The sequence below is a fragment of the Drosophila ananassae genome, chromosome 2R (assembly GCF_017639315.1).
Source record: "Drosophila ananassae strain 14024-0371.13 chromosome 2R, ASM1763931v2, whole genome shotgun sequence".
Lineage (NCBI taxonomy): Eukaryota > Metazoa > Arthropoda > Insecta > Diptera > Drosophilidae > Drosophila > Drosophila ananassae.
In genome coordinates, this window is record NC_057928.1 from 1001319 (window position 1) to 1577120 (window position 575802).

A 575802-nucleotide genomic window follows, 5' to 3' on the forward strand; every position below is an offset into this window, starting at 1 on the left:
CTCTCGTCTCTCATCTTATTGTGTACGCTTCATAAAGTGTTATCTTCTGTGTCTCTTTCCATTTTCATATGCACGAAAAATAAACAATATTATAATGTTTTAAAATATAACTTGTGTGTTATTTCAGGAACGTAATTAAAGAATATCAATTACCAAACATTGGTGACCCCAAAGAACATAAAATGTTATATTTTGTGCGAATATATTTGGTTCAGTTTTGTCCAGTGTTTTAACATATTTATGTACATTTTTGTGTACATATGGTGCATCCTTGGCTGGAAAACAAGCATTTTGTATTTATTAATCGGTTTCTTTATCAACAACACAATACAATATGACCGTCAATTGTTATGGTACGTTATGGTCCGCTATTTGTAACATACGTACATACATTCCACTTGCAATTGCATTCGCCACTCATAAGCATTCATATGTATATACATTCCACACTCAGTGTACGGTTCTGAGCGCACAGTTGAATATAATATCAAAATATAATCAAATAAATTATAAGCAATTTAATTTTAGCGTCAGAATTATTTATTGCGTTTTCTTTTTGTTATTGATCTTAGTTCAATTATAGTGGCGATGAACTCCAGCTCGGAGTGCTATTTTAAAATGTAAAAAAAGGGTATCCTCCTGGATTTGAAGGAGCATGGTCTCCTTTGATCTAAGGAGTCCTACAGCCAGTAGGTGGACCATGGCATGTTCCACGTGCGTCACGCCCAATTGGTCCAGTACAAGGACTTAAGGCCATCCACGGTAAGCTTCATGAATTGGAAATTTCAAAGATTATCAACAACTTGGACCGTGTCAGAGCTTGTAGAGACAATGCATGCAGAAATAGAACTTGAGAGGTCGCTGCGCTCTGCCCGAATTAGTTTCCACTATTCAGGCCGACGCAGAACTCAGTCGGAGTTTTCAAACTTTGCCTCCTCTTCCTACTTTTAGCGGAGGTTATTCGGAGTGGGCTGAGTTTCACTCGGTTTTCTTAACAATCGTAGGCTGCAATCCTCATATAAATATGGTGGAAAAGCTGCAGAGGTTGCAATCTTATCTTCGGGACTCGGCGTTAGAGGCAGTTCCTTCTTTGGAAATTTCCGAGGAGAATTATGATATCAGGCTGCGTCTTTTGGAGAAACTATTTAATAACCGTCGGTTAATATTTTAGGCTCATGTGAACGAGATTCTGGGATTCAATCTACAGGAAAGTGGCTCAGTGGCAGCATTCGAGGGCTTTCAGACAAATTCAATCTTATATGCAAGCCTTAAAAAATTGGGGATGAGAGGCCGCGTCGCGATTTTTATGTTGATGATCTAATTTCTGGAGGTGGCTCTATAGATTAGACTGTCAACATAATGCAGCAAATATCGGGGATCCTCGTCAAGGGCCAATTTTAGTTATGAAGTTTTCAGTTTTCTGAACTGCTGTCTGACATGCCGGAAGAAGATCGGGAATCGCTTTGATGACGGCAGCAATTTTACGATGAGTCTGGGCCTCGCTTGTGATACTGTTATTTTCATTTGAAGGGCTTCAGTCAATTTCAAAACCCACTAGACGCACCACCCTTTCATTATTCACCCGCATGTTTGACATAAAAGACTTGTTGAGTCAGTCATTACAAAGGCAAGGATCTTTCGCCAGAAGCTATGCCGTGAGAAGTTATCCTGGGATGAAAGTCTTCCTCAAGCTCTTCACTCCGATTGGGAGGTGTTTTGTTGCAGCTTCATCATGGCGCAGCGTGCTGAATTCCTTCGATGGTCACTATCATCACAGCCTGAAGTGGAGATTCTTAGATTTTATAACGTCAGAATCCAGGTTTCTTCTGGTGCGATTCTACTGTGGCGCTGTCCTGAATTCGGGAGGAGCCCGCTCGTTTTAATGATTTCGTCGCCAATCGGTTTTCGACAAGTCAGAAGTGGACCGGAACGATGAAATGGCGATATGCTCCAACGTCTGTAAGCCCGGCAGACATCCTCTTGCGTGGTGTTGTTTAAAAGGAGCTAATTGATGTGGTCTCATGGTCCTCCGTTTCATCGTGTACCTCAAGATCAGTAGCTAGCAACGGTTCTATGTTAAAGACCCACTCTGAAGCTGAAGGCAAGGGTTCTGCTAGTTCAATCTCCATACCTTGATGTGACAGTGGGTTCCAAGTACACTAATTCGTTTCCAGCACTGCAGCTGGACAAGTTCTCACATCAAGTCCGTCACAAGAGTGTCACTGCTAGCGACATCAAAGCTGGAACCCACCGAGAGAGATCTCGTCAGCCAGCATACTTGCCTCATCCTTTCCTTTTTCGACAAGTATATCTTGTTGCGTGTGGACGATCGTTTAAAAAACTCGACGTTGGATTTTAATAATCGACATCCAATTATATTGCCTAGAAGCCATCCAGTTACCCTGGCTATAATTGTTGATTTCCATGAGCGGAATCTACACACGGGGCCTGATGCTCTGTTAGCTATTATTCGGTCCCAATACTGGCAAATCTGGGGGAGGAAGGCGGTCACGAAGGCCTTGCACAAATGTATCCGATGTATTATGAAGAGTTGACGAAGCTCATTCCATTTTCATAGGCGCCCATAAATAAACCGCATTACAATGTGTAACGAATTGTTTTTGCTAACTGGTGCTCGCAACAAATGCCGCGGCTAGCTCACAGAGTTTGGGGGATCGTTCCACCGAATTTAAAGATTCGACGTGATTGCCCGAGTCCAGAAATAACACAGGGTGCTTCTTTTTACAAATATCTTTATATACCCTTTTATTTTTTTTACAAAGGGTGAATCTCACCGGCTGCCGGGTTGGTGCCCATATACACGCCCCCCTAAAGCACCGAATTTAAAGATTCGACGTGATTGCCCGAGTCCAGAAATAACACAGGGTGCTTCTTTTTACAAATATCTTTATATACCCTTTTATTTTTTTTACAAAGGGTGAATCTCACCGGCTGCCGGGTTGGTGCCCATATACACGCCCCCCTAAAGCTTGCGGCCAGCAGGACGTGTGGTCTTAGTGCCTGGCGCCGGTTCGGCTCACGGTTCCGATGAGCTAGGCCGATCCGTCGCTATCTCTATGACACCATGATGCCTGTCGTGTCCGCGGCTTCAGAGTTCCGCCGTGGATCCTTGATCCTTTTCCCACTTGCTCCTTGACTTCTCCTTGTTCGATGACTCGCGTACAGCCGCCGGACTTACTTACGTACAGGGGGCCCTTGAGCCACGGATCACAGATCCTTGCGCATTCGCTCTAAATCCCGCACTTGAGACTGTCGGACTTACCCACGGGGAGTCCTTCAGCCTATACTCAAGATTTTGTAGAAGTTTGAATTGTATAGAAGTCTAGTATAAGTTAGCATAGGGCGGAGCGGGAACGCAAGAAAATCTCACTTGCGCTCTCCCGTGAATTCGCCCCGCTCCGCATCAATACATAAGCTAGGCTTAAGTTCTTTTGGTAAAAATATAGCAAATTATAACGTTGAGTCGAACGCTTGTGAATTATTTTTCGTCGTCGTTTAAAATTATAGTAAACAGCCACCTTTAGTTTTTCGAAAGTGTGAGGTAAACTAATCTCACTAAACATTTTGGCACATTAAATATTTAAATCGCTACGAATTCGCTTCTTTTTAGAAAATAAATAATTGTAGAATACAGAGTAATAAACCCAAAATTAATTCCACGACCCTTCATGATTTAAAAAGAGGAATAAATATTAAAGTAACAAGCGTTCGCCGGTTAGAGGAACGTTTGGAAGCTGGATCACTTCCTCTAGAAAAGACCGTGCTAGAATGTAAGCTTCAGGTTTTAGATGAGAAAATTTCTAAAGCACATGAGTTGCAAGTCCAGATCGAGCAAATAGACGAATTGGATGATTTCGGAGCCGAGTTGGAAGAATTAGGAATATCTACCAAGGCAAGGATTATGTCCTTATGTAATGCCTTTAATTCAGCTGAAGACTCCCGTCCAGCTACTGCAATTTCTGCAGCCCCAACTCGAGCTCGACTTCCTAATTTGGCATTGCCAAAATTCAGTGGAAATTATTCGGATTTCAAAAATTTCATAAGTCTTTTCAAAACATTAGTTGACAAAGATGTTAACATTCCAGTTATCGAGAAATTTAATCATTTAATTTCTTGCCTCTCTGGTGAAGCCTTAGGAACTATCAAGGCATTCCAAGTCACCGAGAGTAATTACGACAAAGCTATCGCTAGTCTAAAAAGAGTTTATGATAACGAATGTCTCATCTTTGCGAACCAAATACGTCAACTGTTCAGCCTTCCTAAAATTTTCCAGCCGTCTGCGTCGTCGTTGAGGGGTCTCATCGACATTGTGTCATCAATTTATGGATCACTATTATCCATGGTTTGAATTGTCTGCGAAAAGGTCACACGGTAGCGAAGTGCAAATCGACCAGGTGTCGAATCTGTGCAAGATCGCACCATAAACTTCTGCACCGATTTACAGTGGCTGAAAATAACTAAGCGTTACCACCACTCACACAAAATCCTCCTCCAGCGTTAACGAATGATGGCCCTGTTAATTGAGATTAGTTTATCTCGTCGCGAAAAAAACCGAAAGGAAAAAAGGTGGCTGTAGAATTAAATTATTGCAAAAAAAACGAACGAAAACGAGAAATGCGTGCACTCTTTTCAACGTTATAAATTCGATTATATTCATATCAACAAAAACTTAAGCCTAGCTTATCTAGTGCGGCGAAGCGGGGCGAATTCATGGGAGAGCGCAAGTGAGAGCTTTACCTGCGATCCCGCTCCGCCCTAAACTAACTTATACTAGACTTCATACATTCCACTTAATTATCTACATTAATTATACACCGGCCCCATTGAAGGCCTTCATTAGGCTTCAACTACTGGCAACCTCGCCAGCTTGTGGACTTCTCTCCTGCACTAGTCCTGACGTCGGCGACCCTGACCCTTCCGTCCGCGCCGGCGTGAGTCTCGACGACCTTGGCGGTGATCCACTGCTGGGGCGGCTGGTTGTCTCGGCGACCAGGACCAGATCGGCCTTCCTGAGGTCCTCCTGCTCCCGCTGCCACTTCGACCGCGCCTGTAGGCCCAAGACGTACTCCCGGGACCAACGCTGCCAAAACATTTGCTTGATTGACGAGACAAGCCGCCATCGCCGCAAGCACGTTAGACCCTGCTGGTCCGGGGTCCGCGGTGCTGGTGAGGCGATGAGCGGCCCGCCTGTCAACAGGTGCCCGGGAGTCAACGCCTCGCCGTCGCTTGGGTCCTGACTGAGAGCGCCCAGGGGCCTCGAGTTCAGGACGGCCTCGACTCCAACGAGGACGGTCTGCAGTCTCTGCGGTCAACTTCGCGCTGCCCACTGCTCGTAGGAGTAGGTGCTTTGCAGACTTCACACCTGCCTCCCATAGTCCGCCCATGTGCGGAGCCCGCGGCGGTATGAATGCAAATACGCATCCTTTTCTTGATGCGTGTTGCCGCAGCTCGTCCGCTTCGCTCTCGATTTAGTGCCGCAGTGCCGCGAAGTGGCGACTCGCTCCGACGAAGTTCGTCGCGTTGTCGCAGTGCACGATCTGCGGACATCCTCGGCGCCCAACGAACCTTTGGAAAGCCAATAAAAAGGAATCAGTTGACAAATCGGAAACTACTTCTAAATGTACTGCTTTAGACGAAAAACAAACAAACAGGGCAATGTAGGACTTGTATGGTGGCCTACCACGAATTTTCAATGTCGACTCAATAGAGCCACAGAAATCCACGCCACATATGGAAAATGGTCGGAGAGCACGAACTCGATCTAAGGGTAAATCTCCCATGATTTAAGTCTTGCGCGTTTACTATCCAAACGCGCTGTCGCAAGAGACTCACTAGGGCTCGTGGACCCACATGAAAATTCGACTCGTGCAAGTATCGGACGTAGCTCAGAACAAATTGAGAGTGCTTCGTCAACAATACTGGAAACTTGGCATCGTACGAAATAGGAGCATTAGCTAGTCGCCCCCCGACCCGCAACAACGAAAAGGTAAGTCCAGCCTGAGAGGTTTCATGGACAAACGGACTTAGCTTCTGTAGGCTTGGGCTAACAACAAGATTTTTTCGAATATTTTTAATTTCCTCTTGATACTCGTGCTCTTGGACTATCTGGACAATTTTATTAAATGCGTCTTGATATTCGACAGGTGAAGGTACATTATCAGAAGGAACTACTAATTTTTTACACTTCTTTATAAAGCGGACCATGTAAACGAACACTCGCAGCAGTTTTAAGTGAGAGGAAAATCCTTCTATCACTTCCAACAAATATGAGGTAGAGACCATTGCAGTCAGTCCGACCGCACTCTTCTTTGCTTCCATCTGCAAAATCTCTGGTGACGGATCAAACCGGGGGCTCGTTGGCCACTTATCTTCCGGCTTCCGGTTAAAAAAGATGGACCTGTGAACCACATTGATTCTATCGTTTCCTTTACGTCTCCACCTCTTGACACAATATCTGCCGGGTTCTGTTTAGTTTGCACATGCCGTCACGTGCTATCCTCTGACCACTCTTGAATCTCAGCCACTCTATTTGATACGAACGTTGACAACGACGATGGATGGGAACGAATCCAATGAAGACAAACTTCCGAATCTGACCAATATACACTTCGTTCGATCGGTGCTTTGATAAGAGGTTTTATTTTGCGACAGAGGTCCGCGAGAAGGTGAGCGGCACATAACTCAAGACGGGGGAGCGTCTTTGTCTTGAGCGGTGCTACTTTCGACTTTGCAGTCAACAATGAGACTTTACTACCTTCTGCAGATTTGCAACGGATATAGACGCAGGCTCCATAGGCTCTCATCGATGCGTCAGAAAAGGCATGAATTTCAATTGGTGACATTGGCTCACTCATCACAAATCTCGGTATTGAGATATCTACTAACTGTGACAAGGCAAGCAGAATTTTGTTCTACGCGGTTTCCAAGTGCAGTGGAATTGACTCATCCCAATCTAGCTTATTAAGCCAAAGTTCCTGTAACAGGATCTTTCCTTTAATAAGGATCGGGCTTAATAAGCCAAGGGGGTCGAAAAGCTTTGACGTCACTGAAAGAATATTCCGCTTAGTCGCCCTTTGACCCATGACTGACATATCAATTTCGAATTTAAATACATCATCTTTAGGAACCCAAACGATTCCTAATGTTTTTGTCAGCTCTGAGTCCGAAAGTGTTATTGGCTTAACCGTGCTCTCGGATGCAGTAACTTCAGGCGAGTTTGAAAACCACTTACTCAATTCAAACCCAGCGTTTTGAAGAACCTGAGTGACTTCAGACTTAATTGTCTTTAGCTCCTCCACGAAACCAACCCGTTTACTTGTCGTCGACGTAAAAGTCAGACCCAATAACTTTAGCAGCTCGAGGGAATGTATTTTTCGCGGATTCACTCAACTTCTTCAAACACCTTATGGCCAGGAATAGGGCTGGTGCAGTGCCATAAGTAACGGTGTTGAGCTTGCACAATTTCAAGGACTCAGACGGGTCTTTTCTCCACATTATCAACTGGTATCGTCGATCTGCTTCATTTACCATCACTTGACGATACATCTTTTTTATGTCGGCTACCAGAGCGAATTTGTTTAGCCGAAATCCAAGAAGAGTTGAGTAAAGCTCTTCCTGAATTGTAGGACCCACCATCAACAACTCATTTAAACACTTCTGTGTGGATGTCTTGCAGGACGCATCGAAAACGACTCGTAGTTTGGTCGTTGAACTTTGCGGCCGCAAGACACACTGGTGGGGTATGACGTAGTGTGGAGAAGCAAGAACGTCATTGCTTGAAGGGGACATATGACCTAGGGATTCGTATTCTTCCATAAATTCCAAATACATTATCTTTAAGTTCGGATCTCGAGATAATGAATTGCCCTATCTCGAATGAATTGCCCAAAACGCTTGGATCCGACTTAAATGGAAGTTTAACTTCAAATCGACCTGAACGCACGTCTTGTAGTCTTCCGATAATGTTCCTCACATAGCTCTTGTTCTGGCGACAACATCTTTTTAGAAGATGGAACTTCTTCCAACGACCAGAATTTTTTCAAGTTTTTGTCTATTGACTCTAATACTTCCTCTTGACAATTCAGACTAGAGACTGGCTGTGGAGGAGTTGAGGAATTTGCCAGATATTTTCCCGATACTATCCACCCAAGGAGAGTTTTTTGAAGGATGGGATGGTTCGGACCTTGTTTTATTTGGCCAACGGACAACTGTTCGAAAAATGACTCAGCTTCAATTAGCATATCTATCCGCTGAGGTTTGTAAAAATATGGGTCTGCTAACGGCAAGTTCTTTGGTAGGGTCCAATCTTTTACGTTCACTGACTGGTCAGGGTGATAGCCTGAAATGGTTTTCAAAACCCAAAAGTCGAACGGAAACTCGCTACCATTGACTCTCGACTTCACCACGGTGTGTATCGTTTTCTTTACTTGTGAATTAGTTTGACCAATTCCAAGCAAGTTGATGCACGATTCTTCCCTACGGATCTGTAAGCGTTGAGCAAGATCTTCTGTAATAAAATTCATTTGTGACCCTGAGTCAAGTAATGCTCGGGCCAAGATGTGCTCACCATTTTTTGTTCGAACGCTTACGATCGACGTTGCTAACAAAACCCTTTCTACAGACGACGCATGCAAAGCATGTGAAGTAGAAGGGCCATCATTCGTTAACTCTGGAGGAGGATTTTGTGTGGGTGGTGCTAAGTTATTTTCGGTCACTGTAAATCGGACTGCACTGGGCCAAAAAATGGTTGTTAGCGTTACAATAACTGCAAGTTGGTTTGGCGTTGGTAGAAGAACAAGCCAACGAAGTTCTATTCAGTTGCTTGCCGAACCCAGTTCTATCTTGTTTTGGTTTGCCAGTCTCTTCAGCGGACAGATGCTGGTATCTACGATTTAGTATTTTTTCGAAATCGGACCACAGCGGCAATTCCTCATAATCCAGTGACTCTTCCCATTTTTGCTTGGTCACTGGATCCACTCTACTCAAAACTAAATGAATAATCATTGAGTTTGCAATTTTAGTATCATCTCCTATGGATAATAGTGATCCATAAATGGATGATACAGTGTCGATGAGACCCCTCAACGACGACGCAGACGGCTGGGAAATTTTCGGAAGGCTGAACAGTTGACGTATTTGGTTCGCAAAGATGAGACATTCGTTATCATAAACTCTTTTTAGACTAGCGATAGCTTTGTCGTAATTACTCTCGGTGACCTGGAATGACTTGACAGTTCCTAAGGCTTCACCAGAGAGGCAAGAAATTAAATGATTACTTCTTTGTCAACTAATGTCTCGAAAAGACTTTTTGAAATCCGAATAATTTCCACTGAATTTTGGCAATGCCAAACTAGGAAGTCGAGCTCGAGTTGGGGCTGCAGAAATTGCAGTAGCTGAACGGGAGTCTTCAGCTGAATTAAAGGCATTACATAAGGACATAATCCTTGCCTTGGTAGTTATTCCTAATTCTTCCAACTCGGCTCCGAAATCATCCAATTCATCTATTTGCTCGATCTGGTCTTGCAACTCATTTGCTTTAGAAATTGCCTCATCTAAAACCTGAAGCCTGCACTCTAGCTCGGTTTTATTTAGAGGAAGTGATCCATCTTCCAAACGTTCCTCCAACCGGCGAATGCTTTTAACTTTGACATTTAATCTTCTCTTTAAGTCAATAAGAGTTGTGGAATTAAGTTTTTGTTTAGTACTTTCCATTTAAAAAAAAATTGTTTTTTCAATACAAAAACGAAAACAATGCAAATTTAAGATTTAATAATTTATTTACATTTTTTGTTAAAGTAATTTTATTAATTTATCTAAATTTTTTATTAATTTTAAAATATTAATATCAAAAATTTACTAAAAATAAATAACTTTTCGAAATTTTTTTAAAAATTTATTGAATTTAATTCAACAACAAGAAAATGAGAAAACGAAAATAATTAATTAATCTTATTTAAATATAATAAATAAGTTATTAAATTTAACCAAAAAAAAATCTAAATTGATTAATTAATTGATAACGAATTATTGATAGTCGAGGCACAGAGTATCCAAAAAAAATAGTTGGTCGCCAATGACACCGAAACCAATATGCACGACCAAATTGTAGGGGAGCGCGTCACTTGGCGGACCGTTAAACTATAGGCGGATAATCGTGGGAAACGAAAACGAGAATATTATCGCTGCATATATATGTATGTATACCAAATATATATGCACCTTTATTTATCTGTAATAAATAAATAATTTTTGGCTGCACTTTAGTATTTATTTGGAAGATTTGTAAATTCCAGAACGAGGGGTAGGGGGCGACAGTGATTGCAAATAATATAAATATTTTCTTTTTTATTTTATCCACAGGCAGTACATTAAGGTTAGCACATATATTTATAATTAAATTTTTAGAACTTTTATATATGTTGTTATTTATTTTTGCTCTTCTATTTTTTCTACGTACGTATGCGCCAAGAATTGAAAGGAGGGTGCAATATTCCAGCACAAGACGGATTTTAATTCGTCTTATCTCAACTTTCAATTTTTTGCACAAATACCTGGGGTTCTGCTTTCGGATCCTTTAATCCTGCGGCCACTTTTCTTTGACAATCGATGCAGGTGCAGGGCATGGGGACGACAAATCCTTCCAGTAGCAGCTCGATTGGAGAAGTTTGTTTCGCGACGCGGAGAATTCTTTAATTTTTATTTGTGAATTCACCACCACAACCGTCGCGAGCAACTCTTTTTTTTTTTTTTTGAATATATATATGTTATATATATATTGTTTATATATGGATTGTGTCACTGTCACAATTTTGTGTTGCTTTTTTATTTAATTATGTTCACTACAGTCCACCTGGGGGCGCCAAAAATGTTAATTGAGATTAGTTTATCTCGTCGCGAAAAAAACCGAAAGGAAAAAAGGTGGCTGTAGAATTAAATTATTGCAAAAAAAAAACGAACGAAAACGAGAAATGCGTGCACTCTTTTCAACGTTATAAATTCGATTATATTCATATCAACAAGCTAGGCTTAAGTAGCTTATCTAGTGCGGCGAAGCGGGGCGAATTCATGGGAGAGCGCAAGTGAGAGCTTTACTTGCGCTCCCGCTCCGCCCTAAACTAACTTATACTAGACTTCATACATTCCACTTCATTATCTACATTAATTATACAGGCCCTTCTACTTCACATGCTTTGCATGAGTCGTCTGTAGAAAGGGTTTTGTTAGCAACGTCGATCGTAAGCTTTCGAACAAAAAATGGTGAGCACATATTGGCCCGAGCATTACTTGACTCAGGGTCACAAATGAATTTTAATATAGAAGATCTTATTCAACGCTTACAGATCCGTAGGGAGGAATCGTGCATCAACTTGCTTGGAATTGGTCAAACTAATTCACAAGTAAAGAAAAAGATACACACCGTGGTGAGTCAATGGTAGCGAGATTCCGTTCGACTTTTGGGATTTGAAAACAATTTCAGGCTATCACCATGACCAGTCAGTGAACGTGAAAGATTGGACCCTACCAAAGAACTTGCCATTAGCAGACCCATATTTTTACAAACCTTAGCGGATAGGTATGCTAATTGGAGCTGAGTCATTTTTTGAACAGTTGTCCGTTGGCCAAATAAAGCAAGGTCCGAACCATCCCATCCTTCAAAAAACTCTCCTTGGGTGGATAGTATCGGGAAAATATCTGGCAAATTCCTCAACTCCTCAACAGCCGGTCCCTAGCCTGAATTGCCAAGAAGAAATATTAGAGTCAATAGAGAAAAAATTGAGAAAATTCTGGTCGTTGGAAGAACTTCCATCTTCTAAAAAGATGTTGTCGCCAGAACAAGAGCTATGTAAGGAACATTATCGGAAGACTACAAGAATACTGCCTTCAGGTCGATTTGAAGTCAGACTTCCATTATAGTCGGATCCAAGCGTTTTGGACAACTCATTCGAGATAGCCAAACGCCGATTTCTGTCGCTCGAGAGAAGATTATCTCGAGATCCGAACTTAAAGAAAATGTATTTGCATCCACACAGAAGTGTTTAAATGAGTTGTTGATGGTGGGTCCAACAATTCAGGAAGAGCTTTACTCAACTCTTCTTGGATTTCGGCTAAACAAATTCGCTCTGGTAGCCGACATAAAAAAGATGTATCGTCAAGTGATGGTAAATGAAGCAGATCGACGATACCAGTTGATAATGTGGAGAAAAGACCCGTCTGAGTCCTTGAAATTGTGCAAGCTCAACACCGTTACTTATGGCACTGCACCAGCCCTATTCCTGGCCATAAGGTGTTTGAAGAGGTTGAGTGAATCCGCGAAAAATACATTCCCTCGAGCTGCTAAAGTTATTGGGTCTGAATTTTACGTCGACGACAAGTTAACGGGTTGGTTTCGTGGAGGAGCTAAAGACAATTAAGTCTAAAGTCACTCAGGTTCTTCAAAACGCTGGGTTTGAATTGAGTAAGTGGTTTTCAAACTCGCCTGAAGTTACTTTCGAGTTTGGACTCAGAGCTGACAAAAAAATTAGGAATCGTTTGGGTTCCTAAAGATGACGTGTTTAACATATAAATTGATAGGTCAGTCATGGGTCAAAGGGCGACTAAGCGGAATATTCTTTCGGTGACGTCAAAGCTTTTCGACCCCCTTGGCTTATTAAGCCCGATCCTTATTAAAGGAAAGATCCTGTTACAGGAACTTTGGCTTAATAAGCTAGATTGGGATGAGTCGATTCCACTGCACTTGGAAACAGCGTGGAACAAAATTCAGCTTGCCTTGTCACAGTTAGAAGATATCTCAATACCGAGATTTGTGATGAGTGAGCCAATGTCACCAATTGAAATTCATGCCTTCTCTGACGCATCGATGAGAGCCTATGGAGCCTGCGTCTATATCCGTTGCAAATCTGCAAAAGGTAGAAAAGTCTCATTGTTGACTGCAAAGTCAAAAGTAGCGCCGCTCAAGACAAAGACGCTCCCCCGTCTTGAGTTATGTGCCGCTCACCTTCTCGCGGACCCCTGTCGCAAAATAAAACCTCTTATCAAAGCACCGATCGAACGAAGTGCATATTGGTCAGATTCGGCAGTTTGTCTTCATTGGATTCGTTCCCATCCATCGTCGTTGTCAACGTTCGTATCAAATAGAGTGGCTGAGATTCAAGAGTGGTCAGAGGATAGCACGTGGCGGCATGTACCAACTAAACAGAACCCGGCAATATTGTGTCAAGAGGTGGAGACGTAAAGGAAACGATGGAATCAATCTGGTTCACAGGTCCATCGTTTTTAACGGAGCCGGAAGATAAGTGGCCAACGAGCCCCCGGTTTGATCCGTCACCAGAGATTTTGCAGATGGAAGCAAAGAAGAGTGCGGTCGGACTGACTGCAATGGTCTCTACCTCATATTTGTTGGAAGTGATAGAAGGATTTTCCTCTCACTTAAAACTGCTGCGAGTGTTTGTTTACATGGTCCGCAAAGAAGTGTAAAAAATAACTAGTTACTTCTGATAATGTACCTTAAACTGTCGAATATCAAAAAGCTTTTAATTAAATTGTCCAGATAGTCCAAGAGCACGAGTATCAAGAGGAAATTAAAAATATTCGAAAAAATCTTGTTGTTAGCCCAAGCCTACAGAAGCTAAGTCCGTATGTCCATGAAACCTCTCGGGCTGGGCTTACCTTTTCGTTGTTGCGGGTCGGGGGGCGACTAGCTAATGCTCCTATTTCGTACGATGCCAAGTTTCCAGTATTGTTGACGAAGCGCTCTCAATTTGTTCAGAGCTACGTCCGATACTTGCACGAGTCGAATTTTCATGTGGGTCCACGAGCACTGGTGAGTCTCTTGCGACAGCGCGTTTGGATAGTAAACGCGCAGGAAGTCTGCAGTCAGATAGTGTGGTAATGCATACGCTATTTTAAATGCAAGCCTCATCTGATGACTTAAATCATGGGAGATTTACCCTAAGATCGAGTTCGTGCTCTCCGCCCATTCTCCATATGTGGCATGGATTTCTGTGGCCCTATTGAAACGACGTTGAAAATTCGTAGTAAACCACCCTACAAGTCTTACATAGCCCTTTTTGTTTGTTTTGTGTCCAAGGCAGTTAATTTAGAAGTAGTATCTGACCTAACAACTGATTCCTTTTTATTGGCTTTCCAAAGGTTCGGTGGGCACTGAGGATGTCCGCAGATCGTGCACTGCGACAACGCGACGAACTTCGTCGGAGCGAGTCGCCACTTCGCGGCACTGCGGCAGCGAATCGAGGACGAGGCGGACGAACTGCGACAATACGCATAAAAAAAAAGATGCGTATTTGCGTTCATACCGCCGCGGGCTCTGCACATGGGCGGACTATGGGAGGCAGGTGCGAAGTTTGCAAAGCACCTACTGAAGTTGACCGCAAAGGAGCTGCACACCGTCCTCGTTGGAGTCGAGGCCGTCCTGAACTCGAGGCCCCTGGGCGCCCTCAGTCAGGACCCAAGCGACGGCGAGGCGTTGACTCCCGGGCACCTGTTGACAGGCGGGCCGCTCATCGCCCCACCAGCACCGCGGACCCCGGACCAGCAGGGTCTAACGTGCTTGCGGCGATGGCGGCTTGTCTCGTCAATCAAGCAAACGTTTTGGCAGCGGTCCCGGGGGTACGTCTTGGGCCTACAGGCGCGGTCGAAGTGGCAGCGGGAGCAGGAGGACGCCAGGAAGGGCGATCTGGTCCTGGTCGCCGAGGACAACCAGCCGCCCCAACAGTGGATCACCGCCAGGGTCGTCGAGACTCACGCCGGCGCGGACGGAAGGGTCAGGGTCGCCGACGTCAGGACTAGTGCAGGAGCGGTCTTCAGGAGAGTAGTCCACAAGCTGGCGAGGTTTCCAAGAAAAGCTCACTTGCGCTCTCCCGTGAATTCCCCCCGCTCCGTCGCAATAGATAAGCTAGGCTTAAGTTCTTTTGGTAAAAATATAGCGAATTATAACGTTGAGTCGAACGCTTGTGAATTATTTTTCGTCGTCGATTAAAATTATAGTAAACAGCCACCTTTAGTTTTTTCGAAAGTGTGAGGTAAACTAATCTCAATAAACAGAGAGAAATATTGGATATGTTCAAATTGGAATAGAAATTTTACCGATAGAAAAATCACTACAATATTTATGTTTTTGATTTTTGTTTTATTTGTTGGAATATACAAAGGAAAAGCGCAATTGCAGCATTTGTGACAGAAACAATAATCCTTAATAAAAGGTACTTTAATTCACAAAAATAAATAAAAGTATATGAAGATAATCAAAGCTGTATAAGATTATGATATAATATAATAAATATGTATAATAAATGTATAATAAATATATGAATCAAATATTCTACTTCGTTTCTACTTCGGATATAGAAACTAATTTTTTTTTAAATAATTGTGCAAAAAACCATATTGCTGATTTATTTACAAAGCCGTTACCAACAGCCAGAATTATTTTCCTTAGAAATCAGATTGGACTAACTGGAAACATGAAGATGAAGTTCCAATCTTATCATTTGTGTTTGATCATTCAGATTTTTTAATGACGTTCCAAAATATAATAAAAAAAGGAATTTTATTTAAAACGTTAAAATATTTATTCGCGTGCAGATAGAAGCGGAAAAGAACAAAATCGAATCAAATTTATTATGCGTTTGCGATGAGATGATAGGCGAGAGTGAGAGCTCCCCTTAGATAATAGCCTGAGGGAAAGCCCGCTAGCTTAAGATGCTTAGATAATGCACGTTGAAACCGAGCGGCCGAGAAACAGTCGGCTTGCGACCAACAATAGCGATAATAGAAACCAATAAAGTAACCAGTAACCAACTGCGTGCTAGGTGGTTCCAGGTGCGGTTCGAATCACTACCACTCTCGAGTGTCTCGACACTATCTCGACCAGGGGCTAGCTCCGTAATTCTCGCAAGCGGTCACTCCATCCGGGGTAGATTTTCTTCATTGACTAGCACCACATCGTCCATTTCCAATGGGATGCGGCTTTAGGGCCGCATATAAACAATTTTTAAGCTGGCAAGACAGCACGAAATTATCCTTTTGTCCTCTTATTGGGGCCTGGCCTCAACTGCGTGCAAGGTGGTTCCAGGTGCGGTTCGAATCACTACCACTTGAGACACTATCTGGACCAGGGGCTAGCTCCGTAATTCTCGCAAGCGGTCATTTCATCGGGGATAGATTTTCTTCATTGACTAGCACCACATCGTCCATTTTCAATGGGATTCGGCTTTAGGGGGGTGCATATAAACCGTTTTAAAGCTTGCAAGACAGCAGATTTAGATAGATCCTTCATAAGCTCCAGGGTGTCGGCTTTGGTAGCAAAAAAAATAAAAATACTCACTTAAAATTTTACGGGAGCCCTAAAAAATGGTTCGCAAGTTCACGTAGCTCCAAAGACATGGCCACCACAGACTCTTTGGTCCGGGAGATCAGTATTAGATACATTTGAGCAATGCCTTCGTCACGGTTTTCCTCCCGCCGATTGGCCAACATGGAATAATGGCTAGCAGAGCACGAGGCCCCTATGCAGATTCCGCACATGGAAATCAAAAATTTTACCCAAAGTGACTTGATGGTTTCTAGGCAATATAATTGGATGACGACTATAAAAATCCAACGTAGAATTTTTTAATGGCCATCCACAAGCAACAGACCAAACTTGTCAAAAAAGGAGAGGTTAAGGAAAGTATGCTGGACCACTTTAATTCTAAAGCGCCTTTATGTCATCCCAAAAATGCACACGCTGCACTAGTGGCAATAGTATTTGTGTTCCAATCTTGATGTCGCTAGCAGTGATACCCTTGTGACGAACTCGCTGTGAGAACTTGTGAACATAAGCGAATACCCGCTGCAGTGCTGGAAACAAATTAGCGTACGTGAAATCAGCCGTTGGATTAGCAGAACCCTTTCCCTCAGCTCCAAAGTGGGTCTTTAAGATGCAACCGTTGCTGCAACCAAAACGGAGGACCATTAGACCACATGCTTTCATCAATTACCTCCTTGGGAAGAGCATCACGTGGCAAGATGTGGGCAGGGTTCAAAGACGTAGGAATATATTGCCACATCATCGATCTGCGCAGATCCTAGGTTGGCGAAACCCGATTGGCGACAAAACACATAAAAGAAAGCAAGTTCTTTTTGAATCCAGGACAGTGCAGCGTAAGCCTTTAACTGAGCACTTCAGAAGTGTTGGAGTGCCACTTTCTCAACCGAAATTCAACCGAAGCAGAGCTGCTGTATTTGCCCATTACACAGGAGCTCATAAAAAGGTTAACTGTCGAGATAAGCAAATCGAAGCGCTGAGGTCAGAATCTGGATTAGTGAAGCTTATGTTGCCAGGAATGTTGCTTATGTTGCTAAGGTCCGTGATGTTGGCGTTAATAAAGGCCGATTCAGAGCTGTGAGATCCCAGGAGCCCATTAACAGAGAATCGGTCTGTCGCAAAACCGGTATCGCCAATTTAGTACGTCGCCATGACGACATGCATTTCCGAAGCGAGACGGCGATCTGGAAAGTAATCAGGTGTACCCTCAGTCCAGAATGTTAAGCGTATGCTCTCGTAGTAGTAAGAACCGGCTCGCACAAAACTTTTTTAAATATTTCCATAATTAGAATTGGCATCATTGGAAAACGCTGGCTACCCTCAAAGAGTAGGTGGACAGATTGTCCACCAAAGCAGGAAAGTTGTATTATTTGGAGAACGATGATAACATACAGTGTGATACGGTCTAGCAAGAGGCATATTCGCTGCAAATAAATTTGCCGTCGCAACAGAAACAAATACATATTACATACTTGCAACTCCCTAGGGCTCTATCGCTGGAACTTGTTGATTTTATGGAAGATCAAGCCAGCCGCAAAAAGACTGAGACATTATAGTTGTTATTAGGATTCGAGACTCATTTTATTATATTGCAAAATAATTATTTAGATTGAAAGACGAGACGGGCGTAACACTGAACCATTGTTGTTAATGTTATTAATTTTTATAAATTAAATTAAGTACCTCGACTTAGACATGGTTTGATCAATTGTTTGAACAATGCTTGGTCCTCGAGATTTTTAAAAATAAAGAGTTATAATATTTATTCGATTGCAGATGAAAGAGGAAAACGAATAAAGCCTAATTTTTCAAAAGCCAATGTTGATTTTATTGAGACAATGAAAATAAAAACACGCAGTTTTAAAACAGACAAAATGGATCAGTGATCAATATTTAAAGTATTATTTTTATTTCTGAGGGATACCCGAAGTATTTGCTTTTATAGTTTCCAGTGACGGATACTTTTTACTTTGATAAATAAAATTTTACATTTTTTTTATCTGTGGGGTCTGAAACTTTCCCAACCCTGTTATAAGGAATAGTATAAGAATATAAGAAATAGTATGAGGAATATTAAAAAAAAAAAAAGTATACATACGCTAATCGCTGCATAGACTTTCGGTAATATTCGGATTCAATATTTTGATATACGTATTTATTTTCCATACCCGGACGGAGAACATCATCCATATCACGTTTAAATTCCATTGTACTAGGCCCAGGTTCTTTTCTTGTTTCTGCTCCTGCTTCTTCCCTTTGAAATAAAATTAAAAATGAATTAAAATTTTTATTTCAACAAAATCAAAATCTTTTTTATACCCTTGCAGAGGGTATTATAATTTTGGTCAAAAGTGTGCTATGCAGTGAAGGAGACATCTCCGACCTATAAAGTATACATATTCTAGATCAGGATCACCACCTGAGTCGATATGAGCATGTCCGTCTGTCTGTTTCTACGCGAACTAGTCTCTCAGTTTTAAAGCTATAGAGTTGAAAATTTGCACACATCCTTCTTTTGTTTGCAGGCAGTATATAATTCGGAACGGCCGGGATGGGTTGACTATATCCTATAGCTGCCATATAACTGATTGATCGGAAATGCCATAACTTTGGTGTTTTTTTAGAGTTAGAGGGTTGGGACGTTATATTTGACCAAAATATCTTATGTACAAAATTTCATAAGGATCGGCCAACTATATCCATTAGCTTTTGTGTTTTTTAAGTTAGAAAGATGAGACTTGGTACTGATTCCATTTTTGGCTGATATACCAAATTTCATAGGGATCGGCAAACTATATCCAATAGCCGCCATATAACTGAACGATCGGAAATGGCACAATTGCAAGGGTATATAAACTTCGGCTCCGCCCGAAGTTAGCTTTCCTTTCTTGTTTTAATTAAAATAGTAATTTTATCAATGAAATGAATAGTGGTATCGCAAGTCGGTAACATTTTTCTCGAAGTGTTTATCTTTTTTTCGGACTACCAATTGGTATTCCGTTCCTAACATGATTGAGAAATGGCGAAGACATATAATCTGTATTGTGGTTCGAATCGCCTTTAAAAAAGATAAAGGCCACCAATAGTGGTTTACGGATTGCATGGTTCAACGTGCTTTTAACAAAGCACGATTTAGATTTTATGCATCTAGCTTAAAGTATCCTTTAATTATTGAAAGAGTTAAAGAAGTGCGGAAAAACTTTAAAATTTGATCTGTGACATGCCTCAAAAAATTAATTTATCAATTTATTTTGTCAATGGATGTATAATTACGTGGCTACAATAAAGCAAGTTTTATACTACTAAAAAAATTATTAATCTTATAAAAAAAAAGGTCTTAAAAACACCCATTCCAGAGCCCCTCTTATTTCCGACGCTTATAGTTAAATAGTTAAATAGCAAATAGTTAAAATGTGAAAGATCCTGCTCAATCGGTTAAGATTATAGAAGATTATACCCTAATTATATAAGTTAACACCTAAAATGTCAAACACTAGATAATATTAATAAAACGCTAAGTCCAAGCACATAAGTTCTCAATAACAACTGCAAAAGAGCTTACATAAACGCATTGAGTGCACCGTGCACCGGATGCAATATGATGCCGTGGCACCAATAAGGGTCACACGGATCGAAAGACACGTGCGCTGAGTAAGCATTGATTATGCTTGCGATCGTGGGAAAACCAAAAGAAAGAAAACACCCAAATATTTGGCAAAGCTCACTGAACTTAATGGCAAGTGCATCCACCAACAACACAATGCACTTGCATTGACCAATTGGCAACGAAGATATGGACTTAAGCTACAACGACAACATCAGCTACCAATGACATCGAGGGACGCCAGCAGCAGCAGGAACCGCGACCGAGATCGCGGCAGCGATGGAGCAACGCATAGGTGTAATTATTAATTATAAGAATCATAATTGTCAGTTCTAATCCGATACTCAAATAAACAAAATGTGAAAAAGATTAATTTCTTTTTTTGAAGAATATGAATAAAATCTTTTTAACTGGCGCCCGAGCAGGGACCTGGTGAAAAAACCGCGAAAGGATACAAGTTCCGAATCTCGTTCAGATCGGTAAAAAAATCCCGACGTTCGGCTATATCTTCAATTAATTAAGAAAACGCCAAACACCGCGATTCGGAAGTGCAAAAGTGCCGTTAAAAAAGAAACGCTACAACGCACTCCTAAAGGAATTGTACCTAGCGGAAAAACCAGGCTCCAACTTTTATCGCCGTGATCCCTTCAGTACCCGTTCAGAGGGAACGTGATCCAGGTATAGAGGAGGCTCCGTAGTAGACCCACACACAGGAGGAATCGTTGCTGCGTGGGACAAAAAGGAATCAGCCGAACCTATCGTCACGATAGCACCCCGAAATGATTTTAATGTAAGCTAGTTAAGAAATATTTAAAAACAGAAAAATCCATAAGAAACCTTGAGTAAAATAAACACGAACAAAAAATTAATAGTTCAAATCGAAAATAAGAGGAAAACCTCATCAAGAAAATAAACAAAAAAAAAAATTTTAAGAATAATATTAAAAAGGATATAAAAATTAAATTTAAGGAAATCCCAATCAAATCATACAAATTAATAACATATGCTCCAATTGAAACTTTACGAAGATCTAAACTAGAATTTTTTGAAAAAATTAAATATAATTCGCTTGACATCCAAACAACTAACCCTCATAAGACCATTAACGATATTCCATTAAAAACCTCATTAAAATGACTGAACAGGACTTGGTAGATAGGATGGGAAATCTTGCTATCGCATTGAATGCCTTTTTCAATAACACATCACGATAAAAACAAAAAATTTGGAGCAAAGCTATCAAATGGATTTCTTATAATATACATAAATAAAAAAAGGTTCTATCGAATATCTTCTATATGTGGAAGAAAGGCAGCCGGTCCTAATAAAATTTAGTCTTTCGAATCAGTTGAATAAATTAGTAATAAATAATAATAAATAAATTAGTAAATTAGTAAGATATTAGTAAGAAAATACACAAATTTTTTGATTAGTTATAATTACCATAGTTATAATTGGAGTATATTTTATTATTTATTTTTGTTATATTATTACCTTAACCTGTCAAGAATATCCGCTGGGTTTTCCTTACTGTAACTTCGTTTCATATAAATTGCTGAAAATATAATGTTTTATTTGGTGTCTTTATTATTTGAAAATTACAATTATGAACATACAATTTTTTTCTAATAGTAAGACTTCAGAATTGGTACGTTGCATAGTCCAAATTCCTTGCTTTTTAAGCATGTATCTATGCCAAAATAGAACGACAAGCAATAACAGATCATAGATTGCGTTTCCATATTTCATAATAAGATCCAAATTTATAGCTTTAGATCTTGATTGGGTTCGTTCAAGAACAATTTTTTGGTGCATCATGGATTTAATAAAAATCATTGCTAATGTATAAGTAATAAGGGTGACCCAAAACGTTTTGGTGGGGCGTGGCAATGTTAACGCGCCCCAGCACAGGACTAAAAATGGCATCGGTAATGAAATCATTGATGAATTAGCTGCCTGATTTATAAAGACTGCCAAATAGCATATAGTCTCAGTATTAGCGATTAAAGCATACCACATAGCAATAAGCATTTGAACAAAATCATTATGGTCAAGAGTGGTAAAATCGTCGCCTTGAGAAATTAGATTAGCCCTCGAGTCATTTGACGACGCACTAATTTTACTTTAAAAAAATTATTAAATTTATTGAATTTACTATTATACTCACTCATTTAAGGATTGATTCAAAAATTTAAACATTGCAGCAGTATTAGATAAACCGAGACGGTTCATAATGCTAATTTCTTGTAATGTTTTTTTTTCCGCTGAAAGAACTTTATGAACAAACCTATAGTTTCGTGATAGTCGATTTAATCTAAAGGTTAGTAAGACAACAAGTTCTGCTGTAAGTTTTATAACGGGATGAGTATCCAAATCTTTGTTATCGGAGTCCGAGTTTTCCCCAGGAAAATATTCTTTACTTATACTATATTCCCGGGATGAAATTGCTTTACTTCTTTGCTGTAAAAAAAAATGCTATAATCTAGCGTTGCATAGAGTATATATAGTAACAAGTATTTTTTTTATCTGTAAATTAGATTATTAGAATATAATTAGAATATTGATAATTTGTTTAGCTGCAGCGGCATTTAATCTTCTCTTTTGTCTCCCAGATTCGCATACACTTTGTTGTCATTTGTAGCGCATGCGCTTTTGGGAGCTTTGGAAGAGCGCCAAAACTGTTCTTCTTCTTACATATTTTTTAGCTGTTATTGACAGGCCGCTAGTTTGTTATTTTGCGGGGAATTAGCTCTCAATAAATTACAAGCCGGAACTGCAATTGTTTTTATTCGGCCTATATGTTGGTGACCCCGACGTGATCGCGCCCGAAATTCAATCAGTTTAATTGCCTCAGAAACTGAAAAAACTGCTTCCAAAAACAAAAAAAAAACAATAGCATTTCTTGGTTTTTGATTTGCATCACTCGCGCTGGAAATATACGGGATGGAGTCTGGATGTGGAACTATTGGATTTGCTACCGCAAACCGGGACAGGATGCTGCGGAGAAAAGCAGAGGAGGAGATCTCCTGCCAGGAGATGGAGGCGCTGCTGGAGCTGTACTGGAGATTCTCGCAGCTGGCGACTGATGTGAAGGTGGAATCGCTGCGCACTCCACACTTCTCGACGGTGCCAGTGTCTCACCCATGCCATACAAGCCAGCCCCCTCCTTGCCACCGTTGCCGATGCCAACATTCAGCGGCGGCTATGCCGACTGGCCGGATTTCTAAGCCCTTTTTAATACCACGATTGACAGCCATCCTCACCCAACAAAAATGGAAAAGCTCTAGTGGCTCATTTCATACCTGCGGGAGTCAGCCTTGGAGACGGTGAGAGCGCTGGAAATTACTGAAGCGAACTTCGATGTGGCCCTTGACCTATTGCGCAATCGGTTTAGTAATCGGCGCTTAATTTTCCAGTCTCACATCAACGAGATCCTGCAGCTTCGCGTAGTAGAGCCAGGTTTTGTTGCTACTTTGCGGGAGCTATCGGATCAATGGGCATATGCGGGCTCTCATGAGTTCCGGATCAACTGCCGAGATCCAAGGATGCTTGCTCATCCAGATTGACCTTCAGAAGTTTGGTCCTGCCACAAAAGCCAAGTGGGAAGACACTCTCGCCAGAAACAATGACAGCCTTCCGTCTTGGGAGTCCATGGCACGATTCATGGAGCAAAGGGGTTTTTTGGCTGCGTATCCACCAGCTAACCAAGTGGGCCGAGGTAGATCTTCGTATAACCGATCTTCGTGCATGATTATTAACGCCCATCCAGCTCTATGCGCCTTGTGGGAGGATTTGGCGCATGCGCTTCCTACATGTTCAAGCTTCAATGCCTTGCCAATTAGTCAACGGTACGAAGTGCGACGGCTGACCCGCCGTTTAGTATGTTTGGAGGAGGGTCATTTTGCACGCGTATGTTCAGCTTCCCGTTGGCCAACGTGCAATCGCCGACATCATGCCTTGTTACATCATTGCGGGCAGCTGTCCAGCACTAACAACTCCCCACCAGTACGAGGCTTGGTTTTCACCGCTGGTGTTGGCGTTGCTACCCCACCTTCCCAGTCAATCAACACCGTCTTGACTCAGGATCGCCATACTGAAGTGATTCTGCCAACCGCCAATATCCTCACCCGTGGTCGATCAGGTGCCTTCCTGCCTTGAATAGTGTTATTGGACTCTGGTTAAAAAGCTCACCTTATCTCATCGCGGCTGACAAGTCAACTTTAGCTATTCCTCACTACGTAGTTCTGGCTGATCCAAACTTCCACAGACTGCAGGGAGTGGACATGCTAATTGGAACCAGCCTGCTCTTCAATCTTTTGTCAGTTGGCCAAATCCATTTAGATCACTGCCTCCCAATGGCCCAAAATACACTATTTGGATGTGTGGTTTCTGGACGCAATGGACTACCGCGGGAGACTACCGCAGAAAGAGAAGCAGAGATGAATCAACGTTCCGGACCCCCTGCACTCGTTAGGAGAACTCGATTCCCGCATTGGTCTAATGGGGGGAGCAATGCATGGTCAAAGGTGTGAAAGAAGTTAATGTGTGGTGTCCTAAAGCTACTACGCAACCCGTGGAATAATCCATTACAAGATGTGTCTGCTGCCCTTCCAGAATTGTTATTGAAGGCCCACCCTTCAATAGGGGTGACGATGTTTGGCTAAGCAGCCACCAGCAAAGCCGATAAGAATATTGATAATTTTTTTTTGCTGCAGCGGCATTTATTCTTTTCTGTCTGTCTCCCACATGCACTTTGTTGATATTTGTAGCGCATGCGCTTTTGAGAGCTTTGGAAGAGCTTCTGCGCCTAAGCTTTTAGGGCCGCTACTTTGTTACATCGCGCGAAATTAACCCTTAATAAATAATAAACCGGAATTTAAAATTGTTTAATTCGGCCGCTATCAAAAAGTTGGTAGTATTACAATCTGCATAAAAAAGACAAAAACAAATTACATAACAATATGACAAATATATTCATAAATATGAATAGAAAATTAAGTGGCTAAGTAAGAAGTGGATATTTAACTCAGCATTTTATGGACATAACAATCAAAACTATTTTTGATTTTTGAACTTACGCACATTTGGCTCTATTGCATCTTTCTTACGATATTTTATTATATCATTATTCTTTATTTTATAGGGCCGTAAAAATATTATCATATATTTATTTATTTTTTTTTTGGAGAAGACCTTCGTCTGTGAATGTATATAATGTTTTTTTTCGCTCGACGAATATGAATGAAGATTGAGAGAAATTTTAGCCTGGTTAGAATAAAAAAATGTTTATTTTTATGGATTATGTTGTATACACATCTCGCAGAGAGTGGAGCTGACGTGGCCCTCATCCAAGACCCCTGGATCCATGGAGACAGGATTCTCGGTTTAGGGGGCGTCGGATTTCCGGCTGTACACAGCCGATGTAACAGGTAAAAAGCGAGCATGCATTCTCGCAAAAAAGAGCCTTAACATTTTCTTGCTACCAAATTTCAGCAATGAAGATCATGTAGCAGCAGCGATAGAAGGCCAAGGCGGCCATCTAAGAATATCTAAGAATACATCTACACAGATGGATCAAAACTTAACGGCCAGGTGGGAGGCCGTTATTTTTGTGAACATTTGAGCCTAAAGGAGTCCTTCAGACTCCCTGACCACTGCACTGTTTTCCAGGCTGAAGTAGTAGCCATTAGGGAAGCACTGGAATCCCCAGCACTAAGGGGAAATCGGGATACAATATGCATCTTCTCCGACAGTCAAGCAGCCCTCAAGGCACTAGACGGATTCTCATCCAACTCCAGGACAGTCAATGACTGTCGCAGATCTCTCAACGAGATGGCTGAACAGCATGACATCTACCTCATTTGGGTTCCCGGTCACAGGGATCACGAGGGAAACTGCGCTGCAGACGAACTATCTAGGGCAGGGACTACCTACCCTCTCCTACCGGAGAAAGAATTAGTAGGCATACCCTTGGCTACTTGCAGGCAAAAGTGCAGGGAGTTTTTCGACCTGGCAGCCAACAGGAAATGGAGAAACCTCCAGACCTGTAGAACCTCTCGTCTGATCTGGCCGACACGCTCTCAGAAAAGATCAGCGAGACTTATTGCTCTCACCAGACCAGACTGCAGCCTAGCGATTGGGGCAATAACTGGGCACTGGCTGATAGATGAACACGCGGCCAGGCTTGCCGTCCCCCACAATGATTATTGCAGAAGCTGCAGGGATGAAGAGCAGGTGTTCTTCCATGACCCCCTAGCATCACCGCCTTAATCTAACCGAACCTAATATCAAGGGATTGCACGAAAAGAAAAAAAAAAAAGCTAGAGTGTATTGGTGAGGAAATGGAAGTGATGTACTGAGCGAGTTAATGAGTTCTAATCTGATTTAGATAATATTAAAAACTGGCTAAAATACATTCCCAAAGAGTAGTTTTAAAATTTAAGTTTTTGACGGGTTTGGAACCTCAATCGAACGTCAGTCCGTGTAGACCACCGAGATTTCGATCGCTCTGCCGAGTAAATTTCATATAAGCAAAATGTACCAAATTATATAATAAACAATCCTTATAGAATAAACAAAACAACGATTTAGCTTATTTTCAATAATACATCAAACAAATGAAGTGTTCAATTCCACTGGTCAGTTAAAATCTCGATCGGTAAAAAAAAAAACTAGTTAAACTGTTAAAGGTACCACTGATAAAATTATGTAGAAACACGATACCCAGCATCGTTCTACGGCTTGTTAGTGAAGGTAAGGATTTTTTCCCTTTTTTAAGCAGAGGAACACTACACGAGATTACCATGATCGCCGAAAAAGCGTCTAATTGCCTTTTTAGATATTCAAGGTGCTTTCAACAACATCCTGCCATCAAATCATTGCGTACGCGGACGATGTTGCTATCGCCTTTGTAGGAATATTCCCGAAAACGCTGTGCGACCTTATGGCAGAGAAGCTGGGAGTGATCTTAGCATGGGCACATTAAAACGGTCTTGGAGTTATTCCGTCCAAGACAGAGTTCGTTCTGTTAACTAGGAAGTACAAAATACCAAGTCTTAAGTTTCCGAAGCTCTTAGGGGAATCTCTTACCCTAAGTAGTAGTGCGAAATATCTAGGCGTCACAATATAAAGAAAACTGGACTGGAAACTCAAAACGTAAATAGGAAAATAAAGCGGTAGGCCTAAAATGGCGAATGTCCTCGAAAGTGGTCAGATGGTTATACAACGCAAAATTAGACCAATTCTATTTTACGAAGTTGTAGTCTGGCGGCCTGCCCTGGACAAATTCTTATGCAGAGAAAGGGTCGCGTATGGCAGAGGTCTGCATAACAGGCAGTCCGCGCACTACGCCTAACAATGCCCTAGATTCTTCCTAGACCTAGATGGGGGTAAAGATAGACTGGCGGCAGTAAGACTGCAAGAAGCTAATCTATGGAGCAGAATTAAATTTGGTCATACCAAGCTAGTCCTGCATCACTACCAGAGGGGGGTGCCGATTATTGTTTCCCGTATCGATCAACCCACCGTAAACTACTAAGTCGTCATCACCTCTTGGGAGGTGCGCCGTCTGGGATGATGCGCCAACCCCAGGACATATTTACACAGATGGATAAAAGCTTAACGACCGGGTAAGAGTCGGTTTCTATAGTGAGCGGTGTGTTTTAATGAGTCCTTCCTACTCCCCGACTGCAGTGCCTTCCAGGCTGATTTAATAGCCATTAAAGAAGCACTTAAATCCAGGATACCATATGTATATTTTCAGACAACCAAGCAGCACTCAAGGCACTTGACAGCTTCTCCTAGACCTTGACAGCTTCAATCCTAGGACAGTCAATGACTGTCGCAGATCTCTTAACGAGATGGCGGAGAAGCATGAAATTCGGCTCATATGGGTACCCGGTCTCAGGGACCACGAGGGAAATTACGCCGCGGATGAACTAGCAAGGGCATAGACTATCAACACTTTCCTTCCGGAGAAAGAACTAGTAGGCAACTTGCTGGCTCAAATGCCGCCGTTAGGAAATGGAGTAATCCCCGGACCTGTAGGACCTCGCGTTTGATCTGGTCCAATCGCTGTGCGAAAAGATCGGCGAGACAAAAGGCGAGACTGCGCACACGCAGCTTGGCTTTCAGTGCCCCACAACGACTACCGCACGAGCTTCCTATGCCAATGCCCGGCACTTGGCCGTAGCAGAGTAAAAGTCTTTGGATCCGCTGAACTGGCGGACCTTAGCGATCTCACTGGGATCTCTTCGCATGGTCTGGTATTCTTCATCAGGAAAGCGGGTTGGGACCACGAGCCGCCTCAAGAAGGATAGGCATGTAAGCACTCCGGGTAGGAAGGGAGGAATACGTTGTTGTATCCCTGGCCTTTGCGGTAACACAATGAACCCTAGTGGCTCAAGTGGATGCGGGGGTCTTCCCAGACCACCACATCACCGCCTTAACCTAACCTAACCAGAGGAATAATGTCAGACTATCCACATGAAATATCGAAGTTTCCAGAGATAGGTTAAATAGTTAAAGAAGAGGTTTGCACTGTGCCTCGGCGCAGTTCTTCAGGACACAGTACTCCATCGGGGCCTGGCGAATACACGGGCTTGACCTTAAAAAGATTCGATAACACACCACTTTGATCAAATGATTGGTAAAATATAAGGTTGGCTGATTGAATATTATAAAAATAAGGCTGAGCTGGACTGGTGCTAGGTGAATACGTTGTTAAAAAAAACTGTGCAAAGAGATCGGCCATTGCATGGAGAGCCAGACACGGGAGCAGCCGAAGCGAAAAAAAACATAACAACGGTGCCCAAAAGGCGGTGAAGCCGAGTGATGTCTCGGGTGTTTCTGAGGTCAATAAATTATTGCCAGATTTTTCGGTGGGTGCTTGACATACTTTGGAAGATGAGCTTTCAACCGCATCTTGAAGGGGCAGCAAGAAAAATTTGTTGACTGCCTGCCGCTCTGGACGGCGTCCTCAGCAGCGTTACCCGACACACTCCGTCATCTCCGACGACCATTTCCGTTACTCTCTCAGGGGCCACTTCATTAGCGGCAAGTTTTCGTCGTTCACCAACACGATGTCATTCACAGCTATGCTTTACCTGAACCATTTAGATCGTTATTGTAACATGGTACTCTTTTTTCACTAGATCAGAAACATTGCTAAAGAAACACGAATCGCTGCCAGGCTTCCAACCGGTAGATGTTGAGTGTTGTCACTGAAACAAGAAGGAGGCCCTCCGTGCAGACAATTATTATGAGTCAGGACATACAGGTTCGCGGAAGAGAGGGACTAACGCCCTCAAATTAATCACTGCAGCAATAGCGTGGGCAACTCGTCGGCCTTTAGTACAGCCGAGCCTACGACTCTGTAAAAATGATACTTGGCTTTCTTAACAACAGCAGGGAAAACGGGGAGGGATGAACTTCCATTCAATGGACTCTGGAAGGCAAAAGTCCACGACAGCTCTCTGATGCTCGTCGCTAAAAAATAACCGCTTTAATTTGCTTAATTGATTTTTGGCTCCAAGAAAATTGGTGGCGTTGATGTCGGACCAGATCTTTCGAGGCTTCTTCCTGATAAAAATAAAGCACCTCAGTGCATGCAAAAGGGCGGCGGGAGACAGATCCCTCACAAGTTCTAAATGGACGGCCTCGTGAAATAGATAAAAAGATTGATGGAAAGAAAACACACTGCGTCCGAAAACATCTCACGCATTAATTTGTCGCTAAGAGCACGGTCTTTCTCCCCTACCATCGGCCAATACTAAGAACGTATCATCGCAAATAACGATCGAGGTCTAGCGTACAGTTTCTGCTCATAAAAGCTAACGATTATGCTTCGCGTTACCGCATGGATCCTTGGCAACATTACGACCATTGTTCAAGCATTGAACACGATAAGAATTCCAAACATAGAATGTAAGAGATCGGACACATGGGCATAAGTAATCAACAGCATGGTTTGAAAATGATCTCCTGCAGTCTAACAAATATGTATGTGGTGCACTTGAAGCACTTACGAAGGGTCACAGCATGTCAGCGAGCAGTTTGTTGATAAGTAGTTTTAAATAGATTTAAGATTTGCATGTATCTTTCTTGTATGAGAAGTGTATGAAATTCCGCTCTTTATCTCAAAGCGGACGGGCGTAATTTTTTTGTGCGCCCTGCGTTTTCATAAAATTTGCTTATTAGCTTTCCATAAAAAGACAGTGTTTACTTCTATTCACTTAAAAAAAAATAAAAATAGTAACAAATTGCAATTCATAGATCCGTATCGCTTCGCGTGTGCAGTGATATATTTGGAGGTAAAATAATAATTTTATAAATTTTTCTTCCAAATATAGCCCTGCTCTGCTTCTTCATCTTTTACGGTGTTGCTTCTATTCTTTTGCTCCTATTTCTCGCTCAACTCGCACTAACTGCTCTCTTCAATCTCCCCCCTTTCGTTTCCCTGGTACAGTGGCACAAGGTTCATCAATATTATTAATAAATTAATTATTGAAATTTTAATAATTTTTAATAAATTAATTATTTAAATTTTGATTAATTATGGAATTTAAATTGGTCTGTGCGTTGAAGTTTTGTAATAAGACAATCTCGTCTCCCAGCCTACCATCCACTGCTGGCTTTGTAAAAACGTCTTACACGCTAAGTGTGCCGGGTTCACGGCCTCAGTTTCGGATGTAATCTCACGTAGAGACAAACCCCGGTCTCCACTTTTGCTATGACGGTTGTCGTCCTGTTCAGGACGAAATGAGATCGTTCATGAGGCAGACCAAAAACGAATTCAAGGAGTTGATAAGTGGTTTTCGTAAAATCAATGACCAACTCTGTGCGCTCGACACACAGTTTAGTAGTCTTCAACTACTAAATGAGTCTCCACAGCGTAAGAAATCCTTTTTTAGTGATGTGCTTGTGACGAATAATCTTCAGCCTGCTCAGCCGACATCCGGCCACCCCAAGGGCCGGACCTGAGAAAAATTCGGCGTCCGAATATCTCAGAATCAATGAGCAATTGTCCGATATGTCCTCTGTGGCATTGCTTCAAGTGATTCCAGACTCAATAATCAAGTGATTCCAGACTCAATTCCAGACTCAAACCCCCGTAACAGTCACCAAACAGGGTAATCAACCGGCCGGACCCCCGGTACGTACTGATGCCGCTGTATTAGTTACGGCGGCACCAAAACCCTTGCAGGTGATCCCACCATCGAAACACATTTTTGTTTCCCGGCTTGCCCCAGATACTTGTCAGATTGATATCTCGGCTAACATCAAAGCCAAAACAAAAGTCGACATAAAGGTGGTGGACAGGTGTATGTCTCGGATCTCTCCGATCTTGTTTAACGTGGCGTGTTCCACACTGAAGGGATTACAACCACGGCACTCGAATATACCTACGAGTAGGCATATAGTGCACGGATGGTACGCCTGCCAACGCCCCGGAATAGAAGCTATAGCAAATACATAGCGACTAGCCCGGTACCAATTTAAGTATCTGCGAGTCGGACAGAATACTTCCCCTTGGTGAGGAGCGAAGTGTATCTATCACCTCTACTGATCTATGGGTCACAGCGCCCGAGTTGTATAACGCAACTCCACGTCGAGTTCGAGGACTCTACCCGCGATTTGGGTATCAACCACAGCCACCACGATACTCCCACAAGGGGGCCTACCTCAAATGGTAGTGCTTGGACACTATCCAACCCGTGGTACCGAAGTTTGTGGGCTCGGTGACCCACCCCTTTAGCTCCGACAAGCTCGGATGGGGAACCTTGCCATATTAGTCGCCTCCTACGACAAGCTATGGGGAGCTGTGGCAGTATTCTACGCCGCTACCACACGGCGAGAAAAATGGGCTACTGCAAGCCCCTCCTCCTCCGAAACACCTCCTCAGCAAACTCCGTGAGTCTTCTGGTCCTGTCGCCGCTCTCCAAAATCCTTCCAAACGTCCAGGTTCCGCCAACGTGCTGCAAACCGAGTCCATCGAGGTCTCGCAAGTCTGCATAAAGGGGGCAAGCACATAAAATGTGTTCCCAGTCCTCATTAGGATCGCCACATGAGCATGCGGCAGTATCACTAAGGGCTCTTCTATGCAGAAATGCATTGAACGACCCGTGCCCTGTCAACAAGAATCCCGCGCACATGGAGAACCCGAAATCCGGATTCCGATAGACGAACCCTGCATCTGGGATGAACTTGTGAGTCACCCGACCAGGCGAATCACCATCATCCCATCTGCTCTGCCAGTCCGACAGAAGGCATTCATCTACCCGCGAGACCCGTTGCGTCCAGCTCAGACCTGAAAGGTCCTCGCCATAGAGCCAGTCGTCCCCCTCCAACGGGTATCCACGCTTCAACTTGTACTTGACGGCTATTTTCGTAGCAGCCAAGTCAAGAGGCGGAGCTCCAGCAAGCACCTGCAGTGCCAGGGTTGACACTGTACGGCATACCGGGAGGCATCCTAAAAGGATCAGCCTCTGGCAGGCAAGAAGTCGCCTCCTAGCTACAACTTGCCTCGTCGTCACGACATACCACACCGAGGCACCAAATAGTGCACAAGGCACCATGAGTCCGGCATAAATGGTCCGCCTGGCCCGAGGACTGAATCCCCAGTCGATTCGAAGCACACGCGCCAATGCTTGTACGACTCCGGTCATTCGCTGACGCAGCGATGCGATGTGCATGAAAAAGTTCATGCGCTCGCTGACCTCGGTACCGGCAGCTGCGAACATATGGGAGATTTGCTCCGGCAGTTTTCACCAACGGGGTGCGCGCGAGGGCACCCTTCAGCAGCATAATCACCGTCTTGCTGGTGGAAATGGTAACACCGATTTCCGTACCCCACGCTTCAACGATGGACATCAGTTGCGCTCCTTTATTCTCCAGCACGGCTCGGGAGTTGCCTTCGACAAGAAGGAGCAGGTCATCCGCATACGCGCTGAAAGCGCAGTATGGCTGGAGGCGCCGCAGCAGGACGTCCATCAGCAGATCCCAAATGAATGGGCCACTAATGGATCCCTGAGGGCAGCCTCTAATTACTGGAACACTCACAGTTCCAGAACTGCTTCGGATCTCTGCTCTTCTGTCTGAGAAGAAGCTCTGCCACAAGCTCAACTCGCGGCATCCCAAGTCGGCGAGCCGGCGCAGTGCAGCACTCCATTCGACATTGTCGAACGCACCCTTGAAGTCGACGAAGATGCCGAGCACGTATCGTGCCGGGCTGGCAGCGACACTGCTCTTTACGTGCCTCCAAGCGTCGTCGACACATCGTCCTTGGCGGAATCCAAACTGCCATCTGCATCCTTCCGGAAGAACTTCTCTCACACGATCAACCATGATGGCCTCAAGCACCTTGCCAAATACTGGCAACAGGCATATCCCACGGTACGACGAGGGTTCGCACCTATCCTTGTCGGGCCCCTTGAGTAGCGCCACTACACGTGGGCACTTCCACTCTCGGGGGAAGTAACCCGACTGGATGCAACGGGAATAAAGCGCCGTCAGATACTGAGGTATGGCGCGCCACACTGCTTTGCAGATAGTGCCATTGATGCCGTCCATGCCGGGAGAGCGACGGCTCTTCAACCTGGCGACACAAGCATCAACCTCTACTTCCTCGAGGTCCGGTGGGACCTCCTCCGCTCCGGCAATCGGTGCATCGGACTCCGCAACTGGGAAAAAGTTACGGAGGAGCACTCGCGCACAGTCACCCCAATCGGTGACCAGCTCGCCATCAACGCGGAGGCACCCAATCTCCGTGCACTTTCTGCGTCCTCGGCAGATCTTGTATACGCGCCCCCAGGGATCGTGTGCGTTTTCTCCCACGAAGCGTCTCCAGCTGTCCTCCTTCGCCCTTAGGATGAGCTTCTTGTAATCGTCTGAGGCTTGCCTCAGCGCGACCACAATCAGCTCAGCCGCATCGCCGTCTCCTCGACGGCGAGCGTTTTGAAGCCGGCGGCGAAGTCTCCGGACTTCGCGTTTCGCCGTGTTCAGGTTGGCGGTCCACCAACCTGGCTTCCTTCTCCTAGGCGATCTCGGCGTCCTCCTTCCGATTGCAAGGTCACACGCATCGTGGACCATGCAGCGCAGGGTCGAAACTTGCTGATCCAACGGCGACTGTGAGAAGTCTTCCGGAATATCGGCTGCCCGACTCACCATCTCCTGTTCGAACTACTGCCAGCGAGCATTGGAGATGTTCCAGGACGGCACAGGAGCTAGGCTCTCAACTGCGCGCGTAGTCGTTGGAGTAACCACAACAGTGATCATGTTATGGTCACTCAACTCCCACTCGTCCACTCTCCACTCGAATGTGGCCCACATCGATGCTGCGTCGTTGGCAATTGTCACGTCGATATCGCTACGCGCACGGTAGGTATCGAACGTGAACACCGGGCTGGGCTGGTTGAGGGCAACGGCTCCATTCTCCAGCATCCACTCAGACAGCAGCTCACCCCGGTTGTAGTTAGCATGTCCCTCGGGGTTCCGAGGGAGTTTGCTAAACCACATGGGGGATGCTGCATTCGCGTCGAGTCCCAGGATTGCGGGGGTTCTGCTGGCCTGCAGCAGGACCGCATCCATGTACCTGAGGTACGGCTCTAGCTCGGTGTCGAACTGGCAGTATGCGGAGCAAAGGAAGATTGAGCCAAAACTCCCTTTAACACTCACACATACGCCATAGTCGGTGGTAAGTGCCTCCATCGGCATGCAGATGACATCCTGGTGATCCACGAGGATGGCTGCCTTTTGTCTCCGGTCGGTGTATATTCGCATTCCTTCAGGCAGCACATCACTCGTCCCGCTACCAACGTATGGCTCCTGCAGCAGTGCAAACAGACATCCGGACTCCCTCAGGCGGACTGCGAGCTCAAGAGTCGCAGCCCGACCTCGACCACAGTTTGCTTGGATGAACCTAAACATTAATGTCTAGAGTTCACCCTCGCTAGCACCGCCGCATACACCGGACAGCTCGGGGACAGCATGCTGTGCCCCGAGGGATGCCCGTAGAATCGGCAATTCCGGCAGTCCACCGGATTGGTGCAACTGCGCGCACTGTGGCCGGACTGTCCGCATTGCCTGCAGACATTGTCCTTCTGCTTGCACTCTGCCACCTTGTGGTTGAAGCCAACACACCTGTGGCACGCGTACGTTCGCACAAGGGCCCTGCATCGGTAGGAGAACCACTTGACGTAGATCCGCCCACCTTCCAGCAGATCCAGCACCTTAGGTTCGCACTCCAACGTGACATTCACCGTGGCTCCGTCGGCAACCGTCCAAGGCTTAGTGTCCAGGTGGACAGCCTTGCGGAACTCCGCCTCCGGGATGTGTTCACGGAGGTTGTTGGCATACAACTCCGCCATAAACTCCTCCGGAGCGATCTGGGTAGCAACATCCTGGACTACCAGTTTGGGCCGTTGCGCAGCGTTCGGCTTGACCTCAAGGCCAATCTCGCCGAACTTCTTGCTGGCTACGACCCTCTTGATCTCACCTGACGAGGGGGTGCGGATAATGGCACCGCCACGCGCAAGCCCTCTCACCTCGTGCAGGCGAACTCCCAGCGAAGGAGCAATCTCCCGGCGCACCTTTTCAGCCACCTCTTTACCCGAAAGTTTCGGGTCCTTGCTCATCACCACGGCCGACCACGTATCGCGTGGTTTTCGCGGCGCGGGCACGGGAGCTGCGGAAGGTGCCGGCAGGCTGGGATATGCGGATGCATACCCAACGGGTGGCCGTGAGACCACAGCTTGCGGCACCGATGGCATCTGAACCGGCGGCGGTGGCAGCGGCATCGCCGCTCGCAGTTTGCTGGATTCCTCCAACACTGCGTTGCGCACCATGAGCGCCTGGACGATCCCGTCATACCGGCTGATGCATCTCATCAGCGCAGTAGCCTGCTGAGGGTTCATAAGCGACTCCACCACCAGGGAAACAAACGTCTCCTTGATGCTGGCCGCTTCTTCCATTACGCCGTCAGCTCCATTCTTGATGATGCAGTCGAGACTGCGCATCGAGACGGCAGATCGCTCCGGGACGGCAGCGGGGGCACCAGCGGCGACAGCGGCGGCTGCCTCAGCAGCATCAGCAACAACTCCAGCAGCAACAACAGCGGGGGCAGCAAAGGTAGCGGCGGAGGCATCAGCAGCAGAGGCAACTGGGATCACCGGCGTCTCCAACGAGGAGAGCGCCAATTCCTCCAACACCCCGACTGGCTCCGGTCTTTCCGCTCCAGTAGCGGTCAATAACTTGGCCTGCGTTGGCGCCGAGAGGCTCGTCGCCTTGGACTTGCGTCCTCGGCGGCGTCCCCTAGCAGCACCAATCGCACTACTCGCGCGACTGCTTGCCCGGCTGCTTGCGGAGAGCTCACTCTCCGACAATGCGCTCATAGCGCTCATGGCGCTCATGTCGCCCTTTAATTGGGCGAGTGGCGCCGCCTAGTGGAGCTGTTCTGAAAAAATGGGGGCCCAAAAATATGCAACAAAAATATGCAAAAACGGCAGCCCAAAAGTATGCACCAAATGCAAACCAAAGCGCGCGCAAAAGCACGCACCAAAGCTTGCACAAGAAGCACACTCAAAAGCTCGTGTAAGCACGCAAAAGCGCGAGCGAGAAAGCACTCTCAAAGCTCTCTCTCAAGCTCTCTCTTGAGTACTCTCACACACACTTCTGCACTAAAGCTTTACAAGTACGACTCACCGAGCTTTTTCAGTGGAAAATTTCCACCACGTGCCAACACGTGAAAACGAAAAACACTGTTTTTCGAATGAAAAACTTGATTTCCCGACGAAAAAATATCACTGTTCGATTCGCGCAATTAATACGCGAATTTTAACACCAATTTTAATCGTCTACGACACCGAATTACCGGAGAAAAATGACTTTAAATACGGAGCACTCCAAAACACGTCCGTCGTTAAGCCATTCATGCGCGTCACTCCACCATCGAAACATATTTTTGTTTCCCGGCTTGCCCCTGATACTTCTGAGATTGATATCTCGGCTTACATCAAAGCCAAAACAAAAGTCGACATAAAGGTGGTGGACAGGTGTATGTCTCGGATCTCTCCGATCTTGTTTAACGTGGCGTGTTCCACACTGAAGGGATTACAACCACGGCACTCGAATATACCTACGAGTAGGCATATAGTGCATGGGCACGGATGGTACGCCTGCCAACGCCCCGGAATAGAAGCTATAGCAAATACATAGCAACTAGCCCGGTACCAATTTAAGTATCTGCGAGTCGGACAGAATACTTCCCCTTGGTGAGGAGCGAAGTGTATCTATCACCTCTACTGATCTATGGGTCACAGCGCCCGAGTTGTATAACGCAACTCCACGTCGAGTCCGAGGACTCTACCCGCGATTTGGGTATCAACCACAGCCACCACGATACTCCCACAAGAGGGTCTACCTCAAATGGTAGTGCTTGGACACTATCCAACCCGTGGTACCGAAGTTTGTGGGACCCACCCCTTTAGCTCCGACAAGCTCGGATGGGGAACCTTGCCATATTAGTCGCCTCCTACGACAAGCTATGGGGGGCTGTGGCAGTATTCTACGCCGCTACCACACGGCGAGAAAAATGGGCTACTGCAAGCCCCTCCTCCTCCGAAACACCTCCTCAGCAAACTCCGTGAGTCTTCTGGTCCTGTCGCCGCTCTCCAAAATCCTTCCAAACGTCCAGGTTCCGCCAACGTGCTGCAAACCGAGTCCATCGAGGTCTCGCAAGTCTGCATAAAGGGGGCAAGCACATAAAATGTGTTCCCAGTCCTCATTAGGATCGCCACATGAGCATGCGGCAGTATCGCTAAGGGCTCTTCTATGCAGAAATGCATTGAACGACCCGTGCCCTGTCAACAAGAATCCCGCGCGCATGGAGAACCCGAAATCCGGATTCCGATAGACGAACCCTGCATCTGGGATGAACTTGTGAGTCACCCGACCAGGCGAATCACCATCATCCCATCTGCTCTGCCAGTCCGACAGAAGGCATTCATCTACCCGCGAGACCCGTTGCGTCCAGCTCAGACCTGAAAGGTCCTCGCCATAGAGCCAGTCGTCCCCCTCCAACGGGTATCCACGCTTCAACTTGTACTTGACGGCTATTTTCGTAGCAGCCAAGTCAAGAGGCGGAGCTCCAGCAAGCACCTGCAGTGCCAGGGTTGACACTGTACGGCATACCGGGAGGCATCCTAAAAGGATCAGCCTCTGGCAGGCAAGAAGTCGCCTCCTAGCTACAACTTGCCTCGTCGTCACGACATACCACACCGAGGCACCAAATAGTGCACAAGGCACCATGAGTCCGGCATAAATGGTCCGCCTGGCCCGAGGACTGAATCCCCAGTCGATTCGAAGCACACGCGCCAATGCTTGTACGACTCCGGTCATTCGCTGACGCAGCGATGCGATGTGCATGAAAAAGTTCATGCGCTCGCTGACCTCGGTACCGGCAGCTGCGAACATATGGGAGATTTGCTCCGGCAGTTTTCACCAACGGGGTGCGCGCGAGGGCACCCTTCAGCAGCATAATCACCGTCTTGCTGGTGGAAATGGTAACACCGATTTCCGTACCCCACGCTTCAACGATGGACATCAGTTGCGCTCCTTTATTCTCCAGCACGGCTCGGGAGTTGCCTTCGACAAGAAGGAGCAGGTCATCCGCATACGCGCTGAAAGCGCAGTATGGCTGGAGGCGCCGCAGCAGGACGTCCATCAGCAGATCCCAAATGAATGGGCCACTAATGGATCCCTGAGGGCAGCCTCTAATTACTGGAACACTCACAGTTCCAGAACTGCTTCGGATCTCTGCTCTTCTGTCTGAGAAGAAGCTCTGCCACAAGCTCAACTCGCGGCATCCCAAGTCGGCGAGCCGGCGCAGTGCAGCACTCCATTCGACATTGTCGAACGCACCCTTGAAGTCGACGAAGATGCCGAGCACGTATCGTGCCGGGCTGGCAGCGACACTGCTCTTTACGTGCCTCCAAGCGTCGTCGACACATCGTCCTTGGCGGAATCCAAACTGCCATCTGCATCCTTCCGGAAGAACTTCTCTCACACGATCAACCATGATGGCCTCAAGCACCTTGCCAAATACTGGCAACAGGCATATCCCACGGTACGACGAGGGTTCGCACCTATCCTTGTCGGGCCCCTTGAGTAGCGCCACTACACGTGGGCACTTCCACTCTCGGGGGAAGTAACCCGACTGGATGCAACGGGAATAAAGCGCCGTCAGATACTGAGGTATGGCGCGCCACACTGCTTTGCAGATAGTGCCATTGATGCCGTCCATGCCGGGAGAGCGACGGCTCTTCAACCTGGCGACACAAGCATCAACCTCTACTTCCTCGAGGGCCGGTGGGACCTCCTCCGCTCCGGCAATCGGTGCATCGGACTCCGCAACTGGGAAAAAGTTACGGAGGAGCACTCGCGCACAGTCACCCCAATCGGTGACCAGCTCGCCATCAACGCGGAGGCACCCAATCTCCGTGCACTTTCTGCGTCCTCGGCAGATCTTGTAGACGCGCCCCCAGGGATCGTGTGCGTTTTCTCCCACGAAGCGTCTCCAGCTGTCCTCCTTCGCCCTTAGGATGAGCTTCTTGTAATCGTCTGAGGCTTGCCTCAGCGCGACCACAATCAGCTCAGCCGCATCGCCGTCTCCTCGACGGCGAGCGTTTTGAAGCCGGCGGCGAAGTCTCCGGACTTCGCGTTTCGCCGTGTTCAGGTTGGCGGTCCACCAACCTGGCTTCCTTCTCCTAGGCGATCTCGGCGTCCTCCTTCCGATTGCAAGGTCACACGCATCGTGGACCATGCAGCGCAGGGTCGAAACTTGCTGATCCAACGGCGACTGTGAGAAGTCTTCCGGAATATCGGCTGCCCGACTCACCATCTCCTGTTCGAACTACTGCCAGCGAGCATTGGAGATGTTCCAGGACGGCACAGGAGCTAGGCTCTCAACTGCGCGCGTAGTCGTTGGAGTAACCACAACAGTGATCATGTTATGGTCACTCAACTCCCACTCGTCCACTCTCCACTCGAATGTGGCCCACATCGATGCTGCGTCGTTGGCAATTGTCACGTCGATATCGCTACGCGCACGGTAGGTATCGAACGTGAACACCGGGCTGGGCTGGTTGAGGGCAACGGCTCCATTCTCCAGCATCCACTCAGACAGCAGCTCACCCCGGTTGTAGTTAGCATGTCCCTCGGGGTTCCGAGGGAGTTTGCTAAACCACATGGGGGATGCTGCATTCGCGTCGAGTCCCAGGATTGCGGGGGTTCTGCTGGCCTGCAGCAGGACCGCATCCATGTACCTGAGGTACGGCTCTAGCTCGGTGTCGAACTGGCAGTATGCGGAGCAAAGGAAGATTGAGCCAAAACTCCCTTTAACACTCACACATACGCCATAGTCGGTGGTAAGTGCCTCCATCGGCATGCAGATGACATCCTGGTGATCCACGAGGATGGCTGCCTTTTGTCTCCGGTCGGTGTATATTCGCATTCCTTCAGGCAGCACATCACTCGTCCCGCTACCAACGTATGGCTCCTGCAGCAGTACAAACAGACATCCGGACTCCCTCAGGCGGACTGCGAGCTCAAGAGTCGCAGCCCGACCTCGACCACAGTTTGCTTGGATGAACCTAAACATTAATGTCTAGAGTTCACCCTCGCTAGCACCGCCGCATACACCGGACAGCTCGGGGACAGCATGCTGTGCCCCGAGGGATGCCCGTAGAATCGGCAATTCCGGCAGTCCACCGGATTGGTGCAACTGCGCGCACTGTGGCCGGACTGTCCGCATTGCCTGCAGACATTGTCCTTCTGCTTGCACTCTGCCACCTTGTGGTTGAAGCCAACACACCTGTGGCACGCGTACGTTCGCACAAGGGCCCTGCATCGGTAGGAGAACCACTTGACGTAGATCCGCCCACCTTCCAGCAGATCCAGCACCTTAGGTTCGCACTCCAACGTGACATTCACCGTGGCTCCGTCGGCAACCGTCCAAGGCTTAGTGTCCAGGTGGACAGCCTTGCGGAACTCCGCCTCCGGGATGTGTTCACGGAGGTTGTTGGCATACAACTCCGCCATAAACTCCTCCGGAGCGATCTGGGTAGCAACATCCTGGACTACCAGTTTGGGCCGTTGCGCAGCGTTCGGCTTGACCTCAAGGCCAATCTCGCCGAACTTCTTGCTGGCAACAACCCTCCTAATCTCTCCTGACGAGGGGGTGCGGATAATGGCACCGCCACGCGCAAGCCCTCTCACCTCGTGCAGGCGAACTCCCAGCGAAGGAGCAATCTCCCGGCGCACCTTTTCAGCCACCTCTTTACCCGAAAGTTTCGGGTCCTTGCTCATCACCACGGCCGACCACGTATCGCGTGGTTTTCGCGGCGCGGGCACGGGAGCTGCGGAAGGTGCCGGCAGGCTGGGATATGCGGATGCATACCCAACGGGTGGCCGTGAGACCACAGCTTGCGGCACCGATGGCATCTGAACCGGCGGCGGTGGCAGCGGCATCGCCGCTCGCAGTTTGCTGGATTCCTCCAACACTGCGTTGCGCACCATGAGCGCCTGGACGATCCCGTCATACCGGCTGATGCATCTCATCAGCGCAGTAGCCTGCTGAGGGTTCATAAGCGACTCCACCACCAGGGAAACAAACGTCTCCTTGATGCTGGCCGCTTCTTCCATTACGCCGTCAGCTCCATTCTTGATGATGCAGTCGAGACTGCGCATCGAGACGGCAGATCGCTCCGGGACGGCAGCGGGGGCACCAGCGGCGACAGCGGCGGCTGCCTCAGCAGCATCAGCAACAACTCCAGCAGCAACAACAGCGGGGGCAGCAAAGGTAGCGGCGGAGGCATCAGCAGCAGAGGCAACTGGGATCACCGGCGTCTCCAACGAGGAGAGCGCCAATTCCTCCAACACCCCGACTGGCTCCGGTCTTTCCGCTCCAGTAGCGGTCAATAACTTGGCCTGCGTTGGCGCCGAGAGGCTCGTCGCCTTGGACTTGCGTCCTCGGCGGCGTCCCCTAGCAGCACCAATCGCACTACTCGCGCGACTGCTTGCCCGGCTGCTTGCGGAGAGCTCACTCTCCGACAATGCGCTCATAGCGCTCATGGCGCTCATGTCGCCCTTTAATTGGGCGAGTGGCGCCGCCTAGTGGAGCTGTTCTGAAAAAATGGGGGCCCAAAAATATGCAACAAAAATATGCAAAAACGGCAGCCCAAAAGTATGCACCAAATGCAAACCAAAGCGCGCGCAAAAGCACGCACCAAAGCTTGCACAAGAAGCACACTCAAAAGCTCGTGTAAGCACGCAAAAGCGCGAGCGAGAAAGCACTCTCAAAGCTCTCTCTCAAGCTCTCTCTTGAGTACTCTCACACACACTTCTGCACTAAAGCTTTACAAGTACGACTCACCGAGCTTTTTCAGTGGAAAATTTCCACCACGTGCCAACACGTGAAAACGAAAAACACTGTTTTTCGAATGAAAAACTTGATTTCCCGACGAAAAAATATCACTGTTCGATTCGCGCAATTAATACGCGAATTTTAACACCAATTTTAATCGTCTACGACACCGAATTACCGGAGAAAAATGACTTTAAATACGGAGCACTCCAAAACACGTCCGTCGTTAAGCCATTCATGCGCGTCACTCCACCATCGAAACATATTTTTGTTTCCCGGCTTGCCCCTGATACTTCTGAGATTGATATCTCGGCTTACATCAAAGCCAAAACAAAAGTCGACATAAAGGTGGTGGACATTAAAAAATTTAAATATTCATACACCAGGCACACGTCATCTTTCAAAATACGTGTGCCCTTGCAGATGTTAAGACGATTCGTTCCGCCACCTTTTTGGCCAGAGAATATTTTCGTCCAAGAACATCAGCCAAGTACGGTGAAAAAATAAATGCCCAAACCTGTGGGTGTAAAACTCCCACTTGTTACGGCCACTGACCAACCTTCCACTTCATCTTCCTCAGTTTTAAAACATTAATATCTTCTCTAACACTTACCTATCAGAATACAAGAGGGTTATGTAGTAAACTTCCCAAACTGTATTCTGTTAGTTCTTTCTTTGCATTTCACTTGGTTGGAAACTTGGTTAAAGCTGGAGATCTTAAGCTCCGAAGTTTATTCTAGTATTACACCACTTTTAGATGTGATAGAACTCTGCGAAGGAGAGGAGGAGTGTTAATCTCTGTAGACTCCAAACTCGCTTCTGAAGAGGTAAAATCACAAGAGTTTGGTGGCATTGAATTCCATTGCATCAAAATCACTTTGTCCGATCAATCTTTGTATGTTACCTGTTCTTACATACCACCTTCGACTGGCAACATTTGTCCGCTATTCGTTTGGTTTTCGATCGTCTGTCTGATGGTGACCAGCTGATAGCTGGGTGACTTTAATATCCCAGAACTTATATGGTCAAATGTTGAAAATTCACCGTCTTTACAGCTTTACCACCATGACTTCCCTGTGGGCATGTTTGACATGTCAATCGGGCAAATTAACCACGTTAGAAATTCTTAAGGTCGGCTGCTGGACTTATGTTTCGTTTCTGATCCTGATGGAATTGCTCTTTCCAGAACTTTGCCCCTTTCTGACCCTGAGGCAGTAGCGTAGATAGAGGGGGGATCAGGGGGATCAATCCCCCCCCTTGGGTCTGAAATTATAAGATGATATAATCTCAAAATTGAAAAAGAAACACATTTTTACGCGATGACTGTGCAGTACAGCATTATTATTATTATTATCGCAGATTGCGGATTATTATCGCAGTGTAAAATAATACTTACAAAAAAACAGGATATTATTCTGAGTCATATCCCCCTGTTTTTCGAGATTATTTTATCTCGTCGCGAAAAACGAAAGGAAAAAATTGGTGGCTTTAGAAATAATTAAATTGCGAAAAAAACGACCGAAAACAAAAATGCGTGCACTCTTCGACGTTATAAATTCGGTTATATTCATATTAACAAAACCTTAAGCCTAGCTTATCTAGTGCGGCGAAGCGGGGCGAATCTTCACTTGCGCTCCCGATCCGCCCTAAACTAACTTATACTAGACTTCATAAAATTCTACTTATTATCTACATCTAATTATACACCGGCCCCGTTGAAGGCCTTCCTTAGGCTTCAACTATTGGCAGCCTTGCCAGCTTGTGGACTGCTCTCCGAAACAATGCTCCTCTACTCGTCCTGACGTCGGCGACCCTGACCCTTCCGTCCGCGCCGGCGTGAGTCTCGACGACCCTGGCGGTGATCCACTGCTGGGGCGGCTGGTCGTCCTCGGCGACCAGGACCAGATCGCCCTTCCTGGCGTCCTCCTGCTCCCGCTGCCACTGCGACCGCGCCTGTAGGCCCAAGACGTACTCCCGAGACCAACGCTGCCAAAACATTTGCTTGATTGACGAGACAAGCCGCCATCGCCGCAAGCACGTTAGACCCTGCTGGTCCGGGGTCCGCGGTGCTGGTGGGGCGATGAGCGGCCCGCCTGTCAACAGGTGCCCGGGAGTCAGCGCCTCGCCGTCGCTTGGGTCCTGACTGAGGGCGCCCAGGGGCCTCGAGTTCAGGACGGCCTCGACTCCAACGAGGACGGTCTGCAGCTCCTCTGCGGTCAACTTCGCGCTGCCCACCGCTCGTAGGAGTAGGTTCTTTGCAGACTTCACACCTGCCTCCCATAGTCCGCCCATGTGCGGAGCCCGCGGCGGTATGAACGCAAATACGCATCCTTTTTTTGATGCGTATTGCCGCAGCTCGTCCGCTTCGCTCTCGATTTAGTGCCGCAGTGCCGCGAAGTGGCGACTCGCTCCGACGAAGTTCGTCGCGTTGTCGCAGTGCACGGTCTGCGGACATCCTCGGCGCCCAACGAACCTTTGAAAAGCCAATAGAAAGGAATCAGTTGACAGATCGGAAACTACTTCTAAATGTACTGCTTTAGACGAAAAACAAACAAACAGGGCAATGTAGGACTTGTATGGTGGCCTACCACGAATTTTCAAGGTCGTCTCAATAGGGCCACAGAAATCCACGCCACATATGGAAAATGGGCGGAGAGCACGAACTCGATCTAAGGGTAAATCTCCCATGATTTGAGTCATCAGATGAGGCTTGCATTTAAAACAGCGTATGCATGACCGCACTATCTGACTGCAGACTTCCTGCGCGTTTACTATCCAAACGCGCTGTCGCAAGAGACTCACTAGTGCTCGTGGACCCACATGAAAATTCGACTCGTGCAAGTATCGGACGTAGCTCTGAACAAATTGAGAGCGCTTCGTCAACAATACTGGAAACTTGGCATCGTACGAAATAGGAGCATTAGCTAGTCGCCCCCCGACCCGCAACAACGAAAAGGTAAGTCCAGCCTGAGAGGTTTCATGAACAAACGGACTTAGCTTCTGTAGGCTTGGGCTAACAACAAGATTTTTTCTAACATTTTTAATTTCCTCTTGATACTCGTGCTCTTGGACTATCTGGACAATTTTATTAAACGCGTCTCGATATTCGACAGGGGAAGGTACAATATCAGAAGGAACTACTAATTTTTTACATTTCTTTATAAAGCGGACCATGTAAACGAACACTCGCAGCAGTTTTAAGTGAGAGGAAAATCCTTCTATCACTTCCAACAAATATGAGGTAGAGACCATTGCAGTCAGTCCGACCGCACTCTTCTTTGCTTCCATCTGCAAAATCTCTGGTGACGGATCAAACCGAGGGCTCGTTGGCCACTTATCTTCCGGCTCCGTTAAAAACGATGGACCTGTGAACCAAATTGATTCTATCGTTTCCTTTACGTCTCCACCTCTTGACACAATATCTGCCGGGTTCTGTTTAGTTGGTACATGCCGCCACGTGCTATCCTCTGACCACTCTTGAATCTCAGCAACTCTATTTGATACGAACGTTGACAACGACGATGGATGGGAACGAATCCAATGAAGACAAACTTCCGAATCTGACCAATATACACTTCGTTCGATCGGTGCTTTGATAAGAGGTTTTATTTTGCGACAGAGGTCCGCGAGAAGGTGAGCGGCACATAACTCAAGACGGGGGAGCGTCTTTGTCTTGAGCGGCGCTACTTTCGACTTTGCTGTCAACAATGAGACTTTACTACCTTCTGCAGATTTGCAACGGATATAGACGCAGGCTCCATAGGCTCTCATCGATGCGTCAGAAAAGGCATGAATTTCAATTGGTGACATTGGCTCACTCATCACAAATCTCGGTATTGAGATCTCTTCTAACTGTGACAAGGCAAGCTGAATCTTGTTCCATGCGGTTTCCAAGTGCAGTGGAATGGACTCATCCCAATCTAGCTTATTGAGCCAAAGTTCCTGTAACAGGATCTTTCCTTTAATAAGGATCGGGCTTAATAAGCCAAGAGGGTCGAAAAGCTTTGACGTCACCGAAAGAATATTCCGCTTAGTCGCCCTTTGACCCATGACTGACATATCAATTTCGAATTTAAATACATCATCTTTAGGAACCCAAACGATTCCTAATGTTTTTGTCAGCTCTGAGTCCGAAAGTGTTATTGGCTTAACCGTGCTCTCGGATGCAGTAACTTCAGGCGAGTTTGAAAACCACTTGCTCAATTCAAACCCAGCGTTTTGAAGAACCTGAGTTACTTCAGACTTAATTGTCTTTAGCTCCTCCACGCAACCAGCACCCGTTAACATGTCGTCGACGTAAAAGTCAGACCCAATAACTTTAGCAGCTCGAGGGAATGTATTTTTCGCGGATTCACTCAACCTCTTCAAACACCTTATGGCCAGGAATAGGGCTGGTGCAGTGCCATACGTAACGGTGTTGAGCTTGCACAATTTCAAGGACTCAGACGGGTCTTTTCTCCACACTATCAACTGGTATCGTCGATCTGCTTCATTTACCATCACTTGACGATACATCTTTTTTATGTCGGCTACCAGAGCGAATTTGTTTAGCCGAAATCTAAGAAGAGTTGAGTAAAGCTCTTCCTGAATTGTTGGACCCACCATCAACAACTCATTTAAACACTTTTGTGTGGATGTCTTGCAGGACGCATCGAAAACGACTCTAAGTTTGGTCGTTGTACTTTGCGGCCGCAAGACACACTGGTGGGGTATGACGTAGTGTGGAGAAGCAAGAACGTCATTGCTTGCAGGGGACATATGGCCTAGGGATTCGTATTCTTCCATAAATTCCAAATACATTTTCTTTAAGTTCGGATCTCGAGATAATCTTCTCTCGAGCGACAGGAATCGTCGTTTGGCTATCTCGAATGAATTGCCCAAAACGCTTGGATCCGACTTAAATGGAAGTTTAACTTCAAATCGACCTGAAGGCAGTATTCTTGTAGTCTTCCGATAATGTTCCTCACATAGCTCTTGTTCTGGCGACAACATCTTTTTAGAAGAAGGAACTTCTTCCAACGACCAGAATTTTTTCAAGTTTTTGTCTATTGACTCTAATACTTCCTCTTGGCAATTCAGACTAGAGACTGGCTGTGGAGGAGTTGAGGAATTTGCCAGATATTTTCCCGACACTATCCACCCAAGGAGAGTTTTTTGAAGGATGGGATGGTTCGGACCTTGTTTTATTTGGCCAACGGACAACAATTCGAAAAATGACTCAGCTCCAATTAGCATATCTATCCGCTGAGGTTTGTAGAAATATGGGTCTGCTAACGGCAAGTTCTTTGGTAGGGTCCAATCTTTTACGTTCACTGACTGATCAGGGTGATAGCCTGAAATGGTTTTCAAAACCCAAAAGTCGAACGGAAACTCGCTACCATTGACTCTCGACTTCACCACGGTGTGTATCTTTTTCTTAACTTGTGAATTAGTTTGACCAATTCCAAGCAAGTTGATGCACGATTCCTCCCTACGGATCTGTAAGCGTTGAGCAAGATCTTCTGTAATAAAATTCATTTGTGACCCTGAGTCAAGTAATGCTCGGGCCAAGATGTGCTCACCATTTTTTGTGCGAACGCTTACGATCGACGTTGCTAACAAAACCCTTTCTACAGACGACGCATGCAAAGCATGTGAAGTAGAAGGGCCATCATTCGTTAACTCTGGAGGAGGATTTTGTGTGGGTGGTGGTAATGCTAAGCTATTTTCGGTCACTGTAAATCGGTGCAGAAGTTTATGGTGCGATCTTGAACAGATTTGGCACCTGGTCGCTTTACAATTCGCTACCGTGTGACCTTTTCGCAGACAATTCAAACATAGGGAGGCTGACTTAACAAACTCAAACCTTTGCATTACAGCAAGGCGAGCGAACGGACTACACTGGGCCAAAAAATGGTTGTTCGCGTTACAATAACTGCAAGCTGGTTTGGCGTTGGTAGAAGAACAAGCCAACGAAGTTCTATTTAGTTGCTTGCCGAACCCAGTTCTTTCTTGTTTTGGTTTGCCAGTCTCTTCAGCGGACAGATGCTGGTATCTACGATTTAGTATTTTTTCGAAATCGGACCACAGCGGCAATTCCTCATAATCCAGTGACTCTTCCCATTTTTGCTTGGTCACTGGATCCACTCTACTCAAAACTAAATGAATAATCATTGAGTTTGCAATTTTAGTATCATCTCCTATGGATAATAGTGATCCATAAATGGATGATACAGTGTCGATGAGACCCCTCAACGACGACGCAGACGGCTGGGAAATTTTCGGAAGGCTGAACAGTTGACGTATTTGGTTCGCAAAGATGAGACATTCGTTATCATAAACTCTTTTTAAACTAGCGATAGCTTTGGCGTAATTACTCTCGGTGACTTGGAATGCCTTGACAGTTCCTAAGGCTTCACCAGAGAGGCAAGAAATTAAATGATTAAATTTCTCGATAACTGGAATGTTCACATCTTTGTCAACTAATGTCTCGAAAAGACTTATGAAATTTTTGAAATCCGAATAATTTCCACTGAATTTTGGCAATGCCAAACTAGGAAGTCGAGCTCGAGTTGGGGCTGCAGAAATTGCAGTAGCTGAACGGGAGTCTTCAGCTGAATTCAAGGCATTACATAAGGACATAATCCTTGCCTTCGTAGTTATTCCTAATTCTTCCAACTCGGCTCCGAAATCATCCATTTCATCTATTTGCTCGATCTGGTCTTGCAACTCATTTGCTTTAGAAATTGCCTCATCTAAAACCTGAAGCCTGCATTCTTGCTCGGTTTTGTTTAGAGGAAGTGATCCATCTTCCAAACGTTCCTCCAACCGGCGAATGCTTTTAACTTTGACATTTAATCTTTTTTTTAAGTCAATAAGAGTCGTGGAATTAAGTTTTTGTTTAGTACTTTCCATTTTAAAAAAAATTTGTTTTTTCAATACAAAAACGAAAACGATGCAAATTTAAGATTTAATAATTTATTTAAAATTTTTTATTAATTTTAAAATATTAATATTAAAAATTTATTAAATTTTTCTAAAATTTAATTAAAAATTTATTGAATTTAATTCAACAACAAGAAAATGCGAAAACGAAAATAATTAATTAATCTTATTTAAATATAATAAATAATTTATTAAATTTAACCAAATCTAAATTGATTAATTAATTGATAACGAATTATTGATAGTCGAGGCACAGAGTATCCAAAAAAATAGTTGGTCGCCAATGACACCGAAACCAATATGCTTGACCAAATTGTAGGGGAGCGCGTCACTTGGCAGACCGGTAAACTATACGCGCCAAAAAGTGCATATACATACATACATACAGCAGCGGATAACGGTGGGAAACGAAAACGAGAATATTATCGCTGCATCTATTTGTATGTATGTAAACCAAATATATATGCACCTTTATTTTATCTGAAATAATTAAAATAATTTTTGGCTGCACTTTAGTATTTATTTGGAAGATTTGTAAATTCGAGAACGAGGGGTAGGGGGCGACAGTGATTGCAAATAATATAAATATTCTCTTTTTTATTTTATCCACAGGCAGTACATTTAGGTTAGCACATATATTTATAATTAAAATTTTAGAATTTTTATATATGTTGTTATTTATTTTTGCTCTACTATTTTTTCTACGTACGTATGCGCCAAGAATTGAAAGGAGGGTGCAATATTCCAGCACAAGACGGATTTTAATTTGTCTTATCTCAACTTTCAATTTTTTGCACAAATACCTGGGTTTCTGCTTTCGGATCCTTTAATCCTGCGGCCACTTTCCTTTCACAATTGATGCAGGTGCAGTGCATGGGGACGACGAATCCTTCCAGTAGCAGCTATGTAGAAGTTTGTTTCGCGACGCGGAGAATTCTTTAATTTGTGTTTTGAATTCACTGCCACAACCGTCGCGAGCAACTCTTTTTGTTTTTGAATATATGTATGTAAATATGTAATATATATATTATATATGTTATGTGTCACTGTCACTATTTTTTGTTGCTTTTTTATTTATTTAATTATACTACAGTCCACCCGGGGGCGCCAAAATGTTTATCGAGATTATTTTATCTCGTCGCGAAAAACGAAAGGAAAAAATTGGTGGCTGTAGAAATAATTAAATTGCGAAAAAAACGAACGAAAACAAAAATGCGTGCACTCTTCGACGTTATAAATTCGATTATATTCATATTAACAAAACCTTAAGCCTAGCTTATCTAGTGCGGCGAAGCGGGGCGAATTCATGGGAGAGCGCAAGTGAGAGCTTCACTTGCGCTCCCGCTCCGCCCTAAACTAACTTATACTAGACTTCATAAAATTCTACTTATTATCTACATCTAATTATACACCCCCCCCCCCCCCCCCCCCCCCCCCCCATATCAAAAAGCTATCTACGCCACTGCCCTGAGGATCCATATCATCCCACTCTTGAGGTTTCAATTGAAAACAACTCCTTAATTGACCTTAAGTCTACACTTAAATCTCATAAAGTTCGTTTCTTTCGTAAGGCTTTATGAAATTAAATAAGTTCATTTCGGAATTTGGTTGGTCTGATTTACTGGCATGCGATGATATACTCTTTAAGAGACTAACAACAATTTTAAAAATCTTAATCTAATACATAATTAGTTTATCTTTGTAAACATCTATACTATGGGGCCTCCGATTTCAACGGGCTGTCATTTCTTTAAGAAGAAATGAGGAGAGGCTTCTGGATGCCTCCAGCGGGCATTTAGATCTTTTTAGTATGGCTGTATCATCGGCGAATGTTGACATAGTTAGACGCTGGTCTGTTGGGATATCTGCTGTATATAGAAGATAAAGGGTGGGACCGAGGACGCTTCCTTGGGGTACGCCCGCATTAATTTCGAACTCTTCTGTTGTAAAGTTTTTTTGTTTTACAGTGAACACTTGATTAAGCAGGTATGTTTTGAGCAGCTCATGACAGTTTTGTGGGAGTAATAGTTTTATTTTTTACATAAGTCCTTGCAGCCAGCCTCGGTCAAATGCCTGGGATATGTCCAGAAATATAGCAGAACAGTATTCTCGCTGTTCATAGGCGGTTCGAATTTCAGATGTGATACGGTTCACCTGCTCTATGGTGCCATGCTTTTCTCGGAAGCCAAATTGATGTTCGGGGATTATATTATTCGAAGTCATATAAGGCGTGATACGGAGCAGTAGAAGTTTCTCAAAAAGCTTTGATAAGCATGAAAGTATACTTATTGGTCTATATGAAGAGGCCAAAGCTTTGTCTTTCCCTGGTTTCTTTCATTCATGATCATTATTATAATGGATTTTTTCCATTGTTGGGGGAAGTGGCCAAGCTTTGTAATAGAGTTAAATAGAATTTTTATATAATTGATAGCGCACGAAGGGAGCTCCATAATAATTTTCGGCGCAATGAGGAGACTTATTTGGCTTGAGGTGCTCTTTGATGACCTTAGTGATTTCAGTTGTTTGAAATTCTATAGCTGGAATTGGATCTGGAATTGGTAGCTCTGGAAGAATGAAAGGAGAGGCTGCTTGATTTGGAGTAAAAACTTTACAAAGGTGATTAGCGAAGACGCTTGCTTTTTCTTCAACGCTGCGCGCCCAAGATCCATCTGGTTTTCGAAGGGGCATATCTGCTTCTATGGGCGGCTTTAAGTTAGGATGGGCTTTCCATAGAGGACACCTGGTACTTTTTGGGGAAAGCTGTTCTATGTATGATTTTTGAGCAAGTTCTTCTCTGCTCCGTAGGACCTTTGTGAGCCTTCGTGTCGCTGTTTTTAGCCTTTCCTTTGAAGAAGGGGATCTGTGAGCCTGCCATTCACGGCGGAGATGCCGTTTTTCCCGGACTAGATTTTCTATATAGGAATTTGTGGCGGACTATGGAGGTTTTTCAGGGGTCGCAGGAGTCGAGAGCTTTGCTGCTGAGGTCATCATGTCTTCCTGGTGGTTGACTGCATCTTGAATGTCCTTACTCCATATCAGATACCATAAACTCCATATCAGATATGCAGAAACGTGGTGGGCAGTATATTGCAGCTAGGTTTAGATGACCTCCCACGGTCTAAATTCGTATTGAAGTTGACTGCAAGGAATTTGTAGCAACTCGTTGGAGGGAATGGTGTTTTATGCGATGCTTTATGAGGATCCCAGTTCCTCCATGAGCCTTCCCATCTGGATGATGTGTTGCATGAAATATATATCCTGTTAGATAGAAGTTGATTTTGTTCGTTAGATGGGTTTCGGAGAGAAGCATAATATCGATATTATTATCATCGAGAAATGTCTTAAGTTCATTTTTGCGCTTTGAAATGCCGTTAGCATTCCATAGACAGATTCTCAAATAAGCCATCTAATTGGATTTTTGTTTGACTAAAAGCTCCATTAGTCGATTTTGGTTTCGCATGAGCTCCTGCATATTATTTTGCATTGTGACCATTAGACTTATAAGTGTGGACAACATTCCTTCGATACCCTTTATTTCGGGGGTTGCAAATTCTTGGCCTACTCTTTCCCTCGTAGTACCCGTAGGCGGAGGTGGATATCCTACAGTTTTAGTTTCCAGTGGTGCTGAACCTACGCTATTTAATAGTCCTGGCCATCATAGAGCGCTGGAGAAAGAAACTCCAGGTGTAGGCAAAGACGCCTTGGTGGTTTGGTGGTTAGTGTGAGTGGCAAACGGGCGTTGTTGCAAGGATTTTTTTAAATTCATACGATTTTTTAGCTCTTCATAAACAGGACATCCCCTGTAATTGGCAGTATGATTTCCACCGCAGTTGCCACATTTCTTAGAGTTATGGTCGGTTTTATTTATGGTACAGAAGGCAGTGTTATGGAGGCCGCCATAAGCCACACAGACTACACGCAAGGTGCAGTACGACTTTTAGTGTCCATATTCTTGGCAGTTTGAACACTGTAGAGGTTGGTTGCGCTTATGAGGTTCCTCTACCGTGATTCTTCTTTGCAGAAGATACTGTAGTTTGTATATGGGATGAATCATATTTTTAGGAGTTGTTTTCGTTTCAGGTTGCAGCTCAACTTTGAACATAGGCTGGGGGACTTTTTGTCTGTTGATGATATTAATGGCTCCCTTAACTTTAAAACCTGCGCTTGAAAGGGCTTCGATGATTTCATTTATTGGTACCGACGATTTAATACCCTTTATGACCACTTGAAGGCCCTTGCTGCTTTTCAATTGGTAGGTATAATATTTTTTCTGGTTGTTGTATAGGTATTTCGTGGCTAAGCGATGATTTTCCTCCGTGTAGACTTGGAGCTTGGTCTCCCGTATATTGCCCTTGGTCAGTGGCATTATATGAAAGTTGTTATTTCCAATTAGCTTAGCGAGACAGTTTACCATATCGCTGCAGTTTTGATCACGTATGTAAATGGGTGGGGGCTTTTGCTTGGCTTTGGGAACTTCCGTATTCTCTTCATTATTACTGTCTTCGCTTAATATAGAAAATCTGTTTTCAGACAGAGAATTAATCGGTTCGTCTTGATTGTTGACTTTCATTGCTTTTGCAGCGTTAGCATTTTTTTTCGGCTGGGGACTGAGCTTTCGTTTTACTTGGATATATCGGTCAATGCCCGTTTGGATTGTTGCTCGGGGGGGCTGAGAGACAGCTACCCATGTTGCTGTTGTGGTTGATGTACACGATGTGGTAATCGATGTAGTAGTACTCGTTGTAGGCAAATATAACGGAGTTGATAGACCAGAGGGTGATAGTGCTGGGGAGGTGCACTGCGCACTCCAAGTTAATGCACTGCTTGTGCCTGGGAGAGCGGGAGAGCTTGCACGCTCTTCGTTTGCGACGAATGAGAAATAGGCATTGGAAGATCGTCTACGCTTTGTTTCTGGGACAGAGAGCTTTCTTTCGTTCATGTTGTTGTTGTTTATGTTAGTTTATGTTCTTTAAATGAATGTGCACAAGCTGTTGGCTTAATTTGTCGTGATGGCATTTCAATTTTTGAATTTAATAAATTTTGATTTTGTGTTAGTTATTGGACACTTATTGAGACTTGAGACTTATGTGTGTCTAAAAGCGTCCTTTCGCGATTTCTAGAGCACACCACTTCTTTTGCTTTTTCACTGAGTTTTCTGGTATTTGCATAGCTGCTGGCGGAGCAGCACAGAAACACGTCCACTCTCTTTGACGATTGGATTTACTCAGGACTCAACTGCATTCGTGACCCCAGAGGGTCAATATGAATTTTTAGCCATGCCCTTTGGCCTCAAAAACGCTTCGTCAGTCTTTCAACTTGCTATAGTTCGAGCCTTAGGGGATTTGGTTAATAAATACGCATTAGTCTACATCGATGACATATTAATTGTTTCTAGTACTATAGAGGAAGCATTTGAGAGATTGGAAACAGTTCTAAGCGTGTTATCAAAGTCAGGCTTTTCCTTTAATATTAAAAAGTGCAAATTTCTGCAAACGGAGATAGAGTACTTAGGTTTTCTTATAAGAGATGGCGAGCTAAAACCCAATCCTCGAAAAATACAAGCACTAACCCAACTGAAAACAGATTTTATATATTAAGCGAAGACAAAGAATTAATCGGTTCGTCTTGATTGTTGACTTTCATTGCTTTTGCAGCGCTAGCATTTTTTTTTGGCTGAGGACTGAGCTTTCGTTTTACTTGGATATATCGGTCAATGCCCGTTTGGATTGTTGCTCGGGGGGGCTGTGAGACAGCTACCGATGTTGCTGTTGTGGTTGATGTACAATATGTGGTAATGGATGTAGTAGTGCTCGTTGTACGCAAATTTAACGGAGTTGATAGACCAGAGGGTGATAGTGCTGGGGAGGTGCACTGCGCACTCCAGGTTACTGCACTGCTTGTGCCTGGGAGCGGGAGAGCGGGAGAGCATGATCTTGCACGCTCTTCGCTTGCGACAAATGCGAAGTAGGCATTGGAAGATCGTCTACGCTCTGTTTCTGGGACAGAGAGCTTACTTTCGTTCATGTGGTTGTTGCTTATGTTAGGTACTGCAGGCAGGGGGGCCGCTCTTATTTCTTTAAATGAATGTGCACAAGCTGTTGGTTTAGTTTGTCGTGATGGCATTTCAATTTTTGAATTTAATAAATTTTGATTTTGTGTTAGTTATTGGACACTATAAGTTCAAGACTTATGTGTGTCCAAAAGCGTCCTTTCGCGATTTTTAGAGCACACCACTTCTTTTGCTTTTTCACTGAGTTTTCTTGTATTTGCATAGCTGCTGGCGGAGCAGCACAGAAACACGTCCACTCTCTCTCGTGACTTATTACTGTTGGGTGCCCCAAGGAAGCCATCTTGGACCCCTACTTTTTATTTCACTTTAAACTCATTTTCACAGCATGGCTTCATGAAGCGCCGCTCCACCACTACCAACTTATTGGAGCTAACATCTTTTATCACGGATGGCTTCCGAAATGGCTTACAAACAGACGTCATTTACACTGACTTCATTAAAGCATTTGACTCTGTTAACCATTCGCTTCTTATAAGTAAACTCAGTCTTTTGGGATTTCCAATTGATCTTCTTATCTGGATTTCGAGCTACTTATCTGGGAGAACCCAACGTGTTTTCTTTAAAGATGTTACCTCGCGTTTAGTCCGCGCCACATCTGGGGTGCCCCAAGGAAGCCATCTTGGACCCCTACTTTTTACACTGTATATTAAAACTGTGGATAAACTTCAAAATTGGTGTTTAGCAAATAACCTTAAGCTTAATGGATCGAAATGTAAACTCATGTCTTTTTACCGATCTATGTACACCAGGCTATGTACTTTCTCTATGGGAACGCCTTAGAACGATTAACTCAGGTTAACGATCTAGGTGTCCTATTAGATTTGAAACTTAAATTTACCGACCATATATCTACCATGGTTAATAAAGCTATGGGTGTACTTGGTTTTATTAAAAGATGGTCAAAAGAACTTAATGGCCCGTACATAACTAAAACTTTATATACATCACTGGTCCGTCCGATTCTTGAGTATGGATCGTGTGTCTGGAGTCCTCAATATGGAGTACACCAAGATCACATTGAATCTGTACAAAAAAACTTCCTTACTTTTGCTCTTAGGGGACTTAATTGGGATGCAAATTTTTACCTCCCCTCTTATCGTAGTAGACTTTTTCTAATCAACTTACCATCATTAACAAACCGTAGAACGATGCTGGGTGTCATGTTTCTATATAATCTTATTTATGGAAATATTGACAGGCAGCATTTACTAACACACTTAAATTTTAATGTTCCTAGTAGAAGGACTAGAAACTTTCGTCCTCTACTCCTCAGCCATTGTAGTTCGACATATGCCCAACACGATCCGTTCGCGTTTGTTTCGGAACGAAACCGGAATAATAAAAAATATATATATATATATTAAAATATATAAAAAAAATAAAATTTGTGTGTTGGCGTATCCGAGGCCCTACATCGGAAAAGTTAAAAAGAAAAAGTAATTGTGATTGCTTGAAAAAGTGATTGAAAAAAGAAAAAAGAAAAGCAAAAGTAATTTAAAAAAAATAATAATAAATAAATAAATAAAAATAACTTAAAAAAAAGAATTAAATCGGAAAACATCAAAAAAAAAAAACATCAGCATCAGCTGTGACTAGCAGAAGAAACATCAGTCACAGCAGCAGTGAACACCCCAAGAAGGAGCATATCAGGAGCAATATCAGCCGAAGCAACAGCAACAGTGACGCACCGACACCAACATCAACAGCAACATCAGGCAGCAGCAGTGACAACATCCCAAGGAGAAGCAGCATCAACAGCGCAGCGACAACAAAATCATCAAACCAACAGCATCAATTATAGTCATCGGCAAGTTTGGTCTTTCAGTTTTATAACTTTTTAGTATTATAACTTAAATTTAATTTTAATTAAAAAAAAAAAGTTAATATGTCGACAAAAGAAAAAATTGCTATTATAGACGACTAGGTGCGTCTCCCCCGGCAGATACATGCGCTTCTCGTAAAAAATTCTTATTTAGAAGAGGATAGGGAGACACTTAAAAATATCGAGCTTAGAGCCTGTACGAACCTAATCATTTGGTTCAACTTGGTGCTGTAGAGCACGAATATTTTACAAAAAAAACATTTCGATAGCATGCTTTCCAAATTTAAATCCGCCAAGGAAAAAATTAAAAACATTATTGGCCAGGATGAGCTCTTTTTTAGGCTTGAGGGTGCTATAAAGAACCTCGAGGATTACTTCGAGCAAACTTACATAGAAATTCAGGAAAGGAAAGCTGAAACCTTTCCGATAAGAATCATAAGCCTGTTAATTGATATCAACCATGGAAGGCTTAATACCAACATTTTACGTCCAAGTTAGCTTAAAAATGAAATAGCTAGAATTAAGTCCTATTACGTCCTATCCGAAAATTTGCTTCTTTTAAGGAGAAAGATCAGGTACAGAATTAAAATATGTGTACACTTTACTTACCGCAAGAGGGTTGTTCGTAGACAAAAAACTAATCATTAATGCGAAAATACCTCTGTTTAGTCGGCATGCATCTAAACTATATAGGGTTATTTCTATTTCAGTTAGAGCAGAGAATCAAACTATTCTAGCTCAAATTGACGCGGAATATTTAGAGTAAAACTTTGAAATAGATTCATACCACTTAATGACGGAATCTACAATTGCTAAATGCCAAAAGTGGCAAGCAAACAAAAGAGTTTGTGACGGCAGCTGGCCATGGAGCAATGGCAACGATAATAGTTGTCAGCTAGGACCCCTTAAACCTAATAGACCTTCCAATTGCTTTTACAACCCGTCTTATCGTCAAACTCATTTTGGGTGGAATTAGAAAAAAGAATTAGTTAGTTATTTAAAGTTGAGGCAAACACTAAGTTGAGGCTCCAATGTGGCCACTCCAAAATCCAGATCATTGATTTGCCGAAGCAAGGCATATTAACAATCAGTTCAGAATGTACAGCTCGGACCGATGATAAAATTCTAATTGCTCAGCATATTATTGAAACGGAAAGTCAAGAAGCATTAGCTTCGGCTTATATAGGAGAAATAAACGAGATTCCGAGAATTGCTTGGGACCCTCTAAAGCCTACTGTTATGAATCCTACAGCGGAAATAGCTCACCTGGCCAAACAAATAGAAGATTTGAAAGCACAAAATTTAGAATTGAAAAATATCGATTTTCATCATGTGTCAGGTCATAGCGAGGCCCGATGAGAGGGGGGTCAGCCGGGTAATTTTCCCGGGGCCCGCATTGGACAGGGGCCCGGCAGCGGGGTCTAATTTTTTTTTTCGAAAATTTAGATGGCCAAAATTGAAAATGATATTGGTTGATCTCAATAGCAAGTCACTTTATATTAACAAAACTAATTTACAAACGTCATTTATATAGCGAACAGATTATGCCCCGGGGCCCGACATGGCTCTTGACGGCCCTGGTCAAAGCTCCTTAATTTTGGTAATAATAACACAGTGTTAGAAAAATAAAAAAAGTGAATGAACTTTAGAAGTGACATAGTAGGAATTATTTATTGGGTCGAGTATATCACAAAACCATGTTTGAAATATTTGTAACACCCTCAAAATCTTGATTTATGGTTAAAAAACCGTTTTTCGGGACTTCTTTGCGCTTAAAAATTCCTGGACGCGTTTTTTTCAACCGACTTCAAAATTTTCGGTGTTTTTTAATAGTTAAATGTTGTAGCTTTTGAAAAAAAATATGTCTTTGAATTTGTTAAACAAAAAGGACAAAATTTTTACACCTCAAACTGAAGTTTTCGACTTTTATTCGTGTTTTTCGGATTTTGACGCCAGTTTTTCGGTACAATTTGCAAAAATTCTGTCATTTTTGCCACATATCAATGTTGTCTCATTAATTCTGAATAAAACGAGACAAATTTTATCAAAAAATAATGAAAATTGGTGAAGTTATAACGCTTTTCCCAAAAAAAGTCAATAAAACCATGGGAGCACTATAAGAAGAAGAGCATATTCCTGTCTTATACACACAGGTACTCCGGAGCGCACGCAAGGTTGATTTGACTTTTTTTGGGAAAACCGTTATAACTTCACCAATTTTCATTATTTTTTGATGAAATTTGTCTCGTTTTATTCAGAATTAATGAGACAACATTGATACGTGGCAAAAATGACAGAATTTTTGTAAATTGTACCGAAAAACTGGCGTCAAAATCCGAAAAACACGAATAAAAGTCGAAAACTTCAGTTTCAGGTGTAAAAATTTTGTCCTTTTTGTTTAACAAAATTAAAGATATATATATTTTTTAAAAGCTACAACATTTAACTATTGAAAAACACCGAAAATTTTGAAATCGGTTGAAAAAAACGTGTCCAGGAATTTTTAAGCGCAAAGAAGTCCCGAAAAACGGTTTTTTAACCATAAATCAAGATTTTGAGGGTGTTACAAATATTTCAAACATGGTTGTGTGATATACTCGACCCAATAAACAATTCCTACTATGTCACTTCAAAAATTCAAAATCACTGTTACACTGTGTAATCATAACTGTACTTATTATATCATATTTAAGAAAATTAAAGTCGAAAAGACAATTGTTGGCTATAGCATTGCCAACCCCAATGCCAAATGTTTACAAAAAAAAAATGTTTATTTTATATGTTTATTGTACTGTATTGTGTTATTGTATATATATAGTATACATAATATACTATATTATGTTATTGTTACTGTTTACTGTATTATGTAATGGTTTTATACAAATAATTAAGAAACCAATCAAATAAAAAAAAAAAGCTATATCTAAAAAAAAAAATAAGAAACAAAATAAGTAAAAATTACAGTCCTCTAAAAAATTGAATGAAAAAAGTTTTTAAGATGTCCACTAAAAACAAAAATTAAAAAATATATATTGCAGTCCAATAAAAAATCGAATGAAAATAATAATTAATTTAGAAATGTAAACACAAATCTAGAATTTTGTGGCCCCTTGCAGGATGTTCAAACATTAAGTTGAACATGGGAGCTAATAAAATATCTTAAACAATGTTAAAATGTTTAAAAATATGAAATAGAATGATATAATTAACAACATATTGTTATCGAACAATTATAATAATAATAATAATAATTTTCTAATATTGAAGAGAAGAAATTTATAAAAACAAAAGTACACATATACACATATAAAAGTACACTATTAAGTGTTATCAAAGGACAATATAAGGAATTTAAAATATATAAAATGTACACCTTTTTTGTGGCCCTTTGCTAAGTGTTCAAGCATTGAACACGATATGAATTCCAAACATAGAATGTAAGAGATCGGACCCATGGGAATAACTAATCAACAGCATGGTTTGAAAATGATCTCCTGCAGTCTAAAAAAATATGTATGTATGTGGTGCACTTGAAGCACTTACGAAGGGTCACATAGCATGTCAGCGAGCAGTTCGTTGATAAGTAGTTTTAAATAGATTTAAGATTTTCATGTATCTTTCTTGTATGAGAAGTGTATGAAATAAAAAAAGGTTTTGAAACGGAACTCATTGGAGTAACACCCTTATTTAAGGGGCTCCTCTTAACAACCATCGTAAACCAAGGATGAGCTTCTGAGCCGCTCGTTTACTTAAAGCCTTAGATGGCTTAGATTAGAGTGGTCTTAAAAAGGGTTAAAGGAGACTGCAAGATGGAGCAGGCAACTCTTTGTCTGCAACGTCCTTGCAATGTCACAAAAAGGAGCGCACTCAGCAGCCCACCAAGTCCCCTTGAAATCTTGAACGGTAATTTATGACGGACGTGTCTGGAAAACTTATAACCGTAAGCAAAACACTCGCTGAAGAGATAGAAATGAGTAAGCGCATTTGCATGTCGCATGGGCCGTATGTGGCGAAGCTGGCTTTAATCCTGGCGTCACAGCAACCTAAATCTCCACGGGAACTCCAGAAGTAAGCCCCAGGCCCGGAAATCCGCCACGTTGGATGTGACTGAAGATCTGGCAGATCTGTTGCCATTCTGTATAAAATGCTTTTATCCCAAGAAAGCTGTTTCCGATACCAACTAGGCCAAGCGAATCGTACAACGTATGACAGTATACAATTTGTATGTTTGCAGCTCATCCAGAGGAGAATCTCGCCATAAAAGCCCAAGAAGTAGCTGTCGGATAAAGTCATACTCAACCAACGGTACATTTTTCAAAGTTTTCCAGTCAGCGCAGTATTCCAGTCCAGTCAAACAACGGTACATTTTTCAAAGCTTTCCAGTCAGTGTAAAAAAGCTTCGGTTGGATGATGCACCCAGCCCTTAAGATGCCATTCAAGGAATAACCTGAGGCGGTAGCAGTGGACCCATCAAACACATTCATAAATTTCGTCGTGGTTCTGTCCTTCTTTAGCACACAGTGATGTGGCAGAACAAATTTGCAATCTCGGTTCAACTCCTTGGTTAAGATACTTCCTTATAAAGGGGAGAATACTGAGCGAGCGTGTACCTTCATAGACATACGAATAGACATGTGGATACGAATTCCCTCAAAAGCAAAGTGACTCTCAAAATCCAGTCCTTCCCTTGACGCCTACAGTTTTCCACTTCCCAGAAGTTGATCGAGCTGCTCATCCTAAGTACTTTGGGGCTGACTGGTTGCGACTGCTTAGCTACCATAAGGACCTTACCATTATCACGGCCTTTGCCTCCACAAACAACACATCCGAGACGAGTTTCTAGTTTGGGTAAACAAGGAGATAGATAAAATTGCGCGAGCGGACGGAGAAACATAACAACGGTGCCCAAATGAGCGGTGGAACCGAGTGACGCTACGGGTGTTTCTGAGGTCAATAAAATATTTTCGGCTAAATTTTCACTTTTACAACAACTTTTCCGACGGGTTTCTTTTAGTTTGGAAGGTAGTAATTTTCCTGAAATTTTCTCTGCAAAGTTCCAGCTCTGTACCACTTATAACGAAGTTTTCTGGCTGGGGTCGATCTCAGTTGAGACCACGGAACGTTACAAGAAATTTTGCAGAAAAAGCGATTGAATTTTCTTATTTTTATATTTACCCCAATAAATTATTTTCACATATTTTTTTACTGACTATAAAAATTTACTCATTTAAAAACCTTTTATATTTACTCATAACACATTTTAAAAAATTTCAACGCAAAGTTTTAAAAAAGTTCAGGTGCATTTTTCAACATTTAAATGACATGATTTCTTTTGACTCGTTATCTTAATGAGATTTTAAATGCATTGATACTATTTTTATAATCGGTTTACTTGCAAAGATGAAGACAAAAATTTAAAACTAACGGAATTCTTATCAGATTACAAAGGCTTCAAGGTTCAAAAAAAATCTCTTGCAGGTTCAGCTGGTTTAGTAAAGCTGTAGAGGTTTTGTAGATAGCCATGACATTTTGAAAATAGGAGATTAGTAAGTCCTATTATTTAATTGTATAAAATATTATTTAACCAACTATAATAAATTAAATATTCCCTGAAATCCAAAATAAAAACAAGAAAGGAAAGCTAACTTCGGGCGTAGCCGAAGTTTATATACCCTTGCAGTTGAGTCGCAGTCCGCTAGGTGGCGCCACGCAACTTATATTATTAGATATATATCTAATCGTATATAGTTGGCCGATCCTTATGAAATTTGGCATATCGAATGATTTTGCCCAAAAGAAGAATCCACTGAAACTCCCATCCTTCTAACTTGAAAAACAACGAAGTTATGGCATTTCCGATTAATCTGTTATATGGAAGCTATAGGATATAGTTGACCGATCCCGGCCGTTCCGACTTATATACTGCCTGCAAAGGAAAGAAGGGTGTGTGCAAAGTTTTAACTTGATAGCTTTACGACGAACAGACGGACATGCTCATATCGACTCAGAAGGTGAACCGGATCAAGAATACATACATATATCACTGTGGATGGACGACCTGCGTGCCTTGGCGTGCGCGAGGAAACTCTATATATAGCCGAAGAATTAAAAATTTTCTAAATGAATTATATAGCAATCGAAAGGTATTGTTTCAATTAGATACTTTTTGTCGAGACATATTCCAAAAGTTATTTGGTTTGGGAGAAATTAGGGTGAAAGTAAAAAAAATTTTTATCACTAAAGTGGGGCTGGTGGACACATTTTAGTCCCAAAATTTTTAACATTTTCCATCAATCAACAAAGATCGACATTTGATTCCGAAGTTATTCGAAAAATTCGATTTTTTCTTCTTCAAAATGAAGCCAGTTTGCGTCGGTTTGTCTGTTTGCACTATTTTTTTCTTAACAATCCTGAAAAAAATTGGAAAATGTTTGTTACTATCATATGAGCAACTATTGTTCTACAACTTTTTGAAATACCTTAAGCTTACGTCAAAAAATTAAAAAAACTTTGTTAATGAAAAAATTCATAACTTTATAATTAAAAAAGATATTAAAAATAGCTTTACATCGTTGAAAGGGGTTTTTAAATATCTATTTCACTTTCTTTGAGACCAAACGTCTATATAGTACACAAAAAAAAATACACTGAAAATAAACTTTTTTTTTAAGAAAAAAAATTATTTTTCTAAATTTGGTCGACTGATCCTTTTTATATTGCACGTGGAGATAGCTTTTGAGATGACGCAACTTTTGATATATCGCTCATATCTAGGAAAATCCGTTAACTCAAGATATAGTCCTGTAAGTGTAGCTACCCATTTTGTCCAGCCTCCTGTGAAGCTTGCATTTACTTGTACATGTGTGTGTACTTGATTGGCAACTTTGCTTTTTGGAGTCTGCACATATTTAGTCAATACCCTAAAAAATAGGGAGTATATCTTTTCAGCTTTTAGTTTATTTATTTAAAAATCAAATCCAAATAAAAAAGGTCTTAAAAAGTAAAATAGAAACATTGGCTCAACTAGGACTAGAACTCAAGGCCTCCGTGTTAGAAACCACAACGCTCTCCACTCGGCTAACCTAGAACTTTGTTGATTGATGGAAAATGTTAATGTTATGTATTTAAAAATAAAATCCAAATAAAAAAAGGGCTTAAAAAGTAAAACTTAAACATCGACTCAACTAGGACTCGAATCCAGGCCCTCCGTGTTAGCAACCACGACGCTCTCCACTCGGCCAACCTCGAACTTTGTTGTTTCAGGGCAAATTTTGATGTAATTCTGCTTTGTGCTTCAGTGTCTTATGTCTTAATGAGAAGACTTACAAATGCACATTTTTACGCGTAGAAAGCTTTATATGCATTTGCCCACTGAGCATAAAATGCGTTTAAATAAAACTCTGCTTTACTCAAATTACAGCCACCACCGTTTTTGGGGCCAAATCATGGATTAAAAGCTAATTTTCTAATATTTATTATTTTATATCGCACACCCAAAATAAAGTGTTACATTCAACAATTTGTTTAACTATACAAACTGGAAAAACCTTTTTTTTTTTAAATTTAAAATTTAAAAATTTTCTGTAGGCAAACCAATTGAAAGTTATTGTTTCAATTAGATATTAAATTGTATTGTATTCAATTAGATAATAAAAAAATAATGAATATAACAGTTTATTTTGAGACTGCGGTATTAAAAAAAAATTAAAGTAAACAAAAATCAACCTATAATAAAGATTTTTCTGCTTGGAATCGAACCAACGACCTTACGATTAACAGACAGATACCTTCATCATTGAACCATCGGGTTAAATTTTTTCGAGTAAAATATTTGAAATGACAATGAATGAATATGCGTTTTCTCGAACTCTAGAAGCAGCAGAGGGCCGGAGAATTACTTCGCCTACTTTGTTTTGACGTTCGAAGGGCAAACCTTATTGAAATTTGACATTACGGCCGGAAAAGGCGGTGACAGGAATTTCAGTACTGCTGGGTTTTTTGAGCTTGTTCATGTATGTGTGCAATAAACTTGAAAATATAGAGTAAAATCTTTCAACTCTTACTTTATTTATCTATCGGACGACTATATCCTGAAGCTGCCATATACTGATTGATCGGAAATGCCATAACTTTGTTGTTTTATAAGTTGGAGGGTTGGGACTTTCCACACATATTATATTTGGTCAAAACATCTTATGGGCGAAATTCATAAGGATCGGCCGACTATATCCTATAGCTGTCATAAATTTATGCTGTGGCATGTTTTTTTGAGTTAGAAAGATCAGACTTACTTTTTGCCAAATTTTATTAGGATAATTGGCTTTACTTTATTGTTTTTGAAGCTAGAGTGATGGAACTATCTACGGTTTCCGTTCTAATCCTATCTTTCATAAGAATCTTCCGACTATATCCTATACCTACCATATAACTGAACGATCGGAAATGGCACAACCTTGCTATTTTTAAAGATGCTTGGGGCTTTTTCCAATATTTTTATTAGAAATTTTTTTGATGGTGAAATTCTTATAAGGATCGGACAACTATATATGATCCGATATATATTATAATAATATGAGCTTCTGCTTAACTACAAGGTTATATCAACTTCGGCTCCGCTCGAAGTTAGCTTTCCTTTCTTATTTTTATACCCTTGCAGAGGGTATTATAATTTTGGTTCAAAGTGTGCAACGGAGTGAAGGAGACATCTCCGACCCTATAAAGTATATATATTCTTGATCAGGATCACCTCCTGAGTCGATATAAGCATGTCCGTCTGTCTCTCGGTTTCTACGCAAACTAGACTCTCAGTTTTAAAGCTATCAAGTTGAAACTTTGCACACATCCTTCTTTTGTTTGCAGGTAGTACATAAGTCGGAACGGCCGGGATCGGTTGACTATATCCTATAACTGCCACAAAACTGATTGATCGGAAATGCCATAACTTTGGTGTTTTTTAAGTTAATTCACTGCGTTGCACACTTTTCACCAAAATTATAATACGCTCTGCAAGAGTATAAAAATGTGTATGGGTGCCAGGACACCACGATATTGCAGGCTGCTCAAGCATATAACTTCCCCAAATTCTTGGAAATCAAAAAATCCCGAAGACTCCCGAACTATAAAAAAAAGTATTTAGGTAGAGTCTCATGAAAATATGGAATAAGATTTCAGAACTTGTGTTCTGTATCATTAAAAAAAGACATTTCTTAAAAATCATGCTTTTTTTCCTCAAGATAACATTAATAGATTCGACATGATTCAATTTCAAAGACTAAAACTTGGCAACTCATTTACGCATAAATTCATTTTTATGAGAAAACTACTTGCCTTTTGTAGACGATGCAATAAAGAAATATATATTAGCGACATATTTAAAGAATTTCCTCTAATAAATAAATATTTTCAGTCCGTCATTATCTGAACTTAGTTTGTTATCGGATCTTCAAAGGGTTAAACCCGTTTATTTGCTAGGCCCCGATGGAGTACCAGGCTGCGTGTTAAAGAACTGCCCCAAATCTCTGTGCCAACCTCTACTTAAACTCTTTAATTTATCTCGGGAAACTTTGATTTTTCAACTTACGTGGAAAGAATATTTCATAACTCGATTGCATCAAAAAGGATAAAATGTCGATGATGCCAAATATACACTTAGAGAAAAATCAAGAATTTCGTACTTAAGCCAGCCACAAACGAACTTTGAATTCGACCGAGCGACTTCACTTTGTTCAAGGAAAAAATTCTTCATTTATGTTAAATTCTTGATAAGCACGAAAAATTTCTTAAGTTATAAAAAATTTAGTACATAAACTTGTTCATATTTCTTAATGTTTTCATATTTTTTTATTTGAGTATTCAACCAGCGGCCTCCTCTACCTGCCATATAACTGAACGATCTGGAATGACACAACCGTGCACGTTTTAAAGATGCTTGGGACTGTTTCCAATATTTTTAGAAGAAAACTGATTTAATGGTGAAACTTTCATAAGGATTGGACAACTATACACCTTCCGATATATATATAATAATATAAGCGGATACTTAACTGCAATGGTATATCAACTTCAATTTAATATTATATTTAATAAAAACATTTCAAAAATTATACGTACATACAATTATATATAACAAACATTAAAAAACATAATTACAAAATTAAGAGTAAGGCTAAATTATTCTAATAGGAAAACATTCAATTTACATTTTATTACATCTAGGTTTAATTCAGGGGAAAATAAATGTGACAATAGGTTTTCAAGATAACACGAAGAGGATCATGATCCGCAAAATTAGATGGTAACCAAATGGGTCGGAAGGACCTGGTTGACCTATTTGGAGCAGAAAAAGGTATATTTTCCAGTAAAGTTTTCGAGTCAACTTGACCGAGAATGATATAATGAAGGAGCATGACCCCAGCACAAATACGACGTATGTACTTGCAATGGTTGTAGTTCTAATAACTTTAGCCGACAACGATATGGTGGAAGAAGACCATCTGAGGCCCAGTTTAAATATGAGAAACTTATATATTAAATAAAAGAAATTGTAAAGCAGTGGTTGATGGAATTGTAAAGCTATGTTTGTTCTGGACTTTGGATCAGGGGAGGTTATGGAGCAGGTGAAATTATGCGTGGAGATTTTGGCCTGTGTAATTTTAGCAGACAACGATATGGTGGAAGGAGACTATCTGAATCCCAGTTTAAATATTTGAATGCAAATAAGAGAAACTGCTTTTGCACTGATTCAATACTCCTTTGATGAAGCATGTACTGCGGACTCCAAACGCATGAAAAGTATTGAGAGATCGGTCGAACCAAGAGACACATTAAACTCTTTTGACCAGCGCTAGATAAAAGCAAAAAATACTCCTCTGGCTTTTTTAACTGTTACAGAAATATGTTCATTAAACGAAAGCTTGTGGTCCACCTCTAAAATCATTCATTAAGGAAACCCGATCTAAAACGTAATTCCTAAGTGAGTACATGACACCATGAGGCATGCTACGATTAAACGTCATAACCTTGCATAAAATTGCAGATGTCTATGAAGGAAGTGGTCAGAGAAAGAAAAACAGAGCTTGACATCATCAGCATACATAAGTGTAGTAGCATAGCTTACGACGCTAGGTAAGTCTTTAACAAAGAAGATAAACAGAAGAGGTCCTAAGTGACCTTGCGGAACACCAGATGTAATTTTTATAACTTGAGATCTAATGTTCTTGAACAAAACCCGCTGCTTACAATTCGATAGATATGAAGTCATCCAGTGTATGATATTAGGAAGAAAACCCGTATGATAAAGTTTCCGGAGAAGGAAACGATGATTAACAGAATCGAAAGCTTTCCCAAAAACGGTGTAAACTACATCATTTTTCATTCGTTTTAGATAACCCTTGTGGCTGATCAAAGTGAATTCCAGAACGAACGATGCTTGACCATGCTTGGTGGAAGAAATTATGCTTTTGCAATCATGTTGCAGTTGCGACGTAACCTGTTTCTCCAGCAGCTTGGGAATCGCAGAAAGTTTAGCCATTCCGATGTAGTTTTCTAGAAGTATTTTGGAACCTTTCTTATGAAGTAGAATAATAAAAGATTCATTGCATCCCCTGGGAAGTCATGAAAGGTCCAAGGATAAATTGAAAAGGGTAGCATAAGATATCGGAGCATTACTGAGAATAAAACTCGGGACATCATCAGGACCAGCAGAAAATGACATATCCAAGGTTGAAAGAGCATTAGAAACATCAAGATTATCAAATTTAGACAAGTAAATATTGTTTGTGTTCGGAATTTTAAAAGGGTATGCAGAATTTAAATCATATGAATCGGACGAATAGTTTGATTGAAAAATGAAGCAAAGAGATTAGCAATTCCTTGTTCTGACGAATCAGAAATATTTTTATAAGTTAGGGAAGGAGGAAAAAGACTGGATTTACGGTTCATATTGACAAATGAATAGAAGGAGTTCGGATCATTTCGGAAGTTTGCCTTACAAGTCACGATGTAACGCTTATAAAGTTGATTATTAAGAATAATAAACTGGTTGCGAATGTATGTCTGATGAAAGAAAGATCCAGACTTAAGAAACACTTTGTAAGCTCTTGATTTCCTGTTCTTAAAACGAGAAAGGTGTTTATTAAACCAAGACGGTTTCATTGATGAAGACGATGAAACTTCAGAAACAAATTTGTCTAACGCGTTGTGGATTACATCATGGAATAATCAGTAGCAGCATCAATAGAGTTAAAAGATGAAAGATATTCCCAGTCAATTCCAGCCAAATGATTGCGAAGAGCAGTATAATCCGTTTTTCGGAAACAGTTAGTACGAGGCTGAGCCCTATAGTTAGCATGAATATTAGGGACATCAATTAACACAGAAACCAATAGTGTAGGAGGTGTAAGTGTAGGTGTAGGTGTAAGTCCTGAGGAAGCGATAGTGGTGAAGACCGATTTACAGTCACAGAGGATATCATATTAGAGAAAATAAGGCCTAGAGATCTGCTAAGTGTGTTAAGGAAGGGCTTAATTTGAAAAAGATCAATTTCAATGAATTCTTCTGTAACGCTATCAGCGTTTTCCAAAGCTCCCAAAGTGCATGCGCTACAAAAGAACAACAAAGCTCATGCGAATCTGGAAGAATCAAAAACTACGGAACTGCTGATAACGGACAATTAGTGGACCGCTGCGACTAGTTACACTGACCGAACTAATTAGTAATAATTACGATTTTTGATGCTGGCAACATCCCAACATTCCCCCGTTCAAAATTCAACTTTCAACAAAAATCCTTAGGAGCAGCTTCATCACATAATATTGCTGATGATCTCAAGGTCTATAATTCTCGGTTGCAGGCTGTCGTATCCATCCAGACCCAGAGAGCGCACGAGCCAGGCGCCAATAGAGTGGCGAGAGGGGAGCGAAACTTCTTTCCGAGATTGCGCGGAGGCGCACCTTTCGATTCCAGGATCGGGAGCCTTAACGGGTGGAGCAGCAGCCACCTTGGCAGCTGCAGACGGCGTCAGCAACGAAGCGGACGACCTCCCCCCATTGGAAGGGTGCAGGTTAGAGTCCAGAATGGAGTCAGACTTGGGCGCTGACTTAATCGGCAGCGATGACAAAAAACCAAATCCCGGGCCAAATGAGGGATTAAGAACAGCAGCTTCAGAAAATCCATCGCAGATGCGACGTGGAAATAGCGACCACGGGGAAGCGGTGATCCATGATCGTTGTTCATGTTTCGCTCCAATTTCAAATCACGAGAACCCGATTGGATGTCGCGGTCCAGCGGGGTATTCTGACTGAGCGACGATTTTCCAACAGACCACTATGCACCTTCATGGCCGCTATGGTTGGTTCTGTTATTGACGGAGCAGTGGGACCATTGGTGCCGTCGAGACGAATGGAGTGTTCAAGCACCCTCATGGAGTACCTTGCCATTCCCGCCTAAATATCAACACACACATCAGCTGGGAGAACTATCCAGCCTTGACTTTATGATGCAGGGCTTCCCTGCCCTTTAGAGAGTCTTTGGCTAAAATTTCATTATTTCATGAATACTGTGCTCAGGCCAGGCTTACGGATTAAGTGCTTTTTCAAGGTAGGATTCAGGAATTACCATTTTGAAAGAATATGTATACGCTAAACTTATGTTTAAAATTAAACTTAAAGACCGCTAATTCATTAGGAGCTACCTTAAGATGGTTTAAGAGGTGACTCCTGACATCATCCACAGTGGCATCCAGCATAGGGCGGGATACAAATATATCTTTACGAGGTACAACAGCTCTAAGCGTAAGCCCAGAAGATATTATTTCAGACGCCACACCAGTGAGAGGCTTAGGAGACGGTACCACAGGAACTTGCAGGTTTTTTAACGATGGAGCATCCAAGACAATAGGTATACCAAGACTCCTTGACGATTCTAATGGCTGTCTTGGTGAACGGATCACTTCCACAGGAACAACAGTAGGCGATGATGTATTAGGCATTAAAAATATATCCGAATGAATCGCATGAGAAGCAGGAGTGCCCAATAGATTGATCGCCATCGGGTTGTTGTTCGGAATTTTTCTCCTTGAGATTCACTTAATAACTTGAGACCAAGAAATTGAGTCTCAAGTGCAAGGAATTGCTCATTAAGGGCAGCAAATTGATTACGGACATCTAGAAAGCCATTTCTCGTCTGCTTCATGAAGGTCCGCACCTCAGACTCAATCTCTCTATAGGCAATACAAGACCATTTCAGACCAATATTCTTTGTGATAAGATCTCTTATCCGTCTTATCCATTGTGCCCACCACCAGCATATTTAATATGTGAGCAGTTATTGCAAAGCCAGCAGGACAGATACGAGTCACCTGTGATGGATCCTCCAAACTCGCTTTCATAGCAGTCATGATTGACTGAGGTTTGTCCACTGTAGTGAGAGCAAGAAGAGTTCAATAAGAAACTCTGTGGTAGATTTCGGGTCAAGCACGTCAAAGTGAAGACGTAACAAAAGAGATACGCCGTGACAAAAACCGCTTCAGAGTATATAGGTCAAATATGCTCCACAAATTATACAGTATGCGAAGTATTATGAATATTATACAGCTTGTCGCAAAAAGAGGAAGCTCGTATCAAAAATATGGGCAATCTGATGAGAGCAATCGCAAAAACCCGTCGGGATACGGCAAAGTCAGATTAAAGCAACCACCTGTACTTTAAAATTGGAAATTAATGATGAAAGATTGAACACTGCTAGGGCATTTGCTCGTTTCGTCCCTCCAATACCTGTGATGTTCATATCGAATGGTGCTGATTTTAATCCCTGTTTGTTTCCCAGTTCCTGGGAAATTAAGTTTTCTAATGATCCAGAATCTATTACTGCCGTACATTTTTGTCGTGCTCCTGTAAGTCCTTGAACTTCCACTTGGGCAGTCGCCAATAGCACGTATGGGTTTAGATCTTGGCTGAGTAATGATGCGCATGTTCGAGTTTGTGTATAATGTAACATTGTGTGATGGTTCTTTCGGCATAACTGACATTTATATCTTGACAGACAGTTTGTGCAGGATCGTAGTCTTGTTATCTTTTTTGTCCTTTCGCTGGGAGTCATATCCAGGAACTTAGGGCCGTTTTGATGTCGATGGTTGCCGTTGATGCATACAGCGCATTATTTGTGGGTTCGTCGATGAACGGAAGCCGGTAATTTCGGTTGTCTTGTGTAGCGTAACTTGGCTGGTTGTTTGCCGCTTTAGGTGTTCTAGCGTTTGTTTTATCGATTGCCGACTGGTTGGGTTCGTGACGGCGTTCTCTAGACATGATAGCGTATGTGAATCTAATTTTTGATTAACAATGTGAATCAGGATTGGATCCCTCCCGATTGTTTCTACGTTAAGGGCGGTGATTGTTCTGAGCACAGTATCATACAATATGCATAACTGCTCTGCTGATATATTTGTCTTGAGATGCGCAGAAAAAGTTGCAAGTGTGGATTTGATTAGAATTCTTTTGCTTTAATACAGTGTTTTAAGTCTTTGATAGGCATCTTGATAGCTGGCCAGCCCACGAAAAGATTATATTCTTGGCCTCTCCAGTAACATCATTCTACAAATGCCGGAATTTTACGTGGCAGTTGATCTTTAAGTCGATACCGATTTTGCTTATGGCTCTTCGCCTAGGAATGAAAAATATTCAGTATGTGAATATTATCGTAAGGTTGTCGCCAGTTTTTCGAGGACTGTGAGTGCTTTGGTCTTTGTAAAATAAACATAAAAAACATTATTTAGACTTACTGCTAGCTCGTGAAGCTTGGCATCGTTTTGGGTCCACACGTGGGTGAGTTGCTTTAGCCACTTATCGAAGTAAACTTTTTTAAGACTCGCTCTGCTGAGTCTTTTGTAAAGTTTATAATCAGTCTTTCAATGACTGTCGGGGAAAATTATTGTGTCGGGGTAACCAAATGTTTGTCCGTGGAGCGTTATGCGGCCACTATCGGTCGAACTTGGAAGCGCGGGAGTAACGGTAGGTCCCGGAGTCGTATTCAATACCTATGGAAGGACTGACTAAAAAATTCCAGGCTTAACCGCAGACTTTGCTGTTGCCCCGTCTGTTCCATTCAGTCGGAAATCAATTATTATTATTGCTTATTGCTGAATTTGGTTTCTGAAACCGGGTAGGCGCCGTCCTTGTGGCAATAGGTTAATAGATCTTGGCATTAGGTGCCAACACACTCTAAATTGTATTTGTATTTCTTTATATTGTAATTGTATTTGTAAATTGTATTTCTTTAATAACACAGGCCAACAGCAAAAAATTTTGGATTTAAGGAAAAATTCGAAATAATTTTATTGAATTTATTATAGGTGGTTAAACAATATTTTCGTCAATTAAATTGGAGTTTTTAATCACATATTTTCAAAAAGTCATGGCTATCAACAATTTCTGTAAAGCTTTATTAAACAAGCTGAACCTGCAATAGATACGTTTTGAGCATAGAAACAGTTTTAGATAGCCATGACTTTTTGAAAATATGAGATTAAAAACTCCAATTTAATTGACGAAACAACGAAGTTATGGCATTTCCGATCATTCAGTTATATGGCAGGATATAGTCGACCGATCTCGGCCTCGGCCTCTCGGTCTCAAATCTAATAGGACACCTAGATCGTTAATCTGAGTTAATCGTTCTAAGGCGTTCCCATAGAGAAAGTACATAGCCTGATTTCGATCCATTAAGCTTTAGGTTATTTGCTAAACACCAATTTTGAAGTTTATCCAAATCGGATTGAAGTCTAGACTGGGCGCTAGTGAATTTATACTGAAGGCATAGCTTAACGTCATCAGCGTACATAAGTACAAGTGAATTAGTGAAGGCTAGGGGCACGTCGTTAATAAACAGTGTAATAAGTAGGGGTCCAAGATGACTTCCTTGGGGCACCCCAGGTACGCGAGGTAACATCTTTAAAGAAAACACGTTGGGTTCTCCCTGATAAGGAGCTCGAAACCCACATAAGAAGATCATTTGGGAATCCCAAAAGACTGAGTTTACTTATAAGAAGCGAATGGTTAACAGAGTCAAATGCTTTACTGAAGTCAGTGTAAATGATGTCTGTTTGTAAGCCATTCCGGAATCCATCCATGATAAAAGATGTTAGCTCCAATAAGTTGGTAGTGGTGGAGCGGCGCTTCATGAAGCCATGCTGGCACGGACGGATATTTCCATGGCACACAAGCGTCAAAAAATGGGTTTAAAGTGAAATAAAATTTTTGTAATGCTAAGTTTATATCATCACATGCCAGTAAATCAGACCAATCAAATTCCAAAATTAACTTATTTAATTTCATAAAGTCAGCATTACGAAAGAAACGAACTTTATGAGATTTAAGTGTAGACTTAAGGTCAATTAAGGAGTTGTTTTCAATTGAAAGCTCAAGAGTGGGATGATATGGATCCTCAGGGTCAGAAAGGGGCAAAGTTCTGGAAAGAGTAATTCCATCAGAATTAGAAACGAAACATAAGTCCAACAGCCGAATTAATTAACTTATTTAATTTCATAAAGCCTTACGAAAGAAACGAACTTTATGAGATTTAAGTGTAGACTTTTTTTTTTTTTTTTTTTTTATTAAACTTTGCTTTTATTTATTGGATCTTCTCTTAATTTTGAGACTAACAATAAGTTTTCAAATCTTAACATTAACATTTAACTAACAGTAGACTAAGACTGCATTCTGGTTGCACGTTCCTCAAGACGGTCGCTGGGTGGGTAGGTCATTCCGACGAAGTCGTGATTGGTTACTCAACCTTGTTAGACCTCTCGCCATGTGGTTAGGGTGCGACAATAGCTTGCTAAAGTACTTTTCCTTCTGTTCTGCGATCACATCTTTGACTGGAAGAATGTTTAAGTCGCGATGTATGTTTTCGTTGCGAACGTACCAAGGTGCCCCGGTGATTGTTCTCAAGATCTTCGACTGAGCTCGCTGGACTATGTCAATATTGCTATTGCTGGCATTCCCCCATAACTGGGAGCCGTACATCCATATAGGTTTAAGTACCGAGTTATACAGCAGGACTTTATATTCAAGGCAAAGGGGAGACCGAGCGTTGATAAGCCAATGAAGGCTGCTGGCTTTTAGCTTTAGGTGGGTTCTTTTAGCTTCTATGTGCCGACGCCATGTGAGTCTTCTATCGAGGTGTACTCCTAGATATGTTACCTCGTTTGCTTGCGGGAGTAGGGTGTTGTTTAGCGTAAGGGGCGGGCAGTTTTGCCTATTCAAGGTGAACGTAACGTGCTTGCATTTTTGTTCGTTTACTTTAATTCGCCAGTCTGATAGCCATTTTTCAACATCCACCAGATGAAGAGCTAGCTGCGCAGTTGCTTGCATCGGGCATTTTGAGCGGCTAAGAATAGCTGTATCATCAGCAAACGTAGATGTTGTTAATCGTGTGCTTGTCGGGATGTCTGCTGTGTAGAGAACATATAATGTTGGTCCGAGTACGCTTCCTTGAGGAACTCCAGCTCCAACAGTGAATTCGTCAGATATATCAGTGTTGCACCTCACAGCAAATTTTCTGTCGTAGAGGTAAGACTCTAAAAGCTTGTGGGTATTACAAGGGAGCATTGTCTTGATTTTGTACATTAGACCTTCTAGCCAGACTCTATCAAATGCTTGAGAGACATCTAGAAATATTGCGGTACAGTACTCGCGTTTTTCGAATGCATTCCGAATTTCTGCTGGTATCCGGTTGACCTGCTCAATTGTACCGTGCTTTTCACGAAACCCAAACTGATGTGACGGGATTCCTTCCTGGATCCTTAGGTATGTGTCTATTCGAGTCAGAATGCATTTCTCAAAGAGTTTAGATAAGCATGAAAGTAGGCTTATAGGTCTATACGACGTGGGAATTGTGTGGTCTTTTCCCGGCTTTGCTATCATTATTATAATTGACTTTTTCCATCTCGCTGGAAAGTGGCCAAGTTTTGCGATGGCATTGAAGAGCTGGGTGATAGTGCAGACGGCGCAATATGGAAGCTCAATGATCATTTTGGGAGTTATGAGGTCGCAGCCTGGTGATTTTTTCGGATTTAGTTGGTTTTTGATGATATTAGCGATTTCGTTTGGGCGAAACTCGATTGGTTCATGTTGAAGCTGAGGCTCATATGGTAAAGTCGGCAGAGTAAAGGCACTAGTGGCCGGATTTGGTTGGAAGATATTTTTGAGGTGATTGGCAAACGTGCTGGCTCTGTCTGCATCGCTGCGCGCCCAGCCGCCTGTGGGATTTCTAATAGGCATCACTGTTTCTTTCGGTGAGCTTAGAGTTGGGTGAGCTCTCCATAGTGAGTGTTTTGTACTAGAAGTTGACAATTGCTCTATATAGCGGCGGTGGACATAAGCTTCTTCTTGCTGTAGGGCTTTAGTAAGTTGACGTGAGGCATGTCTAAAGCTTTGCTTAGTAGATGGCGATCTGTGGAATTGCCACTCGCGACGTGAACGCCGCTTTTCGAGGACGAGCTGTTCGATTTGTAGATTTGTCTTTATATTGCTTTGTGTATTTATAGTTTGCGATGTTGAGGCTCGAGCTGCAGAGACGAGTACAGACTCAAGTGAATTAACAAAGCTGTCTACGTTGGCTTCATCGTGGAGATGAGGACTTAGCTCAATGTGTGAGCTGATATATTTTCTGTACTTAACCCAATTGGTTTTCTGTGAGGTCAATTTTAATGGTTGTTCCAATGTTCCTGGATGTCGCAGTAGAATAAACAGGACAGGCGAGTGATCAGATGAAAGATCCGATAGGCAATTGGCGCTTATCAGATTTTTAGGGATGTTTTTGGTAATCGCAAAGTCTATTAAATCTGGTAGTTTCCTTGGGTCTGCCGGTCAGTATGTTGGTGTGCCAGAAGAAACATAGTCGAGCTTGTTCTTGGCTTTGATAATTGCATTATAGAGCTGCTTCCCTTTTGGAGTCACGAGACGGGATCCCCAGTGTGTGTGCTTGGCATTGTAGTCTCCTGCTGCTATGAAGTGGTCTCCAAGTGTGTTGAAAAACTGCATAAACTCATCTTCAGCTATATTGAAGCGAGGGGGGCAGTATACGGCGGCTAGTGTAAATTGGTTGCCAGTATTTAGTTGTATATTTATAAATGTGGCCTGTAGGTAGTTTTTAGCAAATTTGTTTTGATAATGGTGCTTTATGCGGCTTCTGATTACAATTCCAGTCCCACCATGTGCTTTACCATCTGGATGATTTGTTCCGTAGAATGAATATTCTCGTAGTTGAAAATTGTATTTGTTTGTAAGGTGTGTTTCCGAAAGCAGCATTACATCGATATGATTGTCGAGTAGGAATTGAGCTAACTCAAGTTTATGTTGCGAAACGCCGTTAGCGTTCCACGTAGATATCCGTAGGAAAGCCATTATTTGGATTGTTGTGAAACCAGCATTTGAATCAATAGATTTTGGTTTCGCATTAAATCTTGCATAGTTGTGCGCATAAACGACATAAATTCCGTCAGGCTTTGTTGTAGGCTGCATATCATAGCTTCAAAGTTGCTTTTTGGCTGCTCTGTTGGTTGATGTTGCTGAGCCGTGTTCGGTTCTTGATATGCTGATTGCAGAAATGAGCTTCTTGAGGCAGGTGTCGCCGGTCCTGATTTTAAGGCGCTTGCGTATGTCACATTTTTGTCAACGTTAATGGATCCTAGTGAGGATCTGGCTGCAGTCGAGAAGAAGACTTCAGGGTTTGATCTGGACGCCGTGAACTGTCCATTTTGGGTGCGGGCAGCTATTCCTTTCTGGTGGATGCGACTTTTCAGCTCCTTATAGACTGGGCATCCTCTATAATTAGCAGTGTGATTGCCACCGCAGTTGCCGCACTTTTTCGAGTTGCTGTCATCTTTGCTCGCTGGGCAGTGTGCGGAGTCATGAAGCTCTCCGCAAACTACACACACCGGGCGCAGTTTACAGTATGACCTTGTATGGCCATATTCCTGGCAGTTCGCACATTGTACCGGGCCATTGCGTTTGTGCGGTTCCTCAACTGTAATTCTGCGGTGCAGCAGGTACTGAAGATTGTATATTGGGTGCACTTCGTATTTCTTCAGGAGCTTGGTTTCTGGTTCAAGCTCAACCTTAAAGAGTGGCTGCGGCTTTCTATCCCTGTTAAGGATATTAAAGACTGTCTTGGCGCTAAAACCCTTCTCCTGTAGCGCCTTTTTTATCTCTGCATGCGTTACTTCGGGCTCTATGCCCTTAAGTACGACTTGCAGGCCCTTGCTGCTTTTTAGCTGGTACGTGTAAAAGTTCTTTTTATTCTCGGTAAGATATTTTGATAATACTCTATAGTTATCTTCAGACTTCATTTGAACTTTTGTTTCTTGAATGTTGCCCTTTACAAGGGGTATTATGTGGAAGTTATCCTTACCAATAAGCTCAATAATTTTGTTGACAAGAACATTGGAACTTTTTTCGCGTATATAGATAGGCGGAGGTTTTGGCTTCCTTTTCCCAACTTCAGTGGATTCGACCGCCTCAACCTCATCGGCGTCTGCCAAGATTTTAAATCGGTTTGAGTTAATGGGCGTTTCTTTTGCTACTAGGCTAGCATTGCCACGGGTTATTTTGCGTTTGGAATTCAGGGGGCTCAGCTTCCTTTTGATTTGGATGTAGCGATCCATGCCAGTCTGCACAGCCGGCTTAATATAGTCATTGTTTTTGTTTTTGTTTTGGTTTTCGGGCAGCGCGGACGTATTACTATTTGCGCTGCTAGCTGATGACGTCGTTAAACGCGCTGTCGATACAGTTGCGGTTGTTGTTGTTGTTACTGTTGACGTTGTCAAAGAAATTGAGGTGCTAGTTACTGCACTCTTTGGCTGCAGAGACATCGATGGTATCGAGGGGGAGCAGGAACGCGCTCTCTCGCTCTCTACGTTTAAGAATTCGGTCAAGTTGGGGGTAATTGACCGAGCTTGATCGGAGCTTGCATGGTTTTCGGTTGCTTTAAAAGAGAAGTACGCGTTGTTTCTTTGTACTGAGAGCCGTCTCTCGTCTAGCTCACGTTGACGTTGTGTGCGAACGTCGTTTGAACTCATTGCAGTCGAGGTTGATTTAGTTTGAGTTTTAAGTGTTGTGTTTTATATTAATTAATTAATTAATTAATCAATATAAACATTAGCGATTTCATCGCAAAAAGCGTCTTTTCGCGTTATTGTAGATTTCTTAGAGCAGTCACTGCACTTTTATGATTTTATTGAATATTTTTTCCCGGAGCACAATAAAAAACCCGTCTGCATGCGACGACTGCAATCGAACCAGTCGAACTCTTAAAGTGGTCTGTGTAGACTTAAGGTCAATTAAGGAGTTGTTTTCAATTGAAACCTTAAGAGTGGGATGATATGGATCCTCAGGGTCAGAAAGCGGCAAAGTTCTGGAAAGAGTAATTCCATGAGGATCAGAAACGAAACATAAGTCCAGCAGCCGACCTAATGAATTTCTAACGTGGTTAATTTCCCCGAATGACATGTCAAACATGCCCTCAGGGAAGTCATGGTGGGAGTTAAGCTGTAAAGACGGTGAATTATCAACATTTGACCACATAAGTTCTGGGATATTAAAGTCACCCAGAGCTATCAGCTGGTCACCATCAGACAGACGATCGAAAACCAAACGAATAGCGGACAAATGTTGCCAGTATGTTGGCGGTTCGGACGAAGGTGGTATGTACGAACAGGTAACATACAAAGATTGATCGGACAAAGTGATTTTGATGCAAAGAAATTCAATGTTACCAAACTCTTGTGATTTTACCTCTTCAGAAGCGAATTTGGAGTCTACAGAAATTAGCACTCCTCCTCCCCTTCGCAAAGTTCTATCACATCTAAAAGTGGTGTACCTACTAGGAAAAACTTCGGAGCTTAAGATCTCCGGCTTTAACCAAGTTTCTGTAAATACTATAATGTGGGATGCAAAAAAAGAACTATCAGAATACAGTTTGGGAAGTTTACTACGTAACCCTCTTGTATTCTGATAGGTAAGTGTTAGAGAAGATATTAGTGTTTTAAAACTGAGGAAGATGGTCAGTGGCCGTAACATGTGGGAGTTTTACACCCACAGGTTTGGTCATTTATTTTTTCACCGTACTTGGCTGATGTTCTTGGACGAAAATATTCTCTGGCCAAAAGGTGGCGGAACGAATCGTCTTAAACATCTGCAAGGGCACACGTATTTTGAAAGATGACGTGTGCCTGGTGTATGAATATTTAAATTTTTTAATGTCCACCACCTTTATGTCGACTTTTGTTTTGGCTTTGATGTAAGCCGAGATATCAATCTCAGAAGTATCAGGGGCAAGCCGGGAAACAAAAATATGTTTCGATGGTGGGATCACCTGCAAGGTTTTGGTGCCGCCGCAACTAGTACAGCGGCATCAGTACGTACCGGGGGTCCGGGCGGTTGGTTGCCCTGTTTGGTGACTGTTACAGGGGTTTGAATTATTGGGTCTGGGATCACTTGAAGCGATGCCACAGAGGACATATCGGACAATTGCTCATTAATCCTGAGATATTCGGAAGCCGAATTTTTCTCAGGTCTGGCCCTTGGGGTGGCCAGAGATATAAGCGGCTGCATAGTTGTCGGCTGAGCAGGCTGAAGATTATTCGCCACAAGCACATCACTAAAAGAGGATTTCTTATGCTTTGGAGACTCGTTTAGTAGTTGAAGACTACTAAACTGTGTATCGAGCGCACAGAGTTGGTCATTGATTTTACGAAAACCACTAATCAACTCCTTGAATCCGCTTTTGGTCTGCCTCATGAACGATCTCATTTCGTACTGAACAGCACGACAACCGTCACAGCAAAAGTGGAGACCAGACCTACGTGAGATTGCATCCGAAACTGAGGCCGTGAACCCGGCACAGCGTGTAAAACGTTTTCACAAAGCCAGCAGTGGATGGTAGGCTGGGAAGACGAGATTGTTTTATTACAAACCTTCAACGCACAGACCAATTTAAATTCCATAATTAATCAAAATTTAAATAATCAATTTATTAAAAATTATTACAATTTCAATAATTAATTTAATAATAATATTGATGAACCTTGTACCACTGTACCAGGGAAACGAAAGGGGGAGATTGAAGAGAGCAGTTAGTGCGAGTTAGTAAAATGCAAACAATAGAGATAAGAATCTCTATTGAGCGAGAAATAGGAGCAATAGAATAGAAGCAACACCGTAAGAGATGAAGAAACAGAGCAGGGCTATGTTTGGAAGAAAAATTTATAAAATTATTATTTTACCTCCAAATATATCACTGCACACGCGAAGCGATACGGATCTATGAATTGCAATTTGTTATTATTTTTATTTTTTTAAGTGAATAGAAATAAACACAGATTGTTTATGGAAATCTAATAAGCACATTTTATGACAACGCAGTGCGCACAAAAAAAACACGTCCGTCCGCTTTGAGATAAATATAGTAATTACGATTATAATCACTTATTGGGAAAATATTTTTTTTACCGTTATAAGCGTTTATGCAAGTTTAATATCTATTAATTAAAATTTATTAAGCAAATATGTATACCGTTTGGCTTATATCACTGTTGTGCTATTAATACGTTTCAATAGCAGCCGAATAAATACACGCTTTTCAAATCAGTGTTTCAATATATTTATTTTGGGTTCAATTTAACCCTAATCTATGCGGCTCCAATCAACTCCAAATCACAACAAACGCAGAACAAAGAGCTTGCGCAGAAGCTCAACCAAAGCTCCCCAAAGCGCATACGCTACAAATAACAATAAAGTGCATGCGAAACTGGGAGACAAAACAGAGACGAAAACATGCTGATAACAGCTGCAGCTTAGCATATTATAATTATTTTATATGCATTCTTTGGTGGCTGCTTGGCCCAACATCCTCCCCCCATTGAAGGGTCGGCCTTCAATAACAATGTTGGAAGGGGCAGCAGTCACATTATTGCAGAGGTTATTCCATGGGTTGTCCTCCCTACCACAGAGCGCCGACACATCCCGTGATAGTCCACCGTAGCCAGAAAACACCCAGCAAAATCGAGTGTTCTGAGCAATGGTGAGCCCGTGATCTAACTGGATTTGGCCAGCCGACAACAGGTCAAAGAATAAGCCGGCTTCAATCAGCAGGTCCACTCGCTGCGTTTTGTGGAAGTTGGGGTCAGCTTGATCCATATTGCCAGGAATCTTCTAGCCCGAAGCATCTATGTTCTGGCTAGGCTGATAGTCCGTTATATGTGAAGCTACAACAGACTTCAAGCACACATTAACGGATGCTCCATCTGTTTCAAATCCAGCGTCGCCGAAACCGGCCACCGTTGCTGAAGTTCATTCGCCAGCCGCGACGAGATGAGATGCACTTGTGAACCGGAATCCAATAAAACTCGGCAAGGCAGGAAGTCTCCAGATCGACCACGAACGAGTACAATGGCTGTTGGGAGGAGCACTAGCTCAGCATTGCGGTCCTGGGTCACAACAGTGTTAATTGAGCGGGATGGGTTCGCACCAGAAACTGCACCGATGGGACGTGAGACTCGTGCGGGTGAAACCTGCCCGCGAGGGTGCAACAGAATATGATGACGGTGATTGCACGTCGAGCAGCGGGAAGCTGAGCATCCGCGAGCGAGATGGCCATCCGCTAGACAAACAAACCAGCGAGTCAGACGCCGCACTTCGTCGTACCGTTATTCAATTGGCAAAGCACTGAACTTTGGACAAGCAGGAAGCTCGTGCGCCGAAACACCACACAGGGCGCATAGAGCAGGACTGGCGTTAATAACCATGCACGAGGATCGGTTATTGGACGATCTACCTCGGCCTACTTGGTTAACTGGTGAATAAGCCGCCAAAGAAAAGTCAACGCATTCGAGAGTCCGGCACCTTTGCTCTAAGAATCGTGCCATAGACTCCCAAGATGGAAGGCTGTCATAAGTGCTTCCTGCCAGAAAGTCTTCCCATTTGGCCTTTGTAGCAGGGTCCAGCCTTTGAAATATGATCTGGATGAGGAGGCACTCTTGAATTTCGGCCGACGTCCCGGAACTCATGAAGGCCCGCATATGTCCATTGAATCGGTCGGATAACTCCCGAAGAGTAGCAACAGACCCTGGCTCGACCACACGAAGCTGCAGGATCTCATTAATGTGAGACTGAAATATTAAACGCCGATTACTAAAACGATTGCGCAACAGGTCAAGAGCGTAGTTCGCGTCATTAATTTCCAGAGCTCTCACCGTATCCCAGGCTGACTCGCGCAGGCATGAAATGAGCCACCGGAGCTTTTCCATTTTCGTTAGGTGAGAATGACTGTCAATCGTGGTCTTAAAAAGGGCGCAGAAATCCGGCCACTCGGCATAGCCGCCGCTGAATGTTGGCAAGGAGGGGGCTGGCTTGTATGGCATTGGCGATACACTGGCACCGTCGAGAAGTGTGGAGTGGGCAGCGATTCTCATGGAGCACTTGGTAACCTCCACCTGAATTTCCACTTCCACATCAGTCGCCAGCTGCGAGAATCTCCAATACAGATCACTCCCGATCTCGCTAAAATTAAGCTCCTCCAACTCTTCTTGAAGCGCGGAGAACCGCTCACGCAAACGCTTCTCCACTGACTCCAGCGCAATAATGGAAGAATCCTCAGTCCGCGCCGAAGCCTTCACCTTATGATGCAGCGCCTCCATCTCCTGGCAGGCCACCTCTGCTCTTCTCCGCAGCATCCTTTCCCGGTTTGCGGCAGCAGCTCCAATAGTCTCAGCTCCAGACTCCATTCTTCAATTAAAATGCCACTTGTAACAAGAACAAAAAGGGCGTTTTCTTGGCACTTTTAATGTTGATCACAATAATCAACCGGGATAAAATCACGTCGGGGTCACCAATGTTGTGCTATTAATAGTTTTCAATAGCAGCCGAATAAATACACTCGTTTCAATATATTTATTTTGGGTTCAATTTAACCCTAATCTATGCGGCTCCAATCAACTCCAAATCACAACAAACGCAGAACCAAGAGCTTGCGCAGAAGCTCAACCAAAGCTCCCCAAAGCGCATACGCTACAAATAACAATAAAGCGCATGCGAAACTGGGAGACAAAACAGAGACGAAAACATGCCGATAACAACAGCTGCAGCTTAGCATATTATAATTATTTTATAATTTTTATAATTTTATTATAATTGCATTCTTTGGTGGCTGCTTGGCCCAACAATCACAATGCTTTAAAATTTTTTTCTCCCAGCTTTATACAAAAAAAGCTCCTAGCGGAACTTGAAAGTAAAAAAACAAAATAATAATATTTTGTGTAACTAAATTTTGTTAATAGTCGGACGATTGTTATGAAATTTGAAATCGGATTACTTTGCCCAAAATCTGTACCAAAGTCCCACAAGCTTTTGCCCCACAAGTTGCCTGGTGTACAAAGATTATAATATTTTATAATATTATTATTTATATATAATATACATTATATATAATTTGTAATTATTATATATAATATTATAATATATAATATAAGTAACATATAATACTATACTATATGTTAATATAATACATAAACTAATATTTTTTTAAAAGTGAATTTGTTTTCCCACATTTTAAATAATAGATATTTAACTTGCATAAACTCTTATAACGGTAAAAAAATATTTTCCCAATATGTGATTATAAGGCTGTGAAATATGCAAAAACGACAGCAAAAATGCAAAAATGACAGCCCGAAAAGGGGTCATATATATAAACTCATATATTATGAGTTTTAATAAAAATCACAATATATTTATTAATTTTGAGCGAAAAAAAATCACAAATAATGATTATTTTTTATCTTTATTTTATCGCTTAAAGAATAATAAATATATTGTGATTTTTATTAAAACTCATAATAATTACGGTCCCTAAAATAAATACATCCAATTTTCGTTTAATTGTTTAACAAGTAGCAAAACAACATTAAAGGATTAAGCAAGAAAAAGTCGCGTGGCACAGTGATTATTATTAAACTAAACCCAAGCATCCTCAAAAATACCAAGGTTACGCCATTTCCGATCATTCATTTATATGACAACTATAGTCGGACGATTGTTATGAAATTTGGAAAATCGGATTACTTTGCCCAAAATCTGTATCAAAGTCTCACAAGCTTTTGTCCCACACGTTGCCTGGTGTACAATGATACTTTCTTTCTTTCAGGGCGATTACATAGTTTTATAACAGCTATAAGACATAGTCACCGATCCTTATGAAAAGTTGTGGATTAGAAATTTGGCCCAATATACCATGTGTAGAAAGTCAATCTAACTAAAAAAACACCAAAGTTATGGCATATCCGATCAATCAGTTATATGGCAGCTATAGGATATAGTCAACCGGTCCCGGCCGTTCCGACTTATGTACTACCTGCAAGGAAAAGAAGGATGTGCAAAGTTTCAACTCAACTGCTCATATCGACATAGGAGGTGATCCTGATCAAAAGTGTATATACTTTATAGGGTCGGAGATGTCTGCGTTGCACACCTTTGACCAAAATTATAATACCCTCTGCAGGGGAATATATACATATGTGTTGGTGTTAAGTTTGAAAACTGTATATTTTTCCTTTAATTGTTTAACTTAAAATTAAAGCTGAAAACAAAAAAGGAAAGCTAACTTCGGGCGGAGCAGAAGTTGATATACCCTTGCAGTTAGGTAGCAGCTTTTATTATTATAAATATGTCGGATCGTATATAGTTGGCAAAATTGAATCTGTCTATCTTTCTAACTTAATAACCACCATAGTTATGCCAATTCCGATCGTTCTATGACTGCTATAGGATATAGTTCCTCTGCATAAAAATGGGAAAATAATACGATGCTTCCAACTATAGGGTCATCTCCAAATTGTCAGCCATTCGAAAGTTATTCGAAAAATTAATAACACCTCATTTGCCACATATTTGCTCTTTAATCATTTCTCCATGTCAGCATTAAAAGTTGATATCCTATTATATATATGTTTTCCGAAAGGGACTTCAAACTGATGTTATTTACACAGACTTTAGCAAAGCATTTGATTCAGTTATTCACTCACTCCTGTTGAGAAAACTGAATCTGGCATTCCCTACATACCTCCTTACGTGGATCTCCAGCTACTTAGATGGACTTTTTTTAAATGAACATTCCCACTTAGTCCGTGCTACAGCTCAAGGAAGCCATTTTGGCCCGTTACTGCTTACTCTTTTCATTATTGACTTGCCCTATCTTTAGCGAACTCGCAGGTACTAATGTACGCAGACAATTTTAGTCTTTGTCTGCACTAAAAATCCTCTTTTGCCCAAAACACCCTTATTTCCGATCTCGATAAATTTTAAAAATGGTTTTAAGTTAATGACTTTATGGATCAAAATGGAAAGTTATGTATTTTTATCGTACTAGTCCTCACCAGGCTACGTACTATCTCTATAGGATTGCCTTAGAAAAATTAACTCAGGTTAATGATCGTGGTACCCTTTTTTTTTTAGACATATATATATTTTTTTGTTTAACGTTGCTTTTATTTCTTGATTGTTCTCTTTGGGACACTAACAAGAGGTGTATCAAATCTTATATTTTTAACTTAACTAACAGTCACTTAGACTTAGACGGCCCTAAAAATCGATTGCTGGGTTGAAAGCTCGTTGCGTCGCAGGCGGGATCTGCTAGAAACCCGAGACAATCCCAGAGCGAGGAGATTTGGGTTCGAAGACAGTTTTTCCTTGTAGGACTCTTTTTGCTTCTGAATTTCGTCTTTCACTGCGAGGATGCCCAAATCCCGGTGGATGGTTTCGTTGCGAACATACCAATGTGCCCCAGTGATAGTTCTCAAGATTTTTGATTGTGCGCGCTGTATGACAGTTGCTGCTGCTCGCGTTCCCCCACAGCTGAAAGCCATATGTCCAGATTGGCTTTAGGACTGAATTGTAGAGTAGTAGCTTGTAGTCCAGGCACAGTGGCGATCTTGAGTTTATGATCCAGTGGAGGCTGCTGGCTTTCGGTTTTAGGTGCACCTTCTTGAGTTGAATGTTGGCAAATACGTTTTATTTGTGCATGAGTCCATTAAGCCAAACTCGGTCGAAAGCTTGAAATACGTCGAGCAAAATAGCGCTACAGTATTCTCGCTGTTTAAAGGCTGAGCGTATTTCGGATGTTAATCTGTTCACATGCTCGATGGTTCCGTGGTTTCTTCGGAAGCCAAACTGGTGCGCCGGGATAATTTTGCAAGCTTCCAGATGTGGTATTATGCGAGTTAGCAAGCAAGGAATGAATGATGGCACTTTGAAGATGTGTAGCGAATGTTTCAGCTCGGTTTTCGTCGCTGCGACCCCAGCATCCCGAAGAGTTTCCTATCAGGGTGGTCGTTTCGATTGGGGCGCTGAGTTTTGGGTGGGCCCTCCACAGGGGATACTTTGTGCTTGTTGGTGAAAGATTTTGGATGTACCTCAGCTGTGAATTTTCTTCCTGTTGGTGAAGAGCCTTTTCGAGTGATCGTGTTGCTTCCATAAGGCGTTGCTTTGAAGCTGATGATCTGCTGTTTTACCAACCACGACGCGTCCGTCTCTTTTCTAGCACGAGCTGTTCGATTTGCTGATTAGATTTGTGGTATACTTCGGCCTCTTGAGGTGTAGAGATTTTAGCTGCCGCAACGAGTACTTCTCCCAGGGCGCTCGTAGTGTAGTCGATGTTCGATTCCATGTTAAACTCTGGGGCGAGTTCTATGTGGGCACTCACGCACTTTTTGTATTAAAGCCAGTTCGTTTTTGGCGACGTCAGGTTGAGGGGGTGTTCGATTATTTCTGGGCTTTGAAGAAGCGTTAAAAGCACAGGCGAGTGGTCTGATGATAAGTCCGAGACTGCTTTGGCACTTATTAGATTGCAAGGTTTTGTAACAAACTGTTTTTGCTATTGTTTGTTCGCAACAAATGCCGCGACTAGCTCACAGATTTTGGGGTACGTTCCACCGAATTTATAGATTCGACGTAATTGCCCGAGCCCATAAATAACACGGTATGCTTCGTTTAATACAAATCTCCTTTAGTATGTTAAATTTACAAATAGGGTGAATCTCACCGGCCGCTTGGCTCAGCCGACCGACCGCTCGTCCTCCCGACGATCCCCGATCCCTGCTCCGGGTTGGTGCCAATATACACGCCCACCCAAAGCTTGCGCCCGGCAGGTCGTGTGGTCTTGGTGCCTGGCGCCGAAACGTCTCACGGTTCCCTTCGTTTGGACTCACGGACTCTGGTTGCGGGGCCTGTGTTGTTGCTGTTGTCTTCTTCGCTGCTCTTTTGCTGCCGCTGCTCGCTCGTCGTCGCTGCTGCTCCCTCGTCGTCGCCTCGCCGTGGCCCTGCTTGGGTTCACTGATGGGCTTGAGTTCCCGAGCTGGCAATCCCTTGCTTCACAGGATCACACCTGGTCTTATTGGTCAGGAACCGACAAAGCGTACGCCAGGCCGATCCGTCGCTATCGCCAGGATACCTGTCGTGTCCGGGAATAACCTAACCCGACTCTTTTTACCCTTGGGCTTCAGTTCCGCCGCGGATCCTTGATCCTTTTCCCACTTGCTCCTTGCTTTCCGCTATTTGGCTGATTCGCGTACCGCCGCCGGACTTACCCACAGGGGGTCCTTAAGCTACTGATCGCACATCCTTCGCACTCGTTTTAAATCCCGCACTTGAGACTGTCGGACTTACCCACGGGGGGTCTTTCACTTAACTCTTCCAGCTTCCCTAGAAGACTCGGTCTCGATTTTCTCCAGGGGCCCTCCTTATATAGTGCCAGAGGTGCCCGTTAATCCTTGCAAATGTCGCTTCCTGCCGTTAATCCTTCGCTCCTCTACTCTCTCCGTTAACATTCTTCAATTCCCGCCACATTTCTATCGGCGGGCTTTCTTTATTTGCCCAGATCGTAGAGCATCGGCATAGGAGAAGCCGTTGGTGGTGTTTATGGGGACCGAATGAGGACCTCACAGCTTTGGCGAAGAAGACGTCTGGCGTAGCTTTTGATGGAATGTACACATTCTGTGGATTTTGTTTGCACGTTGCGGTCGCTTGACGCATGCTACTTTTCAACTCTTTGTACACCATACATCCTCTATAGTTTGCCGTATGGTTGCCTCAGCAGTTTCCATGTTTCTTCGCGGTACTGTCCTTGTTTGTAGAGCAGTAAGTGGAGTTGTGGGTGTCCCCGCAGACTACATAGACAGCCCGATGTGTGCAGTATGACCTAGTGTGTCCATACTATTGGCTCTTCAACTGTGATTCTCCGATGCAAATAATATTGCAGCTTGTAGATTGGGTGGACTTTGTTCTTCTTCAGCGACCTGCCTTCTGTCTCGAGCTAGACCTTGAAGAGGGGTTGTGGCTTTTTATCTTTATTTAGAATGTTAATAACGGCGGCGAAGACCTTTTCTTTAAGGGCGGTTTTTATTTCCGCGACGGTAACATCGAGTTCGATTCCCTTTACTACCACTTACCACCACGAGCATTGTCCAGATATTTGGACACGATACGGAAGTGCTCTTCAGTCTTGGTTTGCACCTTTGCTTCGTGCACGTCCCCTTTGACAACATGAAAGTTGTCACCGTTCCCGATCAACGCCCGTGTCTGGCGCTGGTTGGTTTTCGTCAATATCCGCCAGTAGGGTAAATCTGTTACTACTGGATCTACCTGGTTCTTCGTCGATCTTCTAGACGCGGTTAATTTTTGTTTTATTGCCTGCCGGATTACGCTGCGGGTTGAGCATGCGCTCAAATTGGATGTACCGATCCATTTCAGTCTGTGTGGCCGGGGCCGTTTTGGCACTTTCCGAAGTTGTTGTTTATGTACTCGCTGTAATTGTTGATGTCGTGGTATTTTGAGTTGCAGTGGTTGTCGCTGTGGTTGCAGAAATTGTAGCACTGCTTGTTGTTGGTGCGAAATTTGGTTCCGCCATTGGAAGGGGGTTTTTACATTGCGAACTCTATGACGCGGGTGCCTTTTGGCTTCCAGCGGTCAGTAGAGCCGGGTTGCTCTTAATCGCCGATTTTTCCATTTCGTTATCGCGGGTTGAAAAGTAAGAGAAATGCCGGTTTTTTGGGTCCCTGAGCTTCTACGCTCGTTCTTTTGATCGTTGCTCAATGAGCTCATTACGTGGCCCTTATTTATGTAAAACAATGGACTAATTTTTGTTTTAGCACATTACAACTGTAAGAAAAAGCGTGACTATTGCTTTTCATAAATTGTGGTTAAGCGTCTTTTCGCTTATATTGGGTTACCCCAGATTTTTATACCCTTGCGGATTTTGGTCAAAAGTGTGCAACGCAGTGAAGGAGACATCTCCGACCCTATAAAGTATATATATTCTTGATCAGGATCACCTCCTGAGTCGATATAAGCATGTCCGTCTGTCCGTCTGTCTGTTTCTACGCAAACTAGTCTCTCAGTTTTAAAGCTATCGAGTTGAAACTTTGCACACATCCTTCTTTTCCTTTAGAAAAATTAACTCAGGTTAATGATCGTGGTACCCTTTTTTTTTAGACATCTATATATTTTTTTGTTTAACGTTGCTTTTATTTCTTGAATGTTCTCTTTGGGACACTAACAAGAGGTGTATCAAATCTTAGACGGCCCTAAAAATCGATTGCTGGGTTGAAAGCTCGTTGCGTCGCAGGCGGGATCTGCTAGAAACCCGAGACAATCCCAGAGCGAGGAGATTTGGGTTCGAAGACAGTTTTTCCTTGTAGGACTCTTTTTGCTTCTGAATTTCGTCTTTCACTGCGAGGATGCCCAAATCCCGGTGGATGGTTTCGTTGCGAACATACCAATGTGCCCCAGTGATAGTTCTCAAGATTTTTGATTGTGCGCGCTGTATGATGTCTATGTTGCTGCTGCTCGCGTTCCCCCACAGCTGAAAGCCATATGTCCAGATTGGCTTTAGGACTGAATTGTAGAGTAGTAGCTTGTAGTCCAGGCACAGTGGCGATCTTGAGTTTATGATCCAGTGGAGGCTGCTGGCTTTCGGTTTTAGGTGCACCTTCTTGAGTTGAATGTTGGCAAATACGTTTTATTTGTGCATGAGTCCATTAAGCCAAACTCGGTCGAAAGCTTAAAATACGTCGAGCAAAATAGCGCTACAGTATTCTCGCTGTTTAAAGGCTGAGCGTATTTCGGATGTTAATCTGTTCACATGCTCGATGGTTCCGTGGTTTCTTCGGAAGCCAAACTGGTGCGCCGGGATAATTTTGCAAGCTTCCAGATGTGGTATTATGCGAGTTAGCAAGCAAGGAATGAATGATGGCACTTTGAAGATGTGTAGCGAATGTTTCAGCTCGGTTTTCGTCGCTGCGACCCCAGCATCCCGAAGAGTTTCCTATCAGGGTGGTCGTTTCGATTGGGGCGCTGAGTTTTGGGTGGGCCCTCCACAGGGGATACTTTGTGCTTGTTGGTGAAAGATTTTGGATGTACCTCAGCTGTGAATTTTCTTCCTGTTGGTGAAGAGCCTTTTCGAGTGATCGTGTTGCTTCCATAAGGCGTTGCTTTGAAGCTGATGATCTGCTGTTTTACCAACCACGACGCGTCCGTCTCTTTTCTAGCACGAGCTGTTCGATTTGCTGATTAGATTTGTGGTATACTTCGGCCTCTTGAGGTGTAGAGATTTTAGCTGCCGCAACGAGTACTTCTCCCAGGGCGCTCGTAGTGTAGTCGATGTTCGATTCCATGTTAAACTCTGGGGCGAGTTCTATGTGGGCACTCACGCACTTTTTGTATTAAAGCCAGTTCGTTTTTGGCGACGTCAGGTTGAGGGGGTGTTCGATTATTTCTGGGCTTTGAAGAAGCGTTAAAAGCACAGGCGAGTGGTCTGATGATAAGTCCGAGACTGCTTTGGCACTTATTAGATTGCAAGGTTTTGTAACAAACTGTTTTTGCTATTGTTTGTTCGCAACAAATGCCGCGACTAGCTCACAGATTTTGGGGTACGTTCCACCGAATTTATAGATTCGACGTAATTGCCCGAGCCCAGAAATAACACGGTATGCTTCGTTTAATACAAATCTCCTTTAGTATGTTAAATTTACAAATAGGGTGAATCTCACCGGCCGCTTGGCTCAGCCGACCGACCGCTCGTCCTCCCGACGATCCCCGATCCCTGCTCCGGGTTGGTGCCAATATACACGCCCACCCAAAGCTTGCGCCCGGCAGGTCGTGTGGTCTTGGTGCCTGGCGCCGAAACGTCTCACGGTTCCCTTCGTTTGGACTCACGGACTCTGGTTGCGGGGCCTGTGTTGTTGCTGTTGTCTTCTTCGCTGCTCTTTTGCTGCCGCTGCTCGCTCGTCGTCGCTGCTGCTCCCTCGTCGTCGCCTCGCCGTGGCCCTGCTTGGGTTCACTGATGGGCTTGAGTTCCCGAGCTGGCAATCCCTTGCTTCACAGGATCACACCTGGTCTTATTGGTCAGGAACCGACAAAGCGTACGCCAGGCCGATCCGTCGCTATCGCCAGGATACCTGTCGTGTCCGGGAATAACCTAACCCGACTCTTTTTACCCTTGGGCTTCAGTTCCGCCGCGGATCCTTGATCCTTTTCCCACTTGCTCCTTGCTTTCCGCTATTTGGCTGATTCGCGTACCGCCGCCGGACTTACCCACAGGGGGTCCTTAAGCTACTGATCGCACATCCTTCGCACTCGTTTTAAATCCCGCACTTGAGACTGTCGGACTTACCCACGGGGGGTCTTTCACTTAACTCTTCCAGCTTCCCTAGAAGACTCGGTCTCGATTTTCTCCAGGGGCCCTCCTTATATAGTGCCAGAGGCGCCCGTTAATCCTTGCAAATGTCGCTTCCTGCCGTTAATCCTTCGCTCCTCTACTCTCTCCGTTAACATTCTTCAATTCCCGCCACATTTCTATCGGCGGGCTTTCTTTATTTGCCCAGATCGTAGAGCATCGGCATAGGAGAAGCCGTTGGTGGTGTTTATGGGGACCGAATGAGGACCTCACAGCTTTGGCGAAGAAGACGTCTGGCGTAGCTTTTGATGGAATGTACACATTCTGTGGATTTTGTTTGCACGTTGCGGTCGCTTGACGCATGCTACTTTTCAACTCTTTGTAAACCATACATCCTCTATAGTTTGCCGTATGGTTGCCTCCGCAGTTTCCATGTTTCTTCGCGGTACTGTCCTTGTTTGTAGAGCAGTAAGTGGAGTTGTGGGTGTCCCCGCAGACTACATAGACAGCCCGATGTGTGCAGTATGACCTAGTGTGTCCATACTATTGGCTCTTCAACTGTGATTCTCCGATGCAAATAATATTGCAGCTTGTAGATTGGGTGGACTTTGTTCTTCTTCAGCGACCTGCCTTCTGTCTCGAGCTAGACCTTGAAGAGGGGTTGTGGCTTTTTATCTTTATTTAGAATGTTAATAACGGCGGCGAAGACCTTTTCTTTAAGGGCGGTTTTTATTTCCGCGACGGTAACATCGAGTTCGATTCCCTTTACTACCACTTGTATGCCCTTGTACGTATAATAGTTTTTCCGAGCATTGTCCAGATATTTGGACACGATACGGAAGTGCTCTTCAGTCTTGGTTTGCACCTTTGCTTCGTGCATGTCCCCTTTGACAACATGAAAGTTGTCACCGTTCCCGATCAACGCCCGTGTCTGGCGCTGGTTGGTTTTCGTCAATATCCGCCAGTAGGGTAAATCTGTTACTACTGGATCTACCTGGTTCTTCGTCGATCTTCTAGGCGCGGTTAATTTTTGTTTTATTGCCTGCCGGATTACGCTGCGGGCTGAGCATGCGCTCAAATTGGATGTACCGATCCATTTCAGTCTGTGTGGCCGGGGCCGTTTTGGCACTTTCCGAAGTTGTTGTTTATGTACTCGCTGTAATTGTTGATGTCGTGGTATTTTGAGTTGCAGTGGTTGTCGCTGTGGTTGCAGAAATTGTAGCACTGCTTGTTGCTGGTGCGAAATTTGGTTCCGCCATTGGAAGGGGGTTTTTAAATTGCGAACTCTATGACGCGGGTGCCTTTTGGCTTCCAGCGGTTAGTAGAGCCGGGTTGCTCTTAATCGCCGATTTTTCCATTTCGTTATCGCGGGTTGAAAAGTAAGAGAAATGCCGGTTTTTTGGGTCCCTGAGCTTCTACGCTCGTTCTTTTGATCGTTGCTCAATGAGCTCATTACGTGGCCCTTATTTATTTAAAACAATGCACTAATTTTTGTTTTAGCACATTACAACTGTAAGAAAAAGCGTGACTATTGCTTTTCATAAATTGTGGTTAAGCGTCTTTTCGCTTATATTGGGTTACCCCAGATTTTTATACCCTTGCGGATTTTGGTCAAAAGTGTGCAACGCAGTGAAGGAGACATCTCCGACCCTATAAAGTATATATATTCTTGATCAGGATCACCTCCTGAGTCGATATAAGCATGTCCGTCTGTCCGTCTGTCTGTTTCTACGCAAACTAGTCTCTCAGTTTTAAAGCTATCGAGTTGAAACTTTGCACACATCCTTCTTTTCCTTGCATGCAGTATATAAGTCGGAACGGCCGGGATCGGTCGACTATATCCTATAGCTGCCATATAACTGATTGATCGGATATGCCATAACTTTGGTGTTTTTTAAGTTAGAGGGTTGGGACTTTCCACACATGTTATATTTGACCAAAATATCTTATGTACAAAATTTCATAAGGATCGGCCGACTATATCCTATAGCTGTCATAGAACGATCGGAATTGGCATAACTTTGGTGTTTTTTAAGTTAGAAAGATGGGATTTGGTATAGATTCTATTTTGGGGAAAACAATCTGATCTGCCAATTTTCATAAGGATCGGCCGACTATAAACGATCCGCTATATATCTAATAAAATAAGATGGGTGGCGCCACCTAGCGGACTGTAACTGAACTGCAAGGGTATATCAACTTCGGCTCCGCCCGAAGTTAGCTTTCCTTTCTTGTTTTTATATAAGAGTGTAATTTTTTAACGTTTAATAAAGGTATTTTAAAAATTTTTAAAACAAAATTTGCTCACAATTTAGTAACAAAAATCTGCACTTTTTGTTGGTTTGATAAGAAACAAATATTGCAAACAGACAAACTAAGGGACAAATTCATTTGGAAAGAGTTTGTGAAGCTCGTATTTCTTCTTCGGCTATGTAGTTTCTTGTCTATGTGTCCTCGTGTCTTCGCTTAGCCTTCCCTGTGCGGATTTTCGGGAAAATATCTCCGCAAAGTTTATCGATTGGAGACTGTTTATAATATTTCTGAAACGTATAACTTATATAAAATTGTCGCATAAAGCTGACGAACAAAGTATCGAAAAAATTCAATATAGGTGAACCAAATTGCACATAAATTGCACATGGTGTCCCCGCAGACTACATAGACAGCCCGATGTGTGCAGTATGACCTAGTGTGTCCATACTATTGGCTCGAAAAAAGCCTAGCCTTCCCTGTGCGGATTTTCGGGAAAATATCTCCGCAAAGTTTATCGATTGGAGACTGTTTATAATATTTCTGAAACGTATAACTTATATAAAATTGTCGCATAAAGCTGACGAACAAAGTATCGAAAAAATTCAATATAGGTGAACCAAATTGCACATAAAAAATATTTCGTCATTTTTCGTCACCTAAATTGCACCAATGCAGGTTTGTCGCCGGTATTTTTCCTCGTCAACATGTTTTTCTTTATATCAGTTGTTTTTTTGTATATGTAGATCTTCAATTATTTAAAAAAGGACACATAATATATAGAATATTAAAGTAACCCTCCTCTGGACAGGATATTCACAAAGTTAGCACTACTTAAAAAACTTTTTTTTTACAGCTGAAAAACGACCGCTTTTTTTAACGAAAAACGATTGTTCAACTTTGAAAAAAACTTGTCTAAAAAAACGTCTAAAAAACTTTGTGTTTTTTAGACGGACCTCACTTCGACGGGACATATCTTTGAAACTGCTCAATATTTTCTACTTTTTTTTTTCAAATGTACTTTCACATAATAAAGCGATATTTCAAAAAAATTCAATAGTTTACGAGAAAAACATTCGGGAAAAATGTCTATTTTTTGGCGCTCCAACTGCCAAATTTCATAAGGATCGGCCGACTATATCCTATAGCTGCCATATAACTGAACGATCGGAATTGGCATAAATTTGCTGTTTTTTAAGTTAGAAAGATGGGACTTGGTACAAATTCCGTTTGGGGCAAAATAATCTTATTTGCCAAATTTCATAGGGATCGGCTAACTATATCCAATAGCCGCCATATAACTGAATGATCGGAAATGGCACAACTGCAAGGGTATATCAACTTCGGCTCCGCCCGAAGTTAGCTTTCCTTTCTTGTTTTTTATTGCAACTATTATGTTGCAGTTCTCCCGGAGCTCGGGCAAAGCACGTCCGCTCAGTTCGGTAGTTCGAGTGAAAGACATACCTCGAGTGAGAGATCTTTTAGACATAAAACACCAATTTTTCGACCTTATTCAATGGTTATTAATGCCAAAAGTGTTTTTGGTTTTATCATAAGATGGACAAAAGAATTTAACGACCCTTATATTACTAAAAGCTTATTTATATCTTGGGTCCATGTGTGGGATATGTGCAATATGTGATGCATCAAGACCGCATTGAATCCGTGCAGAAGAATTTTCTAATTCTATTATTCGCTCTTAGGAGACTTAACTGGGATGCAAATCTTTACCTTCCTTCGAATCATAGTAGACTATTACTAATAAACTTACCCTCCTTAATAAACCGTTGAAGAATGCTGTGTGTCGTTTTCCTATACAACCTCATTAATAGGTAGATAGCATTTAGTATAGCTTGCATTTTTTAATACGCTTACAGTTAACGTTTCGAATGGAAGGACCAGAAGCTTTAGTCTTCTATTCTTAAGCCATTGTACTTCGTCAGCGAGATCCTCTTGGGGTTTTATGTTCGACCTACAATGTTCTGTATCGCATTATTTCACTTGCATCCCTTTTAAATATGAAAACCTCCATTTTAAATTACCTACAAGAACACACCAATTCTTCCTCGTTATCTTTATAATCTTTCTGTTTACATTTACTATCTCAAATTTATTCTCGCCATTCGAGCTGCACGTTATACAATTAGTACGTATTGTTAGTATTTTGTTTTTTTTTTTTTATGTTAAGCCTAGTACTAAATTAATAATCCCACCACCTAAGTCGATATAAGCGTGTCCGTTTGTGTGTCTTTTTCTACGCAAACAGTCTCTCTGCCATATAACTGATTGATCGGGAATGCTAAAACTTTGGTATTTTTTGTTTGACGAATTTTTATTTTACCATATGAAATGAAGTATTAAGTATTATAAATTATAGTATTATTTCTCTAAATATGATAATTGCCGAATCAGAGTTATTACAGATTGATCAAAAATGATATGCTCTGTTCTGCTCCCAGTTTTCTTAAAGCAAAAATATGAGAGCAAGATGGCATCAGAGCATCATTACACCCTCCCTGGTAATCCAAGCACTGGCTACTTGGACCTTCGACTCGGTGGATTCCATTTTGGGCAAACTAATCCGATCAACATATTTTCATAAGAATTAGCCGACTTATAGCAGCCATTACCTGAATTGATCGGAAATCGCACACCCTTGATATTTTAAAAGATTCTATAGCGAAATTTTCATAAGCATCATCAAACTTTACGAATATAAATATAAAATTTGACCTAACTGAAAGGGTATATCAATTTTGGCTCCGCCCGAAGATAGTTTTGTATTCATGACTTATTGATATTTAAAGAACCTAAAAACAGCTATTCTTAGAAAAAAAATTTGCTTACTGAGAGACGAATCTGCCGTGCTCTTAGATCTTCTTTTTCAAGGAAATCATATTCTTCATATACATCCATATCGTCATCATCGTCCAACTCTTCAAACATAAAATAATCACCAGTACGCACAGCATGCGGATGAAGGCGTAAGTCCCTGCGTTTAGGCTGAGGTGAACGAGTAAAATATGTATTCCGAAATTGCGATCTTTTGTCGGTAACAGTTATTAAAAAGCGGGTATTATTCTTTCTTATTTTCGGGGACTCTTCGTGATACTGTACTTGAACGGAGTCATTTTGGGATGATTGTGGTTGATAGCTCAGATCGTGATCTGAAATTAAGATATTTACGTAAGTAAAAAAAAAAATCAAGATTTATACAAAAATTGCGACGGTCGCAATTATTTATTAATTATATATTATTATAAAACAAAGGAAAGCTAACTTCGGGCGGAGCCGAAGTTGATATACCCTTGCAGTTCAGTCGCAGTCCGCTAAGGGGGCGCCACCCATCTTATTTTATTAGAAATATATCGGATCGTTTATAGTCGGCCGATCCTCATGAAAATTGGCAGATCAGATTGTTTTCCCCAAAATAGAATCTGTATCAAATCCCATCTTTCTAACTTAAAAAACACCAAAGTTATGCCAATTCCGATCGTTGTATGACAGCTATAGGATATAGTCGGCCGATCCTTATGAAATTTTGTACATAAGATATGTTGGTCAAATATAACATGTGTGGAAAGTCCCAACCCTCTATCTTAAAAAACAACTAAGTTATGGCATTTCCGATCAATCAGTTATATGGCAGCTATAGGATATAGTCGACCGATCCCGGCCGTTCCGACTTATGTACTACCTGCAAGGAAAAGAAGGATGTGTGCAAAGTTTCAACTCGATAGCTCTAAAACTGAGAGACTAGTTTGCGTAGAAACCGACAGACAGACGGACAGACGGACATGCTCATATCGACTCAGGAGGTGATCCTGATCAAGAATATATATACTTTATAGGGTCGGAGATGTCTCCTTCACTGCGTTGCACACTTTTGACCAAAATTATAATACCCTCTGCAAGGGTATAACAAATTATTGTTTTATTAATAGAATTAATTAGACATCTGCATGAAAAAATTCATTCCCAGCACCACAGTAATGTACAACAGATAATTGTACTCAAAAACATTGAGTCCACTTTTTACTGTACAGTATTATACATTAAAACCAAAAATTACGGTATTATTTACGTTGAAAAATTAGGGGTATCCCCATCCTTTTACAAAATTTTCCCCTCACCTCCCCACATAACCACCAACAACCACAAAAACACCACCCCCACCCCTAATACCCCCAATATCTAACCGTCCACCACCCAAAAACCCTATCACTATCCAAAACTAACATCCTACTTACACTATCCATGAGCCCAATCCCCCATAATACCATACAAGTTCATCCCCTCCCCCAACATTCACCCTAGTATCATGAATATACCATTTCCCCTATGCCCCCTACCACCAACCCCCCAACCACCCTACAACCAACAATTAAAAAAAATAATTGACCATCCTCACCCAGCTCCTCTTGCTCTGATTTCTCGCCACACTAGCTTAACAACGATCTCTCAACAAACAACTCCCCACTACAACCCGCCCTACACTACCTACTGAATACTCCCTTCGCCCATGAAACGGTAGAAACATTACCCGAAACATATACTTCTGGCACCCGCTTAAACGTGTGCCCCAAAAAAAAGAAACACAAATCCCCTGACCCCTCCCTTCCCTCACCCAACTTTCCTCTCGTGCCGAGATTGAACAACCCTTGCAGAATTTTGTATAAAGTTTAACCCATTTAAAAAACATATTTAGCCCATCCCGTCAAACACACCCAGAGTGGGGTTTCACGAGACACTTTCAAAATACTGATATCGAAAAATGGGATTTTGTGGGACTAACGATCTATAATTTAAATGAATTTAATTTTGGGTCTACAGCCCCTAAACTTTTCGATAACGGGGTTCTTAGTTGCCCAATGAGTTGCTTCAATGAACAATGAGTTGATCATTGCAAGGACACGTGCAAAGGACAAAGTGCACGTTGGCACCTAGTGCCAAGACCTACTACCCTATATGCACACTTAGTAATTTGATCCAATCAATAAGCATCAGCATGTCGCAATATACAAACCCACTAACCGATTTTCTCACCTACAAATAATTAGTAATAAGCATAAAACTATATCCAACCTACTACCTCGGCACTAGTCGATGGCTCCGGAAGCAGAATGACGGACTGACCGAGCCAAACCGAAAGCAGCCAGCGAAGCCGAAATGCGTGTGTGAAGCAGTACGTGAACAAACAATCTGAGTCAGCAGACTCAGAGGTGGGTGACCTGGTGAACTTTGACCTTTCTTAAATGTAATGATGTATAATTTAGCATCTTATATAAGAGTGATTCTTCTGAAATAAAGACAGTTCCGAAATCAGAGTCAATCGTCCCGTTACTCAGTGTCTGAACCACGGCACTTAAAATCAACCTACTTCGAGTGATCCTGTGTAAAACGGTTCACAAGTAGAATCCGCGGCATACCAGTCTACTTCTAGTGTTGCTCCCGTGAAACGGACCACATGTAGACCCCGCGTCACCTTATTACTTCGCGTGTTGCTCCCGTGAAACGAACCACGAGTTGATCCCGCGGCATACCAGCCTACTTCGAGTGTTGCTCCCGTGAAACGGACCGCCAGTAGACCCCGAGTTACCTAACTACTCCAAGTGTTGCTCCCGTGAAACGGACCACGAGGAAACCCCGCGGCATACCAGTCTAGCTCGAGTGTTGCTCCCGTGAAACGGACCACCAGCAGACCCCGCGCTATCTAACCTACTTCGAGTGTTGCTCCCGTGAAACGGACCGCCAGTAGGACCGGCCGATAAGGAATTAGCCGAACCACCGGTACTTGAGGAAAACCACCCCAGGACTTCAAGCACATCAACTCCAGCCTGATCACCACAGGCGTCTGGCCAACCCGAGCAGTCCCTTGCAGAATCCAGGTAAATTTAGTCAAGACTATTTACGGTCTTTGACTACGACTCCGGGACCTACCGTTACTCCCGTGAGTTCAAGTTTGACGTAGTTGCCGCCGGTATGAACCGTAACATAAAACGGCACTGTGGCACCTATAATAACAGGTAATATCTTATTTCTGATTGGTCGAGTTGAAAAAAATGATCCTAAAAATTGCACAACAGGTAGAACAGGTAGATATAAAACATGGTTTTTATTACCTTTTTAAAAAGGAATGAAATTGCGTAACCCAAAAGGGTTAAGGTACAATGTTTTATTATTTTGGATATTACCTAACTTGGCTATATAGTTGCAAATCCATTAATCCGCAGATCAGTCAATGACAAAAATTTATAGAGTGACGACGTTACTCTGTCAGATAGTGCGAAGTATTTTTTAACAGTGAAAAGTGTGAAAAGGTATTTTTTAAAAGTGAAAAAAATAAGTGTGGAAAAAGTATTTTTATACCAGTGAAAATTCCAAAAAGGAAATTGTGTGTTGTAAAAAAAGTTTTCAAAATATATTTGGAAAAAAGTTTGGTAAGTATTTTCCTAAAAACTCATAAACTTTCAGCTTCAAATTTCTTAATTCCATATTATTAACGTTTCTATAATAATTAATTTCCATAATTTTCCGTTTGTTTACATTTTTTAACTAGCACTAGGTAAAAATATGCCGCGTTTATCACAGTCGGAGCAACGCCGACGAGCTGCTTTAAATCGAAGCAGGGCTCGCTACGAGCAAAATAATTCACAAATAAGGATGCGGAATTCTCAGCACATCGCCAATGTTCGCGCCAATAACCCAGAATATCGGGAGGAAAGTCGGGCACAGGATGCCACAGCGCGTGCCCATAGGAGACGAAGCGAAAATATCCGTAACCTTGAGCGGATTCGGGATGCTGAAGCACATGCTGATCGGCGACAGAATCTTGACTACCGTGTCCCAGAAAGGAATCGCGACATGGAAGCACGAGCGGCCCGTCGAGAGGATCCCGAGGAGCGCCGTCGAGAGCAGGTACAAGATACTGCTCGCCATGTCGCTCAGAGGACCATTCCGGATTACCGTATTCCCGAACGGATTCGGGATATGGAGGCACGCGCGACCCGCCGCGAGGACTCCGAGGAGCGCAGACGAGAGCAGGTGCAAAATACTGCTAAGCATGCCATTCGGAGGACCATTCCGGAGTACCGAATTCCCGAACGGATTCGGGATATGGAGGCACGCGCGACCCGCCGAGAGGACTCCGAGGAGCGCAGACGAGAGCAGGTGCAAAATACTGCTGACCATGCCGCCCGGAGGACCGATCCGGAATACCGAATTCCTGAACGAATTCGGGATGCCGCAGCGCGCGCTTATCATCGGCAGGACTCGGAGGAACATGCAAGGGAACAGGAGAGAAATACTGAGGAGCACCGACAACGACGAAGGAATCCGGCAGCGAGAACGGGAAATGGACGCCAATAACAGGAGAGCAACCAGGAGCAATCCCATCGCAAGATCGCAGGAGCAACGGATGAACACATCTCAACGGCGGAGGCACTGGCGGAGATGATCGTGCAGCATCACCACGAGAGGATGTGCCACCAAAACACGGAGGCAACCATCGGAGCGATCCGGCAGAAGTTCTGGATTACGAACTTACGGAGGCTGCTACGAAGGGTGGTGAGCAAATACAATGTTTGCAAGCTGCGAAGGGCACGACCTACTCAGCCCGAGATGGGTCCCCTATCAGAGGACCGGCTGGAAGCCAACGGATAGCCCTTTAAGTTCACCGGATTGGACTATTTTAGACCGCTATTTGTGACGGTTGGACGACGCACGGAGAAGAGGTGGGTGACACTGTTTACATGTCTAACCACCAGAGCTATCCACTTGGAGATGGTTAATGATTTGTCCACCGATTCCTGCATAATCGTCATGAGGAACCATGAGGACGTGAACCCGTCGTCAGGATTAGAAGCGACAATGGAAAGAACTTCGATGGAGCCGACCGCGAAGCCAGCAGGTTCAGCGAAGTGATCGAGCCTGCACAGATCCAGGGCGAGCTGTCGTCCAAAGGAGTCGAATGAATCTTCAATTGCCCGGCGAACCCAGCTGAGGGTGGCGCCTGGGAAAGGATGATGCAGTGCGTGAAGAAGGTGCTGGCGCACACGATGAAAGAACTTGCGCCCAAGGTGCACGTACTGAAGAACCTGCTGATTGAGGCGGAGAGCATAGTGAACTCTCGAACGAAAAAAAGTGTAAACAGAGAGAGACAATTTGGCGGAATTAGACCGATTTGCGCCATCACAATAAGAGGGAAGAGAAACTGCGGTAGGTTAAAAACTAAGTAGTTGTAAAGACATATAATTAATGTAACTCTTCCAGAATAAAACCATCAACAAACACAGAACTCCAACTGTTGTCCAGCACTAGTGTTTGAAGTGTTTAAAGGCATTCCCGTGATCGGCCAAGCGGCGACAGTTTTCTTTTCGATGAAACGGATAATTTGCGGGCACGTATAACGCTTCGATTAAGTATTTACTTGGATTCACTATCATTTACTTAGGGAAGTTCAACTAAATAACTCTTCATTATTGTAGTCGAAATGAATTCATTACTCTTGTGATATGAAATATAATTTTTATACCCTTGCAGAGGGTATTATAATTTTGGTCAAAAGTGTGCAACGCAGTGTGAAGTGAAGGAGACATCTCCGACCCTATAAAGTATATATATTCTTGATCAGGATCACCTCCTGAGTCGATATGAGCATGTCTGTCTGTCTGTCTGTCTGTCTGTTTCTACGCAAACTAGTCTCTCAGTTTTAAAGCTATCGAGTTGAAACTTTGCACACACCCTTCTTTTTGTTGCAGGCAGTACATAAGTCGGAACGGCCGGGATTGGTCGACTATATCCTATAGCTGCCATATAACTGATTGATCGGAAATGCTATAACTTTTGTGTTTTTTTAAGTTAGAGGGTTGGGACTTTCCACTCATGTTATATTTGGCAAAAACATCTTATCTTCAAAGTTTTATAAGGATCGGCCAACTATATCCTATATCTGTCATAAAAGGATCGGAATATGCATAATTTTGGTGTATTTTAAGTTAGAAAGATAGGAAGTGGTACTGATTCCATTTTGGGCAACATAATCCGATCTGCAAAAATTTCATAAGGATCGGGCGACTATATCCCATAGCTTCCCATATAACTGCTTGATCGGAAATGCCATAACTTTGCTGTTTTTTAAGTTAGAGGGTTCTGACTTTCCACAAATGTTATATTTGGCCAAAATATCTTATAAACAAAATTGCGTAAGGATCAGCCTACTATATCCTTTATCTGTCATATAAGGATGTGTTTTTTTAAGTTAGTTGCATGTGGTGAAGATTTATATATTATTATTTCTCTATATATAAAATATACTATTTTTTTAAACTAATTAAAACAAAGGATTGATGCTGGTTTCCGTGATGTTTATTATGAATCCTCACATACTCAGCCCCCTCACCACGACAAGGTCTCAATCCACGAGAGGGAAATAAATAACTTAATCTATGTATATTGCACTTTTTTAAATAAATAATTTATCTAAATCTACAAGCATATTACTGATTTCTATAAATATTTACAATTTATGTTCATGAATTTAATAAATAAATTAATAATAAATATGTTAAATAAATAAATTAATAACTAAAGAAAATTCCATCATGATGACTGTAGATTGTTTTGTACGTAATAGCTACAGCATTCCTCAGCTCATTGCTCCTGGATCTGCATATATTAAAATCTCCCACTATTACCAATTTGCTATTATTATCTAATCTGCGTATTCTTTCTATATCCGCCATAACTTCATTTCGAAATTGTGTTATAGGATACGCAGGATTCCTATAAATAACAATAAAAGATGTATCAAGATATTTAAAGGCAATTGATTGATATATGGTTCTGGGATTTAAAGACTTGTTTGTCTGAAACAAAAACACTACATTTTCAGAAATGTTTTGCTTGGCATAAATAATTATTCCATTTTTCCCAAAACAATTTAATCGATTGCTATCAATTCTTTTTATAATATCGAAATCTTGCAAAGAGAAATCTTCGGTGGGAAGAGTCCAAGTTTCGACAAAACAAAGAACATTTGCAGAACAAATAATAGGGTCGTTAAAAATATCTTCGCGATGGCTTCGAAGAGATTCAACATTATGGTAATATAGGCAGCTTGCTTCGTTTCTTTTAACCACAAGCTCGTAATGCGTAGTCAAGAACTTTTCCTCTCTAAAATTTTGAAGTTCGGCTTGGACATTTAGAGCTCCAAATCTTGTTGGAGGAACAAAGTCGCCTATAAGGAAAAGTCCCGATGCGTTAGTGGCTCTACTGCATCCAACATATAGCGAAGCTCGTTTAATGCCTCTTTTAAGATGCGCTGCGACTTTGCTATATGTTGCTCCTTGGCTTTTATGGATGGTAATAGCCTCAGCAGGAACAATTGGGAATTGTTTTCTGTCAACAGAAGCATGCTCTGATCTTCCACACTGAAAAACTCGAGAGGCTTTTAGTATAGGAGTCCATTCGGGATCTGGACTATTTCGAACTTTTGATCTGGCGAGTGCACCAACCATGGGCTCGAAAAAATTAATCCAAAGTCGCGTTATTAAATTTGAGCCATTAACTACGCAATGGTCAATTTGCTTTATCTGACCAGTTGCTCCATTTACAAGTTTGTGTCAATATTAACGGTAACCATATATTTAGCAGTTGTTTTGAGATGAAGAACATATGGTAAACCCTGAGTTTCAGAGGTTTTCATATTTTGAGCATACCTTAACGTATTTTCTCTATTTCGTGCAGATATGTTCGCAGTTTTCACTGTATCAACTGCATTGGAAACCAACTCTTCCGTCCCAATTTGCGCTAATTTAATGGAATTGAAATGGTTTACTTCTTCGTTAGAAGAAAATAAATGAATGGCATCATCTGGAACTTCGCTGGGTGAAACAACTCTTTGCTTTAGGAGCTCTATGTCTGCAATTGTCATACAAGCCTCAGATAAATTATTTAAGGCTTGTGCAAATGCATGATCGCCTCTTAGGCGCATTATTTCTGTGAGCTCAAAATACTTAAAGTTGCTCCATAGGCTATTTCCTGCTAAAACGCTATAAGGATTATTCGTCCTCTCCGAAAATATCCAACTGTCTCCAACTGGGGAAAGCTGCTTTAGGTCTCCAAAAACTATAATTGATTTTCCCCCAAAACATAAGTCTGGGCATCGGAAAATTTGACGAAGCCTTTGATCCAAAAATGAAAGCATTTTTGAGCCAACCATGGAAATTTCATCAATTATAATTAATTGGACATTAATTATAATTAATTGGAAAATTAGGGGTATTTTGGGACCAGAAAATATGTTATACTTATTAATTTTTTATAAATACCCATAAAAGTTGTACCCTAAGTGAGTGACTACTATATTTTTAGTGCTATGAATTTTAGTTTGCTGTTGAATTTGCTGTCAAATTGAAACTGTTTCTTTTGGCTGAAAAGAAAACTTCTGGATAAATTGCTGTTGTGCTAATGGCAAAGTGAAAACGTCAGAATTCAAAACTTAACCCGAATCATTTTGGTCTTTTTGCTTGGCTCCCGCTCCGCTAGAAGGGCGAGTGGGCGCCTCATAGAGTTGATAGAAGAATTTATAGAAAACTAGCAAACCCGTCGAACTCCGTTTCGTCACCAGATGTCTTCGTTTTATGTAACATTTCGTTCGGCGATTAAAAGGTGAAGAAACAATTTTTTGTTTTATATTTGAAAAGAAACAAGAAAGGAAAGCTAACTTCGGGCGGAGCCGAAGTTGATATACCCTTGCAGAATTTTGTATAAAGTTTAACCCATTTAAAAAACATATTTAGCCCATCCCGTCAAACACACCCAGAGTGGGGTTTCACGAGACACTTTCAAAATACTGATATCGAAAAATGGGATTTTGTGGGACTAACGATCTATAATTTAAATGAATTTAATTTTGGGTCTACAGCCCCTAAACTTTTCGATAACGGGGTTCTTAGTTTCCCAATGAGTTGCTTCAATGAACAATGAGTTGATCATTGCAAGGACACGTGCAAGGGACAAAGTGCATGTTGGCACCTAGTGCCAAGACCTACTACCCTATATGCACACTTAGTAATTTGATCCAATCAATAAGCATCAGCATGTCGCAATATACAAACCCACTAACCGATTTTCTCACCTACAAATAATTAGTAATAAGCATAAAACTATATCCAACCTACTACCTCGGCACTAGTCGATGGCTCCGGAAGCAGAATCAGCGTGATCAGCGGGAAGAATGACGGACTGACCGAGCCAAACCGAAAGCAGCCAGCGAAGCCGAAATGCGTGTGTGAAGCAGTACGTGAACAAACAATCTGAGTCAGCAGACTCAGAGGTGGGTGACCCTGGCATTAACCTTAGTTTAGCACGTCCAGAACTTTGACCTTTCTTAAATGTAATGATGTATAATTTAGCATCTTATATAAGAGTGATTCTTCTGAAATAAAGACAGTTCCGAAATCAGAGTCAATCGTCCCGTTACTCAGTGTCTGAACCACGGCACTTAAAATCAACCTACTTCGAGTGATCCTGTGTAAAACGGTTCACAAGTAGAATACCAGTCTACTTCTAGTGTTGCTCCCGTGAAACGGACCACATGTAGACCCCGCGTCACCTTATTACTTCGCGTGTTGCTCCCGTGAAGCGAACCACGAGGAAACCCCGCGGCATACCAGTCTAGCTCGAGTGTTGCTCCCGTGAAACGGACCACCAGCAGACCCCGCGCTATCTAACCTACTTCGAGTGTTGCTCCCGTGAAACGGACCGCCAGTAGGACCGGCCGATAAGGAATTAGCCGAACCACCGGTACTTGAGGAAAACCACCCCAGGACTTCAAGCACATCAACTCCAGCCTGATCACCACAAGCGTCTGGCCAACCCGAGCAGTCCCTTGCAGAATCCAGGTAAATTTAGTCAAGACTATTTACGGTCTTTGACTACGACTCCGGGACCTACCGTTACTCCCGTGAGTTCAAGTTTGACGTAGTTGCCGCCGGTATGAACCGTAACATAAAACGGCACTGTGGCACCTATAATAACAGGTAATATCTTATTTCTGATTGGTCGAGTTGAAAAAAATGATCCTAAAAATTGCACAACAGGTAGAACAGGTAGATATAAAACATGGTTTTTATTACCTTTTTAAAAAGGAATGAAATTGCGTAACCCAAAAGGGTTAAGGTACAATGTTTTATTATTTTGGATATTACCTAACTTGGCTATATATTTGCAAATCCATTAATCCGCAGATCAGTCAATGACAAAAATTTATAGAGTGACGACGTTACTCTGTCAGATAGTGCGAAGTATTTTTTAACAGTGAAAAGTGTGAAAAGGTATTTTTTAAAAGTGAAAAAAATAAGTGTGGAAAAAGTATTTTTATACCAGTGAAAATTCCAAAAAGGAAATTGTGTGTTGTAAAAAAAGTTTTCAAAATATATTTGGAAAAAAGTTTGGTAAGTATTTTCCTAAAAACTCATAAACTTTCAGCTTCAAATTTCTTAATTCCATATTATTAACGTTTCTATAATAATTAATTTCCATAATTTTCCGTTTGTTTACATTTTTTAACTAGCACTAGGTAAAAATATGCCGCGTTTATCACAGTCGGAGCAACGCCGACGAGCTGCTTTAAATCGAAGCAGGGCTCGCTACGAGCAAAATAATTCACAAATAAGGATGCGGAATTCTCAGCACATCGCCAATGTTCGCGCCAATAACCCAGAATATCGGGAGGAAAGTCGGGCACAGGATGCCACAGCGCGTGCCCATAGGAGACGAAGCGAAAATATCCGTAACCTTGAGCGGATTCGGGATGCTGAAGCACATGCTGATCGGCGACAGAATCTTGACTACCGTGTCCCAGAAAGGAATCGCGACATGGAAGCACGAGCGGCCCGTCGAGAGGATCCCGAGGAGCGCCGTCGAGAGCAGGTACAAGATACTGCTCGCCATGTCGCTCAGAGGACCATTCCGGATTACCGTATTCCCGAACGGATTCGGGATATGGAGGCACGCGCGACCCGCCGCGAGGACTCCGAGGAGCGCAGACGAGAGCAGGTGCAAAATACTGCTAAGCATGCCATTCGGAGGACCATTCCGGAGTACCGAATTCCCGAACGGATTCGGGATATGGAGGCACGCGCGACCCGCCGAGAGGACTCCGAGGAGCGCAGACGAGAGCAGGTGCAAAATACTGCTGACCATGCCGCCCGGAGGACCGATCCGGAATACCGAATTCCTGAACGAATTCGGGATGCCGCAGCGCGCGCTTATCATCGGCAGGACTCGGAGGAACATGCAAGGGAACAGGAGAGAAATACTGAGGAGCACCGACAACGACGAAGGAATCCGGCAGCGAGAACGGGAAATGGACGCCAATAACAGGAGAGCAACCAGGAGCAATCCCATCGCAAGATCGCAGGAGCAACGGATGAACACATCTCAACGGCGGAGGCACTGGCGGAGATGATCGTGCAGCATCACCACGAGAGGATGTGCCACCAAAACACGGAGGCAACCATCGGAGCGATCCGGCAGAAGTTCTGGATTACGAACTTACGGAGGCTGCTACGAAGGGTGGTGAGCAAATACAATGTTTGCAAGCTGCGAAGGGCACGACCTACTCAGCCCGAGATGGGTCCCCTATCAGAGGACCGGCTGGAAGCCAACGGATAGCCCTTTAAGTTCACCGGATTGGACTATTTTAGACCGCTATTTGTGACGGTTGGACGACGCACGGAGAAGAGGTGGGTGACACTGTTTACATGTCTAACCACCAGAGCTATCCACTTGGAGATGGTTAATGATTTGTCCACCGATTCCTGCATAATCGTCATGAGGAACCATGAGGACGTGAACCCGTCGTCAGGATTAGAAGCGACAATGGAAAGAACTTCGATGGAGCCGACCGCGAAGCCAGGAGGTTCAGCGAAGTGATCGAGCCTGCACAGATCCAGGGCGAGCTGTCGTCCAAAGGAGTCGAATGAATCTTCAATTGCCCGGCGAACCCAGCTGAGGGTGGCGCCTGGGAAAGGATGATGCAGTGCGTGAAGAAGGTGCTGGCGCACACGATGAAAGAACTTGCGCCCAAGGTGCACGTACTGAAGAACCTGCTGATTGAGGCGGAGAGCATAGTGAACTCTCGAACGAAAAAAAGTGTAAACAGAGAGAGACAATTTGGCGGAATTAGACCGATTTGCGCCATCACAATAAGAGGGAAGAGAAACTGCGGTAGGTTAAAAACTAAGTAGTTGTAAAGACATATAATTAATGTAACTCTTCCAGAATAAAACCATCAACAAACACAGAACTCCAACTGTTGTCCAGCACTAGTGTTTGAAGTGTTTAAAGGCATTCCCGTGATCGGCCAAGCGGCGACAGTTTTCTTTTCGATGAAACGGATAATTTGCGGGCACGTATAACGCTTCGATTAAGTATTTACTTGGATTCACTATCATTTACTTAGGGAAGTTCAACTAAATAACTCTTCATTATTGTAGTCGAAATGAATTCATTACTCTTGTGATATGAAATATAATTTTTATACCCTTGCAGAGGGTATTATAATTTTGGTCAAAAGTGTGCAACGCAGTGTGAAGTGAAGGAGACATCTCCGACCCTATAAAGTATATATATTCTTGATCAGGATCACCTCCTGAGTCGATATGAGCATGTCTGTCTGTCTGTCTGTCTGTCTGTTTCTACGCAAACTAGTCTCTCAGTTTTAAAGCTATCGAGTTGAAACTTTGCACACACCCTTCTTTTTGTTGCAGGCAGTACATAAGTCGGAACGGCCGGGATTGGTCGACTATATCCTATAGCTGCCATATAACTGATTGATCGGAAATGCTATAACTTTTGTGTTTTTTTAAGTTAGAGGGTTGGGACTTTCCACTCATGTTATATTTGGCAAAAACATCTTATCTTCAAAGTTTTATAAGGATCGGCCAACTATATCCTATATCTGTCATAAAAGGATCGGAATATGCATAATTTTGGTGTATTTTAAGTTAGAAAGATAGGAAGTGGTACTGATTCCATTTTGGGCAACATAATCCGATCTGCAAAAATTTCATAAGGATCGGGCGACTATATCCCATAGCTTCCCATATAACTGCTTGATCGGAAATGCCATAACTTTGCTGTTTTTTAAGTTAGAGGGTTCTGACTTTCCACAAATGTTATATTTGGCCAAAATATCTTATAAACAAAATTGCGTAAGGATCAGCCTACTATATCCTTTATCTGTCATATAAGGATGTGTTTTTTTAAGTTAGTTGCATGTGGTGAAGATTTATATATTATTATTTCTCTATATATAAAATATACTATTTTTTAAACTAATTAAAACAAAGGATTGATGCTGGTTTCCGTGATGTTTATTATGAATCCTCACATACTCAGCCCCCTCACCACGACAAGGTCTCAATCCACGAGAGGGAAATAAATAACTTAATCTATGTATATTGCACTTTTTTAAATAAATAATTTATCTAAATCTACAAGCATATTACTGATTTCTATAAATATTTACAATTTATGTTCATGAATTTAATAAATAAATTAATAATAAATATGTTAAATAAATAAATTAATAACTAAAGAAAATTCCATCATGATGACTGTAGATTGTTTTGTACGTAATAGCTACAGCATTCCTCAGCTCATTGCTCCTGGATCTGCATATATTAAAATCTCCCACTATTACCAATTTGCTATTATTATCTAATCTGCGTATTCTTTCTATATCCGCCATAACTTCATTTCGAAATTGTGTTATAGGATACGCAGGATTCCTATAAATAACAATAAAAGATGTATCAAGATATTTAAAGGCAATTGATTGATATATGGTTCTGGGATTTAAAGACTTGTTTGTCTGAAACAAAAACACTACATTTTCAGAAATGTTTTGCTTGGCATAAATAATTATTCCATTTTTCCCAAAACAATTTAATCGATTGCTATCAATTCTTTTTATAATATCGAAATCTTGCAAAGAGAAATCTTCGGTGGGAAGAGTCCAAGTTTCGACAAAACAAAGAACATTTGCAGAACAAATAATAGGGTCGTTAAAAATATCTTCGCGATGGCTTCGAAGAGATTCAACATTATGGTAATATAGGCAGCTTGCTTCGTTTCTTTTAACCACAAGCTCGTAATGCGTAGTCAAGAACTTTTCCTCTCTAAAATTTTGAAGTTCGGCTTGGACATTTAGAGCTCCAAATCTTGTTGGAGGAACAAAGTCGCCTATAAGGAAAAGTCCCGATGCGTTAGTGGCTCTACTGCATCCAACATATAGCGAAGCTCGTTTAATGCCTCTTTTAAGATGCGCTGCGACTTTGCTATATGTTGCTCCTTGGCTTTTATGGATGGTAATAGCCTCAGCAGGAACAATTGGGAATTGTTTTCTGTCAACAGAAGCATGCTCTGATCTTCCACACTGAAAAACTCGAGAGGCTTTTAGTATAGGAGTCCATTCGGGATCTGGACTATTTCGAACTTTTGATCTGGCGAGTGCACCAACCATGGGCTCGAAAAAATTAATCCAAAGTCGCGTTATTAAATTTGAGCCATTAACTACGCAATGGTCAATTTGCTTTATCTGACCAGTTGCTCCATTTACAAGTTTGTGTCAATATTAACGGTAACCATATATTTAGCAGTTGTTTTGAGATGAAGAACATATGGTAAACCCTGAGTTTCAGAGGTTTTCATATTTTGAGCATACCTTAACGTATTTTCTCTATTTCGTGCAGATATGTTCGCAGTTTTCACTGTATCAACTGCATTGGAAACCAACTCTTCCGTCCCAATTTGCGCTAATTTAATGGAATTGAAATGGTTTACTTCTTCGTTAGAAGAAAATAAATGAATGGCATCATCTGGAACTTCGCTGGGTGAAACAACTCTTTGCTTTAGGAGCTCTATGTCTGCAATTGTCATACAAGCCTCAGATAAATTATTTAAGGCTTGTGCAAATGCATGATCGCCTCTTAGGCGCATTATTTCTGTGAGCTCAAAATACTTAAAGTTGCTCCATAGGCTATTTCCTGCTAAAACGCTATAAGGATTATTCGTCCTCTCCGAAAATATCCAACTGTCTCCAACTGGGGAAAGCTGCTTTAGGTCTCCAAAAACTATAATTGATTTTCCCCCAAAACATAAGTCTGGGCATCGGAAAATTTGACGAAGCCTTTGATCCAAAAATGAAAGCATTTTTGAGCCAACCATGGAAATTTCATCAATTATAATTAATTGGACATTAATTATAATTAATTGGAAAATTAGGGGTATTTTGGGACCAGAAAATATGTTATACTTATTAATTTTTTATAAATACCCATAAAAGTTGTACCCTAAGTGAGTGACTACTATATTTTTAGTGCTATGAATTTTAGTTTGCTGTTGAATTTGCTGTCAAATTGAAACTGTTTCTTTTGGCTGAAAAGAAAACTTCTGGATAAATTGCTGTTGTGCTAATGGCAAAGTGAAAACGTCAGAATTCAAAACTTAACCCGAATCATTTTGGTCTTTTTGCTTGGCTCCCGCTCCGCTAGAAGGGCGAGTGGGCGCCTCATAGAGTTGATAGAAGAATTTATAGAAAACTAGCAAACCCGTCGAACTCCGTTTCGTCACCAGATGTCTTCGTTTTATGTAACATTTCGTTCGGCGATTAAAAGGTGAAGAAACAATTTTTTGTTTTATATTTGAAAAGAAACAAGAAAGGAAAGCTAACTTCGGGCGGAGCCGAAGTTGATATACCCTTGCAGAATTTTGTATAAAGTTTAACCCATTTAAAAAACATATTTAGCCCATCCCGTCAAACACACCCAGAGTGGGGTTTCACGAGACACTTTCAAAATACTGATATCGAAAAATGGGATTTTGTGGGACTAACGATCTATAATTTAAATGAATTTAATTTTGGGTCTACAGCCCCTAAACTTTTCGATAACGGGGTTCTTAGTTTCCCAATGAGTTGCTTCAATGAACAATGAGTTGATCATTGCAAGGACACGTGCAAGGGACAAAGTGCATGTTGGCACCTAGTGCCAAGACCTACTACCCTATATGCACACTTAGTAATTTGATCCAATCAATAAGCATCAGCATGTCGCAATATACAAACCCACTAACCGATTTTCTCACCTACAAATAATTAGTAATAAGCATAAAACTATATCCAACCTACTACCTCGGCACTAGTCGATGGCTCCGGAAGCAGAATCAGCGTGATCAGCGGGAAGAATGACGGACTGACCGAGCCAAACCGAAAGCAGCCAGCGAAGCCGAAATGCGTGTGTGAAGCAGTACGTGAACAAACAATCTGAGTCAGCAGACTCAGAGGTGGGTGACCCTGGCATTAACCTTAGTTTAGCACGTCCAGAACTTTGACCTTTCTTAAATGTAATGATGTATAATTTAGCATCTTATATAAGAGTGATTCTTCTGAAATAAAGACAGTTCCGAAATCAGAGTCAATCGTCCCGTTACTCAGTGTCTGAACCACGGCACTTAAAATCAACCTACTTCGAGTGATCCTGTGTAAAACGGTTCACAAGTAGAATCCGCGGCATACCAGTCTACTTCTAGTGTTGCTCCCGTGAAACGGACCACATGTAGACCCCGCGTCACCTTATTACTTCGCGTGTTGCTCCCGTGAAGCGAACCACGAGTTGATCCCGCGGCATACCAGCCTACTTCGAGTGTTGCTCCCGTGAAACGGACCGCCAGTAGACCCCGAGTTACCTAACTACTCCAAGTGTTGCTCCCGTGAAACGGACCACGAGGAAACCCCGCGGCATACCAGTCTAGCTCGAGTGTTGCTCCCGTGAAACGGACCACCAGCAGACCCCGCGCTATCTAACCTACTTCGAGTGTTGCTCCCGTGAAACGGACCGCCAGTAGGACCGGCCGATAAGGAATTAGCCGAACCACCGGTACTTGAGGAAAACCACCCCAGGACTTCAAGCACATCAACTCCAGCCTGATCACCACAAGCGTCTGGCCAACCCGAGCAGTCCCTTGCAGAATCCAGGTAAATTTAGTCAAGACTATTTACGGTCTTTGACTACGACTCCGGGACCTACCGTTACTCCCGTGAGTTCAAGTTTGACGTAGTTGCCGCCGGTATGAACCATAACATAAAACGGCACTGTGGCACCTATAATAACAGGTAATATCTTATTTCTGATTGGTCGAGTTGAAAAAAATGATCCTAAAAATTGCACAACAGGTAGAACAGGTAGATATAAAACATGGTTTTTATTACCTTTTTAAAAAGGAATGAAATTGCGTAACCCAAAAGGGTTAAGGTACAATGTTTTATTATTTTGGATATTACCTAACTTGGCTATATATTTGCAGATCCATTAATCCGCAGATCAGTCAATGACAAAAATTTATAGAGTGACGACGTTACTCTGTCAGATAGTGCGAAGTATTTTTTAACAGTGAAAAGTGTGAAAAGGTATTTTTTAAAAGTGAAAAAAATAAGTGTGGAAAAAGTATTTTTATACCAGTGAAAATTCCAAAAAGGAAATTGTGTGTTGTAAAAAAAGTTTTCAAAATATATTTGGAAAAAAGTTTGGTAAGTATTTTCCTAAAAACTCATAAACTTTCAGCTTCAAATTTCTTAATTCCATATTATTAACGTTTCTATAATAATTAATTTCCATAATTTTCCGTTTGTTTACATTTTTTAACTAGCACTAGGTAAAAATATGCCGCGTTTATCACAGTCGGAGCAACGCCGACGAGCTGCTTTAAATCGAAGCAGGGCTCGCTACGAGCAAAATAATTCACAAATAAGGATGCGGAATTCTCAGCACATCGCCAATGTTCGCGCCAATAACCCAGAATATCGGGAGGAAAGTCGGGCACAGGATGCCACAGCGCGTGCCCATAGGAGACGAAGCGAAAATATCCGTAACCTTGAGCGGATTCGGGATGCTGAAGCACATGCTGATCGGCGACAGAATCTTGACTACCGTGTCCCAGAAAGGAATCGCGACATGGAAGCACGAGCGGCCCGTCGAGAGGATCCCGAGGAGCGCCGTCGAGAGCAGGTACAAGATACTGCTCGCCATGTCGCTCAGAGGACCATTCCGGATTACCGTATTCCCGAACGGATTCGGGATATGGAGGCACGCGCGACCCGCCGCGAGGACTCCGAGGAGCGCAGACGAGAGCAGGTGCAAAATACTGCTAAGCATGCCATTCGGAGGACCATTCCGGAGTACCGAATTCCCGAACGGATTCGGGATATGGAGGCACGCGCGACCCGCCGAGAGGACTCCGAGGAGCGCAGACGAGAGCAGGTGCAAAATACTGCTGACCATGCCGCCCGGAGGACCGATCCGGAATACCGAATTCCTGAACGAATTCGGGATGCCGCAGCGCGCGCTTATCATCGGCAGGACTCGGAGGAACATGCAAGGGAACAGGAGAGAAATACTGAGGAGCACCGACAACGACGAAGGAATCCGGCAGCGAGAACGGGAAATGGACGCCAATAACAGGAGAGCAACCAGGAGCAATCCCATCGCAAGATCGCAGGAGCAACGGATGAACACATCTCAACGGCGGAGGCACTGGCGGAGATGATCGTGCAGCATCACCACGAGAGGATGTGCCACCAAAACACGGAGGCAACCATCGGAGCGATCCGGCAGAAGTTCTGGATTACGAACTTACGGAGGCTGCTACGAAGGGTGGTGAGCAAATACAATGTTTGCAAGCTGCGAAGGGCACGACCTACTCAGCCCGAGATGGGTCCCCTATCAGAGGACCGGCTGGAAGCCAACGGATAGCCCTTTAAGTTCACCGGATTGGACTATTTTAGACCGCTATTTGTGACGGTTGGACGACGCACGGAGAAGAGGTGGGTGGCACTGTTTACATGTCTAACCACCAGAGCTATCCACTTGGAGATGGTTAATGATTTGTCCACCGATTCCTGCATAATCGCCATGAGGAACTTTATGTGCCGACGTGAACCCGTCGTCAGGATTAGAAGCGACAATGGAAAGAACTTCGATGGAGCCGACCGCGAAGCCAGGAGGTTCAGCGAAGTGATCGAGCCTGCACAGATCCAGGGCGAGCTGTCGTCCAAAGGAGTCGAATGAATCTTCAATTGCCCGGCGAACCCAGCTGAGGGTGGCGCCTGGGAAAGGATGATGCAGTGCGTGAAGAAGGTGCTGGCGCACACGATGAAAGAACTTGCGCCCAAGGTGCACGTACTGAAGAACCTGCTGATTGAGGCGGAGAGCATAGTGAACTCTCGAACGAAAAAAAGTGTAAACAGAGAGAGACAATTTGGCGGAATTAGACCGATTTGTGCCATCACAATAAGAGGGAAGAGAAACTGCGGTAGGTTAAAAACTAAGTAGTTGTAAAGACATATAATTAATGTAACTCTTCCAGAATAAAACCATCAACAAACACAGAACTCCAACTGTTGTCCAGCACTAGTGTTTGAAGTGTTTAAAGGCATTCCCCGTGATCGGTCAAGCGGCGACAGTTTTCTTTTCGATGAAACGGATAATTTGCGGGCACGTATAACGCTTCGATTAAGTATTTACTTGGATTCACTATCATTTACTTAGGGAAGTTCAACTAAATAACTCTTCATTATTGTAGTCGAAATGAATTCATTACTGTTGTGATATGAAATATAATTTTTATACCCTTGCAGAGGGTATTATAATTTTGGTCAAAAGTGTGCAACGCAGTGTGAAGTGAAGGAGACATCTCCGACCCTATAAAGTAAATATATTCTTGATCAGGATCACCTCCTGAGTCGATATGAGCATGTCTGTCTGTCTGTCTGTCTGTCTGTTTCTACGCAAACTAGTCTCTCAGTTTTAAAGCTATCGAGTTGAAACTTTGCACACACCCTTCTTTTTGTTGCAGGCAGTACATAAGTCGGAACGGCCGGGATCGGTCGACTATATCCTATAGCTGCCATATAACTGATTGATCGGAAATGCTATAACTTTTGTGTTTTTTTAAGTTAGAGGGTTGGGACTTTCCACTCATGTTATATTTGGCAAAAACATCTTATCTTCAAAGTTTTATAAGGATCGGCCAACTATATCCTATATCTGTCATAAAAGGATCGGAATATGCATAATTTTGGTGTATTTTAAGTTAGAAAGATAGGAAGTGGTACTGATTCCATTTTGGGCAACATAATCCGATCTGCAAAAATTTCATAAGGATCGGGCGACTATATCCCATAGCTTCCCATATAACTGATTGATCGGAAATGCCATAACTTTGCTGTTTTTTAAGTTAGAGGGTTCTGACTTTCCACAAATGTTATATTTGGCCAAAATAACTTATAAACAAAATTGCGTAAGGATCAGCCTACTATATCCTTTATCTGTCATATAAGGATGTGTTTTTTTAAGTTAGTTGCATGTGGTGAAGATTTATATATTATTATTTCTCTATATATAAAATATACTATTTTTTTAAACTAATTAAAACAAAGGATTGATGCTGGTTTCCGTGATGTTTATTATGAATCCTCACATACTCAGCCCCCTCACCACGACAAGGTCTCAATCCACGAGAGGGAAATAAATAACTTAATCTATGTATATTGCACTTTTTTAAATAAATAATTTATCTAAATCTACAAGCATATTACTGATTTCTATAAATATTTACAATTTATGTTCATGAATTTAATAAATAAATTAATAATAAATATGTTAAATAAATAAATTAATAACTAAAGAAAATTCCATCATGATGACTGTAGATTGTTTTGTACGTAATAGCTACAGCATTCCTCAGCTCATTGCTCCTGGATCTGCATATATTAAAATCTCCCACTATTACCAATTTGCTATTATTATCTAATCTGCGTATTCTTTCTATATCCGCCATAACTTCATTTCGAAATTGTGTTATAGGATACGCAGGATTCCTATAAATAACAATAAAAGATGTATCAAGATATTTAAAGGCAATTGATTGATATATGGTTCTGGGATTTAAAGACTTGTTTGTCTGAAACAAAAACACTACATTTTCAGAAATGTTTTGCTTGGCATAAATAATTATTCCATTTTTCCCAAAACCATTTAATCGATTGCTATCAATTCTTTTTATAATATCGAAATCTTGCAAAGAGAAATCTTCGGTGGGAAGAGTCCAAGTTTCGACAAAACAAAGAACATTTGCAGAACAAATAATAGGGTCGTTAAAAATATCTTCGCGATGGCTTCGAAGAGATTCAACATTATGGTAATATAGGCAGCTTGCTTCGTTTCTTTTAACCACAAGCTCGTAATGCGTAGTCAAGAACTTTTCCTCTCTAAAATTTTGAAGTTCGGCTTGGACATTTAGAGCTCCAAATCTTGTTGGAGGAACAAAGTCGCCTATAAGGAAAAGTCCCGATGCGTTAGTGGCTCTACTGCATCCAACATATAGCGAAGCTCGTTTAATGCCTCTTTTAAGATGCGCTGCGACTTTGCTATATGTTGCTCCTTGGCTTTTATGGATGGTAATAGCCTCAGCAGGAACAATTGGGAATTGTTTTCTGTCAACAGAAGCATGCTCTGATCTTCCACACTGAAAAACTCGAGAGGCTTTTAGTATAGGAGTCCATTCGGGATTCAAAACTTCGGAATTCAAAACTTAACCCGAATCATTTTGGTCTTTTTGCTTGGCTCCCGCTCCGCTAGAAGGGCGAGTGGGCGCCTCATAGAGTTGATAGAAGAATTTATAGAAAACTAGCAAACCCGTCGAACTCCGTTTCGTCACCAGATGTCTTCGTTTTATGTAACATTTCGTTCGGCGATTAAAAGGTGAAGAAACAATTTTTTGTTTTATATTTGAAAAGAAACAAGAAAGGAAAGCTAACTTCGGGCGGAGCCGAAGTTGATATACCCTTGCAGAATTTTGTATAAAGTTTAACCCATTTAAAAAACATATTTAGCCCATCCCGTCAAACACACCCAGAGTGGGGTTTCACGAGACACTTTCAAAATACTGATATCGAAAAATGGGATTTTGTGGGACTAACGATCTATAATTTAAATGAATTTAATTTTGGGTCTACAGCCCCTAAACTTTTCGATAACGGGGTTCTTAGTTGCCCAATGAGTTGCTTCAATGAACAATGAGTTGATCATTGCAAGGACACGTGCAAAGGACAAAGTGCACGTTGGCACCTAGTGCCAAGACCTACTACCCTATATGCACACTTAGTAATTTGATCCAATCAATAAGCATCAGCATGTCGCAATATACAAACCCACTAACCGATTTTCTCACCTACAAATAATTAGTAATAAGCATAAAACTATATCCAACCTACTACCTCGGCACTAGTCGATGGCTCCGGAAGCAGAATCAGCGTGATCAGCGGGAAGAATGACGGACTGACCGAGCCAAACCGAAAGCAGCCAGCGAAGCCGAAATGCGTGTGTGAAGCAGTACGTGAACAAACAATCTGAGTCAGCAGACTCAGAGGTGGGTGACCCTGGCATTAACCTTAGTTTAGCACGTCCAGAACTTTGACCTTTCTTAAATGTAATGATGTATAATTTAGCATCTTATATAAGAGTGATTCTTCTGAAATAAAGACAGTTCCGAAATCAGAGTCAATCGTCCCGTTACTCAGTGTCTGAACCACGGCACTTAAAATCAACCTACTTCGAGTGATCCTGTGTAAAACGGTTCACAAGTAGAATCCGCGGCATACCAGTCTACTTCTAGTGTTGCTCCCGTGAAACGGACCACATGTAGACCCCGCGTCACCTTATTACTTCGCGTGTTGCTCCCGTGAAGCGAACCACGAGTTGATCCCGCGGCATACCAGCCTACTTCGAGTGTTGCTCCCGTGAAACGGACCGCCAGTAGACCCCGAGTTACCTAACTACTCCAAGTGTTGCTCCCGTGAAACGGACCACGAGGAAACCCCGCGGCATACCAGTCTAGCTCGAGTGTTGCTCCCGTGAAACGGACCACCAGCAGACCCCGCGCTATCTAACCTACTTCGAGTGTTGCTCCCGTGAAACGGACCGCCAGTAGGACCGGCCGATAAGGAATTAGCCGAACCACCGGTACTTGAGGAAAACCACCCCAGGACTTCAAGCACATCAACTCCAGCCTGATCACCACAAGCGTCTGGCCAACCCGAGCAGTCCCTTGCAGAATCCAGGTAAATTTAGTCAAGACTATTTACGGTCTTTGACTACGACTCCGGGACCTACCGTTACTCCCGTGAGTTCAAGTTTGACGTAGTTGCCGCCGGTATGAACCATAACATAAAACGGCACTGTGGCACCTATAATAACAGGTAATATCTTATTTCTGATTGGTCGAGTTGAAAAAAATGATCCTAAAAATTGCACAACAGGTAGAACAGGTAGATATAAAACATGGTTTTTATTACCTTTTTAAAAAGGAATGAAATTGCGTAACCCAAAAGGGTTAAGGTACAATGTTTTATTATTTTGGATATTACCTAACTTGGCTATATATTTGCAGATCCATTAATCCGCAGATCAGTCAATGACAAAAATTTATAGAGTGACGACGTTACTCTGTCAGATAGTGCGAAGTATTTTTTAACAGTGAAAAGTGTGAAAAGGTATTTTTTAAAAGTGAAAAAAATAAGTGTGGAAAAAGTATTTTTATACCAGTGAAAATTCCAAAAAGGAAATTGTGTGTTGTAAAAAAAGTTTTCAAAATATATTTGGAAAAAAGTTTGGTAAGTATTTTCCTAAAAACTCATAAACTTTCAGCTTCAAATTTCTTAATTCCATATTATTAACGTTTCTATAATAATTAATTTCCATAATTTTCCGTTTGTTTACATTTTTTAACTAGCACTAGGTAAAAATATGCCGCGTTTATCACAGTCGGAGCAACGCCGACGAGCTGCTTTAAATCGAAGCAGGGCTCGCTACGAGCAAAATAATTCACAAATAAGGATGCGGAATTCTCAGCACATCGCCAATGTTCGCGCCAATAACCCAGAATATCGGGAGGAAAGTCGGGCACAGGATGCCACAGCGCGTGCCCATAGGAGACGAAGCGAAAATATCCGTAACCTTGAGCGGATTCGGGATGCTGAAGCACATGCTGATCGGCGACAGAATCTTGACTACCGTGTCCCAGAAAGGAATCGCGACATGGAAGCACGAGCGGCCCGTCGAGAGGATCCCGAGGAGCGCCGTCGAGAGCAGGTGCAAGATACTGCTCGCCATGTCGCTCAGAGGACCATTCCGGATTACCGTATTCCCGAACGGATTCGGGATATGGAGGCACGCGCGACCCGCCGCGAGGACTCCGAGGAGCGCAGACGAGAGCAGGTGCAAAATACTGCTAAGCATGCCATTCGAAGGACCATTCCGGAGTACCGAATTCCCGAACGGATTCGGGATATGGAGGCACGCGCGACCCGCCGAGAGGACTCCGAGGAGCGCAGACGAGAGCAGGTGCAAAATACTGCTGACCATGCCGCCCGGAGGACCGATCCGGAATACCGAATTCCTGAACGAATTCGGGATGCCGCAGCGCGCGCTTATCATCGGCAGGACTCGGAGGAACATGCAAGGGAACAGGAGAGAAATACTGAGGAGCACCGACAACGACGAAGGAATCCGGCAGCGAGAACGGGAAATGGACGCCAATAACAGGAGAGCAACCAGGAGCAATCCCATCGCAAGATCGCAGGAGCAACGGATGAACACATCTCAACGGCGGAGGCACTGGCGGAGATGATCGTGCAGCATCACCACGAGAGGATGTGCCACCAAAACACGGAGGCAACCATCGGAGCGATCCGGCAGAAGTTCTGGATTACGAACTTACGAAGGCTGCTACGAAGGGTGGTGAGCAAATACAATGTTTGCAAGCTGCGAAGGGCACGACCTACTCAGCCCGAGATGGGTCCCCTATCAGAGGACCGGCTGGAAGCCAACGGATAGCCCTTTAAGTTCACCGGATTGGACTATTTTAGACCGCTATTTGTGACGGTTGGACGACGCACGGAGAAGAGGTGGGTGGCACTGTTTACATGTCTAACCACCAGAGCTATCCACTTGGAGATGGTTAATGATTTGTCCACCGATTCCTGCATAATCGCCATGAGGAACTTTATGTGCCGACGTGAACCCGTCGTCAGGATTAGAAGCGACAATGGAAAGAACTTCGATGGAGCCGACCGCGAAGCCAGGAGGTTCAGCGAAGTGATCGAGCCTGCACAGATCCAGGGCGAGCTGTCGTCCAAAGGAGTCGAATGAATCTTCAATTGCCCGGCGAACCCAGCTGAGGGTGGCGCCTGGGAAAGGATGATGCAGTGCGTGAAGAAGGTGCTGGCGCACACGATGAAAGAACTTGCGCCCAAGGTGCACGTACTGAAGAACCTGCTGATTGAGGCGGAGAGCATAGTGAACTCTCGAACGAAAAAAAGTGTAAACAGAGAGAGACAATTTGGCGGAATTAGACCGATTTGTGCCATCACAATAAGAGGGAAGAGAAACTGCGGTAGGTTAAAAACTAAGTAGTTGTAAAGACATATAATTAATGTAACTCTTCCAGAATAAAACCATCAACAAACACAGAACTCCAACTGTTGTCCAGCACTAGTGTTTGAAGTGTTTAAAGGCATTCCCCGTGATCGGTCAAGCGGCGACAGTTTTCTTTTCGATGAAACGGATAATTTGCGGGCACGTATAACGCTTCGATTAAGTATTTACTTGGATTCACTATCATTTACTTAGGGAAGTTCAACTAAATAACTCTTCATTATTGTAGTCGAAATGAATTCATTACTGTTGTGATATGAAATATAATTTTTATACCCTTGCAGAGGGTATTATAATTTTGGTCAAAAGTGTGCAACGCAGTGTGAAGTGAAGGAGACATCTCCGACCCTATAAAGTAAATATATTCTTGATCAGGATCACCTCCTGAGTCGATATGAGCATGTCTGTCTGTCTGTCTGTCTGTCTGTTTCTACGCAAACTAGTCTCTCAGTTTTAAAGCTATCGAGTTGAAACTTTGCACACACCCTTCTTTTTGTTGCAGGCAGTACATAAGTCGGAACGGCCGGGATCGGTCGACTATATCCTATAGCTGCCATATAACTGATTGATCGGAAATGCTATAACTTTTGTGTTTTTTTAAGTTAGAGGGTTGGGACTTTCCACTCATGTTATATTTGGCAAAAACATCTTATCTTCAAAGTTTTATAAGGATCGGCCAACTATATCCTATATCTGTCATAAAAGGATCGGAATATGCATAATTTTGGTGTATTTTAAGTTAGAAAGATAGGAAGTGGTACTGATTCCATTTTGGGCAACATAATCCGATCTGCAAAAATTTCATAAGGATCGGGCGACTATATCCCATAGCTTCCCATATAACTGATTGATCGGAAATGCCATAACTTTGCTGTTTTTTAAGTTAGAGGGTTCTGACTTTCCACAAATGTTATATTTGGCCAAAATAACTTATAAACAAAATTGCGTAAGGATCAGCCTACTATATCCTTTATCTGTCATATAAGGATGTGTTTTTTTAAGTTAGTTGCATGTGGTGAAGATTTATATATTAATTTCTCTATATATAAAATATACTATTTTTTTAAACTAATTAAAACAAAGGATTGATGCTGGTTTCCGTGATGTTTATTATGAATCCTCACATACTCAGCCCCCTCACCACGACAAGGTCTCAATCCACGAGAGGGAAATAAATAACTTAATCTATGTATATTGCACTTTTTTAAATAAATAATTTATCTAAATCTACAAGCATATTACTGATTTCTATAAATATTTACAATTTATGTTCATGAATTTAATAAATAAATTAATAATAAATATGTTAAATAAATAAATTAATAACTAAAGAAAATTCCATCATGATGACTGTAGATTGTTTTGTACGTAATAGCTACAGCATTCCTCAGCTCATTGCTCCTGGATCTGCATATATTAAAATCTCCCACTATTACCAATTTGCTATTATTATCTAATCTGCGTATTCTTTCTATATCCGCCATAACTTCATTTCGAAATTGTGTTATAGGATACGCAGGATTCCTATAAATAACAATAAAAGATGTATCAAGATATTTAAAGGCAATTGATTGATATATGGTTCTGGGATTTAAAGACTTGTTTGTCTGAAACAAAAACACTACATTTTCAGAAATGTTTTGCTTGGCATAAATAATTATTCCATTTTTCCCAAAACCATTTAATCGATTGCTATCAATTCTTTTTATAATATCGAAATCTTGCAAAGAGAAATCTTCGGTGGGAAGAGTCCAAGTTTCGACAAAACAAAGAACATTTGCAGAACAAATAATAGGGTCGTTAAAAATATCTTCGCGATGGCTTCGAAGAGATTCAACATTATGGTAATATAGGCAGCTTGCTTCGTTTCTTTTAACCACAAGCTCGTAATGCGTAGTCAAGAACTTTTCCTCTCTAAAATTTTGAAGTTCGGCTTGGACATTTAGAGCTCCAAATCTTGTTGGAGGAACAAAGTCGCCTATAAGGAAAAGTCCCGATGCGTTAGTGGCTCTACTGCATCCAACATATAGCGAAGCTCGTTTAATGCCTCTTTTAAGATGCGCTGCGACTTTGCTATATGTTGCTCCTTGGCTTTTATGGATGGTAATAGCCTCAGCAGGAACAATTGGGAATTGTTTTCTGTCAACAGAAGCATGCTCTGATCTTCCACACTGAAAAACTCGAGAGGCTTTTAGTATAGGAGTCCATTCGGGATCTGGACTATTTCGAACTTTTGATCTGGCGAGTGCACCAACCATGGGCTCGAAAAAATTAATCCAAAGTCGCGTTATTAAATTTGAGCCATTAACTACGCAATGGTCAATTTGCTTTATCTGACCAGTTGCTCCATTTACAAGTCCGTCATTTGTGTCAATATTAACGGTAACCATATATTTAGCAGTTGTTTTGAGATGAAGAACATATGGTAAACCCTGAGTTTCAGAGGTTTTCATATTTTGAGCATACCTTAACGTATTTTCTCTATTTCGTGCAGATATGTTCGCAGTTTTCACTGTATCAACTGCAGTGGAAACCAACTCTTCCGTCCCAATTTGCGCTAATTTAATGGAATTGAAATGGTTTACTTCTTCGTTAGAAGAAAATAAATGAATGGCATCATCTGGAACTTCGCTGGGTGAAACAACTCTTTGTTTTAGGAGCTCTATGTCTGCAATTGTCATACAAGCCTCAGATAAATTATTTAAGGCTTGTGCAAATGCATGATCGCCTCTTTGGCGCATTATTTCTGTGAGCTGAAAATACTTAAAGTTGCTCCATAGGCTATTTCCTGCTAAAACGCTATAAGGATTATTCGTCCTCTCCGAAAATATCCAACTGTCTCCAACTGGGGAAAGCTGCTTTAGGTCTCCAAAAACTATAATTGATTTTCCCCCAAAACATAAGTCTGGGCATCGGAAAATTTGACGAAGCCTTTGATCCAAAAATGAAAGCATTTTTGAGCCAACCATGGAAATTTCATCAATTATAATTAATTGGACATTAATTATAATTAATTGGAATTGTATTTAAACTATCATTGCTTAAAGGTCTTAAAGGACCTGAGGCCTGATTGATTGGAAGAGAAAACACTGAATGAAGAGTTAATCCTCCAATCCCAAAAGCAACTTTTCCAGTTGGAGCACATAATAAAACTTTTGCTGAATCCGTAGCACCAGGAAGCTTTTTGGCTCGCCAAGTCACAGACTGATATATGGTTGAAATCAGTCTGCTTTTCCCTACACCGGCCCCTCCACCAACATATTCGTAAAATATATTTTTACAAACAACATTATGCATTACATGTGCATAATATTGTCTTTGTTTGTAGTTGAGGGACCGAGTTAGCGAGCAAAGGTCATCATTGGAAACTAACGGGGGGAGTCTAATTAATTTAAGTTCGCCATCTTCTTCAGGATTATTCGTTGCATTGTCATCCTGAAGAATATTTACGTTTCGTTCTATATTAGGCACTGCTAAAGCTCTAAATTCTTCGTCTAAAAATTGGGAGGCACGATCTTCCAAATTGGGATTATTATCCCCCCTATCCTCTTGCAAATCTTAAAGAACTCTTTCTAACTCCATATCATCAAACACATCATAGTTTCTTTTCATGATCCTAATAGATTCATGATTAGTTCTGAATGTGTTTTCAGCGTCGTTGGAAAGAAGTTCAGCTTCTTCATTTCGCCAAGGATAGAAGAGCATTAAATGCTCTCGGAAATAATCCGATGGTGAAGAGTTAATGCTAAAGCGAACCCATCTAAGAATCAGGGGATGCTTACGTTTCTTAACGTAACCAGACCCGTCCATCAGTGGATAGTTTTGCTCAGCAACTTCGTCTTCAACATCAACCTCCAAATCATTTGCTTCATCATAGTCTTCACCATGATTAGCGGCAGATCGTGTATTGCGCTTATGGTATTTATACAAAGCTGCAAAATCTGCTAAACAAATTCCTTCCAGCTGCTCATGCCTTTGCACATATCGGTCAAGAATATTACGCTCAAAAATATCCACCGAGTTGTTTGGTAGTCGCTCTAATTCTTCATTTGAGCGAGCCAATCGAACTCGTTTGTCTGGATGGCAAGTGTTTATAAAAATTGTACCTTCACTTGCCTCCGACATATGCAGACCCAAAATATTGTATGATGCTTCTTGGGCTGATATTTCTGTAGCGTTAATAAACTTGTTCCCTAGGTGCTGCAATTTCCTTTTAATAGATATATTCCCATGGCTTATTTCTGCCATGGCTTCACGGAGCAACTGCGAAACGCCTCTGTTTGATTTGTTTATGTAGTTAATGATATAACTACAACAGGCGTAGGCATCTAGGATAAATTGAATATCCATATTAGCTCTGTGTAAGCCTAGAATATCTCTATTATAAGCATTGAGCAGTCGGTCGGAAAATTGTCTGCGAAGGAAAGTTTGTGGCTTTTTCAAGCTGGAACGTAAGGCTAATTTGTAGGCTTCAAAATTAGTATCAAGGTGGGACAGAAAATATTCAAAATTATTAAATAAAGCTGCGTCTTCATTAGGAATGGTTCTTAAAGTTTCCTTAATTTTTTTGTACAAAGTTTTATGTTCTTCAACATTTACTTCGGTTTCTTCTATCGGATGCAAAACAAGCATTTCGAGGGTGTGGCATATTGAATCGGCAAAACTCTTGTCCGCGTAACTCTCTTAGGCAAGATGAACTGTGCTTGTGACGTTGATACTGAATTACTTCCTGTAGTTCAGGATCGTCTCCATTTGTGGTAATAAACCTATCGATAAAGTTTATTACTTGCTCGGTATTTTCGGTGTCGTCGAGCTTAGGAGCACCAGCAAGTACATGCCATGAGAATGCGGAGATCCTCTGTACTGAAATTCGATTCTCCAATAAAAATGGGAAAGATTGAATTCCCCAAATATATCGGTTTTGAACAATTTCATTAATTGTCGCAACCTGTAATCGAAGTATCGAGAGCACGTCACTGGATCGGATCGGATTAACCGAGCCTTTTCGGAGCTGGAAAAAGCTGCCGCTTCTTCCTCGCTTATAACCCTATTGTCCAATAGAAGAGAAAGGATAACTAAAAGTTCATTCCACTTAGTTTCAGCAGCGGAAAGAGTAATGAAGAATGTTGGCAACCCAAATTGTCGAATCATGGCGATCACTTTCTTTTTCTCAGCATCCCAATGAGCTGGTGCAGACCGTAAGCCTTTAAGGATGTGGTAGCCATCATCATGTTGCACAAGTCTATGTACAAAAGACTCATCTCGCAGATTACCAGCGGTAACTGCTCCGGATTTTTTGCGTAAAGCAATGGAAATTGAATTTTGTATACGCTGCATTTCGTAAAATTTATACATTTATAAAACTTTAGGAACCACAGCGCAACGAAACGGATTCGTAAAAACGTATTTGGGATCTGGCTTTTTTTGCATAGGTTGTATTTCCTTTAAATATTTCTCCGCAAGAAATAGTTGGAAATGAAAGTTCCTCTGCATCTTCGTCAAGCGTTAAGCTTGTTGGGCGGCGGCCTTCTCCCGGTGCCAATGCAATGCGTTGAATTGCAGTATCATTATTTTCCAATAATGTTTCATGACCTCCGGGATTTAAATTTTCTTTGAGCTCTACAGCATTTTGCGATTGGTGCTGCTGCTGAATAAGTTGCTCTACCGCTTCGCGATCAGATTCATCCGCAATAAAAGGAATTTCATTCCTTTCTGTGCTTTCTGTAGAGCTCGGTATTCACTAAGTACCGTACAGCTTCAAGGACCCGAGCGGGTCGAATAGTTTCAGTCATAAAATTGTGAGCGTACTCTAGCCTCCTTTTTAAATGGACTTGGATGACATGAGTAGAGTCGAAGGAGCGCGGAAGCGCAGTCACAATGTCAGGAACTGAAATTGGAACGTTCACCACAGCGCCTCGGATACCGCATTGCCTTTCATAGCCGAGAGAAATAATCCTCATAAAAGGGATTCTCGGTGAAATCAGGCGCTCTTCAAGGTAGGTGAGTCCATTTAAGGTTTTTCCTTGGTCGTTCTCAGCAAACGCTTCTCACTGCGATTGCCGTACTAGTGCGCGCTCAGCTTCAGCGCACTCCATCGACGTCAGTCCATGCTCCTCTCCATCGTATCGTAGTCCACGGCACCGACGAATAAATCTGAGCACCCATGCGATGCTCCTCAACAGTCGATTGTAGTTCGAGAATCTCTGCTGGGATATGAAATTTACCATGACCAAAGCAAACTCACATTTCATTTCCTCTTCGTCGGGCGTCGGAGGGATCCACCCCTCGCTCGATCTAGGCCAGCTCTCCTCTGGTCCTCGAAGAAATGGTGGACCGCTTAGCCATCTCGAACCGATGCTCAGGTCCACGGCCTTGCGCGGCCTCGTCGCGTCGTCTGCCACGTTTTCGCCAGACGGAATCCATCTCCACTGGGACGCCTCCGTGGATTCCAAGATCTCCGCCACTCGATTACCGACGAACTGTTTGTATCTCCGGTGGGTGCTGCTTATCCAGTGCAACACAGTCTTAGAGTCCGTCCATAATACGCAGCTGCTGATCGCCACACCGTGCTCTTGCTTGACGGTGTCCATCAGTCTCGTGCCCAATACTGCTGCCTGAAGTTCCAGTCGCGGGATCGACATAGTCCTCATCGGAGCGCATTTCGTCTTTCCTTCGATGTTGACGAGTCTCTTGAGCTCCATATTGTAGCACTCCGGCAGTCTCACCTCGTCGTCTCTCCATAGCAGTCCGGTTTCATATCGTCGACCTACTCGCTTAGTCGTCTCCTCCAGGATTCTCAGGGCCCGTGCGTCGCCGCCATCTGCGACTGACGGCGCCAGCTCCACTCCGCCAGCTGCGACTGGCTGTGCCGGCTTTACTCCGAAATTCTCGATCTCGAAATAATCGCTGACCCTCTTCTCCAGAAGATTATCCTGGGGCACGGCTAGGAGGCACGAACTCTGAAGCGGTGAGCTCACCTTTCCTCTCACCGGTCCATACACCACCCATCCAAGCGCGGTGGCTGCTGTAAATGGTCCTCCAGATCCATAGCTTCTTGTTTTGAGGGGTATTCCAAGATGCGCATGATCCAGTCCAATTAGGATCCTCGGCGTCGCATTGTTGTACGGCTTCACAGGCAGGCGCGCATTCGCCTTCACTGCCTGTACATCATCCCGACGCAGGCTCTGCATCGGAAGGTTCAAATTGGCTACTCCGTACACGTTCTTCAGCACATTGCGCTTTGTCTTGCCCGCTGCACTGATCTGCAGGCTGACCACTTTCGTGTGCTCTTTGGCAGATTTCCCACATAACCATTGCACGTTCAGTTGGCGACTCTCGCCTTTCAGGTTCAGGCTGCGGATGAGTTCGTCGTCGATGAGCGTGACAGACGATCCTTTATCCAGCAGTGCATAGGTGTCGACCTGCGTATTCTCCCCGTACAACGTCACGGGTAGAATCCGGAATAGTAGGTGGCATCCAATCGAATCAACGCAGCTCAGATTCCGATGCGTCAAATCGTGGCGGTCACACGTCGATCGCCTTTCATCCTGCTCACGCCCCGCGTCTATAACTGCGGCTGACGTGGGACGGCTCCTCTCGTTGGAATCCACTGGTCGTGGCATTCCACTCCGTTTGCTGCTGCTTCTCTGATCGCTCCTGCGGCCTCCCTCTGCGACGTACGGCTGTCTAGGATGTCCAGGTGACTCGTGGAGAAGGTAGTGATGCCTCATTTGGCATCCGTGGACGTTGCATCCGCGGCTCTTCCTGCAGAACCGGGACATGTGTCCGGGCTCCAGACACGAGAAGCATAGCCTCAACTTCCTCGCTGACTCGATCCGCGTCGTCGTAGAAACGCCGTTGAATTCCTTGCAGTCCGTCGCATATAGGGCAACATCTGGGGCGATCGGCATACCGCTCCTCCTCGCGAACACTATTCGCGTGCAGGATCCTTCGCTTCGGTTGCTCCTTGGCTCCAACGTCCGTGACAGTGCACACCAGTCTTGCGAATTCATGAAGCCATTCGCTTAGGTGCACCACTGTCGGATAAAGTTGTACCGTGACCGCGTGCTTCGCCCAGTCCAACCTCTTGCTCAGCGGCAACTTGGCGATCAGGTCCTCCATTGGGGTTGGGTTCCCTAGGTGCTGGCTGCCGATCGTGGTTGACTGCAGGAACGCTGCCAGGTAGCTCACCTTCGTCGCGAACGGGACGATCCTTGCGATGTTGGCCTCCTGAATTGGCTGCACATCGAGCACGCTAGCCAGTTGGCTACGGATGAGTAGCTCCGGACGTCCATACCGAAATTGAAGCTGCTCCATAACGGCTTCTACGTTGCTGGGATGGATGAGCAACGACTTCACTGTCTCTCGGGCGTCGCCTTTCAGGGCTTTCACTAGCCGCTGGTTGTTTTCCAGTTGTGTACACCGGTAGGCTGCCGTTGCCTCCGTGAACGCGCACAGGAATATTGGCCATTCCTCTGGCTGACCCTCGAAGGCGGGAAGATCAGGCAATCTACGTGGCGTCCATCCAGGTATGCTCGCCGTCGCCACTTCATATGGCAGGTGCGATGGTGCAGATACCTCCAAATTGTGTGTCGGCTCCCGTGGCGGATGGACATAACCTAGCCCAGGCTGCGCAGTGGCGGTCACACAAAATGGCAGAGAATAGCCCATTGTTGTTGTTGGTGTGTATGTCCGTGTGACAGGTTGCCCGTTTGCATAATGGCCGCCCAGCGCCGGCACCAAATTTACACTCAATTGTGGCGGCAAACTTGCACTCTTGCAAAACTTGCGCTGCTCCCTGGCGTGGCAGCATTCCACTCAAACATGGCGGTGAATTCGGCGTACCGCTCACTCCAACACCGCGTGCCCCGATTCCAAAGGGATTCCTGGCGGCCTCTGCTTGTCCTCCAATTGCCCTTGCCTTTTCCAGCTCCGTCTCGAGACGTGCGATCCTTTCCATCAGGGCCGCCACTTGTACAGTTGTGGGGTCTGTAATCTGCCCCGTTGCTTCGGGCTGCAGGTTACTTGCCGCTTTCCTGGCGGCTGTTCCACTTTCCTTCGGAGTCTGTGGCCGCTGCCGATCACCAGTCACACTCGCAGAGCTTGCCGGGGTGCAAGTTGCTGTAGCCGTGGTGGTCGCAGTTGCGGGAACACCCGAGGCTTCCAGCCTGGGGCTCCGCCGGGGCGAATGCTTCGTGGGCATCATCTTGCAGAGTGCGAATAAAAGAAAATGTCGCCGCTTGGCCGATCACGGGGAATGCCTTTAAACACTTCAAACACTAGTGCTGGACAACAGTTGGAGTTCTGTGTTTGTTGATGGTTTTATTCTGGAAGAGTTACATTAATTATATGTCTTTACAACTACTTAGTTTTTAACCTACCGCAGTTTCTCTTCCCTCTTATTGTGATGGCACAAATCGGTCTAATTCCGCCAAATTGTTTCCCTCTGTTTACACTTTTTTTCGTGGGACCAAATAACCTAAACTTAAATAATAAAGCTATCGACACAAATAATACTGCGGCGCTGAGATTAAACTTAACTAACTATCGATAACCCTAATCCGTTCCGCGACACAAACAAAGCGGATGGTTTCCCAACTCGTGAACACGAAACTTATAACTGCCCATGTGAAAAACAATGATTTTCAAAATTTATACCGCAAACACTAAGGGAACTCCCCTGCGACTTGTTAATTGTCATTGCGAAAGCAGGGTGAACTGGAAATTTCAATCTTTTGAAGTCAAACGGAAGATTAGTCGGAATCATTCGTATTCGAGGAATACATGCATTTTTACCTGCGTACTTTCCGTTACTAATAATTGCCTCCAAATAACGCAATTTCATAATATCTGTACCACCTTTAAGTTGGATATTATGTGGTAAAAGAGTTTAAAAGCTCCGTTGGCTATATCATCGGGATTTGTTATGGAATCAACGGATTTGTAAATCACCAAATCGCCGGGATTTTTTATTGAATGGTGAAATTCAGTGCGAGTTCATCAATGTTCTTTGGGACAAATGTTGGTATATTCACACTTAGTAATTTGATCTAATCAATGTCGTAGCATGTCGCAATACACAATAATCAGACCCACTAACCTATTGGCACACCTAGTAATAATTAGCAATAAGCCTAAAACTATGCACCCAGCACTAGTAGACGCCGACAGAAGCAGAAATCAGCATTATCGGCGGGACCGACTGACCGAAGCAAGTAAAAACCAAGCAAAAAAAGCAGACTCAGTGGTGGGTGACTCTGGCATTAACATTGGTTTTAACACGTCCATAACATTGACCTTTCTTAGATTTAATTATATATAATTTAGCATCTTATATAAGAATTGTTCTTCTGAAATAAAGATAGTTTCGAATACAGAGTATATCGGTTCGTTACTCAGTGTCAAGGTACGGCACTTAAAACCAACATACTTCGAGTGATCCTGTGTAAAAAGGACTACAAGTAGGACTCTCTTAAAGCTATCTACTTCGCGTGGCTCCAGTGTAAATGGAGAATAAGTAGAACTATCATCATCGAACCTACTTCGAGTGGCTTTTGTGTAAACGGAACGGCAAGTAGAGCTTCATTATCTAATCTACTTCGAGTGTTGCTCCCGTGAAACGGACCAGAAGTAGAACCCGCGGTACCCAACCTACTTTGAGTGTTACTCCCGTGAAACGGACCACAAGTAGAACCCGCGTTACCCAATCTACTTCGAGTGTTGCTTCCGTGAAACGGACCACAAGTAGAAACCCCGGACCATCTGTACTTAAGGAGAACCAGCCTAGACCTTCAAGTATCCTACATCAACTCCAGCCTGATCACAGCAAGCGCCTGATCAAACCCGAACATTCCCTTGCAGAATACCGGTACATTTAGTCAGAATTTTTATACGTTCTTTGACTACGACTCCGGGACCTACCGTTATGCCCGCGAATTCAAATTCGAGTGTCAACTTCAGAGCAAAATATTTAGTATGACCGCCATCTAGAAGAGCCGCCTCAATTCCAGATGATGCTAACGCCAAAGCAATGTCACATCTTGAACGAATAGTAGCCAAAATCAATGATATGACAAATTAAAAAATAGGTGTATTTGCAGTGCTCACAGTCCTGTTTAACATTAGGGAAGGTTATAAAGTTAGCGTAATGTCAAACACCTCTGAGTCTAAAGTTGGTTGAGTTTGTTGATTTTGCTGGTTCTTGCTTGCCCTGGTTATTTTTAGTGCTGACACTGCTGCTTCTACTTCTTGCGTAGATAGGCGCCGTCTGTTGCTGGGTTACGCGGTTGGAAATCAATTACAGCTTATTATTGGTGAAGAGGTTGGTGAAGATAGGTTAGTAGGTATTGGCATCCGTTTCTAACAATTAGTTTGTGACGGTTGCTTTCGAAAATGTCCGCACATTTCTTGCAACTGATCTGGAGGTCGTCAGCATACGTGATGTAGTTTTCAGTTCTGTCTGTTCCTTGGATTTTGGCATTATTTTCAGTGAAAATTTCCCAAGCCTCTTTGGGAATGGATAGTTTCATTTAAAAGTTTCAATGATTGATTTTGATTCGGCGCATCCATTTTATAATTCCGGATGCATCTTGAGATTTACTGCCCAATTTCTTGCTGGAAGTATTTTATTCGCTGCTAGCGTGCTAGTAGCTGGATGCGATCCAACTCGCTATTGAGAATGGTCAAACTGAACCCTTTTTTGATGGACTTAGAAAAGTGTAGTGCCCTTAATCTACTTTGTCACACTGTTGTGAAGATCTTATATCTTTCTTAGCAGGAGTCTTTTTGAATTCTGTATTATGGAACGATAGAACTTACTAATCGTTCCTTTATGTTTTTGTTCGATTTGTTATCCTGGGCTTGCAGGATCACGTCAAAGTCACAAACATGTTCATCTGTAATAATTAAGTTAAGCAAAGGGTACATAAACAGATTTTATTTTATTTTTTTTTGCCGCAACTTGCACTTGAACAAATTTGACGTGGAGAAAGAAAAGAGTTAAGAATAGGCTTGTCTGAGACTGACTTTATTAATATAAAAGTTCAATATTAATAGGTAATTGTACACATGCATATTGCTTGGTGGTAAATTAATGGAAATATAGAACCACGTAAAATTGATAAACTAACAAGTAACAATAAATTTAAAAAATTAACGATTATGTTATTTTGTCGATTGCTTTAAATTGGAATGTCTGCAGTTCTTGCTGCTTTATGTCATCGTTCTTTATGCAGGCTATGATCTTATATTTCCTTTGTTATGTATTGCGTTTTTGTTTGAATATTTAATGCTCATGACTTAACACTGGCACACTTGGAAACCTTAAATGAGCTCACAAATGACCATTCACATATATTTCTGTACCTATTTAAATTGCCGCAACGTGAAAGGCGTCTAATTATATCTCACATTAAACAAAACTAGCTGAAGTAAAAAAAATATGAACGCGCCCATGTTGGGCTTAATCATGAAATCGAGCTTGAGAAAATCGATCTGGTTGGTTATAGCTCTGGCGTCATTTGCGGTTCAGGATATTTTACTCGTAAGGATTTTGTGTAAGGTTTTATTGGCAAAAAGTCTTCAAACCCCATACGCCATACAATCAATTCTCCTTTCCGAACATCCCGTTTTTGGCGCAATCCTCCCTATTTACCCTTAAAACCAGCACAACACCTTGGCTACGGGCCCAGGCTATTATCTTAGGCTATTTGAACAACCCATTTTTATTTACTTACTAACACATCTTGACAACAACAAGTGTTTTTCCCGTACCGACATATCGCTGTCTTAGCATTTTTGTCTCACGGATGGACGCTGCACTGTTCTTCTGCAATTCTGTTCGCTTATATTATAGGCAAAACTAGGACCGTCATAGAAATGCCTCAAGGAAGTGATTCACACTCCGAGTATTACTTTGCTAGCTAGGGGAGAACATTGCAGATAGCTTCGGTGTACCCAGCTCCTAGGGCGTACCTATAGGAAAAGATACGCATTCCGAGGACTACCTTAGTAGTTACGAAAGTAGGATACTTGAAAGATTATGTGAACGGCTCCTCCAGTTGGCCCCTCAGGTCACACCGTAGATGCCATCCTGGAACTATTCCCGGAATGTACCGGTGGTACAGCGCCACTATGTTAAGATGTGGCCATATAGAGTAGGACTTATCCACCTTTCGCCGGCTGGCGTCTAGGTCTCTCCACGGTACTGCTGATTACGGCGGGATCCAATTTTCTGTCGATTTAATACTAGATAATATGAGCTAAACTCTCTTCTTATTTATCTTTTAATCTCTTCAACATGATATAATTTTTGGTGACTTCGTCTTCTGGTTTTTCGTCAATTTCGAGCAATGTTAGGGGACAAAACGCAACCTCAATGAACGCGATGTCGAATTTTGGGGCTATCATGGTCTCTTAGCTCGTACAAGAGCCCCTTCTCCGCAGATTGTATCGTCGTCCATGCTTTTGGATGGCCATTTATGTGTTATCGCGGTTCGTCTGATAGATATCTCGTATCTGTTCGGAACATTTGGTAGGCGTCAGGTGTCGGCTTCTTGATCCCGGAGTCCCTATGTCAAACCAAGTGTGCGCAAGCTGTGGCTCTTTTTTTCGCGGTTCCCACTGCATACGTACAGCCCACCTCCGTCCAACCGACCGAGGTACGCTGCCGCGTAACGTACGGCTCGAATCGCGGGATTAGATCCGAGATAGTTTAAGCGTATGAGGAAGATATCACGAGAAAGAGTGTTGCACAGATAAGGCGGTTAATATAAACGATTTAAGATTGTTAGTGGAGCAAGGTGACAAGATGTGGTAGAGACCATTGTAGTCCGAACATAATAACCTGAACGGATCGTGTTGGGCATATGACGAACTACAATGGCTGAGGAGTAGAGGACGAAAGTTAGGCGTGTTTGTAAATGCTAGCTGCCTATAATTCCAAAAATAAGATTAAATAGAAACATGACACCCAGCATCGTTATACGGTTTGTTAATGATGGTAAGTTAATTAGTAAAAGTCTACTACGATAAGAGGGGAGGTAAATATTTGCATCCCAATTAAATCTAAGAGCGAAAGTCAGGAATTTTTTTTGTACAGATTCAATGTGATCTTGGTGTACTCCGTATAGAGGACTCCAGACACACGATCCATACTCAAGAACCGGACGGACCAATGATGTATATAACGTTTTAGTTATGTAGGGGTCATTAAATTCTTTTGATCATCTTTTAATAAAACCAAGCACACCCATAGCTTTATTAACTATGGTAGATATATGGTCGGTTAATTTAAGTCTCAAATCTAATAGGACACCTAGATCGTTAATCTGAGTTAATCGTTCTAAGGCGTTCCCATAGAGAAAATACATAGCCTGGTGAGGACTAGATCGGTAAAAAGACATGAGTTTAAATTTCGATCCATTAAGCTTTAGGTTATTTGCTAAACACCAATTTTAAAGTTTATCCAAATCAGATTGAAGTCTAGACTGGGCACTAGTAAATTTATACTGAAGGCATAGCTTAACGTCATCAGCGTACATAAGTACAAGTGAATTGGTTAAGGCAAGGGGCAAGTCGTTAATAAACAGTGTAAAATGTAGGGGTCCAAGATGGCTTTCTTGGGGCACCACAGATGTTGCACGAGCTAAACGCGAGGTAACATCTTTAAAGAAGTCAAGTTGGGTTCTCCCAGATAAGTAGCTTGAAATCCAGATTTCACGCTACATGAAGCCATGCTGGCACGGAGTTATTATTGAACTACATAGGTGTTGCAAAAGTGGAGTGATAAGTTTTTCAAAAAGCGTAGGAATTGATGGCAATTTAGAGATTCCTCTATAATTAGCAGCGTCGGATTTTTTCCCTTTTTTATGCAGCGGAATAATGAAGGATTCCTTCCACATAAAGGGAAAGATCGAAGTTTCCAGCGATATATTAAAGAGTTTAACAAGCGGTTTGCACAGTGCCTCGGCGCAGTACTTCAGAACACAGCCTGGTACTCCATCAGGGCCTGGCGAATACACGGGCTTAACCTTAAGAAGATCCGATAACATACCACTTTGATCGAAAGATGGGCAAAATATAAGGTTGGCTGATTGGATATTATAAGTGTAAGGCTGAGCTAAACTGCTGCTAGGTGAATAGGTAGTTTGAAAAAACTGTGCAAAGAGATCGGCCATTGCCTGATCGGTGTTCGCATAAGAGTTCTTAAACGTAAGCAGTGGGGGAAAAGATACATGTTTACGCTTAGTGTTTACAAAGTTATAAAACTGCTTCGGATCCTGAGTAAACTGAATCCTGCAGCGGCGAATATAACTCCTATAACATTCTGCGTTATGCACGGTGAAATTGGACCGAGCTACTAAGTATCTTGAATAACTAACTGTACAGCCAGATAATCTATGTTTGTTTAAAAGTCTACTCATACTATTCTTTAAATTTATAAGGTGCCTTGTATACCAAGGCGGATTCGTTGAAGCGGACGGATATTTCCACGGCACGCAAGCGTCGAAAAATATGTTCAAAGTGCAATAAAATTTTTGTAATGCGATGTTTATATCCTCGCATGCCAGTAAATCAGACCAATCAAATTCCAAAATTAACTTTTTTAATTTCATAAAGTCAGCCTTAGAAACGAACTTTCTGAGATTTAACTGTAGACTTAAGGTCAAAATAGTAATTATTTTCGATTGAAACCTCAAGAGTGGGATGATATGGATCCTCCGGGTTAGAAAGGGGCAAAGTTCTGGAAAGAGTAATTCCATCAGGATCAGAAACGAAACATAAGTCCAACAGCCGACCCGAAGAATTTCTAACGTGGTTAATTTGCCCGAGTGACATGTCGAACATGCCCTCAGGGAAGTCATGGTGGGAGTTAAGCTGTAAAGACGGTGAATTATCAACATTTGATTACATAAGTTCTGGGATATTAAAGTCACCCAGAGCTATCAGCTGGAAAACCAAACGAATAGCGGACAAATGTTGCCAGTATGTTGGCGGTTCGGACGAAGGTGGTATGTACAAACATGTAACATACAAAGATTGATGGGACAAAGTGATTTTGATGCAAAGAAATTCAATGTCACCAAACTCTTGTGATTTTACCTCTTCAGAAGCGAATTTGGAGTCTACAGAAATTAGCACTCCTCCTCCGCTTCGCAAAGTTCTATCACATCTAAAAGTGGTGTACCTACTAGGAAAAACTTCGGAGCTTAAGATCTCCGGCTTTAACCAAGTTTCTGTAAATACAATAATGTGGGATGCAAAAGAAGAACTATCAGAATACAGTTTGGGAAGTTTACTACGTAACCCTCTTGTATTCTGATAGGTAAGTGTTAATGAAGACATTAGTTTTTTGAGATTGAGGAAGATGAGGTGAAAGGTTGATCAGTGGCCTTAACATGTGGGAGTTTTACACCCACAGGTTTGGTTATCTTTTTTTTCACCGTACTTGGCTGATGTTCTTGGACGAAAATGTTCTCTGGCCAAAAGCTGGCGGAACAGATCGTCTTGAACATATGCAAGGGCACACGTATTTTGAAAGATGACGTGTGCCTGGTGTAAGAATATTTGAATTTTGTAATATCCACCACCTTTATGTCGGCTTTTACTTTGGCTTTGATGTAAGCCGAGATATCAATCTCCGAAGTATCAGGGGCAAGCCGGGAAACAAAAATGTGTTTTGATGGTGGGATCACCTGCAAGGGTTTTGGTGCCGCCGTAACTAATACTGCGGCATCAGTGCGTACCGGGGGTCCGGACGGTTGACTTCTTTGTTTGGTGACTGTTATAAGAGTTTGAATTATTGGGTATGGAATCACTTGAAGCGATGCCACAGAGGACATATCGGACAATTGCTCATTAATCCTCAGATATTCGGAAGCCGAATTTTTCTCAGGTCCGGCCCTTTGGGGTGGCCAGAGATATAAGCGTCTGCATAGTTGTCGGCTGAGCAGGATGAAGATTATTCGCCACAAACACATCACTAAACGAGGATTTCTTGCGCTTTAGAGACTCATTTAGTAGTTGAAGAATACTAAACTGTGAATCGAGCGCACAGATTGATTTTACGAAAACCGCTAATCAACTTGAATCCACATTTAGTCTGCCTCATGAACGATCTCATTTCGTCCTGAACAGCACGACAACCGTCACAGAAAAAGTGGAGACCAGACCTACGTGAAAGCACGTAGCATCTCGGTGAAACCCTTGCTCCAGCGGCAGCACAAGGAGCCCTTGCGGCTCAAATGGAAGAGAGGGGGTATTCTATGACCCCCTTGCATCACCGCCCTAACCTAACCTAACCTAACCTAAATAATTAATTTATTAATATTATTTGTTTTGATTATGAAGGAACCTTAAACCACTGTACCAGGGAAACGAAAGGGCGAGATTAAAGAGAGCAGTTAGTGCGAGTCAGTAAGATGCAAATAATAGAGATAAGAATCTCTATTGAGCGAGAGTAGAAGCAATAGAATAGAAGCAACACCGTAAGAGATGAAGAAGAAGAGCAGGGTATATGTTTGGAAGAATGATCAAATTATTATTTTACCTCCAAATATATCACTGCACACGCAAAGCGTTACGGATCTAAAAATTGCAATTTTTTTTTAATATTTTATGTGTGTAAAGTGTGGTGTATGCACACATGAGTTTTTGTTACACAAAATATATATTTAGCGACAGCACTTTTTACATAACAATGTACTCAGCGACAGCGTGCCAAATGCCCAAACACATTTCAACTGCATACGTAATATGATATGCAATTGCATTCACCATTTAGAACCGAGTCAGCATGGTTCCCACGCTGACCACATATATACATATGTGCATGCATAACTCTCTGCCCGTTTCTACATACTGTAACTTTACTTATATATAAAATATATAAAACGGCTGATCTGCCGCTGCGCCGACAGCTAGCAAGCCTTAGTGTAAGAAAACCATAATTCATTCGAATAAAGACATAGAACTGGACAAGTCGCACGCTTTTTAACTCTACGTGGCATCCAGTGCGTTATGGCATAACCATAGGAGCCATAGGATTGGATGTCACAATTGATTTAACTTTACAAAAGGAATAAACACCGACTGTTTATGGAAAGCTTAATACAAATTGTATAAAAACGCAGTGCGCACACAAAAAACAGGTCCGTCCGCTTTAAGATAAAGAGAGGAAGTAACCTGGTAAGATAAAAGCAGAGCTGTCCTCGGTCATCTCAGATACGCTGGAGTTGATCGCTAGCATGATTTCTGGCAGTAGGGATAGATACTTGGGATAGTATTATTGTTTTAATGGTTTAGTTTACTCACTCGGTATTAGATCCACTTCCATCGACTTCATGAAGGTGCGAACACTCTACTTGTGACTTGGGTACCATTATCGTATACCAGTTGTTTTGAAGCCCCAAATTAATCGATAATCGTTTCCCGGAAGGCCCGTATTAGGGTCGCCGAGGTAGCTTTTACTCAAATGAACTCGATCCACCCATTTGGCAAAGACATCAACAAAAAATTCGTATTGTTGTTCATTAGTCGTATCGGCGGATGTGCACTTGGTAATTGAGGTCAACGTTCTCATACAGGCTGTGTAATTCCTTTTTTTTGGTTTATCCTGCGTGTCGCATGAGGACGCCAAAATCCAGCTCAAATTTGAGGATTTTTTTCCAGTCGCTGCATATATCGCGGGGGATAAAAGAATTATAAAAATGCCTTTCTGAATTCGTCCTAGCTCAATTTATAAAGGCAGCTGGTTTGGAACCATCTGTCCACCAGTTCCGCCTTCGCGTATGGGAGTAGGTTCTGGTCAGTTCCGTTAGACAGAGCTCACCCTTCTGTCCGATGAAAACGAGTGCGTCTGACCGTTGAATTGTAATTCCCATTTCCTGATTCTGTCAGGGATAAAAAATGGCTCACATGATGATCGGGCGTGGCTTTTCCACCGCGAAACCATGACAAAGATATGACTATCCTAGGGGGTCAAAGGGGCGTGGCACTGGGACGCTAGTCACTCGTTTTAAGGTGTGCATGTGTGAGTTACAGGCGTGGCTCTTAGATGGTTCGCCGGGCGAAAGAAATTGCATAGCGTGGGTTTCACCGAGGACGGTGGTGTTCCCACCCGTGGGCGTTATCATAGTTCATAGTGGAAATGTCTGTTGCGTAGTTTTAGCCCATATAAAAAAGTTCCGCCGCCGATTGTCGACTTTTTATGCTCTTTGGTTTTTTTTTCCTTATATTCCTTCGACGCATGGGCAGGTTTGATGGACTTGTTGTATGACACTTGTTTGCTGTCATGTTTGACAATGTTAGAAAACGATGTTTTCTTTTCACTTATCAATTTCACTAGGTCATTTATTTTGGCCTGAAAGGTTCTAATTTTCCTGGAATTCTCCCCGCAAAGTCACAGCTCGGACGCCACTTGTAACATAGTACTTAGGCAGGGCCAGGTCTCAGCTGGCTCATTTCTGCATTTCTTGTCTGCTTTTCAATAAGTTCTTAGTTTTGTATGGTTTCTTTTTGAGGCTTGTTGGGGAAGATGTCTCTTCAGATTTGAGGCGATCCTCGTCAAAGCGCCGACAGTCAAACCATAACTACCTCTTGTAAGGGTATCAGGGACCAGCAATCACCAACTCTGCTTCACCCCGACACCGTCCTGAAGGCTCATGACGTGCGTAGCGCACAAAGACGGTAGTCGGCCTTAATGCCTCGCGCGTAAGACCGCACTTTCATTGCCTCAGCCCACGCCGGAGCGGCATGCAGAATTTGGGAGCTCACCAAGCTCGTGATGAGCTTACGCCTTTCTTGCTTAGGGCATCTAAACCTTAGGAAGAACGAGGTAGCACCCTCGGCGACTCGCTTGCTCTTTTGTGAGCGTACTCCAGATGTTCCCGGAACGATAGCCGCGTATCCAGCATCACCCCAAGATATTTGATGGCTCCCCTTAAGGTAATGGCCTTAAGGTAATGGCTTCGACCTTCTTTCAGCTGGAGATCAGCATGGCTTCCGTCTTATGAGGTGCCAATTGTAGGCCGGTGGTGGACAGCCTCCGCAATCTCGACCACGAAGTTCGTTTAAGCTTCCACCTCCCCTACTGTCCCCTACGACCACTATGGCTACATTGTCGGCGAATCCTATGTTTTCGTAACCTTCCCTGGTTGTTCGTCTCGTAGAGGGCAAATACCGCCCCAACTCGGTCACCAGAGAGCCCTTTTGCAGCATGCACCGCCACGGCGGAGAGGTTGGAAATCGGTCCGATCAAAAGAGGAGGTGTCAAGAGAAAGCAGCGCTTACCCCCTGGCCCTAGAACTTCCGTTGGAGACCACGGGCCCAACCTGCCGTCAAGCGGAGCCTTGAAGATGCCCTCACCCCTACATCGCTGGTGTGCCTTAGTTCGTATTCAGCAATGACCTCAAAGTTTTTGTTCCATCGCAGGGCTGTAGAACAGAGCGATCACCGTGGCGCTTCCTGACACACGTCCTTTCTGTTCATAGAAGCGGAGGAACGGAACCAGTAAGCAGTGGATGCATTCAAACGGGTCGCAGAGCTGGTAGGGTTGATGACGAGGGTGCGGCACTATGGACCGCAAAACCTCAAAAATGATCCGCCTTGAAATGTCGAAAGCGGAGATAAACAGGGCAGCGAGGATCCCAACTTGTTACGAACTTACATACTATGTGTATTAAAGCCATTTGGTTTTGGGCGACATCAGCCTATGGGGGTGTCTGATAACTTTAGGTCTTTGAAGAAGAGTTATTCGCACAGGGGAATAGTCCAATGACAAGTTCGAAAGCACTTTGGCACTTATTAGATTGCGTGATATGTTTTTCTTCACCGCAAAACGATTTAGGAGCTTTGGAAGTCTGCTAGCCAGTATGTGGGACTGCCAGGGACTGTCTATTTTGTTTCTCTAAATTTTAATTGCATTGTACAATTCATTTAATATCATTTAAGTTAGAGCTATCAGACCTGGCACATAGACTCCTATGATACCTTCGCAGGTCAAGCTTATGTAAAAATTTTGCTACGCCCCACTTTGCCACCAAAAATAAAATCTTGATGTAGCGCCAGTTCAGGCATGATTTTTGAATAAGGGTACATACACAACTTAACCATTTAGAGAAACCTGGATATATGAGAAGAAATTGAAGAAAAGAACAAAAACAAATATACAGCCTGAATCAATAAATAAAATAAAAGTAAATCATTTTAAAATTTAAATTAGACTTACGCCTATAGTTGTTTTTGTTGCTAGCTCGAATTCGTTCCATTTTAGCTTTCACGCTCTCTAATACATTTTTTTCATATTCTCTACGGTCATAAATTTGCTTATAATGTAAGTTTTCAATTATAGCTGCACCGCTGAAAATAAATGAAATCATTTGAAATTTTATTGTAGAAAAAGCTCATTCGATAATAATCATAATAATACATAATAATCATATATGAATCATCTTCAATAGTATAAAGAAACTGGAAAAACCCTTTAAGTATTGTAACGAACTGTTTTGCTATGTTTTGCTCGCAACAAACGCCGCGGCTGAGGGTACGTTCCACCGAATTTATAGATTCGACGTGATTGCCCGAGCCCAGAAATAACACGTTATTGCTTCTTTTCAAATAAATCCCCTTTATTGTAATTAATTTACAAAGGAATAAAGAGAATCTCACCGGCTGTCCGGCTCAGCCGACCGACCGCTCGCCCTCCCGTCGATCCCCGATCCCCGCTCCGGGTTGGTGCCAATACGCACGCCCTCCCAAAGCTTGCGCCCGGCAGGTCGTGCGGTCTTGGTGCCTGGCGCCGAAACGGCTCTCGGTTCCCTTCGTTCGGACTCACGGACTCTGTTTGCGGGGCCTGTGTTGCTGCTTGTCGTCTTCTGCTGCCGCTGCCTGTCCGTCGCTGCTGCTCCCTCGTCGTCGCTGCTCTACCGTTGCCGCTGCTCCCTCGTCGTCGCTGCTATACTGCTGCCGCCGCTCCCTCGTCGTCGCTGCTATACTGCTGCCGCTGCTCCCTCATCGTCGCTGCTGCCGTCGCAGTTTCTCCGTTTGGGGTGCCGTGGACTCGGAACCTTTGGCTCGCCTGGATTTGCCCTTTCGCCGTGGCCGGCACCTAATCCGTGTTAACAGGCCGAGTGGCTCACCACCCAGGCATACGCCGGGCAGGATATGCTCATCGCTGCTTAGCGGCCGGATCAGGGCACGAAGGGCCTTCCTACTGTACAGGACACGCCCCCGGTCGCGTTCGCCACTCGCCTCCAAACACCTGCGTGCCTACGCCCCGCAGGATCTATGGTAGGCCAGAGGTTTGGGCGTCGCGTCTCCTTTGACTCCAGGTGATACGCTGTGCATACGCTCCAGCGCCTGGATCAGGATTATCTTGACTTCCCGGGGTGTCCCTGCCTGGTTTCACTGTTGGGCTTGAGTTCCCGAGTTGGCTATCCCTCGCGTTAAAGGATCACACCTGGATCGAACGGACAGGAGCAGACAAGGCGTACGCCAGGCTAATCCATCGTTGCCGCTACTACACCAGGATACCTGTCGTGTCCGGGAATAACTCCAAACGACTCTTTTACCCTTGGGCCTTAGCTTTGCCGCGGATCCCTGATCCTTTTCCCCTTGCTCCTTGCTCGATTCGCGTACCGCCGCCGGACTTACCCACAGGGGGTCCTTAAGCTATTTGTCGTAGATCCTTGCTCACTCGCTTTAATAGCCCGCACTTAGGACTGTCGGACTTACCCACGGGGGGTCCTTCAGCCTGTACTCCTAACTCTTCCAAGGAAACTTCCCAACTTGAATGGCAGACTTACCCACGGGGGGTCTTTCACTCACTCTCCCAGCTTCCCTAGAAGACTCGGCCTCGATTCGCTCCAGGGGCCCTCCTTATATAGTGCCAGAGGCGCCCGTTAATCCTTGCAAATCTACTTCCTGCCGTTAATCCTCCGCTCATTCACTTTCTCCGTTAGCTTTCTCCAATCCCGCCGTCTTTCTATTGGCGGTCTTTCTTTATTGTCCCTCCCCCGATTGCCCCGCTTGGGCCTCCGATCCGCATTATTTTTGTGCCGGTCATCGGACTTCGTCCCGGACCCCGCGATCCCCCCCTGGACATTCCAAATGCATTTCTGTGTTTTTGTGCATTTTGTAAACACAGCTGCGCAGTCGCCGGCCGCTTCGTTCCCCGCCGTCCCCGCTGTTTCCGATGACATTCGAGCGCGGCCGCGGAGGCCCGGCCGGGACCGTTACGTTCCACGGTGATTCCTCCTCCTCCTTCTTTCGTGCGCGACGCCGTGCCCCCGCTGCTGCCCCCGCATGCAGTCTGTGCTTGACGCATTTCTCCCTTTCCGTTTTTTCTAAACACAGCAGCGCTGGCCCATCCGACGCTGCAGTGCTGACTTGCTTGTTCCCCCTCCCGCTGCTGCCCTTCTTGCCACCTTTCTTGGCGGGTGGGAGATCTAATCTCCTCACAGTATCTTATATATATTTTGGCAACGAAAAAAATCCAAGATAGGTTTTCAAAAATATTCTTACACGGAAAAAATTGTTTTTAAATGCGTAATATTAAATACTTATATTGATATAGTATCAAAAAGTAGTATAGATACATAATGTATTACATATAAATATATATAATATACATATAAAGATACGTATTTATGTGTATCCTTTCATAAATATTGTAACGAAATGTTTTGGCTAGCTTACAGAGTTTGAGTGTCGTTCCACCAAATTTATATATCCGACGTGACTGCCCGAGCCCAGAGATAATACTTTGTGCTTCGTTTAAACAATATCTTCGTTTATCGTAAGGGTGAATCTCACCGGAGTTGATTTATCCACCGGACCCCAGCTGCTTCTCCAGACGTCGAACGCTCGTCCTCTCATCTTTCCCCGGTCACCGTTCCGGTTTGGTGCCAATATACACGGTGCCTGGTACCGATTTTGCTAGCGGTTCCCTCAGTTTGGACTCATGTGCTCCGATGGTGCAGGGCACGAAGGGCCCCCCAAACCCTTAGGACACACCCCATATGACCGACCAGAGCTTTGGTGTCGCGCCTTCTTCAATCCAGGTGATCGCTGTGCTTACGCCCCAACGAGCCTGGACTAGGAGTCTCCTGACTTGACCGGGACGCCCGTTACTCCTTGTAAATCTCGCTTCCTGCCGTTATTCCTTCATGCGTCTGTTCTCGCCGTTAATCCTTTCCCGAACTCCCCCCCCGAACACACCCCCCTTTGCCCCTCTTGGGCCCCCGATTCATATTGTTATTAAACAGGTCAACGGGCTTCATCCAGCTTAGTGGGCTGCTGTCCCCGCTCTTTCAAGCATGGCTGCGCCGACCCGCCCGGTATCTGTTACTCTTAGCACCTGCCTTGGTAAGTGGGAGATTTATTCTCATCACAATATATATAACTTAAAATCCGCTAACTATGCATTTCAAGACATTTCATTAGAACACCAAGTCGGTTTACCCTACCGGCAACCACACTCATGTTAGTCGCTCATGCGGCACTGCACTGGCAGTGGCGCTGACGCTGCAGATCCCACGGATAGACTGAGCCGGGCAACCGTCTGGTGGGATAGAGCACTTGGAAATAGTTGATTCTAGTTGATTAAATTATTTAATTACTCGTACACAATACACTTTTAACAACCTATCGAACTGAAGTCTATAGTTGGATATTTGAAGAAAATAAGGTCCAATTTATCGGATGGAATCGAATCAGGGAGCAACAGCAGCAGCATTTTTTAAATGAGTGGGCATCTTGCCCTCGTAAACGACCAAAAGAAAACACAAAAACAAGGAGTTGAGATATATAAAAAAACACACCAACTGGCATTGACGCGTGAGTCTGCCCAGGGGTCGAAGACAAGAAAGTCGGCGAGAGAACGATCTTGTTCAGCTAAGAACGCTAGGTGGCTAGGCAGATAGCAAGCTACCCATAACTGCCATCATGGCGACATCTCCAGGCCGTTGCTTCACAATTCCTCTTTTAGGTGCGGTAAAGGATGGTGCGATGAAGCTGAGCCTACGGAAGCAAGCGAAAATAGCACAAACAAAAGTATTCATCCGCGAAAAATAGAACTGCGGGAAGATTTTAAGAAGCAAGGACGGGACCAAATCACCTAAGAGTCAGGTAAGTGACGGAGCAGTGAACCCAAAATGGAACGATCCAAGCGCAAACAAAAATTTCTTTCGCAGAGATTACGAATGGTGGCATTGCACCGGGTTACTCGATAAAATGTAATGACATTTTGGCCAAAGAACCAGGGACCCATTCCTGTCTGCGAAGATGTGTAACGAGGCGACAAAGGTGAAACCCGCACTCTTACCTTACGCACTGACGAGTGACGACGGTTGAAGAAATGGAAGAGCACACAAACCAGGCGATCCTCATCATCAACGAAGAATCCTTTATTCCCATAGAGGGCTCTCACGGAAGCTAAGCTGGATTTAGTTCCTTTACCGTAAAAGTCTATAAGTTCCACTCCTGCGACGGAGCCAGCAAATTTCAATCTCAAGAGGAACTTGGACACTTAAACGTCCGATACAGAAATTACTTCAGCACGGCATGTTAGCAAGGCAGCAAGTCGGGTAAACAATAAAGAACTCTTTGACGACATGGGCAAAATTACGATGATGGAGGGGAATCCTATAGAAAATCTTACTAATTCTGCACAGAAGCCTCTACCATTGAAAGCAGCCTTACCTTCGCTCCTGCTCCATTTGGCTGAAGACAGAGGCGATGTAGTCCTAGCTCAGGAGGGGGAAGGGTAGGAAGGAAGTCGAAGGAAAGGTTTCTGAGCTAAATATCATTGACTAGCTAGCAGCTAACTCAGAAAGTTTAATTAGAGCCTGCATTCTAGCTAAAAAGAACCTAAGTAATTTTTGTTCCATAAGCGACACAGACAATGCGGCAGCTACTTCAGTCGACTCCATTTCGGGTACTATCATCCTATATGGTCAATGAAAGATCGGAACACCCAGACACGCTAGCGGCAAAGCTAGCAGAAGATAGCGAGAAACTCAACATTAGCCTCCTCATATGGTTCCAACGTTCACCACTCTCAAACACAAACGACCGAGGTGAGTCTCTTTTTAACTTTTAACTTAAGTGAAACCTATTTTTATTATCTCAATATGGATATGGATAATAATTCCTTTTCCGACCACACACACATTGGAATATCTTTCTTTTTTAAAAGTTCAAAGGCAGAAGTTTTTCGAAACCCCAACAAAAACCAACAGGTCCAAATATTTCCGAATCCTTGCGGACAATATCACATCCACGAAACTATCCTCAAGTCGGAAAAGGCCTTACCCTCTGCTGCAAGAATTAATCTAAGCCTACAATAATGTCTTTGAAAGGTTATTGCCAAAAACAAAGCAAAAAAAGACAATAGGTCTCCCTGGTCAACACAGCTTGCCACCCTCTAAACGGCAAACAGAACCTTGCTCAACTCGGCAAAGTTCGGAAACAAGGAAATCTCCGACCTCTAAACGCGAAAAAACGAAGTATGTAAGGTTGGGATAGGTAGAGGCAGACATACCGCAATATAAGGATAAAGACCCTACTTTCAAGCTACTGAGGTTCGCGGTCCCACCCGGCTTTCCGGCTATGAGTCTCCTGGATGCGATAAGTCTATGAGTATTGCTGTTCCAAAAAGAAGGAGTCCAGTCGCCCCAGGGTCCGGCAGTGGCATAGCAGTTGCTTAACTGAATTATTTTCTCCACGTCCCTGTAACTTCTGCAAATATCATAATGTGGCCATGACTTTTTGAAAATATGAGATTAAAAACTCCAATTTAATTGACGAAACAACGAAGTTATGGCATTTCTGATCATTCAGTTATATGGCAGCTATAGGATATAGTCGACCGATCCCGGCCGTTCCGAATTATATACTGCCTGCAAACAAAAGAAGGATGTGTGCAAAGTTTCAACTCGATAGCTTTAAAACTGAGACACTAGTTTGCATAGAAACCGACAGACAGCGGACAGATGGACAGACGGACATGCTTATATGGATTCAGGAGGTGATTTTGATCAAGAATATATATACTTTATAGGGTCGGAGATGTTTACTTCATTGCGTTGCACACTTTTGACCAAAATTAACATATAATACCCTCTGCAAGGGTATAATAAAATCAAAAGTAAAGAAGGGGTTGGGAGGAAGAAGAAGAAGGAGAAAACAAAGGAGCTGGAACCTCGCCGCTTCTGTCGTTCCCGAAGAAGGGTATTAGGTGGAACGTAACGGTCCCGGGTCGTCGCGGCCGCGCTCGAATGTCATAGGAGGGAGCGGGGACGGCAGGGAACAAAGCGGCCCACGACAGCGCAGCTGTTTTTAGACAATGCTGAAACACAGAAATGCATTTGGAATGGCCAAAAGGGGGAGCGCGGGGGTATCTGAACAAAGTCCGATGACCTGCATAATAACAATATAAATCTGAGGCCCAAGCGTGGCAAAGGGGGACAAGGAGGGCCCCTGGAGTGAATCGTGGCCGAGTCTTCTAGGGAAGCTGGAAGAGTTCAAGTGAGAAAGTTTCCTTGGAGGAATTAAGAGTATCAGCTGAAGGACCTCCCGTGAATAAGTCTCAAATGCGGGATTTAGAGCGAGTGCGCAAGGATCTGTGATCCGTGGCTCAAGGGCCCCCTGTGGGTAAGTCTGGCACGCGTACGTCCGCTTAAGGGCCCTGCATCGGTAGGAGAACAACTTAATGTAGATCCGCCCATCTTCCAGCAGATGCAGCACCTTTGGTTCGTATCCCAGCGTGACACTCACCGTTACCCCGTCGATAACCGTCCAACGCATCGTGTCCAAGTGGACAGCGTTGTGAAACTTCGCCCTCGGAATGTATTCACGAAGGTTGTGGGAATAGAACCCTGCCAGAAACTCCTCCGGAGCGATCTGTTTGGCTACATCCTGGACTACCAGTTTAAGCCGCTGCGCAGCGTTCGGCTTGACTTCAAGGCCAATCTCACCGAAATTCTTGCTCGCAACGATCTTCTAATTTCTCCCAACGAGGGGCGGATAATGGCGCGCAAGCTCTCCCACCTCGTGCAAACGAACTCCCAACGAAGAGGCCATCCCACGACGTACCTTTTCAGCAACCTCTTTACCCTTGCTCGACACCACGGCCGACCACGTATAGCGTAGTTTTCGCGACGCGGGAAGTCGAGCTAAAAACCGAACGGGTGCCGGAAAGAACACAGCTAGCGGAACTAATGGCACCTGAGCCGGCGGCGGCCGATCGCAGTTTGTTGGATTCCTCCAATACTGCATTGCGCACCATAAGCGCCTGGACGATCCTGGACGTCACACCCGCATCTCTTCAGCGCCGTAGTTTGCTGGGTTCTCATAAGTGACTCCACTCCCAGGGAGATAAAAGTCTCCTTGATGCTTGTCGCTTCTTTCAAGACGCTGTCAGCTCCGTTTTTGACGGCAACAGCAGCAGCATTAGCAACAACTTCAACAGAATACGAGGCAGCAGTTTCTGCGCGAGCAACGAAGACAGCGTCGACGACAGCGGCGGAGGCATCAACGGTGGCAGCTGCTGAGGCATCAACAGCGGCGGCGGGGGGAAGCACTCCGACTGACTCCGCTGTTTGAAGCATTGATTCATATCCAAAACATCATATCATATCCAAGGGGACCGTGAGATTAAGCCAACGTGGCAGGTGCTCACGTTAAACCATTCCGACTTTCGTGGTTTCGGTTCACCCGCTCCAGTTACGGCCAATAACTTAACCTGCGTTGGCGTCGAAATGAATATCACCCTGGACTAATGTCTCAGACGACGTCCCCCAGAGGCAACTCCAATCGCGCTACTTGCGAGACACACAATGCACAAGCGAGATCACACTCAAAGCTCTCTCTCGTTGCTTTTCTCCTTGAGCTCCAGTGCTGGTTCCTTCAGCGGGCCATCATCGCAATGACGCTAATGGCGTTATGGAAAATCATAATGAAGGCACGTTCTACTCGGATAACTTCTAGCTGCATTCACACCTCTTCTGTAGCTAGGCGTATTTGCTGCCTCTGCCAGACACACCTCTATTGCCTCTATTGCCTCGCGTATATATTGCCTTTGCCCAGATTTGCGTGAAGGCAACGTGAACTAGGAGTTTCCTTCTGATCTGTCTTGGGCTCCTGGTGTGCAGAAGAATCCTGGTGAGACACCTATTAGTGGCCATAACCTTGAATTGGAAATAATCATGAAAGAAGAGCTGGGCGTCGATCTTGACCCCGAGGAATATTATGGTCCGTTCGGCGGTAATGGTCATTATTCGATTGAATGGATGGCTCTGTTTGCCATTAGCTCTCCATCCGACTGGCATAAGATTACTCGCTCGCCCTGCTCTCAAATGGAAACCGCCTATACCACGACGCCATCCCAACGAACTGTCGTATTCCTTTTACCTTGTTTGGGGATTGCAGCTTTGTGATCGCGACAAACCTTTCTGGATCCATGCCGATCTTTTGGCTTGTTGTTTGGTGGCCCACGTAAAACAGCTCTTACAATAGGTGAGATGTACGAGTGCTTTAATCGTTCAGTTATATGGCAGCTATGGGACATAATCGGCCGATCCTTATGAAATTTGGCAGATTAGTTTGCCCAAAAAGGGAAAGGAATCTATAGAAAGACCCATTCTTCTAACTTACAAAACACCAAAGTTATGACATTTTCGTACAATCAGTTATATGGAAGCTATTAGATATAGACGACCGATTCCGGCCGTTCCGACTTATCTACTGACGTCTATAGCTTTAAAATTGAGAGACTAGTTTGCGAAGATGCGACAGATGTACAGATGTACATCCTTATATAAGTTAAAAAGATTTTATTAAAATTATTTAAAAAAAAGAAATTAATCTTTTTCACATTTTGTTTATTTGAGTATCCGATTAGAACTGACAATTGTGATTCTTATAATTAATAATTACACCTATGCGTTGCTCCATCGCTGCCGCGATCTCGGTCGCGGTTGCTGCTGCTGCTGGCGTCCCTCGATGTCATTGGTAGCTGATGTTGTTGCTGTAGCTTAAGTCCATATCTTCATTGCTGATTGGTCAATGCAAGTGCATTGTGTTGTTGGTGGATGCACTTGCTATAAGTTCAGTGAGCTTTGCCAAATATTTGGGTGTTTTCTTTCTTTTGGCTTTCCCACGATCGCAAGCATAATCAATGCTTACTCAGCGCACGTGTCTTTCGATCCGTGTGACCCTTATTGGTGCCACGGCATCATATTGCATCCGGTGCACGGTGCACTCAATGCGTTTATGTAAGCTATTTTGCAGTTGTTATTGAGACTTAGCGTTTTATTAATATTATCTAGTGTTTGACATTTTGGGTGTTAACTTATATACTCAGGAGGTGATCCTGATCAAGAATATATATACTTTATAGGGTCGGAGATGTCTCCTTCACTGCGTTGCCCACTTTTGACCAAAATTATAATACCTTCTGTATGGAATTAAAAACAACACAGTCCGGAGAGCAATCAATTTTATAATTTTACATACTTTATAATGTCTTAGATGTCTCCTTTACTGCGCTTCACTCTTTTTACCAAAGAAATCCTCGTTTAGTGATGTGCTTGTGGCGAATATTCTTTAGCTACTCAGGCGACAATTAAGAAGCCGCTTATATCTCTGGCCTTAAGATTCACCGTGAGACACCCTTAAGAATCACCGAACAGGGTTATCATACGGACGCCCCGCAACAAACTGATGCCGCTGAATTAGTTACGGCGGCACCAAAAACCTTGCAGGTGATCTCACCATCGAAACACATTTTTGTTTCCCGGCTTTCCCCTGATACTTCTGAGATTGATATCTCGGCTTACAATAAAGCCAAAACAAAAGCCGACAAAAAGGTGGTGGATATTACAAAAATGAAATACTCATACACCAGGCACACGTCATCTTTCAACATACGTCAAAATACATACAAAACATCCGCTTTTGGCCAGAGAACATTTTCGTTCAAAAATATCAAGCAAGTACGCTGAAGAAAAAAATTTACAAACCTGTCAGCTTCAAACAACTAATGTCTTCACTAATATTTACTTACATTACTCTTTGCAGAACTTTCCCCCTTTCTAACCCTGAGCATCCAGGGAATCATCCCACTCAGGATCCGAAGCAGATTTTTAACTTTGGAAACACTAAGCGCAAACATGTATCTTTTCCTCCTCTTTAATTTAAACTTAACCTCCCTGTGAAATTTTTTCGAGATGCGCATATACCATTTTTCCATCAAGAAGGGTCATATGAAATTAGTGATCAGATCTTAAGCTACTAACTAATATTCATAAAATGTTTAATATATGGCTTTTAAAATTTGCACTTCCTCTGCGAGTCAAGTCAGCCGATTCTTCATGCAAAGTATCTTAATACTTAGATATTTAGTAAGTATCACAAAGTATTTTAATCATCTTTTTAAAATGTTTTTTAAAAATTCCATGTGATTGGTATGTGTGATCCCCAACCAACAAATGAGCAGTGGACTGGTTCTTGCCAGTTTTGCTGTATAATTGGTACTAAAGAAAATTTACATTTGTGGAACTTAAAGATATGTGTGTGTGTATACATGTTGTGGATTGTAAAGCTAATAGGTATAGAAAATATAAGGATAACAATATGGGCTACCTTATAAACTATGTAACGATAGTTCCTAAACATCCCGGGCCACCCTGAAACACGGTTTCTGAACTGGGTAGTTACGCAATTTTCATTTTGGCCGGGTCACTTCTCCTGCTGTCGGCTGGATCCTGACTGCTCGAACCATATGGTCCTTTCCTTGGAAAGTGACGATCACCTTCGCTAGATGCCATGATGCTGGTGGTGTGTTGGACTCCCTGACGAGCACAACGCTGCCGATTGAAATGTTAGAGGTTGTTGTGGTCCATTTAGGACGCTGCTGCATACTTTTCAGATACTCCTGGTGCCATTTTTTCCAGAAGCCTTGGTACATAGATTGGATACCCTGCCAGTATCCTAGTCGGCCCACAGGAATGTGGCCAAGATCCGCCTCCGGTATTATTGTGAATGGTCTCCCGATAAGAAAATAGGCTGGTGATAGATAGCTGTCATCTGTATCTGATGTGTAGCATAGGGGTCGTGAGTTGACGACAGCACTAATTTGCGCAAGCAAGGTGCGCATTTGTTCATATGTCAGTGTGGTGTTTCCGATTACTCGTCGAAGATGCAGTTTTACGCAACGAAATGCAGATTCCCATTTTCCTCCCCAATGGGAGACACGAGATGGGATGAATGTCCATTGAATCCCTTCGTCTACAAGGGTGTCACGATTTGATCTTTGTGTTGAGATGAACTAAAGTGTTGCTGCATTTCATCGAGGGATCGCTTGGCTCCGATGAAATTTGTATCATTGCCGATGTACATGCGGTTGCATTTGTCTCGTATCGAGAAAAATCGTCGCAACGCTGCCAGAAATATTTCTGTGGATAGGTCCGTAGCGAGTTCTAGGTGGATCGCCGAAGTGACCATAAAAACCAATGAGCATATGTAGCCCTTGCTTATGCGTGGTTTGCACACCTTCTCGTTCTTCAGAAGAATGGGTCCTGCGTATTCGCATCCAGTGTTTACGAATGGAATTGCTTGCGTAATACGTAGTTGATCTTGACCAATTAAGATTGGTTCCCTAGAGCCTTGTTTGGGCGTAATAATTGGTTTCGAAGATGGGTGCTTCATGCGATGAATGAAGCGCAAAACGTAAGCAAGGGTGTGTATAAGCTTCAGCCAAGATGATATGCGATTGAGAAGCTTATCCAGAGGGTTGTCCGTCGTGACAGTCGTCTGCACAGCTAGGCAGTAAGTTTTGACTTCGCCTTGTATGCGTTTGTCTGAAAGAGAAGTACAGATGTGAGAATTGTTCAAGTTTACCAAGAATTGATCCTTGTCCCTCAGCAAGGGTCCTTCTTCCACCATAGTTGGACAGCTAGGCAGTAAGTTTTGACTTCGCCTTGTATGCGTTTGTCTGAAAGAGAAGTACAGATGTGAGAATTGTTCAACTTTACCAAGAATTGATCCTTGTCCCTCAGCAAGGGTCCTTCTTCCACCATATTTGGAAGTCAATGAGCTACGCTACTCCCAAGCCACGGGATGCGCAATCCGTTGGGTTCGATTTTGAATCTACATGCCGCCATGCATGCTTCGGAATGGTTTCGAGGATCTCAGATGTGCGGTTCCCAACAAACGTCTTGAGTTGGGCTGGTGAATACGATAGCCATGACAGGACTCAGGCTCTGCCAGATTTGACGGAACATTTTGACTATGTCTGCTGAAAAGAAATATACGGAATTGTAAATACGGAATCGCAAATACACAGCAAACATGTCTCGCTGAATACTCCTTCCATGCCTTTGGCGTCTTGATATGAGCCGTCGAAAACCACTCTAAGTTTCCGACCCTATACGGTATGATGTGGCAGATAGAAATTCCTACCCTTGGGAATTTCGCTCGGAGAGATTTCTCGCATATGGTCTAGCTCCTGGTATTCCCTCATGAACTTTACGTAATTGTTGATTCTGTGACAAACGTCGTTCAACTGATTTGAACCTCTGCAGCGCTCTTTCAGGTGTATCTGCGAATTGTGTTTCGGATACTTTAAACGGAAGTTGCAAGATGTACTTGCCTTGTTCTTCTCGAGAGTGTGTTGCAAGAAAGTGTTTCTCCACCTCTTCGTCTTCAGGTTGGACTTCTGCTAAGCTCTCCAGTTCCCAGAACCTTCTGAGATAAGCATCGATGTCGATTGTTGTTGTAAGTGCAATAGCGTTGCATGCGCGTGATGAAAGCAGTGATGTAATTCCAAAGATTGATGATAAAGCAATGAGCTTTCCTTTGTTGTCGTAGATCTTCTCCCAGTTATTACACTCCAAACGTGTTCGTTGCCCAAAAGAATGTCAATGGGGGCATTTGTGCTAAATTGTGAATCTGCCAGTTACAGATCGTTGAAAACTCGAAGTTCAGACGCGTCGATGGCATGCCTTTCCAAGGATAATGTAATCTTTCCAAGCACGTGAGCCTGGACTACCAGCTGATCTTGTGAAATACGGGATTGAATGCGTATAGTGCTGCATCCCCTTGTAGTGTCTGCTTTGATTGATGAAATTCCCGTAACCAGTAAGCGTGATAACGTACGAGCCAATCCAAGTGTTTGAATACAGGGTTCAGATACATACGACAGTTCTGAACCTCTGTCCAACAGGAGTCGGCAAGCTACCAAATCTCCATTTGCGTTGCGAACGTTGACCATAGCCATGGGCAAGGTGCTCCTGCTCCATCCAGTTGCTTGTTCTTAATTTGCAGTGCCTTGTGCACATACAATTACTATAGAACCTTCTGCTTGTGCGATGTGACTCGTAATCACCGTTGAGATGTGTGCGCTAGGATCCTCCTGATCCTCACCAGTTTGAGCGATTGTTCCAATAGCCTTTGCGTGCGTTGCTGGTGCAACAGTGAGTGATGCTGACCTTTACATTGTCTGCACTTGAACGTAGATTTGCATTTTCTGACCCCATGACTAGGTTTCAGATAATTGTAGCATAGAGCGTTTTCCTTGGCAAACGGAAATCTCTGTCCTGCTGACATATCCAAGAATTCTTGGCATTCATACGATGCACTGTAGAATGACATTTGCTGCACTTGTTTGCTTCAAGTACAACCAGCGAATGTGTGACCTTCCTTGTCTTGTTACCGGTTGAGGCTGTAGTCTTGCCTCCGATTGTCTCGGATTGTTTCACGCTTGCTGAGCTCCAGCTCCTCGCAACGTGCATCCAAAAATTTGAAGAATTCCTCCAGTGTGGGTGAGTCTGACTCCACACTGCGCTCGATCCACCTGCGTCGAGTGTCTGCATCCAGCTTCTCCAGCGTCAAGTAGATGATCCAACAGTCTCGTCCTGTTTCCTCTATGGCATCCAGACTACGCACTATTTCATTGCGTGGTCTGACACCTTTCGTAATGGGGCTGTATCCGACCTTTTTGTTGTTGGCAGCTTCATAAACTGCTCCAATAGTGAATTCACCAAGTGCCGTAGACGATTATATCTTTCATTAAGTCGCTCCCACGCAGTGTTGTCAGCTGAATCCGTAATAGCCAAATGTCGTACCAGATTCGCAGCCTCGTCGATCAGATGAGATTTCAAATGATGACATTTGTGCATATTTGTCAAATTCTCCTTATTTTGAATTGTGCTCTCATAAATGTCTTTGAAAGCTGGCCAGACTGAATAATTGCCAGCGAACCGTTTAATTTGAATTTTAGGCAATTCGCTTTGAGCTGATGTCCCTACCATTTGAGCACTACCTGAATTTGCCACGTAGACGTCTCCTCCTTCAAGTCTCGACATGTTTGCAGTGGCTCGATTTGCCTCCAACTGCTCGAAGAGTTGTTGTTGTTGTCGTAGCAAACTTATTATTACGTCGTTGTTTTGCAGCACTCCGCTGCCGTTTTCACTGTTCACATATGATGGGCTAGGTCTTGTACCTATCATCGCCGAAAGTAATGCATGTGCCCTAAGTACTTTCCTCGTCGAATATGTTGTCATTCTCTGGGTCCACCTTCGTCTAGCATAGCTATTTCATCACTAAATCTATTATAGTCTTTCCATGTTGTGTTGAGATGCTCCAGCCGCGAAGTCATCTCTGCTCGTGTCATGTCTGCTCGTGTGCAAATTAAGAATGTTACGCGTCCTCAGCCCAAGCCAAGCTCCGTGTGATATTGGCCTTGAGTCTGGCGCGCCCTTTTGTCAGTGCTTTTAATTGCTCCAAGCCGAGAAACAATTAAAAATGAGAACCAATGCACAGAAAACTACAAAACAAATCCGGTTGCGAAGGACCAAACAATGACCCCCAACCGATGAGACGAATAAGCAGAAGAGTTTTTATGTTCTTGTAAGTTTCGCTGTTAATTGGTACTAAAGTAAAGTTACAGATCTTCCATTTGTGGAACTTAACAATATGTGTGTGTGTATACATGTTGTGGATTTTAAAGCTAATAGGTATAGAAAATATAAAGATGACTATATGGGCTAACTTATAAACTATGTGTCGAAAGTTCCTAAACATATGCCAATTCCGATCGTTCAGTTATATGGCACCTATATGATATATTCGGCCGATCCTTATAAAATTCGGCAGAACAAATTATTTTGTTCAAAATAGAATCTGTACCAAGTTCCATCTTTCAAAATTAAAAAACAACAAGGGTATGCCAATTCCGATCGTTCTACGACAGCTATAGGCCGATCCTTATTAAATTTTGCACATAAGATATTTTGGCGAAATATAACATGTGTGGAAAGTCCCTTATGAAATTTGGCAGATCTGATTCGAATGGCCAAAATTGAATCCGTAGAAAGTCCCATCATTCTAACTTTAAAAACATCAAAGTTATGGCATTTCCGATCAATCAATATGGCAGCTAAAGGATATAGTCGACCGACACCGGCGGTTTCGACTTATATACTACCTGCAAACAAAAGAAGGATGTGGGCAAAGTTTTAACTCGATAGCTCTAAAACTAAGAGACTAGTTTGCGTAGAAACAGACAGACGGACATGCTTATATCGACTCAGGTAATCCCGATCAAGAATATACATACTTTATAGGGTCAGAGATGTCTCCTTCACTGCGTTTCACACTTTTGACCAAAATTATAATACCCTTTGCAAGGGTATAAAAATGAAGAATTAACTGAAATTTAGAATACCAAGGATTATGAACTTAGAATATAATTAAATGTTGGCTAAATTCTATTGTGGAAAAACTCAACTTAGTATCTGTCAAGAAGTATGTACAAGATAAAATTCTTGTAAGGTCAAGTAAAAGCTCTCATGTAGAATATTGAGAAAAGAAATTATATTGTAAGATCGCGAAAACACCAATGAATAATTCGGAGAAGAGCTTAAAATGAGAATTTGTAAACAGAGAATTAACCTACATATATTATCGTAGTAGGGAATAGTAGTAGGGAAACGGCGAGTGCATATTGTAGTGATGAGCAAGATAACATTAAGATTTGTTTTTGTGATATTCCCTTATACCTAAGTTTTCAGCTGCATCACTCATTATTTAGCGATTACGCTAAATAATGTTTTGGTGAGTGTTGGCACAACAAAAAAACTATTTTAATATGCATCAGCTGCTCTGCAGACTCTCTTGTCTTAATACCATTTGATAATTTAGTAATAAAGAATCAATAAAGAATGCCACGAATTCTCGATCTTCCACTGATTTATCTAATATATAAAATTCTCGTGTCACAGTTTTCGTTACCATACTCCTCCGAAACGGCTTGACCGATTTTGATGAAATTTTTTGTGCTTATCCGGTATCTATGAGAATCGGCCAACATCTAATTTTTATCCCCCTAAATGTTAAGGGTAGTCCACCCCTAAATTTTTATTTTTATTTTTTAGACAAAATTTTTAATTTCTCTTTTTTTATGATACAACATACAAAAATACATATAATCCTCAATTTTCACCCTTCTACGATCAACCCTTATTTTTTAATAGCCATTTTAGTAATTTAATCATTTTTCCTCTCCGGTAGAAAACTGATCAATCGTCATTTAATTAGTTATCCCCGCCAGATGTCTACAGGTGTCACTTCTGACCCAGTAAACAGCAAGGAGTAGGGATGAGAACGAAGCCGGTCCCCTTTCTTTCTCACTCCCTACACAGTTGTCGGCCATCATTATTGTTTATGCATCAAGTGTAGTAGTAACGTTGACAATAACAACCGCTAGAAAATCATCGCTAATTTAGCGATAAAAACCGCTTAAAAATTATCTCTAATTTATCAATTATTACGGCTAGAAAATCATCTCTAATATATCAATAAAAACGGATAGAAAATCGGCTGTCTCTGTCTCTGTTGGCTATAAAAACTGCTAGAGACAGAGACAGAGACAGAGACAGAGAGACAGAGAGACAGAGAGACAGAGAGACAGAGAGACAAAGAGACAGAGAGACAGAGAGACAGAGAGACAGAGAGACAGAGAGACAGAGAGACAGAGAGATAGAGAGACAGAGAGACAGAGAGACAGAGACAGAGACAGAGACAGAGACAGAGACAGAGACAGAGACAGAGACAGAGACAGACACAGAGACAGAGACAGAGACAGAGACAGAGACAGAGACAGAGACAGAGACAGAGACAGAGACAGAGACAGAGACAGTGACAGAGACAGAGACAGAGACAGAGACAGAGACAGAGACAGAGACAGCGACAGAGACAGAGACAGAGACAGAGACAGAGACAGAGAGAGGGACAGAGAAACAGAGAAACAGAGAGACAGAGAGACAGAGGCAGAGGCAGAGACAGAGGTAAATTAGTGATGATTAGACAGAATGTATTTTAACAGTGTGTGTCTGTAAATATCAAATTTAAATCTTATAAATAGCCAGTCATTCAGGAAAACTCTGTTTTGTAAGTAAGCAACATGATGTATCGAAAATAATAATAAAACTTCATGGTTTTATTCAATAAATGAAGTTGAATAAAATAAGAGGGTACTCTTTAATTTTTGGGATTGAAAATGATTAAAATGATAGCTCCGCGAAACTTAATTTTAGCTATCTTCAGTTCTTACTGTATCAGATAATTTTTTTAAGTTTGAAAAATTTTAAATTTTGTCACAAAAGAAGATTCTGAACGCAACAAAAAAAACAACAGCTGGCAGTACGAAGTCTGCCGGGACAGCTAATAAAATATAAATTTCGATCTTCCACTGATTTATAAAACCCTTGAAAATCAAACCACAATATTTACCCACATGTATCCTAAGATAGTTTGTATTTTTAACTATTAATAACCATATTTTATAATGTATAAATAATTAACCGTGTTCTTCATTCTAATCGAAAAACCTAGCAAATATGATAAATGGAAGTATAAGGACATGGTAGGGCGAGCCAGAACGACCCAATGCAACCTGGGGGTGTAAGATTGTTTGTTAAGATTGGTTGTTCTACTCAAACTAGTCTCTCGAATTAAAACTTTGCACACATCCTTCTTTTGTTTGCAGGAAGTAAGTGGGAAACGGCCGGGATAGGTCGACTATATCCTATAACTTCCATATAACTGATTGTTCGGAAATGCCATACCTTTGGTTTTTTTTAAGTTAGAGAGTTCAAACTTTCTACACATGTTATATTTGGGCAATATTTGATCTACCAAATTTCAAAAGGATCGGTCGACTATATCCTTTAGCTGCCATATAATTGAACGATCGGAAATGGAAAAACCTTAACTGCAAGGGTATATTAACTTCGGCTCCGCCGAATTGTTTATAATGTAGTGTTTATAAATTTGTAAACTATTTTTATTTACGTTTTTTTTTCTTCTTCTCTACATCTCGTCGTTAATATTGTTAATGTTTTTATTATTTTCTAACCTTTGTTTTAGCTTCTCTTATTCTTCAATAGTTCTAGCTCTTTTATTTGCGATTTGCAATCTGAATTCGAATTCTTTGGCATAATCGTCCACATTGTATATTGGGTCGATAGTTTTTGATTAGTCAAACTCGGTGAATTTTTGTTGGTAATTTACCGTAAACCAGTTCGTAGGGAAGGTGTTTGTAGGGACCGTCGAAGGTGTAGTGTTAAAACTATATGTGATATTGTACAATAATTCAGCTATACGTCCCAATCATTTTCTTCCGAATCTTCCGAAAAGTATCTTTCGAAAAGTATGATCGTATGTACTTATTGAACGGTTGGTGATCGGTTTTTGTATTCAGTACACTCTGTCTGCTAGGAACGTGTTTATTGGTCCGTACAGTAGTAGAAAAGAGTCAAATATTGCCTTGGGTTCTGTTTTTATACCCTTGCAGAGGGTATTATAATTTTGGTCAAAAGTGTGCAACACAGTAAAGGAGACATCTCCGACCCTATAAAGTATATATATTCTTGATCAGGATCACCTCCTGAGTCGATATGAGCATGTCCGTCTGTCTGTCTGTCTGTCTGTCTGTCTGTTTCTACGCAAACTAGTCTCTCAGTTTTAAAGCTATCGAGTTGAAACTTTGCACACACCCTTCTTTTTTTTTGCAGGCAGTACATAAGTCGGAACGGCCGGGATCGGTCGACTATATCCTATAGCTGCCATATAACTGATTGATCGGAAATGCTATAAATTTTGTGTTTTTTTAAGTTAGAGGGTTGGGACTTTCCACTCATTTGGCAAAAACATCTTATCTTCAAAGTTTCATAAGGATCGGCATGATTTTGGTGTTTTTTAAGTTAGAAAGATAGGACGTGGTACTGATTCCATTTTGGGCAACATAATCCGATCTGCAAAATTTCATACGGATCGGGCGCCTATATCCCATAGCTTCCCATACAACTGATTGATCGGAAGAGCCATAACTTTGCTGTTTTTTAAGTTAGAGGGTTCGGACTTTCCACACATGTTATATTTGGCCAACATATCTTATAAACAAAATTGCATAAGGATCAGCCTACTATATCCTTTATCTGTCATATAAGGATGTGTTTTTTAAAGTTAGTTGCATGTGGTGAAGATTTATAAATTTTATTCGAAATTTTATTATTTCTCTATATATAAAATATACTATTTTTTTAAACTAATTAAAACAAAGGATTGATGCTGGTTTCCGTGATGTTTATTATGAATCCTCACATACTCAGCCCCCTCACCACGACAAGGTCTCAATCCACGAGAGGGAAATAAATAACTTAATCTATGTATATTGCACTTTTTTAAATAAATAATTTATCTAAATCTACAAGCATATTACTGATTTCTATAAATATTTACAATTTATGTTCATGAATTTAATAAATAAATTAATAATAAATATGTTAAATAAATAAATTAATAACTAAAGAAAATTCCATCATGATGACTGTAGATTGTTTTGTACGTAATAGCTACAGCATTCCTCAGCTCATTGCTCCTGGATCTGCATATATTAAAATCTCCCACTATTACCAATTTGCTATTATTATCTAATCTGCGTATTCTTTCTATATCCGCCATAACTTCATTTCGAAATTGTGTTATAGGATACGCAGGATTCCTATAAATAACAATAAAAGATGTATCAAGATATTTAAAGGCAATTGATTGATATATGGTTCTGGGATTTAAAGACTTGTTTGTCTGAAACAAAAACACTACATTTTCAGAAATGTTTTGCTTGGCATAAATAATTATTCCATTTTTTCCAAAACCATTTAATCGATTGCTATCAATTCTTTTTATAATATCGAAATCTTGCAAAAAGAAATCTTCGGTAGGAAGAGTCCAAGTTTCGACAAAACAAAGAACATTTGCAGAACAAATAATAGGGTCGTTAAAAATATCTTCGCGATGGCTTCGAAGAGATTCAACATTATGGTAATATAGGCAGCTTGCTTCGTTTCTTTTAACCACAAGCTCGTAATGCGTAGTCAAGAACTTTTCCTCTCTAAAATTTTGAAGTTCGGCTTGGACATTTAGAGCTCCAAATCTTGTTGGAGGAACAAAGTCGCCTATAAGGAAAAGTCCCGATGCGTTAGTGGCGATTGCACCAACCATGGGCTCGAAAAAATTAATCCAAAGTCGCGTTATTAAATTTGAGCCATTAACTACGCAATGGTCAATTTGCTTCAGCTGACCAGTTGCTCCATTTACAAGTCCGTCATTTGTGTCAATATTAACGGTAACCATATATTTAGCAGTTGTTTTGAGATGAAGAACATATGGTAAACCCTGAGTTTCAGAGGTTTTCATATTTTGAGCATACCTTAACGTATTTTCTCTATTTCGTGCAGATATGTTCGCAGTTTTCACTGTATCAACTGCAGTGGAAACCAACTCTTCCGTCCCAATTTGCGCTAATTTAATGGAATTGAAATGGTTTACTTCTTCGTTAGAAGAAAATAAATGAATGGCATCATCTGGAACTTCGCTGGGTGAAACAACTCTTTGTTTTAGGAGCTCTATGTCTGCAATTGTCATACAAGCCTCAGATAAATTATTTAAGGCTTGTGCAAATGCATGATCGCCTCTTTGGCGCATTATTTCTGTGAGCTCAAAATACTTAAAGTTACTCCATAGGCTATTTCCTGCTAAAACGCTATAAGGATTATTCGTCCTCTCCGAAAATATCCAACTATCTCCAACTGGGGAAAGCTTCTTTTATGTCTCCAAAAACTATAATTGATTTTCCCCCAAAACATAAGTCTGGGCATCGGAAAATTTGACGAAGCCTTTGATCCAAAAATGAAAGCATTTTTGAGCCAACCATGGAAATTTCATCAATTATAATTAATTGGAGATCTATCAATTTGCAATGAATTGTATTTAAACTATCATTGCTTAAAGGTCTTAAAGGACCTGAGGCCTGATTGATTGGAAGAGAAAACACTGAATGAAGAGTTAATCCTCCAATCCCAAAAGCAACTTTTCCAGTTGGAGCACATAATAAAACTTTTGCTGAATCCGTAGCACCAGGAAGCTTTTTGGCTCGCCAAGTCACAGACTGATATATGGTTGAAATCAGTCTGCTTTTCCCTACACCGGCCCCTCCACCAACATATTCGAAAAATATATTTTTACAAACAACATTATGCATTACATGTGCATAATATTGTCTTTGTTTGTAGTTGAGGGACCGAGTTAGCGAGCAAAGGTCATCATTGGAAACTAACGGGGGGAGTCTAATTAATTTAAGTTCGCCAACTTCTTCAGGATTATTCGTTGCATTGTCATCCTGAAGAATATTTACGTTTCGTTCTATATTAGGCACTGCTAAAGCTCTAAATTCTTCGTCTAAAAATTGGGAGGCACGATCTTCCAAATTGGGATTATTATCCCCCCTATCCTCTTGCAAATCTTCAAGAACTCTTTCTAACTCCATATCATCAAACACATCATAGTTTCTTTTCATGATCCTAATAGATTCATGATTAGTTCTGAATGTGTTTTCAGCGTCGTTGGAAAGAAGTTCAGCTTCTTCATTTCGCCAAGGATAGAAGAGCATTAAATGCTCTCGGAAATAATCCGATGGTGAAGAGTTAATGCTAAAGCGAACCCATCTAAGAATCAGGGGATGCTTACGTTTCTTAACGTAACCAGACCCGTCCATCAGTGGATAGTTTTGCTCAGCAACTTCGTCTTCAACATCAACCTCCAAATCATTTGCTTCATCATAGTCTTCACCATGATTAGCGGCAGATCGTGTATTGCGCCTATGGAATTTATACCAAGCTGCAAAATCTGCTAAACAAATTCCTTCCAGCTGCTCATGCCTTTGCACATATCGGTCAAGAATATTACGCTCAAAAATATCCACCGAGTTGTTTGGTAGTCGCTCTAATTCTTCATTTGAGCGAGCCAATCGAACTCGTTTGTCTGGATGGCAAGTGTTTATAAAAATTGTACCTTCACTTGCCTCCGACATATGCAGACCCAAAATATTGTATGATGCTTCTTGGGCTGATATTTCTGTAGCGTTAATAAACTTGTTCCCTAGGTGCTGCAATTTCCTTTTAATAGATATAACGCCTCTGTTTGATTTGTTTATGTAGTTAATGATATAACTACAACAGGCGTAGGCATCTAGGATAAATTGAATATCCATATTAGCTCTGTGTAAGCCTAGAATATCTCTATTATAAGCATTGAGCAGTCGGTCGGAAAATTGTCTGCGAAGGAAAGTTTGTGGCTTTTTCAAGCTGGAACGTAAGGCTAATTTGTAGGCTTCAAAATTAGTATCAAGGTGGGACAGAAAATATTCAAAATTATTAAATAAAGCTGCGTCTTCATTAGGAATGGTTCTTAAAGTTTCCTTAATTTTTTTGTACAAAGTTTTATGTTCTTCAACATTTACTTCGTTTTCTTCTATCGGATGCAAAACAAGCATTTCGAGGGTGTGGCATATTGAATCGGCAAAACTCCTGTCCGCGTAACTCTCTTAGGCAAGATGAACTGTGCTTGTGACGTTGATACTGAATTACTTCCTGTAGTTCAGGATCGTCTCCATTTGTGGTAATAAACCTATCGATAAATTTTATTATTTGCTCGGTATTTTCGGTGTCGTCGAGCTTAGGAGCACCAGCAAGCCAGTACATGCCATGAGAATGCGGAGATCCTCTGTGCTGAAATTCGATTCTCCAATAAAAATGGGAAAGATTGAATTCCCCAAATATATCGGTTTTGAACAATTTCATTAATTGTCGCAACCTGTAATCGAAGTATCGAGAGCACGTCACTGGATCGGATCGGATTAACCGAGCCTTTTCGGAGCTGGAAAAAGCTGCCGCTTCTTCCTCGCTTATAACCCTATTGTCCAATAGAAGAGAAAGGATAACTAAAAGTTCGTTCCACTTAGTTTCAGCAGCGGAAAGAGTAATGAAGAATGTTGGCAACCCAAATTGTCGAATCATGGCGATCACTTTCTTTTTCTCAGCCTCCCAATGAGCTGGTGCAGACCGTAAGCCTTTGAGGATGTGGTAGCCATCATCATGTTGCACAAGTCTATGTACAAAAGACTCATCTCGCAGATTACCAGCGGTAACTGCTCCGGATTTTTTGCGTAAAGCAATGGAAATTGAATTTTGTATACGCTGCATTTCGTAAAATTTATACATTTATAAAACTTTAGGAACCACAGCGCAACGAAACGGATTCGTAAAAACGAATTTGGGATCTGGCTTTTTTTGCATAGGTTGTATTTCCTTTAAATATTTCTCCGCAAGAAATAGTTGGAAATGAAAGTTCCTCTGCATCTTCGTCAAGCGTTAAGCTTGTTGGGCGGCGGCCTTCTCCCGGTGCCAATGCAATGCGTTGAATTGCAGTATCATTATTTTCCAATAATGTTACATGGCCTCCGGGATTTAAATTTTCTTCGAGCTCTACAGCATTTTGGGATTGGTGCTGCTGCTGAAGAAGTTGCTCTACCGCTTCGCGATCAGATTCATCCGCAATAAAAGGAATTTCATTACTTCCTTGAAGTTGTGCTAGCCATGACTCTTTAAGTGAAATGTTGTGCTTTCTGTAGAGCTCGGTATTCACTAAGTACCGTACAGCTTCAAGGACCCGAGCGGGTCGAATAGTTTCAGTCATAAAATTGTGAGCGTACTCTAGCCTCCTTTTTAAATGGACTTGGATGACATGAGTAGAGTCGAAGGAGCGCGGAAGCGCAGTCACAATGTCAGGAACTGAAATTGGAACGTTCACCACAGCGCCTCGGATACCGCATTGCCTTTCATAGCCGAGAGAAATAATCCTCATAAAAGGGATTCTCGGTGAAATCAGGCGCTCTTCGAGGCAGGTGAGTCCATTTAAGCACTCGGGGACTCGAAAGGCAGAGTGATGGCAGTTTGCCTAAAGAGACGGCACGACGGCAGGTGTTCCAAAAATTACATTTGCCGGACGGACTGGGAAATTTTCTCGACAAATAGAAAGCGTTGCTAACGTTTAGGAGGGGAAATTTAGAGGAGATATCAAGGATGTATAATCCACTTACCTGCGAACGGAACCACGTTCCTCCACAGCAGACACAAATTTCCGTTGGTCCTTCCTTTATGTTCCTGTGATAAAGATCCCTCGCCGATGATCGAATCCTATGTTCCCTTTGTGACTGTCCATGTTCCTTTGTGACTGCCTTTGGGAGGCATCCAGTCGGTTTTGGGGGTCCATTCTAAAGTTGATTAGCCGATCCTCTGCCATTTGTCGAATTTGTTCCTCCCGAATCCTCCGCTGTTGTCGTGTTTCCCGCCGTTGAGATGTGTTCATCCGTTGCTCCTGCGATCTTGCGATGGGATTGCTCCTGGTTTCTCTCCTGTTATTGGCGTCCATTTCCCGTTCTCGCTGCCGGATTCCTTCGTCGTTGTCGGTGCTCCTCAGTATTTCTCTCCTGTTCCCTTGCATGTTCCTCCGAGTCCTGCCGATGATAAGCGCGCGCTGCGGCATCCCGAATTCGTTCAGGAATTCGGTATTCCGGATCGGTCCTCCGGGCGGCATGGTCAGCAGTATTTTGCACCTGCTCTCGTCTGCGCTCCTCGGAGTCCTCTCGGCGGGTCGCGCGTGCCTCCATATCCCGAATCCGTTCGGGAATTCGGTACTCCGGAATGGTCCTCCGAATGGCATGCTTAGCAGTATTTTGCACCTGCTCTCGTCTGCGCTCCTCGGAGTCCTCGCGGCGGGTCGCGCGTGCCTCCATATCCCGAATCCGTTCGGGAATACGGTAATCCGGAATGGTCCTCTGAGCGACATGGCGAGCAGTATCTTGTACCTGCTCTTGTCTGCGCTCCTCGGGGTCCTCTCGGCGGGTCGCTCGTGCCTCCATATCCCGAATCCGTTCGGGAATACGGTAATCCGGAATGGTCCTCTGAGCGACATGGCGAGCAGTATCTTGTACCTGCTCTTGTCTGCGCTCCTCGGGGTCCTCTCGGCGGGTCGCTCGTGCCTCCATATCTCGAATCCGTTCGGGAATACGGTAATCCGGAATGGTCCTCTGAGCGACATGGCGAGTAGTATCTTGTACCTGCTCTTGTCTGCGCTCCTCGGGATCCTCTCGGCGGGTCGCGCGTGCCTCCATATCCCGAATCTGTTCGGGAATACGGTAATCCGGAATGGTCCTCTGAGCGACATGGCGAGCAGTATCTTGTACCTGCTCTCGACGGCGCTCCTCGGGATCCTCTCGACGGGCAGCTCGTGCTTCCATGTCGCGATCCTTTCTGGGACACGGCAGTCAAGATTCTGTCGCCGATCAGCATGTGCTTCAACATCTCGAATCCGCTCAAAGTTACAGATCCTTTCGCTTGGTCTCCTATGGGCACGCGCTGTGGCATCCTGTGCCCGACTTTCCTCCCGATATTCTGGGTTATTGGCGCGAACATTGGCGATGTGCTGAGAATTCCGCATCCTTATTTGTGAATTATTTTGCTCGTAGCGAGCCCTGCTTCGATTTAAAGCAGCTCGTCGGCGTTGCTCCTGTGATAAATGTGATAAACGCGGCATATTTTTACCTAGTGCTAGTTTAAAAATGTAAACAAACGGAAAATTATGGAAATTAATTATTATAGAAACGTTAATAATATGGAATTAAGAAATTTGAAGCTGAAAGTTTATGAGTTTTTATGAAAATACTTACCAAACTTTTTTCCAAATATATTTTGAAAACTTTTTTACAACACACTATTTCCTTTTTGGAATTTTCACTGGTATAAAAATACTTTTTTCACACTTATTTTTTTCACTTTTAAAAAATTTTTCACACTTTTCACTGTTAAAAAATACTTCGCACTATCTGACAGAGTAACGTCGTCACTCTATAAATTTTTGTCATTGACTGATCTGCGGATTAATGGATCTGCAAATATATAGCCAAGTTAGGTAATATCCAAAATAATAAAACATGGTACCTTAACCCTTTTGGGTTACGCAATTTCATCCCTTTTTAAAAAGGTAATAAAAACCATGTTTTATATCTACCAGATCTACCTGTTGTGCAATTTTTAGGATCATTTTTTTCAACACGACCAATCAGAAATAAGGTATTACCTGTTATTATAGGTGCCACAGTGCCGTTTTATGATACGGTTCATACCTGTGATACCTGTTGTGCACTTTGTCCCTTGCACGTGTCCTTGCAATGACCCTTGCACGTGTCCTTGCAATGACCCTTGCACGTGTTCGTTGAAGCAACTCATTGGGCAACCCCGTTATCGAAAAGTTTAGGGGCTGTAGACGACCCAAAATTAAATTCATTTAAATTATAGATCGTTAGTCCCACAAAATCCCATTTTTCGATATCAGTATTTTGAAAATGTCGCGTGAAACCCCACTCTGGGTGTGTTTGACGGGATGGGCTAAATATGTTTTTTAAATGGGTTAAACTTTATAAAAAATTCTGCAAGGGTATATCAACTTCGGCTCCGCCCGAAGTTAGCTTTCCTTTCTTGTTGCTCTTTTAGCTGCCACAGGTATTATAACGAGATATTTTGTTATATCGCATATAATAATATAATAGTGTAACGAACTCTTTTGCTAAATTCTGCTCGCAACAAATGCCGCGGCTAGCTCATAGAGTTTGGGGGTCATTCCACCGAATTTGTATATTCGACGTGAGTGCCCGAGCCCAAAAATAACACAGGGTGGTTCGTTTTATAAATATCCCCTAAATCCTAAAAATATATAATAATATAATAGTGTAACGAACTCTTTTGCTAAATTCTGCTCGCAACAAATGCCGCGGCTAGCTCATAGAGTTTGGGGGTCATTCCACCGAATTTGTATATTCGACGTGAGTGCCCGAGCCCAAAAATAACACAGGGTGGTTCGTTTTATAAATATCCCCTTTACTTCGGTAAAGTTACAAAAGGGTAAATCTCACCAGCTGCTCAGTTCAGCCGACCGACCGCTCGTCCTCCCGTTGAGCCCCGATCACCGTTCCGGGTTGGTGCTGTGGATGTGTGGTCTTGGTGCCTGGCGTCGAATCGCCTCACGGTTCCCTCCGTTTGGACTCACGTGCTCTAGTTGCGGGGCCTGTGCTGTCGCTGTTGTTGTCGTCGCTGCTCTCCTGTCGTCGCAGCTCTCCTGTCATCGCCGCTGCTCCTGTTGCTGACGCCGCTCCTGTTGCTGCTCCTGATGCTGATCCTGTTGCTGCTCCTGTTGCTGCTTCTGTTGCTGCTCCTGTCACTGATCCTGTTGCGGGTTGTCGATGCTTCTCCCTTGTGGGCGCAGAGGACCTTCGGTATCCTTGGCTCACTGGGAACGCCCTTTCGCCGTGGCCGGCACCTAATCCATGTTAGCAGACCATTAGGCTCACCTCCCAGGCATACGCCGGGCACGATACGCTTCTTGGTGCCTGGTGGCCGGATCAGGGCACGAAGGGCCTACCTACCCCACAAGACACGCCACCGGTTGCGTTCGCCACTCGCCTCCAAACACATGCGTGCCTACGCTCCGCAGGATCTATGGCAGACCAGAAGTTTTGGCGTCGCGTCTCCTTTAACTGCAGGGCGTACGCCCCGTACCGATTGAGGCTGTAGTCTTGCCTCCGATTGCCTCCAAAAATTTGAAGAATTCCTCCAGTGTGGATGAGTCTGACTCCACACTGCGCTCGATCCACCTGCGTCGAGTGTTTGCGTCCAGCTTTTCCAACGTCAAGTAAATCATCCAACAGTCTCGTCCTGTTTCCTCTATGGCATCCAGACCACGCACTATTTCATTGGCGCCGTCTGACACCTTCCGTAACCTGAATCCGTAATAGCCAAATGTCGTACCATTCGCTGCCTCATCGATCAGAAGAGATTTCAAATGATGAAATTTGTGCGTATTTGTCAAATTTGCCTTGTTGTGAATTGCGCTCTCATATATGTCTTTGAAAGCTGGCCACTCTGTATAATTGCCAGCGAACCGTTTAATTTGAATTTTAGGCAATTCGCTTTAAGCTGATGCCGCTACCATTTGAGCACTACCTGAATTCGGCGCGTTGACCTCCTTCAGGTCTCGACATGTTTGCAGTGGCTCAATTTGCCGCAAACTGCTCGAAAAGTTGTTGTTGTTGTTGTAGCAAACTTATTATTGCGTCTTTATTTCCAGCACGCCGCTGCCGTTTTCACTGTTCACAATTGATGGACTAGGTCTTGCACCTACCATCGCCGAAAGTAATGCATGTGCCCTTAAGTACTTTTCCTCGTAGAATATGTTGTCATTCTCTAGATCCACATAGCCATCTACTTCGTCTAGCATAGCTATTTCATCACTAAATCTTCTGAAGCCTTTCAATGTTGGGTTGAGATGCTCCAACCGCGAAGACACCTCTGCCCGTGTGGCGTTCCTCAGCGCAAGCCAAGCTCAGTGTGATATTGGCCTTTAGTCTGGCGCGTCCTTTTGTCAATGCATTTAATTGCTCCATGCCGCGAAACATGAGAACCAATGAGAACCAATGCACAGAAAACTAAAAAAAAAATCCAGCTCGAAGGACCAAACAATGATCCCCAACCAAAGAAACGAATGAGCAGTGGACTATAGAGTTTTTATGTTCTTGGTCGTTTTGCTGTCTAATTGGTACTAAAGAAAATTTACATTTGTAGAACTTATGTGTGTATGTATACATGTTGTGGATTGTAAAGATAATAGGTATTGAAAATATAAGGATGACAATATGGGCTAACTTATAAACTATGTATTGATAGTTCCTAAACAATGTGCAACATAAATTGGCCCAGTGCTTTTTCATCAGAAAATTTTTACGGTAGACCCTGTGGGGTAGTCATAGTTTTCATTATCTTTCCGCTAAGCTCTTCGCTGGTGTTCAGAATTTTCCCCAACTGTAAAGCACTGCGTTTTCGAGCTTTATACAAGTTGCAGTTTGTATCTTCCAACAATGTCCAGTTTCATCTTCCAATAAATTCTGCCCAGTCTTCTAAGAAGCCTTGATGTCGCGGACCTCCGCCCGGCTGGACTGTCCGATCTCCGCAACTCGTGGGACAACCTATGGATAACTTAAACGATAGAACACAAACAAGAAGTTGGGACCTCCTCACTACCGTCATTATGGCACCACGAAATACAAGCTCCGTGTAGCTAGCTCAGAAGGTAAAATTAGAGGCGGTATCTTAGCTAAACAGCACCTAAGCATATTATTGCTTCATTATTATAGCGACGCAGATAGCACGGCAGCTACTGTGGAGTTTCATCCTCCAATCCGGGTACTGTCGTCCTATATGGTCTACGAAAGCCGGAACCTCCAAACTAGCGCAAGGCTTAACAAAGGCCTCATAATAGGATATGACTCTAAAGCTCACCATACTTAATAGGCGAGCAGAAACACAAATGACCGCGGTGAGTCTCTTTTTAATTTCATACTCAGGTTAAACCTTCTCCTGTGCGATAGGGGAAATTACCCCAGCTGTGTTTTTTCAATTCACAGGGAATCCACTCATCTGACGCTAGTATAGTAACAGGTACTCAACCACTCCTCTGATCATAGGTATATCTTGATATCCTTTTAAAAGCCATACTTTCATAAGCCAGCTTTTGAAAGCCATAGAAAAGCCAAGTGGATTGCACCGTAGCCACCAGACAATCTTCAAACTCGCACTCTGGTACAAAAATTCACTCAAGCCTGCAAAAGTGCCCTCATAAGGGCATGCCCAAGGACAAAACCAAATAAGCGAAATAGGCCACCCTGGTGGTCTACAGAACAAGCAACCCTTCAGACGGCAAGCAGAACCCTTTTCAATAGGGCTAAAGCCAGAACCGAAGAGATCCACTGGACCGAATATAAGGCCTCCCTGGCCTCTTGCAAAAAGCCCTTCGGAAAAGTGAAGCGTTCCTTATGGAGCTCTTTCTGCTCAGACATTAAAAACATAAACCAATAAGCCACATTTATAGGCCATCTCAAAAAAGAAGATGGCACATGAAAGATTTCTTTAGAAGATCCTTTACGCCAGAAAACTTCCGCAACGAAATCACGATCGTCTTCATACCCAAAGCAGACAATCCATCACATACGATCCCAAATGACTTCAGACCAATTAGTCTATCATCCTTCCTGCTTAAGACCCTTGAAAGAGTCATACTATCACTCATCTAAAAGATAGAGAGAGCCATCTCCATAATGTTCTCCCGAACGCCATAACCACCGCCTTGGCAACTCTTGGGTAGATTACCACCAACGGGGCTTATTGATCAACTGCTAACCTGACAAACAGTGACGTCCTAGGCACAGCTTCTCTAACAAAGGCCGTCAGCATAGGTAACCCACAGGGGGGAGTCCTCTCTCAACTATGTAACATAGCTGTCAAACCGATTCTATGTTAGATGGAAGAGGGAGGCTACAAGGTAGTGGCATATGCGGATGACGTCGCATGTCTCCTTATATAGTAAGCTGGATCTACCGCCATAGTCAGACTTACACAAGTGTATGGAGTACTGGTATGGTAGCCCTCAAAAAGAACTAAACTAAAACTAATTTTAATTAGTTTTTAAACTAATTAAAACAAAGGATTGATGCTGGTTTCCGTGATGTTTATTATGAATCCTCACATACTCAGCCCCCTCACCACGACAAGGTCTCAATCCACGAGAGGGAAATAAATAACTTAATCTATGTATATTGCACTTTTTTAAATAAATAATTTATCTAAATCTACAAGCATATTACTGATTTCTATAAATATTTACAATTTATGTTCATGAATTTAATAAATAAATTAATAATAAATATGTTAAATAAATAAATTAATAACTAAAGAAAATTCCATCATGATGACTGTAGATTGTTTTGTACGTAATAGCTACAGCATTCCTCAGCTCATTGCTCCTGGATCTGCATATATTAAAATCTCCCACTATTACCAATTTGCTATTATTATCTAATCTGCGTATTCTTTCTATATCCGCCATAACTTCATTTCGAAATTGTGTTATAGGATACGCAGGATTCCTATAAATAACAATAAAAGATGTATCAAGATATTTAAAGGCAATTGATTGATATATGGTTCTGGGATTTAAAGACTTGTTTGTCTGAAACAAAAACACTACATTTTCAGAAATGTTTTGCTTGGCATAAATAATTATTCCATTTTTTCCAAAACCATTTAATCGATTGCTATCAATTCTTTTTATAATATCGAAATCTTGCAAAAAGAAATCTTCGGTAGGAAGAGTCCAAGTTTCGACAAAACAAAGAACATTTGCAGAACAAATAATAGGGTCGTTAAAAATATCTTCGCGATGGCTTCGAAGAGATTCAACATTATGGTAATATAGGCAGCTTGCTTCGTTTCTTTTAACCACAAGCTCGTAATGCGTAGTCAAGAACTTTTCCTCTCTAAAATTTTGAAGTTCGGCTTGGACATTTAGAGCTCCAAATCTTGTTGGAGGAACAAAGTCGCCTATAAGGAAAAGTCCCGATGCGTTAGTGGCGATTGCACCAACCATGGGCTCGAAAAAATTAATCCAAAGTCGCGTTATTAAATTTGAGCCATTAACTACGCAATGGTCAATTTGCTTCAGCTGACCAGTTGCTCCATTTACAAGTCCGTCATTTGTGTCAATATTAACGGTAACCATATATTTAGCAGTTGTTTTGAGATGAAGAACATATGGTAAACCCTGAGTTTCAGAGGTTTTCATATTTTGAGCATACCTTAACGTATTTTCTCTATTTCGTGCAGATATGTTCGCAGTTTTCACTGTATCAACTGCAGTGGAAACCAACTCTTCCGTCCCAATTTGCGCTAATTTAATGGAATTGAAATGGTTTACTTCTTCGTTAGAAGAAAATAAATGAATGGCATCATCTGGAACTTCGCTGGGTGAAACAACTCTTTGTTTTAGGAGCTCTATGTCTGCAATTGTCATACAAGCCTCAGATAAATTATTTAAGGCTTGTGCAAATGCATGATCGCCTCTTTGGCGCATTATTTCTGTGAGCTCAAAATACTTAAAGTTACTCCATAGGCTATTTCCTGCTAAAACGCTATAAGGATTATTCGTCCTCTCCGAAAATATCCAACTATCTCCAACTGGGGAAAGCTTCTTTTATGTCTCCAAAAACTATAATTGATTTTCCCCCAAAACATAAGTCTGGGCATCGGAAAATTTGACGAAGCCTTTGATCCAAAAATGAAAGCATTTTTGAGCCAACCATGGAAATTTCATCAATTATAATTAATTGGAGATCTATCAATTTGCAATGAATTGTATTTAAACTATCATTGCTTAAAGGTCTTAAAGGACCTGAGGCCTGATTGATTGGAAGAGAAAACACTGAATGAAGAGTTAATCCTCCAATCCCAAAAGCAACTTTTCCAGTTGGAGCACATAATAAAACTTTTGCTGAATCCGTAGCACCAGGAAGCTTTTTGGCTCGCCAAGTCACAGACTGATATATGGTTGAAATCAGTCTGCTTTTCCCTACACCGGCCCCTCCACCAACATATTCGAAAAATATATTTTTACAAACAACATTATGCATTACATGTGCATAATATTGTCTTTGTTTGTAGTTGAGGGACCGAGTTAGCGAGCAAAGGTCATCATTGGAAACTAACGGGGGGAGTCTAATTAATTTAAGTTCGCCAACTTCTTCAGGATTATTCGTTGCATTGTCATCCTGAAGAATATTTACGTTTCGTTCTATATTAGGCACTGCTAAAGCTCTAAATTCTTCGTCTAAAAATTGGGAGGCACGATCTTCCAAATTGGGATTATTATCCCCCCTATCCTCTTGCAAATCTTCAAGAACTCTTTCTAACTCCATATCATCAAACACATCATAGTTTCTTTTCATGATCCTAATAGATTCATGATTAGTTCTGAATGTGTTTTCAGCGTCGTTGGAAAGAAGTTCAGCTTCTTCATTTCGCCAAGGATAGAAGAGCATTAAATGCTCTCGGAAATAATCCGATGGTGAAGAGTTAATGCTAAAGCGAACCCATCTAAGAATCAGGGGATGCTTACGTTTCTTAACGTAACCAGACCCGTCCATCAGTGGATAGTTTTGCTCAGCAACTTCGTCTTCAACATCAACCTCCAAATCATTTGCTTCATCATAGTCTTCACCATGATTAGCGGCAGATCGTGTATTGCGCCTATGGAATTTATACCAAGCTGCAAAATCTGCTAAACAAATTCCTTCCAGCTGCTCATGCCTTTGCACATATCGGTCAAGAATATTACGCTCAAAAATATCCACCGAGTTGTTTGGTAGTCGCTCTAATTCTTCATTTGAGCGAGCCAATCGAACTCGTTTGTCTGGATGGCAAGTGTTTATAAAAATTGTACCTTCACTTGCCTCCGACATATGCAGACCCAAAATATTGTATGATGCTTCTTGGGCTGATATTTCTGTAGCGTTAATAAACTTGTTCCCTAGGTGCTGCAATTTCCTTTTAATAGATATAACGCCTCTGTTTGATTTGTTTATGTAGTTAATGATATAACTACAACAGGCGTAGGCATCTAGGATAAATTGAATATCCATATTAGCTCTGTGTAAGCCTAGAATATCTCTATTATAAGCATTGAGCAGTCGGTCGGAAAATTGTCTGCGAAGGAAAGTTTGTGGCTTTTTCAAGCTGGAACGTAAGGCTAATTTGTAGGCTTCAAAATTAGTATCAAGGTGGGACAGAAAATATTCAAAATTATTAAATAAAGCTGCGTCTTCATTAGGAATGGTTCTTAAAGTTTCCTTAATTTTTTTGTACAAAGTTTTATGTTCTTCAACATTTACTTCGTTTTCTTCTATCGGATGCAAAACAAGCATTTCGAGGGTGTGGCATATTGAATCGGCAAAACTCCTGTCCGCGTAACTCTCTTAGGCAAGATGAACTGTGCTTGTGACGTTGATACTGAATTACTTCCTGTAGTTCAGGATCGTCTCCATTTGTGGTAATAAACCTATCGATAAATTTTATTATTTGCTCGGTATTTTCGGTGTCGTCGAGCTTAGGAGCACCAGCAAGCCAGTACATGCCATGAGAATGCGGAGATCCTCTGTGCTGAAATTCGATTCTCCAATAAAAATGGGAAAGATTGAATTCCCCAAATATATCGGTTTTGAACAATTTCATTAATTGTCGCAACCTGTAATCGAAGTATCGAGAGCACGTCACTGGATCGGATCGGATTAACCGAGCCTTTTCGGAGCTGGAAAAAGCTGCCGCTTCTTCCTCGCTTATAACCCTATTGTCCAATAGAAGAGAAAGGATAACTAAAAGTTCGTTCCACTTAGTTTCAGCAGCGGAAAGAGTAATGAAGAATGTTGGCAACCCAAATTGTCGAATCATGGCGATCACTTTCTTTTTCTCAGCCTCCCAATGAGCTGGTGCAGACCGTAAGCCTTTGAGGATGTGGTAGCCATCATCATGTTGCACAAGTCTATGTACAAAAGACTCATCTCGCAGATTACCAGCGGTAACTGCTCCGGATTTTTTGCGTAAAGCAATGGAAATTGAATTTTGTATACGCTGCATTTCGTAAAATTTATACATTTATAAAACTTTAGGAACCACAGCGCAACGAAACGGATTCGTAAAAACGAATTTGGGATCTGGCTTTTTTTGCATAGGTTGTATTTCCTTTAAATATTTCTCCGCAAGAAATAGTTGGAAATGAAAGTTCCTCTGCATCTTCGTCAAGCGTTAAGCTTGTTGGGCGGCGGCCTTCTCCCGGTGCCAATGCAATGCGTTGAATTGCAGTATCATTATTTTCCAATAATGTTACATGGCCTCCGGGATTTAAATTTTCTTCGAGCTCTACAGCATTTTGGGATTGGTGCTGCTGCTGAAGAAGTTGCTCTACCGCTTCGCGATCAGATTCATCCGCAATAAAAGGAATTTCATTACTTCCTTGAAGTTGTGCTAGCCATGACTCTTTAAGTGAAATGTTGTGCTTTCTGTAGAGCTCGGTATTCACTAAGTACCGTACAGCTTCAAGGACCCGAGCGGGTCGAATAGTTTCAGTCATAAAATTGTGAGCGTACTCTAGCCTCCTTTTTAAATGGACTTGGATGACATGAGTAGAGTCGAAGGAGCGCGGAAGCGCAGTCACAATGTCAGGAACTGAAATTGGAACGTTCACCACAGCGCCTCGGATACCGCATTGCCTTTCATAGCCGAGAGAAATAATCCTCATAAAAGGGATTCTCGGTGAAATCAGGCGCTCTTCGAGGCAGGTGAGTCCATTTAAGCACTCGGGGACTCGAAAGGCAGAGTGATGGCAGTTTGCCTAAAGAGACGGCACGACGGCAGGTGTTCCAAAAATTACATTTGCCGGACGGACTGGGAAATTTTCTCGACAAATAGAAAGCGTTGCTAACGTTTAGGAGGGGAAATTTAGAGGAGATATCAAGGATGTATAATCCACTTACCTGCGAACGGAACCACGTTCCTCCACAGCAGACACAAATTTCCGTTGGTCCTTCCTTTATGTTCCTGTGATAAAGATCCCTCGCCGATGATCGAATCCTATGTTCCCTTTGTGACTGTCCATGTTCCTTTGTGACTGCCTTTGGGAGGCATCCAGTCGGTTTTGGGGGTCCATTCTAAAGTTGATTAGCCGATCCTCTGCCATTTGTCGAATTTGTTCCTCCCGAATCCTCCGCTGTTGTCGTGTTTCCCGCCGTTGAGATGTGTTCATCCGTTGCTCCTGCGATCTTGCGATGGGATTGCTCCTGGTTTCTCTCCTGTTATTGGCGTCCATTTCCCGTTCTCGCTGCCGGATTCCTTCGTCGTTGTCGGTGCTCCTCAGTATTTCTCTCCTGTTCCCTTGCATGTTCCTCCGAGTCCTGCCGATGATAAGCGCGCGCTGCGGCATCCCGAATTCGTTCAGGAATTCGGTATTCCGGATCGGTCCTCCGGGCGGCATGGTCAGCAGTATTTTGCACCTGCTCTCGTCTGCGCTCCTCGGAGTCCTCTCGGCGGGTCGCGCGTGCCTCCATATCCCGAATCCGTTCGGGAATTCGGTACTCCGGAATGGTCCTCCGAATGGCATGCTTAGCAGTATTTTGCACCTGCTCTCGTCTGCGCTCCTCGGAGTCCTCGCGGCGGGTCGCGCGTGCCTCCATATCCCGAATCCGTTCGGGAATACGGTAATCCGGAATGGTCCTCTGAGCGACATGGCGAGCAGTATCTTGTACCTGCTCTTGTCTGCGCTCCTCGGGGTCCTCTCGGCGGGTCGCTCGTGCCTCCATATCCCGAATCCGTTCGGGAATACGGTAATCCGGAATGGTCCTCTGAGCGACATGGCGAGCAGTATCTTGTACCTGCTCTTGTCTGCGCTCCTCGGGGTCCTCTCGGCGGGTCGCTCGTGCCTCCATATCTCGAATCCGTTCGGGAATACGGTAATCCGGAATGGTCCTCTGAGCGACATGGCGAGTAGTATCTTGTACCTGCTCTTGTCTGCGCTCCTCGGGATCCTCTCGGCGGGTCGCGCGTGCCTCCATATCCCGAATCTGTTCGGGAATACGGTAATCCGGAATGGTCCTCTGAGCGACATGGCGAGCAGTATCTTGTACCTGCTCTCGACGGCGCTCCTCGGGATCCTCTCGACGGGCAGCTCGTGCTTCCATGTCGCGATCCTTTCTGGGACACGGCAGTCAAGATTCTGTCGCCGATCAGCATGTGCTTCAACATCTCGAATCCGCTCAAAGTTACAGATCCTTTCGCTTGGTCTCCTATGGGCACGCGCTGTGGCATCCTGTGCCCGACTTTCCTCCCGATATTCTGGGTTATTGGCGCGAACATTGGCGATGTGCTGAGAATTCCGCATCCTTATTTGTGAATTATTTTGCTCGTAGCGAGCCCTGCTTCGATTTAAAGCAGCTCGTCGGCGTTGCTCCTGTGATAAATGTGATAAACGCGGCATATTTTTACCTAGTGCTAGTTTAAAAATGTAAACAAACGGAAAATTATGGAAATTAATTATTATAGAAACGTTAATAATATGGAATTAAGAAATTTGAAGCTGAAAGTTTATGAGTTTTTATGAAAATACTTACCAAACTTTTTTCCAAATATATTTTGAAAACTTTTTTACAACACACTATTTCCTTTTTGGAATTTTCACTGGTATAAAAATACTTTTTTCACACTTATTTTTTTCACTTTTAAAAAATTTTTCACACTTTTCACTGTTAAAAAATACTTCGCACTATCTGACAGAGTAACGTCGTCACTCTATAAATTTTTGTCATTGACTGATCTGCGGATTAATGGATCTGCAAATATATAGCCAAGTTAGGTAATATCCAAAATAATAAAACATGGTACCTTAACCCTTTTGGGTTACGCAATTTCATCCCTTTTTAAAAAGGTAATAAAAACCATGTTTTATATCTACCAGATCTACCTGTTGTGCAATTTTTAGGATCATTTTTTTCAACACGACCAATCAGAAATAAGGTATTACCTGTTATTATAGGTGCCACAGTGCCGTTTTATGATACGGTTCATACCTGTGATACCTGTTGTGCACTTTGTCCCTTGCACGTGTCCTTGCAATGACCCTTGCACGTGTCCTTGCAATGACCCTTGCACGTGTTCGTTGAAGCAACTCATTGGGCAACCCCGTTATCGAAAAGTTTAGGGGCTGTAGACGACCCAAAATTAAATTCATTTAAATTATAGATCGTTAGTCCCACAAAATCCCATTTTTCGATATCAGTATTTTGAAAATGTCGCGTGAAACCCCACTCTGGGTGTGTTTGACGGGATGGGCTAAATATGTTTTTTAAATGGGTTAAACTTTATAAAAAATTCTGCAAGGGTATATCAACTTCGGCTCCGCCCGAAGTTAGCTTTCCTTTCTTGTTGCTCTTTTAGCTGCCACAGGTATTATAACGAGATATTTTGTTATATCGCATATAATAATATAATAGTGTAACGAACTCTTTTGCTAAATTCTGCTCGCAACAAATGCCGCGGCTAGCTCATAGAGTTTGGGGGTCATTCCACCGAATTTGTATATTCGACGTGAGTGCCCGAGCCCAAAAATAACACAGGGTGGTTCGTTTTATAAATATCCCCTAAATCCTAAAAATATATAATAATATAATAGTGTAACGAACTCTTTTGCTAAATTCTGCTCGCAACAAATGCCGCGGCTAGCTCATAGAGTTTGGGGGTCATTCCACCGAATTTGTATATTCGACGTGAGTGCCCGAGCCCAAAAATAACACAGGGTGGTTCGTTTTATAAATATCCCCTTTACTTCGGTAAAGTTACAAAAGGGTAAATCTCACCAGCTGCTCAGTTCAGCCGACCGACCGCTCGTCCTCCCGTTGAGCCCCGATCACCGTTCCGGGTTGGTGCTGTGGATGTGTGGTCTTGGTGCCTGGCGTCGAATCGCCTCACGGTTCCCTCCGTTTGGACTCACGTGCTCTAGTTGCGGGGCCTGTGCTGTCGCTGTTGTTGTCGTCGCTGCTCTCCTGTCGTCGCAGCTCTCCTGTCATCGCCGCTGCTCCTGTTGCTGACGCCGCTCCTGTTGCTGCTCCTGATGCTGATCCTGTTGCTGCTCCTGTTGCTGCTTCTGTTGCTGCTCCTGTCACTGATCCTGTTGCGGGTTGTCGATGCTTCTCCCTTGTGGGCGCAGAGGACCTTCGGTATCCTTGGCTCACTGGGAACGCCCTTTCGCCGTGGCCGGCACCTAATCCATGTTAGCAGACCATTAGGCTCACCTCCCAGGCATACGCCGGGCACGATACGCTTCTTGGTGCCTGGTGGCCGGATCAGGGCACGAAGGGCCTACCTACCCCACAAGACACGCCACCGGTTGCGTTCGCCACTCGCCTCCAAACACATGCGTGCCTACGCTCCGCAGGATCTATGGCAGACCAGAAGTTTTGGCGTCGCGTCTCCTTTAACTGCAGGGCGTACGCCCCGTACCGATTGAGGCTGTAGTCTTGCCTCCGATTGCCTCCAAAAATTTGAAGAATTCCTCCAGTGTGGATGAGTCTGACTCCACACTGCGCTCGATCCACCTGCGTCGAGTGTTTGCGTCCAGCTTTTCCAACGTCAAGTAAATCATCCAACAGTCTCGTCCTGTTTCCTCTATGGCATCCAGACCACGCACTATTTCATTGGCGCCGTCTGACACCTTCCGTAACCTGAATCCGTAATAGCCAAATGTCGTACCATTCGCTGCCTCATCGATCAGAAGAGATTTCAAATGATGAAATTTGTGCGTATTTGTCAAATTTGCCTTGTTGTGAATTGCGCTCTCATATATGTCTTTGAAAGCTGGCCACTCTGTATAATTGCCAGCGAACCGTTTAATTTGAATTTTAGGCAATTCGCTTTAAGCTGATGCCGCTACCATTTGAGCACTACCTGAATTCGGCGCGTTGACCTCCTTCAGGTCTCGACATGTTTGCAGTGGCTCAATTTGCCGCAAACTGCTCGAAAAGTTGTTGTTGTTGTTGTAGCAAACTTATTATTGCGTCTTTATTTCCAGCACGCCGCTGCCGTTTTCACTGTTCACAATTGATGGACTAGGTCTTGCACCTACCATCGCCGAAAGTAATGCATGTGCCCTTAAGTACTTTTCCTCGTAGAATATGTTGTCATTCTCTAGATCCACATAGCCATCTACTTCGTCTAGCATAGCTATTTCATCACTAAATCTTCTGAAGCCTTTCAATGTTGGGTTGAGATGCTCCAACCGCGAAGACACCTCTGCCCGTGTGGCGTTCCTCAGCGCAAGCCAAGCTCAGTGTGATATTGGCCTTTAGTCTGGCGCGTCCTTTTGTCAATGCATTTAATTGCTCCATGCCGCGAAACATGAGAACCAATGAGAACCAATGCACAGAAAACTAAAAAAAAAATCCAGCTCGAAGGACCAAACAATGATCCCCAACCAAAGAAACGAATGAGCAGTGGACTATAGAGTTTTTATGTTCTTGGTCGTTTTGCTGTCTAATTGGTACTAAAGAAAATTTACATTTGTAGAACTTATGTGTGTATGTATACATGTTGTGGATTGTAAAGATAATAGGTATTGAAAATATAAGGATGACAATATGGGCTAACTTATAAACTATGTATTGATAGTTCCTAAACAATGTGCAACATAAATTGGCCCAGTGCTTTTTCATCAGAAAATTTTTACGGTAGACCCTGTGGGGTAGTCATAGTTTTCATTATCTTTCCGCTAAGCTCTTCGCTGGTGTTCAGAATTTTCCCCAACTGTAAAGCACTGCGTTTTCGAGCTTTATACAAGTTGCAGTTTGTATCTTCCAACAATGTCCAGTTTCATCTTCCAATAAATTCTGCCCAGTCTTCTAAGAAGCCTTGATGTCGCGGACCTCCGCCCGGCTGGACTGTCCGATCTCCGCAACTCGTGGGACAACCTATGGATAACTTAAACGATAGAACACAAACAAGAAGTTGGGACCTCCTCACTACCGTCATTATGGCACCACGAAATACAAGCTCCGTGTAGCTAGCTCAGAAGGTAAAATTAGAGGCGGTATCTTAGCTAAACAGCACCTAAGCATATTATTGCTTCATTATTATAGCGACGCAGATAGCACGGCAGCTACTGTGGAGTTTCATCCTCCAATCCGGGTACTGTCGTCCTATATGGTCTACGAAAGCCGGAACCTCCAAACTAGCGCAAGGCTTAACAAAGGCCTCATAATAGGATATGACTCTAAAGCTCACCATACTTAATAGGCGAGCAGAAACACAAATGACCGCGGTGAGTCTCTTTTTAATTTCATACTCAGGTTAAACCTTCTCCTGTGCGATAGGGGAAATTACCCCAGCTGTGTTTTTTCAATTCACAGGGAATCCACTCATCTGACGCTAGTATAGTAACAGGTACTCAACCACTCCTCTGATCATAGGTATATCTTGATATCCTTTTAAAAGCCATACTTTCATAAGCCAGCTTTTGAAAGCCATAGAAAAGCCAAGTGGATTGCACCGTAGCCACCAGACAATCTTCAAACTCGCACTCTGGTACAAAAATTCACTCAAGCCTGCAAAAGTGCCCTCATAAGGGCATGCCCAAGGACAAAACCAAATAAGCGAAATAGGCCACCCTGGTGGTCTACAGAACAAGCAACCCTTCAGACGGCAAGCAGAACCCTTTTCAATAGGGCTAAAGCCAGAACCGAAGAGATCCACTGGACCGAATATAAGGCCTCCCTGGCCTCTTGCAAAAAGCCCTTCGGAAAAGTGAAGCGTTCCTTATGGAGCTCTTTCTGCTCAGACATTAAAAACATAAACCAATAAGCCACATTTATAGGCCATCTCAAAAAAGAAGATGGCACATGAAAGATTTCTTTAGAAGATCCTTTACGCCAGAAAACTTCCGCAACGAAATCACGATCGTCTTCATACCCAAAGCAGACAATCCATCACATACGATCCCAAATGACTTCAGACCAATTAGTCTATCATCCTTCCTGCTTAAGACCCTTGAAAGAGTCATACTATCACTCATCTAAAAGATAGAGAGAGCCATCTCCATAATGTTCTCCCGAACGCCATAACCACCGCCTTGGCAACTCTTGGGTAGATTACCACCAACGGGGCTTATTGATCAACTGCTAACCTGACAAACAGTGACGTCCTAGGCACAGCTTCTCTAACAAAGGCCGTCAGCATAGGTAACCCACAGGGGGGAGTCCTCTCTCAACTATGTAACATAGCTGTCAAACCGATTCTATGTTAGATGGAAGAGGGAGGCTACAAGGTAGTGGCATATGCGGATGACGTCGCATGTCTCCTTATATAGTAAGCTGGATCTACCGCCATAGTCAGACTTACACAAGTGTATGGAGTACTGGTATGGTAGCCCTCAAAAAGAAGAAGTCCCTCAAGAAGAAGAAAAGATCCAACGAGCAGCAGCGCTATAGTGCACTACAATCCATCCCCAAAGAAACTTTAAATGCCAAAAATAAATAAATACTTAGTATACCTAACCCAGGACTAAGTGGACCAGGCCAGGCAAAATAAGCGGCAATCAGGCCTCAATAAAGCGCTTTGAACCACCATTTTACTAATTCATTCCCAATAGTACAGACTACTGCACTTCCAGGAAGTATCCACAAAAAATTTCCAGACCCTCATTTCAAATAGAGAGGAATGGCCTAGATGCCCCAGGCTTAGAGAAAGCACTAAGCTTCTACACTGAGGTCTCCAAACTAAACATTAGATTAGGGAGGAGTATACTCCGTACAACTAGGCGTCAGAGCCTCTTTTAGACCACCCAATCACTGCAGCGCCTTTCAGGCTAAGGTGATAGCTATAAGAGAAGCACTAAAATACCTAAACATATACAACTTTACACAAAGAGAAATTAACATATACAGTGACAGCCAAGCGGCTATTAAATCGATCAGCTTGACTCGAACTCGAAAACGGACTCAAACTCTAGATCATCTTTACAAGAGATATCCAATCAGTATATCATAAGCCTCATCTGGGTCCCTGGTCACAGAGAACTATAGCAGACGAATTGGCTCGTATAGACACCACCACACCGCTTCAAGGTGAACTATAGGGTATCGGTATAACAATAGCATTATGTAAACTTCAACTTAGAGAAGCCAACAAAAGGGAAAACCAGCTTTGCTGGCAATCCTTTCCCAATTGCCGGTTGGCCCGCCAACTCTGGCCCTATCTCTCAATCTAATCTCAAGCTATCTAAAACTGTTTCTATGTTCAAAACGTATCTATTGCAGGTTCAGCTTGTTTTTCTAAAGCTTTACAGAAATTGTAGATAGCCATGACTTTATTGAATAATGACAAATAATGATTCTACGAAGGAGAATGACTCCAGCACAAAGTTTAAGTTAAACTTAAACTTTAAAGCTTTACTAAGCCAGCTGGACCTAAAATATATATATTTTGAACATAGAAACAGTTTAAGATAGTCATGACTTTTTGAATATATGAGATTAAAAACTCCAATTTAATTGAAGAAAATATTGTTTAACCACCTATAATAAATTCAATAAAATTATTTCGAGTTTTTCCTTAATACCAAAATTAGACATAGTACTAGTAGTAGTAGTAGTACTAGTAACATAGTATGATCTACTGATTTCAATAAGAAAATAAAAATCTTCCATAGAAAAATGTTTGGGGAAAAATCATAGAAGACCAAAAATTAATGTAAAAAATCTGAGATTTCAACTTTGGATGAGTATTCCAAAGATATGGTAACTGCTAGATACCATTTTTTAATTTTAGTTGGTACACATACATTTCAAAAATGATATGTACTGGAAACAACGATGGTCATCGCGATTACACGGCCTACATTATTCAATATATGGTAAAATTTGATCAATTTCTTCTCTTAGGTGTACCGCGGAAACTGTAGGTGATAGAACCTATGTTTGTTCTGGACTTTGGTTCAGGGGAGCCTAAAGGTTATGGAGCAGGTGAAATTATGCGTGGAGATTTTTTGCTGTTGGCCTGTGTTATTGACGGAGACTTGTCCACTGTAGTGAGAGCGAGAAGAGTTTAGTTAGAAACTCTGTGATAGAGAGGCTCGTTCGGATCACGCACGTCGAAGAGAAGACGTAACAAAAGATATACAAGTATGCGTATAAGGCTGGATGCCGTGACGAATAACCGCTTCAGAGTAACAACGAGCGGGTTACACGTCCAGAAAATAGAACTCAGAACTATAGAACTCAGAACATATAACTATATAGGTCAAATATAATCCTATATTGAAAATAATACAGTATATTTAGCTTGTCGCGAAAAGAGGAAGCTTGTTTTAATGATGAAAGATATAGGCATAGCTTGCAAATAACTGTTAACCGATTCGAGCGGTCTCAAAATAAGTGTTTGTCACTGAGACTTTGAGCAAAAAGTCTGAGAGCAACCGATTGAGTTGCTCGTATACAAATTTTGCTCGCGCTCAGTCGAAAAACACTTTTTTCTGTTTTCGTTTGGTCTGCTCATTCTCGGAGTCTTTTGTGCATGTATGTGTGTATGTGAAGTTTAGTGGGCTCAACTTGTCAATTTGCTTTGTAAATCTCTCGTGTAAACAGTGATTCATCAAATTTATTGAAAATAGGATGAGAACTTAATAAAAAGTGCATCAATTTTTTGTATTTAACAAAATGGACAACAAAGTTGTCCAAAGTTTAGTTGTTAAGCTTAACTCAAAATAAATGAATTTAAAAGGAAACTATTCATTTTTTAATTAAAATAATTAATATATTAGTTTGAAATTGGAAAATTCTCCTTTAAAATTTTAATAAGTTTTTTCGTCAAATTTCATGTTTCATGTACCACTGTGCAGCGAAACGAAAACAAATTATTGAAAAGAATTTTTGCGCTGACTTTTTCAGTCAATTGGTCTTTTACTGAGTCTCTCCGTGCGAGTGTCACTCAAATCTCTCATTGAGCGATGTTCGGTAGATGAGAGTTTCATGATTTGCTCATCGTAATTCGTTCAACAGAAAACCGAAACAAAACAAAACAAAGCCTGCTGCTCAGAGAGGAACCGAAGCGGCATGCTTTGTTTCGGTTGCTCTCGTAAACAGAGCGTAAGCAAAAAAACGGTTAACAGTTATTTGCAAGCTATGCTGAGAAGTGAGTATACTTACATTCTTAATGTATTTAAACTAGTGTTTGGCAACATCAGTCTGAAGAGGCATTCGCTTATTTCAGAGCTTTAAAGATTTTAAGATAAGCCAAAAAGTGCTTTGGCACTTGATGTTTTTTGGTTACCGCATAATCAATAAGATTTGAGGATTTCTTGTTCTGGTGGCCAGCATCAAGAGATTTATCACATTCGTTATTGCATTGTAAAATTGTCCTCCCTTGGGAGTCACACACATCCCCTATAGTTTACCGTATGATTTGACTTTCATGAACAACATGAAAATTCCCATTCCCGACAATCGCAATAATTTTGTTAATCAGGGCATTAAGCTTTCACACTATAACAAGCTTTCGCCCTGATATAGTTTGTTTGAAGTTCATTTGAGCTATTTAGCGTGGCATTCACTTATTATAAACATGTCACAATTATTGCTACATTAGTTTTGTTGGGCCAAGCAGCCACAAAAAAATGAATGTCAAATAATCATAATATGCTTAGCTACAACTGTTGTTATCACCATGTATTCTTCTTTGTTTTGTCTCCCAGTTTCGCTCTTGGGTTTCGTTTGTTGTGATTTGGAATTGATTGGAGCAGCAAAGATTACGATTAAATTGAACCAAAATAAAAAAAATTGAAAATCTGATTTCAAACGGGTCTATTTATTCGGCTGTTATTAAAAACTATTAATAGCATAACAAGTTTTTATAGCCTTGCAGAGGGTATTATAATTTTGGTCAAAAGTGTGCAACGCAGTGAAGGAGACATCTCCGACCCTATAAAGTATATATATATTCTTGATCAGGATCACCTCCTGAGTCGATATAAGCATGTCCGTCTGTCTGTTTCTACGCAAACTAGTCTCTCAGTTTTAGAGCTATCGAGTTAAATCTTTGCACACATCCTTCTTTTGTTTGCAGGCAGTATATAAGTCGGAACGACCGGGATCGGATTTGTTGTTTTTTAAGTTAGAGAGTTGGGACGTTTCACACATGTTATATTTAGGCAAAATAACTTATCTACAAAATTTCATAAGGATCGGCCGACTATATCCTATAGCTGTCATAGAAGTTTCGGCATTGGAATAACTTTGGTGTTTTTTAAGTTATAAAGATGGGACTTGGTGCAGATTCCATTTTAGGCAAAGTAATGTGATTTCATAAGGAAAGGATTTTCATAAGTGAAATTTCATAAGGATCGGTCGACTATATCCTATAGCTGCCATATAACTGATTGATCGGAAATACCATAACTTTGGTGTTTTTTAAGTTAGAGTGTTGGGACTTTCCACCGATATTTTATTTGGCCGAAATATCTTATCTACAATATTTCATAAGGATCGGCCGACTATATCTTATAGCTGTCATAGAACGATCGGAATTGGCATAACTTTGGTATTTTTTAAGTTAGAAAGATGGGACTTGGTATAGATTCTATTTTAGACAAAAAAATCTGATTTGCCAAATTTCAAAAGGATCGGCCGACTATATCCTATAGCTGCCATATAACTGAACGATCGGAAATGGCACAACTGCAAGGGTATATTAACTTCGGGTCCGCCCGAAGTTAGCTTTCCTTTCTTGTTTTTTATTGATTTTGTTGTTCGAGTCTCAGCGTCCCATTGTTACATTTTAAGTCGTAATTCTTTTTATTTTTATTTTTATAAGTTTCTAGCATATTTCTTCCATCTTTTTTGTATGCTATTCCTAATCTTTACTTACTTTCTTTCCTATAATATTCTAGGTTATATAGGGGTTCCATATTATCTATGCTATTAAAGTACTTTGGTAGATTATTAGTTTTACCAAAAACTAACTCATATGGACAATAACTATTTGCCATCGAGGGAGTCGTGTTAAAACAATGAACAAAATATTGGAGCCATACATCCCAATCAGTTTTATTTACTAAACTTTTATACATTCATTAAATGTTCGGTGGCTTCTCTCTATTGTTCCAACGGTATAGTGGTGGTGTGCAGTTGATTTTATATTCTTTATTTTTATATATTTGCAGAAATAGTTTATAACTGAATTCTTTTATTCCGTTCCCATGTCCGAAATGAACGACTTCAATGGACCGTACTTAAAAATAAAAGATTCCAATATAGTAGTTGCTGCAGTCGCTGAACTTTTGTTTTTAACTGGTATAGCAACTAAATATGTTATTTAGTCAAATCACATATGAGTGTGACTGCATATTCATTGCCTCTTTTACTTGCCGAATATCACTCTGTCGAAAATCTTCATAGGGGTGTTAGTAATTGTTAAAGGGGTCTTAGTTTTTTTTTTAGCTCGAAAATATCGAAATAATTTTATTGATTTTATTGTAGGTGGTCAAGCAACATTTTCGTCAATTAAATTGGAGTTTTTAATCTCATATTTTCAAAAAGTCATATTTCATTCATTCACGCTCTGCCATGACATTCATATAAGTCATGGCAGAGCGTGAAGCTATCTCTATAATCCGGACATTAGTTCAATTACGATGAGCAAATCATGAAACTCTCAACAGAAAACCGAAACAAAACAAAACAAAGCCTGCTGCTCAGAGAGGAACCAAAACAAAGCATGCCAGCAAAAAAGCAAAAAAACGGTTAACAGTTATTTGCAAGTTATGGATATAGGTAATCTAATGAGAGCAGTCGAAAAAACACGTCCGGATACTTGCTTGGCGAATGAAAACACCCCACAACGACTACTGCCGCAGCTGTAGGAATGAAGAAGAGGAAGAAACTGTTGAGCATCTTCTATGTCTCTGCCCATACTGGCGGTCTCTCAGATTTCTACACTTAGGTGATAGGTTCTTTACCTATATCTCGCGGAAGTCAAAAAAAGATCTAAACAGGGAACTGTTAGACCATGAGTCCTCCTGCGAAATAAGGGAATATGATTTGGTCTACGGTATCACAAAGGATGTCTCTACGAGGTAACCGCCACATAACTTTGTCCGTGCCACTGATTGTTTTTCTCTAAAATGACTCTAATTTTCAATTTTCCGTAGTCGTAGTTATCCAGGTTTATTGGTGTATGATTTGTATGAACGCGCCCGCCATATTTTACGGTAATTTATTTTGGTTGTACTGGGCCCGTAACCTGTTAGATTTTTTTTGACTTTTGCTCAAATTGGAACCTGCTGATTTGATACTTCGTCACTTCCGATTCGATACAAGTTCATCAAAAATTTATATTGAAGTATCCATCACCTTCAGGGTATACGTGGCTGTCGTCTGATATTCGTGTTTTGGATGGATGATTTTATAGATTCTAACAAACTTTGGACCTTTATATCCTTGTGTCTTAGACCATCGTTGTGTGATACACACAGCTGCAGCTGCGGCTGCAGCCATGGTAATGATTGTTGTTTCTGTAGTGCTAACCTAGAGGTACTTTTTACTAAGTTTGTGAGGATTGTGCAATCTTTGTTAGACCCCATCAACCTTGCTTTGAAATACTGTCTAAACATAATTTTGAATTTAACTACAATTGACGTCAGATAGGATTTGCCTTTTAGTACAGTTTGGAATCGAGTAAGCGGATACGTGATGAATTAGACACGCACTTGTCAAGCTCCAATTAGGCGTAAGACAAAAGTTGAAATAGCACATTCTTATTTGCTATTAGGTTATCCTCATTGTTCGATCCAGTCAGAACATCGTCATCTAGAAATTCTCCATATGGATTCATAATACAGTTTATATATTGTTTTGTTATAGTTTTCCTGTTGTTCAAATACCCTAACGACCATATAACTGAAAGGGCTTTAAAAGCGGCTGTGAATTATTTATGTTGTCCAGTTCTCAGCAGCATGAATGAAATCAAGGTTGCCAAATACGTTTCTCAACAGCTTCACAGAGTGGTCTAGGAGTCAGAATAACTCGATTGCTCGAGTTGCTCGCAGACGATGTCCGCATACATCAACCTTGTAGCCACCTTCATTTAGGGATTTTACTAGGATATTTACTGATTCGTTGCATAGGAAGACAGTATATTTTCATATGGGGTGCCACTACTGACGAATCTCCAGATAAACGCATCTCCCTATGTAGCCTCGACTGTCCTCTTAACTAGACTTTGCCTAATGAGGTGCATGGTCTCGTCTTTATTCTTTGCAATTTATTAGCCCACACTAATCCCCCTAAAAAGGGGGATTACCCCTTTTTCGTTTTCTTGGTACAGTGGTTCAAGGGACGCTAATAATAAAAACCAAAAATATTAATAAATAAATAATAACATAAAAATAGTAAAAAAAGAATAATCATGGAATTTAAACTTGTCTGTGCGCTGGAGTCTTGTAATAGGACAATATCTCGGCTTACATCAAAGCCGAAAAAAGCTAACATAAAGGAGGTGAATATTATAAAATTTAAATTTTCATACACCAGGCAAACGGCATCTTTCAAAATACGTGTGCCATTGCAGATGTTCAAGACGATTTGTTCCGCCAGCTTTTGGTGAAAGAACATTTTCGTCCAAGAACATGAGCCAAGTACGGTGAGAAAAAAATTACCAAACCTGTGGGGGTGAAACTCCCCATGTTACCACCACTGACTAACGTTCCACCTCATCTTCCTCAGCTTCAAAAAACTTATGTCTTCACTAACTCTTACCTATCGGAATACTAGAGAGTTACGTAGTAAACGTACCAAACTGTATTCTGATAGTTCTTCCTTAGCATCTCACAAAATAGTCTTTACAGAAACTTTGTTAAAGCCAGAGATCTTAAGCTCCGAAGTTTTCCCAACATAGACACCCTGTGCATAGACCCAGTTTAAAAAGAATGATGCCAAGCTTCATGAGCTGGCACTAAGTCCGGAAAATGAGTATTTCACAAAAGCCAAAGCGCTAGAAGAGCTTGTGAAGAAATATGAAGCCAAATTTTTCAGTGGAATCCCATCAGGGTCGGGCCCGTCACAAAAGACCCATAAAACAGAAGAAAATCTCGACCCAAAGGCACAATTATGAAGAAAGGAAGGAGAAGACCCTCAATTAAAATCATTAATACGAAGATATGAAGGACGGTTAGACGATATGGAAGACTTTCTGAGCAACCGCACCGAAGGGCGGAAATTGTCCACACATATCAGACAACACATAAAGGAGTTATGGAAGGAAATCGTCACGGGATACCATGATCTCATTGACCTGGAACCAACCTTAAAAAATAATGGACATACCGATGACAGATTTTGGTTGTACGAGCAGAATATTTTTTGTTTCAGAGCGAAGAATCGCAATCGACTTCAGTATCAGCACAAAAACTCGCGATCGCACCTTCGTTTGTAATACCACCAGTAGAAATTCCAAAGTTTGACGGAGACTACCGACATTGGCTACGATTCTACTAAATTTTTACAGAATGCATTCACAATCAAGACTACAGCGATGCAGTAAAATTCTGTCATTTGGAGAATCAAGTAACAGGTGAAGCAAAAAACCTAATCTCGACATCAATGGGCGGATAGACCAGTTGCCAGGATGCCTGGAATGAAAAATATCATTATTAACCACTGATTTCCAAAAACAAATCAACGTAGTGGTACTACCGGAAATAATGACCATTCAACCATCCCACCCTATTCAAGCGCCAATAAATATCTCACCTCAGTTGCGCTTAGCCGATCCTGAATTTTTACAGCCCCCACAGGTTATGAGGCCACAACAGGCATATTTGGAAGAAGGACAGGCACTACTGAAAAATACCGCGCTTGAATGGATTTTGATGGGGCCAGGGCGACCGGAATCAGCTCCTGATATCAAGGCAGAAAAAGTCGTCTGTAATACGGCGGCTTGGACACCGGAAGCTAACCACGAAAGGGTGAAATCGTATCGGAACAAAGTTTGATTGCACGCATCGGAAAAAAATCTGCAAGATTACATAGTTCCCCACTCATGGCGGATCAACCAAGAGAGCCGCAGATAAACCCTGAATCACAAGCCCAAGGTTGTCAACTCACAAGGGAAGAGCACAGAGTGCAAGGGCCAGTAAACAAGGGAATTCAGGGAGTGGAAGTCACTTCCAATTCTAAAGGATGTAGGGAGGAGACACAGGAATCTCCAAAAGGGAGCAAGAAGCAAGGCCAAGAAAGGACCAAGAGACCTGTATTCGCACTGACCAAACAGAACAAACGCCTAGTACTACATGGGATGCCCAAGGAGAATGGTTCCGAGGCCGGGAAGACCGGATAGAAATATCATCAGTATCTTATGAATGTTGGAGATCTCACCCACATGATTCAAATTATTTTTGGTATTAACATTAGATTTTTAGTAATTAGTTTTAAGATCCACAATATTTTCTAGTGTAAAGGTACACAACGGTTCACTGAGACGGTCCAACATCAATGCACAGCCGCATTGGATTGAGTCCCTCAATAGGGGGGGGAATGTTGGCACCTAGTGCCAAGACCTACTAATCAATGTTCATCAGCATGTCGCAATACACAATAATCAGACCCACTAACCTATTGGCACACATAGTAATAATTAACAATAAGCATGAAACAATATCCAACCTAATAACCCAGCACTAGTAGACGGCGCCAGAAGCGGAAATCAGCAGTATCAGCGGGAAGAATGACCGACTGACCGAAGCAAGCAAATCCAGCTAGCTAGTGTCTATGAACGGATCTAGTGCTCGTAATGGATCATTTGGCCCGACATATTTCGTCGTCTTGAGTTGCAAAATATATGGTAGTAATGGCTCGTGACAATGGTCGAGTCCTTTTCTTCTCTGGCTTGCGGCAATTAAAAATGAATCGCCGCATTCTTCCTATTATTTGCAACATCGCATCGAATGATCCATGGTTGTTGATTTTTTAAATCAACTCTTCTGATTTAATGGCTAGCTTGCAGACCGTCTCCTTCTTTCTTTCTTGATCTTCGTTTGCATTGTTTGTTCCCGCTGATTGGAACCTTGGCCAAGACTCTGGATATTGCACCGGAAGCGGTGGTCCGGTGTACCAAAGTTTTTAATATCTTAATTGTGCACCGTGTACCCTCTGGAGAGAATATCTGCACGATTATCCGTTAATGCCACATGTCTCCACCCCTCTGGGGCTGTCAGCTCTTGAATCTGGGCGACCGGTTCGCTACAAACGTTTGGAATGAGGAGGCAGTGGCGTTAATCCATTTTAATGCAATCTCAGGTCGGACCATAAATATATCACTTCTAGTTTTGAGTTAAGATAGATTGCGACCTGAGCTGCTAATACCGCTGCACAGAGCTGAGAGCTCTAAGCCTGGTAAGGTCTGTTTCATTAGGGGGGCTACCCGTGCTTTTGAACATAGCAATCGTATGACAATATTACCTGTCTTTTTACTTGCTCGTAAATATGCCACTGCTCCATATGCTGCTTCTGATGCATCTTCAAACACATGTAGTTGAATGTCTCCAGGTGTATCTGCCGGGAGTGCACATTTTGGAATTCTTATTATGGTCAGAATCTAAACGTCATGTCTGAATGCTTGCCATTGATGGGTGAGTTCTGAGCGCAGTTCCGTGTCCCAGTCGATCTTCAGCACCCATCTTATCTTTGCCGTTGTTACAAGTGGACCAAACAACCCTAGCGGATCAAAGATTTTCGCAAGTTCTGAACACACATTAAAACATATTATGATCTACTATTAGTAGTCTATTTCAATAAGAAAATAAAAATCTTCCATAGAAAAATGTTTGGGGAAAATTCATAGCAGACCAAAAATTAATGTAGAAAATAGGAGATTTCATCTTTGGATGAGTATCCCAAAGATATAACATAGTAACTGCTAGATACCATTTTTTAATTTTAATTGGTACTACAGACAATGATGGTCATCGCCATTACACGGCCTACATAATTCAATATATGGTAAAATTTGATCAACATAATGCTTGGATCTTTGGGACCATGAAGCCAATAACAATGCCATATGTATGCTCGGCCGAAAAGGATCAAATCATCATCGAAGGCGTCGGCAAACGGCAAAGTGGAAAGCGAGGCAGACAGGAATCTCGCTCATCAATACTCCGGAGTAATAATGTTAGGAGTAGCTATCTTCATAGCCTCATGGGCAGGGTACACCGCAAGGACACCCCAGCAAAGGCACCCCAAAAAATACCAGCAAAGCGCATGCGAACGGGGGAGAAATAAACGAAAAAACAGAACTGCTGATAAACCCGCTGCGGCTCCTCAGATTTATCATATAACTTATTTTACAAAGCTTCGCCTTGTTCTGCTTGGCTCAACATGCTCCTCCCGTTGAAGGATGGATCTTCAACAGAATCCTTGAGAGGCAGCAGACACAACCGTGACACCGCACGCTTACTCGTTCCAACCGCTGTCACGCCCAGCAACCAGCTCCAGTATCCTGGCCAGAGGCCACCTCATTGGGGGTAGATTCTTATCCTTCACCAGGACTATGTCCCCAACTGAAATTATAGGGCCAGAGGTGCGCCATTTGGAGCGCTGCTGCAACAGCGTTTGATACTCCTCCTTCCAAAGGGCCCAGAACACTTGCTGCAAGAAGGAAACTCTCTGCCACCCATACAGACGATTGAAGCTAAGGGCAGTAAGGTCCGGTTCGATGAATGTTGAAGGCGGCCCGCCATTTAGAAAATGAGCCGGAATTAGCACATCTAGATCCGCAGGATTTTCTGAAATCGACACAAGGGGTCTAGAATTAATGATTGAAGCTATGCGGCACAACAAAGTCCTCAATTCCGCCAAAAACTGCCGGACCAACGGTTCGATAAAGGTGGTGCTTCGCCGTCTTTACTGCTGCTTCCCACAGACCGCCAAAATGGGAAGAGCGTGGAGGAGTAAACCGCCACTCGATAGACTCCAACAAGCAAAAATCGTGCAGAGAAGCCTGGTGATCCTGGCTGAGGAATCTTCGCTTTAAGTCGATAAGCTCATTCTTGGCACCCACAAAATTGGTGGCATTATCCGACCATATCTGCCTGGGTTTACGTCGCGTACAAATAAACCGTTGGAGGGTGCTCAGGAACGAAGCGGTGGAAAGGTTCTTAACTAACTCCAAATGGATTGCCTTCGTACTGAATACGCTCACATAACATTTGATAGTGCTGTGTGCCTGTGACATCAAAACTTTGAAATCCTTCAACTCTCTCGGTCGGAAGATCAGCCATGACGAGGCTTTGCGCGAAAACAGCGTATGCACTTGTTCACAACCCTTGAAACGGTCTTCCTCCCACCAATGGGTCAGTATTGAGAATGGATTTTCGCAATTAGTGCCAGAATGCAGGTTCTTCTCGTGAAAGTGAGTCACTATAGCCGAAGGGACGGGATGGCCTCTGGGAAGAATGATCGGATGACGTCCGTCAAAATCCAGCGCAGAGTTCCGCAATTGCCCGTCAACACGAAGCGAACCAGCATCATCCAGCAAGCGAGGCCAGAGGGTTTGAGGGCGGAACCAATTTGCGCGATTTAAGTAAGCTTATCTCTTCCTTAAACTCGGTAAGCTGGACGACGCGCAACAGCAGATGGGTTCCCCCTTTGAGATCCTGGACAGAAATCCCTTCGTGATGGTTGCGGCGGCAAAATTTGTAAATGTAGGCGAACTCTCTCTGTAGGGAGGGAAACGAGTTTAAAAACTTTGACAATGCGGCGATATCCCTGGGTGGAGCCGTAGCCAATAAACTTCTGGCGCGAAGTTCGATAGTTGCCTTTTCGGCCACAATAGCGATGGGCCAATCATCTTTGGAACCACGAAGAAATGAAGGGCCTTGGGACCAAAGCTAGGAGTCTAATAGCTCAGTGGGAAGAGAACCTCTTGACAGTAGATTGGCTGGGTTAAAAGCAGTAGGAACATAAAACCATTTCATCACTTGGTGAGCTCCTGTATGGAGGAGACGCGATTAGAAACAAACACGTTGAATCGAGCAGGTTCATCTTGAATCCAAGATAGGGCAATCGAGAAGTCACACCAACAATAATAATCTCCTTTATATGTTCCAAGATCAGCAACATCAGCCATCAGTCTTGCTAGTAACTCAGCTCCACATAGCTCTAGCTTCGGTATTGTCTGAGTTTTAATGGGTGCCACTCGACTCTTTGAGCACAACAGCCGACAACCTTTACAATACATACACGCAAGCTTCATACGCATCCAAGCGTCGTAGAATCCGTGGACCTCCAGCCTTTCTTGGCAGGGGATGACTAAACGAGGAAACTTAATTCGCTGAGTTTGGTCAAAACTGGAACAGAATTGGTCAAAACTGGAATTGTAACCACTCGGAGAGAAGGGATTGAGGAAGGCTTTCATCCCATGCCAAATTTTCTCGGCACAGCTTCTGGAATGGGACCTTTGCCTTGGTGACGACACGACCTACCAAGCCCATCGGGTCATAAAACCGAGCGACGGAAGATAGTATAGATCTCCTGGTTGGTTTGGCGGTGGGCTGAAGAGCTTGAAAGGAAAACAGCAGTAGGTCAGCAGAAGGATCCCATGCTAATCCAAGAGTCTTTGTGAACGAACTGCCATCGTCAAATTTTAAGTATGACTCTCTTTCACCTTCGGGTACGCCTTCCAGAACCTCTGGGATGTTTGAGCACCATTTCCTTAATTGAAATTGACCCTTGTCCAACAGGCTCGATGTCTGAGCTATTATCTCAAGCGCTTCAGTCTTCGTTGGGGCACCAGATATGAGGTCGTCTACATAAAATTCCTGGAAGACAACACGAGAGCCAACGGGAAACCATTGAGCGAACAGATAGAAAAGACGCTGGCTTTGTGCCATACGTCACGGTGTCGAGCTTAAAAACCTTCACGTCATCATGGTTAGAATCTCTCCAGAGGATGGAATGAAGCAAACTATCATCCGGATGGACCCTTACGCAGCGGTACATCTTGCAAATGTCTCCAGTCAAAGCTACAAGGTGAGACCGAAACCGAAGCAATGTTTGAAAAGGTTGATTCACGGGGCCGGTCATCAGGACATCATTGAGGGAATAACCAGAGGATGTAGCAGCCGAACCATCGAACACAACTCTACAGCTTAGTAGTGGAACTTTCTTCCTTTAGGACGCAGTGATGTCGAAGGAAATACTGGCACATACCTCGCAATTCCTGCGGCACCAGAGACATGTGACCCAGATCCAAGTATTCCTTTATAAAAGACGTATATTGTAGAGTGTTGCCAGGAAGGCTTGAGTATTCAAATCTGTTACTACCTAAAGGCGTACTACCTTGGTTAAAAAATAACAAAACACTGCTAGATACACTTTATGTGGTTTTTTTCCTCGGATTTTCCAAAATGGCCCGCAGTAAGGTCGAATTCCTCCACATCTGATACAATGGCTGACTGTTTTTTTAAGCCAGCTCCTTTCCGTTTATTGACCAAAACCGTTGCCTAATGTTGCATAATAATGCCTGTGATCCGCAATGTGCCAATTTCTGGTGTTCCTGTTGAAATAAGAGTATTGTTAATGGGTGTTTCGGAGCTAATAACATTGGATGTGTGGCATCATACGATAATGCGGCGTTTTGTAGACGTCCCCATACTCGAATTATTCCGTCCGTGTCTATGAACGGATCTAGTGCTCGTAATGGATCATTTGGCCCGACATATTTCGTCGTCTTGAGTTGCAAAATATATGGTAGTAATGGCTCGTGACAATGGTCGAGTCCTTTTCTTCTCTGGCTTGCGGCAATTAAAAATGAATCGCCGCATTCTTCCTATTATTTGCAACATCGCATCGAATGATCCATGGTTGTTGATTTTTTAAATCAACTCTTCTGATTTAATGGCTAGCTTGCAGACCGTCTCCTTCTTTCTTTCTTGATCTTCGTTTGCATTGTTTGTTCCCGCTGATTGGAACCTTGGCCAAGACTCTGGATATTGCACCGGAAGCGGTGGTCCGGTGTACCAAAGTTTTTAATATCTTAATTGTGCACCGTGTACCCTCTGGAGAGAATATCTGCACGATTATCCGTTAATGCCACATGTCTCCACCCCTCTGGGGCTGTCAGCTCTTGAATCTGGGCGACCGGTTCGCTACAAACGTTTGGAATGAGGAGGCAGTGGCGTTAATCCATTTTAATGCAATCTCAGGTCGGACCATAAATATATCACTTCTAGTTTTGAGTTAAGATAGATTGCGACCTGAGCTGCTAATACCGCTGCACAGAGCTGAGAGCTCTAAGCCTGGTAAGGTCTGTTTCATTAGGGGGGCTACCCGTGCTTTTGAACATAGCAATCGTATGACAATATTACCTGTCTTTTTACTTGCTCGTAAATATGCCACTGCTCCATATGCTGCTTCTGATGCATCTTCAAACACATGTAGTTGAATGTCTCCAGGTGTATCTGCCGGGAGTGCACATTTTGGAATTCTTATTATGGTCAGAATCTAAACGTCATGTCTGAATGCTTGCCATTGATGGGTGAGTTCTGAGCGCAGTTCCGTGTCCCAGTCGATCTTCAGCACCCATCTTATCTTTGCCGTTGTTACAAGTGGACCAAACAACCCTAGCGGATCAAAGATTTTCGCAAGTTCTGAACACACATTAAAACATATTATGATCTACTATTAGTAGTCTATTTCAATAAGAAAATAAAAATCTTCCATAGAAAAATGTTTGGGGAAAATTCATAGCAGACCAAAAATTAATGTAGAAAATAGGAGATTTCATCTTTGGATGAGTATCCCAAAGATATAACATAGTAACTGCTAGATACCATTTTTTAATTTTAATTGGTACTACAGACAATGATGGTCATCGCCATTACACGGCCTACATAATTCAATATATGGTAAAATTTGATCAACATAATGCTTGGATCTTTGGGACCATGAAGCCAATAACAATGCCATATGTATGCTCGGCCGAAAAGGATCAAATCATCATCGAAGGCGTCGGCAAACGGCAAAGTGGAAAGCGAGGCAGACAGGAATCTCGCTCATCAATACTCCGGAGTAATAATGTTAGGAGTAGCGATCTTCATAGCCTCATGGGCAGGGTACACCGCAAGGACACCCCAGCAAAGGCACCCCAAAAAATACCAGCAAAGCGCATGCGAACGGGGGAGAAATAAACGAAAAAACAGAACTGCTGATAAACCCGCTGCGGCTCCTCAGATTTATCATATAACTTATTTTACAAAGCTTCGCCTTGTTCTGCTTGGCTCAACATGCTCCTCCCGTTGAAGGATGGATCTTCAACAGAATCCTTGAGAGGCAGCAGACACAACCGTGACACCGCACGCTTACTCGTTCCAACCGCTGTCACGCCCAGCAACCAGCTCCAGTATCCTGGCCAGAGGCCACCTCATTGGGGGTAGATTCTTATCCTTCACCAGGACTATGTCCCCAACTGAAATTATAGGGCCAGAGGTGCGCCATTTGGAGCGCTGCTGCAACAGCGTTTGATACTCCTCCTTCCAAAGGGCCCAGAACACTTGCTGCAAGAAGGAAACTCTCTGCCACCCATACAGACGATTGAAGCTAAGGGCAGTAAGGTCCGGTTCGATGAATGTTGAAGGCGGCCCGCCATTTAGAAAATGAGCCGGAATTAGCACATCTAGATCCGCAGGATTTTCTGAAATCGACACAAGGGGTCTAGAATTAATGATTGAAGCTATGCGGCACAACAAAGTCCTCAATTCCGCCAAAAACTGCCGGACCAACGGTTCGATAAAGGTGGTGCTTCGCCGTCTTTACTGCTGCTTCCCACAGACCGCCAAAATGGGAAGAGCGTGGAGGAGTAAACCGCCACTCGATAGACTCCAACAAGCAAAAATCGTGCAGAGAAGCCTGGTGATCCTGGCTGAGGAATCTTCGCTTTAAGTCGATAAGCTCATTCTTGGCACCCACAAAATTGGTGGCATTATCCGACCATATCTGCCTGGGTTTACGTCGCGTACAAATAAACCGTTGGAGGGTGCTCAGGAACGAAGCGGTGGAAAGGTTCTTAACTAACTCCAAATGGATTGCCTTCGTACTGAATACGCTCACATAACATTTGATAGTGCTGTGTGCCTGTGACATCAAAACTTTGAAATCCTTCAACTCTCTCGGTCGGAAGATCAGCCATGACGAGGCTTTGCGCGAAAACAGCGTATGCACTTGTTCACAACCCTTGAAACGGTCTTCCTCCCACCAATGGGTCAGTATTGAGAATGGATTTTCGCAATTAGTGCCAGAATGCAGGTTCTTCTCGTGAAAGTGAGTCACTATAGCCGAAGGGACGGGATGGCCTCTGGGAAGAATGATCGGATGACGTCCGTCAAAATCCAGCGCAGAGTTCCGCAATTGCCCGTCAACACGAAGCGAACCAGCATCATCCAGCAAGCGAGGCCAGAGGGTTTGAGGGCGGAACCAATTTGCGCGATTTAAGTAAGCTTATCTCTTCCTTAAACTCGGTAAGCTGGACGACGCGCAACAGCAGATGGGTTCCCCCTTTGAGATCCTGGACAGAAATCCCTTCGTGATGGTTGCGGCGGCAAAATTTGTAAATGTAGGCGAACTCTCTCTGTAGGGAGGGAAACGAGTTTAAAAACATTGACAATGCGGCGATATCCCTGGGTGGAGCCGTAGCCAATAAACTTCTGGCGCGAAGTTCGATAGTTACCTTTTCGGCCACAATAGCGATGGGCCAATCATCTTTGGAACCACGAAGAAATGAAGGGCCTTGGGACCAAAGCTAGGAGTCTAATAGCTCAGTGGGAAGAGAACCTCTTGACAGTAGATTGGCTGGGTTAAAAGCAGTAGGAACATAAAACCATTTCATCACTTGGTGAGCTCCTGTATGGAGGAGACGCGATTAGAAACAAACACGTTGAATCGAGCAGGTTCATCTTGAATCCAAGATAGGGCAATCGAGAAGTCACACCAACAATAATAATCTCCTTTATATGTTCCAAGATCAGCAACATCAGCCATCAGTCTTGCTAGTAACTCAGCTCCACATAGCTCTAGCTTCGGTATTTTCTGAGTTTTAATGGGTGCCACTCGACTCTTTGAGCACAACAGCCGACAACCTTTACAATACATACATGCAAGCTTCATACGCATCCAAGCGTCGTAGAATCCGTGGACCTCCAGCCTTTCTTGGCAGGGGATGACTAAACGAGGAAACTTAATTCGCTGAGTTTGGTCAAAACTGGAACAGAATTGGTCAAAACTGGAATTGTAACCACTCGGAGAGAAGGGATTGAGGAAGGCTTTCATCCCATGCCAAATTTTCTCGGCACAGCTTCTGGAATAGGACCTTTGCCTTGGTGACGACACGACCTACCAAGCCCATCGGGTCATAAAACCGAGCGACGGAAGATAGTATAGATCTCCTGGTTGGTTTGGCGGTGGGCTGAAGAGCTTGAAAGGAAAACAGCAGTAGGTCAGCAGAAGGATCCCATGCTAATCCAAGAGTCTTTGTGAACGAACTGCCATCGTCAAATTTTAAGTATGACTCTCTTTCACCTTCGGGTACGCCTTCCAGAACCTCTGGGATGTTTGAGCACCATTTCCTTAATTGAAATTGACCCTTGTCCAACAGGCTCGATGTCTGAGCTATTATCTCAAGCGCTTCAGTCTTCGTTGGGGCACCAGATATGAGGTCGTCTACATAAAATTCCTGGAAGACAACACGAGAGCCAACGGGAAACCATTGAGCGAACAGATAGAAAAGACGCTGGCTTTGTGCCATACGTCACGGTGTCGAGCTTAAAAACCTTCACGTCATCATGGTTAGAATCTCTCCAGAGGATGGAATGAAGCAAACTATCATCCGGATGGACCCTTACGCAGCGGTACATCTTGCAAATGTCTCCAGTCAAAGCTACAAGGTGAGACCGAAACCGAAGCAATGTTTGAAAAGGTTGATTCACGGGGCCGGTCATCAGGACATCATTGAGGGAATAACCAGAGGATGTAGCAGCCGAACCATCGAACACAACTCTACAGCTTAGTAGTGGAACTTTCTTCCTTTAGGACGCAGTGATGTCGAAGGAAATACTGGCACATACCTCGCAATTCCTGCGGCACCAGAGACATGTGACCCAGATCCAAGTATTCCTTTATAAAAGACGTATATTGGGTCCTTAAATTCGGATGACGATCCGCCGAAACGAAACGCCGCAAAGCCTGTGCGTAGGATTCCCCTAACAGCTCCACAATGTACTTGATTGGAAGGCGAACTGAATAAGCACCTGATAAAGACGGACGTGGTGCATGACGAAGTGGGTCTCACAATCGAGCTCCTCCATAGTAGCCTGAACGATAGGCGCAGTGCAGGCATCCAATTCCCAGAATTGGCGGAGAAAAAAATCGAGGCGATCGTCAAAAGAGTTTGCGGAGTCAGCAGGAATCATCTTACATGGGGCGGTCAAACGAAGTTTTCATGGGGTGCCACTTCCTCCAGAAACTACCCATCCAAAACGTGTCTTCTGCGTGTTGCAGGAAAGCAAAAGCAGACCGTCTCCTAGCTGGATTTGCCCGACTGAGAGCAGATCAAAAAACAGGCTTGCTTCAATCAGCAGATCCACACGCTGAGCTCTGTGGAAGTTCGGATCAGCTAGAACCACATTGGCAAGAACCTTCCAGTTGGACACATCTATTTTCAGGCCAGGTTGACGCTCTATGATGTGAGACGCCACAACTGCCGGCGTGACTTCAGGCAAACGTTAACTGATGCTCCATCCGTAGTAAATTCAGCGTCTTCAAGGCCAGTCACTGCTACAGAACATTTGGACCGATGAAGCTGAAGTTGGCTGGCCAGCCGTGATGTGATGAGATGAACTTGGGAGCCGGAGTCAAGTAGCGCTCGACAAGGAAGAAAGGCTCCTGATCTGCCACGGACGAGAATGTGGGCGGTGGGCAAGAACACTATTTCAGCGCTGCGATTCTGTGCAACAAGAGCATTAGCAGGAGGAGCCTGAGAGGTCGCAACCCCAGCTACATTGACAGGATTCGATGCAGAAGCAGGAACGGAAGTGGCGCTAGATAAACGCTCGCAAGGATGCAATAGCGCATGATGTCGGCGATTGCAAGTTGGGCAGCGGGAGGATGTGCATCCGCGGGCTAAGTGATCAGACTTGAGGCACAAGCAGAGGGCAAGACGTCGGACCTCATCGTATCGTTCCTCAACTGACAAGGCGAGAAACCTTGGGCAAGAAGGCACAGCGTGTGCCAGGATGCCGCGCAGGGCACACAAAGCAGGCGGAGCATTCAGGAGCATGCAGGATCGGTTGTTAAATGGCCTACGTCGGCTCGCTTGATTCACTGACAAATGCGGAGCTAAGGCCAAATCCACCGTCTCCAGGGTACGGCACCTTTGTTCCAGGAACCGAGCCATAGATTCCCAAGTTGGCAGGCTATTATCAGTGCTTCCTGCGAGAGAGTCTTCCCATTTGGCCTTTGTGGCAGGGTCCAGCTTTTGAAAAATGATCTGGATGAGGAGGCATCCTTGAATTTAGGCCGACGTCCCGGAACTCATAGGGGCCCGCATATGTCCATTGAAGCGGTCGGATAATTCTCGAAGAGTAGCAACGGATCCCGGACCCTGGAAGATTAAGCGACGGTTGCTGAAACGGTTGCGCAAAAGGTCGAGGGCAACATCATAGTTAGCGTCGGTAATCTCAAGCTCCCTCACAGTCTCCAGGGCTGAGTCCCGCAGGCAGGAAATGAGCCACCTGAGCTTCTCCATCTTGGTCAAGTGCGGGTGGCTGTCAATGGTTGTCCTAAATAGGGCGCAGAAATCCGGCCACTCGGCATAGCCGCCGCTTAATGTTGGCATTGGCTACGGGGGCAATGAGGGAGCAAGCCTATATGGAGCGTTTGAAATCCCAGCACCATTGGTAGCATCCAACAGCGTAGAGTGAGCAGCAACCCGCATAGAACGCTTGGCCACCTCCACCTGGATGTCAACGTGCACGTCCGTAGCCAGCTGACAGAATCGCCAATTTAAATCGCTCCCGATCTCGCTGTAGTTTAGCTCCTCCAATTCCTCCTGCAGCTTGGTGAAACGGTCTCGCAGACGCTTCTCCATAGACTCGAGGGTCAGAATGGTTGAATCGTCGGTCTGAATCGCAGCCTTGACCTTCCGATGCAGTACCTCCATTTCCTGACATGTTACCTCTGCGCGTCTCCGCAGCATCCTTTCACGGCTTGACGCAACAGATGCAGTAGCTTCAGCTCCCGATTCCATTGTGCAAAATTAAAATTCAACTTTGTGACAACAAAAAAAAAACAACGGTGTTTTAGTGGTCTCTACAAAAAGCTTCCAAAGCGCATGCGCTACAAATACCAGCAAAGCGCATGCAAACGGGGGAGTAATAAACAAAAAAAAAACAGAACTGCTGATAAACCCGCCGCGGCTCCTCAGATTTATCATATAACTTTTTTTACAAAGCTTCGCCTTGTTCTGCTTGGCTCAACACCATCAATGGTACCCATCGAGGAGGCACCACTATCAGTAGAAAGGTTGTCGTCACTGTCCCAAGCCGAGCGACGACTAAGACGTCGTGCAACACGGCCAAACGGTCGGAACTGCAAGATAATCATTTCGCGCTCCTCCATCCCAATGGAGGCAGTGGTACCGTGGCGAGGGAGGATGCGGCCACAGTACCAGAAGTTGACATAGGAGCGACATAACCGGAGGCTGCGACAATATTCGCCCATAAACTCCAGTATGCTGGAGTCCCGATCATGGGCGGCCCATTTTGGACGACCATAATAAGGACCGATAACCTGAAAGAAGAGCAACGACATGATCAACGAAGATTCTGAGAGTGGTGCATATACTGAAATACCAGCCTCTATTATTGAGTACCTCAATAGGGGGGAGAATGTTGGCACCTATTGCCAAGACCTACTACTCTATATTCACACTTAGTAATCTGATCTAATCATTGGGCATCAGCATGTCGCAATATATAAGCATCAGATCCACTAACCTATTGGCACACATAGTAATAATTAGCAATAAGCATCAAACAATATCCAACCTAATAACACAACACTAGTAGACGGCGCCAGAAGCAGAAATCAGCAGTATCAACGGGAAGAATGACCGACTGACCGAAGCAAGCAAACCCAACTAGCGATTCCCAACTAACTAATCCCAAACCCAACTAACTAATTCACATGTACAAGCAATGCATGAACAAGCAATCTGAGTCAGCAGTCTCAGAGGTGGGTGACACTTGCATTAACATTGGCATTAACACCTTGTAAACGGACCATAAGTAGAACTTTCATCATCGAACCTACTTCGAGTGGCTCCTGTGTAAACGGACCACAAGTAGGACCCGTGGTACCCACCCTACTTCTAGTGTCGCTCCCGTGAAACGGACCACAAGTATAACCGGCCGATAAGGAATCAGCTGAAACCCCGTACCATCTGTATTTGAGGAGAACAAACCCAGGACTTAAAGTATCCCCCATCACCTCCAGCCTGATCACAGCAAGCGCCCGGTCAACCCGAACAGTCCCTTGCAGAATCCAAGTAAATTCAGTCAGACTTTATACGTTCTTTGACTACGACTCCGGGACCTACCGTTATTCCCGCGAGTTTAAGTTCGACGTTGTGGCCGCATAACGCTCTACGGACGAACAGATGTTACCTTGCGTTTAGTCCGCGCCACATCTGGGATGCCCCAAGGGAGCCATCTTGGACCTTTCTTTTTACACTGTTTATTAACGACTTGCCCTTTGCCTTAACTAATTCACTTGTACTTATGTACGCTGATGACGTTAAGCTATGCCTTCAGTATAAATTCACTAGCGCCCAGTCTAGACTTCAATCCGATTTGGATAAATTTCAAAATTGAAGATTAGCAAATAACCTAAAGCTCTTAATGGATAATCAGTTCAATCAGTGCGAAATCAGTTCAAATCGCAAATGAATTGAACAATATACTACTGCCACACGGTTTCAATTTACGAAAGCGGTGATCAAATAATGCAGAACAACTGCAAGGAATACCTAAATAGGATACCGTGAGCGACGTGAAACTGGGACCTTTTACCAATACAATGATAGAAACCCTCAGCCTCATATAGATGCCTAATAAAGACCAACTTTGCGGACGAACGCAATAAATCGAAGCTCGGATAATAACAAAGCGAAATCTTTGACCCATTAGGTTTATTTGTGCCAGTTGTCGTAAAGGCTTATATTTATGCAACACCTCTGAGAATTGAAAATGGCTTGGGATGATGAAGTGCCCTTAGAACTGCAGTCAGATTGGAAAAATATCGTTTTAATCTGCAATCTCTAAATAAATTGCAAAATCCAAGACATATATTTGACGGAAAGGTTCCACTCACGAAGGAATTACACACATCAAAATTCAACGGAACAACCTCAATGGCGTCGCGTATCATCCGCCAATAATGCAGTTGACTTCTTGTCCGGAGGAACAACAGCTAGCAAGCTCTCGAGCAACAGCATGTGGTTTTATGGACCCCTGTTCTTACATGGATCGAGGGAGAATTGGACAAAAGGGCCAGCCATTATTTCAACAAATATAGAACAAAAAACCAAATTCGTCAGCATGACGGCCGCGAAGGACACATTCGGAAGAGAGATATACAACTGCAGGCACAGTAACTCCGTTTGCAAATTGCAACGGATTGTTCCCAACATATTGCGGTTCTGTTATAAGACTTACAGAGCACCAACAAAGGCACTATGTCTACACCATTATCCTGCGCACGATTCAGCAAATCGAATCGCGGAATAATTCGGAGTGCAAAGTTCTCAAACATAACAAAACAGTGAAAAAAAAGAGTTCCCTTGCATCATTGGCTCCCATTGTTGGATTTCATTCGAGTTGGAGGCAGACTAGAACTTTCCATCCTGACCTACGATGCAAAACATCCAGTTTTGCTTTCCTACAATGGCACAATCGTAAAAATGATCCTAAGAGAACTACACGAGACCAACATGCATTGCGGTGCCCAAGCCTCATTGTCATTGCTCGTTAACAATATTAGATCATCAATGACAAAAAAATGGCAAGAAGCATTATACAACTGCGTGCGATGTACCAGAGTCAAGCCCAAATTAATGAGTCAAATTATCGGAAGCCTACCAGCCGAAACAGTCACACAGGCTCGCCCGTTCTTTAGCTCTGGAGTATATTACTTCGGCCCCATATAGATTCATCTTAAGATTCGATTCAAACAACCCGACAAGGCTTATATCGCATTGTTTTGTGTTGATGAAAGCCATTCACTTGAAGTTCGCAAGCGATCTCACAACAGACGCCTTTTTGGCCGCTCTCCGCCGGTTCCTTGGACATCAAGGAAAAAGCCAGACCATCCATTGCGATAATGCAACGAATTTTGTTGGAGCCAACAATAAATTGAAAGAGCTTGAAACCACAATTTTTTCAACCAATGTCAAGGAACTCATAGTTCAATATTGCAACAGAAGAGAAATAGACTTCAAATTCATTCCACCACGAGCACCATTATTCGGTGGCCTTTAGGAAGCTGCGGTGAAATCCGCAAAACGGCTGATTGTATCAATTACAGCCACGGTGTCTTTGACCTTTGAAGAACTCAACACGGTGGTGGTTGAAGTTGAGCGATCCTCAATTGACATCCTATCACTCCCATTTCATCAGACCGCATTGACGAATTGAAGAACCTCTAAAACCGACTTGGATCTATATTGAAATGATATAAAGGTACTTTCAGTTGGGTTAACAGAGCTCTCACACAAGTGTCAGGAATTGACAATGGAGCAGCATTCAGTTCCATTCTGCACCATTTTAAACATCATAGGGCATTCATTTTTCGGTGCACTCGGTTCCACGTATCACAAAGGTTAAAGGTATGAGGACTTTCTCTAAAAGCTGCTTTAGAACCAAACATCCATTGTTGACTCCACCATCAATTTGGTGCGAAAGTAAGTTTAGCTATCAAAAACAGCTTAAAACCTTTGGAACAACAGATGAGCCTCATAAATAAGCAAGCATAAATATGCAAGTCACGCATTTGGAGCATGCATTTGTGATCCTCACAACCCAAATGAATCTTCTTGCAAATTGGTTTACAGCGAATGCAGAGTGAGATAACCAATGTACTAACTTATGTTCGTCATAAAACAATCAGCCCAATGTTAATATCATCTACACAGCTACGTGACCAACTCGACCAACTTCGGGATGATTTACCACCCGACCAGATCTTTTCAGTCGCACCACTGATGTTTTTCAGCTCTACAAACTAATCTAAGCACAAGGCAGTGAAACTGATACTTATATAAATATGAAATGTTTATGCGCGAGAAAGCATTTGCTAGTGGAATTTGCTAGAGGAATGCATTTGCGATTTTTCAATGACTATCTTTCATAAACTCTTGCTGCTTTAGATGCTTTAGAAGAAAAAAATAGAGTTCTGTTGCGACCAATACAGGCACTAATGCAGATATGATAATAGAGACTTATTTAGCTTTATTTAAAAATCCTGTATGTGTTCTCTATCTTGTATATCAAGAAGGAGATAGAGATAAGCATGGTTCTTTTACATGATCTTGGAGGCGGGCGCTGCCTAACACAGCTGTTTATATAGAAATAATTTTATAAAAATCTTTATGTAGTGTATTATATATCTGTATGGATATTAATTCAATCTGCGCAATGTGGTGACTTACTTATAACTGAGCAGGTGTATAATATATAGGTTTTGTTTAATTGGATTACATTTTAGATTATAATCTGAATTGTGTGAAAGCCAATTTTTCGTTTTTCAAGTGGCTCCCGCTGTATATGTACGTACATTACACATTACGTCCAACCGTGTTAGGGACGCCCATGACGTAAAAGTGAATAACCGGACCAGATGTATTCAAGGGCAAGCTAAAAAAAATGAACTCAAATGACACCCAATACCAAGCCTTATAAATCGTCGGACCAATTAATCTATCCAAATACATATATATATGCACTTAATTTTTCTAAAGCGATCCCAAAGAGATAGTACGTAGCCTGGTGACGACTAGTACGATAAAAAGAAATAAGTTTCCATATTGATCCATTAAGGGGGCATGCGCAGTTAGAGGGCCAAAAAATAGGCATTTTTTCCGAATTTTTTTCTCGTAAACTATTGAATTTTTTTGAAATGTCGTTTTTTTATGTGAAAGTACATTATTTTAACTTAAATTTAAAAAAAAAAAGTACAAAATATTTAGGTGTTTCAAAGTTATGCCCCGTCGAAGTGAGGTCCGTCCGAAAAAGACGAGTTGCGGTGACCAACACTGTGAAAATCTGGATCGTTTGAAATCAAAAAATGAAACGGATTTAAATTTATTAAAAGTTTATCTAGTACTTAATCGAAGGATATTAAAAAAAATATATTTGACAAAATGGCGACCTTTCAAAGTTGAAAAATCGTTTTTCGTTAAAAAAAGCGGTAGTTTTTCAGCTGTAAAAAAAAAAGTTTTACATAAAAAAATGAATCCTTCGATTAAGTACTAGATTATTATGTAATAAAAGAGCATGCTAAATTTCAAGACAATCGGGTCACTAGTTTTCGAGTAAGAGTGGTCACCGACTTCAAAAACGTAGTTTTGAGAAAAACGTGTTTAAAGTTTCAACTAAAGTTTCACCATTACACTTACCGCAGGCCCCTCCCTTTCAACATGTGTAGCTCAGTGTATTTTCACCGGATCATTTCAAAATTTTGTGGACACATTTCTAAATGTATATACTTTAAGAAAATGCAAAAAAAAAATTCGATTTTTTGAAAATTACAAGTGCGCATGCCCCCTTAAGTATTAAGTCATTAGCTAATCACCAATTTTGAAAATGATCGAGATCGGACTAAAGTCTGTATTGGGCAGACGAAGAGTTGTATTGCAGACAAAGTTTAACATCATCTGCTTATATTAGTGCCACCGAGTTCGTAAAGTGTGGGGGCAAGTCATTAATAAAAAGAGTAAGAAGTAACGGGACAAAATGGCTTCCTTGAGGGGCTCTAGATGTAGCATGGACTAAGTGGGAATGTTCATTTTTAAATAAGTTTCTCTGAGTTCTTCCATGTAAGTAGCTGGAGATCCTTGTAAGGAGGTACGGTCAAATTGGCTTCCTTGAGGGACTCTAGATGTAGCATGGACGAAGTGGAAATGTTCATTTATAAATAAGACTCTGTTTGTTCTTCCATCTAAGTACACGGAGATCCTCGTAAGGACGTAGGATATCCCATAAGGTTCAGTTTACTCAACGGGAGTGAGTGAATAACTGAATCAAATGCTTTACAAAAGTCTGAGTAAATAACATCAGTTTAAAGTCCCTTCAGGAAGACATATATGAAAAAGGATATCAACTCCAATAAATTAGTGGTGAAGAGCAAGAGTGTTGAAAATGAGGATTTATTAATTTTTCGAATAACTTTGAAATCGCAGATAATTTTGAGATGCCACTTTAGTTGGCAGCATCGGATTTTCTTCCCTTTTTCGGCATTTTTGAAATGTATGTGTACCAACTAAAATATAAAAATGACATATCTTTGGAATACTAGATTTAGTTTTTTGCTTCTATGATTTTTCCCCCAACATTTACTATGGAAGAATTTTCTTTTATTATTAAAAACAGTAGATCATACCATGTTTTAATTTTGGATTTAAGGGAAAACTCGAAAAAATTTAATAGCATTTATTATAGTTAGTTAAACAAGATTTTCTTCAATTTTTAATCTCTTACTTTCAAAAAGTCATAGCTATGTATCTACAAAATCTGTAATGCTTTACTGAACCTGCTGAAACTGCAAGAAATTTTCTTCCACATAGAAACAGTTTTAGATAGCTGTCGGATATGTCGGCTGCTGGACTTGTGTTTCGTTTTTGATCCTGATGGAGTTACTTTTTGCAGAACATTGCCCCTTTCTAACCTTGGGGATCAATATCAGCCAACTCTTAAGGTTTTATTAGAAAACAATTGCTCAATTGACTTTAAGTCTACTCTTAAATCTCATAAAGTTCGTTTCTTCTGTAAGGCTGACTTTATGAAATTAAATAAGTTAATTTCGGAATTTAATTGGCCCGATCTATTGGCATGCGAGGATGTAAACATTGCATTGCAAAAACACCTGGAACATATTTTTCGACGCTTGCGTGCCGTGGAAATATCCGTCCGCTTCAACGAATCCGCCTTGGTATACAAGGCAACTTATAAATTTAAAGAACATTATGATTAGATTTTAAAATAAACATAAATCATCTGGCTGTACAGTTAGTTATTAAAGATACTTAGTAGCTTGGTCCAATTTCGCCGTGCATAACGTAGAATATTATAGGAGTTATTTCAGCCGCTGCCGGATTCAGTTTACTCCGGATTCTCGCTTAGCAGTTTTATAACTTTGTAAACACTAAGCGCAAAAATGTATCTTTTCCTCTTCTTTTACGTTTGAGAACTCATATGCGAACACTGATTTTCGCAAAACACCCGAGATCGGAATGGTAATGGCAAACGAAGAAAAAAGAAGTTATTGTGGCGTTAAGTTAAAGGTGGCTACTTGATTGATATAGTTTTCAAAAACTATCCCAAAAAAATGATAAGGAACCAAACTGAATAAAAAACATCACTTATAGAAATCGGTTGCTTTTTCTCAAAGTAATTCCATGTTTTCCATCCGGGGTTACGCTGAGTCAACAAATTCGGCCGGAGTCAAAAAACAACAAAAGTCGGCGTCTATTCCATCGGCTTTTGCTAACTTTTACATAATCGAAAACCCACTGCAGTACTGGGAATGAATAAGTGTAGTTGTAACCGACGGTTATTAAATAGGTTCTCCAAAAAATGCAGCCCGACATCATAATTCTCCTTGGAGATTTCCAAGGAACGAACTGCATCTAAGGCTGAGTCCCGAAGACAAGATCGCAACCTCTGCAGCTTTTTCCCCTTTCTTATGTGAGGATTGCAGCACACGATTGATGATAAAGCCGAGTGAAGCTCAGCCCACTCCGAATATTCTCCGCTGGAAGTAGGGAGGAGAAGAGGCTGAGGAGAAGCTCCGGCTGAACGCTGCGTCCGCCTAAATACTGAAAACTTCGCTGGGAAGGGTGGAATAGACAAAAGTTTGAGCAGACGTTTTGTGCTCGATTTTGGCATGCTTTGTCGGTATAAGCTCAGACGCGGTCCATCTCAAGTCGCTGCTGATTTTTTAAATATCCTGTAACGTAAAGTTTTTGGATAGCGGCCGAATTAAACAATTTCAAATTCCGGTGTATAATTTTTTTAAGGTTAATTCCGCGAAATATACCCAAGTAGCGGGCGGTCAATAACAACTCCATAATATGCCAGTAAGAACTAAGAGCTTTGGCGCAGAAGCGCTTCCCAAAAGCGCATGCGCTACAAATAAAAACAAAGTGCATGCGAAACTGGAAGACAGACAGAGAAGATTAAATGCCGCTGCAACTAAACAAATTATCAATATTCTAATCGGCTTATCTGGTGGCTGCTTAGCCCAACATCCTCCCACCTATTTAAGGATGGGCCTTTAATAACAATTTTGGAAGGGCAGCAGACACATCTTTGTAATGGAAAATTCCACGGGTTATTCCATCTAGGAATCGTGCAAGGCGAACAAGGCTTCTTCCAAACCTTTAACCATCCATTGCTCCCCTAAATGCACCAAGGTGGGAATCGAGTTCTCGTAATGATTGCAAATGGTCCGGAACGTTGATCCCTCTCTGCTTTTCCTTCTGATCCATACAAAACAGAACGTGGCGTTTCATTGGCATCAGTTGATGTGCACAGTCTACTGACCGAAACTGCCAAGCTGTTTTCCCGCGGTAGACCATTGCGTCTAGAAACCACCCAGCCAAATATCGTGACAAAACTGACAAAAGGTTGAAGAACAGGCTGACTTCAATTAGCAGTTCAACACCCTGCGGTCTGTGGAAGTTGGGATCAGCCAGAGCTACGTTGAGAGTAATCTTCCATTTCGAAATATCGATTTTATGGCTGGGCTGACAGTCCGCAATATGAGAAACTATAACAGCCTCTAGGTTCGCAGAATATGTGGTTAATCGAGACTTTACACACATATTAGCGGAGGCTCCATCCGTAGCAAACTCAATGCCGGCGACCGCTACACAGCATTTTGAGCGACGAAGCTGAAGTTTACTTGCCAGCCGTAATGAGCCGTGATGCAACAAGGAATGATGACGGCGATTTCACGTTTGGCAACGGGAAGCGAGTAAACTGGATCTTATGGGATATCCTACCTCCTTACGAGGATCTCCGTTTACTTAGATGTAAGAACAAAGAGAGTCTTATTTAAAAACAAAAAAGGAAAGCTAACTTCGGGCAGAGCCGAAGTTTATATACCCTTGCAGTTGAGTCACAGTCTGCTAGGTGGCGCCACGCATCTTATATTATAAGATATATAGCGGATCGTATATAGATGGCCGATCCTTATGAAATTTGGTAAATCGAATTATTTTGCCAAAAGAGGAATCCATTAAAACTCCCATCCTTCTAACTTGAAAAACACCGAAGTTATAGCATTTCCGATTAATCTGTTATATGACGGCCGGATATAGACGGCCGATCCTTATGAAATTTGGCAGATCATATAAGTTGGCCCAAATTAAAATGCACAGAAAGTCCCATCCTTCTAACTTGAAAAACAACGAAGTTATAGCATTTCCGATCAATCAGTTATATGGCAGATATAGGATATAGTCGGCCGATCCCGGCCGTTCCGACTTATATACTGCCTGCAAAGTAAAAAAGGATGTGTGCAAAGTTTAAACTCGATAGCTTTAAAACTGAGAGACTAGTTTGCGTAGAAACGGACAGACGGACATGCTCATATCGACTCAGGAGGTGATCCTGATCAAGAATATATATACTTTATAGGGTCGGAGATGTCTCCTTCACTGCGTTGCACACTTTTGACCAAAATTATATTACCCTCTGCAAGGGTATAATGAACATTTCCACTTAGTCCGTGCTACATCTAGAGTACCTCAAGGAAGCCTTTTTGGCCCGTACCTCCTTACGAGGATCTCCAGCTACTTAGATGGAAGAACACAGAGAGTCTTATTTAAAAATGAACATTCCCACTTAGTCCATGCTACATCTAGAGCCCCTCAAGGAAGCCATTTTGTCCCGTTACTTCTTACTCTTTTTATTAATGACTTGCCCCCACACTTTACGAACTCGGTGGCACTAATATAAGCAGATGATGTTAAACTTTGTCTGCAATACAACTCTTCGTCTGCCCAATACAGACTTTAGTCCGATCTCGATCATTTTCAAAATTGGTGATTAGCTAATGACTTAATACTTAAGGGGGCATGCGCACTTGTAATTTTCAAAAAATCGAATTTTTTTTTTGCATTTTCTTAAAGTATATACATTTAGAAATGTGTCCACAAAATTTTGAAATGATCCGGTGAAAATACACTGAGCTACACATGTTGAAAGGGAGGGGCCTGCGGTAAGTGTAATGGTGAAACTTTAGTTGAAACTTTAAACACGTTTTTCTCAAAACTACGTTTTTGAAGTCGGTGACCACTCTTACTCGAAAACTAGTGACCCGATTGTCTTGAAATTTAGCATGCTCTTTTATTACATAATAATCTAGTACTTAATCGAAGGATTCATTTTTTTATGTAAAACTTTTTTTTTTACAGCTGAAAAACTACCGCTTTTTTTAACGAAAAACGATTTTTCAACTTTGAAAGGTCGCCATTTTGTCAAATATATTTTTTTTAATATCCTTCGATTAAGTACTAGATAAACTTTTAATAAATTTAAATCCGTTTCATTTTTTGATTTCAAACGATCCAGATTTTCACAGTGTTGGTCACCGCAACTCGTCTTTTTCGGACGGACCTCACTTCGACGGGGCATAACTTTGAAACACCTAAATATTTTGTACTTTTTTTTTTTAAATTTAAGTTAAAATAATGTACTTTCACATAAAAAAACGACATTTCAAAAAAATTCAATAGTTTACGAGAAAAAAATTCGGAAAAAATGCCTATTTTTTGGCCCTCTAACTGCGCATGCCCCCTTAATGGATCAATATGGAAACTTATTTCTTTTTATCGTACTAGTCGTCACCAGGCTACGTACTATCTCTTTGGGATCGCTTTAGAAAAATTAAGTGCATATATATATGTATTTGGATAGATTAATTGGTCCGACGATTTATAAGGCTTGGTATTGGGTGTCATTTGAGTTCATTTTTTTTAGCTTGCCCTTGAATACATCTGGTCCGGTTATTCACTTTTACGTCATGGGCGTCCCTAACACGGTTGGACGTAATGTGTAATGTACGTACATATACAGCGGGAGCCACTTGAAAAACGAAAAATTGGCTTTCACACAATTCAGATTATAATCTAAAATGTAATCCAATTAAACAAAACCTATATATTATACACCTGCTCAGTTATAAGTAAGTCACCACATTGCGCAGATTGAATTAATATCCATACAGATATATAATACACTACATAAAGATTTTTATAAAATTATTTCTATATAAACAGCTGTGTTAGGCAGCGCCCGCCTCCAAGATCATGTAAAAGAACCATGCTTATCTCTATCTCCTTCTTGATATACAAGATAGAGAACACATACAGGATTTTTAAATAAAGCTAAATAAGTCTCTATTATCATATCTGCATTAGTGCCTGTATTGGTCGCAACAGAACTCTATTTTTTTCTTCTAAAGCATCTAAAGCAGCAAGAGTTTATGAAAGATAGTCATTGAAAAATCGCAAATGCATTCCTCTAGCAAATTCCACTAGCAAATGCTTTCTCGCGCATAAACATTTCATATTTATATAAGTATCAGTTTCACTGCCTTGTGCTTAGATTAGTTTGTAGAGCTGAAAAACATCAGTGGTGCGACTGAAAAGATCTGGTCGGGTGGTAAATCATCCCGAAGTTGGTCGAGTTGGTCTCGTAGCTGTGTAGATTATATTAACAATGGGCTGATTGTTTTATGACGAACATAAGTTAGTACATTGGTTATCTCACTCTGCATTCGCTGTAAACCAATTTGCAAGAAGATTCATTTGGGTTGTGAGGATCACAAATGCATGCTCCAAATGCGTGACTTGCATATTTATGCTTGCTTATTTATGAGGCTCATCTGTTGTTCCAAAGGTTTTAAGCTGTTTTTGATAGCTAAACTTACTTTTCGCACCAAATTGATGGTGAAGTCAACAATGGATGTTTGGTTCTAAAGCAGCTTTTGGAAAAAGTCCTCATACCTTTAACCTTTGTGATAGTTTTGGCTATATCCTCTACGTACGTGGAACCGAGTACACCGAACAATGAATGTCCTATGATGTTTAAAATTGTCCAGAATGGAACTGAATGCTGCTCCGTTGTCAATTCCTGACACTTGTGTGAGAGCTCTGTTAACCCAACTGAAAGTACCTTTATATCATTTCAGTATAGACCCAAGTCGTAATATACTATCATTGTCCGTTTTGAAATTACCATTCTAGTAGTTCCCAGACGTTTGTAGAATATTCCGGGCTTGTTTCTGAACTCCGTTACTTTAATTGGCGTTTGCCATAGCTAGTGGAAATAGCACCATTAGTGCTAGAAGTACAGGTATTGATGAAAGGCTTTACCTTTTGCGTTGTACTGGGGCTCATTAAACTGTTCAGCCTTGAGGGTGCCGTTGAATTTGCGCTTGTTGTTGATCTCTTCTGGAAACAGTGGAGCTAGCCGAGTCACTGGTTTCTTGAACACTCCAGATGGCGTCTTGAAGTCCACTTCCCAAACGAGGTTGTCTGTTCAGGATACGTTTTGAGAACTCTTCCCATAGGCCAACTCATTACGGGCACATTGTGTTTTTTTATATACGGATAAGATGTTTCCATTTGTGCCGAATCCGGAGCTCTTGCTGGTATTCACAAGACCATTGCTTCCAAAAGGCGTGTTTCATATCTTTTTATTAAGGGTTTTAGGGGTTCTTGAATTAGAAAGTGTCTTGGCGTTAAAGCTGATTCGTCAATGCGGTCTGATGAAATGGGAGTGATAGGATGTCAATTGAGGATCGCTCAACTTCAACCACCACCGTGTTGAGTTCTTCAAACGTCAAAGACGCTGTGGCTGTAATTGATACAATCAGCCGTTTTGCGGATTTCACCGCAGCTTCCTAAAGGCCACCGAATAATGGTGCTCGTGGTGGAATGAATTTGAAGTCTATTTCTCTTCTGTTGCAATATTGAACTATGAGTTCCTTGACATTGGTTGAAAAAATTGTGGTTTCAAGCTCTTTCAATTTATTGTTGGCTCCAACAAAATTCGTTGCATTATCGCAATGGATGGTCTGGCTTTTTCCTTGACGTCCAAGGAACCGGCGGAGAGCGGCCAAAAAGGCGTCTGTTGTGAGATCGCTTGCGAACTTCAAGTGAATGGCTTTCATCAACACAAAACAATGCGATATAAGCCTTGTCGGGTTGTTTGAATCGAATCTTAAGATGAATCTATATGGGGCCGAAGTAATATACTCCAGAGCTAAAGAACGGGCGAGCCTGTGTGACTGTTTCGGCTGGTAGGCTTCCGATAATTTGACTCATTAATTTGGGCTTGACTCTGGTACATCGCACGCAGTTGTATAATGCTTCTTGCCATTTTTTTGTCATTGATGATCTAATATTGTTAACGAGCAATGACAATGAGGCTTGGGCACCGCAATGCATGTTGGTCTCGTGTAGTTCTCTTAGGATCATTTTTACGATTGTGCCATTGTAGGAAAGCAAAACTGGATGTTTTGCATCGTAGGTCAGGATGGAAAGTTCTAGTCTGCCTCCAACTCGAATGAGATCCAACAATGGGAGCCAATGATGCAAGGGAACTCTTTTTTTTCACTGTTTTGTTATGTTTGAGAACTTTGCACTCCGAATTATTCCGCGATTCGATTTGCTGAATCGTGCGCAGGATAATGGTGTAGACATAGTGCCTTTGTTGGTGCTCTGTAAGTCTTATAACAGAACCGCAATATGTTGGGAACAATCCGTTGCAATTTGCAAACGGAGTTACTGTGCCTGCAGTTGTATATCTCTCTTCCGAATGTGTCCTTCGCGGCCGTCATGCTGACGAATTTGGTTTTTTGTTCTATATTTGTTGAAATAATGGCTGGCCCTTTTGTCCAATTCTCCCTCGATCCATGTAAGAACAGGGGTCCATAAAACCACATGCTGTTGCTCGAGAGCTTGCTAGCTGTTGTTCCTCCGGACAAGAAGTCAACTGCATTATTGGCGGATGATACGCGACGCCATTGAGGGTGTTCCGTTGAATTTTGATGTGTGTAATTCCTTCGTGAGTGGAACCTTTCCGTCAAATATATGTCTTGGATTTTGCAATTTATTTAGAGATTGCAGATTAAAACGATATTTTTCCAATCTGACTGCAGTTCTAAGGGCACTTCATCATCCCAAGCCATTTTCAATTCTCAGAGGTGTTGCATAAATATAAGCCTTTATGACAACTGGCACAAATAAACCTAATGGGTCAAAGATTTCGCTTTGTTATTATCCGAGCTTCGATTTATTGCGTTCGTCCGCAAAGTTGGTCTTTATTAGGCATCTATATGAGGCTGAGGGTTTCTATCATTGTATTGGTAAAAGGTCCCAGTTTCACGTCGCTCACGGTATCCTATTTAGGAATTCCTTGCAGTTGTTCTGCATTATTTGATCACCGCTTTCGTAAATTGAAACCGTGTGGCAGTAGTATATTGTTCAATTCATTTGCGATTTGAACTGATTTCGCACTGATTGAACTGATTATCCATTAAGAGCTTTAGGTTATTTGCTTATCTTCAATTTTGAAATTTATCCAAATCGGATTGAAGTCTAGACTGGGCGCTTGTGAATTTATACTGCAGACAAAGCTTAACGTCATCAGCGAACATAAGTATAATTGAATTAGTTAAGGCAAGGGGCAAGTCGTTAACAAACAGTGTCAAAAGGTAAGGTAAGGGATGGCTTCCTTGGGGCATCCCAAATGTGGCGCGGACTAAACGCAAGGTAACATCTGTTCGTGCGTAGAGCGTTATGCGGTCCCGGAGTCGTAGTCAAAGAACGTATAAAATCTGACTAAGTGTACCTTTGCACAGGACTGATTGGGTTGACCAGGCGTTTGCTGTGATCAGGCTGGATTTGATGTGAGATACTTGAATACCTGGGTTGTTTCTCCTCAAGTACAGATGATAAGGGGTTTCGGCTGATTCCGTATTGGCCGGTCCTACTTGTGGTCCGTTTCACAGGAGCAACACTCGAAGTAGGTTGGGGAACGCGGGTTCTACTTGTGGTCTGTTTCACGGGAGCAATACTCGAAGTAGATTAGATAACGAAGTTCAACTTGTGGTCCGTTTTACACAGGATCACTCGAAGTAGGTTGTTTTTAAGTGCCGTACCTAGACACTGAGAATTAAACCGATCTACTCTGTATTCGCAACTATCTTTATTTCAGAAGAACAATTCTTTTATAAGATGCTAAGTTATACATAACTAAGCCTAGGGAAGGTCAATGCCTGCTCACTCAGATTGCTTGTTCATGCATTGCTTGTACATGCATTTCGGATTCGCTAGCTGGCTTTGCTTGCTTCGGTCAGTCGGTCATTTTTCCCGCCGATACTACGCGTCTGCCGAGGATGCTGGCTAATTGTAGTCGGGCGGGGAGAAGAAAACTCCCTTCCTCAAATCACCCCAATCCAAGGTGGAACAGCATATGCCGAGGGATGCATGTCCGTGGGATGCACGGACGTTAATATGCGGACTCTGGGGGACCGGCCGACCCCTCAGTTTTAGCCAGGCTTATCATGACAAGCGGGCTATGTCATGATGGACGAACCTCTTCCCGCCTACTCGTGGGTCCAAAAAATGAACGATAACAATTTAAAAAGAAAAACAAACAGTGGAGAACGGAACTCCCTAAGAAAGTCCGGAAATGGGATCTCGGATCCGTCAATCTCCAAGGCAGACAGAGGCCAAAGAGATGCTGGGATGGCGAAGCTCTCCACTGAGGGACAACATCCGGAGGCGAGCGGCGCCGGTGTAGGGGGAGATGCCAAGGCACCGACCCCCAAAACGGGGCCCACTATGGGACCACCGAACGGTGTGGGGGGTAAGATCCCTGAATCGAGCTCCTTTCGCACCGGCGGCACCCCTAAGGAAGGCCCCGGTCCGACCACTGCTGGCCCCCTGCAGCGGAAGGGCTCCTATAAAGATAGGAGAAGAGCGGCCTTCATCCTGATGAGGGCAGACCCATCGGCGGAGTCCAATCCCGATCAGGCTGAAATAATAAAGTGGGCGAGGGAAATCCTGCCTGACTTTCAGCCAGCAAGAGCGGGAGCCAGATTGGACCCAAAGAAGCCGACAGGAGTAGGCGACTCTGCCAAGGAGAGTGCACAGAGTGCAAAAAGGCAGAGGTCGACCGATGGTGGAGCGCCCTAAGCTAAGAAGAAGAAGGTGCAGACACAGAGTAACAGATCCTTCGCCAAAGTTACCAAGGGCAGGACCATCATTGGGGTCATTGATAATGGCTCCAAAGATGGCCTGATCCCCAAGGAGCTTTCGCGTAAGGTAGTGAATGAGCTGCATGGGCGCTTCATGGAGGAGATGCTCAAGAGCGGAGGACCTCCACCGGACTGCGAAGACGCAGGGTGGTACCAGGGTAGCATCAAGGTGATAGCGTGCCAAGATGCGAGGTCTGTAAGCCTCTACAAGCGAATGATTGCGTCGCTTGGGGAGGTCTACCCAGGAGCCAGACTGGAGGCGGTGGACTGGGACAAGATCCCCAGCAAACCGAGGGCCCGCGTATGGCTGACAGAGAAGCCGGCGGACCCTGCCACCATTCTGGCCATGCTTAAAATGTGCAATCCCACACTCCCTACGGCGGACTAGAGGGTCGCCAAGGTGGAGGAAGCAGTGGGACTGAGAAGGCAGGTTGTCCTCACTCTAAATGAGGAAACTGCGAAGATCCTGGAGGGTGCCGGTAGCCGTATCAAATACGGGTTCGAGCACGTTGCGGTGAGGATCTTCAAGTCGGATGCGTAGAGTAAACCTGGAGGCATCGACTTGGAGATGGACGCACAGGAGCTAGACTCGGGGGAACCAACCGAAGAGGTCCGCCCAGAAGGAATGTCAGATGTGGAGGAGCACATTCTGGAAGGGTACACCTCAGAGGAGAGTGACCTGGCGAGGGCTCTTGGTGGCGTCGGCATGGAGGAGGACTCATTGCTGGGCTCCGACACCGAGGCTGAGGTTACTGTGGTGGAGAATCTAAAGGATGTCCCTGACATTCCTGCAGATAAACCTCCATCACAGTAAGGTGGCTTCCGCCGCCCTCCTGCTCCATCTTGCAGAGGATGAAGCTGACGTGGCCCTCATCCAAGAACCCTGGATCCACGGAGACAGGATTCTCGGTCTGGGGGCGTCGGACTTCAGGCTGTACATAGCCGATGTATCAGGTAAAAAGCGAGCATGCATACTCGCAAAGAAAAGCCTTAATACCTTCTTGCTACCAAATTTCAGCAATGAAGATCACGTAGCCGCATCGATAGAGGCCCCAGACGGCCATTTTAGAATATGCTCGGCATATATGGGTCACGACCACCAAGGACCTCCACTCAGGCGGCTTGTGGAAGACAGCGAAAGGAAGGACATCGACCTAATAATAGGATGCGATGCCAACGCTCATCACAATCAGTGGGGAAGCACTGACACAAACGAGAGGGGTGAGTCAATCTTCGATTTTATCCTCAGCTCTAAGCTTCTAGTGGGTAACAGAGGTTCAGAACCCACCTTCGTCGTCAAGAACAGAAGAGAGGTTCTTGACATTACATTATTCTCGCACTCTCTGGGTGATGCAATCACCAGCTGGAGAGTCCTAGATAAACACTCCTTTTCAGACCACCGCTATATTGAGATAGTAGTAAATTTTGAAAACTTCACCAAGCAAGCAGTACGAAATCCTAGAAAGGCAAACTGGGAGCTCTATAAAAATATACTAGATAGATCCTTAGGCGAACCGCCTTCAGAGACCATCGAGACCTATGAGGGGCTCAACGCCATGGTAGACAAGCTTATTGCGACTAGTGCAAAAGCTTACCACAAGGCCTGCCCCAAGAAAAGAATAGGTAGCAACAGATCGAAGAAGCCTCCGTGGTGGACCTCGTCTTTAGCCCCGTACAAAAAAAATGCACGTAGGGCCTTCAACCACGCGCACCGTACCAACACAGACGAGGCGTGGGAAACCTATAAAGCTGAACTTAGGCAATATAACAAAGAATTGCGCAAGGCAAAGAGGGTTGCCTGGGCCAATTTCTGCCCGCCTAAGAAAGATTCTCTCTACTACAGCCCCCATCGCAGGTTACATTAAGAACACGGAGGGGTGCTGGACAACCACAAACCTAAGGAAATGGATTAAGAAAATCTTCAGCACAGTCTTCACTACTGGTATGATACCAAAGGCTTGGCTGTGCACGAAGGTTGTATTCATACCCAAGGCGGGGAAACCATCCCACTGCACCCCCAAGGACTTCAGACCTATAAGTCTGTCTTCCTTTCTCCTTAAGACTATGGAAAGACTCTTAAGTCTCCATCTACAACTTAACATTAACCCAAACGACATCTCTTGCTCTCAGCATGCTTACAAAAGGGGCCGATCAACAGAAACAGCCCTGCACGATATCACTATGATCGCCGAACGAGCGATTAATATCAAGGAATACGCACTTGTGGCTTTTCTAGACATAGAAGGGGCCTTCAACAACATCTTACCGTGCTCAATAATCGACGCACTGACGGGACTTGGAATAGACAATCGATCAACTCACCTAATACGGCAGATCCTGGTTAACAGGAGTGTCGAGGCTACACTTGGAGGTTCGACTATTCGAAGATACGTCAAGAGGGGCACCCCACAAGGAGGTGTACTCTCACCACTACTATGGAACGTGGCGGTTAACAGCCTACTACGATCCTTAGAGGGTGGCGGATGTAAGATCATTGCGTACGCGGACGATGTTGCTATTGCCTTCGTGGGGAAATTCCCACAGACGCTATGCGACCTAATGACAGGGAAGCTCGAAGTTCTGTCGGCCTGGGCGCAAAAGAACGGGCTGGGAGTCAACCCGTCCAAGACAGAGCTCGTGCTGTTCACCAGGAAGTACAAAATACCTAACCTAAGACTTCCGAAGCTCCTAGGAGAAACACTAGTTCTTAGTGATAGTGCGAAGTACCTAGGTATCACACTAGACAGGAAACTGGACTGGAAGCTGAACACCGCTGATAGGACTAAGAAAGCGGCAATAGCACTCTATACCTGCCGCAAGGCGGTAGGCCTGAAGTGGGGAATGTCCCCGAAGATGGTCAGATGGTTATACACAGCGATCATCAGACCAATTCTATTCTATGGTGTTGTTGTCTGGTGGCCTGCCCTAGACAACTACACATGCAGGGAAAAGTTCAGGAAGATGCAGCGCATTGCGGAAGTCTGTATAACAGGCAGTCTACGCACTACGCCTAGTGATGCCCTAGACACTATACTTGACCTACTACCAGTTGAACTGATGGGGGTAAAGACAGCCACTCTGGCAGCAATAAGACTGCGGGAGGCAAACCTATGGAGCAAAAATAGTTTCGGTCATATCAGACTGGACCTACAACATTTCATGCCTGAGGGGGGTACGGATTACTGTGTGCCCGTCGACCAACCCACCACTAACTACAAAATCTTAATCCCCTCGAGGGAGGAATGGGATGCCCGGATACCGGGACCGGAGGGCTCCATTCATATCTATACAGATGGATCAAAACTTAACGGCCAGGTGGGTGGCGAATACTTTTGCGAGCATCTGAGCCTAAAGGAGTCCTTCAGACTCCCTGACCACTGCAGTGTGTTCCAGGTTGAAGTAGTAGCCATTAAGGAAGCACTTGAATCCCTAGCTCTAAGGGGCAATCAGGGTTCGATATGTATCTTCTCAGATAGTCAAGCAGCGCTCAAGGCACTTGACGGATTCTCATCCAACTCCAGGACAGTTAATGACTGTCGCAGATCTCTCAACGAGATGGCTGAACAGCTTGACATCTACCTCATCTGGGTCCCCGGTCACAGGGACCACGAGGGAAACTGTGCTGCAGATGAACTAGCTAGGGCAGGGACTACCAACCCTCTCCTACCGGAGAAAGAACTTGTAGGCATACCCTTGGCTACGTGCAGGCTAAAGTGCAGGGAGTTTTTCGACCTGGCAGCCAATAGGAAATGGAGTAATCTCCAGACCTGTAGAACATCACGTTTGATCTGGCCGACACGCTCTCAGAAAAGATCGGCGAGATTTATTGCTCTGACTAGAACGGAATGTAGCCTAGCGATTGGGGCAATCACTGGGCACTGGCTGATAGGCGAACACGCGGCCAGGCTTGCAGTCCCCCACAATGATTTCTGCAGGAGTTGCAGGGATGAAGAGGAGGTAGAATCGGTATCGCACCTCTTATGCCACTGCCCGGCACTCGGACGCAGCAGACTCAAACACTTCGGGTCCGAAGAACTCTCGGACCTTAGCGATCTCTCAGAGATCTCTCCATGCGGAATGGTTGCCTTCATTAAAAAAGCAGGCTGGGACCATGGGCCGCCATAGGTAGTCTAGGCATATATATGCACCCTGGTAGACAGGAAGGGGGGGGGGGGGGTAGCATCTCGGTGAAACCCATGCTCCAGCGGCAGCACAAGGAGCCCTAGCGGCTCAAGTGGAAGCGAGGGGATATTCTATGACCCCCTTGCATCACCGCCCTAACCTAACCTAACCTAACCTAGGTGTGCCAATAGGTTAGTGGGTTTGATCATTGTGTATTGCGAAATGCTGATGACCATTGATTAGATCAGATTACCAAGTGTGAATATAGGGTAGTAGGTTTTGGCAATAGGTGCCAACAACATCTTTAAAGAAGACACGTTGGGTTCTCCCAGATAAGTAGCTCAAAATCCAAATAAGAAGATCAGGGAATCCCAAAAGACTGAGTTTACTTATAAAAAGTGAACGGTTAAAAGAGTCAAATGCTTTACTGAAGTCAGTGTAAATTACGTATATTTGTAAGCCATTCCAGAACCCATCCGTGACAAAAGATGTTAGCTCCAATGAGCTGGTAGTGGGGATGTTAGCTCCAATGAGCTGGTAGTACATAAGTTTTGAAAATGTAGAGTGATTAATAATAGCGGAATAATAAAAGATTCCTTCCACATAAGGGGAAAGATTGAAGTTTCCAGCCATAGATTAAAGAGTTTAAGAAGCGGTTTGCACAGAGTCTCGGCGCAGTACTTCAGAACACAGCCTGGTTCTCCATCGGGGCCTGCCTTATACACGGGCTTACGGGCGAACTATAAGATTGGCGGATTGGATATTATAAGTGTAAGGCTGAGCTGAACTGCTGCTAGGTGAATACGTTGTTTGAAAAAACTGTGCAAAGAGATCGGCCATTGCCTGATCAGTGTTCGCATAAGAGTTCTCAAACGTAAGCAGTGGAGGAAAAGAAACATGTTTACGCTGAGTAAACTGAATCCTGCAGCGGCGAATATAACTCCTATAACATTCTGCGTTATGCACGGTGAAATTGGACCGAGCTAATAAGTATCTTGAATAACTAACTGTACAGCCAGATAATCTAAGTTTATTTAAAAGTCTACTCATACTATTCCTTAAATTTATAAGGTGCCTTATACAAGGTATACACCAAGGCGGATTCGTCGAAGAGGACGTATATTTCCACGGCACGCAAACGTCGAATCATATGTTCAAATTGTAATAAAATTTTTGTAATGCGATGTTTATATCCTCACATGCCAGTAAATCAGACCAATTAAATTCCGAAAGTAACTTATTTAATTTTATAAAGTAATGAGATTTAAGTGTACACTTAAGGTCAATTAAGGAATTGTTTTCGATTGAAAGCTCAAGAGTGGCAAAGTTCTGGAAAGAGTAATTCCATCAAGATCAGAAACGACCCATAAGTCCAACAGCCAACCTAAAGAATTTCTAGCGTGGTTAATTTGCCCGAGTGACATGTCAAACATGCCCGCAGGGAAGTCATGGTGGGAGTTAAGCTGTAAAGACAGTGAATTGACCACATAAGTTTTGGTATATTTAAGTCACCCAGAGCTATCAGCTGGTCACCATCAGACAGACGATCGAAAACCAAATGAATAGCGGACAAATGTTGCCAGTATGTTGGCGGTTCGGACGAAGGTGGTATGTAAGAACAGGTTACGTACAAAGATCGATCGGACAAAGTGATTTTGATGCAAAGGAATTCAATGTCACCAAACTCTTGTGATTTTACCTCTTCAGAAGCGAGTTTACAGAGATTAACACTCCTCTTCCCCTTCGCAGAGTTCTATCACATCTAAAAGTGGTGTACCTACTAGAAAAAAACTTCGGAGCTTAGGATCTCCGGTTTTAATCAAGTTTCTGTAAATACAATAATGTGAGATGCAAAGGAAGAACTATCAGAATACAGTTTGGGAAGTTTACTATGTAACCCTCTAGTATTCTGATAGGTAAGTCATTAGTTTTTTGAAACAGAAGAAGATGAGGTGGAGGTTTGGTCAGTGGCCGTAACATGTGGGAGTTTTACACCCACAGGTTTGGTAATTTTTTTCCTCACCGTATTTGGTTGTTGTTCTTGGGCGAAAATGTGGCCAAAAGCTGGCGGAATAAATCGTCTAGATCATCTGCAAGAGCACACGCATTTGAAAGAAAATTATTTAAGCATTGTCATGCTAAAAATGGGACTGTTTTGGTTTCATACGTGACGGTTTTATGTCTATAGTATTTTGGATCCTCAGATGGATTGTTTTGGGCTAGACCACCCAGTGTTGTAGAACATTTGGAGCGGCAAATCTGAAGTTGACTTGCCAGCCGCGACGATGAGGTGAACTTTTGAACCGTAATCCAATAAAACTCGGCAAGGCAGGAAGGATCCATATCGACCATGAACGAATACATTGGCCGTTGGCAGGAGCACTAGCTCAACATTGCGTTCTTGGGTCACAACAGTGTTGATTGAGCGGGATGGTGGGTTCGCAGCAGAAACTGCATTGATGGGACGTGAGACTCGTGCGGGTGGAGCAATGGTAGAACCAGAATCATGCCCGTAAGGGTGCAATGGGAAATGGTGACGGCGATTGCACGTTGAGCAGCGGAAAGCTGAGCATCCGCGGTTGAAATGGCCATCCTCTAGGCAAAAAAAAATAGCGACTCAGGCGCCGCACTTCGTAATACTGTTCCTCAATTGGCAAGACGATGAACCTTGGACGTGAGCCACAACACCGCACAGGGTGTTCAAAGCAGGACGAGTCTTAACAACCATGCAAGAAGATCGGTTTGTATACGATACACATCGGCCCGTCAGGTTGGCTGGTGGATGCGTAGTCAAAGCAAAGCCCACAACTTCAAGGGACTCCCATGGTGGAAGTCTTTCCTCCTTGCTCCCTGAGAGAAAATCCTCCCACTTGGCTTTTGTGTCAGGATCCAGCTTCTGGAGGATTAACTGGATAAACAGGCACCTTTGGATCTCGGCAGCTGACCCGGAACTCATTAGAGCCCGCATATGCCCATTGAACCGATCCGATAGCTCCCACAAAGTAGCAACAGACCCTGGCTGAACCGCACGACCCCTCAGGATCTCATTAATGTGAGACTGGAATATTAAAAGCCAATTACTAAAACGATTGCGCAATAGGTCAAGGGCAACATCATAGTTAGCGTCAGTAATCTTCACCGCTCTCCCGATCTCTGTCTCCGAAGGCCAACTTCCGCAGACATGAACTGAGCCACCTGAGCTTCTCCCTCTCGGTGAAGTGAAGACGGCTGTCAATCTTCGTTCTGAAAAGGGAGCAGAAATCCGGCCACTCGACATAGCGGCCGCTAAATGTTGGCATCCGTAACGGGGGCAATGACGGAGCAGGCCTTTATGGAGTAGGCAGCACTACTGGTACCATCCAAGGGCGTTGAATGAGCAGCAACTCTCATGGAGCGCTTGAAAACCTCCACCTGGATGTCAACTTTCACGTCCGTGGCCAGCTAAGAGAATTTCCACTGTAAATCACTTCCTATCTCGCTATAACTTAAGTCCTCCAATTCCTCCTGCAGCGTAGTGAATCGATTGCGCAGATGCTTCTCCATTGATTCGAGGGTCAGAATGGTAGAGTCGACGTTCTGCATCGTAGCCTTGACCTTCCAATGCAGTACCTCCATTTTCTGACACGTCACTTCTGCACGTCTCCGCAGCATCCTCTCTCTACTTGACGCAACAGATCCAGTAGCTTTAGCTCCAGACTCCATTATGTAATTAAATGCAAGGGTATCATAATACAACAGAGTTTCCGTGGTACTTTAATACTGGTCATGGTACCAAACCAGGATGCGATTACGTCGGGGTTTCCAAACATAACGTTACCAGCTTTTTGGTAGGGAACAAATTAAACAAGTTCAATTTTAATATTTATTATGGGTTCAATTTAACCCAAATATATGCCGTTCCAATCAATGCCGAATAACAAAAAACACATAACTGAGAGCTTGCGCATAAGTTCTATCAAAGATCCCAAAAGCGAATGCGCTACAAATAACAACAAAGCGTGTGCGAAACTGAAAGACAAAAAGACAAGAATAAATGCTGATAACAAACGCTAGAGTTAAACATTTTATGATTATTTTACATGATTTTGTTGGGGGCTGCTTGGTCCAACAGCGTGATTTTGAGCGTTGCAATAATATCACAATGATTGTCCTTCTGACGCACCGGATGCGCTCGGCAGATTTTTTGACCTTTTTAAATAATGCCGTTGACTTTCCTGTGCTTAAGACTGTGATTCTCTGATCTAGGAACTCCAGCATTGTTTGTTGGGGCTGCATCTCTACTGTGTTCCCAATTGTCTGCTCAAATCGACCCCTTTTCGTTGACTTTCCTAAGCTCAAGACTGTGATTCTCTGATCTAGGAACTCCAGCATTGTTTGTAGGGGCTGCATCTCTACTGTGTTCCCAATTGTCTGCTCAAATCGACCCCTATTCGTCATGTCAAGCTTATCAGTAAGCAAGACCGCCAGAAACGCATAGCTTGGGGCCTTATCCCTTTAATGAGGCAAGAGTTGAAGAGGAAGCCGACGAATAACTGTATTCGCAATGAGCCGAAGATTATCATATGATCCAATTATTATGTGCCACCCCTGTAAATAGTTGTCCTCATTTAGCTCAAAGTGGCGTATTAATCTCTCCGCATTTCCAGAAAGGGCGGATTTGAGGTACCACATTTTCTTGACTGCTGGCATGTTAGTATCAGGTACCATGCAGGAATATAGATCGAGGAATTTTTTCCATTTCATTCAAATGCAATGAAAATGCAATGCATCCCCATCAAATTTTGGAATGTTTATCCGGTGCATTTGCACATCAATGCTATTTTTCGTAGGGCTAACCTTAGCCATAAGTGCATTCTGCACCTCTTTTTACAGATGCCTGTTTGTTATATCTGCCTGTTTGTTATATCCACTGTCTTTGGGGTTTAAAATTCTCAAAGACTGTCAAGTGGATTTCTTGGACTTGAGCCCATAACGGCGGCATATTTTTCGAAACTGATCCGGAGGTCATCAACATACTTGATGTAGCTTTAGGTCCGAGCCGTTTCATGAATTTTTGCATCATTTTCAACGAATCTTTTCCAAGCCTCTTCGAGTATGGATAGTTTCGTTTGAAAGTATGATGCCTTTAATTTTCGAGTGCTCTCCTCATCAACGGCTGGCTCTATGATGATTTTAGGGCAATTTTTTCCCTTTCCATCCTTATGTTCTTCGTTTCTGACCGTTGGAAGTGTTTTATTTGCTGCTAGCGTGCTAGTATCTGGATGCGCTCCGACTCTTTACGCCGGGCAGGATACGCTTCCTTGGTGCCTGGCGGCCGGATCAGGGCACGAAGGCCTTCCTTCCTTACTGGACACACCCCGGTTGCGCCCCAGCGAGCTTGGATCAGGAGCCTCCTGATTTGACCGGGGCATCCACTCGATTTACCCTGTTCTTCAGTTCTTCCGCAAATCCTTGATCCTTTCCCCACTTGTTCCTTGATTTCTTCTTGTTCGAAGACTCGCGTACAGCCATCGGACTAACCCACAGGGGGTCCTTGAGCCACAGATCACAGATCCTTGCGCACTCGCTCTAAATCCCTCACTTGAGACTGTCGGACTTACCCACGGGGGGTCTTTCACTCAACACTTCCAGCTTCCCTGGAAGACTTGGCCCCGATTCGTTCCAAAGGCCCTCCTTATATAGCGCCGAGGCGCCCGTTAATCCATGTAAGTCTCGCTTCCTGCCGTTAATCCTTCATGCCTCTGTTCTCGCCGTTAATCCTTTCCCAAATTCCCGTTGCATTTCCATTAGCAGGTTCAATTTGTTGCCCACCTTTGCTTGGGCCTCCGATTCATATTGTTATTACGCAGGTCACCGGACTTAGCTCAGAAACCCCCGCGCTCTCCCCTTTGGCCGTTCCAAATGCTTTTCATCTTTTCTGCATTTTCTAAACACAGCCGCGCTGGCCCATCCGGACGTTACGTTCCATGCCGTCTCCTCTTTCTCCTAGATCCGTGTGCGCAGCCGTGTCAGCTTGCCTGTCCCCCGGTGTTGCTCCCTTTTGCCACCTGTCGTGGCGTGGGTGAGATTTAATCTTGTCACACTTCCCCCCTTCTTCGGGAAACGACAGAAGCGGCAAGATTTCAGCTTCTCGTTGGTTTCGGTTTTCTTCACCTTTTTCTTCTTTTTTCCTCTTTTTTTTTGTGTGGATAAACCTATCCACCTCCCCCCTTCTTCGGTGTCATTAGGTTCGTTCCCCTTTCCTTTCCCACTCTTTGACCCGTTCTCCTCCCTTTTTTCCGCTCTTCTTCTTCCCTTTAAAATTTTTGGCTATATATTTTTTCTTTTTAGGGCACACATATTTTTTCGAAATAATATGGAATTTTTCCATAATTTTTTATACCCTTGCAGAGGGTATTATAATTTTGGTCAAAAGTGTGCAACGCAGTAAAGGAGACATCTCCGACCCTATAAAGTATATATATTCTTGATCAGGATCACCTCCTGAGTCGATATAAGCATAACCGTCTGTCCGTCTGTCTGTTTCTACGCAAACTAGTCTCTCAGTTTTAGAGCTTTCAACTTGATAGCTTTGCACACATCCTTATTTTCCTTGCAGGTAGTATATAAGTCGGAACGGCCGGGATCGGTCGACTATATCCTATAGCTGCCATATAACTGATTGATCGGAAATGCCATAACTTTGGTGTTTTTTAAGTTAGAGGATTGGGACTTTCCACACATGTTATGTTTGACCAAAATATCCTATAGCTGTCATAGAACGATCGAAATCGGCATAACTTTGTTGTTTTTTAAGTTAGAAAGATGGGATTTGGTACAGATTCTATTTTGGGGAAAACAATCTGATCTGCCAATTTTCATAAGGATCGGCCGACTATAAACGATCCGCTATATGTCTAATAAAATGGCGCCACCTAGCGGACTGCGACTGAACTGCAAGGGTATATCAACTTTGGCTCCGCCCGAAGTTAGCTTTCCTTTCTTGTTTTTTTTTGTAATATTTATCTTTTCCTACTATTTATATTTATATATTATTTTTTTCTTGATTTCTTTCTTTGTTTTTTTTTTCTTCTTCTTCCTAATTTATTTATATGATCTGCCAAATTTCATAAGGATCGGCCGTCTATATCCGGCCGTCATATAACAGATTGATCGGAAATGCTATAATTTCGTTGTTTTTCAAGTTAGAAGGATGGGAGTTTTAATGGATTCCTCTTTTGGCAAAATAATTCGATTTACCAAATTTCATAAGGATCGGCCAACTATATACGATCCGCTATATATCTTATAATATAAGATGCGTGGCGCCACCTAGCAGACTGTGACTCAACTGCAAGGGTATATAAACTTCGGCTCCGCCCGAAGTTAGCTTTCCTTTCTTGTTTTTATTTTGGATTTCAGGGAATATTTAATTTATTATAGTTGGTTAAATAATGTTTTATACAATTAAATAATAGGACTTACTAATCTCCTATTTTCAAAATGTCATGGCTATCTACAAAACCTCTACAGCTTTACTAAACCAGCTGAACCTGCAAGAGATTTTTTTTGAACCAAGAAGCTTCATGACGACATCAAGGACCATTACAGCCTTGAGACGCTCGTACCACGTAAGCTATATTCAGCCGAAGATAAGCTAGCAGTCAAAATATTAGAGACCATATGGGATGCAGCCGCGAAGTCACACGGATGTGCACTGAATGACTACTTACTTAGGGGACCAGATTGCCTGAACCCACTCATAGAGGTCTTACTAGCCTTTCGTGTCAGCAAGATTGCGATTTGCGGAGACATTGCGGAAATGTTTCACAGGATCAACATCCGTGAGAAGGATATGCAAGCGCAACGATTCTTGTGGTATGACAGAAGCAACGATAAAGTAGAAACCTATGTTATGCGGGCTATGACTTTTGGGATCAGTTGCGCACCATTCATCGCTCACTTCGTTCGAGATAAAAATGCAGAAGCCCATCAAGAAGATTTCCCATTGGCCTTAAACGCCATCCAAAAGGCGCACTACGTCGACGACTACATCGATAGCATGAGAAACGAACAGGAGGCCATCCAGACCACCAGACAAGTCATAGAGGTCCATCGAAGAGGCGGATTCGAGATCCGCAACTGGTCTTCTAATTCAAAAGAAGTCCTTAAGAGCTTGCAAAGTAATGGCGATGTTGGTAGCCAAAAACCTGTGGATTTTTGTTCGACTGAAAAGACACTTGGTATGTCCTGGGACCCACATAAGGATGTGTTTAAGTTTCTCTGCAGATTTGCAAGGCTGAAACGCGACGTCCTGGCAGAAATCGTAGTCCCGACCAAGCAAGAAGTTCTGCAAGTCCTTATGTCGATCTTCGATCCATTAGGATTCTTGTCGTGCCACACGATTGGGCTGAAAATACTTCTCCAGCGTATATGGCGGCTAAATATCGACTGGGATCAGGAGCTGCCCGAGAAGATTCTGGAAGACTGGCGCCTTTGGAAAACTCTTTTAGGACAGATCAGGATTTTAGGACAGATCAGGAGGTGCCTAGATGCTTTTCCCCAGACGCATCAGATCCACGTCAAACGGAGCTCCACACATTCGTCGACGCCAGCGAGTATGCGTATTCTGCTGTCTGCTACTTGCGTGTAGCAATAGATGCCAAAGTCGACGTCTCTTTGGTGATAGCGAAGTCGAAGCCACCTTTAAAACCACTCTCGATTCCGCGTATGGAGCTGCAGCCAGCAGTTATGGGAGCACGCTTAGCCCACAAGGTGATGAGCACGCGCAACCTGCGAATCGACAACGCCACATACTGGTTAGATTCAAAGGCAGTACTGCAGTGGCTAACTATGGACCCCCGTAACTTTCATCAGTTCGTGATGCACAGAGTCGCCGAAATCCTGGAAACAACGCAAGTCGAGCAATGGCGGTGGGTACCCTTGAAGCTGAACGTAGCAGACGGAGCTACAAAGATCACCGACCAAACCCAGCAGAAGACGTGGATAATGGGCCCTGGGTTCCTAAAAGCTGAATCCAGCCATTGGCCAACATCGACAAAGCAGGAGAGCATCATCGATACTTCAGAAATACGGAAGCATGTGATGACAACGCGTGCGAGATCAGCCGTTATGTTCAATGCGCACCATTTCTCGAGCTGGCGGCGGTTGTATAGAGCAGTGGCGATAATATTCCTGTTCGTCGATCGGTTACGAGCGAAATGCGCCAAGCAAGACATGCCAACAGCCACGACGATGGACCATGTGAGGAAAGCGAAAATACTACTTTATAAGCAATCCCAAGCCATCGCCTTCGCCGAAGAGTTGAAAGTGCTATCCGTGGGAGCGACGCTGCACAAAGGAAACAGATTGGTCGGATTGAACGCATATGTAGACAACGATGGAGTACTGCGGACTAGAGGCAGACTGAACTCGATTGACATAGCTGAAGACGCAATTATACTAGCTCCAGGATGCCGGATAACTAACCTAATAGCGAGGAGCTTTCACGAGAAGTACCATCATCTTGCTCACGAGACTGCAATAAACGACATCAAGGCTTCGTTTTACATCAGCCGCCTCCGAGTGTTGTATAAATCCGTGCGGAGTACATGCCAACGATGCAAGGTTGACAGTGCAGCTCCCAGACCACCCCAGATGGCACCGATTCCGAGAGCGAGAATAGGAAGCTTCCAGAGACCGTTTACCTACACAGGCGTCGATTATTTTGGCCCGTTATTGGTGAACGTCGGCAGGCGCAAGGAGAAGAGATGGGTAGCTCTGTTCACCTGCCTCACGTTGCGCGCGGTGCATTTCGAGATCGCCTTTAGTCTTGACACAAGTTCATGCATCATGTGCCTCTCAAATTTTATGGCGCTTCGAGGGACTCCAAAGGAAATATTCTCAGACAATGGTACGAACTTCAGAGCCACGGAAAAAGCCGTGCGAGAAGAGCTGAAAAAGATCGAACACGATAAGATCACCATTAAGTTCGATGGCATAAAGTGGCGATTCAACCCATCAGGAGCACCACACATGGGTGGAGCATGGGAAAGACTCGTCCGGACAACAAAAGGAATTTTGAAAAACATTTGCCCAAATTACTCCTTCAACGACGTGGGCCTGAGAAACGCATTGATGGAGGCACAATTTATCATCAACTCGCGACCGCTCACATTCGTAAGTCTGGAAACTGAGGATGACGCCGGTCTGACCCCGAACCACCTACGGTTGGGGTCAGCGAATGGATACAAGCCACTGACAAAAGAAGGGATGAATCTACAGCGTAGATGGATTGAGACTCAGCGCTTCGGGGACCGTTTTTGGCAGCGATGGATTAAAGAGTATGCGCCCGTATTAACCAGGCGCACCAAATGGTTCGAGAAAGTACCTCCCATAACCATTGGGAGCATCGTAGATGAGCTTCTACCCAGGAACTTGTGGCTAAAGGGACGAGTGATCGACACAATGATGGCCAAGGATGGACAAGTCCGACGAGTGACTATAAAGACCCAGCACGGCGTTTTGGAAAGACCAGCAACGAAGATAGCGGTTTTGGACGTCGGCTTGAAGGATGGTAACTGACAACGAACCGGGATCAATTACGGGGGAGGGAATGTTGCCGCCGTAATAGAATTTTGTTTTAAATTTGAATTGTTTAGAATAAGCACACATATGTAAACTTATCGATAGCGACGCTGCGCCATACGTCCCGGAGACAACATTACCCGAAGCAATTTTTTTAAAGCTTTAAGCTAAGCCCCTTTTGATTTTGATAGGAAAAGAGTAAATGGGGATATTTTTTGGGGATTCGTCAGGTGTTGAGAGTTTTACTTAAATAGGGTTACTGAGTTTCTGACTATAATCTAAACCACTGTCAGAGTTTTGGCTTTGTAAGGTCGGTAAGAACGCGGCATTAGTTCATTAGGTGTCCAGAAGGTGGGTTACCGTCTTGAGTGGATTCTAAAGTTGTTAGTTCCAAAATTTGCGTAGTATCACTTCTAATGATGGAAGACGAAGTGGACAAATTTTTTTCATGGGGAGCCGAACTTTTTTTTCACCGTTCCTGCTCTTGGGTGGCAAAGAAAATGAGCAGCTACGTGATTGTGAGTGGATAAATGCAGGTCCGCCCGTTTATACACCCACATCCACAACAACCTTCGTAGCGGACTTTTTACGCTTAGAAGACATGTTGAAAAGTTTTTTTATTTAACCTAGCTTTTACGCTTTACGAGATTTAATTTTTAAGCTTTACGAGACTAACCAAAAAAAGTACCAAATCTTAAATTAATAACTTAATAACTGGCAGAATCTTATAGTCTTCAAAGGTTCAGAAGGGATGGAACGTTTCGTGAACCGTTTTGCATTCGATGTGTCTACGCCAGATTAGTTCAATGTCGAGGTGTACGTCGAGGTACATTACATAGAAAAAAGGGGGATCTGCTTCTGCTGCAGTTTAATAAAAGCGGTGGACATGTTCAAGGGCAAGGTATCAAGGTATCAAGGGCAGACGGCATGCGGTGGCAGTAGCGGGGGCGGGGGAACCAGCACGGCGTCGCGCACGGAAGTGGGCGAAAGAGAAACCACCGTGGAACGTAACGGTACCGGCCGGGCCTCCGCGGCCGCGCTCGCAGGTCATAGGAAACAGCGCGGACGGCGGGGAATGAAGCGGCCGGCGACTGCGCAGCTGTGTTTACAAAATGCACAAAAACACAGAAATGCATTTGGATTATCCAGGGGGGGATCGCGGGGTATCGGGACGAAGTCCGATGACCGGCACAGAAATAATGCGGATCGGAGGCCCAAGCGGGGCAATCGGGGGAGGGACAATAAAGAAAGACCGCCAATAGAAAGACGGCGGGCTTGGAGAAAGCTAACGGAGAAAGTGAATGAGCGGAGGATTAACGGCAGGAAGTAGATTTGCAAGGATTAACGGGCGCCTCTGGCACTATATAAGGAGGGCCCCTGGAGCGAATAGGGGCCGAGTCTTCTATGGAAGCTGGGAGAGTGAGTGAAAGACCCCCCGTGGGTAAGTCTGCCATTCAAGTTGGAAAGTTTCCTTGGAAGAGTTAGGAGTACAGGCTGAAGGACCCCCCGTGGGTAAGTCCGACAGTCCTAAGTGCTGCGCTCGAAGGTCATAGGAAACAGCGGGGACGGCGGGGAATCGGGACGAAGTCCGATGACCGGCACAGAAATAATGCGGATCGGAGGCCCAAGCGGGGCAATCGGGGGAAGGACAATAAAGAAAGCCCGCCAATAGAAAGACGGCGGGCTTAGAGAAAGCTAACGGAGAAAGTGAATGAGCGGAGGATTAACGGCAGGAAGTAGATTTGCAAGGATTAACGGGCGCCTCTGGCACTATATAAGGAGGGCCCCTGGAGCGAATCGAGGCCGAGTCTTTTAGGGAAGCTGGGAGAGTGAGTGAAAAGCCCCCCGTGGGTAAGTCTGCAATTCAAGTTGGGAAGTTTCCTTGGAAGAGATAGGAGTACAGGCTGAAGGACCCTCCGTGGGTAAGTCCGACAGTCCTAAGTGCGGGCTATTAAAGCGAGTGAGCGAGGATCTACGACAAATAGCTTAAGGACCCCCTGTGGGTAGGTCCGGCGGCGGTACGCGAATCGAGCAAGGAGCAAGGGGAAAAGGATCAAGGATCCGCGGCAAAGCTAAGGCCCAAGGGTAAAAGAGTCGGGTGGAGTTATTCCCGGACACGACAGGTATCCTGGTGTAGTGGCGGCAACGACGGATCAGCCTGGCGTACGCCTTGTCTGCTCCTGACCACTCGATCCAGGTGTGATCCTGTAACGCGAGGGATAGCCAACCCGGGAGCTCAAGCCCAATAGTGAAACCAGACAGGGACACCCCGGGAAGTCAAGAGAATCCTGATCCAGGCGCTGGAGCGTATGCACAGCGCATCACCTGGAGTCAAAGGAGACGCGACGCCCAAACCTCTGGCCTACCATAGATCCTGCGGGGCGTAGGCACGCAGGTGTTTGGAGGCGAGTGGCGAACGCGACCGGGGGCGTGTCCTGTACGGTAGGAAGGCCCTTCGAGCCCTGATCAGGCCGCTAAGCAGGGAGGAGCATATCCTGCCCGGCGTATGCCTGGGAGGTGAGCCACTCGGTCTGTTAACACGGATTAGGTGCCGGCCACGGCGAAAGGGAAAATTCAGGCGAGCCAAAGATTCCGAGTCCACGGCACCCCAAACGGAGGAACTGCGACGGCAGCAACGACGACGAGGGAGCAGCGGCAGCCGTATAGCAGCGACGACGAGGGAGCAGCGGCAGCAGTATAGCAGCGACGACGAGGGAGCAGCGGCGACAGACAGGCAGCGGCAGCAGAAGAAAACAAGCAGCAACACAGGCCCCGCAACCAGAGTCCGTGAGTCCGAACGAAGGGAACCGAGAGCCGTTTCGGCGCCAGGCACCAAGACCGCACGACCTGCCGGGCGCAAGCTTTGGGAGGGCGTGCGTATTGGCACCAACCCGGAGCGGGGATCGGGGATCGACGGGAGGGCGAGCGGTCGGTCGGCTGAGCCAGACAGCCGGTGAGATTCTCTTTATTCTTTTGTAAATTAATTACAATAAAGGGGATTTATTTGACAAGAAGCAATACCGTGTTATTTCTGGGCTCGGGCAATCACGTCGAATCTATAAATTCGGTGGAACGTACCCTCAACCTCTGTGAGCTAGCCGCGGCGTTTGTTGCGAGCAAAACATAGCAAAACAGTTCGTTACACCTGGCGCCCAAACTACGTGATTGCTTTAGAGTCTAGGAGTAACACTGCTTCAAGATGGGGAGGAAAAATTGGATCTACGCGCTTCGCAAAGAAGAGTTGTGCGAAGTGTGCAGAGAGCACTGGTGGCAAGGTGGGTCGACGAAACAAAGGAGGATGAATCGGAAAAGCTCATCCAAAGTCTGGCAGTGCCAGAAATGAAGAGCATGGAGCAACAAGTGCGGAAGCCAATCCCGGTACAGGTGGGCTATGCGAAGGTGGCGAGACAAGTCCGAGAGTGGTCGTTCCGATTCGACAGAACAGGGGATCCTCTCGAGTTCGTGGACCGAGTAGCATGGTCTACCAAAACATACGGGATGGATATAAACACAATCCCGCGAGCGATGCCCGAACTACTCCAGGGCAGAGCGCAAAATTGGTTCCTAATGAACGACGAGGAGTGGCCCACATGGAAGGAGTTCAGAAGGAGCTTCGAGGCCTTTTTCCTGCCAAAAGGATACTTCGAGAAACTGGCAGACCAGGTAAAGCAGCGGAAACAACAACGAGGAGAGCCTTTCAAAGAGTACATGGTGGACCTTCAGGCGCTAATGAAGCCGTTAAGAAAGTCCACAAAAGAGGTCATTGATAGGCTTGTGGAGAACTGCATGAAAATGTTCATGAGACCCTACGCATGTGCATCACTCGAGGAGGTCATGGGTCTAGCCGAGGAGTTCGAGGAGCTGGTTTTGGAAGAGGAGGTCTTCAATAGACAAACCTCAGCGGTACACGGGAGATGGCCAAAAGAGAAACCGCACCATAAACCACCGGAGCAACAGAGCCATCCAGGACAGGGATGGGGGCAGAGATGGCAGCCTGAAGGGCATCGCCAAATGCCACAGCAACAGCCGAGCCAGCAATGTACAGGCACAAGGCAACAGCAGACGAATCAACGATGGGCAGCGAACCAAATTAGCCAGGCGAACATGCAGTGGGCAGCGACGCCTAGACAGGGACATGTGGAAAATCCAGCACAGGCATGCAACAGATGCGGAGGCATGGGCCATTGGGCCAGCGGGTGCAGGAACCCCAGAATTTTGTTCTGCAGGATGTGCGGCGCAGTAGGGGTGAGAAGCACAGAATGCTGCCAAAGAGCGGGAAACGTGCAGCGATCTCAGCCGTAGAGAGGAAGGCAGAGATCGCGAGGTGCTGCCTCTCAGAACTAGTTGGAGGATTAACAGGAGACGATCAGCAATTGGCGGCAGTCATCAAGGTCGGAGGAGCAGAAATGAGGGCCATGCTGGACACCGGGGCAACGGCTAGCTTCATTTCAGAAAAGCTAGCAGAGGACCCGGGAATCGCCGGAGAACGGAAAGCAACAAGGAGACTAGTAAAGTTGGCCAACGGGAGCCACATAGAGACTCAAATGGTACTCCTAACAACTGTCAGCTTTGGCAACAAGAAAAAGGATTTGAATATGATAGTGTTGCCAGGCATGGGAGACTGCGCGGTGCTTGGATGGGATTTCCTCGCAGAATTCGGCACAACAATCAACTGCGCAGGCCACCAAGTCACGATTCCGAGAAGAGAAAGATGGAGCGGATGCCTGGAGGATAGGCTGTCCATAGCCATAGCGGGACCCTCGGAGGAATGGGAGCGCGAGCGGGACAGAAAGTTCATCGAAGAAGAGCTAGCGGCGTTCACAAATCAGAAGGGTTGTTCAAAAATAACCCAGCATAAAATCACAATGAAGGACGACATCCCAATTAAACAAAGATATTACCCAAAGAACCCCAAAATACAGGGGGAAACCAATGGAAAGGTGGAAGAACTGCTGGAGAAGGGATGCATCGAACCTTCAAACAGCGCCTACAGCTCACCCATTGTCATGGTGAAGAAAAAGACGGGTCAGTGGAGGATGTGCGTGGATTTTCGGCAGATAAACGCAAAGTCAGTGAAAGATGCGTACCCGATGCCAAGAATAAATTTCATTTTGGAGCAATTGAGGGAGGCAAAATTTTTCAGCAGCCTCGACCTTAAGGATGGCTATTGGCAAATCCCACTTGAGGAAGAGAGCCGGAAATACACGGCCTTTACTGTACCAGGGAAAGGTCTGTACCAGTGGAAAGTGATGCCGTTCGGGCTACACTCGGCCTCGGCAACATTTCAAAGTACGGCAGTTCATAGGGATGGCGTCGTGGTATCGACGGTTCGTTCCCGATTTCGCTGGGGTCGCAAAACCTCTGAACGATCTCCTGCGAAAGGGAACAAAGTGGGAGTGGACGTCAAGACAACAAGAAGCTATAAACCGAGCCAGATGCAGGCCGCGGGGAAAATGTTAACACAGGTCCCAGAGGAGCCGTGGGCGACGGTATGTGCAGACTTCGTGGGACCGTTGCCGAGGTCCAACCGATCCATGATCGATCGGTTCTCAAAATGGACAGAAATGGTCCCAATGCGAAAAGCCACAACAGAGACGCTGCAGAAGGCAATTCGAAGGATCATCGCTAGGTACGGGGTGCCGAAGGTAATGGTGACGGACAATGGTGTTCAATTCACCAGCCGGAGCTTCAAAAAATTCCTCGAGGAGCTCGGAGTTCGTCACCAGTTCACCGCACCATACACGCCCCAGGAAAACCCGACGGAATGGACAAACCGGACGGTGAAGACGATGATCGCCCAGTTTGCAGGAAAGGACCAAAGGACGTGGGACGAGCACTGGCCAGAATTGATGCTGGCGGTGAACTCGAGCGTGTCGGACTCCACGGGGCACTCTCCGTGCTTCATCACCCAAGGCACAGAGCCAAGAATGCCGAAAGCAATTTTCGACCAAGGGGCATTGGGGACAGGAGAAGCACAAGCCACTCCTTCAGAAAATGCGGAAAAATTACAAGAAGTGTTCGAGCTGGTGCGGAGAAACATGGAGCGCGCGGCGCAGGAGCAAGCTCGGCACTACAATCTGAGGTGGCGAGAGTGTAGCCCGAAGATCGGCGTCACAGTGTGGGCAAAAGAACACCATCTATCCAAGGCGGCCGAAGGATTCGCGGCAAAGTTAGCGCCAAAATACGACGGGCCGTACACGGTGGTGAACTTTGTGTCGCCAGTGATTGCTTTGCTACGGCACGCTGGCACAAGGAAGGAAAAGAGGGCCCACCTGAGTGAGCTGAAAGCCCAAGCGCAGGAGTCGGCGCAGGCATAAACTACAGAAACAAAAAAAAAAACAAAAATAACAAGAAAGGAAAGCTAACTTCGGGCGGAGCCGAAGTTGATATACCCTTGCAGTTGAGTCGCAGTCCGCTAGGTGGCGCCACGCATCTTATTTTATTAGATATATAGCGGATCGTATATAGTCGGCCGATCCTTATGAAATTTGGCATATTGAATTATTTTGCCCAAAGAGTAATCTGTACCAAGTCTGTACCTTTCTAACTTAAAAAACACCAAAGTTATGCCAATTCCGATCGTTCTATGACAGCTATAGGATATAGTCGTCCGATCCTTATGAAATTTTGTACATAAGATATTTTGGTCAAATATAACATGTGCATAAAGTCCCAACCCTCTAACTTAAAAAACTCCAAAACTAAAAAGTTATGGCATTTCCGATCAATCAGTTATATGGCAGCTATAGGATATAGTCGACCGATCCCGGCCGTTCCGACTTATATACTACCTGCAAGGAAAAAAAAGTTTCAATCGATAGCTCCAAAACTGAGAGACTAGTTTGCGTAGAAACCGACAGACAGACAGACACACAGACGGACAGACGGACATGCTCATATCGACTCAGGAGGTGATCCTGATCAAGAATATATATACTTTATAGGGTCGGAGATGTCTCCTTCTCTGCGTTGCACACTTTTGACCAAAATTATAATACCCTCTGCAAGCCCAAGCGCAGGAGTCGGCGCAGGCATAAACCACAGAAAAACAAAAAAAAAAACAAAACAAAAAAAAATTTTAAAAAAAAACGCAAGTCAGCACTGCAGCGTCGGATGGGCCAGCGCTGCTGTGTTTAGAAATACGGAAGAAGAGAAAGGTATCAAGGGCAGACGGCATGCGCGGGCAGCAGCGGGGGCGGGGGAACCAGCACGGCGTCGCGCACGGAAGAGGGCGAAAGAGGAATCACCGTGGAAGGTAACGGTCCCGGCCGGGCCTCCGCGGCCGCGCTCGAAGGTCATAGGAAACAGCGGGGACGGCGTGGAATGAAGCGGCCGGCGACTGCGCAGCTGTGTTTACAAAATGCACAAAAACACAGAAATGCATTTGGATTATCCAGGGGGAGATCGCGGGGTATCGGGACGAAGTCCGATGACCGGCACAGAAATAATGCGGATCGGAGGCCCAAGCGGGGCAATCGGGGGAGGGACAATAAAGAAAGACCGCCAATAGAAAGACGGCGGGCTTGGAGAAAGCTAACGGAGAAAGTGAATGAGCGGAGGATTAACGGCAGGAAGTAGATTTGCAAGGATTAACGGGCGCCTCTGGCACTATATAAGGAGGGCCCCTGGAGCGAATCGAGGCCGAGTCTTTTAGGGAAGCTGGGAGAGTGAGTGAAAGGCCCCCCGTGGGTAAGTCTGCCATTCAAGTTGGGAAGTTTCCTTGGAAGAGTTAGGAGTACAGGCTGAAGGACCCTCCGTGGGTAAGTCCGACAGTCCTAAGTGCGGGCTATTAAAGCGAGTGAGCGAGGATCTACGACAAATAGCTTAAGGACCCCCTGTGGGTAGGTCCGGCGGCGGTACGCGAATCGAGCAAGGAGCAAGGGGAAAAGGATCAAGGATCCGCGGCAAAGCTAAGGCCCAAGGGTAAAAGAGTCGGGTGGAGTTATTCCCGGACACGACAGGTATCCTGGTGTAGTGGCGGCAACGACGGATCAGCCTGGCGTACGCCTTGTCTGCTCCTGACCACTCGATCCAGGTGTGATCCTGTAACGCGAGGGATAGCCAACCCGGGAACTCAAGCCCAATAGTGAAACCAGACAGGGACACCCCGGGAAGTCAAGAGAATCCTGATCCAGGCGCTGGAGCGTATGCACAGCGCATCACCTGGAGTCAAAGGAGACGCGACGCCCAAGCCTCTGGCCTACCATAGATCCTGCAGGGCGTAGGCACGCAGGTGTTTGGAGGCGAGTGGCGAACGCGACCGGGGGCGTGTCCTGTACGGTAGGAAGGCCCTTCGTGCCCTGATCCGGCCGCTAAGCATGGAGGAGCATATCCTGCCCGGCGTATGCCTGGGAGGTGGGCCACTCGGTCTGTTAACACGGATTAGGTGCCGGCCACGGCGAAAGGAAAAATTCAGGCGAGCCAAAGATTCCGAGTCCACGGCACCCCAAACGGAGGAACTGCGACGGCAGCAACGACGACGGGGGGGCAGCGGCAGCCGTATAGCAGCGACGACGAGGGAGCAGCGGCAACGGTAGAGCAGCGGCGACAGACAGGCAGCGGCAGCAGAAGACAACAAGCAGACAACAGAACGAAGGGAACCGAGAGCCGTTTCGGCGCCAGGCACCAAGACCGCACGACCTGCCGGGCGCAAGCTTTGGGAGGGCGTGCGTATTGGCACCAACCCGGAGCGGGGATCGGGGATCGACGGGAGGGCGAGCGGTCGGTCGGTTGAGCCAGACAGCCGGTGAGATTCTCTTTATTCTTTTGTAAATTAATTACAATAAAGGGGATTTATTTGAAAAGAAGCAATACCGTGTTATTTCTGGGCTCGGGCAATCACGTCGAATCTATAAATTCGGTGGAACGTACCCTCAACCTCTGTGAGCTAGCCGCGGCGTTTATTGCGAGCAAAACATAGCAAAACAGTTCGTTACAAGAAGACACATTGGGTTTTTCCAGATAAAAAGCTCAAAATCTAGATAAGGAGATCAGGGAATATTATTATTAAAGCGTTTATTAAGTGGATTGCACAGAGCCCTGGCACAGTTCTTTAACAAACAGCCTGGATCTCCATCGGAGTCTGGCAACCCTTGAACCCTTGATGATCCGATAACAAAAGTTCAGAAGACGATTGGCTGTTTGAATCTTATATCCGTATCCGAGTTTTCAAATGTAAGCAAAGAAGCACATGAAACATGTTTACATGAAAGAAGTTTGACAACAAGTTTGTTGTAAACTACTGCAACATTTTTTAGGTTTTTTTGTGGCTGCCCTAGAAAGAAAAGCTAGGTAAGCACGCAGATCGAATGAAGAAGCACACGTATACATGCAGACGCGTCAGAACAAGCACGCCGGTAAGAGTGGAGCATGAACATAGAAGTGTGCCAAATTTGTGAGAACAAGAACGAGACAGCGTCAGAGAATTGGGTTCAGTGTGACGTTTGCGATTTCTGCCTCACGGGTTGCAGCCACATAGCACCGTACGGCAGTATGCAAAGATCACCGGTACAGCCTCAAACACGCGAAGACGCAATGGCCACCCCCGAACCGCACGACAAAGCGCTAGCTGTCGATACTCTAATCGATACGGCCGGCAGCGGAGAGAACACACACGCGGAAGGAAATCCGGAAAGGACTAGGAACCAATTGCTTTTAAAGATGCTACAGGAGAAAAGGCAATCGGAGGAAAAGTTTATAGAAGAAAAGTATAAACTTCTCATGCAGATGAATCCCACTGATGTACCGGAAGCCGGGATGGTTCAAGCTACAGATTCACCAACGAGCAGCCAAATAGCGGCCCGGCAACGAGCGGATCCGGAGGAGTGGCCGTTATTTATCAGCACGTTCGAACACAGCACCACAGCAGCTGGATACACCAACGTGGAAAACATGCTACGTCTGCAAAAGTCTCTTAAAGGAAAGGCTCGTGAACTGATTAGGGATAAACTTCTACTTCCTAAGCTAGTTCCAGATGTCATCAGCACTCTGAAGATGTTCTTCGGCAGACCAGAGCATATCCTAGAAAGAATGGTGGAAAAGGTGCGAAGACTGGCACCACCCAAAGACAGATTGGAGGCGTTAATAGAGTACGCGCTAGCAGTTCGCAAGGTCTGTGCGATTATGGAGGCATGCGATCTGAAGGCACATCTTAACAATCCAATGATGGTTAAGGAGCTCGTAGATAAGCTTCCCAACCAACACAAGCTAAACTGGGCAATGCAACCTCGCGACGATAGGATAGCAGCAGTTAAAGCATTCAGCGATTGGTTGTATAAGATCGCAGAGGCAGCATCTTCAGTAGTGGCGCCATCGTTTTACAAATCAGGCGCAGTTAACACTCACAACAGTCGCGCAACGCAAAGACAAGAGGCGGATGAGCCTGGACCATCACGAGGACAAGCACGATCGAACGCGAGCCAAACGGAAGCAGCTCAGCAGCAAGTTCAATCGGGGTGCGTGCCGTGCGGCGACATCAGTCACCGCCCACCACAATGTCAGGTGTTCTTGAACCTCGACGCAGCACAGGTGGCAGATAATCACATCGAGTAAAGCATGTTTCTGCTGCCTCAAAGTACATCGCAATAGATGCCGAACCGGAAACTGTGGAGTTAACGGATGTACAAGGCGGCACCATGAGCTACTTTACACGGAACAAGGCAGTACACAAAATCTTGTGAGTACGCATCAACTACGGAAGTCAATTCTTTCGCATCATTCCAGTTAGACGAAGGATCATCCGTGACTTTAGTAGACGCATCTGTATTCCAAAGATAAGGAATACATGGTCAAGCTGCGCCAATGTGTTTACAGTGGACCGCAGAAACAACTCGATTTGAGAATGAATTGACATTGCTAATCGGGTCGAATAATTGGAAGCTAGCAGTCCCTCGCAGGATCCGAGAAGGGAAATGGAACGAACCGATAGCATCGAAGTGTATGCTAGGATGGACCATCCAAGGATCGACGAACCCCCAACGATCCATTGTCATGCATCACTGCGACTGCGATTGGCAGGAGCTTCATGACGAAATCAAGGACCATTACAGCCTTGAGACGCTCGTAAGCTATATTCAGCCGAAGATAAGCTAGCAGTCAAAATATTAGAGACCACCTGCCAAGAGAAGTCAGGAAAATACGAAGTCGGTTTTCCGTGGCGTGGTGGCATCGACAAACTGCCAGAGAGCCGCGGTAACGCTCTGAAGCGCCTTACCTGCATAAAGAAAAAGGTATCTCAGGAACCTGATATGTACGAAAAGATTGACGCCCAAGTCAGGAACCTTCTAGATAAAGGATACGCGGTTAAGCTATCCAAGGAGGAAACCTGCCGTGAGAACAGCCGTACGTGGTATCTGCCGATATTCATAGCGCGAAATCCAAATAAGCCGAGTAAGCTAAGGCTGGTATGGGATGCAGCCGCGAAGTCACACGGATGTGCACTGAATGACTACTTACTTAGGGGACCAGATTGCCTGAACCCACTCATAGAGGTCTTACTAGCCTTTCGTGTCAGCAAGATTGCGATTTGCGGAGACATTGCGGAAATGTTTCACAGGATCAACATCCGTGAGAAGGATATGCAAGCGCAACGATTCTTGTGGTATGACAGAAGCAACGATAAAGTAGAAACCTATGTTATGCGGGCTATGACTTTTGGGATCAGTTGCGCACCATTCATCGCTCACTTCGTTCGAGATAAAAATGCAGAAGCCCATCAAGAAGATTTCCCATTGGCCTTAAACGCCATCCAAAAGGCGCACTACGTCGACGACTACATCGATAGCATGAGAAACGAACAGGAGGCCATCCAGACCACCAGACAAGTCATAGAGGTCCATCGAAGAGGCGGATTCGAGATCCGCAACTGGTCTTCTAATTCAAAAGAAGTCCTTAAGAGCTTGCAAAGTAATGGCGATGTTGGTAGCCAAAAACCTGTGGATTTTTGTTCGACTGAAAAGACACTTGGTATGTCCTGGGACCCACATAAGGATGTGTTTAAGTTTCTCTGCAGATTTGCAAGGCTGAAACGCGACGTCCTGGCAGAAATCGTAGTCCCGACCAAGCAAGAAGTTCTGCAAGTCCTTATGTCGATCTTCGATCCATTAGGATTCTTGTCGTGCCACACGATTGGGCTGAAAATACTTCTCCAGCGTATATGGCGGCTAAATATCGACTGGGATCAGGAGCTGCCCGAGAAGATTCTGGAAGACTGGCGCCTTTGGAAAACTCTTTTAGGACAGATCAGGATTTTAGGACAGATCAGGAGGTGCCTAGATGCTTTTCCCCAGACGCATCAGATCCACGTCAAACGGAGCTCCACACATTCGTCGACGCCAGCGAGTATGCGTATTCTGCTGTCTGCTACTTGCGTGTAGCAATAGATGCCAAAGTCGACGTCTCTTTGGTGATAGCGAAGTCGAAGCCACCTTTAAAACCACTCTCGATTCCGCGTATGGAGCTGCAGGCAGCAGTTATGGGAGCACGCTTAGCCCACAAGGTGATGAGCACGCGCAACCTGCGAATCGACAACGCCACATACTGGTTAGATTCAAAGGCAGTACTGCAGTGGCTAACTATGGACCCCCGTAACTTTCATCAGTTCGTGATGCACAGAGTCGCCGAAATCCTGGAAACAACGCAAGTCGAGCAATGGCGGTGGGTACCCTCGAAGCTGAACGTAGCAGACTACAGTGGCTAACTATGGACCCCCGTAACTTTCATCAGTTCGTGATGCACAGAGTCGCCGAAATCCTGGAAACAACGCAAGTCGAGCAATGGCGGTGGGTACCCTCGAAGCTGAACGTAGCAGACGGAGCTACAAAGATCACCGACCAAACCCAGCAGAAGACGTGGATAATGGGCCCTGGGTTCCTAAAAGCTGAATCCAGCCATTGGCCAACATCGACAAAGCAGGAGAGCATCATCGATACTTCAGAAATACGGAAGCATGTGATGACAACGCGTGCGAGATCAGCCGTTATGTTCAATGCGCACCATTTCTCGAGCTGGCGGCGGTTGTATAGAGCAGTGGCGATAATATTCCTGTTCGTCGATCGGTTACGAGCGAAATGCGCCAAGCAAGACATGCCAACAGCCACGACGATGGACCATGTGAGGAAAGCGAAAATACTACTTTATAAGCAATCCCAAGCCATCGCCTTCGCCGAAGAGTTGAAAGTGCTATCCGTGGGAGCGACGCTGCACAAAGGAAACAGATTGGTCGGATTGAACGCATATGTAGACAACGATGGAGTACTGCGGACTAGAGGCAGACTGAACTCGATTGACATAGCTGAAGACGCAATTATACTAGCTCCAGGATGCCGGATAACTAACCTAATAGCGAGGAGCTTTCACGAGAAGTACCATCATCTTGCTCACGAGACTGCAATAAACGACATCAAGGCTTCGTTTTACATCAGCCGCCTCCGAGTGTTGTATAAATCCGTGCGGAGTACATGCCAACGATGCAAGGTTGACAGTGTAGCTCCCAGACCACCCCAGATGGCACCGATTCCGAGAGCGAGAATAGGAAGCTTCCAGAGACCGTTTACCTACACAGGCGTCGATTATTTTGGCCCGTTATTGGTGAACGTCGGCAGGCGCAAGGAGAAGAGATGGGTAGCTCTGTTCACCTGCCTCACGTTGCGCGCGGTGCATTTCGAGATCGCCTTTAGTCTTGACACAAGTTCATGCATCATGTGCCTCTCAAATTTTATGGCGCTTCGAGGGACTCCAAAGGAAATATTCTCAGACAATGGTACGAACTTCAGAGCCACGGAAAAAGCCGTGCGAGAAGAGCTGAAAAAGATCGAACACGATAAGATCACCATTAAGTTCGATGGCATAAAGTGGTGATTCAACCCATCAGGAGCACCACACATGGGTGGAGCATGGGAAAGACTCGTCCGGACAACAAAAGGAATTTTGAAAAACATTTGCCCAAATTACTCCTTCAACGACGAGGGCCTGAGAAACGCATTGATGGAGGCACAATTTATCATCAACTCGCGACCGCTCACATTCGTAAGTCTGGAAACTGAGGATGACGCCGGTCTGACCCCGAACCACCTACGGTTGGGGTCAGCGAATGGATACAAGCCACTGACAAAAGAAGGGATGAATCTACAGCGTAGATGGATTGAGACTCAGCGCTTCGGGGACCGTTTTTGGCAGCGATGGATTAAAGAGTATGCGCCCGTATTAACCAGGCGCACCAAATGGTTCGAGAAGGTACCTCCCATAACCATTGGGAGCATCGTAGATGAGCTTCTACCCAGGAACTTGTGGCTAAAGGGACGAGTGATCGACACAATGATGGCCAAGGATGGACAAGTTCGACGAGTGACTATAAAGACCCAGCACGGCGTTTTGGAAAGACCAGCAACGAAGATAGCGGTTTTGGACGTCGGCTTGAAGGATGGTAACTGACCACGAACTGGGATCAATTACGGGGGAGGGAATGTTGCCGCCGTAATAGAATTTTGATTTAAATTTGAATTGTTTAGAATAAGCACACATATGTAAACTTATCGATAGGTTTAGTAACGGCCAAAAGAAGGCAAAGCGTCGGCCATCGTTATAAGAAAGAACAAGAGAAATACGGTGAAGTTACCGTGTGGATAAAAACACGAAGTTTTTTAGCGCTTTTTCACATTTTTTGTGGCACGCATATGGATTAATAAAGATTATTGAAGTGAAACTTCTTATACGACGCCGGAAAATGTTGCGTTAAACGTTTAACGCTCCAGTGGAGGGGGAATAGCGTTGAACGCTTAACGCAACTCGGAAGGAGAAGAAGAAAAGAGAAAGATAGAGTGCGAAAGAGAGAGAGAGTGAATGAGAGTAAGGTATCGCCAGGCGCATGCGCTGCTATGGCGATACACGTAGCGCGTAACAGCTGCCTAGACTAATATTAGTGCCTATGCGTGAGTGCATCAAGCGTCCTATGTGTCGAAAATTCTTTTTCTTATTCTTATCTCGTATTTTGTTATTAAAGTGTTTCCCATAATTAATTCGTGTTCTATATAATATTGACGCACTACTTGTAGTATTAGTACAGTGAATAGTGATTCAAACAAACAATAAAATAAATTGAAGAAAGTGTTGGCCACTCCACCTTATTTTTATCCTTTCCCTCCCGCTATTTTTCTTTTATACGAAATAATATGCATTTTTTGGAATATCGCTAAGAAGTTTCACTTCTTTCGCGCGTAGGGACTCCACGCACACAATTTTTTTTATTAGGAAATTGTGTGTTTGCTAAAGGAACGTGGAAGCCATACGTCCCAGAGACAACACTACCCGAAGCCATTTTTTTAAAGCTTTAAGCTAAGCCCCTTTTGATTTTGATAGGAAAAGAGTAAAAGGGGATTTTTTTTGGGGATTCGTCAGGTGTTGAGAGTTTTACTTAAATAGGGTTACTGAGTTTCTGACTATAATCTAAACCACTGTCAGAATTTTGGCTTTGTAAGGTCGGTAAGAACGCGGCATTAGTTCATTAGGTGTCCAGAAGGTGGGTTACCGTCTTGAGTGGATTCTAAAGGTGTTAGTTCCAAAATTTGCGTAGTATCACTTCTAATGATGGAAGACGAAGTGGACAAATTTTTTTCATGGGGAGCCGAACTTTTTTTCACCGTTCCTGCTCTTGGGTGGCAAAGAAAATGAGCAGCTACGTGATTGTGAGTGGATAAATGCAGGTCCGCCCGTTTATACACCCACATCCACAACAACCTTCGTAGCGGACTTTTTTCGCTTAGAAGACATGTTGAAATGATTTTTTTATTTAACCTAGCTTTTACGCTTTACGAGATTTAATTTTTAAGCTTTACGAGACTAACCAAAAAAAGTACCAAATCGTAAATTATTAACTTAATAACTGGCAGAATCTTATAGTCTTCAAAGGTTCAGAAGGGATGGAACGTTTCGTGAACCGTTTTGCATTCGATGTGTCTACGCCAGATTAGTTCAATGTCGAGGTGTACGTCGAGGTACATTACATGGAAAAAAGGGGGATCTGCTTCTGCTGCAGTTTAATAAAAGCGATGGACATGTTTGACTATTAATAGAAAACGGTACATGTTTACAGACAAAAAGCGCTTCCTTTTCTATCATAAGATGATCAGCGACTTGGATTTTTTGGCTCGGAGTGGGCATCCGGAGCTATTCAGAATCGCAGTTTCGTCGGCAATAGTGAACGATCCTAATAGTTTGTGTTAAGCTACCAAGCGTTTTTGAGTACCTGCATTTAATTTTCAGAATTCTAGTTTTTAATAAAATACAAATTTTGTGTAGGCGGCGCGAGATGATAGAGACATGAAGAGCGAGCGTGAGTGGACAGGTAGAAGCGAGTGACGTCACGATATAATTATTGGCGGCCAGATTTTCCGGCGCCTGCTGGACCCGATCTCTACTCCGTTGGAAGATGAGATGAGATGAGCTCAGCAGCTCATCCGTCATCTCCGGCGACCATTTCTGTTAGCCTAGCTAGGGGCCACTTCATTGTTGGCAAGTTTTCGGCTTTCATGTTCCGGAGCCGCAGAGAGGCATAAAAGTCACTGAGATGGGCAGCAGAAGGGTGAAGGCGGTAAGCAACACAGCGATGATCAGGTGCAGGAAGAAGTATCATCCGAGAGGGCACTCGCCAGGATGTACCACTTCTGATTGGCATTCTTTACCACTCGGTTGTCCTAATTGTCGAAGTCCTTGAGATTGGGCAGCTGGAAGCGTGATAATCCCAGAATGAAGTTGAGGGTGAAATGGTCTTAGAGTTTCTCTTCAACTTCTTTTGATCCTTCACAATCGGGTCAGTGCTATTTTCCACTTCACAGAACTGGCTAAGAAAATGATCGAGCCGCTCATCTACAGGTCCTTGCAGACTGATCAGTTGCGTCCGCTCAGCTGCCATAAAGATCTTACCATTACCATCCAGGCGTCCGCCTTCACAAACAACCAATCCGAAACGAATCTTCTGGATTGAGGGCCAATTTGCCCCACACAAAGCACCTCGTAACGTAATCTAGCTCCAATTAATAAATTAACTCACTGAGGCTGGTGAAAATAAGGATCCACTCGCTTTACATTGGCGAGAATTTTTCAAGAGCTGAAGTTCTACGCTAAATTGGGCTGAAGGACAGTGATGTTGAAGACTTCGATCACAGTTAATTGCGCCGAGTAGTCCGAGCATTGGAACTGCAAGCAGACTTGCACAGAAAATCCATCTATAAAGAACCCTGCGTCACCTTTACCGGATACAGACACCGGAGACCTTATCTTTTGCAGATGCAGATAGTTCGCTAGTCTTTAAGTGACTAAGTGTACTTGCGTTTCCAAATTAAAATAATATCAGTGGGTAGCAGCTCCTTGGTGACCCTTAGTGTTGGAACGAGCAGCAGCGTCGCTGAATGCTGAAACCTCGGGAGAAGGATGTTGGCCTTGAATACCAGTTGGCTCCAAAATACTGCAAAGCTGAACCTTTTCTTTAGCATCTCCAAAGCAACGTCATTGTTTATGCTCATCAGCTCTAACGAACGCACAGTCTCCAAGACAGACTCACGAAGGCAGGACCCCAACCATATTGAGCAGCCACTGCTGCTAAATATATTATAATTATTTTAAGCGTGGGTACAGTAACAGTAGCAGCAGTACAGTAAGCTGAGCATATTCCCGTTAATATTGTGTTTACTTGCTCCAAGGGCATCGGTTTCTAAAGCCAAATTGAGCCAATAATAATAGCCTGTATAATGAGTATTGTTCAGTTCCCAAGCGTTTTCGGGAGCTTTACCTAATGTTCCAAATCTAGGCTTTAATAAAAACAAGCTCTGTTAGATTTCTATGAATAAACACAATTTATTTTTTAATTTGATTTGGTTTATATATACAAATTACATATGAATCCTACGTAGGGTCGAAAACCGAATTTTGAAGTAATTGACGCGGAAGCGCGGCTCAACGCTTGATGCTGCAGAGCGACCGAGAGAGAGCGAGACAATGCTAGCGTATAGTCTTCATCTCCGTGGTCATTGCTGCTAGGCGATGACATCTCGGTAGCCATTTCGCTGCTTAAGTTCAAGAGCGGCCACGTCCACACTGGGTAATGTATGACTTATCACAATCCATGCGCTGCTCAAAGTGACGACGGTGTCTGTAATACTCCTCCTTCTTGCTGAGCCCCTTGCGAAGGCGCTTCTTTTTTGGCGTGGAAATACAACTGCGATGAGACTCCACCTTCGCCGGCTCCGTCAGAGGCCGGACGAGCAACTCAGACTGCTAAGCTGCCATGAGAACCCTACCATTGTCAGGGCCTCCGCCTCCACTAACAATCCAACCTAGCCGAGTTTTTTGGATTGAGGGCAAACCAGGAGACAGATGTATTTGCCCCACACAAAGCAGCTCATAAAATAATCCAGCTCCAATAAGAAAAACAAATATGATGTCGTCGGCAAATCCATGCTCTCCAAAGTCCGGCATCTCTGCTCAAAGAAATTGGCGATAGATTCCAACGTTAGAATGGAATCCAAGGAATGCGAGTCAACTTGCATTTCCCTCCACTTAGACTGTGTGGCATCGTCAACCTTCTGCAACACCACTTGGATTATGATGCAGCTAGCAATCTGCTTCGTTGTGCCCATGCTTGCTAGGACTCGCACATGCGAATTCAATTTGTCCGAAAGCTCGTGAAGCCTCATCGCCGATGAGGATTATACGGCCCTCAGGTGCATTATCTCATTAACATGAGCTTGAAAAATAAGCCTGTGATTACTAAACCTTTTGTTTAGCAACTCCGTTATAATTTTCGTCCGTGAGCTCCAACGATCGAACAGTCTCCAAGGCAGATTTACGAAGGCAGGACCGCAACCGCTGAAGCTTCTCGACCCAACTTATGAATGGGTTTGTATCCACCATGGTCGAGAACAGTGACCGGAATCCACAAAAATGGGAAGTGGTAGTGGCGACAAAGCCTGGAAAGTTCTGCCAAACGACGCATCAAAATTTGTGACAGAAGTAGCGTTGATCAGTGTCGAAGTCGCCGGCAACAAACTGGAGCGCCGCATAATCTCCTGGTCCAGGATGAATCGTGCCTCTCTCGCCGCATCTTTAAAGTTGACGCGCAGATCGCTCCTGAGCTTTGCAACATCCAGCTCGGACATCTCCTTGTGTGTGCTCTTGAAATCCCCGACGATGCCTTTCTCTTCGCTAAGCCGCACATTTATCATCGCCCCGGAAATGTCTCCACTGCTTTCAAGGAGGACAGCAATACTTGAAGGTCCTCAAAAAGACCAACTGCACTTTGGCTCCGGAATACTTTCCTTCCAGGAGAAGGCACACTCTAAAAACGGATTCATTTTCGCAACCAAAGTTTTATTTTAGTTTGTTTATTTATTGTCAGCTCACGACCCACTGTGCAACTTCTATATTATGGGGTAATATGTGTATGAGCGATTGTAGCACTCTGCAAACAGCGTATGTATGTATGTCAACAGATGTTAAGAATGCGCGAAAAAATCACAAACCGAATAATGTTTTTCAATGTTTTAATTGGTTTATGTTTATATATTTTAAGCCGCGCACCTCAAATTTTCAATGGACAATAATTCAACAATCTATTTTCCTAAGAAGTCACCAATTTTCAGTTACCGAGCGTTTTCGGGAGCTTTATTTAATGTTCCAAATCTAGGCTTTAATAAAAAACAAGGACCTTTAGATTTCTATGTATGATAACAATTTATTTCAATGATTTGGTTTATATATACAACATATGACATATGAATGTGACTGCGTAGGGTTGACGACCGAATTAGAATAAAATACGCGGGAGCGCGGCTCAACGATTGCCAGCGGTCGCTCAGTAACAATATCAAAGCACAAGTGCAAATGATGATCTTTGAACATAAGGTCTTTCAAATTACAATAATGCATAGTGAGATAGACAGATCAAAATATAAGCTAATAACAATTCCGATTCCTATTATACTATTATTATTTTAAAAGGTTTGTCGCTGCTTGGTCCACCATCCTCCCACTAATAAAAATTCTGAAGGGGCAGCAGAAACATCATTGCAATAATTGTTTCGTCAGTTTTGCAGCTCGTGGAAGCGATGAGAGCAAGAAAAGGTATTAGAATTAGAATTACAAAATAGTATAACAAAATTCACACTTTTTAAATTTTTAATTTATCATTTTTGCGTCTTTCTATATTTTTATATTACCACCTAAGCAATTATATTAATAAAGTCAGTTCAAAACAAACCTATTCTGATCTCAATTCTTTCTCCACTTCAAATTTGTTCAAGTTTAAGTGGGTTAATTAGATCGGAGTAACAGAAAAAATTTTTCATTTTTGATATATACAAAACTATCATTTAAATCAGAGGTGCCCCCAGTTCCCAAGGGTACACAAATACATTAACATGTACGAAGTGCATTTGCGTACGAATACGAATAATTGTCCGTAAGCACACGACTGTTTACAGGCGTTTACACTCGGTGAGCGAGTGGATGCAACTCTGGTTTAAACATTCTTCTTCCACAGGGATAGGTTAGGGCGGTGATGCAAGGGAGACATAGAAGACCCCCTCGCTTCCACTTGAGCCGCTAGGGCTCCTTGTGCTGACGCTGGAGCAAGATGCTACCCCCCCCCTTCCTGTCCCTATGCCTAGACTACCTGTGGCGGCCCATGGTCCCAGCCTGCTTTTTTTATGAAGGCAACCAGTCCGCGTGTAGAAATCTCTGAGAGATCGTTAAGGTCCGAGAGTTCTTCGGACCCGAAGTGTTTGAGTCTGCTGCGTCCGAGTGCCGGGCAGTAGCATAAGAGGTGCGTTACCGATTCTACCTCCTCTTCATCCCTGCAGCTCCTGCAGAAATCATTGTGGGGGACTGCAAGCCTGGCCACGTGTTCGCCTATCAGCCAGTGCCCAATAATTGCCCCAATCGCTAGGCTGCATTCTGGTCGGGTGAGAGCAATAAGTCTCGCCGATTTTTTCTGAGAGCGTGTCGGCTAGATCAGCCGAGAGGTTCTACAGGTCTGTAGGTTTCTCCATTTCCTATTGGCTGCCACGTCGAAAAACTCCCTGCACTTTAGCCTGCAAGTAGCCAAGGGTATGCCTACAAGTTCTTTCTCCGGTAGGAGAGGGTTGGTAGTCCCTGCCCTAGCTAGTTCATCTGCAGCACAGTTTCCCTGGTGGTCCCTGTGACCGGGAACCCAAATGAGGTAGATGTCATGCTGTTCAGCCATCTCGTTGAGAGATCTGCGACAGTCATTGACTGTCCTGGAGTTGGATGAGAATCCGTCAAGTGCCTTGAGCGCTGCCTGACTATCTGAGAAGATACATATTGTACCCCGATTGCCCCTTAGAGCTGGGGATTCCAGTGCTTCCTTAATGGCTACTACCTCTGCCTGGAAAACACTACAGTGGTCGGGGAGTCTGAAGGACTCCTTTAGGCTCAGATGCTCACAAAAGTAACCGCCTCCCACCTGGCCGTTAAGTTTTGATCCATCTGTGTAGATATGAATGGAGCCCTCCGGCCGCGGTATCCGGGCATCCCATTCCTCCCTCGAGGGGATTACGATTTTGTAGTTAGTGGTGGGTTGGTCGACGGGCACACAGTAATCCGTACCCCCCTCAGGCATGAAATGTTGTAGGTCCAGTCTGATATGACCGAAACTATTTTTGCTCCATAGGTTTGCCTCCCGCAGTCTTATTGCTGCCAGAGTGGCTGTCTTTACCCCCATCAGTTCAACTGGTAGTAGGTCAAGTATAGTGTCTAGGGCATCACTAGGCGTAGTGCGTAGACTGCCTGTTATACAGACTTCCGCAATGCGCTGCATCTTCCTGAACTTTTCCCTGCATGTGTAGTTGTCTAGGGCGGGCCACCAGACAACAACACCATAGAATAGAATTGGTCTGATGATCGCTGTGTATAACCATCTGACCATCTTCGGGGACATTCCCCACTTCAGGCCTACCGCCTTGCGGCAGGTATAGAGTGCTATTGCCGCTTTCTTAGTCCTATCAGCGGTGTTCAGCTTCCAGTCCAGTTTCCTGTCTAGTGTGATACCTAGGTACTTCGCACTATCACTAAGAACTAGTGTTTCTTCTAGGAGCTTCGGAAGTCTTAGGTTAGGTATTTTGTACTTCCTGGTAAACAGCACGAGCTCTGTCTTGGACGGATTGACTCCCAGCCCGTTCCTTTGCGCCCAGGCCGACAGAACTTCGAGCTTCCCTGTCATTAGGTCGCAAAGCGTCTGTGGGAATTTCCCTACGAAGGCAATAGCAACATCGTCCGCGTACGCAATGATCTTACAGCCGCCACCCTCTAAGGATCGCAGTAGGCTGTTAACTGCCACGTTCCAGAGTAGTGGTGAGAGTACACCTCCTTGCGGGGTGCCCCTCTTGACGTATCTTCGAATAGTCCAACCTCCAAGAGTAGCCTCGACACTCCTGTTAACCAGGATCTGCCGTATTAGGTGAGTTGATCGATTGTCTATTCCAAGTCCCGTCAGTGCGTCGATTATTGAGCCCGGCAAGATGTTGTTGAAGGCCCCTTCTATGTCTAGAAAAGCAACAAGTGCGTATTCCTCAAAGTTGATCGCTCGCTCGGCGATCATAGTGATATCGTGCAGGGCTGTTTCTGTTGATCGGCCCCTTTTGTAAGCATACTGAGAGCATGAGATGACCCTTGGGTTAATGGTTAGTTGGAGATAGAGACTCAAGAGTCTTTCCATAGTCTTAAGGAGGAAGGAAGACAGACTTATAGGTCTGAAGTCCTTGGGGGTGCAGTGGGATGGTTTCCCCGCCTTGGGTATGAATACAACCTTCGTGCACAGCCACGCCTTTGGTATCATACCAGTAGTGAAGACTGTGCTGAAGATTTTCTTAATCCATTTCCTTAGGTTAATACCGGCTCTGGATAACTGAGCCGGTAGAATACCGTCCCATTTATTGCCCATTTAAGATTTCTGCCACTAAGTAGGTAGTTGAGTGGGCCCTGGTGACCCTGGCTACGCATCACCTGGGTTGTTCCTTCCGATGAGCAACCCGGGAAGTGTGCGTTGAGAAGGGTCTCCAGGGACTGCTGGCTTGAGGTTGTCCAGCGCCCCTGCGTGTTCTTAATGTAGCCAGCGATGGGGGCTGTAGTAGAGAGAATCTTTCTTAGGCGGGCGGCCTCTGATGTCTCCTGGATGTTTGTGCAGAAATTGGCCCAGGCAACCCTCTTTGCCTTGCGCAATTCTTTGTTATATTGCCTAAGTTCAGCTTTATAGGCTTCCCACGCCTCGTCTGTGTTGGTACGGTGCGCGTGGTTGAAGGCCCTACGTGCATTTTTTTTGTAGGGGGCTAACGACGAGGTCCACCACGGAGGCTTCTTCGATCTGTTACTACCTATTCTTTTCTTGGGGCAGGCCTTGTGGTAAGCTTTTGCGCTAGTCGCAGTAAGCTTATCTACCATGGCGTTGAGCCCCTCATAGGTCTCGATGGTCTCTGAAGGCGGTTCGCCTAAGGATCTATCTAGTATCTTTTTATAGAGCTCCCAGTTTGCCTTTCTAGGATTTCGAACTGCTTGCTTGGTGAAGTTTTCAAAATTTACTACTATCTCAATGCGATGGTCTGAAAATGAGTGTTTGTCAAGGACTCTCCAGCTGGTGATTGGATCAGCCAGGGAGTGCGAGAATAATGTGACATCAAGAACCTCCCTTCTTTTCTTGACGACGAAGGTGGGTTCTGAACCTCTGTTACCCACTAGAAGCTTAGAGCTGAGGATAAAATCGAAGATTGACTCACCCCTCTCGTTTGTGTCAGTGCTTCCCCACTGATTGTGATGAGCGTTGGCATCGCATCCTATTATTAGGTCGATGTCCTTCCTTTCGCTGTCTTCCACAAGCCGCCTGAGTGGAGGTCCTTGGTGGTCGTGACCCATATATGCCGAGCATATTCTAAAATGGCCGTCTGGGCCCTCTATCGATGCGGCTACGTGATCTTCATTGCTGAAATTTGGTAGCAAGAAGGTATTAAGGCTTTTCTTTGCGAGTATGCATGCTCGCTTTTTACCTGATACATCGGCTATGTACAGCCTGAAGTCCGACGCCCCCAGACCGAGAATCCTGTCTCCGTGGATCCAGGGTTCTTGGATGAGGGCCACGTCAGCTTCATCCTCTGCAAGATGGAGCAGGAGGGCGGCGGAAGCCACCTTACTGTGATGGAGGTTTATCTGCAGGAATGTCAGGGACATCCTTTAGATTCTCCACCACAGTAACCTCAGCCTCGGTGTCGGAGCCCAGCAATGAGTCCTCCTCCATGCCGACGCCACCAAGAGCCCTCGCCAGGTCACTCTCCTCTGAGGTGTACCCTTCCAGAATGTCCTCCTCCACATCTGAAATTCCTTCTGGGCGGACCTCTTCGGTTGGTTCCCCCGAGTCTAGCTCCTGTGCGTCCATCTCCAAGTCGATGCCTCCAGGTTTACTCTACGCATCCGACTTGAAGATCCTCACCGCAACGTGCTCGAACCCGTATTTGATACGGCTACCGGCACCCTCCAGGATCTTCGCAGTTTCCTCATTTAGAGTGAGGACAACCTGCCTTCTCAGTCCCACTGCTTCCTCCACCTTGGCGACCCTCCAGTCCGCCGTAGGGAGTGTGGGATTGCACATTTTAAGCATGGCCAGAATGGTGGCAGGGTCCGCCGGCTTCTCTGTCAGCCATACGCGGGCCCTCGGTTTGCTGGGGATCTTGTCCCAGTCCACCGCCTCCAGTCTGGCTCCTGGGTAGACCTCCCCAAGCGACGCAATCATTCGCTTGTAGAGGCTTACAGACCTCGCATCTTGGCACGCTATCACCTTGATGCTACCCTGGTACCACCCTGCGTCTTCGCAGTCCGGTGGAGGTCCTCCGCTCTTGAGCATCTCCTCCATGAAGCGCCCATGCAGCTCATTCACTACCTTACGCGAAAGCTCCTTTTTGAAATACACTAGAGGTCTGCATGAATATCCAAAAAAATTCATTAAAATGCACAACGTTGAGGAGTTGAGAGAAATAGAAAGCAGTGACGAAAAGAAATAAATGAGTCTCACTCGCACAACATTGGGGGGATGAAAAATGAATTGAATAAGTGAGAGTTAAGGGTTACATTCGAATTAATTCGAATGCATTCATGAATGTACGATACAACTATGAATGTATACGTTTATTTTTTGGCACTAAAATAAAAATAGTATGTAATAGTATGTTATTTATTTTGGTAATATATATATATATATATATATATATATATTATTTTGGTTGTTTATACAAAAATGAATTATTTCATATGATTTTTATACCCTTGCAGAGGGTATTATAATATTGGTCAAACGTGTGCAACGCAGTGAAGGAGATATCTCCTACCTTATAAAGTATATATATTCTTGAGTGGATATGAGCTTGTCCGTCTATCTGTCTGTCTGTTCCTACACAAAATAATCTCTCAGTTTTAGAGCTATCGAGTTGAAACTTTGCACACATCCTTCTTTCCTTTGCAGGCAGAATATAAGTCGGAACGGCCGGGATCGGTCGACTATATCCTATCCATATAACTGATTGATCGGAAATGCCATACTGAGTGTTTTTTAAGTTAGACAGTTGGGACTTCCCACACATGTTATATATATTTGACCAAAATATCTTATATACAAAATTTCATAAGGATCGGCCGACTATATCCTATAGCTGTCATAGAACGATCGGAATTGGCATAACTTTGTTTTAGTTAGAAAGATGGGACTTGGACAGATTCTATTTTGGACAAAATAATCTGATTTGCCAAATTTCATAGGGATTGGCCAATTCTATCCAATAGCCGCCATATAACTGAACCATCGGAAATGGTTCTGAAATGTATGTGTACCAACTAAAATTAGAAAATGGTATCTAGCAGTTCATCTAGCTCATCCAAAGTTGAAATCTCAGATTTTCTACATTAATTTTTTGTCTTCTATGAGTTTTCCCCAAACATTTTTCTATGGAAGATTTTTATTTTCCTTTTGAAATCAGTAGATCATACCATGTTTTAATTTTGGATTTAAGGGAAAGCCCGAAATAATTTTATTGAATTTATTATAGGAGGTTAAACAATATTTTCTTCAATTTAATTTGAGTTTTTAATCTCATATTTTAAAAATGTCATGGCTTTTGATAAAAGTTGTGTTATATCGGATCTTCTTAAGGTTGAACCCGTGCATTCGCCAGAGCCCGAGGACCAGACTGTGATATAAGTAATAAGGTTGGCTGATTGGATGTTTTTGGTTAAGGCTGTCCTGGATTGCTGCTAGATGAAAGAGGAACTTTCAACACCATCATGAAGGGGCAGCAGGCACAATTTTTTGACTGCCCGACACACTCAATTTTTTTTTTTTGTTGCGCGGTTCCCACTGCATACGTACAGCCCACCTCCCGTCCAACCGACCGAGCGACGCTCGAATCGCGGGAATAGATCTGAGATAGTTTAAGCGAGGAGTAGGAGAAAGAATTCCCAAAGAAGAGTGTTGCACAGATAAGACGTTTAATATAAGCGATTTAAGATTGTTAGAAGAGCAAAGTGACAAGATGTGGTAGAGACCATTGTAGTCCGAACATAATACCCTGAACAGATCGTCCTTATATCATCACCAAAATGAGCGCGCTGAACTGCCCACAGGGCGGACCCTGACACCATAGTCTGGATCCGATCAACTCAGTAGGAAGGGCTCCACGAGACAAGATATCTGCTGGATTTTCCAACGTAAGCACATATCGCCACTCCATGAAACTCGTCAGATTTTGGATGGTTGACACGCGGTTAGCGACAAAAACATTAAACCTGGCAGGCTCCTCTCGAATCCACGATAACACGGTTGAAGTGTCGCACCAACAAAAATACTTTCCTCTGTAAGCGCCTAGACTATAAACCTCTGCCATCATTCTCGCCAACAACTCAGCTCCAGCCAGCTCCAACTTCGGCATAGTTAACGTCTTAAGAGGCGATACTCGAGATTTCGCACATAGAAGGCGGCTCTCAGCCCCTGGCGACCTGGAAACTATGTAGACACATGCTCCGTAGGCTTCAATGCTGGCGTCATAAAATCCATAAATCTCCACAAGTGCTCCAGACGTAATTGCCAGCCGAGGAAATTCTGCACGTTGGGTGTGACTGAAGCTAAGCTTTCATCTCAAGAAAGATGCTCTCGGCACAGCTTCTGCAAAAATATTTTTGCTTTAGTAACCACTGGACCAACAAGGCCCAGCGGATCGTATAACCGCGCTATTGATGACAGGACAGAACGTCGAGACGGCTTCGAAGTGGACTGAAGAGAAGAAAACGAAAGCAATTAGATAAGACTCCCGATCCTCTTTAGGCACGCCGTCCAACACGCTAGGGATATTGGAGCACCATTTCCGCAGCTGAAATTCGCCCTTGGACAAAAGCGCTGATATCTGCCTTAAAATGCCAACAACCTCCTCCTTGGAGCTGCCACCAAAAATGAGATCATCAACGTAAAAATCTCGAAGCAAGATTTCGGATCCCACTAGAAAGTCTTCCACCTCGTCCTTAGCCAATTGGTGCATCGGTCGTACGGATAGATAGAACGCAGGCTTTGTTCAATATGTAACAGTGTCCAATTTATATGTTTGTAGCTCCTCCAGAGGGGAATCTCGCCACAGAATGCACTGCAAGAAGCTTTCAGACGACGCCATCCTCACACATCGGTGCATCTTACAAATGTCGCCAGACAGCGCTACCGGATGCAAACGAAACCTCAGCAGGATGTGAAAAAGCTTAGGTTGGATGACCGGCCCAGCCATTAATATGTCATTCAAAGAATAACCTGGGGTGGTAACAGCGGAACCGTCGAACACCACTCTAAGTTTCGTCGTGGTGTTGTCCTTCTTTAGCACACAATGACGTGGCAGAAAATATTTGCAGTCTCGATGCAACTCCGGCGGAACCAGGGACATATGACCTAGAAAAAGATACTCCTTTATGAAGGTCGAATACTGAGTGCGCAGTTTGGGCTTATGAGACAGTTTCCTCCTGTGAGTACGAATCACCCAATAAACCGGAGTTGTGTTTAATTGGTACCCTGACTGTATAGGCACAACCTTCTAACCGAACGAAGTTTTTAGCAAAGTGACTCTTGCAATCCAGTTCCTCCTTTGACGCCTTCACAATCGGATCGGTGCAGGTTTCCACTTCCCAGAACTGTCGAAGAAGTTGATCGAGCCGCTCATCTAAAGGCCCCTTTGGGCAGATCAGTCCCGACCGCTCAGCAGCCATGAGAACCTTGCCATTGTGAGGACCTCCGCAAACAACCCAACCGAGCCGAGTTTTTTGGATTGAGGGCAAATCAGGAGACAAATGAATTTGCCCGACACAAAGCAGCTCGTAAAATAATCCAGCTCCAATTAGCAAGTCAATTCGCTGCGGCTGGTGAGGATCTGCTAGCTTTACATTGGCAGGAATTTTCCAAGAGCTGACCTGACGTCTAATGCAAAATTGGGCTGGAGGTCAGTGATGTTGGAGGCTACGATAGCAGTTACTTGCGCCAAGTAGTCAGAGCATTGGTATTGTAAGCTAACTTGCACAGAAAACCCATCTGTAGAGAACCCTGCGCCTCCTATACCGGATACAGTCACCGGAGCTGCAGCAGGTCCGCCAGCCTTGAAGTGACTAGATGCACCTGCGAGCCAGAATCGAGCAGCGCTCGGCAGGGCAGTAGATCTCCGGAGCGGTTCCCAACCAGAATATTGGCAGTGGCTAGCAACACCACATCACCAAACCGATCCTTAACGAGGAGAGAATTGACAGCGCCGGACGCTAAACCAAAAACAGCGTCGCTGGATGTGGGAACCGCAGGAGAGGGGTTTTGGTCTGGAGCTGGCGAATTGCCTCCAAAATGCAGCAGATTATGATGCCTGCGTCCACACGCACGGCAGCTTGACGCATTGCAATGCCGTGATAGGTGCCCAGATCCAAGGCACTTACGCCATAAGTCCAATCGCCTAACTTCGCCTAAAAGATCCTCAGGCGACAAGCTTAGAAACATTGGACAGGAGTTTATCACGTGAGAATGGCCATCACAGATCATGCATGCGGAAGAGTTTGTGATCACAAATGCAGAGTTACCTGGATGAAAGGGTCTACGTCGTCCTACCGTAAAGTGTGATGTCGTCGGCAAATCCATGCTCTCCAAACTCCGGCATCTTTGCTCTAGAAAACTGGCGATGGACTCTAACGTTGGAATGGAATCCAAGGAATCCAGGTCAGCTTGCATTTCCTTCCACTTAGACTGCGTGGCATCATCAACCTTCTGCAACAGCACTTGGATAATGATGCAGCTAGCAATCTGCTTTGTCGTGCCCATGCTTGCAAGAGTTCGCATATGCGAATTAATTTTGTTCGAAGGCTCGCGAATCCTCGTCGCCGAGCAGAATCCGGCCTTCAGTATCTCATTAACATGAGCTTGAAAAATAAGCCTACGATTACAAAACCTTTTGTTTACCAGCTCCAAGGCGATGTCATAGTTTTTGTCCGTCTGCTCCAATGATCGGTTTCTCCAAGGCAGACTCACGAAAGAAGGAGCGCAGCCTCTGAAGCTACTTGGCCCCACTTATGAATGGGTTTGTTTCCATCATGGTCGAGAACAGTGACCGGAATTCAAGCCAATCCGCATAACCTCTACTAAAAGTGAGAAGCGGCAGTGACGGCAAAGCCTGGAAAGTTGTGCCGAACGACGCATCAAAATTGGTGGCAGAAGTAGCGTTGATCAGTGTCGAACTTGCCGGCAACAAAATGAAGCGCCGCATAGTCTCCTGTACATAAATATGTATGTCAATAGATGTTAATATTGCGCGCACAAATCACTAACCGAATAATGTTTTTTAATGTTTTAATTTATATTTTAAGCCGCGCATTTTTCCAAGCACAATCACGTCGGGGTTCACGATATGTTAAGTTACCGATCGTTTTCAGGAGCTTTTCAGGAGCCTCAGTTTACATTATCATTATTAAGTCAAGTAACTTGTAGTCATTTTCCGTTTGACTTCAACTCCGGGACCTACCGGTACTCTGGCAAGTTTAAGTTCAACGGTAGTGACCGCACAACGCTCTAGTCCTAATTGTCGAAGTCCTTGAGATTGGGCAGCTGGAAGCGTGATAATCCCAGAATGAAGTTGAGGGTGAAATGGTCTTTGAGTTTCTCTTCAACTTTTTTTGATCCTTCACAATCGGGTCAGTGCTATTTTCCACTTCATAGAACTGGCTAAGAAAATGATCGAGCCGCTCATCTACAGGTCCTTGGAGACTGACCAGTTGCGTCCGCTCAGCTGCCATAAAGATCTTACCATTACCATCCAGGCGTCCGCCTTCACAAACAACCAATCCGAAACGAATCTTCTGGATTGAGGGCCAATTCGCCCCACACAAAGCACCTTGTAACGTAATCTAGCTCCAATTAATAAATTAACTCACTGAGGCTGGTGAAAATAAGGATCCACTCGCTTTACATTGGCGAGAATTTTTCAAGAGCTGAAGTTCTACGCTAAATTGGGCTGAAGGACAGTGATGTTGAAGACTTCGATCACAGTTAATTGCACCGAGTAGTCCGAGCATTGGAACTGCAAGCAGACTTGCACAGAAAATCCATCTATAAAGAACCCTGCGTCACCTACACCGGATACAGACACCGGAGACCTTATCTTTTGCAGATGCAGATGGTTCGCCAGTCTTTAAGTGACTAAGTGTACTTGCGTTTCCAAATTAAAATAATATCAGTGGGTAGCAGCTCCTTGGTGACCCTTGGTGTTCGAATGAGCAGCAGCGTCGCTGAATGCTGAAACCTCGGGAGAAGGATGTTGGCCTTGAATACCAGTTGGCCCCAAAATGCTGCAAATGCTGAACCTTTTCTTTCTCATCTCCAAAGCAACGTCATTGTTTATGCCCATCAGCTCCAACGAACGCACAGTCTTCAAGACAGACTCACGAAGGCAGGACCCCAACCATATTGAGAACACAAAAATAAAGCTGCCGAAAATGCTCGGTAACTAAACAAGCCCTTTGACTCAAAAAGAGCTTCCTTCCAGGAGCGGCAGGCACCAAAAACTGATTAGCAAATGCTGTTCGATTTATTTATCAAATTTGATAATGATTTGGGTAATATGCAAATGTGGATATGTCAGAGGGGTTAAAAACCAAACGAAGAAGTTAGAACGCGGGGCGCTTGATGCTGCGGAGTGCCCGAGAGATACCGCGAGAGAGCAAGACAACGATAGCGCATGACGGCAGATGCAGGTAGCCATTCGATTGTGGGTTTATATAAGCAAATGACTTTTGATTGTATGCACCATACCATAAAGTTAGACTCACTAACTTATAATAGACTTCTATAATTCATATTTATGTTTATATTACTATATTTTTATAGTAATTTATATTTACTTATCTACATCTAATACATCTATTCTCTCTACACCGGCTCCATTGAACGACTCGATCTGGTTTCAACCAACTGGCAGCATCGGCGTGAGTTGCGACCACGCGTAGATCCACTGTTAGGGCGGCTGGTGATCATCTGCGACTAGGACCAGCTCGGTGGGGCGATGAGCGGCCTGTTAACTGGTGCCCGCGGGTCAACGCCTCGGCGTGGATTGAATCCTGACTGAGTGCGCCCAAGGGTCTTGAGTTCAAAACGCCCAACGAGGACGGTCTGCAGCTCCTCTGCGATCAACATCGAGCTGGTCTCCGCTCGAAGGAATAGGTAGACTTGTCACGTGCCTCCCAAAGTCCGTCCATGTGCGGAGCCCGCCACGGTATGATCGCAAATACGCATCCTTTTCCTTTTTTCATCAGGTGAGGTTTTCATTTAATCCACCATATTCATGACCGTACTATTTGACTGCAGACTACTATCGCATATACTATCCAAACACGATATCACAAATGCTCATGGACCCACATGAAAATTCGAGTCTTGAAAGTATCGGACTTAGTTTTGAACAAATTTAGAGCGCTTCGTCTACAATACTGGAAACTTGGCATCATACGATATAGGAGCATTCGCTAGTCGCCCCCCGACCCGCACGGGTCTAGCTTCTAGACGGATTTAGCTTCTTGAGCTAACAGTCAGGTTTTTTCAAATATTTCAATTTCTTCTTGATACTTGAATGAACACTCGCAGCTGATTTAGGTGAGAGGAAAATTCTTACATCACTTTCAATAAATATGAGGTGCAGACCACTGCGATGAGTCCGACCGCATTCTTTTTTGCTTCCATGTGCAAAAGCTCAGGTGACAGATCAAACCGGGAAGTCTATGGCCACTTATTTTCCAGCCACCTTTACGTCTCCACCTCTTGACACAATATCTGCCGGGTTCAGTTTTGTTGGTACATGCTGCCACGTGCTATTCTCTGACCATTCTTGAATCTCAGGAACTCTTTTTGATACGATCGTTGACAACAACGATATATGGAAACAAATCCAATGAAGAAAACCAGCGAATATACACGCATGCTCTATAGGCTCTCATCGATGCGTCAGAAAACACATAAATTAAAATTGATGGCATTGGCTCACTCATCACAAATCTTGGTATTGAGATATCTTCTAACTGCGAAAAGGCAAGATGGATTTTGTACTGGGTTCAATAAACTAAGTTGGTCAAATAGCTTTGATGTCACCAAAAGAATGTTCCTCTTCGTCGCCCGTTGACCAATGACTGAAGTATCAATTTAAAATTTAAATACGTCATCTTTAGGAACCAAGCGACTCCAAATGTTTTAGTCAGCTCTGAGTCCGAAAGTGTTATTGACGTAACGGTATTCTCGGATGCAGTAACTTTTTAGTTAAAATATCATCGACGTAAAAGTCTAACCCAATAACATTAGCAGCTCGAGGGAATGTATTTTTCGAAGATTCAATCAACCTTTTCAAACACCTTATGGCCAGGAAGGGGGCTGGTGCAGTGCCATATGTATCGGTGTTGAGCTTGCACAATTTCAAGGACTCTGATGGGTGTTTTCGTCACACTATCGTCTATCCGCCTTATTAACCATTGTTTGGTGATACATATTTTTTATGTTGGCTATCAGAGCGAATTTGTTTAGCCGAAACCGAAAAGGAGTTGAGTACAGCTCTTCCTGGATTGTAGGATCAACCATCAACAAATTATTTTGGCATTTTTGTGTGAATGTCTTACAGGACGCACAAAAACGACTAGTAGTTTTTTAAATTGTGGTCTATTGATTCTAGTATTTCCCCTTGCCAATTCAGACTAGAGACCGGCGGTTGAGGAGATGAGAAATGAGCCAGATATTTTTCATCCTTATACTGTCCTTCTAAATATGGGTCTGCTAATGGTAAGTTCTCTGGTAGGGTCCCATCATTCTCGTTTATTTACCGGTCAGGGTAATAGCCTAAAATTTTTGTTAAATCCATTAATTAATTATAATATAATTAATAAATAACAAATATTATAATAATAAATAACAAATATTATAAATAATATATAATATAAATAATTACAATATAAATAATACCATTAATTCTTGACTTCACCACAGTGTGTACTTTTTTCTTTACTTGTAAATTTGCTTGACCAATTGCAAGCAAGTTAATGCACGATTCCCAACGAATCTATAAGCGTTGAACAAGATCTTCAATAATGTTCAATATGTGCTTGCCATTTTTTGTTTGAACGCTTACGATCGACGTCTGTTGATTTACTCTTACGATCGACAGCTGGTCTGTTGTTGGCAGAGGAGCTTCTATTACGTGTCATGCTGAATCCAACTTTTTTTCTGTTTTGGTTTTAAGATTTTTTTGAAATCGGTTGACATCGGCAATTCCTCATAATCAAGTGACTCCACCCAGTTTTGCCTGGTCACTGGATCTACTCTACTCAAAACTTAATACATATATAATCATAGAGTTGCAATTTTAGTGTCATCTCCTATGGATAATAATGATCCATAAATCGATGACACAGTGTCGATGAGACCCCTCAACGACGACGCAGACGGCTGGGAAAATTCGGAAGGCTGAACAATTGACTTATTTGGTTCGCAAAGATGAGACATTCGTTATCATAGACTCTTTTTAGACTAGCGATAGCTTTGCCATAAATACTCTCGGTGACTTGGAATGCCTTGATAGTTCCTAAGCCTAAGAGAGGCAAGACATTAAATGATTACATTTCTCAATAACAGGAATGTGCACATCTTTGTGTACCAAGGACTCGAAAAGATTTATAAAATTTTTGAACTCCGAATAATTTCTACTGAATTTTGGAATATTCCACTGAAATGCCAAACTGGGAAGTCTAGCTCGAGTTGGGGATGCCGAAATTGCAGTAGCTGTGCGGGAGTCTACAGATGTTTTGAAGGCATGTTTTGAAGACTCCAAATTAATCTTCTCTATCTAATTGCTCGATCTGGTCTTGCAACTCATTTGCCAAAAAAATTGTCTCACTTAAAATCTGAAGCCTTCATTATAGCATGGTCTTTACTAGAGAAAGGGACTTAGCTTCCAAACTTCCAACCAGAAAATCTTTTCTCTTTAGCATTTAAACATCTTCTCAAATCATTAGGAGTCGTGGAATTAACTTTCTGTTTATTACCATCCATTTTATAAAAATTTTATTTTTTTTCAACAAGGAATCGAAAGCGATACATTATTACTAAAATTAAAACAAATTTTATTTAAAATAATTAATTAAATTAAATAAATATTATTTTTATAATAAAATATGTATTTTATAGTATTCGGCGAATATAATTTTTTAATTTTAAAAACAAAATCTAAATATAATTAATTAATTAATTGATAGTCGAATAATTTTGAAAGTCGAGGCACTGTGTATCGAATTATGTAGGCCATGTGATTGCGTTGACCATCATTGTTTTTAGTACATCTCATTTTTGAAATGCATGTGTACCAACGAAAATAAAAAAATAATATCTAGCAGTTACCATATCTTTGTAATACTCATCCAAAGTTGAAATCTCCGATTTTCTACATTTATAATTATTTTCTTATGATTTGTCATCAAAAATTTTATTTTTTTTCTTATTCAAATTAGTAGATCATACTATGTTTTAATTTCGAATTTAAGGGAAAACTTGAAATAATTTTATTGAATTTATTATAGTCAGTTAAAAAATATTTTCGTAAGTTAAATTGGAGTTTTTAATCTCATATTTTCAAAAAGTCATTGTAGAGTAGTAGCTTGTAGTCCAGGCACAGTGGCGATCGTGAGTTTATGATCCTCCAGGAGGCTGCTGGCTTTCAATTATAGGTGCACTTTCTTGCATTCGATGTGCTTACCCCAGGTTAGTTGTCTATCAAGGTGGACGCCAAGGTACGTTACTTCGTTAGCTTGAGGGATCTGCATACCGTTTATTGAAAGCAGAGAGCATGTTTGTCTATTAAGAGTAAACGTTACATGTTTACACTTTTGTTCGTTTATTTTTATGCGCCAGTCGGACAACCACCTTTCCACTACTATTAGATGATTAGCCAGTTGGTTTGTTGCTTGTGTTGGGCATCTGGAGCGACGAAGGATAGCGATATCGTCGGCTAACATTGACGTTGTTAGTTGTGCGTTCATAGGAATATCCGCAGTATACGCCCGAAGTAGCTGCGTTGCATCTCACTGAGAACACCCTACAAGGTATGATTCCAGTAGCTTGTGGGTGTATGTTGGCAAATACGTTTTAATTTTGTGCATTAGTTCATTAAGCCAAACTCGGTTGAAAGCTTGAGATACGTCGAGAAAAATAGCGCTACAGTATTCTCGCTGTTCGGAGGCTGATCGTATTTCGAATATTAATCTGTTCACTTGCTCGACGGTTCCGTGGTTTCTTCGGAAGCCAAATTGGTGTGCCGGGATCATATTGCAAGCTTCCAGATGTGGTATTATTCGAGTTTCCAAGATTAATGATACCATTAAATAGTTTGCAGACGACCTATATCGCGCATAGACTCGTAGTGTAGTCTATGTCCGATTCCATGTTAAACTTCGGGGCGAGTTCTATGTGGGCACTCACGCACTTTTTGTATTTAAGCCAGTTCGTTTTTTGGCGATGTCAGGCTGTGAAGAAGCGTTAAAAGCACAGGCGAGTGGTCTGATGATAAGTCCGAGACTGCTTTGGCACTTTTTAGATTGCGAGGTAAGTTTTTTGGCACCGCAAAATCAATAAGGTCTAGGAGCTTGCATGGGTCGGTTTGCCAGTATGTGATCCCCAGTGCGTATGTTTGACGTTGTAGTCTCCTGCGGCTATAATCCCCAAGTGAATTGTAGAAGTCCACAAATTGTCCTTCCGAGATTGAGAAACTAGAAGGGCAGTAAAAGGCAGCGATTGAAAGGCTTCCGTTTCTTGACTGAATTTGTATCGATGTGGCCTGCAAGAAGTTTGTTGCAAACCTTTTGTGAAAAATGGTGTTTTAAACGTTCTCTGATTAAAACTCCAGTTCCGCCGTGGGTTTTCCCATCTGGATGATCTGTGCGGTAGATTATATAGCCTCTTATTTGAAAGTTGTACTTGCTTGATGATGCGTTTCCATCAGTAGCATAACGTCAATATGGGTTTCGATCAAGAATCGTGACAATTCTAGTTTAGCTCCATCATACTTTGTTGGAGGGTAAGCATCATAGTTTCCGTTTTGCTATGTGGATGTTCTGGGGCCTGTTAAGCGCTTTGTGAGTTAGGCTGAATTGGATTTTCCATTCCAGATCATAGAGCATCGGCTTAGGAGAAGCCGTTGGTGGTTTTTAGGGGACCGAATGAGGACCTTGCAGCTTTGGCGAAGAAGACGTCTGGCGTAGCTTTTGATGCAATGTACACATTCTGTGGGTTTTGGTTGCGCTTGACGCATGCGACTTTTCAACTTCTTGTACACCATACATCCTCTATAGTTTTCCATATGGTTGCCTCCGCAGTTTTCACATTTCTTCATGGTACTGTCCTTGCTTGTAGTGCAGTGAGTGGAGTTGTGGACGTCCACGCAGACTACACAGACAGCCCGAAGTGTGCAGTACGACCTAGTATGTCAATACTCTTGCTCAACCTTGGAGAGGGGTTGTGGATTTTTATCTTTATTTAGAATGTTGATCACGTTCTTGTCGGCGAAGCCCTTTTCTTTAAGGGCGGTAACATTGGGTTCGATTCCCTTTACTACCACTTGTATGCTCTGGTACGTGTAATAGTTTTTCTGAGCAAGTATTTGCGTTGACTGCATCTCATCAGTGCCCCTGCTATCCACCGCTCCCCCTGGTCGCTATTTCCACTTCGCATTTGGCAGTTGTATTCGATGGAATTTCTGAAGCTGCTGTTCTTAATCCCTCATCTGGCCCGGGATTTGGTTTATTGTCACCGCTGTCGATTAAGTCAGCGCTCCGGTCTAACTCCATTCTAGACTCTAACCTGCACCGTATATATATATATTTATTATACTGCCACTAGTTGCTTTGTTTTTTAATTAATCATTTTTTATGCAGAACACCCGAGGTCGCAAAAATGTTTGAAGAGATTTTTTTATCTCACGATTTATAAAAAGAGTTGGCGGATGTATAAATTATTAATGTTTAGTTACTGAGCGTTTTCGGTAACTTTATTTTTGTGTTCTAACTATCGTCTTCAATAAAACCAGCACAGTTCGATTAATAGATATTGATACAATTTATTTAATTGTTTTGGCGTTTCTATATATGTGACTGACCAAATTAGAATAATGACGCAGGACCGCGGTTCAACACTTTATGCTGCGGAGCGACCGAGAGATCCCGCGAGAGAGCGAGACTACCGCTAGCGCATGACGGCAGATGCCGGTGGCCGATCGAATGCACGAAAGCGGCAGGGCAGTAGATCTCCGGAGTGGTTCCTAACCAGAATATTGGCAGTGGTTGGCAACACCACATCACCAAAACGATCCTTAGCGACGAGAGAATTGACGGCGGCGGACGCTGAACCAGAAACATCGTCGCTAGATGTGGAAACCTCGGGAGAGGGGTGTTGGCCTTGAGCTGGCGAATTGCCACCAAAATGCAGCAGACCATGATGTCTGCGTCCACACGCACGGCAGCTTGACGCATTGCATTGCCGAGATAAGTGCCCAGATCCAAGGCACTTACGGCATAAATCCAATAGCCTAACTTCGCCTAAACGATCCTTAGGCGACAAGCATAAAAACCTTGGGCAGGAGTTTATCACGTGAGAATGGCCATCACAGATCATGCATGCGGAAGAGTTCAAAAATCAAAAATATTATTTTAGTTCGTTTATTTATTGTCAGCTCACGACCCACTGTGCAACTTCTATATAACGGGGTAATATATTTAACAAATTATTTTCCTAAGCACAATCACGTCGGGGTTCACCAAATGTTTAGTTATTGAGCGTTTTCGGTAACTTTATTTTTGTATTCTAAATATCGCCTTCAATAAAACAAGCACAGTTCGATTTATAGACATTGATACAATTTATTTAATTGTTTTGGCGTTTCTACAAATGATATATTTACATATGACGACCGAATTAGAATAATGACGCGGGAGGCTAAACGCTTGATGCTGCGGAGCGACCGAGAGCTCCCGCGCGAGAGCGAGACAAACGCTTGCGCATGACGGCAGGTGCCGGTGGCCGATGGAATGCACGAGATCGGGCGACGAGAATAGAGCGGGCGACGCGAACATAAATAGGTATAAATGAAAGTGATGTCACGAATTCAATAAATTATTGCCGGCCAAACTTCTTTCCGGCGGCTGCTTGACCCGACAATTAAATATAAAAAAAAACGACGAAGAATGCGCGCACTCGGTTTTACGTTATAATTCGCTATATTTCTCGTATTTAAAGTTGAGCCTAGCTTGTGCCTTAAGTATTGAGAGGAAGCTCCCGCTCGGCCCTATGCTAACTTATCTCTACTGTAACGATATCGTTATACTTTAACGATAACAACTACACTATTAAATTCAACTAAATCTAAATTTTTATTTACTTATCTATGTATATCTAATCTATCTATTTAAAAAATCTACATCTATTCTCTCTAAAAACTTGACATCGGCACTCAAAGGCTTTAATGACCTCGAGTTTGGCCGATAGTTCACTTTCAAGTACATTTTCTCATAGAGGGGGTCCCATAAGTGGAATCATAAGGCTTATCTAAAGATCCAAAAGTAAGAACAAAAAACTCAGAAACATCTTCTCTGTTGCTAACAAGGACGCTTACTTTTAAGGGGAAGAGTTTACATGAAGACAAATCTCACATACAAAGATCCCAACAATAACAATAGTGCCTTACTGATATGTGACCAAGCCTGAAGATTGGCAGCTAAAAGCCGTCATCCCTTAAAGGAGAAGAAGGATGCTTGGAGTTCAATAGTAGCAGTTACGAAATGACCACATCTAAAGTATATCAGCTAGGCAGTCGCAGTGCCTGGGAGTCAGCAAGACTGGCGAAAAACGGCTGACTGCTTTCGAGCAGTCTCCCGAACGGAACTGAATGAGAAGCAAGGATGAAAAAAGAAGACCTAATGGCAACGATTAATGGCGGTAGGTTTTCAGTGTTTTTCAGGTTTAGCAATAAAATAAGATAGAATGAACGCGGCAGAGGCAGAGAAAGGGGCAGCGACACCCGTGAAGGTGCCCGTCTGTACTAGACTTACAGGGAAGATTCACCCTGTGGGATCAGGCTCTCAAGAAGAGTCGGTGGGGAGCACATCGGAGTTGAGTTCCATTCTGTCCCAATCAATTGGCGCCATACAGGCGACGTTGCTGGAACAGCTGTCAGCACAGGTGGACATACTGTTCCACCAGAGAGCACTGTCTGAGAGGGAAGAAGAAGCGAGGCTAGAAGGCAAGCAGCCCAGCAGTCAATTAGCCCAGTGGATTCCACGATAAAAAAAGGGGTGACCCGAGATCAGGGCGACAGCTTCAGAAATATCATGAGGCAGCAGACAGATCAAAGTTTAGGGTATAGACCAGAAAGGGTGGGTCAGATTCTAAATAGATTCTTATTTTACGAGGCGGTTAATGGTCGAACTGAGTATCCCATTGAGCGATATTACGCTTGTGGAAATGGTAAGGAGGAATCTCAGATTGCGGATCCGAGATCCGCCACGAGCTGCTAAATGTGCCAATACCTTCTATAGGTGACTTACACGAGGTTTGCCGGCGCCGTGAACGGTTCTTAGAGGAGGTGCGACAAGATAGCAGTACTCCCAATATGGTAGAAGAAGGCATATGGAAATACCCAGAGACGGTCAGATTACTAGGAGAGGAAGTCCTTGGTTTACTGGATACAGGTGCAGCAGCTAGCTGTATCGGAGAGAGTTTTGCGGAAAGAGAAGAAGCGGGGCTGATTTTAGGAAGGCAAACTTAGTTATAACTTTCAAAAATTCGATTTTTGTGTTTAAATTTTTTCAAAGCCTACGTTCCTAGAAATACGTCTGTAAAATTTTAAGTTGGTATTTCAAAAACTGAATGAGATATACAGCCTTGAAGGGCGGTGCGCATGACGCTATTCAAGGTTAGTTAAAACTTTCAACGTTCTTAGTTAGTTAAAACTTTCAACTTTCAAACGTTCTAAAAAACGTTTTTCTAAATTCGTTTGAATTTTTTTTTCAGAAGAACCAGCTCCTTATAATATTGATCGTCGAAAGCCACATTTTTCATACAGACCCCCGCAACATCGCGCACCACACCTCCATTTTGAAATGTTTTTGAAATTTTTCCTAGAGAGATTCCTGGAGAAGTTTCGAGCTTTTGCCGGCGAAATTCCGTCAGCTTGGTTCTAGGTATGTCAAAGCTAGAATTCTGAAGAGAACGGCTATAGCCACCTACGAGCTATAGTACATGCAAGGGCGAGCATGGTACCTATCATAGGTACCTATCATGCCAAAAATTTGAAGCGGAAGTTCACGCCTCCGTGGTTAAGCTAAACAGGATTGTGTAAGACCCTGTTCTAGCTCTTGAGATGGGGGCATTTTGTAACGACGGCGATATTTCGGCAGAGGTGGAAACCCGGGGGTGGGGGTGAAGTAGCCTACTTGGCAGGCCTATTTCATAGTAGGACTCTATTTTATTGTGGGCTTTGGCAATAGGTACAAAGCTGAGTTTAGAAAACCGCGTGGAAATAGCTTTCTTTTGCATTTCTGCCACGAATTGAAGCAGTTAATTTGGTCAATATGAGACGACAAAGAAAGCAAAAAAGTGCTAAATAAAGTTGAAGGTTACCCGCTAAGGGGACGGTGCTTTATGGAGTTGGGACTCTCGGGACTGGCGAAAGCCGGAAGACCACAGCGGACGTTTTCTGGTGTACACTTGGTGTTGTGCCAGGTTGAGGTAGGTCGTGAATTGTTGTTAGATTAGATCATAGTCGCGCGACCCTGACGCTGGTTCATCAGGTCGAGGATGTCGGTGAAGGAGATTTTTCCCGGCAACGAAGCAGGACTTGGTGGCAGCAGAGATCGTGTTTGCCACTCGGCCGCCCATGGGACGTGGCCGCGAGGGAGTGTCAACCAGTTTTGAGCTCGGCAAAGAGCTAGTCCCGAGGGGCCGAGGTGTCTGGTTAACTGGTGGCCTAGTGGTGTCGCATGACGAAATTGTGGACAGTGTCTTTATTTGACTTAGTGAGTTATTTGACTTTCGAAATTGTGTCCATTGGCAAAGTAAATTGTATTGCTGACCAAGGGGTTGGGGGGGAGAGATTTGCAAGGATTAACGGGTGTCTCAGGCGCTATATAAGGAGGACCCCTGGAGACAATCGCTGAAAGACTACCCGTGGGTAAGTCCGACATTCAAGCGAGAGCGCAAGGATCTGCGATCCGTGGCTGAAGGACCCCCTGGGGGTAAGTCCGGCGGCTGTACGCAAGTCATCGAACGTGTAATAATCAAGGAGCAAGAGGGAAAAGGATCAAGGATCCGCGGCGGAAATGAAGCGCAAGGGTAAATCGAGTCGGGTTGGTTTATTCCCGGATACGACAGGTATCCTGGTGTCATAGCGATAGCGACGGATCGGCCTGGCGTACGCCTTGTCGATTCCTGACTGTTAAGACCAGGTGTGATCCTGTTAAGCGAGGGGAATCCAGCTCGGGAACTCAAGCCCAACAGTGAAACCAAACAGGGACACCCCGGTCAAGTCACCTGGAGTTAATGGAGACGCGACGCCAAAACCTCTGGTCTGCCATAGATCCTGCGGAGCGTAGGCACGCAGGTCTTTGGAGGCGAGTGGCGAACGCAACCTGTGTCCTGTGTCCTGTAGGGTAGGGTAGGCACCAAGAAGCGTATTCTGCACGGCGTATGCCTGGGAGGTGAGTCTATTGGTCTGCTAACACGAATTAGGTGCCGGGCACGGCGAAAGGGCATTCCCAGTGAGCCAAGGATACCGAAGGTCCACGGCGCCCGCAAAGGAGAAGCAGCGACAACCCGCAACAGGATCAGCGACAGGAGCAGCAACAGGATCAGTGACCGGAGCAGCAACAGGATCAGCGACAGGAGCAGCGACAGGATCAGCGACACGAGCAGCGACAGGATCGGCGACAGAAGCAGCAACAGAAGCAGCGACAACGACAGGAGCAGCGGTGACGATAGGAGAGCAGCGACGACAACAACAGCGACAGCACAGGCCCCGCAACTGGACTCCAAATGGAGGGAACCGTGAACCGATTCGGCTGGGCGTGTGTATTGGCACCAACCCGGAACGGTTATCGGGGATCGACGGGAGGACGAGCGGTCGGTCGGCTGAGCCAAGCAGCCGGTGAGATTCACCCTTTTGTAACTTTATCGAATTAAAGGGTATATTTATAAAACGAAGCACCCTTTGTTATTTTTGGGCTCGGGCAATCAAGTCGACTATATAAATACGGTGGAGCGATCCCCCAAACTCTGTGAGCTAGCCGCGACATTTGTAGCGAGCTAAAGTTAGCAAAAATAGTTTGTTACAAGCCCCAAGCATCTTTAAAAACAAACATGTTTGTGTTATTTCCGAATATTTAGCTATAAGATATAGTTAGCCGATTTAGTTATAAAATTTTCAAGCGACAAAAAGGCCCAATTTTCAAACTTATAAAACACCAAAATAATGACATTTCCGATCAATTAGTTATGCCATATAATAGAATAGAGTCGACCGATCCCGGCTGTGCGAACTTTATACTGCCTGCATGCAAAAGAAGGATGTGTGCAGTTTCAAGTCGATAGCTTTAAAACTATAATGTAAAGTTAGATCAATTGTGACATCCAATCCTATGGCTCCTATGGTTATGCCAGAACGAACTGGATTCCACGTAGAGTGAAAAGCGTGTGACTTGTTCAGTTCTATGTCTTTATTCGAATGAATTTTGGTTTTCTTACACTAAGGCTTGCTAGCTGTCGGCGCAGCGGCAGAGCAGCCGTTTTAAATATTTTATATATAAGTAAAATTACAGTATGTAGAAACGGACAGAGAGGAGAAGAAAAGCTTACTTCGGGCGGAGTAGAATTTGATATACCCTTGCAGTTAAGAAGCAGCTTATATTATTAAATAAATATAAATCAAAATATAAATTTCGTTATCAAATCAATTTTCTAATGAAAATCTTTAAAACAGCCCCAAGCATCTTTTAAAATAGAAAGATTGTGCCATTTCCGATCCTTCTGTTATATAGAAGCAAGAAGATAAGATGTATTTGCCTAACAAAAGTTTATATGTGCTTAGTGTGTGTTTTAATTTCGAAAATCGGCAGCGTCCTGGATGCCGCTCTTGTGGAATGCTTGAATAGGACTTCAGCTTCTGAGTATGAGTTTAAGCTTGCTGACTTACATTTATTGTACATTATTGATTTGTTTTGTTGTTAGGATTTAACCTAAAATAAAACTGAAACAAATATTTTAATGCTGGTGTTTTATTTAAAGAATTTTAGGTTGACAAACATGCTTGAAGTTAATATTTCAAGTAATTTCTCATAAAATGTGTGAATTGTGAAATGTGTAAAAATTTATTGCGATTCAAACGTTACCGCAAAGTCTTTTCCCATCTCGTGGAGTTTTATGCCTCTGCATTCAATTGAAATCATCGATTTTAGAACCGAAATTACCACCATCGATTCCTCCAGCAGGGAGAAGTATTTAAAAAAGAAAGCTGCAACAGTGTATTAAGAATACCAAAGGTTTCTTGGGGTGTTGGAATTGGAAAGGAAACTTGTGGTTTCTGCAGTTTTGTAGGAGGATTCTAGTGGAGGCCTTAAAGAACATACTGCGCGCAAAACTCGCAGCCCTTCATGATACGCTGGAGAATCAAAATTATAAGAAAATTGTAATTGAACTAGCGCTCCACTAGTTTGGCTGTTCTCGTCGCTTGATGGAAAAAAGGTGCCAGTGCATAATCGGTTGTATTTTCTAATCCCGTTTCGTTGCTGTCACCTTTTTCCATTCCGACATTCAGTGGCGAATATGCAGAATGGGCTGAATTCATATAATTATTCACGACTACAGTTAAGTTTCGGATTTACAGAATGATCTGATTTCTTATAATTTTTCACAACTACCATCGACAGTCACCCAAATCTTTCTAACATAGAGAAACTACGCTGTCTTATGCCTTGTTTACGGGACTCTGTTTAGATTCATGGGCCGAATATGCATAATGGTTTGACTTCTTATCATTGTTCACGACTACCACCGGTAGTCACCGTCAGCTTGCGAGGATGAAGAAACTACACCGGCTCATGGCACGGAGAGGTAACAAGGACCATACCTGTCATTTCCCCCTATGACAGACAAGCTTGGGGTGACTTTGGAGGTGGGGTGGAGTGGACAAATATCAAATTTTCCTATTCATAAAGAAGTAAAAGTTGGCATATTTAGCACTTCCAAGGTTAGTAACCAAGGTTAGGAATCTAAGTTAGTAACAAGGTTGGGGGAAAAACTGACCCTCAATGGCAGTGTAAGTTATTTAAGTCTTGTCTGATCTGAACGCCTGCCCTATTGAGCGGGACTATTGAGAAAAACTTTAGCCTACATCCCAAAAAAAAATATGATGGAAACCCAAGACTTATACAGGAAAGTATTGCTTTAATTGATGCCGGTGATATCGATGACTTGGTATCCTTCTACTCTCTTCTGCGGCATATCACTCTTAGCTTGTTAAATGTGTTTCGAAATGAACCAAAATTTCTATTGATACCGTTTATTATTATACCCATAAAAGCATAATATCAAACATTGAAATTGCTTTGACTTTAAGCTTAGTCTAAATTTTCTTTATAAATATTAGGAATTTAAAAAATGATCTCCCACTTACCGAGAAGCCAGAATAGTGTTTGCCTGTGTATCCATTATAACATGACAAAAGTAGTATGAACGAAATATTCTATGTTGAAATATAACAAATGAAAATATAACAGCATGCCATACTAGGGTATTAGTAAATATCATATTGTTTGGCCCATAATAACATTCATGACAGTTTTTTAGCTCATTGTTTTCAGTCATTTGCGTAACATCACGTTTTTCTTGATGCATGATACTGAAAATTGCATCCAAAACTGGCTGTTTCTTCACTATAATTGAGTCCTCCAAAACAACTATCGCAGCCTTGATTATAATATTTAAGATATTAAACGCAATTAAACAATTCCAACGACATATTATATAATGAATATTTTGTAAGTAGACTTCAGAGCCTTGAAGCAAAAAAACTAGAGCAAATATAATGTAGCCCAAAGAAAGAATGTCCATGCTGCAAACCCCCCCCATGAAAACAATACCCAGGGTTATCCAAAAAAAACTGCAAAATATTGCAGTTTTAAAAATATCAGCATAATTACGAACATACGAGCAAAAATCATGCGTAGGATTTTCAAAATAAACATGTCCCAGCTTTGCAATATTATATACAACGTTGATGTTGTCCCCTCCAGGATAATTTGTATCGCCAATATGACGAGTCTCCGCCTTAAACGATTTTCTTTGCCGTGAAATAAGTAAAAGAATTATAAAATCCAGCATAAGTTTTGATTTATAAAAAAATTTGGTAGAATCATTCAGCATAATCCAAATAGATTGATTACCATATATGTATGATAATTCTTTTGTTGAAGCTATAGTTTACCATTTTTTTCTAATATTTTTGTTTACTATTTTATTTTTTCATACTTACCAACGCATAGATTAGGTGGAAAATTCAAAAGATAAAGGTATTGCACAAAAATAGATAAAACGAAGTAAAGTTGAAAGATTTCCCATATTCGTGCGCATTGCACTCTATTAAGGCACAATAGTAAAATGAGCCAAATTACATAAGTCAAAGCCAGAAGATCGCGCCTATGAGCGATCGTCGAGACAAGCCCTATTAGTGTTATTTCAAGACCAAATTTGTAAAAGCCATAATTAAGCAAGTATTTAAGTAGGCCTGGGAAATCACGTTCAGCATCTAATCTTGTAATATAAGGAAACAATACTTTTCGATCCTTTTTTTCATACGTTGAGTAATGTATCAAATAGTCCCTCAATTTAACGACAGCATGTAATGATGTCACAATCATATAAACTATATAGGGCGAAATATAGCGTAAATGGATTCCAAAATTTTGCCTAGTTTTCTTTAAGCCCATCCATTCCGCAAAATTTACGGTATTATTTTTCTGTAAAAGTAAAATATATTATAATTATAGGACATAATAAAATTACTTTATTACACATTTATAGTTGTATATACGTTCATCCAAATATTTGATTTGATAAATCATTTTCATTAATACTAAAACAGAAACCCAAAATGTAACTGTTCTAAAAACAATCCGTCTTAGAAATCGATTCACACATACGCTCATAAGTGATAACAGTATTAAAAATATATTAAAAAAGCAAACTTCCGATATGGCACAGAAAAATGAAGCCATTATAACACCTTTAATCATATGCATTTCTAAAAATCCCCAAGCAATTATTTTTCCTGGTCTGAATAATTTGCGACCTCTTGAACGAATTTTTCGATACCCAGCAGAAAAAAAAACTTTCCACGATTGCTTATGTGTGTCAAACGAGCTATGTTGAGGGACATTTCCTAAAGCTACAGCAATCTGTGAATCTTGATTTTTGAACTCCGAGGGTTTTGGTCGTCGTACAGAATCCATGAAACGACGATGAAAGTAATGAAGTTGGACCACAGTAAATATTACTGTCAAAGTGGGTATTAAAAGATGGAAAAACAGATCCTTTGTTTTAAACCGCCGCAAACCAATATCTGTTTGTCTAAATCGAGGAAATCGAAAACATATAAAACAATTATTAGTGTCCAAAGGAATGTGATTCGTAATGTGCATATTTGGTACATTGCAATGAAATAAAACATATAAAGAAAAACGCAATATCCAAGCTTAATATGAATTACAATTATTATATAATCTTTAAATACAAACCAAAAAGTAAAGCTGCTATTGCGCTAAAATCAAAATATAAGTATACCACTTGTGGAGTCAGACAGTAGCCACTACATCTACTGCTTAATAAAGCATAAGTGTATTCTTATTATTTATTTTCACGTTTTTAATCACAAGCAAAATCTTTCTCGTCCACTTTGCTTCAACTTTTCGCCGACTGTCGTCGCATGCAGACGTGTTTTTTATTGTGCTCCGGGAAAAAATATTCAATAAAATCATAAAAGTACAGTGACTGGTCTAAGAAATCTACAATAACGCGAAAAGACGCTTTTTGCGATGAAATCGCTAATGTTTATATTGATTAATTAATTAATTAATTAATATAAAACACAACTCTCAAAACTCAAACTAAATCAACCTCGACTGCAATGAGCTCAAACGACGTTCGCACACAACGTCAACGTGAGCAAGACGAGAGACGGCTCTCAGTACAAAGAAACAACGCGTACTTCTCTTTTAAAGCAACCGAAAACCATGCAAGCTCTGATCAAGCTCGGTCAATTACCCCCAACTTGACCGAATTCTTAAACGTAGAGAGCGAGAGAGCGCGTTCCTGCTCCCCCTCGATACCATCGATGTCTCTGCAGCCAAAGAGTGCAGTAACTAGCACCTCAATTTCTTTGACAACGTCAACAGTAACAATAACAACAACCGCAACTGTATCTACAGCGCGTTTAACGACGTCATCAGCTAGCAGCGCAAATAGTAATACGTCCGCGCTGCCCGAAAACCAAAACAAAAACAATGACTATATTAAGCCGGCTGTGCAGACTGGCATGGATCGCTACATCCAAATCAAAAGGAAGCTGAGCCCCCTCAATTCCAAACGCAAAATAACCCGTGGCAATGCTAGCCTAGCAGCAAAAGAAACGCCCATTAACTCAAACCGATTTAAAATCTTGGCAGACGCCGATGAGGTTGAGGCGGGCGAATCCACTGAAGTTGAGAAAAGGAAGCCAAAACCTCCGCCTATCTATATACGCGAAAAAAGTTCCAATGTTCTTGTCAACAAAATTATTGAGCTTATTGGTAAGGATAACTTCCACATAATACCCCTTGTAAAGGGCAACATTCAAGAAACAAAAGTTCAAACGAAGTCTGAAGATAACTACAGAGTATTATCAAAATATCTTACCGAGAATAAAAAGAACTTTTACACATATCAGCTAAAAAGCAGCAAGGGCCTGCAAGTCGTACTTAAGGGCATAGAGCCCGAAGTAGCGCCTGCAGAGATAAAAAAGGCGCTACAGGAGAAGGGTTTTAGCGCCAAGACAGTCTTTAATATCCTTAACAGGGATAGAAAGCCGCAGCCACTCTTTAAGGTTGAGCTCGAACCAGAAACCAAGCTCCTGAAGAAATACGAAGTGCACCCAATATACAATCTTCAGTACCTGCTGCACCGCAGAATTACAGTTGAGGAACCGCACAAACGCAATGGCCCGGTACAATGTGCGAACTGCCAGGAATATGGCCACACAAGGTCATACTGTAAACTGCGCCCGGTGTGTGTAGTTTGCGGAGAGCTTCATGACTCCGCACACTGCCCAGCGAACAAAGATGACAGCAACTCGAAAAAGTGCGGCAACTGCGGTGGCAACCACACTGCTAATTATAGAGGATGCCCAGTCTATAAGGAGCTGAAAAGTCGCATCCACCAGAAAGGAATAGCTGCCCGCACCCAAAATGGACAGTTCACGGCGTCCAGATCAAACCCTGAAGTCTTCTTCTCGACACCAGCCAGATCCTCACTAGGACCCATTAACTCTGACAAAAATGTGACATACGCAAGTGCCTTAAAATCAGGACTGGCGACACCTGCCTCAAGAAGCTCATTTCTGCAATCAGCATACCAAGAACCGAACACGGCTTAGCAACATCAACCAACAGATCAGCCAAAAGGCAACTTTGAAGCTATGATATGCAGCCTACAACAAAGCCTGACGGAATTTATGTCGTTTATGCGCACAACTATGCAAGATTTAATGCGAAACCAAAATCTATTGATTCAAATGCTGGTTTCACAACAATCCAAATAATGGCTTTCCTACGGATATCTACGTGGAACGCTAACGGCGTTTCGCAACATAAACTTGAGTTAGCTCAATTCCTACTCGACAATCATATCGATGTAATGCTGCTTTCGGAAAAACACCTTACAAACAAATACAATTTTCAACTACGAGGATATTCATTCTACGGAACAAATCATCCAGATGGTAAAGCACATGGTGGGACTGGAATTCTAATCAGAAGCCGCATAAAGCACCATTAAACAAATTTGCTAAAAACTACCTACAGGCCACATCTATAAATATACAACTAAATACTGGCAACCAACTTACACTAGCCGCCGTATACTGCCCCCCTCGCTTCAATATAGCTGAAGATGAGTTTATGCAGTTTTTCAACACACTTGGAGACCACTTCATAGCAGCAGGAGACTACAATGCCAAGCACACACACTGGGGATCCCGTCTCGTGACTCCAAAAGGGAAGCAGCTCTATAATCCAATTATCAAAGCCAAGAACAAGCTCGACTATGTTTCATCTGGCACACCAACATACTGGCCGGCAGACCCAAGGAAACTACCAGATTTAATAGACTTTGCGATTACCAAAAACATCCCTAAAAATCTGATAAGTGCCAATTGCCTATCGGATCTCTCATCTGATCACTCGCCTGTCCTGTTTATTCTACTGCGACATCCAGGAACATTGGAACAACCATTAAAATTGACCTCACAGAAAACCAATTGGGTTAAGTACAGAAAATATATCAGCTCAAACATTGAGCTAAGTCCTCATCTCCACGATGAAGCCAACGTAGACAGCTTTGTTAATTCACTTGAGTCTGTACTCGTCTCTGCAGCTCGAGCCTCAACATCGCAAACTATAAATACACAAAGCAATAAAAAGACAAATCTACAAATCGAACAGCTCGTCCTCGAAAAGCGGCGTTTACGTCGCGAGTGGCAATTCCACAGATCGCCATCTGCTAAGCAAAGCTTTAGACATGCCTCACGTCAACTTACTAAAGCCCTACAGCAAGAAGAAGATTATGTCCACCGCCGCTATATAGAGCAATTGTCAACTTCTAGTACAAAACACTCACTATGGAGAGCTCACCCAACTCTAAGCTCACCGAAAGAAACCGTGATGCCTATTAGAAATCCCACAGGCGGCTGGGCGCGCAGCGATGCAGACAGAGCCAGCACGTTCGCCAATCACCTTAAAAATATCTTCCAACCAAATCCGGCCACTAGTGCCTTTACTTTGCCGACTTTACCATATGAGCCTCAGCTTCAACATGAACCAATCGAGTTTCGCCCAAACGAAATCGCTAATATCATCAAAAACCAACTAAATCCGAAAAAATCACCAGGCTGCGACCTCATAACTCCCAAAATGATCATTGAGCTTCCATATTGCGCCGTCTGCACTATCACCCAGCTCTTCAATGCCATCGCAAAACTTGGCCACTTTCCAGCGAGATGGAAAAAGTCAATTATAATAATGATAGCAAAGCCGGGAAAAGACCACACAATTCCCACGTCGTATAGACCTATAAGCCTACTTTCATGCTTATCTAAACTCTTTGAGAAATGCATTCTGACTCGAATAAACACATACCTAAGGATCCAGGAAGGAATCCCGTCACATCAGTTTGGGTTTCGTGAAAAGCACGGAACAATTGAGCAGGTCAACCGGATAACAGCAGAAATTCGGAATGCATTCGAAAAACGCGAGTACTGTACCGCAATATTTCTAGATGTCTCTCAAGCATTTGATAGAGTCTGGCTAGAAGGTCTAAAGAAAATTTGCTGTGAGGTGCAACACAGATATATCTGACGAATTCACTGTTGGAGCCGGAGTTCCTCAAGGAAGTGTACTCGGACCAACATTATATGTTCTCTACACAGCAGACATCCCGACAAGCACACGACTAACAACATCTACGTTTGCTGATGATACAGCTATTCTTAGCCGCTCAAAATGTCCGATGCAAGCAACTGCGCAGCTAGCTCTTCATCTGGTGGATGTTGAAAAATGGCTATCAGACTGGCGAATTAAAGTAAACGAACAAAAATGCAAGCACGTTACGTTCACCTTGAATAGGCAAAACTGCCCGCCCCTTACGCTAAACAACACCCTACTCCCGCAAGCAAACAAGGTAACATATCTAGGAGTACACCTCGATAGAAGACTCACATGGCGTCGGCACATAGAAGCTAAAAGAACCCACCTAAAGCTAAAAGCCAGCAGCCTTCATTGGATTATCAACGCTCGGTCTCCCCTTTGCCTTGAATATAAAGTCCTGCTGTATAACTCGGTACTTAAACCTATATGGATGTACGGCTCCCAGTTATGGGGGAATGCCAGCAATAGCAATATTGACATAGTCCAGCGAGCTCAGTCGAAGATCTTGAGAACAATCACCGGGGCACCGTGGTACGTTCGCAACGAAAACATACATCGCGACTTAAACATTCTTCCAGTCAAAGATGTGATCGCAGAACAGAAGGAAAAGTACTTTAGCAAGCTATTGTCGCACCCTAACCACCTGGCGAGAGGTCTAACAAGGTTGAGCAACCAATCACGACTTCGTCGCAATGACCTACCCACCCAGCGACCGTCTTGAGGAACGCGCAACCAGAATGCAGTCTTAGTCTGCTGTTAGTTAAATGTTAATGTTAAGATTTGAAAACTTATTGTTAGTCTCAAAATTAAGAGAAGATCCAATAAATAAAAGCAAAGTTTAATTAAAAAAAAATAAAAAAAAAAAAAAGCTTTGCTTCAACACACCTAGATTTCCTAAAACATTTTAAAGTAGCGAGCATTCTCTTCGCCTAATGTCTAGGGCGGGCTCTCACTTTCGTTTCTAATGTACCATGTAGCATGTACCCATGCTTGTGGTACCCCCCTAGGATTCCACAGGAGGGATTCTCCCTTACAAAAATATCACAAAATCACAGCACCTAAATGTATGCTATGAAAATGTAACTCAAAACCTGTTGCTCCGCCCACCGCCTCTCCTCCTTTTCGTCCCTTGGGGGCCCCAGGGGGGTACCACTTGTATGGGTGGGTCGACCCTCCAAAGTTAGTGGGTCGTTCATACATTTGGACTCGATTGGGGCACTCTAAATGGGTCAAAACAGGATTTTTCCTACACGTTAAAACGAGGGACATCAGAATTCATTTTAGAGGTATGGTCTCTTGAGCAAAGTTTCTTATTTTGAACCCTAGAATCCAAAAATCATATGTGCCTAAGCGATTTTTCAATCGACCCACCCTAATGCATACATATATAAATAAGCAATAAGATCTTCAGTTCTTAATCGGTCCGTTATCTATTGCATACATACTCGTACATATGTACGTTCTACTAGGAAGTGCATAAACTTGCATTACTCTTGGACCTCATTCCTACTTGGGAATCTATGGCGGAATTTCTGAAATAGTGATTCAGAAATTTACAGGCAGTGGATTTAGCGTTGAACGCATACGCGCCTGGCACTCAGGTGAAAAGATGTAGAGTTGAAAATAACAATAGAAACTCCCTCCATCTCTAATTTACCTACCTCTGCTTGTCCTCCGCATGCCCCTGATTTCTGTCGTTGCCCCTTTATTGCCGCCTTTGTGATGCTCGGAGACTAGGTCTTTCTCAAAAATGTCTTCGAAATAGCCTTCACCTATGTTATTGTATCTCCGCTAATTGCCGCAACATTGGAAGATATGACAGCCTGTTATATTTTTCACGGTTGTTGTTTTGCGCACATTAGCCTCTTCGCCGTCTACGTCCAATGCATTATTTCCCCAATGGCGATACAGTCCTGCTGGCTACAGCGAACATTCTTCTTCGGAGTCGAGCTGGTGCCATCGATCCGAGCCGAGCTCTTTTGAATTCTGTATCGCAGGTACACCTGATTACTTTCCTACTGGTTAGTCAGTTGCAGCTTCCGAAATACAAATCGTTTATGGGAGTGGAATTGGCGATACCTGCTTTGCGACAGACGGATTCAATTTTGATAAACTTCTGCGATCTCACTGCATTGAATATTTTACTTACTAAAGCTGTCTTTGCCGCCAATGTCACGAACCTCCAGCAAAGCTTCAGTATGGATGTTTGCAACTGGATCCAGAGTTTTCCCAACACCAGCGCATAACTTTGTTTAGCGGAGCAAGCTGCTGTGTCTTGGGCAAAATCAGACTCAGCTCTGGAAAAAAGAGGAATTCTTAGAGCCAATTGTGAAGAGGACGATGGCGGAGCTCGATTGCAAGGCTCATGTCCGATTTCTTTTAAGCATTTTTTCTTACGCTTTATGGTCCTGTTATTACGAAGGCAAAATTTTTTTCTAGAAGCCATGCCGTGCGAGATTGTCCTGGGATGAAAGTCATCTTCATGTGGACATAACAGCGGTATCCAAGTAAGCGTTCTATATAAAGATGAATTTAACCGCGAAACATCCGTCTTGGTGAAGCGTTTTTCTGCGACCGAATAACCAAAAATGTCTAACAAGATTTGAGCGTAAGAAAAATATGCTTTCTGGGGCCTATCGCAAGAAATTTTTGGGTCCATTTTCGATGTAAAAAATGAGTAGTTTTTATGTTGTAAATATAGTGATTTAATATAGGTTCTTAAGTTTTAATGAGACTTTATCTATGAGACTTTAGGCGGCCAGATCCGAATTGATTCGGAAAGATCCAATATTTCAATTCTTAAGTCTAAAAAAGGCTTTGGCTTCGCGGGCTATACATGCTATATAAGATGCTATATGGAAGGAAGTCTTTCACTCTGCTGACTTATTATATTTCGTTTGCACTTACAAGAGCTAACCACTTAAGTTTAATCTTGTGACGGTTTTTTTTTGGTTTTAAAGGTCTGTTGGTTCAGTGTAAAATTGGTGTATGCGCATGCTAGATCTCCCTTCTTTTTAAAGCTTAGGTTATAAAATTTCGCTGTTTTCTCTGTAAATATATGTAGTTTTAATGTGTGTATGGAGACTTATATGCTCCAAATAAGTATAACCACGTTGTTTAAAAACTATTAATATTTATTAAAGATAAACTGCATTAATAGGGTGGATACAAAGATTTTGGTTTAATGTATTGGTTGTGTATATTAAGATGATTCCTCGAAGAGTGAAGCTTCTTGTGGCGAGTAGTCTTTCAGTATGCCCAACGGGTTTTTAGATACCATGGCGAAGAAGTATTTATTCATTGCTATTTTAAATTGTGTCGGTTGACTCGCCACAGTACTCCCTCCTAGACTTCACGGAGCAAAGCGAGCAGGGAGTCTAATTGTACACCGGGGTCTTGGTGGGGAGGTTGTTTCCGTGACTCTCCAGCCTGTAGGTCTGGTCCTTTATTTGGTGGTTCCAGCGTTGAGCTTTTGTCTATCGAATGTTGCATTATTACGAAGGCAAGCTTGAGGCGGTCCACTGATACTTTGACTGTTCAAATGAACCGTCGTATGGAGGTTGAAGTGAAGTGCGTACGGTTGGTGGTTTCCAATTCCTTAAATATAAATGGTTTGGAGGTGTCATGTTGAACTGTTTGTGCTGGACGGATCTCTTGCATGATTTTTTTCAATTTTTTGGCATATTCCGTTTGGGATTGTATTTTGTTTGATTGGTGGAAAAACTCTCCCGGCAAGCTGAGCGTAGTTCTGTATACTAGCTGTGCGGATGTTGCTTGAATGTCCGGTTTGTATGCTGTGCGAAGTCCTAAAAGAATGATTGGTAGTTTCTGTGGCCAATTCGCCTGGTTTTTGCTCATGATGGCAGCTTTTAATGATGGATGTTGTGGATGATATGCGGTTGTACGTAGGTGATTGATTCCCAGTAGCCTTGATAATTCATTGAATAGCCTCGATTCGAATTGTCTGCCTTGATCCGTTGTAATTCGAGCCGTTATTGCAAATCTGGAGATCCAGGCTTGCATGTTCAATGCATGTTCAATAGCGATGGCTTCTGGCCACCTCGTGTATTTGTCTATAATGGTGAGGCAGTATCTGTACGGGCCAGATTGTGGTAGTGGTCCAATAAGATCCAGATTGATGTGCTCGAATCTTTGGTTGGGTAGTGTGAAGTGTTGAAGAGGTGAACGAACGTGACGGGTGATTTTTGATCTTTGGCAAGGAATGCAGTATTTTACGAACTCGGAAATTTCTTTGTGCATGGAGGCCAAACGAATCGTTGTATTAAAAGTTTTACACTTGCCTTAACTCCACCGTGTGCAATGTTGTGTAGCTTCTCAATGATTTTGTTTCTAAGTGGCTGTGGTATGAAAGGCCGTACGCTAAAAGTAGATACATCGCAAATTAGTGAGTGATGTGTATGAGGAATATTTACTGATTTTAACTGAAGCGAGCTGGTGTTGGAATTGAGTAGTTTTTGGAGTTCTGGGCAGCGTAATTGCGCATTGCTTATTTCATTAAAATTAATGCAATTGTCTCGGATGGCTTCGATGCGGGAAAGCGTATCTGCGGTTGTATTTTCGTCTCCTGCTACGTGTCTTATAGATGTCGCGGGGATGCTTTTTCGGGTTTTTGATCGAAGGCCTATACTAAGGGTTTGTGGTCTGTACGGATGTGAAAAACCCTGCCTTCCAGCATGTGGCGGAAATGTTTTATTCCGAGGTAAATTGAGTTCCCGATCGTATGTGACGCTTAATGCAGAATAATCAAATTGGTTGGTATTCCGAGTTGATGACTTGATGTAGAACCGCTCCCACTGCTATTTTGCTCGCGTCTGTGCTTAGCGAAAGGTTTGCGTTTGGTGCAGGATGTGCCAATAGTGCAGCTTGTACTAAAGAATTTTTGCAACTTTTGAATTTGTCGATTGTTTCTGTTGTCCAGTTGATTGGGGTCGAATCATTTTTCTTATTACCTGGTATAAGCTGCACCAGTGGAGCTTGATGTTGAATAGCATTAGGGAGGAATTGTCTATAAAAGTTGATCATTGCGTGGGTAATGGGAAATTTGTGATGGCTTTTACCTTGGTTTGTAGAGGTTTAATACCCCTCTACAGATCTCTCTAGAGGTGGTTAATTTTATGTCCTAAGAACTCAATTGATTCTTTTCCGAAACTACATTTGCTGGGGTTTATCGTGCTGGGTTTGTACTCGTGCAGTTTCTCGAAAACTTGGCGCAGATGGATATGATGTTGTTGTATGTTGGCCGATGCGACTGCTATATCGTCGAAGTAAGCAAAGAAAAATTCTAAATCTCTGAATGCTTTATGCATATAGCGTTGAAATGTTTGAGCTGCGTTACACAGTTCAAATGTCATGTGTGTGAATTCAAACAGACCAAATGGAGTTGTTATGGCCGTTTTGGGGATGTCTTTAGGTTTTATAGGGATTTGATTCTATGCGCGGTTGAGATCGATCTTGGAGAAAATAGTTTTTCCATAGAGCACGTGTGTGCCATCTTGTATGTGTGGTAGCGGATGCCGGTCCGGTATGGTTTGCGCATTTAGGGCGCGGTAGTCACCGCATGGTCTCCATTCACCAGTAGGTTTTCGTACCATGTGTAAAGGTGAAGCATATGGGTTTTTAGAAGGTCTGCATACTCCCATGTCCATTAAATATTGGAAATCGTTCTTTGCTGCTCGGAGTTTCTCTGGGGTCAGTTTTCATGGTCGCGCGAAGGGTGGTGCTCCTTTGGTGTCGATGACGTGGGTGACGCTAGTCGTTGACGATGGACGATGTGTGATTGTGTTAAATTGTGTGATGTCTTTAAATTCCTCTAACAGTTGAGCGAATGCGTTGGATGTGTTGAATGTTTTAATGTGTCCGGGTTGGGAGATCAGAGTACCCTATCCCCATGTATTTTGGACCGCTGAACACGAATCTGAAGTCCGTTTTGGTCCTGAACGTGTACGTTTCTTTTTCAAAAAAATTTTTTTGAAAATTCGTCAGCCATATTGAATTTGGAAAATCTGACTTTAGATTCGTAATCAGCGACCCCAAAAACCCCTAAGTACCCAGTTTCATGAAAATCCAATAAATTAAAAAAAAGTCGCATACCTCCAAAAACGTAAAACTTTTTTTGAGGTTAGGAAGAAACGTACTTGTGCAGGACCAAAACGGACTTCAGATTCGTGTTCAGCGGTCCAAAATACATGGGGATAGGGTACTCTGATCACCCAACCCGGACACTTTTTTTTTTTTGTGTGGCTGTGTAATTGATCAATTTTGATGTGTGTGGATACCACAGCATGTCTAGCGTATTTTGGCATCAACTAACTAAGCCTCCTTGATGTTGACAAGGAGGTTGTAGTGGTGTAGAAAATCGGATCCAATGATTGGAGTATTTGTGTCAGCAATAACAAAGTTCCAAGTGTAAGGACGACGTAGTCCTAGGTCCAGTGTCAAGCTGATGGTGCCGTACATTTTTATTTCTGTGCCGTTTGCTGCAAAGAGTTAATGGCAATTGGCATTTTGTATATTCTTGTGAATAGTGCTGGATGGAATGATCGAAACGTCGGCTCCTGTATCGACTTAAAATTTTCTACCAGATTGGGCGTCTGGTACGAAAAGTCGGTTGCAGTAAGAAATTTTGTGAACATTGATTTGAAATGCTTGATGATAAGAAGAGGCGAAATTTGCATTTAGTTTTTTTGGTCGTCCTCGTTGAACACTGTAAAGGAGCATGGAGGAGGACGTTTGATCCAGTAGCGTCTTACTACTGATTCGTCGCAAGTTGCCTTGGTTTGCTGCAGTTGGCAGAGTAAGTGGCTTAGGCGGCTGTCTCCGGGCTGAATTCCAGTTGCGAGTCTGTCCAAACGTACCATTTCCGAGTACGTAAACTTTTAAAGGATCGCTTCCTTTATGGTGGAATAAGGGGCTATTTCGGGTGGATTGTTGGCAAGATCGTGTACTTGTTCCAGGTATTTTGGGTCTGCGTAGGCGATGACTGCAGCGAAATTTTCCTGTTATTTTCATGTACCAAGTCCTTGTAGTGCGAATCAACCTTCTAACTTCGTGAAGAACATTTCTATGTTTGTGATTGATTGTAAATTTGGAAACGGCGTCTTTCCAAATACGGATTGGTTCATGTCCGTACTAGAGAATTGCGCGCGTCTTGCCCGCCAGCAAAGTCTTCGTTTTCGGCCATGTTGTGAAATACTTGTGTGTATGTACTCAAGACCTTGATGTGATTTGGAATTTGTTCTAGTTGTCGAGGGTCACCAATTATGGAGACTTATATGCTCCAAATAAGTATAACCACGTTGGTTAATAACTATTAATATTTATTAAATATAAACTGCATTAATAGGGTGGTTAATAAGATTTTGGTTTAATGTATTGGTTGTGTATATTAAGATGATTTCTTGAAGAGTGAAGCTTCTTGTAGCGAGTAGCGAGTTTCAGTATGCCCAAAGGGTTTTTAGATTCCATGCCGAAGAAGTATTTATTCGTTGCTATTTTAAATTGTGTCGGTTGACTCTCCACAAGGTTATGAAATTTAATAAATTTTATATCCATTTAAATTGTATATAATAAATGTAACTATTAAACTAAAAAAAAAAATTAGCTAAGGCTGATTTTTGTTTTTACACAAATGATTTTATAGCTCTTGGTGGAAACATTTTGTTTTTTATATATTCACAAAACAATATATTCGCACGCGAGACACACATAAGTTACTTTTTCCGAAACCACATCAAACCTGATTGGAGCGAAACCTGATGGTAGATTTTTTTACGAACTTTCACTGATAACAAATTTTTCTTTTCATTGTCAATTCAATGATAAAAACTGATAATCTGATAAGAAATGCACTGCAATGGCATTCTTTCTTTTACATTTTAGTTTTACTCTTTGAAAATAAATCGACATTAATAATAATGAATATCAATGCATTATACTGTTCTTTAAAAAATGAGTCAAAAAAAGAAAGGAAAGTCGAAGCACAGCCGAAGTTGGGAATCAATTTTTAAAAAACAGGGTTCAGTAGCACGAGTCGACAGCTCCAAATCAACCAAAAATGGGAAAGAGGAGCACAAAAATACATTCAGAACAGGCAGCAAGATCAGGAATGGACACCAAGAAAAAAGAGAGAGAAACCGCTGCAAAGATCGCCGGAGCAACAGAGCACCCCAGGACAAGGATATAATTCGAGATGGCAGGCCGAAACACAGCAGCAACAGCAGAATCGGCAATGGAAAGCAAGAACCAGTAAACAACGCAGTTCAGGCATGCCACAGGTACGGAGGCATGGACCATTAGGCAAGAGGGCGCAGGAACCCCTGGATGCGGGATGTGCAGCATGACAGGGTGCGGGAAATACTCTGCGGTCTCAGGCATAGAGAAAAGAGCACCGATTGCAAGGTGCTGCCTCTGAAAACTAATAGGAGGATTGTCAGATGATGATCAGCAGTTGTATCAGCAGAGATCGAAGGAGCAGAAATGAAGGTCATGTTAGATACAGGGGTATCTAATTTAGAGACCTTTAGATTTGAGAGGCATCTCAAAATTGTCAAAGTTATTCGAAAAATTAATAACTCCTCATTTGCAACACCTATGCTCATCAATAATTTCTCCATGTCAGCATGGTTTCATTAAGCGTCGGTCAACCACCACTAATTTATTGGAGTTGACATCCTTCGTTTTAGATGGCTTTCAAAAGGGACTTCAAACTAATGTTATTTACACAGACTTTAGTAAACTCACTCTTGTTGAGTAAACTAAATCTTTTGGGATTCTCAACCGACCTCATTACGTGGATCTAGAGCTATTTAAATGGAAGAACACATTTCTTATTTAAAAATCAATACTCCCGCTTAGTCCGTGCCACATCTGGAGTCCCTCAAGGAAGCCATCTTGGCCCATTACTATTCACTCTTTTTATAAATGACTTGCCCCCATCCTTAACGAACGCGCTGGTACTAATGTACGCAGACGATATTAAGCTTTGTCTGCAATATAAGTTCCCGTCTGCCCAAAACAGACTCCAGTCCGATCTCGATAATTTTCAAAAATGGTGTTTAGCTAATGACTTAATACTTAATGGATCAAAATGCAAACTTATGTATTTTTATCGTACTAGTCCCCACCTCTGGGACTGCCTTAGAAAAATTAATTCAGGTTAATGATTTTGGTGTACTTTTACGTGTACGCTGAATGAAAAACTGCCTCGCTGAATGGGAAAATCTTGGGATATTGCCAATATAAGTGACCAGTGGCACTACCAACCTTCTTAAACAGCACTAATATTGATCTTATAAATTAATAAAGCCAGTCTCAAACAAACCTATTCTGAGCTCATTTTTTCTCTATGTTCAATTTTTTCAACTGCAAGTTGCGGCAACAAACCAGCAATCAGCTTCTGTACCCTTTTCTGAGCCTAATCATTACAAATTAACACGTTCTTTCTGTTACATACATTCATGTGAATTCATGTGAATTCAACATATAAAATATGACCAATATTTGATGGGAGCGAGAACTATTGGAAAACAAAATTAATTAATTAGTAACAAAAAGGTTTAGCAAAGCACAACAAGAAACTCTAAATTAAAGTAATAACCAGAAAGTGAAATGACCCTTTCAGTTAAGTTGCATTTTATATCATTAGATATATATCGGTTCGGATTAAGTGGCTATTTTTTATAAGAATTTCAATTTTCTACAAAAAAAAAGTTTGAAAAAGCCCCAAGCATATTTAAAATTATAAAGGCTATATCATTTCCTGTCATCAAAAACAGCAAAGTTATGGCATTTCCAATCGTTAAGTTGTATGGCAGCTATAGGATATAGTCGACCGATTCAAATTATAATATGACAAATAAAGCAAAAATAAAATTTTACAAACATTCAAAATTTACTCACATTTTTTTTTGCACTTTTAAATATATTGACCAGTATTTGTCAAAATTATCAAATTGATAAGTATAAATAACTGTCAATATCGTCATGGCGTAAAATATAAGAAAAATCCAATATCCATACAAAAATTTAATCCAAAGTTGAAGGGACATCTGAAAAACCATCAAGAAAAGCAGAAAAAGTGACATATAGCAAATTCTAAATCCTGTCATAGCATTGTCAATCATAGCACATAAAAATATCAAGAATATTAAAAGCCACATCCATATCCTTGTAATGAAATTAGATGTACTTTTAAATATATAAATAATAAGTTGTGGAGCCTGGGATTTTTCAAACAATAGATGTCCAGAACGTGAATGATGGGGTCCAAAAATTTGATGAAGCAAATTATCTTGTGTTCTATCTTCAACTTTTTCTTTAAAATATTGCCGTGAAGTTATCCAAAACACTAAAAGAAATCCAGTTTTTACTGTCAACGGGATCCAAGGGGGAGTACCCTTATTTTGCGGATGAACAAACCCAATTTGCTCCAGATTAAAAGTAAAACTCTAAAAAAAAACAAATGAAAAATTTATTTACAAATTTTAAGTTTAATTTATTTAGATTTAAAAATTAAACTTTTGAGTTTTTTAAATTAAATGAATTCATAATATTTATTTTAAAATATTTTATCTTTTAATAATATTTTAACAAATGGTAACTAGTGGATAATATTTTATATTTCAATATTGAATATATTTTACAAACAGCTCGAATCGCGGGGATAGATCCGAGAGTAAAGGATAGAAACCAGGAAGAGAGTTACTCAAATAAGACGTTAAGAATAAGAGACTCAAGGTTATAAGTTGGACAAAGCGAAAAGATGTGGAAGAGGCCTTTGTACTACAAAATGAATACCCTAAATGGATCGTGTTGGCCAAATGTCGAACTAAAATGGGTTAGGATAAAGTTTCTTAACTCTCTACTAGGAACGTTAAACTTGAAGTGTGTTAGTGTATGTTAGATGGCTGCTCAAATTACCATTAATAGGATTATGTAGAAACACGACATCCTGCATCGTTCTCCCGGTTTGTTACTGAAGGTAAGTTAACGCTTTATCTTTGCAACAATCTTCCTCGTACTTACTAATCTTACTATCTCAGATCTTTCCCAGCGATAGCCAGCCGTACATTTGGCGGCTGCACCCCTCGGTTGATTCGGCGACCGAAGCTAATGAGTAAATCTACTATTATAGGAGGGAAGGCAAGGATTATTTCCTAATTATGTCCTCTAATCGCGAAAATCAGGAAATTTTGGAACAGGTTCGAGGTGATCTTTCAGTACTCCGTATTGAGTGGAGATTATCTGTAGCAGGAGCAGCGGCTTCTTAAAAACGAAAATTGGGCTTACCGCTGGATTATATCAATCAAACCGGGTAAGTGCGCGTGTGGCTAACCACTATTAGAAAGGACTGCTGCTCGGGAGTTTTCCTGCTTGTAACGAAATGTGAGATGGCGTCTCTGGCGATATCGGATGAGAGAAGGGGGTTGCACGCGGTGTCCGGCCAGATCTCGTCGGCTAATGGGCGGGTTCTGAAACACCCCCTTCTCTCCCCTCGATGCTGCCTCCGGGAATCATAAATTATTTCGATAATATTGCGTGCGCGACCTCACGAACCGCGTAGGTCAAACTCAGGCTCCTGTGAACGGTGCGTATCAGGATCCTTCGGGGATCCTCAAGAATGTACATGGCCTAGGCTAGCGGCAGGGCGGTCGCAAATCAAACGCGGCGAACTATGTTTTCTCACTCCATTATAAACTTCATATTTATTCCTTAAAGAAAGACCTTAAACCTCTAAATAACATCCTTATTCTAGCTTCCTAAATGCTCTAATACTTCAACATAAATTCCTCGTTAATACGCTTAACAATAACTTATCACTAAAAATCCGCGAACTTGACGTGTATTCCATTCGATAGGATTGGCGGACGCGCGCTCTACTTAATTTTATAAGATTTTAATTGCTAGAAGTACTATACTATAAAGTCCGCGTATAGAAGTGGGCATAGATTGAAGATTACTCACTTTTTGTATCCGCGACGAGTCGTTGAAGCGCTTCCACTACTCGAAGCTGGAAGAGAAAATATGCAATTCGCGAGGACTCCTGCCTAACCCGTTAACAATGCCAACAACAATACATTCAGCCAGCAGCAGTGCTCTAACCAGAAATCTCCGGCCACTACTTCTTCTTCTCCGCTTTCGGCACCGTTAGACCATCAGCCGGACGAGTCTCTCCGCTCCCTCGATCAACAGAGCGCTTCTTGAAAACGTCGCAAGCGCCCTGTCCCTGCTTCCTATTCTATGGCCAACGGCTAGTCCCCGGCTGCTCCTCCGAATAACGGAACGCTCCTTGAAAGCGCCGCCAGCACTCCGTCCTTGGCTTCACTACTCCAGGATAACGCCTGCTGCACGGCGGCTCCTGTGAGGTTAGGGCCGAACCCTATCCGAATCTTCGGCGGAGAGCCTCTTAAAGCGTCGCGAACGCTCCTGCTGCTTCAGCTCAGGTCGGGCTCACTGTGTTCCCCGCTCCACACTTGGTTTCGATGACCCTCCTCAGCCCCGCCTCGCGGGCGGCCTGACGGCGAGATTTGCGCCGCAACTGTGACCCGCTCTGCTTCTTCTGGCCGAACGTTGCTCGCACCACGCCTCGCTGCCACTAGGGGTCTAGCTCGTACGCTGGTACCCTTGACCTAACGAAACGAAAACACCTACGTCAGGCTCGCACAACCATGACCTAGCCTTAAGACTCACCTCGCTTCTGCGACCCGCGACCTTCCTTGACTGAGCTGCACGTACACCGCCAAATGGCCGCTTGTGGCCTTCTTTTTCTATGACTGCTGGTCCTGCTCCAGCTCCTCCAGCACGATAATCCCTCAACGGGTAAAACTTCGCTGCAGCTCTTCGTGAATTTCTGGATGCTTCTCCTTGCTCGCCTGAACTTTGTTGTTCCGTGGTTAAATCCCTAAAAAAACGCTGCTCCCACGCGGTTTCCTAACCTCCGCTTTAAGATACCAGATCGGTACTACTACTAGATCGGTAGGGTCCTACTACGCGATCGGGCTGCCCGATAGGCTGATTCACCGCACCCCCCCAGGTTGCCCCCTCGGTCGAACTATCGCCGACGTTACAAAATGCCCCCTTCTCAAGAGCTAGAACAGGGTCTCAAACGTTCCTGTTTAGCTAAACCACGGAGGCGAGAACTACTGCTTCAAGTCTTTGGCATGATAGGTACCTATCGCTCGCCCTTGCATGTCCTCCAGCTCGTAAGTAGCCTTTCCTGTTCTCCTCCGAGCTCTAGCTTTAACATTAGCCCAAGCTTGGCATTATATCCTACAGCGAAGTTACTCTGCTTGAAGTTTCTCCTGAAGATCTCTTGGCCCTCTCGATATGTAACCTCTCTGGAACGCACATTATAAAGCCTTTCATTCTTCTCCGTCTGCCTCGCTAAGGCCTTCTGCGCTTGAGCGCGTGCCATTTCCAACGAGACCTCCTTGGACAGCCTGACTTCTTTGTCCTCCATGATACCTAGCTCTCTCATGAGCTTGTACGTTCCTCCTGATCCTACAAACTTTTGCCCAAACACCAAGTAATATGGGGACTCCCCGTGCCGGAATGGATCGAGGTCCTCAAAGCACAGCAGATCTCGCTGAGATGCTCGTCCCAATTTCATTGGTCTGCATTTACGAACGACCTTATGGCTTCGGCGAATGGACCGCTGTGAAAACCTGCGTCACCCTATTCTCGCGCATTAGCGTCCTAAATATTTCTCCTTTGAATTGCGTTCCATTATCTGAGAACACAGGCTCCGGAACTCCATACGTGTGGAACAACTCCTGCTTCATGTACTTCACCACTACATCCGCCGAAAGCTTCTTCACTGCCTTGAGAAACACGAATTTGGTGTAATGGTCTAAAGCGATGAATATCCCAATATTTCCACTCTTGGATCTCGGATACGGCCCCAGGAAATCCACATAAATTCGCTGAAAGAATCTCTGTGTTTCCGCTGGCCTTACCATCGCTGGCCTCACTTGATTAGGTACCTTGTTCATCTTACAGACCTCGCACTTGCCTACGTACTCTTTCACCTCATTAACTAAGCCTGGCCAGTAGTACATTTGACGAACTCTTTCCAGCGTCTTACGGACCCCTCCGTGCGCTGCTGTGGGACTGTCATGGGCCTCTCTTAGTATCTCGGGAATCATTCCCTTTGGCACCCATAACTTCCATGCGAAATTCTCCGCTAGTTCTAAAACCCGGACTTGCTTCGTCCGTAGGAAGCCCTTGCCATCCATGACCTGCTTTCTGAATGTGCCCTGCCACCGTCGTCAGAACCGCCAGATGCGACTCAAAGGTATCGGGGACGACCAGCAGATCATCCAAGTACACGAATACCTCATTACGCAACGAGGCCGGAATCACTTTATCCATGAGTCGAGTCATGGTCTGCGATGCATTCATTAGCCCGAAAGGCATAACTTTAAACTGGTACAATGGCTTCCCCGGGATCGTAAACGCGGTCTTGTCGCTCTGGGATATATCGCTCTGGGAAATCTGCTCAGAATCACATCAATTTGCGGAAGTGGTTAAGCGTCGCCCTGAAGCTATTCACTTTCTTGCAGTCCAGACATAACCGAACTTTTCCTGGCTTCTGTACCAATACAACTGGCGACGACCAGGCGCTTTGCAACTCCTCAATCACTCCTAATCTCATCATCCTATCGACCTCTCCGTAGAGCAGCTTCTCTACAGCTGGAGAAACCGGATAGTGCCTCTGATTGACCGCTTTCGTGTCCCCGACATCGATACTGTGGCTGATCAAATGCGTCTTGCCCAATCCTAACATGGCGAATGATGGAAATAGCTCTACCACTGTCTTCAGACTAACTTGCTGGGCAAGTTACAACTCCTGACTAACATAGGTTTCGCCGACTCGGAACTCCGATGGCAACAGCTCGAAACTCCTCCAGAAATCGATACCTAAATACAAATCCTGGCTCAAAGTGGGAACCAGGTAGAACATATGCGTCTTGCATTGAACTTTGAACTCCACCTCAGTCGTCAAATGACCTACCACCTGCTGTCGTTGCCCATCGGCAGTGCTTACAATCGTTCCTTTACGCTTGAAGTCAGCCCCGCTTTTTATGATCTTCCTCGCAAAACTCCCTCCGATACGGCTAATGGCTGCACCAGTATCCAGTAGCCCTAGCACTTCCTCTCCTAACAATCTGACTTCGCCGAAAGGACGTTTGTCTGAGGTTTTATGCCTTATCGTTTCTACCGCCTTCATTGACTGCCAATACTGCCTTAACCTATTAGTGTTCCTTGACCTATTCTTACTCTCTACCTTAGCTTTACTATACTCTTCACTGAGCTCACTTCTTACTTGTCCTTGTTCACACCTGACGGAACGCGCTGAGATTCCGGCGCATTCGCTCTTCCGTTTTTTAGACACTTAGGACACGATGGCTTGTAGACATTTGGCGCCCCGCACCCAAAAACTTTCCGCTTGCCCGCGCAGTCGTGGTACATGTAGCCCTCTCTTCTGCAATTCCAGCAGATAAGAGCCACTGCCTCCACTTCACCCGCTTCATCACTCGAAAACTCTTGGGCCTCTTCCCATTCCAAGTCGCTTCCTACTTCCGCTACTGATTTGTTGTAACTTCTGTCTTCCCGTCTCTGAGTTTCCCCATACGGCTTCTCTCCCCATCCTGGTTTGGAAGAGTCGCAGTCTCGTCGCACCTCCTCTAAGAATCGTTCACGGCGCCGACATATCTCCCGTAAGTGGCTTATCGAACGTATCGACACATTTAGCAACTCGTGGCAGATCTCGGACCTGAGATTCCTCCTTACCATCTCCATAAGCGTGGCATCGCTTAATGGAATACTCAGACCATCCATCAACTGTTCTATCGCCTCGTAAAACGTGTCAAAATCTTCTCTGTCGCGCTGCTTCCGATCTCTTATCGCCTCTCTTATGTCCTCATCCGACTTATCATCCCTGAATTGTTTCCTGAGCGCGTCGCATAAATCATTCCATCTCATTCCTCTATTCAACTTGTGAAAGCGCCAGTAAAATTCTCCCGCTTTCCCATCAAATAACAAACTAGCATTTCCGCATAGAGCTGAAAAGTTACTATCCAACGTCTGGTGCGTCAAAGCTTCTACCCGATAGATGAAATTATCGATGGTCATGCCGTCGGGATGTCCGCTAAAACGAATCTTCTAACTATTCAGGATCTGTCCCACTTTCTCCGGTCTATACCCAAAGTTGTGATCAGCCTGTTGCCTCACGCCATTTCCTAAATAGTCGCCCTGATCCCTGGTTTCAGTTTCATCACCATATATCCCACTACGTTGCTCGTAGCCTTCTGCTCTCTCTTCTCCTTCCCTCTCTGATTGCGCCCTTTGGTGGAACAGTCTGTCCATTTGCGCTGACAGTTGTTCCAGCAGCGTCGCCTGCATGGCGCTGATTGATTGGGACACAATCGAACTCAATTCCGCTGTGCTTCCTGCCGACTCTGCTTGAGAGCTCGCTTGGCTGGTCCCACAGGGTGAATCTGCTCTGCGAGTCAGCTGACTCGTGCTCGCGCCAGTCATGGCGCCGGCCGCCTGTGCTTTCTCGAAACACACTACCTTGCACGTCGGACACGACAACTTCGATTTAGCGTGTGTTGTTATACACGCTTTGTGGAACTCGTGTCCGCACTTGATCCTGGCTCTGCCGGTTGCCATTTCTTTGTTGCATAATGCGCAGACGGGCACCTTCACAGGTGTCGCTGCCCCCTTCTCTGCCTCTGCTGGGTTCATCCTTTCTTTTTTCTTTCTTGCTTAGCCAAAAAAAATACTCGCTTTTCAAATACCAAAACTCTAAAACTGAGCTTCGCCTCCGTTCTTAGTTTGCCAACCGCCATTGCACGCTGCCTAATGTCTTCTTCTTCTCGCCAACAAAACTCCCCTTCCCAACTGGCTCTCCCGTCCCTTCGCTCTTGTAGCAACTTGTTATCCGGTACTCGTGGCCATTGGGGTCCTGTTCCCTCCTGAAGTCCAATGCGAGAAACAGTCTTGCTAAACTCTACTCGAAACTCTCGCAATGGCTGCCGTGGCACTGTGGTCTGCTCTCTCTTATGAGTGTAGAATTCCAAGCGGTACCCGCGCCACTGCTGAGGATTTTGGTCTGGTTACTGCCATGCTACTGTAACCGGCCGAAAAGATTTGTCCGCAAAACATGGCTGCGTCTAACCATGCTAAAAACATGGCCCTCGTTGGGCGCCAGCTAAATTTATGATTAAGATAATTATAACTGTAACGAAATGTGAGATGGAATCTCTGGAGATATCGGATGAGAGGAGGGGGTTGCACGCGGTGTTCGGCCAGATCTCGTCGGCTAATGGGCGGGTTCTGAAACACCCCCTTCTCTCCCCTCGATGCTGCCTCCGGGAATCATAAATTATTTCGATAATGTTGCGTGCGCGACCTCACGAACCGCGTAGGTCAAACTCAGGCTTCTGTGAACGGTGCGTATCAGGATCCTTCGGGGATCCTCAAGAATGTACATGGCCTAGGCTAGCGGCAGGGCGGTCGCAAATCAAACGCGGCGAACTATGTTTTCTCACTCCATTATAAACTTCATATTTATTCCTTAAAGAAATACCTTAAACCTCTAAATAACATCCTTATTCTAGCTTCCTAAATGCTCTAATACTTCAACATAAATTCCTCCTTAATACGCTTAACAATAACTTATCACTAAAAATCCGCGAACTTGACGTGTATTCCATTCGATAGGATTGGCGGACGCGCGCTCTACTTAATTTTATAAGATTTTAATTGCTAGAAGTACTATACTATAAAGTCCGCGTATAGAAGTTGTTCGATTTTTACTTTCCTTCTTTTTCTGTTCAGTACATCAAGGTGGTTGACTGTCTAACTGGTGAAGCCTCCTGGGCCGGAACTCGGAAAACGGGGGAAAATATTGATCGGAGAATTCCGCATCACTTCAGCTGGCTTGGCATAGATTGAAGATTACTCACTTTTTGTATCCGCGACGAGTCGTTGAAGCGCTTCCACTACTCGAAGCTGGAAGAGAAAATATGCAATTCGCGAGGACTCCTGCCTAACCCGTTAACAATGCCAACAACAATACATTCAGCCAGCAGCAGTGCTCTAACCAGAAATCTCCGGCCACTACTTCTTCTTCTCCGCTTTCGGCACCGTTAGACCATCAGCCGGACGAGTCTCTCCGCTCCCTCGATCAACAGAGCGCTTCTTGAAAACGTCGCAAGCGCCCTGTCCCTGCTTCCTATTCTATGGCCAACGGCTAGTCCCCGGCTGCTCCTCCGAATAACGGAACGCTCCTTGAAAGCGCCGCCTTGAAACTCCGTCCTTGGCTTCACTACTCCAGGATAACGCCTGCTGCACGGCGGCTCCTGTGAGGTTAGGGCCGAACCCTATCCGAATCTTCGGCGGAGCGCCCCTTAAAGCGTCGCGAACGCTCCTGCTGCTTCAGCTCAGGTCGGGCTCACTGTGTTCCCCGCTCCACACTTGGTTTCGATGACCCTCCTCAGCCCCACCTCGCGGGCGGCCTGACGGCGAGATTTGCGCCGCAACTGTGACCCGCTCTGCTTCTTCTGGCCGAACGTTGCTCGCACCACGCCTCGCTGCCACTAGGGGTCTAGCTCGTACGCTGGTACCCTTGACCTAACGAAACGAAAACACCTACGTCAGGCTCGCACAACCATGACCTAGCCTTAAGACTCACCTCGCTTCTGCGACCCGCGACCTTCCTTGACTGAGCTGCACGTACACCGCCAAATGGCCGCTTGTGGCCTTCTTTTTCTATGACAGCTGGTCCTGCTCCAGCTCCTCCAGCACGATAATCCCTCAACGGGTAAAACTTCGCTGCAGCTCTTCGTGAATTTCTGGATGCTTCTCCTTGCTCGCCTGAACTTTGTTGTTCCGTGGTTAAATCCCTAAAAAAACGCTGCTCCCACGCGGTTTCCTAACCTCCGCTTTAAGATACCAGATCGGTACTACTACTAGATCGGTAGGGTCCTACTACGCGATCGGGCTGCCCGATAGGCTGATTCACCGCACCCCCCCAGGTTGCCCCCTCGGTCGAACTATCGCCGACGTTACAAAATGCCCCCTTCTCAAGAGCTAGAACAGGGTCTCAAACGTTCCTGTTTAGCTAAACCACGGAGACGAGAACTACTGCTTCAAGTCTTTGGCATGATAGGTACCTATCGCTCGCCCTTGCATGTCCTCCAGCTCGTAAGTAGCCTTTCCTGTTCTCCTCCGAGCTCTAGCTTTAACATTAGCCCAAGCTTGGCATTATATCCTACAGCGAAGTTACTCTGCTTGAAGTTTCTCCTGAAGATCTCTTGGCCCTCTCTCAAGTAATATGGGGACTCCCCGTGCCGGAATGGATCGAGGTCCTCAAAGCACAGCAGATCTCGCTGAGATGCTCGTCCCAATTTCATTGGTCTGCATTTACGAACGACCTTATGGCTTCGGCGAATGGACCGCTGTGAAAACCTGCGTCACCCTATTCTCGCGCATTAGCGTCCTAAATATTTCTCCTTTGAATTGCGTTCCATTATCTGAGAACACAGGCTCCGGAACTCCATACGTGTGGAACAACTCCTGCTTCATGTACTTCACCACTACATCCGCCGAAAGCTTCTTCACTGCCTTGAGAAACACGAATTTGGTGTAATGGTCTAAAGCGATGAATATCCCAATATTTCCACTCTTGGATCTCGGATACGGCCCCAGGAAATCCACATAAATTCGCTGAAAGAATCTCTGTGTTTCCGCTGGCCTTCCCATCGCTGGCCTCACTTTATTAGGTACCTTGTTCATCTTACAGACCTCGCACTTGCCTACGTACTCTTTCACCTCATTAACTAAGCCTGGCCAGTAGTACATTTGACGAACTCTTTCCAGCGTCTTACGGACCCCTCCGTGCGCTGCTGTGGGACTGTCATGGGCCTCTCTTAGTATCTCGGGAATCATTCCCTTTGGCACCCATAACTTCCATGCGAAATTCTCCGCTAGTTCTAAAACCCGGACTTGCTTCGTCCGTAGGAAGCCCTTGCCATCCATGACCTGCTTTCTGAATGTGCCCTGCCACCGTCGTCAGAACCGCCAGATGCGACTCAAAGGTATCGGGGACGACCAGCAGATCATCCAAGTACACGAATACCTCATTACGCAACGAGGCCGGAATCACTTTATCCATGAGTCGAGTCATGGTCTGCGATGCATTCATTAGCCCGAAAGGCATAACTTTAAACTGGTACAATGGCTTCCCCGGGATCGTAAACGCGGTCTTGTCGCTCTGGGATATATCGCTCTGGGAAATCTGCTCAGAATCACATCAATTTGCGGAAGTGGTTAAGCGTCGCCCTGAAGCTATTCACTTTCTTGCAGTCCAGACATAACCGAACTTTTCCTGGCTTCTGTACCAATACAACTGGCGACGACCAGGCGCTTTGCGACTCCTCAATCACTCCTAATCTCATCATCCTATCGACCTCTCCGTAGAGCAGCTTCTCTTCCGCTGGAGAAACCGGATAGTGCCTCTGATTGACCGCTTTCGTGTCCCCGACATCGATACTGTGGCTGATCAAATGCGTCTTGCCCAATCGATACAGAAATCGATACCTAAATACAAATCCTGGCTCAAAGTGGGAACCAGGTAGAACATATGCGTCTTGCATTGATCTTTGAACTCCACCTCAGTCGTCAAATGACCTACCACCTGCTGTCGTTGCCCATCGGCAGTGCTTACAATCGTTCCATTACGCTTGAAGTCAGCCCCGCTTTTTATGATCTTCCTCGCAAAACTCCCTCCGATATAGCTAATGGCTGCACCAGTATCCAGTAGCCCTAGCACTTCCTCTCCTAACAATCTGACTTCGCCGAAAGGACGTTTGTCTGAGGTTTTATGCCTTATCGTTTCTACCGCCTTCATTGACTGCCAATACTGCCTTAACCTATTAGTGTTCCTTGACCTATTCTTACTCTCTACCTTAGCTTTACTATACTCTTCACTGAGCTCACTTCTTACTTGTCCTTGTTCACACCTGACGGAACGCGCTGAGATGGACGATCCGGCGCATTCGCTCTTCCGTTTTTTAGACACTTAGGACACGATGGCTTGTAGACATTTGGCGCCCCGCACCCAAAAACTTTCCGCTTGCCCGCGCAGTCGTGGTACCTGTGGCCCTCTCTTCTGCAATTCCAGCAGATAAGAGCCACTGCCTCCACTTCACCCGCTTCATCACTCGAAAACTCTTGGGCCTCTTCCCATTCCAAGTCGCTTCCTACTTCCGCTACTGATTTGTTGTAACTTCTGTGTGAGCTTCTGTCTTCCCGTCTCTGAGTTTCCCCATACGGCTTCTCTCCCCATCCTGGTTTGGAAGAGTCGCAGTCTCGTCGCACCTCCTCTAAGAATCGTTCACGGCGCCGACATATCTCCCGTAAGTGGCTTATCGAACATATCGACACATTTAGCAACTCGTGGCGGATCTCGGACCTGAGATTCCTCCTTACCATCTCCATAAGCGTGGCATCGCTTAATGGAATACTCAGACCATCCATCAACTGTTCTATCGCCTCGTAAAACGTGTCAAAATCTTCTCTGTCGCGCTGCTTCCGATCTCTTATCGCCTCTCTTATGTCCTCATCCGACTTATCATCCCTGAATTGTTTCCTGAGCGCGTCGCATAAATCATTCCATCTCATTCCTCTATTCAACTTGTGAAAGCGCCAGTAAAATTCTCCCGCTTTCCCATCAAATAACAAACTAGCATTTCCGCATAGAGCTGAAAAGTTACTATCCAACGTCTGGTGCGTCAAAGCTTCTACCCGATAGATGAAATTATCGATGGTCATGCCGTCGGGATGTCCGCTAAAACGAATCTTCTAACTATTCAGGATCTGTCCCACTTTCTCCGGTCTATACCCAAAGTTGTGATCAGCCTGTTGCCTCACGCCATTTCCTAAATAGTCGCCCGGATCCCTGGTTTCAGTTTCATCACCATATATCCCACTACGTTGCTCGTAGCCTTCTGCTCTCTCTTCTCCTTCCCTCTCTGATTGCGCCCTTTGGTGGAACAGTCTGTCCATTTGCGCTGACAGTTGCTCCAGCAGCGTTGCCTGCATGGCGCTGATTGATTGGGACACAATCGAACTCAATTCCGCTGTGCTTCCTGCCGACTCTGCTTGAGAGCTCGCTTGGCTGGTCCCACAGGGTGAATCTGCTCTGCGAGTCAGCTGACTCGTGCTCGCGCCAGTCATGGCGCCGGCCGCCTGTGCTTTCTCGAAACACACTACCTTGCACGTCGGACACGACAACTTCGATTTAGCGTGTGTTGTTATACACGCTTTGTGGAACTCGTGTCCGCACTTGATCCTGGCTCTGCCGGTTGCCATTTCTTTGTTGCATAATGCGCAGACGGGCACCTTCACAGGTGTCGCTGCCCCCTTCTCTGCCTCTGCTGGGTTCATCCTTTCTTTTTTCTTTCTTGCTTAGCCAAAAAAAATACTCGCTTTTCAAATACCAAAACTCTAAAACTGAGCTTCGCCTCCGTTCTTAGTTTGCCAACCGCCATTGCACGCTGCCTAATGTCTTCTTCTTCTCGCCAACAAAACTCCCCTTCCCAGCTGGCTCTCCCGTCCCTTCGCTCTTGTAGCAACTTGTTATCCGGTACTCGTGGCCATTGGGGTCCTGTTCCCTCCTGAAGTCCAATGCGAGAAACAGTCTTGCTAAACTCTACTCGAAACTCTCGCAATGGCTGCCGTGGCACTGTGGTCTGCTCTCTCTTATGAGTGTAGAATTCCAAGCGGTACCCGCGCCACTGCTGAGGATTTTGGTCTGGTTACTGCCATGCTACTGTAACCGGCCGAAAAGATTTGTCCGCAAAACATGGCTGCGTCTAACCATGCTAAAAACATGGCCCTCGTTGGGCGCCAGATAAATTTATGATTAAGATAATTATAACTGTAACGAAATGTGAGATGGAATCTCTGGAGATATCGGATGAGAGGAGGGGGTTGCACGCGGTGTTCGGCCAGATCTCGTCGGCTAATGGGCGGGTTCTGAAACACCCCCTTCTCTCCCCTCGATGCTGCCTCCGGGAATCATAAATTATTTCGATAATGTTGCGTGCGCGACCTCACGAACCGCGTAGGTCAAACTCAGGCTCCTGTAAACGGTGCGTATCAGGATCCTTCGGGGATCCTCAAGAATGTACATGGCCTAGGCTAGCGGCAGGGCGGTCGCAAATCAAACGCGGCGAACTATGTTTTCTCACTCCATTATAAACTTCATATTTATTCCTTAAAGAAAGACCTTAAACCTCTAAATAACATCCTTATTCTAGCTTCCTAAATGCCCTAATACTTCAACATACATTCCTCCTTAATACGCTTAACAATAACTTATCACTAAAAATCCGCGAACTTGACGTGTATTCAATTCGATAGGATTGGCGGACGCGCGCTCTGTCTAACTGGTGAAGCCTTCTGGGCCGGAACTCGGAAAACGGGGGAAAATATTGATCGGAGAATTCCGCATCACTTCAGCTGGCTTGGCATAGATTGAAGATTACTCACTTTTTGTATCCGCGACGAGTCGTTGAAGCGCTTCCACTACTCGAGGCTGGAAGAGAAAATATGCAATTCGCGAGGACTCCTGCCTAACCCGTTAACAATGCCAACAACAATACATTCAGCCAGCAGCAGTGCTCTAACTAGAAATCTTCGGCCACTACTTCTTCTTCTCCGCGGCTTTCTTCTTTCACGGCGACTCCTCCGATCGACGGGGTGCTCCTTAAAAGCGCCGCCAGCACTCCGTCCTTGGCTTCACTACTCCAGGATGACGCCTGCTGCACGGCGGCGCCTGTGAGGTTAGGGCCGAACCCTATCCGAATCTCCGGCGGAGCGCCCCTTTAAGCGTCGCGAACGCTCCAGCTGCTTCAGCTCAGGTCGGGCTCACTGTGTTCCCCGCTCCACACTTGGTTTCGATGACCCTCCTCAGCCCCGCCTCGCGGGCGGCCTGACGGCGAGATTTGCGCCGCAACTGTGACCCGCTCTGCTTCTTCTGGCCGAACGTTGCTCGCACCACGCCTCGCTGCCACTAGGGGTCTAGCTCGTACGCTGGTACCCTTGACCTAACGAAACGAAAACACCTACGTCAGGCTCGCACAACCATGACCTAGCCTTAAGACACACCTCGCTTCTGCGACCCGCGACCTTCCTTGACTGAGCTGCACGTACACCGCCAAATGGCCGCTTGTGGCCTTCTTTTTCTATGACTGCTGGTCCTGCTCCAGCTCCTCCAGCACGATAATCCCTCAACGGGTAAAACTTCGCTGCAGCTCTTCGTGAATTTCTGGATGCTTCTCCTTGCTCGCCTGAACTTTCTTGTTCCGTGGTTAAATCATTAAAAGAACGCTGCTCCCACGCGGTTTCCTAACCTCCGCTTTAAGCTTGTTACCAGATCGGTAAAGCCCTCCACGAAACGCTGGATAGGGTCCTACTACGCGATCGGGCTGCCCCATAGGCTGATTCACCGCACCCCCCCGGGTTGCCACCCCGGTCGAACTATCGCCGACGTTACATACTTGACTCGCTGCAACCCCAGGTCAACAAGCACACCTATTTGGGACTCACGCTCGAAAGCCGCCTGACTTTTAAGTCCGGGTTGAATAGGAGGCAGAAGATTGTTGTATGTAAGGAGCAACCAAAATTGATTTGCCAGTATTTAATATTATTTTTTAACCCTATTAACCCTAGAGTATTATTATTTTGGCCAAAAGTGAGCAACGCAGTAGAGGAGCCTCCGACCCTATAAAGTATATACATTTTTGATCAGGATCACCTCCTGAGTCGATATGAGCATGTCCGTCTGTCTGTCTGTCGGTTTCTACGCAAACTAGTCACTCAGTTTTAGAGCTATAGAATTATTTTGTTTGCAGGCAGTATATAATTCGGAACGGCCGGAATCGGGCGGCTATATCGTATAGTTGCCATATAATTGTTTTATCGGAAATGCCATAAAAATGATGTTTTTTAAATTATAGAGTTTTTAGTTTCCCCACATGTTAAATTTGGCCAAGTATTTTATGTAAAAAATTTCATAAGGATCGGCCGACTATATTCTATAGCTGTCATAGAACAGCTTGACCAACAGACTTGGTCCATCTTTGAAGACAGATTCCATTTTAGGCAATCTAATCCGATCTGCCAAATTTTATAAGGACCGGCCGACTATATCCTATACCTGATGCTATGTAACTGAACGATCGGAAACGGCACAACCTTTCTATTTTTAAGGATGCTTGGGGCTGTTTCCAAAATTTTTATTAGAAACTTGATTCGATGATGAAATTTTTATAAGGATCGGCCAATTATATACGATCCGATATATATATAATAATATAAGCTGCTACCTAACTGCAAGGATATATCAACTTCGGCTCCGCCCGAAGTTAGCTTTCCTTTCTTGTTTCTCTTCATCCTTACAGTAGTAGTTGTGGGGTGAATTCTTTAGCCTATCATGTGTTCTCACTAGCCGTTCCACGTGATGCGGCTAGAAGATCTAGAAGACGTTGCAGGATGTTCCTTTCTTTGAGGTCAACTAGTACTCCAGACAATAGTATAGGTCTGACTATGGCCGTATGCCCTATCGTTTTGTTCAGATGAAAGGGGCTATAGAAGCCAGTTTAGATTTTTGTCTAGCACTCCCCCTAGGGTTTTGGCGTTATTGCTGAAGAAATGCTTTTGGTTGTTTAGTTTTGGTGAGACGATATATCTCCTAACGAAAAGAACTAGCACTGCTTTTGCGCTTTTACTCCCAGGCCGTTACTGCTTGTCCAGTTGGTTGGGTTTGTAGTTTTGCGCTCATGAGATCACAAAATGACAGAACATTTTTGTGTGCAACTTCGTCCGCGTACGCCAATAATTTGCAGCCCTCTCTTCCATCTTACTTGAAATCGCATTGACAGTTATGTTCCATAGGAGAGGGAAGGGGACACCCTCTGGCGGGATTCCGCTGCAAATCGGCCCTTATAAGGGATGATGTGCCTAGTCAAGACTTAACTATCCTGCAGGTAAGCAGTTGATCAATGAGTCCCGCTAAGTAGCTAACTACCTCAAGAGGCAAAGCGTCGGTTATAGTATTTGAAAGAATATTGTTGAAGGCCGTCTATGTCTAAAAAGTCGACGAAGGCGATTCCCTTCAGAAAGATTTTTCTTTTTCTATCTTAGAGTGGAGCGCTCGAAGGACAGTTTCTTTAGACCTGTTCCTATTTTGGACATGTTGTGTATTGAACACAAGGGTTAGGCTAAGATCTTTGACAAAGGCCTATTTTAGGGATACTTTTTATGGTCTTAAGCAAAAGAGATGACAGACTGATTGGTCTAAGTCTAAAGTAAAGTTTTGGTGTCGTATGCAACGGCTTTCTGGCTTTGTAAGGTTTGAAGCTGTGTAATGCATAGTATAATGTATATATTCCTAGTTATTTATGGTCAAAATTTAGCTAAAAGTTCATGGGGGACGCTTGGAGCGAAAGGAGCATTAGTTTCTAAAAAGTTTGCCTTTAAAACGCTGGAGTAATCAGAAATTTTAAAGGGGGTTCAAATGACTAATTATTCGGAGTATACTCTTTTTTCTCCTTGTCTATCTTGTTCCCTAGTTCTCTAAGTCAGCATTCTCTAAGCCTAAGGTTTGGGCGTTCCATTTCAATACCCATCAAGCACCCATTTCCCAATAAGGGGAAATGCTGAAAGATGCAAAAATGGGTTTTAATGTATTTCCTAGTCTGTACTGATTTTAGAAGTAGTAGTCTATACTGATGGGAACAAGAGGGTCATTAAAAAAAAAAGGGTGGAATGTCCGGTGTTGTTAAGGCTTCACTGTTATGTTTCTTTAACTTAATAGACTAAATATATAGTCTAGTATCGCCTGTTCCATACCAGCAAATTCTTGATTGAAAAAGTTGAGAAAGGCTTTTAGGATTTCATTTGGATGGATTCTAAGATCGCCATTGATACATAGAGATGTGCTCTCTGAACTTTTCCTAACTTATTTCGATTTGATTTCTTTTTGAGGTCTGGTCACCATACTAGCACGCCAAACAGTACGGGTCAGACTATGGTAGCGTAAATTCAGCTTACAATGCAGGGGTATATGCCCCATATGATTTCTATTGCTTTTTTTTTCTTATTGCCTACAGCTCCCCTCTTCAATCTTACATAGAATCGAATTGACAGCTATGTTCTATAGAAGAGGCAGGGGGACTCCTCCCTACGGTGTTCCTCTGCAGGCGGCTCTTGCTAGGAAAGATGTGCCTAGTGACTAAACAGAAATATATATTTTTAAATAAAACTTGTTGTATCCTTCCAAGCTTTACTAAATGCAGATGCTTAAGTAAGCTGGGTAAATCAAATTTGTTTGGAAGCGCTTTCGGACGTCAACAAATTATGTCCACTCCAATAAATTAGTGAAAGTGGAGTGACGCTTAATATAACCATGCTGGCATGGTGACAATTTAGAGATACCTCTATAGTTGGCAGTATCGGATTTCCCCTTTTTTATGCAAAGGAATTATGAAAGATCCCTTCTACGTAAGGAAGTGCGAAATTTGTTCAGATAATGAAATGTTCAGGGTCTGGCGAAAAAGCGGGCTTAACTCTTTGAAAATCAGACATCAAACTATTTTCAGAAAATAATGATAATCATAAAAATAAGATTGAATGTTTGAATATTTCTATTGAAATTGAATTGAACTTTTTGTTATTAAAACATTCCTCGTTAAGCACGTTTAAGTCTTATCGAGCTGCTCAATATCAGCCAATTTTTGTTTTTTATTATTTTTAAGCCTATGTGAATTGGTTTTAAGCTGGAGAGGCGCATTGTGTAAAAGGGGCGGATATTTCTTTGGCATTACCGAACACAACCAGTGATCATGTTAAGGTGGGTCGTGGCAAAATATCTCTAGGATGAAGCTCTTTCTCAACTAAGGCGCGGTTGTCTTTTTTGAGGATTGTCCGCCCATAAAACGGAAACCTTCTAGAAAACAAACCCGGAAGGAGTGGCTGGAATTCCGGTCACTGTTCTCCATAACGATGAACACAATCCCAATTTTTATGTCGGGTGGAGAAGCTTCAGCGGCTGCGGTTCTGTCTTCGTGAGTTGACCTTGGAGATTGTGCATTCGTTGGATTTGTAGAACAAGAACTATGACGTTGCCTTGGAGCTGCTTAACAAGGGTTCAGTAATCGCCGGCTGATTTTTCACGCATCGGCGACAAGGCCTCGCGACCTTTCGGATAAAATTAATTCGCAGTGATGTTGCAGAAGGTTGATGGAACAAAGTAATTCAGATGCTCGGACAACAGCCATTTTCCTCAAGCATGGAGCACATGCCATTTTCCAACGACGCCATAATCTCCAAATCCTACGGTAGGACGATGTAGACCCTTTATGAGTACTAAATTGTCGGCTGCAGCTTGCATGGTCTGTGATGGCCATTTCTAAATGATAATATCCTGCGTTAAGTTTTTAAGTTCTCTCGCTACACCTAAATGATCAGGCAAAGTTATCAGGATTTGGTCACTTATATTGGCAATATCCCAAGGCTTTCGTATTCAGCGAGGCAGTTTTCGTTCAGCGTCCACTGCTGTTATTATCTCGTCACCAAGAATCGTTTTGATGATGTGGTGCTGCTAGCCACTGGAAATATTCTAACCCGGAAACGCGTTGGAGTTCTACTACCATGCCGAGAGCCGAGTTCAATTCTAACTTTCAAGTACATGAAATGCAAATGAAATTTTAATGGCTGTCCCAGTCATCCAACCAAAAATAAAATGTAAAATGTACCGTTGTGTAAGTAGCAGTGCATTTTGAGATTTAAAGATTTCCTTCTGGATGAGCAGCAAACCATCAAATTGGATACTTATTACGAAAGTCGGCTTCCTATCTGTCTGTGCGAGGGATGCGTCAATTGGCCAAGGACGAGGTCGTAGATGTGCCAGTGGAAGCCTATATTGCAAGGAAATTTTTTTGTCGAGGATCTTATTATTGGTGGCAATACATAGGAGAAGGTTGTGAGCATGTTGGGCGAATTTCAATGCTCCTGTCTAAAGGCTAGTTTCGGCTGCGGAAGTGGTGAAACGTATGGGCTGACTTGCCTGAAGATCGGCAGTCTTATTTTATCTTTGATGATGATAATAACTTCACGAAAACATTAAGACTGGGTAGGAATTTTTTCTGATTTGCTGCTGCTTTCCTTTTCTTTAGTCCACGTCAAAGCCGTCCCTATGCTCAGTTTTGTCATCAATATCGCGGTTGTACGATCCACTTGGTGTTGTTGGCCGCGTCATTAAGACTGAGCAGAAGCTCCTTAGCAAGACTTTAGCACACTTTACCACACGCTTTGCACACGAAGTGGAAGGAGATCTTCGGGAGTTTTAGTCGCATCCAACGTGCACCATTTCCAAGGCTGCCTTTTACTTCTGGAGCTCTCGTTGAGATTTGTGGCTTCTGTGACGCCAGCATTGAAGCCTACGGAAGGGCAGGAAGCCAACTCCTATGTTGAAAGTCTCGTGTAACTCCTCTTGAGACGTTAACTTTACCGAAGATAGAGCTTGCTGGAGCTGAATTATTGGCGAGAATGTCAGAGGTGCTCAGTCTAGGAGCTTACAAAGTGAAAAATATTTGTTGATAAGTCTCAGCAGCTGCGTTATCCAGGATTCGAGATGAGCCACTAGTTCGGCTGTAATAAGGGTATGGCTGACGCCTCCAGCTAGTTGTCTTCGTTATCCCCTTTTTTAGACCGGTTCGGAGTGGATGGAAGGCTCAAGATTTCATCCCTAGATTACAATGGTCTTCACCCAATAACCTTGCCAAGCAGCCATCCGGTAACGCAAACCATAATTACTAACTTTTATGAGCAGAACCTTTTTTCTGGGCCTCGATCGTTATTGGCGATGATATGTTCTCAGTATTGGGGGGAACTTGCTTAAGGCGATACAAAAATACATGAGGTACTTTTGCATAAAGCCGTGTTTGATGGAGCATGAAATGGCCGATATTCCAAAAGTGGGTGTGTAAGGTTATAGGTCTTCGATGTAACTGACATCGATTTTTGTGGTCTCTTCTTGTATTAGTCGGAGGTTTTATACAAGGTCATATAAAGTGTTACATTAGCGTTTTTACCGTCCTCTTAGAGCTGGTGAGGAATTTGTCTACCGTCCCCTTTCTGTATGCACTAAGGCGATTTATTTTTACCAGAAAGAAGCCTCGACAGATTTGGTCGGACAATGCCAGCAATTTCGTTGGATCTGAGAGCCGTACTAGATTTTTGTTCCAAAGAACTGAAGTTTATCCCTCCCCGCTCTCCTCCATTGGGCGGCTTGTGGGAAGCTGCTGTTCAAGAGCAAAGTACGCTTGCAGTCAGAATCTAATTTATCATATTTCAGCGGTGATTAATTCGAGCTCGTTAGTCCCTATCTCTGAGAACCTCTCTCCATCTCTCTGCGATTATTTTGCCTCTTTTCCCGTCACGCGCTCCCCTGCATTCGATCACCCACTTGCATCTTCCATCATGCACAAGAGTGCCTCGCGGTAGCTCCACAGCATCAAGCGTCGGACCGATTGACTGGCAATGATTGTGTTAAAATATTTATTGTAGTACAATATTTTGTCAATTTCAGTAATAGGAACATCAGCAGTTTTCATTGTTTTTCTGGGTTGAGGTGCTGCATCCATCGTCTAGCTTCATATTGAAATGGCTTGGAGTTCCGTATTTTTTATACCCGTGCAGAGGGTATTATAATTTTGGTCAAAAGTCTGCAACGCAGTGAAGGAGACATCTCCGACCCTATAAAGTATATTCATATAATATAATCATGTCCGTCGGTCTGTCTGTTTCTACGCAAACTAGTCGCTCAGTTTTAAAGCTATCGAGTTGAAACTTTGCACACATCCTTATTTTCCTTGCAGGTAGTATATAAGTCGGAACGGCCGGGATCGGTCGACTATATCCTATAGCTGCCACATAACCAATTTATCGGAAATGCCATAACTTTTGTGTTTTTTAAGTTAGAAGGTTTTCTACATATGGTATATTTGGCCAAAATATCTTATCTACAAATTTCATAAGGATCGGCTGACTAAATCCTATAGCTTTCATAGAACGATCGGAGTTGGCATAACTTTGGTGTTTTTAGAGTTGGAAAGATGGGACTTGATACAGATTCTATTTTGGAAAATAATAATCCGATTTGCCGAATTTCATAAGGATCGGCCGATCCTATAGCCGCCATAGACCTGAACGATTGGAAATGACACAACCTTAACTGCAAGGGTATATCAACTTTGGCTCCGCCCGAAGTTAGCTTTCCTTACTTGATTTTTTTTATACCAAGATGAAGATACTTATCAGTATTATTAGGATCATTGAAATGGATAATTTGGCGGATGGGTATGAACTTAAGAGATGAAACCTCGTTATTGAAGATAGTGTGGTTAGGGTACGGTGGGTTAAAGCCGACAGTGTGGGTGAGCCCGACCTCCCCTAATATTAGTGTTATCGTGTAGAGCGGCGAAAATAATCAAAATGGTGGCATGACAGCATTCTGTTAGTCAACATTGAGATACTCAAACGACAACAGATTGTTTCGGCAATTTTGACTTTAACTTTTGTGCATATTTAACTGCAGGATATTTATTTTCTTCAAAGTGATCGCATAAAAAAATTAAGTGGATTTAGATTTAGATTTGACATTCCTGCGATGATCACTCGGGCAGTTGAAATCGGTGCAACGGAAGTAAATATAATGACTGGATTCCGTGCAACTGGTATTTGGCCAGTAGAACCAGACAAGATATCGACTTTATGCCAAGCTTAACAAAAGATTTTATTTTATGCTATTTTCCTTTTTTATACCCTTGCAGAGGGTATTATAATTTTGGTCAAAAGTGTGCAACGCAGTGAAGGAGAAATCTCCGACCCTATAAAGTATATATATTCTTGATCAGGATCACCTCCTGAGTCGATATGAGCATGTCCGTCTGTCCGTCGGTCCGTCTGTCCGTCTGTCTGTTTCTACGCAAACTAGTCTCTCAGTTTTAAAGCTATCGAGTTGAAACTTTGCACACACCCTTCTTTCTTTTGCAGGCAATATATAAGTCGGAACGCCCGGGATCGGTCGACTATATCCTATAGCTGCCATATAACTGATTGATCGGAAATACCATAACTTTGGTGTTTTTTAGGTTGGAGGGTTGAGACTTTCCACACATATTTGACCAAAATATCTTGTGTACAAAATTTCATAAGGATCGGCCGACTATATCCTATAGCTGTCATAGAACGATCGAAATTGGCATAACTTTGTTGTTTTTTAAGTTAGAAAGATGGGATTTGGTACAGATTCTATTTTGGGAAAAACAATCTGAATTTCATAAGGATCGGCCAACTATATCCTATAGCTGTCATATAACTGATTGATCGGAAATGCTATAACTTCGTTGTTTTTCAAGTTAGAAGGGAGTTTCAATGGATTCCTCTTTTGGCAAAATAATTCGATATGCCAAATTTCATAAGTATCGGCTGACTATATACGATCCGCTATATATCTAATAATATAAGATGCGTGGCGCCACCTAGCGGACTGCGACTCAACTGCAAGGGTATATCAACTTCGGCTCCGCCCGAAGTTAGCTTTCCTTTCTTGTTTTTATTATATTATCTTTTGTTACCATTATATACATTCATTACATAACATTAAATAATTTACCATTGCAAAACCATTATATTTGGGTTATATCTGTACTAAATCAACCAAAAATAATGGTTGATAAATAATAAATGGCGGTCGGGTTTACCCCATCATTTTTGAAAATAGCAAAAATGAACTTTTTTGTAAAATGCTTGTATCTCAAAATTTTTCAAAGGTATGAATAAAATGCTATACATATAAAGACTATGCATTGCGAAAGAGTCTAACCTTTAATTTGGTATATATATCCGATGTAAAATAGGCATTTTAAAGCCAAAACCATTTACTAGGTCGGATTTTCCCCACCTTACCCTAATTATTGCTGCCTTTACCCATTTACAGTAAAATTGTTTAGCTCAGGTGTCTGTAAAAGAATATTTTTTCTTAATTTCACAATCAAATTAGGTTCAATTTCATCTTTCTCGTTTGTCTAAAATATATTCAATTTCATCGTATACTAAAATATAAAATACAACTGTTTATTAAGCTTAAGTTTATGGCTCTTTTTGCTGCGCAACTGATTTGACTTCGGTGATACTGTAATACCTACATATTAATATACATATCCACGTGTTGGAAACTAGGTTCGAACTAGATTCTCTCGGCATCAAGTTCGCATCAAGTTTTTATTACGATACTTTATTTACTATACCCTTTTAAAGAGTATTATAATGTTGAACCAGTTTTGAACCTATCGGCTTAAAACATTACACATATCCTTTTTTTTTATTTTCAGGTAGTATATAAGTCGAAACGGGATCTGTTCACTACATCCTATAGATGCTCTTCAGTTACCGAGCGTTTTCGGAAGCTTTAATTAATATTAGGCTTAAATAAAAAAAAACTCTGCGAGAGACATAAAGATTCAAGAAAAGATAATCGTATTCAATAAATTATTGCCGGCCAAACTTTCCGACGGTTGCTTGACCCGACAGATGATCGAAATGCCATAACTTTGGTGTTTTTTTAGTGAGAATAAGGACTTTGTAAATATTTCATTGTGAGTAAACTTATCCAATCTGCAAAATTTTATAAGGATCGACCGACTTTATCATATAGCTGGCACATAACTGAACGATTGGAAATGACACAACCTTGCTTTTTTAAAGACGCTTGGAGCTGTTTGCAACATTTTAATTAGAAAATTGATTTGATAGTGAAATTCTCATAAGGACTACTATATCTTATAGCTGCCAAATAACTAAACGATCGAAAAAGACCAACCTTGCTATTTTTATAGTTGCCTCGGGCTGTTTTAAACATTTTTATAAGAAATATAAAACAAATAAGAAGGAATATAAGAAATTAGATTAATATAATACAAATTAAGAAATCTTGTTTTTTTTTTTTAATTATATGAATTTATTTTATAATGTAACCTCAATTTGAAGTCTTTCATATTTGATGATTGGGTAGGCGTTATTATTAGATTTTCGTCCGTAGAGCGTTATGCGACCACTACGTCAAACTTGAACTCGTGGGCGTAACGGTATGTCCCGGAGGCGTAGTCAAAGAATGTATAAAAGTTCTGACTAAATTTACCTGGGTTAAGGGTTTAGCAGTGGCTTGCTGTGGTCAGGCAGAGCTTGATGTGAGATACTTGAAGTCCTGGTTGGTTATCTTGAAGTATAGGTGGTGGTGGTGGTTGGTAAAGGTTTCGGCTGATTAGGTATCAGCAATACATGACGCAGGTTAGGTAAGGAGGGTTCTACTTGTGGACCGTTTCACGGGAGCAACACTCGACTTTATTTGCTACACTGTCTTTATTTTGGACCAAGTGATCTTTTATAAGATCAGATAATTACATAAGTTGGCTTACATAATTACATAAGTGGCTTAACTATGGTTAGCTGGTAAGTTCTGGGTCTACTGACTCAGATCGCATGGAATTGGGTTTCTGCTCAGCTCGCTAGATTTGCGTGCTCCGGTCCGTCGGTCATTCGTACCGCTGATATTGCTGATTTCTGCTTCTGGCGCCGTCTATTAGAGCTGGGTTATTAGGTCTTGGCACTAGGTGCCAACATCAGATTTGGATGGGTGGTTTCATCGATCCATTTGGCGAATTCTGATGCTTCCTCTATGGGACTGGATATATTTCCGAATCAACTGAACGAATTTCGTATTTCAGTAGGAATAGTGCCAAAAACAGTCAAGCTTATGTTGATTCTACGGGCTGTGCAACCATGGGAAATAATCAGCGTACCAGTTTTATTTATGTAGACTGTTATGCTATTAATATTTTTTAATAGCGGACGAATAAATAAACGATTTCACATTTCAATTTCCAATGTTTTATTTTGGGGTTAAATCTAACCCTAAACTTGCAGCCGCTCAAATCAGTGCCAAATATACAAGTAAATGAATGCTTAGCAATAGAAACTCAGAACAATGTATTTGTTTATCATTTCTCTGGCAACTGGCGAGGCGGGGAAACGCACACAAATGCAATATTAGCTAAAAATATGAGCTAAAAAAGCTCCCAATAAGCGCATGCGCTACAAATACCAGTAAAGCGCATGCGAACAGGGGAGTAATAAACAAAAACAGAACTGCTGAATTATTTTAAATAGCTTTGCCTACAACAGAATAGAATCCTTGAGGGGCAGCAGCTGTCTTAAGTATGCCACACGGTTCACTTCGTCACGCTCAGGAACCAGCTCCAGTATCCTGACCAGAGGCCACTTCATTGGGGGCATATTTCTCATCTTTCATACAGGGCAAGGGGTGCGCCATTTGGAACGCTGCTGAAACAGCGTAAGATACTCCTCCTTCCAACGCGGCCAGAAAACTTGCTGCAAGAAGGATACTTTCTGCCACCCATTCAGACGGTTGAAGTTTAGGGCAGTAAGATCCGGTTCGATGAACGTTGAGGGTGGTCCGCCATTTAGAAAATGAGCCGGAGTTAGCACATCTAGGTCCACAGGATTTTCTGAAATCGACACAAGGGGTCTAGAATTTATTCCTCGAAGCCAAGAACTGTAGGACTAACTGTCCTATATTTCGCCGTCTATACTGTTGCTTCCCACAGACCGCCAAAATGGGGAGAGCGGGGAGGAATAAACCGCTGCTCGATAGATTCCGACACGCAAAAATCGTACAGAGAAATCTACTAATACTGGCTGAGGAATCTTTGCTTCAACTCGATCAGCTCATTCTTGGCACCCAAAAAATTGGTAGCATTATCTAACCATATCTGTCTGGGATTACGTCGCGTACAAATATACCGTTGGAGCGCACACAGAACCGAAGCTGTGGAAAGGTCCTTGACTAACTCCAAATGGATCGGACGAAAGATCAGCCATTGAAATGCTCCAGTAGACGTGGCTTGGGGGAAGTGGGAAAACAGCGTATGCATTTGTTTAAAACTCTTGAAACGGTCTTTTTTCCCCCAATGGTCCCGTATTGCAAGTTCTTTTCATGAAAGTGAGTCACTATACTGGGTCACTGGGAAAAATGATCGGATGACGTCCATCAAAATCCTGTGAGAGTTCCGCAATCGCCCGTCAACATGAAGCGAACCAGCATTATCCACAAAAGGAAAAAGCGGGCTTGAGGGTGGAATCAATCTGCGCGATTTTAGTAAGCTTATCTCTTCCTTAACCTTGGTAAACTGGAGGAAGTTTGCAGTTGGAAGGTTCCTTTGGAGGAACCTTGGTAAACTGCAACAGCAGATAGGTTCTTCCTTGGAGATCCTGGACAGAAATCCCTTCGTGACGAATGCGGTGGCAAAATTGGTAAATGTAGGCGAACACTCTATGTAGGGCGGGAAACGAGTTTGCAAACTTTGACAATGCGGCGATATCCCTGGGTGGAGCCGAAGCCAATAAACTCCTGGCGCGAAGTTCGATGGTTGCCTTTTCAGTCACAATAGCGATGGGTCAATCATGTTTGAAACCACGAATAAATGGAGGGCCCTGGGACCAAAACTGGGAGTTCAATAGCTCAGTGGTAAGAGAACCTCTTAATCTACTGGGGTTGGGTTGAATTCAGTATGAACATAACGCCATTTCATTGCCTTGATGAGCTCCTGTATGGAAGAGACGCGATTAGAAACAAACACGTGAAATCGAGCAAGTTTATCTTGAATCCAGGATAGGGCAACCGAGGAGTCACACCAACAATAATAATCTCCTATATATGTCTCCAAGATCAGCAACTTCAGCCATCGGTCTTGCTAGTAACTCAGCTCCAGATAGTTCCAGCTTCTGTATTGTCTGAGTGTTTATGGGTGCCACTCGACTCTTTGAGCATAACAGCCGACAATCAGACCCTGACAATATATATACGCAAGCTCCATACGCATCCAAGCTAGCGTCGCAGAATCCGTGGACCTCCAACCTTTCTTGGCAGTGAATGACTAAACGAGGAAACTTAATTTGCTGAGTTTGGTCAAAACTGGAATAGAATTGCAACCACTCGGAGAGAAGGGATTGAGGAAGGCTTTCATCCCATGAAAAATTTTCTCGGCACAGCTTCTGCAATAATATCTTTGCCCTGGTGACGACAGAACCTACCAAGCCCATCGGGTCATTAAACCGAGCGACGGAAGATAGTATAGATCTCCTGGTTGGTTTGGCGGTGGGCTGAAGAGCTTCAAAGGAAAACAGCAAAAGGATCGCATGCTAATCCAAGAGTGTTTATGAACGGACTGCCATCGTCAAATTTTAAGTATGACTCTCTATCACCTTCGGGTACTCCATCAAAAACGTCTGGGATGTTGGAGCACCATTTCCTTAATTAAAACAGACCCTTGTTCAACAGGCTCGATGTCTGAGCTATTATCTCAATCGCTTCAGTCTTCGTTGGGGCACCAGATATGAGATCGTCCACATAAAAGTACAGAAGAGCCAACGGGGAAACCGGCACCTTCATCCTTAGCCAGCTGGTGCATTAAGCGAACAGATGGAAAAGACGCTGATTTTGTGCCATAAGTCACGGTGTCGAGCTTAAAAACCTTCACGTCATCATGGATAGAATCTCTCCAGAGGATGTACTGCAGCCTTTCCTATCATCCGGAAAGACCCATACGCAGCGGTACATCTTGAAAATATCTCCAGTTAAAGCTACAAGGTGAGACCGAAACCGAAGCAAGGTATGGAAAAGCTTAGGTTGAATCACGGGTTCGGACATCGGGACCTCATGGAGGGAATAACCAGAGGATGTAGCAGCCGAACACAACACTCAGCTTAGTAGTGAAGTCTTCCTTCAGGACGCTGTGATGGTAAAGGAAATACTGGCAACCTCGCAATTCCTGCGGCACCAGAGAAATGTAACCGAGATCCAAGTTTTCGTTGATGAACGACGTATATGGGGTCCTTAAATTGGGATGACGATCAAGCTTGCGCTCAAGCGAATGGAACCGTCGCAAGGCGTGTGCGTAGGATTTTCCTAACAGCTCTACTGTGCTTGATTGGAAGACAAACTGAATAAGCACCTGATTCAAGACGGAGTGGCCTGAACGATAGGCGCAGTGCAGGATTCCAGTTCCCATAATTGGTGGAGAAGATAATCGAGGCGATAGTCAAAAGGGTTTGCGGAGTCAGCAGGAATCATCTTACATGGGGCGGCCAAACGAAGTTTTCATGGGGTGCCACTTCCTCCAGAAACTACCCATCCAAAACGTGTCTTCTGCGTGTTGCAGGAAAGCAAAAGCAGACCGTCTCCTAGCTGGATTTGCCCGACTGAGAGCAGATCAAAAAACAGGCTTGCTTCAATCAGCAGATCCACACGCTGAGCTCTGTGGAAGTTCGGATCAGCTAGAACCACATTGGCGAGAACCTTCCAGTTGGACACATCTATTTTCAGGCCAGGTTGACGCTCTATGATGTGAGACGCCACAACTGCCGGCGTGACTTCAGGCAAACGTTAACTGATGCTCCATCCGTAGTAAATTCAGCGTCTTCAAGGCCAGTCACTGCTACAGAACATTTGGACCGCTGAAGCTGAAGTTGGCTGGCCAGCCGTGATGTGATGAGATGAACTTGGGAGCCGGAGTCAAGTAGCGCTCGACAAGGAAGAAAGGCTCCTGATCTGCCACGGACGAGAATGTGGGCGGTGGGCAAGAACACTATTTCAGCGCTGCGATTCTGTGCAACAAGAGCATTAGCAGGAGGAGCCTGAGAGGTCGCAACCCCAGCTACATTGACAGGATTCGATGCAGAAGCAGGAACGGAAGTGGCGCTAGATAAACGCTCGCAAGGATGCAATAGCGCATGATGTCGGCGATTGCAAGTTGGGCAGCGGGAGGATGTGCATCCGCGGGCTAAGTGATCAGACTTGAGGCACAAGCAGAGGGCAAGACGTCGGACCTCATCGTATCGTTCCTCAACTGACAAGGCGAGAAACCTTGGGCAAGAAGGCACAGCGTGTGCCAGGATGCCGCACAGGGTACACGAATCAGGCGGAGCATTCAGGAGCATGCAGGATCGGTTGTTAAATGGCATACGTCAGCCCGCCTGATTCGCAGACAAATGCGGATCTAAGGCCAAATCCACCGTCTCCAGGGTACGGCACCTTTGTTCCAGGAACCGAGCCATAGATTCCCAAGTCGACAGGCTGTCAGGGCAGGGTCCAGCTTTTGGATCTGGATGAGGAGGCACCCTTGAATTTCGGCCGACGTCCCGGAACTAATAAGGGCTCGCATATGTCCATTGAATCGGTCGGATAACTCCCGAAGAGTAGCAACGAATCCCGGCACAACCACCCTGCAGGATCTCGTTGATGTAAGCCTAGGATTCCCCCAACAGCTCCACATTATGCTTGATTGGAAGGCGAACTGAATAAGCACCTGATTTAAGACGCACGTGGTGCATGGCGAAGTGGGCCTCGCAATCGAGCTCCTCCTTAGTAGCCTGGACGATAGGCGCAGTGTAGGCATCCATTTCCCAGAATTGGTGGAGAAGTTAATCGAGGCGATAGTCAAAAGGTTTTGCGGAGTCAGCAGAAATCATCTTACATGAAGCGGCCAAACTAGGTTTTCCTAGGGTGCAACCTCCTCCAAAACCAAACCCATCCAAAAAGTGTATTCTGCACGATAGCTCTGTAGAAGTTCGGATCAGCAAGACCCACATTGGCTAGAACCTTCCAATAGAAGGCATCTATGTTCAAGCCAGGTTGACGCTATGATAGGCGTGACTTCAGGCAAACATAAACCGATGCTCCATCCGTAATGAATTCAACGTCTCCAAGGCCAGTCACTGCTACAGAGCATTTGGACCGATGAAGCTGAAGTTGGCTGGCCAGCCGTGATGTGATTAGATGAACTTGTGAGCCGGAGGCAAGAAACGCTCGACAAGGAAGAAAAGCTTAGGATCGGCCACGGACGAGAATGTATGTGGTAGGCAAGAACACTAGTTTAGAGCAGCGGATCCAAACCGAAAGTGGGAACGGATGTAGCGCTAGATAATTGCGTGATGTCGGCGATTGCACGTTGGGCAGCGGGAGGATGAGCATCCGCGGGTTAAGTGCTCAGACTTGAGTCAAACAAAATAGAGGGTGACACACCGGACCTTATCTTATCGTTCCTCAAGTTACAAGGCGAGGAACTTTGCGATATAAGGCACACGAAGCAGGCGGAGCATTAAGGAGCATGCACGATCGGTTATGCTCCTTACTATGTCGGCCCACATGATTCGCTAGCAAGATGCTGGCAAATTCACCGTCCCAAGAGTACGGCACTTTTGTTCCAGGGACCGAGCCAAAGATTCCCGAAGTCAGCACTGCTTCCTGCTAGAGAGTCTTCCCACTTGGCCTGTTCGTCCGTAGAGCGTTGTGCCGCCACTACGTCGAAATTGAACTCGCGGGCATAACGGTAGGTCCCGGAGTCGTAGTCAAAATAGTTCGGACAAAATATACCTGGATTCCGGTCCATCACAATCTATCCAAGCGCGGTATTTTTGAGTAGTGGCCCTCCTTCTCCCAAATATGCCTGTTGTGGCCTTATAAGCTGGGAGACGAATTCGGCGCCCAACAACAGGTCAATGTTCCGGGGCAGCGTGAATTCAGGATCGGCTAAGCGCAACTGAGGTGAGATTGGCGCTTGAATAGGGTGGGTTGGTTGAATAGGCATTATTTCCGGTAGTACTACTACGTTAATTTGTTTACAAAGCACTTTTTCCTGATCTTTTAGTTGTCCCTCCTAGTGCAGCGGTGTTCAGGGATGATGGCTCCAATTTTAGTCCTAGGTTATCAGCCATCCTTCTGGTGATTATGTTAATCTGTGATCCAGAATCTAGAAGTGTGCGGCAATGCTTAGAGGGTCTGGCTGGTCCATGTATTGCCACTTGGGCGGTTGGTAACAAAACGGTGGGCTTATCTGTAAGCGGGGCTGTGGCTGAACGAACCACTTGTGATGAACTGGATCAAAGTGGAGCGGTCGACAAATTTTTCCGCATTGTTATTTGACTGGTTGCCTGACACTCAAGGTGCTCTAACATCTGCTTCAGAGATTACACAGCCACACAAAACAAAATATTTTGTCGGGTCTGGAGGTCAGACCATGTTTACTATATGTTTTCGGGGTCGCTGAATCCGAATCCGAGGTCTAAAAAACTCCAGAATGTCAGAGTTACACAAAAAAAATTCTTTTTCGGGTCTGGAGGTCAGATCATGTTTACTATATGTTTGCGGGGTCGCTGAATCCGAATCCGAGGTCCAGAACCCCGTCATAACGACGGGGTTTTACGACATAACCTCAAAAACTTGATGAAATTTTTATTTTCCGAGTTCTGGGCTCAGATCATGTTTACCATATGTTTTTGGAGTCACTGAATCCGAATCCGTCGTTCAAAAAACTGGATATTTTAAAGGTTACGTTAAGAACCTGACATGCTGGAGTTTTTTAGACAACGGATTCGGATTCAGCGACCCCAAAAACATATGGTAAACATGGTCTGACCCACGGACTCGAATATAATTTTGTATGAGGTTTTTTGAGGTTATGTCAGAACCCTGACGGGGCGGAAAAAGAATTTTTTTTGTGTGGCTGTGTTATCGATTGGTTTGATCGGCGATGGCTAGTTCTACAGATGACAGCGTGTGTGGGTCTAATCTTTCCTCAATGATGTGTATCAAGATTGGCTCCCAGTTGTCTGTTGACACTTTGAGTGCGTTTAGAGTGGCGACCGTTCGGAGCATGGTATCATGTAAGCTGCGCAGCTAGTCCGCTGATCCATTTGTTCTGGGGTGTCCGAAAAGCTCTTGGATCGCGGATTTAATCAACAGTCGTTCATTTTGGTATCGATTTTTTAGCCGTTGCCAGGCATCCTGGAATCGTAGCCCATGTCGGTAGCCTCCGTCAAACTTTGGAATTTCCACTGGTGGTATTACAAACGGAAGTGTGATCGCGGGTTTTTGTGTTGATACTGAAGTCGATTGCGATTCTTCGCTCAGAAACGAAAAGTATTCTGCTCGTACAACCTGAAATCTGTCATCGGTGTTTCCATCATTTTTTAAGGTTGGTTCCAGGTCGATGAAATCACGGTATCCCGTGACTGATGTGTTGACAATTCCCGTCCTTCGGTGCGGTTGCACAGAAAGTCTTCCAAATCGTCTAATCGTCCTTCATGTCTTCGTTTTAATGATGTTAATCAAAGGTCTTCTCCTTTAATTCCTCGTGATGATTGTGCCTTTGGCTCGAGGTTTTCGCCTATTTTCCGGGGCCTTTATGACGGGCCTGACACTGATGGGATTCCATCCAAAAATATGGCTTCATATTTTTTCACAAGCTCTTCTAGCGCTTTGGCCTTTGTGAAATACTCATTCTCAGGAATTCAGCGAGCTCATGAAGCTTGGCATCTTTTTATTTAAACTGGGTTCATGAGTGAGGGAGCTGTCTTAGTCTCTCCTCGAATTATATTTCCTTGAGTTTCCGCTCTGCGGAGTCCTTAGTGAAGTTTTTTATTAGTTTTTGGATGGCTATGGTGCCTTCAATTTGCTTATCAATGAGCAATTGGATTTTTTTTTTTCGCGCGGTTCAGCCCATAAAGCCATACGTACAGCCCACCTCCCGTCCAACCGACCGAGGGACGCTGCCGCGTAACGTACTGCTCGAATCGCGGTAATAGATCCGATATATTTAAGCGAAGAGTAGGAGGAAGATATTACGAGGAAGAGTGTTGCACAGATAGGTGGTTAATATAAGCGATTTAAGATTGCTAGTAGAGAAAGGTGACAAGATATGGTAGAGACCATTGTAGTCCGAACATAATACCCTGAACGGATCGTTTTGGGCATATGTCGAACTACAATGGCTGAGGAGTAGAGGACGAAAGTTTATAGTCCTTCTACTAGGAATGTTAAAATTGAAGCGTGTTAGTAAATGCTGGCTGTCTATATTTTCATAAATAAGATTATATAGAAACATGACACCCAGCATCGTTCTACGATTTGTTAATGATGGTAAGTTGATTAGTAAAAGTCTACTATGATAAGAGGGGAGGTAAAGATTTGCATCCCAATTAAGTCCCCTAAGAGCAAAAGTAAGGAAGTTTTTTTGTACAGATTCAATGTGATCTTGGTGTACTCCATATTGAGGACTCCAGACACACGATCCATACTCAAGAATCGGACGGACCAGTAATGTATATAACGTTGTTTATGGACGGGTTTAGTTATGGACGGGTCATTAAATTCATTTGACCATCTTTTAATAAAACCAAGCACACCCATAGCTTTATTAACCATGGTGGTCCATATATGGTCAGTAAATTTAAGTTTCAAATCTAATAGGACACCTAGATCGTTCCCCTGAGTTAATCGTTCTAAGGCGTTCCCATAGAGAAAGTACATAGCCTGGTGAGGACTAGATCGGTAAAAAGACATAAGTTTACATTTCGATCCATTAAGCTTTAGGTTATTTGCTAAACACCAATTTTGAAGTTTATCCAAATCGGATTGAAGTCTAGACTGGGCGCTAGTGAATTTATACTGAAGGCATAGCTTAACGTCATCAGCGTTCATAAGTACAAGTGAATTAGGTAAGGCAAGGGGCAAGTCATTAATAAACAGTGTAAAAAGTAGGGGTCCAAGATGACTTCCTTGGGGCACCCCAGATGTGGCGCGGACTATACGCGAGGTAACATCTTTAAAGAAAACACGTTGGGTTCTCCCTGATAAGTAGCTCGAAACCCACATAAGAAGATCATTTGGGAATCCCAAAAGACTTAGTTTACTTATAAGAAGCGAATGGTTAACAGAGTCAAATGCTTTACTGAAGTCAGTGTATATGACGTCTGTTTGTAAGCCATTCCGGAAGCCATCCGTGATAAAAGATGTTAGCGTTGGTAGTGGTGGAGCGGCGCTTCATGAAGCCATGCTGGCACGGAGTTATTATTGAACTACATAGGTGTTGCAAATGTGGAGTGATAAGTTTTTCAAAAAGTTTTGGAATTGCTGACAATTTAGAGATGCCTCTATAATTAGCAGCGTCGGATTTTTTCCCTTTGTTATGCAGCGGAATAATGAAGGATTCCTTCCACATAAGGGGAAAGATCGAAGTTTCCAGCGATAGATTAAAGAGTTTAACAAGCGGTTTGCACAGTGCCTCGGCGCAGTACTTCAGAACACAGCCTGGTACTCCATCAGGGCCTGGCGAATACACGGGCTTAACCTTAAGAAGATCCGATAACACACCACTTTTATCGAAAGATGGGCAAAATATAAGGTTGGCTGATTGGATATTATAAGTGTAAGGCTGAGCTAAACTGCTGCTAGGTGAATAGGTAGTTTGAAAAAACTGTGCAAAGAGATCGGCCATTGCCTGATCGGTGTTCGCATAAGAGTTCTCAAACGTAAGCAGTGGGGGAAAAGATACATGTTTACGCTTAGTGTTTACAAAGTTATAAAACTGCTTCGGATCCTGAGTAAACTGAATCCTGCAGCGGCGAATATAACTGCTATAACATTCTGCGTTATGCACGGTGAAATTGGACCGAGCTACTAAGTATCTTGAATAACTAACTGTGCAGGCAGATAATCTATGTTTTTTTAAAAGTTTACTCATACTATTCTTTAAATGTATAAGGTTTCTTTGCTTTGTGCGGCCACTACGTCGAACTTGAACTCGCTGACATAACAGTAGGTACCGGAGTCGAAGTCAAATAACAAATAGGAGTTTTGACTAAATGTACCTGGATTCTGCAAGGGGTACCATCAATTTGACCAGGCGCTTGCTGTGATCAGGCTGAAGTTGATGTGAGATACTTGAAGTCCTTGGTTGGTTCTCCTTAAGTACAGATGGTACGGTGTTTCGGCTGATTCCGTATCGGCCGATCCTACTCGGAGCAACACTTGAAGTATGTTGGATAACGCGGTTCCTACTTGTGGTCCGTTTCACGGGAGCAACACTCAAAGTAGGTTGGGTAATCGTGCACGTAGCCAGCTGAGAGAACCGGCAGTATAAATCATTTCCGACCTCGCTATAGTTTAGCTTCTCAAATTCCTCCTGCAGCGTAGTGAAGCGATCGCGCAAACGCTTCTCTATTGACTCGAGGGTCAGAATGGTAGAATCGTCGGTCTGCATCGCAGCCTTTACCTTCCTATACAGGATCTCCATTTCCTGACACGTCACCTCTGCACGTAGTAGCTTCAGCTTTCGACTCCATTGTGCATTTAAAATTCAACTATGTGACTATAAAAACAACGGCCTTTAGTGGCACTTTTAATGCTGATTACAATAATCAACCGGGATGAAATCACGCAGGGGTCACCAAAATGTTACGTTTTAGTTTTTTTTAGTAGCTGCCACATAAATAAACGATTTCATGGTACAATTTCAATCAAATTCTAATGTTTTATTTTGGGGTTCAATCTAACCATAAACTAGCAGCCGCTCGAATCGTTCCAAAAATACAAGTACACAAATGCAAGATAAACTAGTGTGCAGCGCTACAAATACCAGGAAAGCGCATGCAAACGGGGGAAATAAACAAAATAAACAAAAACAGAATTGCTGATAAACCCGCCGCTGCTCCTTCGTTTTAGAATTTATAAATTATTTTAAATAGCTTCGCCTTTGGCTGCTTGGCCCAAAATAGACAGTTGATAAAAAATCATAGTCCACAACCTGAAGTTATAGGGTTATAAAGATCCTTTGGATAGATTGTGTGTGTGTTTCGATATATCATGTTGAAAAGTTTTTGATGGGTCTCGCACTATGCAATTCACATCGACAAAAAGTTGCAGCTTCCCACTATCCTCTAAATGAAGACGCTTGTGAAGGGATAAAATTGAAGTCCTATAACTTACTGCACCGACAACTGGAGATTGAAGGTATTGACTCTTGGTGCAGCAAGTTACGACGTTTTTGTCACACTTCAAATCTGTATCTACACTGAAGACAAGACATAACAGCGTACATAACTAAAAGTGAATTAGTTAAGATAAGGGGCAAGTCTTTAATTTTAATTTAATTTTAAAAGCAATTTTAACAATTTAAAAAGTAAGGTTCCAAGATGGCTTTCTTGGGACACGCCAAATGTGACATGGACTAGGCTATGGATATACCTGGAGATCAGTTTGAAATCCCAAAAGACTAAACGATATTCGGGCTTAACCTTAGGAAGATCTGATAATAAACCCTGTTGGGTTACTTTAATGGGCGTTTGAATTAATGGGTCACTTGAAATGATACCACGAAAGACATATTACCAATTGTTTAATTATACTGAGATATTCGGAATCTGAATTTTTCCAAGGAGGCCTTGGAGTAGCCAAAGATATGAGCGGTTGCATAACGCTTGGCTGATCCACATTCCAGTACCGGGCGGACCAACTATGTATATAAAATTTTTTTATGTACGGGTTATTAAATTCTTTCGACCATCTTTGAATGAAACCAAGCACACCCATTGCTTTATTAACCTTGGTGGATATATGGGCAGTAAATTTAAGTTTCAAATCTAGTAGGTCTTATCTTATTATCGCGGTATCCGTATACGTATACGTATACGTTAAGCTGGTTTAATCGTTCCAAGGCATACCCATAGACATAGTACGAAGCGTGGTGAGGGCTAAATCGATAAAATGCAGGAGTTTACATTTCGATCCATCAAGCTTTATGTTATCTGCTAAATACCAATTTTTAAATTTATCTCATCATCATCAGCGTAAGGCAAAGGGGGAAAATAGTGTCGCAGTTATTAAAACTGCAGCATCAATTCATGCTGGGGGTCCGGTCAGTTGATTACCCTCTTGGGTAACTTTTAAAAGGATTTGGAAATAATGGGTCTGATGGTATCACTTGTAGCGATGCCACAGAGGAGATATTAGAATTACTGAGAAATTCGGAATCCGAATTTTTTCCTGGTAGCTTGGGGGTAGCCAAAGATATGAGCAGCTGCATAACGATCAGCTGAGCAGCTGATACACTCCAACGACCTTATTTTGTCCTGCAAAGAACTAAAACCGTCTCAAGAAAAGTTGAGACCAAACCGAGCCAACACTACCATCTATGCTGGAATGATGAAGTCGACTGATTTCCATATTTAGTAATTGTGTATTTATATTTTTTTATTGAAATACCTATAAAGAATACTCCCATTTCAACCTGAACAGCCCAAAAGAAATCTCACTAAAAGTAGAGACAACGTTTTCACTTAATCAGCAGTAGATGGTAGCTGGGATGATGAAATCGACTTATTACAAAACTTAAAATATCAGAAAAGCTTGAATTGCGTTTTTAATAATTATGTTTTTAATAATATACCTTGAACGACTATGAAAAAGAATTAAAAAAGAGAGCTTCAGTTAGATCAATTAATAAGAGTAAGTAATGAATGTAAAAAATATAGATAAGAATCTCTTTTTGTCAAAAACAGAAGCAAAACAAAGAAATATGTATCTGCAGAGATAAATCTGCTATGCTTAAAATATACTACCTGCCTATGAGAAGAAATGCAGATTTTTAAATACATAAAACCTTTTTATAATTATATATAACTATCAGTAAACACATGTTTTTAAATAAAACAATTAAATGACAGAATTTAATAAAAACGCAGTGCGTACAAAAACATGGTAGTTAGCTCACAGATATGCGGTGTTGTGGAAAACCATGTAACCGGTGTACCTCAATCGATGGGGTCCTTGGGGTCTGATTCCTGCATAGTATTAAAAACAAGAAAGGAAAGCTAACTTGGGGCGGAGCCGAAGTTGATATACCCTTGCAGTTGTGCAATTTTTGATCGTTCAGTTATATGGCAGCTATAGGATATAGTCGGCCGATCCTTATGAAATTTGGCAAATCAGATTATTTTGTCCAAAATAGAATCAGTACCAAGTCCCATTTTTTTTTTTTTTTGCGCGCGGTTCCCACTGCATACGTACAGCCCACCTCCCGTCCAACCGACCGATGGACGCTGCCGCGTAACGTACGGCTCGAATCGCGGGAATAGATCCGAGATAGATAAGCGAGGATTAGGAGAAAGATATTACGAGGAAGAGTGTTGCACAGATAAGGCGGTTAATATAAGCGATTTAAGATTGTTAGTAGAGCAAAGTGACAAGATGTGGTAGAGACCATTGTAGTGCGAACATAATACCCTGAACGGATCGTGTTGGGCATATGTCGAACTACAATGGCTGAGGAAAGAATTTTTTTTGTGTGGCTGTGTTATCGATTGGTTTGATCGGCGATGGCTAGTTCTACAGATGACAGCGTGTGTGGGTCCAATCTTTCCTCAATGATGTGTATCAAGATTGGCTCCCAGTTGTCTGTTGACACTTTGAGTGCGTTTAGAGTGGCGACCGTTCGGAGCATGGTATCATGTAAGCTGCGCAGCTAGTCCGCTGATCCATTTGTTCTGGGGTGTCCGAAAAGCTCTTGGATCGCGGATTTAATCAACAGTCGTTCATTTTGGTATCGATTTTTTAGCCGTTGCCAGGCATCCTGGAATCGTAGCCCATGTCGGTAGCCTCCGTCAAACTTTGGAATTTCCACTGGTGGTATTACAAACGGAAGTGTGATCGCGGGTTTTTGTGTTGATACTGAAGTCGATTGCGATTCTTCGCTCAGAAACGAAAAGTATTCTGCTCGTACAACCTGAAATCTGTCATCGGTGTTTCCATCATTTTTTAAGGTTGGTTCCAGGTCGATGAAATCACGGTATCCCGTGACTGATGTGTTGACAATTCCCGTCCTTCGGTGCGGTTGCACAGAAAGTCTTCCAAATCGTCTAATCGTCCTTCATGTCTTCGTTTTAATGATGTTAATCAAAGGTCTTCTCCTTTAATTCCTCGTGATGATTGTGCCTTTGGCTCGAGGTTTTCGCCTATTTTCCGGGGCCTTTATGACGGGCCTGACACTGATGGGATTCCATCCAAAAATATGGCTTCATATTTTTTCACAAGCTCTTCTAGCGCTTTGGCCTTTGTGAAATACTCATTCTCAGGAATTCAGCGAGCTCATGAAGCTTGGCATCTTTTTATTTAAACTGGGTTCATGAGTGAGGGAGCTGTCTTAGTCTCTCCTCGAATTATATTTCCTTGAGTTTCCGCTCTGCGGAGTCCTTAGTGAAGTTTTTTATTAGTTTTTGGATGGCTATGGTGCCTTCAATTTGCTTATCAATGAGCAATTGGATTTTTTTTTTTCGCGCGGTTCAGCCCATAAAGCCATACGTACAGCCCACCTCCCGTCCAACCGACCGAGGGACGCTGCCGCGTAACGTACTGCTCGAATCGCGGTAATAGATCCGATATATTTAAGCGAAGAGTAGGAGGAAGATATTACGAGGAAGAGTGTTGCACAGATAGGTGGTTAATATAAGCGATTTAAGATTGCTAGTAGAGAAAGGTGACAAGATATGGTAGAGACCATTGTAGTCCGAACATAATACCCTGAACGGATCGTTTTGGGCATATGTCGAACTACAATGGCTGAGGAGTAGAGGACGAAAGTTTATAGTCCTTCTACTAGGAATGTTAAAATTGAAGCGTGTTAGTAAATGCTGGCTGTCTATATTTTCATAAATAAGATTATATAGAAACATGACACCCAGCATCGTTCTACGATTTGTTAATGATGGTAAGTTGATTAGTAAAAGTCTACTATGATAAGAGGGGAGGTAAAGATTTGCATCCCAATTAAGTCCCCTAAGAGCAAAAGTAAGGAAGTTTTTTTGTACAGATTCAATGTGATCTTGGTGTACTCCATATTGAGGACTCCAGACACACGATCCATACTCAAGAATCGGACGGACCAGTAATGTATATAACGTTGTTTATGGACGGGTTTAGTTATGGACGGGTCATTAAATTCATTTGACCATCTTTTAATAAAACCAAGCACACCCATAGCTTTATTAACCATGGTGGTCCATATATGGTCAGTAAATTTAAGTTTCAAATCTAATAGGACACCTAGATCGTTCCCCTGAGTTAATCGTTCTAAGGCGTTCCCATAGAGAAAGTACATAGCCTGGTGAGGACTAGATCGGTAAAAAGACATAAGTTTACATTTCGATCCATTAAGCTTTAGGTTATTTGCTAAACACCAATTTTGAAGTTTATCCAAATCGGATTGAAGTCTAGACTGGGCGCTAGTGAATTTATACTGAAGGCATAGCTTAACGTCATCAGCGTTCATAAGTACAAGTGAATTAGGTAAGGCAAGGGGCAAGTCATTAATAAACAGTGTAAAAAGTAGGGGTCCAAGATGACTTCCTTGGGGCACCCCAGATGTGGCGCGGACTATACGCGAGGTAACATCTTTAAAGAAAACACGTTGGGTTCTCCCTGATAAGTAGCTCGAAACCCACATAAGAAGATCATTTGGGAATCCCAAAAGACTTAGTTTACTTATAAGAAGCGAATGGTTAACAGAGTCAAATGCTTTACTGAAGTCAGTGTATATGACGTCTGTTTGTAAGCCATTCCGGAAGCCATCCGTGATAAAAGATGTTAGCGTTGGTAGTGGTGGAGCGGCGCTTCATGAAGCCATGCTGGCACGGAGTTATTATTGAACTACATATGTTCGTCCGTAGAGCGTTATGCGGCAACTACGTCAAACTTGAACTCACGGGAGTAACGGTAGGTCCCGGAGTCGTAGTCAAAACCGTAAATAGTCCTGACTAAATTTACCTGGATTCTGCAAGGGACTGCTCGGGTTGGCCAAACGCTTGCTGTGATCAGGCATGAGTTGATGTGCTTGAAGTCCTGGGGTGGTTTTCCTCAAGTACCGGTGGTATGGTGGTTCGGCTGATTCCTTATCGGCCGGTCCTACTGGCGGTCCGTTTCACGGGAGCAACACTCTAAGTAGGTTAGATAGCGCGGGGTCTGCTGGTGGTCCGTTTCACGGGAGCAACACTCGAGCTAGACTGGTATGCCGCGGGGTCTCCTCGTGGTCCGTTTCACAGGAGCAACACTTGGAGTAGTTAGGTACCGCGGGGTCTACTGGCGGTCCGTTTCACGGGAGCAACACTCGAAGTAGACTGGTATGCCGCGGATTCTACTTGTGACCCGTTTTACACAGGATCACTAGAAGTAGGTTGATTTTAAGTGCCGTGGCTCAGACACTGAGTAACGAGACGATTGACTCTGATTTCGGAACTGTCTTTATTTCAGAAGAATAACTCTTATATAAGATGCTTAATTATACATCATTAAATCTAAGAAAGGTCAAAGTTCTGGACGTGCTAAACTAAGGTTAATGCCAGGGTCACCCACCTCTGAGTCTGCTGACTCAGATTGTTTGTTCATGTACTGCTTGCGCATTTCGGCTTAGCTGGCTGGTTTTTACTTGCATCGGTCAGTCGGTTATTCTTCCCGCTGATATGCTGCTTCTGCTTTTGGCGCCGTCTATTAGTGCTGGGTTAATAGGTTGGATATAGTTTTATGCTTATTACTAATTGTTTATAGGTGAGAAAATCGGTTAGTGGGTTTGTATATTGCGACATGCTGACGCATATTGATTGGATCAAATTACTAAGTGTGCATATAGGGTAGTAGGTCTTGGCACTAGGTGCCAACATTCTCCCCCCCCATTGAGATACTCAATAATAGGGGCTGTGCGTTGTTGTTGGACCGTCTTAGTGAACCGATGTGTACCCTTGCGCTAGAAAATATTGTGTATCTTAAAACTAATTACTAAAATCTAAAGTTACTACAAAAAAAATTTTGAATTATGTGGGTGAGATCTCTACCAACGATAATTCTATCCGACCTGTTGTCTCCTTCGCCTTGTTGCGCGCCCTCGTAACCATTCTCCTTGGGCATCCCATGAAGTACTACACCTTTTTTCTGGTTGGTCAGTGCGCATACAGGACTCTTGGTCCTCTCTTGACCTTGTTTCTTGCTCCCTTTCGGAGATGCATGTTACCCATGCCAGATTGGAGGTGACTTCTACTCCTTGAATTTCCTTGGTTACTGGCCCTTTCACTCTGTGCTCTTCAGTTGTGAGTTGACAACCTTGGGCTTGTGGATTGGGGTCCGTCTGCGGCTCTCCTTGTTGATCTTGTCGTGGCTCGTTAGCTTCTTGTTGATCCGCAACGAGTGGGGAACTATGTACTCTTCCGGATTTTACTATTTGCTCCTTGCCGATGTATGCACTCAAACTTTGTCGTGGCTCGTTAGCTTCCGGTGTCCAAGCCGTCGTATTACCGACGACTTGTTCTGCCTTGCTATTAGGAGCTGATTCCGGTCGCACTGGCCCCATCACAATCCATCCAAGCGCGGTATTTTTTAGTAGTGGTTGTCCTTCTCCCAAATATGTCTGTTGTGGCCTCATAAGCTGGGAGATGATTTCGGCGCCCAACAACAGATCAATATTCTGGGGCTGCGTAAATTCAGGATCGGCTAAGCGCAACTGAGGTGAGATATTTCTTGGCGCTTGAATAGGGTGGGATGATTGATTGGGCATTATTTCCGGTAGTACAACGACGTTGATTTGATCTTCGAAGTCAGTGGTTAATGATGATAGGGTCACCACAGCCTTTTTTCCTAATCTTGTTGTTGTTCCTCCCAGTGCAGCGATGTTCAGGGTTGATGGCTCCAATTGTAGTCCAAGTGTGTCAGCCATCCTTCTGGTGATTATGTTAATCTGTGATCCAGAATCTAGGAGTGTGCGGCATTGCTGATGGGTTCCGGCTGGGCCATGTACTGCCACTTGGGCGGTTGGTAAAAGAACGGTGGGCTTATCTGTAAGCAGGGCTGTGGCTGAACACACCCATCGTGATGAACTGGATCGAAGTGGAGCCGCCGACGTATTTTTCTGCATTGTTACTTGACTGGTTGCCTGACGCTCAAGGTTTTCTAACATCTGCTTCAGAGATTGTCGATTGGTTGGATCGGTGACGGCTAGTTCTAGAGCTGACAGCGTGTGTGGATCCAATCTTTCCTCAATGATGTGTATCAAGATTGGGTCCCAGTTGTCTGTTGACACTTTGAGTGCGTCGAGAGTGGCGACCGTTCGGAGCACGGTATCATGTAAGCTGCGCAGCTGGTCCGCTGATCCATTTGTTCTGGGGTGTCCGAAAAGCTCTTGAATCGCGGATTTAATCAACAGCCGTTCATTGTGGTATCGATTCTTTAGTCGTTGCCATGCATCCTGGTAACTGGTCTGTCCGCCAATCGACGTTGCGATTAGGTTTTGTGCTTCACCTGTTACATGATTCTCCAAATGACGGTATTTTACTGCATCACTGTAGTCTTGATCGTGGATGCATTCCGTAAAAATTTCGTAGAATCGTAGCCAATGCCGGTAGTCTCCGTCAAACTTTGGAATTTCTACTGGTGGTATTACAAACGGAGGTGCAATCGCGAGTTTTTGTGTTGATGCTGAAGTTGATTTCGATTTTTCGCTCAAAAACGAAAAATATTCTGCTCGTACAACCTGAAATCTGTCATCGGTGTGTCCATCATTTTTTATGGCTGGTTCCAGGTCGATGAGATCATGGTATCCCGTGACGATTTCCTTCCATAGCTCCTTCATGTGTTGTCTGACGTGTGTGGACACTTCCCGTCCTTCGGTGCGGTTGCACAGCAAGTCTTCCATATCGTCTAATCGTCCTTCATATCTTCGTTTTAATGATGTTAATCGAAGGTCTTCTCCTTCGTTTCCTCGTGATGATTGTGCCTTTGGCTCGAGATTTTCGCCTGTTTTCCGGGGCCTTTGTGACGGGCCTGACACTGATGGGATTCCATCCGAAAATATTGCTTCATATTTTTTCACAAGCTCTTCTAGCGCTTTTGCCTTTGTGAAATACTCATTCTCAGGACTTAGTGCTAGCTCCTTGAGCTTGGCATCATTTTTTTTAAACTGGGTCCATGAGTGAGTGAGCTGTCTGAGTTTCTCTTCGAAGTATCCTCCCTTGAGTTTACGCTCTGCAGAGTCCTTAGTGAAGTTTCTTATTAGCCTTTGGATGACTATGTTGCTTTCAATTTGCTCATCAATGAGCATTTGGATTACGGGGTTTGATTCTGATCCCATTGTTGCAATGTATCTCTCCTCTCTCCCTTTGTTTTTTTTTTTTTTTTTTTTTTTTTTTTTTTTTTGAGTTAAATTGCGTTGAGGTTTGTGTTCAAGTTGTGATCCTAAAGGATCACGTCGGGGTCACCAAATGTTCGTCCGTAGAGCGTTATGCGGCAACTACGTCAAACTTGAACTCACGGGAGTAACGGTAGGTCCCGGAGTCGTAGTCAAAACCGTAAATAGTCCTGACTAAATTTACCTGGATTCTGCAAGGGACTGCTCGGGTTGGCCAAACGCTTGCTGTGATCAGGCATGAGTTGATGTGCTTGAAGTCCTGGGGTGGTTTTCCTCAAGTACCGGTGGTATGGTGGTTCGGCTGATTCCTTATCGGCCGGTCCTACTGGCGGTCCGTTTCACGGGAGCAACACTCTAAGTAGGTTAGATAGCGCGGGGTCTGCTGGTGGTCCGTTTCACGAGAGCAACACTCGAGCTAGACTGGTATGCCGCGGGGTCTCCTCGTGGTCCGTTTCACAGGAGCAACACTTGGAGTAGTTAGGTACCGCGGGGTCTACTGGCGGTCCGTTTCACGGGAGCAACACTCGAAGTAGACTGGTATGCCGCGGATTCTACTTGTGACCCGTTTTACACAGGATCACTAGAAGTAGGTTGATTTTAAGTGCCGTGGCTCAGACACTGAGTAACGAGACGATTGACTCTGATTTCGGAACTGTCTTTATTTCAGAAGAATAACTCTTATATAAGATGCTTAATTATACATCATTAAATCTAAGAAAGGTCAAAGTTCTGGACGTGCTAAACTAAGGTTAATGCCAGGGTCACCCACCTCTGAGTCTGCTGACTCAGATTGTTTGTTCATGTACTGCTTGCGCATTTCGGCTTAGCTGGCTGGTTTTTACTTGCATCGGTCAGTCGGTTATTCTTCCCGCTGATATGCTGCTTCTGCTTTTGGCGCCGTCTATTAGTGCTGGGTTAATAGGTTGGATATAGTTTTATGCTTATTACTAATTGTTTATAGGTGAGAAAATCGGTTAGTGGGTTTGTATATTGCGACATGCTGACGCATATTGATTGGATCAAATTACTAAGTGTGCATATAGGGTAGTAGGTCTTGGCACTAGGTGCCAACAACATAGGTGTTGCAAATGTGGAGTGATAAGTTTTTCAAAAAGTTTTGGAATTGCTGACAATTTAGAGATGCCTCTATAATTAGCAGCGTCGGATTTTTTCCCTTTGTTATGCAGCGGAATAATGAAGGATTCCTTCCACATAAGGGGAAAGATCGAAGTTTCCAGCGATAGATTAAAGAGTTTAACAAGCGGTTTGCACAGTGCCTCGGCGCAGTACTTCAGAACACAGCCTGGTACTCCATCAGGGCCTGGCGAATACACGGGCTTAACCTTAAGAAGATCCGATAACACACCACTTTTATCGAAAGATGGGCAAAATATAAGGTTGGCTGATTGGATATTATAAGTGTAAGGCTGAGCTAAACTGCTGCTAGGTGAATAGGTAGTTTGAAAAAACTGTGCAAAGAGATCGGCCATTGCCTGATCGGTGTTCGCATAAGAGTTCTCAAACGTAAGCAGTGTGGGAAAAGATACATGTTTACGCTTAGTGTTTACAAAGTTATAAAACTGCTTCGGATCCTGAGTAAACTGAATCCTGCAGCGGCGAATATAACTGCTATAACATTCTGCGTTATGCACGGTGAAATTGGACCGAGCTACTAAGTATCTTGAATAACTAACTGTGCAGGCAGATAATCTATGTTTTTTTAAAAGTTTACTCATACTATTCTTTAAATGTATAAGGTTTCTTTGCTTTGTGCGGCCACTACGTCGAACTTGAACTCGCTGACATAACAGTAGGTACCGGAGTCGAAGTCAAATAACAAATAGGAGTTTTGACTAAATGTACCTGGATTCTGCAAGGGGTACCATCAATTTGACCAGGCGCTTGCTGTGATCAGGCTGAAGTTGATGTGAGATACTTGAAGTCCTTGGTTGGTTCTCCTTAAGTACAGATGGTACGGTGTTTCGGCTGATTCCGTATCGGCCGATCCTACTCGGAGCAACACTTGAAGTATGTTGGATAACGCGGTTCCTACTTGTGGTCCGTTTCACGGGAGCAACACTCAAAGTAGGTTGGGTAATCGTGCACGTAGCCAGCTGAGAGAACCGGCAGTATAAATCATTTCCGACCTCGCTATAGTTTAGCTTCTCAAATTCCTCCTGCAGCGTAGTGAAGCGATCGCGCAAACGCTTCTCTATTGACTCGAGGGTCAGAATGGTAGAATCGTCGGTCTGCATCGCAGCCTTTACCTTCCTATACAGGATCTCCATTTCCTGACACGTCACCTCTGCACGTAGTAGCTTCAGCTTTCGACTCCATTGTGCATTTAAAATTCAACTATGTGACTATAAAAACAACGGCCTTTAGTGGCACTTTTAATGCTGATTACAATAATCAACCGGGATGAAATCACGCAGGGGTCACCAAAATGTTACGTTTTAGTTTTTTTTAGTAGCTGCCACATAAATAAACGATTTCATGGTACAATTTCAATCAAATTCTAATGTTTTATTTTGGGGTTCAATCTAACCATAAACTAGCAGCCGCTCGAATCGTTCCAAAAATACAAGTACACAAATGCAAGATAAACTAGTGTGCAGCGCTACAAATACCAGGAAAGCGCATGCAAACGGGGGAAATAAACAAAATAAACAAAAACAGAATTGCTGATAAACCCGCCGCTGCTCCTTCGTTTTAGAATTTATAAATTATTTTAAATAGCTTCGCCTTTGGCTGCTTGGCCCAAAATAGACAGTTGATAAAAAATCATAGTCCACAACCTGAAGTTATAGGGTTATAAAGATCCTTTGGATAGATTGTGTGTGTGTTTCGATATATCATGTTGAAAAGTTTTTGATGGGTCTCGCACTATGCAATTCACATCGACAAAAAGTTGCAGCTTCCCACTATCCTCTAAATGAAGACGCTTGTGAAGGGATAAAATTGAAGTCCTATAACTTACTGCACCGACAACTGGAGATTGAAGGTATTGACTCTTGGTGCAGCAAGTTACGACGTTTTTGTCACACTTCAAATCTGTATCTACACTGAAGACAAGACATAACAGCGTACATAACTAAAAGTGAATTAGTTAAGATAAGGGGCAAGTCTTTAATTTTAATTTAATTTTAAAAGCAATTTTAACAATTTAAAAAGTAAGGTTCCAAGATGGCTTTCTTGGGACACGCCAAATGTGACATGGACTAGGCTATGGATATACCTGGAGATCAGTTTGAAATCCCAAAAGACTAAACGATATTCGGGCTTAACCTTAGGAAGATCTGATAATAAACCCTGTTGGGTTACTTTAATGGGCGTTTGAATTAATGGGTCACTTGAAATGATACCACGAAAGACATATTACCAATTGTTTAATTATACTGAGATATTCGGAATCTGAATTTTTCCAAGGAGGCCTTGGAGTAGCCAAAGATATGAGCGGTTGCATAACGCTTGGCTGATCCACATTCCAGTACCGGGCGGACCAACTATGTATATAAAATTTTTTTATGTACGGGTTATTAAATTCTTTCGACCATCTTTGAATGAAACCAAGCACACCCATTGCTTTATTAACCTTGGTGGATATATGGGCAGTAAATTTAAGTTTCAAATCTAGTAGGTCTTATCTTATTATCGCGGTATCCGTATACGTATACGTATACGTTAAGCTGGTTTAATCGTTCCAAGGCATACCCATAGACATAGTACGAAGCGTGGTGAGGGCTAAATCGATAAAATGCAGGAGTTTACATTTCGATCCATCAAGCTTTATGTTATCTGCTAAATACCAATTTTTAAATTTATCTCATCATCATCAGCGTAAGGCAAAGGGGGAAAATAGTGTCGCAGTTATTAAAACTGCAGCATCAATTCATGCTGGGGGTCCGGTCAGTTGATTACCCTCTTGGGTAACTTTTAAAAGGATTTGGAAATAATGGGTCTGATGGTATCACTTGTAGCGATGCCACAGAGGAGATATTAGAATTACTGAGAAATTCGGAATCCGAATTTTTTCCTGGTAGCCTGGGGGGTAGCCAAAGATATGAGCAGCTGCATAACGATCAGCTGAGCAGCTGATACACTCCAACGACCTTATTTTGTCCTGCAAAGAACTAAAACCGTCTCAAGAAAAGTTGAGACCAAACCGAGCCAACACTACCATCTATGCTGGAATGATGAAGTCGACTGATTTCCATATTTAGTAATTGTGTATTTATATTTTTTTATTGAAATACCTATAAAGAATACTCCCATTTCAACCTGAACAGCCCAAAAGAAATCTCACTAAAAGTAGAGACAACGTTTTCACTTAATCAGCAGTAGATGGTAGCTGGGATGATGAAATCGACTTATTACAAAACTTAAAATATCAGAAAAGCTTGAATTGCGTTTTTAATAATTATGTTTTTAATAATATACCTTGAACGACTATGAAAAAGAATTAAAAAAGAGAGCTTCAGTTAGATCAATTAATAAGAGTAAGTAATGAATGTAAAAAATATAGATAAGAATCTCTTTTTGTCAAAAACAGAAGCAAAACAAAGAAATATGTATCTGCAGAGATAAATCTGCTATGCTTAAAATATACTACCTGCCTATGAGAAGAAATGCAGATTTTTAAATACATAAAACCTTTTTATAATTATATATAACTATCAGTAAACACATGTTTTTAAATAAAACAATTAAATGACAGAATTTAATAAAAACGCAGTGCGTACAAAAACATGGTAGTTAGCTCACAGATATGCGGTGTTGTGGAAAACCATGTAACCGGTGTACCTCAATCGATGGGGTCCTTGGGGTCTGATTCCTGCATAGTATTAAAAACAAGAAAGGAAAGCTAACTTGGGGCGGAGCCGAAGTTGATATACCCTTGCAGTTGTGCAATTTTTGATCGTTCAGTTATATGGCAGCTATAGGATATAGTCGGCCGATCCTTATGAAATTTGGCAAATCAGATTATTTTGTCCAAAATAGAATCAGTACCAAGTCCCATTTTTTTTTTTTTTTTTGCGCGCGGTTCCCACTGCATACGTACAGCCCACCTCCCGTCCAACCGACCGATGGACGCTGCCGCGTAACGTACGGCTCGAATCGCGGGAATAGATCCGAGATAGATAAGCGAGGATTAGGAGAAAGATATTACGAGGAAGAGTGTTGCACAGATAAGGCGGTTAATATAAGCGATTTAAGATTGTTAGTAGAGCAAAGTGACAAGATGTGGTAGAGACCATTGTAGTGCGAACATAATACCCTGAACGGATCGTGTTGGGCATATGTCGAACTACAATGGCTGAGGAGTAGAGGACGAAAGTTTCTAGTTCTTCTACTAGGAATGTTAAAATTTAAGCGTGTTAGTAAATGCTGGCTGTCTATATTTTCATAAATAAGATTATATAGAAACATGACACCCAGCATCGTTCTACGATTTGTTAATGATGGTAAGTTGATTAGTAAAAGTCTACTATGATAAGAGGGGAGGTAAAGATTTGCATCCCAATTAAGTCCCCTAAGAGCAAAAGTAAGGAAGTTTTTTTGTACAGATTCAATGTGATCTTGGTGTACTCCATATTGAGGACTCCAGACACACGATCCATACTCAAGAATCGGACGGACCAGTAATGTATATAACGTTGTTTATGGACGGGTTTAGTTATGGACGGGTCATTAAATTCATTTGACCATCTTTTAATAAAACCAAGCACACCCATAGCTTTATTAACCATGGTGGTCCATATATGGTCGGTAAATTTAAGTTTCAAATCTAATAGGAAACCTAGATCGTTCTCCTGAGTTAATCGTTCTAAGGCGTTCCCATAGAGAAAGTACATAGCCTGGTGAGGACTAGATCGGTAAAAAGACATAAGTTTACATTTCGATCCATTAAGCTTTAGGTTATTTGCTAAACACCAATTTTGAAGTTTATCCAAATCGGATTGAAGTCTAGACTGGGCGCTAGTGAATTTATACTGAAGGCATAGCTTAACGTCATCAGCGTTCATAAGTACAAGTGAATTAGGTAAGGCAAGGGGCAAGTCATTAATAAACAGTGTAAAAAGTAGGGGTCCAAGATGACTTCCTTGGGGCACCCCAGATGTGGCGCGGACTATACGCGAGGTAACATCTTTAAAGAAAACACGTTGGGTTCTCCCTGATAAGTAGCTCGAAACCCACATAAGAAGATCATTTGGGAATCCCAAAAGACTGAGTTTACTTATAAGAAGCGAATGGTTAACAGAGTCAAATGCTTTACTGAAGTCAGTGTATATGACGTCTGTTTGTAAGCCATTCCGGAAGCCATCCGTGATAAAAGATGTTAGCGTTGGTAGTGGTGGAGCGGCGCTTCATGAAGCCATGCTGGCACGGAGTTATTATTGAACTACATAGGTGTTGCAAATGTGGAGTGATAAGTTTTTCAAAAAGTTTTGGAATTGCTGACAATTTAGAGATGCCTCTATAATTAGCAGCGTCGGATTTTTTCCCTTTGTTATGCAGCGGAATAATGAAGGATTCCTTCCAAATAAGGGGAAAGATCGAAGTTTCCAGCGATAGATTAAAGAGTTTAACAAGCGGTTTGCACAGTGCCTCGGCGCAGTACTTCAGAACACAGCCTGGTACTCCATCAGGGCCTGGCGAATACACGGGCTTAACCTTAAGAAGATCCGATAACACACCACTTTGATCGAAAGATGGGCAAAATATAAGGTTGGCTGATTGGATATTATAAGTGTAAGGCTGAGCTAAACTGCTGCTAGGTGAATAGGTAGTTTGAAAAAACTGTGCAAAGAGATCGGCCATTGCCTGATCGGTGTTCGCATAAGAGTTCTCAAACGTAAGCAGTGGGGGAAAAGATACATGTTTACGCTTAGTGTTTACAAAGTTATAAAACTGCTTCGGATCCTGAGTAAACTGAATCCTGCAGCGGCGAATATAACTGCTATAACATTCTGCGTTATGCACGGTGAAATTGGACCGAGCTACTAAGTATCTTGAATAACTAACTGTGCAGGCAGATAATCTATGTTTTTTTAAAAGTTTACTCATACTATTCTTTAAATGTATAAGGTTTCTTTGCTTTGTGCGGCCACTACGTCGAACTTGAACTCGCTGACATAACAGTAGGTACCGGAGTCGAAGTCAAATAACAAATAGGAGTTTTGACTAAATGTACCTGGATTCTGCAAGGGGTACCATCAATTTGACCAGGCGCTTGCTGTGATCAGGCTGAAGTTGATGTGAGATACTTGAAGTCCTTGGTTGGTTCTCCTTAAGTACAGATGGTACGGTGTTTCGGCTGATTCCGTATCGGCCGATCCTACTCGGAGCAACACTTGAAGTATGTTGGATAACGCGGTTCCTACTTGTGGTCCGTTTCACGGGAGCAACACTCAAAGTAGGTTGGGTAATCGTGCACGTAGCCAGCTGAGAGAACCGGCAGTATAAATCATTTCCGACCTCGCTATAGTTTAGCTTCTCAAATTCCTCCTGCAGCGTAGTGAAGCGATCGCGCAAACGCTTCTCTATTGACTCGAGGGTCAGAATGGTAGAATCGTCGGTCTGCATCGCAGCCTTTACCTTCCTATACAGGATCTCCATTTCCTGACACGTCACCTCTGCACGTAGTAGCTTCAGCTTTCGACTCCATTGTGCATTTAAAATTCAACTATGTGACTATAAAAACAACGGCCTTTAGTGGCACTTTTAATGCTGATAACAATAATCAACCGGGATGAAGTCACGCAGGGGTCACCAAAATGTTACGTTTTAGTTTTTTTTAGTAGCTGCCACATAAATAAACGATTTCATGGTACAATTTCAATCAAATTCTAATGTTTTATTTTGGGGTTCAATCTAACCATAAACTAGCAGCCGCTCGAATCGTTCCAAAAATACAAGTACACAAATGCAAGATAAACTAGTGTGCAGCGCTACAAATACCAGGAAAGCGCATGCAAACGGGGGAAATAAACAAAATAAACAAAAACAGAATTGCTGATAAACCCGCCGCTGCTCCTTCGTTTTAGAATTTATAAATTATTTTAAATAGCTTCGCCTTTGGCTGCTTGGCCCAAAATAGACAGTTGATAAAAAATCATAGTCCACAACCTGAAGTTATAGGGTTATAAAGATCCTTTGGATAGATTGTGTGTGTGTTTCGATATATCATGTTGAAAAGTTTTTGATGGGTCTCGCACTATGCAATTCACATCGACAAAAAGTTGCAGCTTCCCACTATCCTCTAAATGAAGACGCTTGTGAAGGGATAAAATTGAAGTCCTATAACTTACTGCACCGACAACTGGAGATTGAAGGTATTGACTCTTGGTGCAGCAAGTTACGACGTTTTTGTCACACTTCAAATCTGTATCTACACTGAAGACAAGACATAACAGCGTACATAACTAAAAGTGAATTAGTTAAGATAAGGGGCAAGTCTTTAATTTTAATTTAATTTTAAAAGCAATTTTAACAATTTAAAAAGTAAGGTTCCAAGATGGCTTTCTTGGGACACGCCAAATGTGACATGGACTAGGCTATGGATATACCTGGAGATCAGTTTGAAATCCCAAAAGACTAAACGATATTCGGGCTTAACCTTAGGAAGATCTGATAATAAACCCTGTTGGGTTACTTTAATGGGCGTTTGAATTAATGGGTCACTTGAAATGATACCACGAAAGACATATTACCAATTGTTTAATTATACTGAGATATTCGGAATTTTTCCAAGGAGGCCTTGGAGTAGCCAAAGATATGAGCGGTTGCATAACGCTTGGCTGATCCACATTCCAGTACCGGGCGGACCAACTATGTATATAAAATTTTTTTATGTACGGGTTATTAAATTCTTTCGACCATCTTTGAATGAAACCAAGCACACCCATTGCTTTATTAACCTTGGTGGATATATGGGCAGTAAATTTAAGTTTCAAATCTAGTAGGTCTTATCTTATTATCGCGGTATCCGTATACGTATACGTATACGTTAAGCTGGTTTAATCGTTCCAAGGCATACCCATAGACATAGTACGAAGCGTGGTGAGGACTAAATCAATAAAATGCAGGAGTTTACATTTCGATCCATCAAGCTTTATGTTATCTGCTAAATACCAATTTTTAAATTTATCTCATCATCATCAGCGTAAGGCAAAGGGGGAAAATAGTGTCGCAGTTATTAAAACTGCAGCATCAATTCATGCTGGGGGTCCGGTCAGTTGATTACCCTCTTGGGTAACTTTTAAAAGGATTTGGAAATAATGGGTCTGATGGTATCACTTGTAGCGATGCCACAGAGGAGATATTAGAATTACTGAGAAATTCGGAATCCGAATTTTTTCCTGGTAGCTTGGGGGTAGCCAAAGATATGAGCAGCTGCATAACGATCAGCTGAGCAGCTGATACACTCCAACGACCTTATTTTGTCCTGCAAAGAACTAAAACCGTCTCAAGAAAAGTTGAGACCAAACCGAGCCAACACTACCATCTATGCTGGAATGATGAAGTCGACTGATTTCCATATTTAGTAATTGTGTATTTATTTTTTTTTTATTGAAATACCTATAAAGAATACTCCCATTTCAACCTGAACAGCCCAAAAGAAATCTCACTAAAAGTAGAGACAACGTTTTCACTTAATCAGCAGTAGATGGTAGCTGGGATGATGAAATCGACTTATTACAAAACTTAAAATATCAGAAAAGCTTGAATTGCGTTTTTAATAATTATGTTTTTAATAATACACCTTGAACGACTATGAAAAAGAATTAAAAAAGAGAGCTTCAGTTAGATCAATTAATAAGAGTAAGTAATGAATGTAAAAAATATAGATAAGAATCTCTTTTTGTCAAAAACAGAAGCAAAACAAAGAAATATGTATCTGCAGAGATAAATCTGCTATGCTTAAAATATACTACCTGCCTAGAGAAGAAATGCAGATTTTTAAATACATAAAACCTTTTTATAATTATATATAACTATCAGTAAACACATGTTTTTAAATAAAACAATTAAAGGACAGAATTTAATAAAAACGCAGTGCGTACAAAAAACATGGTAGTTAGCTCACAGATATGCGGTGTTGTGGAAAACCATGTAACCGGTGTACCTCAATCGATGGGGTCCTTGGGGTCTGATTCCTGCATAGTATTAAAAACAAGAAAGGAAAGCTAACTTGGGGCGGAGCCGAAGTTGATATACCCTTGCAGTTGTGCAATTTTTGATCGTTCAGTTATATGGCAGCTATAGGATATAGTCGGCCGATCCTTATGAAATTTGGCAAATCAGATTATTTTGTCCAAAATAGAATCAGTACCAAGTCCCATTTTTTTTTTTTTTGCGCGCGGTTCCCACTGCATACGTACAGCCCACCTCCCGTCCAACCGACCGATGGACGCTGCCGCGTAACGTACGGCTCGAATCGCGGGAATAGATCCGAGATAGATAAGCGAGGATTAGGAGAAAGATATTACGAGGAAGAGTGTTGCACAGATAAGGCGGTTAATATAAGCGATTTAAGATTGTTAGTAGAGCAAAGTGACAAGATGTGGTGACAAGATCCCTGAACGGATCGTATTGGGCATATGTCGAACTACAATGGCTGAGGAGTAGAGGACGAAAGTTTCTAGTTCTTCTACTAGGAATGTTAAAATTTAAGCGTGTTAGTAAATGCTGGCTGTCTATATTTTCATAAATAAGATTATATAGAAACATGACACCCAGCATCGTTCTACGATTTGTTAATGATGGTAAGTTGATTAGTAAAAGTCTACTATGATAAGAGGGGAGGTAAAGATTTGCATCCCAATTAAGTCCCCTAAGAGAAAAAGTAAGGAAGTTTTTTTGTACAGATTCAATGTGATCTTGGCGTACTCCATATTGAGGACTCCAGACACACGATCCATACTCAAGAATCGGACGGACCTGTAATGTATATAACGTTGTTTATGGACGGGTTTAGTTATGGACGGGTCATTAAATTCATTTGATCATCTTTTAATAAAACCAAGCACACCCATAGCTTTATTAACCATGGTGGTCCATATATGGTCAGTAAATTTAAGTTTCAAATCTAATAGGACACCTAGATCGTTCCCCTGAGTTAATCGTTCTAAGGCGTTCCCATAGAGAAAGTACATAGCCTGGTGAGGACTAGATCGGTAAAAAGACATAAGTTTACATTTCGATCCATTAAGCTTTAGGTTATTTGCTAAACACCAATTTTGAAGTTTATCCAAATCGGATTGAAGTCTAGACTGGGCGCTAGTGAATTTATACTGAAGGCATAGCTTAACGTCATCAGCGTACATAAGTACAAGTGAATTAGGTAAGGCAAGGGGCAAGTCATTAATAAATAGTAAACAGTTCTGTAAAAAGTAGGGGTCCAAGATGACTTCCTTGGGGCACCCCAGATGTGGCGCGGACTATACGCGAGGTAACATCTTTAAAGAAAACACGTTGGGTTCTCCCTGATAAGTAGCTCGAAACCCACATAAGAAGATCATTTGGGAATCCCAAAAGACTTAGTTTACTTATAAGAAGCGAATGGTTAACAGAGTCAAATGCTTTACTGAAGTCAGTGTATATGACGTCTGTTTGTAAGCCATTCCGGAAGCCATCCGTGATAAAAGATGTTAGCGTTGGTAGTGGTGGAGCGGCGCTTCATGAAGCCATGCTGGCACGGAGTTATTATTGAACTACATAGGTGTTGCAAATGTGGAGTGATAAGTTTTTCAAAAAGTTTTGGAATTGCTGACAATTTAGAGATGCCTCTATAATTAGCAGCGTCGGATTTTTTCCCTTTGTTATGCAGCGGAATAATGAAGGATTCCTTCCACATAAGGGGAAAGATCGAAGTTTCCAGCGATAGATTAAAGAGTTTAACAAGCGGTTTGCACAGTGCCTCGGCGCAGTACTTCAGAACACAGCCTGGTACTCCATCAGGGCCTGGCGAATACACGGGCTTAACCTTAAGAAGATCCGATAACACACCACTTTTATCGAAAGATGGGCAAAATATAAGGTTGGCTGATTGGATATTATAAGTGTAAGGCTGAGCTAAACTGCTGCTAGGTGAATAGGTAGTTTGAAAAAACTGTGCAAAGAGATCGGCCATTGCCTGATCGGTGTTCGCATAAGAGTTCTCAAACGTAAGCAGTGGGGGAAAAGATACATGTTTACGCTTAGTGTTTACAAAGTTATAAAACTGCTTCGGATCCTGAGTAAACTGAATCCTGCAGCGGCGAATATAACTCCTATAACATTCTGCGTTATGCACGGTGAAATTGGACCGAGCTACTAAGTATCTTGAATAACTGTGCAGGCAGATAATCTATGTTTGTTTAAAAGTTTACCCATACTATTCTTTAAATTTATAAGGTTCCTCGTATACCAAGGCGGATTCGTTGAAGCGGACGGATATTTCCACGTCACGCAAGCGTCGAAAAATATGTTCAAAGTGTAATACAATTTATGAAATGCGATGTTTATATCCTCGCATGCCAGTAAATCAAACCAATCAAATTCCAAAATTAACTTATTTAATTTTGTAAAGTCAGCCTTACGAAAGAAACGAACTTTCTGAGATTTAACTGTAGACTTAAGGTCAAAAAAGTAATTATTTTCGATTGAAATTTCAAGAGTGGGATGATATGGATCCTCAGGGTTAGAAAGGGGCAAAGTTCTGGAAGGAGTAATTCCATCAGGATCAGAAACGAAACATAAGTCCAACAGCCGACCTAAAGAATTTCTAACGTGGTTAATTTGCCCGAGTGACATGTCGAACATGCCCTCAGGGAAGTCATGGTGGGAGTTAAGCTGTAAAGACGGTGAATTATCAACATTTGACCACATAAGTTCTGGGATATTAAAGTCACCCAGAGCTATCAGCTGGAAAACCAAACGAATAGCGGACAAATGTTGCCAGTATGTTGGCGGTTCGGACGAACGTGGTATGTACGAACAGGTAACATACAAAGATTGATCGGTCAAAGTGATTTTGATGCAAAGGAATTCAATGTCACCAAACTCTTGTGATTTTACCTCTTCAGAAGCGAATTTGGAGTCTACAGAAATAAGCACTCCTCCTCCCCTTCGCAAAGTTCTATGACATCTAAAAGTGGTGTACCTACTAGGAACAACTTCGGAGCTTAAGATCTCCGGCTTAAACCAAGTTTTAGTAAATACTATAATGTGGGATGCAAAAAAAGAACTATCAGAATACAGTTTGGGAAGTTTACTACGTAACCCTCTTGTATTCTGATAGGTAAGTGTTAATGAAGACATTAGTTTTTTGAGATTGAGGAAGATGAGGTGGAAGATTGATCAGTGGCCTTAACATGTGGGAGTTTTACACCCCAGGTTTGGTTATCTTTTTTTTCACCGTACTTGGCTGATGTTCTTGGACGAAAATTTTCTCTGGCCAAAAGCTGGCGGAACAGATCGTCTTGAACATCTGCAAGGGCACACGTATTTTGAAAGATGACGTGTGCCTGGTGTAAGAATATTTGAATTTTGTAATATCCACCACCTTTATGTCGGCTTTTGCTTTGGCTTTGATGTAAGCCGAGATATCATTCTCCGAAGTATCAGGGGCAAGCCGGGAAACAAAAATGTGTTTCGATGGTGGGATCACTTGCAAGGGTTTTGGTGCCGCCGTAACTAATACTGCGGCATCAGTGCGTACCGGCGTTCCGGACGGTTTATTACCCTGTTTGGTGACTGTTACAGGAGTTTGAATTATTGGGTCTGGGACCACTTGAAGCGATGCCACAGAGGACATATCGGACAATTGCTCATTGATTCCGAGACATTCGGAAGCCGAATTTTTCTCAGGTCCGGCCCTTGGGGTGGCCAGAGATATAAGCGGCTGCATAGTTGTCGGCTGAGCTGGCTGAAGATTATTCGACCCGAGCACATCACTAAAAGCGGATTTCTTACGCTTTGGAGACTCATTTAGTAGTTTAAGACTACTAAACTGTGTATCAAGCGCACAGAGTTGGTCATTGATTTTTCGAAAACCACTAATCAACTCCTTGAAACCGCTTTTAGTCTGCCTCATGAACGACCTCATTTGACCATTACGACCAAGTGGAGACCAGACCTACGCGAGATTGCATCCGAAACTGAGGCCGTGAACCCGGCACACTTAGCGTGTAAAACGTTTTCACAGAGCCAGCAATGGATGGTAGGCTGGGAAGACGAGATTGTCTTATTGCAAGACTTTAATGCACAGACCAATTTAAAATCCATAATTATTAAAAATTTAAATAATTAATTTATTAAAAATTATTTAAAATTAAATAATTAATTTATTAAAAATTATTGAAAAAATTAATAATTAATTTAAAAATATTTGATTTTATTAATGAGGAACCTTGAACCACTGTACCAAGGAAACGAAAGGGGGAGATTAAAGAGAGCAGTTAGTGCAAGTTAGTAAGATTTAAAGAAATAGGGATAAGAATCTCTATTGAGCGAGAGTAGAAGCAAAAGAATAGCAACAACACCGTAGGAGATGAAAAAGCAGAGCAGGGCTATGTTTGGAAAGTAAATTAAACAAATTATTATTTACCTCCAAATATATCACTGCACACGCGAAGCGATACGGATCTAAGAAATTCCAATTTGTTTTTATATATGTAAAGAAATTAACACCGATTGTTTATAGAAAGCTTATTGCAAATTTTACAAAATCGTAGTGCGCACAAAAAAAACACGTCCGTCCGCTTTAAGATAAAGAGAGGAAGAGAATGATCTCCCATCTGTCTAACTTAAAAAACATCAAAGTTATGCCAATTCGGATCGTTCTATGACAGCTATAGGATATAGTCAGCCGATCTTTATGAAATTTTGCACACAAGATATTTTTGTCAAATATAACATATATATAAATATAACTACGCAAACTTGTCTCTCAGTTTTAGAGCTATCGAGTTGAAACTTTGCAGACATCCTTTTTTATATTGCAGGCAGTATATAAGTCGGAACGGCCGGGATCGGCCGACTATATCCTATAGCTGCCATATAACTGATTGATCGGAAATGCCATTACTTCGTTGTTTTTCAAGTTAGAAGGATGGGAGTTTCAATGGATTCCTCTTTGGGCAAAATAATTCGATATACCAAATTTCATAAGGATCGGCCGTCTATATACGATCCGCTGTATATCTAATAATATAAATATTGGTTTAACTGCTACCAAAACTGTTTTATTGATGAAATAAGCTTATTGCAATGATTGCCTACCCCGTAGCATATTACTGAAAATGAAATCGAAACTATGCGTGATTTCATAAAAAATCGGCCAAAGTCGTAATTGAAATTCATGGAAATGGATTCATCGCATTTTTACCGAACATTTGGACCTACGAAAGATGTGTGCACTGTTTCTTCCGCACAAATTTACTGGTGACCACTAATTGTTCAGAATTCAACATTCAAAAGACTTTATTAAATCACATTTTAACAATTAAACACTCCCACTATTTACCTAATATAGCACCGTACAACTTCTTCCTTTTCAAAAAATTGCATTTGTCCATGAAAGGAAACCATTATGCAGATTTGTAGATATTGATTTTGCCGAAAATAGAGTTTGTTCTGCAGCCGCATAACGTATGCGGAGATTGATTCGAAGTAGTAAGAGTAGTAATTATCACGTGTTGCAAAGATAAAGCGAAAAAGATAAAAAGTTTTAGGTTATAAATAGAGCATGCTGATAAAATATGGAAGAGACCATTGGAGTTCGAACATACTACCCTGAACGGATCGAACTATGTCGAATGTCGAACTATAATAGATGAGAAGTAGAGGACGAGTGTTTCTAGTCCTTCTACTAGGAACGTTAAAATTTAAGCGTGTTAGTAAAAGCTGGCTGACCGTCAGTCTACATTACCACAAATATATTATATAGAAACATGACATCCAGCATCGTTATACGGTTTGTTAATGATGGTGTAACAAACTAAGATGATGGTGTAACGAACTGTAAGATGCCGCGGCTAACTCACAGAGTTTGTGGGTTGATCCACCGAATTGATATATCCGAGGTGACTGCCCGAGCCCAGAAATGACACCGAATGCTTCGTTTAACAATATCCGTTTTTATTTCTAGCTTGATTACAATGTATCGTAACGGTGAATCTCACCGGAGTCGATTCCTCCGCCGGGTCCTCGCGTCGAACGCTCGTCCTTCCGTCGTTCCCCGGTCACCGTTCCGGGTTGGTGCCAGTATACACGACCCCAAAAGCTTTCGCACAGCAGGATGAGAGGACTTGGTGCCTGGCACCAGTTCGGCTCGCGGTTCCCTCAGTTTGGACTCACGTGCTCTAGCTGCGGGACCATGCTAGTCCTTTCCTACTCTCCCGCTACTCCCGATGTTGTTGCTACCCTTGTTGGTACCCTTGACCCGCTTCCATTGTTGTCGCTGCTCCTGTTGTTGACGTTGCCGTTGATCGTCGTTATCCTTGGCTTACTGGGTCTGCCCTTTCGCTGTGGCCGGCACCCAAACGTGTTAACTGACCTATTGGCAAACCTCCCAGGCATACGCCGGGCAGGAAACGCTTCCTTGGTACCTGGCGGCCGGATTAGGGCACGAAGGGCCTTCCTACATTACAGGACACACCCCCGGTTGCGTTCGCCACTCGCCACCAAACTCCTGCGTGCCTACGCTCCGCAGGAACTATGGCTGGCCAGAGGTTTGGCGTCGCGCCACTTTTTCTCCAGGTGAGCCTGGATCAGGAGTCTCCTGACTTGACCTTGTTTGGTTTTATATGCGGGCTTGAGTTCCCGAGCTGGTCACCCTCGCTAAAAAAAATCAAATCTAGTCGTAACGGTCAGGAATCGAAAATGCATATACCAGACCGATCCGTCGCTATTGCTCCGACACCAGGATACCTGTCGTATCCGGGAATAATCCAACCCGACTCGATTCACCCTGAGCTTCAGTTTTGCCGCGGATTCTTCATCCTTTCCCCACTTGCTCCTAGATTTACCCTCGCGTTATAACGCGGCTGACGGCTGATAGCGGAACTGATAGCTATGCTTATATGAGAGCTTATCCGCAACAGCCTATCAGCTAGCTTAAATTTTGTTAGCAGCGCATACTGAGACCTGAGGCTTTTGCTGATCATTGTAATGATCACTAATTGTTTTTCAAGCGGTGTAGTAAAAAATTGTTTTACAAAGCGGCATGCCTTTAAAGCGCCTTCGCCAGACTTTTCTAGCTGAAAATAGTAAATTTCTGACTAAACAAGAAAGGAAAGCTAACTTCGGGCGGGGCCGAAGTTGATATACCCTTGCAGTTGTGCCATTTCCGATCGTTCAGTTATATGGCGGCTATTGGATATAGTTGGCCGATCCTTATGAAATTTGGCAAATAAGATTATTTTGCCCAAAATGGAATCTGTATCAAGTCCTGTCTTTCTAACTTAAAAACACCAAAGTTATGCCAATTCCGATCGTTATAAAGGATACATCTATAGGATATAGTCAGCCGATCCTTATGAAATTTTGTACATACGATATTTTGGTCAAATATAACATGTATGTAAAGTCCCAACCGTAACTTAAAAAACACTAAAGTTATAGCATTTCCGATCAATCAGTTATATGGCAGTTGTAAGATACAGTCGACCGATCTAAGCCGTTGCGACTTATGTACTACCTGAAAAAAAAGAAGGATGTGTGCAAAGTTTCAACTCGATAGCTTTAAAACTGAGAGACTAGTTTGCGTAGAAACCGACAGACAGACGGACAGACGGACATCGACTCAGGAGGTGATCCTGATCAAGAATGTATATACTTTATAGGGTCGGAGATGTCTCCTTCACTGCGTTGCACACTTTTGACCAAAATTATAATACCCTCTGCAAGGGTATAACAAGAGCGGAAACATTTAATCAAAAGTAGTATGTAAATTAAAGTTCTTAAAGTTTCCCGCAGTGCGCCAAGAAAAATAAATATAACTGTTAAGTCATAAGCATTTAATATTTAGGTCACAAGAACACGATTTACACATAACAAAGACACAAGTACAATAAATATATAATAAAGAAAATATTAGGTCAAAAAACCTACATAAAACGATGAACATTAAAAAAGACCAAACACTACAGAAACAACAAACTGAAAAGCAGCAAGGACTGCTGACATTACAAGTTCATGCAACCGACAAAATATTGCAGAAGTACACTTTTTAAAATTGTTAATTTATCATTTTTATATTTTTTGCTATATTCCATTAATTTACCACTTAAGCAATATTTATGTATCGAATTAGCTATAAATATTGAACCTTTATATGAATAAAATCAGTCTCAGACAAATCTACTCTGAACTCAGTAATTTCTCCATGTCCAATTTGTTCAAGTGCAAGTTGCGGCAACAACCCAGCAATCGGTTTATGTACCCTTTGCTTCTATTCAAACATTTCAGATAAACATTTTGGTGACCCCGACGTGAACCTGCAAACCCAGGATCACTTTTCGAACAAAAGTCAAAAAAGGAACGAATAGTGATTTCTATCGTTCCACAATAGAGATATCAGGAAGACTCCTGCTAAGAGAGCAACAGGATCTTCACTGCAGTGTGACGCTGTCCCTTTAATCGGTAGATTAAGGGCCCCACACCTCCCTCAGTTCATAAAAAAGGGTTCAGTTTCTTCGACCACTCTCGGTTGCGAGTTGGAGCGCATCCAGCTACTAATAGCAAATAAATCACTCCCAACGGTCAGAAACGAAGAACGAAAATATGGACAGGGAAAATATTGCCCCCAAAATTATTATAGAGCCAGCCGTTGAAGAGGCGAGCGCTCAAGGCCTCCTAGATGCCCAGCAAGAAATTGGGCAGGAGATCGCAAGATGCATCCGGAATTATAAAAAGGATGGGCCGAATCGAAAACAAAAGGCATCATATTTCCAAACAAAGCTATACATTCTCGAAGAGGCTTGGGAAAGGTTCGGCGAAAATGATGAAAAAATTCAAGGAACGGCCAGGACCGAAAGCTACATCAAGTATGCTGAGGACCTCCGGACCAGTTGCATGAAATATGCGGCAACTTTCGAAAGCAGCCGTGACAAGCTGATGCAAGGCACAAGTCGAAAGGAAGAGGCTCAAGAACAAGTAGAAAATCAAGTTCAAGAGCAATCTCCACACGTAGTTCCCATGGATAAACGATTAGCCGGATTATGTCGACGCCAAGGAGAACTTTTAGAGTCCGTAAGCGGTGCCTTACGAGAGTTTAAGGCATCCGGGGGAGGCCCAGGAGACTTACTAAAAACTTTATGGGCTCAGGTCCAAGAGATCCACTTGACAGTCTACGAGGAATTCGAAAACCCGATAGACAGTGGATATAACAAGCAGGCATACCTACAACTGCAAGCAGAGGTGCAGAATGCACTTATGGCAAAGGTTATACCTGCTACAAATAGCATTGATGTGCAAATGCCCCGGATAAACATTCCAAAATTTGATGGGGATGCAATGAAATGGAAACAATTCCATGATTTATTTTCCTGTATGGTTCATGATACTAACATGCCATCAGTGAAGAAAATGTGGTACCTAAAATCCGCTCTCTCGGGAAATGCGGAGAGATTAATACGCCACATCGAGCTAAATGAGGACAACTACTTACATGCATGGCGCATAATAGTTGGGTCATATGACAATCCTCGGCTCATCGCGAATACAGTTATTCGTCGGCTACTTCATCAGAGCCCGGTCTCTGACAGTGCCAAATCAATACAGGAGCTGTATATAACAACTCTGGAAACCCTTGCGTCATTAAAGAGACTAGGCATCAATGTATCCACATGGGATGCATTTTTGGTGGTGTTGCTGACCGACAAGCTTGACATGACTAATAGAAGTCTATTTGAGCAGACAGTTGGTAATTCAGTAGAGATCCAGCCGCTACAAGTAATGCTGGAATTCTTAGAGCAAAGAATCAGAGTCTTGAGCTCAGGAAAGCCAACGGCAGCATTTAAAAGAGAGCCGAAAAATCTAGCGTGTGCGTCCAGCACGTCAGATAAACAGTCATTATGCTACTATTGCAAGGCTCCAAATCACGCGTTATATAAATGTGAGGAGTTCCGCGCAAAAACAGCATCCGAAAAATTGAATTGGGTACAAAAACAAAAAATGTGTGTCAACTGTTTCAAAACCGACCACAAATCAAAGGAATGTAAAGGAAGAAGTTGTTTCAAGTGCGACAAAAAACACCACACCCTGTTGCACCTGGAAGTCACAAACCTTCATTCCCCAACTGTCGGTGCCGCGGCTTACAAGAATTACAATCTTCTTGCAACAGCAAAGGTAGCGGTCCAGACAGAGAACGGGCAAGTAGCGAAATTTCGTGCCCTGCTAGATTCAGGATCCCAGATTAATTTGATCACTGAACGATTAGCATCAATGTTGTCACTAAAGCGCCACGATACAAAGCTCCGGATCGAAGGCATTGGAGGACAACCAAGAATGAGCAGAGCAAGAGTAACTATTCTCGTTAGCTCTCTTCACGGGGATTTCAGCCAGCGCATAGAAGCGTTTGTGCTTCCCCACATCATAGCTGACCAACCAGCTCAACCACTAACACATTGTGCGTTAAAGATACCCAATGAGTGTCCATTAGCGGATCCCCAGTTTGATAAACCTGGAAGGATAGATCTACTAATCGGCACCGAGCACTATTACTCGCTTCTCCTTCCAAATCAGCAGAAGGTCGGAAGAGATGGTGCCATGCTACAAAACACGAAACTCGGATGGATTGTAGCAGGCAGAGTTAAATCTAAAACTCAATCAGCCATAGCCTGTGGTGTCGGTGTCGGTGAAGAAACTGACGCACTGATTAGAGTTGTGCGCAGCAGTCCTAGGCGCAGAACTAACGCACAGAGTCAGACAAGATTTACGCTTGTCGCTAGACACGGTTGCGGGGTTCTTTTGGACTGATTCATCCGTCGTGTTAGGGTGGATCAATGCAACAGCTTCCACTTACCACACGTTTGTGGCAAATCGGATAGCTAAAATTCAAGAAGTGACGGAGCAGTGTCAATGGCGTCACGTATCATCCGCCAACAATGCAGCCGACGTCTTGTCCAGAGGAACAACAGCTAGCAAACTCTCGAGCAACAGTATGTGGTTTTATGGACCCCTGTTCCTATATGGGTCAAAGGAAAGCTGGACAAAGATGCCAGCCATTATTTCGACGAACTTAGAACAAAAAACGAAATTCGCCAGCATGGCGGCCGCTAAAGACATATTCAGAGGGGAGATATACAACTGTAGGCACAGTAACTCCTTCTACAAATTACAACGAATTGTTGCGTACATGCTGCGGTTCTGTTATAAGTCTAATAGAGCGCCAACGAAGGCGCTATGTCTGGAGGAGCTAAGCCAGGCACGCATTATTATCCTGCGCACGATTCAGCAAATCGAATTTAACGCAGAGCGTAACCAGCTCAAACGGTACAAAACAGTGGACAAAAAGAGTTCTCTTGAATCATTGGCTCCCATCGTTGGATCTGATGGGTTAATTCGAGTAGGAGGCAGACTCGAACATTCAAACCTATCCGAAGACGCAAAACATCCAGTTCTGCTCCCCTACAATGACACAATTGTAAAAATGATCTTAAGAGAACTACATGAGACCAACATGCATTGCGGTGCCCAAGCCTTGCGCGCCATTGCTAGGCAACAGTATTGGATCATCAATGACAAAACAATGGCAAGAAGCATTGTACATAACTGCGTGCGATGTACCAGAGTCAAGCCCAAATTAATGAGTCAAATCATGGGAAATCTACCGAGCGAGAGAGTCACACAGGCTCGGCCCTTCTTTAACTCTGGAGTAGATTACTGCGGCCCCATATGGATTCATCACAAGATTCGAGGAAAACGTCCCGACAAGGCCTATATCGCAGTGTTCTGTTGCTTCGCCACGAAAGCAATTCATTTGGAGTTGGTAAGCGACCTCACAACAGACGCCTTTTTGGCCGCTCTCCGCCGGTTTCTTGGACGTCGAGGGAAGTGCCAGACAATCCATTGCGATAATGCAACAAATTTTATTGGAGCCAACAATAAATTAAAAGAGCTCGAAACCAGCATCTTCTCAACCAATGCGCAGGACTCCATAGTTCAGCATTGCAACAAAAGAGAAATAAACTTCAAATTCATTCCCCCACGAGCACCATCCTTCGGTGGCCTATGGGAAGCTGCGGTGAAATCCGCAAAACGGCTGCTAGTATCAATTACAGCCAAGGCGTCTTTGACGTTTGAAGAACTCAACACTGTGGTCGTTGAAGTTGAAGCGATCCTCAATTCACGGCCGATTACTCCCATGTCATCAGACCCCACTGACGAATCAGCTTTAACGCCAGGACACTTCCTGATTGGAGAACCACTAACTGCTCCTCCTGATACCAACATCATTCCGGGCGGCAAACCATTAGTAAAAAGATGGGAACTGGTATCACGACTGAAGCACGCCTTTTGGAAACAATGGTCATGTGAGTACCTGCAAGAACTTCAGAATCGACACAAATGGAAGCATGCATCTCCGAATATTAAAGAGGGATTGTTAGTCCTTATAAAAGAGGACAACGTGCCTGTAATGAGCTGGCCTATGGGAAGAGTTCTCAAAACATATCCCGGACCGGACAACCTCGTTCGGGTAGTGGATATCAAAACGTCATCTGGAGTATTCAAGAGACCAGTGACTCGGCTAGCGCCACTGTTCCCAGAAGAAATCAACAACAAGCACCCATTAGACGACACCCTCAAGGCGGACCAGTCTGATGAGCCGCCTGTACAACGCAAAAAGGAAACACTCTCATCAATGCCTGTGATTCTAGCGCTTATGTTGTTACTTCCACTAGCCATGGCAACGCCAATTAAGGTAACGGAGTTCAGTAATAAGCCAGGAATATTCTACGAACGGTTGGGAACCACGAGAATGGTAGTGTCAGAATGGACGATGATAGTATACTACGACTTGGATCCCTACTGGAATGATATGAAGGTACTTTCAGGTGGAGTAACGGAACTCGCACACAAATGCCAGGAATTGACCAACGTAGCAGCATGCAGTTCCATCCTAGAACATTTTAAACATATAATTGCAGAACTTGAGGCAGGAAATAACCTGATGCATCACTCTCGGCAACGTAGATCACCGTTTAATGTTGTTGGAACTATGGCCAATTCATTATTCGGTGTACTCGATTCCACATACGCAGAAGAGATGGTCAAAACTATCACTAAGGTGAAGGGTAATGAGAACTTCTTCCTACAGCTGCTTCAGAACCAGACGTCCATTGTTGACTCCACCATCAATTTGGTGCGAAAGGGAAGGTTGGCTACCAACAACCGCTTACGATCTTTGGAACAGCAGATGACCCTCATAAATAAGCAACGAGGACAGTACCAAGGCGCACATTTAGAGCAAGCGTTTATGATCCTCACGACACAATTGAATCTACTTGCAAATGGTTTACAGCGAATGCAGAGTGAGATAACTAATGTATTGACTGATGCTCGCCACAAAACAATCAGTCCAATTTTAATATCACCTACACAGTTACGAGACCAGCTCGACCAAATGCGGGATCATTTACCACCCGACCAGATCTTGCCAGTAGCCACAAAGGATGTTGTTCAGCTATACAAAATAATGTATGCGCAAGGCAGTACGACTGATACTCACGCCATTTTTCGAATCACAATACCATTGGTGTCGTCAGAATTATTGGATGTCTTCAGCATCGTGCCCATTCCAATATGGGAATCGAAAGGTTGGACGCTGTACAATCTTCAGACACCGATCATAGCTGTCAATGCCCATAGAGATCGCTTTATTGGGTTTAGTGAAGACGAATTCAAAAGATGCACTTCTATAAAAATTGAGCAGCATATTTGTTTCAATCACTTAACGGCATACAATGTTGACAGTAGATGCGAATTCCAGTTATTTAATAACAAGACTGGAACAGAATGTCACAGAAATCCTGTGCACTCTAGCATGGTGTGGTTAAAAACTCACCAATCTAACCAATGGATCTTCGCGACCAAGGACTCCATGGAACTTCAGGCAGTATGCAGTGGAGTTTCATCAACAGTCAACATAAAGGCGACTGGTATACTGAAATTGCCCATTGGTTGCACAGCACGCAATTTCAATATAAGTTTGACCACATTCGGCACTATGACCACTGAAGTACAAACTTCGTTCAGTCGATTCGGAAATATCTCCGAGCCCCTAAAGCCCATAGAGGAACCATCAGAATTCGGGTTAAGGGCCCAATCACCAAGTATAGACGACACAGAATTAGAAATCCTACAACATCGGTTAGCCGATCTACAAAGAAAAGATGCACCATACCAACTGGACCACCAGACAACTATGTCATACACAGCATTTGCCATTTCCGTCATCATACTGATACTGATAGGCATTCTCATCATGCGACACAGACGGTCGATTTGGACGCCAAAGCTTAGAGGGACTACAAGAAGTTCAATTCCCGAACCTACCCCAAGACAATTTACTATAGAGCTGGACGACGGTTGAACACCTGTTCAACGGCCGGGAGAATGTTAAGTCATAAGCATTTAATATTTAGGTCACAAGAACACGATTTACACATAACAAAGACACAAGTACAATAAATATATAATAAAGAAAATATTAGGTCAAAAAACCTACATAAAACGATGAACATTAAAAAAGACCAAACACTACAGAAACAACAAACTGAAAAGCAGCAAGGACTGCTGACATTACAAGTTCATGCAACCGATAAAATATTGCAGAAGTACACTTTTTAAAATTGTTAATTTATCCTTTTTATATTTTTTGCTATATTCCATTAATTTACCACTTAAGCAATATTTATGTATCGAATTAGCTATAAATATTGAACCTTTATATGAATAAAATCAGTCTCAGACAAATCTACTCTGAACTCAGTAATTTCTCCATGTCCAATTTGTTCAAGTGCAAGTTGCGGCAACAACCCAGCAATCGGTTTATGTACCCTTTGCTTCTATTCAAACATTTCAGATAAACAATAACAAGAATGGAAAGCTAACTTCAGGCTGTGCCGAAGTTGATATAACCTTGCGTTAGGTAGCTGCTTATAATAATAATAATAATAATAATAATAATAATAATAATAATAATAATAATAATAATAATAATAATAATATCTATATATGTATACCGGGTCGTATATAGTTGGCCGATCCTTATAAGAATTTCACAATTAAATACATTTTTTAATACAAATGTTGGAATCTGCTCCAATCATCTTTAAAAATAGCAAGGTTGTATCATTTCCGATCGTTCAGATACATGGCAGCTAGGGGATATAATAGAAATGTTAAGAAATACATATCTGTTTTTTATATTGTAGTGTCGACTGCATTATCACTCAGAATATACCTTTGTAAGGCGTGCTTTTCGAAATCATGATCTATTCTAACTGAAATTACTTACCGAAACCTTTGTAGGCAGTTCATCTTCATTAATATTCATCCCATAAATATATTGAGTGATAAGTAAAAATTCGGCATATATAACGACTAAAAAACTGGACCGCATCATTGAACGCCGCTGGTTTGGAATCATCCAAAGGATATTGGCCCATATAAGTAATACAAATGTTAACCAGCTATGATACACAATTGACCAAATCTGTAATTAAAATAATTACAATTAATAATACATGCCGTTGATATATTGTACTTAATATTTTAATATTTTAAAATACATATCGAATTTAAAAAAATTGCAGTAACAGACTTATTTCTTATATTTATTTTTTTTTGTTTGGTTTTTTGTTTATTAAATCTTCTTTCAAAACTTTAAAATAAACTGTTATCAAATCTCAAAAATACTAGCTAAAATTTTTGTTCCGTCGAAGACAGAAGAAGCTAGATAGTTTGATGTAATGCTTCTCTCGAGCGAAATGGTTGGGATGCTCAGCTCTCTTCGGTATGCTATAACGTCTAGGACTGTTGGATGTTACATGATAATGACTTAGAAACAATAAATATGAGCCGGGCCTATTAATGCGTCGTTTTAACCAATCAGCTATTGTCCAAAACATAATCCCACTTCACGAATTACCTCTGGTGTTTCTAAAATGCCGGGTGTTTTGTATATAAAAACACAAGTTTTATAAGTAAATAAACAAACTAACAAAAAGAGTTAAATTCTCGATCTCAGCTCGAAGCCGGGACCCTTTACACATCACCCAAGAACTTTACCCTTGGGCTATCCCTGACAAGGTTTCGCGCGAAAAATTTTCAAAAATATTTTTAACAAATTTTGCGGTCCAGCAGGTATCGCGGTATCTCTCGGTCGGACCGCAACATCAAGCATTGAGCCGCGCCCTAAAGCCGCGCTTTAATACAAATTTTTAAAAAATTACGCCTATATTTAAATCGAACAGAATTTTTTAATCCGTTTTTCGAAGGTGCCTCTCCGTGAAGGAAGCTCTTTTGAAGTAAAAATGCTGTTGTCCTTTTTGAGGATCTTCAAGAATTGCAATCTTCCTTGAAAGCGGTGGAGACATTTCTCGAGGCAATGATAACTGTGCGGTGCGAATTAAAAGCATCGTCGCAGATTTCAAGAGCACGCACAAGGAACTGTATTTGTATCAAAATTGGAGCAGACAGACAAAAACCATGACATCGCCTTGGAGCTGCTAAACAAAAGGTTTTGTAATCGCAGGCTTATTTTTCAAGCTCATGTTAATGAGATACTGAAGGCCGTAGAATCCGGCTCGGCGACGAGGATTCGCGAGCCTTCGAACAAAATTAATTCGCATATGCGAACTCTTGCAAGCATGGGCACAACGAAGCAGATAGCTAGCTGCATCATAATCCAAGTGGTGTTGCAGAAGGTTGACGATGCCACACAGTCTAAGTGGAGGGAAATGCAAGTTGACTCGCATTCCTTGGATTCCATTCCAACGTTGGAATCTATCGCCAATTTCTTTGAGCAGAGATGCCGGACTTTGGAGAGCATGGATTTGGCGACGACATCATAGTTGTTTTTCTTATTGGAGCTGGATTATTTTATGAGCTGCTTTGTGTGGGGCAAATTCATCTGTCTCCTGGTTTGCCCTCAATCCAAAAAACTCGGCTAGGTTGGATTGTTAGTGGAGGCGGAGGCCCTGACAATGGTAGGGTTCTCATGGCAGCTTAGAAGTCTGAGTTGCTCTTCCGGCCTCTGACGGAGCCGGCGAAGGTGGAGTCTCGCAGTTGTATTTCCACGCCAATAAAGAAGCGCCTTCGCAAGGGGCTCAGCAAGAAGGAGGAGTATTACAGACACCGTCGTCACTTTGAGCAGCGCATGGATTGTGATAAGTCATACATTACCCAGTGTGGACGTGAAGCCGCTCTTGGACTTAAGCAGCGAAATGGCTACCGAGATGTCATCGCCTAGCAGCAATGACCACGGAGATGAAGACTATACGCTAGCATTGTCTCGCTCTCTCTCGGTCGCTCTGCAGCATCAAGCGTTAAGCCGCGCTGCCGCGTCAATTACTTCAAAATTCGGCCATTAGTCCATTATTGGCCCAATTTGGCTTTAGAAACCGATGAGCTTGGAGCAAGTAAACACAATATTAACAGGAATATGCTCAGCTTACTGTACTGCTGCTACTGTTACTGTACCCACGCTTAATATAATTATAATATATTTAGCAGCAGTGGCTTATTAAAAAAAGGGTGTGTCAAGCCTACGCAAGACAGAAGTGAAACTTCTAGTATTCCTCTCTCTCTATTTTCATTTCATCATCTCTATTTTCTCTCTTAGGTTAGTTTGAAAATTAGAGGTTAAATAATTCAACGACGAAGCATGAATTTGCTTTTTCTAATATTTTCTTATAGATGAATGACGCTTTCAATTTATTCACAAGTATACAATATTACATAAATAACAATACTACAATTAAAAAGTACAAAGAAATTACAATGACAATTTACCAATCATGTGCCATTTTCATTGTCAATTTCATGAATATCATTTCCTAATGTCGTGATAATTGGGTTATGGTAACTAAAGTGCGAGATATATACGTGAGCACTTAAATCCTTAATGAATCGTGCAAAAACTGCATCGATTGTTGTCCCGTGTCTAGTCGTGCTAGTGTTCCTATCATTAACAATATCCAAATTGAGTGTGTTTTTGAAAAAGTTCAATAACTCTACAGATTCTTCCCTCGCGAAATTAACATTAAAATCTCCCGAAATGATCATAGGAATTTCGTGATAATTCTTATTCAATAGCCTCGAACCACCCTCTGTATATGGCAGAAGCTCATGGTGGATAAAATCTTTGATATCAGTAATCGATTTACCTGGTGAGATATAAATCGACACCATAATAATTGTTTTCCCATTAGCCAGAGAGCATTCTGAGACGTGGCGCAGTTCGCTGGTGTCTGAGAGAGAGGAAAGAAGAGAAGAGAGACAACGTTCGTGAGCGGCTCCCCCACCTCAACAAGCGCATATGGTGAGAGAGGGACAGTGAACGGTGAGCGGTGGTGGGGGTACTCGCATTTTCGTGTCGATCCTGACTCGGTTTTACTCCGTCCCCGAAAATCCATTACGCGCCTAAAGAAGTTTCACTTCAATAATAATCTTTTCTTGTCCATATCTCTTTTGGGATATCTGATAAAATTTTAATACTTTATTTATTTATTTCTCTTTCGCCATTGATTATTTTAATCTTACATGGCTACTATACAATCTAACTTACATACTACTTAAGAAATGCCTAACCAATAAGACCTTAAACGCTTGTTTATCAGAGCCCCACATAGTTCGTGGGGCTCAGTTAAAAAATGATAATGCTCTATCAATAGGCTCGTTCAAAAGGTAATTGGCCCTACGACAAGCAATCCGAAAGGGAGCAAACGAGCGAAGATCCCTCTGGGACACATTGAAGTTTATAAGCCCCAATAACATGGGGCAATCAATGCTGCTAATTACTATGTTATTGATGAAAGTTAAAGCTGCCACAGTGCGCCGATCCTCAAGTGTACATATGTGGAGGAGAAGGCACCGGTTATGGTATGAGGGTAGAGGATCCACAAACCTTAAAGGAGGAAGTGCAAATTTTAAAAATTTGTTCTGCAACCGCTCAACTCTATTGGAACTTATTTTATTTGCGGGGCTCCAAATAATAGAGGCATATTCCAGCCTCGACCGGACGAATGCGGCGTAAACACTGAGCTTCGCGTACGGGCTCTTGAATTGGTCTGTGTGCCTCTTCACAAAACCCAACATGGCATACGCCTTAGGCATTATAAAATCTAAATGGCTGGAAAATTTTAAATTTGAGTCAAAAAGGACGCCAAGATCAACCACCTCCTCCTTGAGCTGCAGGTCATGGTTTCCAATTGCATAGGAAGTACATAAGTCTAGCGCCCTCTTAATGTAACGATTGAAATGACATTTAGCTAAATTTAGAGGAAGAAGATTGAGGGCGCACCAAGAAGAGACTCGGCGCACATCATCCTGCAGTAGATAGCTATCCCTAATGCAGCTAATGGCCTTCAACACTTTAAGGTCATCCGCGTATAACAAAAAGTTCGAATAAAGAAAGCAAGAGGAGATGTCATTGATGAAAATAATGAATAGGAGCAGCCCCAAAGAACTACCTTGCGGGAGGCCAGATGAGGCAATAAAGGGACTCGAGGTGGCATCACCAATGGGAACGTGGCATGGTCGGTCTGCCAAATAAGACTCCAACCAACTTAACATGGAGGAATGAACACGTAATCTGAACAATTTAGCAAGTAGGGCTGCGTGGCAAACTTTATCAAAGGCTTTAGAGAAGTCCGTATAAATGGCATCGACCTGACATCGGCGTTCAAAGGCTTCCAGGCAGTGCTTAGAGAATACCACTAAGTTGGTTATGGTGGATCGCCCAGGCAGGAATCCATGTTGATTGTGAGAAATAAAGTTACGAATCAAAAATGTTAACTTTTTGGTGACAATACGCTCAAGTAACTTGGCAATATTTCATATCTTGGCGATAGGCCTAAAGTTAGTGACGTCTGCCCTGCTGCCACCTTTATGAATGGGCGAGATCGAGGTAATTTTCCATCGAAAAGCAAACTTACCCGACGATAATGATAAAGAGAACAGAAGTTGCAGAGGTGTGGTTAAGGATGCAATACACTTCCTTATGAAGAATGGGAAGATACCATCTAAGTCAGGAGTATGCGACTCAATAAAATGACTAGAGGCCTCAACAATGTCACAATCTAGAATGTCAAAGCATCCAACCTCAAAAGAGGCAAAATTTTTTGAAGTACCTCCCGCTTGACCTTCGGCTCAAGGTTTGAGGCAAAATATTTCGCAAAAAGTTCAGAAATGCCCTTATCGGAGTTAGCTGCCAAACCACCATAAGACATGGAAGAAGGTATATCAGAGGATGATTTTTTCCCATTCACAAACCGCCAAAACGCTTTAGGGTTGGATATGAGGCTCGCTTCAACATCAGTAATATATTGGTTGAATAGAAATTTATTGAGGAATTCAAACTCCCGCTTATATTGCCGGTACAACTCACCACCCATTAGTTCCCCTGTCTTTAGAAATCGCTTATAAAATGTATCCCTTCTATATATAACAATCATCAATCGTGCCATCCGAAAAAAGGGAAACCCAATCAAAACTTACAATAGCGTTATTAATAAGTGAAAGGTTAGACTCATTAAAGTGATAATAAGAAATAGGCGAGGGGGAAGGCAGAAAACTATAAAATTCGATGTGTATCAACAATGGCTTATGGTGCATATCACACGGACTTAATGGTACATTACAAATTTCTACTTTACTATGAACGACATTATTTAAAAATATCAGATTCAGAATTTTCGATAAATCATTATAAATATTATTTACTTGGGAGAGGCCCATGCTAAAAATATCATCCAAGACAACGATTTCATGCGATTGGTAAACATTGTTGGGTAACATGCCAAGGGACTCCGGGTCCAAACAACAGAGCTCAAGTTGAAGTCGCCAGCAACCATCAGAGCCGTAGGGTCCTCCATGCTACCACAGACTCTGGCGATATTTTCCATGGCGCTTGATAAGTACTGAATGCGCTGTTTGGCGGGATATACGATGCAATGATGATGAAAGGGCCCTGAATTCCCTGGATTGAGACGGCTAGCTGGTCCAGAATAGGGTCGCCAACCTTAAGGCTAACCACCGTGGCCAACATGGATCGGCGGATAGCAATAATCACACCACCTCCTCGCTCACAATGGGTGCTGGATAAATCACGGTCTTTTCTAAATACTTGAAACAATTTGGGTTCAAAGAACTCGGAGGAACTAAAGTTGCTATTGAGCCATGTTTCAACGAGAACGATTACATCAAAATCACAGACTGAGGAATTTAAAAGCACCATGCGGGATTTGGTCCGCTTTCTAGATATATTTTGGAAGAAAACTCTTAAGTTTTTATTAGAGCCCTAGGTAGCACGTTCCATGCAGTCAACTGACGGAATTGGGCGGGAGTGTGGTATATGTGAAGGCACTGGCAGGGTCCTGATGCTAGAGGCCACATATCCCAAACGCATAGCTTCCAAGATAGCCAACGTGGACACACATAAATTTTCATTAATCTCCAGATTGGACCTATGAATGTCCAGTCGCCTAACGAATCTAGTGGCAGGTACAGCTAAAGATATAGAGCTCATAGAGTTTTGAGCATCCACGCGAAGCGATGCTCTACGCTCCAGACCATGATGTAAACAAACATTTCCTCCAGACGCCGAAAAGTGAGCACGAGTGGTCAGTCTCACAGTGGACAACCCATCCAGGAGAGATAAGATAAACAGAGAGAGTCTCACAATAAGACGATAACGAACCATTTGTTGTTTCTGGAGGTCCACAAGCGAAGATAATATGCAAACAGCCCACCTTGGGATCAGCTGCTGTTGTTGGAGCAAATAGTGCATTGACGGGAGCAGAATAACGTAGGAAGTGACATCAACAGTATCCATAACTGCCAGCACCGAATGTTGTTGGCGGCTCAGGAGAGGGAGAATATGATGACCGGTCGAGGAATATGAAGAGGGAAAAATAGCGGCTCCATTGGCGCCGCTTACTGGGGGTTTTTTGACGCTCCAGGGTTTGATCGAGGGAGACTCGCAGGGAGGTCAATAACCTTAGCAGGCTGTCTATGAAAAAATCGAGTGACTTTTACCGACATGGGCCAGAAATCAACCTTGAAGACAGCGGGGAAATGTTGCTCGGGAACTCCCAATTTAAAGTTGACGAATTTTAGAGCGTTGATATCAGCATCTTTTTTAACCAATCTAGCACAGGCTATATCACTGGGGTCCAGGTGCAACTTATCAGCGACGTATTTGCACAGTGCCTCCGGTTGGGTAGACGTTGCAAATTTACCAATGTGCAGGTATTTTAGAGTGGGAAGAACTTGGAGCTGCGCACAGCTTGGTGCATGTCCGACAATGCGCCTGCTAGGGTTATTCCTCTTATTTCTTGGGACAGCCACTTTTGACCCAGTGGGGATCTGGGCCAATGATGACTTTTTATTTTCGGCGTTAGTAGAAGTAATAGGGGGTGTCCCTCTTTGAGACCCCTCTGAAGCAGCCATGGGCCCAGACGAACTTTCAAGAGCAAGATCCAATTTTGCATATTAATGTAAAGGGATTCCAGGTCCAAAACCTTCATATTAAGCTCATCAATTTTTGAATGAGAGTCGTTTCCAATGACGCAACTATCACATTGCCACAGTAAGTTTGGAATGTTTATTAGAAATTTTATAGCCTCGGATGGTAAATCCACACAATCGGTATGATAGGCACGGCGGCAGATCGATGAGCACCGAACGGCCTCACACCCACGAAGCTGCGTAGCAGTAACTTCCCCACTGCACTCCGAACAAACAAGCGGCGACATAGCAGAAAATAAACGTCCGAACGCAAGGAAAGCTAGACTGAGAATGCGTGGTCGCTGACAAACATTGAAAATGAACTACGCCTTTCGTATTAAATCACCCACTACAATAAACGATTGATAGCGTTACATTTTGTGACCCCGACGTAATCTTGCCATTTTTTATTGGGATCTTTAAAGTGTTGTGTATTAGCGAAAAAGAAAACTTGCTTATTTGATGTTGCTTGCAACATTCTCGAGTTACATAATAATGGAATCGGGAACCGATATCTTTTGCTGCCATCAAAGATTCTTGGAGTAAACGTGCCAGATGATCAACGGCGTGGACTTGGCCGATCCAGGAAACTAAGAGGGCCGAGTTAAATCATATGCCAATGATCTTCGTGCATGTTCATTAATGATCATCCTGCTCCCTGCCACCTGTGCGGTGTCGTAATGATCGATTTGCCTAGTTGTCTACAATAGAGTATTCTCAGAGTGATGCAACGAGGCAAAATCAGACGACTTCATCATTGAAGCTGAAAATCCACAAGAAATCGCACCTTTTCTACGTGTTCTTATACGGTGGTTATTCCCTGGAGCAAACTGTCAGGTCAAGCAGCCGTCAGAAAATCTGGCCAACAATAATTTACTAAAAGAAGCAGCCGCGAGATCACTCGCTTCTACCGCCTCTTGGGCACCGTTGTTATGCCTCTCCGTCCACTCGCACTCGCTCTTGCAATCGATCGGCTACCTGCATCTGCCGTCATGCGCTATCGTTGTCTTGCTCTCTCGCGGTATCTCTCGGGCACTCCGCAGCATCAAGCGCCCCGCGTTCTAACTTCTTGGTTCGGTTTTCAACCCCTCTGATATATCCACATTTGCATATCACCCAAATCATTATCAAATTTGATAAATAAATCGAACAGCATTTGTTAATCAGTTTTTGGTGACTGCCGATCCTGGAAGGAAGCTCTTTTTGAATCAAAGTTCTTGTTTAGTTACCGTTTAGGGTCCTGCCTTCGTAAGTCTGTCTTGGAGACTGTTCGTTCGTTGGAGCTGATGGGCATAAACAATGACGTTGCTTTGGAGATGCTAAAGAAAAGGTTCAGCTTTGCAGCATTTTGGTGCCAACTGGTATTCAAGGCCAACATCCTTCTCCCGAGGTTTCAGCATTCAGCGACGCTGCTGCTCGTTCCAACACCAAGGGTCACCAAGGAGCTGCAACCCACTGATATTATTTTAATTTGGAAACGCAAGTACACTTAGTCACTTAAAGACTGGCGAACCATCTGCATCTGCAAAAGATAAGGTCTCCGGTGTCTGTATCCGGTATAAGTGACGCAGGGTTCTTTATAGATGGATTTTCTGTACAAGTCTGCTTGCAGTTCCAATGCTCGGACTACTCGGTGCAATTAACTGTGATCGAAGTCTTCAACATTACTGACCTTCAGCACAATTTAGCGTAGAACTTCAGCTCTTGGAAAATTCTCGCCAATGTAAAGCGAGTGGATCCTCATTTTCACCAGCCTCAGCGAGTTAATTTACTAATTGGAGCTAAAGTACTTTACGAGGTACTTTGTGTGGAGCAAATTCAACCATCTCCTGGTTGGCCCTCAATCCAGAACATTCGTTTCAGATTTGTTGTTTGTGGAGGCGGAGGCCTCGATAATGGTAAGGTCTTTATGGCTGAGCGGACGCGACTGGTCAGTCTCCAAGGACCTGTAGATGAGCGGCTCGATCAATTTCTTAGCCAGTCCTGTGAAGTAGAAAATAGCACTGACCCGATTGTGAAGGATCAAAAGAAGTTGAAAATAAACTCAAAGACCATTTCACCCTCAACTTCATTCTGGGATCGTCACGCTTCCAGCTGCCCAATCTCAAGGACTTCGACAAGTAGGACAACCGAGTAATAAAGAACGCCAATTAGAAGTGGTACATCCTGGCGGGTGCACTCTCGGATGATACTTCTTCCTGCACCTGATCGGCGCTGTGTTGCTTACCGCCTTCACCCTTCTGCTACCCATCTCGGTGACTTTTATGCCTCTCAGCGGCTCCGGAACATGAAAGTCGAAAAATTACCGACAATGAAGTGGCTTCTAGCTAGACTAACAGAAATGGTCGCCGGAGATTGCGGATGAGCTACTGAGCTCATCTCATCTTCTAACGGAGTAGAGATCGGGTCCAGCAGCCGCCGGAAAATCTGGCCGCCAATAATTATATCGTGACGTCACCCGCTTCTACCTGTCCACTCACGCTCGCTCTTCATGTCTCTATCATCTCGCGCCGCCTAAACAAAATTTTTATTTTTTTAAAAACTAGAATTCTGAAAATTAAATGCAGGTCCTCGAAAACGCTTGGTAGCTTAACACGAACTATTAGGATCGTTTACTATTGCCGACGAAACTGCGATTCTGAATAGCTCCAGATGCCCACTCCGAGCCAAACAATCCAAGTCGCTGATTATCTTAAGGGGGCAGGATGGTTTGAGACTTCAAAAAAAAAATTTTTTTTTTCACTCCGAGCCAAACAATCCAAGTCGCTGATTATCTTAAGGGGGCAGGATGGTTTGAGACTTCAAAAAACAATTTTTTTCCCAAATTTTTTATATAATAGAACATTATCTCAGGAATATCCTGTGGAAGTTTCATGTCGCTCGGACTAAAGCTAGCTGAGATACCGATTTTCTAGTTACTTTCTCTCCATATACATTTAATTGGTTTTAAAACTTTAGACGCGTTTTTCTCAAAACAACTTTTTCAAGTCGGCTCGTGACGTAACTCAAAAAGTAATGCTCGGATCTATATAAAATTTTTCACACATCTTTTATACAATAAATACTTACGGATGAACGAACGCTTTTTTTTCGTAATTTTTTTTACCGTTTTTACGGGCAATAATGGGCTAATTTTTATGTAAAAATGGTACCTCCGACTTTACAACCGCGCCAAAAATTCAAAATCGCAAATTTTTAAAAATGGTTTCGTTCATCCGCACAAGAAACTAATATTTTAAGTAAATTAATTCAATTTTTTTATTTCCGATAACACTGTAAGACCAGACTGTACACCGCAAGATAATTTTTTTTTTCGAAGCGATTTCTTAAAAATAAAAATTTCTAGATACTCTCCAAATATAGTCATTTATCGTTTAAGAAAATTGAATAATTATATTCACTCAGAAATGAAAAAAAAATCGCAAAAATTTTTCCTTCCTCAGAGGCCTTTTTCAGCCTCTGAAACCATCCTGCCCCCTTAAGATAGAGAAAGAGGCGCTTTTTGTCTGTAAACATGTACCCTTTTCTCTTAATAGTCAAACATGTCCATCGCTTTTATTAAACAGCAGCAAAAGTAGATCCCCCTTCTTTCTATATAATGTACCTCGACGTACACCTCGACATTGAACTAATCTGGCGTAGACTCATCGAATGCAAAAAGGTTCACAAAACGATACATCCTTTCTGAATCTTTGAAGATTATAAGATCCTGCCAGTTAGTTAAGCTAATAATTTAAGATTTGTTTCATTATACCCTTGCAGAGGGTATTATAATTTTGGTCAAAAGTGTGCAACGCAGTGAAGGAGACATCTCCGACCCTATAAAGTATATATATTCTTGATCAGGATCACCTCCTGAGTCGATATAAGCATGTCCGTCTGTCCGTCTGTCTGTCTGTCCGTCTGTCCGTCTGTCTGTCGGTTTCTACGCAAACTAGTCTCTCAGTTTTGGAGCTATCGAGTTGAAACTTTGCACACATCCGTTTTTTCCTTGCAGGTAGTATATAAGTCGGAACGACCGGGATCGGCCGACTATATCCTATAGCTGCCATATAACTGATTGATCGGAAATGCCATAACTTTGGTGTTTTTTAAGTTAGAGGGTTGAGACTTTCCACACATGTTATATTTGACCAACATATCTTGTGTACAAAATTTTATAAGGATCGGCCGACTATATCCTATAGCTGTCATAGAACGATCGGAATTGGCATAACTTTGGTGTTTTTTAAGTTAGAAAGATGGGATTTGGTACAGATTCTATTTTGGACAAAAGAATTTGATTTGCCAAATTTCATGAGGATCGGCCGACTATATGCGATCCGCTATATATCTAATAATATAAGATGGGTGGCGCCACCTAGCGGACTGCGACTTAACTGCAAGGGTATTTAAACTTCGGCTCCGCCCGAAGTTAGCTTTCCTTTCTTGTTTTTGTTAGTATCGTAAAGCTATATAAAAGCTATGTTAAATAAAAAAACTTTTCAACATGTCTTCTAAGCGTAAAAAGTCCGCTATGAAGGTTGTTGTGGGTATATAAACGGGCGGACCTGCATTTATCCACCCACAATCACGTAGCTGCGCATTTTCTTTGCCACCCAAGAGTAGGAACGGTGAAAAAAATTCGGCTCCCGATGAAATTTCACGGTGATGAAAAAATTTGTCCACTTCGCCTTCCATCAGTATAAGTGATACCACGGAGATTTTGGAACTAACACCTTTAGAATCCACTCAAGCTGGTAACCGACCTTCTGGACCCCCGGTATGAACTAATGCCGCGGTCTTACCGACCTCAGAGCCAAAATTCTGACAGTGGTTTAGATTATAGTCAGAAAATGAGTAACCCTATTTAAGTAAAACTCTCACCACCTGCCCTTATATACCCTTTTACTCTTTTCCTATAAAAATCAAAAGGGGCTTAGCTTAAAGCTTCAAAAATTGATTCAGATAGTTCTTTATTTGCATCACACGTTGTCGTTTTTACTGGATGTATCGATAATAAGAAAGAAAAGCTAACTTCAGGCGGAGCCGAAGTTGATATACCCTTGCAGTTAAGGTTGTTTCATTTCCGATCGTTCAGTTATATGTCGTCTATAGGATATAGTCGGCCGATCTTTATGAAATTTGGCAGGTCATTGCCCAAAATAGAATCCGTAGAAAGTCCCATCATTCTAGCTTAAAAAACACCAAAGTTATGTAAATTCCGATCGTTCTATTATGAGGCAGCCATAGGATATTGTCGTTCGATCCTTATGAAATCGGATTATTTTTCCCATAATAGAATCTGTACCAAGTCAGTTCTTTCTAACTTCAAAAACACAAAAGTTATGCCAATTCCGATCGTTCTATGACATCTATAGGATGTAGTCGGCCGATCCTTATAAAATTTTGCAGATAAGCCCTCGTCTTCAAAAATTATCAAAGTTATGGCATTTCCGATCAATCAGTTATATGGCAGCTATAGGTCGACCGATCCGGGCCGTTCCGACTTATATACTATCTGCAACGAAAAGAAGGATTTGTGAAAAGTTTCAACTCGATAGCTCTTAAACTGAGAGACAACTTGGCGTATAAACCGACAGATAGACGGACAGACAGGCAGACAACAAATTTTGCAGTAGTTATCGGCCGATCAATTCACAACATTTTTTCAAACAACGTATTCACCGCCAAAATTGTTGGATCAGCCATACGCATATATGATTCAAACAGCCAATCATCTTCTGAACTTTTGTTATCGGATCATCAAGAGTTCAAGGGTTCCCAGGCTCCGGTGGAGTTCCAGGCTGTTTGTTAAGGAACTGTGCCAGGGCTCTGTGCAATCCACTTATTAAACTCTTCAATAATAATATTCCCTGATCGTTGTGCGGTATCTACCGTCGAACTTAAACTCGCCAGAGTACCGGTAGGTCCCGGAGTCCAAGTCAAACATATGGAAGAAGACTAAAAGTTAATTGACTTTTTCTATAGGATGCTCTGGGTGATGAGCCACTCGATAATGTAAAACTGAGGCCGGTCTCGGGTGTGTGTCGGTTGTGTTTTGGTGAAATATTCCTGTGGTGGTCCCTGTGATGTAAACAGCACCCAGAGGCTATAAAGTATTTAAGGGTCTTGCTGCCGCCGGAAAATCTGGCCAGCAATAATTTATTGAACTCGAAACGTCACTTTCTTTTATCTTTATGTCCCTATTGCGTCGCCCGCTTACGTGCATTCGATCGGCTCTATTGCTGTCTCGCTCTCTCGCGGTAACTCTTGGTCCGCAGCATCAAGCGTTGAGCCGCGCTCCCGTGTCACTCACTTCTTAGATCGGCCTTCAACCCAACGCACAGATCCCATATATTGTATATTAACAAAATAATCAAAAACAACAGAACTTGTTGTTTATTATTGGCTGGATTTTGAACATTAATTAAAACTCCTGAAAACGATTGGTAAATTACAAATTTAGTGAACCCCGATGAGCCCCTTATAATAATGATGTTACTCCAATGAGTTCCGTTTCAAAACTGTTTTTATTTCATACACTTCTCTTACAAGATACATGAGAATCTTAAATCTATTTAAAACTACTTATCAACGGACAGCACGCTATGTTTGGAATTCGTATCGTGTTCAAAGGGCCACAAAAAAGGTGTACATTTTATATATTTTTTAGATTTATTACATTATCCTTTGATAACAATAGATAGCGGACTGTATATGTTTATGTGTACATTTGCTTTTGTATTAAATTTATAAATTTCCTTTTTCAATATTAAAAAAATTATTATTATTATTATTTTTCGATAACAATATATGTACTTTATAATTCTATTTCAGATTTTTAAATATTTTAACATTGTTTAAGTTGTTTTATTAGCTCCCATGTTCAACTTAATGTTTGAACATCCTGCAAGGGGCCACAAAATTATTAATTTTTAATTATTATTTTTTTCATTCGAAATTTTAGTGGACTGTTATTTTTACTTATTTTTCTTATTTTTTTTTTTAAATATAGTTTTTTTTCCTTTTATTAAATTGATCACTTAATTATATGTATACAATTATTATATTATACCATAAACATATAAAAAAAACATTTTTTTTTAAACATTCGGCATTGGGGTTGGCAATGCTATGTTATAGCACTAACCATACAACATACGTCCAAACGTGACTGTAGGCGTACACCATTAGAGCGAAAAGCGGCAGGAATTAAGCCCACATAAGAGTCTGAAAAGCGTTATCACCTGGGATTCAGTCAGGAGACTTATTTCTGGTTGGATTTCTGGTCTGATGAAGGCATGATGCCGAGTCTCAGGCCAGCCACGAATCCAGCGAAGAGAAGTTTCACAGGTGTGAGGCGACTAGTGACGAAGATATAGATCGATGTGAGAATCCTGACCAGCATAAAAGCACGGCTGCCAAGTTTCTCATAATTTTCCTGCCCATTATAGGCCGTCGAGAAGCCATGTCGGGCCCTATACACAGGAGCTGCTCGAAGAAGATAGCTTTAAGAGAGTCCTAACTTGTGATCCGTTTTACATAGGAGTAACGAGACGATTCACTCTGATTTTGCGCAACTATTTTTATTTCTGAAGAACAATTCTTAAATATGATGCTAAATTATACATAACTAAGTCTAGGGAAGGTCAATGTTATGGACGTGTTAATGCCAGTGTCTCCCACCTCTGAGCCTGCTGACTCAGATTGCTTTTTCATGCATTGCTTGTACATGCACTTTGGCTTAGCTAGCTGGCTTTGCTTGCTTCGGTCAGTCGGTCATTCTTCCCGCTGATACTGCTGATTTCCGCTTCTGGCGCCGTCTACTAGTGCTGGGTTATTAGGTTGGATATTGTTTCATGCTTATTGTTAATTATTACTAGGTGTGCCAATAGGTTAGTGGGTCTGATTATTGTTTATTGCGATATAGTGATGACCATTGATTAAAAATATCCTTTTGAACTCTTGGTCCAACCCACATAATATCATTTAGGTTTTTTATTATTGTATTTTGTGGTGCGACTGGTGCGACATATGTCCTAAGTCCAAATATTCTTTCATAAATTTTGAATATTCAATTCGAAGTTTTTCATTTTTTTTTGTAATCTCTTTTCTAAGTTCATAAAACGAGAAATTGCTTGATTCCTTGAGTCTTCTAATGTTGTAACTTCTTTAAAAGGATTAGCTACCATATATTTTTCTTTTGAATCTTTTTTAGTATTTTTTTTAAATTCGTTTCACAAATTCGTTTCTGTCTTTAAAACGTCTCTTTCGTTTCTGTCTGTCTCAGCTCTTCCTCTCTTTATCTTAAAGCGGACGGACGTGTTTTTTTTGTGCGCACTACGTTTTTGTAAAACTTGCAATAAGCTATAAACAATCGGTGTTTATTTTCTTTACATTTACATTTATAAAAACAAATTACAATTTCGTAGATCCGTATCGCTTCGCGTGTGCAGTGATATATTTGGAGGTAAAAATATTAATTTGTTTAATTTACTTTCCAAACATAGCCCTGCTCTGCTTCTTCATCTCCAACGGTGTTGTTGCTATTCTTTTGCTTCTACTCTCGCTCAATAGAGATTCTTATCTCTAATTCTTTAAATCTTGCTAACTTGCACTAACTGCTCTCTTTAATCTCCCCCTTTCGTTTCCTTGGTACAGTGGTTCAAGGTTCCTCATTAATAAATCAAATAATATTCTTAAATTAATTATTAATTTTTTTTAATAATTTTTAATAAATTAATTATTTAATTTTTAATAATTTTTAATAAATTAATTATTTAATTTTAAATAATTTTTTATAAATTAATTATTTAAATTTTTTTAATAATTATGGATTTTAAATTGGTCTGTGCATTAAAGTCTTGCAATAAGACAATCTCGTCTTCCCAGCCTACCATCCATTGCTGGCTCTGTGAGAACGTGTTACACGCTAAGTGTGCCGGGTTCACGGCCTCAGTGTCGGATGCAATCTCGCGTAGGTCTGGACTCCACTTTTGCTGTGACGGTTGTCGTGCTGTTCAGGACGAAATGAGGTCGTTCATGAGGCAGACTAAAAGCGGTTTCAAGGAGTTGATTAGTGGTTTTCGAAAAATCAATGACCAACTCTGTGCGCTTGATACACAGTTTAGTAGTCTTCAACTACTAAATGAGTCTCCAAAGCGTAAGAAATCCGCTTTTAGTGATGTGCTCGGGTCGAATAATCTTCAGCCAGCTCAGCCGACAAATATACAGCCGCTTATATCTCTGGCCACCCCAAGGGCCGGACCTGAGAAAAATTCGGCTTCCGAATGTCTCGGGATCAATGAGCAATTGTCCGATATGTCCTCTGTGGCATCGCTTTTAGTGGTCCCAGACCCAATAATTCAAACTCCTGTAACAGTCTCCAAACAGGGTAATAAACCGTCCGGACCGCCGGTACGCACTGATGCCGCAGTATTAGTTACGACGGCACCAAAACCCTTGCAGGTGATCCCACCATCCAAACATATTTTTGTTTCCCGGCTTGCCCCTGATACTTCGGAGATTGATATCTCGGCTTACATCAAAGCCAAAGCAAAAGCCGACATAAAGGTGGTGGATATTACAAAATTCAAATATTCTTACACCAGGCACACGTCATCTTTCAAAATACGTGTGCCCTTGCAGATGTTTAAGACGATCTGTTCCGCCAGCTTTTGGCCAGAGAACATTTTCGTCCAAGAACATCAGCCAAGTACGGTGAAAAAAAAGATAACCAAACCTGTGGGTGTAAAACTCCCACATGTTAAGGCCACTGATCAACCTTCCACCTCTTCTTCCTCAATCCCAAAAAACTAATGTCTTCATTAACACTTACCTATCAGAATACAAGAGGGTTACGTAGTAAACTTCCCAATATAATCCTTTTCAATCCGACTTATTTTTAACATTGTATTTGTGGGAAGATTTTGTTAGTTTCGGTAAAATAATTTCGTTTGTGCTAACTTCTTTTGAATATTTAATATTATTCTTGAGTGTCAATTTTAATTTGTGATTTGATACACAGGCACCTGATAATGATAAACATCTGTATCACAAATTCAATTTTTTAATTATATTCAATCTTTCCTGTGGACTTAATGCTTTAAATTTATAGCAAACAATTAAGTATGGCATGTTTGGTTATTTGTGTGATTATTTTGTATTGTTTTTTAGTTGGTAACTCGTTTCCAACTGATGTCAACGAACTAAACCGTCTAAAAATTCTATGACATCTTTTAAATTCTGGATATCATTTGACTTTTTTACTTAAGATGCATCATATAAATTGATTCATTTACAGAATCAATTTATTTTTTAAATGCCTATATTAAATGCCTTTAAATCCAAAATTTATTCTTGGAAGCTCAATAAGGCGATTCAGATGATCAGAAAAAATGTTGTATTATTTTCATTCCGCTTTATGAGTAACTCCCAGGCTCCCATCATAATTATTGCCTGAGCCAAGCAATAAATGGGAGACCACATTTCGTGCTTCCTCTTTTAGAGCACTTTTAAGGTGGCTTAGCTTCAAGGATGAGCCTAAATCCATTCAAAATGGTCCCAATCTTTGGAGTTTCCAAAGAAACTGGGAACCTCAATTTTTGGTAGGGTAGGTAGTTCGTCCATTTTAGTATTACTACCTTCTACTTTTTCTAATCGACCTACTTTGATTTTATTATTCATGAGCTCAATGTGTATTTCAACATCTTCTCTGAGCTCTATTATTTTTGGCATATATTTATTATTTAGCCCTTCAATATTTATTAAATCGGACACTGTTTCTACTCTGCTGAGAAACATTTTTAATTTTTTAATTCTTATCGGAAAGGTTTCAGCTTTCCTTTCCTGGATTTCTATATAAGTTTGCTCGAGGTAATCCTCGAGATTCTTTATAGCACCTTCAATATTTATTAAATCGGACACTGTTTCTACTCTGCTGAGAAACATTTTTAATTTTTTAATTCTTATCGGAAAGGTTTCAGCTTTCCTTTCCTGGATTTCTATATAAGTTTGCTCGAGGTAATCCTCGAGATTCTTTATAGCACCCAAAGCCTAGAAAAGCCTAGAAAAAAGCTCATCCTGGCCAATAATTTTTTCAATTTTTTCCTTGGCGGACTTAAATTTTGATAGCATGCTATCGAAATGATTTTTAGTTAAATATTCGTGCTCTACAGCACCAAGTTGAACCAAATGATTATGGTTCGCACAGGCTCTAAGCTCGATGTTTTTAAGTGACTCCCTATCCTCTTTTAAATAAGCATTTTTTGGTAGTAGCGCATCTACTTGCCGGGTGAAACGCACCTGGTCTTCTATAATTGAAATTTGTTCTGTTGTCGACATTTAAACTTTTTTTTTTTGTTTAAATTAAAATTAAATTTAAGTTATAAAACTAAAAAGAAAACCAAACTTGCCGATGACTCTAATTGCTGCTGTTGGTTTGATGATTTTGTTGTCACTGCGCTGTTGATGCTGCTTCTCCTTGGGATGTTGTCACTGCTGCATTGGCTGATGTTGCTCCAGATGTTGATGTCGCTGCGGATGTTGCTTCAGCGTGGGACACTGTTGCTTCGGCTGATATTGCTTCTGATGTTGTTGCTCGGATGTTGCTTCTGCTTGGGGTGTTCACTGCTGCTGTGGCTGATGTTGCTTCTGCTTATGGCACGGCTGATGCTGATGTTTTTTTTAATTTTTGTTGATGTTTTCCGATTTCATTTTTGTTGATTTTTTTGTTTCTTAAGTTCTTTTGTCCACAATCACTTTTTCAAGTAATCACAATTACTTTTTCTTTTTAACTTTTCCGATGTAGGGCCTCGGATACGCCAACACACAAATAATTTTATTTTTTATTCCGTTCCTGGAAAAACACGATAGAAAGGAACAAAATTTGTTGTTTTTTCTTTCTATTTAATTATGCTCATTGGCATTTATAATATTTTATTCTCTGTGTTCCTTACCTCTTGGAGGGAAATGACAGAGGACTACGCTATATTTAAACTGGGCTTTTTTTTTACCCAGATCGAGGTCCATCGACCAAATGATAAGAGGAGCCCCTTATATGATGTTGTTTCTTTCGAAAACTCCTTTTTGACTACGCGATTTTAAACTGGGCTCTTTTTTGCCCAGATCGCAGACCAACCTGAGTCATGCTATGTGACCCTTTCTTAAGTGCTTCCAGTGCACCACATAAGTATTTGTTTAGACTGCAGGAGATCGTTTTCAAACCATGCTGTTAATCACTTATTCCCATGGGTCCGATCTCTTACATTCTATGTTTGGTATTCGTATCGTGTTCAATGCTTGAACACCCGACGTGATTGTGCTTGGAAAATAATTTGTTAAATTGGATTTCGGCACCTATCTTGGCATTGCAATGCATCAAGCTGCCGTGCGTGTGAACTCTGGCATCATAGTCTGCTGCATTTTGGTGGCAATTCGCCAGCTCAACCCCTCTCCCGAGGTTTCCACATCTAGCGACGCTGTTTCTCGTCGCTGTGAATCGTTTTGGTGATGTGGTGCTGCTAGCCACTGCCAATATTCTGGTCAGGAACCGCTCCGGAGATCTACTGCCCTGCCGAGCGCTGCTCGATTCTGGCTCACAGGTTCACCTAGTCACCTTAAGGCTGGCGATAACGATTCATAAGGTCTCCGGTGTCTGTATCCAGAATAGGTGAGGCAAACAGATGGGTTTTCTGTGTAAGTCAGCTTGCAATCCCAATGCTCTGACTACTCGGCTCAATTAACTGCGATTGTAGCCTCGGCTCTATTGGGTTTTTTTGTGGAGGTGGAGGCCCTGAAAATGGTAAGGTTCTCATGGCATTAGGCCCTTTAGATCAGCGGCTTGATCAACTTCTTCGACAGTTCTGGGAAGTGGAAACCTGCACCGATCCGACTGTGAAGGCGTCAAAGGAAGAACTGGATTGCGAGAGTCACTTTGTTAAGACATTCGTGCGGTTAGAAGGTGGTGTCTGTACAGTCAGGTTGCCAATGAAACATAACTCCAGTTTATTGGGTGACTCGTACTCACAGGCTGGAAACAGGTTGGAAAGGAAACTTTCTCATCAGCCCGAATTGCGCGCTTAGTGCGAAAGCAGCATTTGCATTTATTCAAAAAATTTGAAATGGTCTTCCTCCTCCCATATGCCAGTATTAGCAAAACTTTTCACTCGTGGGACCAAAGCTGGGAGTCCAATAGCTCAGTGGAAAGTACACCTCTGAATAGTGGATGGGATGTATTGAATGCCGTGGGAAAGTACCGCCATTTCAAGGCTTTAGCGAGCTCATGTATGGCAGAGAAGCGATAAGAAATAGATTAGAACAGAATAGATTACTCCAGAAACGGGTAACCGAGGAGTAATGCCTGCAATAATAACATCCATTACACATATGTCCCAAGATCAGAATCTGCAGTCGTTCGCTTTGCTAGTAACTCACCATCCGATAGTTTTAGCTTCGGTATAGTGCGGGACTTCCTAAGCGTCATTCGATACTTTAAACACAACTGTTAACAGTCACTCCCAGACTAAGCTCCATACGTATCCAAGTTGGCGTCACAAAATCCGTGAACTTCCAACCGACACAGAATTGCAAAGCATGGAAAAATTATTTTCTTAGTTTGACCGAAAGTGGAACGTGTTGCTCCATGCACCCACTCGGAGAGCAGGGATTGGAGATCGCTTTCATTCTGTGATAAATTGTTCTTGCAAAGTTTCTGCAATAAAATCTTTGTCCAGGGGACGATATTCGGAGAGTCAGCAGGAATCTTGCATGAAGAAGTCGAACGAGGTTTCCGTGGGGTGCCCCCTTTTTCAGAATCTACCCATGTAAAAAGAGTCTTCTACACAAGAGGCAGGCCGGATTCTAGATGGATTTACTCCTGAATTTTCCATTTGGAGACATGTATGCATCCAGGTTGTCGTTCTGTGACGTGAGTCATTTGTATACAGAAATCGGGGTAGGCGAGACTCCAAGCTGTTGTTGGTTACCCGCTAGGCAGCGGGAGGATGAGCATCCGCGGCCAAAGTGCGCAGACTTGAAGCAAACAATGCAGAGGATAAGATGCGGAGACCTCATCGAATCGTTCCTCATCTGGCAAGGTAAGGAATTTTGGGCACAAAGGAACAGCATGTGCCAGAGCACCACGCAGGGCGCACGAAGCAGGCGGAGTATTAAGAAGCATGCACGATCGATTATTGAACAGATGCAGAGCTAGAGCCAAAAGACCTAGAAAGCAAAGGTACCTTTGCTCTAAGAAAAGAGCCATAGATTTCATAGTTGGTAGGCTGTAGTTGGAAGGATGCTTCCCGCGAAAGTGTCTTTTCACTTGGCCTTTGTGGCAGGATCCTGCTTTAGGAAGATGATCACATATGACCATTGAATCTGTCGGAGAACTCCCGAAATTCTGTAATGTCGACATGCACATCCGTGGGAAGCCGAATTTTCCCGTAATTAGGCTTTTCTATTTCCTCCTGAAACGTGGTGAAACTATCGCCGTTCTCTATTGACTCTAGGGTCCGTAGCCTTGACCTTCTAGTGCAGGAACTTAATTTCCTGACAGGTCACCTCTTTTCGTCTCCGCAGCATCCTTTCGCTGCTTTAGCCAGTAGGCCTAGTAGCTTAAACTCAACTATAAAACACACACATTGAAAATGAGCTAGTGTGCAGCAGGGGTATAAAAGCTCGCAAAATGCATTCAAAAACTCAATACCATCAAAGCGCATGCAAAACTGGAAAAATCAAGCAAAATAGAAAATGCTGATAAAACCAACGCTGCTCATCCGTTTTAGTTCAGAAGCTCATCCGCCATCGCAGCAGTTCAGTCTTTGGCGGCTTGGCCATCAGGGCGAAAACGAAAATAATTACATTTAAATGCATTTTTTTTGCGCTCCGCTCTTTTCTAAGTTATACAGCTCCCTTATACTAGCTATACTAGCTAACTTATACAAGCACCTTTATACTAGCTATACTAGCTAACTTATACTGAACCCGTAATATAATGGATGGCATTATTATATGTAAATAGGAAGTTTCGTTCGGAGTTTCTTCGTAATTGATTTTTATCTTATTTTGTTTGTTGGACCGCAGAAACGTGGGTATTTATACTGATCGCAGAAATCAAGAAAGATTTTCTCCGAAAGATCGGTAGCTTGGTCGAAAATTAAATTCTGGGAAATTCCATAAATACTGACAATTTTTTTTTAAATTTGGTTGTACTAATGAACATTTTGTATGGTAGCGTATACCCGGAGTCAGTTCGGACATACGTTCGGACAAACATAAGAAAAAAAACATAATTCATAATAAACAAAAAATTATAAAAGCCGCAAGCTCTTAGGTTTATGCACTTGTATATTCGATTTTGTTGGGATCGGCCGCTGCCGTTGTTTTGGGGTTAAATTGACCCAATAAAAATATTGAAATTGATTTGTGGAGTCTTTATTAATTCGGTCGCTATCAAAACGCTGATAGCTCAACATTTGGTGACCCCGACGTGATCGCGCTCTAATTGATTTGTGATCATTAAAGTGCCTAAAGGAAACCTTGTAAAGGAAAACTTATTGCTGTTGTTTCCATTACATTGCACCTTGCACAAAAACAAATTGCATAATGGAGTCTGGAGACGTAGCTAGTGCCTCGGTTCCTGCAAGCAGGGAAAGGCTTTTGCGGCGAAGAGCAGAGGTGACCTAACAGGAGATGGAAGCCCTGCATAATAAGGTCAAGGCTGCAAGATTTGGAAGGAAGATTTGACCATCATGGTACTGGAGCCGTTGGAAATTGCGTTGCGCAAGAAATTCACCACACTCCAGGATGAGTTAGAGCGATTGAGCTCTTGTGAAATTGGGAGCGAATTATTCTGGAATTTCTCCCAGCTTGCCGCTGATGTGCGCGTTGATATTCAGGTGGGAATGGCAAGGTACTCCATGAGGGTGCCTGAACACTCCACTCGTCTTGACGGCAACTGGTCCCATTGCTCCGTCATTGACAAAACCAACCATAGAGGCTACGAAAGTGCATGGTGGTCTGTTGGAAAATCGTCGATCATGCAGTCAGGATTCTTCGCTGAACCTCCAGTCGGGTTCTCAGGATTTTAAATTGAAGCGAAACCTGAACAACGATCACGATAGCCAGGACGTGGCCAATTGCGTCTCATCAGTGCCCCTGCTATCCGCCGCTACCCCCGTGGTCGCTATTTCAACGTCGCATCTGGCAGTTGTCTGCGATGGAGTTTCTGAAGCTGCTGTACTTAATCCCTCATCTCGCCCGGGATTTGGATTATTGTCACCGTTGCCGATTAAGTCAGCGCCTAGGTCTGACTCCATTCTGGACTCTAGCCTGCACCCTTCCAAGGGGGGGAGGTCGTCCGCATCGCTGCTGCCGCCGTCTGCAGCTGCCAAGGTGGCTGCTGCTCCAGCCGTGAAGGCTCCCGATCCTGCAATCGAAAGGTGCCCCTACGCGCAATTTCGGAAAGAAGTTTCCTTCCACTCTCGCCACTCTATTGACGCCTGGCTCGAGCGCTCTCTGGATCTGGATGGACACGACAGCCTGCAACTGAGAATTTTGGACCTTGAGATCATCTGCAATATTATGTGATAAAGCTGTCCCATGCCCCTAAGAATTTTTTGTTGAAAGATGGAATTCAACGGGGGGAGGATGTTGAGACTTGTGCCAGCATCAAATTTCATAATTATTTCTATTTAAGTCTCTCAGTGTAACTAGCCGCAGCCGTCCACTAATTGCCCGTTATCAGCTGTTCCATATTCTTTGTTTTTCCCAGATTCGCATGCGCTTTGTTGTTCTTTTTTAGCGCATGCACTTTTGGAGCTTTGATGGAGCTTCTGCGCAAGCTCTTAGGTTTATGCACTTGTACATTCGGTTTTGTTGGGATCGGCCGCTGCCGTTGTTTTGGGGTTAAATTGACCCAATAAAAATATTGAAATTGAATTGTGGAGTCTTTATTAATTCGGTCGCTATCAAAACGCTGATAGCTCAACAGAACCAAATACTACAATAACAACAACCCGGAACGGTCACAAGAACTGCTGATGTTCCAATTTAATGCAAGAAAATCTTCTTAAGGTCAAGCCCGTGTATTCGTCAGGCCCTGATGGAGTACCAGGCTGTGTTCTGAAGAACTGCACCGATGCTCTGTGGAAACCGTTCGTTAAACTCTTTAATCTATCGCTGGAAACTTCGATCTTTCCTCTTATGTGGAAGGAATCCTTCATTATTCCACTGCATAAAACAGGGAAAAAATCCGACGCTGCGAATTATAGAGGCATCTCTAATGTTCGTCCGTAGAGCGTTATGCGGCAACTACGTCAAACTTGAACTCACGGGAGTAACGGTAGGTCCCGGAGTCGTAGTCAAAACCGTAAATAGTCCTGACTAAATTTACCTGGATGCTGCAAGGGACTGCTCGGGTTGGCCAGACGCTTGCTGTGATCAGGCATGAGTTGATGGGCTTGAAGTCCTGGGGTGGTTTTCCTCAAGTACCGGTTGTATGGTGGTTCGGCTGATTCCGTATCGGCCGGTCCTACTGGCGGTCCGTTTCACGGGAGCAACACTCTAAGTAGGTCAGATAGCGCGGGGTCTGCTGGTGGTCCGTTTCACGGGAGCAACACTCGAGCTAGACTGGTATGCCGCGGGGTCTCCTCGTGGTCCGTTTCACGGGAGCAACACTTGGAGTAGTTAGGTACCGCGGGGTCTACTGGCGGTCCGTTTCACGGGAGCAACACTCGAAGTAGACTGGTATGCCGCGGGATCAACTCGTGGCCCGTTTCACGGGAGCAACACGAGAAGTAAGGAGGTGACGCGGGGTCTACTTGTGGTCCGTTTCACGGGAGCAACACTAGAAGTAGACTGGTATGCCGCGGATTCTACTTGTGAACCGTTTTACACAGGATCACTCGAAGTAGGTTGATTTTAAGTGCCGTGGTTCAGACACTGAGTAACGAGACGATTGACTCTGATTTCGGAACTGTCTTTATTTCAGAAGAATAACTCTTATATAAGATGCTAAATTATACATCATTAAATCTAAGAAAGGTCAAAGTTCTGGACGTGCTAAACTAAGGTTAATGCCAGGGTCACCCACCTCTGAGTCTGCTGACTCAGGGGTTGTTTGTTCACGTACTGCTTTCCACACGCATTTCGGCTTCGCTGGCTGGTTTCAGCTTGCCTCGGTCAGTCGGTCATTCTTCCCGCTGATCACGCTGATTCTGCTTCCGGAGCCATCGACTAGTGCCGAGTTAGTAGATTGGGTATTGGCTTATGCTTAGAGTTACATTATTAATAGGCTAGTAGGTCTGATGCTTGTATATCGTGACCTGCTGATGCATCTTGATTGGGTAGTAGGTCTTGGCACTAGGTGCCAACACGGATGCATCTTGATTGGGTAGTAGGTCTTGGCACTAGGTGCCAACATCTAAATTGTCAGCAATTCCAAAGCTTTTTGATAAACTTATCACTCCACATTTGCAACACCTATGTAGTTCAATAATAACTCCGTGCCAGCATGGCTTCATGAAGCGCCGCTCCACCACTACCAACTTATTGGAGCTAACATCTTTTATCACGGATGGCTTCCGGAATGGCTTACAAACAGACGTCATTTACACTGACTTCAGTAACGCATTTGACTCTGTTAACCATTCGCTTCTTATAAGTAAACTCAGTCTTTTGGGATTCCTAACTGATCTTCTTATCTGGATTTCGAGTTACTTATCTGGGAGAACCCAACGTGTTTTCTTTTAAGATGTTACCTCGAGTGTAGTCCGCGCCACATCTGGGGTGCCCCAAGGAAGCCATCTTGGACCCCTACTTTTTCAAAGAAATATAGACCTTATTAACGACATAAATCTTATGTATGGAAATATAGACAGCCAGCATTTACTAACACGCTTAAATTTTAACGTTCCTAGTAGAAGGACTAGAAACTTTCGTCCTCTACTCCTCAGCCATTGTAGTTCGACATATGCCCAACACGATCCGTTCAGGGTATTATGTTCGGACTACAATGGTCTCTACCACATCTTGTCACCTTTCTCTACTAACAATCTTAAATCGCTTATATTAACCGCCTTATCTGTGCAACACTCTTCCTCGTGATATCTTTCTCTTACTTTTCGCTTAACTATCTCGGATCTATTCCCGCGATTCGAGCCGTACGTCACGCGGCAGCGTCCCTCGGTCAGTTGGACGGGAAGTGGGCTGTACGTATGCAGTGGGAACCGCGCAAAAAAAATGTTGTAACAGGAAGGTAAATGAATGTAAGGAAAGAAATTGTTTCGGGTGCAATAAACCAGAATTACAACCTTCTTGCGACAGCGCAGGTAGCAGTAGAGGCAGAAAGCGGACATGCATCTAATTCCGAGCCCTGTTAGACTCAAAATCACGAATCAATTTGATGATTGAACGACTAGCATCGATGTTCTCACTAAAACTTCACGATACCAAGCTTCGAATCGAAGGCAGGACAGCCAAGAATGAGCAGAAAAAAAGCGATTGTACTCGTTAAGTCTCTTCAGCCTTCAGGGAAGAACCTTCCCCATATTAAAATGGCAAATACCTCCCCCAAAAATTGTAAATTGCAAATACCCAATGAGTGTCCATTAGCAGATCTCCGGTTCGAGAATCCTGGAAGGGTATAACTATTAATCGACACCGAGCACTGTTCAAGACAGAAGAAAGACGGAAGCGATGGTGAAGAAACTGACGCATTCATTAAAAGGTTTTGAAAGTAGGTCAGCTTGGCACATTGTGAGCAACACTTTGTAGAGACCTGAAAAGAGCAGAAGATGGAAGATTTATTGTAAAACTGCCTTTCCCCGAGCACCCTTCAGCCCTGTGGAAGCTTGTTCCCACAACACATTTGCACAAAAATCAATATATAATATACTTCATCACTTTTTCATTACGAGTGGTCTTCGATGCTTCGTGCAAAATATCAAGCGAAAAGTCCTTGAGCGGCATGCTACACGCTACATACTGCACAGGTCCCTCCGTTCAGAGCAAGCTATTGTCCATACTGCTACGCATTAGAACCAAGCATACGCATATGAAACCAAGACAGCTTCATTTCTGGCAACAAAATGCCTAAATCACCTAACAATCCGGTCACACGAAAATTACCGTTAGAGTCTGTGACACTTGAATGTGCCTTTTATGTAAATGATTGCTTGACGGGTATTGACTCGGGTGGCAAAAACAGTTCAAATCCAAAGGAATACTGGAATAACTGGGTGAGCCCTTGGACTAATACAGTGTAAAACCATCGGCTTTATATAGATTCTCAATAACGACCAATTTTGCGGACGGATTCTTTGCGGATTTGGCTTCTAATATCCATCATTTTGTGGCAAATTGGATAGCTAAAATTCAAGAAGTAACGGAACAGTCTCAATGGCGTTACGCATTATATGCCAATAATTCAGCTGATTTCTTATCCAGAGGGACAGCTAACAAACTCTCAAATTACAATATGTGGTTTTTTCGGCCCATTTTCTTACATGGAAAAATATGCCAATTATTATTTCGACAAATTAAGAACAAAGAAAAAAATTCGTCTGCATGGCAGCCGCTAAGGACACATTCGGATAGGAGGTATACAACCAAAGGCTAAAAGGGTACCATCGAAGGCACTTGGTGAATGTCTAGGTGAATTGAGCCAGGCACTTACCATTATTGTTCGCTCGATTAGGTAAATCAAAATTAACGCGGAGTGCAAATAGCACAAACCTTACAAAACAGTGGAAATAAAATGTTCCCTTCTATTCAAAGCTGATTGGTTTATGCGAGTACAGATGCAGAGTACAGGTACCGTTTTGCTGGAACAATTGTAATGACACAATTCTAAAAATGATCTTAAGAGAACTACATGAGACTTACATGCATTATGGTGCCCAAGCCTTACGTGCCATTGCTCCTCAACCATAGGAACTGCTCCTCCTGATACCAACATTATTCCAGGCGGCAATCTCTTAATAAAAAGATGGGAAGGAGGATTCTATGAACGCCTGGGAACAATGATAGCATAGTACTACTTGGATTCATACTGGAATGATATGAAGGTACTTTTACGTGGGTCGACAGAGCTCTCACACAAGTGGAAGGAATTGAGAAACGTTGCAGCATGCATTCCATTCTGGACATCTGCATATTTTAAACATCTGTAAAATACTGAGAATAATCACAGTTTTCACTAAATGCCACTACATGGAATGCCATAGCCATGGAACAACAGCAGAATGCTAGGTCATTCACAAGGTGAGAATCGGTTCTGCAAGTGGGCAGAATAAATAAGGTATTTTAACGAAGGTGAGGAAACAGGTAGCTACACCGAAGTCGATGCCAACACTAACATTTGTTATATCTCCGCTTTTAAACATCAGATTTGATGAAAATTCGAAAAAAGTTTTATTTCACGATTTCTTTACATTATCTTGAAGGAAAGTCTTAAACTGTAACTTGTTAGCTGTTTAGTCAGTAGGGTTAATATACGGATCGGATAAGTTCCACATTAAGAATTGAGATTTTGCGGGCGTTCTCTTAAATGTACTTGCTTTTTATGACTTTTGACATTTGATTTATGTCTATGTCTAGTAGTCTGGAGTTTTGTGTTTCATCTTTTACGATTTCTTCTAACATCCGACTTTTGTTTTTAATTGCTAAGTTTGCTTGTTGCTAAGGGTACCTCGAATGTGAGTAAGAGTGAATGATCCTCGTTATGGGAGACTGCCTGACTACTAGTGCATGGTAAATATGTTGGCGTAGGCGTGGCGTAGATGTAGGTATATAGATAGGCTTTCTATGTCACAATATACATAAACAGGTCATAAAAATATTCCTATATCAAATGTGTAGCAATTTGACCACATAAGAATTCCATGAGAACCACGATATGCTCAGTCGGCATATCTAATATGCGTGACAGCGACATTTACAGCATGACCGCTTTCAACACAGAAATGCACACGCATACACTTACCCTTTACATGTTAAATATACGATGACGACGTATGTGCGCGTGCTATTCAGGTCGAACCGAGATCGTTCATGAGACAGACCAAAAGTGGATTCAAAGAGTTGATTAGCGGTTTTTGTAAAATCAATGACCAACTCTGTGCGCCAACTACTAAATGGGTCTCCAAAGCATAAGAAATCCTCTTTTAGTGATGTGCTTGTGGCGAATAATCTTCAGCCTTCTCAGCCGACAATTATGCAGCCACTTATATCTTTGGCCACCCCAAGGGCCGGACCCGAGAAAAATTCGACTTTCAAATATCTCAGAATAAATGAGCAATTGTCCGATATGTCCTTTGTGGCATCGCTTCAAGTGATCCCAGACCCAATAATTTAAACCCCAAATGCAAAGCCCATGGGAACGTTGCCGAGGCTTAATGAAAACCGAACGGCATCCCCTTCCATTAGCACAGATCTTCTACTAATGGAAGAGGATTTTCCAATATCCTTTTAGGTCGAGGCTGCTGAAAAATCGTGCTTCCCTAAGTTGCTCCTGTATAAAATTAATTCGTGGCATCGGGTACGCATCATTTATTGATTTTTCGTTTATTCGTCGAAAGTCCACGCACATTCTCCATTCTCCGTCTTTTTCTTCACCATAACGATGGGTGAGCTATACGTGATATTAAAAGGCTTGATGCATCCCTCCTTCAGCAGCTCTTTCACCTTTGCATTGAGCACCCCCTGTATTTTGGTGTTTTTTGGATAATACCTCTGTTTTAATGGGATGTCGCCCTTCATCGTAATCCTGTGCTGCGTTATGTTCGAACAACCCTTCTGGTTTGCAAATGCAACTAGCTCCTCCTCAATGAACCTTTTGTCCCGTTCGCTCTCCCATTCCTTCGAGGGTCCTGTTGTCGCTCTTGATAGCCTATCGTCCAGGTATCGGCTCCATCTTTATCTTTTCGGGATAGTGACTTGGTGGCCTGCGCATGTTATTGTTGTGCCAAATCCTGCGAGGAAATCCTATCCTAGCACCGCGCTGTCTCCCATACCTGGCAAAACCTACATGTTCAAATTGTTTTCATTGTGACTGTGATCCCAGCGTGATTCTGCGGAGGCTTTCTTATTAATCGCCTCGTCTTTCAGGGCCATCTCTTCGAACTCCTCGGCTAAACTCAGAACTTCTTCTAGCGACGCACATGCATATGGCCTTATGAATATTTCCATGCGCGGCATGCAGTTCTCAACCAGCTTTTCCACCATATACTCTTTGAAATGTTTCCCTGATTGCTGCTTCCGTTGCCGAACCTGGTCGGGCAACTTCTCGAAGTAACCAGGAAGAAGGACTCAAAACTCCATCTGAATTCCTTCCAAGTTAGCCACTCCTCATCGTTCATTATAAACCATCTCTGCGCTCTGCCCTAGAGTAATTCGGGCATCGCCCGCGGGATCGTGTAGCAGACCATGCCACTCGGTCCACGAATTCTAAAGGGTCTCCCGTTCCGTCGAATGGGAATAACCACTCCCGGACTGGTTTGATCACATTTACGTAGTCCACTTGTACCGGGACCAGCTTTCGAGCTTGCGGCTCTATGCTCTTCACACTTTTCATTTCTGGTACCACCAGACTTTGAATGAGGTTTTCTGACTTACTCACCCCTCCTTGTCTCGGCGTTGACCTCTGTGTGAATTTTTCTTAAAAATGCCCTTTGTCTTGTCGGCCTACTTTGCAACTAGTTCCCTCATATTTTCTAAAGTTCCCTCTGCTAGGAGACCGAGCTCTCTACACACTTTGCTTAAATCCTCCTTGCGAAATGCGTATACCCAGTTTTTTCTCTCCATCTCCATTACAGGATCACACCTGGTCTTAACGGTCAGAAATCGACAAGGCGTACGTCAGGCCGATCCGTCACTATCGCTATGACACCAGGATACTTGCCATGTACGGGAATAAACCAACCCGACTCGATTTACCCTTGTGCTTCAGTTCTGCTGCGAATCCTTAATCCTTTTCCCACTTGCTCCTTGATTTCTACCTTCGATGTTTCCTTCGATGACTCGCCTACAGCCGTCGGACTTACCCACAGAGGGTTCTTTCAGTCCTTCAGTTAGGGGGACCTTCACCATACACTCCTAATTCCTCCAATGAAACTTTTCTGCTTGAATGTCTGACTTACCCACGGGGGATCTTTCACTCAACATTTCCAGCTTCCCTAGAAAACTCCTTTTCCGAATTTCCGTCGCATTTACATTGGCGGGTTTCCTTTGTTGCCACCCTTTGCCCCGCTTGGGCCTCCGATTTATATTGTCAATATGCAGATCACCGGACTTCGTCCACGCTGGCCGTTCCTAATGCATTTATTCTTATGGGCCGATACGTTCCCTGCCGTCCCCCGTCCCGTCTGTCGACATTCGAGCGTGGCCGCGAAGGCCCGCCCTGAACCGTTACGTTCCACGCTGTTTCCTCCGCTGCTGCCCCCTTATGCCGTCTCACCATTGTCCGTTTGCGCACCCGTGCCAGCTTGCCTGGCCCCCGCTGTTGCCCCCTCTAGCCACCTGTCGTGGGTCTATTAGCACGCTTTAAGTTCCTAGTACGTTCCTAGTAAAAGAACTAGAAACTTTTGTGCTCTACTATCCCATTTGGGTATTATGTTCAGGGTTATGCTCTCCAAATCTTGTTGCTTTGCTCTTCTTAGAACCTTAAACCTTTTATTCGAAAGGCTTTTTTACATTCTTCGCGTATTATCTCTACCCTTAATCTATCTAGGATCTATCCCCAAAAGCCGTACAAGCCGTAACCGGAAGCGTCCCTACGTCAGTTGTGCGGGAGGTGATCTTTACGCTGCGAAAGCTGAGAAAAAAAGCTTGCGCTAATCCGGGCGTGGCTCTTTAAAATAATTTTTACCACCGTCCCGTGTGTCGCCACCATTCGGAAACTTTTTAGCAACCTATTCCGTCACTCCATTCGCAGCAGAAAGGTGCCGCTCGTCCTGGGTCGTCGGAGGCAGGTCTACTACTAACCATGTGGTGGGGACCACCATTTGACGAAATCGGTGTTCATGCCACCAGAATTACCTTTACAGGGGACCATCAGTGCTCATTTCTCTGCTCCTCCGGGTGTCCAGTCGACCTTTTTGCTGATAACCATAACTGGCGCACTGTCTGCTACGTCGACTTATCCAACGTTGGCCACTTTTCCTTATGTTCTTATTTTTATACCCTTGCTGGGTATATACATTTTGTCAAAATGCTTGTAATGTATTGAAAAAATCATAAGGGGAAATATATATATAAGTTAACACCCAAAATGTCAAACACTAGATAATATTAATAAAACGCTAAGTCTCAATAACAACTGCAAAAGAGCTTACATAAACGCATTGAGTGCACCGTGCACCGGATGCAATATGATGCCGTGGCACCAATAAGGGTCACAGACACGTGCGCTGAGTAAGCATTGAATATGCTTGCGATCATGGGAAAGCCAAAAGAAAGAAAACACCCAAATATTTGGCAAAGCTCACTGAACTTAATGGCAAGTGCATCCACCAACAACACAATGCACTTGCATTGACCAATCAGCAATAAAGATATGGACTTAAGCTACAGCAACAACATCAGCTACCAATGACATCGAGGGACGCCAGCAGCAGCAGCAACCGCGACCGAGATCGCGGCAGCGATGGAGCAACGCATAGGTGTAATTATTAATTATAAGAATCACAATTGTCAGTTCAAATCATATACTCAAATAAACAAAACGTGAAAAAGATTAATTTCTTTTTTTTAAAGAATATTAATAAAATCTTTTTAACTGGCGCCCGAGCAGGGACCTGGTGAAAAACCGCGAAAGGATACAAGTTCCGAATCTCGTCCAGATCGGTAAAAAAATCCCGACGTTCGGCTATATCTTCAACTAACTAAGAAACGCCAAACACCGCGATTCGGAAGTGCAAAAGTGCCGTTAGAAAGAAACGCTACAACGCACTCCTAAAGGAATTGTACCTAGCGGAAAAACCAGGCTCCAACTTTTATCGCCGTGATCCCTTCAGTACCCGTTCAGAGGGAACGTGATCTAGGTATAGAGGAGGCTCCGTAGTAGACCCACACACAGGAGGAATCGTTGCTGCGTGGGACAAAAAGGAATCAGCCGAACCTATCGTCACGATAGCACGCCGAAATGATTTTAATGTAAGCTAGTTAAGAAATAATTGAAAACATAAAAAACCCTAAGAAACCTTGAGTAAAACACGAACAAAAAATTAATAGTTCAAATCAAAAATAAGAGGGAAACCTCATCAAGAAATTAAACAAGAAAAATTTTAAGAATAATATTAAAAAGGATATAAAAATTAAGTCTAAGGAAATCCCAATCAAATCATACAAATTAATGCTCCAATTGAAACCTTACGAAGATCTAAACTAGAATTTTTAGAAAAAATTAAATATAATTCGTCTGACATCCAAACAACTAACCCTCATAAGACTACTAACGATCATCCATCAAAAACCTCATTAAAATGACTGAACAGGACTTAGTAGATAGGATGGGAAATCTTGCAGGACCTTCGTCCTCTGTAAGGACTAGTTCGAAACTACTGACGGAAAAAGACATTGAAGAGAAAATTAGGGACATACTTCAAGAGAACCTAGCTGGGTTAGTAAAAGAAATCATTAACCCAAACAAGGACTTTTCAAACTTTTCAGACCAAATAATTAAAAGGGAACTAGCCCACAATATTGGTGAGTTAGATAAATTACCAGACATAGTACGGACACTTAGAGACTTTTCCGGAAACAAGACCGAATATTCGTCTTGGAAGAAAAGTGTAGAAAGGGTTTTAAAAATTTATGACAGTAAAAAGGGGTCCCCAAAATATTATGGCATAATATTAGCGATTAGGAACAAAATCGTCGGTCAAGCAGATGCTGTCCTCGAGTCCTATAACACACCTTTAGACTGGGAGGCAATATCAAAGTGTCTGACTGCACACTTTGCTGATAGGAGAGACTTAAAGACACTAGAATATCAGTTGTATGCACTTAACCAAGGCAGCAACTCGATAGTCGAATTCTATCAAGCCGTATACCAACAACTTTCTTTGATTTTGAACCAAATTGGGAATCTTGAAGCATCTCAGGAAACTATACAGGCACTAACAGTACTGTATAGAGAGAAAGCACTGGATACATTCGTAAGAGGCCTGAACGGCAATCTTTCCCAACTTCTGGCTATTAAAGAACCCCACGACTTAGGACATGCATTACATCTTTGCAATCTAATAGAGAATCAGAACACTAGGAATGGCCAAACACCAAAAAACATTTACCCCAGAAGAGATAACTTAGTACCCACTAGAGGGTATCCGCCACAAGCCCTACCCCGAATGACCAAACCAAATTTTCAACCAAATCTGTACTATTACCCAAGCCAAGTAAAAAAACCCGCAATCCCACCAAGGATATTTGAAACAACACCAAACCGACCTAACCCACTCAACCAAACTCAGACAAATCAACCAGGAGCGCAAGCTTTCTTTAACCCCAACCCACCTCCCAGACCCCAACCAAAGCCAACACCCATGGACGTAGACCAGTCTATTCGTTCACGCCACGTTAACTATATGAATAGACCTCAGGACAACAATTTTGTAGGGAAACGACCCCTGAGCAGCACAAATGTTCAAAATACTAATAAAATGCAACGCCAGTTCAATATTCAACCAGAAGTAGATGAGGAACAAGAGTATTTTCAGTCATTGGAAGAGAATGGAATAAACGAGCTGGATGCGGAAGCTTCATGGCAAGCGGAATCCGAACAACAGGAATCCATTGATATGTCAGAATTATATTTTTTAGAATAAACCGTTCCTCCTTACCCTATTTTAAGGTAACTATCGGGAACGGCAAAACTCTGAAATTCTTAATTGACACCGGCTCAAATCAAAATTACATTCAAGCGAAACTAGTACCAAGCCCTAAACCCAATAGTAACAACTTTACAGTAAATTCAGTAGGAGGGAATAACGAAATAAAACAACATACAATAATTAAACTTCCCAACATATCAGATACCCCACTAAAATTCTTTCTATTAGGTACACTGAAAACCTTCCATGGAATTCTAGGTAACGACACTATGAAAAAGCTAGGGGCAATAATAGATGTTAAAAATGATATTCTGCTGTTAGAAAATAATAGGAAAATTAAAATCCACCAATTAGAAGCACAAGCCGTAAACAAGATTGGACCAACAGACGAACATATGACAGAAACTCAAAGAGAAATAATCAAAAAATTTATCGACACCCATAAAAACCTTTTCGCCGATCCTGAAACGAAACTAACTTACACTACAAGAGTTGTAGGAGAAATTAGAACTTCCTCCGATACCCCTGTCTACGGAAAGCACTACCCATATCCAGCATCGCTTAGGCAGGAAGTAGAACAACAAATTCAAGAAATGCTGCAGGATGGCATTATTAGACCCTCACGGTCACCCTATAATGCACCAGTTTGGGTAGTCCCGAAAAAAACCGATTCTAACGAAAAACAAAAATACAGGCTAGTTATTGATTATAGAAAGCTCAATGAGGTAACAATATCCGATAGGTACCCCATTCCTGAAATAGGCGAAATAATCGCACAATTAGGAAACAACAGATTCTTCTCAGTACTAGACTTAAAAAGTGGATTTCATCAAATACCACTTAAAGAGTCAGACATGGAAAAAACTGCATTCGCAGTAAATGGAGGCAAATACGAATTTACCAGATTACCATTTGGATTAAAAAATTCACCAGCCATATTTCAAAGAGCTTTAGATGACATTTTGCGAGAACACATAGGAAAAATCTGTTATGTTTACGTCGACGACATCATTGTTTTCCGCAAAACAGAAAACGACCATGCCGAAAACTTGAACAAAGTGTTTCTAACACTACAAAAAGCCAATATGAGGATACAAATCGACAAATGCCACTTTTTCAAAAAAGAAGTTGATTTTCTGGGATACACGATTTCAGAAGAGGGAGTTAAAACCAACATCGAAAAAATCAAGACAATTAAAAACTTCCCAATACCTAAAACACTAAAGGAACTTCGATCATTTCTAGGAATGACAGGCTATTATAGGAGATTTATTAAAGATTATGCGAAGATTGCCAAACCTTTAACTGCCCTTTTAAGGGGAGAAGAAGGACGCGTATCCAAATACAAGTCAAGCAGAATAGCTATTAACCTAGACAAAGAGGCAACGGGTGCATTCGAAAAACTTAAAAACACACTTATATCTAAGGGTGTAACATTAGCGTACCCAGACTTCACGAAGGAATTCCAATTGACCACAGACGCATCAAATTTTGCCATAGGAGCCGTTTTAGAACAGAACCATAGACCAATAACATTCATATCCCGTATCCTCTCGAAAACCGAGGAAAATTACGCAACGAACGAAAGGGAAATGTTAGCCATCGTATGGGCTCTCCAAAGCTTAAGACATTATCTGTACGGATATTCGAAAGTGACAATTTATACAGACCACCAACCTCTGACCTTTTCAAATAGTGCAAATAACCACAATGCCAAGCTAAAACGCTGGAGGGACATTATTGGGGAATACAGCCCAGAAATTAAATACAAGCCCGGTGTAGCTAACGTAGTAGCAGACGCCCTATCCAGAGCCCGACCAGAAGTTAACTCAATCCATTCAGACTCTACAATCCACAGCGACGAAAGTTCCTCACATAATCTAATATTCTCAGTAGAAGCCCCGATCAACGCATTTAAAAACCAAATTTTTTTATTAAAAGAAAACACTGATGCGTATAACTTCGAAATTCCATTTCCAACTTTTCATCGCCATATAATAAAAAAGATTTCTTACACAGAACAGGAAATCATTAATATACTCCGAGCCCGATTAGATCCCAGAATTATCAATGGTATCTACACTTCAGAGGAAATAATGGGAAAAATTCAAACTATTTATCCTACGCACTTCAAGTCTTACAAAGTTAGGTTTACTAGTAATCAAGTTGAAGATGTACCATCAGAAACAACCCAGAATCAGATCATTACATTAGAGCACAAAAGGGAACACAGAGACGCAAAAGAAAACAAAATACAAATTCTTAAAAAATACTTCTTCCCACAAGCTCAAAAGAAAATTCAGGCAATAGTCCAATCCTGTCAAACATGTAGAGAATCCAAATACGATAGACACCCACCGAAGGGGGCAATCCAACCAACTCCCATCCCTAAGTACCCAGGAGAAATCATCCATATAGACATTTATATTACAGAAAAAAATAATATTCTAACTGGTCTCGACAAGTTCTCAAAATACGCCCAAATCAAAATATTAAAATCAAGGGCCTCCGAGGACATTAAAGCGCCTTTGAGAGAAATGCTGATAGCATTCGGCATGCCCAAGTGGGTAGTAATGGACAACGAACGCGCTTTAAACTCTGCAGCGATTCGATTCCTCTTAGAAGATCAACTTAAAATATCAGTCCATACAACAGCCCCATACGCTTCAACCAGTAATGGTCAGGTAGAACGATTTCATTCAACACTTTCAGAAATCATGAGATGCATTAAAAAAGACAACGGGAGTATGACATTCGAAGACCTAATTTTCAAATCAGTCGAAGAATATAATGGGTCTATCCATTCAGTAATAGAGGAAAAACCAGTTGAGGTGTTTTTCAGGAGGTCCACTCCGAACACAACAGAAGACATAGAGAAACAGCGGACCGAAATCAGGGAAAAAATAAAAAAAAAACAGGTAGCCGACTTAGAATACCATAATCAGGATAAAATACAGCCAAAACAATACGAGACAGGAGATACAATTCACGTAAAAATCGACAAAAGACTAGGCACCAAACTTACCCCACGCTATAAAAAAGAAACAATCAAAGAAAATAATAACACTACAATAAAAACTCAATCCGGTAAAATAATACACAAGAATAATATCAGAAACTAACTTTCAGACTATTCATACCAACTTGCCTCAGCCTGTCCACGGTCCTTGATTATTCAAATTCACAAGTGATCTCACTTGAGACTGGACTTGCGGCCAAACAAGAGGGAACATTCAAAATCATCCATACATTCGACCTAAAAGAATACGACAATACATTTGACGAACTTAACAAAGGACTAAACAGCCGCACACCATCACACCATCTATACCCCTACCTGTCTTACGAATTAAATCAGATAAAACAAAACCTTCTCAAACTAAAAACAAGCAATAGACAAAAAAGAGCAATAGAAATCCTAGGAACGGCATGGAAATGGTTGGCAGGAACACCGGACCACCACGATCATGAAATACTAAAGAACAAAATAAACGGACAATTAGAAAATAATAATAAGCAGGTCATAATAAATAAAAAATTAATCAAATAAGTAACGTAACGAATGCCATTTTAAAAATAACTAAAAATTCAAACGAAATAATTAATGAAGAGGCAAATATCCTCAGATATAGAATTCAAATAGTAAAAGAAGAAATATCTAATATACTACATGCAATAACTTGGGCCAAAACAAATATTATAAACTCTTTTATATTCTCAACAATAGAAACCAATATTTTAGAACAAATTTTTAATAAAGGAAACAACCTGTTTATTAATATGGAAGAATTACTAGAATTTTCAAAAGTCAAACTTGCATCGAATAATAAAGCTCTTCTGTATATCATAAGTATCCCAATAATAAGTAATGAAATCTGTAGAACCCTATTAGTCAAAGCAGTAAAAAAAGCCCATATAATATATGATATAAAATATGAAAACCTGTTAGAATGTAAGAAGGAACTATTCGCGATATCAAAACCATGTGAATCGCATAATGATAGAACCATTTGTGTTAAGGATAAACTGTTAGACTTAAGCAACGACACTTGCGTAAGCGCTCTATTAAACCTAAGACCACCGGAATGCAAGGCAATCAACAGCCAACATGTGCCTAATTTTGAGGAATTACTACCAGGAACACTGATGCTGAACGACTTTAACGGAATGGTGTTTTTTGACGGAAAGAACCTTAATCTTCAAGGATCCTTCATCATCCAACACAGGAACTCCACGGTACAGATCGGCGAAAACATCTACAGAACGGAAGAGGTCACTGTGGTAGACCCCGAACCTCCGCTATTCCAACTATCAGCGGTAAACCCTAAAATTAACGAAGTCCTCTCCCTTCAATTAATCAAAGAATTAAACATAAATAACACTAAGATTCTGGAAAAAATTAAAGAAGAGAAGACAATCGAGGCTTCCGTGAATTATACGTCAGCCACTATCCTGCTCATAATGATCGTAAGTCTGATCATAATGCTAGTTAGAAGGTGCAGACCAAAAGAAGCCGCCCCGAAAACGACAAAACCACCGGCGTATCCAACCCCACCTAACCCTGTTCTCTTCTACGTTGCGAACGAGGACGCCCGCGTTTAAGGGGGGAAGAGTTAACACCCAAAATGTCAAACACTAGATAATATTAATAAAACGCTAAGTCTCAATAACAACTGCAAAAGAGCTTACATAAACGCATTGAGTGCACCGTGCACCGGATGCAATATGATGCCGTGGCACCAATAAGGGTCACACGGATCGAAAGACACGTGCGCTGAGTAAGCATTGATTATGCTTGCGATCGTGGGAAAGCCAAAAGAAAGAAAACACCCAAATATTTGGCAAAGCTCACTGAACTTAATGGCAAGTGCATCCACCAACAACACAATGCACTTGCATTGACCAATCAGCAATGAAGATATGGACTTAAGCTACAGCAACAACATCAGCTACCAATGACATCGAGGGACGCCAGCAGCAGCAGCAACCGCGACCGAGATCGCGGCAGCGATGGAGCAACGCATAGATGTAATTATTAATTATAAGAATCACAATTGTCAGTTCTAATCCGATACTCAAATAAACAAAATGTGAAAAAGATTAATTTTTTTTTTAAAGAATATTAATAAAATCTTTTTAACTTATATAAATGTAATAATTATAGCTTAGCATATAATCATTTTTCTCATATCTTTTGTTAGTCGCAAGCCGACTCTTCTCGGCCGCTCGGCTTTATTTTATTGTTGTCATTAAGTTAACGAGCTTTCGCCCGCCCTATGCTAAAAGGCGGGCCCATTTGTGCTCTTTATCTCAGTGCATACGCATTATAAATCGGAGCTTTCTGTCTCCATTTCATATGCAAATAAATAGACATTTTTATAACGTGGTGAAACAAATAACTACTTTGTTATTATTTTGGATAAAGGTCATTGAAAAATCTCAATGACCAAACAATCGGCTTAATTGTTTCTGCGTTGAAGGGACAGGATAGTCTGATATTGCACGGACTTTATTTTCTTGAATCCAGACAAAACCTTATCTTTCCTGGTTTTATTAATAGGACAATCGGAGAGACTATTCCGATGGAGGTGCTTCTTCGATAATGTCTAATTCTAAAATTCTGTCAATTTCACTTCACAAAAGTTTCTCTTTGGCTGGCGATATAGGATGGTATCTCTTCTTGATGGGACGCGTATCCTTGGTGTCGATTACGTGTTCTACCAGCTTTGTTAAGCCCAATCAGTCACATTCAGAGGTAGGAAATAGCTTAATGACAGTCTGTAACTTGCGGTTTTCTGTGGCTGATAAAGATAGTTTCTCGCTACTCGTTTCTATCGCAGGCACTTCGGGAAGATTGGGTTCATAGTTAATAGAAATTCCGAATTGATCCCAAAAGTCAACTCCACATATTATGTATAGTGAAATAGAAGGAACAATTATGTTAAAAACTCAAAATTGTTTTGAAAGTTGTTGTATACCAATGGTATTACTGTTGAACCAGAAATTTCTTGACGTTTCTCATCTGCTGTACATACTCTTCCTCTTCGTTTTATATATTGCTTTGCATCTACGATTGTTTTTGCTAATTCTCCGCCTATGATGCTTTTGTTTGCACCACTATCTAATAATGTATAGTAAGGTTAATTGAAAAAGTGAAGTTTAACAAATGGACGATTATCTTGACCTTTTGGAGTAAGGCTCGAGACTTTATACGTTGAGAACTTTTTCAAACTGTTCCAAAATTCGAATTTTGGTATTTCATTGAAACCAATTCAGATCTTCTTAACTCATATTCTTTAAGTCTAATGTGATACGGCTTTATAATTTTAGGTCTAATTTCTACGTTCTTCATGCACTTCATGGACGTTGTCTTTATTGCAAACACCTTTTGGCTATCTGTCTCTAAAACCGAAACTTCATCTTGTTGGTCCTCTATAGAGACGGCATTAATTGTACGTCTAAAATTATTTTGTAAATTCCCTTGCTTGTACTTATTGTTGCCAAAGAAGGCCTCATGTTTTTGACACTCTCTTCTCAACGCTGACAACGATGGGGTATCCACATGCAAAAGCTCATGATACTCTGGTCTTAGTTTGTTTTTAACTTAACACTGATGCTGAACGACTTTAACGGAATGGTGTCTTTGGACGGAAAGAACCTTAATCTTCAAGGATCCTTCATCATCCAACACAGGAACTCCACGGTACAGATCGGCGAAAACATCTACAGAACGGAAGAGGTCACTGTGGTAGACCCCGAACCTCCGCTATTCCAACTATCAGCGGTAAACCCTAAAATTAACGAAGTTCTCTCCCTTCAATTAATCAAAGAATTAAACATAAATAACACTAAGATTCTGGAAAAAATTAAAGAAGAGAAGACAATCGAGGCTTCCGTGAATTATACGTCCTGCTCATAATGATCATAAGTCTGATCATAATGCTAGTTAGAAGGTGCAGACCAAAAGAAGCCGCCCCGAAAACGACAAAAACACCGGCGGATCCAACCCCACCTAACCCTGTTCTCTTCTACGTTGCGAACGAGGACGCCCGCGTTTAAGGGGGGAAGAGTTAACACCCAAAATGTCAAACACTAGATAATATTAATAAAACGCTAAGTCTCAATAACAACTGCAAAAGAGCTTACATAAACGCATTGAGTGCACCGTGCACCGGATGCAATATGATGCCGTGGCACCAATAAGGGTCACAGACACGTGCGCTGAGTAAGCATTGATTATGCTTGCGATCGTGGGAAAGCCAAAAGAAAGAAAACACCCAAATATTTGGCAAAGCTCACTGAACTTAATGGCAAGTGCATCCACCAACAACATAATGCACTTGCATTGACCAATCAGCAATGAAGATATGGACTTAAGCTACAGCAACAACATCAGCTACCAATGACATCGAGGGACGCCAGCAGCAGCAGCAACCGCGACCGAGATCGCGGCAGCGATGGAGCAACGCATAGGTGTAATTATTAATTATAAGAATCACAATTGTCAGTTCTAATCATATACTCAAATAAACAAAACGTGAAAAAGATTAATTTCTTTTTTTTAAAGAATATTAATAAAATCTTTTTAACTTATATATAGGATCAGGACGATGATCTGATAAAAATAAAGGATGTCTTTCCGTCTGTCTGTCTTTTTGTTTTAATGTATTTTACTCGAAGACTATAAAAAATGTAGAATTGGCATGTCAGGACCTAAATAACTTACAGGTAGATCAAGTTATATGCACCAGGATGATGGTCAATTTCAACACATTTTATGGAGTAATGATCAAAACGATATTGTCGCTTTTGCCAATGCATCAGAACCGTATTGGTTGGAGGTTTGTGCTAGCAAACGTCTCTCTTCGTATCTGGCATAAGTAGTTTCAATGCCATGGTCACTGACATTGCACTCACCCTTGCACGTGGAATCCAATGGCACTTCAATCCACCTCACAGTCCCAATTTTGTAGGTCAGTGGAAGGCTACTGATAAGACTCATATGCATTATTCCTTATTGTACATATCATTTTTACACCCTTGCAGAGGGTATTATAATTTTGGTCAAATGTGTGCAACGCAGTGAATGAGACATATCCGACCCTATAAAGTATATTCATGATCAGGATCACCTCCTGAGTCAATATTAGCATGTAGGATATTCCTGAGATAATATTCTATTATATAAAAAATTTTTTAAAAAAACATTTTTTTTAAGTCTCAAACCATCCTGCCCCATTAATAGCAAAACATTTGGTGACCCATCATAAAAAGTGCCAAGAAAACGCCCTTGTTTTGTTGCTGCGGAGACGAGCAGAGGTGACCTGCCAGGACATGGAGGCGCTGCATCATAAGGTGAAGGCTGCAACGCGGAATGAGGATGGCACCATTATGGCGCTGGAGTCAGTGGAGAAGCGTTTGCGTGAGCGGTTCACCGCGCTTCAAGAAGATTTGGAGAAGCTTAATTTTAGTGAGATCGGTAGTGATCTGTATTGGAGATTCTCGCAGCTGGCGACTTATGTGCAAGAGGACATTCAGGTGGAGGTTGCCAAGCGCTTCATAAGAATCGTTTTAGTAATCGGCGTTTAATATTTCAGTCTCACATTAATGAGATCCTGCAGCTTCGTGTGGTCGAGCCAGGGTCTGTTGCTACTTTGCAGGAGCTATCGGATCGGTTCAATGGACATATGCGGGCTCTTATGAGTTCCGGATCAGCTGCCGAGATCCAAGGATGCTTGCTTATCCAGATTATCCTGCAGAAGTTGGATTATGTCACAAAAGCCAAGTGGGAACTTCCCACTGGGTTCCCACTGGGAAGACACTCTCGCCGGATACAACGACAGCCTTCCGTCTTGGGAGTTCATGGCACGATTCTTGGAGCAAAGGTGCCGGACTATTGAATGCGTCGACTTTTCTTTGGCGGCGTATCCACCAGCTAAAAAAGTGGGCCGAGGTAGATCTTCGAATAACCGATCTTCGTGCATGGTTATTAACGCCCGTTCTGGCCGTTCCTTCTTGTTCAAAGTTTAGTGCTTTGCCAGTTGAGAAACGGTACGATATGGTGCGGCGTCTCGCTCGCTCTTTTATTTGTCTAGAGGTTGGCGGATGCTCAGCTTCCCGCTGCTTGACATGCAATCACCGTCATCATATTTTGTTGCACCCTCGCGGCCAGGTTTCACCCGCACGAGTCTCCCGTCCCATCGGTGCAGTTTCTGTTGCGAACTCATCCCGCTCAATCAACCCTGTTGTGAACCAGGATCGCATTGCTGAGCTAGTGCTCCTGCCAACAGCCAATGTACTCGTTCGTGGTCGATCTGGAGCCTTCAGTCGAGTTTGCCGCGGCTGGCGAGTGAACTTCAGCTTTGCCGCTCCAAATGCTCTACAACGGTGGCTGGTTTCGGCAGCCCTGGGTTTGAAACGGATGGAGCATCTGTTAATGTATGCCTGAAGTCCCGCCTTAGCACGTATTCAGTGCAAATTGAGGCTGTTGTAGCTTCACATATTTACGGACTATCAGCCTAGCCAGGACATAGATGCTTCGGGCTGGAATATTCCTGGCAATATGGATCTAGCTGACCCCAACTTCAACAAAACGCAGCGAGTGGACCTGCTGATTGGAGCCAGCTTATTCTTTAACCTATTGTCGGCTGGCCAAATCCAGTTAGGTCACGGGCTCCCCATTGCTCAGAATACTCGGTTTGGCTGGGTGTTTTCTGGACGCGGTGAACTATTACGAGATGTGTTGGAGCTCTATGCTAGGGAGGACAATCCACGGAATAACCACTGCAATGATGTGACAGCTGCCCCTTCCAACATTGTTTTGAAGGCCCACTCTTCAATGGGGGGAGGATGTTGGGCCAAGCAGCCACCAAAAAATGCATTTAAAATAATCATAGAATGCCGCTAAAATGCAGCTGTTGTTATCAGCATGTATTTTTCTCTGTTTTGTGTCCCAGTTTCGCATGCGCTTTATTGTTATTTGTAGCGTATGCGCTTTGGGAAGCTTTGGGAGAGCTTCTGCGCAAGCTCTTGGGTTTCGTTTGTTTTGATTTGGAATTGATAGGAGCAGCCAACCAAATAAAACTATTGAAAATCTGATTTGAAACGCGTCTATTTATTCGGCTGCTATTAAAAACTATTAATAGAAAAACAGCTGCCATGTAACTGAACAATCGGAATTGGCATAACTTTTTTGTTTTTTAAGCTAGAATGATGGGGCCTTCTACGGATTTCAGTTTTTGCAAAGTAATTCGATTTCATAGAATCGGCCGTCTCGTATATCCTATAGCTGTCATCTAATTGAACGATTACAAATTGCACAACCTTCCTATTTTTAAAGAAGCTGGGGCTGTCTTACATTTTTACAAGAAAATTGATTTTATGGAAAAATTCTCATAAGGAGCTATATATATAATGATAAAAGCTGCTACCTAACGGGTAATATCAAGGGTATATCAACTTCAGCTCCGCCCAAAGTTAGCTTTCCTTCCTTGTTTAAATGTATGTAAACCAACTAATGGCATCTAGCACATCCATATCTTTTCAATATGAGATTAAAAACTTCTATTCAATTAAAGAAAATTTTGTTTAACTAAGTATAGTAAATTCAATAAAATTATTTTGAGTTTTCCCTTAAATCCAAAATTAAAACATTTCAATAAGAATAAGAATCATCCTTAGAAAAATTTGTTGGGAAAAACCATAGAAGCACAAAAATGTTTTCTAATTCGAAGATTTCAATATTGGATAAGTATTCCAAAGATATGATAACTGCTAGATGAAATTTTTTTACGTTAGTTGGTACATACATATGTACATTTCAAAAACTATATGTACGTAAATCAATGATGGTCATCGCAATTACACCGCCTACATAATTCAATATATGGCAAAATTTGATCAATTTCTTCTCTTATTTGTACCGCGGAAACTGTGGGTGATGAAACCTATGTTTGATATAGACTTTTGATCAGGGGATCCTGAAGGTTAAGGAGCAGGTGAAATTATACGTTGAGATTTTTACTGTCGATCTGTGTTATTAAAGACAACATTTTTTAATTAGACTGCTTTATTAAAAAGTAAATAAAAGTACAAAATGTGTCTCATTATATAGCTTGCTATTCTAGAAATCGAACCCACTAAATAGTATAAACCCCATGAAATAGTTTGCAGACGAACTCTAAAGCGCATTTTGGAAGTTTGATCAGCATCATTGGCGTCAGTAGGTCATCACCGGGAGCTTTTTTGGTTTTAGCCCTTGTCGCGGAACGGATTAGGGTTATCGATAGTTAGTTAAGTTTAAACTCAGCGCCGCAATATTATTTCTGTCGATAGCTTTGGTATTTAAGTTTACGTCATTTGGTCCCACTAAAAAAAGGTAAACAGAGGGAAACAATTTGGCGGAATTAGACCGATTTGCGCCATCACGATAAGAGGGAAGAGAAACTGCGGTAGGTTAAAGAATAAGTAGTTGTAAAAGATAATTAATTAATGTAACTCTTCCAGAATATAACCATCAACAAAAACAGAACTCCAACTGTTGTCCAGCACTAGTGTTTAAAGTGTTTAAAGGCAATCCCTGTGAAGCCTCGGGTGTTCCCGCAACTGCGACCACCATGGCCACAGCAACTTGCACCCCGGCAAGCTCTGCGAGTGTGACTGGTGATCGGCAGCGGCCACAGACTCCGAAGGAAAGTGGAACAGCCGCCAGGAAAGCGGCAAGTAACCTGCAGCCCGAAGCAACGGGGCAGATTACAGACCCCACAACTGTACAAGTGGCGGCCCTGATGGAAAGGACCGCACGTCTCGAGTCGGAGCTGGAAAAGGCAAGGGCAAGTGGAGGACAAGCAGAGGCCGCCAGGAATCCCGTTGAAATCGGGGCACGCGGCGTTGGAGTGAGCGGTGCGGCGAATACACCGCCATGTTTGAGTGGAATGATGCAAACGGAGCTTGGAGTGACGTCATCGCTGCAGTTGCCGGCACAATTGAGTACAAGTTTGCCGCCACAATGAAGTGGAAATTTGGCGCCGACGCTGGGCGGCCATTATGCAAACGGGCAACCTGTTACACGGACATGCACACCAACAACAACAGTGGGTTATTCTCTGCCATTTTGTGTGACCGCCACGGCGCAGCCTGGGCTAGGTTATGTCCATCCGCCACGGGAGCCGACACACAATTTGGAGGTATCTGCACCATCGCACCTGCCATATGAAGTGGCGACGGCGAACATACCTGGATGGACGCCACGTAGATTGCCTGATCTTCCCGACTTCGAGGGTCAGCCAGAGGAATGGCCAATATTCCTGTGCGCGTTCACGGAGACAACGGTAGCCTACCGGTGTACACAACTGGAAAACAACCAGCGGCTAGTGAAAGCCCTGAAAGGTGACGCCCGAGAGACAGTGAAGTCGTTGCTCATCCATCCCAGCAACGTAAAAGCCGTTATGGAGCAGCTTCAATTTCGGTATGGACGTCCGGAGCTACTCATCCGTAGCCAACTGGATAGCGTGTGCGATGTGCAGCCAATTCAGGAGGCCAACATCGCAAGGATCGTCCCGTTCGCAACGAAGGTGAGCAACCTGGCAGCGTTCCTGCAGTCAACCACGATCGGCAGCCAGCACCTAGGGAACCCAACCCCAATGGAGGACCTGATCGCCAAGTTGCCGCTGAGCAAGAGGTTGGACTGGGCGAAGCACGCGGTCACGGTACAACTTTATCCGACAGTGGTGCACCTAAGCGAATGGCTTCATGAATTCGCAAGACTGGTGTGCACTGTCACGGACGTTGGAGCCAAGGAGCAACCGAAGCGAAGGATCCTGCACGCGAATAGTGTTCGCGAGGAGGAGCGGTATGCCGACCGCCCCAGATGTTGCCCTATATGCGAGGGACAACACCAGATCAAGGACTGCAAGGAATTCAACGGCGTTTCTACGACGACGCGGATCGAGTCAGCGAGGAAGTTGAGGCTATGCTTCTCGTGTCAGTGAAGGCAAATGCGCGCCTGTCTGTGAAGCCGTACAACAATGCGAGGATCCTAATTGGACTGGATCATGCGCATCTTGGAATACCCCTCAAAACAAGAAGCTATGGATCTGGAGGACCATTTGCAGCAGCCACCGCACTTGGATGGGTGGTGTATGGACCGGTGAGCGGAAAGGTGAGCTCACCGCTTCAGAGTTCGTGCCTCCTAGCCGTGCCCCAGGATAATCTTCTGGAGAAGATGGTCAGCGATTATTTCGAGATGGAGAATTTCGGAGTAAAGCCGGCACAGTCAGTCGCAGCTGGCGGAGTGGAGCTGGCGCCGTCAGTCGCAGATGGCGGCGACGCACGGGCCCTGAGAATCCTGGAGGAGACGACTAAGCGAGTAGGCCGACGATATGAAACTGGGCTGCTATGGAGAGACGACGAGGTGAGACTGCCGGAGAGCTACAATATGGCGCTCAAGAGACTCGTCAACATTGAAAGAAAAATGAGGCGCGACGTGGACTTCGCGCGGGCCTATAAAGGATTGATGGACGATTACGTGAAGAAGGGGTATGCACGACGACTGGAGCCCCAGGAAGTCCAGAGGTTCCAGGAAGTTATGGTACCTGCCGCATTTCGGGGTGGAAAACCCGAACAAACCTGGAAAAATCCGGCTGGTCTTCGACGCGGCTGCCAAGGTGAACGGAGTGTCCCTCAATTCAGCGCTACTGAAAGGCCCACAGCGCTACAAGCCACTCCCAGCAGTGCTCTTCCATTTTCGGGAAGGAGCAGTTGGGGTTTGTGCAGACATCAAGGAGATGTTTCACCAGGTACTGATGCAGCCACAAGATAGAGGTTCCCAGAGGTTCCTGTGGAGGAACGGAGATGACCAGCGGGAGCCGGACACATACGAGATGCAAGTGATGACGTTCGGAGCAGCTTGCTCACCATGTTCGGCGGACTATGTGAAGACCTTGAAAGCCTCGCAGTACAGCAGCACAGACCCGCGAGCAGCCCTGGCCATCAAGGAATACCACTACGTGGACGACTACGTCGACAGTTTCACCAGTGAAGAAGAAGCTATCGCCGTTTCGACACGGGTGAGAGAAATTCACGCAGATGCAGGATTTGACATGTGTCGATTTACTTCCAGTTCGGCAAGTGTGATCAGAGCGTTGAACCCACTTGAATCCATCGCTAGCGTCAGATGGACCGAAGCTGAGGAGAAGGTACTAGGAATGTACTGGCAGCCAACTACAGATGACTTCAAGTTCGGCATCAAATATCATCGAGTCCCGAGAATCGTGATGACAGGAGAACGCGTCCCTACCAAGAGCTGCTACATGGTGACTGCCAAATTGCTAATGAGAGAGATTTGGCGAAAAGGAGTCAACTGGGACGAGCCGCTACCAGCTGATTTGGCCGCAGCCTTTGAGGATTGGCAGCAAGAAATGAGGAAGATCGAAGAGTTCCGATGTCCGCGCTACTACTTCGGCGGTGGACGCGTGCGGATGCTACAGCTGCACATCTTTGCGGACTCCAGTCAGTCGGCGTTCGCAGCAGCGGCCTATTGGCGGGCCACTTACGAGAACGGAGACGTGCAGGCGCATTTCATAAGCTCCAAGACGAAATGCGCTCCGATGAAGACTATGTCGATCCCGCGACTGGAACTTCAGGCAAGCAAGAGCACGGTGTGGCGATCAGCAGCTGCGTATTATGGACGGACTCTAAGACTGTGTTGCACTGGATAAGCAGCACCCACCGGAGATACAAACAGTTCGTCGGTAATCGAGTGGCGGAGATCTTGGAATCCACGGAGGCGTCCCCGTGGAGATGGATTCCGTCTGGCGAAAACGTGGCAGACGACGCGACGAGGCCGCGCAAGGCCGTGGACTTGAGCATCGGTTCGAGATGGCTAAGCGGTCCACCATTTCTTCGAGGACCAGATGAGAGCTGGCCAAGATCGAGCGAGGGGTGGATCCCTCCGACGTCCGACGAAGAGGAAATGAAATGTGAGTTTGCTTTGGTTATGGTAAATTTTATATCCCTGCAGAGATTCTCCAACTACAATCGATTGTTGAGGAGCACCGCATGGGTGCTCAGATTTATTCGTCGGTGCCGTTTACTACGATACGATGGAGAAGATCACGGACTGACGTCGATGGAGTGCGCTGAAGCTGAGCGCGCACTAGTACGGCAATCGCAGCGAGAAGCGTTTGCTGAGAACGACCAAGGGAAGGCCGCGTCGTCCGATCATACTGTGTCACGATGAGGCACTGGCGGAGATGATCGTGCAGCATCACCACGAGAGGATGTGCCACCAAAACACGAAGGCAACCATCGGAGCGATCCGGCAGAAGTTCTGGATTACGAACTTACGGAGGCTGCTACGAAGGGTGGTGAGCAAATGCAACGTTTGCAAGCTGCGAAGGGCACGACCAAATCAGCCCGAGATGGGTCCCCTACCAGAGGACCGGCTGGAGGCCAACGGATGGCCCTTTAAGTTCACTGGATTGGACTATTTTGGACCGCTATTTGTGACGGTTGGACGACGCACGGAGAAGAGGTGGGTGGCTCTGTTTACGTGTCTAACCACAAGAGCTATCCACTTGGAGATGGCTCACGATTTGTCCACCGATTCCTGCATAATCGCTATGAGGAACTTTATGTGCCGACGTGGACCCGTCGTCAGGATTAGGAGCGACAATGGGAAGAACTTGGTTGGAGCCGACCGCGAAGCCAGGAGGTTCAGCGAAGCGTTCGAGCCTGCACAGATCCAGGGCGAGCTGTCGTCCAAAGGAATCGAATGGGTCTTCAATTGCCCGGCGAACCCAGCTGAGGGTGGCGCCTGGGAAAGGATGGTGCAGTGTGTGAAGAAGGAGCTGGCGCACACGATGAAAGAACTTGCGCCCAAGGAGCACGTACTGGAGAACCTGCTGATTGAGGCGGAGAGCATAGTGAACTCTCGTCCGCTCACTCATCTACCAGTGACGGTGGACCAGGAGGCTCCACTGACATCCAACGACTTGCTGAAGGGAGCACCCGATGTTCCAGGATGACGGACAGGAGTTCGTGAGATGCGCTACTAGGAAGCAGTGGCGCATAGCGAGGATGATGCGGGATCGTTTCTGGAAGAGATGGGTGCATGAGTACCTGCCTTCACTTGTGCGCAGGGAGAGATGGTGCAAGCACGTCGAGCCATTTCGCCGAGGAGACCTGGTGTTCATCTGTGATCCTGCCATACCACGAAGGGAGTGGAAACGAGGCGTCGTGGAAGAGGTGTTCACCGGGAGAGATGGAGTACCTCGTCGAGCGGCAGTGCGGACTAACGATCGAGCCAAGACTATAATGCGTCCCGCTTCGAAGTTAGCTGTCCTTGATGTGGTGAATGCGGCTGCTTCACGGGGGTGGGGATGTCGCGGAACGGATGAGGGTTATCGATAGCACAGGCCAACAGCAAAAAATCTCCACGCATAATTTTACCTGCTCCATAACCTTTAGGCTCCCCTGAACCAAAGTCCGGAACAAACATTGGTTCCATCACCCACGGTTTCCGCGGTACACCTAAGAGAAGAAATTGATCAAATTTTACCATATATTGAATTATGTAGGCCGTGTAATGGCGATGACCATCATTGTATCCAGTACATATCATTTTTGAAATGTATGTGTACCAACTAAAATTAAAAAATGGTATCTAGCAGTTACCATATCTTTGGAATACTCATCCAAAGTTGAAATCTCAGATTTTCTACGTTAATTTTTGGTCTTCTATGATTTTTCCCCAAACATTTTTCTATGGAAGATTTTTATTTTCTTATTGAAATCAGTAGATCATACCATGTTTTAATTTTGGATTTAAGGAAAAACTCGAAATAGTTTTATTGAATTTATTATAGGTGGTTAAACAATATTTTCTTCAATTAAATTGGAGTTTTTAATCTCATATTTTCAAAAAGTCATGGCTATCTACAACTTCTGTAAAGCTTTACTAAACAAGCTGAACCTGCAATAGATACGTTTTGAATATAGAAACAGTTTTAGATAGCCTGACTTTTTGAAAATATGAGATTAAAAACTCCAATTTAATTGAAGAAATATTGTTTAACCACCTATAATAAATTCAATAAAACTATTTCGAGTTTTTCCTTAAATCCAAAATTAAAACATGGTATGATCTACTGATTTCAATAAGAAAATAAAAATCTTCCATAGAAAAATGTTTGGGGAAAAATCATAGAAGACCAAAAATTAACGTAGAAAATCTGAGATTTCAACTTTGGATGAGTATTCCAAAGATATGGTAACTGCTAGATACCATTTTTTAATTTTAGTTGGTACACATACATTTCAAAAATGATATGTACTGGATACAATGATGGTCATCGCCATTACACGGCCTACATAATTCAATATATGTTAAAATTTGATCAATTTCTTCTCTTAGGTGTACCGCGGAAACCGTGGGTGATAGAACCAATGTTTGTTCCGGACTTTGGTTCAGGGGAGCCTAAAGGTTATGGAGCAGGTAAAATTATGCGTGGAGGAAAAAAAAAGTTGGAAATTGTCGGCCTGTGTAGTTAGTTATGTTTAAACTCAGCGCCGCAGTATTATTTGTGTCGATAGCTTTGGTATTTAAGTTTAGGTTTTTTGGTCCCACTAAAAAAAGGTAAACAGAGGGAAACAATTTGGCGAAATTAGACCGATTTGCGCCATCACGATAAGAGGGAAGAGAAACTGCGGTAGGTTAAAGAATAAGTAGTTGTAAAAGATAAGTAATTAATGTAACTCTTCCAGAATAAAACCATCAACAAACACAGAACTCCAACTGTTGTCCAGCACTAGTGTTTAAAGTGTTTAAAGGCATTCCCTGTGATCGGCCAAGCGGCGACAGCCCTCTTATGACTTTTTCAATTTCGTTTGGCCGGAATGAAGGTGCAGTTTTCTGAGGGTCCAAGTCCAAGCTAAGATTGTTTTTGTTTTTCCGGAGCTCCTCGTCTTTTCTACTTGTGGCGTTGTCCATTATGTTCGCCAAGTCTGCTGTCAGCAAAGTAGTGGGAATGGTAATCAGGGCCTCCAGAATCCGTGCCTTGACCGCGGATAGATTTCCACTTGAATGGTTATAATATGAAGTAATTTATTTAAAATTGCTCATTCCGTAGTTTGAGAATTTTATTCCTTCTGCCTGGTTTGCATTTTATACCCGCTGTTCACTGTATACTGGAGTGTGATCTATTTCACGGACCTAGTTGTACGCCCCCAAATGAGAGCCGTTGCGACTTCCTGTCGTCGCCGCTGATGCTGACGTCGTCGCTGCTCCTGTCGTCGTCGCTGTGGGCGCCGTGGATCGTAAATATCCTTGGCTCACTGGGAATGCCCTTCCGACGTGGCCGGCACCGAATCCGTGTTAGCAGACCAATAGGCTCAGCTATTGCCTGGCGGCCGGTTCAGGGGACGAAGGGCTTTCCTACCCTACAGAAGACGCCCCCGGTTGCTTTCGCCACTCGCCTCCAAACACCTGCGTCCCTACGCTCCGCATGATCTATGACTGACCAGAGGTTTGGCGTCGGGCCTCCTTTTCTCCAGGTGATTCGCTGTGCTTACGCCCCAGCGCCTGGCTCAGGAGTCTCCTGACTTAACCGAGGTGTCCCTGTTTGGTTTTATTGTTGGGCTTGAGTTCTCGAGCTGGTTACCCCTCCATTTACAGGATCACACCTGTTCGTAACGGTCAGGAATCGATAAGGCATACGCCAGACCGATCCGTTGCTATTGCTATGACACCAAGGCACCTATCGTGTCCGGACTGACCCACGGGAGGTCCTTCAGCCTATTTTCCTAATTCCTTCAAGGAAACTTTCGCGCTTGAATGTTAGACTTGCCCACGGCGGGTCTTTCAATCACCTCTTCCAGCTTCCCTAGAAGACTCGGCCACCATTTGCTCCAGTGGCCCTCCTTATATAGCGCCTGAGGCGCTTCCTGCCATTAATCTTTTGTTCCTCTGTTCTCGCCGTTAATCCTTTCTCCAATTCCCGCCGCATTTATGGAAATGGTGGGATCCCTTTCCCTATTACGCAGGTCACCGGACTTTGTCTAGATACTCCCGCGCTCCCCTCCTTTTGATATTCCAAATGCTTTTCTTCTTCCCTGCATTTTCTAAACACAGCCGCGCTGGCCTGCCCGGAACCGTTACGTTCCACGGTGATTCCTCTTCTTTTTCCGTTCGCGCAGCCGTGCTAGCTTGCTTGCCCCTGCGCTTTTTTTGTTTATTTTTTAATATTTTTTAATTTTTTTTTTATTGTGTACTACCTTGTGTTACAAAACACGGAGAGTATCGCGTGGAGTCCGACACGCTTCAGTTCACTTTCAGCAATGACCCTGGCCAGTGCTCGTCCCAATTTCCCTGGTCCTCTGCAAACTTCCTGGTCCCCTGCCTTCTGCAAACTGGAAAATCATAGTTTTGATCATTTTGTTCGCTTTTTAAGTGGGATTTTCCTGCAGCGTGCAAGTCGGGTGAACTTATGCCGCACGCCGAGCTCCTCGAAGAACTTCTTGGAACTCCTGCTGGTTGTCTAGAAACCATTGTCGGTCACCGTTACCTTTGGAACCACGTACAGTTATACAATTCTCTCTACGATTGCCTTTTAAATTGTTCCTCGATTGTTGCTTTCGTAGCGTTACAATTTCCATCCACTTCGAGAATCCGTCGATCATTACCAATAGTGTTGTGTTCCCACGTTAGGAATCGAGGTAATCGACTTTATTTATTGCACTTCTTGACATTTTTTCTGATCCCTCTGCACCCCTGGCCAGAAGATTTTTGCTACTACTTTTGCAATGGTTTTCCTTTCGCCTAGGTGTCCTGCCTTCGGTGTGTCGTTGTTTTCTTTCAGAACCTGCTGTCTCATGTTCGCCAGTATGCAGTCTTTCGTCGACGCCACTTCTTCACTTCCGGCTCTATGGGGAACATGGCGATAAATAAAAAAAAACGAAAAAAAATTTTCGGTTGCTGTGGCACTCTGCTGTGAAAATTAAATTTTTTACCAACGAAATTTTTTTTAAAGCCATTTCAAAATTCATGAATAACAAAAGAAGTTAGCTCCAACAAGTTAATAGTGGTGTGGTGGCGCTTCAAAAAACCTTTGTAGCATTGAAAATTCTTTGAACTACAAAGGTGTTGCAAATAAGCAAAAATTAAGTTTAATTTTAAACATAAGCGTAGTATATCCTCTTTCAAAATTGTAATTCCTGAATCCTACTTTGAAAAAGCACTAGATCCGTCAGCCTGGCCTGAGCACAGTATTATTCATGAATTTTAACTTTATTGATGCATTAATTGAAATTGCTCTTTTCCAAATTTACCCCATCCTTAACACACTTAGCAGATCTCTAGACCTTATTTTCTGTAATAGGATATCCTCTTTGACTGTAAATCGGTCTTCGCCACTATCGCTTCCTGAGGACGTACACCATCCTACACTATTGGTTTCGTTATTAATTGATGTCCCTAATATAACTATAAGGTTAATATAACTATAATTGATGTCCCTAACTATAAGGCTCAGTATCGTACTAAATGTTTCCGAAAAACGGATTACAATGCTCTGCGCAATCATTTACCTGGATTTGACTGGGAATATCTTTCATCTTTTAACTCTATTGATGCTGCTACTGATTATTTTTATGATGTAATCCATAACGCTTTCGACAAATTTGTTCCTGTAGTTTCATCGTTTTCATCAACTAAACCGCCATGGTTTAATAAACACCTATCTCGTCTTAAGAACAGGAAATCTAGAGCTTACAAAATTTTTCTTCAGTTTGGATCTTTGTTTCATCAGAAAAACTTTCTTTACATTCGCAACCAGTTTATTATTCTTAATAATCAACTATATAAGCGTTACTCCGTCCAGTATGCGTTGTTTGTGGAGAACTTCATGACTCCCACAAATGCCCAAAAAACAAAGAGGATCCCAGCAGCAAATAGTGTGGAAACTGTGGAGGCAACCATACGGCTAACTACAGGGGCTGTCCAGTCTACAAGGAACTGAAAAGTCGTACACACCAAAGAGTGACCACTGCTTGCTCACACATTACACCTATGAAAGCAACGCGTGATGTCTTCCCCCCTGCAGCCGTGAAACCTTCAGCTTATAATGAGTTCACCGACAAGCCCGAAAGCTTTGCAGCTGCTCTAAAAATGGGCCTGAAAAGCACCGCCCCCACCAAGCCACAATCATCAGTTTCCCCTCACCAACCAGGAGAACAGTCTACGAACAAATTTGAAGCAATGATATGTAATCTTCAACAAAGTATGATGGATTTCATGTCATTCATGCAGACAACTATACAAGATCTTGTGCGAAACCAGAACGTTTTGATTGAGATGCTTGTTGCTCAAAACCAGACAAAGTAATCAATGGCTCCACTTCGTATATCACTGTGGAACGCCAACGGCGTCTCACAGCGCAAACTTGAGTTAGCTCAATTCCTTAATAACATATCGATGTAAAATTACTCGCAGAAACTCATCTTACAAATAAATACAATTTTCAAATTCGAGACTACTTCTTATACAACACGAATCACCCAGACGGGAAAGAACACGGAGGCACCGGGATTCTGATTAGAAAACGCATTAAGCACTGCTTCCACAATAGTTTCGCTACTAACTACATGCAAGCTACATCTATAGAGGTACAGATGGACCACCGTTCCCTAAAGCTTGCCGCCGTATACTGTCCTCCTCGGTTTACAATGTCCGAATCCCAATTCATGGACTACTTTAACTCTCTGAGCGAACAATTTATAGCAGCAAGAGACTTTAATGCCAAGCATACGCACTGGGGATCTCGACTGGTGACTCCAAAGGGAAGGCAGTTGTACAACGCAATAATAAAACCAAGCACCAAGCTAGACTGTGTGTCACCTGGGACACCTACATATTGGCCAACAGATTCCAGAAAATTGCCAGACTTGATAGACTTTGCAGTCACAAAAAACATTCCACGCAACCTGATAAGCGCAAACTCCTTATCAGATCTATCGTCTGACCAGTCGCCTGTACTCCTCCAACTAAATCTACATCCAGTTGCGGTAGATAAACCATTCAGACTAACAACGAATAAAACCAACTGGCTCAAGTAAAAAAAATATGTAAGTTCGCACATCGAGTTGAATCCACGTTTGAATGACGAAGCTGATAGCAACTTATCCACAAACGCCCTTGAATCTGTCTTGGTCGCAGCAGCTCGCATGTCAACCCCACAAACGCAAGAAACCTCGTACAATCCTAGATTCACGAACGTTGAAATAGAACAGCTTGTTCAAGCAAAGCTACGCTCACGACGAGACTGGCAATCCAACAGATCACCATCTGCAAAACAAAGGTTAAAAGAAGCTACACGAGATTTGCAGAACATCTTTAAAATGTATTTCAATCAGATCAGCAACCTCAGCAACATCAGATATCGACACATCTACGTATGATCCAATAGTATTCCGAGTATACCACACGAGTTGCTCAAAATCATAAATGAACAACTTAACCAAAAAAAATTCCCAGGATGCGACCTAATATCACCAAAAATGATTATCGAACTTCCTCTCTGCGCATTTCGAGCTATTTGCCAACTCTTCAATGCAATAACGAGACATGGACACTTCCTAGGGAGATGGAACAAAAATGCAAACACGTAACGTTCACACTTAACAGGCAAGACTGCCCCCCACTTACTCTAAACAACACAGTGGTTCCGGTAGCAAATGAAGTGGCATATCTTGGCGTACATCTCGATAGACGTACTTGACATACCACTCGTCAGAGAAGAGATCCAAATCATCTCGCGAGAGCCCTCACGCGAATTTCTAGCAGTTCCCGCCTACACCGCAACGACCTTCCAATCCAGCGCTAATTATTAGGACCATGAAGTCTCTATTCAGTTAAATTAAACTGTTAGATAACGTATTATTTTAAGATTTGAAACTTTATTGTTAGACTCATAAAGAGTAGATCCAATAAATGAAATCAAGCTTAAAAAAAAAAATAAGCGTTACTTCGTGAATTGTAAGGCAAACTTCCGAAATAATCCGAGCTCCATCCATTCGTTTGTCAATATGAAACGTAAATCCAGTCTTTTTCCTCCTTCCCTAACTTATAAAAAATATTTCAATATTTCAGAACAAGGTATTGCTAATCTCTTTATTATGCTTAATCTCAACTTATTCGTCCGATTCTTATAAATGAAATTCTACATACCCTTATAAAATTCCGTATATAAACAATATTTACTTGTCTAAATTTAATCATCTCGATGTTTCTAATACTCTTTCAACCTTGGATAGCTCATTTTCTGCAGGTCCTGATTATGTCCCGAGCTGTATTCTCAGGCACTGCTCCGATATCCTATGCTACCCTCTTACTATCCTATTCAATTTATCTCTGGACCTTTCATGCCTTCCTAAGAGATGGAATGAATCTTTTATTATTCCACTTCTTAAAAAAGGTTCTAAAATCTAGTTCTAAAAACTTATAGCTAACTACCGCGGTATTGCTAATCTTTCTGCTATTCCCAAGCTGCTGGAGAAATTGGTTACATTGCAACTGCAACATCATTGCAAAAGTATAATTTCCTCCACCCAGCATGGTTTTGACAAACATCGTTCTACAACAACCAATCTGTTAGAATTCACTTCGATCGTCCACAAGGGTTATCTAAAATGAAGGCAAACCGATGTAGTTTACATCGATTTTAGCAAAGCTTTCGATTCTGTTTATCATCGTCTCCTTCTTCGGAAACTTCATCTTATGGGGTTTTCTCCTAATATCAGGCTCGGCAGGAGTAGTGGGTTGAGTGGGTAGCTAGACCCACTCGAGAAATCCCGAGTAGTAAAATTAGCTACTCGAAATAATCGAATACCATATATCGTCAAAATCGACTGAACAACGTCGCTCTTCTACAATTTATTCAAATATGACCGACGAGCTCGATCTGGAAAAACTCTTAAATGAGTTTATTTCGCGTAATTCAAAACGTACTAGTGTTTTTGCTTTGCACAAATAATTTTGTTTTGGGAAAATGACACGATTTTCATGTTTTCGTTTACGTTTATTTAGAATGATCTGAACAAAAATCAATGTATCAATTTGATTTATTAATATAAACAACTATGAAAATTATCTCACAAAAATTTTTCTTGATCCACATACGCTTTGCTCTTCCTCTACCAATATAACTCTACCAAGCATATCTCTTTGGTTCGACCGATCCTGGAATACTGTTCATGCGTTTGGAGTCCGCAGTATATGGTTCATCAAAGAAGTATTGAATCAGTAGACCTGCCACCATTGCAGGTACGTCATACTTGTGCTGAGGCCATGCTCCTTCATAAAATTATTCTTGGTCAAGTTGATTCGAAACTTTTACTCGAAAAGATACTTTTCTCTGTTCCAGGTCAACCAGGCCCTTCCGACCCCTTTGGTTACCAATTTGCAGATCTAATTTTGCGGATCATGATCCTTTTCGCGTTATCTGTAAAAATTATAACCTATTGTCACATTTATTTCCGCCTGAATTATCCCTAGATGTAATAAAATCTAAATTGATCGTTTTTCTATTAGATTAATTTGCCTAACTCTTAATTATAATTAATTTTAATAATTGTATAATAACAGTTAATTGTTACATTCAATAAATAAAAAAAATAAGGCCCTATTTATCAAATAACTTTTGAAATGCTCGTATTTTTCTCTTTTTATGCAATGGAATTATCAGTCACAGGAATTATTTTTTTCGCATAAAGGAAAGATGCCATAGTTTTCAGAGATAAGTTAAAACCAAATTAGAAAGTTGAAATAGAGGTTTGCACTCAGCCCTGGTGCTTTTCTTTAGCACATAGCCTGGTACTCTATAAGGGCCTGACGAATAATCGGTTTTGTGCCTACTTTCCGAGAATGATTGGGTATAAATAAGATTGGCTGATTTAATATTATACGCTGCTTGAAAAAACAGTGCAAAGAGATTAGCAATTAACTGATCAGCGTTTGCAGATATGTTTATGCGTTCCTTGTTTACAAATCGGATCCTTAGTAAATTGAATCTGGCAGCGGCAAATATAACTCCAATAGCTATTAATTATTTTTAAAATATCATACCACAGCCAGTTTTTAATACTATTATTTAAAAGTGTATTATTTAATTATCTAAAATTATTTAAAATAATTTTTAAATTTATGGGTAAGCCTATGCGGATTATTTTAAGTAAACGAATATTTCGGAATATATAATATATTAAATAAAATATTTAAAGTTTTTTAAAAATTCTTAAAACCGACATTTATTATCATTGGAGGCCGGAAAATCGGGCCATTCAATTTTATAAGTTAATTTATTAAGCTTGTGAAAGTCAGACTAATTGAATTTTTTTATATTAGTTTGGGAGACTTATGGTCCATAACTTCTTCATATTTTCTTGAAGTTGCGTTTTCATATAATTTTTTTAGTACAAAATTCGAAGTTTCTTATATTGTATAATATTTATACATAAGACAATTTTTAGAGATTTATTTAAAGAAAAATTTGTACATTTCTTATCTCTATTTCCTACAATCTTTACTACTCCTACCAATCGCTCTCTTTAAAGCTTCCTTTTTAGCTTCTTTTGTAATGTTAGGAGTGGGTTTGAGCAGTGTTAAAATGATTTTAAATGAAATTTAAGCTCGTCTGTTTTATTAAGACTTGTAATATGAAGATTTTGACTCGCTAAGTGTGCCAGTTCACGGTTAGTTATTTTTTGTAAAATCAATGAGCAACTCTACGAGGTTGATTCATAGTTTAGTATTATAATAGTTATAGTAACTATTAAATTATTCTCCCAAGAGTAAGATATCCGCTGTTAGCGATGTGCTTATGGCAAATAATCTTTAGCCTGCTAAGCTGATTATGCATTAAGAAAAATATTTCTTCCTCAATATCGCAGTATAAATGAGCAATTATCCGATATGACTTTCGTGGAATAACTGCAAGTGATAAAACCAATTAAATGAAAGTCCTTTCAAAGCCACCCAACAGGGTAAGCCACCGTTCGGTCCCTCCATACTGACTGAAGTTGCAGTAGTAGTACCTGCGACACCAAAACTCTCCCTGATAAAAAAAAAAATTTCCCCTGATATTTTGGAGATTGATATGTCGGCTTTCATCAATCACAAAATAAAAGCCAACATAGTGGTGGCGTATATAAGATAATTTAATCATGCCTACCGATGCTAGGCACACGTCATCTTTTAAGATTTGTTCAGCCAGGTTTTAACAAGAAAAAATTTTCATCAAAGAACATCAGCATAGTACGGTGAAGAAAAAGATGTCAATAGGAGTCTATTTGAAAGCCACTCTTCAGCCTTGTACCTCCTCCATTTTCCTAAAAGTAAACAATTTCTTACCTAACAGAATACTGGGGGTTTTGTTGGAAACTGCCTAAACTCTATTCTGATAGAGTTTGGCTTTGATGTAAGCCGAGATAACAATCACAGAAGTGTCAGGAGCAAGCCGGTACACAAATATATGTTTCGATAGTGGAATCACCTGTAAGGGTTTTGGTGCCGCAGTTACTAAAACTGCACCATCAATTTGTACCGGGGGTCCGGATGGTTTATTACCGTTGGGTTACTGTTGGGTAACTTTTTAAGGGATTTGAATTAAACATCTGCATGAGTGGCAAAAAACACACATTCAAATGCACAATGCTAAAAATAAATAAATAAATAAATAAATTTGAAAGCAAAGCCAACATGATGTGAGAGGGTTGGCTCTCTTACGCTTACTCATTTGCACAATCATTTGATAGAAGGAAAGGAATGGAGTGAATTGAGAACGTTGAAAACAGAGAAGTTTCAATCGAATGAGTTGTAAATGTAAATCAAAGGAAATAAAAACAAATTAATTGCAGGGAATTTTCTTCGAGTCCGGAAAGGCTTTATATTAATAGTTTTTTATTTTATTTATTTCTAAATTAACGATAACTTATAACTAATTTAAATTGGAATGCAAAAACATTATTTTTTTGATATTTTCTGAGTTAGTGGCTACTTGACAACGCTTCTCTGTTATTACATTTCTTGCGTTTGAAATGGTCCGTTCCGAAGCCGCTTCACTTTTCGTTTCGTTCATTCTCTGTCATTTCGTTTGACGTCTCAAATTACGAGAGGAACACAAGCTTACACTCATACAATGTCATTTCATTTCCATCATTCCACTCACTCCATTCTATTCGATTCGAATGTAATATGTTAGACGTGTGTTATGAATGTAATCATGCAGACGTCTAATTTGAACGAATGGGTCTGGTGCAATCACTTAAAGCGATGCCACGAGAAGACATATCGGACACTTGCTCGCTTATACTGACGAATTCGGAACTCGAATTTTCCCCAGGTCCCCTAGGGGTGGTCAAAGATATGATCTGCTACATAATTGTCGGCTGAGCAGGCTGAAAATTATTCGCCACAAGCACATCACTAACAGCGGACTTCTTACGCTTTGGAGACTGAATCAAGAGCAAAAAGTTGGTCATTGATTTTACGAAAACGGCTAACCAACTCTTTGAATCCACTGTTAGTCTGTCTCATGAACGATCTCATTTCGTCATAAACAGCACGATAACACAGCAACAGTGAACAGCACAGCAAAAGTTATAACGGATAACCTAGAGCAGATGCTAGTCCTGACTGAGCGTTGCACGAATTTGTAATCCGGCTCTGTCTCGTCGGCAAGTGTAGTTGTGTTCGATGAGCTGCAGTCTTGGGGTGCTCTTAGAATCCTAAAAATTCGAAATATGCGTGCGAAATGAGTTTGCCATTCTGGCCGGAAAAAGAGAGATAAACTCAACACAACAAAATAGAGAGGGTTAAGAGACAGATGAAGAACCAAAATAACAAGCAATCTTACACCCCCAGGTTGCCTTGGGGCGTTTTTGGCCCACCCTACCATGGCCTATACTTCCGTCTATCATATTTGCTAGGCCCCTTTTTTCTTGCAAGCTTCTACGGCGGCTTCTCGATCAGCATGGAGAACAGAGTTAATTATTCATACATTATAAAATATGGTCAATAATAGATTTACGAAAATTTTTCAAACTGAATTTCAGAAGAGAACCAAGAAAACGTATGTTTAAATAGAATTTTAACTTTGATTGTGTTTACTTTAAAATTTTAAACTTTACTTCACTTTACGTTAAATGAATATCATACTGTTTTTATTAAAATATTAAAATGGTATTAAGTAAAATAAAAATGGTAAAATATTAAATGGTATTAAGACAAGAGTGTCTGCAGAGCAGCTGATGCATATAAACATAGTTTTGTTGTTGTGCCAACACTTATCAAAACATTATTTAGCGTAATCGCTCACCTGCTGATCCACCGATAAAAGCGCTTTTATGAGTGTTGCAGCTGAAAATTTAGACATAAGGGAATATCACAAAAACAAACCATAAGGTTATCTTGCTTATACAATATGCACTCGCCGTTTACATTATTTTTAGCAGCTCTTCAACTACTAATACTCTTCTACGATAATAGATGTAGGCTAATTCTCTGTTTAAAAATTCTCATATAATGCTTTCGGAATTATTCATTGGTATTTACGCGATCTTATAATATAATTTCTTTTCCTAATATTCTACATGAGAGCTTCTAGTTTTACTTGACCTTGCAAGAATTTTATCTTATACATACTTCTTGACATATACTAAGTTGAGTTTTTTCACAATAGAATTTAGCTAACATTTTATCACAATCTTAGTTCATACTTCATGGTATTCAAAATTTCAGTAATTTTTTTATTCTTTTCTATTTATTCTAAAGCATGTGTTTTAATGTATGTTTATATTTCAATTTTTTTTAGCAATTCAGTTTTTAGCAATTCAATTTTACATAAAATTTTTTATAAAATTATTTAATTGCCTTTAAACGTAGAACTAGTCATAATTTCGTCACATAATAAACTGTGAGAAAATTTTTAATATAATATTTTTAATCTTTTAAAACTTTACTTTAAGATATTAATTTTAATTCGTTTTTTATTTTTTTGTTCTTGCTCTTCTTGTTTTTGTTGTTTTTAACCTTTATTTTAATCTATTTATTCTTGATGCTGCTGACGGCTCCTGATGGGCTGGGGGGGGGGGGGGGGGATCAGGGGGATCAATCCCCCCCCGTGGGTCTGAGAATTATAAGATGATATAATCTCAAAATTGAAAAAGAAACACATTTTTACGCGATGACTGTGCAGTACAGCATTATTATTATTATTATCGCAGATTGCGGATTATTATCGCAGTGTAAAATAAAACTTACAAAAAAACAGGATATTATTCTGAGTCATATCCCCCCCCCCCATATCAAAAAGCTATCTACGCCACTGAGCTGGACTTTGGAACAACGACGATTTGGTGGGGCAGGCTCTAACTTTTTTGTAGGCCGCCTAAATATGAAAACCTGAGTCAATACCCTTCTCAAAAAAAACACTTTCTCTAAAACTCACTCACTCAAGGAATTTCCCTCCTGGGTAATCTGCACGTACTTTAGACTTAAAGCAGATCTTATGATCTTAGATGAGTTTACATGTTACAACAACACTTAACTGGCTGTACCTTTCTTATGGAGGGTCAGATGGAAAAGAAATCCACGAGAGGCATCAAGGCTGCTCGACAGGTTATATCCGTTTTATATATACATATAAGTTAAGGTGTCCTTCCATGGTTCACCTGATGAAAAGTAGTTGGTTCATGGTTTGATGTTGATTGGAATACAATTTATTGTTCGTGTCACTTAGATTAACAATTGATTTGGTTCTTATTTGTTGAAAGTTCTTATTTAATGAAAGGGAAAGTTGGTTTTAATATAACGATTGGGAATATTTGGAGTAGATTCAGCTTGGTGGTTCGGTGGTCAAAAATAGACTGGCTTCCCAGAGTTGTGACCCTCCGGTCGTCAGTTCGATATTGGCCGATCTCCCTCTCCAACTCTATGTGAGGTGTCAGCGTGTACGGTGTCGGCGTGTGTGGTGTCAGCGGGTGAAGTGTCAGCTATCCGGTGTCAAGAGTCAGCGTAACTGTTTGCGTAACTGAAAGCTGTTTCAGCTTTCCCGCAACATTCTAGTCAGCGTACATAGTTGCACACTTGTGACATAGTTGCACTCTTGCGACATATCCGGATGTAGTTGAACCCACAGCACTTGAATATCGAGAATTGCTTATGCTGTGGATTCGGGTTTAAGAGTCTGGGGTCGAGTTCGAGGCGTAGTAGTAGTAGGGGGCGAATAGTGCTGAGCAAGGGGTGCTCGAAAGTGCCGGGTAGGCACTTACCTACTCAGAGGTAGGTGATATTAAGCTAACCTTGCTGGCGCACGTCCATAACTTTGACCTTCCCTAACTTTAAGCATATGTGTACTTTAGTATTTTATATAAGATCTGTTCTTCTGAAACAAAGATAGTTGCAAACACACAGTACATCGTCTCGTTACTCAGTATCAATTTATGGTACTAAAAACTTACCTTTTTAGAGTGTTGATCCTGTCAGAAGGGACCACCTATACGCCAGTAGGAACCAACAGTAAAATTCCGGCATTGGGAGTACCATAAAACTGGAATGGCTACGAACTTGATCTCCACAAAAATTGGGGGTCATGCCAGTTATCAAGATTGTGAGAAGATAAAATCTCCCACACGCCAAGACAGGTGGCAAGAGGGGCCAACAGCGGGGGGTAGGCAAGCTGGCACGGCTGCACACTCGGACAAAGGAGAAACAGGAGACGGAACGTTACGGTTCCGGACGGGCCATCGCGGCTGGGTATAGTAAGTGCGGAAGAAAATAAATGCGTTTGGAATGTAAACGGCATGAGGGGGCAGCAGCGGGGGCAAACGAACCAGCACGGCTGCGCGCACGGAAGCGACAACGGGAAGCGGATCAACGGCGACGTGAACAACGAGAGCAGCCACAGCAAAGGGAGCGGGTCAACGGCGAGGTCAACAACGAGAGCACCGACAACAACGGGAGCAGATCAACGGCGACACCAAGAACAAGAGTCCAAACTGAGGGAACCGCAAGCATGTCCTACCAGCCGAAATTTTTGAATCGGGGGGCGTGTATATAGGCACCGAACCGGAACGGTGACCGGGGAACTGGAATACCGTTAAGCAACTAGCCAAGTTACGCTACAAAAGACAACCGCCACTACTGATTTTCGTTCATCAACTTCTTCACCAGTTGAAAATATTGTTATATGCGCCAACGGCAACCATCAACTTCAAAACAACCCAAAAAATATGGACATGACGAGCGAAAGGACACAAAAAATATCAAGAAAATTAAAAAAATATTTGCCAGTCTCTTCAGTGGACAGGTGCTGGTACCTGCGACTTAATATAATTTTTAAATCGGACCACAACGGCAACTCCAGTCTCCAACTCCAGGTGCCAGGTGTCTCTTCAGTAGACAGGTGCTTGTACCTGCGACTTAATATAATTTTTTAAATCGGACCACAACGGCAACTCCCCCTCATTCAGTGACTCTTCCTATTTTTGCCTGGTCACTGGATCCACTCTAATCCAAACTAAATGTATCATCATTGAGTTTGCAATTATTTTGTCAAGTATGGATACTAATGATCCATAAATCTATGACACAGTGTCAATGCCTCAACGACGACGCAGACGGCTAGATTTTCGGGGGGCTGAACAATTTCCTTATATAGCTTGCAAAGATGAGACATTCACTATCAGTCTATGATTAGACTAGCTGTAGCTTCGGTAAAATTACTCTGGGTGACCTGAAATGCCTTGATATTTCCTAAGGCTTCACCAGAGAGGCAAGGAATTAAACGATTAAATTTATCAGTAAAAGGAATTTTTACATCTTTGTCTACTATGGTCTCGAAAAGACTTATAAAATTTTTGAATTCCGAATAATTTCCACAGAATTTTGGTAATGCCAAACTGGAAAGTCGAGCTCGAGTTGGGGCTGCAGAAAATGCAGTGCAGTGCTGTACGGGAGTCTTCATCTGTATTGAAGGCATTAAATAAGGACATAAACTTTGCTTTGGTCGTTATTGCCAATTCATCTAATGGCTCGATCTGGTCGATCTGGTAATAAGAATACAAGTTTATGGATTTGTTAATATCAATAGCCAATCAGCTTTTATGCACATTAAAATGTCCAAAAAACTCCCGTTTTGGCATATTTCACGGCCTTATAATTACAAATTGGGAAAATATTTTTTTACCGTTATAAGTTTTTATGCAAGTTCAATATCTATATTTTTAAATGTATTAAGCAAATTGCAGTTGACTCGCAGTCCGCTAGGTGGCGACACGCATTTTATATTATTAGATATATCGGATGATATAGCAGATCGTATATAGTCGGCAGATACTTATGAAATTTGGCATATCGAATTATTTCGCCCAAAAAGGAATCCATTGAAACTTCCATCCTTCTAACTGGAAAAACAACCAGGTTATGGCATTTCCGATCAATCAGTTATATGGCAGCTATAGGATATAGTTGACCGATCCCGGCCGTTCCGACTTATATACTGGGAAGGCGAGCTCAAGTTGGGGCTGCAGAAAATGCAGTGCAGTGCTGGACGGGAGTCTTAATCCTTAATAATAAGGACCACCCGAAGTTAGCTTTCCTTTCTTGTATAAGTTAAAAAGATGGGGCTTGTTACATCTGGGCAATCTAATCCGATCTGACAAATATTATACGGATCGGACGGATCTGCCCAATATTAGCCGAATAGTTTTGTTGGTCGAGGCACTGAGTATCCAAGAAATATTTGTTTGTTAATGACAACGAAAACAATATACCGAACCCAAGCAGCTTATATTATTGGCGCGTCACTTGGCGTTCCGTTAAATAAAATGCGGCATAAAGTGCATATACGAGCATGCATACAATAGCGGATAATGGTGGTAAGCGAAAACGAGAAGGGTACCGCTGCACTGAAGGATGGAAATTGTCCACACACATCAGACAACACATGAAGGAGCTATGGAAGGAAATCGTTCCGGGATATCGTGACCTCATAGACCTGAAACCAACCATAAAAAATTATGGACATACCGATGACAGATTTCAGGTTGTACGAGCAGAATACTTTTCGTTTCTGAGCGAAGAATCGACTTCAGTATCAACACAAAAACCCGCGATCGCACCTCCGTTTGTAATACCACCAGTCGACTTTCCAAAATTTGACGGAGATTAGCTGAAGTGCCCCCGATTCTACGATATCTTCATGGAATTTGTCCATAAGAGTATGGCTGTAAACTTCTGGCATTTGGAGAACCATGTGATTGGAGAGGCCAAGAACTTCATCTGTACAACATTTGGGGGACATGCCAGTTATCAAGATACCTGGCAGCGACTAAAGTCACGGTATCAGAATGAAAGAATCCTCATCAAATCGATACTTGCAACTTTGTTTGCACATCCCAAAACAAATGGATCAGTAGATCAGCCTGATAGGATCTACGTAGATCAGCTACATAGCTTACATGATGCTTTGCTTAGCACAATCACCCCCCTTCACGCTCTGAATATAATTTAACTGAAGTTAACCGCGCAACGGCAATGTCCGATTACTTAAGAGCTCGCTCTGGCCAAACTGCTGACACAGCGTCTGGCCGGATTCCCGTGCATAGCCGGCGAACACTGCATATTTGCGTGGCCGCTATGAAATATATTTTTGTTAGCTTTAAGTTTCAGTTTATGCTTGAGCTTCATACAATAAAGAACTCTTATATCAAAACTCCGGCACAAGCCGTAAAAGTCAATTCACTTGTAAAATTGGTTACTCAGCCTCAAGGGCGGTAACAACGGAGTTAGTAACTCCCACTATAGCTTCCAGCAAGAAGAAAGAATCCTAGGCAACCGCCAGGGACAATCATATTACCCACAACTGCAGATATCCTCTCCAGCAACGGACCAATAACTACTACTACCACCTACCATAATTAACTAACACATTACCCGCACCTGAAGACATCGTCTGGAGACACCTCTAATGGCATCACCCGACATTCACCAATCAAGCCTTCACACAGGGTTGATCACTCGGTGGAAGCTCCTCGAACAATTAAGCTATACAGTTTTCAAGGGCTGTACCCACGAGTACTTGCATGAGCTACAGAATCGCTCGAAGTGGAAAAGAAGTTGTAAGATGGTAAAGATTGGGGACCTGGTCATAATAAAGGAAAACAACGTTGAATTGGCGCCTCGGACGCATAATAGCAGATCATCCCAGGGAGGACGGCGACATCTGAGTCGCAGAAGACCGTATAGCATCCAATAGCATAATGATTGACAGTATTACCAATTAATAATAGCAAGAATTGTCCCCCTTCTTGTAACAAAAATGCAACATTATTAGGGTCGTCACCCTAATAAGCAACGCGACCGGGACCATCATAGAAGCCACCGATCGAATACAATTAAATCCGCTGAGTGGACACTCCTCTACGCAAAACGGATAGCCGAGGTCGTTGAGAAACTAAAAGCCCAAGAAGGCATAACACACACGCGATATTTCCTACACGCAGTCTATTATTTATCTATACGCAGTTAATTATTCGTATGGGAAAACCACATTCGCCGAGTACACGATGCAGTATTAAATACTAATCAGACCACACGAAGGAAAATGAAGTGCAGCATTGGTATTACAATAATACCGACACACCTCCCCCCTGGAAGACGACTACCAATAACAGGTGAGTAGGCGAGACTTGTAACGATTGACAACCACACAGGTACAGGAAACCGACAACTTATTAATGTTCCACACTAGCATGCCGTTGGTAGAGGAGGACGAATTCACCGTATATCGTAAGGAACCAATCCCACAGGCATCTATAGTAGTACTAATAATATCAAAAACAGAAACGAAATATTTGGCGATAGATGATTACCGAAAACACCACTTTGCGATAACTAAGGAAAACTTGCGTCAATTTATCAGTGGGACTAACGGAAACAAGGTATGCGAATTTCCACCAACGCTGGGGGGGAGGGGCTAAGTGGTTGCTTTCAAAGCTCGAATGAGCGAACAGGAGGAGGACATCAGCTTTCTGCAGAGAGTGTCGCAGATGCGGAAAACTCACTTGCCCACTCGGCGGAACCAGAAGCACAGAAAAAAAGAAGAAACTGCCTGATTGCCACATTAAGCTGGACATTAAAAATGCCTTTAACACAGCCAGGAGGAACGTCATAATGGAGGCGTTGCACAATCTCCAAGTGCCGACGAGCATTGTGGAGGTTACAAGGTCGTACCTTAGCGATCGTACTACCAGGTACGAGACGACGACAGGCATCCAAGAGCATGCTGTCACCTGTGGTGTCCCTCAAGGCTCCGTCTTAGACCCAACCCTAAGGAACATCATGTATGATGGTGTCCTTAGACTGGAGCTTCCAGATCGATCCCACCTAGTCGGATTCGCGAATGACGGCAGTAGTTGCCGTCGCCAAGACAATCCAGCAAGTAGGGAATTCATGCAATGCCGCAATTGCGCGGTTACATAGGCTGTATAGTGTCTGTCCTTCTACCAAATGTACCTGTTGAGGCCTCATAAGCTGGTGGAATTATTAGGCGACCAACAATAATTTAATCTTCTGGGGCTGAGTAAATTCAGGATCGGCTAACGTACGACTATAACGTACGTTGATTTGATTTTGGATATCAGTAGTTAATGATGATAATATCAACACTGCCTTTTTCGTGATCTTTAAGTTATCCCTACCAGGCCAGCGATGAGATTATGGTAACCTGAGGGGGGATAGCTGAGGGGGTCCGGCTGGTCGATGAAGACGACTAGTATTTCCATCTGTATTAATTTTTGCATTCAAAACAATGTGGTCATGATGGCCAGCTACAATCTCTTTCTATTAATCATTCATATGTTGCCTGGCGTACAAACACTCTTCCTTTCCTTTATGACGATTACATAGGAAATTCTCAAGATAGTCCTTTAGACGGATCGTCCGTCTTTCCTTTGCTTTAGTGAGATGATCTTTGGTTCCTCTGTAAGAACTTTACCGCTAGTCCTAAGCTGTGCCTTGGGCTCCAGGTTTTCGCCAGTTTTTCGGGGCCAGATGGTATTCCATCCAAAAATATGGCTTCATATTTTTTCACGAGGTCTGTGTCTGTGAGTGCCTTAACTAGTTCGTGGAACTTGACATCTTTTTTTGGGATTAGAACCACAAGTGGGTGAGCTGTCTTAGAAGTAACCTTGTTTAAGGCGTCGCTCTGTTGAATCTTTTGTAAATTTTACAAATCAGCTTTTTGATAGCTGTACTTCTATCAATTTGCTAATCAATCCTGTCTGACGGGGTCTGATTTGAATCTCATGATTGAGTGTTTTTTTGTTTTTCAAAAGCTTTAACGATTGAACTGCCATGTGGCTTGTGTTCAGGTTGTGATCAAATAGAAAAGGAGTACGTCGGGGTCACCAAATGTTTATCCGTATAGGGTTATGCGGCTACTATCGTCGAACTTGAACTAGGCATAACGGTAGAAGGACTGACTACTGTTATCCTGGGTTATTCAAGGGTCTTCTCGGGATGAACAGTCGCTTGCTGTGGTCAGGCTGAGGTTGATGTGCGGGAATAAAGGATTTGGGATCATATTGAAAGGTCTTGGGGGGTGGGTTGTTTGTGTTCGGTTCGATGTTCCTTCGGCGGTCCTTCTGACGGGACAACTCACTCAGATGCAATTACGTATAGGTGGTTCTACTGGTGGTCCTTTTGGCAGGAGCAACACTCAAAAGCTATTACGTATAGATGGTTCGTACTAGCGGTCCTTCTGACGGGAGCATCACTCTAAGTAGGTTAGTTTTAAGTACCACGAGATTATACTGAGTAACGAACCGATTCACTCTATATTCGCAGCTGTCTTTATTATGCACCAGGGGATCTTTTATAAGATCAGATCAGATCAAAAAGGTTAATGTTAACGAAATGTTGACTCTGATCGCTTGGTATTGGGTTTCTGCTGAGCTCGCTGGTCGGTCATTCTTATCGCTGATACTGCTGATTTCGGTTTCTGGCCCGACTGTCAATCAATTTTATAATAAAAATGTTGAAAATAGCCCAATCATTTAATTATATGGGAGCTATAGGATATAGTCTCCCAAACCTTATGAAATTTGGCAGAACGGATTAGTTTATTCAAAATAAAATCTATATCCCCATTTTCTAGCTTAAAACACACAATATTTTTAATACAAATTCTGAAATCTTAATGAAATGTGGCAGATAGTTTCATCTAGATACATCTAGCTTAAAAAACAAAAAAGTTATACCATTTCCGATCATTTAGATAGAATTTTGTAGATAAGATATGTGGCCAAAAATAAAATCTGAGGAAAGTCCCAACCCTCTAACTAGAAAATCACCAATGTTATGGCATTTCCGATCATTCGGTGATATGACAGCTATAGGATATAGTCCAACTTATATACTGCGTGCAAGGGAAAGAAGGATGTATGGGAAGTTTGAAGCCGATAGCTTTAAAACGGAGAGGCTTGTTTGCGTAAAAACAGGCAGATGGACTGACGGACATGCTCATATCGACTCAGGAGGTCATCCTGATCAATAATATATATACTTTATAGGATCGGAGATGTCTCCTTCACTGCGTTGCACACTTTTGACCTAAAACTACAGTCCTCTGCAACGCTATAATAATTCGACTTAGACAAGGCCAAACATAACTTAACTACTACTACTACGTTACCCAAAGTAAAGCAGTAAAGAAACCCCGCCGATAGAAAGGCGGCGGGATTGGAGAAAGTTAACGGCGAGAAACGGAGGAGCAAAAGATTAACGGCAGGAAGCGAGAGTTGCAAGGAGTAACGGGCACCTCAGGCACTATATAAAGAGGCCCTCTGGAGCAAATCGGGACCGAGTCTTCTAGGGAAGCTGGAAGAGTTGAGTGAAAGACCCCCCGTGGGTTAGTCTGACATTCAAGCGGGCAAGTTTCCTTGGAGGAATTAGGAGTATAGGCTGAAGGACCCCCTGTGGGTAAGTCCGACAGTCTCAAGTGCGGGATTTAAAGCGAGTGCGAAGGATCTGCGATCAGTAGCTTAAGGACCCCCTGTGGGTAAGTCCGGCGGCGGTACGCGAATCAGCCAAATAGCGGAAAGCAAGGAGGAAGTGGGAAAGGATCATGGATCCGCGGCAAAACTAAAGCCCAAGGGTAAAACGAGTCGGGTTAAGTTATTAACGGACACAACAGGTATCCTGGTGTCGTAGCGGTAGCGACGGGTCAGCCTGGCGAACGCCTTGCCTGCTCCTGACCGTTCAAGCCAGGTGTGATCCTGCCAGCTCGGGAATTCAAGACCACAAGTGAAACCACGCAGGGACACCCCGGGAAAGTCATTAGAATCCTGATCCAGGCGCTGGGGCGTATGCACAGCATATCACCTGGAGTTAAAGGAGACGCGACGCCAAAACCTCTGGTCTACCATAGATCCTGCGGAGCATAGGCACGCATGTGTTTGGAGGTGAGTGGCGAACGCGACCGGGGGCGTGTCCTGTGGGGTAGGTAGGCCCTTCGTGCCCTGATCCGGCCGCCAAGCAGCGAGAAGAATATCCTGCCCGGCGTATGCCTGGGAGGTGAGCTCGGTCTGCTAACACGGATTAGGTGCCGGCCACGGCGAAAGGGCATTCCCAGTGAGCCAAAGATACCGAAGGTCCACGGCACCCGCAAAGGAGACGCAGCAACTGAAGCGGCGACGACGAGGGAGCAACGGCGACGACGAGGGAGCAGCAGCGACGTCGGAAGAGCAGCGACGACGAGGGAGCAGCAACGTCAGAAGAGCAGCGGCGACGAGGGAGCGGCGGCGACGGACGAGCAGCGGCAGCAGAAGAGCAGCGATGAAGACAACAGCAATAACACAGGCCCCGCAACCACACACGACCTGCCGGGCGCAAGGGGAGGGCGTGTGTATTGGCACCAACCCGGAGCGGGGATCGACGGGAGGACGAGCGGTCGGTCGGCTGAGCCAAGCAGCCGGTGAGATTCACCCTTTTGTAAATTTAACATAATAAAGGGGATTTGTATTAAACGAAGCATACCGTGTTATTTCTGGGCTCGGGCAATCACGTTGAATCTATAAATTCGGTGGAAAGTACCCCCAACCTCTGTGAGCTAGTCGCGGCATTTGTTGCGAACAAACATTAGCAAAAACAGTTCATTACAAGCATTAGCTAGTCGCCCCCCGACCCGCAACAACGAAAAGGCCAGCCCAGCCTGAGAAGCTTCATGGTCAAATGGATTTAGCATCTGTAGACTGTAGATTCCATCGTTGCCTTTACTTCTACACCTCTTGAGACGATATCTGCCAGTTTATATTTAGTTGGTACATGCCGCCACGTGCTATCCTCTGACCACTCTTGAATATCAGCAACTCCATTCGATACGACGATGGATGGGAACGTATCCAATGAAGACCACCTTCTGAATCTGACCAATATATACCGCGTTCGATCGGTACTTTTATAAGAGGCTTGATTTTGCGGCAGAGGTCTGCGAGAAGGTGAGCGCCACATAACTCAAGAAGGGTGAGCGTCTTTGTCTCTACTACTTCTCGCGGCTCTACTTTGTTCTTTTCAGTCAAAAATGAGACTTTAATGGTGATATCGGCTCACTCATCATAAATCTCGGTATTGAGATATCTTCTAACTGTGATAAGGCAAGGTGAATTTTGTTCCACGCAATGGAATCGACTCATCCCAATCTAGCTTATTAAGCCAAAGTTCCTGCAACAGGATCTATCCTTTAATAAGGATCGGGCTTAATAAGCCAAGGGGGTCGAAAAGCTTCGATGTCACCGAAAGAATAATCCGCTTTTGACCCATGACTGACATATCAATTTCGAATTTAAACAGGTCATCTTTAGGAACCCAAACAATTCCTAATGTTTTTATCAGCTCTAACTCCGAAAGTGTTATTGGCTTAACCGTGCTCTCGGATGCAGTAACTTCAGGCGAGTTTGAAAACCACTTACTCAATTCAAACCCAGCGTTTTGAAGAACCTGTGTTACTTCAGACTTAATTGTCTTTAGCTCCTCCACGCAACCACCACAAGTTAACATGTCGTCGACGTAAAAGTCAGACCCAATAACTTTAGCAGCTCGAGGGAATGTATTTTTCGCAGATTCCTTCAACCTCTTCAAACACCTTATGGCCAGGAATGGGGCTGGTGCAGTGCCATAAGTAACGGTGTTGAGCTTGCACAATTTCAAGGACTCAGACGGGTCTTTTCTCCACACTATCAACTGGTATCGTCGATCTGCTTCATTTACCATCACTTGGCGATACATCTTTTTTATATCGGCTATCAGAAACCGAAGAAGAATTGAGTACAGCTCTTCCTGAATTGTTGGACCCACCAAATCATTTCAACATTTTTGTGTGGATGTCTTACAGGACGCATCAAAAACGACTCGTAGTTTGGTCGTTGTTCTTTGAGGCCGTAAGACACACTGGTGGGGTATTACGTAGTGTGGAGTAGCAAGAACATCATTGCTTACAGGAGACATATGACTTAGGGATTCGTATTCTTCTATGAATTCCACATACTTTTTCTTTAAGATGAGATCCGAACTCGAGATAGTCTTTTCTCGAGCGACAAAAAACGGCGTTTGGCTATCTCGAATGAGTTGCCCAAAACGCTTGGATCCGCCTTAAATGGAAATCTGAAAGCAGTATTCTAGTAGTTTTTTGATAATGTTCCCCACACAACTCCTGTTCTGGAGACAAAATCTTTTTGGAAGATGGAATTTCTTCCAATGTCCAGAATTTTTTCAAATTGTGATCTATCGATTCTAATATTTCTTCCTGGCAATTCAGGGTTGTTGAGAAGTTGAAAAGTTGAATTTGCCATATATTTTCCGGATACTATCCATCCAAGAAGCGTTTTTTGCAGTATGGGATGGTTCGGACCTTGCTTTATTTGGCTAACGGACCAAAGTTCGAAGAATGACTCAGCTCCAATTAACATATCTATCCGCTGAGGTTTATAAAAATATGGGTCTGCTAAGGGAAAGTTCTTTAGTAGGGTCCAATCCACTGAATTCACGTTCACTGACTGGTCAGGGTGATAGCCTGAAATGGTTTTTAAAATCCAAAAGTCGAACGGAAACTCGCTACCATTGATTCTCGACTTCACCACGGTGTGGATCTTTTTCTTTACTTGTGAATTAGTTTGACCAATTCCAAGCAAGTTGATGCACGATTCCTCCCTACGGATCTGTAAGCGTTGAGCAAGATCTTCAGTAATGAAGTTCATTTGTGACCCTTTGTCAAGTAATGCTCGGGCCAATATGTGCTCGCCACTTTTCGTTCGAACGCTTACGATCGACGTCACTAACAATACCTTTTCTAGAGCCGACGCATGCAAAGCATGTGAAGTAGAAGGGCCCTCATTCGTTAACGCTGAAGGAGGATTTTCTGTTGGTGGTGGTAACGCTAAGTTATTTTCAGTCAGTAAATCGGTGCAGAAGTTTATGGTGCGATCTTGCACAGATTTGACATCGAGTTGATTTGCACTTCGCAACGGTGTGACCTTTTCGCAGACAATTTAGACAGAGAGTTGCTGACTTGACAAACTCAAACCTTTGCATTACAGCAAGGCGAGCGAACGGACTGCACTGGGCCACAAAATGGTCCTGAGCGTTGCAATAACTGCAAGCTGGTTTGGCGTTACCAGAGGAGCAAGCCAACGAACTTCTATTAAATCGCTTGCTAAGCCCAGTTTTCTCCTGTTTTGTTTTTCCAGTCTCTTCAGCGAATACATGCTGGAACCTACGATTTAATACCTTTTCGAAATCGGAGCACAGCGGCAATTCCTCATAATCCAGTGACTCTTCCCATTTTTGCTTGGTCACTGGATCTTCTCTACTCAAAACTAAATATATAATCATAGAGTTTGCAATTTTAGTGTCATCTCCTATGGATAATAATGATCCATAAATCGATGACACGGTGTCGATGAGACCCCTCAACGACGACGCAGACGGCTGGGAAATTTTCGGAAGGCTGAATAATTGACTTATTTGGTTCGCAAAGATGAGACATTCGTTATCATAGACTCTTATTAGACTAGCGATAGCTTTGTCATAATTACTCTCGGTGACTTGGAATACCTTGATAGTTCCTAAGGCTTTACCAGAGAGGTAAGAAATTAAATGATTAAATTTCTCAATAGCAGGAATGTTCTCAATAACCCGAGTTGGGGCTGCAGAAATTGCCGTAGCTGGGCGGGAGTCCTCAGCATTACATAAGGACATAATCCTTGCCTTGGTTGTGATTGTTAATTCTTCCAACTCGGCTCCAAATTCATCCATTTCGTCTAACTGCTCGATCTGGTCTTGCAACTCATTTGCTTTGGAAATTGTCTCATCTAAAACCTGAAGCCTACATTCTAGCAAGGTCTTTTCGAGAGGAACTGATCCAGCTTCCAAACGTTCCTATTTTGGAATTAATTTTGGGTTTATTACTCTCCATTCTACAATTATTTATTTTCTAAAAAAAAGCGAATTCGTTGCAATTTAAATAATTAAAAATTATTTAAAATTTAATAAATAAATACAATTTTAATATGTATATAAAATTAAATATATTTTAATTTTAATTTCGGCATAAACAACGAAAACAATAATAATTAATTAATTTCCGAAATTACTTTTTTTAAAAAAGTTTATTTTAAAGTAATTCTGTGGATTGTAATTTATTATTTTTTATAATAAAAAATAAATGATTAATTTTCAACGAAACCAACGAAAACAATAATTAATTAATTAATTGATAGTCGAATAAAATATAGTCGAGGCACTGAGTATTTAAATATTTTTTCGCCAATGATACCGAAAACAATATACCGAACCAATAGGTATCGCGTCACTTGGCGTTCCGTTGAACAAAAGGCGCCAAAATTGCGTATACGTGCATTCATACAGCAGCAGATAAGTTCACTGCTGCATCTATTTGTATGTAAACCAAATTATGTATGCACAAAAAACATAGAATAATTTTTGGCTGGACTTTATCTATTTTATTTGGCAAATATTTTCACTTTTTTTCAATATTCATTTCTTCTCTTTATCTTAAAGCGGACGGACGTGTTTTATTTGTGCGCACTGCGTTTTTATTTTCATAAACAATTGGTTTTTATTCCTATACATACAAAAACAAAATAAACAAATTTCAATCTTTAGATCCGTATCGCTTCGCGTGTGCAGTGATATAGTTGGAGGTAAAATAATAATTTGATTCATTTTCCTTCCAAACATAGCCCTGCTCTGCTTCTACATCTTTTACCGTATTGCTTCTATTCTAATGCTTCTATTCTCGCTCAATAAAGATTCGTATCTCTATTCTTTGCATTTTACTAACTCGTACTAACTGCTCTCTTTAATCTCCCCCTTTCGTGTCCCTGGTACAGTGGTACAAGGTTCATCAATAATACTAATAAATTAATTATTTAATTTTTAATAATTATGGAATTTAAACTGATCTGTGCGCTGAAGTCTTGTAATAAGACAATATCGTCTTCCCAGCCTACCATCCACTGCTGGCTCTGTGAAAACGTTTTTCGCGCTAAGTGTGCCGATTTCACGGCCTCAGTTTCGAATGCTATTTCACGTAGGTCTGGCATCCACTTTTGCTGTGATGGTTGTCGTACTATTTAGGACGAAATGAGATCGTTCATGAGGCAGACTAAAAGTGGATTCAAGGAGTTGATTAGCGGTTTTTGTAAAATCAATGACCAACTCTGTGCCCTCCATACACAGTTTAGTAGTCTTTAACTACTAAATGAGTCTCCAAAGCGTAAGAAATCCTCTTTTAGTGATGTGCTTGTGGCGAATAATCTTCAGCCTGCTCAGCCGACAACTATGCAGCCGCTTATACCTCTGGCCACCACAAGAGTCGTACCTGAGAAAAATTCGGCTTCCGAATATCTCGCAATTAAAGATATGTCCTCTGTGGCATCGCTTCAAGTGATCCCAGACCCAATAATTCAAACCCCTTTAACAGTCACCAAACAGGGGAATCAACCTTCCGGACCCCCGGTACGTACTGATGGCGCAGTATTAAATATGTCGGCACCAAAACACTTGCAGGTGATCCCACCATCGAAACATATTTTTGTTTCCCGACTTGCCCCTGATACTTCTGAGATTGATATCTCGGCTTACATCAAAGCCAAAACAAAAGTCGATATAAAGGTGGTGGATATTACAAAATTTAAATATTCATACACCACACACACGTCATCTTTCAAAATAGCTTTTAACCAGAGAACATTTTCGTCCAAGAACATAAGCCAAGTACGGTGAAAAAAAGATAACCAAACTTGTGGGTGTAAAACTCCCACATGTTACGGCCACTGATCAACCTTCCACCTCATCTTCCTCAGTTTCAAAAAACTAATGTCTTCACTAACACTTACCTATCAGAATACTAGAGAGTTGCTTAGTAAACTTCCCAAACTGTATTCTGATAGTTCTTTCTTTGCATCTCACATTATTGTATTTACAGAAACTTGGTTAAAGCCGGAGATCTTAAGCTCCGAAGTTTTTTTCTAGTAGGTACACCACTTTTAGATGTGATAGAACTCTGCGAAGGGGAGGAGGACTCCAAACTCGCTTCTGAAGAGGTAAAATCGCAAGAATTTGGTGACATTGAATTCCTTTGCATCAAAATCACTTTGTCCGATCGATCTTTGTATGTAACCTGTTCTTACATACCACCTTCGTCCGAACCGCCAACATACTGGCAACATTTGTCCGCTATTCGTTTGGTTTTCGATCGTCTATCTGATGGAGACCAGTTGATGGCTCTGGATGACTTTAATATCCCAGAACTTATGTGGTCAAATGTTGAAAATTCACCGTCTTTACAGCTTAACTCCCACCACGACTTCCCTGCGGGCATGTTTGACATGTCACTCATGTCGGGCAAATTAACCACGTTAGAAATTCTTTAGTTCGGCTGTTGGACTTATGTTTTGTTTCTGATCCTGATGGAATTACTCTTTCCAGATCTTTGCCCCTTACTAACCCTGAGAATCCATATCATCCCTTTCTTGAGGTTTCAATCGAAAACAATTCCTTAATTGACCTTAAGTCTACACTTAAATCTCAAAAAGTTCGTTTCTTTCGTAAGGCTGACTTTATGAAATTAAATAAGTTAATTTCGGAATTTTATTGGTCTGATTTACTGGCATGCGAAAATATAAACATCGCATTACAAAAATATCCGTCCTGTTCAACGAGTCCGCCTTAGTATACAAGGCACCTTATAAATTTAAGGAATAGTATGAGTAGACTTTTAAATAGACATACGTTATCTGGCTGTACAGTTAGTTATTCAAAATACTTAGTAGCTCGGTCCAATTTCACCGTGCATAACGCAGAATGTTATAGGAGTTATATTCGCCCCTGCAGGATTCAGTTTACTCAGGATCCGAAGCAGTTTTATAACTTTGTAAACACTAAGCGTAAACATGTATCTTTTCCTTCACTGCCTACGTTTGAGAACTCTTATGCGAACACTGATCAGGCAACGGCCGATCTCTTTGCCCAGTTTTTCAAACTACGTATTTACCTAGCAGCAGTTCAGCTCAGCCTTACACTTATAATATTCAATCAGCCAACCTTATATTTTGCCCATCTTTCGATCAAAGTGATGTGTTATCGGATCTTCTTAACGGGCTTACCGTGTATTCGCCCTGATGGAGTACTAGGCTGTGTTCTGAAGAACTACGCCGAGGCTCTGAGCAAACCGCTTTTAAAACTCTTTAATCTATCGCTAGATACTTCGATCTTTCCCCTTATGTGGAAGGAATCTTTCATTATTCCGCTGCATAAAAAATGGAAAAAATCCGACGCTGCAAATTATAGAGGCATATCTAAATTGTCAGCAATTCCTAAGCTTTTTGATAAACTTATCACTCCACATTTGCAACACCTATGTAGTTCAATAAAAAATCCGTGCCAGCATGGCTTCATGAAGCGCCGCTCCCCCACTACCAACTTATTGCAGCTAACATCTCTTATCACGGATGGGTTCCGGAATGGCTTACAGACAGACGTCATTTACACTGACTTCAGTAAAGCATTTGACTCTGTTAATCATTCGCTTCTTATAAGTAAACTCAGTCTTTTGGGATTCCCAACTGATCTTCTTATCTGGATTCTAGACCAGTCTACCAGTCTAGACTTCATTCCGATTTGGATAAACTTCAAAATTGGTGTTTAGCAAATAACCTTAAGCTTAATGGATCAAAATGTAAACTCACGTCTTTTTACCGTTCTAGTCCTCGCCAGGCTATGTACGTTCTCTATGGGAACGCCTTAGAACGATTAACTCAGGTTAACGATCTAGGTGTCCTATTAGATTTGAGACTTAAATTTACCGACCATATATCTACCATGGTCAATAAAGCTATGGGTGTGCTTGGTTTTATTAAAAGATGGTCAAAAGAGTTTAATGACCCGTACATAACTAAAACGTTATATACATCATTGGTCCGTCCGATTCTTGAGTATGGATCGTGTGTCTGGAGTCCTCAATACGGAGTACACCAAGATCACATAGAATCTGTACAAAAAAAGTTCCTTACTTTCGCTCCTACGGGACTCAATTGAGAGCAATTCACTTCCCCTCTTATCGTAGTAGATGTTTACTAATCAACCATCATTAACAAGCCGTAGAACGATGCTGGGTGTCATGTTTCTATATAATCTTATTTATGGAAATATAGACAGCCAGCATTTACTAAACTTTCGTCCTCTACTCCTCAGCCGTTGTAGTTCGACATATGCCCAACACGGTCCGTTCAGGGTATTATGTTCGGACTACAATGGTCTCTACCACATCTTGTCACCTTGCTCTACTAACAATCTTAAATCGCTTATATTAACCGCCGTATCTGTGCAACACTCTTCCTTGTGATATCTTTCTCCTACTCTTCGCTTACACTATCTCGGATCTATTCCCGCGATTCGAGCCGCGGCAGCGTCCCTCGATCGGTTGGACGGGAGGTGGGCTGTACGCATGCAGTGGAAACCGCGCAAAAAATATTTACAATACCGAGAACGAAGGATAGGAGGCGACAGTGATTATGGAATAAATTAAGCGTCTCAATTTTGTCCACAGGCAACTGTTCATTTATGTTGGCAATATCTATGGCAGATATTATGTTGGCAGTATATATAAACTTTTTTATTCACTTTAGCTGTACTATTTTGAGTACGTATGCGCCAAGAATTAAAAGAAGGGTGCAATATTCCAGCACAAGAAGAATATTAATTTGTCTTTTCTCGACTTTCAATTTATTGCACAAATACCTGCGGTTCTAAGTTCGGATCCTGTAATCCTGCTTCCACTTTCCTGGTACAATCGATGCAGATGCAGGGCATGGGGATGACGATGAATTCTTCCAGTTAATACTGATGCAAAATAAATCCTGCCAGTTGCCAGTTGATAAATAAAATTGTTGTTTCGCGACGCGGACTTTAAATTGTTTTCCTTTTTTTATTGTTCATTGTTTTTTATACCCTTGCAGAGGGTATTATAATTTTGGTCAAAAGTGTGCAACGCAGTGAAGAAGACATCTCCGACCCTATAAAGTATATATATTCTTGATCAGGATCACCTCCTGAGTCGATATGAGCATGTCCGTCTGTCCGTCTGTCTGTCTGTCTGTTTCTATGAAAACTAGTCTCTCAGTTTTAAAGCTATCGAGTTGAAACTTTGCACACACCCTTCTTTCTGTTGCAGGCAGTACTTCGTTGTTAAGATAGAGGGTTGGGACTTTCCACACATGTTATATTTGATCAACATATCTTATGTACAAAATTTCATAAGGATCGGCCGACTATATCCTATAGCTGTCATACAACGATGGGAATTGGCATAACTTTTGTGTTTTTTAAGTTAGAAAGATGGGACTTGGTACAGATTCTATTTTGGACAAAATAATCTGATTTGCCAAATTTCATAAGGATCGTCCGCCTATATACGATCCGCTATATATCTAATAATATAAGATGCGTGGCGCCACCTAGCGGACTGCGACTCAACTGCAAGGGTATATAAACTTCGGCTCCGCCCGAAGTTAGCTTTCCTTTCTTGTTTATATATTCTTTATGTTTCCCTGTCACTAGTTGCTTTGTTTTATTAAACTATAATAAACACAGTCCACCCGGGGGCGCCAAAATGTTAAATGAGATTATTTTATCTTAACGAAATAATTAAAAGAAGGATGCGTATTAAAAACTTTCGAAAACGACGAAATATAAAATGCGTGCACTCGGCTATACGTTTAATTGGATATGTAAGCAATAATAAAATATAGCCTAGCTTATCTATTGCGGTGAAGCGGGCCGAATTTGCAAGAGAGCGCAACTGAGCTTTTAGATCGCTCCCACTCCGCTTCAGTTTTTTTGTTATTCATTAATGTATCTAATCATGCTACACTATTTGTTACACAAATTATAAACAGAATCAGAAAAGTGTATTAAGCATAAATAAAATTTAATTATACACGCAATCAATAAATCTCTCCTAATCATAGACCTAAAACAGGAAAAACTATTTCGTAAAACAACAACAACCTCCAAATCTACTAGAGTTACAAGCCAAAAGCCTTGCTGCCAATGACATACCCACTAATGTAGTTTAATTTTTAAAACTTCTCTAAATTTAATAATAATAATAAATGTATGTATAATGTGCGAGAACGCCAGAGTGAATTATTTTTTTAGAGAATCTATTTTTAAGACCATAATAAAAAAGGTCTCCACCAAAACATGTTCTCCCTCGGCCCCGTCCTGTCTTATATTGTGACTTTCTTTCTTTTCGCCACACCGTTTCAAAAGTTAACAGATTTTCTTAAATACTATATTCGAAATATTTTTAATAAATCGTAAATTAAAAAAGAAAAAATATGGCAGTCTAGTCAATTTGCAATTTTGCGATATATATATAGGAAATATATTTACCATCATTATAATGTTTAGCAATATATAGCTATTTTTATATATAAACGACGTGATATCGAAAACCATATAAAAAAACTGTTCAAGCATAGAAGGTTCTGCCTTCATCACTATCTCATTTTTATTTTTCATATGAAACGCATGAGAAGAAATTTCGTTTGTCTTAGGACCTAAATTCATTCGAATCGTGTTGAAGGTATGTTCGTATTGCGAACGATTAATTAGGCTTAATGTTGATACAAAATAAGCAAACATTAGTGCGATAGGACTCAGATAAGAGTCAACGTACAACTCATGGTTAAAAATCATAATGTTTTTATTTTCATTGTCGTCAGAGAGACTAAATAATAATTCCATTCCCATTATTCTGAAAAATAAATTCATTTAGCATGGATAAATACAAAAATAATAATTCATAGTTGATCCTAATATTTACCGCGTCCATGTTGTATTCTTTTTAATTATATGTTGCAACACCGGCAATTGGTATGAAAAGATACATACTATGTGAAATAAAAGCGCGAAAACCACAAAAATTAAGAGTTGATAAATCCATCTGTGGTAAAATTTATGTTTAAAATCATTTTAATACTGATAATATTATGTGGTACCGGTGCACTTTTCGATACAACGACCAATAAGTTCCAGCTACGATAAAGACAAGAAAGTACAAGCTTCCAGGTAATGAGGGTCGTAAGGTTGCTGCTAAATATAGCATAATAAGAGAAAAAATAGGAGCTAATAACATTGATGAGAAAGATTGGAGAAATAAATATAATTTCCAAAAACTTACAAGTTTTTAAAATTGATTGAATATAAACAATTATGAGCAATCTATTCATCTCAGCCAATTTCAAAGTACTGGGCCTGGAATTATTTTCCTGAATTTCATTACCAAAAAGCTTTTTATTGAAAACTTTAAAAAAAATCAAGCAAATAATTGTATTGAGAAGAATTAGAGCATCAGGAAAAATCCAATATGCAATAGGTCCAAAACTAAATTAAAAGTAATAAAAGTAAAAAGTAAAATAAAATATATATTTGATTTTATTTAACTTACCTGAGGCCTTTAAAATATAAAAACCCGATTTGTCGCAGAAGGTACGTAAATGCTTCAGTAGAATGTAGGTCAATGAAAAACAAATATGTTAAATTAACTATAATATGGCCAAATAAAAAGGTACCACTCAAAAAGCATAGGAGAATTATGTAAACACGTAATAAGGTACGTTGCTTTCGACTCTTACTTTGCAGCAGCCATGGGGATAAGAAAAACATAGACATATATGCAAATGAAATACAAACAGGACGAGCCAGCGACACTAAAAAAGGAAATATTTAATAAAATATATAATCATTCTAGAATCTTACCAAAAATAAGGGTAAAAGGCAACAAGAAGCGCATTAGTATAAGTAAAACGAGCTTAGACATTTTTTATATTTTAAAATATATATTATTACAAACCAATTTTTGACAATTAATAAATGGTTATCTTTATCTGAATGATTTATTGTGATGATTTTTCGTATACACATTACAGAGATATGTTCTGTGTAAACAGAACACTGTTATAAATCTGAACTCAAAGTAGTAGACGAAAATGGAAGGGGGCCCCTTACGGGCTCGTCGCCGGTATTATACGTCATCCAGAGGTTTTTTATATGATATCATATGTTTTTTTTCTTGCATGTATAGATCGGTAATTTATTTTAAAAAAAGACTCATAATATATATGTAATTACATAGAAGATTAAAGTTGCCCTCCTCCTAACAGCCGATTAATGCAATCAGAAATACTTCAAATGTCAGTCTGAGGTTTGCATAAGTCTGATCGAAAAATTTGGAACAATGAAACAGATCGGCTCAGTTTTATATGTGTTTGACAAACTTGACATTTATAACTTATGATTATCACGTGCCGAACAAGAATATTTTTTATATGCAATTTTGTACACCTATATAGCATATTTTCGTCACTAAAATTGATATCAGATATTTTGGGTTTCGCATGCAGGTTCGTCACCGGTACTTTACCTCGTCAAGAGGTTTTTATACCCTTGCAGAGGGTATTATAATTTTGGTCAAAAGTGTGCAACGCAGTGAAGGAGACATCTCCGACCCTATAAAGTATATATATTCTTGATCAGGATCACCTCCTGAGTCGATATGAGCATGTCCGTCTGTCTATCGGTTTCTACGCAAACTAGTCTCTCAGTTTTGGAGCTATCGAGTTGAAACTTTGCACACATGCTTTTTTTTCTTGCAGGTAGTATATAAGTCGGAACGGCCGGGATCGGTTGACTATATCCTATAGCTGCCATATAACTGATTGATCGGAAATCCCATAACTTTGGTGTTTTTTAAGTTAGAGGGTTGGGACTTTCCAGCTAGCTTCGGGCGGAGCCGAAGTATATATACCCTTGCAGTTGAGTCGCAGTCCGCTAGGTGGCGCCACGCCTCTTATATTATTAGATATATAGCGGATCGTATATAGTCGGCCGATCCTTATGAAATTCGGCATATTGAATTATTTTGCCCAAAGATTAATCTGTACCAAGTCCCATCTTTCTAACTTAAACAACACCAAAGTTATGGCATTTCCGATCAATCAGTTATATGGCAGCTATAGGATATAGTCGACCGATCCCGGCAGTTCCGACTTATATACCTGCAAGGAAAAAAAGGATGTGTCCAAAGTTTCAACTCGATAGCTCCAAAACTGAGAGACTAGTTTGCGTAGAAACCGACAGACAGACGGACAGACGGACATGCTCATATCGACTCAAAAGGTGATCCTGATCAAGAATATATATTCTTTATAGGGTCGGAGATGTCTCCTTCACTGCGTTGCACACTTTTGACCAAAATTATAATACCTTCTGCAAGGGTATAAAAAACAAGAAAGGAAAGCTAACTTCAAGCGGAGCCGAAGTTGATATACCCTTGCAGTTAAGCAGAAGCTTATATTATTATTATACATATCGGATAGTTGTCCGATCCTTATGAGAATTTCACCATCAACAAAATTTCTAATGAAAATATTGGAAACAGCCCCGAGCATCTTTAAAAATAGAAAGGTTGTGCCGTTTCCGATCGTTCAGTTATATGGCAAGTATAGGATATAGTTGGCCGATTCTTATGAAACATAGGATTAGATTGCCCAAAACGGAAACCATAGATAGTCCCATCATTTTAGCTTCAAAAACAACAAAGTTAAGCCAATTATCCTAAAAAAATTTTGCAAATCGGATAAGATTTCCCAAAATGCAATCTGTACTAAGTCCCATCCTTCTAACTTAAAAAAACTGGAAATTTCGTTTTTCCAGTTTTTCTAGTTAAACCAATTGTTGAATGTAACAATTTATTTTGGGTGTGCGATATAAAATAATAAATATTAGACAAGTATTGGCGGAGTTGGTTTGCCTGTTTTTTTTTTAGCTTTTAATCCATGATTTGGCCCAAAACGGTGGTGGCTGCATTTATTTATATGCATTATATGCTCAGTGGGGTCATATGCATATAAAGCGTTCTACTCATAAAATTTTGCATTCTTCTCATTAAGACATGAGATACTGAAACACAAAGCAGAATTACATCAAAATTTGTCTTCAAACAACGAAGTTCGAGGTTAGCCGAGTGGAGAGCGTCGCGTGGTTCCTAACACGGAGGGCCTGGGTTCGAGTCCAACTCGAGTCAATGTTTACGTTTTACTTTTTAAGCCCTTTTTTATTTGGATTTTATTTTTAAATATATAAACTAAAATCTGAAAAGATATACTCCATTTTTTTTTAGGGTATTGACCAAATATATGCAGACTCCAAAAAGCAAAGTTGCCATTCAAATACACACACATGTACATATAAGTAAATGCAAGCTTCACAGGAGGCTGTACAAAATGGGTAGCTACACTTAAAGGACTATATCTTGAGTTAACGGATTTTGCCAGATATGAGCGATATATCAAAAGTTGCATCATCTCAAAAGCTATCTCCACGTGCAATATAAAAAGGATCAGTCGACCAAATTTTGAAAAATAATTTTTTTTCTTAAAAAAAAAGTTTATTTTCGGTGTATTTTTTGTTGTGTACTATATAGACGTTTGGTCTCAAAGAAAGTGAAATTGATATTTAAAAAACCATTTCAACGGTGTAAAGCTCTTTTTAATATCTTTCTTAATTATAAAGTTATGAATTTTTTCATTAACAAAGTTTTTTTAATTTTTTGACGTAAGCTTAAGGTATTTCAAAAAGTTGTAGAACAATAGTTGCTCATATGATAGTAACAAACATGTTCCAATTTTTTTCAGGATTTTTATAGAAAAAAAAAAGTGCAAACAGACAAACCGACGCAAACTGGCTTCATTTTGAAGAAGAAGAAAAAATCGAATTTTTCGAATATCTTCTGAATGAAATTTCGGATCGGGTCGATATTCTATCTGGGGACTAAAATGTGTCCACCAGCCCCACTTTAGTGATAAAAAAATTTTTTACTTTCACCCTAATTTCTCCCAAACCAAATAACTTTTGGAATATGTTTCGACAAAAATTATCTAAAAACTATTATGTTCATTTAGATCGGTTGCCTACAGAAAATTTTTAATTCTTCGGCTATATATAGAGTTTCCTCGCGCACGCCTAGGCATGCAGGTCGTCACCTCGTGGACTTCCGTCCACAGTGATTAATTGACAGCACACGAATCACACGAAATTTCCATACATACATATGATCTACTACCTTTAATATTAGGAAGACTATTTACAGAATGATGTCGATACTTATTGTTCTTTATGCGAGAATATCAGAATTTGATCACTGGTAACAATCAGATCTCTGTGAATGTTAAGAAGCGCCAGTCCATTTAGCCGTTCCTCCAGTCCGATTGTGCAAGTAATTTTTTAACCTTCGCAAAGTAAAGAAGGATCGTTTACTAGAGGCTGTGAACGGTATCAATATTCGAGAAATCTCGTGTCCAGTTCTTCCAAATATTTATCCAGCAATGGAATAAATATCGATCGTTGATAATATTCTTCAGCATTTTCAAATATTCATCTCCTTTATTTCTTCGTGAACATTCACATATTGGACGCATTCAATTAAATCGCCATTTGCTTTTTGCAAATTCTGGTTCAGGTTCATCGTCAAGCTGAATACCCGTAACTTTACTTCCAATACCCGTGGCGTAGCTTTTTGATATGGGGGGGGGATATGACTCAGAATAATATCCTGTTTTTTTGTAAGTTTTATTTTACACTGCGATAATACTCCGCAATCTGCGATAATAATACTAATAATGCTGTACTTCACAGTCATCGCGTAAAAATGTGTTTCTTTTTCAATTTTGAGATTATATCATCTTATAATTCTCAGACCCAATGGGGGGGGATTGATCCCCCTGATCCCCCCCTATCTACTGGTTTGGGTGAAAGCAAGCAAGCTTTTTGGTTGTACTCAATCTTTTTTTGATCTCAGCTCATTTAATTGTACGAGCGTCAAGCGAATGAATTCCAGGGCTTCATAAAACAATCCCAGAGAAGCAAGATGCGTTTCACAACATTTTAGACGTGTCTGCTTGGTACTGTTACAAAATATAAACAACCTATGGAAGGCGGTTGTGACGGAATATCACGACCTCATTGACTTGGAGCTAACCATAAAAACAGATGGACACATTGACGATCGATTTCAGGTAAATATTATTCGTTTTTTGGCAAAGAACCACAAACAAATCCGGCTTGCTCACCGGCCACCACAGTAGTTAAGTATTCTGCCGTACATAAACACAGAAACCTTTGACAAACCGGCCCAATGTTCTTGGACATGACTCCAAGCAAAATAATATAAAAAAAAAATGGAGAGATTCATGACTGAGTCAATTGTTTGTATCCACTCTACCAAATGGATTCTGCATCACAAATAAACCAAGTAAACCTACAAACAGCAACTTCCGATATGAACATCACAGGAACTGCAGGGATCGAACGAGCACATGCACGAGCAGTGTTCAATCTCTCATCATTGGCTACTGAATTTATGTTCTTACTGACCAACCATCTTGCAAATTTAGAAACCGTACGACATCCCGTTATAAATACGCTTGGCGGATCCAACTTTTTCGAAGCCACAACGGGTTGACCTCCTGCTAGGGGCAGAATTTTATTATGAATTGCGCGGTTCCCACTGCATACGTACAGCCCACCTCCCGTCCAACCGACCGAGGGACGCTGCCGCGTGACGTACGGCTCGAATCGCGGGAATAGATCCGAGATAGTTAAGCGAAAAGTAGGAGAAAGATTTCACGAGGAAGAGTGTTGCACAGATAAGTCGGTTTATATAAGCGATTTAAGATTGTTAGTAGAGCAAGGTGACAAGATGTGGTAGAGACCATTGTAGTCCGAACATAATACCCTGAACGGATCGTGTTGGGCATATGTCGAACTACAACGGCTGAGGAGTAGAGGACGAAAGTTTCTAGTCCTTCTACTAGGAACGTTAAAATTTAAACGTGTTAGTAAATGCTGGCTGTCTATATTTCCATAAATAAGATTACATAGAAACATGACACCCAGCATAGTTCTACGGCTTGTTAATGATGGTTGATTAGTAAACATCTAATACGATAAGAGGGGAAGTGAATTGCTCTCAATTGAGTCCCGTAGGAGCGAAAGTAAGGAACTTTTTTTGAACAGATTCTATGTGAAGTTTATCCAAATCGGAATGAAGTCTAGACTGGTAGACTGGTCTAGAATCCAGATAAGAAGATCAGTTGGGAATCCCAAAAGACTGAGTTTACTTATAAGAAGCGAATGGTTAACAGAGTCAAATGCTTTACTGAAGTCAGTGTAAATGACGTCTGTCTGTAAACCATTCCGGAACCCATCCGTGATAAGAGATGTTAGCTGCAATAAGTTGGTAGGGGGGGAGCGGCGCTTCATGAAGCCATGCTGGCACGGATTTTTTATTGAACTACATAGGTGTTGCAAATGTGGAGTGATAAGTTTATCTAAAAGCTTAGGAATTGCTGACAGTTTAGATATGCCTCTATAATTTGCAGCGTCGGATATTTTCCATTTTTTATGCAGCGGAATAATGAAAGATTCCTTCCACATAAGGGGAAAGATCGAAGTATCTAGCGATAGATTAAAGAGTTTAAAAAGCGGTTTGCACAGAGCCTCGGCGTAGTTCTTCAGAACACAGCCTAGTACTCCATCAGGGCGAATACACGGGCTTAACCTTAAGAAGATCCGATAACACATCACTTTGATCGAAAGATGGGCAAAATATAAGGTTGGCTGATTGGATATTATAAGTGTAAGGCTGAGCTGAACTGCTGCTAGGTAAATACGTAGTTTGAAAAACTGGGCAAAGAGATCGGCCGTTGCCTGATCAGTGTTCGCATAAGAGTTCTCAAACGTAGGCAGTGAAGGAAAATATACATGTTTACGCTTAGTGTTTACAAATTTATAAAACTGCTTCGGATCCTGAGTAAACTGAATCCTGCAGCGGCGAATATAACTCCTATAACATTCTGCGTTATGCACGGTGAAATTGGACCGAGCTACTAAGTATCTAGAACAACTAACTGTACAGCCAGATAATCTATGTTTATTCAAAAGTCTACTCATACTATTCTTTAAGTTGTTAAGATGCCTCGTATACCAAGGCGGATTCGTTGAAGCGGACGGATATTTCCACGGCACACAAACGTCAAAAAATGAGTTTACAGTGAAATAAAATTTTTGTAATGCTAAGTTTATATCATCGCATGCCAGTAAATCAGACCAATCAAATTCCGAAATTACTTTTTTAATTTCATAAAGTCAGCCTTACGAAAGAAACGAACTTTATGAGATTTAAGTGTACTCTTAAGGTCAATTAAGGAGTTGTTTTCAATTGAAAGCTCAAGAGTGGGATGATATGGATCCTCAGGGTCAGAAAGGGGCAAAGTTCTGGACAGAGTAATTCAATCAGGATCAGAAACGAAACATAAGTCCAGCAGCCGACCTAAAGAATTTCTAACGTGGTTAATTTGCCCGAGTGACATGTCAAACATGCCCACAGGGAAGTCGTGGTGGGAGTTAAGCTGTAAAGACGGTGAATTTTCAACATTTGACCACATAAGTTCTGGGATATTAAAGTCACCCAGAGCTATCAGCTGGTCACCATCAGACAGACGATCGAAAACCAAACGAATAGCGGACAAATGTTGCCAGTATGTTGGCGGTTCGGACGAAGGTGGTATGTAAGAACAGGTAACATACAAAGATTGATCGGACAAAGTGATTTTGATGCAAAGGAATTCAATGTCACCAAACTCTTGTGATTTTACCTCTTCAGAAGCGAGTTTGGAGTCCTCCTCCCCTTCGCAGAGTTCTATCACATCTAAAAGTGGTGTACCTACTAGGAAAAACTTCGGAGCTTAAGATCTCCGGCTTTAACCAAGTTTCTGTAAATACAATAATGTGAGATGCAAAGAAAGAACTATCAGAATACAGTTTGGCAAGTTTACTACGTAACCCTCTTGTATTCTGATAGGTAAGTGTTAGAGAAGACATTAGTTTTTTAAAACAGAGGAAGATGAAGTGGAAGGTTGGTCAGTGGCCGTAACATGTGGGAGTTTTACACCCACAGGTTTGGTTATCTTTTTTTCACCGTACTTGGCTGATGTTCTTGGACGAAAATGTTCTCTGGCCAAAAGCTGGCGGAACAAATCGTCTTGAACATCTGCAAGGGCACACGTATTTTGAAAGATGACGTGTGCCATGAAGTAATGTCCACCACCTTTATGTCGACTTTTGTTTTGGTGTTGATATAAGCCGAGTTATCAATCTCAGAAGTATCAGGGGCAAGCTGGGAAAAAAAATGTGTTTCGATGGTGGGATCACCTGCAAGGGTTTTGGTGCCACCGCAACTAGTACAGCGGCATCAGTACGTACCGGGGGTCCGGACGGTTGATTGCCCTGTTTGGTGACTGTTACAGGGGTTTGAATTATTGGGTCTGGGATCACTTGATGCGATGCCACAGAGGACATATCGGAAAATTGCTCTTTAATCCTGAGATATTCGGAAGCCGAATTTTTCTCAGGTCCGGCCCTTTGGGTGGCCAGAGATACAAGCGGCTGCATAGTTGTCGGCTGAGCAGTCTGAATTATATTATTATATTATTATGATTAAGATCTTAAATAATTAATTTATTAAAAATTATTAAAATTTCAATAATTAATTTATTAATAATATTGATGAACCTTGTACCACTGTACCAGGGAAACGAAAAGGGGAGATTAATGAGAGCAGTTAGTGCGAGTTAGTAAAATGCAAAAAATAGAGATAAGAATCTCTATTGAGCGAGAAATAGGAGCAATAGAATAGAAGCAACACCTTAAGAGATGAAAAAGAAGAGCAGGGCTATGTTTGGAAGAAAAATTTATAAAGTTATTATTTTACCTCCAAATATATCACTGCACACGAGAGGCGATACGGATCTATGAATTGCAATATTTTATTATTTTTAATTTTTTAAGTGAATAGAAATATACACCGATTGTTTATGCAAATCTAATAAGCAAATTTTATGACAACGCAGTGCGCACAAAAAAAACACGTCCGTCCGCTTTGAGATAAAGAGAAGAATTGGATAAAAAGATGAATTGATGAAGGTACAACAAGAAAATTTGATTGAAGGTAGATTGTAACACGACACTGGTCCGTGAACTCACCCATTGTGGGAACCGGTGCGAGAGAAATCAGACAGCGTCAGATGCACATCAGCTACCAAGATGCAGCTCAGATGCGCATCACTCGGACATTTAATAACAAAGGCCGACAATTTCCCTATTTTTTTACAGATTACAAAATCTGTAAAGCTTTACTAAACCAGCTGAATCTGCCAAATATATATTTTGAATAAGAAACAGTTTTAGATAGCCATAACTTTTTGACAATATGAGATTAAAAATTCCTATTTAATTGAAGAAAATATTGTTCATCTAACTATGATAAATTCAATAAAATTATTTCGAGTTTTTCCTTCAATCCAAAATTAAAACGTGATATGATATACTGATTTCAATAAGAAAAAAATCTTCCGCACGAAAATGTTTTGGGAAAAAGACAAAGCCAAAAATAAATTAAGAAAATCGGAGATTTCAACTATGGATGAGTATTCCAAAGATATGGTAAGTGCTAGATGAATTTTTTTTTATTTTCGTTGGTATACAGACATTTAAAAAAGGATATTCATTAAAACAATGATAGTCTACACGATACAGAATCCTAATAAAATTTGATCAATTTCTTCTCTTAGGTTACAGCGAAAACTGCGGGTGATAAAACCAATGTTTATTCTGGACTTTGGTTCAGGGGAGCCTAATGCTTATGCAGCAGGTGAAATTATGCTTGAAATTTTTTTGATGTTGGCCTTTGTAATGAGCCACACATGTCAATTACCACACGTATGTACCAGATGGAATTCGAATAATGTATAAATAAGTAAAGACGATGTATGGAGTTATTTGGGAATTATTAAATTAGCGAAATAACAAGGTGATAATTATTAAAATAAAACAAAGTATTGTGCGAAAACAATGTGTGCAGTAATAAACCTCAAGGCACGCAATCAGGTAGGATTGGCAAATCCATAAGCTTTTTTTTACTTCAGTTTCGTTTGAGAAACGTAGAGAGCAACGCATTTACAGGGGAATGTCAGAAAAATAGAAGGCATGTGTGATACATATCAAGAATAGATGCGTATGCTGAAACAAAGCAAATATGCCTCAAGACAAAAATAAGCCACCAGAGTGTTTGGGCAGTAATAAAAGTACGGCCCCAACATAAATGTATATGTAATAAATAGTCAGGGGCAGTAATTGAGCCGGGGGCAGTTCTAAAAGTAGGTGCCGAATTAAAATGTAAGAAGCTTTAAGTCTAGAAAAAAGTATGAGCCGCAAATATATGCTGTGTCAGCTACAGCAAGCCAGAAGTTTTCTCAAAAAAAGATTTATTTTCTTTTTTAAGATTAAGATTATTAAGATTAAGATTTATTTTTTTATTTAAGACAAAAAAGTATCTTTTGCGCGCTGAGTGGGAGAAGTGGCTGAGAGCTTTTGAGACTTACCTCATACCCAAAGGAATGGTTACTCCCAAACGTAAGAAAAGCAAATTATTCCATTTTGTTGGGCCACAGTTTCAAACTGTGACATTTTCTTTACCTGACGCTATTGTAGATAATGTACAATGGATATTACTAGTCGACAAATTAAACGCATTTTTCTGCCTTCTATATCTGCCCTAAGTAGGCCAAATTTGTTTTGAGATTCCGCTATCAAATTCAGAAATTTTACTCTAGGGCCACTAATGAAAAAGTAAAGAACATTTCGCTAGACAGCTGCGCCGGGGTGGAGCTAAAAGATAAACAGATTTCTTTTGGTGATCCTAATTATAATTATTTTGGAATTAAGTATAGTATGGAATTAAGTATAGAACAAACTCTATACTTAAGTATAGAATAAACAAATGACAGCGACCCTTACCTTTATTTAATGATAGTGATGTATGTTTGATAGAAGGGATTGAACGAAAACCCTGAAATAATCCAAAGCGATGACGAGTATGAGTTGATTAAATGTCGAGTGGTTCAATCAGCCCAAAGGACTGGCCATATCTCATAGATGGATAAAACAATTGTATTTAACGTTCGGCCAAATTCAATGAATCAGTTCAGGGGATCTGCTTTAGGTGAATTGCTACAAGTAATTTGCGATTTCGATCACAATCCTAATTAATTCGATTTTCGTAATAAAAAATTGATCGCAATCACTACTCGAAAAAGGTACCGGATGATGCATCAATTAGTTAGATGGAACCAGCCTGGGAATGCTCCATAAATACAATGCTCCAGAGATTCAGAGAAAGCAGTCCAGAAAATAAAAGATGTTCTAAACGAAAATCATGTTGAATGATGAAAAATGCGTTAGGAAAACGCAAAAAGTTAAATTCCTAGGGCATCAATTCAAGATAGGGATCAATTTCGAGATGATTTATATAGTTGGCAGGAAAAATATTCCCAAGATAACATTGAACGAGTAACGGAAGGCAATATATTATTTCTTGTTCAAAAAATAATGCAGTAAAAATGGCATCAAATAAATTAGAACCCACCGTATTGACCCGCCGTATTTAGAAAAATGGCAACTTCTTTTTATTTATTTTTTTTTTGTTTTAAACTTTTTTTTTATTTCTTGAATCTTATCTTTGCGAGACTATCAAAAGGTGTATCAAATTTTATATTTTTAACTTAACTAACAGTCATGTTGATTGATACAGAATTAGACGGCCCTAAAAATCGATTGCTGGGTTGGAAGGTTGTTGTGTCGCAGGCGGTATCTGATAGAAACCCGAGTGAATCCCATAGCGAGGAAATTTGGGTGCGAGGACAGTTTTTCTTTGTAGGACTCTTTTTGCTTCTGGATTTCGCCTTCACTGCAAGGATGCCTAGCTCCTGGTGGATGTTTTCGTTGCGAACATACCAAGGTGCCCCAAGGTAATAGTTCTCAAGATTTTTGATTGTGCGCGCTATTTGATGTCTACGTTGCTGCTGCTCGTGTTCCCCCACAGTTGGGAGCCATACGTCCAGATTGGCTTTAGGACTGAATTGTAGATTAGTAGCTTGTAGTCCAGGCACAGGGGCGATCGTGAGTTTATGATCCAGTGGAGGCTGCTGGCTTTTAGTTTTAGGTGAACCTTCTTGCATTCGATGTGCTTACGTCAGGATAGTCGTCGATCAAGGTGGACGCCAAGGTACGTTACTTCGTTAGCTTGAGGGATCTGCATACCGTTTAGTGAAAGCGGAGAGTAAGCGTTACATGTTTACAGTTTTGTTGGTTAATTTTAATGCGCCAGTCGGACAGCCACCTTTCCACTACTATTACATGATTAGCCAATTGGTTTCTTATTTGCGTTGGGCATCTGGAACGACTAAGGATAGCGGTATCGGCGGCTAACGTTGACGTTGTTAGTTGTGCGTTCGTAGGAATATCCGCAGTATACAAAACATATAGACACGGGCCGAGTGGGCTTCCTTTTGTTTTTCAAGAAATTCAGACAAACAAGATAGAAGGCTTTTTGGTCTATACGATGACGGAATTGTGTGGTTTTTTCCAGGCTTCGGTGTCATTATAATGATGGATTTCTTTCACTTTTTTGGGAAATAGCCAAGATTAATAAAACCATTAAAAAGTTTGCAGACGACCTCTAAAGCGCATTTTGGAAGTTCAATCAGCATCTTTGACGTCAGTAGGTCAGTAGGCGATTTGGTCCCGCTAGCGGGACCTAAAATATATGTTTTCAGTCGGTTTTTTTTCACTGATCTGAAATAAATCATATAATTTTTAAGTTGAACAGTTTTTTTTAGAATTTTTTTTATATTTGTTTTTAATTTAACAAAATTTTTTTTTTAATTTAAAATTTTGTTTTACTTTTATTTTATTTAAACTTCAATTAACATATTTCATTAATAAACTTTATCGAAAAAAGGCCAGAATCTTATTCGGAATCATCAGAGAGAGGCTTATCCAGATGTTTTATTAGAAGCAAACTCTTAACATCATCATCCATAATAATTTTTTTTGTAGAGGAAATTGCAGACCCATTTGACAATGACGTTATCAAGGGGTCGGAAGAAACTAATAAGGCATTTAACACATCTTCCATGGTATTTTTCCTGCAATTTTTTCTTGTATTGCTCTCTCGTACATTTCGGAAGTCCTTGTTCCTGGCTTCAAGAGCTTCCTCGGACATCATACCAATTGGAAGACAAAAATGGCTTATAATATCTGCTCCATGAATTAAAATTCTGTGAACAGAAGATGGCATATAAAACCAGGGATATGATTTTGCGAACAATTCGGCAGTTTCCAATGCGTAAGACCTGAATGCATCCGAATTTATTTCGTGGCAGCATGCTAGTGTTCGTAAGACTACACTGAATCGATGTATTAAATTATAGCTTACTCCTGTTATACGAGCAGCCAAATTTGGTTGTTTGAAAAACCTCCTTGCAGTGTTTCCGTTATTCGTACTACCAGAAGTAGCAATTGGTATATCTACCAGCAAATGCATCTCTTCCCTCAGCTTCTGCTGAATAATTCTTTTATTTTCTTCGACAACATCTTTGTCAACACCACGAGCTTGCCACTTTTGAATCGGAATTTTATATGCAATGTGGAAAACACACTCGAAAAACCTAATCCACGCGTAAAGACTTGATAACCCATATTCAAAGAGGTTTTCATTAATAGAAAAGCTCTTCACCAAATTCAGATCGTTCATATTCTTAGGAGTTGCCTTACATATTCGCATATTTGCGAAGAAGATTCCGATATGACTCTGAACGTTTTGCCATCAAGCATGGTCATATGGAATTGGTGATCAATTCTAAAGCCACCCAATAATGTTGATAAAATATTTGAAATTTGGCTTTTAATATCTTCACTTTCTCTACGAATTAACTCTGCCGATTCTTTCTCGCAAAGTATCTTAATGGGTCGACAATATCGAGTAGATGAAGGTCTATTGTTTTTCCATATAACTTTCAGTTCTTTCTAAACTGTCAATGGCACTATACAAATTGAAAATAAATATTGATCTATCATGTTTCCATCAAAGTCATCAAATTGTTGTCTGTACGTTGAATGGCCGCTGCTGCCATCACAGCCCCATTTGTATGCAGCAGTTGTCTTTATTGTTTTCAATATGGGTTGGGAAACTTTCTGGGTGTGCTTCAATAATCCTAGCAATCGTATGGTCCACTAAGCTTTGTAGTGCTACTTCATCGAAATGATCAGTGACCGTGATGACACTGGGATAGCATTTTTTTTCGCACAACGCAGTTTATCATAACATGGATATATATTTCAGCGTTTTGTCCTTTGGCAGCTCTTTTTGACAAATTCCATGTGTACTTGGTATGTCAAACATCTACAAATAGGGCCAGTGCTTTTTCATCGGAGAATTTTGTCGGTAGACGCTGTGGGGTAGTCAAGGTTTTCATTATATTTCCGGTAAGCTCTTTGTTGGCGTTTACCATTGAAACCAACTTTGAAGCACTGCGTCTTTCAGCTTTATACAAGCTGCTACTTGCAGCTACCAACAATGCATCTGATGGGATATCTTCAGTAAGGTCTGACAATTTGTTGACTTGCGTTTTTTTGCAACAATCCGCCAAATCTTTTTGTGGACGACCAACATTTTTTAAATTTGAAATTTCCATTAATACCAGCGGCGTATCTAGCCATTCCTGGTTTTTAGTTTCGAAAAAATCCTTATTTCTTCCACAGTCTTTCCACATTACTATTAGCCTACTGATAAAATTTCGCAATTTTTTCGAAAGACAGGTGTACGCTTATCCAGGATAGTTGTTAATACACTGAATTACCACTACGTTTTATGAGCTACACATTTATAGACCGATCACAAACATTGACTTTTTTTGTAATACATACCTTGAAAATAATAAAAAGCCAAACTTTTAACAAATTCACTAAAAATTGTAAATTTCCGAGGAACTCAAATTTTGCTCTTTGCAAAATCATATTTTGTGTTTGACCGCTCACAGCTGATGATCAGCTGTGGAATAGTTATCAATCAGCAGTTTCTAGGGCATAGTCTCCAAATTTCGCTGAATTTATTTTGTAGCCGACTTATTTTGTGGCAACTCTAATTATTAAATTGATCTACTATTAGACCCATTTTAGCCCTGAACTCATTGTTGGGCTAAGCAACCACCAGATAGGCTAATTAGAATATTAATAATTTGTTTATCTGCAGCGGCATTTAATCTTCTCTTTTGTCTCCCAGATTCGCATGCACTTTGTTGTCATTTTGTAGCAAACTTCTTCGTTGGGATGACTTCTGAGTGCCATACCAAAAAAAGCACACTTTTTTCAACTGACATTGTTCCTAAAAAGTACCATAGTTTGAAGGCTAGCAGGTAATAGCAGTTGATATTACACATTTTGGACGGCACTGATTCACACTTTTGGCTAATAAAAGAGTTAGACTGAATCCACTTGAATCCGGTAAGTTCTAATCCACGAAAGACAGGTGTACGCTAATCCAGGATAGTTGTTAATACACTGAATTACCACTACGTTTTATGAGCTACACATTTATAGACCGGTCACAAACATTGACTTTTTTTGTAATACATACCTTGAAGATAATAAAAAGCCAAACTTTTAACAAATTCACTAAAAATTGTAAATTTCCGAGGAACTCAAATTTTGCTCTTTGCAAAATCATATTTTGTGTTTGACCGCTCACAGCTGATGATCAGCTGTGGAATAGTTATCACTCAGCAGTTTCTAGGGCATAGTCTCCAAATTTCGCTGAATTTATTTTGTAGCCGACTTATTTTGATTTTTATTTCTTATTATGATTTTTTATTCTATAATTAGAATAGCCGATTTATTTTGTGGCATTATTAAATTGATCTACTATTAGACCCATTTTAGCCCTGAACTCATTGTTGGGCTAAACAGCCACCAGATAGGCTAATTAGAATATTAATAATTTGTTTATCTGCAGCAGCATTTAATCTTCTCTTTTGTCTCCCAGATTCGCATGCACTTTGTTGTCATTTTGTAGCGCATGCGCTTTTGAGAGTTTTGGAAGAGCTTCTGCGCCAAAGCGGTTCTTCTTCTTGTTGTATTTTGGGAGTTGTTATTGACGGGCCGATTTTTTTTTTATTGTGCGGAATTAGGTCAATAAATTGAATATAAACAATTGAATCTCGTCTTTAATTCGGTCGCTATCAAAACGCTGATCGCGCAACATTGGTGACCCCGACGTGATCGCGCCCGAAGTTCAATCAGTTTAATTGCCTAAGAAACTGAAAAAACTGCGGTACGAAAAACAAAAAAAAAAAAAACAAACATCTCTTGGTTTCCGATTTGCATCACTAACGCTGGAAATTTGCGGGATGGAGTCTGGATGTGGAACTAATGGATCTGCTGCCGCAAGCCGGGAAAGGATGCTGCGGAGAAGAGCAGAGGTGACCTGCCAGGACATGGAGGCGCTGCATCATAAGGTGAAGGCTGCAACGCGGAATGAGGATGGCACCATTATGGCGCTGGAGTCAGTGGAGAAGCGTTTGCGTGAGCGGTTCACCGCGCTTCAAGAAGAGTTGGAGGAGCTTAACTTCAGCGAGATCGGGAGTGAGCTTTATTGGAGATTCTCGCAGCTGGCGACTGATGTGCAGGTGGACATTCAGGTGGAGGTTGCCAAGCACTCCATGAGAATCGCTGCCCACTCCACACTTCTCGACGGTGCCGGTGTCTCACCCATACCATACAAGCCAGCCCCCTCCTTACCAGCGTTGCCGATGCCAACATTTAGCGGCGGCTATGTTGACTGGCCGGATTTCTTCGCCCTTTTCAAGACCACGGTAGACAGCCATCCTCATCTAACAAAAATGGAAAAGCTCCGGTGGCTCATTTCATGCCTGCGCGAGTCAGCCTTGGAGACGGTGAGAGCGCTGGAAATTACTGACGCGAACTACGATGTGGGTCTTGACCTATTGTGCAATCGGTTTAGTAATCGGCGATTAATTTTCCAGTTTCACATCAACGAGATCCTGCAGCTTCGTGTGGTCGAGCCAGGTTCTGTTGCTACGTTGCGGGAGCTGTCGGATCGGTTCAATGGGCATATGCGGGCTCTCATGAGTTTCGGATCAGCTGCCGAGATCCAAGGATGCTTGCTCATCCAGATTGTCCTTCAGAAGTTGGATCCTGCCACAAAAGCCAAGTGGGAAGACACTCTCGCCGGAAACAACGACAGCCTTCCGTCTTGGGAGTCCATGGCACGATTTTTGGAGCAAAGGTGCCGTACTCTTGACTTTTCTTTGGCTGCGTATCCACCAGCTAACCAAGTGGGCCGAGGGAGATCTTCGAATAACCGATCGTCGTGCATGATTATCAACGCCCGTCCAGCTCTATGCGCCCTGTGTGGTGTTTTGGCACACGCGCTTCCTACATGTCCAAGCTTCATTGCCTTACCACTTAGTCAACGGTACGACGAAGTGCGACGGCTGACCCGCTGCTTTGTATGTTTGGAGGATGGTCATTTTGCACGCGGATGTGCAGCTGCTCGTTGCCCAAAGTGCAATCGCCGACATCATGCTTTGTTGCACCATTGCGAGCAGCTGCCCAGCTCTAACAATTCCCCACCACTACGAGGCTTGGTTTCCGCCGCTGGTGTTGCCGTTGCTACCCCACCTTCCCCAGTCAATCAACACGGTCTTGACGCAGGATCGCCCTACTGAAGTGGTTCTGCCAACCGCCAATATCCTCATCCGTGGTCGATCAGGTGCCTTCCTGCCTTGCAGAGTGTTATTGGACTCTGGTTCACAAGTTCACCTTATTTCATCGCGGCTGGCAAGTCAACTTCAGCTTCGTCGCACCAAAAGCTGTGTAGCGGTCGCAGGTCTCGGCGGCACTGAGTTTGCTACGGATGGATCCTTCGTTAATGTGTGCGTGAAGTCTCGACTAACCACATATTGTGCGAACCTAGAGGCGGTTATAGTGTCTCATATTGCGGACTGTCAGCCCAGCCTTAAAATTGATATTTCGAAATGGAAGATTCCTCACGGCATAGCGCTGGCTGATCCCAACTTCCACCGACCGCAGGGTGTGGACCTGCTAATTGGAGCCAGCCTTCAACCTGTTCTTCAACCTATTGTCAGTTGGCCAAATCCAAATAGGTCATTGACTTCCAGTTGCCCAAAATACACAATTTGGATGGGTGGTTTCTGGACGCAATGGACTATCGCGGGAGGCTGGATTGCCCTATGCAGAAGAAGAAGAGGAGAAGAATCAACGTTCCGGACCCCCTGCACTCGTTAGGAGTACTCGATTCCCGCATTGGTCTATTGGGGGGAGCAATGCATGGTCAAGGGTTTGGAAGAAGTTGGTGTGCCTTTTTCGCCCTGTGAGTTCTGAATCTTCTTAATGAAACTACGCAACCCGTGGAATATCCCTTAAAAGATGTGTCTGCTACCCTTCCAAAATTGTTATTGAAGGCCCACTCTTCAATAGGGGGGAGGATGTTGGGCTAAGCCACCAGATAGGCTAATTAGAATATTAATAATTTGTTTATCTGCAGCGGCATTTAATCTTCTCTTTTGTCTCCCAGATTCGCATGCACCTTGTTGTCATTTTGTAGCGCATGCGCTTTTGGGAGCTTTGGAAGAGCTTCTGCGCCAAAGCGGTTCTTCTTCTTGTTGTATTTTGGGAGTTGTTATTGACGGCCGATTTTTATTTTATTGAATATATTTTTTTCTCGATGAAATGTTATCTTTAGCGTCTAGGGATCGAATTTTCCATACTTTTTGTCCAATCTGTCCGATAATAAAAAAAAATATTCAAAAAATTGAATATACGCACAAAGAGGTGACAGTCCAAAGTCAAATCGCTCCTCATGAACTTCTTTTTTTAAACAAAATTCTACGTTGTTCGTTTCTGTTGGCTTGGCATTATAGTTAAGGTGTCCTTTATTAGCAGTGCCGGGGGATATTTCCTCCCCCTCTAAAAGTCTGCGTCCCGCAGAGCAATTGGCAGAATGGTGAGTTGTTGTCGACGTCTTCCTTAGATTTTCTAGGTCCTCGACTATAACCCTCGTGATTGGTATTCCTTCGCTGGAGGTCAACTTCCTCCAGATGATAAACAGTATCGAGAAGACTACCATTGTTAATAAAGCCTCCAAGACAAAGGAAAAGGTTACGTCTCGTAAAACGCGAGACATCAATTGTAAATTTTGGGCGTTGAAGTCATCAACGTATCCAAGCGAAGGTCGATAACCGGTTACTGTTACGTTAGTCAGCACTGGTGGTAAGGCCATTGGGTGGCTTGCAGTGGTTTTGTTGTTAAACTGGACAATAAATGTTCCTTCCAGTGGGTAGTCTCTTTCGGATGTTGTTATTGAGCCATTATAGTTGGACAGGAATAGTGACCCATCCTTGGCTAACTGGACGACCTCTTCATTACTCCGAAGGTATGAGCAGGATGCATGACCACCCTTCAGGAGCCGAGGGATGCATGAGTTTTCCTCTAGTCTAGTCAAATCTTTTCTGGGCAGACTGAGATGTTGCCAATGGAGGAACACCTGCTCACTACTGCATACGTCTCTTCTTCGTATAGTGCGAGCTTTTGGTATTCGAGCCCTATTTGCTTCCCGCCTGATACCGTTGGATACAGACGTACGAGTTCATATCTCTTATTAGATACCTTGGGCAGCGCTAAGATGTACAGTAGTGCCGTTCCGTTAGAAAGTACTGTTGGCCGGGAAAATTCCACTGCCTCCAGATCGTTTTGAAACGGGAGGTCGACGAGCTTACCGAATATCGTTTCGATTTTCTCACGATCCAGGAGGTTTGTATTTGCCACTCCAGTTTTGGCAAGTTGACATGCCCTTGTGACTTCCGCTACTTGGTCAGCCAGGATGATTGACTTATGTAGTGTTGCCGTAACCATGAAGGTCGCCGTCTATTCTTGCTACCACATTGCTCAATTGTTGAATTGATTCATGGCTGGCGCCGAAGAGTCGAGCGTTGATCTTTATTCTTTTTCCTCAATTTCTCAAGTCTGATTTATGTAAAATTTTCTCTGACCTAGTTTTTGCCGTCACCCCGCGATTCTCTTTGACCTCCCCTAGTTCAAAACGTTGTTTTTCCTTGGTTTTAATTTGTTTATTAGCGACGAAAACTTTATCCCCCGACTCGTACTGATAGGTTCCGTCCTATTTTTATTATGTCCTACGCTCATATTTAAATCGTTTGCAATAGTCTCACAATGATAACTGAGCACGAATCGTGCTTGACATTCTGGAAAAATAGAGTTTCTGAAGAATTTGAATGCGGCCTTCTTTCGAACTTTTGTGGTCTCTGCGATGTTCCCTTTTTATAGCCTCAGAAACTTGCTCTGAATCGGACAAATCTTTCACCAATCTCTGCGTTATTCGGATTTTATACAGCTTAAAATTCTCAAAGCATTTGGATTGGAAGAATGGGAGGTAGGTTTCGGCAATCTTTACTCCATGAATTATGCTGGGAGATATTTTCCGAGTACACCTATTAAATCGGACAATGTCTCGATGTTAAGTGGAATTAAGTGACGGACGTAACCAACGTGCGGGTCTCACATGAATACTCAGCTTGGTTTTCGTCAAAAACCAGTTGATTCCTAAACGCATTGATCGGCGCTTCCACATGTGGTATCAGTTGGCAAGCATCATAGAGCAGCAGATTGAACGTAAAGGAAGTAGGTAATGGGGTGGAACGAGCGGAGTGTTTTTGGCTAACAAAGTTCTTACTCGCGCCGGTGTCTATAAATAACCTTAACATGTTGCCATTCATCGGGTTGTATTCTATGTATGGCACGCTGGATAGGCGTCCGTCATAAAATTTGCCTCTTTATTAGCGTTCTCATTATCGGCCTTACGGTATGGGACATCATACTCAGCAGTCTGACAAGCAGAATTTTGTGTGTCGTTTTCAGACATTGCCACCACACTAGATGGAACCTCTGTCATGTGGTACAACCGTTGTGCTTTCCTGAAGCGACTTAAACCAGGCGAGATAGTTAGGGACCTATCATCTGAGTCGTTTCCACGGCGGACGCCAAAGCCGGGCTGATAAGACTGGCGAGACCGGTTTGACTCCATCTTAATGGATGGTCGTGGTTCTTGGAATCTATTGTTAAAGTTCATGCCCGCCGGTGCCCTTAACGGTGATTGGAACGAAGACAAATATAGTGGGGATGTTATTGGGGACGCTTAGCGGGATACGCTTGTTGGGTAACGGGGTTGAAGAAATGGGGTGAACCTATTCGTGTGTTCCGTACGTACATTTCCCCTGACCGATACGTTCTGCAGCTCTAAGCAAAACGAATATGACTCAGGCAAATTTTTCGGGCGCCAGATACTTTTCAATTAGGGCGCTGGCCACGTTAGGGGCATCATCTGGTTGTTTTAGTTTATTCAGAATCAAGAAAAAGTGATTATTGACCTCGTTATAAAATTGTTCAAGGGTTTTATTTGTTTGTGTTAATTGGCTTAGTTGGTATCCGAGGGTTCTGATGCTTGTCGGCGTAGTGAAGTGAGAGAACCCGTTTAATTTCCGACCAATTATCATCTTCTACATTATAAGAGCAAAGCTCCAAATCGGCGTCACCTCTTATTTTTTGCCTAATGTAAAGAATGATGGACCTATACAAAGGCTTGCCTTTTAACGATTTCATAATCGTTTAAAATGGCTTGCGCCCTTTTAGCCTAAGGTACATATTTCCCGGACTCCCCCTCAAAAGTGTGGAGTTCCTTCACATAATCTGGCAGAATAGATTTTTCTCGTACTCAGTGCGCGGGCGAGCCCAAGGAACGGGTTGGGTTACCGTAGGGTTACGATTTTCGTAATCCTGTTGTAGCGTAGCTACCCTCGCCCTGACTTCCCTAATATCCTCTTTAACTCCCATTACCTGGTCTAGTAGGGCCTTAAGGCTTTCGTCGAATTTTTGTAAGGTGAATTTGATTTCTCTCATTTTAAGAGGGGAGATAGAAAAAAAAAAATTATATTAAATTCTTTCAATTTGTGTTTTCAATTGTAACATAATTCAGTATTTGTAAATTAATTATTATGGTTAAAACAAAAAAATGTTCAACCTTTATTTAAGTTTGACTTGAGGGAAAAAGGAGAAAGCGCTTTACTCACCTTTTACAAAGTATAGGTATATGGATATTGTGGTGTTTGTGTTCGTCTTATTTAAATTCTTCTGATGATAGAGGAAAAAAAAAGAAATTTTAATTATGAAGAATAACAGAATGTAATATTATTTTATAGAAGGGTGTAAAGTTTATGTTTTTATTATGAAGAATAACAGAATGAAATATTATTTAATTATAGTAGGGTGTAAAGATACCGATGCTATTTTGTTGCATATTTTGTTATATTCTTTTAATTCTTTCTGTTATATTCTTTTAATTCTTTCTTACCGCTGGGGCAAGGGTTTCCGCTGGGGCTGCAATCTGGTCTGGTGAGAGCAATAAGTCTCGCTGATCTTTTTTGAGAGCGTGTCGGCCAGATCAGACGAAAGGTTCTGCAGGTCTGGAGGTTTCTCCATTTCCTGTTGGCTGCCAGGTCGAAAAACTCCCTGCACTTTAGCCTGCAAGTAGCCAAGGCTATGCCTACTAATTCTTTCTCCGGTAGGAGAGGGATGGTAGTCCCTGCCCTAGCTAGTTCATCTGCAGCACAGTTTCCCTCGTGATCCCTGTGACCGGGAACCCAAATGAGGTAGATGTCACGCTGTTCAGCTATCTCGTTGAGAGATCTGCGACAGTCCTTGACTGTCCTGGAGTTGGACGAGAATCCGTCTAGTGCCTTGAGGGCTGCTTGACTGTCGGAGAAGATGCATATTGTATCCCGATTGCCCCTTAGTGCTGGGGATTCCAGTGCTTCCCTAATGGCTACTACTTCAGCCTGGAAAACACTGCAGTGGTCAGGGAGTCTGAAGGACTCCTTTAAGATCAAATGTTCACAAAAGTAACCGCCTTCCACCTGGCCGTTAAGTTTTGATCCATCTGTGTAGATGTGAATGGAGCCCTCCGGTCCCGGTGTCCTCCCTCGAGGGGATGATGATTCTGTAATTATTGGTGGGTTGGTCGATGGGCACGCAGTAGTCCGTGCCCCCCTCAGGCATAAAGTGATGTAGGTTCAGTCTGGAATGACCAAAACTATTCTTGCTCCATAGATTCGCCTCTCGCAGTCTTATTGCCGCCAGTGTGGCTATCTTTACCCCCATCAGTTCTACTGGTAGTAGGTCAAGGATGATATCTAGGGCGTCGCTAGGCGTAGTGCGTAGACAGCCTGTTATAAAGGCTTCCGCCATGCGCTGCGTCTTCCTGAACCTATCCCTACATAAGGAGTTGTCCAGGGCAGGCCACCAGACCACAACTCCTTAAATAAAGTTTGGTCTGATGATCGCTGTGTATAACCATCTAACTATCTTTGGGGACATTCCCCATTTCAGGCCTACCGCCATGCGGCAGGTATAGAGTGCTATTGCCGCTTTCTTAGTCCCATGCGGTGTTCAGCTTCCAGTCCAGTTTCCTGTCTAGAGTGATGCCTAGGTACTTCGCACTATCGCTAAGAACTAGTGTTTCCCCTAGAAGTTTCGGAAGCCTTAGATTTGGTATTTTGTACTTCCTGGCGAACAGCAAGAGCTCTGTCTTGGACGGATTGACTCCCAGCCCGTTCCTTTGCGCCCAGGCCGACAGAACTTCGAGCTTCCCTGTCATTAGGTCGCATAGCGTCTGTGGGAATTTCCCTACGAAGGCAATAGCAACATCGTCCGCGTACGCAATGATCTTACAGCCGCCACCCTCTAAGGATCGCAGTAGGCTGTTAACCGCCACGTTCCAGAGTAGTGGTGAGAGTACACCTCCTTGCGGGGTGCCCCTCTTGACGTATCTTCGAATAGTCGAACCTCCAAGTGTAGCCTCGACACTCCTGTTGACCAGGATCTGCCGTATTAGGTCAATTGATCGGTCGGCTATTCCAAGTCCCGTCAGTGCATCAATGATTGAGCACGGCAAGATGTTGTTGAAGGCCCCTTCTATGTCTAGAAAAGCCACAAGTGCGTATTCCTTAAAGTTGATCGCTCGCTCAGCGATCATAGTGATTTCGTGCAGGGCTGTTTCTGTTGATCGGCCCCTTTTGTACGCATGCTGAGAGCATGAGATGTCCCTTGGGTTAATGGTTAGTTGGAGATGGAGACTCAGGAGTCTTTCCATAGTCTTAAGGAGGAAGGATGAAAGACTTATAGGTCTGTAGTCCCTGGGGGTGCAGTGGGATGGTGTGCCCGCCTTGAGTATAAATACAACCTTCGTGCACAGCCACGCCTTTGGTACCATACCAGTAGTGAAGACTGTACTGAAGATTTTCTTGAACCATTTCCTTAGGTTAATACCGGCCCTGGATAACTGAGCCGGTATAATACCGTCTGGGCCCGGAGATTTGAAGGGTTTAAAGCTTTCTATTGCCCACATAAGATTTCTGTCACTAAGTAGGTAGTTGAGTAGGCCCTGATGGCCCTGGCTACGCATCTCCTGGGTTGTTTCTTCCGATGAGCAACCCGGGAAGTGTGCGTTGACAAGGGTCTCCAGGGATTCCTGGCTTGAGGTTTTCCACCGCCCATCCGTGTTCTTAATATAGCCTACGATGGGGGCTGTAGTAGAGAGAATCTTTCTTAGGCGGGCGGCCTCTGATGTCTCCTGGATATTGGTGCAGATGTTGGCCCAGGCAACCCTCTTTGCCTTACGCAATTCTTTGTTATACCGCCTGAGTTCAGCTTTATAGGCCTTCCACGCGTCATCTGTGTTGGTACGGTGCGCGGGGTTAAAGGCCCTACGTGCATTTTTCTTGAAGGGCTAGCGACGAGGTCCACCATGGAGGCTTCTTCGATCTGCTGTTACCTAATCTTTTCTTGGGGCAGGCCCTATGGTATTCTTTTGCGCTCGTCGCAGTAAGCTTGCCTACCATGGCACCTCTGAAGGTGGTTCACCTTGGGATCTCTCGAGTATCTTTTTATAGAGCTCCCAGTTTGCCTTCCTAGGGTTTCGAACTGCTTGCTTGGTGACGTTTTCAAAATTTACGACTACCTCAATGTAGCGGTGGTCTGAAAAGGAGTGTTTGTCTAGGACTCTCCAGCTGGTGATTGTATCAGCCAGGGAGTGCGAGAATAGTGTAATGTCAAGAACCTCTCTCCTGTTCTTGACGAGGTGGGTTCTGAACCTCTGTTACCCACTAGAAGCTTAGAGCTGAGGATAAAATCGAAGATTGACTCACCCCTCTCATTTGTGTCCGTGCTTCCCCACTGGCTATGATGAGCGTTGGCATCGCATCCTATTAGTAGGTCGATTTTTCTCCTCTCGCTGTCTTCCACTACCCGCCTAAGTAGCGAGTGCGGTGGGGGACCTGTTTGGTCATGACCCATATATGCCGAGCATATTCTTAGATGGCCGCCTTGGCCTTCTATCGCTGCGCTACATGATCTTCATTGCTGAAATTTGGTGGCAAGAAAATGTTAAGGCTCTTTTTTGCGAGAATGCATGCTCGCTTTTTACCTGTTACATCGGCTGTGTACAGCCTGAAATCCGACGCCCCCAAACCGAGAATCCTGTCTCCATGGATCCAGGGTTTTTGGATGAGGGCCACGTCAGCTCCACTCTCTGCGAGATGGAGCAGGAGGGCGGCGGATGCCACCTTACTGTGATGGAGATTTATCTGCAGGAATGTCAGAGACATCCTTTAGATTTTCCACCACAGTGACCTCAGCCTCGGTGTCGGAGCCTAGCAGTGAGTCCTCCTCAATGCCGACGCCCCCAAGAGCCCTTGCCAGGTCACTCTCCTCTGAGGTGTACCCTTCCAGAATGTCCTCCTCCACATCTGACATTCCTTCTGGGCGGACCTCTTCGGTCGGTTCCCCCAAGTCTAGCTCTTGTGCGTCTGTCTCCAGGTCGATGCCTCCTGGCTTATTCTTCGCATCCGACTTGTAGATACTCACTGCTACGTGCTCGAACCCGTACTTAACACGGCTGCCAGCACCCTCCAGGATCCTAGCAGTCTCCTCATTTAAAGTGAGGTCCCACTGCTTCCTCCACCTTGGCGACTCTCCAGTCCGCCGTAGGGAATGTGGGATTGCACATATTTAGCATGGCCAATATGGTAGCAGGGTCCGCCGGCTTCTCTGTCAGCCATACGCGGGCCCTCGGTTTGCTGGGGATCTTGTTCCAGTCCACCGCCTCCAGACTGGCTCCTGGGTAAACCTCTCCAAGCGACGCAATCATGCGCTTGTAGAGGCTTACAGACCTCGCATCTTGGCACGCTATCACCTTGATGCTTCCTTGGTACCACCCTGCGTCTTCGCAGTCCGGTGGAGGTCCTCCGTTCTTGAGCATCTCCTCCATGAAGCGCCCATGCAGCTCGTTCACCACCCTCCGCCAAAGCTCCTTGGGAATCAGGCCATCTTTGGAGCCGTTGTCAACGACCCCAATGATAGTTCTGCCCTTAGTAACCTCTGCGAAGGATCTGTTACTCTGTTGCGTCTGCACCTTTTTTTTTCTTTGCTAGGGGCGCTCCACCGTCCGTCGACCTCTGCCTCTTCGCACTTTGTGCTCTATCCTTGGCAGAGTCGCCTACTTCTGTCGGCTTCTTCGGATCCAGTCTCACACCCGCTTTTGCTGGCTGAAAGTCAGGCAGGATTTCCCTCGCCCATTTTATGATCTCAGCCTGTTCGGGGTTGGATTCCGCCGATGGGTCTGCCTTCATGAGAATGAAGGCCGCTCTCCTCCTATCCTTGTAGGAACCCTTCCGCTGCAAGGGGCCAGCCGTCGCCGGACCGGGGCCTTCCTTAGGGATGCCGCCGGTGCGAGAGGAGCTCGACCCTGGGGTCTTGCTCCCCACACCGTTCGGTGGTCCCATAGTGGGCCCCGTTTTGGGGGTTGGTGCCTTGGCATCTCCCCCTACTCCGGCGCAGCTCGCCTCCGGACGTTGTCCCTCAGTGGGGAGATTCGCCATCCCAGCATCTTTTTGGCCTCTATCTGCCTTGGAGATTGACGGATCCATGATCCCATTTACGGACTTTCTTGGGGAGTTCCGCTCTCCACTATTTTTGTTAGTATTTTTGTTTAGATTCATTTTCGGACCCACGAGTAGGCGGGAAGGGGTTCGTCCATCATGACATAGCCAAGCGGAGCCATCATGATAAGCCTGATTGAAACTGAGGGGTCGGCCGGTCCCCCTGAGTCCGCATATTAACGTCCGTGCACCCCCCCGGACATGCATCCCTCGGCATATGCTGTTCCACCTTGGATTGGGGTGATTTGAGGAAGGGAGCGTTCTTCTCCCCGCCCGACTACGATTCGCCAGCGTCCTCGGCAGAGACATGACCTTACCGGGACCTGTTACCAGCCGCCCTCACGTGGAGAATATAGTCGCACTACCAGCGGTGTACACAGTTACGGCACATGAACTCATGCGTTTCTCCCCCTGTAGTACCCGTTGGCTGACGGCCACATTTTGTGAGTTTGGTTTTTTATGTTTTTTTTTTTGTCGCGGTGGTCCGTATTGTTCCGTTTTGGTTTTTAGGCCTACTCGGGTACGGTTGCACACACAACCCACTGGGCAGCTTTTTTTGGGTGCATTTCACACCTCTTTACATTTCCAGTAGATTGCCACATACCATTTGTTATTTTAATTTTCCATTTATATTTCTTGCCCCTTGCGAAAGTCTTCGCGGTGGATTTCTTATTTCTTTATATGAAACAATATTTTAACACTCGCGGATATGCCAGTGGCAAACCGCCGCAGGGCGTAATTGTTTTTTTTTAATTAAAAATTATTAAATATATAATATAACACAAACTCCTTTTTTATATTTTTTTCAATTTATAATTCTTGCCACTAGCGATTGTCTTCCCGGTGGTTCTCCTATTTCTTTATATGAAGCAATATTTTAACACTTGCGGATATGCCGTGGTGGCAAACCGCTGCAGTGCGTAGTTGCTTCATTACTTTTATTTCAACACAAATTTTTTTTTACTATACCCTTGCAGAGGGTATTATAATTTTGGTCAAAAGTGTGCAACGCAGTGAAGGAGACATCTCCGACCCTATAAAGTATATATATTCTTCATCAGGATCACCTCCTGAGTGGATATAAGCATGTCCGTCTGTCGGTCGGTTTCTACGCAAACTAGTCTCTCAGTTTTAAAGCTATCGAGTTGAAACTTTGCACACATCCTTCTTTTCCTTGCAGGTAGTACATAAGTCGGAACGGCCACTATATCCTATAGCTGCCATATAACTGAACGATCGGAATTGGCATTTGGTGTCTTTTAAGCTAGAGTGATGGGACTTTCTACGGATTCTATTTTGGGCAATCTTATTTGTTCTGCCAAATTTCATCAGGATCGGAGGACTATATTCTATAGCGACCATATGACTGAACGATCGGAAATGGCACAAACTAAACTGCAAGGGTATATAAACTTCGGCTCCGCCCGGAGTTAGCTTTGCTTTCTTGTTTTTATTTCATATGCATTTTCACTTTTATATTCTCTTCTCTCTCTTATTAATTTTTTTCCTTTTTTTATTTTGAGAAAAACCTTTATTAACACCCATAATTTACATTCATTTTACTTATCTGCTCGGGCGGCAGGTAATGTGTCCTATATTGGTCACTTGATGATGAGGAGTCGGGTCATATTCCCCTGACGTTGAAATAACAATTTATCGTGAAACTTATTGTAAAAATGTATTTGGGAAAGTAACTATGGAAGCGGTGGAAGTAGGTTTTGACCTTTAGAAAAATGCAGAAAACACAGAAATGCAATGGGAATAACCAGGAGGGGGCGCGGGGGTATCTGGACAAAGTCCGACGACCGGCACAATAACAATGCGGATCGGGGGCCCAAGCGCGGCCAACAGGGCGCCCGCCGATAGAAAGGCGGCGGGATTGGAGAAAGTTAACGGCGAGAAACGAAGGAGCAAAAGATTAACGGCAGGAAGCGAAAGTTGCAAGGAGTAACGGGCGTCTCAGGCACTATATAAGGAGGGCCTCTGGAGCAAATCGGGACCAAGTATTTTAGGGAAGCTGGAAGAGTTGAGTGAAAGACCCCCCGTGGATAAGTCTGACAGTCGCAAGTGCGGGATTTAGAGCGAGTGCGCAAGGATCTGCGATCAGTAGCTTAATGACCCCCTGTGGGTAAGTCCGGCGGCGGTACGCGAATCAGCCAAATAGTAGAAGTCAGGAGCAAGTGGGAAAAGGATCCAGGATCCGCGGCGGAACTGAAGCCCAAGGGTAAAACGAGTCGGATTATGTTATTCCCGGACACGACAGGTATCCTGGCGATAGCGACGGATCGGCCTGGCGTACGCCTTGTCGGTTCCTGACCATTAAGACCAGCTGTGATCCTGTAAAGCTAGGGATAGCCAGCTCGGGAACTCAAGCCCAACAGTGAAACCAAGCAGGGACACCCCGGGAAAGTCATTAGAATCCTGATCTAGGCGCTGGGGCGTATGCACAGCGTATCACCTGGCGTTAAAGGAGACGCGACGCCAAAACCTCTGGTCTGCCTGCGGAGCGTAAGCACGCAGGTGTTTGGAGGCGATTGACGAACGCGACCGGGGGTGTGTCCTGCGGGATAGATAGGCCCTTAGTGCACTGATCCGGCCGCCAGGCACCGATAAGCGCATCCTGCTCGGCGTATGCCTGGAAGGTGAGCCTATCGGTCTGCTAACACGGATTAGGTGCCAGCCACGGCGAAAGGACATTCCCAATGCGCCAAGGATACCGAAGGTCACGGCACCCGCAAAGAAGAAGCAGCGAAAAGATCAGCAAAGGAAGCAGCAACAGGAGCGGCGACGACGAGGGAGCAGCGACGTCAGAAGAGCAGCGACTACGAGGGAGCAGCGACATCAGAAGAGCAGCGACTACGAAGGAGCAGCGGCTGCAGCAGAGCAGCGAAAAAGACAACAGCAACAACACAGGCCCCGCAACCAGAGTCCGTGAGTCCAAACGAAGGGAACCGCCAACGGGAGGACGAGCGGTCGGTCGGCTGAGCCAAGCAGCCGGTGAGATTAACCTTTTTGTAAATTTAACATAATATAGGGGATTTGTATTGAACGAAGCATCCCATGTTATTTGTGGGCTCGGGCAATCACGTCGGATATATAAATTCGGTGGAACGTACCTGTAGAATTAATGTAGAAGATTTTGTAGAAGTTGAATTGTATTGAAGTCTAGTATAAGTTAGCATAGGGCGGAGCGGGAGCAGTAGATAAGCTAGGCTTAAGTTCTTTTGGTAAAAATATAGCGAATTATAACGTTGAGTCAAACGCTTGTGAATTATTTTTCGTCGTCGTTTAAAATTATAGTAAACAGCCACCTTTAGTTTTTTTGAAAGTGTGAGGTAAACTAATCTCAATAAACAGTCCAGTGAGGTAAACTAATCTCAATAAACAGTTGCGAACAAACATTAGAAAAAACAGTTCGTTACACCTGGCGCCCAAACTACGTGATTGCTTTAGAGTCTAGAAGTAACACAGCTTTAAGATGGGGAAGAAGAATTGGATTTACGCGCTTCGCAAAGAAGAGTTGTGCGAAGTGTGCAGATGGAACAGTAGAGATAATGAGGGCACTTGTTGCAAGGTGGGTCGACGACACGAAGGACGACGAAGTGATGGCGGTCACGCGTGGATTCAGAGAGCGGTGAGCGAGTCGGAAAAGCTCATTCAAAGTCTGGCAGTGCCAGAAATGAAGAGCATAAGGAGCATGGAGCCACAAGTGCGTAAGCCAGTCCCGGTACAGGTTGAATTTGCGAAAGTGGCGAAACAAGTCCGAGAGTGGTCGTTTCGATTCGACGGAACAGGAAATCCTCTCGAGTTCGTGGACCGAGTAGCATGGTCCGCCAAAAAGTATGGGATGGAAATAAACACAATCCCGTGGGCGATGCCAGAACTACTCGATGAACGATGAGGAGTGGCCCTCATGGAAAGAGTTCAGAAGGAGCTTCGAGGCCTTTTTCCTGCTGAAAGGGTACTTTGAGAAACTGGCAGACCAGGTTCGGCAGTGGAAACAGCAACGAGAAGAACCGTTCAAAGAATATATGGTGGGCCTTCAGACGCTAATGAAGCCTTTAGGAAAGTCCACGAAGGAGGTCATTGAAAGGCTAGAGAACTGCATGCCGCGCATGAAAATGTTCATGAGGCCATACGCATGTGCATCGCTCGAGGAGGTTATGAGTCTAGCCGAGGAATTCGAGGAGCTACCGAATACTAGCTCATATGGACAATAAGTATGTGCCATAGAGGGAGTCGTGTTGAAACAGTTTTATCAACCGATATGTAATACTGTGGCGGCGTGTTCACCCACAATATTCTCCACCCGCACGGGTCTTGCAGGGGGTTATGGTTATAACGTTGCTGCCCGCAACGATCGGTCACTATGTTGGATGCCTCTGCAACTGTAGAGTGATGCAGAGTGCGGATCAGGTCCAGGTGGTGGCCACGATCAATGGTGATGGTGCTGATAACAGGGTCTTAGCTTCAGCTGTTCCGACAAAGGTCCGCAATATCTCCCGCCTGCACAGGTCTTGCAGGAGGTTACGCCGTGGCACGTGCTGCTCACGAATTTGTTGGCTCTGGGGAACCGTTGTGGCAAGTGGCTGCCCACAACGGCCGGTCACTCGGCAGGTGCCTCTACAGTCGTGTAGCACTGCAGAGCACCGATCAAGACCAGGTGGTGGCCACGATCAGTGATGATGATGCCGCTGAACTTTTCCCAGTAAGCTAATAGCAGCGTCTTAGCTTCAGCTATACTGTCGCGGCGGTTGACAAAGATGAAAACACCAGTCTCAGATAAGGTGCCTTTATTATTCGGTTGTCAGCCCAGAACTGACTAACTTAAGAAAAAAGCTTAATCAAAAACCTAATTCGCACAGATAACGGCCGCCGACCAGCGCCCGTCGTAAGACTTCGTGTGCCGTCCGTCGTCCGCTCTAAGCTCAGATCACCGGTGCATTGTTAACTACTCTCCGTCTTTTCAAAAAATGGACGTCCTCGGCCATATCCATGTTAGCAAGGAAGGATTCACCACTATCGAGGCTTTGCTCCGTCGCCTGTGAGTAAGCCTGATAAATCTTAATCTTTATCAATACGCAGGACGCGAAACAGTTTCACGCTGCTGCAGGTGGCATTTGGTTGTAAGCAATTTCGACTCCCGTATATGCTGCAGGCTTTTTTCGTTTAGTGAAAAAAGGGACAGCTTAAAAGGGAGTTGAGTCTGAGAGCATTTTGTTGCAGTGGCGAGCATGCATGGATGATCGTTGAGTCTCTGCAAATGGTTGATCGCGGCCCATGACGTGACAGCGTGTGATATCTTTCGTTTATGTGCGATTGGAAAATATTATTATCTACGATATAAACTAAATATTAATTTTACAAAATTCAATAATTTCTTACTAGCTAGTATTAACCTTTGTTAAACCCTCTTTCAGAATCGCCTGTGGGATGTTAGTGTCACCTTTAAATTGTTTATAACATTTACCTTTGAAAAAGTGTGGGCAGTTTCGATATTTTCAATTTAAATTTATGATTTAACGCTTTCGGGGAAAAGAGACGGCATAAATGACAATTTTCGATTCCCTAACTCGTTGTTTCCTTGATTCTTTTATTGACAATTGTTGTATGAGCGAATTTCTGGGCCTGCACTTTGAAATCGATGCTAAGACTCTACCTTTGCTAGTTTTAAGAGTTTGGGGTACCTAACACAATTTGGTACGGTAAGCCTAGGAATACAAATTTTTTCTTTTTTAGGAGCCTCCTTTAATTAGGTCTGTTGTCCCAATATCGGCATCGACTTTATTCTCGGCATACAGAGGCGTAAGTTTATCTCCCAATCTCTTGTTGGTTTTTACTAAAACTTTCTCGCCTACGTCAAATACCCTTTTCTGCCGAGCTGGATTCTTCCGACTTAACTGCTCCTGTTGTGCCCGTTCAAGGTTCATAATTATATCCGGGGCAAGGTCAGCACTAGCATGGATGATCTCAGCAGGTTTCTTATTAGTGACAGTGTGAAATGACCTTTGTACTCTATGGTCGCCTGAAGGAATAATTGCACGACATCGTCTATTTTCCTTTCCAATTTCAGACACCTGGAAATTTCTATATGAGTACTGTGGAATCTTTCCACCTGTCCATTTGACGTACTGTGTAAAGGTGGGGCATTTGCTATATCTATATCGTACTGATTTTTCAGGATACCTCGTATAGTTTCGGAGTTAAACGATGCCTCATTATCGCAATAAATCGATCTAACATTAGGGAAAAGATTTACCAGTTGAAGGATTGAGATTTTCACATCTAATATACCACGTGACGCTATTGGCTGGACTACCGCAAACTTACTGAATTTATCGACGGCAGTGAGAAAGTACTTTCCCCCTGTCGAGAAAATGTCCATGTGTAGCCTCTCTCCCACCCGCGATGGTATCGGGGTAATTCCTAATTCCTGCTTTAGTGGGTGCCTATTATATTTAGCTTTCTGACAAATCCTGCAATTAAGAACAATCTCGGCTGCCATTTTACCCATTTTTGGAAAATAATAGTCAAGCAGCACTTGTTTAATATTCTCCTGAGCAGCTCTGTGAGCCCTGTTATGCTCCACAAGTAGTATTTCTTTTTGCTCGTCCGGTTTAATGACGTCAGCCACTGGCAATACCAAAACGGAGTGGCCGGGAAGTGCCGAATCAGACTATCCTGAATACGTGCCAAGACTGGGAGCTTAAAATGTATGGCATTAACTACGTTGGGCGTTACTACGTCCTTCACCAAGTCCACTAATTTCTCCCAATCAGAGAAATCAATTTGATGGCGAGTCTTAGTACCTTTTTTTTTTTTTTTTTGATTTAACATATAAGTTTTATTTACGTCGATCAGCCAACTTAATGGCTATAATACGTAGAGTATAACAATGAACAGATAACATGAATACAATAACAGGAGATTACAGTAAAATTACTGCTTCAGGACTCGGGAAACATTACGTCCTCTTGTCCAGAGATCGCTGGGGTGTCTTCGTTTCAGTCTTCTTCGGTTATTTTGATTAGCTAGAGACGCTGCTAGGTGGTTGGGGTGAGTCTTAGTACCAAACACAGTAAATAATCGTTTATTTGACGTGGACGCCTCCTCCAATATGATCTGGTTTCTAAAGCAGTTAAGTGGCTTTTCCGTGGCCTCAATGACAAGGGTAGATGATTCTTCACTGTGAATAGTGGCTCGATCTGAATCCGCTGAGCTTTACAAAGCGTTTATACCTTGCCGCGACAAAGCGTCCGCCACACAGTTTTCTTTCCCCGGTTTATACATGACCTTTGTACCACTTTCTTCAACGCGGTCCTTCCAACGCTTGAGTTTTGAATTAGGATTCTTATCAGAGACCGCAAATATAAGGGACTGATGAAGCACCGATAGTATTTTGCTAAACCAAGAAGGATCTGAGCTCGAACAAATTACTTGGCTGTTTGAACTCCTTGATGGCTTCTACCTTGTCCTGGCTTGTCCTAGTACCCTCCTTTGTGACCACGGTGGAAGCTACTACGAACCGTGCGATCGAAAAAGTGGAGGCTTGGCTGTCCACCGCCGGCCTACAATTGGCACCGCACAAGACGGAGGCAGTGCTAATCTAGTGGAAAAGGTGGAAACAGCCGACAACGGTCCGCGTAGGAGGAGTGGCCATTACCTCAAAGAGAGTGATACCTCGAAGTGATGCTGGACACGCGGCTCTCATTCCGGGAGCACTTGGAGTATGCTCACAAGAGGGCAAGTGAGATAAGCTTGGTTGCTGTATTAATAAAATCAATATTTGATTGTGCCATTGTGATAGAGTTACTTATTTTGTTTTCTATTACACTCGAAGTATCTGAATTGTGCAGATCAGTGTATACCGCCGGAATTGTAAGATTATTAAAATCTTTATCTTCTATTTTGAGGTTTACTTCGGGAAGCTCTTCTGATTCGTTCGTTTCTGTTGATTCCGGGTCAGGTGCAGGGTCAACTGCTATTGAAGTGTTTAGAACGGATGGTACCGATATTTCCAAACTGAACTTTTGTTTAACAAATATTAAATTAGATCGTAGTCGTATCAAAGGTTTTGATTCCTGTGACCAATGATCTTGATTTAATCTTTCCCTGTGATCATGTGTTAGCATTCGCGCTTCATTAAAGCACTCTACTAATATTTCAACATGCTTCCTAACCGTGTCCTTTTGGATAGGTCTATTCTGAGTTATTGATTTGTACGATCGGTCAAAATTAGTTTTAATGTTTGATAATTCCCCATAAAATTTGTTCCATTCCATGCCTTTAGTTTAGGCATACTTTGTAAGAAGAATATATTGAAATATTTTTATATTTATTTTTTGTTATTTCATTTTCTTAGATTTTAGGTGTTAACATTTATGTGTAATCATTGTTGTTTGTGCTGTTTTTTTTTTAAATTATTATTATTTTTTTTTTATTTATTGTGCTGCTTATATTTTATCCAGGTCATTTCCCCGGCTTATATATGGGTAATTCTCTAAAATTAAAAACAATGTGCTAAGCTTGTTTTTTATTTTGACAAAAGTGAATCTAATAGGTCTTGATAAGTTGTACAATTGGTGCAAATATTAATTTTGGAAGACTTTTCCAAAACTGTTTTTAGAATATTCAAAAAAAACTAGGGCAGTCGCACGCGACGAAAAACAGAAGTTATTTTTTCAAAAACCATTTCAAACGCTGATTTTAGCGAAACCTGATGGAAAATTTGTCTGCAATCAATTTCAAAACGGTATTTATTATTTGATCTTAATAATTTTTTTGTTTTACTTAAAATTATTTGGTAGTTTTTTTTTTAAATTCAATTTTATTCACAGTCGCACGCGACAGTTTCTTCCCTCATATTTTATTAGTTGTTTTTTTACTTTTAAAATAATAAAACGTGAATTTGGAGATTCTAAGATTAATAAGAATTAATTTAGAGCTAAAAAAAATTAATTTAGGTTTCAATCTTAACAAACAAGGAGGAAAATAATATAATTATATGTAATATAATAATATAATTTCTTTTAATTGGTGTCATTATTATTTAAATTTTGTCTCCAACGCTTGCAGCTGACTTTATTATTATTTTTTTCATTCATCTGCATTAATAAAAAGCAAACAAAAAATAAAAAAAAATTTTTAAATACAAAAATTTTTTACCATGTCGCACGCGACAAACTTAAAAAACGTTTATAACCGAATGCACTACTTATATTTCACAATTTTTTTTTTGTTATACTTAAATATCCAATTTTATGTTTGGAACCATGTTTTGATGGTCATTCGACAAATTTCTTCGACGCACTGATAACAAATGTTCTTTTTCAATGTCGCACGCGACAATGAAATAAACTGATAATCTGATAAGAAATTCTTAATAATTAGCAATCGCATCGTTTCTTTTACATTATTGTTGTAATCTTTGATTATTAGCCGATATTACAAATAGTGAATATCAATGCAGTTTAACTCTCTTTACGAAAATTATTTAAAACAAATTGTGCCGCTGAAATGCTAAAAACTAAACTTTCGCACATTTGAGACTTTGGATTAAAATATTTCGAAATGTGTTATAAGTAAATGTTAAATATTATTAAATTAGTTAAATTTAATATGTTCCCTATAAAAATGTGTGAAAAAAACATTCTGTTATTGACTTTAAATTTTTTTGTCGCGGTTGACCTTTCGGGAGAATTACCCATATGCCTCTATAATTTGCAGCGTCGGATTTTTTCCATTTTTTATGCAGCGGAATAATGAAAGATTCCTTCCACATAAGATCGAAGTATCCAGCGATAGATTAAAGAGTTTAAAAAGCGGTTTGCACAGAGCCTCGGCGTAGTTCTTCAGAACACAGCCTAGTACTCCATCAGGGCGAATACACGGGCTTAACCTTAAGAAGATCCGATAACACATCACTTTGATCGAAAGATGGGCAAAATATAAGGTTGGCTGATTGGATATTATAAGTGTAAGGCTGAGCTGAACTGCTGCTAGGTAAATACGTAGTTTGAAAAAACTGTGCAAAGAGATCGGCCGTTGCCTGATCAGTGTTCGCATAAGAGTTCACAAACGTAGGCAGTGAAGGAAAAGGTACATGTTTACGCTTAGTGTTTACAAAGTTATAAAACTGCTTCGGATCCTGAGTAAACTGAATCCTGCAGCGGCGAATATAACTCCTATAACATTCTGCGTTATGCACGGTGAAATTGGACCGAGCTACTAAGTATTTTGAATAACTAGCTGTACAGCCAGATAACGTATGTCTATTTAAAAGTCTACTCATACTATTCCTTAAATTTATAAGGTGCCTTGTATACTAAGGCGGACTCGTTGAACAGGACGGATATTTTTGTAATGCGATGTTTATATTTTCGCATGCCAGTAAATCAGACCAATAAAATTCCGAAATTAACTTATTTAATTTCATAAAGTCAGCCTTACGAAAGAAACGAAGTTTATGAGATTTAACTGTAGACTTAAGGTCAATTAAGGAGTTGTTTTCAATTGAAAGCTCAAGAGTGGGATGATATGGATCCTCAGGGTCAGAAAGGGGCAAAGTTCTGGACAGAGTAATTCAATCAGGATCAGAAACGAAACATAAGTCCAGCAGCCGACCTAAAGAATTTCTAACGTGGTTAATTTGCCCGAGTGACATGTCAAACATGCCCACAGGGAAGTCGTGGTGGGAGTTAAGCTGTAAAGACGGTGAATTATCAACATTTGACCACATAAGTTCTGGGATATTAAAGTCACCCAGAGCTATCAGCTGGTCACCATCAGACAGACGATCGAGAACCAAACGAATAGCGGACAAATGTTGCCAGTATGTTGGCGGTTCGGACGAAGGTGGTATGTACGAACAGGTAACATACAAAGATTGATCGGACAAAGTGATTTTGATGCAAAGAAATTCAATGTTACCAAACTCTTGTGATTTTACCTCTTCAGAAGCGAGTTTGGAGTCTACAGAGATTAACACTCCTCCTCCTCTTCGCAGAGTTCTATTACATCTAAAAGTGGTGTACCTACTAGGAAAAACTTCGGAGCTTAAGATCTCCGGCTTTAACCAAGTTTCTGTAAATACAATAATGTGAGATGCAAAGAAAGAACTATCAGAATACAGTTTGGGAAGTTTACTACGTAACCCTCATGTATTCTGATAGGTAAGTGTTAGAGAAGACATTAGTTTTTTAAAACAGAGGAAGATGAAGTGGAAGGTTGGTCAGTGGCCGTAACATGTGGGAGTTTTACACCCACAGGTTTGGTTATTTTTTTTTTCACCGTACTTGGCTGATGTTCTTGGACAAAAATGTTCTCTGGCCAAAAGCTGGCGGAACAGATCGTCTTGAACATCTGCAAGGGCACACGTATTTTGAAAGATGACGTGTGCCTGGTGTAAGAATATTTGAATTGTGTAATGTCCACCACCTTTATATCGACTTTTGTTTTGGCTTTGATGTAAGCCGAGATATCAATCTCAGAAGTACCAGAGGCAAGCGGGGAAACAAAAATCTGCTTCAATGGTGGGCTCGCCTGCAAGTGTTTTGGTGCCGCCGTAACTAATACTGCGCCATCAGTACGTACCAGGGGTCCGGACGGTTGATTACCCTGTTTGGTAACTGTTACAGGGGTTTGAATTATTGGGTCTGGGATCACTTGAAGCGATGCCACAGAGGACATATCGGACAATTGCTCATTAATTCTGAGATATTCGGAAGCCGAATTTTTCTCAGGTCTGGCCCTTGGGGTGGCCAGAAATATAAGCGGCTGCATAGTTGTCGTCTGAGCCGGCTGAAGATTATTTGCCACAAGCACATCACCAAAAGGGGATTTCTTACGCTTTGGAGACTCATTTAGTAGTTGAAGGCTACTAAACTGTGTATCGAGCGCACAGAGTTGGTCATTGATTTTACGAACACCACAAATCAACTACTTGAATCCGCTTTTAGTCTGCCTCATCAACGATCTCATTGCGTCCTGAACAGCACGACAACCATCACAGCAAAAGTGGAGACCAGACCTACGTGAGATTGCATCCGAAACTGAGGCCGTGAACCCGGCACACTTAGCGTGTAAGACGATTTTACAAAGCCAGCAGTGGATGGTAGGCTGGGAAGAGGAGATTGTCTTATTACAAGACTTCAGCGCACAAACCAGTTTAAATTCCATAATTATTAAAAATTAAATAATTAATTTATGAAAAATTATTAAAAATTCAATAATTAATTTATCAGTATTATTGATGAACCTTGTACCACTGTACCAGGGACACGAAAGGGGGAGATTAATGAGAGCAGTTAGTGTGAGTTAGTAAAATGCAAAGAATAGAGATAAGAATATCTATTGAGCGAGAGTAGAAGCAATAGGATAGAAGCAACACCGTAAGAGATGAAGAAGCAGAGCAGCGCTATGTTTGGATGAAAAATTAATCAAATTATTATTTTACCTCCAACTATATCACTGCATACGCAAAGCGATACGGATCTAAAGATTGCAATTTGTTTATTTATTTTTTTTTATTTGTGTATAGAAATAAACACCGTTTGTTTATGGAAAGCTTATTACAAATTTTATAAAAACGCACGGCGCACAAAAAAAAACACGTCCGTCCGCTTTAAGATAAAGAGAGGTGATTTGTATCGCATGAACGTGGGAGGTCAACTGTTGTATAGCTAGAAGTAGTTCCGTTTCCCTACGCTGACTTTCCATTGTGGCTTCCTTTAATGGCCGCCTGTATGGTGGCCGTCATTTGTTCAAGGTAAATGCTTCGCAGCTTGGGTATGGTAACGTTTACACTTCTTAGTACACATGTAGTAGAACATCCTCCTTCGGTCCCGGATTTAGAGTAGCTAGAGGATTGTTTTTTGCTCCTATACCGCTGGAAGGGACTGCTCATGTGGCGCTATGAATATTAAATCGCCTTTGAAGAATAAATGCATGCTCAAATTGCATGCCCATAGAGGCAATTTGCCTAACGACGGGGTCGCAGGGGCTGAGTCGCCGCTTTAGAAACGATGGATATGGAGCTCGTCTAACTGAGCTGTTTCCTTGCCAAGTAGAGGCATGGCGAGGGGTGTGCGTGGATTGAGCCTCCACTAAGGGAAACAAAGACAAATAAAACAAGAAAGGAAAACTTTGGCGGAGCCGAAGTTTATATACCTTCGCAATTGAGTCGCAGTCCGCTAGGTGGCGCCACGCATCTTATATTATTAGATATATAGCGGATCGTATATAGTTGGCCGATCCTTATGAAATTTGGCATATCAAATTATGATGCCCAAAGAGGAATCCATTGAAACTCCCATCCTTCTAACTTGAAAAACAACAAAGTTATGGCATTTCCCATCAATCAGTTATATGGCAGCTATAAGATATAGTCCACCGATCCCGGCCGTTCCGACTTATATACTGCCTGCAAAGGAAAGAAGGGTGTGTGCAAAGTTTCAACTCCATAGCTTTAAAACTGAGAGACTAGTTATCGACTCAGGAGGTGATCCTGATCAAGAATATATATACTTTATAGGGTCGGAGATGTGTCCTGCGTTGCACACTTTTTACCAAAATTATAATACCCTCTGCAAGGGTATAATAAATTGCCAATGAGTGTTCAATATGACATTCAAATGAAATATTAAAATAGACCTGCAGAAGATTTTCTGGCAGCTTATATGAATTTTCCAAAACGAATGCAGATGTAGGGGATGTCTGTACGGATTTACTCAGGTACATGGTTCCCTAACTTTATCGTAATGAGATTTTACTGAGTGTTAAAACTAATGAGTTGTAAAAATAGTGAACCCGAATCAAGTTATTTATGGTGATGATGGTGAACCTTGCGGTCATCGCTAAGTGGGTATTGCCAGTTGGCCAAATGACATCTAATGTCGAATTAGGAGTTTATGTTAGAAGGATGACTGCTCATCTTAATGTGCTGGCCTAGGGACATGGACAGTTTAAAATTATAATACGTTGAACGGCAGATTGCCGGAGTTGATTTTAATTATAATTAGAGCTCTTTATTCATTAAAACTCAAAAACGAACTAAACTTAAAGCTTTCAAAAATTTGAATTATAGCTGCCACGAAAATATGCTGAGGTCCGGTTATGCATGCGCAACGGGCCAGACGCTGGATTACCAGAGTAACGATCAGCGATCGGTCATCGCCGTCGCCCCGTTAACTTATTTAACTTATATAAAGTAAAAAAATTGTCTATATCGGTAGACTGCACCCTAAAGTTTCCATATAATTGACTGTTCTCTATCATATGTCCATAAATCTGTTCAGAACGTAAGATGAAATGATTTATGTACTAAACTTCGTCGACAGTTCAGTGACACGAGAACTGACGTTGACATTCGACAAATGATAAGGGATCGAAAAAAGGAACATAAACTTTCGACTCGTTTTATAATGCAGTTTTCCAATCAACAGATAGTTTGGATAGTCAATTGAAAGAGAGGGAGTTAAGAGAAATTCTACGCCGAAATTTAACCCTCTAGTGCCCAAGACCGCCTCTAGACGGGTGATGTTAAAAATATCGTTATTTTATTCTTTTCATTCCTTTTGACTCAAAAATTAAGTTGGTTGCCTTTGGAATACATACTAGAGCTTGCGCAAGCTGCTGTATTCATTTGAAGCAGAAAATTTGTGCAACTCGAACGAAGTAATTATTTTGTAAAAAGTACAAAATGTAAATATTTTTGTTTAAAATATTATAAATAGTTTGCCTGTGGAATAAAAAATTGTACCGTGTTGTTGATAGTCTCAAGGACGCAAAATTTTAAACCCACACTAAAAATATGCTTTCGTTAGCTTTTTATTGCATTTATAAAATATCCCGTCTAGAGGCGGTCTTGGGACAATTCGGGAAAACAAATTTATAAAGTAATTTAGAAAGGGAAGTAACTTATGACATATTTAAGTACGAATAACTGCTTGAATAATGAATTAATTGAATAATGTAAATAACGTATTTACCTTATTTATCAGCTCTTTCCGACGTGGAGATTGAAAAATTATTAAATTCTATTGATTTTGACATGGTACCATGGCATTGATCTATGTTGGGTAGAGAGATTTGTGTAACTTCAAGCGGAAGTCCTTTTGCAAAATGGTTGTCACTCTCAAGTTCGATTGCGTCCAATTCACCTCAAGCACAGAAACGCAAACGTAAAGCGCCTGCTGATCAAAATACTGCTCATGTTAAAGAAATCACAATAGCTAAATGTGGATCTGTTTGGACTATGGATCATAAAGCACCGCTTTTGAAAAAGATGTTGTGGTACCAAACGAACATAGTCATGGATAAATCGGCAATATCCTTTAATGAGCCTGACCTCGGAGAACTTCAAAATCTGGATACGCCATTCAAGTGTTTTCAATTTGTATACCCTTGCAGAGGGTATTATAATTTTGATCAAAAGTGTGCAACGCAGTGAAGAAGACATCTCCGACCCTATAAAGTATATATATTCTTGATCAGGATCACCTCCTGATTCGATATAAGCATGCCCGTCTGTCCGCCTGTCTGTCCGTATATCTGTCGGTTTCTACGCAAACTACGCAAACTAGTCTCTCAGTTTTAAAGCTATCGAGTTGAAACTTTGCACACATCCTTCTTTTCCTTGCAGGTAGTACATAAGTCGGAACGGCCGGGATCGGTCGACTATATCCTATAGCTGCCATATAACTGAACGATCGAAAATGGCACAACTGCAAGGGTACATCAACTTCGGCTCCCCCCGAAGTTAGCTTTCCTTTCTTGTTTTTTATGATACTACTATTGAACATATCACTTAGCAAACAAATTTGTATGCTGCACAAATGGATGTCAAAACTTCGTTTTCCACAACAAATTTAGAAATTCTACAATTCTTTCTACGAAAAACTGACATCAAAATAAAATGCCAATAAATATTTTATTTTGATGTCAGTTTTTCGCTACCCAAATGCTCGTCCATTGGGTGGAGTACGCATTTGGAACAATACAAAACGCAATGTCAAGAAATCGCTTTGAAAAATTATGAGGAAATTTGTATTTTAATGACATATTTTGTATTTGCCCTCCAAGGATTCTACCGACCACGATCCTTTATACAAAATACGGCCGCTCGCGACTCATTTCAATGACAAGTATCAATTAGTTCCGATGCGCCAACGCTTATCTGTGGATAAACAAATGTGTGCAACAAAAGAATTGATTACCTAATTTTTTGTTGGCCTATCATCCCAAAGCTACCTCTAGGCGGTCCAAGGATATAGTCATATAAAACTCGGTTCGAGCAAAAATAAATTTTTTTTAAAACATTTAATTTTGATACATACTGAATCCAGAAATAATTTTTTTCTTGGAAAAGAAAATTTGGGCACTAGAGGGTTAAGCCCCGAGGTAAGGCACGAGATTTTAAATATCCCTATTGAGTTCGCGGCTCCGTGAAATTTGTAGAAAGCTGGAGTGTTTCCTTTAAGAGCTTAAGCGAGAACAAGTCCACAAAAAGGGACCTCCATTCAAGAGCCACATTTCTGAGCTCCTTGGGGGTTCGCGTGATGAAATCGAATAGGAATTTTGCCATATTGTTAATGTAAAATATATAAAAATATTGTTATTTTATTCTTTTCATTCCTTTTGACTCAAAAATTAAGTTGGTTGCCTTTGGAATACATACTAGAGCTTGCGCAAGCTGCTGTATTCATTTGAAGCAGAAAATTTGTGCAACTCGAACGAAGTAATTATTTTGTAAAAAGTACAAAATGTAAATATTTTTGTTTAAAATATTATAAATAGTTTGCCTGTGGAATAAAAAATTGTACCGTGTTGTTGATAGTCTCAAGGACGCAAAATTTTAAACCCACACTAAAAATATGCTTTCGTTAGCTTTTTATTGCATTTATAAAATATCCCGTCTAGAGGCGGTCTTGGGACAATTCGGGAAAACAAATTTATAAAGTAATTTAGAAAGGGAAGTAACTTATGACATATTTAAGTACGAATAACTGCTTGAATAATGAATTAATTGAATAATGTAAATAACGTATTTACCTTATTTATCAGCTCTTTCCGACGTGGAGATTGAAAAATTATTAAATTCTATTGATTTTGACATGGTACCATGGCATTGATCTATGTTGGGTAGAGAGATTTGTGTAACTTCAAGCGGAAGTCCTTTTGCAAAATGGTTGTCACTCTCAAGTTCGATTGCGTCCAATTCACCTCAAGCACAGAAACGCAAACGTAAAGCGCCTGCTGATCAAAATACTGCTCATGTTAAAGAAATCACAATAGCTAAATGTGGATCTGTTTGGACTATGGATCATAAAGCACCGCTTTTGAAAAATATGTTGTGGTACCAAACGAACATAGTCATGGATAAATCGGCAATATCCTTTAATGAGCCTGACCTCGGAGAACTTCAAAATCTGGATACGCCATTCAAGTGTTTTCAATTTGTATACCCTTGCAGAGGGTATTATAATTTTGATCAAAAGTGTGCAACGCAGTGAAGAAGACATCTCCGACCCTATAAAGTATATATATTCTTGATCAGGATCACCTCCTGATTCGATATAAGCATGCCCGTCTGTCCGCCTGTCTGTCCGTATATCTGTCGGTTTCTACGCAAACTACGCAAACTAGTCTCTCAGTTTTAAAGCTATCGAGTTGAAATTTTGCACACATCCTTCTTTTCCTTGCAGGTAGTACATAAGTCGGAACGGCCGGGATCGGTCGACTATATCCTATAGCTGCCATATAACTGAACGATCGAAAATGGCACAACTGCAAGGGTACATCAACTTCGGCTCCCCCCGAAGTTAGCTTTCCTTTCTTGTTTTTTATGATACTACTATTGAACATATCACTTAGCAAACAAATTTGTATGCTGCACAAATGGATGTCAAAACTTCGTTTTCCACAACAAATTTAGAAATTCTACAATTCTTTCTACGAAAAACTGACATCAAAATAAAATGCCAATAAATATTTTATTTTGATGTCAGTTTTTCGCTACCCAAATGCTCGTCCATTGGGTGGAGTACGCATTTGGAACAATACAAAACGCAATGTCAAGAAATCGCTTTGAAAAATTATGAGGAAATTTGTATTTTAATGACATATTTTGTATTTGCCCTCCAAGGATTCTACCGACCACGATCCTTTATACAAAATACGGCCGCTCGCGACTCATTTCAATGACAAGTATCAATTAGTTCCGATGCGCCAACGCTTATCTGTGGATAAACAAATGTGTGCAACAAAAGAATTGATTACCTAATTTTTTGTTGGCCTATCATCCCAAAGCTACCTCTAGGCGGTCCAAGGATATAGTCATATAAAACTCGGTTCGAGCAAAAATAAATTTTTTTTAAAACATTTAATTTTGATACATACTGAATCCAGAAATAATTTTTTTCTTGGAAAAGAAAATTTGGGCACTAGAGGGTTAAGCCCCGAGGTAAGGCACGAGATTTTAAATATCCCTATTGAGTTCGCGGCTCCGTGAAATTTGTAGAAAGCTGGAGTGTTTCCTTTAAGAGCTTAAGCGAGAACAAGTCCACAAAAAGGGACCTCCATTCAAGAGCCACATTTCTGAGCTCCTTGGGGGTTCGCGTGATGAAATCGAATAGGAGTTTTGCCGTATTGTTAATGTACTGGAATTTCAGAAATGAAGGTGACAGATGTCAAGACTGCACGGCGTCTCGAAAAGTGTTTTGCTACGGGTGCGGCTCCGACAGAGGAATCCTGGTCATCACCAGTGGACCTCGTTCAAAAGCCCGTAAAGCTTAAGCTCTGTCTCGTTAATCAAAAAGTGAACGCGGTGTCGGTCAAGAGCACATATTCGTTGTACAAAGCCGTTTTTATGAGCAGTTTTGATCTTTGATAGAAGATCTTAGACGCATTTTGGCAGATACCATTAGAACAAGCGACTAGGGATAAGACACCTTTCACGATCCCTGGTCATCTTCTTTACCAGTTCAAGATGATATCGTTTGGACTCTGTAATCCAGGCCAAGCCATGTCACGTCTCATGAATAGGGTTATCCCAGCTTCTCTCGGAACGAGGTTTGATTATCTCGATAATCTTTTAATAGTTTCCGAAAATTTTGAAGCGCATAGAGAAATACTCTGAAACAGCTGGTCTGACTATTAATGTCAAGAAGTGTCATTTTTGCGAGCAACAGTTCAAGTATTTTTTTTTTTTTTTTTTTATTAAACTTTGCTTTTATTTATTGGATCTTCTCTTAATTTTGAGACTAACAATAAGTTTTCAAATCTTAACATTAACATTTAACTAACAGTAGACTAAGACTGCATTCTGGTTGCACGTTCCTCAAGACGGTCGCTGGGTGGGTAGGTCATTCCGACGAAGTCGTGATTGGTTACTCAACCTTGTTAGACCTCTCGCCAGGTGGTTAGGGTGCGACAATAGCTTGCTAAAGTACTTTTCCTTCTGTTCTGCGATCACATCTTTGACTGGAAGAATGTTTAAGTCGCGATGTATGTTTTCGTTGCGAACGTACCAAGGTGCCCCGGTGATTGTTCTCAAGATCTTCGACTGAGCTCGCTGGACTATGTCAATATTGCTATTGCTGGCATTCCCCCATAACTGGGAGCCGTACATCCATATAGGTTTAAGTACCGAGTTATACAGCAGGACTTTATATTCAAGGCAAAGGGGAGACCGAGCGTTGATAAGCCAATGAAGGCTGCTGGCTTTTAGCTTTAGGTGGGTTCTTTTAGCTTCTATGTGCCGACGCCATGTGAGTCTTCTATCGAGGTGTACTCCTAGATATGTTACCTCGTTTGCTTGCGGGAGTAGGGTGTTGTTTAGCGTAAGGGGCGGGCAGTTTTGCCTATTCAAGGTGAACGTAACGTGCTTGCATTTTTGTTCGTTTACTTTAATTCGCCAGTCTGATAGCCATTTTTCAACATCCACCAGATGAAGAGCTAGCTGCGCAGTTGCTTGCATCGGGCATTTTGAGCGGCTAAGAATAGCTGTATCATCAGCAAACGTAGATGTTGTTAATCGTGTGCTTGTCGGGATGTCTGCTGTGTAGAGAACATATAATGTTGGTCCGAGTACGCTTCCTTGAGGAACTCCAGCTCCAACAGTGAATTCGTCAGATATATCAGTGTTGCACCTCACAGCAAATTTTCTGTCGTACAGGTAAGACTCTAAAAGCTTGTGGGTATTACAAGGGAGCATTGTCTTGATTTTGTACATTAGACCTTCTAGCCAGACTCTATCAAATGCTTGAGAGACATCTAGAAATATTGCGGTACAGTACTCGCGTTTTTCGAATGCATTCCGAATTTCTGCTGTTATCCGGTTGACCTGCTCAATTGTGCCGTGCTTTTCACGAAACCCAAACTGATGTGACGGGATTCCTTCCTGGATCCTTAGGTATGTGTTTATTCGAGTCAGAATGCATTTCTCAAAGAGTTTAGATAAGCATGAAAGTAGGCTTATAGGTCTATACGACGTGGGAATTGTGTGGTCTTTTCCCGGCTTTGCTATCATTATTATAATTGACTTTTTCCATCTCGCTGGAAAGTGGCCAAGTTTTGCGATGGCATTGAAGAGCTGGGTGATAGTGCAGACGGCGCAATATGGAAGCTCAATGATCATTTTGGGAGTTATGAGGTCGCAGCCTGGTGATTTTTTCGGATTTAGTTGGTTTTTGATGATATTAGCGATTTCGTTTGGGCGAAACTCGATTGGTTCATGTTGAAGCTGAGGCTCATATGGTAAAGTCGGCAGAGTAAAGGCACTAGTGGCCGGATTTGGTTGGAAGATATTTTTGAGGTGATTGGCAAACGTGCTGGCTCTGTCTGCATCGCTGCGCGCCCAGCCGCCTGTGGGATTTCTAATAGGCATCACGGTTTCTTTCGGTGAGCTTAGAGTTGGGTGAGCTCTCCATAGTGAGTGTTTTGTACTAGAAGTTGACAATTGCTCTATATAGCGGCGGTGGACATAAGCTTCTTCTTGCTGTAGGGCTTTAGTAAGTTGACGTGAGGCATGTCTAAAGCTTTGCTTAGTAGATGGCGATCTGTGGAATTGCCACTCGCGACGTGAACGCCGCTTTTCGAGGACGAGCTGTTCGATTTGTAGATTTGTCTTTTTATTGCTTTGTGTATTTATAGTTTGCGATGTTGAGGCTCGAGCTGCAGAGACGAGTACAGACTCAAGTGAATTAACAAAGCTGTCTACGTTGGCTTCATCGTGGAGATGAGGACTTAGCTCAATGTGTGAGCTGATATATTTTCTGTACTTAACCCAATTGGTTTTCTGTGAGGTCAATTTTAATGGTTGTTCCAATGTTCCTGGATGTCGCAGTAGAATAAACAGGACAGGCGAGTGATCAGATGAAAGATCCGATAGGCAATTGGCGCTTATCAGATTTTTAGGGATGTTTTTGGTAATCGCAAAGTCTATTAAATCTGGTAGTTTCCTTGGGTCTGCCGGCCAGTATGTTGGTGTGCCAGAAGAAACATAGTCGAGCTTGTTCTTGGCTTTGATAATTGCATTATAGAGCTGCTTCCCTTTTGGAGTCACGAGACGGGATCCCCAGTGTGTGTGCTTGGCATTGTAGTCTCCTGCTGCTATGAAGTGGTCTCCAAGTGTGTTGAAAAACTGCATAAACTCATCTTCAGCTATATTGAAGCGAGGGGGGCAGTATACGGCGGCTAGTGTAAGTTGGTTGCCAGTATTTAGTTGTATATTTATAGATGTGGCCTGTAGGTAGTTTTTAGCAAATTTGTTTTGATAATGGTGCTTTATGCGGCTTCTGATTAGAATTCCAGTCCCACCATGTGCTTTACCATCTGGATGATTTGTTCCGTAGAATGAATATCCTCGTAGTTGAAAATTGTATTTGTTTGTGAGGTGTGTTTCCGAAAGCAGCATTACATCGATGTGATTGTCGAGTAGGAATTGAGCTAACTCAAGTTTATGTTGCGAAACGCCGTTAGCGTTCCACGTAGATATCCGTAGGAAAGCCATTATTTGGATTGTTGTGAAACCAGCATTTGAATCAATAGATTTTGGTTTCGCATTAAATCTTGCATAGTTGTGCGCATAAACGACATAAATTCCGTCAGGCTTTGTTGTAGGCTGCATATCATAGCTTCAAAGTTGCTTTTTGGCTGCTCTGTTGGTTGATGTTGCTGAGCCGTGTTCGGTTCTTGATATGCTGATTGCAGAAATGAGCTTCTTGAGGCAGGTGTCGCCGGTCCTGATTTTAAGGCGCTTGCGTATGTCACATTTTTGTCAACGTTAATGGGTCCTAGTGAGGATCTGGCTGCAGTCGAGAAGAAGACTTCAGGGTTTGATCTGGACGCCGTGAACTGTCCATTTTGGGTGCGGGCAGCTATTCCTTTCTGGTGGATGCGACTTTTCAGCTCCTTATAGACTGGGCATCCTCTATAATTAGCAGTGTGATTGCCACCGCAGTTGCCGCACTTTTTCGAGTTGCTGTCATCTTTGCTCGCTGGGCAGTGTGCGGAGTCATGAAGCTCTCCGCAAACTACACACACCGGGCGCAGTTTACAGTATGACCTTGTATGGCCATATTCCTGGCAGTTCGCACATTGTACCGGGCCATTGCGTTTGTGCGGTTCCTCAACTGTAATTCTGCGGTGCAGCAGGTACTGAAGATTGTATATTGGGTGCACTTCGTATTTCTTCAGGAGCTTGGTTTCTGGTTCAAGCTCAACCTTAAAGAGTGACTGCGGCTTTCTATCCCTGTTAAGGATATTAAAGACTGTCTTGGCGCTAAAACCCTTCTCCTGTAGCGCCTTTTTTATCTCTGCAGGCGTTACTTCGGGCTCTATGCCCTTAAGTACGACTTGCAGGCCCTTGCTGCTTTTTAGCTGGTACGTGTAAAAGTTCTTTTTATTCTCGGTAAAATATTTTGATAATACTCTATAGTTATCTTCAGACTTCATTTGAACTTTTGTTTCTTGAATGTTGCCCTTTACAAGGGGTATTATGTGGAAGTTATCCTTACCAATAAGCTCAATAATTTTGTTGACAAGAACATTGGAACTTTTTTCGCGTATATAGATAGGCGGAGGTTTTGGCTTCCTTTTCCCAACTTCAGTGGATTCGACCGCCTCAACCTCATCGGCGTCTGCCAAGATTTTAAATCGGTTTGAGTTAATGGGCGTTTCTTTTGCTACAAGGCTAGCATTGCCACGGGTTATTTTGCGTTTGGAATTCAGGGGGCTCAGCTTCCTTTTGATTTGGATGTAGCGATCCATGCCAGTCTGCACAGCCGGCTTAATATAGTCATTGTTTTTGTTTTTGTTTTGGTTTTCGGGCAGCGCGGACGTATTACTATTTGCGCTGCTAGCTGATGACGTCGTTAAACGCGCTGTCGATACAGTTGCGGTTGTTGTTGTTGTTACTGTTGACGTTGTCAAAGAAATTGAGGTGCTAGTTACTGCACTCTTTGGCTGCAGAGACATCGATGGTATCGAGGGGGAGCAGGAACGCGCTCTCTCGCTCTCTACGTTTAAGAATTCGGTCAAGTTGGGGGTAATTGACCGAGCTTGATCGGAGCTTGCATGGTTTTCGGTTGCTTTAAAAGAGAAGTACGCGTTGTTTCTTTGTACTGAGAGCCGTCTCTCGTCTAGCTCACGTTGACGTTGTGTGCGAACGTCGTTTGAACTCATTGCAGTCGAGGTTGATTTAGTTTGAGTTTTAAGTGTTGTGTTTTATATTAATTAATTAATTAATTAATCAATATAAACATTAGCGATTTCATCGCAAAAAGCGTCTTTTCGCGTTATTGTAGATTTCTTAGAGCAGTCACTGCACTTTTATGATTTTATTGAATATTTTTTTCCCGGAGCACAATAAAAAACACGTCTGCATGTGACGACTGCAATCGAACTCTGTTCAAGTATTTGGGGCACGTTATTGGGGAAAGTGTTATACGCACAGACCCAGATAAAGTGGCTGCAATAGAAAGGTTTCCACTACCGAAAACTATTAAGAGTCTGGGAAGCTTTTTGGGTATGGCTGACTGGTACAGAAAATTTATTGACAATATTGCTGCAGTTTCGAAGATTGCAAACTAAAGAGAAGAATGACATTCGAGGAACTAAAGTCTAGATTATGTTCAGCACTAGTTCTTTGAAGTCCGGATTTTAATAAGCCTTTTTAAATCCACTGCGACGCAAGCAAAAGCGGAATTGGAGGCGTTTTGATCCAAAAGACAGAAGAAAGACGAGTACCAGATCGCTTATAAATCTGAAAATCTTAATAAAGCCCAGCGGAATTACTCTGTAAAAGACCAAGAGTGTCTTGCGGCAATAGTTGGTGTTAAACGCTTTCGTCCTTACGAGAAGGCCATGACTATACCATCGTAACCGATCAAGCATCGCTTAAGTGGTTGAGTCAAACGGATCTGCATTCCCATTCTGCATCGTTCTTGATGCACTTTCGAGAGTAAATGAGGACGAATTGGCAAAACCTCTAAGGCACCCAAAAGTCCTTTCAGACCTCCAATGGCTACAGAGTCTGAAAAATTCTTTCAACGGATTTATACCGATTTCCTGGGACCGTACTCTCCTTCAAAGAGCGGGATTTATTTTTTATAGTCTTAGACGACTTTTTGAAATTTGTTTTTGACAAAGCCGTTAAGAAGCTGGAAGCAGCACTCTTAATTAAGAACCTAAAAGAAGAGTTGTTTTAACTCTTCTGCGGGGTTTCAGAAACAGTTGTATCTGATAGCGGATCACAGTTAAGATCAGAACCGTTTCGAAAGCTTGTGAGAGAACCCACAAGCTTACTGCTATCGATTCGCCACAACAAAATGCGTCCGAACGCGTTAACCGATGAATAATTACTTCAATTCGATATTTTCTAAAAGGCTATCTACAATCTCTGTAAAACTTTACTAAACCGGCTGAACCTACAATAGATACGTTTTGAACATAGAAACAGTTTTAGATAGCCATGACTTTTAGAAAATATGAGATTAAAAACTCCAATTTAATTGACGAAAATATTGTTTAACCACCTATAATAAATTTAATAAAATTATTTCGTGGTTTTCCTTAAATCCAAAATTAAAACATGTTATGATCTACTGATTTTAATAAGAAAATAAAAATCTTCCATGTTTGGAAAATGTTTGGAAAAAAATCATAGAAGACCAAAAATTAATGTAGAAAATCTGAGATTTCAACTTTGGATGAGTATTCCAAAGATATGGTAACAGCTAGATACCATTTTTTAATTTTAGTTGGTACACATACATTTCAAAAATCATATGTACTAGAAACAATGATGGTCATCGCCATTTTACGGCCTACATAATTCAATATATGGTAAAATTTGATCAATTTCTTCTCTTAGGTGTACCGCGGAAACGGTGGGTGATAGAACCTATGTTTGTTCTGGACTTTGGTTCAGGGGAGCTTAAAGGTTATGGAGCAGGGGAAATTATGCGTGGAGATTTTTTGCTATTGGCCTGTGATATCGATAGCATGCAAGTGCCATATCGGCAAAAACCCTAGATAACGAAACGTCCATAAAACCGGTATACCCTGCCATACCTATCATATCATATGCAAACAACATTTCAGAGCGTACTGTGGGAATAATTGAAATAGGTTAGACACAAATGCTTTCCCATGCCATTATCATTGGCATCCAGACATAACACATAAACCATGCACACGCCTTTATCGACGACAGTAGACGTAAAAATCCTGGGAATCTACATGTCAGCATAAACTCTGACCAATCAAAATTATTCAACTAAACTCCATCTATGCTGCCAGCGTCGCCAGCGTATAAGATCGGTTTTCAATCTAAAGTGCGTGCATATTAACCAGGAGTAAAAAACCCTGGGAACTAGTAACCACCTTATGATTCATCTGGGTGAGTTTTGAGAAAGTGCCCATCAAGGGTATTGACCCAAGTTTTTGTGTTTAAGCGGCCTGCAAAAGTTAAGAGCCTGTTCCCCAAATCGCCGAGGTTTTAAAATCCAGCTAGGCGTTCGAACGCCGCATTAAGCGCTGGGTCCCTTGCCTCAATAAACAGAGAAAAAGGAAACGTGGGCAAGGTGAATTCAGGAGTGTCAGCGTAGCCCAGGATCCGTCAGCAGCATCGAGAAAATGTAGATTAAATTAGAGTTTAAAAACAACAAAAGCTAAGACGAAATATAATTAAAATGTAACAGTAAAAGTCAAGATTAAAATATTAAAAAGTAACATATTACAAACTTTCTCACAGTGCATTGAGTGCCAAAATTATAACTATTTTATGCATTCCAATTATTGTTAATGGATAGACTACCGCGCTTCAATTCCACTTAGAATATTGGTTGAGGAAATTTTTTTGTCTATTCAATATTTTCATATTCATTTCCATTTTTAATCTTTTTCGATGAGTCCCACAGTAATTTCGTGACATATATGTTAATTGGTTCATGTCAATTTTATGGTGCTGTGTGCGTAGATAGATACATATATATAGCATATTAATAGAATCCGGCTTAATGGATTGATCGTTTATGGTTCTACTATATCTAATGATTCTAAGTATTTTGCTAGCGCTGGTCTTGTTAGATTAGTGTGGGCTTAGTTTACTTAGTTCTTAAGCTTATTATTCAGTCCGTATCATTCGTCCGGAATTTCTCAATTGCGTTGATAATACTGGGCTTTGGGAAAGTGCAGTGGCTGTTGTTGCCGTTGAAGGGATCGCAGTTACCCTTTTGATTGAAGTTAGTATGCTGGTTGTTGCTCTTATCAGCACATCGTTGCTGGAACACATGACAGGAATGACGGAGTTGTCAAGGACTCTCTTTGCATTGTTAATTATATCTACTATTAATTATGTAAACGATTATGTTATATATTTTTTATTATTTCTTGCGTCCATTCGCGAGTTAATTGTCGGTTAATTTCTGATTTTAAATTTCTCACATAGTGGAGTGGCTTAATGAGTCAAAATCGTGTCAACCAGGACCCAACTTTTAGCCAACCTTCCGAAAATGGAAGGCAAATGGTATTTTTTTCCCTAGAGCAGCTAGAGCAGTTTATAGAGCAGATCTAGAAACCGTATTACAATATTTTGTCGACTGAATATCATCTTGTTGTTGGTGAAGAATTTCGTTCTGAAAGTCATCGTTCCTTAAGTCATCATTAGGCTGTAACCTAATATTTTCTTTATAATGTATTTTTGTGTCTCTGTTTTTGTTGTGTATACATTTGTGTTTTATGTGATTTAATATTAAAATCGGTGATTTAACATTCTCCCGGCCGTTAAGCCATTTTCCTAGTAAACTGTGTTAGGGTATGTTTTGGAGTTGATCTCCTTGTAGTGTCTTTAGCCTTAATTCCAAATAGATCGTTTGTGTCGCAGGAAGCTGATCAGTATTAGTATGATGACTGAAATGGCCAAAGCTGCGTACGACATGGTTGTGTGGTAGTCTAGTTGGTACGGTGAATTTTTCCCTTTCAAGCAATGTCAATATACATTGCGGGATGTGCAACCAGTGTGCAAATTCAGCATATCATTCGCCTTTATGTTGACAGTTGAAGAAACTTCTTTGCGTCCTCATTAAAACCTTTCTCTATTAAATTCTCTTTCCTCATTAAAACAATCTCTATGGGCATTGACAGCTATGATCCAACCTTTTGATTCACATATTGGAATGGGTACGACGCTGAAGACATCCAATAACTCTGACGACACCAGTGGTATTGTTCAAAATGGCTTGAGTATAAGTTTTACTGCCTTGTGTATACATTATTTTGTGGAGCTGAAGGACATCAGTGGTGGCAACTGGCAAGTGGTTGAGTTGGTCTTTTTACTATGTAGGTGGTATTAACAGTGGATTGTTCAATGACGAAAATCAGTAAGTACATTGGTTATCTTACATCCGCTCTGAATTTTTTGCAAGTAGATTCATTTGTGTTATGAGGATCACAAATGCTTGCTCCAAGTGCGTGCCTTGGTACCGTTCTCGTTGCTTATTTATGAGGCTCGTCTGTTTTTCCAAAGATCTTAGGCGGTTGTTGATAGCCAAACTTCCTTTTCAAACCAAATTGATGTTGGAGTCAACAATGGATGTTTGGTTCTGAAGCAGCTGTAGGAGAAAGTCCTCATTAACCTTAACCTTTGTGATAATTTTGGCCATATCCTCTGCGTACGTGGAATCGAGTACACCGAATAATGAATTGGCTATGGATGCAACAATATTAAACGGTGATCTGCGTTGCCGAGAGTGATGCATAAGCCAAGCCAAGCAAAATCCCCACCCATTTACATACGTGATCAAAACTGCAGCGATATGGTAAACTGTCTCGCTAAGCTAATTGGAAATAACAATTTTCATATAATGCCACTGACCAAGGGCAATATACGGGAGACCAAGCTCCAAGTCTACACGGAGGAAAATCATCGCTTAGCCACGAAATACCTATACGACAACCAGAAAAAATATTACACCTACCAATTGAGGAGCAGCAAGGGCCTTCAAGTGGTCATAAAGGCTTGTGGCTTGTGGCGGCCTCCATAACACTGCCTTCTGTACCATAAATAAAACCGACCATAATTCTAAGAAATGTGGCAACTGCGGTGGTAATCATACTGCCAATTACAGGGTATGCCCATTTTATAAAGAGCTAAAATATCGTATGAATACAAAAAACCCCTTACAACAACGTTCGTTTGCCAATCAAACTAACCACCAAACCACCACGGCATTTTTGACTACACCTGAAGTTTCTTTCTCTAGCGCTCTACGAAGGCCAGGACTACTAAATAGTGTAGGTTCAGCACCACTGGAACCTGAAACTATAGGATATCCACCTCCACCTACGGGTACTATGAGGGAAAGAGTAGGCCAAGAATCTGCAACCCCCGAAATAAAGGGTATCGAAGGAATGTTGTCCACACTTATAAGTCTAATGGTCACAATGCAAAATAATATGCAGGAGCTCATGCGAAACCAAAATCGACTAATGGAGCTTTTAGTCAAACAAAAATACAATTAGATGGCTTATTTGAGAATCTGTCTATGGAATGCTAACGGCATTTCAAAGCGCAAAAATGAACTTAAGACATTTCTTGATGATAATAATATCGATATTATGCTCCTCTCCGAAACCCATCTAACGAACAAAAACAACTTCTATCTGACGGGATATATATTTTATGCAACAAATCATCCAGATGGGAAGGCTCATGGAGGAACTGGGATCCTCATAAAGCAGCGCATAAAACACCATTCCCTCCAACGAGTTGCTACAAATATATCTGCAATATACTGCCCACCACGTTTCTGCATATCTGATATGGAGTTTATGCAATTCTTTGATACACTAGGCGATTGCTTCATAGCAGGCGGCGACTACAATGCCAAGCACCCTCACTGGGATTCCCGCCTAACCAACCCAAAGGGTAGACAATTATACAACGCTTTGATACAGCCAGGAAATAAACTAGACTTTCTATCACCGGGAAAGCCTACATACTGGCCAGCGGACCCACGGAAGAAGCCAGACCTAATTGACTTTGCGATCACTTGAAAAATTCCACAAAGCATCATTCGAGCCGAACCTTTGGATGACCTATCGGCTGACCATTTAGTTGTACTTCATCACCTATTTCAACATGCCGAATTACAAAATAAACAAATTTATCTCACATCAAAAAGGACAAACTGGCTTAGGTACAAAAAGTACATAAGCAACCACCTGGAAGACATGATGACCTCAGCAGCAAAGCTCTCGACTCCTGCGACCACAGAAAAACCTCCATACTCCGCCACAAATTCCTGTATAGAAAATCTAGTCCGAGAAAAGCGGCAGCTCCGCCGTGAATGGCAGGTACACAGATCCCCTTCTTCAAAGGAAAGGATAAAAACAGCGACACGAAGGCTCACAAAGGTCCTACGGAGCAGAGAAGAACTTGCTCAAAAATCATACATTGAACAGCTTTCCCCAAAAAGTACCAGGTGTCCTCTATGGAAAGCCCATCCTAACTTAGCCGCCCATAGAAGCAGATATGCCCCTTCGAAAACCAGATGGATCTTGGGCGCGCAGCGATGAAGAAAAAGCAAGCATCTTCGCTAGTCACCTTTGTAAAGTTTTTACTCCAAATCAAGCAGCCTCTCTTTTCATTCTTCCAGAGCTACCAATTCCAGATCCAATTCCAGCTATAGAATTTCAAACAACTGAAATCACTAAGGTCATCAAAGAGCACCTCAAGTCTCCAGGGTATGACCTCATTGCGCCGAAAATGATTATGAATTAAGCTTTGGCCTCTTCATAAAGACCAATAAGTCTACTTTCATGCTTATCAAAGCTTTTTGAGAAACGTCTACTGCTCCGTATCACGCCTCATATGACTTCGAATAATATAATCCCTGATCATCAATTTGGCTTCCGAGAAAAGCATGGCACCATAGAGCAGGCGAACCGTATCACATCTGAAATTCGAACCGCCTATGAACAGCGAGAATACTGTTCTGCTATATTTCTGGCTGCAAGGACTTATATATAAAATAAAACTATTACTCCCACAAAACTGTCATGAGCTGCTCAAAACATACCTGCTTAATCGAGTGTTCACTGTAAAACAAAAAAACTTTACAACAGAAGAGTTCGAAATTAATGGCGGTCTGGCGTATAAAGATAAACGGTGAAAAATCTAAACACATTACCTTCACTCTCAACAGACAAAACTGCCCAGCTCCAACTCTAAACAATACCATAGTCCCCTCTGTGAATGAGGTCACATATCTCTGCGTCTTACATGGAAAAAACATATTGAAGCGGGACCAATTAAGACATAAATCCAGAGGACTGCACTGGCTTATCAATCCTCGTTCCCCACTTCTACTGGAATATAAAGTACTACTCTACAATTCAGTCATAAAGCCTATCTGGAAGTATGGCTCCGAACTGGGGCAATGCAAGCAGTAGCAATATAGACGTTATCCAAAGGGCACAGTCTAAAGTGCTAAGAACCATCACAGGAGCTCCATGGTATATTCGCAATGAAGATATCCATAGAGACCTAGGTATACCTCTCGTCAAAGTCAAAATTTCTCAACTCCAGGAAAAATACAAAAAGAAACTCTCCAACTCTCCATGATGTTCCAATATTGTTGACGAGCAATCATACGCACGGCATGGGCACCGCAATGCATGATGATCTCATGTAGTTCTCTTGTGTCATTGTAGGGAAACAAAATTGGATGTTTTGCATCAAAGAACAGGTTTGAATGTTCTAGTCTGCCTTCTTCTCGATCCAACGATCAGATCCAACGATGGGATCCAATGTTATAAGGGAACTCTTTTTTTCCACTGTTTTGTAACGTTTGAGCTGTTTTCATTCCGCGTTAAATTCGATAATGGTAAGTTCCTGGCCTAATTCACAACATGAACCACAACATGTACGCAACAATCTGTTGCAATTTGTTAAAGGAATAACTGTCCTTCGCGGCCGCTATGCTGACGAATTTTGTTTTTTGTTCTAAATTCGTTGAAAAAATTCATGGCCCCTTTTGTCCACTTCTCCCTTAATCCATGTAAGAAAAGGTGTTATTCCTACACTTACATATAACACTTGTTAGGTGTTATTCCTCTGGACAAGACGTTAGCTGCATTATTGGTCGATGATACGTGAGCATTCAGACTATTCCGTTACTTCTTGAATTTTAGCTATCAAAGCCAAAGCCGTTGCATTTGGAAGCCGTTGCATTTATCCAACCTAACCCTATGGAAGAATCAGTTCAAAACAACCCGACAACCTTATCTAGAAACAAGCGTAAGTCTTGCGTTACAGCTGCGCACAACTCCAGGCTGGGCAAGGATTGCTTTGCTGTGGACTTGGAACACAGCAGTCGCACCGAAATTTGCTTATTTTTTTACGTTGCTTGTACGTATATTGCTACGCTGTTGTTAGGTCTTTTCTGAGGCTTCTACAAATATGTGTATATTTTTAAGACTTGAAATTTGAAATTTATTTAGAGTTTGCAGGTCAGAACGATAGCTTTTCAAATCTGACTACAGTTCTAAGGGCATTTCATCATCCGAAGCTATTTTCAATTCCCAGAGGTGTTGCATGACAACTGGTGAAGATTTGTCACTGCTCATAGCAAACCACTCGCTTTGTTATAAGCAGGGCTTCACTTTGTTGAGGTCGTCCGCAAAGTTGGTCCTTATTGGGTATTCATATGCGGCCAAGAGTTTTAATACTGTATTGGTCCAAGGTCTCACCCAGTTTCACGTCGCTCACGGTATCCTCTTTCGGTATTTCTTGCATTTCCTGCTTTATTTGAGCACCACTTTCTAATTTGAAATTGAACTGCTTCTGCCACTGATTCAGCACCCGGTGAGCATTCGTCTACATATAAGTCATTATCGAGCGCGGCAGACCCTAACGGGTAGTTGTCCCGTGATCGGATTGCTAGATGACTGTTTTGGTTCCATACATGACGGTTTTAAGTCTATAATACTTCAGATCCTCAGATGGATCGTTTCTTCAAACTATAATTTGATGGAACTGATTATCTGGATTGACCCATCCTTGACGGTATATTTTTTCTATGTCCACCGTGAATACATATTTGTGTATTCTGAAGCGTATTAGTATGGACAACAACTCGCTCTGAACGGTGGGGCCCGTATATAGTATGTCGTTCAAGGATTGTCCGCTTTATGTTTTGCACGAAGCATCGAACACCACTCGTAATTTTGTGCTGCTGCTTTCAGGTTTCAGAACACAGAGATGTGGTATGAAATAGTGGTTTTTGGGCCAATGTGTTGCTGGAACAGACTACGTCGCTCTAGTGCTAAAAACTTTTTGATGGCAATATCTTTCGACTCCCCCAGGGCTGAAGGGTGTTTGGCGAAAGGCAGTATATAAATCTTCGGTATTCTGCTCTTTGCAGATTTTCTACAAAGTATTTCACACAATGTACCTCTGACGGCGATCTATGTTTTTTTTGGTTGTTTTCTAGCTTACAAATTTTCTAGCTTAAAAAACCTTTCAATCAATGCATCAGTTTCTTTACCAACGTCGACACATGCTATGGCTTATTGAGTTTTTGATTTAATATTTTCTGCTACAATCCATCCAAGTTTCGTGTTTTGTAGTATAGCACCATCTCTTCTGAATTTTTGTGGATTTGTAAGTAGTAGCGAGTAACAGTGCCCGGTGCCGTTAAGTAGATGTATCTTTCCAGGCTTATCGAACTGGGGATCTGCTAATGGACATTTATTGGATTTTTGCAATGCGCAATATGTGTATTGAGCTGTATGGTCAGCTATAATGTGGGGAAGATCAAGACTTCTATGCGCTGGTTGAAATCACCATGAAGGGAGTTCACGACTACAGTAACTCTTGCTCTGCTCATTCTTGGTTGTCGTCCAATGCCTTCGATCCGAAGCTTCGTTTTGTGATTTGATTGATTGATGCTAGTCGCTCAAAGATCCTTTCCTTTGATTAATGGTCGGTCTTGAAAGAGTAGACCCACATTTTATGTTTCTGTACCCCAAAACTCTTGTATTGATTTGGCACTGTCAGAGACTGGGCTCTGATGAAGTACACGAAAAATAACTGTGTTTGCAATGAGTCGAGGATTATCATATGATCCAACTATTATGCGCCACGCTTGTAAATAGTGGTCCTCATTTAGCTCAATGTGGTATCAATCTCTCCGCATTTCCAGAATCGGCAGATTTGAGGAACGACATTTTCTTTACTGCTGGAATGTTAGTGTTATGCAGAAAAATATATCGTGGAATGGTTTTTATTTCATTGCAACCCCATCAAATTTTAAAATGCTTATCCGGGGCATTTGCACATCAATTGTCAAAGGCCATAAGCGGATTCTGCACCTCTGCTTGCAGTTGCAGGTATGCCTGTTTGTTATATCCACTGTCTTGGGTTTTCAAATTCCTCAAAGACTGTCAACTGGATTTCTTGAACTTGAGCCCATAAAAATTTAAGTGAGTCTCCTGGGGCTCACCCAGATGCTTTACAGAACTCTCGTAAGGCACCGTTTTCGGACTCTTATAGTTCTCTTTGGCGCAGATATAACGCCTGGTGTTACTGGTGTCTTGCAGTTCATTCCTATTTCGTTCAATGGCTTCGTAACTCCGGTGAAGTCTGGAACGAACCGCCGAACTGACGTACTCCCTTCACGTTGGTTGGGCTTGTCCGTGTTTATCCTCAAGTTCGCCGCCTTGAGTCTTCGGAATACCTCCTTCAAGTTCGCCATATGCTCCAGGCTAATCGCTTTTGAATCGGGATTGCTCTTGAACTTTATTTTCTACATGATTTGAGCTTCTTCCTTCTGACTCATGCCCTGCATTAAATTTGAAAAGTGGCGGCATATTTTTCGCCACTTATCCGGATCCTCAGCATACTTCACATAGCTTTCGGTCATGGCCGTTAAATGAATTTTTTGCATCATTTTCAACGAATCTTTCCCAAGCCTATTCGAGAATAGATAGTTTCTTTTGAAAGTATAATTCATAATGAACCTTGAGATCTCCTTTTCAATTTCTTTTTTGGCATCTAGGAAGCCTAGAGCGCTCGCCTCATCAATGGTTGGCTCTATGATGATTTTAGGGGCAATGTTTTTCCTTTCCATCTTTACTTTCTTCGTTTCTGATCGTTGGGAGTGTTTTATTTACTGCTAGCGTGCTAGTAGATGGATGCACTCCGACTCGCTACCGGGAGTTTTCGAAGAAACTGAACCCTTTGAACCCTCCTCAAGTTTAAGTCCGAGCCTGATACTGCGCTATCCGCTCCATGTTTCTCCGCACCAACCATTTCTTGGAGCTTTGCCGCGATCGCTGTAGGCGTGGCTTGTGCTTCTCCCATCCCCAATACATTCTTATCATACAACGAATGCCTTCGGCATTCTTGGCTCTCTGCCCTGGGTCAAAAGCACGGCGAGTATCCCGTTTAGTCCGACACGGTCATCCCAGGTCCTGCACACTGAGCGATTACAGTTTCGAACGTCATGTTTGTCCTTTCCGTGCATTATTTCGTGTACGGTGCAGTAAATTGAAGCCATATTTCGAGCTTTTCGAAGAACTTCTTGAAGCTGGTGAATTGGACTCCATAGCTTTACGCAATAGAACCATCTCCGTCTATTTCGAGCCCTGTATCTGATCTGCCGTTCAGGACCTCCTATCTCAGGTCCGCCGATACATATAGCATCCACGTGCCACTTCTTCTTTGCCGGCTCTATGCGGAACATGCCTGGTTTACCCCGGCCCGGTGTTCTGGACATTCTGAACATTTTTGTGGGTATTTTTCAGCGCGCTTACCCATACACATTTAACATCTTCACTTGCTGGGCATCTGCAACACATTTATCTATTCCCTCGTGTAGCTGCTCACATAATCATACTGTTGCAGTTCAAAAACCCATTTCACAATCCTTCCAAGTGGGCTCTCTATGTTATTCAGCCATTTCAGTGCTATGTGGTCAGTAATCACGTCGAATTTTTACCCCTCCAGGTAGGGTCTCATCTGATTAATTTCCCTGGAACCCGGCCCCGATCTGCGTCCGTCTTGCGTAAGCAACCACTCGCTCGCTTTCCTCCCACGCCGTAGTCCCTGGCGTCCGTTTGAAGTACCAATCTCTTTGAGAAATATAGGCATGCCAGCACTGGATCCTCTACCAGCCATGACTTAAGAGTTTCAAACACCTCTTGGTGTCTTGCAGTTCATTCCTATTTCGTTCAATGGCTTCGTAACTCCGGTGAAGTCTGGAACGAACCGCCGAACTGACGTACTCCCTTCACGTTGGTTGGGCTTGTCCGTGTTTATCCTCAAGTTCGCCGCCTTGAGTCTTCGGAATACCTCCTTCAAGTTCGCCATATGCTCCTCCCTTGTGCGTCCGATCACGATTATGTTATCTTGGTCTGTAAACAAGTGCGGAGCTATATCCGGGCGTAATACCTATAACAAACGGCATTATCTTCCACTGGTACAGACCTTTCCCTGGTACTGTTAAGGCAGTTTACTCCCTGCTCCCCTTCTCTAGTTTTAATTGCCAATATCTCAGGTCGTGACTGCTACAAAATCGTGCCTCTCTAAGCTGTTCCACAATGAAATTGATTCGTGGCATCGGGTACGCATTCGTTATTGATTTTTAGTTTATCTTTCGGTACTCCACATACCTTCTCCATTGATCCGTTTTCTTTTTCAACATTACAATAGGTGAGCTATTTTACGGCTCCTTGCATTCCTTTTCCAGCAGCTCTTCAACCTTTGCGTTGATATCTCTTGCATTTTGTGGTTCTTGGAGAAGGAGAATACCCCTGTTTTATCGGGATGTTATCCTTTATGGTAATCCTGTACTGTGTTATATTCTAGCAACCTTGCTGGCTTGCAAATGCCACTAGCTCCTATTCTATGAACTTCTTACCACGCATCCTCTCCCATCCCTCCGATGACCCTGTCACCGCTATTGACATCCTATCCTTCAGGCAGTCACTCCATCTGTCACTTCTTGGTATTGAGATTTGGTGTCCCGCACATGTTACTGTTGTGCCGAATTCTGCGAGGTAGTCCCATCCTAGCCCCACGCTGTCTCATGCCTGGCATCACCAGCAGGTTCAGACTCCTTTCCTGTGCTTCTTACTCCCGTTACTACATTCTGGGGTTCCTGATGCTGCCATCTCTGCATCCACCCTTGCCCTGGGTGACTGAAGATCCACCATGTACCTTGCATGGTGGTACATCCACCTTGAAAGATTCCCCTCGTTGAGGCTTCCGCTGCCGAACCTGGTCCATAAGCTTTTCGAAGTAACCTTTCGGCAGGAAAAAGGAAAAACTCCTCCTGAACTTCTTCCATGTTGGCCACTCCTCATTGTTCATTAAGAACAACCTCTTCTCTTCTCCTCTGCTCTTCTTTGGAGTAATTCTGGCATCGCTCAAGGGATAATGTTTATGTCTGAACCGTACTTTTTAGCGGACCATGCCACTCGGTCCACGAATTCCAGCAGGTCTCCTGTTCCTCCGAACCGTAATGAAAGAGCTTCTTAGACTCGCTGACCACTTTCTGTCTTGACCGTGACCGCCAATATTCCGTCGTCTTTGTCTCGTTTACACACTTTGCCACCAGGGCCCTCAGTCTCTAGTGTTCCGTCTGCTGGGAGGCCGAACTCTTTACACACTTAATTCAGCTCCTCCTTGCACTGTATATCCAATTTTTTCCCATCTCGAAGCTGTGTTATTTTCAGACTCGAATGCAATCACGTAGTGTGGGCGCCAGTTGTGCTGGTTTGTCTTCGCAAGAATCGCCGCGGCTAGCTCACAGAGTATGTGGTAACATTCCACCGAATTTAAATATTCAACGCGATTGCCCGAGCCTAGAAAGAACATCGATGGTATCCTTTTCAATCATGCCTCCTTTAATCTAGATCTTGGTTAGTTACAAACAAGGACATGAAGGGCCTACCTTCATTTTTTTTGCGCGGTTCCCACTGCATACGTACAGCCCACCTCCCGTCCAACCGACCGAGGAACGCTGCCGCGTAACGTACGGCTCGAATCGCGGGAATAGATCCGAGATAGATAAGCGAGGATTAGGAGAAAGATATTACAAGGAAGAGTGTTGCACAGATAAGGCGGTTAATATAAGCGATTTAAGATTGTAAGTAGGGCAAAGTGACAAGATGTGGTAGAGACCATTGTAGTCCGAACATAATACCCTGAACGGATCGCGTTGAGCATATGTCGAACTACAATGGCTGAGGAGCAGAGGACGAAAGTTTCTGGTCCTTCTACTAGGAATGTTAAAATTTAAGCGTGTTAGTAAATACTGGCTGTCTATATTTCCATAAAAAAGATTATATAAAAACATGACACCCAGCATCGTTCTACGATTTGTTAATGATGGTAAGTTGATTAGTAAAAGTCTACTATGATAAGAGGGGAGGTAAAGATTTGCATCCCAATTAAGTCCCCTAAGCGCAAAAGTAAGGAAGTTTTTTTGTACAGATTCAATGTGATCTTGGTGTACTCCATATTGAGGACTCCAGACACACGATCCATACTCAAGAATCGGACGGAACAGTGATGTATATAACGTTTCAGTTATGTACGGGTCATTAAATTCTTTTGACCATCTTTTAATAAAACCAAGCACACCCATAGCTTTATTAACCATGGTAGATACATGGTCGGTAAATTTAAGTTTCAAATCTAATAGGACACCTAGATCGTTCCCCTGAGTTAATCGTTCTAAGGCGTTCCCATAGAGAAAGTACATAGCCTGGTGAGGACTAGATCGGTAAAAAGATATAAGTTTACATTTCGATCCATTAAGCTTTAGGTTATTTGCTAAGCACCAATTTTAAAGTTTATCCAAATCGGATTGAAGTCTAGACTGGGCGCTAGTGAATTTATACTGAAGGCATAGCTTAACGTCATCAGCGTACATAAGTACAAGTGAATTAGTTAAGGCAAGGGGCAAGTCGTTAATAAACAGAGTAAAAAGTAGGGGTCCAAGATGGCTTCCTTGGGGCACCCCCTAAGTGGCGCGGACTAAACGCGAGGTAACATCTTTAAAGAAAACACGTTGGGTTCTCCCTGATAAGTAGCTCGAAATCCACATAAGAAGATCAGATGGGAATCCCAAAAGACTGAGTTTACTTATAAGAAGCGAATGGTTAACAGAGTCAAATGCTTTACTGAAGTCAGTGTATATGACGTCTGTTTGTAAGCCATTCCGGAAGCCATCCGTGATAAAAGATGTTAGCTCCAATAAGTTGGTAGTGGTGGAGCGGCGCTTCATGAAGCCATGCTGGCACGGAGTTATTATTGAACTACATAGGTGTTGCAAATGTGGAGTGATAAGTTTTTCAAAAAGCTTTGGAATTGCTGACAATTTAGAGATGCCTCTATAATTAGCAGCGTCGGATTTTTTCCCTTTTTTATGCAGCGGAATAATGAAGGATTCCTTCCACATAAGGGGAAAGATCGAAGTTTCCAGCGATAGATTCAGGAGTTTAACGAGCGGTTTGCACAGAGCCTCGACGCAGTTCCTCAGCACACATCCTGGTACTCCATCAGGACCTGGCGAATACACGGGCTTGACCTTAAGAAGATCCGATAACACACCACTTTGATCGAAAGATGGGCGAAATATAAGATTGGCTGATTGGATATCATAAGTGTAAGGCTGAGCTGAGCTGCTGCTAGGTGAATACGTAGTTTAAAAAAACTGTGCAAAGAGATCGGCCATTGCCTGATCAGTGTTCGCATAAGAGTTCTCAAACGTAAGCAGTAGGGGAAAAGATACATGTTTACGCTTAGTGTTTACAAAGTTGTAAAACTGCTTCGGATCCTGAGTAAACTGAATCCTGCAGCGGCGAATATAACTCCTATAACATTCTGCGTTATGCCCGGGGAAATTGGACCGAGCTACTAAGTATCTTGAATAACTAACTGTACAGCCAGATAATCTATGTTTGTTTAAAAGTCTACTCATACTATTCTTTAAATTTATAAGGTGTCTTGTATACCAAGGCGGATTCGTTGAAGCGGACGGATATTTCCACGGCACGCAAGCGTCGAAAAAAATATGTTCAAAGTGTAATACAATTTTTGAAATGCGATGTTTATATCCTCGCATGCCAGTAAATCAGACCAATCAATTTCCAAAATTAACTTATTTAATTTCGTAAAGTCAGCCTTACGAAAGAAACGAACTTTCTGAGATTTAACTGTAGACTTAAGGTCAAAAAAGTAATTATTTTCGATTGAAACCTCAAGAGTGGGATGATATGGATCCTCAGGGTTAGAAAGGGGCAAAGTTCTGGAAAGAGTAATTCCATCAGGATCAGAAACGAAACATAAGTCCAACAGCCGACCTAAAGAATTTCTAACGTGGTTAATTTGCCCGAGTGACATGTCGAACATGCCCTCAGGGAAGTCATGGTGGGAGTTAAGCTGTAAAGACGGTGAATTATCAACATTTGACCACATAAGTTCTGGGATATTAAAGTCACCCAGAGCTATCAGCTGGTCACCATCAAACAGACGATCGAGAACCAAACGAATAGCGGACAAATGTTGCCAGTATGTTGGCGGTTCGGACGAAGGTGGTATGTACGAACAGGTAACATACAAAGATTGATCGGACAAAGTGATTTTGATGCAAAGAAGTTCAATGTTACCAAACTCTTGTGATTTTACCTCTTCAGAAGCGAATTTGGAGTCTACAGAAATTAGCACTCCTCCTCTCCTTCGCAAAGTTCTATCACATCTAAAAGTGGTGTACCTACTAGGAAAAACTTCGGAGCTTAAGATCTCCGGCTTTAACCAAGTTTCTGTAAATACAATAATGTGAGATGCAAAGAAAGAACTATCAGAATACAGTTTGGGAAGTTTACTACGTAACCCTCTTGTATTCTGATATGTAAGTGTTAATGAAGACATTAGTTTTTTGAGATTGAGGAAGATGAGGTGGAAGGTTGTTAAGTGGCCTGGGAGTTTTACACCCACAGGTTTGGTTATCTTTTTTTTCACCGTACTTGGTTGATGTTCTTGGACGAAAATGTTCTCTGGCCAAAAGCTGGCGGAACAGATCGTCTTGAACATCTGCAAGGGCACACGTATTTTGAAAGATGACGTGTGCCTGGTGTAAGAATATTTGAATTTTGTAATATCTACCACCTTTATGTCGGCTTTTGCTTTGGCTTTGATGTAAGCCGAGATATTAATCTCCGAAGTATCAGGGGCAAGCCGGGAAACAAAAATGTGTTTCGATGGTGGGATCACCTGCAAGGGTTTTGGTGCCGCCGTAACTAATACTGCGGCATCAGTGCAAACCGGGGGTCCGGACGGTTTATTACCCTGTTTGGTGACTGTTACAGGAGTTTGAATTATTGGGTCTGGGATCACTTGAAGCGATGCCACAGAGGACATATCGGACTATTGCTCATTGATTCCGAGACATTCGGAAGCCGAATTTTTCTCAGGTCTGGCCCTTGGGGTGGCCAGAGATATAAGCGGCTGCATAGTTGTCGGCTGAGCAGGCTGAAGATTATTCGACCCGAGCATATCACTAAAAGCGGATTTCTTACGCTTTGGACACTCATTTAGTAGTTGAAGGCTACTAAACTGTGTATCAAGCGCACAGAGTTGGTCATTGATTTTTCGAAAACCACTAATCAACTCCTTGAAACCGCTCTTAGTCTGCCTCATGAACGACCTCATTTCGTCCTGAACAGCACGACAACCATCACAGCAAAAGTGGAGACCAGACCTACGCGAGATTGCATCCGAAACTGAGGCCGTGAACCCGGCACACTTAGCGTGTAAAACGTTTTCACAGAGCCAGCAACGGATGGTAGGCTGGGAAGACGAGATTGTCTTATTGCAAGACTTTAATGCACAGACCAATTTAAAATCCATAATTATTAATAATTTAAATAATTCATTTATTAAAAATTAAATAATTAATTTATTAAAAATTATTAAAAAAATTAATAATTAATTTAAAAATATTATTTGATTTTATTAATGAGGAACCTTGAACCACTGTACCAAGGAAACGAGAAGGGGAGATTAAAGAGAGCAGTTAGTGCAAGTTAGTAAGATTTAAAGAAATAGAGATAAGAATCTCTATTGAGCGAGAGTAGAAGCAAAAGAATAGCAACAACACCGTAGGAGATGAAGAAGCAGAGCAGGGCTATGTTTGGAAAGTAAATTAAATAAATAATTATTTTACCTCCAAATATATCACTGCACACGCGAAGCGATACGGATCTAAAAAATTGCAATTTGTTTTTATATCAGTAAAGAAAGAAACACCGATTGTTTATAGAAAGCTTATTGCAAATTTTACAAAAACGTAGTGCGCACAAAAAAAACACGTCCGTCCGCTTTAAGATAAAGAGAGGAAGTGATTTCAGGGCACACTCACGGTTGCGTTCACAACTCATCGCCTATCGACGGCATTCTTACGCCCTGCAGAATTTGTGGCGGAGTAAAGATTAGGCGTCGCGCCTCAACAAACCTGCGATGAGACTCCACCTTCACCGGCTCCGTTTGGGGCTGGACGAGCAACTCTGACTGCTCAGCCGCCATAAGGACCTTACCATCGTCAGGGCTTCCGCCTCCACAAACAATCCAACCAAGCCGAGTTTTTGGATGGAGGGCAAACCAGGAGACAGATGAATTTGCCCCACACAAAGCAGCTCGTAAAATAATCCAGCTCCAATTAGCAAATCAACTGGCTGAGGGTGTTGAAAATGAGGATCCGCTAGCTCTACATTGTCGGGAATTTTCCAAGAGCTGGCGTCCAATGCAAAATTGTGCTGAAGGTCCGCGATGTTGGAGGCTACGATTGCAGTTAATTGCGCAGAGTAGTCAGAGCATTGGGATTGCAAGCTGACTTGCACGGAAAACTCATCTGTATAGAACCCTGCGCCTGTATAGAACCTTGAAGTGACGAGATGCACCTGCGAGCCAGAATCGAGCAGCGCTCGGCAGGGCAGTAGATCTCCGGAGCGGTTCCTAACCAGAATATTGGCAGTGGCTAGCAACATCACATCACCAAACCGATCCTTAGCGACGAGAGAATTGACGGCGGCGGACGCTGAGAGGGGTTTTGGTTTTGAGCTGGCGAATTGCCACCAAAATACAGCAGATTATGATACCTGCGTCTACACGCACGGCAGCTTGACGCATTGCAAAGCCGAGATCGGTGCCCAGATCCAAGGCACTTACGGCATAAATCCAATTGCCTAACTTCGCCTAAACGATCCTCAGGCGACAAGCTTAAAAACCTTGGACAGGAGTTTATCACGTTAGAATGGCCATCACAGATCTTGCATGCGGAAGAGTTTGTGATCACAAATTCAGAGTTACCTGGAGGGTCTACCGCAAAGTTTGGTGCGTGTGATGTCGTCGGCAAATCCATGCTCTCCAAAGTCCGGCATCTTTGCTCAAGAAAACTGGCGATGGACTCCAACGTTAGAATGGAATCCAAGGAATCCGAGTCAGCTTGCATTTCCTTCCACTTAGACTGCGTGTCATCAACAACCTTCTGCAACAGCACTTGGATAATGATGCAGCTAGCAATCTGCTTCGTCGTGCCCATGCTTGCCAGGGCTCGCATATGCGAATTAAATTTGTCAGAAAGCTCGCGAAGCCTCGTCGCCGATGCGGACTCTTCGGCCCTCAGATTCATTATCTCATTAACATGAGCTTGAAAAATGAGCCTGCGATTACTAAACCTTTTTGTTTAGCAGCTCCAATGCGACGTCATAATTTTTGTCCGTAAGCTCCAACGATCGAACAGTCTTCAAGGCAGATTCACGAAGGCAGCACCGCAACCGTTGAAGCTTCTCATGGTCGAGAACAGTGACCGAAATTCATGTCACTCCGCATAACATCCACTAAACGTGGGAAGTGGCGGTGGCGGCAAAGCCTGAAAGGTTCTGCCAAACGATGCATCGAAATTGGTGGCAGAAGATACGTTGTTCAGCATCGAACGCGCCGGCAAAAAACTGAAGCGCCTCATAATCTCCTGATCCAGGATGAAGCGTGCCTCCCTCGCCGCATCTTTGAATTTGACGTGCAGATCGCTCCTGAGTTCTGCAACATCCATCTCGGACAGCTCCTTGTGTGTGCTCTTGAAATCCGCAACAATTCCCTCCAATTCGCTGAGCCGCACATTGAACATCGCCTTCGGAAATTTCTCCACTTCTTTCAAGGAGGACAACAACCCTTGAAGATCCTCAAAAAGGACAGCCGAACTTTGGCTCAGGAATTCTTTCCTTCCCGGAGAGGCACAATCGAAAAACGGATTCATTTTTGCAACAAAAATTTTTTTTATTTTGTTTATTTATTGTCAGCTCACGACCCACTGTGCCACTTCTATCTAACGGGGTAATATATGTATGAGCGATTGAAGCACTCTGCAAACAGCGTATGTATGTATGTCAACAGATGCTAATATTTCGCGCACAAATCACAAACCGAATAATGTTTTTTTTATTTGTTTATGTTCATATGTTTTAAGCCGCGCAGCTCAAATTTTCAACGGAAAATAATTTAACAACTTTCCTATGCACAATCACGTCGGGGTTCCCCAAATGTTCAGTTACCGAGCGTTTTCAGGAGCTATATTCAATGTTCTAAATATTGGCTTTAGTAAAACAAGCACCGTTACATTTCATACAATTTATTTAAAATGTTTTGGCTTTATACAAGGCGGTGGAGAACGAATTAGAATACAAACGCGAGAGCGCGGCTCAACGCTTGATGCTGCGAAGCCATCGAGAGATCCCGGGAGAGAGCGAGACAAACGCTAGTGCATGACGGCAGATGCAGGTGGCCGATCGAATGCACGAGAGCCGGCAATGCGAACAGAAGTATAAAAGAAAGTGCCGTCAAAAGGAAGTTGCCGGCCAAACTTCTTTCCGGCGGCTGCTTGACCCGCAGATAAAATTTCTAGACAACAGGAGTTGGCACATCTTTGTATACCAATTTCACACAGAGATCTATATAATTTTTGAACTCCGAATAATTTCCACTGAATTTTGGCAATGCCAAACTGGGAAGTGGAGCTCGAGTTGGTTCTGCAGAAATTGCAGTAGGTGGACAGGAGCCTTTTACTGCGTTGAGGGCCATTCATAATGAAATTAGCCGTGCCTTGGCTGTTATTTCCAATTCTTGGCTATATTGATAATTCTTCCAACTCGGCTTTAAATTCATCCTCCTCGATCTGGTCTTGCAACTAATTAACGTTTTATTTTGTCTTATTCAAGACCTGAATCCTATACTCTAGCTTGTTGTTTACTTGAGGAACTGACCCATGCTCAAAACTTTCCACTAACCGGCGAATTTTTTTCTTAAAGCATCAAGGGTCGCACACATCAGTAGATTAGGCTTGGCAAGGAAAGCTCCAAACAACGAAATTGTCTTTCACTTGCATTTAGATGAACCGGAGCAAACATATCCAGGTCAGCAGGATTTTCGGAAATCGACGCAAGAGGTCAAAAATCCATACCTTATATCACTGCTTTGGAAACCTTCAACACGCTTGGTCGGAAGATCAGTGTGATTGTGCGCTTAGTGCGAAAACAGCATTTGCATTTATACAAAAAAATTTGAAATGGTCTTCCTCCTCCCATATGCGAGTATTGGCAGAACTTTTCGCCATTAGCATCCGAGGGCCAGAGTGTAGGTTCATTTCATGAAAACAAGTCAATATAGCCGAAGTCACGGATTGGCCTTTTAAAAGAGTAATCGCCTCCATCAAAACCAAACGCGGAGTTCAGTAGACTTTCGACGATACGTGACAAGCCAGCAACATATACAAAGGGCGTTGTAGATCAACATGTAGGGCGTTGTGGAAGCCATTGTGCGATTTTTTACAAGCTTATCTGCAACAGCAGATGGTTCCTGCTTGAAGATCTTGGTCAGAAATGTCTTCGTGACGGATGCGAAGGTAAAATTCGGGTAAGGTATCGGGTTATAAAACTGAGCGACTGGGGACTTAATACAGGCTAGTAAAAGAGACTTTGTGAACGGACTACCATCGTCGAATTTCTCGTATGACTCCTTGTTGTGTTCAAGCACTCCTTCCAAAGCCTCTGGGATATTGGATCTCCACTTCCTCAATTAAAACCGACCCTTGTTCATAAGGCTCAATGTATAGGCTATTATCTCAATAACTTCCATCTTTGTCGGAGCTTCCATGTAAATCTTAGAGGATAACACGAATCACACGGCCACACATCAGGACATCGTTGAGGAAATAGACAGAGAACGGGGCACTCTCTCAGACTCCAAGCTGTTGTTGGTTACCAGCTGGGCAGCGGGAGGATGAACATCCGCGGGCAAAGTGCTCAGACTTGAGGCAAACAATGCAGAGGATAAGACGTGGGGACCCCATCGAATCGTTCCTCATCTGGCAAGGTAAGGAATTTTGGGCACAAAGGAACAGCATGTGCCAGAGCACCACCCAGGGCGCACGGAGCAGGCGGAGTATTAAGAAGCATGATTATTGTACACCCCACGTCGGCAGCCCTGATTCCCTAACAGATGCAGAGCTAGAGCCAAAAGACCTAGAAAGCAAAGGTACCTTTGCTCTAAGAAAAGAGCCATAGATTTCATAGTTGGTAGGCTGTAGTTGGAAGGATGCTTCCTGCGAAAGTGTCTTTTCACTTGGCCTTTGTGGCAGGATCCTGCTTTAGGAAGATGATCACATATGACCATTGAATCTGTCGGAGAATTCCCGAAATGCTGTAACTGCTCCTGCCTCAACCACCCTTAGCTGCAGGATCCCGTTCATTTGAGCCAGGAATATTTACCGTCGATTATTTAAGCGGTTGCACAAAAGATCTCCAGCGCTCTCACGGTCTCCAAGTCTGACTCCCACTAACATGAAAGGACCCACCTGAATCTTGGTGGGACCCACCTCTATCTTAGTCAAGGATGCCTGTCAATCGTCGTCCTGAATATTGGCATCAGCAACAGGGTCAATGAGGGAGCCGGCCTGTATGGAGTTGGTGAAATACTAGACCACCGGTACCATTCAGAAGCATAGAGTGCGCAACTCTCATAGAGCGCTTGGCAACCTCCACTTGGATGTCGACATGCACATCCGTGGGAAGCTGAGAGTACCTCTGATAGAAATCACTCCCGACTTTCTCGTAATTCGGCTTTTCCATTTCCTCCTGAAACGTGGTGAAACTATCGCCGTTCTCTATTGACTCTAAGGTCCGTAGCCTTGACCTTCTAATGCAGGACCCTTATTTCCTGACAGGTCACCTCTTTTCGTCTCCGCAGCATCCTTTCCCTGCTTTAGCCAGTAGGTCTAGTAGCTTAAACTCAACTATAAAATACACAAATTGAAAATGAGCTAGTGTGCAGCAGGTCTATAAAAGCTCGCAAAATGCATTCAAAAACTCAATGACCTCAAAGCGCATGCAAAACTGGAAAATGAAGCAAAATAGAAAATGCTGATAAACCAAACGCTGCTCATCCGTTTTAGTTCAGAAGCTCATCCGCCAACGCAGCAGTTCAGTCTTTGGCGGCTTGGCCCATCAGGGCGAAAACGAAAATAATTAATTAATTTTAATTATGAGCGAAAACAAAAAAATATTTAAATTTAAATTTAAATATTAATTTAAATGCATTTTTTTTGCGCTCCGCTCTTTTCTAAGTTATACAGCTCCCTTATACTAGCTATACTAGCTAACTTATACAAGCACCTTTATACTAGCTATACTAGCTAACTTATACTGAACCCGTAATATAATGGATGGCATTATTATATGTAAAGAGGAAGTTTCGTTCGGAGTTTCTTCGTAATTGATTTTTATCTTATTTTGTTTGTTGGACCGCAGAAACGTGGGTATTTATACTGATCGCAGAAATCAAGAAAGATTTTCTCCGAAAGATCGGTAGCTTGGTCGAAAATTAAATTCTGGGAAAATCCATAAACACTGACAATTTTTTTTTAAATTTCGTTGTACTAATGCACTTTTTGGTAGCGTATACCCGGAGTCATTTCGGACATAACATAAGACATAAGAAAAAAACATAATTCATAATAAACAAAAAATATTAAAAACCATAGCATGCTTGAAGGACGATGACTTAAAAGAACCAAATACTACAATAACAACAACCCGGAACGGTCACAAGAACTGCTGATGTTCCAATTAAATGCAAGAAAATGTTGTAACAGGAATGTAAATGAATGTAAGGAAAGAAATTGTTTCGGGTGCAATAAACCAGAATTACAACCTTCGACAGCGAAGGCAGCAGTAGAGGCAGAAAGCAAACATGCATCTAATTCCGAGCACGGTTAGACTCAGAATCACGAATCAATTTTATGATTGAACGACTAGCATCGATGTTCTCACTAAAACTTCACGATACCAAGCTTCGAATCGAAGGCAGGACAGCCAAGAATGAGCAGAAAAAAAGCTACTGTACTCGTTAAGTCTCTTCAGCCTTCAGGGAAGAACCTTCCCCATATTAAAATTGCAAATACCTCCCCCAAAAATTGTAAATTGCAAATACCCAATGAGTGTCCATTAGCAGATCTCCGGTTCGAGAATCCTGGAAGGATATAACTATTAATCGACACCGAGCACTGTTCAAGACACAAGAAAGACGGAAGCGATGGGGTGGTCTCTAGGATAAAACGTGGATGGATTGTAGCAGGAAGAATCAAATCTAAAACTCAATCAGCCATAGCATGTGGAGTCGGCGATGGTGAAGAAACTGACGCATTCATAAAAAGGTTTTGAAAGTAGGTCAGCTTGGCACATTGTGAGCAACACTTTGTAGAGACCTGAAAAGAGCAGAAGATGGAAGATTTATTGTAAAACTGCCTTTCCCCGAGCACCCTTCAGCCCTGTGGAAGCTTGTTCCCACAACACATTTGCACAAAAATCAATATATAATATACTTCATCACTTTTTCATTACGAGTGGTCTTCGATGCTTCGTGCAAAACATCAAGCGGAAAGTCCTTGAACGGCATGCTACACGCTACATGCTGCGCAGGTCCCTCCGTTCAGAGCAAACTATCCACACTGCTACGCATTAGAACACACAAGTATGTATTCAAGGCGGACATAGAAAATATGTACCGTCAAGTGTCAGTCAATCCAGATATTCAGTTCCATCAACTCATAGTCATGAGAAACGATCCATCTGAGGATCTTAAGTATTTTTGACTCAAAAGATCAATCTGAGGATTTTAAGTATTATCGACTCTAAACAGTCTCATATGAAACCAAGACAGCCTCATTTCTGGCAACAAAATGCCTAAATCACCTAACAATCCGGTCACACGAAAATAACCGTAAGAGTCTGTGACACTTGAATGTGCCTTTTATGTAAATGATTGCTTGACGGATATTGACTCGGGTGGCAAAAGCAGTTCAAATCCAAAGGAATACTGGAATAACTGGGTGAGCCCTTGGACTAATACGGTGTAAAACCATCGGCTTTATATAGATTCTCAATACCGACCAATTTTGCGGACGAACACAACAAATCGAAGCTCTGCTTATAACAAAGCAAGTGGTCTGCTCTGAGCTACCACAATTAGTCGACCCAATAGGTTTATTTGCTCCAGTTGTAGTAAAAGCAAAGATATTCGTGCAGAATCTCTGGGAATTGAAAATGGTTTCGAGTTATGAATTGCCCTTAGAACATCAGTCAGAATGGAAATACTATAGTTTTGACCTGCAATCTCTAAGAAAATCGCCAATTCCAAGACACATATTCGAGGGAAGCAGCTAACAAACTCTTAAACAACAATTTGTGTTTTTTTGGCCCCGGTTGTGTTCGTTTCTTTTCCAAAATGTGTTTTTATACCCTTACAGAGAGTATTATAATTTTGGTCTAAAAGTGTGCAACGCAGTGAAGGAGACATCTCCGACCCTATAAAGTATATATATTCAGGATCAGGATCACCTCCTGAGCCGATATAAGCATGTCCGTCTGTCTGTCCGACTGTCTGTCGGTTTCTACGGAAACTAATCTCTCAGTTTTAAAGCTATCGAGTTAAACTTTGCACACATCCTTCTTTTCCTTGCAAGTAGTATATAAAACGTAACGGCCGGGATCGGTCGACTGTATCCTATAGCTGCCATATAACTGATTGATCGGGAATTCCATAACTTTTGTTTTTTTAAGCGATGAGACTTAATGATGAGACTTTCTTCCACTCCATTTTGGGCAATCTTTTTTGTTCTGCTAAATTTCATCAGGATCGGGGCTATATCCGTATGTCTGAACGATCGGAAATGGCACAACCAACGAAGGCACTATGTCAAGGTGAATTGTGCCAGGCATGCACCATTATTGTCGGCTCGATAAGGTATCTAAAATTTAACGTGGTGTGCAAACAGGACAAACCTTACAAAACAATGGACATAAAAAGTTCCGTTGTAACTTTGGCCACATTTTCAGATCTGATTGGTTAATTCGAGTAGAGATGCAGACTAGAACATTCTAATGATGCCAAACATCGCGTTTTGGAAACATTCTAATGATGCCAAACATCACGTATTGCAGGCACAATTGTAATGACACAATTTTAAAAATGATCTTCAGAGAACTACATGAGACTTACACTCATTGTGGTGACCAAGCCTTACGTGCCATTGCTCGTTTTATTCATTATTGACAAAACAATGGCAAGAAGCATTGTACACAACTGCGTGCGATGTACCAGAGTCAAGTTCAAATTGATTAGTCAATTTATGGGAAACCTACCAGCCAAATGAGTCACGCAGGCTCACTCTGTCTTTAACTCTGGAGTAGATTACTGCGGCCCCATATGGATTCATCATAATGTTCGAGGCAAACGACCTGACAAGGCCTATATGGCAGTGTTTTGTTGTTTATCCACCATGGTAATTCACTTGGAGTTGGTAAGCAATCTCACAACAGACACACGCTCTCCGCCGGTGATAGGCGGTGATTGCAACAACAGAGAAAACCAGATAAATAGACCGCCAAACGCCTGCTTATATCAATTACTGTCTTTGATGTTTGATGAACTGAATACGGTGGTCGTTGAAGTTGGGGTGATAATCAATTCACTACCTATCACTCCCATGTCATCAGACCCCACTGACGAATCAGTTTTAATGCCAGGCACTTGTTAATTGGAAAAGCATTAACAGCTCCTCCTGATACCAATATCGTCCCGTGCGGCAAACCCTTAATAAAAATATGGGAACTGGTCTCACGATTGAAGCACGCCTTTTGGAAGCAATGGTCATGTGAATACTTGCAAAAGCTCCAGGATCGGCACAAGACGTCATCTGGAGTGTTCAAGAGAGCAGTGACTAGCTCCACTATTTCCAGAAGAGAACAATAGCAAGCGCCCATTTAATGACACCCTCAAGGCTGAACAGTTTGATGAGCCCCCTGTACAACGCAAAAGGGAAGTACTTCTTGCACGAATGGTGCTGTTTCCACCAAATATGGCAACGCCAATTAAAGTAACGGAGTTCAGAAACAAGCCAAGAATATTCTACAAACGTCTGGGAACCACAACAATAGTAATTTCAGAATGGACACTAATAGTATACTACGACTTGGATCCATACTGGAATGATATGAAGGTACTTTCATTTGGGTTAACAGAGCTCTCACAAAAGTGTGGTCCATTCTGGACCATTTTAAACATCTGTATGCAGATCTTGAGGAAGAATCTAACTTAATGCATCATTCTCGGCAACGCAGATCACCGTTTAATATTGTTGCATCCATAGCCCATTCATTATTCGGTGTACTCGATTCCACGTACGCAGAGGTTATGGCCAAAACTATCACAAAGGTTAAGGTTAATGAGGACTTTCTCCTACAGCTGGTTCGAAACCAAATATCCATTGTTGACTCCACCATCAATTTGGTTTGAAAAGGAAGTTTGGCTATCAACAACCGCCTAAGATCTTTGGAAAAACAGACGAGCCTCATAAATAAGCAACGAGAACGGTACCAAGGCGCGCACTTGGAGCAAGCGTTTGTGATCCTCACAACACAAATGAATCTACTTGCAAAAAATTCAGAGCGGATGTGAGATAACCAATGTACTTACTGATTTTCGTCATAGAACAATCATACCATTGTTAATACCACCTACATAGCAACAAGACCAACTCAACCACATTCGGGATCATTTACTACCCGACCAGATCTTGCCAGTTGCCACTGCTGATGTTCTTCAGCTCCACAAAATAATGTATACACAAGGCAGTAAATCTTATACTCAAGCCATTTTGAACAATACCACTGGTGTCGTCAGAGTTATTGGATGTCTTCAGCGTCGTACCCATTCCAATATGTGAATCAAAAGGTTGGATCATAGCTGTCAATGCCCATAGAGATTGTTTTAATGAGGAAAGAGAATTTAATAGAGAAAGGTTTTAATGAGGACGCAAAGAAGTTTCTTCAACTGTCAACATAAAGGCGACTGATATGCTAAATTTGCACACTGGTTGCACATCCCGCAATGTATATTGACATTGCTTGAAAGGGAAAAATTCACCGTACCAACTAGACTACCACACAACCATGTCGTACGCAGCTTTGGCCATTTCAGTCATCATACTAATACTGATCAGCTTCCTGCGACACAAACGATCTATTTGGAATTAAGGCTAAAGACACTTCAAGGAGATCAACTCCAAAACATACCCCAACACAGTTTACTAGGAAAATGGCTTAACAGCCGGGAGAATGTTAAATCACCGATTTTAATATTAAATCACATAAAACACAAATGTATACAAAACAAAAACAGAGACACAAAAATACATTATAAAGAAAATATTAGGTTATAAGGTAATGATGACTTAATGAACCAAACACTACACCAACAAGAAACTAACATGCAGTCGACAAAATATTGTAATACGGTCCACACTTTTAAATTCTTCATTTATCATTTTACGGTTTGCTATATTTCCATTAATTTACCACCTAAGCAATTTCCATGTACCAAATAAATATTCAACATTTATATTGATAAAGTATGTCTCAGACAACTTTATTCTGAACTCATTTATGTCTCCACGTCCGTTTTTTTCAAGTGTAAGTAGCGGCAACAAACCAGCAACCTTTGCTTCCCTGATCGTTACAGATTAACATGTAACGGTACCAGCTTTTTGGTAGCGGCCGAATTAATAATTTCGATTCAAATTTCGAATTTTTATTATGTGTTCAATTTAACTCTAATATATGCCGCTCCAATCAATAACAAGAGCATAACAAAAAGCTCATAAGCTCTACCAGAGCTCCCAAAAGCGCTCATATTATATAACAACAAAGCGCATGCGAAACTTGGAGACTTGAAACAAGAATAAATGCTGATAACAACCGCTGCAGCTGAACATATTATGATTATTTTAAATGGTTTTTTTGGTGGCTGCTTTAGCCCTCATGCATGGAAATAATTAGAGGGTTGGGACTTTCCACACATGTAATATTTGACCAAAATATCTTATGTACAAACTTTCATAAGGATCGGCCGAATATATCCTATAGTTGTCATAGAACGATCAAAATTGTCATAACTTTGGTGTTTCTTAATTTAGAAAGATGGGATTTGGCACAGATTCTATTTCGAAAAAAACAATCTGATTTGTCGAATTTCATACTATATCCTACAGCTGCCATATAACTGATTGATCGGAAATGCTATAACTTCGTTGTTTTTCAACTTAGAAGGATGGGACTTTCTGTGCATTCTAATTTGGGCCAACTTATATGATCTGCCAATCTGTCATCAGGATCGGCCGTCTATATCCTATAGCTGTCATATAACTGATTGATCGGAAATGCCATAACTTCGTTGTTTTTCAAATTAGAAGGATGGGAGTTTCAATGGATTCCTCTTTTGGCAAAATAATTCGATTTGCCAAATTTCATAAGGATCGGTCAACTATATACGATCTGCTATATATCTAATAATCTGCGACTCAACTGCAAGGGTATATAAACTTCGGCTCCGCCCGAAGTTAGCTTTCCTTTCTTGTTTTAAAATGGTTTTGTAACATTTAAAATCATTGCATCATTAAAACATTTCTGTAACCTTTATAAAATAAAATGAAAAGTTTTTTGAAACAAAGAAAGATTTTTATTTAAAAATTTATGGAAGTGTTCGTGCTAAGAGTGTACTTATGTACTGTGTGAAACTACGGGGGGACTAACAAAAGTTCGCTTAGTTGCTGTCATATTATAATTTTTTTCATAAATAAAAAATTGCATATTGTTTGTTATAGTCTTACGATATCTCACTCCAATTTTCAGAAAGATCGGTCAAAATGGAAACAAGAAAACGTAAAATTAGTGAAGTCGTCTCAGTGGATATCCCTGTACCAACGAAGCAAGAAATTCGGTTTGCTATTCTTTTTGGATTTCGACGTAATCTGAAGCCTGTGGAAATATTTAGTGAGTGCCAAACAGCATTTAGAGTGCATGCGCCATCCCTTGTGACTGTTTCTAAGTGGTTCCGGAGATTTCACACAGGACATTTTTCTGTGGAGGACGAATATCGAGAAGGCCGTCCAAAATCTGCAACTACCAATGTAAGTCTAAATGCAATGCAACTACCAATGCGCTGGTGAAGTCTAAAATTAACGAAGATCCCAGATTGACCCAGGAAATGATTGCTGAAGAATGCCATGGCTGTATCACGAATATTAAAAAATGATCTTGGATACACGAAAAAATCTGCTCGATGGATCCCTAAAATTTTAACTGAAGCTTAAAAAGTGACATGTGTGCGTTTTGCTCATTATTTTCTTGAAAAATTCAAAAGTGGCAAGTGTTCCACTTTTTAGAAAATTGTGACAGGGGATGAAGCCTGGTTTTACAAGTACGATTCTGAAACCAAACAACAAAGCATGGTATGGAGCTCAGAAGCTGCGAATCCACCCGTTAAAGCAAAGCAACAAAAGTCAGCAACAAAAGTAATGATGTCAATTTACTTCACCAGAGAGAAAGTTGTAGCTGCTATTCCTTTGGAAAAAGGTCAGACGGTAACTGCCAAGTGGTATACTGAAACTTGCTTACCAGAAGTATTCAAAAGTTTATTGGAAAAACGCAAAAAAAAGGAACTTCGCCGATACTTTTTGCATCATGACAATGCGCCAGCGCACACTGCTGAAAAAACAAGTGACTTTATTGCGCTGTCAGGTATCGAAGAAATTCGACCAGCACCTTATTCCCCAGATCTAGCACCTTGCAACTTCTGGTTATTTCCAAAAATAAAAAAAAATTTGCGAGGAAGATTGGTGTTCAACACCAATGAGGAGATAATAAATGCGGTCAATGATGAAATTGCAAAACTCCAAAAAGCCGATTTTGAAGACGGTTTTTCAATGTGGATTTATCGACTTCAAAAATGTATAGAAATAAATGGCGATTTCGTTGAAAAAATACAAAGAGATGATGAATAAAGATATAAATTAAAAAAAAAATTTTCAATTTTTTTCTACTATATTAAGCGAACTTTTGTTAGTCCCCTCGTATACCTTTAAAGTAAAGTATAGAAGCTTAAGGAACAATTAAGGAATAATGAATTTTTGCATTGGAATTAAACCAGATTCTTTTATACATTATGTTATATGTTTGTTATGTGTTAACAAACAGTTTTATAATTTCGGTCTGCATATATTATTTCTGGTCATATATTATTTTTCGGTTCTTCGAGTTCTAAAATCTAAAGAATGGTATTCAAACTCACAGTAAAGGAAGCGAATACACTTCAAGAACTCACACTCCAGAAAGATATAAATAAGTTTTATATATTAATACGCAAGTTTTTTTCTTTTCGATAAGTTACAACTACTCAATTGTCAAGTTAAACCCAAGTCAAGTAAAATTTAATCCTTGTTTCTGGAAAAGGCTTTATTTATAATTATTTTCTTCATTTTTATAAAAAATATTGTTTCAAAAGGTTTGTTTGTTTGTTATATTGAGCATTTTATATTTCCTTTGTAATATTGTCCGTAACTAATCAGCGATTAATTTAATCGTGGGCTTAACCTGAATTGTGTGCACGTGTCTTCCGCCACGTGCATCAATTTGAGGGTAAGTATATTTAAACAAGCTGTGCGCTGACAACGCTTCTGATTTTAATACACACACACCGTTGGTGTGCATTCATTTTACCTAATACTTAACGACACCACCAGACGGCCGGAATAAATTTAACTATGGGGTGGATAATGTGTGAAAAAATATTTGCTTAATACTAGAAATCAAAGCTTAATCTTGAAATAATGGAAATATAAAAGAATGATTTATTTATCAATTAAATGTTTCTGAACCCGATTTTAAAACATTTTTAGTTAGGTGTACGTTAATGAAATACATTTTGTACATTGCAATCGATTCTTGATTCGTAGTCAGGAAAATAATTTTTATAATTCAATATACATATATCCAGTATTCAGTATTAGTAATCACTGATTACTAATCAGTATCATCTCAGGAGTTCTCCTGTTTTTTTTTCTTAGGATTGGTATGGTATGGTACTTATGTTAGTCCCAGCGATTGCTTCGCACGGATAGGTAGAGTACACTACTAAGCTGCCTTATAACTGAACTAGCACAAACCGTTTTATCCTTGCAGAATAAAAAATAATTTTGGGTCAAATGTATTCAACGCAGTGAAGGAGACATTTTCGACCCTATAAAGCATATTTAATATATTTTAACCCTTGCATACCCTATAAAGTATATATATTCTTGATCACCTCCTGAGTCGATATAAGCATGCCCGTCTGTCTGTTTTTACGCAAACTAGTTTTGAAGCTATCGAGTGAAACTTTGCACACATCCTTCTTTTGTTTGCAGGCCGTATATAAGTCGGAATGGCCGGGATCGGTCGACTATATCCTATAGCTGCCATTAACCTGATTGATCGAAAATGCCATAATTTTGGTGTTTTTTAAGTTTTTTGGGACTTTTCACACATTTTATATTTGGCCAAAATAGCTTATCTATAAAATTTCATAAGGATCGGCTGACTATATCCTATAGCTGTCATAGAACGATCGGAATTGTCATAACTTTGGTGTTTTTCAAGTTAGAAAGATGGGATTTGGTACAGATTCTATTATGGGAAAAACAATCTGATTTGTCGAATTTCATAAAGATCGGCCGACTATATCCTATAGCTGCCATATAACTGATTGATCGAAAATGCCATAACTTTGGTGTTTTTTAAGTTTTTTGGGACTTTTCACACATTTTATATTTGGCCAAAATATCTTATGTACAAAATTTCATAAGGATCGGCCGACTATATCCTATAGCTGTCATAGAACGATCGGGATTGGCATAACTTTGGTGTTTTTCAAGTTAGAAAGATGGGATTTGGTACAGGAAAAACAATCTGATCTGCCAATTTTCATAAGGATCGGCCGACTATATACGATCCGCTATATATCTAATAATAGGATGCGTGGCGCCACCTAGTGGACTGCGACTGAACTGCAAGGGTATATCAACTTCGGCTCCGCCCGAAGTTAGCTTTCCTTTCTTGTTTTTAATTAATTTCATTGCGAAGTTCTCATAAGGATCGGCATATTATATTTGAACTGATGTATAGCTTACAATATAAACTCCTACTTTACTGCAAAGGTATATGAACTTTGGCTTAGATCAAATTCAGCTACCTCTTTCTTTGCAAAAAAGGTTGGTTTTTCTTTGAGGTGCTTGTGTATTTCGAAGGTAAAAATAATAATGTAATGTAAAATTATGTTAGAACTGTATTCACTAATATCACAGGCCAACAGAAAAAAAGATCCATTCCTTTCTCCCCTTCTTTTTTTTTGCTGGTAGGTACTCGGAAACTAGTGCATTATTAATTTTTTTAATATTTCTAGTTTTTAATAATATATATTTATTGAAAGACACAACACAATTCGATGATATTCAACATTCTATTTTTCTTTTTTTCTATTTTTTACCTTCTTGCAAGGTTTTACCATTTTCTGGAAATGCTAAAATTTAATCAATTTCTGTAAATGATAAACCTATTTTTGTTCTAGACTTTGGTTCAAGAGAGCCTAACGGTTATGGAGAAAGTGAAATTTTGAGTGCAAATTTTATGTTGTTTGCCTGCGAAATTAGTATTTAGTAAGAGAATTTACAATTTAAAACGTTTAAATCAAATGTCAATCAAAGTTGGACAGCGTCACTAAAATTCAGACATTGCCAAATAACAGATCCAGCACCCTCAACGATCTGAACGGCATGAAACCGCGTGAATATTAATCCAAGCAAGTAAGGACCACCCATCCTAAACGGCAGACAAAATCGGTTGTTATCAAAAAACTAAATTGGCATAATTGGCGGATCAAATGGGCATGAACCAGTTCTATATCAAATTAATAAAACAAACCAACATTAATGAAACGAAAATCACAATTTTTACAATTTTACCGTATTGCTAAGCGTTTGTACAGTTCCATATTTGGGTAAACATTTTATGGATTTGAAAAAATTGCTAATTTGCACCTTACAATTGTTTTTTTTTTAGAAAAATCAATCCAGTAAACATAAAGGAATATAATATCGTTTGCTCGTTAAAATCGTGCAATAGGCCTATTTCATCGTCCCAGCCCAGCATCTGTTGTTGGCGGTGTGAAAGTGTTTCACATGCCAATTGTGCTGACCATACGGCATCTGGTGGGGATGCCATTTCCCGCCGTGTTGGCCTCCATTATTATATATTATTATATATATTATTATATTATATATTATTAAAAAAATATATTAAAAATTTATCTTATTTATCCAAAAGTTCAAGGATATAAAGTCACCTAGAGTTTCCAGCTGATCGCAATCGGACATAAGATAACATAATAAACGGATTGAAGAGCGGACAAAGGAAATCAGGACTCCTCATCGTCAGCCTGTAACCAAGTTTCTGTTAAAAGTATAATGTGGGAAACAAAGAAAGAACTATCAGAACAGAGTTACCGCCGAATTCATTAAGTATTCTTTTAGGTAGGAGTTTATGATGAAATTGTTTGCTTTTGGAAGTATGTAGGAGGTACGAGGATAGTCAGTGGCTTTTACATGTAATGGTTTGACTCCTATAGGTTTGCAATTTTTTCTTCACCTTACTAGGCTGATGTTTTTAAATAAAAAATTTGAATGGCGGAATGACTAGTAAGGGTTTTGGTGTCGCAGGTACTAATACTGCAACATCAGTCAGTACGGGTGGTCCGAATGGTGGCCACGAAGGATTTGCTCATTTAAGCTGCGATATTCGGAAGCAGCATACCGCATGCTTTTCTTACCGCCTAATCAAAATGCATTCTGTCAGCTAAGCAGGCTAAAGATTATTTGTACAAGCACATCACTAACAGCGGATATCTTACGCTTTGGAGAATCATTTAGTGTGAATCAAGCTCACAGAGTTGATTTTACGAAAACCACTAATCAACTCTTTAAATCTGTTAGTCTGTATTGGTATGAACGTCCTAATAAGCACGACCACTATCACAACAGTAGTAGAAACCCAACCTATGGCCAATGGCATCCAAAGCCGTGTCAAAAAATGTCAAAATCATCTTATTACAAGACTTAACAAAACAGACGAACTATAATTTAATTTTAACTAATTTTAACACTTTAACAAAAAAAAAGAAAGCTTCAAAGAGACCGATTGGTAGAAGTGGTAAAGAATGTAGGTAATAGAGATAAGAATCTCTATTGCACGAAAATAGAAGCAACACCAAAAAGAACAAGCAAAGCCGAGCTATGATTCGAATAAAATGTACAAATTTTTATTCAAATATATCACTGCATTCGATTTTAAAATCTGTGAAAATAATACGCTTTATTAATTTTAAATAAGAAACTCCGAATCTTTTACAAAACAAATTAAATAAAAACGCAGTTTTAAAATAATGTGAGGAAGTTGTGAACCATATGTCTCCCAGAGCGGCAAACAAATAGAAAACTAATGTCAGTAAATCTGACTTTCACAAACTTAATAACTTAATTAAAATAATCGATCTTATAGCCTGCACTGATTTAAATGTCGCCTAAAATGTCGTAAATATTTTATTTGATTTATGTGTGCCGTGGAAATATCCGTCTACTATAAATAGTCCGCGTTGGTTTACAAGGTTCCCCAGGAAATGACAAATTTCCAAATGATTAAAAATACGCTTAAAAAAAAACATATATAAACATGGCTTTGTTATAGCATTTTCTGTTTCAGCTCATTTAGTAGCTAAAACTTTACCGTGCCTAACGCTGAATGTTGATGGGTTAGTAGTAGATGGAGTAAAAAGTAACCTCCTTGGGAATGAACAAATTTTTTTTCTAAAAATGTTTATTGTATTCAATGTAGTCCCCTTTAGCTCAATATACTTATTCCAGCGATTTTCAAACTTCTTGATCCCATCCGAAAAGTAATTTTTCGAAAGGTCTGCACGCTTCCGCGTGCTGAATTTTTTATTAATAATCCATCTTTTCAGGTTCGGGAAGAGATAATAGTCCGAGGGAGCCAAACCGGGTGAATAAGTTGGTTACCGAAGAATTTTGAGCCCTAAGAAACTTATTTTAGCCGTGGTTGCTACGCTCTTGTGCGCCGGTGCATTTTCTTGCAAAAACAAAATTTTTTTTCGCTTCATGTGAAGCCATTTTGCGGCGATTTCGGCCTTCAATCGCTCCAATAATTCACAGAAATACTCGCTATTGATGGGTTTTCCTTATTCGAGGTGGTTCACGAAGAGTTTGCCATGACAATCCCAAAAAACTTAAGCCTTAACATATGACGCTCAAAATATGACGAGTGCGCTCAGTACTGATCTTTGTGACATCTGGTAACGCCAATACCATTTCATGCATTTTTTGACATTGTCCTCTGTAACCGCATCGGAAGCCCTGCCGCTGCGGACTTTATCGGTAGTGGAGTTGCGGCCACCACGAAACTCTCGAAACTAATATGGTGTAATCTGACGGTAATCTGAAGTTGGTGTAATCCATAATATTTGTTCAATTTTTTTTTTGTTTCCTTCGCCGTTTTGCCTCTCAAAAAATAATTTTTTATGAGAGAACGAAAATCATTTTTGTCCATATTCAACATGATGCCAAACACGTCAACAACAATCAGCGGCCAAAACAAAACTAAGGGCAGAATCGCACTGAAATTTGGTATGCTTGCCTAAACATGTACGCACCGTAAGGAACCAAAACCTTCTTTGCAGTAGTAGCGCCTTATGGCGGTCATGGAGTTTACTTTTCACCCCACCTAGTAGTTTTGTTTGGGAGAAACTTCCAAAAATGTGAAACACTTTTAAAAAATTAAAAATATCTTTAAATTTAAAAAACGCATAACTTTACAACAAATGAAGCTAACTTTAGCTTCAAGCTCACGAAATATAGCATCGTTAGAAAGGTTTTTACCTATGTTTTTCCCTTTTTTTTAAGAACAAATTTCTAAATCGTAAGAAAAAAAGTTGTTTTTTCCAAATTGGCTCAAAAGGATTCTATTCACATTGCATGTGGAGATAGCCCTTGAATTAACGCAACTTTTTTCGTTCGATTTTTTCGATTTTTTTTCGATATCGTGCATATCTGGGAAAAGTTGCTTAATCAAGATATAGTCCGATAAGCTACCCATGGTGCTGGCTTTGAAGCTAAGGTACAATTGTATCGGGGACCAAAGACTTTCCACACATTTTATATTTGGCCAAAATAGCTTATCTACAAAATTTCATAAGGATCGGCCGACTATATTCTACAGCTGTCATAGAACGATCGGAATTGTCATAACTTTGGTGTTTTTTAAGTTAGAAAGATGGGATTTGGTACATGGGAAAGATGGGATTTGGTTCTATTTTGGAAAAAACAATCTGATTTGTCGAATTTCATAAAGATTGGCCGACTATATCCTATAGCTGCCATATAACTGATTGATCGGAAATGCTATAACTTCGTGGTTTTTCAAGTTAGAAGGATGGGAGTTTCAATGGATTCCTCTTTTGGCAAAATAATTTGATATGCCAAATTTCATAAGGATCGGACAACTATATACGATCCGCTACATATCTAAAAAAATAAGATGCGTGGCGCCACCTAGCGGACTGCGACTCAACTGCAAGGGTATATCAACTTCGGCTCCGCCCGAAGTAAGCTTTCCTTTCTTGTTTTTAATTAATTTCATTGCGAAGTTCTCATAAGGATCGGCATATTATATTTGAACTGATGTATAGCTTACAATATAAACTCCTACTTAACTGCAAAGGTATATGAACTTTGGCTTAGATCAAATTCAGCTATCTCTTTCTTTGCAAAAAAGGTTGGTTTTTCTTTGAGGTGCTTGTGTATTTCGAAGGTAAAAATAATAATGTAATGTAAAATTATGTTAGAACTGTATTCACTAATATCACAGGCCAACAGAAAAAAAGATCCATTCCTTTCTCCCCTTCTTTTTTTTTTGCTGGTAGGTACTCGGAAACTAGTGCATTATTCATTTTTTAAATATTTCTAGTTTTTAATAATATATATTTATTGAAAGACACAACACAATTCGATGATATTCAACATTCTATTTTTCGGTCAAGGTTTTACCGTTTTCTGGAAATGCTAAAATTTAATCAATTTCTGTAAATGATAAACCTATTTTTGTTCTAGACTTTGGTTCAAGAGAGCCTAACGGTTATGGAGAAAGTGAAATTATGAGTGCAAATTTAATGTTGTTTGCCTGTGAAATTAGTATTTAGTAAGAGAATTTACAATTTAAAACGTTTAAATCAAATGTCAATCAAAGTTGGACAGCGTCACTAAAATTCAGACATTGCCAAATAACAGATCCAGCACCCTCAACGATCTGAACGGCATGAAACCGCGTGAATATTAATCCAAGCAAGTAAGGACCACCCATCCTAAACGGCAGACAAAATCAGTTGTTATCAAAAAACTAAATTGGCATAATTGGCGGATCAAATGGGCATGAACCAGTTCTATATCAAATTAATAAAACAAAGCAACATTAATGAAACGAAAATCACAACTTTTACTATTTTACCGTATTGCTAAGCGTTTGTACAGTTCCATATTTGGGTAAACATTTTATGGATTTGAAAAATTGCTAATTTTAGAAAAATCAATCCAGTAAACATAAAGGAATATAATATCGTTTGCTCGTTAAAATCATGCAATAAGCCTATTTCATCGTCCCAGCCCAGCATCTATTGTTGGCTGTGTGAAAGTGTTTCACATGCCAATATTAAAAATTTATCTTATTTATCCAAAAGTTCAAGGATATAAAGTCACCTAGAGTTTCCAGCTGATCGCAATCGGACATAAGGTAACATAAGAAACGGATTGAAGAGCGGACAAAGGAAATCAGGACTCCTCATCGTCAGCCTGTAACCAAGTTTCTGTTAAAAGTATAATGTGGGAAACAAAGAAAGAACTATCAGAACAGAGTTTCCGCCGAATTCATTAAGTATTCTTTTAGGTAGGAGTTTATGATGAAATTGTTTGCTTTTAGAAGGATGTAGGAGGTACGAGGATAGTCAGTGGCTTTTACATGTAATGGTTTGACTCCTATAGGTTTGCAATTTTTTCTTCACCTTACTAGGCTGATGTTTTAAAATAAAAAATTTGAATGGCGGAATGACTAGTAAGGGTTTTGGTGTCGCAGGTACTAATACTGCAACATCAGTCAGTACGGGTGGTCCGAATGGTGGCCACGAAGGATTTGCTCATTTAAGCTGCGATATTCGGAAGCAGCATACCGCATGCTTTTCTTACCGCCTAATCAAAATGCATTCTGTCAGCTAAGCAGGCTAAAGATTATTTGTACAAGCACATCACTAACAGCGGATATCTTACGCTTTGGAGAATCATTTAGTGTGAATCAAGCTCACAGAGTTGATTTTACGAAAACCACTAATCAACTCTTTAAATCTGTTAGTCTGTATTGGTATGAACGTCCTAATAAGCACGACCACTATCACAACAGTAGTGGAAACCCAACCTATGGCCAATGGCATCCAAAGCCGTGTCAAAAAATGTCAAAACCATCTTATTACAAGACTTAACAAAACAGACGAACTATAATTTAGTTTTAACTAATTTTAACACTTTAACAAAAAAAAAGAAAGCTTCAAAGAGACCGATTGGTAGAAGTGGTAAAGAATGTAGGTAATAGAGATAAGAATCTCTATTGCACGAAAATAGAAGCAACACCAAAAAGAACAAGCAAAGCCGAGCTATGATTCGAATAAAATGTACAAATTTTTATTCAAATATATCACTGCATTCGATTTTAAAATCTGTGAAAATAATACGCTTTATTAATTTTAAATAAGAAACTCCGAATCTTTTACAAAACAAATTAAATAAAAACGCAGTTTTAAAATAATGTGAGGAAGTTGTGAACCATATGTCTCCCAGAGCGGCAAACAAATAGAAAACTAATGTCAGTAAATCTGACTTTCACAAACTTAATAACTTAATTAAAAAAATCGATCTTATAGCCTGCACTGATTTAAATGTCGCCTAAAATGTCGTAAATATTTTATTTGATTTATGTGTGCCGTGGAAATATCCGTCTACTATAAATAGTCCGCGTTGGTTTACAAGGTTCCCCAGGAAATGACAAATTTCCAAATGATTAAAAATACGCTTAAAAAAAAACATATATGTTGGTTAAGCAAGTAAGGACCGCCCATCCTAAACGGCAGACAAAATCAGTTCTTATCAAAAAACTAAATTGGCATAATTGGCGGATCAAATGGGCATGAACCAGTTCTATATCAAATTAATAAAACAAAGCAACATTAATGAAACGAAAATCACAACTTTTACTATTTTACCGTATTGCTAAGCGTTTGTACAGTTCCATATTTGGGTAAACATTTTATGGATTTGAAAAATTGCTAATTTTAGAAAAATCAATCCAGTAAACATAAAGGAATATAATATCGTTTGCTCGTTAAAATCATGCAATAAGCCTATTTCATCGTCCCAGCCCAGCATCTATTGTTGGCTGTGTGAAAGTGTTTCACATGCTAATATTAAAAATTTATCTTATTTATCCAAAAGTTCAAGGATATAAAGTCACCTAGAGTTTCCAGCTGATCGCAATCGGACATAAGGTAACATAAGAAACGGATTGAAGAGCGGACAAAGGAAATCAGGACTCCTCATCGTCAGCCTGTAACCAAGTTTCTGTTAAAAGTATAATGTGGGAAACAAAGAAAGAACTATCAGAACAGAGTTTCCGCCGAATTCATTAAGTATTCTTTTAGGTAGGAGTTTATGATGAAATTGTTTTCTTTTAGACGGATGTAGGAGGTACGAGGATAGTCAGTGGCTTTTACATGTAATGGTTTGACTCCTATAGGTTTGCAATTTTTTCTTCACCTTACTAGGCTGATGTTTTAAAATAAAAAATTTGAATGGCGGAATGACTAGTAAGGGTTTTGGTGTCGCAGGTACTAATACTGCAACATCAGTCAGTACGGGTGGTCCGAATGGTGGCCACGAAGGATTTGCTCATTTAAGCTGCGATATTCGGAAGCAGAATACCGCATGCTTTTCTTACCGCCTAATCAAAATGCATTCTGTCAGCTAAGCAGGCTAAAGATTATTTGTACAAGCACATCACTAACAGCGGATATCTTACGCTTTGGAGAATCATTTAGTGTGAATCAAGCTCACAGAGTTGATTTTACGAAAACCACTAATCAACTCTTTAAATCTGTTAGTCTGTATTGGTATGAACGTCCTAATAAGCACGACCACTATCACAACAGTAGTGGAAACCCAACCTATGGCCAATGGCATCCAAAGCCGTGTCAAAAAATGTCAAAATCATCTTATTACAAGACTTAACAAAACAGACGAACTATAATTTAGTTTTAACTAATTTTAACACTTTAACAAAAACAAAGAAAGCTTCAAAGAGACCGATTGGTAGAAGTGGTAAAGAATGTAGGTAATAGAGATAAGAATCTCTATTGCACGAAAATAGAAGCAACACCAAAAAGAACAAGCAAAGCCGAGCTATGATTCGAATAAAATGTACAAATTTTTATTCAAATATATCACTGCATTCGATTTTAAAATCTGTGAAAATAATACGCTTTATTAATTTTAAATAAGAAACTCCGAATCTTTTACAAAACAAATTAAATAAAAACGCAGTTTTAAAATAATGTGAGGAAGTTGTGAACCATATGTCTCCCAGAGCGGCAAACAAATAGAAACCTAATGTCAGTAAATCTGACTTTCACAAACTTAATAACTTAATTAAAAAAATCGATCTTATAGCCTGCACTGATTTAAATGTCGCCTAAAATGTCGTAAATATTTTATTTGATTTATGTGTGCCGTGGAAATATCCGTCTACTATAAATAGTCCGCGTTGGTTTACAAGGTTCCCCAGGAAATGACAAATTTCGAAATGATTAAAAATACGCTTAAAAAAAACATATATAAACATGGCTTTGTTATAGCATTTTCTGTTTCAGCTCATTTAGTATCTAAAACTTTACCGTGCCTAACGCTGAATGTTGATGGGTTAGTACTAGATGGAGTAAAAAGTAACCTCCTTGGGAATGAACAAATTTTTTTTTCTAAAAATGTTTCTTTATTGTATTCAATGTAGTCCCCTTTAGCTCAATATACTTATTCCAGCGATTTTCAAACTTCTTGATCCCATCCGAAAAGTAATTTTTCGAAAGGTCTGCACGCTTCCGCGGCGTAGATGACTTCCTCGCGTGAGCTGAATTTTTTATTAATAATCCATCTTTTCAGGTTCGGGAAGAGATAATAGTCCGAGGGAGCCAAACCGGGTGAATAAGTTGGTTGCAGAAGAATTTTGAGCCCTAAGAAACTTATTTTAGCCGTGGTTGCTACGCTCTTGTGCGCCGGTGCATTTTCTTGCAAAAACAAAATTTTTTTTCGCTTCATGTGAAGCCATTTTGCGGCGATTTCGCCCTTCAATCGCTCCAATAATTTACAGAAATACTCGCTGTTGATGGGTTTTCCTTATTCGAGGTGGTTCACGAAGAGTTTGCCATGACAATCCCAAAAAACTTAAGCCTTAAAATATGACACTCAAAATATGACGAGTGCGCTCTGTACTGATCTTTGTGACATCTGGTAACGCCAATACCATTTCATGCATTTTTTGACATTGTCCTCTGTAACCGCATCGGAAGCCCTGCCGCTGCGGACTTTATCGGTAGTGGAGTTGCGGCCACCACGAAACTCTCGAAACTAATATGGTGTAATCTGACGGTAATCTGAATTTGTTGTAATCCATAATATTTGTTCAATTTTTTTTTGTTTCCTTCAAAAAATAATTTTTTATGAGAGAACGAAAATCATTTTTGTCCATATTCAACATGATGCCAAACACGTCAACAACAATCAGCGGCCAAAACAAAACTAAGGGCAGAATCGCACTGAAATTTGGTATGCTTGCCTAAACATGTACGCACCGTAAGGAACCAAAACCTTCTTTGCAGTAGTAGCGCCTTATGGCGGTCATGGAGTTTACTTTTCACCCCACCTAGTAGTTTTGTTTGGGAGAAACTTCCAAAAATGTGAAACACTTTTAAAAAATTAAAAATATCTTTAAATTTAAAAAACTCATAACTTTACAACAAATGAAGCTAACTTTAGCTTCAAGCTCACGAAATATAGCATCGTTAGAAAGGTTTTTACCTATGTTTTTCCCTTTTTTTTAAGAACAAATTTCTAAATCGTAAGAAAAAAAGTTGTTTTTTCCAAATTGGCTCAAAAGGATTCTATTCACATTGCATGTGGAGATAGCCCTTGAATAAACGAAACTTTTTTCGTTCGATTTTTTCGATTTTTTTTCGATATCGTGCATATCTGGGAAAAGTTGCTTACTCAAGATATAGTCCGATAAGCTACCCATGAAGCTGGCTGTAAAGCTAAGGTACAATTTTATCGGGGACCAAAGACGGTTCAAGATATATGTATCAGCCAAAATATTCAAATTTGTCAAATTAGCGCAAAAGGTTGGTGGCCTGATAAAAGCTAAATGATTTGTAGTCGATAGCACAGGCCGACAATTTCCAACTTTTTTTTTCCTCCACGCATAATTTTACCTGCTTCATAACCTTTATGCTCCCCTGAACCAAAGTCCAGAATAAACATAGGTTGTATCACCCACAGTTTCCGCGGTACACCTAAGAGAAGAAATTGATCAAATTTTACCATATATTAAATTATGTAGTCCGTGTTATTGCGTTGACCATCATTGTTTTTAGTGCATATCATTTTTGAAATGTATGTGTACCAACTAAAATTAAAAAATGGTATCTAGCAGTTACCATATCTTTGGAATACTCATCCAAAGATGAAATCTCCGATTTTCTACATAAATTTTTAGTCTTCTATGATTTTTCCCCAAACATTTTCCTATTAGAATAGTAGTAGAATTTCGGATTTAAGGGAAAACTCGAAAATATTTTATTGAGTTTATTATAAGTGGTTAAACAATATTTTCGTCAATTAAATTGGAGTTTTGATTCTCATATTTTCAAAAAGTCATGGATCTAGTGATTTCAATAAGAAAATAAAAATCTTTCATAACAAAAAGTTTTTTTGGAGATTTTTTGCTGTTGGCCTGTATAGTTAACAAAGCTTACGTAAAGCTTACGATTTGAAATTTACATGAAATAGTGTTGGTAAGCGTGGGTGCAAGATCAGCTGATCAATTCCAAGTTTTTCTCGTTCGCAGGTACACATTTTTTGGTTTCCGGATTTCCAAATTCTTTACGAATTGGAACAAGGAACCAGAAGGACGTGCATATTCGGTGGAGCCATACTCAGAGGATATAACCGCAACCACGGGAGCCAATTATACGGACGGGCGACGAAAGATTTTGAGAGCCTAAATTTGACAAGTCCGTGCTGTTGCAGTTTGCACGTAAGTTAGATAAATCTTTGCAAAGTGGCTTGTAGTGAAAGGATTATTGTGTTTTATTTAGATCGAGGAAGGAAAGTCTGCGAGTTGTTCAGACTGTTCGTGTATAACCCAACAAATCTCCTTTGCCGAATTTCTGGTGGGGAAAATTAAAGTGAGGGAAAGTTGCGAGCAGCAACAGAAGGCCCTAAGGGTGCAACAACCCCCACATCAACACACACACAAACCCACACCCACACCTATTCCTGCGCGGGAAATAAATCGCCGATCCTCAGCCGCAAGTGAAATAAATTGTTGAAAGTTCTGTAAAATCAGCCGCTAAGCATGTGTTAGGGTAGGTCAGTGATCCGAGAACGGATTTAACCTCATATTTGTGTGTCTCTCAGCTCACAGCTGTAAATTTTCTTTTGTTTGCATAGTTTATTAACAAAGTTAACTATTATTAATTCAACTAAAATAATAACATCATGAGTTGAAATAACTGCGCATCAAACTCATGCATCTCATATTAACCAACTGGAATAAAATCATGAATAGCTAAAATTTTCTTCTTTGACTGAACTCAGCTGGTGTTGGCCCAAATGTAGGGTGTATTAGGGATCACAAGAGCGATGTTCTAGCGGCCGAGATCGTAGGTAGGGTGGGCAATTCGCAAGCACAGCAACATCAGCGTCTTGGATGGGTTGTGGATTCGCTTTTGGTAGTTTGCAAACATAAAAAAAACAATAAAAATAGTGCATTTAGTGTATTTTATTTTAATAAGATGTTTTTTGTTAAAAACTGGCCGCTGGCCGCGAACGCACTTCAAAAAAATAATCCCAAAAATCCAAAGCGCCATCAGCTGTTAGTAAATTGTTTGCACTTCAAAATGAAAATCGCAAGAAATTCGGCACGTGGAACAATAACAATAAACCATATAAACCGGGCAAGAATATTTTTCATATGTAATTTTTTTATGCATATATTGTATATTTTCGTCACCAAAATGGATATCAGATATTTTGAGCGTGGCATGCCGCCGTTATTTTACCAGTTTTTTATTTGATTATATTAAATCAGCCAATAATTTTTATAGTCGATCAGTCTCAGAAAGTAGATTGTTATCGGATTTTCAAATTCCTAAAACGTAAAATGCCTAGATTTAAGTTATCTCTGGAAACTCTGGGATCTTTCCTTTTTTTGAAAAAAAAAAAACAAGAAAGGAAAGCTAATTTCGGGCTGAGCCGAAGTTTATATGCACTTGCAGGTAAGTAGCAGTTTATAGTGTTATATATATATCGGATCGTATATAGTTGTACGATCCTTAAATCCAAATCAATTTTCTAATAAAAATTTTGGCAACAGCCCGAAGCAACTTTAAAAATCTATAAAAATAGCAAGGTTGGGCCATTTCCGATCGTTTCTTTATATGCTATAGGATATAGTCAGCCGATCCTTATGAAATTTTCCAGATCAGATTAAGTTGAACAAAATGAAATCTTTACCAAGTCCCATCTTTCTAAATTAAAAAAACACCAAAGTTAAGCCAATTTTGATCGATCCAAATCAGCTATAGGATATAGTCGGCCGATCATGTTTACATTTTGTAGATATGATAATTTATTGATTTCGTGACGTCACTTTCTTTTATATTTATATTCGCGTCGCCCGCTCTCATTCGATCGGCCACCTGCATCTGCCGTCATGCGCAAGCGTTTGACTCGCTCTCTCGCGGGATCTCTCGATCGCTCCGCACCATCAATAAACAAATTAAAACATTAAAAATTATAATTCGATTTATGATTTGTGCGCGCAATATTAACATCTGTTCACATACATACATACGCTGTTTGAAGAGTGCTATAATCGCTCATACATATATTACCCCGTGATATAGAAGTTGCACAGCTCGGTCACTATTCTCGACCATTCTCGTGAACGCAAACCCATTCATAAGTCGGGTCGAGAAGCTTCAACGGTTGCGGTCCTGCCTTCGTGAATCTGCCTTGGAGACTATTCGATCGTTGGAGCTCACGGACCAAAATTATGACGTCGCATTGGAGCTTCTAAACAAAAGGTTTAGTAATCGCAAGCTTATTTTTCAAGCTCATGTTAATGAGATAATGAATCTGAGGGCCGTAGAATCTGCATCGGCGACGAGTTTTCGGATAAATTTAATTCGAATATGCGAGCCCTGTCACCCTTCTCTGCGCAATTAACTGCGATCGTATACTCCAAAATCACTGACCTTCAACCCAATTGTGCATTGAACGTCAGCTCTTGCAAAAATTCCCGCCGATGTAGAGCTAGCGGATTCTCATTTTTACTAGCCTCAGCCAGTGGATTTGCTAATTAGAGCTGGATTATTTTACGAGCTGCTTTGTGTGGGGCAAATTCATCTGTCTCCTGGTTTGCCCTCCATCCAAAAAACTCGGCTCAGTTGGATTGTTTGTGGAGGCGGAGGCCCTGACGATGGTAAGGTCCTAGATTTGGAACATTAAATAAAGCTCCCGAAAGCGCTACGGAACACTATTTTTTTTAATTTATTGGACTATCTTCAAAGGATTTATAAACCTTTTTTTTTGCTTTCATTCTGTTTGAGTTGTTAATATCAAAATTCCACAAGTCTTTCAAGTTACACGTTTTGGTGGAAAAGATGTTTACCGGTATTGTATAGTCGGGGCTATATACTCCGGCTCCTCCCGAAGTAAGCTTTCCTTTCTTGTTTAAGGGGTTAGGACAGTGTAGAAGCCGAAAAAAAGGGTCAATTTCACGATTTTTTTTGGCAAATAGGAACACTATAAAGGAATGCAGCTTTCAGCACTTTATTAATAATATTTCGAATGACATTTTCAAAAATTTTGGTTATTTAAATGTGCTGCGATGTTGCGCTGTAGTCGTTAAAGTCATGGCACCTACGGCGTGAAGTGGATTGCAGGCGGACTCGATTTGCAGCCAGAGGTATTTCTATAACAAAATGGATATAGGTTTCATAAACTTGAATATTCAAACTAGTGAAGTACCTGTCCGATTGTAAAAATATTCATTTCTGACAAAATGGTGCGCGTTCGAAGAAAATTATCTGATTTTTAGGCAAAAATATCAAACATAATAATAATTACAAAAAAACTTTTAAAGATAAAAATAAATCTCAGGTACTTCACTAGAAAAAAGTGGGTAAAAGAAGCTACGAAAAGAATCGAATCAATCAGTCATTTTAAATATGATTTTCGTGTCCGCCCGACTTGATAAACATGGTTTTGAGAAAAACACGATTAAAGATAAAGATCGCACCGCTGTATAGCACGCGCGAGCAGCCGGTAGCGCGCAGGTAGTTCCCTAGTTTTTGACCCAAAATATTGCGGAAAAAAGTGTTTCCGGGTATAAAACCAAATGTACCGACTTCGTTGGACTCTAAACTATCATTTAAGATAAAAAATAAAATCCATTTTTTGAAACCGCTACAGTGGCCCTTAAATGTATTTTTTGTAGGTTTATTTACAAACTGTGTGTTGAGGAACGGAATGCATTTGGGCAACTTTGTATCTATTCATGCTGCTGAGATTTAGGCAACATGAATCTCATTTCCCCTTAATCATATTGTAAGAAGTTCTATATACAAATAACCATGGCAACGCTGATCGACGCGCCGCCATTTTCTTATATACTTAATAATTTCCCTTTTCCCTAAGGCATCAATGCGCTGCGTCGCATTTAGTTTATTCAGTTATTTCTTAACCGTCAATCAATAAACACCACAGAATTCATATACAGTCCACTGAGAAGCAGTTTCATTTCTGACCATAGAAAAGTTTTGGTCCTTCGAGCCGGATTGACTGGAGGAATAATTCACCACTACACGGAGTATTGCCTTAAATGGAGGAATACAAGTTGCTGGTTGTAGGCAGACTGAAGGGTAGGATCACGAGGATCGTGTCCTTAGCTGAGCGTTTACCTGCAACACAAACGAAGGATGGAATCGATGTCTTGTTGGATCGACTGGATTTGGCATGGAGCGAATTCGAGAAGATTGGCGACAAGATATCGCTTCACGATGCGGTCGATGGGTACGTAGATCCAGCCAACGACTACGAGGAGTACGAAGGAAGGTACCTGAGAGCAAGGGAGTTACTTGTCTCAGGAAAGCGCTCACTGGAGCCACAAACAAGCACTCAAAGCAATGAGTCAATGCCGGGTAATGGAGATGCACTTCTCCGGTTACTACAACAACAACAACAGATGCTAGAACGAATGGCTGTTTCTGAAGCAGCAAGTACACCTATTTCACAAGATGACGCAATGAACGCGGTAGCAACGCATAATGAACTACCGAAAATTCAAATCAAACGTTTTTCGGGAGACTACAAGGAATGGCCGGCATTTTGGGATATCTATAAAAGCACTATCCATAAGAAGCGACAACTATCAGATACACAGAAGTTTCACTATTTGAAATCACTATTGACCGATGAAACAGCGAATCTAATTGCACATTTGCCAATTACTGACAGCGCATATGAAACAGCAGTGTCGCATTTAAACGAGAGGTACGACAGACCACGCCATATTGTGTTTTCATTATTGGAACAGTTCACAAAGCTACCGGAAACAACAAAGATTGATGTATCAGTACTAAGGAATGTGACGGATGTATCAGTGCTAAGGAAAGTGAGCAAACGAAATAGTTCGTGCATTGGATTGGGGAAAGCACACGTGATTGCTGGATCATTTTTCTAATTTTGCAAAAAATGGATGCAGAAACACGTCGCAAATGGATCGAGGACAGCCGCGATCTAAACTCACCAACAACCAAGGATTTGTTCAAGTTCCTGGATACACGCTGTGAGGAGTTTGAACTCAGTCAACGACAAAGCAGCGGGGATGGCAAGATCAAGCAAGTTGAAAAGGCGAGAAAACCTATGCATATTATGATGGCTGTCGAGAGAAGCAATGGCGTCAAGGGCAACATGAACGGACCAGATCTGATTGGATCTGCGGATTTTCTGGCGCTAAGTTGTGAACAACGAAGAGCAACGGCAAAAGAGAAATCGGTATGTTTCAACTGTTTGAAGCCTGGACACTTTACCAGGCAGTGTGAATCCAAATTCAACTGTAGGATATGCCATGCTCGGCATCATACCTTATTGCATGTACAACCGGCTGCAAATGCGCAAGGCTTTGCACAGACCGTGTCAACAGGAAGGGAGGACCAGCGTAATCAGGACGCTCCTCACACTACATCGGTGACAGTGAGTCACATCGCCCGAGCATACGGCTCACAATCGGCTGCAGACGCACAAGGCTCTGTAGCAATTCCAAACAATTATGGGCGTCGCCAAAGCACGCTGCCGACTGCATTGGTATATGTACAAAACTCAAATGGGATATATACAAGCTGCCGGCTACTATTCGACAGTGGATCTGAATTGTCATACATTTCGGAACGTTGCATCAACGCACTTGGGCTAGCACGTTCATCATCACGAATTCTAGGGTCAGGAATTTCTGCCATCAAGGCTGAGGCAACCAGAGGGGTCACTCAGCTGCATCTCAAATCTAGAGTTTCGGACAACACTCTTAAGATTACCGCACACGTTCTAAGTAAGATCTTCGCTGCAGAGACACAATGTCGATCCATCATCGCTCAATGTGTTCAATGGATTCCTGATGGCGGATACCAACTTCGCATCAGTGGCCCCGATAGACATTTTATTGGGGAGCGACTACGTTTGGGCCACCCTAACCGGCCAAAAGATGCACGACAACATGGGCAATCTTATTGCCATATCTTCAATATTTGGATGGGTCATCACATCGGTTGGAGTTAATCAGTCTCCAACAACTACAACTCTATTCTCCACATGTAACATTGACACTACACTACAACGATTTTGGGAGATAGAAGAAGTAAGCAGCTACGCACACAAGGATCCCGACGAAAACAAGGTGGAAAAACATTTCCTCGAGACGCTGGAAGGTATATAGTCGAGCTTTCAAAATAGCAAACCCGAAATTTGCAGACACGTTCCAGGGAGCGCAATCCCGCTTCATGGCTGTAGAAAGACGACTACAGCGCAATCAGGATTTACGAGAAAGGTACATCAAGTTTATGCAGAAATACATCAGTCTTGGCCATATGCACGAAATCAGACCGCCAAGCGATTCAGGCAATTTCTTCTATTTGCCGCATCATCCTATAGTTGGGCGAAAACTTAGGGTCGTATTCGACGGGTCATTTAAGGACGCCAACGGAGTTGCACTAAATGACGTATTACACATTGGGCCTAGTATTCAACGTAATCTCTTTTCCGTATGCCTACGCTTCAGAATGTATAGATACGTATTCTCCGCAGATATTGTTAAAATGTTTCGCCAAATTTGGGTAAGCCCCGATCATCAAAACTATCAACGTATTGTTTGGCGAGAGCATCCATCAGCGCCTCTTAAGCACTATCAATTAGGCACTGTAACTTATGGAACCGCTTGTGCACTATACCTGGCTGTACGAGTGTTAGAACAACTGGCATATGATCACAAGGAGCAATATCCTACTGCATCGAAAATCCTTTTGGAGGACTTCTACGTAGACGATGTACTTACTGGATCGAACATCGAGAATGAGCTAATAGCTATTAGGAATGAGTTATTAGAACTCATGTCACACGCCAAATTGGAACTCGACAAGTGGGTGTCCAATTCATCACGTATCTGCAGACGCGAATCCAGCACCGAACGAGAAGAAGAAGCAGTAAAGGTACTTGGAATTTACTGGAATTCAATCGACGATCAGCTGATGTACAAGACATGCTTGACATCAAATCCGAATTGTACTAAAAGGCAAATCCTATCAGATGTTGCGCGTATCTTTGACCCTCTTGGCTTATTATCGCCGATTGTGGTTCAATTTAAAATCATGTTTCAACAGTTATGGCTATTGGACCTGGGCTGGGACACGAAGTTTCCACCAAACATTGCCGAACCATGGCTCAAGTGCAGAGCAGATCTCGAGACGCTAAAAAAGCTGAGAGTACCACGATTTGTTCCCAACAGGGAGGACTCGATTGAACTACACGCCTTCTGCGACGCATCAACCAAGGCATATGCTGCTGCTGTTTACTGTAGGTTTCGACATGAACACGGAACATATTCGGTTTCATTGATGGCTGCCAAAACTAGGGTAGCACCACTGAAACAACAATCACTACCACGGCTGGAGCTTTGTGGAGCATTGCTGCTAAGTCGCCTGGTACGATCACTCAAGGATGGTTTACGACACAAGGATATACAGGTTTACGCATGGTGTGATTCAACAATTGTATTAGCCTGGTTATCATACCCACCATCGAAGATGAAAACATTTGTCGCAAATCGCACATCGGAAATTCTTGAAACGTTGCCGCGACACGCCTGGCATCACGTAAGCTCAAAGGAAAACCCCGCAGATTATGCATCGAGGGGAATGATGGCTGCACAGCTCATGGAATTTCACCTCTGGTGGAACGGCGCCTCCGCGCCTCATCCTGGCAAAGGCTGGTACATACCGTGGGCTATGTTTTACGCTTTATTCAAAGACTGAAAGAGCCGCGAAAACGAGTCGAATCCACGATACTGTCTTTTGAAGAAATCAAGGCAGCACAAATAGTATGCCTGCGGAACGCACAGGCGTGCTTTGGGGATTACAGAAGGCTTATACAAAAGGATCAACCACTGCGAAACAGGTCGCAGTTATTCAAGCTAACCCCATACATTGGACAGGATGGTCTGCTACGAGTTGGAGGCTGTTTGAGGCAATCTCAATTACCAGAAGAAGTCAAACACCCGATATTACTCCCTAAGGCACACCACATTACGAAGCTAATCCTGGAACACGAACACTGGGTAAACTTACATCCAGGCACATCTGCACTGTTTGTAATAGTTCGCCAAAGATATTGGATAATTGGAGCACGCAACCTGATAAAAAAGGTCACCCACAACTGTATCAGATGCTTTCGTCAAAGACACCATACTACGCATCAACTCATGTCCGACTTGCCAAGTATCAGAATCACACAATCACTTCCCTTTGTCAATTCTGGATGTGATTACGCTGGACCAATTACTCTCAAGGATCGAAAGGGTCGCAACGCTAAGAAGTCAAAGGGATACATATGCCTCTTCGTGTGCCTCGTCACCTCGGCACTACACCTGGAACTAGCCACTGATCTCAGCACGGAGACATTTCTGGCAGCTCTGAGAAGATTCATGTCGTTTCGAGGAAAATGTGCACAAATCTACAGTGATAATGGCAGGAACTTTGTCGGAGCAAGGCGAGCATTGGACGAGATGCAACAACTCCTGGCATCTTCACAGCATAAGGATCGAGTCTCGCAGACATTGGCAGATGAAGGCATTAAATGGGTCTTCATTCCACCGTACGCACCTCACTGGGGAGGAAAGTGGGAGTCTTCCGTAAGATCAGTCAAGCTTCACCTGCGCCGCGTCATTGGCAACACTATCCTAACGTTTGAACAGATGCACACCCTATTAGCACAAATAAGTGCAGTGGTAAACTCAAGACCACTGTACTATACACCGGACACCGACGTCACATATCTGTCTCCAGCACACCTGTTGATAGGCAGATCATTCACAACAATTCCCGAAGGCGACATGAGCCACATACAGGAAAATCGACTGGACTACTGGCAGGGAGTTCAAGCACTATACCAAGGATTCTGGAAGCGCTGGCACCAGGAATACCTAACTACGCTACAGCATCGCCCCAAGTGGGGAACCCCGCAACCCAATGTGGAATTGCAGATTCCTTGTAGGAAGTTCTATATACAAATAACCAAGGCAACGCTGATCGACGCGCCGCCATTTTCTTATATACTTAATAATTTCCCTTTCTCACACATATGTAAATCCATGTATGTATACCTAAGGCATCAATGCGCTGGGTCGCATTTAGTTTATTCAGTTATTTCTTAACCGTCAATCAATAAACACCACAGAATTCATATACAGTCCACTGAGAAGCAGTTTCATTTCTGACCACTGTGGATTTTGTTACTATTTAGCGAATTTAGCTGCAAAAACAAAAAAGAATAAAAAACAAAATTAAAGGGGTAAATCAAAATTACTATGTTCTGAATTGATGTTGCCAAATTGATTGAAGTCGGCCGCCGCTTCAGGCGGGGCCGAGTGCAACAATTTCTAAGCTTCTTTGCTAGGACGTCGGAACCAAAAATAAAACAATCTAAATGAAAGTATATAATTGCTTGTGTGTTTAAATTACAAAAAGTTTCTTTATAGTAATGTTGTTTAAACTTTTCCATAATGGATAAAAATATATTCGCATTGCCAAAATGGGTACGTCGTGTATATCATTAGAACATATATATGCACCATTCCGATTCTTTAAGTAGTTGCTAATTATACAGGTTCAAATACACCCAATAATGGAATAAAGTTGAAAGAAACACGAGCTAGTTTGATTAAAAGATGAGTCAAAGATCAGCAAGCATATATGCAAAATAAAGTCGTAAATAAAATTTTAAAATTAAGTTGTCAAGTATACGAAGAAAAGTCGCGAGACAAAATAAGTTAAGAATTGGCTTTAATTTGAATGAAGCTGAACTTGTTTAGTTAGTGTGTTTCACTCAATTGGGAAAGCTTATCTTAAAATAAGAGCTTAACGTTTTGGAGCACATACGAACCATAGCGTGTTATGTAACAATTGAATAGTAAAGAGAATTGAATACTGAATAACACCAGAGATTCGGGAAAGTTGGTGTCTTAATTGATTTTATTAATTTATTAATGGTGTAATGATGAAGAAAAAAATATTATACTATTATTAGTATTATTATTAGAACATTATTAGTTCCCATTCGAATTATTGATTTATCGATAAATAGTGCGCCTACATGTGCAAAATGAGTAATATTATATATAGCAAATCTTTGAAGGAATTAAAATGTAAAGCGAATCTACGCTAAAACCTGGGTAACAAAAGAACAAGTATCATAAGAAAAGAAAAAAAGCGCTGTTTGCACTCTGGATCTGATCAACACTGGCAAAATAATTGTTTAACAAATACGAATTGTTTCAGATGCAATCAAGAGGGGTATATTTGGCCTACCAAAGTTAAAGTTTTTTCATTGGTTTCTAATCGCAGCTGAATTAACTTGTTTAATATAAACAACGTTGTAAAAGTAGTTGATATATTTGGATTTGTTTATTATTGATTATTATTTGAAGCTATTATATTTAAAAATCGAATAAATAGGAAGATGGAATTTCTTAAAGATTAGTATAAGTTCTGGATAGGGCGTAGCGGAAGCGCAATAAAAACTCAAATGCGAATTCGCTCGGTACTGCGAATTCCGCAGTAGATGAGCTGATTCTAAAGTTTTTCGTTTGTAAAAATAGCGAATTATAAAGTTTGTTCATCGCATGCTTATTTTTAGCTTTCGATTTTTATACCCTTGCAGAGGGTATTACAATTTCAAAAGTGTGCAACGCAGTGAAGGAGCCATATCCGGCCCTATAAGTACATAGTCTTTCTGCTTCTGTTTCAAACTAGTCTCTCAGTTTAAGAGCTATCAAGTTGAAACTTTGCACAAATCCTTCTTTTGTTTGCAGGCAGTATATAAGTCGAATCGGCCGGGATCCAGCTTTCTCCGGGCTATAGCTGCCATATAACTGATTGATCGGAAATGTCATAACTTTGGTGTTTTTAAAGTTAGAAGGTTAGGACTTTCCATGTTATATTTGGCCAAGAATCAACAAAATTTCATAAGGATCGGCCGACTATATCCTATAGCTGCCAAATAACTAAACGGTGAGAATTGGTTTAACTTTGTGGTTTTTAAAGGTAGAATGAATGAATGGGACTTTCTACGGGTTCCATTTTGGGCAACTTAATCCGATCTGCCAAATTTCATAAGGATCGGCCGACTATATCTTATAGCTGCCATATAACTAATCGATCGGAGATGGCACAACCTTTCTATTTTTAAAGATCCTTGGGGTTGTTTTTGATTTATTAGTGAAATTCCTATAAGGATCGGCTCATATACGAGCCGCTACATAACTGCAAGGGTATATCAACATCCGCTCCGCTCGAAGTTGGCTTTTATTTCTTGTTTTTTATAATTTGATACATCCAATGAATGTTAAAAACGTTAAATAAAATAATCTCTTAAAAAAAATTTTGATTTGTTTTTTTTTTGGTGGACACACTGTCAGATGTTTCATATCTACGTTACATCTGCTCGCGTTCCTTAACCAGAGCAGGATCTTTTAGTTCAGGAACGGAGGCGATCGATCAGTAATAATCCATCGATGGCTTACTAGCTTTCTTCCTCCATTCGATGCGTCAGTGTCTGGTTAGTCGCCTGTTGGTTTGGTAGCTTGAGGATGGTTCGGTGAAAGCGAAGGGCATGTTTGTTTGTTAAAAGAATACGTTACACGATTACATTTTTCTTCGCGTATTTTGAAAAGCCAGTCAGCCAACTATCTCTTCATTACCATAAAATTTAAGTTTATGCCCCGCCGAATGGTTTCCTCCGAAGATTTCCCATTTTATATATTGGAGTCGTCTTTTTTAGTGAAGCAGTATGAGAAATGGTGGGCGTCCCTGCATACTACACAGACAACCAGAACCGTGCAGTATGGCATGTGCCCATACTCTTTGCAGTTAGTGCATTGCACTGGACCATAACGCTGTAAAGGGTGTGATTCTAACGCACTGTGATTCTACGAGCTTGGAAAAATCGGATTTGCACTGAGGAGCTGAGGAGAGAAGAACCATTGAAACAATAAGAACCCTGGTGGTGAGACCAAGGACGTCGAGATGCTGGCGGTGACGCGAGGATTCGAGGAGAAATACACGCAGAAGTCCAAAGAATTCGAGGCGTCTAACAGGCAAGTCGCCTCAGACCCACGCTTGAGCCACTGACACGTCCGCCCGTAGATGAACGATGTCAAAGAGGGGACCGCAGCCGGTACAGCCAACAGAGCAGAAACATCAGGAAAGATGGGTCCCAAGATGAAAGAGAGAGGAGAATAACAACATAGCCTACTCAGAAAAGGCAACAAGAAAAGGGATGGGCACCAAGATGGCTGAAAGAGGAACCGCACCAAGACTCGCCGGAGAAACAGAGCACCCCAGGACAAGGATGACCGAGAGACAGCTGGAAGGAATGGCTCAACAATAGCAGAATCGGCAGCAAGTCCTAGGCAAGTATCTGTTGATAACCCAGCGCCGGCCTAGGTGTAGAGGCATGGGCCATTGGGCAAGTGGATGCAGAAACCCCCCTGGATTCTGTTCTGCAGGATGTGCAGCGCGACAAGAGTAAGGAGCACAGAGTGCTGCCAGCGTGGAAGAGAGAAGAGTTTGCAAGGTGCTGCCTTTCGAAAGAAGTAGGTAAATTGTTAGGAGATGATCAGCAGTTTTTGGCAGTCGTCCAGCTCGGAGGAGCTGAAATTAAGGCCATGATAGACACAGGAGCAATCATTATCTCAGAGAAGTTAGCAGGCAGCCCGGAAATCGCTTGAGAACCCGTTACCACAAGGAGACTGGTTAAGTTGGCTCATGGGAGACACACAGAGTGTCAAGGAGAAGAGTTTGAACCTGCTGGTGATGCCAGGTATGGGAGAGAGTGTGCTGCTAGGATATGATTACCTCGGAGAATTTGGCACAACAGTAACTTTCGCGGGCCACCAAATCCCAATACCAATGAGAGAAAAATTGAGAGCTGCTTGGAGGATAGACTGTCAATAGCGGTGACAGGATCCTCGGAAGAGATTGAAAAGAGATTGCATGACAAGAGGTTCATGGAGGAGAGCTAGAGGCGTTCGCTGGCCAGAATAGTTGCTCGAACATAGCTGGGTTACCATAAAGGACGATATCCAATAAAACAGAGGTATTTTCCTAAAAACTCCAAGATACAAGGGGAGATAAATTCGAAGGGGGAAGAGCTGTAGAAGAAGACTCACCGAATATTATGGCGATGAAAACGGTCATTAGAGAACGTGTATGACACGCAAAATTGAAAAAGAATGCGTTTCCAATGCCACGCTTCAATTCAATTTTGAAGCAACTTAGAAAGCAAATAATCGCAAATTTCGAAATAAAGGACGGGTATTGGCAGATCCCATTCGAGTAAGGAAGTAGTAAGTACACTGCTTTTACAGTACCAGGAAAAGGACTGCACCAGTAGAAAGAAGAAAGGCCTATACTCAGCCTCGGCAACGTTCCAGAGAGCCGTAGACCAGTTCATACGCCCAGATAATACTAAACTTGCATTTGCGTACCAGGTTGACAAGGGACAAGTATATGGAAAAATTCAAGGAGGTATTCAGGATGCTGAAGGCGGCAAGCCTGAGTATAAATACGGGCAAGTTTCATTTTTCAGAGGGGGCTGCTGTACCTCGGTCTTCGTGTAAGAACCCAAGGGATCAGCATGGATTCGGGAAAAATGACCACGATCCCGGAGCTACAACCCTCAAACATAGTAAATGGAGTACGCCAGCTTATCAGGATGGCGTCATGATATTGGCGTTTCGTCCCAGACTTCGCCGGAGCTTCGAAGCCATCAAATGATCTCTATTGGAAAGAGATAAAATGGAAATTGACGGCCAAACACCAGAAGGCGATTGATAATTATTTTCTCAATACTTTGTAAACAATGAACGTAAACATGTATTTTCCATAAATATATGTTGATATATACATATATCAAGCAGCCGAATATATCAAATGTGGCCGACAATAATTTATTAAAAGAAACACCCATGCACGTCATTTCTCCATCCACTCGCTCTGTCTCTCTCTTTTTGCGTTGCCCGCTCCCGTGCATTCTTTCGGCTACCTGCGTTGAGCCGCGCCCCAGCGTTCTGACTTCTTTGTTTGATCTTCACCTATCCAAAATTTTTTATCAACAAAATCATAAACAAGTTTAAATAAATTGCGCTTCTATATAAAATCAAACGAATTTGTATTTATTAAAAACCTGGAATTCTGAACCTTATTTACAGCTACCAAAAAATGCTCGGTAACTTATCATTTGGTGAACCCCGACGTGATTGTGCTTGAGAAAATAATTAGTTATATTATTTTCCTTTGAAAATTTGTGCTGCGTGGCTTAAAATAAAAAGGAAATTAAAACATTATATGGGTTTTGTGCGCAAAATATTATCATCTATTGACATACATAATTAAATTTTTTGATGCGAAAATGAATCCTTTTTTCTAGTTTGCTTCCACTTGAAGGAAGCTCTTTTTGAGTCAAAGCGCTGTTTTCCTTTTTTAGAATCTTCAAGAATTGCTGTCCTCCTTGAAAGAGGTAGAGACGTTTCTGAAGGAAATGATAAATGTGCGGCTTGGAAGGCATCGTCACAGAATTCAAGAGCACTCACAAATGGCTGTCCCCCTTGTTGGATTTTCCGGAACTTAGGAGCGATCTGCGGGTCAACTTAAACTATGCGGCGAGGGAGGGATTCATCCTGGACCAGGAGATTATTCGGCGCTCCAGCTTGTTGTCTGCGAGCTCGACGCTGATCAACGTTACTTCTTCCACAAATTTTGATGCGTTGTTTGGCAGAAATTTCGTTGGCAGAGGCTTCGTTGCCGCTGCAGCTTTTAACTTTTGGTGGAGGTTGTGCGGAGTGGCTTAAATTCCAGTCACTGTTCTTTACCATGGTGGACATTTCATTTATAAGAGACTCATTTATAAGTCGGGTGGAGAAGCTTTAGCGGCTACGGTCCGCCATCCTGCTCGTTGGAGCTGACGGGCAAAAACAATGACGTTGCTTTGCAGATGCTAAACAAAAGGTTTAACTTATTTTTAAAACTCATGTTCATGAGGTACTGCATCTGAGGCCCGTAGAATGCGCATCGGCGACGAGGCTTCGTGATCTTTCCTATAAATTTAATTCGCATATGCGAGCCCAGGAACCTTGGTCTCGACGAAGCATGTTGCTAGCTGCATCATATTCCCAGTGTTGTTGCAGAAGTTAATGATGGCTGGATTTATGCCGTAAGTGTCTTGGATTTAGTCGCCTATCTCGGCATGGCAATGCTTCAAGCGGCCGGGCGTGTGGACGCAGGCATCATATGCATTTTGGTGACAACTCGCCAGCTGGTATCCAAGGCCAACATCCTTCTTCCGAGTTAGTGTAAGTAAGTCTTTGAAAACAATTTCGAAAGTCAAGAGTAAGAAAAGATGTTTGGTCCAATAAGTTGGTTATGGTGGAGTGGGGCTTCATACAGCCATGGTGGTAATTACAAAGTTGATGAAAATAAGGAGTGATTTATCTGACCGTCTGTCTGTCGGTTTCGGTTATCGAATTAAATCTTGGCACACATACTTCTTTTCCTTGCAGGTAGTATATAAGTAACGGCCAGGATCGTTTGACTATATCCTATAGCTGCCATAAACCTGAACGATCGGAAATGGCACAATCTTGCTATTTTTAAAGATGCTTGGGGCTGTTAACATTTCCAACATTTTTATTCGAAAATAGATTATTGAATCAATAAAATTTTCATAAGTATCTGCCATCTATATACGATTCGATATTTATATAATAATAAAAGCTGCTACCTAACTGCAAGGGTATATAAACTTCGGCTCCGCCCGAAGATAGCTTTCCTTTCATGTTTTTTTTTTTTTCAAAAAAAGGAAAGATCCCAGAGTTTCCAGAGATAACTTAAATCTAGGCATTTTACGTTTTAGGAATTTGAAAATCCGATAACAATCTACTTTCTGAGACTGATCGACTATAAAAATTATTGGCTGATTTAATATAATCAAATAAAAAACTGGTAAAATAACGGCGGCATGCCACGCTCAAAATATCTGATATCCATTTTGGTGACGAAAATATACAATATATGCATAAAAAAATTACATATGAAAAATATTCTTGCCCGGTTTATATGGTTTATTGTTATTGTTCCACGTGCCGAATTTCTTGCGATTTTCATTTTGAAGTGCAAACAATTTACTAACAGCTGATGGCGCTTTGGATTTTTGGGATTATTTTTTTGAAGTGCGTTCGCGGCCAGCGGCCAGTTTTTAACAAAAAACATCTTATTAAAATAAAATACACTAAATGCACTATTTTTATTGTTTTTTTTATGTTTGCAAACTACCAAAAGCGAATCCACAACCCATCCAAGACGCTGATGTTGCTGTGCTTGCGAATTGCCCACCCTACCTACGATCTCGGCCGCTAGAACATCGCTCTTGTGATCCCTAATACACCCTACATTTGGGCCAACACCAGCTGAGTTCAGTCAAAGAAGAAAATTTTAGCTATTCATGATTTTATTCCAGTTGGTTAATATGAGATGCATGAGTTTGATGCGCAGTTATTTCAACTCATGATGTTATTATTTTAGTTGAATTAATAATAGTTAACTTTGTTAATAAACTATGCAAACAAAAGAAAATTTACAGCTGTGAGCTGAGAGACACACAAATATGAGGTTAAATCCGTTCTCGGATCACTGACCTACCCTAACACATGCTTAGCGGCTGATTTTACAGAACTTTCAACAATTTATTTCACTTGCGGCTGAGGATCGGCGATTTATTTCCCGCGCAGGAATAGGTGTGGGTGTGGGTTTGTGTGTGTGTTGATGTGGGGGTTGTTGCACCCTTAGGGCCTTCTGTTGCTGCTCGCAACTTTCCCTCACTTTAATTTTCCCCACCAGAAATTCGGCAAAGGAGATTTGTTGGGTTATACACGAACAGTCTGAACAACTCGCAGACTTTCCTTCCTCGATCTAAATAAAACACAATAATCCTTTCACTACAAGCCACTTTGCAAAGATTTATCTAACTTACGTGCAAACTGCAACAGCACGGACTTGTCAAATTTAGGCTCTCAAAATCTTTCGTCGCCCGTCCGTATAATTGGCTCCCGTGGTTGCGGTTATATCCTCTGAGTATGACTCCACCGAATATGCACGTCCTTCTGGTTCCTTGTTCCAATTCGTAAAGAATTTGGAAATCCGGAAACCAAAAAATGTGTACCTGCGAACGAGAAAAACTTGGAATTGATCAGCTGATCTTGCACCCACGCTTACCAACACTATTTCATGTAAATTTCAAATCGTAAGCTTTACGTAAGCTTTGTTAACTATACAGGCCAACAGCAAAAAATTTCCAAAAAAACTTTTTCCTATGAAAGATTTTTATTTTCTTATTGAAATCACTAGATCAATGACTTTTTGAAAATATGAGAATCAAAACTCCAATTTAATTGACGAAAATATTGTTTAATAAAATATTTTCGAGTTTTCCCTTAAATCCGAAATTCTACTACTATTCTAATAGGAAAATGTTTGGGGAAAAATCATAGGATGAGTATTCCAAAGATATGGTAACTGCTAGATACCATTTTTATACCCTTGCAGAGGGTATTATAATTTTGGTCAAAAGTGTGCAACGCAGTGAAGGAGACATCTCCGACCCTATAAAGTATATATATTCTTGATCAGGATCACCTCCTGAGTCGATATGAGCATGTCCGTCTGTCCGTCTGTCTGTCTGTCTGTTTCTACGCAAACTAGTCTCTTAGTTTTAAAGCTATCGAGTTGAAACTTTGCACACACCCTTCTTTCTGTTGCAGGCAGTACATAAGTCGGAACGGCCGGGATCGGTCGACTATATCCTATAGCTGCCATATAACTGATTGATCGGAAATGCCATAACTTTGGTGTTTTTTAAGTTAGAGGGTTGGGACTTTCCACACATATTATGTTTGACCAAAATATCTTATGTACAAAATTTCATAAGGATCGGCCGACTATATCCTATAGCTGTCTGTTGGGCCAAGCAGCCACCAAAGAATTCATCTAAAATAATTATAATATGCTAAGCTGCAGCTGTTGTTATCAGCATGTTTCGTCTCTGTTTTGTCCCCAGTTTCGCATGCGCTTTATTGGCATTTGTAGCGTATGCGCTTTGGGGAGCTTTAGTTGAGCTTCTGCGCAAGCTCTTGTTTTGGCGTTTGTTGTGATTTGAGTTTATTGGAGCCGCTTGTATTAGGGTTAAATTGAGCCCAAAATAAATATATTGAAACTATAATTTGAAACGCGTATAGTTATTCGGTTGCTATTAAAAACTATTAATAGCTCAACATTTGGTGACCCCGACGTGATCTCATCCCGGTTGATTATTGTGATCAACATTAAAAGTGCCAAGAAAACGCCCTTGTTGTTGTTACAAGTTGCATTTTAATCAAATAATGGAGTCTGGAGCTGAGACTATTGGAGCTGCTGCCGCGAACCGGGAAAGGATGCTGCGGAGAAGAGCAGAGGTCACCTGCCAGGAGATGGAGGAGCTTAATTTTAGCGAGATCGGGAGTGATTTGTATTGGAGATTCTCGCAGCTGGCGACTGATGTGGAAGTGGAAATTCAGGTGGAGGTTGCCAAGCGCTCCATGAGAATCGCTGCCCACTCCACACTTCTCGACGGTGCCAGTGTATCGCCAATGCCATACAAACCAGCCCCCTCCTTGCCACCGTTGCCGATGCCAACATTCAGCGGCGGCTATGCCGAGTGGCCGGATTTCTGCGCCCTATTTAGGACAACCATCGACAGTCACCCGCACTTGACCAAGATGGAGAAGCTCAGGTGGCTCATTTCCTGCCTGCGGGACTCAGCCCTGGAGACTGTGAGGGCGCTAGAGATTACCGACGCTAACTATGATGTTGCCCTTGTCCTTTTGCGCAACCGTTTCAGCAACCGTCGGTTAATCTTCCAGGCTCACATCAACGAGATCCTGCAGCTAAGGGTGGTTGAGCCGGGATCCGTTGCTACTCTTCGGGAGTTATCCGACCGATTCAATGGACATATGCGGGCCCTCATGAGTTCCGGGACGTCGGCCGAAATTCAAGGGTGCCTCCTCATCCAGATCCTCTTCCAAAAGCTGGACCCCGCTACAAAGGCCAAATGGGAAGACTCTCTGGCAGGAAGCACTGATGACAGCCTTCCATCTTGGGAGTCTATGGCACGATTCTTAGAGCAAAGGTGCCGGACTCTCGAAAGCGTTGACTTTTCTTTGGCGTATTCACCAGTTAACCAAGTAGGCCGAGGTAGATCGTCCAATAACCGATCCTCGTGCATGGTTATTATTTCATTTCCTCGTGCATTTCATTTATAAGAGACTCATTTATAAGTCGGGTGGAGAAGCTTTAGCGGCTACGGTCCGCCATCCTGCTCGTTGGAGCTGACGGGCAAAAACAATGACGTTGCTTTGCAGATGCTAAACAAAAGGTTTAACTTATTTTTAAAACTCATGTTCATGAGGTACTGCATCTGAGGCCCGTAGAATGCGCATCGGCGACGAGGCTTCGTGATCTTTCCTATAAATTTAATTCGCATATGCGAGCCCAGGAACCTTGGTCTCGACGAAGCATGTTGCTAGCTGCATCATATTCCCAGTGTTGTTGCAGAAGTTAATGATGGCTGGATTTATGCCGTAAGTGTCTTGGATTTAGTCGCCTATCTCGGCATGGCAATGCTTCAAGCGGCCGGGCGTGTGGACGCAGGCATCATATGCATTTTGGTGACAACTCGCCAGCTGGTATCCAAGGCCAACATCCTTCTTCCGAGTTAGTGTAAGTAAGTCTTTGAAAACCATTTCGAAAGTCAAGAGTAAGAAAAGATGTTTGGTCCAATAAGTTGGTTATGGTGGAGTGGGGCTTCATACAGCCATGGTGGTAATTACAAAGTTGATGAAAATAAGGAGTGATTTATCTGACCGTCTGTCTGTCGGTTTCGGTTATCGAATTAAATCTTGGCACACATACTTCTTTTCCTTGCAGGTAGTATATAAGTAACGGCCAGGATCGTTTGACTATATCCTATAGCTGCCATAAACCTGAACGATCGGAAATGGCACAATCTTGCTATTTTTAAAGATGCTTGGGGCTGTTAACATTTCCAACATTTTTATTCGAAAATAGATTATTGAATCAATAAAATTTTCATAAGTATCTGCCATCTATATACGATTCGATATTTATATAATAATAAAAGCTGCTACCTAACTGCAAGGGTATATAAACTTCGGCTCCGCCCGAAGATAGCTTTCCTTTCATGTTTTTTTTTTTTTCAAAAAAAGGAAAGATCCCAGAGTTTCCAGAGATAACTTAAATCTAGGCATTTTACGTTTTAGGAATTTGAAAATCCGATAACAATCTACTTTCTGAGACTGATCGACTATAAAAATTATTGGCTGATTTAATATAATCAAATAAAAAACTGGTAAAATAACGGCGGCATGCCACGCTCAAAATATCTGATATCCATTTTGGTGACGAAAATATACAATATATGCATAAAAAAATTACATATGAAAAATATTCTTGCCCGGTTTATATGGTTTATTGTTATTGTTCCACGTGCCGAATTTCTTGCGATTTTCATTTTGAAGTGCAAACAATTTACTAACAGCTGATGGCGCTTTGGATTTTTGGGATTATTTTTTTGAAGTGCGTTCGCGGCCAGCGGCCAGTTTTTAACAAAAAACATCTTATTAAAATAAAATACACTAAATGCACTATTTTTATTGTTTTTTTTATGTTTGCAAACTACCAAAAGCGAATCCACAACCCATCCAAGACGCTGATGTTGCTGTGCTTGCGAATTGCCCACCCTACCTACGATCTCGGCCGCTAGAACATCGCTCTTGTGATCCCTAATACACCCTACATTTGGGCCAACACCAGCTGAGTTCAGTCAAAGAAGAAAATTTTAGCTATTCATGATTTTATTCCAGTTGGTTAATATGAGATGCATGAGTTTGATGCGCAGTTATTTCAACTCATGATGTTATTATTTTAGTTGAATTAATAATAGTTAACTTTGTTAATAAACTATGCAAACAAAAGAAAATTTACAGCTGTGAGCTGAGAGACACACAAATATGAGGTTAAATCCGTTCTCGGATCACTGACCTACCCTAACACATGCTTAGCGGCTGATTTTACAGAACTTTCAACAATTTATTTCACTTGCGGCTGAGGATCGGCGATTTATTTCCCGCGCAGGAATAGGTGTGGGTGTGGGTTTGTGTGTGTGTTGATGTGGGGGTTGTTGCACCCTTAGGGCCTTCTGTTGCTGCTCGCAACTTTCCCTCACTTTAATTTTCCCCACCAGAAATTCGGCAAAGGAGATTTGTTGGGTTATACACGAACAGTCTGAACAACTCGCAGACTTTCCTTCCTCGATCTAAATAAAACACAATAATCCTTTCACTACAAGCCACTTTGCAAAGATTTATCTAACTTACGTGCAAACTGCAACAGCACGGACTTGTCAAATTTAGGCTCTCAAAATCTTTCGTCGCCCGTCCGTATAATTGGCTCCCGTGGTTGCGGTTATATCCTCTGAGTATGACTCCACCGAATATGCACGTCCTTCTGGTTCCTTGTTCCAATTCGTAAAGAATTTGGAAATCCGGAAACCAAAAAATGTGTACCTGCGAACGAGAAAAACTTGGAATTGATCAGCTGATCTTGCACCCACGCTTACCAACACTATTTCATGTAAATTTCAAATCGTAAGCTTTACGTAAGCTTTGTTAACTATACAGGCCAACAGCAAAAAATTTCCAAAAAAACTTTTTCCTATGAAAGATTTTTATTTTCTTATTGAAATCACTAGATCAATGACTTTTTGAAAATATGAGAATCAAAACTCCAATTTAATTGACGAAAATATTGTTTAATAAAATATTTTCGAGTTTTCCCTTAAATCCGAAATTCTACTACTATTCTAATAGGAAAATGTTTGGGGAAAAATCATAGGATGAGTATTCCAAAGATATGGTAACTGCTAGATACCATTTTTATACCCTTGCAGAGGGTATTATAATTTTGGTCAAAAGTGTGCAACGCAGTGAAGGAGACATCTCCGACCCTATAAAGTATATATATTCTTGATCAGGATCACCTCCTGAGTCGATATGAGCATGTCCGTCTGTCCGTCTGTCTGTCTGTCTGTTTCTACGCAAACTAGTCTCTTAGTTTTAAAGCTATCGAGTTGAAACTTTGCACACACCCTTCTTTCTGTTGCAGGCAGTACATAAGTCGGAACGGCCGGGATCGGTCGACTATATCCTATAGCTGCCATATAACTGATTGATCGGAAATGCCATAACTTTGGTGTTTTTTAAGTTAGAGGGTTGGGACTTTCCACACATATTATGTTTGACCAAAATATCTTATGTACAAAATTTCATAAGGATCGGCCGACTATATCCTATAGCTGTCTGTTGGGCCAAGCAGCCACCAAAGAATTCATCTAAAATAATTATAATATGCTAAGCTGCAGCTGTTGTTATCAGCATGTTTCGTCTCTGTTTTGTCCCCAGTTTCGCATGCGCTTTATTGGCATTTGTAGCGTATGCGCTTTGGGGAGCTTTAGTTGAGCTTCTGCGCAAGCTCTTGTTTTGGCGTTTGTTGTGATTTGAGTTTATTGGAGCCGCTTGTATTAGGGTTAAATTGAGCCCAAAATAAATATATTGAAACTATAATTTGAAACGCGTATAGTTATTCGGTTGCTATTAAAAACTATTAATAGCTCAACATTTGGTGACCCCGACGTGATCTCATCCCGGTTGATTATTGTGATCAACATTAAAAGTGCCAAGAAAACGCCCTTGTTGTTGTTACAAGTTGCATTTTAATCAAATAATGGAGTCTGGAGCTGAGACTATTGGAGCTGCTGCCGCGAACCGGGAAAGGATGCTGCGGAGAAGAGCAGAGGTCACCTGCCAGGAGATGGAGGAGCTTAATTTTAGCGAGATCGGGAGTGATTTGTATTGGAGATTCTCGCAGCTGGCGACTGATGTGGAAGTGGAAATTCAGGTGGAGGTTGCCAAGCGCTCCATGAGAATCGCTGCCCACTCCACACTTCTCGACGGTGCCAGTGTATCGCCAATGCCATACAAACCAGCCCCCTCCTTGCCACCGTTGCCGATGCCAACATTCAGCGGCGGCTATGCCGAGTGGCCGGATTTCTGCGCCCTATTTAGGACAACCATCGACAGTCACCCGCACTTGACCAAGATGGAGAAGCTCAGGTGGCTCATTTCCTGCCTGCGGGACTCAGCCCTGGAGACTGTGAGGGCGCTAGAGATTACCGACGCTAACTATGATGTTGCCCTTGTCCTTTTGCGCAACCGTTTCAGCAACCGTCGGTTAATCTTCCAGGCTCACATCAACGAGATCCTGCAGCTAAGGGTGGTTGAGCCGGGATCCGTTGCTACTCTTCGGGAGTTATCCGACCGATTCAATGGACATATGCGGGCCCTCATGAGTTCCGGGACGTCGGCCGAAATTCAAGGGTGCCTCCTCATCCAGATCCTCTTCCAAAAGCTGGACCCCGCTACAAAGGCCAAATGGGAAGACTCTCTGGCAGGAAGCACTGATGACAGCCTTCCATCTTGGGAGTCTATGGCACGATTCTTAGAGCAAAGGTGCCGGACTCTCGAAAGCGTTGACTTTTCTTTGGCGTATTCACCAGTTAACCAAGTAGGCCGAGGTAGATCGTCCAATAACCGATCCTCGTGCATGGTTATTATTTAATTTCCTCGTGCATTTCATTTATAAGAGACTCATTTATAAGTCGGGTGGAGAAGCTTTAGCGGCTACGGTCCGCCATCCTGCTCGTTGGAGCTGACGGGCAAAAACAATGACGTTGCTTTGCAGATGCTAAACAAAAGGTTTAACTTATTTTTAAAACTCATGTTCATGAGGTACTGCATCTGAGGCCCGTAGAATGCGCATCGGCGACGAGGCTTCGTGATCTTTCCTATAAATTTAATTCGCATATGCGAGCCCAGGAACCTTGGTCTCGACGAAGCATGTTGCTAGCTGCATCATATTCCCAGTGTTGTTGCAGAAGTTAATGATGGCTGGATTTATGCCGTAAGTGTCTTGGATTTAGTCGCCTATCTCGGCATGGCAATGCTTCAAGCGGCCGGGCGTGTGGACGCAGGCATCATATGCATTTTGGTGACAACTCGCCAGCTGGTATCCAAGGCCAACATCCTTCTTCCGAGTTAGTGTAAGTAAGTCTTTGAAAACCATTTCGAAAGTCAAGAGTAAGAAAAGATGTTTGGTCCAATAAGTTGGTTATGGTGGAGTGGGGCTTCATACAGCCATGGTGGTAATTACAAAGTTGATGAAAATAAGGAGTGATTTATCTGACCGTCTGTCTGTCGGTTTCGGTTATCGAATTAAATCTTGGCACACATACTTCTTTTCCTTGCAGGTAGTATATAAGTAACGGCCAGGATCGTTTGACTATATCCTATAGCTGCCATAAACCTGAACGATCGGAAATGGCACAATCTTGCTATTTTTAAAGATGCTTGGGGCTGTTAACATTTCCAACATTTTTATTCGAAAATAGATTATTGAATCAATAAAATTTTCATAAGTATCTGCCATCTATATACGATTCGATATTTATATAATAATAAAAGCTGCTACCTAACTGCAAGGGTATATAAACTTCGGCTCCGCCCGAAGATAGCTTTCCTTCCATGTTTTTTTTTTTTCAAAAAAAGGAAAGATCCCAGAGTTTCCAGAGATAACTTAAATCTAGGCATTTTACGTTTTAGGAATTTGAAAATCCGATAACAATCTACTTTCTGAGACTGATCGACTATAAAAATTATTGGCTGATTTAATATAATCAAATAAAAAACTGGTAAAATAACGGCGGCATGCCACGCTCAAAATATCTGATATCCATTTTGGTGACGAAAATATACAATATATGCATAAAAAAATTACATATGAAAAATATTCTTGCCCGGTTTATATGGTTTATTGTTATTGTTCCACGTGCCGAATTTCTTGCGATTTTCATTTTGAAGTGCAAACAATTTACTAACAGCTGATGGGGCTTTGGATTTTTGGGATTATTTTTTTGAAGTGCGTTCGCGGCCAGCGGCCAGTTTTTAACAAAAAACATCTTATTAAAATAAAATACACTAAATGCACTATTTTTATTGTTTTTTTTATGTTTGCAAACTACCAAAAGCGAATCCACAACCCATCCAAGACTCTGATGTTGCTGTGCTTGCGAATTGCCCACCCTACCTACGATCTCGGCCGCTAGAACATCGCTCTTGTGATCCCTAATACACCCTACATTTGGGCCAACACCAGCTGAGTTCAGTCAAAGAAGAAAATTTTAGCTATTCATGATTTTATTCCAGTTGGTTAATATGAGATGCATGAGTTTGATGCGCAGTTATTTCAACTCATGATGTTATTATTTTAGTTGAATTAATAATAGTTAACTTTGTTAATAAACTATGCAAACAAAAGAAAATTTACAGCTGTGAGCTGAGAGACACACAAATATGAGGTTAAATCCGTTCTCGGATCACTGACCTACCCTAACACATGCTTAGCGGCTGATTTTACAGAACTTTCAACAATTTATTTCACTTGCGGCTGAGGATCGGCGATTTATTTCCCGCGCAGGAATAGGTGTGGGTGTGGGTTTGTGTGTGTGTTGATGTGGGGGTTGTTGCACCCTTAGGGCCTTCTGTTGCTGCTCGCAACTTTCCCTCACTTTAATTTTCCCCACCAGAAATTCGGCAAAGGAGATTTGTTGGGTTATACACGAACAGTCT

The 575802-nt window shown here is 42.4% G+C and overlaps 2 protein-coding genes across 2 annotated transcripts; both read right to left on the minus strand.

Moving 5' to 3' along the window:
• Positions 1–18244: 18244 nt before the first annotated feature.
• On the minus strand, positions 18245–455550 carry LOC26514674 (piezo-type mechanosensitive ion channel component). The gene is made up of 18 exons (XM_032453590.2): positions 455408–455550; positions 455097–455358; positions 454830–455032; positions 454648–454774; positions 454473–454592; positions 454040–454403; positions 369987–370184; positions 300165–300712; positions 285585–286140; positions 285047–285530; positions 284189–284987; positions 144933–145063; positions 97995–98314; positions 22117–22409; positions 21566–22071; positions 21444–21504; positions 18444–18599; positions 18245–18371 (listed from the first exon to the last, which is right to left on the minus strand). Exons 1-18 carry the CDS (start codon positions 455466–455468, stop codon positions 18311–18313), a joined length of 5250 nt encoding a protein of 1749 aa, XP_032309481.1. The 5' UTR covers positions 455469–455550; the 3' UTR covers positions 18245–18310.
• A 37632-nt stretch (positions 455551–493182) lies between these two features.
• On the minus strand, positions 493183–493791 carry LOC123257060 (the record flags this gene model as incomplete). Its single annotated transcript, XM_044714486.1, has 2 exons — positions 493183–493251; positions 493735–493791. Coding segments are annotated over 2 exons (126 nt in total), but the record flags the coding sequence as incomplete, so codon positions are not given.
• Between the last annotated feature and the right edge of the window lie 82011 nt (positions 493792–575802).

What these genes read in the sequence shown, in the direction of transcription:
- LOC26514674 (XM_032453590.2), bottom strand. Translation starts at nt 455,468, where the DNA reads ATGTCTAAGCTCGTTTTACTTATACTAATGCGCTTCTTGTTGCCTTTT. An exon ending in TGCTAAACATTATAATGATG is followed by an intron (nt 370,185 to 454,039) that starts GTAAATATATTT and finishes TTTTAATTACAG; the next exon opens with ATTTGGTCAATTGTGTATCA. An exon ending in GATATTCTTGACAGGTTAAG is followed by an intron (nt 18,600 to 21,443) that starts GTAATAATATAA and finishes TTTATTTCAAAG; the next exon opens with GGAAGAAGCAGGAGCAGAAA.